Source organism: Lissotriton helveticus, chromosome 6 (genome assembly GCF_964261635.1).
Source record: "Lissotriton helveticus chromosome 6, aLisHel1.1, whole genome shotgun sequence".
Taxonomy (NCBI): domain Eukaryota; kingdom Metazoa; phylum Chordata; class Amphibia; order Caudata; family Salamandridae; genus Lissotriton; species Lissotriton helveticus.
Genome location: NC_136067.1, coordinates 588,946,007 through 589,522,722, shown reverse-complemented (window position 1 = coordinate 589,522,722; position 576,716 = coordinate 588,946,007). Strand labels below are relative to the sequence as shown.

The 576,716-nt window shown below is 45.0% G+C and overlaps 1 protein-coding gene across 9 annotated transcripts; it reads left to right on the top strand.

Annotated features, from left to right (window-relative positions):
- Positions 1 to 213,447: 213,447 nt before the first annotated feature.
- On the top strand, positions 213,448 to 471,993 carry LOC144762776 (uncharacterized). Of its 9 annotated transcripts, none has more exons than XR_013596133.1 (6): positions 213,476 to 213,946; positions 214,573 to 214,652; positions 282,625 to 282,689; positions 338,433 to 338,578; positions 358,197 to 358,267; positions 398,316 to 398,937. XR_013596133.1 is itself a non-coding variant. In XM_078648024.1 (6 exons), exons 1-5 carry the CDS (start codon positions 213,939 to 213,941, stop codon positions 403,096 to 403,098), a joined length of 315 nt encoding a protein of 104 aa, XP_078504150.1. In that variant the 5' UTR covers positions 213,476 to 213,938; the 3' UTR covers positions 403,099 to 403,131; positions 471,018 to 471,993. The 9 variants fall into 9 exon arrangements, 7 of the variants coding, with proteins under 7 accessions (XP_078504156.1, XP_078504150.1, XP_078504154.1 ...); XM_078648024.1 differs by lacking the exons at positions 282,625 to 282,689; positions 398,316 to 398,937 and adding exons at positions 403,089 to 403,131; positions 471,018 to 471,993; XM_078648028.1 differs by lacking the exons at positions 338,433 to 338,578; positions 398,316 to 398,937 and adding exons at positions 403,089 to 403,131; positions 471,018 to 471,993.
- Positions 471,994 to 576,716: the final 104,723 nt, after the last annotated feature.

Genomic DNA, 576,716 nt, shown 5'->3' with positions numbered 1-576,716 from the left:
GGGTCCCAGGCACTCCACACCACTTGGAGTCAAGCTAGCCGGGCTGAAGAGAGGTGTTACCTCGAAACCGGTCCGGTCCTCGGATGCTTGATTCCGTTCTGGGAAGGACATGGCTTTTGTAGTTCGGACTGGACTGTTCCCATGGGGCAACAGGGTCAGAGCTGATTTGCATATCGCCATTGTCTAACCCAGGGTGGTGTGGAGTGCAAAAAAACGATGGATTTGGGCCCAGATCTTTTGACTGGGGGAGTGTGTGACATTGATCCACATTCAGTCCATCACTTGTTGTTTTTGCAATTGCCGCCCTAAGTGCGCTGGGGATGCCCAGACGTGGGTCCCAGGCACTCCACACCACTTGGAGTCAAGCTAGCCGGGCTGAAGAGAGGTGTTACCTCGAAACCGTTCCGGTCCTCGGATGCTTGATTCCGTTCTGGGAAGGACATGGCTTTTGTAGTTCGGACTGGACTGTTCCCATGGGGCAACAGGGTCAGAGCTGATTTGCATATCGCCATTGTCTAACCCAGGGTGGTGTGGAGTGCAAAAAAACGATGGATTTGGGCCCAGATCTTTTGACTGGGGGAGTGTGTGACATTGATCCACATTCAGTCCATCACTTGTTGTTTTTGCAATTGCCGCCCTAAGTGCGCTGGGGATGCCCAGACGTGGGTCCCAGGCACTCCACACCACTTGGAGTCAAGCTAGCCGGGCTGAAGAGAGGTGTTACCTCGAAACCGGTCCGGTCCTCGGATGCTTGATTCCGTTCTGGGAAGGACATGGCTTTTGTAGTTCGGACTGGACTGTTCCCATGGGGCAACAGGGTCAGAGCTGATTTGCATATCGCCATTGTCTAACCCAGGGTGGTGTGGAGTGCAAAAAAACGATGGATTTGGGCCCAGATCTTTTGACTGGGGGAGTGTGTGACATTGATCCACATTCAGTCCATCACTTGTTGTTTTTGCAATTGCCGCCCTAAGTGCGCTGGGGATGCCCAGACGTGGGTCCCAGGCACTCCACACCACTTGGAGTCAAGCTAGCCGGGCTGAAGAGAGGTGTTACCTCGAAACCGGTCCGGTCCTCGGATGCTTGATTCCGTTCTGGGAAGGACATGGCTTTTGTAGTTCGGACTGGACTGTTCCCATGGGGCAACAGGGTCAGAGCTGATTTGCATATCGCCATTGTCTAACCCAGGGTGGTGTGGAGTGCAAAAAAACGATGGATTTGGGCCCAGATCTTTTGACTGGGGGAGTGTGTGACATTGATCCACATTCAGTCCATCACTTGTTGTTTTTGCAATTGCCGCCCTAAGTGCGCTGGGGATGCCCAGACGTGGGTCCCAGGCACTCCACACCACTTGGAGTCAAGCTAGCCGGGCTGAAGAGAGGTGTTACCTCGAAACCGGTCCGGTCCTCGGATGCTTGATTCCGTTCTGGGAAGGACATGGCTTTTGTAGTTCGGACTGGACTGTTCCCATGGGGCAACAGGGTCAGAGCTGATTTGCATATCGCCATTGTCTAACCCAGGGTGGTGTGGAGTGCAAAAAAACGATGGATTTGGGCCCAGATCTTTTGACTGGGGGAGTGTGTGACATTGATCCACATTCAGTCCATCACTTGTTGTTTTTGCAATTGCCGCCCTAAGTGCGCTGGGGATGCCCAGACGTGGGTCCCAGGCACTCCACACCACTTGGAGTCAAGCTAGCCGGGCTGAAGAGAGGTGTTACCTCGAAACCGGTCCGGTCCTCGGATGCTTGATTCCGTTCTGGGAAGGACATGGCTTTTGTAGTTCGGACTGGACTGTTCCCATGGGGCAACAGGGTCAGAGCTGATTTGCATATCGCCATTGTCTAACCCAGGGTGGTGTGGAGTGCAAAAAAACGATGGATTTGGGCCCAGATCTTTTGACTGGGGGAGTGTGTGACATTGATCCACATTCAGTCCATCACTTGTTGTTTTTGCAATTGCCGCCCTAAGTGCGCTGGGGATGCCCAGACGTGGGTCCCAGGCACTCCACACCACTTGGAGTCAAGCTAGCCGGGCTGAAGAGAGGTGTTACCTCGAAACCGGTCCGGTCCTCGGATGCTTGATTCCGTTCTGGGAAGGACATGGCTTTTGTAGTTCGGACTGGACTGTTCCCATGGGGCAACAGGGTCAGAGCTGATTTGCATATCGCCATTGTCTAACCCAGGGTGGTGTGGAGTGCAAAAAAACGATGGATTTGGGCCCAGATCTTTTGACTGGGGGAGTGTGTGACATTGATCCACATTCAGTCCATCACTTGTTGTTTTTGCAATTGCCGCCCTAAGTGCGCTGGGGATGCCCAGACGTGGGTCCCAGGCACTCCACACCACTTGGAGTCAAGCTAGCCGGGCTGAAGAGAGGTGTTACCTCGAAACCGGTCCGGTCCTCGGATGCTTGATTCCGTTCTGGGAAGGACATGGCTTTTGTAGTTCGGACTGGACTGTTCCCATGGGGCAACAGGGTCAGAGCTGATTTGCATATCGCCATTGTCTAACCCAGGGTGGTGTGGAGTGCAAAAAAACGATGGATTTGGGCCCAGATCTTTTGACTGGGGGAGTGTGTGACATTGATCCACATTCAGTCCATCACTTGTTGTTTTTGCAATTGCCGCCCTAAGTGCGCTGGGGATGCCCAGACGTGGGTCCCAGGCACTCCACACCACTTGGAGTCAAGCTAGCCGGGCTGAAGAGAGGTGTTACCTCGAAACCGGTCCGGTCCTCGGATGCTTGATTCCGTTCTGGGAAGGACATGGCTTTTGTAGTTCGGACTGGACTGTTCCCATGGGGCAACAGGGTCAGAGCTGATTTGCATATCGCCATTGTCTAACCCAGGGTGGTGTGGAGTGCAAAAAAACGATGGATTTGGGCCCAGATCTTTTGACTGGGGGAGTGTGTGACATTGATCCACATTCAGTCCATCACTTGTTGTTTTTGCAATTGCCGCCCTAAGTGCGCTGGGGATGCCCAGACGTGGGTCCCAGGCACTCCACACCACTTGGAGTCAAGCTAGCCGGGCTGAAGAGAGGTGTTACCTCGAAACCGGTCCGGTCCTCGGATGCTTGATTCCGTTCTGGGAAGGACATGGCTTTTGTAGTTCGGACTGGACTGTTCCCATGGGGCAACAGGGTCAGAGCTGATTTGCATATCGCCATTGTCTAACCCAGGGTGGTGTGGAGTGCAAAAAAACGATGGATTTGGGCCCAGATCTTTTGACTGGGGGAGTGTGTGACATTGATCCACATTCAGTCCATCACTTGTTGTTTTTGCAATTGCCGCCCTAAGTGCGCTGGGGATGCCCAGACGTGGGTCCCAGGCACTCCACACCACTTGGAGTCAAGCTAGCCGGGCTGAAGAGAGGTGTTACCTCGAAACCGGTCCGGTCCTCGGATGCTTGATTCCGTTCTGGGAAGGACATGGCTTTTGTAGTTCGGACTGGACTGTTCCCATGGGGCAACAGGGTCAGAGCTGATTTGCATATCGCCATTGTCTAACCCAGGGTGGTGTGGAGTGCAAAAAAACGATGGATTTGGGCCCAGATCTTTTGACTGGGGGAGTGTGTGACATTGATCCACATTCAGTCCATCACTTGTTGTTTTTGCAATTGCCGCCCTAAGTGCGCTGGGGATGCCCAGACGTGGGTCCCAGGCACTCCACACCACTTGGAGTCAAGCTAGCCGGGCTGAAGAGAGGTGTTACCTCGAAACCGGTCCGGTCCTCGGATGCTTGATTCCGTTCTGGGAAGGACATGGCTTTTGTAGTTCGGACTGGACTGTTCCCATGGGGCAACAGGGTCAGAGCTGATTTGCATATCGCCATTGTCTAACCCAGGGTGGTGTGGAGTGCAAAAAAACGATGGATTTGGGCCCAGATCTTTTGACTGGGGGAGTGTGTGACATTGATCCACATTCAGTCCATCACTTGTTGTTTTTGCAATTGCCGCCCTAAGTGCGCTGGGGATGCCCAGACGTGGGTCCCAGGCACTCCACACCACTTGGAGTCAAGCTAGCCGGGCTGAAGAGAGGTGTTACCTCGAAACCGGTCCGGTCCTCGGATGCTTGATTCCGTTCTGGGAAGGACATGGCTTTTGTAGTTCGGACTGGACTGTTCCCATGGGGCAACAGGGTCAGAGCTGATTTGCATATCGCCATTGTCTAACCCAGGGTGGTGTGGAGTGCAAAAAAACGATGGATTTGGGCCCAGATCTTTTGACTGGGGGAGTGTGTGACATTGATCCACATTCAGTCCATCACTTGTTGTTTTTGCAATTGCCGCCCTAAGTGCGCTGGGGATGCCCAGACGTGGGTCCCAGGCACTCCACACCACTTGGAGTCAAGCTAGCCGGGCTGAAGAGAGGTGTTACCTCGAAACCGGTCCGGTCCTCGGATGCTTGATTCCGTTCTGGGAAGGACATGGCTTTTGTAGTTCGGACTGGACTGTTCCCATGGGGCAACAGGGTCAGAGCTGATTTGCATATCGCCATTGTCTAACCCAGGGTGGTGTGGAGTGCAAAAAAACGATGGATTTGGGCCCAGATCTTTTGACTGGGGGAGTGTGTGACATTGATCCACATTCAGTCCATCACTTGTTGTTTTTGCAATTGCCGCCCTAAGTGCGCTGGGGATGCCCAGACGTGGGTCCCAGGCACTCCACACCACTTGGAGTCAAGCTAGCCGGGCTGAAGAGAGGTGTTACCTCGAAACCGGTCCGGTCCTCGGATGCTTGATTCCGTTCTGGGAAGGACATGGCTTTTGTAGTTCGGACTGGACTGTTCCCATGGGGCAACAGGGTCAGAGCTGATTTGCATATCGCCATTGTCTAACCCAGGGTGGTGTGGAGTGCAAAAAAACGATGGATTTGGGCCCAGATCTTTTGACTGGGGGAGTGTGTGACATTGATCCACATTCAGTCCATCACTTGTTGTTTTTGCAATTGCCGCCCTAAGTGCGCTGGGGATGCCCAGACGTGGGTCCCAGGCACTCCACACCACTTGGAGTCAAGCTAGCCGGGCTGAAGAGAGGTGTTACCTCGAAACCGGTCCGGTCCTCGGATGCTTGATTCCGTTCTGGGAAGGACATGGCTTTTGTAGTTCGGACTGGACTGTTCCCATGGGGCAACAGGGTCAGAGCTGATTTGCATATCGCCATTGTCTAACCCAGGGTGGTGTGGAGTGCAAAAAAACGATGGATTTGGGCCCAGATCTTTTGACTGGGGGAGTGTGTGACATTGATCCACATTCAGTCCATCACTTGTTGTTTTTGCAATTGCCGCCCTAAGTGCGCTGGGGATGCCCAGACGTGGGTCCCAGGCACTCCACACCACTTGGAGTCAAGCTAGCCGGGCTGAAGAGAGGTGTTACCTCGAAACCGGTCCGGTCCTCGGATGCTTGATTCCGTTCTGGGAAGGACATGGCTTTTGTAGTTCGGACTGGACTGTTCCCATGGGGCAACAGGGTCAGAGCTGATTTGCATATCGCCATTGTCTAACCCAGGGTGGTGTGGAGTGCAAAAAAACGATGGATTTGGGCCCAGATCTTTTGACTGGGGGAGTGTGTGACATTGATCCACATTCAGTCCATCACTTGTTGTTTTTGCAATTGCCGCCCTAAGTGCGCTGGGGATGCCCAGACGTGGGTCCCAGGCACTCCACACCACTTGGAGTCAAGCTAGCCGGGCTGAAGAGAGGTGTTACCTCGAAACCGGTCCGGTCCTCGGATGCTTGATTCCGTTCTGGGAAGGACATGGCTTTTGTAGTTCGGACTGGACTGTTCCCATGGGGCAACAGGGTCAGAGCTGATTTGCATATCGCCATTGTCTAACCCAGGGTGGTGTGGAGTGCAAAAAAACGATGGATTTGGGCCCAGATCTTTTGACTGGGGGAGTGTGTGACATTGATCCACATTCAGTCCATCACTTGTTGTTTTTGCAATTGCCGCCCTAAGTGCGCTGGGGATGCCCAGACGTGGGTCCCAGGCACTCCACACCACTTGGAGTCAAGCTAGCCGGGCTGAAGAGAGGTGTTACCTCGAAACCGGTCCGGTCCTCGGATGCTTGATTCCGTTCTGGGAAGGACATGGCTTTTGTAGTTCGGACTGGACTGTTCCCATGGGGCAACAGGGTCAGAGCTGATTTGCATATCGCCATTGTCTAACCCAGGGTGGTGTGGAGTGCAAAAAAACGATGGATTTGGGCCCAGATCTTTTGACTGGGGGAGTGTGTGACATTGATCCACATTCAGTCCATCACTTGTTGTTTTTGCAATTGCCGCCCTAAGTGCGCTGGGGATGCCCAGACGTGGGTCCCAGGCACTCCACACCACTTGGAGTCAAGCTAGCCGGGCTGAAGAGAGGTGTTACCTCGAAACCGGTCCGGTCCTCGGATGCTTGATTCCGTTCTGGGAAGGACATGGCTTTTGTAGTTCGGACTGGACTGTTCCCATGGGGCAACAGGGTCAGAGCTGATTTGCATATCGCCATTGTCTAACCCAGGGTGGTGTGGAGTGCAAAAAAACGATGGATTTGGGCCCAGATCTTTTGACTGGGGGAGTGTGTGACATTGATCCACATTCAGTCCATCACTTGTTGTTTTTGCAATTGCCGCCCTAAGTGCGCTGGGGATGCCCAGACGTGGGTCCCAGGCACTCCACACCACTTGGAGTCAAGCTAGCCGGGCTGAAGAGAGGTGTTACCTCGAAACCGGTCCGGTCCTCGGATGCTTGATTCCGTTCTGGGAAGGACATGGCTTTTGTAGTTCGGACTGGACTGTTCCCATGGGGCAACAGGGTCAGAGCTGATTTGCATATCGCCATTGTCTAACCCAGGGTGGTGTGGAGTGCAAAAAAACGATGGATTTGGGCCCAGATCTTTTGACTGGGGGAGTGTGTGACATTGATCCACATTCAGTCCATCACTTGTTGTTTTTGCAATTGCCGCCCTAAGTGCGCTGGGGATGCCCAGACGTGGGTCCCAGGCACTCCACACCACTTGGAGTCAAGCTAGCCGGGCTGAAGAGAGGTGTTACCTCGAAACCGGTCCGGTCCTCGGATGCTTGATTCCGTTCTGGGAAGGACATGGCTTTTGTAGTTCGGACTGGACTGTTCCCATGGGGCAACAGGGTCAGAGCTGATTTGCATATCGCCATTGTCTAACCCAGGGTGGTGTGGAGTGCAAAAAAACGATGGATTTGGGCCCAGATCTTTTGACTGGGGGAGTGTGTGACATTGATCCACATTCAGTCCATCACTTGTTGTTTTTGCAATTGCCGCCCTAAGTGCGCTGGGGATGCCCAGACGTGGGTCCCAGGCACTCCACACCACTTGGAGTCAAGCTAGCCGGGCTGAAGAGAGGTGTTACCTCGAAACCGGTCCGGTCCTCGGATGCTTGATTCCGTTCTGGGAAGGACATGGCTTTTGTAGTTCGGACTGGACTGTTCCCATGGGGCAACAGGGTCAGAGCTGATTTGCATATCGCCATTGTCTAACCCAGGGTGGTGTGGAGTGCAAAAAAACGATGGATTTGGGCCCAGATCTTTTGACTGGGGGAGTGTGTGACATTGATCCACATTCAGTCCATCACTTGTTGTTTTTGCAATTGCCGCCCTAAGTGCGCTGGGGATGCCCAGACGTGGGTCCCAGGCACTCCACACCACTTGGAGTCAAGCTAGCCGGGCTGAAGAGAGGTGTTACCTCGAAACCGGTCCGGTCCTCGGATGCTTGATTCCGTTCTGGGAAGGACATGGCTTTTGTAGTTCGGACTGGACTGTTCCCATGGGGCAACAGGGTCAGAGCTGATTTGCATATCGCCATTGTCTAACCCAGGGTGGTGTGGAGTGCAAAAAAACGATGGATTTGGGCCCAGATCTTTTGACTGGGGGAGTGTGTGACATTGATCCACATTCAGTCCATCACTTGTTGTTTTTGCAATTGCCGCCCTAAGTGCGCTGGGGATGCCCAGACGTGGGTCCCAGGCACTCCACACCACTTGGAGTCAAGCTAGCCGGGCTGAAGAGAGGTGTTACCTCGAAACCGGTCCGGTCCTCGGATGCTTGATTCCGTTCTGGGAAGGACATGGCTTTTGTAGTTCGGACTGGACTGTTCCCATGGGGCAACAGGGTCAGAGCTGATTTGCATATCGCCATTGTCTAACCCAGGGTGGTGTGGAGTGCAAAAAAACGATGGATTTGGGCCCATATCTTTTGACTGGGGGAGTGTGTGACATTGATCCACATTCAGTCCATCACTTGTTGTTTTTGCAATTGCCGCCCTAAGTGCGCTGGGGATGCCCAGACGTGGGTCCCAGGCACTCCCCACCACTTGGAGTCAAGCTAGCCGGGCTGAAGAGAGGTGTTACCTCGAAACCGGTCCGGTCCTCGGATGCTTGATTCCGTTCTGGGAAGGACATGGCTTTTGTAGTTCGGACTGGACTGTTCCCATGGGGCAACAGGGTCAGAGCTGATTTGCATATCGCCATTGTCTAACCCAGGGTGGTGTGGAGTGCAAAAAAACGATGGATTTGGGCCCAGATCTTTTGACTGGGGGAGTGTGTGACATTGATCCACATTCAGTCCATCACTTGTTGTTTTTGCAATTGCCGCCCTAAGTGCGCTGGGGATGCCCAGACGTGGGTCCCAGGCACTCCACACCACTTGGAGTCAAGCTAGCCGGGCTGAAGAGAGGTGTTACCTCGAAACCGGTCCGGTCCTCGGATGCTTGATTCCGTTCTGGGAAGGACATGGCTTTTGTAGTTCGGACTGGACTGTTCCCATGGGGCAACAGGGTCAGAGCTGATTTGCATATCGCCATTGTCTAACCCAGGGTGGTGTGGAGTGCAAAAAAACGATGGATTTGGGCCCAGATCTTTTGACTGGGGGAGTGTGTGACATTGATCCACATTCAGTCCATCACTTGTTGTTTTTGCAATTGCCGCCCTAAGTGCGCTGGGGATGCCCAGACGTGGGTCCCAGGCACTCCACACCACTTGGAGTCAAGCTAGCCGGGCTGAAGAGAGGTGTTACCTCGAAACCGGTCCGGTCCTCGGATGCTTGATTCCGTTCTGGGAAGGACATGTCTTTTGTAGTTCGGACTGGACTGTTCCCATGGGGCAACAGGGTCAGAGCTGATTTGCATATCGCCATTGTCTAACCCAGGGTGGTGTGGAGTGCAAAAAAACGATGGATTTGGGCCCAGATCTTTTGACTGGGGGAGTGTGTGACATTGATCCACATTCAGTCCATCACTTGTTGTTTTTGCTAAAGTATTTGTGCAACACACAACGACGATGACACAGTAAAAACACTCACAAAAGGAACACCACACCAGTTTTGTATAAGAATAAGAATTTCTTTATCTAAAAATTATGCGAGAACCAAAAGCAAGTAAATCCAGCTCCAGGCAAGATCAATAATAAAAAGGATTCCAGTTTCCAAGCAAGATCAATAATCAATAAGAATGAATCCAGTTCCCAGGCTTGATCAATAACAAAAAAGGATTCCAGTTTCCAAGCAAGATCAATAATCAATAAGAATGAATCCCGTTCCCAGGCCTGATCAAATCACCAAAAGCTCATGTGTGCCAAGGGCTCTTGCTGGTAATGTCTTTCTCACAGTGTCCTTGGATGGTAAAAGTACACTTGAGGTAGGTTCTTATGGTCAAAATTCACTGGGGGAAGGTTCTTAGGCCAAAGTTCCCTTGTAGCGTAATAAGTGTGCCTCTCATAGAAATGATGCTCCCAGCGTAGGAAGTGCGGCTGCCCAGGCGCTGCTGGTAATGCTAAAAAATGCCCCAGTGTCAATTACCAAGTAATTATGCCCCTGTAGGCCAGTCAGTGAAGGACGGTTCCCAGCCAAGCACAAAGCTCACACTCCAGGTACCCGGCCAACCCGCACCCCGCCCCTTCGCAGCAGCCTGGTTGCACTGAGGCGTTACCTGGGGTGGTGGTTGCGGACGCAGGTGCGAGGCTCCTCTCCCGCTGGGGCCTTGGGCTCAGCAGGCGCTGCACGGGTGGGGGTCACAGCCACACAGCGCTCCTTTAGCACAGCGCTTAACAGTGCCTCCAAGTCCTGGGCAACGACGGAGCCTCCTGCCACACAGCGCTTCGCTTCTCAGCGCTACACAGCGCGCTCCGGTCCCAGTGGCGGTGACCTCAGGGCCAGTTTCAGTGGGCTTGCGCCAGAAGCAGAGGCAATCACAGAGCCCTGGGAGGTTCACGGGGCAAGCAGTGCTGAGGGCAGGCACAGCGTTGCAGGGCAAATCTTTAAAGTGGTGTTGCTGTTCCAAAGGGCAGTCTTTAAAACGCTGTGGTCCAAGGACAGGTAGTTTCCTTTAGCTTAAAAAGGGTGCAGTCCCAAAAAGGCAATCTTTAAAAGGTTGAAGACTCTTTAAAATGTGGTTCAAAGAAAAGTAGTTCCTTTGGGATGTTGTGGAGACACTCTGGTGGTGATGTTGCAGTCTCCCATGCAGGGCAGGATCAGCAGACAGTAGGGCAGCTCAGCAGGTTGTGGGGCAGCAGTTCCTTGGAGCAGTCAGCCTCCTTCCCAGTGGCAATCCTCTTGCGCAGCAGTCCTCACTCCAGCGGGGATTCTTCCAGGTCCAGCAGTGTAACAAAGAAGTGAGGCCAGGACCCTCCCTTATATATCTTTCAGACTAAGGGCTAGAAAGTGGTAGAAGTCTCTGGAAGGGTCTGGGGGCAGGGCTTCTGGAAGAGTCCAGGGAGTTCTGGTATGTTCCCGGCCTTCCCTGACCTAGCTGTCACAGTGACGAGAGACAGGCCGTTGAGGCTACAGTGGGCAGCCCATCACAATTCATCCCAGGGAAGAAGGTGTGAATCACCACTCCCACCTCCCAACCCAGGTAGGCTATCAGTATACAGAGGGGAGGGGGGAGTCTGCAGAGCCTAATCTAAGTGCAGGCAGGAAAAGGTCCCCTTTATAAAAGTGGGATCCCTAGCGTAGTAATGCCCAAACCCTATATATCATTGGAAAGGGTTCCCCGCCCCGAGTCCAACAAGACCAAACATGATAGACTTATTAGGTCCCTGTCAGAAGTTATTCCATAAGGGGAGGTTCCCAATGTTAGCCTATTGGAGGATTAAACCTTACTGCGGTAGCAGTGGCTTGTGGCAGATATGCCAGCCTCACAAGGTTTTAGGGAAGAGCACCTGCACCTCAGCACTGTTTAGCAGTGGTGAGGCGCCCAGAGTCCTAAGTCCAACAAAATATAGGATAAAAATGGGAGGTAAAAAGGGCAAAAATGTACGGGAGACCACCCTAAGGCTGACAGGTCTAACACATGTCCCCCCCAGCTGAAAGTGGGGAGAACTACCCAACCTCCAGGGAGTTCTCATCACTAAGGCGGAAAAACCGAGAGAGACCATCAGCATTGGCGTGGTCTACTCCGGGTCTGTGTTCCACCCTGAAGTCCATCCCCTGTAGGGAAATGGACCACCTCAGCAATTTGGGATTCTCGCCCCTCATTTGCATGAGCCATCTGAGGGGCCGGTGGTCAGTCTGGATCAGGAAGTGGGAGCCAAACAAATATGGCCTCAGCTTCTTCACAGCCCAGACCACCGCGAAGGCTTCTCTCTCTATCGCACTCCACCGCTGTTCTCGGGGGAGCAGCCTCCTGGAGATGAAGGCTACTGGTTGGTCCCTTCCCTCCTCATTGAGTTGCGAAAGTACTGCCCCTATGCCATGCTCTGAGGCGTCCCTTTGGACAATGAACTCTTTGGAGAAGTCAGGGGCCCTGAGCACAGGAGCGGTGCACATGGCCTGCTTTAGAGAGTCAAAGGCTTTTTGGCAAGCCTCTGTCCAGATCACTTTTCTAGGTTGTTTCTTAGAGGTTAGCTCAGTCAAGGGGGCCACAATAGTGCCATAACCCTTGACAAATCTGCGGTAGTATCCTGTGAGGCCCAGGAACGCCCTGACCTCAGTCTGTGTTTTGGGAGGCTCCCAAGCCAGGATGGTTTCTATCTTGGCCTGTAGGGGCTGCACCTTGCCCCCTCCTACCAAGTGTCCTAGGTAGACTACCAACCCCTGCCCTATCTGGCATTTGCTAGCTTTGATAGTCAGGCCTGCCTGCTGCAGAGCCTGAAGCACTTCCTGGAGGTGACCCAAATGGTCCTCCCAGCTGCTACTGAAGACAGCTATGTCGTCCAGGTAGGCAGCAGAGAAGGCCTCTAAACCGGAGAGGACCCGGTTCACCAGCCGCTGGAAGGTGGCAGGAGCATTTTTCAGTCCAAAGGGCATCACCCTAAACTGGTAGTGGCCCTCTGGGGTGGAAAAGGCGGACCTCTCTTTAGCTCCATCTGTTAGGGCGATCTGCCAGTACCCTGACGTGAGGTCAAAGGTACTGAGGTATCGGGCAGCCCCCAGCCTGTCAATGAGCTCATCCGCCCTCGGGATAGGATGAGCGTCAGTCTTGGTCACAGAGTTCAGTCCTCTGTAATCCACACAGAACCTAAGTTCTGGTGTGGTGCCCGGTGGGGCAGCTTTTGGTACCAGAACCACCGGACTGGACCAAGGGCTGTTGGAGGGCTCTATCACCCCCAACTCCAGCATCTTAGTGACCTCACTCTGGATGCTGGCCTTTACCTTATCTGACAGCCTGTAAGATTTGGACTTGACAGGGGGGCTGTCTCCTGTGTCCACATCATGGTTACACAGGTGGGTAATCCCAGGGATAAGGGAGAACACTGAGGAGAACTGTCCCAGGACCTGGCGGCAGTCCCTCTGTTGCTCAGGAGTCATGGATGGGGAGAGGACCACTCCCTCCACCGATCCATCCTTCTCTTTGGAAGCAAAGAGGTCCGGGAGAGGTTCACTTTCCTCTTCCTCGGCCCCATCAGTTACCATCAGTAAGGTAAGCTCAGACCTCTCATGGTGGGGTTTGAGGCGGTTGGTGTGTAGCACCCTGTGGGGCTGCCTGGGGGTTTTACGGTCCACTAGGTAAGTGGCCTTGCCCTTCTTCTCCAATATCTCATAAGGGCCTGTTCAGCGATCCTGGAGGGCACTAAGCTCTCCAGGCTCCATGACCCACACCTTCTGTCCAGGTTTTAGCTCCACAGGGTGAGAATTCTGGTCGTACCATTCCTTCATTACCGCCTGGCTGGCCTCTAAGTTGTCAGAAGCTTGTTTCCACAACTTAGCCATTTGGCTACGGAAGGCCAGCATGTAGCTCACTACATCCTGGGGAAGCCTCCTTGGAGTCTTCTCCCACCCATCCTTCACTAAACTGAGAGGCCCCCTAACAGGGTGACCGTACAAAAGCTCGAAGGGGCTGAAACCCACCCCCTTCTGCGGTACCTCCCTGCAGGAAAACAGCAAACAGGGCAAGAGGATGTCCCACTTTTTCCTCAGGCCCTCAGGCAGACTCCTGATCATGCCTTTTAGGGTCTTGTTAAATCTCTCCACAAGACCATTGGTTTGTGGGTGGTAAGGGGTGGAGAACTTATAAGTCACCCCACACTCCTTCCACATGGCTTGCATGTAGGCAGACATAAAGTTGGTACCCCTGTCGGACACCACCTCCTTGGGAAAACCCACTCTGGTAAAAATCCCCATCAGGGCCCGTGCCACTGCAGGTGCAGTGATGGTTCTCAGAGGAATAGCCTCTGGGTACCGGGTGGCGTGGTCCACCAGAACCAGGATAAACCTGTGACCAGAAGAAGTCGGTGGATCCATCGGCCCAACAATGTCGATGCCCACCCTCTCAAAGGGGGTGCTCACGACAGGTAGTGGTTCCAGGGGAGCCTTCAGCTTAGCCCCTGTTTTCCCACTAGCTTGGCAGGTCAGACAGGTCCTGCAGAATGTATCTGAGGAGATCCTCATCTGCGGCCAATAAAAATGTGGGACAAGCCTAGCAAAGGTCTTGTCTTGGCCCAAGTGTCCTGCCAATGGGATCTCATGAGCCAATTCCAAAAGAAAGGCCCTGTAGCACTGGGGGACCACTAAGGCCCTTGATGACCCATGCACAGGAGCCTTGGGCTCACTGTAAAGGAGCCCATCCTCCCAGTAAATATGATACTTTGCGGAGGCATTGCCTGCTGCTTGGGCTTCGGCCTGTTGCCTCATGCCCTCAAGGGTAGGACACTCCTTCTGTGCCCGGCAAAACTCCTCCCTGGTGGGCCCTCCTTCCACCTGCCACCCTGCAGGGGTAGGTAGGTCCCCCAAGGGAGCAACGTCCCCCTCCGTGGACTCTGGTGCAACTTCCTCAGGTGCCCCATCCATCTCACGGGGTGACTGCCGCGGGGCGGGCTTCCCCCGGCCTCGGGCTCCTCCCTTCTTAGCAGCTTGCTGTGCCATTTTTCCAGGCTCCAGCCCTGGCTGACTCCCTTTCCGGGCCGCCATAGACCGGGTGGTAGCACAAATCCACTCCGGTAACCCCAGCATCTCCACATGCTCTTTGAGCTCTACCTCCTTCCAGGCAGTATGCTCTAGGTCATTCCCTAACAGACAGTCCACTGGCATGGCAGGGCTCACAGCAACTCTTAAAAGGCCTGAAACCCCTCCCCACTCAAATGGAACGTGTGCTATGGGATAGTGACCCCCCCTGTTGTCAGCCATCACAACTGGATGGACTGCATCGGGAATTATTTGCTCTGGGGACACCAGCTGACTCCTTACCATAGTCATGCTGGCACCGGTGTCCCTCAGGGCCTCCACCCCCCGACCATTGAGGGTGACCCACTGCCTATACTTGGTAGTATTTGAGGGCACATGGACCTTAGGAACCATCTCACTGTCTCCCAGAGACACTAGGACAAGCCCTGCCCCCTCACTCCCATCATCTAGGGACAGCTCCTCCCCAAGCGCTACACTAGCCACCCCGGGGTTTTTACCTCCAGTGGGCTGTGGTGCTCTCTTGCGACACTTGGGATCCCCCTTGTAGTGTCCAAGTTCACCACACTCATAGCACTGGACAATTCTGGGCTGCTGACCTTTGTCAGGATAAGTGGGTTTCTGGTGGCCAGATTGGGGCTGGGACCCAGACCCTTTCCATTGTGAATTATTTTGGGGGGCCTTTGGGAAACTCTTTCTTTTTATCTCCCCCCTCTTTCTTCTGGTAGGAACCCTGAACACCCCTTTGGGAGTCCCCCCCAGAACCCTTGTTGGACACCCTGGTACTGACCCAGGTGTCCACCTCCTCCGCAAGCTTCCTAGGATTGGTCAACTTGTGGTCAACCATGTGTTGGCGCAGCTCTGGAAAACATTTCTCTAGAAGGTGCTCTCTTAAAAACAAGTCATACAACCCTTCATAGTCATGCACATTGCTCCCCCGCACCCAACCATCTAAAGCTTTACTAGCGTAGTCCAGGAAGTCTACCCAGTTCTGTGTGGGAAGTTTGTGGCTATTCCTAAACCTCTGCCTATACCTCTCAGGGGTAAGACCGAACCTCTTAAGCAATGCGGCTTTCATGACAGAATAGTTAGTCTGGTCTTCCTTCTCTAGGTAAAGGAGGGTGTCCCTAACATCTGGAGGTAGGTACTTATACAAACCACCCCCCCAATAACTCTCTGGGACCCCATAGGCTCTTAAAGATACCTCATAGGCGGCTAACCACTTATCAATATTATCCCCCACCTTAAAACTGGCCATCACATCTTTAGGCATAAAGACCCTGGACTCACGTGAAGCTTCCATAGGTACGCTGCCACCATTCTTGTTGCTGTTGGCCCCTACTTCTAGGGCCCGGATTTCCAGTTCCTTCAGGCTGAGCTCATGGGCAAGTTCTTTTTCTCGCATAGCCAGTCGCTTGTTCTCGCGATCCTGCTCCATGGCCCACCTTTCTCTTTCCCGCTCTTTCTCCAGCTTGGCAAGCTCCAACTTGAGCTGTCTCTCCTCCCTCCTGTCCTCCAGGTCCTCTACGGACAGGCTCTTCACTGACACACTACTGCCTGCCCTGGAAGGTACCCTTGTACCTGGTAACAAATTACCATTTCCCGCCAAGTGCAGTAGGTCAAGGTTTCCTGTGGCGTCATGCTCTGGTCCTTGCTCGTCCCCATCTCCTTCTGAGTGGGCTGTTACCCATGCTCTCAAAGCTTTCTGAAGCTCTGCCTTCTTGGCGCTTCGCTTGAAGGGCACCCCTTTCTCCTCGCAGAACTCTTTGAGTTGCGCCACTGTGTAAACTTCCAGATTGGCCAGCTCGAATTCCATGTTGCTAGGTGGGGCCTCAGACGTTTGTAGAGAAAACCAAATGAGACTTAGGCAAAAGGACTTTTAAAAAGAGCAGCCAGTCAGGGAGAATTAAAAAAAATTCAAAAATGCCAATTGGAGAGGGTAGACAAAAATTCAGTAGAGTCAGGTGTAGGGTTGCGGTGTACACTGCGTCGCTGCGTGGTGTTACACAAGCACAAGTCCTATCCCACCGCTGCCACCAATGTTAGAACCGGAGTCTCTAGTTGGCAGGGGTATGCACCCTAGTCCAAGTAGGGACCACCGCTTCCGACCTGGTAGCTTGGCGCAGAGCAGCAAAGGCGTAACTTCAGAGGCAATGTGTAAAGTATTTGTGCAACACACAACGACGATGACACAGTAAAAACACTCACAAAAGGAACACCACACCAGTTTTGTATAAGAATAAGAATTTCTTTATCTAAAAATTATGCGAGAACCAAAAGCAGGTAAATCCAGCTCCAGGCAAGATCAATAATAAAAAGGATTCCAGTTTCCAAGCAAGATCAATAATCAATAAGAATGAATCCAGTTCCCAGGCTTGATCAATAACAAAAAAGGATTCCAGTTTCCAAGCAAGATCAATAATCAATAAGAATGAATCCAGTTCCCAGGCCTGATCAAATCACCAAAAGCTCATGTGTGCCAAGGGCTCTTGCTGGTAATGTCTTTCTCACAGTGTCCTTGGATGGTAAAAGTACACTTGAGGTAGGTTCTTATGGTCAAAATTCACTGGGGGAAGGTTCTTAGGCCAAAGTTCCCTTGTAGCGTAATAAGTGTGCCTCTCATAGAAATGATGCTCCCAGCGTAGGAAGTGCGGCTGCCCAGGCGCTGCTGGTAATGCTAAAAAATGCCCCAGTGTCAATTACCAAGTAATTATGCCCCCGTAGGCCAGTCAGTGAAGGACGGTTCCCAGCCAAGCACAAAGCTCACACTCTAGGTACCCGGCCAACCCGCACCCCGCCCCTTCGCAGCAGCCTGGTTGCACTGAGGCGTTACCTGGGGTGGTGGTTGCGGACGCAGGTGCGAGGCTCCTCTCCCCCTGGGGCCTTGGGCTCAGCAGGCGCTGCACGGGTGGGGGTCACAGCCACACAGCGCTCCTTTAGCACAGCGCTTAACAGTGCCTCCAAGTCCTGGGCAACGACGGAGCCTCCTGCCACACAGCGCTTCGCTTCTCAGCGCTACACAGCGCGCTCCGGTCCCAGTGGCGGTGACCTCAGGGCCAGTTTCAGTGGGCTTGCGCCAGAAGCAGAGGCAATCACAGAGCCCTGGGAGGATCACGGGGCAAGCAGTGCTGAGGGCAGGCACAGCGTTGCAGGGCAAATCTTGAGAGTGTTGTTGCTGTTCCAAAGGGCAGTCTTTAAAACGCTGTGGTCCAAGGACAGGTAGTTTTCTTTAGCTTAAAAAGGGTGCAGTCCCAAAAAGGCAATCTTTAAAAGGTTGAAGACTCTTTAAAATGTGGTTCAAAGAAAAGTAGTTCCTTTGGGATGTTGTGGAGACTCTGGTGGTGATGTTGCAGTCTCCCATGCAGGGCAGGATCAGCAGACAGTAGGGCAGCTCAGCAGGTTGTGGGGCAGCAGTTCCTTGGAGCAGTCAGCCTCCTTCCCAGTGGCAATCCTCTTGCGCAGCAGACCTCACTCCAGCGGGGATTCTTCCAGGTCCAGCAGTGTAACAAAGAAGTGAGGCCAGGACCCTCCCTTATATATCTTTCAGACTAAGGGCTAGAAAGTGGTAGAAGTCTCTGGAAGGGTCTGGGGGCAGGGGCTTCTGGAAGAGTCCAGGGAGTTCTGGTATGTTCCCGGCCTTCCCTGACCTAGCTGTCACAGTGACGAGAGACAGGCCGTTGAGGCTACAGTGGGCAGCCCATCACAATTCATCCCAGGGAAGAAGGTGTGAATCACCACTCCCACCTCCCAACCCAGGCAGGCTATCAGTATACAGAGGGGAGGGGGGAGTCTGCAGAGCCTAATCTAAGTGCAGGCAGGAAAAGGTCCCCTTTATAAAAGTGGGATCCCTAGCGTAGTAATGCCCAAACCCTATATATCATTAGAAAGGGTTCCCCGCTCCGAGTCCAACAAGACCAAACATGATAGACTTATTAGGTCCCTGTCAGAAGTTATTCCATAAGGGGAGGTTCCCAATGTTAGCCTATTGGAGGATTAAACCTTACTGCGGTAGCAGTGGCTTGTGGCAGATATGCCAGCCTCACAAGGTTTTAGGGAAGAGCACCTGCACCTCAGCACTGTTTAGCAGTGGTGAGGCGCCCAGAGTCCTAAGTCCAACAAAATATAGGATAAAAATGGGAGGCAAAAAGGGCAAAAATGTAGGGGAGACCACCCTAAGGCTGACAGGTCTAACACTTTGTTAATCGAAATTGAATTGTGTGCAAAGAAACGAGCCACTTGGCCTGCATATCTGTTCCCACTGGTCACATAATCATTTCTTGATTTATGTGCTTGACATTTGACCACTGCAATCTCTTTGGGCAATTGTAATACATTCAGCAAATCTTTTACATCTTTGCTATTTCTAATCGGGGATCCTGAGGAAGTCATAAATCCACGCTGCATCCACAATTGACCAAAATCATGCAACACCCCAAAACCATATTGACTGTCTGTGAATATGGTTATTCTCACATTTTTGCCAATTATACAAGCCATGGTCAAAGCAACCAGTTCAGAAATTAGGGCTGAAATTATCCCTCTTTGACAAAATGCTTCAAGATCCATAGCCACTGTTCCAGAGAATGCCAGAATAGGTTAATAAGCGGGTGAGCACCGAGACAAAAAGTATTCAATAGGGGGTCACCCCTCCCTGGAACCGAACAGCTACCTAAAATCGTAAAGTACGTACTTTCACAACAGTGGACACGGAGACACGGTAGGTCCACTTAGCATCAATTGTATACCTTAGCTTGTGTACATATATGCTTTTACACGTGGTTATAATTTTTACCACTCACTTTTTTCACTCTTCACCACAGTCATAAGTATAGAGAGGTCCTGAAGAGAGCTCCTTTGAATATATTTTTTGAGAGCTGAAACATGTCGACCAAGGGATAAATCAGATGCAAATAAGAGTTCTGACACATTATCCATCTCATTCATTTTTAATATACCCTGGGCTACTGGGAATAAAAGTATTGGTTAGTGAGTTTCCCAGAGGTATTTTTATTTTCACATCACCTCCAGCAACACCACATGAAAAACAAAAAAAACAGCTCCACTCTTCTACGTTGATTGGGACACTGGTGGGGGCTCAGTTCATACTGTGGTATTTTGGGAAATTCTGCACCCTTTTGGACCAAAATTTAAATAAGATCAACACTCTTCATCAATCCGATTTCTTTCCCTGTAAAATCCCACACGTCAGTTGTCACAGTATCTCTCAATTCAACAGGCAAATCCCTCGCAATAAATAAAGGATACAAATCATTCACTTCTGTCCCTTGCCTTGCTAGCATCACTTTGATAGCAACATCTAGTGTTTGCAAAGCAATACCATCTGGTGTACAATAGACGGTGCAATTCATTTTACACAGTAAGTCCCTACCTAAAAGGTTCACCGGAATTGCATCGCACACCACAAAGCAAGGCAAATCTTTAAACTCTTCAATATGAACCTCCATTGGTTTAGTCACGGAGTTCTAATATACTTGTTTGAAACTCCTACAACTTGGATAGTTTCTCCTAAGAGGGGTAGGTTTGTATTTTCTGCTGCTCTCACAGTAGAACAGGTAACACCAGTGTCCACAAGTAATGTAATATCATTACCTTCCACTTTCCCATCCACAAAAGGACCTGATTGATCTACCGCTAGAGATGAGCCAAGCAAGCACTCTTCCTCCCCCTTCAGGCACAGAGATGAGTCTGAATCACTCTCGGGACACTGCAACCAATATTGCGAAACCATTTGTGCATTTTGATTCCTAGCAACTTGTTCACTCGCATGAAATCCAGCATTCACACTGTATCTTTGTACCTGAGCATTCACATTATTTGGCATAGGAGCTTGGGGTACTTGTACCTGTTGTACCTGCTGTATCTGTGGTGTAACTACATGTTGCAGCTGTTGTTGATTCACAACCACCTCATTCTGCGTCTGTGGATGAAAGTTTTTAACCATTCCATTATTTCCTAACAAAAATTTACACTTGTTCTTCCACTATCCTAACCTTCCTCACGCATGATAAGGATATTTTCATCTCTTCTTTATTACCTTTACCTCTACCTTTTCCTGGTAATTTAGGTTGTACACCACCATTTGGTACAACATTCATACTAGGTACCTCACTATTTTGAAAATTCAGATTCTGCCCTTTCATCTGAAAACCTGTTTGCGAAAAATCAACAAAATGCCAATTTTCCTGCTGTGCCGCTTTCACTTGGGCCCACATCATTTTTTCTTTCAATTTCTTATGTCTAGATTCAATATCATCACTTCAATGCTTTGCATACCTCAGTTTTTCATCCACCGTCTTGTTTTGCCAACAAATCGAATGCTGCTAAATCGAATGACTCAGGTTTCAATCCAAACACAAACTTATACACAAGATGACCCATATCTTTGTCAGTTATACTTTCAAAACCACTATACTGTTTGAATAGTATTTTGTGAAGACTGTAAAACTATTGGGACTTGCGAAGCTTGTGATGCCTGTGGACCCTGTGAAACTTCTATTTCAATTAATGGTGCACTTGGAGTAATTCCATCCGGACTCTCCTGATATAGTAGAGGTCTTTTCAATATCATCTCATCTAATAACTCATCATCAATTTCATTTGGATCTATATCTAATTCTGAAGTCTCTACATTATTCTTTTTCTCCTTGTACTTTCCACTAGCTTGATCCTCAGCAACCATTACTGGGTATAAACCATCTATGATTACATCTCTTCTCCACCTTTTCATCTGAGCATCCCATTTTGCTTCTGAATTCCATCTCATTCTATTTCTATATTTCACTCCATTCTTATCTCTCTCCCTTCTGTACGCCTCAGGTTCCCATTCCTCAAGTGCCTCATACTACATAGGTCTAGGATTTGGTTTTAACTAATTCATTAGCCTCCTCAAATTTTCCAAAGTTTTTACATTAAAAGTACCATGCTCTGGGATAGCTGAAATTCCATCTTCCTTTGTATATCTCATCCAATTTTATAATCATGTACACGTATGATATCCACGCTCTATCATCATAAAAGAAGCAGGCGATCTTGCAGGAGGTACAGGAATTCCCTCGCTAGTAACTATTGGTTTATCTTTTTTAAATAAATCCTGTATTATTTTTGCTAGCTTCGTTTTCAACTCTCTCTTTTTGCTAATGATTTCAGAAAGCAAGGAAATCCTTCCATAATACCGCTCACTCTATTCGTTCATGATGGTCCAATACCAGCGCGACTCACACTAACCAACCAATCACAGCACAATACACACCAGCTATTCTGACCAATGCTAGCGCTGCTTTTTGTGACATCAGTGTATCTCCTACAACTGACCCCTCTTTACAAAATAATACAGCAATGTACTATAAAGTCTTTCTAAATAAATTCTTATTAGAAACAACACAAAACACTACTACTTTGTATGCGCCACTAAATAAAGAGAGAGTATGTTCACTTGAGATCTTTTCATAACCAGTAAAATAACGACCAGCCGCACTCTACTTCTCAATCATGTGAAAAGAGGGTCTTGGTACTCCTTTGGCGTGTTTCCCAAAGTTTCAGAAGAGGACTTTCACGATTGCAGTCAAGTGAAAAGAGGTCTTAGTACTCCTTTAGGTGTACTTTTTAAATTTTCGTTAGAGGACTTCACTATTACATCCAGCTTACATACTCACTTTGAAACAGGTCCCCTGGAATAATATCAGCAGCCTTTCACTGTTCGATATTACAACAACAGAAATGTACTTCTCCAATGCGATACTTTCCACACTCTTCCTCTGCCCCTGAGGCTAACTCAACATCCTGGTATATTAGGCAACTCTGTACCCGTACTCCAAACTACATAAAACAAAGGCGCTAACTTTTCATATTAGTAACTAAAATCAATAATTCAACCATTCATTTACCAGAATAATCAATATAAACCATCAGTCTGCTACCAAAACTGATCCAGCGATCTGGGACTAATAATTTTCTACAGACAAGGCCCAATTTCATTACCCAACAAGTCCCTTCACGCTGGGTTAGTGAATTACTAAACAAATACCAAACTTACCAAAATCCAATTTGTATCATCATTTCTAATATACCAATTATGGCGATGATATCTTTATTTAGTTGCCATGGTTTGGCAAACTAATACTTGGTTCTAAGAATACTCATAAACCTGGGTAGACTGCAGGGCTTTTCCTAAATGGAAATTGATAGATATCATACGACTAGGAGATGTGTGGAGGAGACAGGCCATGCTTTCATTCCCCGAGCTACAGAAAGAATATCAATTGGCGCACACAGAACACTACAGGTATTTGCAACTGAGGCATGCGCTGGGCAGACATCTCAAAGATGAGGATCAGATCCCCGAATATAGACTGCTAGAGGACAGATTAGTATTAGACCCAATCCCAGAGAAAGCACTGTCATGCACGTACAAGAAGATAATAAACAACTCCCCAGATCTACTCACAAAGACGAGGAAGGCCTGAGGGTCTAATGTGGGCTTGCTAGAAAACGATGATTGGGCGGAGGTGGTGCACAGTCCTAGGGAGGTGGTGATTTGGGCGAGGTTTAGACTGGTCCAACAGTCTCACTCACTCAAATACTTTATTCGGTTTGCAAGTATGAAAACCATAAATGTTACACAATTCTTTCATAAAAATATAAAAACCACAAATGTACATATCAGAAAAACATATTATACAAATTCCAGTTACAAGAAAAAATTCAATAATTTTCTAGAAGGAGGAAGGGATAATCAATGGCACGATGTTATTAAAAAGTTACTTGATAAAATACAGTAGCCACATTATTCAGGGGTCCACATTCTTTCTGTAACTAAAGCAAGATTTCAAAAAAGCAACCACAAATGGGATACATTCCGGCTTTAGCAATTGCATAAAATAGAGAGCGGGGCGCACCTGCTTAGAATTTAACTTTTTTTAAAGTGGCTTTAAAAAGAACCTCAGAGGGGCATGATAATAGCTGCAAAAGAACATGAAGTGCAGCAGATCCTGAGGAGACAAATTGTTGCAGCCACGGGATGCTAGAACTTGCCCTTTATGACACCCTCTCGGAACGGCCAGTAAAAGATGGAAATAGTTCAGTCGGAACCTAATTAATAAAAACCGCTCGTGTGCCGACAACGGCCACGATAGATATGGCTCCATAACTGGGGTAGACTTGAGCATTACATATTTTCGAACGCTGTTTTTGGACAATTCCATTCCATCTCGGTTTAATTTTTTACTCATAATAAAAGATTGCTTCACAAAGGCCACATCTTTTCTGGTTATGCAATCTGGTCTTAAAAAAAGGTCCGGGCGACCCAGCTCTCCAAAACTACCCTTTAGATATTTCATCCAAGGTATCTGGATCATATGATCCAGGCTCATGGTTTCTTTCATTAGTTTTTGAGTTAGGCCTAGGTCTTCATTCAGCCAACAGTTGAGCCAAAAAAGTAATGGGCGCATGGCCAGAATATCACTGATAAAAGTTGTACCAGTCTCTTTGTGGATTATTAAGTTTGAAGTACCTTTCGGGACCCCCAGGAGATTTTTGAAAAAATTATTTTTCAATACCTGGATACTGTTTAGGCCTGAATATCCCCACAATTCACTACCATAACTGGCAATCGCAACATTCTTTGCTTGGTAGATTTTTATCATTGCCGCTATCGGACGCTTGCCCATTTTTTGAGCAAAGTTAAAAATAGCGGCATTGGTCCTGGACACTTCCCCCCTTTTCTTCTTAAATGAGGGACCCCAATCCAGACGATCATCTATCAAGACACCTAAATAGGAGAAAGTCGGTGTTGAAGGTATTTTTTCTCCATTTACCCTAAAGGAGTACTGCCTCTTAGGGCGCTGTCCTACTTCCATTGCATAAGATTTGGAGTTGTTTATGGCCAAATCACGATCAGCCATAAACCTATGGAAAGTGTCAAGCAGGATCTGCAGGCCGTTTGGGGTGCGAGCCAGAAGTCCCGTGTCGTCTGCATAAATCAGGACGGGCAGTCCATGCGTCCTACAAATGGGAAATCAGCTCCTGTTTCTCTCAAGATTTTATCTAAATCATTAATGTAAAAATTAAAAAGAAACGGGGCTAGGATGCACCCCTGCCATACCACCCTTTCCGTACTAAAGTTTCTAGAGACCCTCATGTCCTGGGCATATCTAACATTTGCCTTGGTATCTTTATGCAAATCCATCAGGAGGTCCACTAGATTTGCCTCCCCCCCCATGGCCCTCATGGATTGCCACATCTTCCCCCGGTTGATACAGTCAAATGCGGAGGAAAGATCCATGAAGGCCATGTAGATGGTCCCCTGACAGGCAACCGTGTAATTGCCAAGGATTAGATACAGATTAAGGCATTGCGCCAGGGTGGAATGACCTGGGCGGAACCCATACTGGATTTCAGAGAGAATCTTATTTTCTTCTGCCCATGCCATTAATCTATTTAAAACAACCCCGCCAACAACCTTAACCACAGAATCAATAAGAGATATTGGTCTATTGTTCAGGGTACTGCTGCGATCGCCTTTCTTAAAATCAGGTACGATTGTAGAGATTCCCCACGAATCCGGGCACCCTTCCCTCGCTGCAGCATAGATTACTGCAACCAGGATCGATGCCCAAAGGGTGGGGTTAGATTTAAAAAGGTCTGGGGGGATACCATCCGGGCCTGGAGCCTTATTACTTGTAAGACTGGCAATACCTTCCTCTACTTCTCTTTGAGAGAATATAATCGCGTTATTCAGAAGAGTTCTATTCAGCAACCGGGGTGTAGTTAAAGCACTTTTAAAAATACTACTGAAGTGGGATATCCATTCCTCTTCAGTTATATTGGTGCTCAGATCTTCAGCTCTGACCCTTTCAAAAAGGGGTCTATTAATAATGTGCCAGAATCTGGAACTGCTATGTAAAGTTATGGGGTCTAGAAGTTCCCGCCAGGTGGCCTCCTTTAGTTCTGACTTCCGTTTAGCCATTGTCTTTTTATAGGTATTACGGAGACCACTAATCTGAGATCGATCCCTTGGATTTGCTTTCAAGGCAGCTTTTAAATCTCTAGCTGCTTTGGAACACAAATGATCAAACCATTTGGGGTCATCGGACCGCCTGTTTTGTACTGGGACTGATAGTAGTAACCCTACCTTGGAAACAATCCCTTTAAAAGTATTTAAAATACCTTTAGCAGTTGACTCTGGATCCATACAATAAGAAAATTCTGCCTCACATGCTTGCTGAACCTCTTCGTGAAGAAGAGATGGGGACACTTGATTCCATTTGAGGCAGCGCCTACCATCAGTCAACTTCCAGGTACCTGTTTCCATCACCATATCCCGCCTTTTCAAGATGCTTCCCCCTAGTTTCAAACACACTGGGTTATGGTCGCTATAAGCGCTCTTTAATATTCCAAATCCTACTAAAAAAGGGTTGAATACTTCTAGATATCAGAATATGATCTATAACAGAGCCACTATTGCGGCCTTTAAATGTTGGAACCAGCTGTTTTCCCAAAGGAGCTACAAAACACATGGAGGAAGACAAGTCATAATTATCTAGTATATCATTTAGTATTTCTCCCCTCACTGAGTGCTCGAAGTGAAGGCCCCGAATCCTTGCACAGCCCATATCACTCATATTGGTAGACTGTGGATCCCCACAAAGATGAGTATTAAAGTCGCCTGCTATCATAAGGTTGTTTCTAAAGGGAGCACAGTGCTTATTGACAAAATTATTCAGCTGAATTATTTTACTAGTCCCTTCTCGATGTACTGCATTATAAAAGTTAATCAAGCAAAGACTCAAATTACCTTGCTTTAGTACAATCGCTTAAAAGTCACCGTAGGTAGAGGAAATGTTCTCAATCCTACACTTCAGGGACAGGGATGTAAAGATAACCAAACCGCCCATAGCTCTCCCTCTAGTTGCTGGAGATGCTGGGACAAAAAAGCCCTGTACCCTTCCAAGAACTGGTTACAATCACCCTGCCAAGTCTCCTGGAGACAGATCACTGGGAAACACCTGATAAACTGCAACCATAGTGGATCAGTGATTTTCTCCACCAACCCTGCAATGTTCCAAGATAGAACATTATAGTCTTCTGACATGAATCCTGTCCCCATGGATAGAGTAGATAGATCCTTCCTTAAAATGGGGGCAGCAATTACTCGCTGCTCCTGGACTATGGGCTCTGTACCATGTACAGTATCAGGCATTTCAGCAGATTGTGTTTCCAGTGATACATTATCCAGACAGCCTGCATCAGGAGAAACACAGTCAACTTGTGCAGATACCCGGGTCAATGCATCCGGTGACCCCGGTCTATAACTCAGTCAGTTGCAGTCATTCAACCCTGACAGGACTGCGAATCTGTTTGGCCCCTGCACAAAAGGGGAAAAGCAACCTTCCCTCGGTGGATTGTGCCCACTTACCCAATGGTTAAATGGGCCAATCCTAGGTGTCTTCACCATCTCATGTGGCCAACTATGTCGAACTCCGTTGGGGTTAAACTGGTCTCGGATTAACTCTTTATAGAAGTATCCCAAGGGGAGTACCTCAATACATCGATCCCTTTTTGGTTGGTTAACATTTACCTCCCAGAAGATTCTCTCAACAGACAGCGGGTTATTGAAATTCACAACTATACAGTCCCCCTCCCTTGTTTTCCTAGAGTTTCCTAACCAATCAACTCGCCTAACCATGATAACGTTGCGTGCAATTGTAGGCCCAGCATCAATATTGCAGGACAGCCAATGAGTGACCTTATTTTTGAGCTGGGTAAAGCTTTCCATAGAACCCTTTGGGAGAGATGGCACATTCCCCAGAATAGCCACCAAAGGTGTTGACTGTGGCGGTAAATCAATGATGGGTAATTTCTTCTGCATATTATTGAAATTCCCATGCGGCATACTCCCATTCTTACCCCCTAAACTGAGATCTACACCTTGATGCTTTGCTACCTGGGCTCCATCTAAGGTCCGGTCAACTATAGCCTTATCATTCTGTCCTCCTGGGTGGCCAAAACCCCCATCAGTAGCAACGGATGGACACACAATTTGAGAGGTTTCAGTCATCCCCTCTATAGATGCCTTTTCAGGTTCTTTATTTAGGGTAGGGGGTGCTACTACGGTGCTACTTCGATGTTGTAAGGATTGGATAAACTTATACTGATCTGCTATGCTTTGTTCTATATAGAATCTATATTGTGTAGTTTCTTTATAATTGGGCAGAGTTTATCTTCCAGGATACTGCATAGGACTGATTTAAATAATTCTATCAGTGGGGGTTCCTTGGATACTGAATCTGGGATTGGTAGTACACCAGTATCTACTGCTTTTAATGTTGTTACATTGGTTTTTACTTTTTTTTGGTTGACTACCCATTGTTTTCCCTTTTCTCTTTACGCTCCCACTTAATGAGTGAACTCCCCCTGTTTGTTTTATTGGATTACAATCGATAATAGCATCTTTTTTTGAAACCGGAGCCACCCTACGATTCCCATCTTTAGCACATTCTTCTTTTCTCAGTTGCAGTGTGGCCACCTGCCTATTAGCCACAACTACAATAGGGGACAGAGGTATGACAGAAAGAGAAACATTTTGCTGAGACCTAGCAGCAGGGGATAGTACAACCACATCTTGAGTACCACTAATCCCTTCTTGGCAAGGTACAATATCTCCAACCTCATCAGGGCAAATATTTATCTGGGTATTGGGTATATCAAAAAGAGGTAGGCTGTCACTGGTAGGTGATCTAGATAGACGTTTATTTACCATGTCTATCTCCCTGTCTATCAAAGTGGCAGCTCTATACAGAAAAGCATCCATGGTGGTAACTGTTGCTTTAGCATTGCCTAAAGCCCCATCCTGATTTACTGGCATCTTACGCCTCCCCATGATCACAGTACTGAGATAATAACAAGGTTAGGATAACAAAAACACAAATGGTGGATATAGCAATGAATTCCCTATTTATAAAAGAATTTCACCTAAGAAGATATGTCCAGACTTTAAAATTTACCAAAGAGTAAACAAGTCCCACAAACCAGTTTTTTATAAGACGCCAAATCTCCAACGAAAGGATGATTTTAAGCGCCTCCGGCGCTTAGTGATGACAGGTAGTGTGCGCCACGCGGGGGAGCCTGGGAGATGTAGTCTCCGGGCCCAAGGCGACCCCAGGCGCAGCCGGCACACAAGCAGCAGCAAAAGATGCAGGCACAGACCTCCTCGGATCTCCTCAGTGCTCTGGGAGAGTGATGATAAACAGTTGCGCTGTCCCAAAAGTGGTCCCAGATATGGTAGGTTGCAAGAATTCTACAGCGTCCCCTGTATAACAGTAATAGTACAGTAATATAACAATATAGCAATGCAGTAGTGCAGAAGTGTGGCAGAGGTATGTCAAAGGTGTGGCAGCAGAATAGCCCAAATATTCAGGTGCTCGGTTTAGGCAGAGAAAAAAAAGCATGTTTTTTTTTCTTTTCCCTTTTTCCCTTTCTAACTGCGTATTTTTATCCTCCAGATCACCTCTACACCTCTATACAGTCTCAAAGCCCAATTGATAGCCGGTAAATAGCCAATAATAGCAGGTAAATAGTAGTAGATGACCAAAAGTGTCCAAAAAAAGCACACGAAAAAATGGGACCGGGTTTCTGCTCCTCGCTTCACCAGCGTTCCCCCCGCGATGTAATGTGGTCAAACAGTACAGCAATGCAACAGGAAGATTGGCATCATGCAAACTCGTTCTCGAGTCAGCGAGGTTCTTAGCAGTTTTTTTCAGCTTCAGCTGTGTGCCCCCGACTCCTCTCACCTTCGCAGGTCTCGCACCTTCGCAGGTCTCAATCCTGCGACTCGCACTGCCCCCCCCCCCGTGGCTCACCCGACACGCCACAATCTTCTGCCGCTCCGCTCAACACACCCGCCTAAGCTCCAATCAACACCTAGCTCCTCCGGCGGAAGCTCAAACCGGATCTGTTGAATTAGCTGATGAATCTCACACTTCTAACAGACAAAGTATGGTTTTGCATGACGTAAACACCACTACCTTGTGGGCAATGATTACTAAGTAGTTGCCCAACCCTAAGCATTGATGTGCGTGTGTAAAAGCTGCTCCCATGGAACTTGACCAGGCAGCACCCAACAGAGAATCCTGCATAAGTTGGGGCGTATATTAACAGAGTAATGCCAAAGAGGATGTACTCAGAGGGGTACCTTCTTCCATATTCTGTGGGAATGCCTGATTATACAGAGATATTGGAGGAAGGTGACTCGGATTATGTCAGAGGTGATCGAAGAAGAAGTCCCTATGGATGCCAGGTGGCATGTGCTATGCGTCTCTGGGGAATATATATGGCCCAAATACCAAAGAATTTGGCTACTAGTGGCTGCAATGGTGGCCAAGAGAAATATTGCTGGGGCCTGGAGGGCTATTCAATGTACGAAAGGCTTTTCAACCGCCGAAAGTGTCACAATGGAAGAGAGATATGGACTGGTGCTGTGCTGCAGAAAAGACAATCTATGAAAGCCGGGCTGCCCCAAAAAATGGGAGAAAGTTTGGCAGCGGTGGGAAGAGTATAGCGGGAATTGGGGGGTGCCTGACTGCTAGAAGGGGAGGCGGTGGTGGAAGGGAGGTGTTATGACTGAGGAATCCACTTACATTATAGAATGTTCCCAAATATCTATATGTGGAAGGTTTTGAAGTATGATGAGAAATGTGTATTTTTTTTAACCATTGCTTCTGTAAAATGTATATTGATACTGACACGTTGAATAAAAAGAAGTTTTAAAAAAGAAGATTACTCATAAACCTAAATAGACCCTTCTAATAAAGACAGACTCTTTGTATATTTATAATGTTTATCTAAAATAATGTGAATAAATGCTCATCAATATCAATATACAGTACAAAATCATAGATCATCACAGAGGAACAATCTAAAGAAACAATGACAAAAAACACATCTCATCAGACGGTGTATAAAGGAGTGGAAAAGTGAAGAGACAAAAGGTTCAGAGACAAATACATTTGCAAATGATTATGCAAATTTATTTTTCTGTCTATACTAACCAAGTCGAATTAGGAAATCTACTCCCTGGCCATGCGAGCAGTAAGGTCCCTCAAAAAGAGTTGAAGAGGCAAAGACTAAGTCAGAAATCAGCAGACAGGAACAGCCAGCACAGGAATGGGAGACAGCAAACAAGGCTTCTCCTCACGCAAGTAGGAAAGCAAGCCTAGTTAATCTAACTCTGGCTAACCTAACCCCTCCCTCCAGGAACCTCAATTATATCCTAAAAACCAGGGGGGATATTTACAAGGAGCTAACGCATCTGCATAGATGCGTCAGTTTCCTTGCGTCAGCGCCGAATGTCCTTACGCCCCTATGGATGAGCTGTATTTACAATACAGTGCTCCATGGTGCAAGGAGTAACAGATGCGTCAGAATCCTGACGCATCTGTCGGCGCAAAAGTGACGCATCGCTGGAGTTGCTCATGAAAGTGACACAACTTCAGCAATGCGCCACAACAGATGGGTGAGTCCCATTCAAAAAGAGCTGCGTCATTTCCTACGCCTGGTCTGAGCAGGCGTAGGGATTTTGACACAGTGAAGGCGTAACGTGACGCAGTGAAATCTTGTAGATTTCACAGTGTCAGTTCTGCATGGCATTTTTGTAGTGTTTCGCTCTAGTCTTTGTAGAATCCTTTCTTGGTGTTCTCTTGATTGTTCCATTTAGAATGTATTTAGAACGGTGTTTTAAAAAGCAACTGGCTTGGAGAAGACGTTGTATGCTGAGCTGCTGCGCAGCACATGTCAAACTGAATAAAGCAACTTCTCAACAAAATTGAATACGACTTGATTACTACAAAAATATATGGCGACGATTTGAAGACAGGTGTATGCTACCCACGCAAGAACTAAGCTGTTCAAGGGAGAACGACTCAACATAAACCTGCACCTTAGATACTTCGTGATCAAACCTTCCGACTGTTTCCCGGTAACATACAAGGTTTAACAAATCTACGACATTGTCAAGGTTGTAAGGTACAGTTTTTATTCTTACTAAATTCTTCTCGGCAGCAGCTATTCTTCGCAGTCACAGTCCCAGTTGATGTGACGTACGCATAACGTACATATTTGGCATACAAACAAAAGCAAAGAGGCCGTGTTTAAACGTTCAGCGCATCACTCGAAGTGGAACGCAACGTTGGCCAGTGAAACGCATTGTAGATTTCTAACGTAGACGCCATTTTAGCAACATTGGAACGCAAACCTTCCCGTGAACCGCAACATTACGTAGCATCCATTTTAAATTCTTGTGACTTGGATCGAAAAACAGCGTGTTTTTTTTTCTTCACTTTGCGAGAGGACTGAGTGTCGGCTGCACATCACAAAGAAATAAATATTTCCCCGAAGATATCACAAAAATCGGACCACATTACTGCATTGAAGGAAACGGTATCATTATTCTTCATTAGCGTGTCTCTTAAATTTTTTTTCGTTCACGGTGACACGCACACCTTATGACTGTTCTCCTTCACTACAACTTTTAAACGGTGACACGCACACCTTTTCAATGAAACTTTAAACTTACCTCCACAGATACATATATTAATCTGTGTAATAATCAGTTTACTGTTGTTTATAAAGTCAAAAGTTTACACTGCCTTTATATTATTTAATGTTATGTTAGTGAATAACACGTTTTTAAATTATTGATTCATGATACTTTTAATTATCTTTAACTGCTAAAGAAAAATGAGTTTACAAGCTGTTTCTCCTCCACCTCCTTTTCTTGATCTACCAGGCGAACCACCTATAGTCTGGAAAAAGTGGTTTGATGCTTTTACCACATATCTAGGAGCTATAGGTGCTTCCAGGTACAGAGCAGAAAGGAAAAAGTATCTTTTACTAAATAGTCTTGGGTTCGAAGGTCGTTCAATTTTCAAACACTTACCTCCTTTAGTACGTCCTCCCGAAGAGGAGGATTTGGATGATTATACAGAAACAGTCAAGTTATTAGAGTTACGTTTTGATATCAAACCTAGTTTGGTTGTTATCAGACACAAGTTTTATAAACGTGAACAGAAACAAGGAGAAAAAGTGGAAGATTTCATTTCTGCACTAAGGATACTTAGTGCAGAATGTGAATTCGAGAATTTTAGAGATCAGATGATCAGAGATCAATACATTTGTAAATGTGGTGACAAAGGAATTCAACAGAAGTTACTCTTCTTAGGTAATCCCTCACTTGAAGAAACTGTACGTGTGGCTAAAAGTATTGAATTTTCTAAACTTTCTGTTAAGGAACTTGATGAAAAATGTTCTACTCCTATTACTAGAGATGAAACTATAAATGTTGTGAAAGTACAGGAGACTAAAACTAATTCTAGTGGTCGTACGGATAACATGTTTTTTAAACAGAGTAACATTTGTTTTAAATGTGGGAATTTTCCACATTTCAAGTCTGGACGTCCGTGCCCAGCTAGAAATGTCACCTGCAGACTGTGTGGGAGGTTAGGTCATTTTGCAAAAGTTTGTCAAAATACTAAACAAAATGTTTCTCAAATACAGTCTAACAAACAGTGGAGTAGTTCAAATAATTCTGCTTCTGTGGCTTCTGTTTCTGACTATAACCAAGATGACACCTCTAACATTCAAGATGATTTGAGGGATATGGTCGCCGTTGTTGGAGGTAGTGTGGATGATTCTGAAAGTGAATGTGTTGACCCTTACACCGACATTGGTATAGGTGATAAAGTTGTTTGTTTATTGGTAGACTCTGGAGCCAGGATAACTATGTTGACTCAAGAACTTTTTGAAGAAGTTTGGGGTAACCGTAAACTTTTTCCCCCCGACAAATCTCCTGTCAATTATGAAGGAAGGAAGATCGAACTCAAAGGTTATTTTGAGGACTCCCTTGAGTTTAGAGGTAGGAAATTTTTGGGAAAAGTGTATGTTTCCATCAAAGGATTGAACATTCTTGGATGGTTTCATCAAGGTTTATTTAAGATGGTTCTCCGTCCTGGCACCAAAGACCCCATTTCTGTTGTCCAAACTGGTGACACTGTCAGCGCAAAAGACCCCATCTCTGTTGTGCAAGATGACGTTTTTGTCAACAAATTAGTAAATGATTTTCCCACAGTTTTCAGTAATAAGTTAGGAGAAGTGAAGGGGTTCAATCACACCATTCGTGTAAAAGACAATTCTATCCCTGTTAAACATAAGTTAAGGAATGTCCCATTTAGCGTGAGAGAACAATTGGAAACTGAATTGATTGGTCTTTGCAGTAAAGGGATAATAGAGCCCATTGAATCCTCCCTTTGGCTTTCTCCTTTGGTAGTCGCCAAAAAGAAAAATGGCGAGCTTCGCGTCTGTGTTGATTTACGCAGTTTGAATAAGAACATTTGGGTAGATTCTTTTCCTCTTCCCAAAATCCCTGAGATGTTGTCTCTTATTGATGGGTCTAAGTGGTTTAGCAAACTGGATTTGGCATCTGCGTACCACCAAGTCGTCTTCCAAGATGATGTTTTCATTCACGGAGTGACATGTGATGTTCATGATGAAATTTTGAGAAATGTGCTGCAAGCTTTATGCAATGCTGGTGTGGTATTAAAAAAAGAAAAGGGGGGCGTGGCCAAGATGGCGGACTGAGTGGTCGCACTCACCGTGAGCTCCGCCGTCCCTGAACCCTGATCCTGCTCTGAAGGCACGGATTCTCCCCCCGGGACACCGCGATTCAGGGTGCAGGGGAGTGGTGCCACGGAGGAGCAATCAAACGTTTGCTGGCGGACCCCAGAACGTGGGACGGACTCCGGAGGCGGCACCGCTGTGGAGACCGAGTGGGGCCCAGCACACGGCCCGGCGGAGAGGCGGACCCCGCCCGGCCCTGGTGATAGCAGCTGCGTTCCTGCATTGCCCGCCTATCCCGGACCGCTGCGCTCCTCGTTGCTGTGGGGGTCGGCACCGGGGTTGCCTGATCCGGGGCCGCAGAGAGTCCGACGTCGGGCCGGCATCGGTCTTCACGCAGGGCCGGGGCTCGGGCCTGAGTCCTGGGCCTCGCCTACCCTAGCGGACTCTAGGCGAGCGGTGACGGACTGTGGGTTTTACCGGCCGGGCCTGGATGGTCCTGCCTAGCCCAGCGGCGCCCTCCCGGAGCGTGGATCAGCTGGAGCGGAGGTGCCGGAAAGGAGGAGCCGGTCTCGGGGGGCCCCCTGCTACGCGGGGTCGGGGCTTTGGCCTGTGCCCCGGGCCTCGAGGGCGCTGCGTAGCAGTGTGCTGCCGGCCTGCCGGTCGAGACTGTGGGGCTTGGAGCGGATCCCCTGACCGACGGAGACCCTGCGGTGAGTCCGGCGACGGAGGGCCCCTGGGGAGGAGAGTTACAATCGACATCCCCTGGAACCGCGGGGGCCTGGGGGCAGGGCTATCGGGTCTCGGGCTTCCACTGCACCTGACCACCGGCCTGGCACTGGACCGGACCCCCTTGGTGGCATCTTGGGTCTGACTGTGGGACAAGGTGGAGATAGACTGGGCGTTGTCGCAGCCCCCACGTGGTCCCCGAAGGCCCGTTGAGACCCAGCCTGGAGGGAGATCCCACATTGGCACTGGTGACGCCGAGCCCGAGGCCGCGGGGCTTGTGGCGTGTGAGGAGGGTGCGCTGCCAGACGGAGTGGAGCTAGGGGACTGGACAGTGGCCAGCAGATCGCTGATCAGTGGGGCATCCCCGCCCCATAGGCCATTTGGGGACGGAGTGGCAGATCATCGGCCCGGCTCCTACGTTGCTTCCAGGGTGAATTGCAGAGCTTCCAAGAGGGACGTTGCGGTGGCTAGCATGTCGAATAACAAAGGGAATCGGAAGGGAGATCGCACGTTGCCGGAGATGTTGCACCGGAACGTTGCGAGACAAGACCGAGGTCAGCCATCCCCACCCCACCCGAGTACCGCCCAGGGAGCGAATGGAGGAGAACCCCCGGTCACGAGGTCCTTCCTGGAGTCCCTCTTCAGCTCATTGAGGGACGACTTTCAGACGCTCAAACAGGAGGTCGCAGGTGAGGTCCGAGAGATACGGAGGGAAGTGGACGGTTTGGGGGACAGAGTATCCACGGTGGAAGACGCAGGCCGTGCCAGGGACGAGGAAATCACGCAATTGCAGCAGGAGGTCATCCAACTCCGGGAACAGCACCTTGACCTGCAATCGCACACGGAGGACCTCGAAAATCGCTCCAGGAGAAACAACATCCGCGTTCGGGGCATTCCGTCCCGAGAAGAGGGGGAGGATGTGGCGGCCTACCTCGGCGAGCTGTTCAGAGAGGTGCTGGGGGAACCGGCTGATTTCACTATCCGAATTGACAGAGCACACAGGGTGGGCCTGCAACGCCGGACCTCTGCGCCTCCGCCCGACATCTTGGCTTTCTTGCCGGACTACCCCTTGAAGGAACGAATCCTGAGGGAAGCTCGGAGGAGACCATCCCTGGAGTTCAGAGGCCACCGGGTAGCGCTCTATCAGGACCTGGCGGCGTCCACTCTGCAGAAGCGCAAAGCTTTTAAAATTGCGACCGACTTTCTCAGGGAGCATGGCATTCAGTATTCCTGGGGACATCCCTTCCGGCTCATCTTTAGGTGGAATGGGACCTTGCACCAGCTGCGTTCGCTTCAGGATACGTGTGGTGTGTTGGGGATTACTGCCACTGAGGACAGAGCTCACACGCCGCACAGGAGCCGTATCACCAGGGACGGATGGCAGACAATCCCCGGCCGACGATCGACTGCTCCCATGACGGAGCCGGGTTCTCCCACGGCCCGGGCAGAGTCGGGCCTTGCAGTGCAGGACGAACATGGAACTGCCAATGCATCGGAGGTGGCGCTCACAGCTTAAGTGAACTCCGGGGGGAGATCGACATCGATATGATGGAGCTGCAGGTTTGAGGGTTCTGGGGGGAGTGGGGGGAGCGGAGGGGTGCGAGGTGGCTGGACGTCCACTTTTTCTGACTTTCCGCAGGCTTGTCCGATAAGGACCGGACTGGGACAATGGATCTACAGTTTTTTGGGGGGGAGGAGGGAGGGGTGTTTGAAGTTGTTGATCTGGTCTCAGTTGTGGGAGGGGACAGGATGAAGGAGGATGGGTGGGGAGACCGGGGTTCAGTTGAGGGGGTTCAGGGGAGTTGGGGGGGTTGGGGAAGGAGGGGGGGATCCGGGAGTTGGCAATGGGGAAGGGGGGTCGTCCAGTGCACCCTGAGGTTTCTGGTTGCTCTGGCAGTGTCCGTACTTTTTGGGTTGCTTCCTCTGAGCTACAGCGCCTATGGCTTGGCTTGTCCTCGTGGCTTCTGTGTGACTTGGAGGGGCGGGGGGCATTTGGTGCGATGCATTTCGAGGGCGGTGGGTAGGTGGCAGGATGGTGTGCTCACTGGTTTGCATGGCGCGGACTGCTTCTCATGCCCCTGTGTGTTGCTTTATGCTCTACGGCGCCCTGTGCCGGGCTTGGCCTTTGTCCTCCCACTTTGGCTGACGGGGGACCTTGCTGCTTTTTGCTCCGCTGTTGTCCATGCCTCCCACCACATGTAAGGTGGTGACCCTGAATGTTCGGGGTTTGAATAATCCTGTCAAGAGGCGGGCAGTCCTCTCGCTCTTAGAGAACACACAGGCAGACATTTGTCTCTTACAGGAGACGCACTTGCTTTCACAGGACACACACAGACTCAAGTCCCACAAGTTTCCTACACAATTTTTTTCCTCTTGCACCACTAAAACGGCCGGGGTGGCGATTCTGGTGGCGCGCCACTTCAAAGGGGAAATTCTTCACAAATTCACTGAACAAAAGGGTCGACTGCTGGCTTATCGGTTTGGGATAGGGGGTCTTCCGTTTACAATCGGGTCCTTATACGGTCCCAATGAGCGGCAGGACCGCTTTCTGCAGGCTGCGATCGAAGAGGTCTCTGCTACGCAAGATAGGCATATCATACTCGGGGGGGACTTTAATATTGTCTTTGACTCCGCACTAGATAGGTCGGCGCAGCGCTCCCCCCAGGTCGGGGAACTCTCTGCGGACCGCAGAGCCCAGCTCGCGGAGGTGGACCTCCTTGACTTATGGAGACAGCTACACCCGAATGATAGGGATTATTCATATTTCTCCCACGCGCACAAGACGTATGCACGGTTGGACTACCTTTTGGTTACATCCCCAGTAAAGACGCTGGTCTCGGGAGCGGAGATGGGGGTGATCTCCCTTTCGGACCATGCTCCGGTTGAGGTTCTGCTTGATATGCCTCCGACGGCCCCTCGCCCTCGGACATGGCGCCTTCGTGACACGCTGTTGCACAGGAAGGAGGTAGTGGCTCGCATTGAGACGGTGATTAAAGAATTTCAGTCTCATAATGACAACACTGACACTAGTCGGGCTACGCAGTGGGCGGCCTTGAAGGCGGTTGTCAGAGGGGAATTCATTGCGATCTCATCGGCGGAGAATAGGGCGCGGCAGGCCAAACGGGAGGAACTTACAGATCGGGTGAGAGAGCTGGAACAGATCCACCGCAGGACGGGGGCTCCCCGAATTTGGCGGCAGCTCAAGGAGGCCCGAAAGCTTCTGACAGCCCTGGATTTCGACCGGGCCGAGTATGCAGCGTTACGGCTGCGGCACACCTTTTACACCGGTGGGGACCGGTGTGGCCGGTTATTGGCAAATAGGCTCCGAGCGGCGAGGCAATCTCAGCTTGTCAAAGGCATCACTGACCCATCGGGGCGACTGGAGACTGATGACGCGCAGATTGCGGCTGTCTTCCGCGGGTTTTATGAAGATCTTTATTCAGGGACTCCCCCGAGTGAGGAGGCCCTGGATGCATATTTGGGCTCGGTTGCCTTGCCCTCCCTAGAGCCGGTACAGGCGGACCACTTAGACAGAGATATCCGGGTTGAGGAGGTGATCTCCGCTATTGCCAGGCTCAAGCATGGTAAGGCACCAGGGCCGGACGGCTACATTGCACTATTTTACAAAACGTTCTGCACTACGCTGGCTCCCGTCCTGACACGTCTGTTCAACTCCTTTGCGGAACATGGGGCCATTCCACCTGCTCTGCTCCGAGCCACCATCTCGGTAATCCCTAAGCCCGGTAAGGATCCGACAAAGTGCGGATCGTATAGGCCGATCTCCCTTTTGGATATTGACCTGAAGTTATATACAGGGATTCTAGCAGCTAGACTGGCACTCCACCTACCCGGACTGGTCGATCCCGATCAAGCGGGTTTTGTCCCCGGACGACAAACGGTGGACAATACGAAACGTGTAGTACATTTGCTGGAGAAAGCATCTCGGCTTCCTGGGGAGCGGATGCTGTTAGCAGTGGATGCGGAGAAGGCATTTGACCGCGTCCACTGGCCTTACTTGGAACGGGTGCTGCTCAAAGCAGGTATCGGAGAGAAATTCCGCTCCATGATTCTCAATTGCTACAATCGCCCGTCAGCGGTGGTCCGGGTCAATGGGTGTGCCTCAGCCTCCTTTAGCATTGAACGGGGCACCAGGCAGGCTGCCCGCTCTCGCCTCTGCTTTTCGCGCTGTACATGGAGCCATTAGCCCAGCGGATGCGGGATAACCCAATGGTGACTGGCATACGAATGGGGGGCTTTGACCACGCTATTAGCCTCTACGCTGACGATGTTATTTTGACCATTGACCGGCCTCGCGTGGCCCTGCCTGCGAGTATGGAGGAACTGGCCTCTTTTGGCATCGTGTCCGGGTTCAAGATGAACATGGGGAAATCGGTGGCGCTGGATGTCTCCCTCGAACCGGACACTAGGTTGTATCTGCAGCAACGGTTCCCTATGCTCTGGTCCTCGGGAGCGGTGCCGTATCTGGGGATCCAGATTGCCCCTACCTTGCCGGCCATGGTCTCAGCAAACTACCGGATTCTAGGTGCTAAGATTAGGGAGGAGTTTAGCCGGTGGAACCGAGGCATTCTTTCCTGGCTTGGCAGGATAGCTGCTGTCAAGATGACGGTGTTGCCTCAGGTACTATACCTTTTTCGGGCTCTGCCGCTCCAGCCACCGGTGGGATGGATCTCGCAGCTCCAGGCGGACGTATCTCGGTTTGTCTGGCAGGGTAAGAAGCCTAGGATGCGTCGAGCCCTCTCGTTGCTGGCCCCAGAGGCTGGTGGGTTGGGTATCCCTGACTTCCGCAAATACTTTCAAGCTGCTCAATTGCGCTACCTTGTAGAGTGGAGTAAATGGGATTCTGATAAGCATTGGCTTTTTCAGGATCAGTCGGTAGCGGGGAGGCCCTTGCAGGAGATCCCTTTCCTGCGTCGCCCACACCGGCCTAAAAACCTCTACGCCTCCTTTGTCACGAGAGTGCCTCTGCGGGTATGGGACGCTACTGGCGTTCTGCGCGGTCTTACCACGTTTCCGTCTCCACTCACCCCGCTGGTGGACAACCCGGACTTTACCCCGGGGATGGAAAAGGGGGCTTTTACGGAATGGCGTCAGGCGGGATGTAGGGCCTTATGTCATCTATATGGCCCGGAAGGGGTTCACCCCTTCCTCCAACTCCGTCAGGAGTTTTCGCTTCCGGAGACGGAGCGACTTCATTATCTGCAGGCTCGCCACTGGGCTCTTCAGCCGCAGGTGAGAGGAGCGGCCGACCGGCCTTTTCTCCCCTATGAACATTGGCTCATGACGCGGACTTCGGACTCCAAACGGATCTCTGATTTGTATAAACTACTGCAGCCACCAGCGACACACCTTTATCACCCCGGGAGGGAGCGATGGGAACGGGAGTTGGGGAGGACACTAAGCCATAAAGAATGGGAACACATATCATACAGAGCGAGGCATTCCGCTTATCACATGGGGCTCACGGATACACTAACGAAAGTTTCTACCTACTGGTATTACACGCCTGAACGAGTGCGAGAGTTTGATCGCAGTAAGGATGATGCATGCTGGAGAGGATGTGGGCTCCGAGGTACTCTCACTCACATACTTTGGGACTGCCCGCTTCTGGAGCCTTACTGGAGGGAAGTGCTGGATGAAATTGATTCTAGCTTCGAAATTGAATTGCCCCGCTTCCCTGCCTACACTCTGTTGGGGCTTCCGAACGATCTAATGTACCCCCTTCGATCTCGCAGGGGCAGACAGATTGCGATAGCCCTGGGTTCCGCAGTCCAGAACATTTTAATACACTGGCACACGGCCACGATCCCGTCTATCACTGGCTGGCTTCACAGATTGTGGCACGTGTTGGGTATGGAGAAAATGTCTCTTACAGTGGCGGGGGATGTGGATCAGTTTAGAGAACTCTGGCAGCCCTTTCACTCCCTGTTGCTTACTGAATTTCGGGAGCTCACCTGTCCCAAGTATCTCCGCCTTCTCAGGCTCCCGATTCCGGAGGGCTCTGTTTCATGATCTCCCTATGGACTGGTCGTCGTTGATACTGAGGCTTTGATGTGTGTCACGATTTAGGAACTGTGCACTGGACGAGGGGTGGGGGGGGGGTGGGGGTGGTTGGGAGTTGGGGGGGCAGTTGGGAGGGGGGGGGTTTTGTTGGAAATGTCATGGCACATTGAGGCGACATTTGTACTATGCTACTGAGTGGTCGGACTTCACAGGGTGTTACTTGTTGCTGCCGCTTTTGAACTCTGGCACTGCGCCCTGCTATGTCTTTTGTATCATCTGTCTGTCTTTATGTGTCGTGCTGAATAAAATACTTTAAACCTAAAAAAAGAAAAGTGTGTTTTCAGAGCACGGAAGGTGGAATATCTTGGTCATGTGTTATCTGAGAATGGTGTGGAGCCAAGGCCTGGTTTAGTGAAAGCCATTGTTGATAGTTCTCCACCTAAAGATAAAAGTGGATTGAAGTCTTTTATTGGTTTATGCGAGTTTTACGCCGTTTTATTCCAGACTATGCTACTCAGGTACAGCCTTTGACCAATATGCTCAAAAGAGAGGTTCCCTTCTTGTGGGATCTTAGCTGTGAGGCGGTATTTTCTTGGATTAAGGAACAATTGGTGAGTTCTAAGATTTTGAAGGCTTTCAAAACCCAATGCCATATGTACCATTACCGTCGATGCCAGTGGGTTAGGTTTAGGGGCTGTTCTTACTCAGGAAGTTGGTGGTGTAGAGCATACCTTGGGTTATGACTCTAGGGTACTTCGTGGTGCAGAGTTACACTTTGCTGTAATTGAGAAAGAACTTCTGGCCTGCTGGTGGGCAATAAGAAAATTCAACCCATACATCTGGAGTAAACATTTCCGATTAAGGACTGATCACAGTCCTCTGGTCTCCATTCTTTCTGGTGATAGGGTAAAAGAGCATTCTCCAAGGATTGCTAAACTTTCAACCAAACTGCTCCAGTATGACTTTGATGTAACTTATATCCCTGGCAGCAAAAATGTAAGAGCTGACTACTTGTCAAGGAATCCTGTTGGAGTTGACAGTGAAGGTGGTTGTGAGGAGGATTATGATGAGGAGGATTGTTTTGTTGCTTCTGTTGGTTTGGATGATATGTTTTCCATAAGTGAAGCTGAATGGAGGGAGCACTTATCCAATGATGTTCTTCTTAACGAAGTTCTAAGATGTGTGAAAGAGGGTTGGCCCAGAGAGAAAAACGCCCATGTTTCTCTCCAAACTTTTGTGAAGGTTTCTAATGAACACTCTATTGAAGGGGGTTTACTCATGCGTGGTGACAGACTTATCCCTCCTGGTGACCTCAGAAACAGGATCGTCAAGGGTGCCCATGAAGGTCATCTTGGCAAGACTTTAATGAAGAGGAGGATCAGGGAGCTTTACTGGTGGCCTCAAATGGATCAGGAAATTGATTCTGTGGTTGAAGAGTGTGTTGTTTGTTCAAGTGCTGAGAAGTGTCTGAAAATACGTTCTCTGCCTTTACAACCTATTGTTTTTCCTGACAGACCTTGGGAAAAGATAGGTATTGATTTAGTTGGCCCTTTCTATTTACTTCCCTCTTCTTCAAGATGTGCCATAGTAGCCATTGATTATTATTCTAAATGACCGGAAGTTCGTTTTGTTGGGGAACCCAATTCTAAGAATGTAATTGACTTTTTAAAAGACCTCTTTTTACGTGAGGGGTTTCCTTCCACGATTGTGATCGATAATGGAGTTCAATTTATCAGTCAAGAGTTTAACTCCTTCTTAAGCCAGAGTGGAATCAATCATTTGAGGAGTTCCCTTTATCACCCTCAGACGAATGGTTTAGTTGAGCACATGAACAGAGTTCTGAATAATTGTGCAATGGGCTATTGCTCAACGTTGTCATGTACCTAATGCAGTTAGATCAATGTTGTGGTTCTATTGTACCACACCCCATTCCTCTACCAAGGTTTCTCCGTTTGAGTTGTTACGTGGGAGGAAACCTTGTTCTAAAGTTTGTCCTGGGTGGATGTCACGTTGGGTGAAATTAAACTCCCTTGGGAATGTGGATGAGGTTGTTAGAGCTAATGTTTCTTATGCTCAATCCAAACAAAAACTTTACTTTGATTCCAGAAAGAAAGTCATTGCTAAACAGTTCTTGGTTGGTGACAAGATACGTGTTAAGTTGCCTGTGCATACCACCAAAGGCAATGCAAAATTCTCTGAGCCTTTAGTCATTGATAAGGTTTGTGGTAATGCTGTGAGAGTGAATATGAAGAACTGGTGGAACACTGCCAAAGTAGTTAGAGTTAATGATAGTACCGAAAATGAAGGTTGTGCTTCTGGTGTTTCTTCCAAGGGCAGAACCTCATTGCCTTCTGATTTTGTGCGCACTAATAATTTGTCTGCTCCTTGTTCTCCCCCCTTTATGGGACTCCGTAGGAGTAGTCGTCCCCGTTCTGTTCCTGCTAGGTACCGTTAATATTTTCTTGACTTGCAATGTTTTTTCTTACTCACAGGCACCACCAATGTTTTTATTGTTTTATAGAGTCATATAATGTTTTTGTTGTTTTTTTTGACTTACCTTGTTTTCTTTTGTTTTTGTTTTTTTTCTTCGTTTTTATTCTCTCTTCTGTCATTTAAGAGGAGAGGATAATGTAGTGTTTTGCTCTAGTCTTTGTAGAATCCTTTCTTGGTGTTCTCTTGATTGTTCCATTTAGAATGTAAAACGGTGTTTTAAAAAGCAACTGGCTTGGAGAAGACGTTGTATGCTGAGCTGCTGCGCAGCACCTGTCAAACTGAATAAAGCAACTTCTAAACAAAATTGAATACGACTTGATTACTACAATTTTGAGTGGGGACGCCCCCCCCTGCATACATTATACCTGACGCGGTTATAATTGTAAATTGGCCGAATTTTTTACACCGCCGCTGCGTCACAAAAGGGACGCAACAACACCGCAAAAGTGTTGCAATGGGCTTGTAAATGTACCCCCAGATGTCCAACCCACACCCGTGTCAGAACCGATTGTGGTTTGGACCCTGCTGGTAATCAAACATTTAGACGGCAGAGTACACGAGGCATGAATACGAGTTTTTGTAAAATCTTCTTAGTTCTTTCCTCCTCTGTTTGCTTTTGTAACCATGTAATAATAATGTAAAAGTGATTTACACGTATGTTTGCTGTGTTCGTTTTCTATTGAAAAGAGGATAAAATAACTGATTTTATTATGTTATTAATATTACCATGAAAATAACAGGGACTCGAGTGAAATATGCCAGGAGTCAGTACTTCACACAGCTCTGTATTAACAGGACAGTTTTTATTCAAACAGCCTGCTCAGTTGCTATTTATAATTAACTGATGGTGAGACGGTTCAGTGGGTTTGCACACCAGCTGCAGAAAGATTCACGTGTAGCTTCCAGATCACAAGGTAGAACACTAACATGGGTGGCTCAGACTTTCACCTTTATATTTAGGTAAGGTGTCATATGTTACATGTATTGCAAAGCCAGCGCAAGATTGCAAGCGTTGTACATAAAAGAGTTGTCAATATTGTGAGAGCAAATTAAGGTTTATGAGAATAAAGCGACACCATTGTTTTCAGCACTTCAAACTTACTTTTACTAACAAAGGATTTCCAAATAAAAAAAAAAAAGTAACAACGTGCCTTGGCCTTTATTGTAATGAAAAAGCAATAAAGCGGTGCCTCTTTCAAGAGAACTGGCTTGCACTTTCGCCTGGCATTTCTGTTTTCGGAGACTTCAGCAAGCTGCCCTTGGTATGCTTCAATGGCAATTTATTTATTGCCTTTTTCACATATTTAAAATTCACTCTGCACTTGATGTGTATACACAATCGTAACGTATTTGGATAGAAAGGCTCACGTTTAAGCGAGCAAGAGTACACAACTAATTAACTGCTCATACAAATTCGAAGTATGGCATGAAAACAACCCTTGAGTTAACGCTACTGCGTAGTGTGAGTCGTAGATCGACAGGCCTGTAGCCATTGCTTGATTTGTAATACAAATAAGTGCCAGGGCTCTCATCAGGAGGCCACTGCAGCTTGCACCACACATTGCCCCTGCCATGTTGACAATGATAGTAACAACACAACTATTAACCATCACACTCCTACAAGTGGGACAATTCTGACTATTTCAGGACCTCTAGAGCTGTAAGAATAGCTTAGGCTGCAGGTAATACTGGTTGTTAATGTATATTGACATACTATTTACCTGTTGTTGTGGTCATCTCTAAATTAGCCAGTAAGGCGCAACTTTGTGACAGACTGCTACAAGCTCAGGTGTTGACAATTAAGTGCTGGTGCCAAGCACCGGAAACCACCAGCTCAAATTAGGCATAGCCTACAGGAAAACCAGGGGGTTGAGCCTCTGAAAGGATGTTAGAATATTGCAGAATCAGCTTTCTTTTCTCATGCTTTAGAGTCCTTCCAAAAGTTGAGCCTGATAGGACTGATCCTGCCTGCCCCACAAGAATCATCTCCTAAACCTTGCCTCGTCCCTGTCCTAACGTAACTGAGGTCGGTCCATCTCTCCCAGACCACCATGTGACCCAACCAAAACCAACAAACTCTTCCTCCTCCCAGTCAAGGGCTGGACGCAACAGAGGTTGTTCCCTTTTCTGATAGTATGGGTTAGTAAAGTACAGGTATTCCCTTCTTCCAGACTGATGTGTTTTAAGGCATGGGTAAAGTCAGCGCTTGAAATGGAGAATTAAAAGCGCAGGTACTCTGACCAGAGTAACTGCATATTTCTGAGAAGTACTGGCACTCTCCAGTTAAACGTATTACGTTTTTCTTGAGAAGTGCAGGTACTCTCCTACTCAAAATAAAAAAGTGCTGATACTCAGTACCGGACAGTACCGGCCCATTTAAAGCACTGGGTAAAGTGGACAATTTCCCAGGGCTCCACCTATCAATGTGCCCCCTAGGAAAGAGAACCTTCTCTCTATATGACCCGTCTATTCCATTTTACTTTCTAAACTATCTCCCTACCTCTAACTCTGTATTTCTTCCTAGTGGGATGTTAACCATTTTTTGGGCGCCTGGCAAGACCTATTTCAGCTGTCTTTAAGTGACCCCATTAAAGCTTAACATATAATTTAATTTTGTTTGGCATCATGTGGAATTGAATTAGCAATAATGGGGAAAAAACTAAAGTTGTTCCACACAGGTGCCCCCAAAATAGGTGTTGCCTAGAGCCCCCCATAGTCTTAAGATGACACAGCTTGCACTGACCTTCGCTAATTTATTTCAGCTGCTTGCTTCTTCACCTCAACTCACCCAAAAGCACTTACCACCCCTTTCTCTACAATATTACTTACACACACACTCTCTTTTCACTCCATTCTCCCAAAATCACGCACCTTGTTATTTATTAATCTTCTCACTTACTTTCAGTAACTGCTCATTCACTCAATATAGTCGATCACTGCATTTCTTAACTATGTTCATTCACTCTACCACTCATTATCCATTCATGCATGCTCATGTAGTGATCTAATCTAGAATCACTAATCTACTCTTCCTGATTATTTAACTTCCCTTTTCATAACCACTCCTCCACTAACCTACACAGTGGAGCTGGGAAATTTTTCAGGGTTGGGTACTGCCATAATGCCCATTGAGCAGGAGAACAGTAATGGTGTATACAGTATGTAGCCAGTGGTCCATTCTGGAACACACTATAATAAATATATCACTAAAGCATGGTGTGGTAGAACATTGCAATTTATAAAAAGCACGTTTCGTTGACTACATATGCACTGAAGTGCAATTTTACTGAAAATTATATAGCGCACAAATGATAATGTGAGGAAATTGAATTTCAACAAACTTTTTATCATTTGCGCCTCACCAAGCAAAGCGTCTTCATTTATTTTGATCCTATTAAAATCTTTGCTTCCATTTAACTAAAGAATGAAAAAAAACAGATGCTTCATTCATACTTTTTTAACTGCTGATACATTTTGAAGTATTTGCACAGTTCATTTACAGACATTCCAATTTTGTTGTGTGTTTAAGAAAGGTCAGCCTACAGCATGTCCTTTTACACACCCTGTACCCCAGCAAGCTTGTCACATAGTTCATTTTGCAAAATCCTTTCAATTTGCAGTTAGAAATGGAAAAGGAAACAGAAATCTTCATATTAAAAAAATAAGCAGCAATTTGGCAGAAGACATAACCTGACATTTGAGCTCTATCTTTGAAGCAAAGTAAATATGACGACAAAAACAAGGTACTCTCTGTGGGTTACAGTTCCACCTGCTGATGCTCACTCACTTCTCCACTAGTCCGCTTTCATTCAAAAGCATGTGTTAAAATGTTCATTATAAAATGATACTTCCTCCTTTTGCTTTCCATGTTGAATTCGTTTTGCTCGTGTAGGCTCAGGCTAGGTGAGTCCACTTGTTTTATGACATTGGTGAAGAGTGGTAGTTAAAATCTTTAGAAAGCCTATGGTGTTTTATGTCTTCTGGTTTTTGACATAGATGTGCGGGATGTTTGATCCGTGGCAATTCAGTTTCATGCTGCACGTCTTTTCTGAGCCTTTCAGTTTCTATTTATCAGCGTCGTCTCACAGAGATTGGTTTGCGGATCTGTGACACTTGTTTACACGTATTCTCCTTCTGTTTGCTTCTTGGCGTATGAACTGATAAGGGGGACCAATGCCGTTTCTGTGGCTGTTCTCCCGGAAGGGGGGGCATGCTGTTTGTTTTCGCTGAAACATTGCAATTGGGGTCATGTCTGTGTATATTATTGGCCAGGTAATGCCCTTCTCTGTTATTGCTGTGTTGGTGTTACAATGATTGGGGCCTAGTGCTTTTGGTCTTACTCTCTCTTTCTGAGGATTAGGGTGGTTGAAGGCTAGTGCCTTCATCCACTGCTGGCTCATTGTGCCCCTTCTGTTGTTGTTTGGCTCCAGTTATGCCCTCCTATTATAGGGGTGTTTCTTGCTACATGTATGATGGGTTTTATGGCTTCTATGGTTCATATTGCACTGTAGCATTGTAGGCCGGTGTGGCTTCTTCTGCACCTCACCTATTCGGTTGCGCTCATGCCTTTTGGGATGCTGGCCTTGGGGCTCACTCCACTGATGTTGCCAGGAGGCGTGGGATGAGCGCTCTGGTGACCTGTTGTTCAGTGCTACCCGCCCTATCAGTATATAGTGCCTTTTCCCCCATCTTCCCATGATGAGGGCTCGAGTGTTCAGCTGTGCTGCACTGTCCACCCGTAGCTTCTCTAGTGTATTACTCCCAGGGCTACTAATTTATTTACACCCTTGATGGCTGTACTTCTTGTGCCAGGGATTTCCGTCTACCCTGCAATGACAACTGTTTGGTCAACAGGGAGTTCCCCCCGGGTTTGTTTTCATGTGCAGTAAGTGCTGGCTCTTCTGTCGTATGAGGGATTCTTTGTTATTGTGAAGTAGCAGTTGGCTTGTTCCACTAGTGCCGACAGGGGACTTCCGTCTTCAGGATGCTTGTGTCCTCTTTCCTGTTTTGCCCAGTCCCCTGGAGTTCGCTGTGTGGGCCTGGCTTTTCTGATTCCAGGTTCGTTCGTTCGGTCTGGGATCTGCTCCCCTGGTATTTGCCTCTGTCTCGGCACCCAAGATGGCTATTCTTCATCCGCAGGGAATTTTCTCCTTTCTTTCTCTGGTCATCTGTTTGGTCCAGGGGTGTCTGTTCCACTGATCTGTTTTCTGGTAGAAACGGTGCTCTTCTGTCATCTTAGGGCTCCTTGGTGTTGGACTTGGCCCTTTTTGCAGAGTCATACAAGAACTTTTTGCCTTCCTCCTGTATTTCTTCTGACCTGTTGTTGGTGATCTTATGACTCAAGGCACTTTACCACTCCTGATCAGTGCTAAAGTGCATATGCTCTCTTTTGTAAATTGTGTTATGGATTAGTGTTTCCATGATTGGCTTTTTGATTTACTTGTCAGAACCTAGTACAGTGCACTATGTGCGCCCAGGGCCTGTAAATCAAATGCTGATGGTGGGCTTGCAGCACTGATTGCGCCACCCACAGAAACAGCTTGTAAAATGTGACCCAGGCCTGCCATTGCAGAGCCTGTGTGCTGTCTGGGACTGCCATGTCGACTTGGCAAGTGCACACATTTACCAGTCCCTAAGCTTTCCCTTTTCTACATACATATTAGTCACCCCTAAGGTAGGCCCATGGTACCCCTGTGGGCAGGGGGCATTGTATGTGAAAGGTAGGACATGCCCTGATGTGTGTGGCATGTCCTGATAGTGAAATACTGCCAACTTCGTTTTTCACTATTGCAAGGCTATCTGTTTGCATAGGACAGAATGGGGAGTTTGTTTATAACATCTTATAAACAAAACTGACCCCGGGAACAAGATAGAAAAGTAAAGGTTAATATGCCTGAACTCAGAATGTTAAAGTGCATCTTTTAGTGAGGGTGATTTTTACATTCAGTGTTTAAAAATACCACTTTTAGAAAGTAGGTATTTTCTTGCCTACCCTTCCAGTGTGCCTCTGCTAGGTTTGTATATTGCATGTCTGGCTTTTGTGTGACAGGGGCTGTCGAGAGGCAGTGGCTCCAGAAATCTGATGAGTGAGGGCTGGGCTGAATAGGCCTGGTCTGCATTTGGAGTGGTGGGAGGAGTAACTTCTGCACCTGAATTGGGCTGTGCCTGCCTTCAACAATGATTGCTCCGCCACCCCTGTAGTGTGTCTGGAGCCAGGGCTCACACTGACAATGGAGGTTGTTGTGCACTTGCAAAGTGCCCCACGGAACTGGTTTTGGCTGGGTACAGACACTCTCTGACTTCAGAGAACAAAGGATTTTTGGGTATAAAAAGAGGGACCCAGACCCCAGAATTTTAGATCACTTCTGGGAAATCAAGAGGAACCTTTGCTAAGGAGAAGAGCCAGATAAGCTGAGGAGGAAGACTGCCCCTGTGCTGTTTGCTGTCTGGGTTTGGCCTGTAGTGGCTGCTTGCTGCCAAGCAAAGGAGAAAACGGACTTAGCTGTTTGCTTTATCACCTGCTCGAAGAAAAGATCTCTAGGGGCTTGAAAGTGAGCCTGCCTCCTGTTCTGAAGTCTCAAGGACACAAAGACGTCATCCCTTCTGTCTCTCTGCATCTGGAACTGCTGTTTCAGCTGCCACAAAATTGCAACTCCGATGCCGGCGAGCTATTCCATAACCTCCACCATAGCCGTGGGCACCACTCGTGACAAGCAGGACGCACTGCCCCGACTTGCACCGTAGGCCCGATGCCTGCTGATGCTGTACTGCATCGACTCCGAAGTCATCAACGAGGCTACTACCTGCACCTGAGCCGGGGACACCGCTCGTGACACCCACGATGTACCGTCCGAACTTGCACCACAGCCCTGACTTCAGCGACGCTGGTGCTTCATGAACACGGAGCCGATCCTCGACGTGGGTGACTCCTGAATCCATTGACATTGCATCGTCATAAGGAACCAAAGCCTCACCGCCATTCGTGATGTTACCTCCCCGACACAGTAAGGAACCGACATCTCACCTCCCCTGCGCTGCAGTAAGGAACAGAGGCATCACCTTCCCTGGGGTCGTAAGGAACCGACACCGCAGGCGCCAACGAAGCATCACCTTCCCATTGCCGTGCACCGTCTTTTGCTTTCATCAATTCCAAGGTACTGTTCTTTGGGGGTCTGCTTGACTCCGGGCCTGATGCCACACACATCGCGGTTAGTGCCGTACTTTGGGATTTTCATCTATCACAATGTCGTCATAACTCCAGGTGGAGTAATTTGTCGCAATAAGCTTTATTTGAGTGAATAACCTATTTTTAAGGATATCTTGCTAACTGTAGTGTGGATTTTTGTCGTTTGGTCGTTTTGGTTTAGATAAATATTACTTATTTTTCCAAACTGGTGTGGTGTCTATTTGTATTATTTTCACTGTATTACTGTATGTGTTCACAAATGCTTTACACACTGCCTCTGAGATAAGCCTCTCTGCTCGTGTCAAGCTACCAAAGGGGTTAGCAGAGGTTATTTTAGGAGTGTGTCCCCCTTTCCCTGACTAGAAGCAAGGGCCCCTATTTGGACAAAGGTACCTACCTCTGCCAACTAGAGACCCCCATTTCTAATACTTGGTATCTGCAAAGGAGTCGTCGTTGGCTCCATCTCATGCTCATGTTTCACTGGTGCCCGGTTCCAGACGGATCCCAACATTATCATTGCATGACTCAAGGGTGTTCGAAGTTCGGTTTCCTCTGTGATCTGTTGTCAGTCCCTGTTCGGGTACTATCTCTCTGGATAACTTTACAGACGCTGGCTGCTACAGTATTTTTGGTGCCCATGGCTCTGTGGGGCTTGTTTGTCCTACTGTGATTCATTGTAAGGCTCTAGTTTCCACATGTACTGGCTTTTTCATGCCTTCTGCTATGTCAAGGTGGATCCTGCGGGGCTGGGGCTGGTGATAGTCAAAACCAATGCAGCAAGGGTGGCTGGGGGGCTTTGTCAGGGTCTTTCACGGTCAAGGGTCGGTAGCTGGGGGACCAGAGTCTCAGGTCTTCCATCTAGAGGGAGTTGGAGGCTATTTGCCTGTCTCTCCTTCATTTTTCTTCTCATCTGCAGAGCAGGGCTACCATGGTCCAGACAGACAACGCAACAGCCAAGTCCTATGATGATCGGCAGGGGGGACGTGGGCTTTGTCTTTGTCTGCTATTGCTGATCAGATATTCCGGTGTGCTCAGGCATCTGTGGCTTAGTTGTGGGCCATCTTTATCCAGTGGATTCTGAATTATCAGGCCGATCACCTTTTGGGGGGGGGGGGATTCCATCCTTTCAGGACTTTTGTCTCTCTCCCCTATTATTTGCCGAGATGTATCAGTTGTGGTGTCGCCCTCGATGGACCTGTTTGCGAGCCTGGGCAATTCTCTTCTTCCCCGGTTCTTTACAAGAAGAAGGGAGTGGTCTGCTTCTGGGCTGGGTGCCCTGGGCTGTCCCTGGCTTCTCAGCCTTCTGTTTTCTTTCCCTGTTTCCTTTGATTCTGAGGTTTCTGGTTCGGGTGCGGAAGGAGGGGACTCAGGTTGTTCTGGTGGCTCCAGCATTGTCTCACTCTGTTTGGTTTCCTCAGTTGATGGAGGTGACCGTAGGTCTGGAGTGGAGGTTTCTATGTGATTCATCATGGCGAGAGAAGGACTCAGATTAATGCTATTACTGGTAAGTAATCACAGCAATACCTGCTGCCCAAATCATTCTTACAGCTTTGGGCGCCTGGACTAGTCTGAATTATCAAACTTGTAGGGTGGGATGGTTAGTAGTCATGTTATTACTCTCATTTGCAGCACAGGAAGGGGCAACGGGTGATGTAAGCTGCAGTGGCCTCCTGTGGAGGGCCTACACACTTATCCTTTTACAAATTAAGCACTGACTCCAATCACCAATTCTCACTCACTATACCATTCACCACCAATTCCTTCTCTCTGTGTGGCTTACTTTCTATCGTTCTAATCTACTCACACTTACAGTTCCACTTGCTGATGCTCACTCTCTTCTACTTTAGTCCGCTTTCATTCAAAAGCATGTGTTATAATCTTCAATATAAAATGATATTTCCTCCTTTTGCGTTCCGATTAATTTTGCTTGTGTAGACTCGGGATAGGTGTGTCCTCTTGTTTTATGACATTGTTGAAGAGTGGTAGTCAAAATTTTTAGAAACCTATGTGAAAATGCATGTTACATTTCTGCTGGAGCTAAAATAAAATTTATGGGAAGGAAATCTACAGACACAATAGCGAAAATGTATACCAATGATTTTGAATTGAAGTCCACAAATAGTGAAACTGAGTACACCAAACCGCACTCAGTGGGTATATTCATGAAAAAAGCCATAAAAGAATGGTTAGAGAGGTAACATACTTTCTTGTTGTTACTGTCTTTTCATAAACATTCCCAGTAGTACTCCTTGAAAGCAGGCGTGGCCGGCACAAGTAAGAGCGGTGTGGCGGGTTTGCGCTCGCCACATCGCGGACTCGGCGATGCGGCGAGCACAAGCTAAGTAGTTTTATTTTTTTAGAGTACTTTTACCTATCCTGTCGTGTATCGATTACCCCTCCTCCCCCTACGCTGCTCTTACCTGTGCCAGCTGCACCTGCTGGAATGCTGTGCTAGACGCAGGTTTCTAGCAATAGCATTGGGACATATCCCATGGCCTAAAATTGCCAATTTGCGAGAAACTACATAGCTTTGAACTGCACACAAGAGGAATGGAGCCCCCTGCGCAACCACACACTTTTTTATTATTTTTCTCCACAAAGAAACAATTTTTCCTACAGAGAAATCTCTTTCCTTACACCTCCACCAAATATCGGGTGATCCGTTCCCTTACCCAACTTGGAAGGGTGTTACCCATCACTGTAAACCTCAGATGATTTTCTGGTGGGAAAGAGTCAAATAAAAGTTTTAGAAAGCCTTCAACGTTCGTTTGCGGGTAATCCCAAACTTCCAAGGAAAACGACACCTCGGAATGCCCCCTTCCGAACTCTTTGAGTGGGATTTACAAATGTAGATATATTTGCACCGGTAGTGGAGAAATCCGCAGCAGTAAATCCTTTCAGTCCTGCTAAGAATATTTCGTGGTCTCCTAGAAGGTGCAAATGGAAGTATTATCAGCTGTAAACATATTTTTATGACCGAAAATACTTGTGTGGTGGGCACAGTGCGTTCATTTATTTTCTACATGACTGAACATTTAGAAAGCAAAATAAACTAAATCAGGGATCTGCCTGCCTGGCACATAGCTCTGTTCAGCTCAGCTTTGTAAGTCCTGATAGTGGGATCTCTCCCTTCACTCACATTTCCTCTCAGCCTTTCTGTGTCTTGTGTCAGATCCTCCACATACTTTGCCTCAGTCTCCTTTTAGGGCTCCAGTCTGTTGTTATTGCATTTATTAATGGGAGAAAGGAGAGAGTCTCTCTAAGGACTGAGGCTGGGTGACTTCCCTCTCGTACAAAATTTTCTTCACTTTAAAAAAGTGTTTTTTATCAATTTTATAACAACATTTGTTTCTGTGTAATAATTCATATATAGGCTTGGTGGCAGTAAAGTACAAGCTCCTCACTATAGTGACAAGCGCTAATTGAAATACTGACTATTTGCAGTATTCTCACCTCATGGCTCATCTTAAAGATGTTGGAGGCTGGGAAAAGGCAAGTCTTGGGGCCCCTGTATGGAATAAATTTGAATTGTATTACTCATTTCCTGCTAATTCAAGCCAGCATGATGCCAAACAATACAACATTATATGTTGAACTGTAACAGGGCCACAAAAAACTGTTCAAATGTGTCTTGCCCAGGATACTGGCTAGAGAGACAGAGTCCAAGATAAAGGTTGGTAGGGAGGGAGAGGGGTTTATATAGAGAAATAGAATAGACAGAGGTCGAATAGAGAGACAGTTTGCTTTCCCAGGGGAACCTTGGAAGATGGGGGCCTTGGGGAATTGCCCTCTTTGCTCAATCCTTGAAACATCTCTGAGCTTTGCCCCTGGTGCATGTAGAAACAGGGGTGTAGCTTACTCAGTGAGATTTTGGGGTGGGAGGATCTCATATTTCCTAGCTAAAAAAGTCCAGTCTCCAAAATATTAATTGCGCTTCGTTTCCTGTTCCTTTCTAGTTCTTTTTTAACAGCTCTTCAGTTCCTGGAATCCCGGCACTCTGGTGTCCATCTAAAAACTTATCGCAGGGGCGTCCAACATATGTTTGGGAGAGCCAAATGCACACCAGATTTTCAAGATAGTTACAAAGCATATATTTAAGTACAAGGAATGTAGATTTGGATAGCCAGCAGTCACCTTGAAAATCAGGAATGTATCTGGCTCTCTTGGAGCTATATTGCTCACTCCAATCCCATAACCTTACGAAACATAATATAATAAAACATAGCAAAACATAATATAAAATGACATATGGACCTTTTTTAACTAATCGACTAAGTTGTAGGATGATGTAAAATTGTTGCACCAGTCACTGTGTTGTATGTACCACGTACTCGTAAGACCTTTACTATAATAACAATTTGAATGAGAACCGCATGAATATAATGGGCTGTTCGGGGGGAAATATGTGGGAAATGGGCCTTTTCCAAGAACCCAGCCCATAGGGCACTCTTAAACGCTTCTCTTGTATGGGGAGCTGTATATGATAGCGTAATTAGCAGATCACACAGAGCCTTGGGTGCTAGCAAACCTGCAATGAGATCTGGCTAATACCAGTCAGATTCAGCAGTAAAAATCAGTGGAATGTTATAAGCCATGTCACATGCGCTGATCCAGCCCAACATGACATCCGTGGCTTCTCTGCTCAAGGTCAGGCCTGCAATCATTAATTCGAGTTATCCAAAGAGTGTAAATATTTAACCAGTTATTCTGATTTATGGGAGCTTTAGGCATCCAAAACGAGTTAGCCTGGGCATGAAATCGCGCCCTTTTCCCATTGCTCGGATAGCAGTCATAATGAGGAAGGAAATGAAATTGTTCACTAAAAGAAACTAGCTAGTTGATAAATAGTTCAAACAAAGGTTCAACTTGTGTAAGGTCAGCTCGCTGCAGCCTTCAGACTTTATCTTCTTTAGGAATGCTCTTCTAACGCAAAGGAGATTTTTTTATTTTATTTATGAAATGCACAATACACATCGATGGTGCAAAACTCTCTTTCATGAACAAATTCGGTTGCATGTTACCAATTCTATAGAGAACTATGCCACAGTAAATGATTCTTTTTTTAATCTAATTATGCGATGATATTTAATCTGACAAAAGAAAACTGAAAATCCCCTAAATTCCTCCTCGGGGAAGTATAAACTTTCTTAGCCCCGTCTTGGTTTATCGAAAATGACCCTAAATCTTCCCATTTTAGGCCAACGATATTTTGTTCACCAGCCAAAGTACACGCCTACGCCAGTGCATCTCATCTGGTTAAAATATTACGTTAGTTTCTAGTGAAGACATTTTACAGCTTTTGCCAACTTTCCCAAAAAAATGAGATTTTTATTTACCCCATCCTGTCCTGTAAATTGAGAAGCGAACTACCATGAGAAGCAAACACAAGCAAAAGCCCGAAGTTGATGGAAAAGCATTCTTAGCCAGTGTCGGACAGGCCTATATGGCAATCAGGCAGTGCCCGAAAGGCTGGTCTGGCATGTCAGTATGTGGGCCAGTTTTTTGGCTGTTTGTGGGCCTGTTTTATAGTCCAGTGGGTTGTGTATTAATTGTCGATTTTCCTGATATTAAAACAAACTTTGCCTGCAGTAAGCTCAAATCTAGGTGTGGGCAGAATTTTGATTACGTCAGAGTAATTGGAGTAATTTTTTTAATTCTGCTTGTTAGAAATTGGTTTGCTGGTTGACCGGGTGTGAGCTCTGGTCAAGCAGCAACCACAATCATAGTCAAGGTAAGGCACAAGCAAACCCCAAATAAACCTGTGATTAGCCCCTTGGTAGCTTGGCACAGAGCAATGTGTAAAGTATTTATTCAACACTTTGAACAGTATGTGAAAATACCACACAAGAGGTGCCACCTCAGGTTAGAAAAATAGAGCAGAATTTAGTAAATAAAATAAGACCAAAACATCAAAGATTCAATCAGTAGAACCGGAGTTATGATTTTTTAAAGAATAAACTGTAGAATAATGACTAAAGGGATAAAGCACCAACTGCACCTATCTGGCCGCACTGAACCGGGTCACAGTTAAAAGTTCAGGCTAACTGCGCTGGAGCATGGGTCAGATACAGTCCCGAATTAGTCCTGCTGAAGTTTTACCTTCTCATGTTTGTACCAGTAGTCCTGTTCGCGTTGGAGAGGGTCACAGGGAGCAAGGAGAGTGTGTAGGCTGTGGTTGGTGTGGGGTGAAGAGAAGGCCAGGCGCCGCGGATGGGCAGGCTGGAGCTTCACAGTGGTGATCCTCTACTGGTTATTGATGCTTGCTATGCATATAGATAAGATGGCAGTAGCTTGGGCTGATCTTCGGTGCTAGTGACGCTGTTTCGGTGCGCGGTCACAAAGAACCCAAAAGCTTGATTTTAAGAGCCTATGAGCCACACCAAGAGTCCAGGATCTCAGAGGCACCACTCAGGGGTTGGGAATTTGCTGCAACTGGGTACAGGAGCTGATTGGTGAGACTTTTATGTCCCTGAGACTCAGATTAACAGGCCAGCAGACTAGCCTTTTCAGTCACTCTGGGGTCCTAGGTTCAAGATGAAGCTGCTGGTCCAGTTCTCTTCCCCAGGCAAGAGGGCAGCAGCCGACAGGGCAGCAGTTCCTTTAGAGCAGTAGTCCAGCAGAGTGACAGTCCTTGTAGCAGCACAGAAGTCCGTCTTCTTGGCAGAGTAACAACCTGTCCAGAAGTGTACTGATGTGTTTGTGTCTGAGGTCCTTCTTTTATACACTAGTGCCCTATTTCTGGAATATCGAAGAAGCTTCTAGACAGGGGTTTTGAAGGGAATGGAATTTCCTGCCTCCCCTGGCTGCAAGCTGGCTGAAGTGACAATGCAGGGTAGTTATGCCCTTTGTGTGAAGGCAGGGCACCGGCTATTCTGGTGAAAGTGGGGCTGTGCTCACCTCCTCCCCCCCCATCCTGACAGGATATGTCCCACTTAGGCACACCTAATCTCTCTACTGTGTGACTCTCTGGGAGGAATTCACAAAGTCTAACTGACTGTTACACTCAGTCATGTGGCCTTGGCCAGGCTATAGGCACAAAAGAGAAACAGACAGAATAATACCAACTTTCTAAAAGTTGCATTTTTAAAATTGTGATAAAAACCCAACTAAAAATGTTTTCACCCCACTTCCAAAGACACCAAACATGAACTAGTTATCTCTTTCCATTTGGAAATGGCACTTATATAATGTAATAAGGCAACTCCAATGTTATCCTATCGGAGAGATAGGCCATGTAGTACTGAAAAACGAATTTAAGGTTTTTCACTACCAGGATATGTAAAACTTAAAAGTACATTTCCAACTTTTTAAATACACTGCACCCTGCCCTTAGTGCTGTCCAGGGCCAGCCTGAGGGGTGACTTATATGTATTCAAAAGGAAGGTTTGGACCTTGAAAAGGTTTGCATTGCCAGGTCGACATGGCAGTTTTAAACTGCACACACACAGGCTGCTTTAAATGTTAGTGGGTGGCACAATCACTGCTGCAGGCCCACTAGTAGCATTTAATTTTCAGGACCAGAATAGAGATTTTACTAAATAGAGTGCGCCCAATTGATAAGTCCAGTTTAGACTATAAGCCTAACTTTACTGTTTTTCAGTATTCACCGAGGGACAAAGATTCCGCACTCAAGGCAGAGATTCCACCCCAAGTGCTCAACCTCCGCCCAAAGTGCGGAACCTCAGCAGTCGTAAAGATACTACTTGTAATTCACTTTGTAAATACCAAAAGTAGTAAAGTTACATTTTTGGTATAAGTTAGACTTTAGGTCTAGCTTTACCTTTGTGAATTGGGGCCACGCTATTTAGTAAAATGTCCTTTCTGATTCTGCCAACTTCTAAACATTTTCACCGGGTGCGTGGTGGGGGCTGGCCTACTGATGTCCTTAAGTGTTTTTAAATGTTATGTTCTGTTATTTTAATTTAATACACGCGTGGATCACCCCCAAAGGGATATCTTGGCATGAACCAGGGCAATATGGACAGGCTAAAGTGAACCTAAAATAGATGGGTCTTAAGCGTCTTCCCGAAATGGAAATAGTTTTCAACGAGGTGTAATTGCGCAGGCAAATTATTCCAAAGATGGGGGGCAAGGAAAGAGAAAGATCTACGGCCTGCTCTGGCCTTCTTAATCCTAGGGACTTTGAGCAAGGCCTTTTCGCAAGTTCTAAGAAGTCTCAAGGGAGTGCAGCGCAGCAGCTTGAAGGCTAAGTATGAGGGCCCTTGACCACAGAGAGTGCAGTGAGTTAGACAGAATAGTTTATAGATGATTCTCTTTATCACCGGAAGCCAATGTAGAGATTTAAGAAGAGGGGCTGTTGATGTGCCCGGGGGGAGCTTGTATACAAGACGAGGTGCAGTGTTCTGGACACCCTGAAGTTTAGAGAGCGAATTCTCATTTATGGAGGCCAAAAGTGAGTTGCCTTAATCAAGACGACTGATTACCAGAGCTTGTACAAGGGTCTTCCTTGAGAAGAGTGGTAATAGAGGGAAAACGCTTCTCAAAAGATGTAGCATATGAAAGCAGGAGCCGGTGGTGGCCGAAGTGTGTTCTTTCATAGAGAGGGGTTGGTCCAGACGGACTCCCAGGTTTTTTACCACTGGTTTGGGTGCAAGATCAGGGCTGAGCTCTGCTGGCCACCATTTAGCAGCCCAAAGAAGTTGGGCTTGACCGAATAACATGATTTCTATTTTAGAAGGGTTGAGCTGAAGTCTGTTTTCCAACATCCAGGTAGCTATGGCTTTCATCCTGGATGAAAACAAAGCTTTGGATATGGATAGTGTCAGGAAGTACCTGACTGAATCGAGAGAGTAGAAGACGATGAAAGAGATGACCTGTTTCCCTCATGCATATCGCTCCTCCTTTATCCACAGCCCCTATCCATTATGAGGCATGACATACATCAGCTAGAGACCAAGGAGGAATTTTTAAAAGATGGCCCCTTTAAGCTGAATCCCCGAGGAACTGGGGCTGCTGACGTCAGGGGTCAAACAGTACATACGGACTGCCTAGGTACACCAGGGTGTGAGTCGGAAGAAAGTAAACTATTGGAGGAAGAGGCAGCATTGACGGAATACCGGGAACCGAAAGCGGAGACAACAAGAGAAACCGGAACCCCAACGGAGCCTAGAGACTGAAGCAACTGCAGCGGTGAAAGTGTAGCGATTGCGGCCACGGTCGAGAGACCCGAAGAAACCGGAGACCCGGCACAAGAGAATACACGAGAAGCACCCCACCAAGGCCCGGAGGGACGTGGCTCTTCCAGGTGCATGAGCGCATACGGGCCTACTTAAGAGGGAAAGAAATTAGGCAATAACTAACGGGTTTGAAAGGGAAGAGTGGGAAAGAACAATAGTAGCAAGGGAGAATCACAGATGAATATTTTGTTTCCTCATTTTATTTTCTTGTTGTTTTTTTAAAACATTTTACTACTTAGTGCTGCTCTCCCTCTCTTCACTTCACGCCTTGAAATGGGTGAAATTGTATGGGATGATTTTTTTTTATAACTCCCTCACTCCCTCCCTTGCTTAAACAAAGAAGAAGGTAATCACTAAAAGAAAACACTTACCTGAGCCTTTCTTTTGCCGAGGGACGACGGTGGCCAGGAAGACTTCTTGAAGGGCCTACCCAGAAGGCCATATGGAAAAGGAGACAGTAAAGGAAAAGAACATCTAGAAAAGTTGTTAAAGTTCACAATAAAGGAACTTTATATGTACTGAGTCCCATTCTTGTTGAGATATTGTCACTGATAGATTATTTACAAAGGAAATAAGCAGCTGCGTATCGTCAGCGTATGAGATAATCTCAAACCCCAAAACTCCGACCAGTTCAGCAAGGGGGGCCCTATAGACATTAAAAAAGCGTAGGGCTAAGACAAGAGCCCTAGGGGACCCCATAGTCAAGTGACCTGGATTTAAATTTGTAGGGGCCTAGGACGACTGTTTGGGATCTCAGGGACAAGAAGTCCGTTAACCATTTGAGGGCCATTCCATGGATCCCTATCTCCCGTAGTCTGCCAAGAAGTCGAGGATGAAACACACTATCAAATGCTGCTGACAGATCTAACAGAACCAGCATTGCAGGGACATTGGCATCAAGAGAGCATTTCATATGGTCAGTGACCGCAAGCAAGGCAGTCTCAGTACTATGAAGAGTTCTAAAGCCAGATTGAGAACTGTCTAATAGGTTGTTAGGCTCAAGATAGGTTGTCAGTTGCTGCTTGATTTATTTTTCCAGTAGCTTAGCCAACAGAAGGAGGAGTGAAATAGGACGGTAGTTAGCAAGATCAGTAGGGGATAAATTGGATTATTTTTGGGATGGGCCTGATCAAGACCGACTTCCAATCTAAGGGGACTTTCCCAAGCTATTGATAAATTGAGTAAGGAGCAGATTTGCGGGGCCAATTCACAAGCAAGATTTGACAGAACTCTGGGAGGACATACGTCTGTTGGGGAGCCGGATTTCGTAGACCTTAAAAGATTAAAAGTGATTACTGGAGAGATTTCTTTAAAATTACCTAAGTTAATGGTTGGGTCAGTAAGAAGAGGAGGGACTGCAAGCCTCTCAAGAGGATACATCTGTAGTGGACATAAGTTGTCTGGCAGTGCAGAGTTTCCAAACATGAGCTAGCCTTCTACTCTATGCAGGGGTTTCTAGCCCACCTTTTGATCCACCTTGTGATACTGGCTCCTCACCTGGTGACCAAGTGAAGTGATCTGATGCCCTACACATAGTGGCACTGTGTGTGCTGGAAAGTCTGCCATTCTGTTTAAAACTCTATAATTATGTCTGCTTAGGATCCAATATACTTTGTAACTTTTCCAGGAATAAGTGTGCAGGGGCCAAAGCATTTCTTAGGTGCCTGTCACTGGCACTGTTGAATGATACGGTTTCTCAAGACCAAGTCTAGCTATAGTCTTGCTTCCACCTCTTTTTTTCACTATCTTACAGTTCGTGTTTCTTTATCCCATTCTCAATTTTTTCGTTTTACTCTTGTTTAAGGTTAAAAGCATGACAATACAAAATAAGCTCTGGCCCTCAAAAATAATTGCCAGGACCCACCACCAGCAAAAACTGGAATGAATCAAACATTGACCCCAACATACTCTGTTCAACCTTATCATAGTGTTATTTCTGAACAGTATACAGCTTTTACGTTTAGATAGTAAAATACATTTTCCTAAGCACATATCTAGGTAGGGCAATATGCAATCGCAAAGCCACTTCATCGACATATACAGTGCATAAATATCCTATCTATTATATAGTGATGCCAACAAATCCTTAACCTTCCAAACAAAGTTGAGTTAGTCATAACAGGCCTTTAATTTAACCCTAGTTTAACATTAACAGCAGTCAGTTAAGAGCAACACACGCACCTGGACACACTAGAAATTACACTTAGCAATGCAACTGCTGGTAGATTTTTTTTAAAGAATACTGCACTTTGTGAGAGTGTGTCTTCCAAGAACAATGTTTGCTTTCAGAAGAATGTGTACGTTTATTCATGCAGGAATTCTACACATTACCTCAGAAACAAAATTGATAATAGTTTAAAAGAAATTTGCACACGTTTAATAACAAAAACTACAATATTAAGCATAACATATTACAGGATTTCTCCAGGAGATTATGTGTGCTGTCAGTGGAGAATGAAAACACACTCACATTTCTGTAGTCCTTGTAGTCTCTGTATACTTTTAGCTGCAGAGAATATATACGAACGTTGAAGAGGCACATTTTGCAGAAATTCGACCAAATGTAGTATATTAATAGAAAGTGTAACACAGATGGAGTATCGGTTGTAAAGAAAAAATGGTTACTAACAACACATTTTTATAATACGAAATATAGTATAAATTATGGGCAACACAGTACAAGGTTAAAAACAAAGGAGAAGACAAATGCATCAAAGGCATGCGTTCAAACATATTCTCCATATAACAATTGTGGATAAGGCATATTTTATTTTATCTAATTGCCAATTGCAATCATGATTGAGTAAACAGGGCTGTCGTCATGTTCTTCGTCACAATAAACTTTGTCAAAGCTGAGGAGATAATTTAAAATATGACATCAGCATGCAAAATAATAAAACAAGAAACATGCCATTGCAATCAATTTAATTGTGCTCAAATCCTCAAACCAGAGGTTCAACAACAGGAGTGTACCTTTTGGGGGAAGGGGGAACTTGGGGTGTTACACTGCCCTAAACATTTTTTATTATTAGTTGGTTTCAGGGGTTTTCAGTCTGGTATGGTAAGGTGTCTTTCAGATTTCACCTGGGATTTTTAAATACTCTCTCAGACAAACATGCACACACTTTTCTCGGTTTTGAAGGTCTTAAAACATGGTTATTTACAAAATCTTGTGTTTTAAGTATTACTCACAATCCACATTTCTTTCTCTTTTCACTGGTTCTTAGGCCCCCCTTGTACACTGCTTCTCATTCAATGACTAACATATTATAGCGTGATTGTCAAAAAATCTGAAGCCCTCCACCCAGTCTTACTGACCAAGCTACACCCCTCCCCTTTTCAACAATATTGACCAGATACCAAGTGATAAAAAACTATTTAAACGTTTTAATGTTAAAAGTCAAGTAGAATAAACTTTTATTCGGAATACCAAACCATCGTGTTTTAGAGAGAACAAGTTATGGAAGGGTGAAGACATATTGAAGTCGGCATATGAGAAAATACTCGGTGAATGTAAGCAGAAAGATGAAAGCATAAAAAAGTCCATATAGCCTATCAGAGAATCGGCGCTGTGAAATAAACACACTTGCCATATGGAATATGCAAATCATATAAGTGTAGATAAAGGCTTTTCAATTCAATGGTCTCTTGAACCATACGACCAAATGATTTGTCACGTCATTAGATACGGAGAACAAATGTGTTGGACTTGGACCTTTCTGCGGGGTCATCCACAAACATTTGACCTTCACTCTCTTGTTTTCTGAATCCATTTTGTTGGCTTTTTAGAACTCGGTGTACTTTACTACTGGTAACTAGTGCTAAAGTACTTGTGCACGCTACTCTCTACTGAAAACATGGTAGAATTGGCTTACACCCAATTGGCCTATTTAATTTACTTGTAGTAAAGTAGTATGACATGTGCCCAGGGCCTAAAAATTAAATGCTACTAGTAGTCCTGCAGCACTAATTGAGCCACCCACTTAAGTAGCCCTTTAAACCTGTCTCAGGCCTGCCACTGCAGCCAGTATGTACAGTTTTAAACTGCATTTCGTCCTGGAAAAATGAACTGTTCACCAGGCCCAAACATTCCTGTTTAATAAATATAAGTCACCTCTAGAGTAGGCCCTGAACAGCCCAAAGGGCAAGGTGCAGTGCATTTAAAAAGTTGGACATGCACTTTCAAGTTTTACATGTCCTGGTAGTTAAAAACTCTTAAATTAGTTATCCATTTTCCTTTTTGCTTTATTCTGAGTTCAGATGTTAATATTATCTCTTTTTGATTTACTTTAGACGCGGTTTTGTGATCCCTTCACCTATGTGTCTCCACGTTTCACTTGGAGGTTTTTCTCCCCTGGCGCGTTCTTACGGAGTCCTTGGTCCGGTGTACTGATTTCCTCATGTGGTTCCACCAGCCCCAGTCTCATTGTTTTCTTGTGGTATGTCTTTTTGTTGTCATTTTCGATTGTCAACTGTTTAAATTGGATTATATTCTTGTTCCTTGTTTCCTTCTATCTCCGTTATTTTCTCCCTTGCTTCCTCCCTTTTTCTCTTCTCTTTTTCATTTATCTATATTCTATCATACTTCTTATATCGGTACTTTTCTTCTACTTCTCTTTCTTATCTCCTTACTCCTTAGTCTCTTTCACAATCTTTTCTGTTTTATTTTCCCTCACCTAGGTAATAAGAATCTGAATTCTTATATGGTTCGCATATTGAATTTTCATGTTTTATGCCATAACTGCAATTCAACAGTTTTTCATAAGGATTGTGCATGTTTTCATTTTAATGGTTTTCCTTTAGAGTTGTAACTTGGAACGTTAAAGGAGTAAATAACCCCATAAAAAGACAACGCTTCTTAACCCATTTAGCTAGATTGAATGCTGATGTTGCTTTCATTCAGGAGACTCACCTATCAGAAGCTCAAGCAGCTAAATTGAAAAGAGGTTGGGTAGGACATGTTTTCTCTTCACCAGCCTTAGGAAAGAAGAATGTTTCTTCTATTTTGTGTCATAAAAAACATCAGTTTTCAGTTCTACATCAGGAAAATGATCTCAAGGGTCGTTGGGTAATTGTTAAATTTATGAGCTCTACTTCATTTTACAGATACCCCTGAGGAAGGTCTAAAAAAAGTCCGAAATGCATTGGGTTTACAATCTGATATCCACTGGAATGAATTGTTAATTCAAAGCCGTGTCATTGATAAGGCCTGGATGGGCATATTGATGTTTATCGAAAAAGGTGTTACCATGAATTAGCATTGCCTTTGGAGTGAACGTATAAACATTGATCAATTTTTGGAATGCAAGAAATAAAATATGGTTTAACAATGAATACAGGACAAAACTGTGGTTTAATGTGAGAATAATTGTCTCAGTCCAGGCAGTGTACTGAGTGACGCGTAAATTCGGGTCACATTCATTTTTATAAATTGTTTATTGACCATATACCCTTAGTGTTATTTAATGTTTATCACCAGTTAATATTGATAATATGTTTTGGTCTCAGGTTTCCGATAAACTTTTTATGTTTGACGATGATTATATTATTTTTTGAGGTGACTGTAAGCAGATTCTTGACCCCATATAAGATAGGCATTCTTCTGTGAAATTCTCCAATACCAAGATGCATTCCCAATTCACCTCTGCCATACGTCGTAAAGCTTTAACAGACATTTGGAGGCTTTGTAATCCAGATTTACAAGAATATACTTTCTATTCTCCCCCGCACAACTCACAATCCAGAATAGACTATCTTTTCTTTAGTAAACCCCTATCTCAACTTGTCTCTCACGCTGAGATTGGTTCTATCTTAATATCAGACCATGCTCCAGGTTTTGTAGATTTTGATCCGTTACCTTTTTACCCTCATGCTGGCAGATGGTGTTTTAATAACGCATTATTATCAGATCCTAATTTCACAAGCCAATTCACCTCTTTTGCTTCTGAATTCTTTCCCTTTAATTCCGTGCCAGATTCCTCTCCAGTAATCATTTGGGACTCTTTTAAAGCTACTGCTAGAGGTTTTATTATAAATTTTGTTTCACGGAAAAAAAAGTTTTTTGAAGCCAAACATAATCAGTTATTAGCCAAGATTAAACAACTTGAATGTTCTTATTATCGCTCTAATTGTGAATCCTCGTTAAAAAAACATATTAAGGCAAAAATCTCTTTTAATAAATCCTCTACCGAAGCTGCATCTTCTTATCTCTTAAAAAGTAGTGCCCGTTATTATGGTGGCAAAAATAAAATGGGCAAATTACTTGAAAATTACTTGAAGATTCGTCGTGAACGGACTAAAATAGAATCCATACGTAATAATTTAAGAGTTTCGCTATTTAAAGATAGCGGTATTCTCACTGATTTTGTGTCATTTTACAAAAATGTATACACACCAGAGCAACTACCGACTGCAGACGCACTTTCCTCTTTCTTCCAATCGATAAATTCTCCTCCCCCACGTGATACTGATTTTACTTCCTTAGAATTTGACATCACTCTATCTGAAATTAAACATGCTGTTTCAATATTGAAAAGGGGGAAGGCTCCGGGTCCTGACGGATTTACTATTGAATTTTATTCTCATTTTGCGTCCTTATTACTTCCTCATCTTTTATTACTTAAGTTCTTTGTTAAGGAAGGTTCTTCTTCAGGTTCTTTTCAAGAAGCTGTGATATGTTTGATACCCAAAGAGAATAAAGATCCGTCTTTTTGTAAAAACTATCGTCCGATTTCCCTTATTAACTTAGATTATAAGATTTTCGCAAAGATCCTCGCTCTTCGTATTGATCCCATTTTACCTAATCTTACTGGCCCGGAACAATCAGATTTTTGTTAAAGGCCGTTTGTTCTCAGATAACTCCAGAGTTTTCTTTAATATTCTAAGTAAAGCCTCTTCTCTTGAGTATCCCATCACTGCGATAGCATTCGATGCTGAAAAAGCATTTGATAGAATCGGTTGGGATTTTTATGTGTCGAGCACTTCGATGGATCGGGTTTCCTACTAAATTAATTTCTCTTATTTCTTTGTTATACTCTGGCCCTAAAGCCTCTATTTTCGTTAATGGGAAAACATCTGAGTATTTTCCTCTTTTTAGAGGAGCTCATCAAGGCTGCCCCTTATCTCCTCTTTTATTTATAATTGCTTTAGGACCCTTTTTAACGAAAATTAGGTTAGATGATAGAATTATTGGTTTTGATCTTGACTGTACCCAGGTTAAAATGTCTGTTTATGCTGATGACATCCTTCTATACTGTTCAAATCCTTCTACTTCCATTCCAGCCTTTCTTTCCCAAGTTAATATCTTCTCTCAATTATCTGGATATCGCCTTAACTCGGACAAATGTGAAGTTCTTCCATTGAACATCCTTTGTCTAAAACAAGACTTTATATCCACTGGCTTCTCTCAAAATTCATCTAAGATAAAGTACTTAGGTCTATGGTTTGCTCCTACTATCCCAGAAACCTTAAAATAAAACTTTGATAATCTTGTCAAAACTTTATCTGTTTCTGTTGATCGGTGGCACCCACTTTTTCTCTCCTGGTGGGGACGCCTTGCTTCAATTAAGATGATGCTTTCACCGTTAATTCTCTACCTTTTGTCTATGATACCTGTTCATATTCCTATCCCCGAATAGCTCTCAATGCTCTTAAAGCAGACAAAAACTCTGATGGTCTCAAATTCCCAGATTTTAAATCGTATCATCATGCTTTCTCTCTCAGACAATCTTCTCGCTGGCTTTCTCCTGATCAATATGTTCATCCTCCTCTATGGTTGAGTATAGAAAAACATTTTATAGCTCCTTTTCATCTTAATGAATCTCTTACCTTTTCTAATAATATTTCTTCTTTTCGTTCTCAAGTTATCTCCGAAACACGTAAATTATTGTTACCGCTTCTTCCATCCTCTTATGATTCTCCTCTCCTCGTTGAGCCAGCAACCTATTTTGCATAATCACTTATTACGTATCAAAGGTCGTACCATTTATTGGAATTCTTGCAGACTTAAAGGTTTAATTTGGATTTCACAATTAGTTCTTAATAATTCTCCATTATCTTTCTCAGATCTTCAATTAAAATTCTCTTTACCCTCTTCTTGTAAGCCTCAATATGACCTACTTCTTCCTTCCCTCTTACAATACCTTCTTTCTTTACCGCCTAGTCCTGGTATTCCTTCCAGATGTCCTACTCTTTTTCCTTTGCTATCTATTGATACATCAGCCTCTCCTCTATATAGGAATTTGTATTTCTCCTCGGAAAGGACTAAGGGGAAAGCTGAATTGGCTTGGGAAAAGGATCTTTCAGAATGTTGGCCTATTCCATTTTGGGATAAAATATGGTTACAAATTCAAAAACATCAAGAGCAGCTAACACGTCTCAGACTCTTTATTTTATTTACAAACGCCTTTTTTTACCCCAATAAAGTTAGCCTCTTTTTCTACTGATTTATTACCATCCTGTTGGTCATGCAATGCTCCTTCAGCTGATTTAAAACACATGCTTTTTGATTGTCCCTCTATTTCCCATTTTTGGTCTCTAGTTTGGTCCCAAATTAATAAAATTTTCCACACCAAAATCTCTTTTTCTCTCTCTAACATCTTTTTAGGTTCCTTGTCACCTTCATGGCCACACCCAACCCCTAACCCCTCATTAATTGATTTACTATTAGCAATAGCCCTTCATTTAATAACGTCCAATTGGAGACAAGCGGATAAAGTTACTTTCAGAGCTTGGTGGAATGCTGTTTGTTTTCATCATAGACTGGATACAAGCAATGTTACACCTATATCTTTATCCATTAAAAGAGACCTTTTACGGCTTCCTCTAGCCAATTACTTAACGGATATAGCTTCCACTTCCGTTGTTACAGTTACTACTTTAGATGAAGTTACGAAACCTCCATAAATCATTTGTTGTCTTTTTAGCTTGGTTCCAGATATCTCATTGTATATCACTCTTTTTGTAATAGTTTCTTAGTTTTGTATTTTAATCGTTTCTGATTTCAATATGTTTCCTAATCTCCTGGTTTTTATGTAATAGAGATAAAGGTTCTTATACTACTTATCCCTCCCCCCTTCCCCCCCTTTTCTTTTTTCCTTCCCCTCAACTTTTTTTCCTTTCTCACTGATACATTTTTCATTTATTTCATATTTATAATATCCTTACATTGTGATTTTTTCTTATATGATGTTTTTATTATTTTAAGGGGAAAAAGAACAGGAGTATGACCCATAAACCACGTCGGAACTGGGTAGTGTATGCATAAACAGAAACAATGTTCCAACAGGTTTCACTTGGAAAGACAATTAAACATGCATGCAAACTGCATTACATAAGCAAGAAACAAGGAGACTCAATGCAGGTGTTTGAAGGCTGTTAATCGCCAAAATTACATCAAACAAGATTGCACAAGGGCATACAATTAAGGCAGCACTCTACAGAAAGAATCTTATGACAGCCCGAGGGCACTTGGTGTAACGTGATATATACAAGTGAAGTGAAAAGTGACGACGCAAGTGAGCAGGGTGAACAGCGTGAACGGCGCAAGGTGAACAATGATGACAATATATACAGGTAACAAATATCTACATTAGCGATCATTATTTGTCATTTTCATTGAGAACAGAGGAATTGCGCCCAACAATTGCGCTGTGGTGTCCACGACGTTTCGACCCTCGTTACTTGGGGTCGTCTTCAGGACCGGGCTGTAAATTCATAGGTGTGCTGCAGGGGAAGGAAAGAGGATGAGCATAGGGGACGGGCAGGTGTCCGACAAAGGTAACGAGTGACAAGTGACTGTGGGGAGAACTAACAGGCTGGTGAGTGATTTAAAAGGTGATGATCCAGTGTGGGATCAGTAAGGGTGTCCATAAATGGGTCTTAACGTAACGAGATGTGAAGGACAAATGATGCCAATAGTTAATAGCCAAAAGTCGCTTGCGGCGTGTGCGTAAGCCAACCAGCATCAGGGGCCGGGCGACCGAGGTGCTCGGGGCACAAGCGGCTGGTGTGCAGGGCTGGGGGCCATGCAAGGGGACGCAAGGACTGGCCAGAGGGTACGATCAGCCATTGGAGGAACCGCATAAGTCGGTCCAACGGCGGCTAGGAGTGCAACAACAGGAGGCTAAAGCAGTCAATGTGAGGGGCCAAGCACGTGGGCGGAGTGGCTGGAACGAATGCTGTCGAGTGGTATCTTGTGACCGCCGTTGCTTGTTAAATCCAAATAAATCGTGTCCTCAGAAGTGGTGTTCTAACTGATGAAATATCGACCACCTACAGCGTAAGATCTGGAATACAAGAAGTCTTGTTCCAGAAATAACCACCGAGGTGATTTACATACTTCAGTGCTCTTTAGGCCTGACTACTCCTGACCTTTTGTTAAGGGGCAACCTTTGCAAATATATTAGTCCTGATGATGGTCTTATAGACGTCTGCACCAAAAGACCGAAACGTCGACCATATAATCATCTCCAACGAAATTTACCTTCCAAAGAATATACCTTTGTTCAGCAATGGACTTGGCTATACTTTAACAAACAAAGGAGTTGATGAACTGTCATGTATTGATTTGTTGATTTATCTATACGTCTTTCCATAACTTTTTTTGCCTATATTGATTTGTTCATTACATTCCCGTCAATTTATTTTTGTGATTTACTCAATAGAATACCTTTCCAAATATAAATTTCTCTGTGTGCTCTTTTCCTTTTTGCTTACCATTTTTGGTTTTTTTGAATGGGTGAACAGCCTTTACGACGCGGCTGTTACACCGCCGTGCCGTTACAACGCGGTCTTTTCAACGCAAGTCGTTACCACGACTTGCGCTGGAGGGCGCTGCAGGACAAGGAATTTTTTAATATACTATCCAACACCTTCCCTACTGTACGTAGGCTGGTGTTGGAATAGTAAATTAAAAAATTCCTAAGTCCGCACCCCCTCCAACGCAAGTCGTAGTAACGACTTGCGTTGAAAAAACCACGTTGTAACGGCACGCGTTGTAAAAGTACGCGTCGTAATGCCGTACATCCTTTTGAATGTTGTACTGATATAAGTAATTGTGTTGTTATCCTATGGATACATTTCGGTCAGATTTGCCAAGAACTAACCCTTTAGACGAGGGCTAGAAAATAAGCCTTAAGTAGCAAACAAACGAAACCCCTTGTAGTTTCTCTTTACCTTCAACTGCTCATTGCCCAAACCTACAAGGGTAAATTGGGTTACCCATTATTTCTTTTTGCTTTACTGTGCTGACCTGCTGCACTCTTTGTCTGGGTGAGAGGGACTGAACCTGCAACTCTAAACCAAGGACCCCAGAGTAACTTCAGGGCTAGTTGGATGGCCTACTGATCAGAAGCCTCAGGAACAGAACAGGCTTCCACCAATCTTGGCCCCAGCAGCTGGACTCTGCCATTTGTGAGTCCTGCCCTCTCAGGTGGTGACATCCCAGTCCTGGACCCTTGGAAGAGGGTCTGAAGGTGCTCTGCCAGTCAATCTGCGTACTCAGTAGAACTGAGAAATCCCTTTTGCAGTGCAGTGCATCTCCTGCAGAACTGGAGCATCAACTCTGCTGCTTGAAGCATTGCCCTTGAAACTAATGCATCGCCTCTGTTGTGTGGACTTCCCAATGCAACCCATTGGAACCATTGCTGTTTGACACATCTCCACGGAGAACCTCGCCTCGCCAAAAACAGCCCATCAGAACAGTCGTGGCTGCAACGCATCTCCACGCAATGACATTACATCACATTTCACAACTCCCTGGATCTGCTGTTGTGGGATTTATCTTCAAGCCCGGACCTCGCGTCACCTGTGCTGCACGACACAACCTCAACACGGGACTCCAGATCTCTTCACAACCAGGATTAAGTTACTGTGATCAGCAGACCTAAGTGGGTCCCTGTAGCCAGCCTGCACTCCATCGCGGTCATCCTGAACTTGTGACCTTGTCCCGGCCCGACACCATCAAATAACCACAGTTTGCGCTTCGTGCTTTTTTTTGCTATTTTCACTTAAATCTTTAAACTTGTATATCTCCAGTTCTATTGATTGGGGTTTTGTTGTTTTGGTCTTGATTTATTTATTTAAATGTACTCGATATTTCTAAATTGGTGTGGGATTTTTCTTTTGTTGTGTTTTCTCTTTATTACTTTTTAAAGTGCTGCATAAATACTTTACACGTGCCCTGTAAGTTACGTATGACTGCTCTGTGCCAACCTAGCAGAGGAAGGGTTAAGCACAGGTTAGTTTGGGGTTTGCTTGTTACTTCACCCTGACTAGGATTGTAGTTGCTGCTTGTGTAGGGTTTCACCTCCCCTCGACCAGCAACCCAATTACTTACAAAAGACATAAACCAATATGTGCACTTCAAATACATACGGTGAAAACTTCTAAATTCAGATATAGGTAAAGATACAGCATGTGGCCAGGAGATCCAATGCTTACTTCCCACTGATGATAAAGAACAGAGTTGGTCTGACAGGAGTATCTGGAAGGTAGGGGAGTGTTACAGGTGTGGTTACACACTGTATAAAGGTCAAAATAGTTCTGGAAAGGATATATGAAAAATGAGGGACTAGAAAACTGTTTCGTATTGCTTCTTGGTAAAGTGGTGAATACTGTATTACATAGACAGCACATCTTAAATAATGTGTGCCAGGATATTAGTTGTCTTCATGCTGCAATAGGACTGTGTGTGTATGCAATCATCCATAGATACATGGATGGTACTGTTATGTTGAAAGGATAGCCAAGTAAATGGCGTTGTCCCATAAATAAAGAATCATTGGTCATGCAGCACAAACATTACAGAGACACTTTGCCTTGTTATACAAAATAAGTGATAAACATTAATTTGTAAAGAACTGCATGAGTTTGACAAGGCAAAAAGAAAAATGTGGTAGTAGCAGTCATAAATAGATTCCTAGCTGGATGGGCAAGATGGCAGACATAGCTTTCTAAAGCTCCCGCCAGTTCCCCTATTAAATATCCGTAACTATCCGTAATCTTTGACCTGCACAATCCTCCGACTGCTGGTGGTGACTGCCTGGGGGTTCCTCTGCCCCTCCTGAGCAGAGTTCTGCCACAGAGGTGGCAGGGCTACACGCAATAGGCTCCCAGCACGGGCCTGCAGAGTGTTTTGAATGCAGAGCCATGGGCAGCCCGGCTCGCTGAAGACATGGGGGCTGATGCCGTCTGAGGCTGTGCTGAGTTGGCCTAAGCAGTTATGGGCTTTGTGGGACGGAGGTGACGGCTGGAGGAGCGAGTCCAGTCCCAGCTGGGCGTTGTGCTCCGGTCCTGCTGCTGTGGACCGGTTGGGAGTGCTAAGGGCCTTGCCTCCCTTCTGTTGTCCGAGGAGGTGCCAGGGTGACAAATGTGGTGTGTGTGATGGGGCAGTGAGCTGCAGAGTTTGATGACACAGCACAGGGGCGAGGACCCTGCGCCTGCACGGACCTGCTTGAGAACACGGGTCTGGTGTGGCGCTGGCCCTGGTTACACAAGGTCCCAGAGCACGCAAGAAGTCTGATCACATGCATTGGGGAATGTAAAATATTTGACACCGGATAGCCCATTTGGGGTATATTCTTTTCGAGGCCATCACTGGTGAGGCTAGGGGCACTGCAGTCTACATTTCCAGCCCAGACCAGAGAAAGGGGATTGGATATTTTGAAGTCAGTATGGCTGAGGAAGAGTTTTAACCAACTACATACTTCAAGTCTGCATCATTGCTTCAATACCCAGTGGTCCCAACATTACCCGCCTCACCTCAAAGAGGGTTTTCTACTCTGTGCCATTATCTAGAACCTGCTGCCCAGCAGACTGCTTGTGCCGCCCAGATCTGTGGAAGTCTGCTCCGTCGTGACTGAACCTTATCCTGCATTATCAGGGAGGACCGTGGATAAGGCAGCAAAAATGTGCACCAAACAGGGGAGGCTGGACAAGTTCACATTTCCCATGTCCTCCATGGTTGTGCTACAGGAGTGGGGGACCCGGGAGACCCTGGAGAAAGACTCTAACTACCCGCCCAGGCAGATGTCAATCTTCTGGCCATCCAGAACTATAAGAAAGCCCTTGAGACACAGATAGAGGCAGTTGGATCTGAGGTAACACTCATCCGCCAGGACCTCTGTAATGCAGTTGAGCTCGTTGCAGATACAGAAGACCACTTGACCACCCTGGAGACCATAGTCATAGAACTGGGTTACCATAAACAAACTAAAATTGAAGAATCATGAACTGTGTCGCTGTTCGAGGATACCGAAGGGAGATCCAAGTGATACAATCTTTGGTTTGTGGGTTTCCCTAAGGATGTAGAGGGAACGGATGCTGCCATCTTTCTAGAGAATTGGATAGAAACTTCATTCAAAGACATTGTTCGGTCTCCCCACTTGTTGATAGCATGTGCACACCGAGAGCTGTGCCCCTGACCTCCCCGACTGCACTGCCCTGTACCATGATTGCTCGCTTACTAAACTATGGAGATAGAGACTGATTCTTCGCTCAGCCCGGGATACCCCTATGTTGTTCTATGATTCTTTCAAAATATTGATATTCCCAGACTATTCCAAACTTGTGCACCAATAGAGCAGGACATTTGGCTCCGTGAAGAAGAAACTGTGTGCCATGGGTATCTGTTTTATGAAGTTATTTCCAGCAAAGCTGAAAGTTCTCCTCAACAACAATTCCCATTTTGTTTAGACTGCAGAGCACCCTGGGTCATGGGCTGAGGAGCGACCCTCCCTGCCCTGGGGACGTGTGGATGGGCTGGGGTCCCCAGTAAATGGGACTGGTGGGGTACGTTCCCACATGTGACGCCACAGGAGTCAGATGGGATTGAGGACCAGCCAGAAGTGAATGGAAGCCGCACTCACATGAGGAGGGCTCGGACTCCGATGGCACCATGGCAACAGGGGTGACCATGCCCGGGATGGGCGGAGTGGAAGGTCTGAGCAATATGCAGTGCCTGGGGGCCAGGGGAGCACCCACGTTTGCCACACCAGGTGTTTTTTTACCTTTTTGCCCATTCCTGTATATGCTTTTAATTATAATTGTTCCTCATTTTGTGTGGGCGTGCATTGGATGCCTCTCTTTTGGAGGCATGGGGTGGGGGTTTTGAACACTTGTTATGTCCCTTATAATGGTTGATTTCTTTGATGTGTGTCAGCGCAGTGGCCACCAGTGCAGGTCCGACGGCTCCAGGGTGACTTAGGTAAGATGACTCTGGTGGTGGGCCCAGAGAGCCTGCAGGGCTATAAAGGAATGTTTGGAATGTTAACGGTGTGAATGATATGATCAAGCAGGGGCTGTGTTGCTGTATGTCAAAAGACAGTGGCCAGCAGTGGTGATACTGCAGGAGAACCATCTGGGGGGAACTAACTACTCCTTCTTAGGCAGGCATGGTTACAGTAGGGTGTACCATTTAGCCTACGCTCAGGGATCCAGATGGGTGGTCATACTTTTAAGGTGGTCCTTCCAGTCTATGTGCGTAAAGTGGTGACAAATTTTTTCTGTCAATGTGTTATGGTCTGTCTGGGTGGCCACCAGTGGAACCAGCTGAATTATATGCTCGAAATCCTTAATTGACCCCACCCTCCATGACATCTCACAACTTCTTTCGGATGCCCCTCCTGGACTGACTGTGGTGGGGGTGACTTCAATGCCATCGTATAGCCCTGCTTAATTATAACTCCCCTATGACGGGGTCTAGGTCACCCCAGCTAGGTACATGTATAGACGACATGGGTTTAGTGGATGTGTGGTGCAGAACACACTGAGAACGACAGTTCACTTATTTTTCCTCCTCACACTCTACTTCATCTAGACTTGTCTATTTCTTTTTCTCTACCACAGATGTTGGGATGATTACCAATTACCTTATTCTTCCTCAGGAGTTTTCTGACCATTCCACAACAGAAATCTCTACTGGTCTCCCAAGGGGCAGTGAGAGGGGGCTTGGTTGTCTGAATCCCAGTGGGTGTTGGATGGATCCTTTGAAGGGCAGATGCAGAATAGTATCACCGAATACTTTGAGCTTAACAGTGACACCACTTCCCGCCCGTCCTCACTCAGCTACTCCAGGGAACAGTGGCAAACTTGGAAGCCACTTACATTGACTGTCCCATGGAGGCTGGGCGATGGAGCTTGGAATTGCCCAGAACCATCTTCAGGCTGAAGCTCTTGGATGCTGCTCAGAATATGTGAAATGAGTGACCAGGTGGAAGAGCTAATCTACTGGCTTGCGAATAAATGTGAGGCCTCAAGGCTGATTTCAGAGATACGCACATCTAAAGGGTACACCCTTACGTTGGCCTGTGACGTAGCCACAGCATTTGCTTCCTATTACATGGCTCTATACACCAGCAGCCATGTAGTCGAGTCTAGGCAACTGAAAGGAGGGATCTGGACATCCCTATTACCAAGGAGGGTTCAGTTGGCTATCACAGCCATGCCCTTGGGCCGAACACCGGGTCCTAATGGTTTCCTGATTGAGCTTTTTAAGAACTTCTCCTTGCTGCTACTCCCCCATCTCGTGGCCCTGTACGAGGGCACATTTGAGAGACGGCCTTATGACCTCCATGGGCAATGATTAAAGTCATCCACAAGCCGGGCAAGCCACCAAACGTATATGCTCCTTGGTGCTAATGGATAAAAATGTATTGATGCCATAAAGCGGTACCAGACACTGTCTGCGACTTCTATACATCGCGCTTGCACAGGCAGAAGTGGAAGATGATAGTGATCTCCTGTTAGTCGACATAGAATGTGCATTCGACACAGTGCACATGCCATTTCTGATGGCGGTGTTATGCAAAATGGGTTTTGGGCCCTGCTTTATCCTCTTTATTGCCAATCAGTGTACTGATCTATGGGCCAAGGTCAGGGTTAATAAAGTCTTATCAAGACCCTTTCCCACAGAACGTGGGATGTGACAGGGTTGCCCCCTCTCGCCCCTTTTATTTGCTCTGGTGCTTAAACTCCTCACGGAGTTCATTGGTGTGCACCCCTGAGGTTCTGCTGGAAGGGCTCCCACGAAGACAGTCTCCCTATATGCAGATGGCATGATACTCTATGTTCAGTGCCCCAGGATCATGATCACTCACATTATGGAGCTCCTCCAGATCTGCGGGCCCATAAGTCTTGCGAGTAACCTGGGCAAGTCTGTGCTGCCACCGGTTAGGGGTGCGGTCTCCTATCTGGTGGAGAGCATGGGTCTGAGCGTTGCTATCGACCACTTCTGATACCTGGGCATGACGATTCTCATATATCACAACATAGCTGGGATCTTAATATAGTGCTGTTCCTCGCCAGAACCAAGATGAAGTTCCATGAGTGGGCTTCCTTATCACGCTCTATGGCAGGTCGAGCCCTCTGTGAGATGCTCTCACTCCCTCGCTTCCTGTGGGTCCTACTGCACTATCCACATGTGCTCCCACCCTCCTTTTAATGATCGCCAGTCCTCCATTAATATCTTCCTTTCAGTGGGTAAGACACCCCGGGAGGCATCTAGGATATGCCGCCAGTCACCCTATGATTCAGGGCTGGGTTGGTAAGAAAGTAAAGAATATTATTGGGCCGCTCACCTTCTGCTAAGTAATGATTAGTTGAACAGAGACACACATGACCCCACTTATGCCTTGGAATCAGTTGAGGCACACAGGGACTTAAACCTCCTCTACTCAAGGGCTCTGCCACATCCCCTGCACTCTAACACTGACTTCCACTCCTCTGCTGGTACGCAGCCCTTAGACACATTAAATGGTATCAAATCCTGGTGGCTGCAACCCCTCTGTGGCGAGGCACATGGTTGGGGCATACTGCCAGATTTTCAGGATTCACCCAGTGGGATCACATAGGAATATCGACTTTGTTACTTATTTGGAGAGTGCGATTATGGCTTTTGTGGACATGGTATCAGACATCCAACTGCATAACACCCAGTTCTATGGATATCTCCAATTGAGGCACGTCTTGACAGTAAATGGGTAGCAACTGACCGGACAGCAGCCTGCTCGAGACTCACATGGTGTAGGGACAGGGTGGGTAAGGAGAGGCATTTAACAACTCTATAGGACCATAATAATGAACTCACTAAATATCCTTCCCCAGCTTTGAGCAGTATAGCAGTGAAACTGGGAGGAAGTATTTCCATAGATTCTATTTTGATCCGAAGAGGTTGTGGTGCATGGGCAGGGCGGCTCACCCAAACTTATCGGAGATGTGCGGAGTCGCCTGTTACCTTTTACCATGTCATCTGGGAATGCCCAGTGATTCAAAGTATTGGTGCTCCATTAATAGAGCGTTTGTGGGCAGTTGTGGCCAGCCCTCTAAGCTTGGATCCCGAGGTGGTCCTCCTGGGCCTCATGGATGACTTTAGGGGCCCACACAGTGTCAGCCCCCTGGTGGCGCTGGGATGCATAGCGGCCAAGTGAATCATAGCCCAACACTGGAGTGAGGGCGAACATCTCACAGTTGCTGAATGGATGAGAAGGATGGATAGTTTGTGCCAAAATGGAAGAGCTGGTTTAAACAATGGGGGAGTCAGCAGAAAATATATTAATATTTGGAGTCCATGGCTCATGGCAGTGACCTTTATATGACTACTGCTGTGCGGTGTGCGGAGTTGGGCTCCTTTTTAGACCAACTGATGTTATAGAGGCACTGTCATGCTATTCCCTTGCTTTGTACTAATATGAGATGGACTGTACCTGACAAGAGTTATGTGTTTGATTGTTCTGTAGTTGAAAAAAACAATAACAATTATTTAAAACGGAAAATAAAAATTCTAAAGTTAATAGAAGGTCTGTGAAGAGACAATCACAGGTATAAGCAGATATGACCCATATTAAAGAGTTAAACATAGTATAACACAGTTATTAGAATAATCTCCATTTCATTATTGATCTTTGATTTTGCTGTTACAGGATAACACAGACATAATGTCAAACAATTAATATAACTACATTTATTTCATGTTTGGTCCTCGCCATCCCAGTAACCAAATTATACTATCTACCAGGTCCCTTGCAAGTAATGTATCTCTGTCAATATGTAGCGCAGGCTTGCAAATTCTTAAGACGTTCTGAGGGTCAAAGCTCTGTCGCCGCCACTGTGGGCGGGTTGAACTGTATCTATGCAATGTAAGGTAAATGCTGGATCCTCCCACAAGTGACGGACTTTAATATGATCTGCCCAATGGTATTCAGTAGTTTATGATTACTCACATGCGTTCCTGTAGTCTTTCCTTTAAAAGTCTAATCATGCTATTGACATCCATTCGTTTATATTGACATATTATCACATATACAAGAAATGTAACATTACAATTGATGACGTTCCAAACCTGCTAACCCCTTTTTACGTTGTAGATAAATTTAGTGACCCCACCCCCCAAATTTGCAAATGCTGCAGTGTTCACGAATGTAAAAACTAGGCTGCTAGGAGAATAAGTAGGTAGAAACATTTGGTGTTAGAGTTAAATAGCATCTTTCTGATCATCTTTCCCCTTAAGTGAGACATAGAAGCTTTGAGATGTAGTTCTTGTTTGAGGATAGGGTCTGAATAAATAATCTTCCAGTGTTTATTCAAAACTCTGTAGATGTCAGGGCGATATAGAAGGTGGTAATTAATGACAGTCTCCTGTGAATGTTTTTCTCAGACTTGGATGTCAATAGATCGCCTCACTCGCTATAATGGTGGGATAACCCCCATTTGTAATTCTGTATTCTATGGGGCATATTATCAAGGATTATATCGCTGCCTTTTCGGCACAAAGTGCCGAAAAAGCGGCGATTTTTTTATCACTTAATTAACAAGGATACGCTAACAAGCATTAGCGCCTGTTTCCATGCTACTTTGCATGTCATAGATCAATATCGCTGACATGCAAAGTAGGTGTTCCTCACCTAATCCTCATTGAATCCCTCGCAAACACATCATCGCCCTATTATCAATGCGGGCCGGACCCGCGAAGCAATAAAAAAAGCCGCGCTAACCGCGGTTATTGCCGGGTTTTAACCCCTGTTCAAAACTTAACTAAGATATATTCACAATGGGAGGTGGATTGTAATGTTAAGTCCACACTCCCCTATTATCAAGGTTTACAATAGCGCACTTTCATTTTCGCTTCTTTTCTCACGCTAATGCCAATTATCCTAGTCTATCGCTGGAGTTTACATCGCCATTGCGCAGAGCGTTGCTAATACGCCGCTGACATTGCGATGTACTCCAGCGATAGACGGCGATAATGTAAATCTCACTAAGCGCGATTTGCGACACTTTTCGCATGTCCTTTGTAATATGCCCCCAAGTTGCTTAGGCCCACATGCATCATTGTTGGTATTTGCGATTCCTAAATTGCGAAAATTAAGGATTCACAATTTAGAAATCGCAAATACCTATGCATTAAAAATTTGCATATATTTTTGTGATTTCTTATTTTTCCTTATTTGCGATTTCCAATTTTGCAAATCGCAAATAAGGAATCCCTTTACATTGATTCTTATGGGCCTAGAGGCCCATAGGAATCAATGGAAAGGCATTCTCATTTTGCGATTCGCAATTAAGGAATCGCAAAATGAGAATGCAATTTCTAGGGTGCAGCGGGTGGGTCCAGAGGACCCCCCCCCTGCACCCCTGAAATGTAACATACAGTCCATTTTTCACACATACATGCCCAAGGGCATGTGTGAGTGTAAAATGAAAGTGTCAAAAATGCACTTTTGTGCATTTTTGAAACTTTTCTAAAATTAGCATGAAGGTTGACTTCATGCTAATTTAACACTTCTAATCTGCGAATTCGCAAATTTTTTCAGATGATGCTTTGCATTTAAGAAATCGCAAAATTGCGATTTCTTAAATGCAATCGCAATTTAAGAAATCGCAAATAAATTGCGATTTCTTAAATTGCGAAAAAGCCAAAAAGGTTAATGCATCCCAAAACAAAGAATTGCATTCGCAAACGGCCGAATTTTGCGATTCGCACCGTTTGCGAATGCAATTCAGTTTGATGCATGTGGGCCTTAGTTCAGTATGAAAGATTTATTCCTCATTGCATTTGCTCCTACATTTGGTCAGTTCAACCAATGGTAGACAGCTCTCTAAAGCTTCCTTGCTGTTTCTGAAGTAGATAATTGATGCTTACACATAAGCAGGATGTGAGCTCAGAGTAGCATCCAAAATTGAAAAGTTGTCGAATTATAAATAGGCAGGCTTTCTTGATTTAAGTGTTAATCTTTTTGGGATTGCAGTGGGCATTTTCCAGTGTTTTCAAAAATTCTCAAAATCATTTGTTATCAGTATTTACTCATTTGGACGCCTACGAAAGGTGGACAGATCATGTTTTAAAGTATTGCAGAAACAATTTATTGCAGTGCATGCATACTTGTCGCACCAACAATTCAGGATATATACAGTTTTACATTAGTCATTACAGGATGTGTGCTCATTTTGAGAAAGATGCAATGACGACCTTCTAACTGAAAGTTTGACTGGTTTAGCCTACACAAATGGTTTTCTTGCAAATGTGATACATTTCTACAAGCTAAACTTGTTGTACACAATGCAATACTTTTTATGGGATTCTCGAATCATCTTTGCGGTGGATGCAGCCCAGGCATGAGATGTCTCCAGACTTAATGATTTGGATTCCCACATACTGTCCACATTGTGATTGATCCGCAACAACCAATGAAGTGGAATTCATAGTCTTTGTGGAACCTGTGAAAATGAAGGTCAACCCTCAAAAGAAGCTACTGCGGATCCCTCAGTATCCGTTTAACTCTGAGGCAGAGGCACAGATTTGTTCTGTAATAGGTGATTTGCTCAAACGGGGTGTTGATGTATGTTGCCTATGTAAATAAAGCCCCTGCAAATCTTCATCAGAAACGACAATCTTGAACACTTGCAGTGGCCTAGAAAGGCCGAAAATGCATTTGTCCAAATAAGACAAGTGCTGACGTTTGTAGCTGCTTTCCTGACTATTCCAAACAGTTCTCTCTACATGAGTGCAATGGATTTGCCCTTGGTTTGCTGGTTTAGGGCCATGGGGTTCGGAAAAAGCCTTAGGCTACTATTCACAGCCTTGGACCCAGTCATGACTTGGCTGCCACCATGTCTCTTTACCCTGCTGATGTCCATCTTGTTGAAGTCTTTGGAAAACATTGCATTGAGCTCCACTTGATTCCAGCCGTTCCTTATGCTGTTGTCACTCTTCTTTTTACCAGCAAAACTCAACACCTCTCTACTGTCAGGTTGTCAAATTATTAAATATTATTTCTGTCTGCTTCTCATATTGCTCTTGTCTTCTGTCCCACTTGCAAACACACATCTCTAATGCGCTCTCTTGAAGAGGGACACCACAACTGCTTATTTGTCATTGCCCATGTCACCAAGCGCTCTACTGAATTAACTCACATTCTCCTCCCAAATTGCAAATTGATGTGCTTTGTTGATGGATAATGTCTCAGGAATTATGAAGGTGTCTTATTGGCAGATTATTAGGTTGCCTAATGCAAAGTGTCCCCGGGTTGCTGAACTCATTACCCTAACTCGTGCCTGAATTCTGACCTAGAAAAATACTCTAACTGTGTACACAGACTCACTGTATGTGTTACAAGTAACAGACAACTTTGGGCTTCTTTGGATGCACATGACGTTCCTAACATCTGTAGGGATCTTCATAAAGATTGGCCAATATGTACAGAATTTACAAAGGGGGTCTGTGTAGTAGTAGCTTCTGAGTGTTGTACTCATCGCACCAGTACCTCACTCAGCATAGATAAAGAGACTGATCATTTGAAGGACTGTTATGAAAACCACATGGAATTCAAAATGGTTTTGACTTCAACCTGAGTTTACACCTGGTCATGGATGTCAAGGATATTCATGACCTTGAAAATGAAAATCTTTGAAATCATGATTACAGTTATTCTGATAGTAGTGACTTTATATATGCTAATTAAAATAATCATATGCACCACCCAACTTGCAATAATAAAGTTGTCGCCCACGCTTATTTGCTTAGTACATTTGAGGACGATGAAGACATTAAAAATGAAGAGATTAAAACTGAAATAATAAGGCTGTTCACCAGTGAGTTGTTGTCGAGGTTTTGCCTTCCGGCAAAGAAAGGGGTCCTGAGAAAGCAAATTTACCCTTGTATTTGCCTTAATACATATTAAACTACTATGAAAATGATAACGCCACAGTTGCCTTAACATGTACTGGTACATTTTATAAATCATTTGCTGTTTTGTCATTTGCTGTATCAGCTATTTATTTATTTTTTTAATAAAATTTATTGTAAACAGCAGAGATCTGCAAGTACAATTTATCATATGCACAACATTTCATTACAGTTACTCAATATATTTATGAACTTAAGAATTTACATATGCCCTCACCACTATTACACGTCATCATCTGAATCACTCTCTTCTTCTGGCGGGGGGGGGGGGCTGCAGATGTCTCCTCTATATGTATTCCATTTTCCCCATATTCTACTCAATTTTTTGGGGCATTTCCTGTTAATAAATGTGGCCTTCTCCGCTACTATGACTACATCCATATCATTACCCCATTGCATCACAGAAGGTACATTCTCGATCCTCCACTTTTGCGCAATATTCCTCTTGGCTATCATCATGCCCGTCGTTGCCCATTGTCGTTCGGCGTGAGTAAGATCCGTAGGTTTCCCACACATTCAAAAGACAGCATTCAGGCTCCAGGCAGACTTGTTTCCCTGTTACCTCTGCAATGATTCTTACCACTGTCTCCCAATATAGTCCCAGTTTCATGCAGCCCCACAATGTGTGGTAGAAGGTACCCATGTCCACACACCGCCGTAGACAACCCGGGTCAGGGGACCTTCCCATCTTATGTAAAAACACCCTGGTGTAGTAGGTCCTATGTAATATTTTGAACTGTACCAGCTGTAGTCTAGAGGAGATTGCTACCTTCTTGGGCGACGCTATGGCGTCTCGCCAGTCAGGGTCATCCATGTCTCCCACCTCTAACTGCCAGGCTTCCCTGAGTCGGCCAAGTGGATCTGCTCGGTTATTGATGATTTTTTATATGTTAGTGAAGTTGCTCATTTATACAAGTGGTCCATGAGCAATCGGTCCTCTAGGGGTGACGATTCCGGGAGAATCTCGGCAGGAGGGAGGACCGCCTCTGTGGCATGTTTTATTTGCATGTATCAACTATTTATTAATAATTTGCTATTTCAAGTTGAAAACCACTAAAATCTTGGTATTCCTAGGAATTCCAATTTATAAAATGCACATTTACTGAACTGCTAGTAAAGTGCAGCCTCAGCCTCATTCTGAGGTTGGCACAACAAAGCAAAGAATTTAGTAAGCTGTGGAGTCACATCCTGTTAGTGTTACTTGTCTCACATTGCCAAGAACTTCTGACATTCCTTCCCACAAGAAGATTCTGGCACCTGCTCATTACTCATCATCTTTACATTCTTGTTTTAGCATGTGGTCTTGTTACTATTCAATTGCATTGAGAGAACATGTATAAGAATGTGTACAAACGGTGTGGATTTTAGCATTGCATGCATCAACTGATCGAAGGCAAAACTCTGGACCACTGACACAGCAATTTCCCTGCATAGTTTTTGAATGCTTGTTGGCTATTTTGCATTAACATGTTCAACTTTATAGGCTATCACTTTCCAAGGGGTGTGGCCTATGTAATGAAGAACATGATTTTAACCCCTTCGACGCTGATGACGAGCTGGGCTCGTCATGAGGTAGCCTCCTCGCACGCTCATGACGAGCCCAGCTCGTCATGTAAAGTGCACTTTACAAATTCTCAGCATACGAGCGGAATTCCGCCCGCACGCATCAGGTTAAACATGTAAACTAAAATCCTGTGCTGCACGGCACCTTACTGGAATTTGGTGGCCTCTCTGTAAGTTGTCTGTTACTGCATTCAGGCCTTATCACACAACAACAACCATATGTAAAACAAGCTAGATCTATTGGCTTTGCCAATGCTTGTTAAAGTAGCGAAAAAATGAGTACCAACAATGATATTGCTGTGAACAATTAGAACTGAAAATTCTTTGGTTCTGAAAATACCAGAATGAATTAAGCGATGCCAAGGTCTGTGTCCTCTTCACAATTCCTTCTCTGTCACATGCACTGTCCCATGAGATGTTAAAATAAGATTGTCTTTACCTTTGGTTCTGTCAATATTTCAACAGCTGTGTATCTCTGTCACACACTTTCATATAAAATGATAATTACCATTGGCATATTTATGGCCACAGCTTTGTGCGTTCAGCTGAGAGCCCAAGCATGTGGGATAAACACCTTTATGCCCCAGTGACAGGCACTGGGAGAACCTTGCACTCTCTTCAGCCCCAATTTCAGAGCTTTCCATCATCATGCCCCATTGTGAACATCCATCCATTACAAACTGAACTCTCCCAGACACCTATAGGCAACTCACTTCACAGTATGTAAACGCTATACAAGGGTCATATGGTGCCAGGTAAAAAAAATGCTACAGAAACACAACATCTAGAAACAGTCAAATGCTATTTTTTTCCCTGCCCTGAGTGCACAACTGTACTGTTGCCTGGATCCCTAATGCTGATTTTTTTGTCATAGGCTAACACGGATATTGCATGTGTGCCATGACATAGGCCTGGTTCACTGACTGCGGTCTTGTTGGACATAGAAATGCGCCCAAAGCGCTGCCCTCATCAGGAGTTAAGCAGCACCAGCACGGTGGTGGCAGCATACCCTGTAGTGATCAGTAGTAGTAAACAGGATCCTGTGTGACTGGAGTGAGGCCTACAGGCTCACTGACTTATTTAAAAGTTCAACTGCTGTGTGTTTAACTCACCCTTGGCCTATTTCAGTTTGCTGTAGAAGTGCGCACCTAATGGAAGCATGCTGAGTGCATTTGTGCTTACAAGTACACTACACAAGAGGCAAATGTGTGATTGCTGGTAGTGTGTGTAAAACCCTTTGCCAGGCCTAAAAATTCTCTTTTAATAGGTATAAGTCGCCCATAAGGTAGGCCCTAAAGGCTCATAGGAGAGGGTGCATGGTATTTAAAAAGGTGGACAGGTGGGTGCAGGATTTACATATGCTGACAACAAAAAACACCTGAAGTAGGTTTACACTGTTATAACGCCTTTCACTACCCTATACTTAATAAGTGCTAACTTCAGATTGAAAGCACTTAGAGAAATGGTATGTATACTCAAATGAATTGTAATTTAAAATATTCTTTAACGGTAAAGTCAGATTTTAGATTACAATTTAGAAAATGCCACTTTTAGAAAGTTGGCATTTTCCTGCTAAATGTTTTTTGGCCCTTCTAGGAGTTTCCTGCTGCCTGGGCATGTTGCTGGCTTACCCATTTAGGATTGTTTATTGGGGTCAGACAGGGAACAATGGGACCTGGGTGGAGCTGGGAGTGGGCCTTCCTGGCAGGATGGCTGGGGAGGGTCTGCACCCCGCTCTGATTACATTTTAAAGGACCCTGACTACAGCCAACAAAAAAGAACCTGACACCAGGGCTGCCCTTGCCTTTGTCCTGCTAGATAGTTTGGAGTCAGGACCAATGTAAGGGGAATAACTGACGAGAACCAGTTTTGGGGTTAAGCCGGGGATGTCCCAGCTCAAAGGCTGGTAACAGGTATAAAGTTGGGACCCTCAGAACACTTCAGAATACTCCTGAACCTGTGGAAGATTCCGAAGAAGGACAACGCTGCTGCTAGAAGGACTGCCTTGCTGCTGGAAGGACTGCCTTGCTGTCTGAAGAAGGAAGACTGGAGTAAGTCAAAGGTTCAGTTAGCTGACCTCCTTTGTGAGCCACAGGAACACAACAGGCTTTCTGAGGCCTTTCTACAACTGCCTAGCTGTTCAGCACAAACTAGACATGCCTGAGCACTGCTGCTGGACTCTTCTGGAGTGTGTGCTGATCTCCAAGAGGTGCCCCCAAGGTCCTAGACCCTTTGTTGGCATCATGCCGGCTAGCAACCATCCGTGATGATCAATGGATCATCAGCGATGGCCAGCCGTTCGTGCTACAGCAACAACCATCCGCAACATTTGATGTACTTTCGCACCAAAAGCCTCCTCTTTGCAGCTTCCTCCAACATAAATGGATCTGCAGTTGGGTGACTATTTCTCTGGGTTTACTATGGTGCTCCTTATTCCCGGGATTTTGTACCACAGAATCTAGAGTTCAAACTGATGCGTCAAGGGAAAGAGGTATCACCCTACCTCTTTAAGTATAGACCACGAGGATCATCAAATCATTTAATCAATACCCTAAGCACACAACAAATTATATCACAATTTATATAAATATCCAGAAGCACATACGTTTTATCCGTGTTCTCTTATTTATTAAACTTTATACGCCCAGTCAACACGGGTTTCGTCATAATGGGGAGTTCTCCATGACTTCTTCAGGGCTGTCTTCCTTCCTCTCATCAGTGATGAAATTCATCTGGTGCCTGGTTCTAATTCCGTCCCGGTATATAGTTTCTGTATTTCCTCATAGACGTCCATCGGTATTAATCCAGCTATTCTGTTCGCAACGTTACGATATCCAGTATATCGGGTCCATTACTGTAGTATATGCATTTTAATGGTTTTGTGTAGAATGTTTTACATGCTTGAATTAAGTGAGCCCTCTATATTCCATAGTTCTTTGGATATACAGTTTGGTATGGAATGTCAGGCAGATATTGCTGGGAGCTGCTGCCAACACCACACCAAGCAGGGGTTTGTAATTATGAAGACACCAGTTACTTACACCAGTGTAGTGTCATTTCTGAGGAAACGCTACATTGAATTGGCGACAAACTGGCTACCAACCCCTCAAACCCTTCCTACATTGAATTGGCGATTTTCAACTTTTCCACGTTCTTGCTTCCCCCCCCCAATTTTTTTTAGTGCTTCTTTTCACTAGACAACTACCCGGAAATCACAGGCAAATCTTACGCCTGTATCACAGATTGCACGAACTTTAATGTGTTCAGGGAAGAACACATTGCCATTGCAGAGGTGAACTAATGGCGTGTCTATGATTTACTACAGCATATGATGCTCCTCGAGAGATTCCTAGCTAACTGCGCTGAACTTAATGTGTCAGGTCAGTGCGAGTTTATTCAAGACTTGGCTGTTTTGTGCATTACCGTCCATGTTTGCCCTGTTCAATGGCGGTGTGTACATTTGAATTGCCTTACCGGCTCTAACTATCTCTGGGGCTATTGGCTTGCATCTGGAACCTACAGATGTGCTTCCTGAAAGCTTTACAGGTGATAAAATCTAAATGTTGGGTTATTGTGTGTTAATGTTTGAATTCAAGAATCGTAGAGCCATTTGCAAGCTTTATGTAGCAACTGATGGTCCATCTGATTTAGGTTGGAAGGACCAAAGAGCTCTACATATTAAACTTGATCCCAACAGTCCAGAACAGGTTTTAGTTGCTTGTGAAAGTGAAAACACAAAGAATTGGGTTCTTAATGAGTTTCCTGAAGTATTCAAAGGGAAAATTAGTAAGCTCCAAGGTTTTTCGCATTGAATTAGAGTCAAAATGAATGCAATACCCAGAATCCACAAAGTACAGAACAGTCTTATGATTGCGAAGTATGAGGTAAAAAAGGAGCTGACATCATTGAACCTGTGGAAGCTTCAGAATGGATTTCTGTTTTGGTCATCGCTGGTGGGCAAACGAAAAGATTTGTTTATGTGTGGACCTCAGGAGTCTCAAAGATAATATAGTTGTGGATCAGTTCCTCTACCCAGATTAGACAAAATGTTGTCTCTTACTCTGGGTGCCAAATTGTTTTCCACAATTGATCTATCCTCGGCATACCACCAAATTCCTTTGCACCATTCCAGTAGAGACATGAAAGCTCTTTGTACCCCCATTAGATGTTTTCATTTTCGCCACACGCCTTTAGGTTTGGCCTCTGCGACTGCTGTTTTTCAAAGACTCATGTCGCAATCTTTTGGTGATATGACAGGAATAACATTTTTCCAAGATGCATTCTTTTTTTTTTTTTTGAAACTTTTTATTAATTTTATAAATACAAACACAAACAATTTGCAAGGAAAAAGAGAAAGAAAAGACAGCAATATAAACAACGTTGCATTGCATGGTGTGAGAGCGGGAAGGTCAACCAATGAGCGTATGTTCTATCAAGAAAGAGTCTCGCATGGGGGGGGCAGAAGGAACAAAATGTATCCAATATACAGTAGTAAGTGGAGGAACCCTCGGGTTACGGGGACGTAGGTGCAACATCTGGGTCAGGGAGAGGGGGGGAACATATATCGCCACGGTAAGTGTTCCACTGAGTCCATATCTTCCCCCATTTTCGGGGGCTACCCCGAGAAATATATACAGTTTTTTCCCTGAACATGCACCAGTCCATGTTTTGTTTCCATTTCCGAATCCCGGGTGGTCCCTGAGCGCCCCACAGTTGCGCAATGTCTCTTTTAGCGATCATATTGCCCAAGGTCACCCATCGAAGCTGCGAAACGGAGTAGTCGTTCGGTTCCCATACATTCAGCAAGCATCTCCTAGCCTCCGGCATCGATCGCACCCCCGTAACCTCACTCATCACCTCGTGCACACGGGTCCAGAATCGCACTACCTCAGGGCACTCCCAAATGATATGGAAAAAGGTGCCCAGGAGACCGCATCCACGCCGACACAAACCATCCACAGAAAAGCCCATGTGCACCAAACGGGGACCAGTCACATACACTCTATGTAGGATTTTAAGTTGCACAAATCTAAGGCGCGCCTGGATGGCCACCTCCTTAGGGGAGGAGATCGCCGCCTGCCAGTCCTCATCGTCCAGCTCCAGCCCATCACCAATCCAGACCTCTCTAAGGCGAAGCAGGAGATCAGACCTGGAGTTGATCAACTTTTTATAAATAAGCGAAATCGTACTATCCGGAACATGTCCGTCCAGTACCCTGTCCTCAAGCTGGGACGACTCCGGAATCTCCACACCCGAAGGGAAGACCGAGAGCACCGCGTGGCGGACCTGCGCATAGCGAAAAAATTCGCGATCGCTCAGAGCGTACTCAGTTTTCAATTCCTCAAACGTCTTCATTCTCCCCTTAGTCCAAACATCATCAATCCTGCTGATACCTATCAAGTCCCACCTATCAAACCCCTTCGACTGCCAGAGAGAGCCAAGTCTATCGGATGCATACAGTGGGGTGGCATGAGTTAATTTATCAGACCACCCAAGCGCCATGGAAGCATGTCTCCACACCTGGACAGCCGTCCTAGTGGGGCCCGTTACGTTTCGAGGGGTGAGTCTCGAGTAAAGAGCTCTATTATAGTCACCCCCCGGCAACAACCATTTGTCCATCTCGAAGGCCGCATTCGGCCAAGGGCCATACATGCAATGATTTATTGCCCCCAATTGAGACGCCCAATAATAGCGACGGAGATCAGGCAAAGCAATTCCACCGTCGTACCACGGGAGCGACAGTTTAGCGATGGCGATCCGGGGCCTACCCCCCCACACCAGTTGTCTCTGTAAACTCTCAACCTCACGGAAATATTTAGCCGGGACAACATCAAGTGTGTTTTGCAATGCGTAGAGGAAGCGGGGCAGTTAAACAATGCCGCTCTACCCAGGGGAGAGAGAGGGAGTTTCCCCCAAGCAACAACATCCGCCCGGAGGCGCTGAAGAGGGGGCAGCAAGTTCCGGTCAAACCGCAGTTCAGGTTTCAGAGTGATAAAAATGCCTAGGTATTTAAATCCATCTCTCACAATCGCGATAGGACAACCACTTGGCAAAAGAGGGGCGTCTCCCGACAGGACGTATACACAGGACTTCGACCAATTGATGACAAGACCCGAGTTTTTGCGAAAGGACGTTAAGACATCGAACAATACAATGAGGGATTTACGGGGAGATGTGAGATACAGCAGAATATCATCAGCATAGAGAGATACACGGTCCTCAAACTCCGAATTCCATCTAATGCCCTTCAGGGACGGCTCCCACCTCAACCAGGCCGCCAGCGGTTCCAAGGCGCGAGCAAACAACAAGGGGGACAGGGGACAGCCCTGTCGCGTGCCCCTGCCCAGAGCAAAGGGTGCAGAGACCCGACCATTGACCACCACCTGAGCCATGGGACCGGCATAAAGCAATTTGACCCACCGAACAAACTCCGGACCGAAACCAAACTTGGCAAGAACCGCCCACAAATACGGCCATTCTATTGTATCAAACGCCATCGTAGCGTCCAAGGACGCCAAGATGGCAGGCTCACGCAGCGTCTCGGCTCGTGCCAAGACGCCATGCAACCGTCGGAGGTTAAGCGCCGTGTTGCGATGCGGTATAAAGCCGGATTGATCAGGGTGAACCAGGTCCCCAATGACAGTCGCCAAACGTGTCGCCAGCAGCTTGGCCAAGATTTTAGGCTCCGCATTAATCAACGAAATGGGTCTAAAAGAGGCACAGCGATCTCGAGGTTTACCATCTTTGTGGATGACGACTATAGTGGCCAGTCTCTGGTCTGGTGGGAGAGAGCCCACCTCCAAAGACTCGAGAAACATAGAGCGCAGATGCGGAGCTAGCATGTCCGGGCGTAGTTTATATAGCTCAATGGGGAGCCCATTAGGGCCCGAAGCCTTGCCGGATCGGACCGAACGGACAGCAGCAACAATCTCGTCCACAGTAGGCGGCGCATCCAGAGCATCCCTATCAATGTCAGGCAATCGGGGAAGTGCAATATCCCGCAATAGCAGGTGGGAGTCCTGCTCAGATCGATCAGACACCTGGGAATACACCTCGCGGAAGTAATCGGCAAAACATGTAACAATATCAGCAGGGTCAGTACAACACTCTCTATTCTCCGCAACAATCACAGGGACGACACGACTTGCATTCTCCCTCTTATCCAGCCAAGCAAGTAATTTCCCAGCCTTATCACCCACATCATACAGGCGGCCCTGCTGTTCCCTTCCCATTTCCTTAGCGGCTTCCGTGACCAGAGCCCTGTATTCATGTTGTTTCAACTCCAATAGATGTAACCCCTCAGCGGTGACCCCAGATTCCAAGCACCCCTCCAGGGCTGTGACCTCCCCCTCCAGGCGAACCATCTCAGCACGGTTGGCCAACTTCACGCTACCAATCAACGAGAGGGCCTGGCCACGAATGTCTTGTAAGCTTCCCAAAGTAAACTTGGGGAGGAAACAGAGCCCACATTTTCCGCAAAATAACAATCGTGTGTTTTAACCAGCTCAGCCCTGACCCTGGGGTCCTTCAAATACCAGGGGTTAATCGGAGCCACTCGGCCCGCCGAACCCCGCCGTGCATCAACCACCAGCCAAAGCGGAGAATGGTCCGAAATACCCCTTGCCAGATGTTTAACTTCCCGTATGAGGGATGCATGGGCCGAGGGCAATAATATATGATCTAACCTCGAGAGACTACCATGAGCACCAGAATGATAGGTATATTGCAACTGCCCCGGGTGAAGCAAGCGCCAGCAATCAGTGAGCCCTAGCGTCTCTAGGAAGTCACTCAACCAAGTCTGGGCCTTCGGCAGTTCCCTGGGAGGGTGACGGTCAAGCATGCCCGAGACCACCGCATTAAAATCACCCCCAACCAAAAGCAGACCCTCGGGGAGACCCAGGATAAGTCCACTCAGATCAGCGAATGTGGTGGCTTGGAGGCCCGGGGGCACGTACACGGAAATCAGAATAAGAACCTTCCCTTCCCAGCGCCCCACAATGGCGGCGTATCGTCCCTTATCATCCAGTATGACATCATCAATGGCCAAGGGGAGGGAGGTCCGAACCAGAATGCCCGCCCCTCTGGAGCCCGAAGTAAAACCCGAGTGCGCCACAAGGCGATACCCACGCCTATTCAGAGCGTAGCACTTGTTGCCGAGCAAATGAGTCTCCTGCAGTAAGACAACATCAGGAGACAAACGTTTCAGCAATTGCAGCACCACCCTCCTCTTGATTCCATCCCCCAACCCGTTCACGTTCCAACACAATATCTGAAGTCCCCTACCCCCCATCCCCGAATTCAGCCCCTCCCCCGCCCCACATCCAAAGCAACTGCAAAAAACAGGAGTTTGCCTTTCCTTCACCTTGCAAATAACAATAAAATTCAAACAAATAACCCAGTCCCCCCAACAATGCCAAAACAACTATACCCCCCACCCCGCACCCCTGCTGAAGACCAAAAAGCCCCATAAACTTGCAGTGTGCCTGTCGCCCAACCTCCCAACTAATCTACGAAAAGAAAACCCAGGAGGAGAAAGGACCCGCTCACCCCCCACCCACCCCCAAAAGGACTATTACTTGCAAACATTAATGACACAGCATAGCACAGTTCAAAGCCAACGTGAAGGGTACGGGGTCAAAGTCGACATCTATTCCTGCTCCGTCGGGCCACCTTCCGCCCGATCCGATCTGCCAGAGTCCTCAAATGGTTCTTGATCCGCAGGCAGCGAGTCAAGCCAGTCACTCACGACCCCAGGATGGTCGAAGAAAAAAGTACGATCCATATGAACCACCCGCAAACGGGCCGGGAAGAGCATGGCATACTTCATAGACCTTTCCCGGAGTCTCTTCTTGACCCCTTGAAACCCCAGCCTCTGTTTCTGGACCTGTTGTGTAAAGTCCGGATAAAAGCTGACAGTAGAGTTCTCAAAGGCAATGGGACCAGACTGCCTCGAAGCCTGCAGGATAGCGTCTCTGTCCCGGAAATGAAAGATCCTCGCAATGATGGGTCGTGGGTTAGCACCCGATTTAGGCGTGCCGCCGGGGATCCTATGTGCACGCTCGACAGCGAAAAACTTGCTGAGGCCCTTGGGCGCCAAGTGATTCAGCACCAGGTCTTCCACCAATAAATCCGTCGAGGCAGCAGTCGATGATTCCGGGACCCCAATCAGGCGGATGTTATTGCGCCTGGCACGGCTTTCATAGTCCTCTAGGCGCCCAGAGAAATAGTCATTAGCTTTCCGCAGATTCCCGACTTCAGCCTGTAAGTCAGAGACGTCAGTGGCCAGACTAGTGGTCTTGAGATCCAGGGATTTGACCTTTTCATTTGTCTTCGCCAAATCCGCCCTGATCAAATTGACATCAATCGACACAGTATCCAGTTTGAGAGTCAAGGCCTCATATTGTTGCCCCAATGAAGCCTTCATACCGGTAATGGCGCCCATGAGATCCCGCAACGAGGGCTCTTCCTCAATCGATGAGTCCTCCGGCATTGTCGTCGAGGGTTTAGACGCTGCGCCCGGCGATCCTTTAGTAAGGGTGTACCGGTCCATAATGTTCGTCTGCAAAGCACTCTCTCGAACGCCCGGTTTAGTCTTGCGCCTCTCACTCTCTGGCTTGGTGGCCATCTTAAATCCTGGACCCGTACGGGTCGCCTGTTGTCGGGTGAAAATGATGACTGCAGTGGCAAATGCAGGACCAAAAGGGCGAAGGTGGTGCCAGTCTCAGAACTGAAAGCCACGACAGATCGGCATCAGAAACGGATAGACCAAAAATATAGGCACGTCCGGCCGTCTACGTAGCTAGCAAAGTCAGGTTGATCTCCGGACAGGAATCGAAACCAAAAGCGGTCGCCAGCCCATGCCAGTCCGGTAGTCCGTAGTTGTTCACTTACTGGACGGCAGGCCAGACAAGATAGCTCGGGGCGTCACCTAGGAGCAGGCCAGAAAACTGCGGCGATCTGTAGCTCTGGACCCCGAAGTCCAAAAAAGTTTTTTGAAACAGATAAATGATCAGTAGAACTACGCCAATAAACACCCGTCGTCAGAACCAGGATAAAGTACAGGATAGTCGATGGAGGTGGCGAGGGTCCGGGAGCCCTGTGCTCACGCGACCATCTTGGGTGCGCGCGAAGCTCCTCCTCCAAGATGCATTCTTATTATGGGACGTGACTCCCAAGAACATGATGGGAGATTGAGAAAGATCTTAGAGGCACTACATTGTAAAGGTCTTACTGCTGAAATCTCTTAGTGCAGATGTTCTGAGAAAATGTAAACTACTTAGGTAGTATATGCAATGTAATGGTTTTGAGTAGAATGTTTTACATGCTGTAAGTAAGTAAGCACTCTATATTCCACAGTTCTTTGTATATATAGTTTGATATGGAATGTAAGCAGATGCTGCTGGGAGCTTCTGCCAACACCACACCAAGCAAGGGATGGTAATAAAGAAGACGCCTGTTACTTACCCCAGTGTAGGGTCATTTCTGAGGAAACGCTGCAATTACCCAGCAAGTAACACGAAACGTAGCAGACTGGGCGGAAGAATTGGATTAAACAGGTTACTCGCGAAATAGGAGTAAAATACTGGAAATCTCAGCAGTGAGAAGGGTAATGGACCCAAAATTAAATTAATATCTCCAGTTATTTTGATAGGATTTTGATCATTTCGGTGTCATATTATTGATTACATTTTACTATCTTTTTCTAAATTGGTCTGGGACGTTTTTGGTGTTGTGTTTTCACGTTATTACTGTTTGAGTGTTGCATAAATACTTTATACATTGTCTTTAAGTTAAGCCTGACTGCGTTGTGCCAAGCTACCTGGGGGTTAAGCAGAGGCTAGTTTAGTGACTTTGTGGCTTACTTTGACAACTATTGTGTTATTTCTTGAGTGTGGCTTCCACTCCTCTCAACATATAATTACATTTCTTACTCTCCAGAGCAGTGCTACATGCTATTCAAAATAATAGCACAGGTAGCACTGGTAGGGGAGAGGGAGGAAAATTCAAGTTGTTCCTTTTCTGATGCTGCTACCACTGAGCTTGGACAATGCAGTCCTCTAGATCTGAGTGTTTTTCGGTTACAGTTTCTACCATGAAAAATAGTTTTTTACATAGTGGGTGCTTACCAGCGAAAGTGGTAGAAACCGAAAACTGGAAAGCCCATAAGTAAGTAATTAGCAGTATCTTCAATCATTTCAATTTGGATAGGGAAGCAGAGTTGGCTGGCTGGCTTCTACTCTTAAGGCAATCTAAACTTCCCGTCATTGTTAAAATAGTTCCTGAGCACAACGAAGCGTGACTGAGTGCAGTGAGTACTATGGCAACAACCTTTTTTTTAATAAAAATAATTTTGGTGTGATAAACAGAACTATGAAGGGAGAGTATTTTGTATGTGCTGGTCAGAACAAATGTTTAGGATAACATAGCTTTTTCCATGGGAACAATACTACAAGTCTGGTCCAAGACCCAACCATATTTCATATTTAGTCAGTTGATTAACAGTGTTTTAAAAGGGATTTGCCACTTGATAACTGCCTTTCCAAATCTGAACCAGTTTTCACCAACGACTTAGACAGTGCTTTATAAATCCAATATTTTATTATTTGTTTGACTATTCATTTTTGGGGCGTCTTCAACAACACCGGACAAAATGAATTCTACTTGATCTGTTATGTTTGGGTGTCATAAAGTATTTCAGACGATCTTTTTTTTGGTAAAAGAATGCAGGCATTGTCTGTGGATTCATAAATAAGGCCCCTGATAACAAGTGTAGGTGGGTCTTGACCTTGCGTAGACACAATGGGGGCCAGTGGGTAACGTGCCCAGATGTCTGGCAATAGAGGTGTGTGATCGCTGAGTGTGCTGTGTGCTAATTGGCTATGTGTTCCTAACTTTGAGTGGCATCTGACTTTATGATGTTTTGTGACTGTGCACACCCCTCTAGCCATGTGTTCTTTATTGGGGCCAATCTTCCTGGACCATTGCCGTGTTGCTGCACTTATCTCAGGAATTGACTTAAGTTTCCTGTTTGCGTGTTCGTCTGCCTGCTACATGCCACTCTGCCAGTGATCTGTTCATTAGTAATCTCAGGCCTATGTCACAGAGCCTGCCTGATCACGTATTTCTGATTCGGGTTGATGGAGACTTCATTTCTGGCGGGTTTGTTAATAGTGGTGCGATTTCGCTCGCATATGTGAGGGTATCATTATAAACATTGGCATTGATGTTATCAATATTAACAATGTAAGATATGACATAAAATATAATTCGGAACAAAAAAAAAGATATAGGTATACTTATCTTGACTGCGAGCACCAAGAAAAGAGGACTGTTCGCAGTCAAGACAGGTGTTATAGACAGTGTAGAGCCTTGATTGGTGGTTATATTGGACTACAGTTCTGTCCCTATTGGCTATAATTCCTAAGCAAAAAACAAACAGATAGGTGGAGGGTCCAAGGGAATGTTTAACGACCTTAGCACAGTCACAGCCCCCTTAACAAGATATGTACTACAACAAAAGTGACTGTGGGTCTAGAAGAGAGGAATGTCTATGTGTGCCTTAATGGTTCTGTGTGTGCCTCAAGTATGGAACATACAACTGGATATCTACACAGTGTGAAAGAGTATCCATCAGTTACTCGTCCTGTACCGCCCTTTCATCATCTGGAACACTTCACAGAGTGGGGAGTCCATGTTGCAACCACCTCAAGAGATTGTTATGAAATGGTTAACTACAATGGTAAAAGGACTCAAGTGGCCAGTGGTAGGTATGTAATGTAACTGGAAGCAGTGCATAAAGTGAAAAAGAAAAGTGCTCTTGTTAAAATTGGAGAGTGAACGCAATAATCACTTTATTCTGGAGCCGTCCACTTCCAAGGGAATAAAAACAATCAAGTGCAAATAGGTCAGTAGATTGAACAAATGACTACTGGCTAGATCTTTTGGTCGACATGTTTCTGCGGAAATTAAAGATCCACAAGGGTATCTACCGCTTCTTCAGGACCTAATAGATATTTGCTACTGCTCAAAAAAATAATAGTATAATGTGTGAAAGTGAAGTGAACACAGAAAATGATCAAAAGTATCACCTGTTCACTCCTGGTAATCCTCCTGGTTGAATAAAGGATATCCAAATTTCAAAGGCACACAGGCATCAAGGCACAAACACAACATAGACAAAGAAACAAAACAAGGCAGGATAACAAAGCCAACATTAGTATAAGTTATCACCAACTACATCATTGTATAGAATAATTTTTCTTATTAAATGGGTTCAACTTATCCCAAATTTAAAGGAATTTAGGCCTCAGGCTCACCTCTGATGCGAGAGGAACGTGCTTCTCCTCACCTGGCATGCAGCTCAGGATAATGGGGCACCGCACTGTGGTATAGAAAAATTACTCAGTCATGATTGTCTTCGCGACCACTGAACAGATATAAACTCTGCCAGTAAGTAGAGTTAAAATTTATAAAAACCGTCAGCCCATCTCTTTCTGTTAGATTCTCAGTGTAAAAAACCTGTTTACAAACGATGTATTCTCTGCTTAGACATTAGCACTAACAACACTATTAAACTAAGCAAGGATAAGCATTCCCTCTCTTATTCACGGCAGACCTGCCATGGAGCATCACAATCATTCGATATGAAGCGTCAAATGGTTCAGGTATTACGTGCGGTTCACACTCGTTCTTCTCTGTTAAGTGGCAAAAGATACCGCTTGCCACCTTTTTATACGATGTGAGCGTGTCACATCTAAGAGTATCATTTTTTACGTGTATCATTTTTTACGATAGTTGCTTTGTGCCCAAGAGGTTGTTGTAATGCGCGGTATGCATCAGCTTATTTATGTTAAAATAGCGGTACAAACCACTTTCCTGCGTGTGGTTAACAGCGAGCCCACCGCCTATGTACAAGTCGTTTTGTTATGGGGCAGAACCATTGTAATTGTCGTTTGCTATAGGGCAGCGCCATTGTTTAACAACCGCTCAGTGCCTAAAGTGTTAAACCGCTGGCAACCGGCTGGAATAGTAAGGAGTTGCAAGCAGAGATTATTATGCCATTATGTCTGTGCATTACAATTAGTTAACTCACGTGAAAAGGAACCGCTATATATCGCGTGCAATCTACCGCGATTTCAAAGGAAGAACTCTACAGCCCTGTGCAACACTAACCTGTCCGCCGGTACTCCTTGCAGCCTGCTGGGCTGTATGGGGAGGTATCCAACCAAGTCTGGGGCCATCTTTGTTCCTTGCTGATGTCATCCGATTGGATAAAGATGACATCATTAGTCCTCGACAGAGAATCTTGGGAAATGTAGTTTACGAAATAAACCCGTGGTATTTTGTATGTATCAGAGTCATAATCTACTGTTGTCACCTTTCTACTAATTAGAATCTTGTAGAAGAGTGTTTGGGATTCTGATTTGATGGTATCTCAGTTTTGACATTCTATCTAGCGTTGTTCTAGTATTATGGGACCAGTTGTTCTGGATTGCTAAAAATCGCTTATAGTCGCTGTTACATTTTATGGAACTGTCATCATTTGCAATAAAACTATACCTAATAACTTAGGATGTATCAATCAGAGGGAGTGTCTGATCCTAAAGAGTCATTGTTACATTTTGTGGAACTGTCACCATTTATAATGAAATGATACCTATTTGGTTAAGATGTATTGGTCATAGGGAGTATCTGACTCTACAGAGGCCCTGAATGAATAAGAACCAAGAGAGAGGTGTTACGAGTCTCAGCGTGTTGTACACGGTCAACAGTATTAGTAATTCCAGGACAATAAATTGTTTGGTGTATTAAACAATAGCCACCAAGACTGATCTATAGTAAAAAGAGGGGATCGCGGGCACTATTTAGAGTGACATCCATGGAATGTCCTCATTAAGGCCAGCCTTGTCACAGTTCAATTTGTATACCCATTTCTGTTCTATTTTGAACAGATATTTGGACACATCAGTTACATGTACTGGAATGGTTGGTTGTTCCAGTACGGTCCATTCGAAATCTGTGGGTTTGTGCCCTACTTGCAGAAAATGATTTGTCAGTCGGGTTGCCTGTTTTTTGCACCTTATCGTGCTTTTGTGTTCAGAAATTCTAGTTCTGATTTTGCGAGTTGTCATCCCGACATACCTAAGGAGGCAGGGGCAAGTGATAAGGTAAATTAAATTGCCACTATTGCAATTTGTGAATCGCCTTTGTTCCCATGGGTGACCGCTCCCTATAGCAATACTATTGGAGCGCTTTGTTTGTGGACAGGCTGCACAGTTCCCACATGGGTGATGTCCCATCACTGGCGGCATATCCCATAGTGTACCTACTTGGTGTGCCTCTCTTGTCAGTGGTCTGGTGTGTATCAGTTGATCTTTAAGACTCTTGCCACGTTTAAAAGCAAACAGGGGCTGTTCAAGGGAGTCAGTTCCAGTGTTCAGGATCTACCAATGTTTCCTGATTATCCGCTGTATTGCATTAGATCTCGTGCTGAAGGTATTGACGCAGGTCATGCGTTGGTTCTGCGCTTTAGGTGGTGCTGGCTCCAGCAACGCCTCTCGATTATTATTTCCTGCCCTTTTTCTTGAGCTTCGAATCAATTTCTTAGGGTAGTTTCTGTCTTCAAGTTGTTCTGCTAGGTCTTTAGCATGCTTCTTAAAAGTCTCTTTAGTGGAGCAATTACGCTGAATCCGCAAAAACTGTCCAAATGGCAGATTATCACGTAGTGATTTAGGGTGACAACTGTCATACTGTAACAGCGAGTTTCGTGCCATAGGCTTCCTGTAGAGCTCAGATTTGAGACCTTCTGGTGTTGCAGTAATCAGCAGATCAAGGAAGGCCAATGAGTGCTGGTTATGTTCCACGGTAAACCGTAGGAAGTTGTTACGATTGTTTAGCCAATAGTGGAAGGCCAGAAGAGCAGACACAGTACCACTCCACATCACCAAGATGTAATCTATATATCTCTTCCAAACCCGCACTGATGTTAATTACGGGTTTGTGGTGTGTAAGACATGGGTCTGCTCAAATTCATGCATATAAAGGTTCGCCAGGCTCAGGGCAAAAATACTCCCCATGCTGGTCCCTGATGTTTGTAGGTAGCACTGCCCTTCAAATTCAAAAAAATTCTCCTTCATTGCTATTGTAGCCAAGTTCATAATCAAGGAGATAGGCGTGATGGAGTCCGAGTCATGTTCACCTAATAAAGTTTTAATCACCTCCAGGGTTTCATTCTGGGGGATGGAGGTGTACAATGACTCCACGTCAAAGGACACAAGAAGGTCTACTGTAGGGTCAAACTCCATCTCCGGTAACAGCCTAAGCAGGTCTTTAGTATCCTGGAGATAAGTCGGCATGAGTTTGACTAGAGGTCTCAAGAAGGTATCGACAATAGTCGATAAAGGTTCCAGTAAGGATCCAATGCCAGAAATTATTGGCCGGCCTGGAGGAGGTCATTGTACTTTGTGGATTTTGGGAAGTACATAAAAGTATGGTCTTACTGGATGCGGAATTTGCAAAAAAATGGCCTCATTAGATGTGATTCACCCTTCAGCAAGTGCTTCTTCTACAATGTGTCCAATAGTTGTGGCCAGTCTTGGTGTAGGATCTTCTTGCAAGGGCAAATAAGAGCGAGTGTCTCCAAGTTGGCGTAAGCATTCTTCCCTGTATATAGTTGTGTCCATAAGGACAGTCGCTCCGCCTTTATCGGCCGGTTTGATTGTAACTGACTCGTCTGCCATCAATACTCTCAGTGCCTCTAGTTCCACTTTTGGTATATTCATAAAAGGTTTATGTGTTTGCTGAAACAGATTATGAATATCATGTTGTACTGCTTCCTCAAATGCAGTAACTTTAGCTGGAACAGTACTAGGAAGGGGGGTGAACGTGGATGGTCTCTTAAGACCTGTGTTTTGCTCAGTCCTGTCACCCTTTTCATTCTTTGAAAAGAAGAAGTGGAGTCTCACTTTCCTGAAAAATTTGGAGATTTCAATTTGAGTTTGAAATGGGGCTCTCGTGGTTGTGGCCACAAAGCCCAAACCACGATTAAGTACTCTCTCTTCGTCAGCCGTAAGGATCCGTGAGCTCAAGTTGACTATGAGGCTGTCCCCGTGCTTGTGCCGGCTTGGTCATGGGGTATCTTTTTGCCGTTCCTTAAATCCATTGATTGTGGGGGCAGATTCCACTGTACCTGGCCTTGTGGAGCTCGCCGTCTTCCGTGTGACCTCCCGCCGCCAAACCCTAAAAAAGGAGGCAGATTCTGGACTGGTTGGAAAGCTCCAGGGCCATATGGGTCCATATGTTGTGGGAATGGAAGTTGTCCATGTAACCATGGATAAGGGGCCCACCACGGATTGAAATGGCCTTGATTGTAAGGATCCGTGAGCTCAAGTTGACTATGAGGCTGTCCCCGTGCTTGTGCCGGCTTGGTCCTGGGGTATCTGCCAAGAAAACTGCCGACAAGATCATGGTAGAGATTCAGACACTAGAGGGCCAGATAAAAACGACCATCTCAGGCAAGATCTTTACTAAACAACAAGAAGAAAGTAACAAGTCTAATAAAGAGTTTAAAGACACCATTTTGTTCTCTAAAGTAGAAAAATGTAAAAAGGATCTAGCTAAGTTCTCTAAGGAGAAGATATATCCTTACACTAGTGCCACATATGTTCCCACGCCCTTCAACCAGAATGGTAGGAAAGGGGGATCTACTTATGGAACGTCCTCATCGGAAAATCTTTCAAGTGATTCCGATTCTTCTAATCAAGGTAACCCCACAAGTCCCAACAAAGGCAAAGGTAACCGGAGACCTTGGAGAGGGCAGAATTACAATCAAGGCCATTTCAATCCGTGGTGGGCCCCTTATCCATGGTTACAAGGACAACTTCCATTCCCACAACATATGGACCCATATGGCCCTGGAGCTTTCCAACCAGTCCAGAATCTGCCTCCTTTTTTTAGGGTTTGGCCGCGGGAGGTCACGCGGAAGACGGCGAGCTCCACAAGGCCAGGTACAGTGGAATCTGCCCCCACAATCAATGGATTTACGGAACGGCAAAAAGATACCCCAGGACCAAGCCAGCACAAGCACGGGGACAGCCTCATAGTCAACTTGAGCTCACGGATCCTTACGGCTGACAAAGAGAGAGTACTTAATCGTGGTTTGGGCTTTGTGGCCACAACCACGGGAGACCCTTTTCAAACTCAGATTGAAATCTCCAAATTTTTCAGGAAAGTGAGACTCCACTTCTTCTTTTCAAAGAATGAAGAGGGTGACAGGACTGAGCAAAACACAGGTCTTAAGAGACCATCCACGTTCACCCCCCTTCCTAGTACTGTTCCAGCTAAAGCTACTGCATTTGAGGAAGCAGTACAACATGATATTCATAATCTGTTTCAGCAAACACATAAACCTTTTATGAATATACCAAAAGTGGAACTAGAGGCACTGAGAGTATTGATGGCAGACGAGTCAGTTACAATCAAACCGGCCGATAAAGGCGGAGCGACTGTCGTTATGGACACCACTACATACAGGGAAGAATGCTTACGCCAACTTGGAGACACTCGCTCTTATTTGCCCTTGGAAGAAGATCCTACACCAAGACTGTCCACAACTATTAGACACATTGTAGAAGAAGCACTTGCTGAAGGGTGGATCACATCTAATGAGGCCCTTTTTTTGCAAATTCCGCATCCAGTAACACCATACTTTTATGTACTTCCCAAAATCCACAAAGTACAACGACCTCTGCCAGGCCGGCCAAAAATTTCTGGCATTGGATCCTTACTGGAACCTTTATCGACTTTTGTCGATACCTTCTTGAGACCTCTAGTCAAACTCATGCCGACTTATCTCCAGGATACTAAAGACCTGCTTAGGCTGTTACCAGAGATTGAGTTTGACCCTACAGTAGACCTTCTTGTGTCCTTTGACGTGGAGTCATTGTATACCTCCATCCCCCAGAATAAAACCCTGGAGGTGATTGAAACTTTATTAGGTGAACATGACTCGGACTCCATCATGCCTATCTCCTTGATTATGAACTTGGCTACAATAGCAATGAAGGAGAATGTTTTTTAATTTGAAGGGCAGTGCTACCTACAAACATCAGGGACCAGCATGGGGAGTATTTTTGCCCCGAGCCTGGCGAACCTTTATATGCATAAATTTGAGCAGGACCATGTCTTACACACCACAAACCCGTATCTAACATCAGTGCGGGTTTGGAAGAGATATATAGATGACATCTTGGTGGTGTGGCGTGGTACTGTGTCTGCTCTTCTGGCCTTCCACGATTGGCTAAACAATCGTAACAAGTTCCTACGGTTCACCGTGGAACATAACCAGCACTCACTGGCCTTCCTTGATCTGCTGATTACTGCAACACCAGAAGGTCTCAAATCTGAGCTCTACAGGAAGCCTATGGCACGAAACTCGCTGTTACAGTATGACAGTTGTCACCCTAAATCACTACGTGATAATCTGCCATTTGGACAGTTTCTGCGGATTCAGCGTAATTGCTCCACTAAAGAGACTTTTAACAAGCATGCTAAAGACCAAGCAGAACAACTTGAAGACAGAAACTACCCTAAGAAATTGATTCAAAGCTCAAGAAAAAGGGCAGGAAATAATAATCGAGAGGCGTTGCTGGAGCCAGCACCACCTAAAGCGCAGAACCAACGCATGACCTGCGTCAATACCTTCAGCACAAGGTTCAATGCAATACAGCGGATAATCAGGAAACATTGGAAGATCCTGAACACTGGAACTGACTCTCTTGAACAGCCCGTTTGCTTTTAAACATGGCAAGAGTCTTAAAGATCAACTGATACACACCAGACCACTGACAAGAGAGGCACACCAAGTAGGTACACTATGGGATATGCCGCCAGTGACGGGAGATCACCCATGTGGGAACTGTGCAGCCTGTCCACAAACAAAGCGCTCCAATAGTATTGATATAGGGAGCGGTCGCCCATGGGAACAAAGGCGATTCACAAATTGCAATAGTAGCAATTTAATTTACCTTATAACTTGCCCCTGCCTCCTTAGGTATGTCGGGATGACAACTCGCAAAATCAGAACTAGAATTTCTGAACACAAAAGCACGATAAGGTGCAAAAAACAGGCAACCCGACTGACAAATCATTTTCTGCAAGTAGGGCACAAACCCACAGATTTCGAATGGACCGTACTGGAACAACCAACTATTCCAGTACATGTAACTGATGTGTCCAAATATCTGTTCAAAATAGAACAGAAATGGGTATACAAATTGAACTGTGACAAGGCTGGCCTTAATGAGGCCATTCCATGGATGTCACTCTAAATAGTGCCCTCGATCCCCTCTTTTTACTATAGATCAGTCTAGGTGGTTGGCCTATCTGATGGAGGCGTTCTCAGATTTGGGACGACCAGAACTCTTCACATCCCCCCGGGACATCAAGACCCAGGATATTGACCTGATTAAGAAGCAATTCATGGGTAGGGCAAGAGCAAGTCGTGAGGAAAAGGAACTAGTGAAACCGGCATTGAGGAGACATTATCTGCTTGTAAATTCATTTGCTCTAGCACCTTATCTTGGTTTAGTTACAATCCCATTTCATAGGTTTCTCCTGACTAAGTTTAGGTTTAATTTGTTACATTTTTATTTGGGCAATTTTAAAACGTGGGAAAAACCTGAATTAGCCCCTCCCTGTTGTTGTGATCACTTTTCTACCCAAGATACCATGCACTTTGTTATGTTTTGTGGGTTTTATTTAGAGCCAAGGAAAAAATATCTGTTCCCTGTTTTAAAGGAGGCTGGCTTCACACAAGTGAGACCAGCCCTGCTCTAACTACAATCATTGAATAACATACGCATCACATTCTGTATGGCTAATTTCTTGGTGGCAGCAGTTAGAGTTAAAAAAAACACATCAGAACAATGGGCCCCTTTAAAACTGCGTTAATTATTGCACTTGATCTTTGCGTAAACACTAGATGAACCTAATTTGTCTTCTTATTAATTTTATGTATGCTCTGATTTGTATGATATTGTAAATAGTTTTTTATTATATTTTAAACTGTATGAAATGTTTTTATGTCTTTGTATGATTTTTAACTAAATAGAATAAAGATATTTTGACTGACTGACTGACTGATCAGTCTTGGTGGCTATTGTTTAATACACCAAACAATTTATTGTCCTGGAATGACTAATATTGTTGACCGTGTACAACACGCTGAGACTCGTAACACCTCTCTCTTGGTTCTGATTCATTCAGGGCCTCTGTAGAGTCAGATACTCCCTATGACCAATACATCTTAACCAAATAGGTATAATTTCATTATAAATGGTGACAGTTCCACAAAATGTAACAACGACTCTTTAGGATCAGACACTCCTTATGATTGATACATCCTAATTTATTAGGTATAGTTTTATTGCAAATGATGACAGTTCCATAAAATGTAACACCGACTATAAGCGATTTTTAGCAATCCAGAACAACAGGTCCCATAATACTAGAACAACGCTAGATAGAATGTCAAAACTGACATACCATCAAATCAGAATCCCAAACACTCTTCTACAAGATTCTAATTAGTTGAAAGGTGACCACAGTAGATTATGACTCTGATACATACAAAATACCACGGGTTTATTTCGTAAACTACATTTCCCAAGATTCTCTGTCGAGGACTAATGATGTCATCTTTATCCAATCGGATGACATCAGCAAGGAACAAAGATGGCCCCAGACTTGGTTCGATACCTCCCCATACAGCACAGCAGGCTGCAAGGTTAGTGTTGTACAGGGCTATAGAGTTCTTCCTTTGAAATCGCGGTAGATTGCACGCGATATATAGCGGTTCCTTTTCACGTGAGTTAACTAATTGTAATGCACAGACATAATGGCATAATAATCTCTGCTTGCAAGTCCTTACTATTCCAGCCGGTTGCCAGCGGTTTAATTCTTTAGGCACTGAGCGGTTGTTAAACAATGGCGCTGCCCCATAGCAAACGACAATTACAATGGTTCTGCCCCATAACAAAACGACATGTACATAGGCGGTGGGCTCGCTGTTAACCACACGCAGGAAAGTGGTTTGTGCTGCTATTTTAACATAAATAAGCTGATGCGTACCGCGCATTACAACAACCTCTTGGGCACAAAGCAACTATCGTAAAAAATGATACACGTAAAAAATGATACTCTTAGATGTGACACGCTTACATCGTATAAAAAGGTGGCAAGTGGTATCTTTTGCCACTTAACAGAGAAGAACGAGTGTGTACCGCACGTAATAACTGAACCATTTGACGCTTCATATCGAATGATTGTGATGCTCCATGGCAGGTCTGCCGTGAATAAGAGAGGGAATGCTTATCCTTGCTTAGTTTAAAAGTGTTGTTAGTGCTAATGTCTAAGCAGAGAATACATTGTTTGTAAACAGGTTTTTTAAACTGAGAGTCTAACAGAAAGAGATGGGCTGACGGTTTTTATATATTTTAACTCTACGTACTGGCAGAGTTTATATCTGTTCAGTGGTCGCGAAGACAATCATGACTGAGTAATTTTTCTATACCACAGTGCGGTGCCCCATTATCCTGAGCTGCATGCCAGGTGAGGAGAAGCACGTTCCTCTCGCATCAGAGGTGAGCCTGAGGCCTAAATTCCTTTAAATTTGGGATAAGTTGAACCCATTTAATAAGAAAAATTATTCTATACAATGATGTAGTTGGTGATAACTTATACTAATGTTGGCTTTGTTATCCTGCCTTGTTTTGTTTCTTTGTCTATGTTGTGTTTGTGCCTTGATGCCTGTGTGCCTTTGAAATTTGGATATCCTTTATTCAACCAGGAGGATTACCAGGAGTGAACAGGTGATACTTTTGATCATTTTCTGTGTTCACTTCACTTTCACACATTATACTATTATTTTTTTGAGCAGTAGCAAATATCTATTAGGTCCTGAAGAAGCGGTAGATACCCTTGTGGATCTTTAATTTCCGCAGAAACATGTCGACCAAAAGATCTAGTCAGTAGTCATTTGTTCAATCTACTGACCTATTTGCACTTCATTGTTTTTATTCCCTTGGAAGTGGACGGCTCCAGAATAAAGTGATTATTGCGTTCACTCTCCAATTTTAACAAGAGCACTTTTCTTTTTCACTTTATGCACTGCTTCCAGTTACATTACATACCTACCACTGGCCACTTGAGTCCTTTTACCATTGTAGTTAACCATTTCATAACAATCTCTTGAGGTGGTTGCAACATGGACTCCCCACTCTGTGAAGTGGTCCAGATGATGAAAGGGCGGTACAGGACGAGTAACTGATGGATACTCTTTCAAACTGTGTAGATATCCAGTTGTATGTTCCATACTTGAGGCACACACAGAACCATTAAGGCACACATAGACATTCCTCTCCTCTAGACCCACAGTCACTTTTGTTGTAGTATATAATTCCTAAGCCTCTTGTGACTGGTACTTTTTTCTTTGTTGTTTTGACTGCTGCTAGTTAAGAAACCAAGTTAAGAAAGGCATAATAGAAGCCTCCGTGGCATGCCATAAAATTTAGCCATCATATTACATTCTTTGAACTTCTTTTCTTGTATAAGTGATTACCTGAGCAGTTTTATTTCATTGTACAATTTGGTTTATTTGTTTAATGTGTTTTCTCACCGTTCTTTTACAGTCCATTTTTGTTACCACGGTGAAGCAGAACAACCCTAACCCTACTCCTACCAGTACAACATGTTTTGGGCTACATAGGGTTGCTGGTGCGTTTCTGATCTAAGAATTGGTAAGAAGGTTTCTCCAATGCATCCATTTCTCAGAGCAAGTCTAAATATGAAACGTAAATTTTGTTGGATATATTTTGATGTTTTGTTTTTACTTTAACTGTTGTTTTGCAACTATTCCTTTTAATTTCTCTTGTGTGAAAACACTGCAATTCGTGTTGATTTTGCATAATATCTGTATTTTTTTTTCCAGGTTGATATTCAGTGTTATTTGGGTTTTTGTTTCTTCCCTTTCTTTCACAATCATTCATAGCTTACTTCCCCCAGCTGTTACCTTATGGCTGTTTCCTTCTGGTTAATAAACCATCCATGTAGATCCCCCAAACTACCCTAACATTGGGGAGACACTTGGGGCCTAATTCATAAAGGCAAATTTACACGTTTGTGTAAGTTTTCTATTATCTTGCTATTCACAAACACTGAATTAATTGTAAGTTTATTACTGTGGAGACTCCGCAGTCTGGGTGAAGAAGTCTGCACATAAAAAGATTGGACAGGCTTATCCTTTTATGTGCGGAGTTCTCTGCCCTGACTGCAGTCCCCACAGTTGTACACTTACTATTCAATCAGAGTTTGTGAAAAGCAAAAAAATATTAAACTTGCACAAAAGTGTAAGTTTACCTTTGTGATTCAGGTCCCATGAGTCTCCCCAAAGTTAGGGTATTGTGGGGGATCCTCATGGGTAGTTGTATTAACCAGAAGGGAACAGCTGGGGGTAGGCAGTTAAGAATTGTGCTTTTGTGAATCATGCCCTAGATTTGTATTTTCTACCCTGTAGTATTGAGGTGGTAGCCCCCTTCAATCCCATTGCCCAGAGCGTGGTTGGCAACAGCAATTTAAGATTTTTGTTTCCCCAACATCTTGGTTTCCCTTTTTAAATTATGTCCAATTACCTTGTTGCGATTCAGCCTCCTTTGTGTTTATTTTTTTAATGAGTATGGATACTTGCATCCTTTTTATGCAGTATTTTCGCAATCATGTTTGCTAACATCTCAGTGAGTAGGAGAGTCAGAATGAACAAAAGCGCTTTTTGTTAACATTACCCTTAGATCAGCACAAATATGTTTTTAGTATAAAAGAGTGAGTGCGAGATGTAGGATGACTGCTACCTACGCAGAAGACCGACTAATCGATCGTGTCTTCTTACTCTTCCAGCTTCCTTTGTCTCCTTGTGCTGCCTAAGGGCCGATCACAAGGATTTCAACCAGAGAAGTCTCCAGGCTGGTGATGCAGGTCTGGGATGCAAGGCTCGGATGATGGCCCAACACAGCACTCAGCAGAGTGTGCCCCACCCAGGTAACGTACCAGCAAAGGCACCAGGAGGTGGAGTACACCCAAGATAGCGAGCGGTTTGTAGTAAGGGACCAAGGTCAGAAAACTTCAGCAGAGCTCACCCCGAGGTTTGTAGGCTGAGGAGCACATTCAAGTGCAGAGATATAAAGCTCAGGAGATGCCACAGCAGAGAGTGAGACTAAACGAGGTGACCTGCTTGTCACGTTAGTGAATTCTAACTGATTCCTGGGGAATGATTTTACCCCTAAAGCATTAATAGTAGCTCAATCTAGAAAATCGCCATTGTTTGTTTCAAATGGCCTATAACAAGTTACTTTCATAGAGTCAGCTTGATAGCAAAGGTAACAAACAAAACAATGCAATGCTGGAGGCCTCCAAACTTATATTAGGTGGCATGGATGATTGCAGTCCACTGTAAAAACATATCATAATTTGTAGAAATAAGAGATTGAATATTCTTTTTTTGGGGAGAGTTGAGGTGGATCACTTGAAGAAATAAAAACCTTCTAAGGGGTTCACTGATACACCTGGTCCTTTAAACCAACAAAGAAGAAATTTGCACGGAAGCTGTAATATAAAAACAATGCATTTATGAACCTCACATGAAAGAGACTGCGTCATACGGTACACTCAGGCCACTGTAGGAGCCAGTCTAAGAAGTACATAGAACATTGGCCTTATATATGCATAGGTTACATAGTCAGCATAAAACCAAGGGGAGGCCCTGGCACATACAAGCATGCAAATTGACTAATATGGGTATATCAAATTTGCTTGCTCAACAAAGTGGGAGGAGAAATATTTCTCCTTACATCAGCAAGAATAGCCTGACAGTTACATACTAGGAGCAGGTGCACTCTACTAGCTAGGCCTTTCTGAGCATGTGCAAGGCTCTGGGAGAGGGAGAAAGCACATGGCAAGTACATGGCTAACTAAAATGGCTGCCAAGTACAAAATGGCTTTCAGCTCAGGCTAACAGTGATTCCTGCAATCTTTAACATATAGTCCTTTTAGCACGAGCTAAAGACATTCCTATAATCTAGTAGGACCATAGAAAATATTTTGCACATTTATGTTTATAAATTCATCAATATCCTAATCCATGGCTAGGTGGGCATTTTTCATTCTAAACATTTCATTAAGCGGGTATATATAAGGTATAAGCAGGAGTAAAAAAGGGAACAGAGCATTGGGTCATACAGATAGCAGGCGAGAGTAATGGCTATTATTACAAACAGAACCATCAATATTTTTCAACCCTAAACAGAAAGCAAACCCTAGAACCATCTAGTTCACTTCTATGTAAAGAACATTTTCAATAGACTTTTCCAGTGTTCCTTTAATGAGGGCTAGAGTATCAATTAATATAGTAAAAAATAATCCTGGCTCCAGGGGACCAGGAAGACCACACAGGGCCATGGGAATTAGGACGAGGAGCCGCAAAGGGCTGCTCCTCATCAAAAATGGGACAACTAAAGGGGTACATTACTAACAAAAAGAAGTCCTTGGGAAACTGAAGCCGCTGTACAACCAACCAGAGGGGAGTCTTCTCCCTGTGTCTGTTTGAGCCTCACTGGCAGGCTCTTGTTGTTCCCACGGTGGAGCTGCACAACTCGTAAATCAGGAATCACGGCCCAGTTTGAGAAGAAAAAGTCTTTCAATGATCCTGTCCAGTGTCTCAGGCAGTGAACCAGTTTTCTTCACTTTAATCTAACAGGCACCAGAGACACAGTACCTGTACCCTGAACTCAAGTCCTTCCCTAACTCCTGTATTGCTCTTCTGGCGCACTGCTCTTTTGTTGCGGCCAAAGACTGTATTCAGTATGCCCAGGCACTCTTGATCAACAAACAAAGGTGCAAACTTTTCATTCACTTTGGGACCAGGACTCAGAGGTGTAATGCTGGGATCTAAAAAGCAACCCTACTTTCAAAAGGGGTCACCTCAAGCAAAAGCCTCCTTGCTGTTCTGGTTTATTTATTTATTTATTCATTCAAAGTTTTATATAGCGCGAACAAGATCCTTACAGATATCAGAGCGCTTCACAGAGACAGGGGTAGGGGCAGCAGGAATGAACAGAGATAATGGGAGCAGTATAATAGTCACTAACATAGTAGGATAATAATAACGTACAGAAAACATATCAATATACAATCAGGTAAACAAGTAATATAAGACGGCACAAGTCATTGATCCCACTACAGAAGGGTTCAGGTAAACTTTGGATGTGTGGATGGCTTATACCAATTTCTTAGGATAGAGAGAACACTGGGTGGGGGCATCGGGAGGGTGATTCAATAAGATTCAGATAAGTTTGGTCACGAACGATGACAGTCTACGGAAAACTTCTGGTGAAGGCGGGATAGGAATGTTGTTAAAAAGATAAAGGAATTTCAGCAGAATTACCATTTTCACTATAGCTAATCTATCGGCCAGTGATAGGGGCAATTGGATCCAGCGCTCAATTTTTTCGCCTAGGGTACTTCTTGCTCTACCATAATTAGTACGGATGACAACCTCTGGATCGCGATGGAACCACACTCCCAAGTACTTCAGATTGCCACTCCAGAGGGAATTCTGTGGTGTGAGGGTGCGTGGAGTGGGTGAGAGGGATAATCAAAGATTTTTCCCAATTGATTTGGAGGCCAGATTGCCTTCCAAATTTGATATATTCCTGCAATAAGGGAGCCAGATGTTGTTCCGGGTCGCGCACATATAAAATATCATCCGCGTATAGGGAGATATGCAGGGGCCGCTGTGGGAACTGCAGAGCCGAATTGTGATGTCCTTGCCAGATTTTACAAGCTAATGGCTCAAGTGCCAGCGCAAATAGTAATGGGGACAATGGACATCCCTGCCTTGTCCCTCGTGCTATGGGCACACTATCCGAAATATAATTATTGATTCAAACGTGGGCCGTGGGCTTAGAATAGAGTAACTGGACCCACTGTAAAAACATAGGGGGGAAACTCATCCTTTGGAGCACCGTCAGTAGATACGGCCATTCTATAGAATCAAATGCTTTGGTAGCATCTAGCATAACTGCGGCCGCTCTAGTAGTAGGTTTTAAGTAATGGGAGAGTGCAAAAAGCGTCCTGGTATTGTGCGCTGTTGACCTTGCCGGTATGAAGCCCGACTGATCCGGAAGGACCAAGTTGGTCATAAGGGGCTGCAATCTCACTGCCAGTAATTTAGCCAATATTTTGGAATCTACATTAAGTAGTGACAGCGGTCAGTAGGAGTCAACTCTCAGGGTCCTTTGCGGGCTTAAGGAGGGCAACCAGCACGGCTTCTCTCAAGGAAGGAGGTAGTAGCATCTTATTAAATGCATCGCCATACATAGCAACCAAATGCGGAGCTATCAAGTCTGCGAAGGTCTTCTAAAACTAACATGTGAACCCATCAGGGCCCGGAGCCTTTCCATTAGGCAGTGATTTGATGATCTCTGTGACCTCTTCTACAGTAATTGGCAATGATAGATATTCTCTTTGCGTATCTGATATCCATGCAATGGCCACGTCAGCTAGATACTCCATAATCTCCACTGGTGAAGCAGTAGGTCGGGATTCATATAAGGCGCCATATGTTTTCACATATTCCTGCAATATACCCTGTGCATCAGTCCGTACATCCACACTGGCGTCTCGGATTTGTAAGACATTTTGTGGGGCACGTTCTTCACAAATTTTCGATGCCAACACTCTACCAGGCCTTCCCCTTCACCAAAGGCCTTAGCGTTAAGTGCGCTTTGTCCTGTATTTGAGTTTGTCCTCTGCGAAAGACTGATTACGGACATGACAGTCCTGATGTTCCCCAGTGTCTGTGGGTTCTGTGTAAGCTCATTCGCGCTCTAGTGATGTCAGCTTACTCTCACACAGATAGTTGCCTGCCTTTATCTTTCAAGATACCTACGGTCGTACTGATACATACGCCACGTAATGTAGCTATAAAAGCCTCCCACAATAAGCTAGGGTCGTCAGTGGTAGGTTCCTTCAGTAGGAAATAATCAGATATGGCCGTAGCAATCGTGTCCATGTACACAGAGTCAGACAACGCTTTCGCATTGAGGCGCCAGCTATAGGGGGTGGTTGGTCTGTGACTCTCTCAGCTGGGCATCAAAAAACTTGATCCACAATTTCTCCTTTCTGATTTTTGACCCCGTCTTTTGGCCAAGACAGTGGCAGGGTACACACTTCACATCCCAGTGCTTCCGCCTTCACTGAGGTCCTAGTTGCCAGCAACGCCTTTGCTGGTTACCTTCACCTTGGCTTCAAGCTGGACTGGTGCTGACTCCCCTGGCTGGATCTGATGTCCGGGCCCCTCTGGCAATGGTTGTAAGGCAGCAAATATCTATTAGTGGACAGAACAAAAGGTCTTTAGACAAGGCACAGAAATAATCTATCAACAGAGAGGATAGTCTCAGAATACTTCCTAGTCTTGGGACGCCCAATATATTAGCAAGGCATCCAAGAACCACTTCATCTATCTGAGAGTAAAAACCCTGGACCTATTACACTATTTGAAGCAGCTAAGAAAGTCTGTGTTCATTTACTAAATTCTGAGGAAAAGAGAAAAAACAAAACAGAAATACTCTAAATCCTTACATTTGTGTATTCTTATATTATTCATCTGAAGAACTATTATGAAAAAAGGAAATGTTGTACACATTTACTTATAGACTTTACATCACTTGTACAGGACTGCAGACACTTCCAAAATGATTTCTCCTAATAAAAGCATCTACATTGTACGCTTAGGACCATGCTCTCATGTTATAGCCGCAGCAGGAAAATCTAAAAGTGCTAATTTAACAGGGAGTCCTATTACATAAAGAACTAAAAAAAAACTTCAACATAGTGGGTACATACATTTCTCCAGCAGAACATGTTGTAACAAACAAACTCCTATAAAACAATATTTACTTCAAAAATGTTTACTGAGGATCACATGGGCGTCTTTCCTGCATTCTACTTTTCACGATCCAGACTATGCAGCATCAGCTCTAATAAGGGCTGTCAGCCTATTTAAACAGACTAGCTAAACTAAGCTAAGAATAACATAAGCAATAATGGTCACCTGAGAATTTTAGAACAAAAACTACCCACATCTAGTTCCCCTTAAAGGTCAAATAAGGGAACAGCAATCTAGACTACTCATCCTTTCATAATTTCATCAGACAGGATGGGCAGTAACATAGCATATTTATTTATTCATTTTATTAATGCTAACAATTTTTAAAACAGTATTACTGAATAGCCAATTAAATGTCTCACGGCCAATTCCTGGACAGCTTAGACAGGCTCAAAAGAGAGTGGGAAAAATCGCTACTATCTTTTCTAGAATAGATTATGGTAACGCCCTCTATTTGGGAGTTGGGTGCGCTCAAATGGTTAAGTTGCAATCTATTCAGAATGCCACAGCCAGACTACTTCTCCACCTGCCTAAATATCTCTCCACCTCACAGGCCATCAGGCAGCTTCAATGGCTCCCAGTTCAGAGGCGGATTGACTTTAAAGCACTCTGTTTGGTTCACAAAGCATTGGCGGGAGTGGGGGCCTCTGACCTTCAAAACCTATTCACATGGTACCAGCCAAATCGATCTTTGAGGTCTGCCTCTCAAGGGCTGGCTATGGTCTCTAAGATCAACAGACAATGCTGGGGAGGGAAGGGTTTCTCCCATCTGGCCTCTAGGCTTTGGAACTCTTTACCACAGCATTTAAGACGAATTTCCAACCATAGACTGTTCAGGAAGGAGATCAAGACGTGGCTTTTTACTCTATAGGACATTGGCCAGCACATATCTTAGTTACCATGCACAGCGCCAAGACGCCTCGGCAATAGTGCGCTTTAGAAATACCTTCACTCACTCACTCACTCAAAAAGAGAGCGAAAACATACATTTGCCCACCCTTAATTTGTAGAGGAGCTAACCTTCTTCCCCCATTTCGACAGTAGGAAACCTGAAACAGGTTTCACTTCTGTCTACACTATTAACCCCTATTTGTAGCAGCTGGGTATAAACAAAGTTGTAGGAGGTAAATAGCACATTTAGCCAGCTAGAAAATATTAATAACTAACCACCAATTCCTTTAGCAATTGTAGTATTTGTCACATGAGGGCGCATGAATTCAAACTAAATCCCATTGCCTCCTTATCTCAGCCCTTGCACAATAATCTTTAAGCTAAAACCATTAGTGCTATATACATGGCAGAGCTATCTCTGCATGTAACTTACAAATGCTGCTATCCCTTGAGAATGTTATTCAATAGGATAACCCCACTTACACATTTCCTACACTTGTATTATATTAAAACAGTGATATCCCTGTCTGCTCCAAACAAAATGTGCAATATTTCCTTCAGCTAATGTAACCTAAAACATTACTTATAGTGCTTTACCCTACAGTGTGAGAATCAGGATATTTAAGTAATACAAAGAAATCACATACTGTCACAGGGGTTCCCTATGTGGAAATTGAACTTTCAGTTGATTAGTTCTAAAAACAGACTTTGGCCTTTGACCCTTAAACCTGTTGTCCCCTGTCTCAGAAGGGCTATGCCATACAGACTTTCCAATTCAAAGCAACTTATGAAGACTCACAGCTGAAAGGCAGTCCTATTCCCTTCCTGTTGCCAATAATTTAAAGGTAGGATAATAACTTCTGCTGGGTTTTTATATTGATTTACATTTGTAAGCAGTGTGCGGTGTGCTTTTATAGCAGTATAGAGGTCAGCTCTTCATTCTATACTTACATGTGTGCATTTACTGAAGCCTAAGATCAGTTTGAAAACTGCTCTAAGTGGCAGAACTGCCTTTAAACCATAAATGTTGCCCAATTTCGACTTTGGTGTCAGGGGCACTTAAAAATGAATAACCTACAATGTTTTGGCATATTAGTCATCCCCAAAGTATCCCTGAGATATCCCAGGAATGGGGGATCAGAAATGTATAAGGTACACCCTTATAAAAATGAGTTTTGTATGCCTGGGTAAAGTGACATTTTCCATTTTAGTTCCCCCCATTGCGGTACAGTGCTGCTTAAATTAAAATTTGATGCTAGGAGTTCACAGTATGATTATTAGGCATTATAGAGATTATAAAATGAATTTAGTGCACTTATTTTTAATCATCTTTTTTTTCATATAATCAAAATAGCCCTTTTTTTTTTAACCCCTTCCATGCTCATGACGGAACGGTTCCGTCATCAGCGTCGGTGCTCCGGTGCTGATGACGGAACATTTCCGTCATGAGCCAATACGATTTTAAACCCCTCAGCACTGCAGCGAAATTCGCGCAGCACTGAAGAGGTTAATAACACCAACCCTTTTGATGGTTCCACATATGAAAACAAGCCTCATTCCTTTCCTATCATTAACACTAAGCACAAAAGCCTTACTTGAAACATGAAAAGTCTGCGCCACTTTTTAAAGGACAGTTATTATTTAACATCAGAATCACAGATGTGCTTATGTAAAAAGGCATTAAGAAAGGAAATCCCTACTTTCGATCTTTTCTCTGTTATCCAAAATAATGAAACAGTCTTTTGTAACTTTTAAAATCAGCAGTCTGTAATGTAGTAAAATCTAGTTAACGCAGCAGTTTTTCTGTGTGGCTTGGGACCAGAAATAGCCATGTGTTATTGACGCAGCTGTTGCTCTGACCACCAGGCGTCAAATTCTGCACCTTTCTCAGGATAAAAAAAATCCTTTTTCTGTATTTGTAATGTCCTGACAGAGTTTAATCCCCATTGTTGTGTCAGACAGCTTCTTCTCAGTAAGACAGTTTAATCACAGCTGTTGGAAAGCTTTTTTTTCTTAAGTGCTGAAAGTAAGCACATCACAGTCTATTTAAAAACTGAGGCATTTCAAGGCAGTCAAAATCTATTGTTTTGATAATGTGTTTATTTCAGCAACAACCAATTCACTTAGATGATGTGAATGCCTTTTAATATCTAATACAATGTATCTAGGGAGAGTGCTGTAACGTTTTGTATTTTAGTCCTAGTTATTGCAAAGCACACAATTTCGTTTTTTCGCTTCCTTTCAATGAGGCCTATTGTATTCCTATTGAATGTGAATTCTAATTTATCTGTAGCATTGTGGCAATTTGCACATCTCTACTGTTTCTTACTTTGTCAATTTTAATGGTAGCGTGCTGCTATTTAGTATATGTTATACAATTAATTTATGGGTTTGTTAATAAATATGTAATTAATTAAATGACATTTTGCATAACAGAATGATGACAAAAAAACAAACACATTGAGCTCATTCCAGACATTTTCAGAAGGGGGTCATACACTCAGAACACACAATACAGCGCGCTTAAGGCTAGCCATTCTTACACAAAGAACGCAATCACTACTTACTCACACAAGTACCACCGGTGTCAAACCACAAACCACATAGACATTTAAACACACAAATAACCCACAAATCAACATTTAGGACAGAAACAAAAGACAACCCACAGACTGTACTTAAACCAAACCATTTGCAAATACTAATTGTAAGTCATATTTACAAGAAAAGCTTCTCAAAAGTAGTCCAAAAAAACTGCACCAAAAAACAGCCCAAAGACTGTTCCATGTTCAAGAAGCCAAAATACTCCAAATTCGCCAGTCTTGGCTGGCAGAACACTAAAAAAGTGCTCTGCATATCATTACTAAGTGCACAGACCAGGATCCTTTTTATGTACATGTAAGGGGGTAGACCAGAGAACCCGTTTTTCCACCTCTAATGTACCTGTGGGGACGCCCGCCATGCTCCATACATGCCGATTTCCACTGCAGGGGAGAACACCGCGTCAGCCAGCTACACCCATCTCTCGTATTTTCCTACGGCAGGATGAGAAACCGGAAGGAGGAGGGGCTAACCACGGAACCATTGGGTCTGCACCAGTGAAAAGGCACACAACCCAGGGAGGAGGGTCGCTGACCAGGAAGAGAACCGGAAACGAGGAGAGCAGGAGAGACGCCGAGCGGGACCAGGAAGAAGACGCCGAGCGCGACCAGGAAGAAGACGCCGAGCGGATCCAGGAAGAAGACGCCGGTCGGGTCCAGGACAACGACACCGGAGAAGCCGAAGGATCGGAAGACCACTGGAGTGAAGAGTGGTGGTGTCCCTCGGAGGAGGCTGTCAAGCGGCCATAACTCAGACAAGTTACGGCAGGCCCGGTGAGTGACTGGGTTCTGGGGAAAGTTCGGGACGGGATCAGGGAGGAGGGAGGAGGTTGGAGAGTGGGCGGATGCGGGTGGGTTACTGAGGAAACAGGCTTTGTTTTAATACCACGGTTCCTGCTGAATTCCCTACACGTATTCCCTGACACTACCTAATCCTGATATACCCCTCCGCTGCATGTTTGTCCACACGTCGGAATACCAGAAACCCGGTTATCACAAAAACCATGTGGCCACCAAGCTTTTGAGACATACGACACTGAGAATAGTGTCTCCGTTTTTTTCTTTTTTGTCTTTCTTTATTTCACACTGGTGCGGTGAAGGGTAGCCTAACTCCAGTCACAGCCAGAAATACATCTCACTCATGGCCTCTCTTTTCCTCTCTTTCTGAGCCTTCGGGAGGAACCAACCACGGCGGAGGACTCCAGACTAACCCCGTTGAGCACCAGCTTAGAAGAAGACGAGGAAATCCAGGAACAAACCCCTACCCTCACCAGCAGCGAAGAAACCCAATCCGGAAAATCAGAGACTCTCTCAGTGGTGAAACCCAAAATACTATTTTCTGATACAAAAATAAACACCCTTGGAAAATACATCCAGCCTTCGCGTCTGCATATCCGACCCGCCCTCCCACAAGTGGTGTCAGAAGTGGGATCAAGGAGAGACATGGAGGCTGCTTTAGCTAAGATGGCTGAAAACCAGGAGCATCTGGGAAAAGTTATGGAGAGATTCCTGACAGTAGTGGAGGAAGATCAAGGGAAAATCCAACAAGCCCTTACCGGACAAAGCCAGTCACATGGAGCCGCCATGGATAAAATCACCGAAGTGCTAGGTCACCAGAGGGGTCCTACTACACTTCCCTCTATGGTGCTTCAGCGATATGTGAGCGGTGAGGACCCTGATTTCTTCTTTAATAATTTTGAGCGGATAGCCACAGCGGCCGCTTGGCCCGCAGACAAGTGGGGTCAATACCTAGGCCCCCTCCTTTCAGGTGATCTGCAAGCTGCGTATCAAGCAGCTACAATTCAAGGAGCTGTTCCTTATGACGATATTAAACAATGCATTATGGAATGGTTAGGAATAGATGACAAATCTTATCACATAAAACTACGGCAAATCAAAGAAGGCCCACAATAAACCCCTAGAGCCCTGTACTTTAGGGTGAAGGACATGACAGACCGATGGTTGAAACCCGCCACCACAGATAAGGATGGTATAATGGCTAAGATATATCTAGAACAATATTTGACTTCCCTTCACCCGCCCATCCAAAGATGGGTACGCCAACAGGCTCATCTTAATCTAGAGACAGCCGTGGAGATTGCCTGTGCATATAGTTGAGCACAAGAGATCCAAAGAGGAAGGGACGACCAATCATGGAAACCAGGAGGAGGTATTGCCCATAAAGCCCCAAGACCTCCAGTGGTAAAAAAAAAAACGAACCAGTTACCATTATCCCCAGAACACCCCTGGTAAGTCCACCAATTCCAGGACCACAATGTTTTCACTGCGGGGGAATGGGTCATATAGCTAGGTTTTGTCCCCAAAAAGAGGAACCCATGGAGATCGTTGTAGCGCGCAATTACTATTGTTCTCACTCAGCGAAAGGAGCACCATCCTATCATTGTCCGGTTATTGTGAATGGACAATCGGCTATGGCATTAGCAGACACAGGTTGCTGTCAAAGTGTTCTTTGGCCTCAAGATTTAGACCCCTGGATAGGCCCGATAGAAGGAACTGTGGCCATCCGTTGTGTACACGGAGACACCAAGCAATATCCCACTGCCAGAGTTTGTATACAACATCAAAACGATCCTGGAACTTCCCTAAAGGTGGGACTTATTCCCAATCTACCTGAACAAGTCATATTAGGGAGTGACTATCCTAATCTGCCTCAGATGTTACAACAGTCCACCCCACAAGAAGAAGACTGGTGGGGCTCAGCTCCTTTTTCTACAGACAAAAACCCCGAATGGCCAAGGTCCAAAACCAGGAAAAGCAAAAAGCAAAAGAGATTAGAAAAAGGACCCCCCGCCCCGGTATTACCGGTCATATCGGAGGAAAACCCTTGGGAGGCAGATCAGAATTTCCATGCCGCACAAAGGGAGGATCCGGTACTGCAAGAGGCTTGGAACTTAGCTTTGGAAGATGAAGATCCCCAACATGTAGGTCCCTACTTCTTTGTTAAAAGGGGGTTGTTGTATAGGAAGGGAAGTCCCACCCAAAATCCACAGCTGTTAGTCCGCGGCCCATTTCGAGAAAAGGTATTGTTTTTGGCCCACAGTCACTTATTAGGCGGTCACTTTAGATCTGAAAAAACTGAAAAACAGATTATTGAACGATTCTATTGGCCTGGTATATACCAACAGATCAGAAGGTACTGTAGAGAATGTCCTGTGTGCCAGAAGAATAGTAGATATCGTCCCCCTCCAGTTCCCCTACGACCTCTGCCCATTATAGACGAGCCTTTTTCAAGAGTGGATATGGATATTATAGGCCCTCTGCTGCCTTCCCAAAGCAGGGTGCCGCTACATACTTGTCATTGTTGATTACGCCACCCGATTTCCAGAGGCTATAGCCGAGCGTAGGCCAGATGCCACCAACATTGCTAAAGCAATGATTAATGTATTTTCCCGAGTAGGGTTTCCCAAAGAGATCCTAACGGATCAAGGGACACCTTTTGTGTCAAAAGTCATGAGACAGGTGTGTACTCAGCTAGGGGTTAGCCAAATTAGAACGGCGGCATACCATCCCCAGACCGATGGGTTAGCCGAGCGTTACAACGCTACTTTTAAGACTACCTTAAAAAAATTGTTTGACCTGGAAACAAGGAAATGGGAAGACATGCTGTCCTTAGCCTTGTTTGCCATACGGTGTAAAGTGCAAAAGAGCACCGGTTATTCCCCGTTTGAATTATTGTATGGGCGTGAGCCAAGAACCCTGCTGGAAATGGCCCAAGAGAAATGGGAAAACGTACCAGATAACACCCGGCCTCTGGTGGATTATGTGTCCGCCTTAAACATACGCCTAGGGCAGATCCGTACCATAGTCCGGAACAATCTAGAGGAAGCACAGGAGTCCCAAAAGGGACAATATGATAAAAGGGCAAAGGAAAGGTCCTTTAACGTAGGAGACTCTGTACTGTCAATGATGGCTTCATCAGACCACAAGTTACTGGGTCAATGGCAAGGTCCTTATATGGTGACAGAAAAGTTGACCCCTGTCACGTACCGCATAGAGATAGATCCGACCTGGGGAGTGTCACAGATCTTTCACATCAACCTACTTAAAAAGTGGGAGGGACCCCTACCCATAGGGGTAGTCAGCACCGAAGAGCAATCCCCTCTGTTCAACCAGTGCATAGATCCGGCCCTACCCCTAGAGTTAAGGCGGAAGCTCACTCACGTTCTTCTTCCCCTACAGAACGACTTCTCCTCAACCCCAGGGAGGACAGCCTTGGTTGAACATGCCATTAAGACACCTCCCGGAAAAAAGTACATCTTAGACCTTATAGCGTGCCAGAAGCCCGGCGTAAGACCATTAGGGATTAAGTCCAAAAGATGATACAAATGGACATTATTGAGCCCTCCATAAGTGAATGGAATTCCCCGATTGTTTTGGTACCGAAGCCAGATGGCTCAGTGCGTTTTTGCATAGACTTTAGAGAAGTAAACTAAATATCTGAATTCGACACATATCCTCTCCCAAGAGTGGATGAAATGGTCGAAAGGATAGGACAAGCTAAGTACATCAGCACCCTTGATCTCTGCAAAGGGTATTGGCAGATACCATTAAGCCCAAGAGATAAAGAGAAGACAGCGTTTTCCACGCTCGATGGTCTCTTTCAATTCAAGGTGTTACCTTTCGGGTTACATGGGGCACCTGCTACATTCCAAAGGGCTATGAATCTAATATTACGACCCCATGAACAATATGCAGGGGCTTACATTGACGACATAGTCATCTACAGTGATTCTTGGACACAGCACAAGACACATCTAACACAGGTGATACAAGCTTTAGGATCCTCCGGTCTCAAAATCAACCCTGACAAAAGTCATCTGGCAGCTCAAACAGTGAAATATTTGGGCTATTTATTGGGAGAAGGCGTCATCAGAAAACAAGATTCCAAGTTGTCAGCCATCTCACAGGTTCCCTTACCCCTGACAAAGAAGGATCTCCGAGCCTTTTTGGGGTTACTCTGTTATTACCGACGTTTTATAGCCCATTTTTCTCAAACAGCAGCTCCCCTAACAGATCTGTTACAAAAAAATGTAAACTCAGAACTCAGATTAAAGAATCCTTCCCCTGAGATACTGCAGGCTTTCGAGGCTCTAAAAGGGTCCCTCACATCAGAGACAGTACTAGCAAGTCCTGATTATTCCCTTCCGTTTGTATTACAAACCAATGCATCAGACCAGGGGTTAGGAGCCATATTATCCCAGGTATCTGCACAAGGGATAGAGAGACCCCTCATATACATCAGCAGAAAACTCTTCCCAAGGGAATGGAATTATGCTGTAATCGAAAAAGAGGCCCTTGCTATAAAATGGGCAATAGAGACCCTAAGGTATTACCTAGAAGGTCTGGAGTATACCCTATACACCAATCATGCCCCCTTAGAATGGTTGTCTAGACATAAGGGTAATAACGAGAGGGTGATGAGGTGGTTCCTGGCCTTACCGCCCCAATAAGTTCCAAACTAAACACCAAAAAGGAGCAGAACAAGGAAACGTGGACTTCCTATCAAGATATCCCCAAGAACATACCCCTAGTAGCAGGACAGCAAGGGAAAGGAGATGTAAGGGGGTAGACCCGGGGACCCATTTTTCCACCTCTAATGTACCTGTGGGGACGCCCGCCATGCTCCATGCACGCCGATTTCCACTGCAGGGTAGAACACCGTGTCAGCCAGCTACACCCATCTCTCGTATTTTCCTACGGCAGGACGAGAAACCGGAAGGAGGAGGGGCTAACCACGGAACCATTGGGTCTGCACCAGTGAAAAGGCACACAACCCAGGGAGGAGGGTCGCTGACCAGGAAGAGAACCGGAAACGAGGAGAGCAGGAGAGACACCGGGCGGGACCAGGAAGAAGACGCCGAGCGGGACCAGGAAGAAGACGCCGAGCGGGACCAGGAAGAAGACGCCGGTCGGGTCCAGGACGACGACACCGGAGAAGCCGAAGGATCGGAAGACCACTGGAGTGAAGAGTGGTGGTGTCCCTCGGAGGAGGCTGTCAAGCGGCCGTAACTCAGGAGAGTTACGGCAGGCCCGGTGAGTGACTGGGTTCTGTGGAAAGTTCGGGACGGGAGCAGGGAGGAGGGAGGAGGTTGGAGAGTGGGCGGATGCGGGTGGGTTACTGAGGAAACAGGCTTTGTTTTAATACCACGGTTCCTGCTGAATTCCCTACACGTATTCCCTGACACTACCTAATCCTGATATACCCCTCCGCTGCATGTTTGTCCACACGTCGGAATACCAGAAACCCGGTTATCACAAAAACCACGTGGCCACCAAGCTTTTGAGACATACGACTCTGAGAACAGTGTCTTCGTTTTTTTCTTTTTTGTCTTTCTTTATTTCACACTGGTGCGGTGAAGGGTAGCCTAACTCCAGTCACAGCCAGAAGTACATCTCACTCATGGCCTCTCTTTTCCTCTCTTTCTGAGCCTTCGGGAGGAACCAACCACGGCGGGGGACTTCAGACTAACCCCGTTGAGCACCAGCTCAGAAGAAGACGAGGAAATCCAGGAACATACCCCTACCCTCACCAGCAGCGAAGAAACCCAATCCGGAAAATCAGAGACTCTCCCAGTAGTGAAACCCAAAATACTATTTTCTGATACAAAAATAAACACCCTTGGAAAATACATCCAGCCTCCGTGTCTGTATATCCGACCTGCCCTCCCACAGTACATATTTAGTTCCATGGGGTACTTAGTCCCCAAGGAAGAAATACGTTTTTTATACCTAAACCTATTTAGGTATCCCCTCTAGGAGAGCCGGCTGATTCCGTTCTAATTCCATATTGGTACCTCCAAGAAAGCAACACATTCTACGAAGTTTGCTTAAGAACAGCCATTCCAAGAATATTGTAGCATATACAATATTATACAGCAGTGGCACTTAACACAATATGTGCCGTTACGAATTATTCAAAAGTTAGAGAAAAGTCTCCTCATTACCTGCCTACATAAATTGCAATTTACATATATTTCCAAAATACAAAGTCTTTGGCCAAAGCAAAACAAGTCACATGTCGACGACCTTTCCAAGCACAAATCTCCAACCTCTCACTTCCAAGTTCTGAATGACCTAACGGTCGTTTTAGAATACTCACGCCAAAGAGGTTCTCAGTGGGTAGCGGCGAACATTTGGAGGATCAAATCAGGAAGACTAGAAATATACTGGGCTGCAGAGAAAGAGAATCTCCGTGCTCAGGGTACCTCCTTAGTAGAGTCGTGTCCTGTTCTCTTCAGTAGATTCCTGTCTCCCATCAAGAACACTCCCTTGGATAGCCGCTTCTCTGATGAGGTCTACGTTTCGGGCGCCATTTGAAGAAATAAAAACCTTCTAAGGGGTTCACTGATACACCTGGTCCTTTAAACCAACAAAGAAGAAATTGGCTCAGAAGCTGTAATATAAAAACAATGCATTTATTAACCTCACATGAGGGAGACTGCGTCATACGGTACCCTCAGGCCACTGTAGAAGCCAGTGTAAGAAGTACAGAGAACAGGGGCCTTATATATACATAGGTTACATAGTTAGCATAAAACCAAGGGGAGGTCCTGGCACATACAAGCATGCAAATTGACTAATATGGGTATACAAAATGTGCTTGCTTAACAAAGTGGGAGGAGAGATATTTCTCCTTACATCAGCAAGAACAGCCTGACAGTTACATACTAGGAGCAGGTGCGCTTTACTAACTAGGCCTTTCTGAGCATGTGCAAGGCTCTGGGAGAGGGAGAGTGCACATGGCAAGCACATGGCTAACTAAAATGGCTACCAAGTACAAAATGGCTTTCAGCTCATGCTAACAGTGATTCCTGCAATCTTTAACACACACCTTAGATTTTTTTGCGTAATAAAAAACATTAGGAAATATAAAAACCTCTTTCACTGGGTATATTTGTCAACAAAGTTCAGCTTTTATAAACAAATTGTTGGGTTGGTGGAACAGTCCTGTTGACAATTGTATTTGAGGAAAGAACGTGTAAATGTATATAGTTTGAAACTTATTTCGTCCGAAAAGAAAAGCTTTGCGCTAAAACCACATGTATTTAATTGATTGGTGAGGTTTCCTAACAAGAGGTTGAGGACATCGCTCCTCCATGCCTCCTTCCAAGGAGGGTTTGCATAATTCCAAAGATGTCAATCCCATAACAAAAACTGTAATTTTAAGTATTCAGGATATGGATGACGATTCTTGTTATCCTGGTACGGATTATGATGATGACAAGGGTGATGACTGAGTTTTTGCTGGGTCCTAAACAAAATAAAAGAAAGGTGTCATCCCCTATATCTGACCCTTTTACTTCTAAGACTGTATTAGATTCTGACGGAATACTTATGTTTGACCCAAAATTCATACAACACCCTAATTCCACTGAATGGTTTCGTTCTGAACATGTGGGAGATTATATTTCTAGTACATTATGCCTACCCTTGGACAAACAAACTAGAGTCAAACTTAAATCTGAATGTCCCAGACCCTCTCTGATATTTACAATTACTTCAACAACAGTTATAGAACCAAATAGGTTAACCTTCCTTTCCAAGTGCGGGAAGGATTACAGAAATAGCATCAATAAGGATTCATCAACATGTCAAGACAAATAGTTTTTTTTTGTTCCTCATATGTGACAATCCAGTGAAGGATATATGTTCCTGTATAATTAGGTTCTGGAAACAGGTCGTATATCCACAGCCTGCTATGAATTTCCTTTCCCTAATACACCTACCTTCAATCTTTGTCTAGAGGTGTTGAGGTTGCCCCCTCCTTACCTCTCCTTGGATGAGGATGTCTTAATCCTTGGACCATTAAGTAACTGTTGCCTGATTGTGGTTTGAGTTATAGAGTACCAGAGGTTCCCAGGTGTTAGCCTTCTTTATCCACCCATTTATAGAGTCCAATCTACCTATCCGCCTGGCTGCCGTTAACCAGGCTGTGCAAGTGGGCAAAGTGCTGGAGATCCAATTAATACATATTTCCTTATATGCTATAATTATCAGGACAGGAACCAGTGGTTTCAACGCGGGTAATACCACGCGGGTAGGTTACAATGTGGACGTTACATTGACCATGTTGTTACCACGCATGGCATTACATTGCAAGTCATTTCAAAGTCCAGCGCGCCATCTAGTGCAAGTCGTAGAAAAGACTTGCAATGTAAAGCCATGTAACGTCTGCGTTGTAACCTACCTACCGCGTGGTATTTGCTTGCAGTGTAAAGAGAAATATTCTATCAGGACTAGTAGAAGCTGTTCTTGCAATTTCCTATTCTTCCCTTTAAAGCCAGCTTTTTCTGTGATTCCAAATATATTCAGAGGTCAACGTACCTCAGTTCTCCTTTTCATGATGGATGTGAAGACTTTACCCACTTCTGTCCAGTATGCTGGAACTCCTGGGCACTGCCAGAACATATGCACATCATCCGCACTCTCCATTCCGCATTTCGGGCAACACCTAATTTCCCCTCCCATTTTGGAAAATTTCTTGGGAGACCAGTAAATCCTGTATAGAGTAAACATATGATTTTTCCTTAAAGGAGCATATTTAACAAACAACCAAAGCATAGTCATTGATACTTGCCAAAGAAGTATTAAATCTGCATTCGGGAAAGCATCCTTCCATTTTCTTCCGATGATGTATAAGAGCTGTCTTCCTCTTGGGCCAGCATCCAATACCACTTGGTCGCCCCTTTCTTCTGCTGGATGTTGCCACAGATTGCTTCCTCCCAATTATTTGAACCTCCCACATTAACTTGATCTCTGGCCCAGCTCACTTGTTGCTGATTATTTATTTTCTTTGCCAGATAGTCCCAGGAGATTACGTTATTCTCATCCGTCAGTTGGCCCCATTTCTCTATTGCAGCAACCATAAGTGGTGTGGTTAGTGAGACTTGGAGGCACTGGGGAGGTTCTGAGAGATTTACAGATTGAAGCCATCTGGCTATAATAGGATAGGCCTAAAATTCTCCGGACCTGAATCAACAACTTACATGCTGCACTCAATACTTTTAGCCGGACCTTTTAAATAAATGTGGGATGCCCATATCTAAAGAGAAAGTAGCTACCTTGTTCTGCAAAATCTTTGGTTAAAGCTCCATAGCATGGGCTGGCATGTTGATAGTTCTTTGTTAGCCAAATTCTAAAGTTTTTCAATTGAAAGGCCCAACAATACAACAGGAAATCTGAAAAAGCTAGGCCACCATCTATCTTTTTCTTGCATAGCTTTTTCCTGGAGGTTCTTGAGCTTTGCTGGCCCAAATGAAGCTAATCAGGCCCCCTTGTATTTTACTAAGCCATTTTGCCTCAAAGTGCAGGGGTAGAGCATTAAATATGAAGGTGAACTCTGGTAGCATTGTCATCTTGACTAAATTCACTGACGATGATAGATAAAGGAAATGAGACCACAGCTGTAGCTGCCTCTTGGTTTCTCTTTTAAGCTTTTGGAAATTTACCTAAGCCATATCTTCCAAGTTTTTAACCACCTGGACTTCTAGATATCTTATCTCTTTTTTCGCACTTTTCTCCAAGGTGGCATCTAGCTGTATATTCCACGCCATTATCTAGGATTTTTCTTCATTAACCTGTTATCCTGCTACCTCCCCAAAGTCCTTTAGTATATGCATAATGATTATGAATGTTTATATGGGGTCTTTCGTATATATCAACAAGTCGTCGGCATAAAGGGCATCCTTCTTAACCCTGTCTCGGTATTGAAAGGGGCGCATCCTCTGTTCTCTCCTGAGTCTCCTAGCAAAGGGCTCTATGTATAGGTTGAACAATAAGGGTGATAAGAGACAACTTTGCCGAGTGCCTATTAAGTTATTGAGTAAGTGAACCATTAATTAAGATACTCGCTGAAGTGCATCTGTATATATTTCTTATTGCATACTAGAACTTATCCCCCAGCCCATTTTGTCTTACAACTGCATGAAGAAAAGGCCAGCTCACCCTGTCAAAAGCCTAGTCAGCGCCCACTGTCATGATAGCTAGAGGGAGATTTTTATATATGGCCAAATCTATGGTGCAAACCAAGTCATGAGTAAGATCATTTAGCTGTCTTTCCTTCATTAACCCTTTTTGGGATATATACCAATCAGGTCTCCCATTACTTTTATCAAGTCTTTTGGCCAATACATTTGCGTATAGCTTGTAGTAAACACTAAATAAGGATATTGGCCTATATGACTCACATTTTTTGAGGATTAGTGTTATGATGGCGTCATTAGAAGAATTATGGAAGGGGTCATCAATGACAATTTTTTGTTCACTATTGTAAAGATAATGAGCCCGGCAAGACATCTAATTTTGTCATCAGTTTTGTTCAATAATACATATTTAAAATATTTCATATTAAGAAAAGTCACCCGGAATTAGTGAACTTTCCTTGGGCAATCTTTACGGGCTATCAATCCGGTGGCCATTTCATAAAGACACTTATTTTCAAATATTAAATATGTGTTATTGACTTCTTAAACATACTAGTTTAACTTACTAGTACATGGCTTCTTATTGTAAGAGCCCTATGACGCCATTGGATATCGTATTCACCGATTATTGACAATTAGCCCTGATGAAGTTCAAGCAACTAATCTGAACGAAACGCGTTGGCTGGATGATGCTATTTTGAACTTATTGAATAAAACTGATGACAAAATTGGATGTCTTGCCGGACTCATTATCTTGATAATAGTAAAATAAAAACTGTCATTGGTGCACCATTCCATAAACCTTCTATTGTTGTTCTGCTTCTGCAGTTGCAACTAACAACGGCGGGTGCAGGAATTGTTGAGCACTGGGACAGCGAAGTGAGGCGCCTCCAGTTCGCCGTTGGTAGTGCCTACTTATTAATTATAGCGTAATTCCATGTATCTGGGACAAGAGCGTCTTCTATGTAGGTTGTATTAAATAGGGAAGTCAATACCCGGGCAATGTCGTCCGGAAAGGCTTTATATACTTCACTCGGGATACCATCTGGCCCGGAGCTTTCCCATTCTTTAAGCATTTAATTGCCTTAAATACTTCTTCAAAAGTTATCTGTTTATTAAGATACTGTTCTTTATCTTGTGTCAATTTTGGTAAAGGGTCATTTTGCAACCAGGTAGTGATTTGCTCATCTTTTACTAGACCCTCTTCCTTGTATAAGTTTTGGAAGAAACTGGAAAAAGCCCTCCCTGATCGTCATGGCAACTTTCACCCGTTCCCTCCAAGACTAGCTCCTTTATAGAGTTCCTTACCAGATCACCCCTAGCCTTCCAGGCCAATAACTTCCCGCACCCTTCACCGTATTTGTAGTGTGCAAGTTTACTAGCAGTCCATTTTTTCTTTACTATCCATTCTAGATGCTCTACTAGCTCTTTTTTTGCTTCGTCCATTTGCATTTGTATTTTTTCGATTGAATCTGAGTTAAATGCATTATACAGATCTTTTTGCCAAGCAGATATTCTCTTTTCTATCCCCCAGATTTTGGTATCCTTCTTTCTCTTTCTATAAGCTGCATAGTTAGTCTCCCTCTAATAAAAGCTTTATAAGCACCCCAAGTTGTTCGCTGGTGCAGAATCCATATTTAAATCAAAGTATTCTTGGGTATCTTGCTTCAAATGAGTTAAGATCTCCTCCTCTCCTAGTAGTGACCTATCCATTGTCCATCTGGGTCTAGTTGTGCTCTGATCTAAGGCTAGCTCAAGTTTTACTGCTGTGTGATCTAATAGGTGGATTGGTTGATATGAAACTACCTTGACCTTATTCCTTAACCTGGAATCAATCAACAAATAATCTATGCGGGAAGCATGGCCATATGTCTTGTTCTGATGTGTGAACCCTTTATTTCTGCCAGCTTTCTGTCTCCAGGGATCCATCAAACCGAAGTTCCTCATTATGTTCTGAATAGGAGCTCTCATCTTAAGTGTATTGACTGTCAGCCTGGGGGTAGATTTATCTAGTTCAGGGTGAAGCAGTGCATTAAAATAGCCCGCCATTATAAAAGGATTCTCATTGTTCAAATGTTGTTGAAACAGGTCCTGTAGCGGTGATGGGTCATCTGTGTTCGGACCATAATAACTTATCAAGGAGTATTTTACGCTGTGAATTCTAATCGTGGCGATTACCCATCTCCCTTTAGGGTCTATGGTTACTTCTATTAATTTGGCATAGCCTGAATTTTTTATCAAGATTGCCACCCCTTTAATGTTGCAGTTCTGATTGCTACATGCAAACTGGTTAAGTCATCTATGTCCCTTAATTATTGACTCCCACTCTGCTTGTCGTAAATGCGTTTCTTGTAACACTATAATGTCATTATTTGACTGTTTTAAGAATTGAAGGATTTTCCCTCTCCTACTCAATACTCTTAAACCATTTATATTCCAGCTTAGAACCCTCAGCTTAGAAGCTGTGTGTTTCATCTAAATCACCAATCTTCCAGAATCCGCCCACTTCCAACACTCCCTATGCTGTTCATATCTGTCACACGAGGACCATGTATTTGTTTTTTTTTTCTCCCACTGCTCCACACCCTGTGAGCTATTTACATTATGTATACAGCATTTCTCCTCCACAAACCCTCAGCCCCCCTACCAAGGGGAACCCTCCTTTTAACTAAATTGGGCATTTAGGCATGCCCGTCAGTTCTCATCTCTCCAGATTATTTTGTATGTCCTTCATGTGCCTATGGACTTAACCTAGCATTAAGCTTTTTTTTTTAGCTTTATAAGACTTTCCACTTCATCAGAATCTTTAAGATTGTACATTCTATTGTTCCACATTATTTTCAATGTGGCTGGCAATTTTAATTGAGCCGTAGCTCCTAAAGACTTGAGTTCTTGTATATATCCGCCCAGCTCCCATTGTCGTGTTTGTGTTTCTTTTGCTTGATCTTAGCGTATTCGGAAGGACCATCTATCTTTAGCATATAAGCCAGCTTTTAATGCTTCTGAAAGTATTTTTTATTTAAATGAATAGGTGTTAAAATTTATGAGAATTTTTCTAGGCTTATCTCTATTGGGATTCTGTCTAAAGGGATCAATATGAATTTGCAGAATATTTGTTGAATATCCTGATAGAGGTCCATGACTTCCGGTATTAACTCTTTTATCAAATTTACCATAAACTCTTTCAGATTCTTACCTTCTTTTTCCTCAGGGATGTTGAGAAACCTTAAATTATTCCGTCTAGAGTTAATTTTTAACATTTCAATCTTCTCCTGAAGAGCTTTCTCTCTCTCGTTGAAGGTTTGGATTTCTTTGCTGTTACCAGCTACCTCCCTTTTGATGTCTTCTGAAGAAGTTTTCAAGTTTCTAATCCTCTCGGTCAGATCCATAAGCTTACTTTCAAGACTCTCACAAACCGCGCAGATTTTTGCTTGATGAGCCTCTGACATTGCAAATCTGTGTTTTATCTCTTCAGAAAGTGTGCGCAATAATTCCCCAATGTTTTCCTACCTCGTGGGGTGTAGTCGTGTGCCCTCCACAGATGAAAGTGTGGATGCCCCTGATTCGATGGGGGGCGTGATTTCAGGGTGTTCTGTGTCTTCTGTCAGGACCTGATACCTGTTGATTAAGGGTAACTCCTGCATAATGCCAGCCCAATGTCGTTCCATGTTGCTAGTGCCACCTGGAAGACCTAAAGCACCGGTATAGCTGGTAGGACTATTTTCACCTTCCCTTACCTCAAAGAAAGACCTTAGTGACGGTGTAATTTTAGTTTCAGATCTACCCCCAATTGAGTCTGATATACTTCAGAGTTACTACTGCTCCTTTTTTTATAAGTATGTTAAGAGGTATGGTCTTTGGCGGGTACTCCTAACGAGTAGTTGGGAGGCTCAAATATGGGAGAGATAACTGGGGGGGGATTCCTTACCTCCACTTGGTTCCTCCCGTTTTGGCTGGGTATCAGAAAAATCAATACAATGATTTCTTAATGTATACCTGTTAATAGGTTGTTTTCTTGAGGCAGTCTCAATATTCTCAGTTTTCTTCCTCTGTGTTTTTTTTTAAGTAAAGTGGGACTTCCTAGGTGTCTTTCCTTCTCTCCCTGAAGCAGGTGTCCTTTTAGGGCTCATGTGCCAGGGAGGGCTGTGTGGTACCGACTGTATCTGCAACAAGGCTGGCTGTGGCTGCACACTTGTGCTGACTCCGCCGCTTGACCCCCGAGGGTGCATGCATGCTGCCAACCGACAATCCCGGTGTAGTTGCAGAATGGTGAGGAACCACAGAAAGCTGTGCGTAGCTGCCCGCGTCTCGGGAGGCAGTGTGCTGTGCAGCTTCCACCATGTTCCTCAACCACAATAAAAAGGAAAGAGAAGCAGGGGAAAAAAAGAGATGAAATCGAAAATGAAGAGAAGTCTGCAGAGTCTGCTAAGTGCTGTCAGCTCCGTCCAATAAGGTATGTGTTTCCAGAGAAGAACTCACAGCTGACTCCTTAACCGGCTGCCATGTTCCATGCTGTCGGTCCTTTATCTCGCATTTTTTATTTGGCAGAGCTATCCATGTAGATTCAGAGAGCCTTTTGCCTTTTAGGTAACGCTAATTCTTCCATCACACATAAGAGGAGAAATGGCCTCCTTCTGGAACAGCATCCTAAATTAGCCAATCTGGCAAACTTGGATGCTGGGGTCAGAACTGATGGACTTCTATACAGAGACACATTCATAAAAGAATTGAGGAAACACGTTACCACCTTAGACAAAGCTCACCAGTATCTGTAGCAAGATTTTGCCCAAGGGTTTTTGAAAGGGCTGGCAGAGGAAGAAGCTGCTTTGCCGGCTGTGGCTTCAGAAACCAAAATTCCAGAGGGTTCAACAATTACAGCAACCAAGATTTCCGGCCCCAATTCAGTAGGGGATATCGAAGCAGAGGGCAAAGGAGCATCTGGGCATGTACCTCCATAATAGGTCTTCATTGTGTTCCTGTTTCAGTCGGGCGTCTTCCAAATGTCTTTTTTTACAAATGGCAAGTAATCACAGCAGATCCCTGGATGTTAAACGTGGGTCAATGCTATTTCACAGAACTCTATTCCAGGCCTATTCAGTATATACTCCCAAATCCTCTCCAATTTTCGCAGGAAATGGCTGCCTTAGTCACAGAAGAGGTTCTCTCTATTCTACACAAGCAAGCTATTCAGGAGACTACTCTTCATCCCCCAAGAATTTCTAAGCTGTCATTTCTGGTGCAGAATGAAAAACAAAAAGATGAGACCAGTAATAAATCTCAAGGAGTTCAATTAATTTCTAGTTTACCAACAATTCAAAATGGAAACCATTATCCATCTCTGAGATTCTCTGTTACAAAACAACTGGATGGTCCATCTAAATTTACTGGACGCATATTTGACAATACCTATTCATCCTTCATCCAGAAAGCACCTGCAATTCCAATATTAGGGAAAAACGTATCAATTTGTTTCTCTTCCTTTCGGTCTTTTTACAGCACCTTGGTGTGTTACAAAGATCATGAAACCCATCGTAGCCTTCTTCAGGTGTTCGGTTAATTATTTACCTGTGCGATTTTCGGTTAATGAGTTAAAGTTTAACAACTCTTCAGTCTCAACTTCAAATTACCTGCTCGCTTTTACAGGTTCTAGGCTTTCTCATTAACCTGGAAAAATCAGTTCTATCTCCCTCCAGACAGATGGGGTTCTTGAGTTTTCTAATCAAACCTGAATCATCAACCCTCCATTTGTCCACAGTCATGGTCTTCTATCCTCGTCGATTCAGGCCATTTTCTCTGGCCTTCTTCATTATCAAGCTCTCCAGAGACTCAAAATCAGTCATCTTCATCAGGGCTTTCTTATTCCAATCTTGTGAAGTTGACTACCGAGTTGGACTTGTGGTGCGAGGCGGGAGTTGTGCCGTGGAAGCCTCCTCTGATCCTCGGATGCTGCCTGCCCTTGTATTGGCACACCTTCCTGGTGGGTCTGGGTGCAGGCGCCAGCTGCCGGTACACTTGCCGCAGAGCGCCTGGACACGGAGGGGTACTCCGAAGCATACGGTTGAGTTCTCTCCCATGTAAATGTAAATGTAAATGTAAATGTACAGGAATTTATATAGCGCAAATCACCAAGCGGTCTCTAAGCGCTTGCTTAGGGAACCCGTCCTGGTATTCCCCTGTGAGATAACCCCAGCAGGGTATCAGCAAGGTGAAAGCCAGGCATCCCGCCGCGAGGGGCCGTTGTGGAGATTAAGCAAGCTATTGCCCAGAGTCGCAGAGTGTGAACCCGTGAATCGAGTAGGCACCGGAGCGAGAATTGTCGAGTCCATGGACATTTTAGGACTCAAGACCCCGCCAAGACGGGAATTGAACCCTGGTCCCGGGCTGACCTCTGCTTCCAGGTCTGCCTCCTCTAACCAGTGAGCCACACTTCTCCCATGGCAGGGGGTTGTCGAAATTTGGTACCTGGAGAGTATCTTTGGAGAAGCGATCGGCGAATAAGACTGCTGTGGGCCCCGGATCATTGAATAACGCTGCAGGGGTAGCTCTAAGAATTGCAATGTGTATCGGAATCAGTATGCATGCACACATTGAGATCAAAATAGTATATTGGCTACTTCTGCTGTGTGTACAGCCCTGAGGTAGGAAGAACTGATTATTGCCCTTCACAGCCTCGCTATGGCGTTGAAAATACTATAGGTGCATCACAGTTGCCACAGGAGCCTGCCTTTTGCTGCTGCTGAATTGGGACTCCTCCTTGATTGACTCACTATCGGTGAAGCCCTGTGCTGTGGGCAGTACCAGCAGTCAATGGATCATCAATCAGCTGGTTCTTGTGGTAGACTCCAACTCCCAGCATTCCCAGGGCCCTAGGAGGTGGCTCTGAAACAGCCTTCACTTGCGTGTTGTTTAGCACTACAGAGTGCCTGTGGGAGGCTGGCCTGGTATATAATGTCCACTAATGTAAGTGGGCACCCTGCACCAGTCCAGACAACCCTTATGGTGATTTAGGAGGTCTTAGACAACCCTAGAAAGCTCTCTAAGTGGTTGCTGTGGAGAGCAGCCTTCAGGCTTAGTCCAGAAGGAGTGTAAAGCAGCTTGTTTTACCAGAATGCAATCTTATATGTATAGATTAAGTGAAAAAGAACACAAGGTATTTATAAAAATATGTATTTATTATATAATACTCTCTTACACATACAAATATCTCCTACCCATAGCATAGAAATGATGTAAATAGTACAAAGTACACAATGGACCCCAAGGGGGGACCAAATCATATATTAAGAAAGTGGTATAAGAACCATGACTCAGGTCAAGACAGTGTTGTGAGGACGTATAATGCGGGAGACCCAAGATAAGTAGCTAGGGACCCCACGGAGTGGGTGTGCAGTGTGGGAACACGACCGCGTTCTCCGTACAAATCAACTTGTAAGTCGCGGTTGGAATTTTAAAAATTAAGGACACTTCCCAGTGGGCCCTGAAGAAACCCTGTTGGAAGGCAGAGGGTTGGAAAGCCACCCCCCTGTGGATACCCTAATACCCATGTTACCTACACCAGGGAAGCCGAGTGCATAGGTGTGAAGAAACCGCCGTCGAACCCAATGGAGGACTTCAGGAAAGTGCCACTGCTGGAAAAGAAGAAAGTGTCCCGTGGAATCCGAAGCTGGATTCAGGATGAGAAATACCTGCAACAAGAGGGGACAGAGTCTATGTCACTCAGGGGTGACCAGGAGATCTGGAAGACGAATGCCTACAGATGTCTGGTGTTGCAGTAGAGTTGACAGGGACCTTGACTCTGCAGCTATGAGGACCAGGTGACACTGAGGAAGATCAGGAGCCGTGCACGAGCTGTGACATGTCGGATGTCGAGAGTTGAAGGGTCGGTGTATGGCGGGAGCACCAACAAGCCTTGGCAAGTGCAAACAACATAGAAGTCAATGAATGTGCAATGTCAGGACTAGCAAGGTACAGGGGACTCCCCACAAGCAGGGGAGTCAGAGAAGGCCCTGAGCAACCAGGGGAGCCCTTCAATTGGACCCACAGGCTGGAGGCACTGGAGTCGCAAGAGGACCTCGAGCAGCTTGCCAAAAGATGCAGGCCACGTTGCAAACGATGCGGTGTGGAAGAAGACTTTGGTCACTGGAGATGAATGAGGTTGGTGCTACTTGGTGCCAGAAGATATTGGTGGAAGGAAGTCAACAAGCCTCTGGAACTGCAAGTCAGTGCGGTGCACAAGGGTTCCGTTCCTGTGAGAGGGCAAGGCAGGCCGTGAGAGCTTTGCAGAGCCACCACCTGTGTTACAGAACCTTTCGGAGTCATAAGAGCTCAGGATAAACAGACTTAGTTGCAGTGCCTGCAAATGCAGGGAAGTGACTCCTTCGCTTCAAGGGAGATTCCTTCAGGTGTCTTGGATGCCCACAGGCCTTGGAAGGTTCGTGATGGTGCACAGGCATGCAGCAGACTGAAAGGGGGACTACGTCGAGCCCAAATGAAGTCCAGAGTGCCCAGACGGTAGAAGTAGAAGTGGTGTATGATTTGAATCATGTCCCACTACAAATCTAGGGATCCACCCTCAGGTAGTCCCTTAAGTACCCTAGGAAAGGGTTGGGAACATCCAGGGGAGGGTTTGGACAGAGGGGAGGTTACTCCTATGTCCTTTGTCCAGTTTTGCACCAGAGCGGGAGTCAATGGCTCCCAGAGCTGGTTTGAAATGGACTATGCACAGTGACACCAAATGTGCCTCTCATGCAGACTGAGTGGCACTGGCAAACGCACCCACCCAGCCCCAATACACTAAATCCTGTATGGGAGGTGGTCACACCTTCCTACGACAGGATAGCTATTCTTATGCTTTCCCCTGCTCGAGCTTGACTCAGCAGCAGGAGGGCAGAATTGTGCCTCTGGTCGGCAGCAGCCATGTTGTGCTGTCCTGGTCTAGAAGACTGGCACCGGGAGCACTGAGAGCCTAACGGAGGGCTCTTCTAGTGCTTGGAATCATACCTTCCACACCTTTTATGGTTTGTGAGGTATGGTTCCAACATGTTGGATACCAAACAGAATATGATTAGTTTCAGCCAATTTCGAGATGGTCATCGCATAATTACTCGGTGCCCCTCTATATAGTATATGGCTTTTTCACTTACAACCCGGGAGAATGGACTATGTAGGCTGTAGGGGTGTCCTGCTCATGCAGGGACACCCTCACACTTAGAACCAAGCACCCTGCTTTCATTATTGCAAAAGGCCTGCTATAGGGGTGACTTATAGGTTTTAATTGCAGTAGCCCTGGATATAAGAAACATATATCTTTTGTAAGTGGTGGTAGCACCAGCTTACATAAGCTGCAATGGCAGCCCTGTACTTACAGTTTGAATGGTCTCCCATGGGTGGCATAATACATGTTTCAGCCTATGGGGGACCTCTGGGGTACCTATACCCTGTGTACCTTAGGACCATATACCAGAGACTGATAAGGGTACCCCAGTATCCAATCGGGATGTACCTAAGTACTGAACATAACAATTTAAGGGAGAAAGCAGATAGACTGGGGTCCTGATTAGCAGAATCCCAGTCAGACTAGTCAAAAACAACTTAGCACCAGTCAAAAAGTGGGGGTAACCATGCAGAAGGATCCTACTTTCCAACAGTGCCTCTTCCACTCCAGCCGCATGGGACATCAGTAGGCCGGTTCTTGCAGGGGACTCCAACTCCCATATTCCTAGGGCCCTAGGAGTCAGAACTGCAAAAGTCTTCACCTGTGTGTTGTTTACACTACAAGGTGCCTCTTCCGCTCCCGCCAGTCCTTGCCCGCCCTTGCCCAGAAGAGGCTGGGCCGGGCTACCTGTCGAACATTTGCCCCAGGAAAACAAGAGAGGAAGGGATTGTATATCCTATAGAAGTGACTAGACACGAACTGAGGTGAGACGTACTATAATTCTTTTTAAGACTTTCCTTTAGACCCTCACCAATCATGAAATAGGAGTTGTGGTCTGATATCAATTTAGTTAGAGCTGCCAGGACCATGACTGACAACATTGTATTGTTTTGAACATTATTTATCTAATTGAATTGCACAGGGGCCGGGTTGGTCACTTGATTATTTGACTGCTAAGCAGGATCATCTCACATGGTTTTGGTCATTCTAGTCTACATAAGATAATATGGCCAAGTACAAGGCCACTAATGTTTCCCCCACCATCGGATACCCCCGCACACAATCGACTCTTTCTTAGTGTGGGCGGTCAATATCATTTCCAAAGAAATAGACATGGCTGAACAATGTCTCTCTTTGGGTGCAGGGGCAGGGAAATTGTGACATCCATTACTGGTGTTGCTTTGCCACCAGCATGTGAGTTGCAGCAAGGGGGGGGTCATACTGTTTTAGAGCTGTTGAGGGCTCGTATATTTATACAGCTCTCCACCCTTCATCATAGCCCGTGCTCGATCCTCCATCTAAGGACCCCATTTCTATCGTCCGCCCCCTACACCAAGGAGGAAAAGAAAGTGTAAGAAGGCCCCAGTGGTAGCCGATGGAATTTGTGTTCATGCGCCTGCCACTGGGATGTACTCTGAAGCAGATTATGGTCCAGTGTTCTTTGCAGAGACACATTGGGCACCACTTATGGCCAGAATAACAACCAGAATGGAAGATCTTTTAACCCCAATTAGATAGCAGTTGGAGTGTTTGATCGCTGAAGTTGTTAAGATTAGATCCTTTTGCCAAAATTCCTTCCTAGGTAATATGAGGGTTGACAACACTGATAAGTCATTACAACAAGCCATAGTAGCTCCCTGTTAAAATATAATACTGGGGCAACCAAAGATCATGTGGAAAGGCTCCCTGGGGTTGGCTCTTTCGCTGCGCCGCCCCACAGGGACTCTGAACGTGCATCTCTTCCTATGGACAACATGCAATATTTCCCGCAGCTAGCCCCCGTAAGCAAGGCGTATTCAACACAACACCATATACCCCATTCTGAGTCGCAACCTATAAACTTAAAACAGTGTGTGACAATGGTGTAAATTGTGCAAGGGATCACGTTACGATAAATCTGCCCCCAGCATGCTGCCTTTAAGTGGCTGTCCTAATGAATTCTTCCCCCCTGCGGTCAGGTCAAACAGAAAGCCTTGAAACTTTGAAAAATAGAGTGATATACTGGCTCCATAGGAACTGTCAATACCCACTGGGTTGAGTGCAACACATTTTATTAACCAGGAGAGGGAGATGGTTTGGCCCCCTGAGAAAGAGCTTTAAAGGGGACTGTATCATTATCAATATCAAGGATCCCAATTCGGCGAGGGAAGTTCTACCTAGGGCAATACTCCCATTTCAGATGGATCTGAATATTATCCTCCAGCCCCTGAGTTTCTTTAATAGGCACTTAGGTCACACTCAGTCTTTAGATAGGGATGTTTGTAATAGTCTTAAGTATACAGGCTTAGAATTTCCACCGTGTTTGCCTCTGACTGTATCCAACAGGTTTCAAGCATTGAGTGCCCTTTAGGATTGACTTGACATGGGGTGCACTTTTGCAAATGTTGATATTACTTTGGGGGACAAGAAAGTGGATACCTGTATGTGCACTATAGGTACTAATTCTACAGAAGAATCTCTGCCTGGGAATAATTTAACTACCAAAGTTGGCGACCAGGGAACAACACTAAGGATAATACCCGTTAGAGCAGCATACAGCATAATATGTCATCTGTTAGTAACTCTGGTTTGATTTGGATGGAGAATATAAAATTGCAATATGGAATGTGGGAGGATTAGCAAATAAACAGAGTGCTCCTGAATGGTCCCACTTTATCTGTGATCTTATTGTAATTTACATACAGGAAACATGGTGTGTTTCTCCCATTTACTTTGAGGGTTTTTAATCCCATTGGCTTGAGGCTGAACCCTCCCCCATGGTAGGGCCAAAGGAGGGCTTATTTATTTTTTAGAGTTTTATATAGCGCAAACTATACCCGAGACATCGGGTATCCTTTACATGAGCACCAGTTTTGTTACAGATGGACACATTCATTTTTGTTAGGCACGGGGAAATTGAGTGATTTGCCCAGAATCACATGATAGATGCTGAGCATCGTTACCGGGACTCGAACCCGGTTTCCCAGCTTCGAGATCGACCGCTCAAGCCGTAAGCCTCTTATGATTCTTATTTCGAATATGCTCTCTGTAAATGTTAAAAAAACTATAACAATTGGGCCACACTCACAAATATTGTGGCTAACTTTTAAAGAGGGACGGGATTTAGTATTGGTCAACTACTAGGATAACGTATTTGATTCCACCCATAGCAAAGTGGTTTCTGCACTTGATTGTGGCTTGGACACATTCTTTTGTTCTATCCATACTGGTTTTGTACTGATATGGGTAGGAGATTTTAATATTCAAACTTGTCCCTTGTCTGCCACATGGGTTTGTGGAGTTTATTAATCAGACTGGGCTGGATGTACACATTTTCATCATAATGACTAGGGGGGGTAGATTGAACTCAATGATCACTAACTTTGACTTAAAGTTACTTAAATTTAATTGTGACAGCAATAGAGACTCTTTTTTTTAATCTGTTTTTATTGACATTATATATAAACATATCTCAAAATGCCATATCTTCATTCAGTTTGCAGTACCAAATCAGCGAGATAGTCAGTCCTGGATTTTACAGTGAGTTATCTTTTAGGGGGAAATATTAAATAAAGCAAACATGTTACAGTATACTGTATCTGAAATCTGCAATATATACAAATATCACTGTCAGTGCTGTCTGCTATAGCATATAACCACATGTACACTTCATAGAGACAATGCACAAGTGTCCAACATAACAGATTATTATGAAACTTGTAAAAACACCCCTATAGCCCCCGTTCCCCTCCCCCCTGGTACATTCGCACGTGATCAACAATATGTACAGATCGGCTTGATATGTATGTTAGCGTGCTGTTGCAGCAACTATGCGGATATCTTCCAACTTGTGTTAGTGTGCGCAGTCTTAGTCATCCCTGACCTGCACTCTGTCAATGAGCACGGCGCAGCAGTGCTATAATGTGGGTCAATAGAATTATCATTCTGGCCGTGGGGGCAAGAATCCTTTATAGGGAGGATCCGTTATCTTCGAAGACCCGCAACAGCAGTTGCCAATCTAGCGATATTGGCGTCTTTCGCAGTCCCCTATATTCCTCTCGCTGCAACTCGGTTCCCTCAGCTTTTCCCCATTTCATCACCTCGCTATGCCAATCCTCTCGTTTGGGGGGTCTGGCGGACTTCCAGCGCGCTGTCACCATCCTTTTGGCAAGGAGCAGGGCCAAATTGACGAATCTAAAGGATGGAGTTTTCTTTCTTTCCCTAGTGCCCAGGCCCAGTAGGCAGTATTCTGGGTTATCATAGGGCCGTCGTGGGACAGTTGCGGCCAGCACTTTGCGGATCATGTTCCAGTAGTACCCCAGTCTAGGACAAGACCACAGCATATGTAGTAAGCCTGTGTCAGAACCGTGGCATCTCGGGCAAGCATCTGTAGCATCCGGGTACATAATATGCAATCGTCGCGGGGTCAGGTACGCCCTATGCAGTATCATTAATTGTATAAATTTGAATTTGGGATTACGTGATACCTGTCTGGGATATTTTAAAATTCGCTCCCATTCCTTATTAGAAAAACTCCTATTCACATCTCCCTCCCAATTTACGCGCAGGGGTTGTAGGGTAACCGCCCGTTCGACACGTATACCATGCGTGAGCCATTTTGTCAGGCGCCCACCATTGCCCATTAAGTATTGTAATGTGAGGAGCGAGTTCGTGGGGGGCTCTGTTCCAGTGCACGCCCAGGTCGTGCGCATATAGTGCACAACATGAGCGTGCAATAAAAACAGTGCGTCCGTTGTGTGATGTAGCTCTACAAACTCAGTGTGAGACATCAACTGTCCGTCACCGAAAAATTCACCTAGCGTTGTGACTCCGGCGTCAGCCCAATGCTGTAGTATATGAGTGGTAAGGACTCCGGACCTAGTGGGCAGACCAAGAAGAGGCAAAGTAGGCGAATAAGGCGGTGATGCGCCTGCATATCTAGTGGCGCTGCGCCAGCAGTTGATTGCCAGATGTAGCAAATGCGGCATAGAGCGGGGGAGGGTGGCTCTAGGCAATAGCAATCTATGTATAAGTCCTCTATCCCTATCAGCTGGAGTCATATCAATTTCGTGCAAATTACGCCCTGCCAGCCAATAGGCTAGCCATTGCAGCTGGCAAGCATAACTATAGGCTCGCATATCGGGAACTCCCATGCCTCCTTGGGTAGTGGGCAATTGTAGTTTAGCTAATCCTACACAGCGTCTTCCCGCGCCCCAGATAAGTTCTGTAAGAAGGGTATTAAGAAGTTGGAAGGTGCGTACCGGGATAAGGATAGGGAGGTTTGTGAAATAATATATTAGGCGTGGCAGGACCACCATCTTCGTGATAGCTATCCTCCCTGGTACAGACAGCGGCAGAGAAGTCCAAAATTGAGCTTGTGTCCTAAGAGATGTTATGGCTCGGCCTAAGTTACCATCCAAAAGATCCTCCTTGCTACGGTATACATTGATCCCTAAGTATTTAAAGGTGGTTGCGGCTATACGGAACGTGTATGGTGCAAAGCATAGTTGGTCACCTCCAGCGCTAGCATCGAAGTGGTAGCCATACGACTTGAGTTTGTTAATGGCCAGTCCCGAAATCACCCTAAAGGAGTCAAATATGGTCGGTAAAGGGGCAAGTGCAGCGGACATATCATTAATGTACAAGATAATGTCATCTGCGTATGCCGAGACTACATGACGGACACCATTGCGTAGTATGCCTCTCGGGGAGGCGGATAGTCTGATTCTGTGCAATAGGGGTTCCAATGCCAGGATAAACAGCAGCGGGGACAGCGGGCATCCCTGCCTTGTGCCTCGTGCTATGCGGAATGGAGCAGATATACAACTTCCCGTACGTGCTCACGCCTTTGGGTTTGTGTACAACAATTCCACCCACGTCAAATACTCTAAGGGCAAACTGAATCGCGACAGGGCGGTGAACATATAATCCCATCGCAGGGAGTCGAAGGCTTGTTTCAAATCTAGTGAAATGCACCCTTCCTCACTGCCCATAACCTCAGTGTCCAGCATTATCTGGTATAGTCGCTGCAGATTGAGCGCTGTGCTTCTCCCGGGAACAAACCCACATTGGTCCGTGTGAATAAGTTGTGGTATGTATTTGTTCAGGCTTATAGCTAGTAACTTACTGAGGATCTTGTAGTCAGAGTTTAGAAGTGACAGTGGTCTGTAATTATGCATATGAATGGCCTCCCTACCGGGCTTCAGAACAGAGACTATAAGCGCCTGTAACGTCGAGTGCGGGAGTGTATGTGTTTCTAATGACTCCTGGAATAGCGTCAGCAGGCACGGGGCTAGGAGGTCAATGTATGTATCAGAAAACTCCGCAGGGAGACCGTCGGTCCCCGGAGCTTTGTTACGTGGCAGTGCTTTTATTGCGCAACGTATCTCCGCCAGCGTGATGGGGCGAGCCAAATCTTATTTCTGATCTCGTGTTAACTGTGGCAACAGGAGATCTTCAAAGAAGACATCTAAGTGAGTGTCTGCCATCAGCGGTGGCGGTCCATAGAACTGATCGTAGTAATTCTGGAATGCCATATTAACGGCTATTTGGGTAATGGCCATTCCCCACTGCAATCCTGTATCGTCATTATGGGTGAAGGAGCTGGGACATCCCGAATTATACGCACAAGTAAGGGATCTGATCTGTCAACCTGAGTGTGTTGTCTGGCCGTGTGTGAACGTAAATCAATGACACGGAGGACTTCCAAGAGTTCCGCGTAGCATATATTGGCTTCTTGTAATTGTGTGAGGCGATCATTAGTGCCTGCTGCTTCACCTTCTAGTAGTGTGAGCCTGTCCTCTACTGCCTTTAGCTTATCTAGTACCGTTCATCGCGCCCCAACCTTGTTGCCAATAACCACCCCTCTAATCGTCACTTTGAACGCGTCCCACTCGATTTAGCGGGCACTGGCCGTGCCTACATTTCGCTCAAAGTATGTGTCAATTGCTTCCGAAAGTGCTGACCTGAAGACAGGGTCTTCAAGCACGTCTAGCTGCAGTCGCCATGTCGGGATTTTCGACCACTGCATTGTCAACTCTACAGGATTATGATCGGACAGGGTTTTCCCCATATGTGTCACGGTGAGGACAGAGCTCATCAACGCGGCGGAGCAGAGAATACGGTCAATTCTAGTGTGCAGTTTGTGTGGGGGTGAATGTGTATTCTCTATGTCCCTTGTTCTTGCATCTCCAAGCATCGCAAAGCCCCCAACCCTGCGCCCAATTCGCCAGTGCTTCCGCCTGCTTCCTACTGTCTGCAGCATGCAGTGGGGGGTGTGAGCGATCTAGGGATATGTCTAAAACTGCGTTGTAATCACCCCCTAATAGCCAGTGGCAGCCTGACCAGTCCGCCAGGGCCACGCTAAGGGTTTCTAAAAAGCGCATTTGATCCAAATTAGGGGCATAAACACACCCCAACACCACCTGTTGACCATCCAGCAGCCCCCGTATCAACACATAGCGGCCCGCTTGGTCTATACGCTGCTCCAACAGTTTAAAGGGAACATTGCCTCTCAACCAGATCGCGGCGCCTCTGGAAAAAACGGAGTACGTGGTGGCAAATATCTGACCCTTCCATTTCTTGTGGAGTTTAGATGCTTCGGCTGCGTTAAAATGAGTCTCTTGCAGATACACGATGGAGGCCCTGCGTCTGTTCAGTTGCGCTAATACTCTATGACGTTTGTGTATGGAGCCCAGGCCGCGCACATTCCACGTGCATAAGGTGTAAGTATTATACGCCAACATCTCAGCCATATCTGCTCAACCATACCCTACATACATTCAAGCCATACCAAGGAGTTTCGCTGTTAAACAAGGCGTCATGTACCATATAAACTACCCAATACCAGGTTCCCTCCTCGTATCTAAAAGGGACCAAACTCGAATCAATAACCCAACAGGGGTCAATCAAACTAAACACTGATCTGCTGTCGCACGACAACAATAGAGACTCAATACTAACTTTTACAGGAAGAATTACTTCAACTATCATTGATCATATTTTGATTTCAGCCAATGCTAGCAACTTGTATAGTACACTCAGTGTCACCCAGACAGCATTGAGCAATAATAATTTTATTATATTGATGGTCTTTTTCTGGGGTAGGAAGAGTGAAGTCCCATTTAGTACTTTTCCAAAATTCACCCCTATTAGACCAAATGGGGTAATATCAAGTGGGCTTGAGTTGACTCCCTCAGAGCCCTGTATGATATTATCTCTAGGAGTCTTGCAGATATTGTTTATTGCCTTGATGTTGAAGTCACCTCTAATCAGTTACTTACTAGCTTTACAAACATCATCTGTATTATTAATGATCAATTAACCCACTCTCGTAATCCAGTACATGGACAACTTAGAGGTTGGCTCGATCATGCATGTACCACAGCCTGCCAGAAACTGAAACTACCCCTCCACCATTAACCTAGAGATAATAAGTTGATTAAGACCCTTCGATTTAACTTTAAAAAGGTTCTTTGTGCCAGGAAAAAAGAGCTACAAGAGGCAGCATGCTTCAAATTGTCTCAGACTGCAGATACAGTAGACAATAAACTTTTCTGGGAAACAGTCAACTCATCATTCCTAAAGAGCGACTCTTTCCCTGAGATGTTAACTCACTTTACATGTGATGCCTGGGTGGCCCATTTTTCAGACATTTTTAGATTGCCTGATGTGACGAGAGGGTGCATACCTAGGGCCAGATGTAGGAAGGCTATTACCGGTCGGTAATGGACGAAATAAATGAATTTCAGCCGTTACCGACCCGTAATAGGCTTTTCTGATATAGGGGCCGAAAATAAGGATTTGGTAATTTACCGAATCGGTAATTTAAGGAATCGGTAAATTACCCATTTCTTAAATACAGATTCGGTAAATTACCGAATTCCTAATGTAGGGAGCACTTAAATGAGTGCTTATCCCATGTTAGGATTCGTTATTTACCACCAACTACAAGTGGAAAATAACACACTATGTACTGGTGTGCATCAGAAACTGACTGATAAGAACTCTGTCTTGCTCTACCAGTCATACCACCCGAGAGCAAAACAAGATAACCTTCTGGTAGGTCAGTTCATACGGTACCGCAGGAACTATTCCACAACTGTGTCATATCTTGAACAATCGGAAGGGTTATGTGAGAAATTCAAGCAGATGAGTTATCCTCGAAAGATTGTTAATCAGGCTAGAAAAAGAGCATTTAACACTCCACGCAGTGCATTGCTAGAAAGAAATGTAAGGGTTAAGGATGACTGCCTGCCAGTTGTGATGACTTTTGATCCACTGGCGACTCAGATCCGTCAGTTGATACGGAAACATTGGGACTTATTGTCTACGACTGATTTCAAAATGCCACCCTGAGTTTGCTTTTAAACAGTCAAGTAACCTTAAGGACAAACAGGTACATTCCCGGGCTAAACCACAGCAGAAATAAACCACTATCCCTCCTGGACATTACCCTTGTGGTAAAAGTTCAGTCTGTAATTTTACAAAGAAGACTCTCAGTGTGGACTTGAGATCTGGAAAAGTATGGCACTTGACTCAATTCAGTAACTATAATACGATGAATGTCGTTTATACGTTGACGTGTCAGTGTGGACAACATTATAAAGGGCTCACTAAACGAAACATCAAAGTTAGAGTGCAGGAACACTTGAGCACTATCAAAGCGGGGAAATTGTCTACTAAACTGATACAACACTGTAATGAATACAAACATTCCTTTACATGGGTTGTGTTAGAAAAAGTGGTAGGGGACCCACACAGTATAGACAGGGTCTTGGCCAGTAAAGAGGCATGTTGGATTTTTCAAGAAAAATGTGACCAGATCAGATTAAACGATTTTATTGAGTGGAATAAAATTAGAGGCTAAATATCATGCACCAGGCAGGTGGCCTACAGTGGAATTTTTTGTTGGTGCCCGAAAAGGTGGTACCTTGAGTTAACCAGTCCTTACAATTGTTTGTTAATTACTGTGATTTGGAGGATATTCCAAGAACACTGCAAGTGATTGTGATGAAAAAAATAAGAAAGACTTGATGTAACTCTTTTATTGAGGGGGATTGGTTCTATTTCCCCATTACAAAATGGCCCTCATGGGACCACCTGTTGCGATGACTTTATTACAGTATTTGTAAATTGTGAGCGAGCCATGTGATATGCTGACTGCACCGGATGTGTTTTTAAATCAAAGTGCCTGTCCGAGGGAGCGAGGGATGAGAAAACGCGCTCCGTTTTGAGAAGTCGGTAAGGCTGCCAGGGGTGTACCCTAGGGTTGAAGTTAGTAAATGGGAGTATCAGGCTTGTCAGTAATGTTGAATAACAGCCTAAATTACAGGTAATTTTTTTAACACAATATTTGTCCGCGGCGGCGAGGTGAAATAGATAAAATATTGAGTTAGGTACCTCTATGACCGCAAAATGTTGTTGCTTGTATAATTTTATGTTCTTAATGTTTCTAGACCTTGAACTACAGTAGAGTACATGCACACAAGCGGGACTCACGGTTAGAGTTACCTTCATTGTGACAAAGTAGATAGCTAATATGAGTGACTTTGGCTCTCACATGGTAATGATAGCGTGTGTATTGAGTAATGATGTGTGTTTAATTCTGGAGAGTGTGAAACTTGGTTCAGTAACCGGTTTGTGTCTCTTTTTGCATTTGACAGTCACTGTATAGAATAATACCAGTGTCCATGATTGGTGATTGATGACCCTACTGCCCTGATGAAATTGCCTTAAAGCAGTGTTGGGAATGAAGCATGTCGGCCTAGTACGAAGTGGTCTGCATAAATGCAGCAGGTTTAAAATTTTAATAAGTGCATACGTGAATAATAAAGTTGGTAATTGGGCTACTTATTTAAATTTTATTTTTCACAGGGTCTTGGTTCATATACATCACATTGCTATTTTTCGCACTATTTTTTGGGACATATCTTTATTATTTAAGATAAGATGGCTACCATGATGAGATAAGTGGGCATAGCTGGTGAGTAACAATCAGCATGCTCTATTGGTGGTGCGCACGTGAGGTGCCATCTTGTCCTTTCACATTTTTTCTTAAGGTTCACACATACATTGATGTAACCTTTTTGACACATCATCAAAGGTACATCCCTATATGTATAGGGGGTACAGAGATATAGTGACTGTCATTTGTAAAAGTTTTTAAAGAAAAATGGAGGCAGTAAAGTGGGAGTACACTACCTCTGGAGAAAGTGAGGAGTGTTTATGAGAAAAAGAGTGATGGCACCCCCTCCCCCACTTATATAGTTATCCTCAAGACGAGGAGCCTTTGATAAACAGGTCTTTGTATTTATATTGTATGGAGAGTGGAGGGCGACCTGCGTGTTCATTCCCTCTGTAGCTCCTTATCGATTGAACAAACCCAGTAGATGCCTGCACCTCCAACCGATACCTGTTCTGACCTCATTCCATTCCACACACTTACATCATCCACTACCCATTCTGCATACACATTCCACCCATACATACCTAACATTCCAATGATCAGAATAGGATCAAAACACATCTTCCCTGTTTTGACTACACAACAAAATAAATGATAACATAAGCATATAAGAATATAAAATGCATGTCAAATTTTCAAGGATTAAGAGGTTCTGTTAGCAAGTAAAAACTCCACATGAAATAAGCAAAAGATAACTCAAGCCAGAATATTAAAGTTTACATTGCTTGTCACACTTTCACAAAAATCTTACTAACATACATAGTCTTTCAGTCTTGTTTTTTTGTTTTTTTTATAGAGTTTTATATAGCGCGAACTAGACCCGAATCGGGTATCAGAGCGTTTACATGAGCACCAGTTTCACTACAGAAGGACACATTCATTTTTGTTAGGCACAGGGTTGTTGGTTTCCTTACAAGCCTACCAAACCTCCCAGTCCTATTTCCTATCTCTGCTACTCCTCCAGCATTTATCTCTTCTCTACTCGTGGTGGTTTCCCTTGCCAGATTGTTTTCCCTTGTCACGCTGGTATCCTCTTTTGTTTCCCCATCATCTGCCAACCACTCACAGACTCTTCTTCCCTTTTATATCAATATGTACACTGGCTTTGTTGCAAATACACAATGCACTCAAATGTCCTACTTTCATGTTGTTCAATAAAGCAGCATTGCAAAATATTTTAACCACTTTGTGTGATCTTGAAAACCTTTTCTGCCCACTTCTTAACACTCCTGTCCTCTTAACTTTCAACAAATCTCCCGCCTGCAAACTGAAAGATGTACACCCATGTTTCATATCATAATACCTCTTGTATACTTGTTTAGCTTTGTCAATATGTCCTTTCTCCACTTCTGGTTCCCAACTCTATCTTTTAGTACTTGGCATTCACCCAATGTTATCTTTAATAAAAGCAGTACTCCCTCTTATTAATTCAAAAGTACTGTGCCAGTTGAAGTGCACAGCCCAATTCTGACTGCCCATAGGGTCCGAAACAATTCAACCTCCCAATCTGATCCATTATCCTTAGCTAGCTGCATCTTACCTTTAATCACTCTATTAAATCTTTCAACAGCGCCATTGCCAGCTAGGTGATAAAGTGAAGTGGTACAATTCTTTACTCTGGTCTGTTTAAAAAACTTCTCAAATGGCTCAGCCACAAATTGTACACCATTGTCAGTGATCACCAACATTGGTAACCCTTCCTTCTAGAAAATGTTATCCTAACATCTTACAATAGTACCAGCATCCACATGTTCCTCAAGTTCCACCTCTGGTCATTTAGAAAAATGGTTGACAGCAACCACTAGATATTGCTGCACAGGTCCATCCCAGATTAGACCTGTAATGCCCACTCCCAATTTCTCCCATGGCATTCCCAGAACACTAAATGGACACAATGGTGGTCTTAACATAACTTGACTTTTATCTGCATAAAACGCATTTCCGGACCTTCCTTTCAATGGCCAACCCCATTCTGGGTACCTAGTAAAATTCTTTAAGTCTTCGCAATTCCTTAGTGCCCCTCATGACACAAACCCATAAACCTGTTTCTTAACCTTTCTGGTGGCACAATCCAACCATTTTGCAATATCTTGTCGTCTTCTACTGACAACTCTTGTACCAACTCCCAAAACACTATCAACCCTGTAGGAACACAGCTCTTAGTAGGCCACCCTTCCATGATTCTGACCATAGTCTCTGCCAATACAAAAACCTCCTCATAGACCTTACACTCCTCTGATGGGATAATACCTACCACTTCTCCTAAGCATGCTACACTGAACTGCTCAATGTCTTCACTGTGTACATCGTTACAGGAAGTGTTAATCTGCTCAAGAAATCCGCTACTTTTTTACGCACTCCAGGCACGTACTGCACACTATACTTAAAATTAAAGAGCGGTATCGATAACCTTGCCAATCTAGGAGAAGGAGTATATAATCCCTTAATGGTCAAAACCTTAGTGAGCTGGTTATTGGTCACTTCTTAACAACACATAGCTTCCCCAGATAAATTGCTTGTAGTGCTCTAAGCCCCACACACACGTCAATGCTTCACGTTCTATTATCGAATATTTATCTACGGTGGGTGTTAAGGAACGCGACACAAAAGCTACTACACACTCTTCTCCTGCCTCATTCCTTTGGGTGAGCACAGCACCAATGCCCTTCCCGCTCGCATCTGTTGTGACAATAGACTTCAAGGTGGAATCAAAACCTAGTAATGGCATTGCCGTACACATCTCCTGCGTAATCAAAGTCAATTCCTCCTGACAATTATGCTAAACACTCAAATTAACTCTTTTTTTTTTAGGAGCTGTCTCACATTGTACATTTTGTTTGAGAAATTTTCAATGAACTTAGAATAGAATTCAACAAGACCTAGGAAGGCTGTCACTCCATTTTTACTACTTGGTACAGGAGACTTCTCCACAGCCTCCAGCAATTCCCATGTAGGCTTAATACCTTTGACTGACGCCTCGTGACCTAAATACGTCACATTCTGCCAAGAAAATGTACGCCTATTAAACTCCACTGTCAGCCTTTTATCCTTCAACACATCCATCACTTTCATAACAATCAAATGATGGTCTCCCTTGGTTTTTCTCATAATCAAGATGTCGTCCTGAAAGAACATACATTTTTTTTACACCTTTAAATAATTCGAACATAATTTGCTGAAGCATTGACGCAGCGGAGGCCAACCCAAAAGCAACTTTCAGAAACCTAAAACATCCCAAAAAAGTTATGAACGTAGTTAGGCTGGAACTGTTCTTGTGTAGAGGAACTTGGTGGTAAGCAGCAGTGAGGTATATTGTAGTGAACCACTTTACTCTAGGGGTGGGCGGAGTTTGCGGAGTTGAATAAAATCTCTTTGGAATTCTGTGGAGTTCCGCTACGCCCTACTTTTAACTGACCAGAGTCACCAATGTTTCTTTAAGCCCACTTTCTGCGCACCTGTGACAGAGCGTGTGCATGCAGCACCCCAATGAAAGCTGCTGCAGCCCCAGGTACTAGCAGCACCCAGCGGGTTTCAGGGATGCACTCATCCTCCCTTCTCTCGCCAGCGGCTTGCTGCTGCTGCTCTCCTTCCTATTGCTTTGGTGACAGTGCTTCTCTGGTTCTCTCCCTCCTCTCACAAGGCCTGAAATCGAAGAAGGACTAAAATCCTCCCGTGCATCTCATGCGTCTCACTGCGCCACAGTGTCAGGTGCAACCCTTTCTTTGTGTTTACATGCTGCAGCGTGGCGTCACTACAAAGCACTACAAGTGCTAGCAGAAGCTCTGCAGGAGAACATAGAGTCTGTGGTGGAAGGGCCTGGGAGCAGTAAGTCGTACCAGCGGTAACCGCATAAATTACCTTAGTGGCTGGGTGTGTGAGGCAGGTCCAGGCCCCAGAGAGATTGTGGCGTGGCGCTTTATTTGTTCATCATGGTCACATACACACTGTTAATTTGAGTTACACAATGTTGTATTATTTACTGAGTAAGGCATAGGGGATAAAATGATTTGCCCAGAATCACCAGATGGTGAGCTGATATCAGTGCTCAGAAGGGGCAGCTCTGGGGTAAGGCCCATCTTCTCTGATCTTAGGATGTCCTAAATCTGCTGAAAATAGGTAATAGTCCAGAGCTGGTGTTTACAGGAGCCCCTGTGGCCCTGGCATACGCCTTGCCCAGTGCCCGGAAATCCTTGAGATGGCAGCCGGGCACTTGGATAAAGAGACCTCTCCGTGCATTATAACTAGGGGTGGTCTGTGGGGGAAAACTCCACCACACAGTGGAATTTGTGTTACTTGCTGATCTCCGCGTTCCCAGCGGACCGCGGAGTTGGCAAACATCTGCAAAGTCCGCTGGTGGAGCAGAGTTCACCGCCCACCCTTGCTTTACTCGCTTTGTGGCAGAGAGCATTTGCCTTATTGTTGGCTAATTGGTCCTCAATTATGTTCCGTTCAAATACCTCATATCTACACACATTCTGAGTTTCCCATTTCCTTTCCAGGCAATTACCAAAGGCGAAACCCACTCTGACTCATCCACCTTCTCTATCACACAACGAGCCTACAACTTTTCCAACTCCCTCTTGACCTCATCCCTCAAGGCTAGAGGGATATTTTTCACTTTGTGCACCTGTGATAACGCACCTGATTTAAGCACGATCATAAGCTGGAACCCCCTTAATTCACCAATCGCACCTGTGAATACTTCTGGATCTTCTCTAAGAATCTCGTGCTCCAGCCTACCGTTGTATTGAACTACTAATGCCTGTCCCCACTGCTGGGGTCAAGTATAATCCCCAAGTTGCCTTGATCTCCCCAGCCTAAATCTGACGGTCTGGCTGCGGCCACATACATCTTACACTCAGCTTCTCTACTTTAAACTTAAAATCCAACTCTCTCACTCTCATCATTTAAATGTCCTCCCCTGTGAATGTCTTAACACGAACATCAGTAGGTTCCAGAACATTAACTAGAATCGGAACAAATGTTTCCCTCTATACTTTCTCATTAACGATCGTATAGACCGAACCTGGGTCAGCTGTAACTGTGATACGTACCCCATAACTATGTTGCACTTGGGTCTTTTCTTTTGTTGCTCAAACAATTTAAGTGCCCCCTCATCAACAGTCAACACACACATGGCAACATTGTCATCCTCAGAATCCATTGTGCAATCCTGCGTGAGAAGATTCACCCCCTTCACGCCGCCCTTTCTGTCTTCTGCACACCTTCTGGAAGTGTCCAACAATACCGCACCCTGAACACTTATGGTTCTTAGCAAGACATCTCTTATCATTCACTAAATGTCCTTGGTTCCAGCACCTAAAATACCTGCCTTTGAATGTAGAACGATCAAGCTGTTCAAAAGTTTTATCCTTTTTCATAACATTCTTTGGTTCATATTTAAATGCATTCCTAGACTTTTTCTTCGCCTGTACTTTTGCCACAACTCCCTTCTCATTTTCTTCCCAGGTTTTGTCTACCTTCTGTGGAATTACTGCCTTGGCACACTTGCCAAGCCAATTCCGCTTTCTTCACCACATCCACTACTTCCTGGAGTGACAATTCCCCCATAGTCCACAACTTATCTTGAATGTTAGAATTTGCATAGCACATGACTATTTAATCACGTATCAACTCATCGTGCAAATTAGTAAAGCTACACGTTGATGCCAAATTCTTCAGGGCAGGCATGTAATCTTCCACTGATTCTTCTATCTCTTGTTTCCAAGGGAATAATCTGTGATGATCTACAGACACACACACTGTTGGATTGAAGTGAGAATTCGCAGAATGGGATTCATGAACAAATGCGATTAAAAAAAGCGAATCGCAATTGCCGATTGCGATTTTGACAAAATCGCATGAAATTCGCAGATCGGCTGTTTTCTATGTTGAAATTGCGATCTCGCAATTACCGAAATTGCAAATTGCGATCTCGCTAATTGTGAGATCGCAAAAACGGGAAGTCGCATTTCGAGCACAGTGATGACATCACAACCAGGAAGCAGGCAGTTCCCTCCCTCATTCTGCATACTGAGCCTGAAGTGGAAGCAGCACTGTCCAGAGCTCCACTCCAGACCACCTCCAGCTCAAATTCAGGAGACACCCCACAGCAGAAAATGTCCCAGGAAGCAGCAGGGAGCAGTTCCTCAGGAAGGAAACGAAAAATCAAATTCTCAGAGCAAGAATTGGAATACCTAATTGAGGGAGTGAGCAAAGACCATGACCGGCTCTTTGGGAAGGACTCAAGGAGGGTGCCTGAGGCGGACAAAAGACACATTTGGATGCGCATCCGCGCCAAAGTAAATTCCGTGGGAGTGACCCAGCGCTCCATAGAAGAATTGAAGAAGAGGTGGTATGACCTGAGAGGGCGTGCCAAGGAGAGGATTGCAGAGAGGCTGGGGGAGCGTGTCGCAACAGGAGTAGGAGAGCCCACTGTACCACCCAACACCCCACTGGAGGACCTTGTGGAGGACACCCTGAATCCCGAGGCATGCGTGGGGGTAACCCGGCTGGACTCCTCCCGACCCACCCAAGAATCCCAAGGTAAGTGCCATGCGACTGCGACCCTGTCCCCTAACAATGGCCATGACCCCAGAGCTACCCATTAGAAACCCCAGTCATGCAGCCCATGCACACCAGAAAAGCCCTATTGCATTGTGAGACATGTAGTCTGACCACAATTTCCATCTAGCCCCATACAGCCAGACCTGTCTAGTGAGAGTCAATCCTACAGCCAGTCAGGGAATGCTAGCCTGCATGCATGTAGCAACCTTCCATGTGCAAGATACATGTCATTAATCAACCTCCACTTTACATCACAGGTGGCGCTGAAGAACCCAGCACTGATAGTGAGGCCCTGCAAATAGATGACAATCCTGAGGACACCGAGGGAGACGTCCATCCTTCTCCTCAACCAGGACCATCAGTGCAAGCACCAGCAGTAGTACCACCACCTGCCCCTGTGGAGAGGGCCACCTCAGCAACGACAGGCGCGCCAGAACCGCACCGTGTGACACCCATGCCAGTGGCACTGGCAACAACAGCTGCAGCACGGAAACAAACACGGCGCATTGCCACTGTGAGAACACAGTCCAGCGGACTGGTGAGGGAGCCACGTGACACAACACCACGCCCCGGCAGGAGGGTGAATGTGCGGGTACCTGGCCTGTCAATTGAGCACCATATGCTCCGCATACACCAGAAGCAAGCCCGTCATCTTGCAGCCATTCATCTGCAGCTGCACAAGTCTGCAAGGAATGTGGAACAGCTCTCTGACAGAATGGAGAGGATGACGCAGCAGTAGAGGAAAACACCCAGGCCATGTTGACCCAGCGTGATGTCAACCGGCTCCGCCACCGCCAGCTGCTGACCCACCTGTCTGCGTACACACGCTCAAACTACATTGTTGGGAATGCCACCTCCCAGCTATCACGTCGCTCGTTGGCCATGCAAGTTCAAATCATGCAATCCTGCCAGGATGTCGCTAGGGCACTGGAGCAAGTCACCACTGCAGTGCAGAGTCTGCAGCCGACTGGCCATGGCCAGGCAGGTGGGGGGGATGACGCAAGTGAGGGCAATTCAAGCTAAAGCAGCCTGTCGGTGCCACTGGTGACAATACCCCGCCGCAGCATCAGGCCCACTGCTGCCTCACAGGCAAATGCTGAGGAAGATGTGGAAAGGCGACTGGGAGCTTCCGCCCAGAGGCACCACTGACACTTTATTGTGTACCATGCAGGGCCATGCTGACGAAACAAGCATGCCCTCCTCAAAAAATGGGGATGTATGAGTCAATACAGCTGTCATGTAACTGTTAGTAAAATGCAACATTATTGTGAATGAAACAATAATATTTATTCAGTACCAGTTAATCAGACTCATGTCATTATTTCTATTGTCATGCATGAGTGAAGTGTTGGGTGAGGGGAGTGGGTGCACTAGAAACAGTTAATTGTCATTTGGTTGCGGCGCCTGTGTCCTTCAGCAGGATTCTCCCCGTGTGCATGATGCACATGTGCAGGCGGGCGGTTGTCCCCTTCCGACTCACTGCCAGAGATCCTACAGGTATCCTGCGCTTGGTAGCAATGTTGTGGAGTATTGCACACACGGCCACGATGCGGCAGCAGACCTCAGGCTGGTATTTGAGGGCCCCACCAGTCTTGTGAAGTATGCGGAATCGGCTCTTCAAAAGCCCAAATGTCCTCTCAATGCAATTTCTTGTGCGGATGTGTGCAGCATTGTAACACCGTTGCTGCGGTGTGGCAGGGTTGAGGTATGGGGTGAGGAGGTACTCACGGAGACCGTAGGCGCTGTCACCTAAATGAAAGGAGCAGAGGGTGAGTGCATGTTATGCTCAGCTACATGGTCACAATGTAATATTTGGTGGCATGTGTACTTACCTAGAAGGTGTCGTTCGCCAAAGTCTCCCCTAGCCAGTCGTGTGTGCATGCCGCTGTGCCGGAATATGAAGGAGTCATGTGTGCTCCCCGGGTATTGTGCCACTATGTCCGTGATGATTGTCTTAGCGTTGCACACCATCTGGATATTCAGGGAGTGGTAGGACTTGCGGTTCCGGTACATGTATTCGGTTTGTGCAGGTGGGATGATGTGGATGTGGGTACAGTCAATGCATCCGATTACATGTGGGAATTGTGCAATGTTGTAAAAAGCAAGCTTGGTTTGATTCAATTCCTGTTGGGTGGTCGGGAATGTGATGTGATGGTGTAGCCGGGTCAGCATTGCCTCCAGGAAACTCCTTAGGCAGCGGGACATGGTGCTCTGGGAGATCCCCCCTGCAACGGCAACTACCCCCTGGAAGCTTCCGGAGGCCAGGAGGTGCAGGCTGCACAAGGCCTGGACATGGGTGGGCACGGCATTGGTCCTCCTTGTTGGGTGCTGCATCAGGGGGTCTAGGTCCCGGATCAGCTTAGTGATCATTGCCCCATTCAGGCGGTACTTGGAGTAGATTTGCTCCTCAGTTTGGCCCAGTAGGGTGATTCGCAGGCGGAATATTCGCTCATGGATCCTGCGTCTGTTCCTTGCTACAGCCTGAAGCCTTCGCCGCCTGACCACCATGTAGAGTCCTGGCATTGTGAGAGTCCTCATGCTCCAACTGTGTCTCTTTATGTGTGTTTGGTCAGGCCTGCACCTGTGGCTAGTTTAGTTTTTTTTTGCATTGACTTCATGGTTAATACCTGGTTTGGGTTCTCCTTAAATTGCGCGTCGCAAATAGCGATTTTATCGCATTTTTATGAATTGCGTTTGCGATTAATTGGCGAGTTCGCAAAATATTTTGCAGAATCCTTGGATTCTCGCTATTTCCGAATCGCTATAGGGGTTCCACCTAGATTCTGCGAATTATTTTGCGAAGTCGCAAAATATTTTTTGCGATTTCGCAATTTAGGAGTTTTTTTGTTCATGAATTGCTTTTCTTTTAATTGCGATCGCAATAGCTTATTCGCAGCTATTGCGATCGCAATTTTGATTGATGAATCTGGCTGTAAGTCTTCTAGTGCATGTTTGTACACATCTCCTTGCCCCTGCAGTCCAACATTCTTCTGTATGCGATTATATATTTTCAAACCACCTGAACCTAAACAATTTAATAAAATATGTTTCTTCTGTTAGGGTGTCAATTCCTCACTCTTCTTAAAAGTGGAAATATAATTCTCGAAATACTTCTACTCATTCCATTTTAACATTGGTTCCCCTTTTCCTGTTAAGAATGCCTGTGGAGGTGATAAATTCCACACACTTCCTGAAGCCGCACTAATATGTACATAAAACCACTATAGTAACTCTAATATTGAACTAAATTCACTGTGACGTGAAATAAATTACAAGTGCATATTGACATTTAAATACCTGTGGTAATTGTCCAAAGTGTGCCTATCACTGTTTTAAGGCACAAATGACAGGCATTGAATATTCGAAGCGTGCCTGTCGCAGTTTAATGAAATCCAATGTCAGGGATGAAATGTCTAAAGCGTGCCAACTAAATTAATATTCCAAAGATCAGGAAAAGTATGCCTGTCGCTGTGGAAACAAGTTGTACAGACAGGCATTGTACCACTACTGTGCATGTCTCTGTATCAATATTCAAACTCATTGGTGAAGAAACAACAAGCTGTTCACTCTCTAAGAGTGTCTGTCGCTGTGAATATGCCAATTATTGCTCCCAAAGAATGGCTGCTATGTGTGGGATTGCATGCTTTCTACAGGAATTTGGCTGCCGATGTGCGTCTTTTTCACAGCTGATAGGGCACACGCTCGCACCAACAGGGAGCTGACATGCGTGGCTCCCAGAGAACTGACGTGTGCACTGAACTCACCTCTCGCCTGCCTTGACTCGCACGCTCCACTTTCCTCCTGCTGCTGCTCTCGTCCTCTTCCCTGTGCCTCAGCAGCTGCTAACCCTCACACGTCTCGTGCTACGACAACCGTACAAAGAGTTAAAAGGTTAAAAAAAGTTTACTTTGTACTAAGAAGTGATAGATGTATGTTTCACACCCAATTAGTTGAATAATTCCTCAATCTGCATTGTCTAGATAAGCAGAAAAGCTTGAAGTCATAATTCTCCTCTTTCAAAGCCAAGCTAGTCTCAGAAATGATTCTTGCATAGGTCCTCTGTACCAGGATAACTACTGGTAGTCGCCAAATCCTGCAAAGATGAATCGCAGTCGAATGTATTCCCAAATACTTTATTACCACCGTCCTGGTACATAAACAGCAGATGTCTGCACCTCCAACCGGGACAAGTTTTGACCTCATTCCATTACACACACACTTAGATCAGCTACTACTCACTCCGCATACATATTCCACCCTTACATACCTAACATTTCAAAGATCAGAATAGGATCACAACAGTAAACTGAGATTGTTTCTAGAACCTGTTAAATACTTTTTGGGGGACAAGGGTCATTAGGGGAGCTGGACTTCATGGATAGTCAGACTTAGTACCTGATCCTTTGTAAATACTGAGAACGAAGTAAGAGTTTATAAATTGATTGAGGAAGGCATCTCACTATAGGACCAGGAGGTTGATGTGGATTTGGCGGTGGAAGCTGCATATATATCCTGAACCTTAGCTTTGTTAATATTGGAAAATACTATGTCAATGTTTTCGAATCCACTCAATATTTCTTTTTTTGGGTGGGAGTTTTATATAGCGCAAACTCGACCCGAAGATATCAGTGTTGGGTCTTACTTGTTGTTATGTGCACATGCCACTGTTCCCAGGGTGGAACAGTGGCATGTGGAATGTTGGGTGCAGTCGGAAGCAATTGGTTCCTGTTGCCTGCCCTGACCGGTCCATTTACTGCATACTCGATACAGCTGAAGAAACCACTCCCCTGAAGTGTGGGCTTCTACTCCTTTCAAGTGGTGACGATCGGACCTGGACCCTGACGAACCGGCAGAGCGGAGAATCATGTTTCTTGCGTTGTTTCTGACCAGCGCAGCAGGGGATCTTGCTCCTGGTTAATTCCTGCCCTTGATAAGTTGCGCTGTTCAGTTGACTTCCTGGTACAGTCATTTATGGTCAGTGTTCCTGGGTTGTTCCCCTTTGGCTTCCTCTTCTTTTGTGTTTATCCTCTACCGGCTGGGGAATTTCTTGCCTTGATGTCACTGGCCATTGCGGTTGCTTGCCTGTTACTTGGCAACGGTCGTCTTCATGTCTCTGATCTCTTTCCCGGCCGGACGTGCTGATGCGACTGTGACCACGCCCCGTTGTGTATCCTGGCAACAAAGCGCACTGTCTTGAACAGTGTCAACTCCCTGTTCACGTTTGCATCGGAACAATTTCCTTTTGGAATTTCTTGCTGAGCATAGTGCTTACGTATCTGTTAACGCGGGGTTTCTGGTCACTAGTTATCTTACCAGATCCCTAATCATGTCGACTGAATCGTTGGTACCTGTCATTGAGTAAAAGACAATCCACTACTAGGTTAGTCAATTAGGAACTTAGACCACTCTAAAGAACCACTTACCACTGGGAAAGGTTAAAAAGTTTTAATTCAAAGCCAAAAGTATCTGGAGATACAAACATCTCAGAATAAGATTCAGAAGGTATACAGGTATTAATACAAAAAGGTACTCTCTAAATATTCTCAATCGGCAAAAGGAAATTATCAATACTATCTCAAAAAGCATAAGTGTTGCAAGAATCGCTGTGAGTTGCAACCTGAGAGTCATTTACAGAAAGGAAAAGTACACGTTAAATCTGTCCCTACACTAGACTAAGTGACATCCCTACTTAACAAGATCTTTACCTAAAAAGGTGTCAGCAGTGGTGACTTCCAAAGAAGATCACACACTTCCCTTAGTCTTTGTCTCAATTGAAATCTGTTAGTTCTCTATCTGCCTACCCATCCGCTCTCTTAGGCTTCTCAGATCATCTGCTCTAACTCCACCCCGGGGTGCTATCCCTAATACCAAATCACATTTCCAATAGGCACGCCCCTTGAGACGCCTCTCACGTGGTGCAGTTTTGAGCAGCAAATCCCGTCCTGGTGCTCCTCTGGACTCTTCATTAAAGTTGACCTTGCTTCCCAGGCTTCTCTCCGTCCAAGCGGTACCCCCTAAAATTCCTGAAGACTCCTACAGGCCTGTGCCTGTCACTTCTGAACAAGGGCCTATTCATTATTTCTGATTTAAGTTCCCCTTGCACCTGCAAACAGACACTCTCTCGGTAGGCCCCAAATTCCAGACTCTATCATATCTTAGACCATAAAACATGTATAAGAATTCTCAGTTAGTGCCTAGCACATCTTTCCCCTAACGAGCACATTTTAGATCAAAGAGAATGACTTGGTCTTTTCAGGCCTAATTGATTTACATAAAGCAGGTCTCTGTCTTCTAAAACATTTCCTTTCTTTGGTTTATACAGTATTTAACTAACACATATTCCTATAATATAATGCAACACATCTATGTAAAACATATACTTCAATACTATGCCTAATAATACATTTGCACTCAAATGACATTAGAATCCACGTCACTAAAAGTGTAGCAGCATCTTTCGTTTCCTGTGAAATGCCATGTGGCCTACACATTTTCATGGTTTGCAGAATTACATTTCGTTTTCACTTATTCATTTAACGTGTGACTCCAACATCATTTTAACATTTCTACAATCTCTACATTAGTTTTCCACTCTTATATATGCATCTTATTCTAATTAAAACAAACACTCATATATTTTCACTTATATAAGTTGACACTCTTGTGCAATACAATTTAAACTAACACTACGTGCTTGTAAATATGGTGTACTTATACATTTTTCAGATTTTTGCTCTCTCAGTCCCCCCTTTGATGACTTTCAGGAGTCATCACCATCAAAACACCATCTCTAAAATGTAGGATCTTTCAGACTGAAGTTGTTGCAATACCCCCTCGTTTCATTGTCTCTAGAGCCTTCAGACTCTTATATTGTGTATCCTGCATCGCAGTCAATCTTTTCTCCTGTTCCCTCATGGATCTCTGCAACCTGTTTGCTCTATACCATTGGTACAGTCGCACCAATCCCCACAAAGTGATTACACAAATCTCAATTATGATGATGGGTTTCAATATGTACCAAACGATACCCTTTCCTAGGTTGGCAAACCAACCTCCAACATTACCCATTCCTTGGCCTACTTTTTCCCACACATTTATCTTTGTCAGATCCTCAATTTCATGATGAATCGCAGTAATATTTCGTATGTACTTCTCTAAAGGTTTTGAATTGTCTGGAATGTAAGTGCAACATTCCTGGACCTTCAAGGCCTTACAAACTCCGCCCTCTTTGGCTAACAGAACATCTAAAGCAAGTCGGTTCTGAAGAACCATTGCTCTTATCGATTGCATCTCTCCCTCCACCAGCATTAAGGATCTAGCAGTACTGGCAGATAACCTATCTACGACTGTAGCCAATCTTCTAATTTTTATGTCATTCAGTATCAATCCCAAAAGAGGGAATGCAGCACCAAATACATCCCCAACTACCTCTTCAGCACCTAGATCTCTTCTCCCTCTTGTTGGTATTCCTCTCTTTGTCGTTTCTAAATTCTCAACATGGTATATTTTGGGGAAGACAATTGCTAAATAACATGATCCGTACCAATTATCTGGTAGCTTCACATATGCATTTCTTCCACATACAAAATATACATTTGGGATTGCTTGCATCTCCTTTAAAAAATCCTTGGAGTAGTACTCCAATTGGAAAGCATGTTCACAACTGACTTGACCTACATACAGATTCTCATAATAGGAGTAACTCCTGTGAATGCACAGTTTCCCCCGTTTCTCCTTGTCTAAAGCAATTGGACCAAAGCTACCCTTTCTTTGATGTATCCTTTCTTCCTTGGTCCAATCTGTTTCCCATTGTCCTGAAGCTTTTAGAATCTTCTGCCTCCTGTATCTAGTATCCACCTGCCCTATAAACTTTTTCTCAATTTCTGACACTTGACAAGTCAGATTATTTCTTCGGGCATGTGAAGTATCTAACGTTTTCCATGGAATGAAAAATTTCTGTAACCTGTCTTCGCTCTTGTAATAGTCCCACTTATTCAGATGCTTATAATTTGGGACCTCTGGCAATGTCGAGTCAAAATTCGAGAAATAATACTCGAATCCATCTCGTCCATAGAATATGCTCAACAACAAACTACATGTGATTCCATACGTCAATGGAAGATGATGGTATCTGATACCCTCATCCACAGAAGCTGGTAATTGCATACAAACGTAGCAATTCTTCGCCTCCATGACATCAATGTATTCGTAAAGCAACTTGGCATAAGCATTTGACCTAAAGTTCCCCTTTGATTCGTCAACATGTAATCTTTTGATCTCAGCATCTAACAAAGCCTTTTCTTTCTCAGTGTTTTCTCCTTTTACCTCAGCAACAGTGATAGGCTTTTGTGTTGATGCTTTCTTTGTTTCTGATCTTGTCTTTGTTTCGTTCTCATGTCCCACTATATACGATATAGTAACTACTAAAACTATAAGAGAAATCACTACCACTAAAAGTGTGCCTACTATGCATTTTGCCCTGCGGTTCGGGTTGCCAGTCTCCATGATCTCAAACAGTGTAGCTCTGGTCGTTGTTCCCAGCAAAGTCTCTTACTTCTTCTCAATGTCCTTTTTGCTTTGCACAAAGACTCCCTTCATTTGAACCACAATGTCTTTCTTTGAACCACACTTGGAAGCTGACAATTCTCTCCCGCAAGAACAGTCATTAAGTTCTGTAACAATAGACAACCCTAGCCCTTCTCCATCCACTAAAAGGGAAGTCCCTAATTCTTTCTTCTTCCACTCGGCGCTAGGTTATCTTCCAATCAATATTTACAAAGTTCTTTACAAAGTCTTTTTAGCAATCTGAAACTATGCGTGGTCCCAAAAGTTCCACCACTAGCTCAAATATTTCCATACGGAGAAGGACTCCCTCCAGTATTGGACTCCTTGAACAGCAACACGGAAACTCAACAGTCTCAAATATCAATTTTCTTATTCCACTCAGGAGAGGAGGATAGACGATGTTGAGTGTCAGCAGTCTTTCGACCTCCAATCCTGGCAACAGGAACCTTATTTCCACTGTGATGATTGGGTCAGTTCTGGTCAGGGTCACTTCCCTCAACCTCCCAACTCTGCGTCCCTCGGACATCTGCAGCGAGGTAGGTCCACTCAGGTGTAGAGTATCTTCTGCTAGGCACTCGTACTCTCCTTGATCTCCTTAGACCCTCCTGCTCTTGGTCCGATACACCTTCTTCCAGATCCGAATCTTCGGATATAGGAGCAAGAGTTTCTTCTCGAGCTAGCTTCAGGCTCGGCCTCCTTCTTCTTTCAGGCCAAGTAGCTGCCCCACTTCTTGTTCTCCTATTGCTTTCCCTCCTACTCGGTTCCTGATCACTCTGTTCCTGATCTGTTTCCAAATCACATTCACAACTGCTCTCTCCTTCTGTTGCAGCTTCAGTTTCGCTACCGCCTTGCCCTTCTTCTTCTGGATCTGCAACGCTCCCAACTTCTTCAGACACCCCCACAGCTTGACTGATCCCCTCTAATGGTTCACCGTCTTCAGCTGGATTCTCATCTGTGAGAGGAGCTGTTTCTTCCAGGGGTGCTGGAACTCTTCGGGTGTGGGAAGCGTGTATCCAATTCGGCAGGCCTCCACACTTGATAGCCGTATTCGTGGTCAGTATGACCTGAAAAGGTCCTCTCCAGCGCACGTCTAGGCAGTTTTTCCGGACGTGTTTCTTCACCAGCACCCACTCTCCTGGGCACAGGTCATGACACAACTCTCTTGAAGATGGGACCTCAGCAGCCTGCACCTGGAAGGACACAGAATGAATGGCGTCAGACAGTCCTTTGCGTAATCCAGGATCAGGTCATCTGTAATGTTTAATAGTGTCGCAGTTGGTACAGAAGGAAGCCTCATCGCCCTCCCCATCAGCACCTCGTGTGAAGAGAGACCTGTCCTCCGGTCGGGTGTGCTGCGCATGCTCATCAACACTAAAGGCAAAGCATCAGGCCAACTCAAGGAAGTTGAAGAACACACTTTGGCAATTCGACACTTTAGTGTCCCATTTATCTGCTCCACAATTCCAGAAGCCTCTGATCGATAACTACAGTGCAACTTCTGATCAATGTTCAATGCGGCACAGAGCATCTTCACAATTTCACTGTTAAAATGCGTTCCTCGATCAGATTCCAGAGAGCCTGGCACCCCGTAGCGCGGGATCAATTCTCTAAGTAACAGTTTTGCTACGGTGAGTGTATCGCACCTACGTGTAGGGTATGCCTCGACCCACCTGGAAAATATGCATACGACCACCAACACATACCTAAGGCGGTTGACTCTAGGCATTTCAATGAAATCTAATTGCATTCTGTTGAAAGGCCCCCCAGACCTCCCAATGTGACTCATGGTAACTGGTGTTCTTTTCCCTACATTCAGTTGCTGACACGTGACACATCTCCTACAAACTGCTTCTGCTGCAATCCTGAATTTTGGGCAATACCAAGTTTGCCTAAATACTCTCAGCATGGCATCCCTTCCTAAGTGTGTCGGACCATGTATTTGTCGTGCCATTGGACTCACTAATTCCTCTGGTAACACTGCTCTTCCATCTGCTGAAACCCAAAAATCCATTTCACTTCTCACACAACCTGCTACTTCCCAGGACTTTTTCTCTGATTCAGGTGCATTTTCTTGCATTTGTTTCAGATCTTCCCATGTATCTACGGTCTCTAACATCATCTGGACTTCTGTTTTTTCCTTCGCCCCGCCTACTTCCACCTCCGTGAAAGTATACCCTTGCTCCGCACAATAGCGGGCAACTTCATCAGCATATCTGTTCCCTTGTGACACAAAATCTGTATTTTTAGTGTGAGCTGTACACTTGACCACTGCAATTTCAGTTGGACCTTGCAATGCTTCTAACAGTTGTCGTACAAATTCCCCATTTCTGATTGGCGAACCAGAGGAGGTCATGTAACCCCTCTGAGACCACAATTGCCCGAAATCATGAACTACACCGAAACCATATTGGCTATCGGTATAGATGGTGACTCTCTTTATGCTACCTGCTATACAGGCACGTGTCAATGCAATGATTTCTGCTACCTGAGCGGAGTGTACTCCTTCCAGGCAGGCGGCTTCCACAACTCCCGTAATGGTGCAAACAGCATAAGCTGCTCTCAACCGACCAGTATCGTCTCTTAAACATGAGCCATCAACAAAGTAAATTTCATCAGGGTCGATCAACGGCTCATCCACAATATCTGGTCTGGGCTTCGTGCATAGTTCAGTCACATCTAGGCAATCGTGATCTTCACATTCTTCGCCTTCTATATCATTAGGAAGTGGCATCAATGTAGCAGGATTCAAGACCGAGCACCTCTTAAGGGTCACGTTCTCTGCAGCAAGAATAACTTGCTCATAGCGCGTGAGCCTACTATTGGTCAAGTGCTGCGTCTTGGTCCTTGTCATTAACAATTCTACCGAATGCGGTACATACACCACTAATTGGTGTCCCATCACGATGTTCTCACACCTCTCAATGCTGACACCTGTTGCAGCAACGGATTTGAGACATCCGGGCAACGCTGCGGCTACCGGATCTAATGTAGCCGAAAAATATGCAACTGGTCTACGGGCATTTCCGTGTACTTGCACCAACACTGATAACGCACATCCTTCTCTTTCACAGCAGTATAATGAGAAAGTCCTCTCATAATCTGGCATTCCCAAAGCCGGAGCACGACACAAGTCCTCTCTCAGTTGTAGGAACGCCATTAGGCACTCGTTGTCCCATGGTACCGGATCACTCACCTCCTTGTGCGTCAGTTTCTGTAAAGGTTTTGCTTTCAGTGAAAAGTTAGCTATCCACTGTCGGCAGTAACCAACCATTCCTAAGAACATCCTAACTTCTCTCTGTGTCGTTGGCGCATTCATTTTCATGATGGCCTCTATCCTGTCTGGAGACACCTTGCGCTTCCCCTTCTCTATTCGGTGACCCAGATACTGTACTTCTGTCAGACAGTACTGTAATTTGTTCGGAGATACCTTATGTCCATTCTCAGCTAAATGATTCAGTAAAGCAATGGTGTCTTCCTTACACGCTTCCTCTGTTTCTGACGCAACAAGTAGGTCGTCTATGTACTGGACCAGAACCGAGTTCTGTGGCAATACCAGACTTTCAAGGTTCTTCTTCAACAGCTGACTGAAGATCGAAGGGCTATCTGTGAACCCTTGTGGAATTCGACACCATGTTAAGGCGCGATCTTCCATTTTAAATGCGAAAAGATACTGGCTGTCCGCATCTAATGGGATGGAAAAGAAGGCTTGACAAAGGTCTATCACTGTAAACCAATCAGCTTGGAATGGTATTTGAAACAGTATCACTGATGGATTCAGTACCACTGGACAACATGAAACCACAATGTTGTTAATCTTTCGAAGGTCCTGAACTATTCTGAACTTCCCACTAGGTTTCTGCAAACCCATAATCGGGGAGTTACATGGACTACCCACGATTTCTTTCAGTATTCCCTGTTGAATCATTGAGTCAATCACAGGTTTTATTCCTGCAATTGTTTCTTGGGACTGTTTATACTGAGGCGTTCTTGGAAATTCAGCGTTCGGTTTTATCATGATCTTCACTGGTTCCACCCCTTTAATCAGTCCTATCTCTTCCCCAGTAAAATCCCATACTTCAGCTGAGACAGCATCTCTTAGGTCCCAAGGAAGGTCTTCCACAGTCAGAGTAGGATACAGTTCTATACATGTTTTCTCATTGGCAATCTTAAAGGTAGCATCATCATCTGCGGTCTGTACCTCCACACCCTGAGGGGTGCAGTATATGGTGCAGTTCAATTTGCACAACAAATCCCTCCCTAACAGACATACAGGACTAGAATCACATACCACAAACTGATGTTCATTTGTGTAATTCCCTATTTTCACTGACACTGGTTCTGTCAAAGGACTAGTCATTCTTCTATTTGCGATTCCAACCACCTGAATTGTTTCCCCCGACATTGGTAGGTCAGGAACCACTGCTGATCTCAGAGTTGATCGAGTAGCTCCAGTATCCACCAAGAATGTCATCGGGCACCCTGCTACCTCTGCCTCAACAAATGGCCCTCTCTGATATACTTCTAGAACTGCCCCGAGGGTACAGTCCTCTTCTCTGTTCACACGTTGACCGGTCATTGGGTCAATGTAATAACATTTTTCTTCTTCAATTAAAAGAGGCATTTGTTTATAGACTTTTCCCCCTGTCGCGATCTTTGGTGGCTGTGGAAACTGAGCTCGTGGAGCCGAAGTCCCCCCTTTGACCACCTTGCTTCCTGGGACTGTCGCCCTTTGAACTGGAACCTCCTGAACTTTCTGTTCAACTTCTAGTTCTCCACTTTCAGGGTTAAAGGGACACTCGCGTCTCCAGTGTCCCACCTGGTGACACTGGTGGCACTTTGTCGTTTTCTTTAAAGTGCCAAAATCTATTCTAGGTCTCTGACTTTCTTCACTATCCTTGTTCTGACCATTCGACTTCCGTCCCATTGTCCCCGTTCCCTGTTTCTGCTGTCCGCCCTTTCCGGCTGACTGCATCTGTACCACCATCAGCTTCTCCTTCATTTTCCTTGTCTTGGAATCTATCTCATCGCTACAGTATCTGGCATACCTTAAAATTTCATCTAGTGGTTTGTTTTGCCAACAAATTAAATGTTGCTGAATCATCAAACAAATATCAGGTCTCAACCCCAAAACAAACTTTGACACAAACTGTCCTATATCTTTAGGATCCATTACATAGAGTCCACTGTATTGTTTGAATGTTTTCAACAACCTTTCATAGAACTCATGAACTGTCTCCTTTGGTTCTTGTCTTGTTCAGTCTATTTTTACCCAATCTATGTCCTGGGGTGGTACCTTATCTTTCAGCCAAGCTATTACCCTTTCATACTTTTGCATGACAATTTCAGACGGTCCATTTGTCTGAGCATCCCTCACTGGTTCAGTAGTTGGCCATTCAACACTAGTCTTGCACGATGTCCACAAGTCAGATGGGACCACAATGTCAAACAAAGTGTTCAAATCAATCCACAATACCTTCGGGATCTTTACAAACCTTTCTACCTGCTTATACCACTCTACTGGATTGTCCCTTAACTTCGGAAATGAGTTGGTAAATGCAGCTAAATCTCCTCTACTCCAGGGCACATGTACATAATTCCCATTTGATATTTCTCTCAAAGGGAATGCCTCCATCTGCATTACCCTTCCTTCCGGAGACATCACACTCATGCTCCGTCTGACAGTGCCCCTTTTGGACCACCTCTCTTCCCATTTGTCCAGATCCCTCCACGCTCTTATTCCTGCTATCAGTTCCCTTATGTGTGTTTTCAATCCAGTTGTCCTTTTTTCATCTAAATCCTGATCTGTGTATTGTAACCTATGGTTACTCTGTAGGGTCTTTGTTCTGGACAAATCTACCGTATACCTGTCTGCCAATTCAGACAGTTTCTCATGAGTGGCTCTTGCCTTCCGAGTAACATCTTTTGCTATGAACAGCAGCTCATCTTGCTCGTATAACTCAATCCTTTCTAATGGCAACGTACCATCTATAATCTCATCCAAATCAGATTTTAAACTGGTGACATCAAGTCTTTTCGCCTTTATTGTAGCTTTCAGTACGCTAGCTCTAGGGGGTCCATTCACATCTTTCCCATCCCAGCTCCGAGTCCTACGTCTGGGCTCAGGTGAGTTACGTGGAGTCCTCCCATGCTCCCACCCCTCCAGGTCCCATGCTGTTCCGTCCTCTCTGGGTGGATGATGAAACACTCCATTGTGCCTCATAGTCCCACCTTCCCCTTCACGCCTGGATTCTCTGGGTTCATGGTAAGACATTCCATTACTCCCCCTTTCTTCACAATTGGTCTGTGACCTCTGATCACCCGATGTATGGCAAGATCTTTCATTGTTCCCCCTATTCCAGTGTTGCACATTCTCCCCTGGCGCGTGATGAGTGCACCTAAACCTATCTCTGTATGCTAGTACCATTTGGTCTCCACCCTTTTCAAAGAGCCGAGACATCTCTTCACACTCCATGCTTCTACCATCTCGCTCCTGCTGGTCCCTCCCATCATTAGGACGTATTACTCCTCTGTTCTCCTGGCTTTGACCCTCACGTCCCTGACTACTTTCGCTAGCCCCGCAGTGAGATACTGTCCCATTGCCTCGATTTCCCCACTCAGCTTCTGCTCTTGACCTATTGCTCTGCGTTTCTGCGGACCCATCCCATTCTCTCAAATCGACCCTCAGCTCCTTAAAGGATTTCGGACGTGGTCCCCTTAGGTCCATCGGTCCTCTTTGACCCCCCTGCTCTGTTGCGGGACTCACTGTCGGTTCGAATGGGGTGTTCCACGTTACCGGTCCTGGCAATTGCTTCCAGGCATTTGTCGTGTCATTCCTCCTCTCCATCTCAACCCTTTCTCTGTCTAACCGTATCTGTTCTTCCTCTCTCACATTCTCTGGGTTGTAAATCGATACTATGGGTCCTATGGTAACGGGTACTTGGAGAGCATCTGGCAATCTACAAGGTTCAGCCCTCTCTGCGGTTGGCGTTTTCTGTACCACAAACCTTCCGACTACACTCTGTGCTGTACTATGTTGAGGTGTCTCCCCACCTTTGATAGGTGTCCATTCCGATATAGGAAGTGGTACATACCCCTCTATGGCAGCCCCATCTTCCCTTGCGAGTCCTCTACTTTCAATCTCCCCAACTCTCGGAGGCGGTCTATCTATCAGCAATCTATTTATCAAGTTGTCCTCCGAGTCGCTCTCCTCGTCCTCTTCCATGAGGTTCTTTCCTCCTGCCACCTCTCTCACTGTGTACAACTTATCCACCTCAATAGCCTGTACCCTCCACCTCTTGGCGTCCTCATCCCATTTGGAATCTCGCACTGCTCTTACTGATCGCGTCAGCCTTTCTTGACGCCTATTCAGATTCCTATCGTGCGCTGCCCTAATCCATGCGTTAAGGGCCTCAAACTGGGTCGGTCTAGGCGGGGGTTTCAATGCGGACATGGTTGCTTTTAACCGATGTAACACCTCTAATTTAAACGTCCCATACTTTGGGAACGACATTTCCTCATTCCCTTCCGTAAGCTTGTTCCAAACTCCAATCCATAATATCGTATGCAGCCCAACATTCGCTGCCATATAATGAGCCGGTGTACCCTCTGGCGGTGCCTCTTGCCCGTAAAAAGACTCTCTCCTTTTTCTTTTAAAAATATCCTTCAAACATTTAAAACACTTCATTTTCAATCTACTAGTTTCTGTTTTCTCCGGTTTGTTTACTTCCTGATGACAATCCACCAATCTCCGCACTGTTCTCGCCAACTGGCCTATCAGAGCGCGACTTCTCACTGACGTCGCACCAGCCGCCCAATCCCGTCGCGGCTCTTGCCGACGTCACACCAACCGTCCTATCGCGTCGCGGCTCTTCTCACTAACCACCCTATCTCAGCGCGGCTCTTGCCGACGTCACTCGTCCCCCTTTGCAGCAGTTCCCCTCCTTTTTCAGCTCGTCTCCGCGTTTATGCATGCGTCCCATTCATACTTCGAAAAATGATTACTTCCGTCCAAGCGATCACCTTTCTTTGACTGTACGCCCACAGTCAATCTGTAATTGTCACCTTAACTGGCGAAATGTCTTTCCGTCCAGACAATCGCCTTCTCTGATAGGTTACTTACACACAGTAACTTTCGACCAGCGTCCGTTACTCACACACTCACTCTTGCACTCCCCCTATCTCGGTTCTGCGGCGGTCAATGGTACCTCATGACCTCCTTACTCTGGTCGACAATTACTCTGGATGTTCGATACACCCGAACCACTTAAGCTCTACCCCGAACTTAAGATTTTACCAGGTTGCGCGCGCTCACAACCTTCTCACAATCACGCTACAGACATTCAACTCCGCAAGACATTACAATACAAATACAACACAAAACACCGCAATCTGTTCACGCATGACCCTTGTTATACTCACTCTCCTCCGATACTGCTGCTTTTCTCGCACCGTCAGCACCCTCTTCGGCACGCGATTCTTCCGCTGCTCATCTCTCGATGTCTAGCTCTAGGGGCCTTGGGGTAAGCTAACCTAGTCTAGATTACCTTCCTCAAGAAGATAACCATCCTAAACTGCTACCAACTGTTAACGCAGGGTTTCTGGTCACTAGTTATCTTACCAGATCCCTAATCATGTCGACTGAATCATTGGTACCTGTCATTGAGTAAAAGACAATCCACTACTAGGTTAGTCAATTAGGAACTTAGACCACTCTAAAGAACCACTTACCACTGGGAAAGGTTAAAAAGTTTTAATTCAAAGCCAAAAGTATCTGGAGATACAAACATCTCAGAATAAGATTCAGAAGGTATACAGGTATTAATACAAAAAGGTACTCTCTAAATATTCTCAATCGGCAAAAGGAAATTATCAATACTATCTCAAAAAGCATAGAATCGCTGTGAGTTGCAACCTGAGAGTCATTTACAGAAAGGAAAAGTACAAGTTATGTTATGTTATGTTATGTTATGTTATGTTATTTCGGCTCTTCTATAGCGCAACAGCTACTCCCGAAGGAGTGTCCCGGCGCTTTGGCGAAGGAAACCTTCAATATGGCAACACAACACGACAACAAAGGAAAATGGCAAGCCTATCTAGTAAAAAGCCAAGTTTTTAGAGCCCTTCTAAAGGACAAAAGACAGGGAGTCAAATCTGTCCCTACACTAGACTAAGTGACATCCCTACTTAACAAGATCTTTACCTAAAAAGGTGTCAGCAGTGGTGACTTCCAAAGAAGATCACACACTTCCCTTAGTCTTTGTCTCAATTGAAGTCTGTTAGTTCTCTATCTGCCAACCCATCCGCTCTCTTAGGCTTCTCAGATCATCTGCTCTAACTCCACCCCGGGGTGCTATCCCTAATACCAAATCACATTTCCAATAGGCACGCCCCTTGAGACGCCTCTCACGTGGTGCAGTTTTGAGCGGCAAATCCCGTCCTGGTGCTCCTCTGGACTCTTCATTAAAGTTGACCTTGCTTCCCAGGCTTCTCTCTGTCCAAGCGGTACCCCCTAAAATTCCTGAAGACTCCTACAGGCCTGTGCCTGTCACTTCTGAACAAGGGCCTATTCATTATTTCTGATTTAAGTTCCCCTTGCACCTGCAAACAGACACTCTCTCGGTAGGCCCCAAATTCCAGACTCTATCATATCTTAGACCATAAAACATGTATAAGAATTCTCAGTTAGTGCCTAGCACATCTTTCCCCTAACGAGCACATTTTAGATCAAAGAGAATGACTTGGTCTTTTCAGGCCTAATTGATTTACATAAAGCAGGTCTCTGTCTTCTAAAACATTTCCTTTCTTTGGTTTATACAGTATTTAACTAACACATATTACTATAATATAATGCAACACATCTATGTAAAACATATACTTCAATACTATGCCTAATAATACATTTGCACTCAAATGACATTAGAATCCACGTCACTAAAAGTGTAGCAGCATCTTTCGTTTCCTGTGAAATGCCATGTGGCCTACACATTTTCATGGTTTGCAGAATTACATTTCGTTTTCACTTATTCATTTAACGTGTGACTCCAACATCATTTTAACATTTCTACAATCTCTACATTAGTTTAGTTATATGCATCTTATTCTAATTAAAACAAACACTCATATAGTTTCACTTATATAAGTTGACACTCTTGTGCAATACAATTTAAACTAACACTACGTGCTTGTAAATATGGTGTACTTATACATTTTTCAGATTTGTGCTCTCTCATATCGGTGAAACACACACCTCTTTGTCTGCAGTTGTTGGCATCGCTCTTTTGCACATTTGCTTTTTGCGTGTGTTACTTACTGTTCGCACTACTAGCAGGTCGGTGACTTGAACACCAGATACAGTTGTACTTTTACAATGTATTCCTGAATCAGTAACTTCGTGCAAGTCGGTGATTTGTACATCTGGTACTCTTTCCAAATTTCGCTATAACATGTAACAATCAGTTTTACCACCTCCTCCATTTCTGGTAATCCTCCCATCGAGTGGCAATCATGGCTAGAGGGTTTTGAAGTCTATTTAGAAGCTATTGAGGCAGAAGTTCTCACTCAAAAGAAGAAACTTGCTTTACTACGTCATTCTTTGGGGACGGAAGGGTGGAAAGTTTTAAAGCATTTACCTGCAGCTCCAGCTATGGATGGGGTGATGCAGTGGATGAATATTCTTCAGCCATAAAAATGATGGATGCTAGATTTAAAAAGAAGTGTAATGTCACCATGGAAAGACACAGGTTCTACACGAGGAAGCAGTTACCTGGTGAACCAGTGGATGCTTTGATGAGCGATTTGAGAGTCTTAGCGGCAACTTGTGACTATAGAACCTTTGAGGATCAAATGTTAAGGGACCAATTGGTTGAAAAGACCAATTGCAAGAAAGTTCAAGAGAAGCTTTTGACTACAGAGAATTTAACTTTAGATAAAGCTTTAGAATGAGCCAAGAATATTGAATTCACTACACTGTATATGGATCAAATGGCTTTGGAATCTAAAGTACATGCTGGTTCTGCGGAGGACATGATAAAAAAGAAAGAAAGCAAGTCAGATAAGCAAAGAACATTAAAATGTTACGGGTGGGGCAGCAATAGCCATTTAGGGAATGCATCCTTTTGTCCTGCCGTTGATAAACATTGTGCGAAATGTAGAAAGAAGGGTCATTTCTCCAAAGGGTGTAAATCCAAGCCGACACGAAACAAACCTTTGTCCAACAAGGTCCTGTCTGTGGACAGTATATCACATGTTGAATCTAATCCTCACAGTGATGATGGAAACCTGGTCATGATGATCTCAGTTGCGTGTGAGCCAAATGTCTCTAGGAATTTGCATAGAGCGTGTGTGTCTGGCAAATGCCGTGATTCCGCACTATGTGGTGATAAAGTGGAAGTAATGAAGTTAGACCAGTCTTGTGTTAGCAGACCAGTGTGTCAAGTAGGTGTCAATGGGGAAGCTATATCCCTGATGGCTGATTCGGGTCCCTTCTTTACTCTCATTGGTCCCGAGGAATGGGGTAAATTAGCCAACATTTCTTTGAAGGAATCTCTGGTCAAGCCTGTAGCTTATGGGGGGAAACCAGTTCAAGTTCGGGGTGAGTTTGATTGTCTCCTAACTTTCAAAGGACACTCCAACCCATATGTGGTTAAGGAGGGACCTTCTCTTTTGGGATGGTTAGAACAGAAGAAATTGGGTATCGTTTTAGACCCAAACAGCCTTGAACAGGTTCTAGTCAAGGAGGATTTCAAATCAGTTTGGGCTGTGGGAGTGCATGTTTGGAGGGTGTCCTTTCCTGCTGTCTTCAATGAAAATCTGTGAACAATCAAGGGATTTTCGCATCGCATAATCTTAAAGCAGGGAGTCCAACCTGTAACACATAAAGCCAGACGTGTACCCTTTGCCATGAGAGAAGAGTTATCTTCCGAACTAGAACCTCTTTGTCGGCAAGGTCTCATTGAGCCCATTGAAAGCTCAGAACGGTTATGTTATATCCTAGTAAAGAGTTCCAGAAGACTTGGATAGGTTACAGATGATAAGTTTATTCTTATTAGATGGTAAGATAGGTTTTCCAGTAGATATGTAATCAAAACCCACCAGGAGCATCCTCTCTGCTGCTCAGCCCAGGATCTAACTGACAGTCCACTCACAGCATACCAAACATTCCAAATGACATCACATTCACACTAACATTCTACACTCACTAGCTGAACAGCAGAGGCAGAGAAACAGGGAAGATGTAAGGTAGAAACCTTATATATAACAGGTTATCTCCTGTGGTTTTAGCTAGGAATGGGACCCTCAGGATGTGTATTGATTTGAATGAGAGGATTTGGGTTGACAGACACCCCCTTCCCAATATCACGGAGATGTTGGGCCCCTTGAAGGGAGCCAAGATTTTCACTACTTTAGATATGTCCTCTGCATATCACCAGATCTCTCTGAAGAAGGAACTCCGCCATCTTACATCTTTTGTTAACCCCTCTGGTGTTTATAGGTTCAAAAGGTTGCATTTTGGGCTGGCATCAGCCTCTGCAATATTCCAAAGAGTCATGGAGGCCATGTTTGCCTGAATTTCCGTCAAATGCTTCCTGGATTACATTTTAGTTTATGGTAAGAATGTGGAATGTCATGACAAGACCTTGGCCACTGTATTATCTATTTTAACTGAAAGAGGGGTCACCTTGAAAGCTGAGAAGTGTAGGTTTGCTGTGGATGAAGTAGACTACTTGGGTTATAGGCTTTCTGCTTGTGGCGTGGAGCCCGAGGAGGATTTAGTAAAGGCCATTAAAAACTTCCCCACACCCTAGAATAAGGATCAGCTTTGATTTTCTTTTAATATGTTGGAATTCTATGCCAGGTTCATTCACAAGTGCAGTGAGAAATCAGACATAAGGCTTCTCATGAAGAAAAAACAATATTTTGTGTGCTCGTCTGAGCAAGAGCGTGAGTTCCAACAAATTAAATTGGAATTAAGTTGTGCCATTCTCATTCAGCCTTTTGACACACATGATCCGTTGATTGTAATTACAGATGCCAGTCAGCATGGTTTGGGTGCTGTGTTGCTCCAGAAGAGAGAGGGCAAGGAGGTTGTGGTTGCATTTGCATCCCGCACCTTGAGAGGTACAGAAAGCACCTATTCTGTGTTGAACGTGAGGCCCTAGCATGTTGGTGAGGTGAGAATTATTTCAGGCAGTACCTTTGGGGTTCTCATTTTATCATTCGGATGGATCACAAGTCTTTGTTAAACCTTTTTACCGCAAAGGGCGCTAGCAATGACACTCCTCGCATTGCCAAATGGCACTACAGGTTGATGGAATTCCAGTTTCAAGTGGAGTACATTCCTGGTGTCAAAAACGTCTTAACGGATTGTCTGTCTAGGTTGCCTCTCTCTAATATGCAGGTAGGGGAGCAAGAAGACGATGGTTTTTGCGTGATGGCTTATTTGGATCAGTCTGTGTTTAGTTCCATATCTGAGGAAGAGTGGAAAACAGATGTGCAGGATGATGTGACTATTCAGGTCGTGACTGGGATGCTTGGTAAAGGTTGGGTGCCCAAGGTAGGGGAGGTCAGCTCTTTCAAACACGTTTTCCCTGATTTAAGTATACACATGGGAATTTTGAGACTAATGGATTTGATGGTAGTCGCACAGGGTTTGCAGAACAAAATGTTGGCTCTGGCCCATGAAGGCCACGTAGGCATGAGAGCCATGAAAAGGAGAATTAGAGAAATCATTTGGTGGCCAGGAATGGATCGGGCTATTGAACATTTTGTGAGGGACTGTGTGGTGTGTGCAGTTAGCGACAAAACCCAAGTCACTTTCGCTAGTCCCACTGAAGCTGTACCTATTCCGGACAAGCCATGCTTCAAGTTAGGTTTGGACATCAATGGACCCATGTATGTTTTGGATAAGCAGAATAGGTATGGTTTGGTAGTCGTGGATAATGGTTCTAGGTGGCCTGAGGTGACATTTGTGAAGTCTGCCATCTTGGAGGAGATGTTGGAGTTTTTTTCAGTCCTTGCTTTTGCGAGAAGGAGCTCCGGTTGAGCTGGTCACTGACAATGGTGTGCAATTTTTGTCTAAAGAATTCCAAGGGTTTATGAATCACTGGGGCATTAAGCACATCACCACTTCGTTGTATCATCCCCGCAGCAATGGATTGATGGAACAATGCAACAGAGTCATAAGAGACAGCCTCCAGTTGTCCGTGGCCAATGGATTGGATCGGAAGAAGGAGTTGGTAGAATTGTTGTGGGCTCTGCGCACTACTCCCAATGCCACTACCAAGATATCACCTTTTGCTTTGTTAAGGGCAGGATGGCCTTCACCAAATTAGCAAGACATTGGATGCGGGATTTGAGTATTTCCAATGTCAAACCTGAATTGGTGAAAGAGAGTTGTGAGAAGTCACAAAGCAAGTATGTTACCAGTGACCCGATCATAGGTAGACGTCAAGTTTTGTTTAAAGCGGGAGACTGGGTCAATGTGAGGTTGCCTGGTTTTGTAACAAAGGGGTATTCAAAATTTTCTAAGCCAATACAGACATTTCTCTCAAAGGCAGGACTGTCATGTGGAGTGAGGGGAAGTGGTGGAATACAGAGAGACTGTCCAGACAGAGGTCCGGTAATCCAAAAAACATGTGCTCTAACCTCCACAGTGATCCTAGTGTTAGACGGAAGTCTGATGTTCAGAAAAACATGAACCCTTACCTACTAAGTCATCATAGTGTTAGTGGTTTTGGAAGGGAATGAAGATCGCCTGTTTGGTTTAAGGATTATGTGAAGTGTTAGATTTGGGGGTCTCTAGTTGGCACAGGTAGGTACTTGTGACAAATAGGGACCCTCTCTTCTAGTCAGGATAAGGAGATTACACTCCCAAAATAACCCCTGCTCACCCCCTTGGTAGCTTGGCACTAGCAGAAGGGCTTTACTTTAGAGGCGTTGTAAGTTAAGCAGTTGTTACCACATACAGTAACCCAGTGACAACACTACAAATGGACATCACACAGGTTTTATGTAAAAAATAAGTAGACTTTATATAGAGTTACCACAAGACCGTAAACGACAAAAATACACATTATGATTACTTTAAGATGGTAGATCTATGCTTAGTTCAATTCAGTTCTTAGATGCGACACTCTGCGTCAATGTACCTTAAGTTGTGTTGCGCTTACACGACAAGCAATGCCGCAGCGATGGGAAATGCGGCAAAGTTCAGATGCAAATAAATAAAGACTTGAAGATCTTCCAGATGCGGCACGCTTCTCGGGGATGCGAGAAGTCCTCGGTTCGATGTGTGGACTGCAGCGGCGACACCCTTACGATGCGACGGCAACAGCTCCAGCGGCAAAGCTCTTCTCCCACGATGCGTGAAGCTTCCGCTCGATTCAACAACTACAGCGGCTACATCCAAGATGCTACGGCAGCAGCTCCGTCAGCGGCGCGCTTCTCGGGGATGCGAGGTGCTCTTGGTCGATGCGGTGCAATGCGACAGTTCCAGCGGCAACACCCTTCTTCGGAGTGCGACGGCAGGCACAGCGACACGCTCTAACCTCGTTGCGAGATTCTTCTCCTGATGCGGTGCAGTGCAACAACTACAGCGCCGACACCCTCCTTCAGAGTTGCGACGGCAGCAGCAGCGACGCGACACGCTTCCTCTTCGTTGCAGCACGCTTCTCTCCAATGCGGTGCAGTGCGACAGTTCCAGCGGCGACACCCTCCTTCGGAGTTGCGACGGCAGGCACAGCGACGCGCTTCTTCTCGTTGAGTTGCGCTTCCAGCTCCTTGCGACACGCAGTTCCTCAGAAGGCCCAAAACACCAGCAGGCACTTTCAAAATAACTCTGGGGAGCTGGGGGTTGAAGTCTGTTGTCCCTGAGTCTTCAGCAGGAGGCAAGGTCTTTTCCAAGCCCGTGGAGATCCTTCACAAGCTGAAAGCAAAGTACACAAAGTTCCTTTCTCCTTCCTTTGGCAGTAAGGCAACCACTGCAGGCCAATCCCCCAAGCAGCACTTCAGCTTGGGAATAGTCTCTCCTCAGTTTCTTCAGGTTCCTCTCCTCAGTAAAGGTTTCTTCTTGTAGTCCAAAAGTGATCTAATTTCATGGGATCAGGGTCCCAATATTTATACCCCCAAATCCTTTGTTCTCTGAGGGGAGAGGGGCCTCTGCCCAGTCCAAACCAGTTCTGAAGCACTCTGTTTACCAGACTTCTCCTTTCCTTTCACAGTGCAGGGCAGGCACAGCAGACGCCCCACAGGAGGTGGAGCCAGCATTGTGGAAGGCAAGTACCGTCCTGGAGCACTTTGTTTACAGGACTCCTTCTCTTCTTTCAGTGTGCAGGGCAGAGACATCAGCCGCTCCCCAGTGGGTGGAGCCAGCGTTGTGGAAGGCAGGCACAGCCCTATTCAAGGTTCAGGTGCAACTCCCCCCCCATCTAGATGCAGATCTCTCTATTCACCACTGGGTGACTCAGCCTGTCTCCTGGAATTCCCCAGCCCTGTCACTCACAAAACCAGACATAGGAATACACAACCTAGCAGAGGCAGGTTTAAATGGTTAGAGAAGCAAATACCTACTTTCTAAAAGTGGTATTTGCAAACACAGAATATTACAATAAACTTTACTACAAGATGTATGTTATTACTCTGAGTTCAGGCATACTAAACTCGAATTTTTACCATGTTCTCTGAGACAGTTAGCATTATAAAATGTAATAACTCTAACAGCACATTCCGGCCTATGGAGAACAGGTAGCCTTGCAATAGTGAAAAACGAAAATGGCTGTAATTCACTATTAGGACATGCTACACACATCAGGGCTTGTCCTACCTTATACTTACAATGCAGCCTGCCCTTGGACCTACCATAGGGGTGACTGATATGAAGAAAATGGAAGGTTTAGGGACTGGGAAGTGGGTGCACTTGCCCAGTCAGCATGACAGTACCAGAATGCACGCAGGCTCTGCAATAGCAGACCTTAGACACATTTTACAAGGCTGCTTCTGTGAGTGGCACAACCAGTGCTGAAGGCCCACCAGCAGCATTTGGATTTACACGCCCTGGGCACACTCAGTGCACTAGACTAGGGTCTGACAAGTAAACCAAAGAGCCAAACATGGAACCACTGATTAATACATCAATTTACAATAGGGAGCACTTGCACTGTGGCACTGAATAGCAGTGGCACAGTGCCCAAAGCACCTAACACCAGCAAAAATTCATGAGGCAACAGCAAAAATGGAAGGGCGACCCACGCCAATGGTGCCAGGTCTAACACGTGTCCCATCCAGCTGATATGTGGGGAGAACTACCCTAACTCCTCTTCATTAAGGCGGAAAAATCTGGACAGACCATCAGCGTTGGCGTGTTCTGTACCAGGGCAGTGTTCCACCGTAAAGTCCATACCCTGTAGTGAAATAGACCACCTCAACAGCTTTGGATTCTCACACCTCATTTGCATCAACCATCTGAGGGGCCTGTGGTCTGTCTGAACCTGGAAGTGCGTCCCAAACAGGTATGGTCTCAGCTTCTTCAGTGCCCAGACCACAGCAAATGCCTCACGTTCAAAAGCACTCCACCTCTGTTCCCGTGGAAGTAATCTTCTACTGATAAAGGCTACAGGTTGATCTAGGCCCTCCTCATTCATCTGTGACAGAACAGCCCCCACACCATGCTCTGAAGCGTTTGTCTGAACAATAAACTCACTTGAAAAGTTGGGTGCCCTGAGCACGGGCGCCGTGCACATGGCAGCTTTCAGGGCCTCAAAAGCTTTCTGACAGGTGTCAGTCCAGAGCACCTTCCTGGGCTGCTTCCTGGAAGTCAGCTCTGTCAAGGGTGCAACAATGTTGCCATAGCCCCTGACAAACCTCCTGTAGTACCCTGTGAGACCTAGGAAGGCTCTCACCTCTGTCTGGATTTTGGGTGGCTCCCAAGCCAGGATGGTTTCAATCTTGGGTTGTAGGAGCGCCACCTGGCCGCTCCCAACTTGGTGTCCCTGTACACGACAGAACCCTGCCCGATCTGGCACTTACCCGCCTTGATCATGAGGCCTGCCTTCCGCAGCGCCATCAACACTTCCCAGAGGTGGTGCAGATGTTACTCCCAACTGGCACTGAACACTGCGATGTCATCCAGGTAGGCGGTAGTGAATTCCTCCAGCCCAACCAGCACCTGGTTGACCAACCTCTGAAAGGTGGCAGGGGCATTCTTCATCCCACAGGGCATAACACGGAACTGGAAATGCCCATCTGGTGGGGAGAATGCTGACCTCTCCTTTGCCCCATCAGTCAAGGCAATCTGCCAGTACTCAGACGTTAAGTCAAACGTGCTGAGGTACCGTGCAGCCCCTAGCCTATCTATGAGCTCATCAGCTCTGGGGATGGGGTGCACGTCAGTCTTCGTGACTGATTTGAGCCCTCTGTAGTCCACACAGAACCGGATTCGGGTGTGGCACCCGGCGCTGCAGCCTTCGGGACCAAGACCACTGGGCTAGCCCAAAGACTGCTAGACGACTCAATCACCCCAAGTGCATCATCTTTGAAACCTCCTCTTTAATGCAAGCCCTTACCCTGTCAGTTACATTGTAAGACTTGTGCTTCACAGGTAAGCTGTCTCCTGTGTCCACATCATGGACGCACCAATCTGTGAGACCAGGAACCAGGGAGAATAGATCAGAAAACTGTCCCAGCAACTGGCGGCAGTCATTCTGTTGCTCAGGGGTCATGGTGGAAGAGAGGTTAACACCATCCACTGACCCATCTTGGTCTGAGGCTGACACGAGGTCTGGAAGAGGCTCAGTCTCCTCCTCCATCCCAGCATCTGTTGCCAAGAGCATGCCCACTTCAGACCTCTCTAAGTGGGGCTTAAGGTGGTTGACATGTAGGGCCCTCAAGGGGTTCCTAGGAGACCGCAAGTCCACCAAGTAGGTAACTGGACTCTGGCGCTCCACAACCTCAAATGGTCCGGTCCACTTATCTTGGAGCACGCAGGGCTCCACTGGGGCCATGACCCACTCTTTCTGGCCAGGTTAAAGCTCTACCAGAGTGGCATTCTGGTCATACCAGCGCTTCATCTCCTCCTGGCTGGCTTCCAGATTCGCCTCAGCGAGTTGCCTGAAACGCCTAGTCTGGTTCCTGAAGGCCAGCATGTAGCTATACACATCCTGGGGAGGCTTCCTGGGAGATTGCTCCCAGCCTTCTTTAACCAAACCCAGAGGTCCTCTGACCGGATGTCCATCGAGAAGCTCAAAGGGGCTGAACCCTAGAGATTTCTGTGGCACCTCCCAGTATGCAAACAACAGGCACGGTAAAAGGGCGTCCAACTTATGCCTCATGGGTTCCTCAAGACCCATAATCATGCCCTTTAGGGTTCGGTTGAACCTTTCAACCAACCCATTTCCTTGGGGATGGTAAGGAGTGGTGAACTTGTAGGTTACACCACATCCTGCCACAGGGACTTCATATTATTAATATTATTATTATTGGGACATTTATAGAGCGCTGCGATTACGCACACCGGCGTGTCCACGCGCTAAAAGTGGGAGAGGCAGCTAGCAGGGGACAACAGAAACTGAGCGGACCGATTATTTAGTATAAAGAAATGTTTTAAGTTTCGCTCGGAACCTAGCCTCATCCGGTTCCAGGCGCAAGTCCGCCGGCAGTTTATTCCAGTTAGTTGCCGCTAGACATCTGAAGGACCTACCTCCCATGCGGGCTTTCTTGATTCTTGGGATCTTCAGTAGGCCGCCCCCTGTAGATCTAAGCGCACGTGTTGGTTTGTACACTTCGACCAATGTAGTCAGAGGGTCGGGTGCCCTGCCATTAAGGATGCGATGACAGGTGCAGAGGGCTTTATATTCCACTCTTCTCCTCACAGGGAGCCAGTGTAGCTGCTGAAGGGCCGCCTTAGAAGGCGCCCTTTTAGGCAGTCTAAGAATCAGACGCGCTGCCGCATTCTGCAGCACTTGTAGACGGGCCATGCTTTTTTCTGGAGCCCCCAGATACAGCAGGTTCCCATAGTCCGACCTAGCTGTCACCAGAGCATGAACCAGGGTTTGGCGGGCTTCGATCGGGAGTAAGTTCAGGACTTTTCTCAGCTTCTTCAGAATCCCGAAACAGACTCCCACCACCCGATTAATTTGGGGGCCGAAAGTAAGACCCACGTCAAACCACACCCCCAGATTGCGTGCCTCTTGGCAGGGGGTTGGGGTAGGTCCGAGGCAAGGTGGCCACCACGCCGACGACCAGGCAGACTGGGCTCTCCCCACCACCAGCACCTCTGTCTTGCTGCCGTTCAGCTTCAAGCAATTGATGGCCATCCATTCGGCAAGATCTTTCATGCACGAACGGAAGCCATCGGCAGCAAGACAGGGCGCATGCGATAGGGAGATCACCAGCTGCGTATCGTCGGCGTAAGAGACCAATTGGAGGCCATGGCTCTCCACAATCGAGGCAACAGGCGCGACATACATATTAAAGAGGGTTGGACTTAGTGACGAGCCCTGCGGCACGCCTTGGCCCAAAGGCACCCCCCTTGAATAGCAGTCTCCCTGCCTGACTCGAAAGCTTCTCCCATTAAGGAAGTCTTGGATCCATCTCAGCGCGGTGCCAGAGATGCCACCCCTGTTCAGACACTGTAGCAAGATGTTATGCGCTACAGTGTCGAACGCCGCGCTGAGGTCTAACAGGATCAAGGCCATAGTTTGGCCTGCATCCACACCCTCTCTCAGATGTTCCGTAGCCATGAGAAGCGCAGACTCGGTGGAATGTCGTGGCCTAAAGCCAAACTGCGTCGCATGGAGCAGTCCCCTCTCTTCCACATGCTTCATAATTTGGGTATTGACCACCTTTTCCGCCACTTTGGACAGAAAAGGCAGGAGGGAGATGGGCCTCAGATTTTCAAGTACCTCGAAGCCTAAGTGGGGTTTCTTTCGGAGCGGGAGCACCACCGCCTGTTTCCACCCCTCCGGCAGCTTTCCTGATCCAAAAGAGATGTCGAGGACGTGCCTTATACAAGGCTCAAGGACTTCCAGGCTGTCTGCCAAGCGTTTTGGCGACATCGGGTCCCACGGGGACCCTGATTTAACAGAGCGGCACACCGCTACTAATTCCTCCAGAGGAGGGGTGCGGGGGTCATATACTTGGAAATGAAGTTGGTACCCCGTCAGACACTACCTTGCGAGGGAATCCTACTTGTGAGAAAATTCCCATCAGTGCTCGTCCCACCACGGGGGCCGTCACTGTCCTCAGAGGTATGGCTTCCGGGTACCGGGTGGCATGGTCCACCAAGACCAGGATGAACCTGTTGCCCATGGCTGTCTTGGGGTCCAGGGGCCCCACAATGTCAATCCCCACCCGCTCAAACGGGGTACTGACCACAGGGAATGGCTGGAGAGGAGCCTTGTGCTTCCTCCCACTCTTTCCACGTGCCTGGCAAGTCTGACAAGTTCTACAATGAGTATCAGAACTCTTGCGCATTTGGGGCCATTGAAAGTGCATGACAAGCCTTTCAAAGGTCTTGTCCTGCTAACGGCACATCATGAGCCAGCCCCAGTAGAAAGGCTCTGAACTTCTGGGGTACCACCAGCACACGGGCTGACCCAGGTTCAGCAACCTTAGGCTCAATATACAGGAGACCATTCTCCCAGTAAATCAAGTGTGATCCTGACTGATCACCTGCTGCCTGGCTTGCAGCCTGTTGCCGCAAGCCCACAAGAGAAGGGCACTCTCTCTGTTCTTGCAAAATTCCTGCCTGGAGGGTCCTCCTTCTTGCTGCCAATGGGTCAGCTCAGGCAGGTCCCCAGTTCAGCTACTTGCTCCCCGGTAGGCTCGAGGGCATCCCACTCAGGGTCTACCTCCTCCTGGGCAGTGGGAACTTCGGGGGCCGGTTTCCTGCGCCCCTCACCACTTCTCTTTAAGGCAGGTTCCTGGGCCTCCCTCTCAGGCTCCAGGTCCTCTTGCGAACCCCTACTGGCTGACATTGACCGGGTGGTCACGCACGCCCAGTCCGGCAGTCCAACCATCTTCAAGTGAGTTGCTTTCTCCACCTTTTCCCAAGGAGAGCTCTCCAAATCATTTCCCAGCAAACAGTCAACAGGCATGGCGGGCCTCACAGCTAACTGAAGAGTACCAGAGACCCCCCCCACTCAAAGGGAACCTGAGCCATTGGACAATGACTCTCTGTGTTGTCGGCGTTAACAACTCGGCAAAATGCATGAGGGACAATCTGCTCTTGAGACACCAGGTGACACCTGACAGCTGTCACACTGGCTCCTGTATCTCTAAGAGCCTCCACCTTTTGGCCATTGACGGTCACTCGCTGCCCATATTTCTTAGTGTTCCTGGGCAGCTGAGCCTCTGAGACCATCTCACAGTCTCCTAAAGAGACTAAGGTCATCTGTGCGGGACCCCACCCACCTTGGACATCAATCTCCTCGCCCAAGGCTACACTAGCCAACTGCCGGGGCTGAGCACTAGTGGGTGCTGGTTTACCAAACATGCGGCACCTGGTATCATTTGCCTTATGACCCAGGTCGCCACACTTGTAACACTTCAGGGGCTCCTGGGGAACAGGACTACCTGTTGGGCTCCTTGCTTTCTCTCAGCAATTGTGCATTCCCTTCCATCACACCATCCTCACCTAATCACTTCCTCCTTCCCCCTGGGGCACTGCACAACTGATTATGATATGTAACCATTGGATAGTATATCTAATATACCGAGTCCCAGTGTGAATAAAACAATGTGGACACATTCAGTGTTTCTTTAATAATTTTTTTGAATTACTTACACTTTGCTACATTTAAGCTGGGACCCCTTCCTCTCAGTACTTACATGACCCAGGTCCCAGTGACTATGTCTGGGTAAACCCCCTTATACATACACCTCGAAATAGTTTAAGCTGAGTTTTTAATCAATCAATTGTGCCTTATATGGGTTTTCCTGTTGGCTTCACGAGAAGTGGTACTTTTCCATGTACGGGAGTTTCATGAGGTATGCTGAAAGTATATATGCACTGTGTTGACTGTAATCCAGCAGTCTCCTCTGCGCACCTTTGAGGGTGAAGGCGAGAGAGAGGCTCCCCTATATAGGGCGCTTTGCAAAATAAACGATTGAACCTTCTCCATTGCCGACTGACTTATTCTTGGTAAATAAGGTATATGGCCTATTGGTAAGTGTAGCTCTATGGTATATTTTTTCTAGTACTTCAGTTGGCGACTCCGCCGGGACTCCGCAATAGGGTTGTCCCCTCCTGTAAGTAGGAGAAGAGGGACGGGGAGGGGTTCTGGCCGAGTGGGTGGATTGAAAAAGGATCCTAATTGAGAAACCAGTTTGTGGTAGAAAAGGAAATTTCACTCTCGAGCCCAGTGACCTTCCCAGCTGCTAAATAACCCTACGCCGGAGTCCTTCGGGCTTAACCCGGAACAGCTGACCGTGTTGGTCTATAAAGGAGTCGGCAGTGGAGAACACGCAATCAGACCTGAGTGCACCAGGTGAGTGAATTGTATTGTTAGTCCTTTGATGACTTTGGAATAAGCACTTTTGGAGAAGTGGCATAAAGAAGCAGTTAACTGTGTATGGAATTTGGTGGTTAGTGAACCACAGGGAATCTGGGGGTCTGACGTGGCAGTGGAGTGACTGCACGGGCAGATGCCCCAAAGACATGTTCGGTGATTAGTTGGGACAACGTTGGACGCCTTAGTGTTGCACAAGGGGTGCTCACTTGGCCGAATCCTCTTCGGAAAAGCCCTAGGAGCAACTGGGTAAGCTTGGGGTCTGGAGCTACACGCCCAGCTGCCCGGCCCAACCAGCACAGGACTATGGGATGGTCTGTAAGAGGATTTGTGGTTTGCCTGTCTGATGATCCCAGGGCAGTCTTTGGACTGTCTCTTTTGTGAATTCTTTTAGTGGTCTGGAATCCGGCGTGATCGATTCCCCGAACAGGAGTCGACGGGCTCTGTTCGATATAGAAGACATGTCATTTTGTATTTTGAAGTCATGACCGAATTGTTTTGATCGATCGAAAATATGCACTTTAAGTATGAATAGTAAGTGGGATTGTACGATTTAAGAGTTAAAGGGTATGTGATAAATGGACGCTTCCCTGTGAGTAAGTCTGGTTGAAATGGTATGAGTTATTGAATTTATAAATATGTCGTGTTTTAGTAAATTGTGTTTTGGATGCTGCCGTCTTCGGAGTGGACGGCTGGAAGAAAGACAGCCTGCTCCCCCGGAAGGCAGTCCCAGTTTTGATATGTATGTAAAACATGGTATTTCTCCCATTTTGTTTAATACACTATGGAACAAGTATACTAAAGATAATTCAGAACTACAATGGCCTTTAACGGGGTCTTTTGATGAAAGAAAGATTAATTATTTGCAAAACAAATTGTTTATGAAGAGAAGCCGTCAAACTATGTTCGACTCTTTGAACCTGTGGTTAAAGGAGGCAAAACGACGGCGAATAAGAGAAGAAAAATTGGGAAAAATTAAAACTGGACAGACTGTTACCCAGAAGGCAGTGGCATATGAGAAAGAAAAGGTAGAGAAAAATATTGAACAAATGGATAGACAATTTTGTTTACAGACAGATAAGAGTTATATGACACGAACTGAGGCAGAAGATGAGATAGAGGAATTATTAGAAGCCCGCCCACCACCTCCGTATGCCCCTCAAGGTTTATATCCTGCGGTCCCAATAGCTAGGACAGGAGTGGTTGGAGCTCCCGCAGCGGTGCCCTCAGTTGCTACCGCCCCAGTACCCATGCCCCCTCCGGCTCTAGTGTTTTCTCCCCCTACCCTTCGCCCAACTACCTCAGAATTGATTATGTTGCGACCTGGGCCGGGTACTGCTTCCCCCTTGCCCCAGGTAATTCTAACACTCCCAGCCGTAGGACCAGCGGTTTTCCCTATGGGAATGACCACTGCCTCTTCAGATGTTACGCCATGGCGCCCCATAGGGGGTTTGGAAGGCTGACGAGTTTTTACTCGATCGTCCTTAGGATCTGAAGAAAGACGGGCCATTGTGATTCAGGCATCCCAGTGGATGCAAAATCCGATTTATACTATAGAAGATATTTGGAATACTATGAAAGATTTTGAACCAGTTAAGCAGCAATTGTCATTAGAACACATGGCAATTCGATTAATTTCCTTATGGGAACAATGTTTTGAGGAAGGGCTGGCCCCTCAGATATTATGTGATATCAGGGATCGAGATTTTAAGTTCGATTGCAAGTCGAAGAAGTATTCCAGAATGTTGAGACAGTGATACAATACCGAGAACGAATGCATAGGAAATGTCCAGACTGGGGGGCTCAACATCCCATGAGAGAAGTGCATCCTCTTTTCCATCCGGAGATTCCCGAAGTAAGAGATGGAGGTGGGACGGTGACTAGAAATCATGTAGAGGCACGTTTCCAAGAGCAATGGGTTTATACCCCTTGGAAACGAAGTGAAGTTCTTACATTAAAAGCCCAACTTCCTGACCCACGTAAAAATCCTACAGCTTATTATAAAGAATTAACTGAACCCGCAAATTCGGCCGTTATGACTTTAGCTGATATTGAGCTATTCTTCGGCCTCTTGATCCGAGTGGATATATGGAGACAGGTACGTGACTCAGATCATGCGGCAGAACTTGGAGGAACCTGGGATCAGATTAAAGTATGGGACAAAGATCGGAAGTCGGGTGATAAACCTAAAGATGAGATTTTAGCTATACCTGCTCATATCATAACATATATGCAAACTCTCATTCCCCCACGGAAGGTTGGATTAACGGCTTGTAAACAGAAAAAGGATGAGAGTGTGTCTGATTTTTTTGCCCGGTTTGAAAAAGTATTTATTGACTTTAGCGGACAAGACTTGTCCACGGAAGGTGGCATACGATTATTTGTGAATAGATTTGTCACTAATTTGTTGCCTGAAGTAATGGCACTATTACAGGCTGCCGAAAGTACATGGACCACTTCGACCCCCCAGTTATTCTTAGCATGGCCCAGTATTATGGACATCGAGAAAATGAGAGCAAGGACCAGTCAGATAAAAGGTTAAAGAGTTGAAAACCCGAGTGCTGTTGCAACAGGTTAGCAGAGGAAAAAGTGCTAGGAGAGGAGGAAGAGGTTCCTTTCCAAGAGGAGCAATGATGAGAGGAAGAGGAGGAGGGGGTCCGGTTCCTAATATAGGAATAAATCAGTGTTCCAATTGTAGACAAGAGGGACACTGGCGAGGTCAGTGCCCATTATTATATGGACGGGGTGGCTTCAACAGGGGAAGAGGGTGAGGAGGTAATGATCGGAATAGTATGAGACGCGGGGAAATGTCCGGTAGTGAGTCAGGAAGGAATTATTTTGATGATCCTCAAGGGAGACAATACTACAATGAGGATTATCGGGAGGATGGATATGATGGAAATAGTTACGCATGAGACAGCCAAGGACAGAGCAGGGGCCACATATCAGTACCAGTTGACCAACAGGGGCCTTATGTAAAGGGGCAATTGATGGGGACATATGAGAAGTTTTTGGTGGATACTGGAGCAATGAATAGTTCCGTTGCTCATTTACTGGCCCCAGGGGCTGCTCTGTCTGGGCAAAATAATTTATCAGTGGGTTTCTCAGGAATCCCGGTAGTAAGCCCCATTTCTAAGCCACTGCCATTTACAATTGGCCCGCTTACTGTGGATTCCCCATTTTTGCTTACTTCTAGTTGTGGTGAGAATCTGTTAGGATTAGATATCTTAAAGAAATTGCATGCTCGCATTTACTATTCTCCTGATGGTGTTTATTTAACCATGCAGCCTCCTACTAAATGAATGTCTCAATGTTTTGTCAAAAACGAACACCTTCCACCTAAATTTTCCAAGATTCCCCAGACCCTTTGGGCAACGGGGGACACAGATGTGGGATTGTTAAAAATACCCCCTGTATCTATTACCTTAAAACTGAATGCACATTTGCCACGTATCCCACAATATCGAATTTCGCCAGAAGGCAATGACTCTTATTGCAGATCATTCGTGACTTGATTAGGAAAGGAGTGGTAGAAGAAACAGCTGTTAATGTTTGTAATAGCCCCATTTTACCGATTTTGAAAAAGGCCCCACTGGACGGTGAAACCGACAATAGAGATACATATTGTTTTGTGATTGACCTCAGAGAGGTTAATAAAATAGTGATTCCCCAATATCATGTAGTTCATGGAAATAACTGCAATTCTTACTATGATACCTCCTACTGCCCAATATTTTTCAGTGATAGATTTGAAAAATGCTTTCTTTAGCATTCCGATCCATCCCGACAGCCGTCATATTTTTGGATTCTCATTATCTGGTCGTAGTTTTAGATTTGTCGCGCACCTCAAGGCTATACTGAGAGTCCTGGTATTTATAGCCAAGCATTAAAAGCAATACTGGATGAATTAGTTCTACCCCCCGGTAATGTTCTCATCCAATATGTGGATGACATAAGGGTGGCGTCCGATACAGTGGAAGGTTGCAAAGAGGCCACTGTTAAATTATTGACCCATTTAGCAGCTAACGGTAATAAAGTATCCTTATCCAAATTTCAATATTGTCGACAGGAAGTGACCTACCTTGGTCATTTACTGTCGAAGGCGAGGAGAAGACTAACTCCTGAATGAATAACTGTTATTACTAACATGTCTGTACCCCGTACTCAACGTGATGTTCGTGCTTTTCTTAGCATAACCTCTTACTGTCGCCAATGGATTCCTAATTTTTCTCTTCTGGCTAAACCCTTGTTGCATTTGATTACCAAAGACGTGCATGAACCCTTGCCCTGGATGGATGAATGTCAGGATACTTTTGATTCTTTGAAATCTGCCCTTTGCTCTGCACCTGTCTTGGGTACTCCGGACTACCGAAAACCTTTTGTACTTTACGTACATGAGGTGGACGGTTGTTCACTTTCAGTGTTAACACAAAGTTTTGGCGGAAAGCAACGACCGTGCGCATATTTTTCGGCAGTATTGGATAATGTTGCCAGAGCCCTTCCTAGCTGTTTAAGGGCTACTGCTGCTGTGGCGGTGGCCATTCGACAGTCGGAGGGGATTGTTTTGAATACTGACCTCACAGTGATGGTACCGCATGCTGTGGATATTCTATTGAATCGAACAAAAACCCAGCACCTTACGAGTGCACGATTGGCGGGTTATGAATTAACTCTATTTGTACCCCACATTATTATCAAACGATGTGCCAATCTGAATCCAGCCACGTTACTACCCCTCCCTTCGAAAAGGACGATGTCCATGATTGTATATTTCGGACTGAAGAAGAAACGAAGGGACGTGTAGACCTCACTGACTCCCCTTTACCTGAACCTCAAGGGGAGTTGTATGTGGATGGCTCATGTTTTAAGTTACCAGATGGCACGACAACAGCTGCTTATGCTATAACTACCCTCAGAACAGTAGTGGAGACCGCTCGGGTTTCTCATTACTCAGCACAAGCAGCTGAACTAATAGCATTACTAAGAGCGTGTGAACTAAGTGAAGGTTTAAGAGTAAATATTTTTACAGACAGCCAGTACGCATTTGGCGTGGCCCATAGTTTTGGGCGGCTGTGGAGGGAGCGAGGATTTATTACCTCCCAGGGTCAGAGGATACAACATGGCCCTTTGATTGAAAGATTGTTGAATGCATTAACCTTACCAGAGAAGGTGGCCATTATCAAGTGTAGTGCCCACAAAAAAATCATTGATACTACAGGGGAGGGCAATGCCTTTGCTGATCAGGTAGCTAAAGAAACAGCGCAAACTAAAATGTCTGCTATGTTCCCCAGTGTATCAGCCAGATGGGTGGCGGAGACAACAGTGTTTGACAATACTATTGAAAGTGTTAAAGAACTACAGAAAGAAGCTACTCCTGATGAAATAATGAAATGGGAACAGGAAATAGGGAAGTTGGATAAAAATGATTGTTGGATTGATTTGACTGAAAAACAGCGATGGCTTTTGCCCAATGCACTGGTGTATGCAGTAGTCGTGATGGCCCATGGTCCCGCTCACATTGGTGCAAAAGGTATTTGTGCATTATTAGACCCTGTGTGGAATAACCAGAATATTCCGAAAGTTGCTGCCCATGTGGTTAGATACTGCATAGTCTGCTTACAGCATAATCCTGGAGGGAGGGAGACAGTCCTTAGTGGAAATTTTGCGCCTCCTTCTTTACCGTTTGAAGTAATACAAATGGATTATATTCAACTGGAAAGGGTGAATAATCTTAAATATGTGTTGGTGGTGGTATGCGCATTTAGTAAATGGGTTGAAGCGTATCCTACTAAAGATAACACCGCTATGGCCACTGCAAAAGCCCTAATCAAAGAGTTCCTGCCCCGATTTGGTTTGCCTCGAGTCATTTGGGCAGACAACGGGGTACACTTTAATGCAGAACTTGTCAAACATGTTTGTAATGGTTTACAGATAAAACAGAAATTTAATGCAGCACGACATCCGCAGTCTGCAGGACTGGTTGAGAAATATAATGGTATACTGAAACTAAAGATGGCAAAAATTCAAGAAAGCACAGGCTTGAGCTGGCCTGATGCTTTACCTTTAGCGTTAAAGTCATTAAGATTAACCCCCTATTCAAGAGTCGGGCTGTCACCTTACGAGGTTGTTTTTGGTCGACCAGCTAATGTGTGGGGTGTCCTTTCCCGACATTGATTACCCTTTGATGACAGATTATGTAATGTAACACGACACTTCTATAGCGCACTATCACTCCATCATCTTGGCGCTTTGGATCAAACTGATATCAAAATGACCCGCAACTGTGCTGTCCATGGGCGCCAACACTCATACCCGCGCTTTGCATACTGTATCCATAAGACTGTAGATCCAGGTCTTAAGAGATTTCCTGAAGCACATTTCAGAAGAGATCTGACGAAGATGAGAGTGGAGTTTATTCCAAGCGCTAGAGCCAATCACTGCCAGGGATTTCCCTCCCTTGGTAGCAAGCCTAAATTTAGGGATAGTCAGTAGGTTAGCCGTGGAGGATCTAAGGTTTCGTGATGGACAGTAACGGGTAAAGCCTTTCAAAAGATATTTCGGGCCCTGAGAATGAAAGGCCCTGAAAGTAATAATTAAAACTTTGAACAAAATGCGTTTATGGATGGGAAGCCAGTGGAGGGCATCCAGCGCAGCCGAGGCAGAGGACTTCCTAGGCCATCTTAGCACCAAGCGGGCGGCAGCATGCTGGACCATCTGTAGCCTGTGAAGGAGCGCTTTATTCGATCCTGCATACAAGCTATTACAATAGTCCAGTCTTGATGTTATTAAAGCCACAACCATCGTACGTCTTGCTGCTAGTGGAATAAGATCGAAAAAAATTCTCAGGCCCTTTATGATGTTAAAGCAGGTGCCTAGACACCTGAGACCCTCACATAAAGAGACAAAAAGGAGAATGAAGCTAATGATCAAACAACTTATAAACTGGATATAAAAGAAATGGATATTTAATTGCAAAGACCATTTGGGATCTCAGATGTACTGTTGTCCTTTGTTTCTTTCCATTGTATTTTTGTCACCAGTGTGAGTATGCAAGATTGAGAGTGAATGATGTTGAATGACTGATGGACAGACTGACAGCATTTTATAGTTCTTTTGTGGGGTTCACAATTGTAAATAATGAGTTTCTAGCACTGAACTATTCATTTGTTTTTGTCTTGAAAAATATGAAAAATGATATAAAAATGTTTCCCTATCTCAAAATATGAAAATGAAAATAAATAGAAAACTAAAGAATAGTATGCTGTTTTGAATATTTTTATTCATGTTGCATCCTATGTGAAATGATGAGATTTAGTCTATGATTTGTAAAACAAATAGGTCAGTTAAGAGGCTTCAGTTTTCAGTTAAAGCAGGTGCCTGCCACCTCCAATGCCTGTTGCTTGAATGATAGGGTATCGTCAAACTTGATCCCTAAATTACGAGCTGCACTAATTGTGTTAGGGGGGGCTTCCACATCCTCAAGCCACCATTGTTTGGGAGAGAATAGATTATGGAGTCCAAATGGCAAAATCTCTGTTTTACCTGAATTACATTTCAGGTGATTATTTCTCATCCACGCGAAGGTAGCTGATAGACAATCTTTAAGATTTTGTTCTGCATTTAACATGTCCTTATCAAGGACTAAGATCAGCTGCGTATCATCCGCATACGCAATAGTGCTGATCTTAAAGGACGAGATTAATTTAATAAGGGGAACCATGTAAAGATTAAAAAGTGTTGGGCTCCGGCTGGAGCCCTGTGGCACCCCTGTCGTCAACACTTTTTCCCCTGAGCAAAATTGTCCTAGAGTGGTTACTTGACGTCTATGAGACAGAAACATTTTAAGCCACTTCAATACGGTTCCTGCAATGCCAGATGTTGTCAAACGATCTAAAAGGATAGCATGAGAGACCGTATCAAAGGCTGCAGATAAATCTAAAAGGATCAGGACAGCCTTCTTGCCCTGATCCATAACAGCCCGAAGAGTTTCAATCGTGAACAAAAGGGCGGATTCTGTAGAATGCTGGGCTCTGAAGCCCGCCTGATTAGTATGTAATATATTATTATCTTCCAAAAACGCAGTAAGCTGCCTATTCACAAATGTTTCTGCTAGTTTACAGAGTACTGGGAGGAGTGATATGGGCTGTAAATTAGACAAGGTAGTAGGATCTGATAGTTGCTTCTTCTGAAGAGGTTTTACCGCTGCGAGTTTCCACTCTGATGGAATCTGCGTAGAGCGGAGTGAAGAGTTGATGATACTATTTATGATGGGATTTACCGTATCTGCCATAGCTTGCAGCAGCACCGGAGGGCAAGGATCAAAAGGATATCCTGATTTGATAGATGATATAGCCTGATGTGGTCCTCCAGACTGATCGGAAGAAAAGTCCTCATACTAGCCATATTTGTATCTACCGTGGTGGCCTCGCCAGAAACAGAAGGCTCAGAGAAAGGAAAATCTTTGATAAGATCCTGTACCTTTTGTTCAAAGTAGTCGGCTATAGAAGTACACAACATCTGAGATGGTGGAATTTCGTGTGTCAATATTTTGGGATTCCTAAAGATGTTTACAATTCTAAAAATCTCCTTCTGCTTGTTTTTAGTGACTTCAATGGCAGCTGTGTAAAAGTCAGCCTTTGCGCCTTTAATTAGGGCATGATATTGTCTCCTAGCCGTTTTATATAGATTGAGTTCTCTACTATCATAAATGCGATGCCATCTTCATTCAAATCTTCTAACTTCACCTTGTTTTTCTTTTAAGCCTCTAGTAAACCAAGCTACCGATTGCATATTACAACGGGGTCTGTTGTCTGGGCCTAGGGGGTCCATCAGTTTACTAATTTCACGGATCCATTCCCCAAATCGTTGATTATCTATTTTTGTGTTCCCAGTCAAAGTGGGTTTACTCTCAGTAGCCCATCTTAAAAGATCAGGGTGCTCTATGATCTTTTTCCAGCAGGGTTTATTCAACCGACTGGTATGCAAAGTACATTTTCCTACGACACTGCTTTCGACTAAAAAGTTGAACGCAATGAATTTATGGTCTGACCAGGTTTGCGTCAGAGGGGGCTTTACTTTAATTGTATCTAAATTGGAACCAATACAGTCCAATATATGGCCAGCTTTGTGAGTGGGGTCTAGAGTGTATCTGTACGCTTTGACTAAAGATCTTCGTTCCATCCATCAACAGGTATCAGCTGTATTGCAGCCGCTGCCGGAGGGTCCAGGACATTGTTTAGAGCCAGGACAGCGGGTCCTCGTCAGCAATTATCAGCGGAAATCGAGTTTGGAACCAAGGTGGAGCCGTCCCTACCAGATCCTTTTGGCAACGCGGACAGCAGTGAAAGTGGACGGGAAGAAGCACTGGATTCATGTCTCCCATGTGAAGAAATTGCCTCTTCCGCTCCCTTTTGATCAGCAGAACCGAGACGGAGTTCTAACACAAGAGGGAGAGCGGAGATTGAGTTTTGTGCCTTTCTCAGATGCCCTTGAAATCGGGCAAGAGGAAGGATTGTTGACACCACAAGGAGACGAATCGGCCCCAGTCCCTGAATCTTTTGATAAGGCTGATTACTCAGAGGCTTCTGAAAATCTTGTTGCACCGAATGTCCCTGCTGCTGTGTTGTTTCATGACCAGGAGCAACCTGGCCATCTTCGATACAATTTACAGCCCCGAAAACAACGCGGTACCCCAGTTTCGGAATTTAGGAGATAGGGAAAGACTTGAGCTGTAGGGTTGGAGATAGCTCTTCCCTGGGGTACTGAGCAAGACACTGGACTGAACCCGTTGAGAGCTTGGAACTGTCACATTACTCTGTTCAGAAAGAAAGACTGTGTTACATTGAGGGCCTAAATTGCAACGGTGAAATTAAAGTGAAATTGTTCCTTTTTGATGAACACTAGGAGCCTGCCTGTGAGGCTCTAAACGGACACAGGGAGAAGAAACCCTCTGGCAGTTGGCTTGCACCCTTTTTCCAAGTTTAGTTTGGACTTTTAGTTAGGATGTACCCCTTTGCCCGATTTGCCCTTGAAGATGAGCGACCCCTTGCCCCCGACCTTTCTATGAAAATTTTCCCATGTTTTCCGGTTGGGCTACCAGAGTGAAGGTAGCCTTTGTAATAATCATTGCAGTAATCATGATAATATTAATGAGTGTGTTTGTATATTTAGAATTCAAATATCATATAGACAAGGTATTAGGTACTACAATAGCTCCGCCTGAACATTTCTTTTATACTTTGACTCCCCATAAGGAAAGACATCGAGAAACATATGCTAAAAATGTGTTCATTGAAATGTTACAAGAAGCTCACAGCACTACAAATAAGACAAATTGTTGGGTATGTGGCCATTTGCCATCTATAATGCATCGTCATGATTTATTCATTTCTCTGCCGTTATCACACTTAGCGAGCTGTGAGGCATGATTTCAGTTGCTATCTCTTATGTATCTACATTATGTAGCCGACCCCAAAAGATATACCGAAAAAGATTATGAAGCTGTTTTAAGATATATATAACGACATAAAGGATTTGATGCATTGGGAAACCAAGGAGAGGGATCTTTATGAATATGTATACCACTTATGAGAATGCTACATGGTTGAAGGAAGAAATGTTAGATTTTGAACATTTTAACCCCACGCAATATTTCCAGGACCGTAATGTTACTGATGACAATGCAATGCCAGTCCCTATTTTAAATAGTACTGCTTCCTTTTGTATTCAAGGTAAAGGTCATGTTAAGGTAGGAGATAGTAGATGTAACTACAACTACACTTTGCACACCAACAGCACCCCGCCCTTGATAACTCCGCCCAATGTGTATTTTGTATGCGGTGAAAACGCTTACACTTGGCTTCCCCGAGGATGGGCATGGCAGTGTTACCTGTCGTTCCTTTATCCTCCAGTATATATAGCCCCTTCTAATTATCATAAGAATCATCGGCTGACTAAACGAAATTCAGATCTCTCCCGAGCTAGTAGAAGTATCGATACTGATAGTACTGATCAGACTGACACCGCATCGCAGCAGTTTGTGGACATAGCAAAGGGCCTCTTTCCTACATGGGGTCCCATTTTTACTAGCAGAGACGTTAGACGTCTCTCCAGAGTAGTGGAAAATGTAGTTCAAACCACCGCTGGCATTTTAACTAATTTGACGGTAGAGCTTCAGGCTACGAGACTTGTTTCGCTTCAAAATCAGATGGTGCTTGACGTCATCCTAGCTGATCGAGGAGGAGCATGCCGCGTGATCTGCAGCTCCTGTTGTGTGTATATCCCTGATTCTGCTCCAACTATACACTTAGCCATTCAGAAGTTACATCGCTTGGCTGCGGAAGATCATGCTGACACTGGTACTTGGTCCTTAACGGGGTGGTTCTGGAACCTCTTGCCCACTTGGGGTTCGAAGATCTTTATGATCCTGGCTGGAGTAATTGGGGTGGTATTTACTTGTTGCCTGTGCCTACATTGCGGGCCAGCATGTTGCTCTTATTGCGCTGCCAAGCTTACTTTCTCGTTGACAGTTTCATGCCAGGCGAAAATAGAGAAACAGTTAGTGCAGAAGGAAGTTACAGATCTAATGCAAATAGATGAAGGTGTGTTTTTGGATTAAAACCTGTTCTTTCTTTGTATGTATATTGGCTACATCACGCCAAAAGGGCGGTCTGAAGAAATATAAAACCGATATCATGTAATATTGGCCTAATGTATCCAATATATTAGCATACCATCTTTAGTTTAACCCCTCCATTGTGAATATGCTCGAATCATGTATACATTAAGAATCTGGCCTTTTCTGAAGAAACGCCATGTTGGTTTTATTTCTCTGTACCTCTTGCTCTTGCTTGGAAAACACGTGACCTGCCACTGTGTAGAGAGCGAGCCTAAAAGGTCAGCCTGGACTATGAATGGATCATTGATTCTAACTTAGGAAACTCAAGGTCGCATCTGTCTTTCTTGTGGGATGCAAGTTAATGGGGGATGCGAGGAGCACTCCACTAATCTATCTATATCACTAGAATCTATCGGTGCTGCGGCTAATTAGGATAGTCAATCCTATTGAAAAATGTGCGTTATGACGGGTTATGAACCCATCTAGCCGTGCACTGTTCACACGGTGTATTACACCTTATATGTCTTAAACAATTGTTGTACTAATCTTTGTACCAGAAAACATTACTTTATTTTAACACTTAATTCTCATTTGTATGATTGATCATAAACTCTTATTTCAATGAAAATGATTTCATATTTTCAGCATATGATTCTTCTAATACATTTCTTTATCTAACTTTACATATTCAATATGCTTTACTTTGCCATTTCACAACACAGTTTCTTATTCATGCCCAATGCATTTCGGTCCCGAGAGTACCTTCATCAGGGGCCATCTGAAATAAAACGAAAAAAACAAACATGTATGAATGTCATGTGTGATTTGGGGACGCCCATGTATGTGATTTTGATGACAATACAAATCATACCTGTGTAAAGAAATCACCGTTCGTTGATAAAGCTGAAAATTATAATAATATATGTATGCCACGTGTCTGTCAAATATTGACTCACTGTGGCTCAGCAAAAATTATGGTCTCAATGGAGTTAAATGCTTACCGCGTTCCGTGTATTATATCAGCAAACTGTCTGAATAAAAAACAATAAGTGCATTCATTGTTATGATGAAACAGGATATACCGAATTTTCACAAACAGATTACGTCTTTTAAATAAACCAGACATACCTGTTGTGTGGTCGATTTGTTACTCCACCCTGAAAAGATATATATATATGCCAGTTGTTATAGCAGAATGCGAGCCAAAATCTTATTTGCTCGATATTGTCAATGTAACGTGTTCGTACCTTTGTTTTGTCTCTTCCGTTCTGAAAAAACCGGAGACAACGTTGTCAGTATTAAACAATACTCTCCGTGATAAAATCCACTGTCTAGGTGAAAAACCCCTCATTCGTAGTGTTTACCTGAATACGTGGCACTGTCTCCCTCTCATGTTCCCGGTTTTACTGTGACCCGCGTTCAACAACGCCGCCATTACCTGTCTGTTTTTGACCCGTTGCCATGTAAACACGGCCTGGAAGATAAAAGACAGACTGTCAAAGTTTCTCGTGTTTCGGTAACACGCTCTAAGGTGCCATCTTGGTCTAGTCAATGTAGGCTATACGTTATGTTATTATGTCACTTTTGATCGGTGATATGCCGGCATATTGTGCCACTTTGATCTAATAGGACAGTGTCTAATTCCTATGTAATTAAATCTGTATCACTATCGTTTTCCGAGAAAAAATGCGTCTACAGAAAAAAAGTGTGATAATATAATACGATGTAATGTATCATGTAATAGGTTGTGTGCATTTTCTGTTTCAATGGATAATACACAGTAATTGATTGCCAATGTGTTCATACATTGCAAATGTTATGTTATGTTATGTTATTTGAATTTTTTAAGCGCACAGCTGCCCCAGCTAAGGGGCGTCCCGGCGCTGTATCTAAAAAAGGTAACATAACTAACAGCACAGAAAAAGTAGGGAGAGATTAATAGGACAGAGGAAAGAGATGAGTTTTAACAGCTTTTCTAAAAGCAAGAAGGTCATCCAGAGAGCGAATATAGGCAGGAAGTGCGTTCCATAGTTTAGGGGCTAAGACCATAAATGATCGGCCACCCAATCGACATTTTTGGAAACGGGGGACAAGTGCCAAATTTTGGCCGGCAGAACGAAGGCTGCGCAAAGGAGTGTACAAGGACAGAAGGTGCTGAAGGATGATGGGGGTGTCAGATTTAAGAATTTTGAATGCAAAGCAGAGGGCCTTGAACTCTATGCGCCTGATTACTGGCAGCCAGTGCAAGTTGGAAATTGTGCTACGGGTGAACAGAAACGCGGCAGGCCCACCAGGGCCCTAGCTGCCGCATTCTGCACCCGTTGAAGTCGCAGGACTTCCGCTTGGTTGGCGCCCAAGAACAGTGAGCTCGCGTAATCGAGCCTCGATAGTACGCTAGCTTGGATCACCATCTGGCGGGTGGGGGCATCAAAAAATTTGAGGATAGGCCTCTAACCACGCAAAATGCCGAAGCACATGGATGCCACCTTCTTAGTGTGGAACGAGAAGGTTAGTTTGGAATCTAACCAGACGCCAAGATTTTTGAATTCAGAGACAGGTTTTGGAGGAGGTCCCAGCTCCTTAGGCCACCAGCTAGCACCCCACAGATCAGGATGTTTCCCCAGCACCATCACCTCAGTTTTGAGGGCGTTGAGTTGTAAACAGTTGGCCGTAAGCCAACTAGCAACAGCCCTCAAACCATCCGCAAAGTTCGATGCCAGTTGGTCAGAGTCCCCATTAAGAGCCACCGCCAACTGGGTATCATCGGCGTATGATACCATAGTGAGACCCCAACTCTTCGCAACCTCCGCCAAAGGTTGAACATAGAGGTTGAATAGAGTGGGGCTCAACGCCGAGCCTTGCGGGACTCCTTGAGTGATAGCGTGGGGCTTGGATCTGAACGGTGGCACCACAACCTGAAAGGATCGTTCCGAAAGGAAATTAGACCAATGCATTGATTTTACCACACATAAATTATATGATCATCAATGTTATACTCATCTTTGAGAACATTCTCAAAATCATGTGTCATGGCAGTATTAACATTGATACACTGCTAAACAAACAATTACTGGTGGCTCACTACATGATATAACGTTCATTATACAGACCTATTGTTTGACACTCCCTACTGTATGTAAAATCCAATGACTGTGTTCTTTTTTACAGATAACATGATAAATCATACCGGTCATTGAGTCCAGTCGGAATCATGGTATTCAAGAATTTTATCCAATACAGTTCTCGTTGTAACAGTCTTTGATGATTGTCTATTCCTGGACATATTTCTACTTTCTCAATTATGAGAAAACGAATTTGCGAGATGGTATGTTTTGTATCTCGCCAATGTGTGACTAATGGTGATGACAAATTCAAGTTACGAATTCTGCTCTTATGTTCCGTTAGTCTAGTTTTTAATTTTCGCTCTGTTTTGCCAACATACATCATCCCGCAAGGGCATTTAATACCGTAAACTACATGCTGGCTGTTGCAATCACTTGTATGTCTTAATTTTATCTGTGTTCCTGTTGTAGGATGTGTAAAAAAATTCCCCGTGATCACGTTGTTGCAGTGTGTGCAGTTCTGACAACGTATTGTTCCTTTGTAAACTCTTTCTGCTGGTGTTGTGTCATGCCTGTAGTGCACATGGGAGCGGAACGTTCAATTAAACAGAGTATAAGAGCTAGTGGTTCGTTGAATCATGCTGTGTGTTCCACTGAAGAAAAGACGTGGTTGGCAATGGTTGGCATAGTATGCACACGGACTTTGGAGCATGCGTAGTCGACGCGCATGCGCAGAGGTATAGTGTTCCCAGTCTTAAACCCGCCCCAAACAATCAGGAAACGCTTCGCGTTTAGCCAGATTGGTTTCCCTTTCGTTCCGGGTCACGGTGGCGGCTTCCGAGGAGCTAGGAGTTCGTGGTGGTTTGTACGCAGTTCCCTGCGCGTTGGAGCTCGACTCTTGATATCGTAAGTCTTTAGAAGCGTCTTGCTTCTAGGATTGTGTTCTGTTTTCGTTTTCCCGGTTTTGCTTTATTGCCGCTGAGGATTTATAGCGGTCGGTCTAAGTGATTAGTTTCTCACATGACCAAGTATGTTCAAGGGCTCTTGCCGCTTGGGTCATAGTGGTGTTTTTTTGTTGTTAAGATTATTATCGTTCTTGGTGAACGCTCCATGATATTCTTAAAAGAGATTTCAAGGTGTAGAAGTGGTGAGTTGCACAAAGAGAGGAGAAATACTAACTACACCGTCATGTATGATTTATTTATCGTGTCCATTTGTATTTAGATTACCGCTACAGCATATAGACAATATCCAGTTCAATATTCAGTTTTCTAGAAGTTATTCCTATTTTCTTTATCGTTTCCCTCCACAATCTACAAGGTAACAATACAACACAACATATTCACTACATTGGGGACTTCTAGGGAGGGGATAGTTTTCTCTAATTGTTCTTGTGTATTACTGCAGTGCCTTCAACAGAAGATAGAACATCGTCTGCGTGGAAGAAGATTGTGGAGTGCCATTTGTTCTCCCCTTCCTACCCTTGTTTTGTTCCCCTGTTTTCCCCTTGGTTACTTGTCGGGGGTTAGCGTTTATTCCTGACTCCCGGGGGGTGACGAGGGGGAGACGGGGTGTAAAGCTTTGTGACTCCAGGACATTTCCGAGACAAGAAAGTGCGTGCATGACATGTTGCTTGTGGCCGTGTCAGCATTTGTCTTAAATTTTGACCCCTAGTGTAAGCATGCATTGGTTTCTCTTTGAATAAGTCCTTAAAATCAGATTCTGTGGATAATAATTCCCATCTTTGGTTAATAATTCGTTTGATGGCTTTCGATTGAGTGGTATATTTGGTAACAAAAACCATTTTGTCACTGGTAGTTTTCTTACTTGGTCTCAACAATTCTTGTCGGTCCATCCTCCAAACTTTCTGAATGTGCTCTTGTAATTGTTCTCTGGGATAACCTCTTGCCTCATATGTTTGTGCTTGTTCTTGCAGTTTCAGTTGACAAGTATTCATGTTGGAACAAATTCGCCTAAATCTGATGAATTGAGAAAAAGGGAGGTTCTGTATCAAACTCCTGGGATGGAAACTGTCGTAGCTCAATGCATTATTGCGATCTGTTGGCTTGGAGTATAATTCAGTCTCAAATCCTGTAGTTGTTTTGATGATTCTGACATCCAAAAAATCAATTGTATTCTCATCAATTTTGTGAGTAAATTGAATCCTTGAGTTAACCTGATTAAGTTGCTGAATTAATTCGAGTAATGATTCCTTAGAGTCATCCCATATTAAAAACATATCATCAATGAACCGACAATACATTATGATGTGTTTCCATACGTTAGTGTTCATCAAACTTTCAGCCTCAAAATGCGCCATGAATATATTTGCATATGCCAGAGCTCCTGCAAAACCCATCGATGTTCCTGATAGTTGAGCGAAGTATTGGTCTTTCCACTGAAAATAACTGTTATGTAAACAGAATTTGAGGAGTTGTAATAAAAACATTTTGTCTGTTGGTAGGTCTCCCATTCTTAATAATGCCCATTCACTTGAATCTAAACCTGATGAATATGGGATCGAGGTTTATAACGCTGTTGCATCTATTGTGCACAAAATCCAATTTGCCTCAAATGCCTGTTGGATGGTTAATAATTTGTTCAAAAAATCAGTTTTATCCCTGATGTAGGAACACCAACCTTGCACAAATTGCTGAAAGAAGTAATCAAGATAACGTCCGAGGGGGTCAAAAATTGACCCACAACCCGAGACGATTGGTCTGAGTGGAGGATCAGTAAGGTGTTTATGAACTTTGGGAATCATGTATAATTTTGGACATCTTGGATTTGTTGTAGTCAGGTAAGCTCGGGTGTTTTCTTCAATCCATCGTTGATCAATAGCGTTCTGCAATAGATCTCTTAACATTTGTTGTAACTTAAGCGTGGGATCACAGTCCAGTAATAGGTATGTGTTGGTGTCTGACACATGCTCATTCACTTTGTGTTCATAAAAGTGAGTGTCCATTATAACCATCGCTCCTCCCTTGTCCGCGGGCTGTATCGTGAGATCTTTGTTGTTTGCAATGTTTTGAATTATGCGTACTTCTGCCTTGGTGAGGTTATGGTGTTTTTCTTGCTTGAAGTTCAATGTTTGTACGTCCTTCCTGACCATGATCTCAAAAGTATTTAACATCTTATGTGATACTGGTGGTTGGTAAGTGCTCTTAGGTTTGAATCACCGTGCTTCTTCATTGGTCTCGCTCTTTTCTGTTTTGTCAACAACATTCGTGAAAAAATGACGTAAATTTAGATTTCTCATGAAGCGATAAATTGCTCCCTCTGTTTCCATCTCATTTGCTTTTGTTGTTGGCACAAATGAAAGCCCTTTGTTAAGCACCATAATTTGTTTTTGTGAGAGTGCTGTTGAAGAAATGTTAATGATCAAACCACTGTCCTGCCGCTCCGAAGTGATTTTCCTGCTGTTTCCTCTCCGGGTTTTGCGTTTGCTCTTGGGGCTACCAACTGTTGCGTGGGTGGTTGTCAATGGTTCTGTTCCTGGCACAAAAAAGCCACATTACCACTTGTTGTTGCTATTTGCGAGGTATCAGTATTTAATGGTGGTAATCTCACTGATCCTCTGCTGATCGACGTTTCTTTGTCTGTTACAAGACTCTCCTCAGACGAGTGAGTTGCTGGGGTCGTTTTTTTTGCGTTGAATTGACAGCGGGCATAAATATATGCCCATGTATAAACTTCATTTAATTTATAATCAATCGTGTCTCGTTTAAACTTGTGCAATTTGCCCTCTTGTAACTCTTTACTGTACTTATCAAGCTTCTGGTTGATGCCTTCCAAATTCATTTTCCACGTGTCTACTTCCATCCTAGTTTCCAATTCTGTTTTCAAATTAAAGATTTCTTCCTCTAGTTCTCGTATGGTCTTAGATAATTGTTCTACTATCAATAATATCAGGACCTACCCCCGAAATAGTTTAAGCTGAGTTTCAAATCAATCAATTGTGCCTTATATGGGTTTTCCTGTTGGCTTCACGAGAAGTGGTACTTTTCCATGTACGGGGGGTTTCATGAGGTATGTTGAAAGTATATATGCACTGTGTTGAATGTAATTTATTTATTTATTTATTAATTTTTATCAATTGTAGAGCGCCTGACTCACCCCACATGGGGTATCTCCGCGCTATGAATGCAGCCGGTATAGAAACTTGGGATTTTAACAAACGAGTATAGTCTTCAGTTTTTTACGAAAGCTGAGATAGTTGGTGCAGAGGCGAATGTCCAATGGGAGCTTGTTCCAGTATTGTGGCGCTAGATGGGAGAATGATTTACCTCCTAATCTGGTTTGTTTGATTCGAGGGACGGTGAGGAGACCTTTCCCCTTGGAGCGGAGAGTCCGCATGCGAGAGTGTCTAATCAGTTTGACTGAAAGGTACACGGGGCCTAGTTGGTTAAGACTTTTGAACACCAGGCAGCAGATTTTAAATGTAATTCTTGAGCGGATGGGCAGCCAATGGAGTTTGTGCAATAGGGGTAGTGAGGGGGTGCGCTGGTTACCAGACGGGCTGCTGTGTTCTGCACTACCTGAAGGCCATCCAGGTCGGATTCCCTGGCCGCAATCAGTAGGGCATTACTAAAGTCCAGGCGACTGAGGACCAGGGCATGGACCAGAGGTTTCCGGGTGGACAAGGGGAGAAAGTGGAAGACTCTGCGGAGAAGACTTAGTGCGTAGAAGCAGGCACGTTTTGTGGTGGCTATGTGTTCATTGAGGTTGAGGTTGTTATCAATTAGGACTCCTAGGTTTTTAATTATTGGTTTGGGGGAAGGTGCCTGGCCCATTTCTTCCGGCCACCAACGGGGGGACCAGGTCGATACAGCGTCTCTAAAGAGTATTATCTCCGTTTTACCGGCATTTAGCTGGAGAAAGTTCTTACTCATCCAAGTTGTTATTGTCCTCATACCTTCTAGAAAGATGTTTTTAATATTCGGGGTGTTTTTGTCAAAGGTGAGGAGAAGCTGTGTATCATCAGCATAGGTGAGTGGGGAAAACCCGCTGTCCCTAAGAAGGGTGGCAAGTGGAGCGACGTAAATATTAAATAGTGACGGGCTGAGACATGAGCCCTGTGGTACTCCCTTGGTCACTGGGGTGGTTTCTGAGCTGAAGGGACCAAGTTGAACAGTTTGTGTTCTTCCATTGAGGAAGTCCCTGAACCAATCAAGTGCAGTGCCCTGGATCCCAGCTGTTTCTAGTCTGTCCAGCAGGATTTTGTGAGAAATGGTATCGAATGCGGCAGAGAGGTCGAGCAGTACGAGAATGACCGCTCGACCTAGATCCGCCTGCATCCGGATGTCATCGATCACCTTAACCAGGGCAGCTTCGGTACTGTACTTGGGGCGGAATCCTGATTGTGTGACATCGAGACAGTTGGAGGATTCTAGAAAGTTGGTGAGGTGTGTATTAATGTGTTTTTCTAATAAGTTGCTGTAGAGGGGGAGTAGTGATATTGGTCGATACTGGTAATCCAGCAGTCTCCTCTGCGCACCTTTGAGGGTGAAGGCGAGAGAGAGGCTCCCCTATATAGGGCGCTTTGCAAAATAAACGATTGAACCGTCTCCATTGCGACTGACTTATTCTTGGTAAATAGGGTATATGGCCTATTGGTAAGTGTAGCTCTATGGTATATTTTTTCTAGTACTTCACAACCTAGCAGAGGCAGTTTTGAATGGTTAGACAAGCAAACACATACTTTCTAAAAGTGGTGTTTGCAAACACAGAATATTAAAATAAACTTTTCTACAAGATGTATTTTATTATTCTGAGTTCAGGCATACTAAACTCGAATTTCTACCATGTTCTCTGAGACAGTTAGGATTATAAAATGTAATAACTCTAACTGCCCATTCTGGCCTATGGAGAATAGGTAGCCTTGCAATAGTGAAAAACGAAAAGGGCTGTAATTCACTATTAGGACATACCACACACATCAGGGCTTGTCCTACCTTATACTTACAATGCACCATGCCCTTGGGCCTACCATAGGGGTGACTGATATGAAGAAAAGGGAAGGTTTAGGTACTGGGAAGTGGGTGCACTTGCCCAGTCAGCATGACAGTACCAGACTGCATGCAGGCTCTGCAATGGCAGATCTTAGACACATTTTACAAGGCTGCTTCTGTGGGTGGCACAACCAGAGCTGCAGGCCCACCAGCAGCATTTGGATTTACATGCACTGGGCATACTCAGTGCACTAGACTAGGGACTGACAAGTAAACCAAATAGCCAAACATGGAACCACTGATTAATACATCAATTTACAATAGGGAGCACTTGCACTGTGCCCAAGGCACCTAACACCAGCAAAAATACATGAGGCAACAGCAACAACGGAAGGGAGACCCACGCCAATGGTGCCAGGTCTAACTTGAAGCATTAATGTTTTTCTTTGGGTTTTGCCACACATAACCACTTTTTGCCATTTTATTGTATCTTACCTTTAGGAGCACATTTCTTTTTGTGCATGTTCTTTGTTTTTATTTTATTTTCTGGTACATTGTTGTGGGAAAGGGGATGTGTTGAGTCATACTTGTTGTTTTGTGCACCTGCCACTGTGATGATTGTTCCCAGGGTGGAATGGTGGCATGTGGAATGTTGGGCACGGTCGGAGGCAGTTGGTTCCTGTTGCCTGCCCTGACCGGTCCGTTTACTGCGTACTCAATAAAGCTGCAGAAACCACTCACCTGAAGTGTGGGCTTCTACTCCTTTCACTCAGGTATCAGAGCGCTTTACATGAGCATTAGTTTCGTTATAGACAGACACATTCATTTTTGTTAGGCACTGGGATATTAAGTGATTTGGCCATAATCACAGGATGCTGACCATCGTTGCCGAGACCCCACCCAGTTCCCCAGCTTCGAGGTCAACCGTTCTAGCCGTTAGGCCACATCCTCTCCCCTTTAACCCTGAGTCAGAAATATGTGGTCAGGGAGGCACTGTGACCTAGGTCTGAAGCAAACGATTGACAGACCACAGGTGAGATGACAGGTAGCCCACAGAAAAACACACAAACAAAAAAAAATAGATTGATCCCAGAGATAGGCAGCATCACCACAATGGTACCAAGAGATTGGCCCCAATAAAAACACATTTGGCCAGAGGGGTGCTTGTTCCCTAAACACCATAAAGTTAGAAGCCACATGAAGTTAGGAACACTCAGCCAATCAGAACACAGCATGCACACTACACGCAGTGATAATGCGCTCCCCATCCGGACATCTGTACACATACCTACTGGCCTGCACTGTGTCCAGGCAAGGTCGAGACCCAACTGCGCAACATAGCAGGAGATCAGATTTATGACTCTGTGAATAGGCCCAGATTTCTTTATCTAAAGGAATGCACACATTTTTTTATGACACTCCGTGAAATATATATAATCACAGTCAAAACCAGTGTACTTTAAGACAGTCTTCCGACCCCGACTCTGTCAGTGTTCTCCCGGCCCCTGTGTTTAATTAAACTAACTGTGCCTGTTTTGCCAAACTCCTCCTGTATTTCATTGTTTCAATGTAAATTCACATTCGAGCAACAGCTTGAAAAAAAGTAGCTAAAGTGTTGCAAAAATATTGATTGTTATTGGTGTTTTTATTTTCTGTGATATTGGCGAACAGTTTGACTGTTTTAAAAAGCTCTTTAGTAGAGTCTTAGGCAGTTTCAATTTTTGTTTGTGAAGTAGGACGATTCAAGATCATGATTTTGTATTCTCTTATGAAGTTTTTGTATAGGTTCCTTTCCCTGGCAGTGTAGTTTTGCCGCGATCTTAGTTCTAACCTGCGACATAATTGTTTTTGAGATTTAATTTTATCTGAGAACCAGGGTTCAGTGGGAATTGATCTATGATGTGCGCATTTTTTCTCAGGCACCAGCTGATTCGCAGTTTTATTTAGCCAGGTATCTTAGTTTTTTTTTTGGGGGAAACTGTATTTTTCCTTTTCATCCCATTACAGCATATATAGCAATGAAGGTACACTTGTCACAGATAATATCATGAGCGATCATGTGTGGCAAAAGATTACAGCTTCATATGACCTGTAAGACAGTAAACAGTACAAAAGTAAGCATTGTCCAACATTATACTTACAGACCTACAAGTATATCTCTGCGGGGCTCGCAATTGCCAAACAGGAAACACACCAGCCCTATCTCCCTAACAATCCCCCACGTCTGTTTTTAAGTAGTATATAAGCTGTTCCTGCATGTGCAAAAAAAAAAAACAGCATGCATGCAATCAAGTACCGTTGAGAGGGTCTCATCAACCCATGCCCTCGGGACTAGCCCTCTTTCCAGTTGGGAGGATGCGGTGTGCCGTAGGCTCTCAATGTACGATCAAAACGGGCCCCATATATCTGTTGGTCGGGACGAGCTAGTTACAGTACTGGCATAAACCTCGCTGTTAGTGTTACAGTAGGCCAGGCTGCGTATCCAGCTCTGCAGCGTGGGTATCGATCTGCGGCCCCATAGTAGAGCGATCTCACATTTGGCCAGCAGGAGTCCGAGGGCCGCAAACCGTCTAATTTTTTTGTGTAGCCTAGCAGTGCCACCTCTGGCGTAGGGATAAGAGTCAGGCCAATCATGGATCCAAGAGTGCTATGTACTTGCTCCCAATAAACCTGCAGCTTAGGACATGTCCACGTGAGGTGAGCAAAATCAGCTTGTGGGTCCTTGCATTTCAAACAGTTGTGAGGTCTGGTCACATCAAGTCTGTGTGCCATGGCGGGAGTGAAATGTATACTGGGGAGAAATTTAAAATGGAGCAACTTATGTCTACTGTTGAGAGAGACGTTTCCCTTCACCTTGCAGCATTTTGTCCACTGTTCGTCAGTGATGGCGTGGCCCAAGTCCTGCTCCCATGCTCTGCAACCCACAGCGTCTTCTATCGGGAGTGAGCGCACACAAGTTTTATATAATTTAGAGATTAGATGTGCCCCTGTCTTGCTTTCTATCAGCAATGTGAGTGGTGTGAAGGGGTCAGGTTCAATGGGATAAGTGGGCAGTGTGGCGTGAAGAGCCGAACAAATCCGACGTGGGACGAAACTGTCCACGAAGGAGATCTCGTGAAATTGTGTGTCATCCGTGTCTGAAAAGACATGTCCCTCTGGGTATTAATCCCCTATTTTGGCAATGTTGAATTTAGCTAAGGTGCGCTGTACCAGTTTTTCTCCTGTGATTGGCAGCCATGGTGCGTTAGGGAGGGGAAGTGCAGGGGAATATAGTGTAGTGGCGCCGACGAGGTGTTTTAGTCTGTTCCAGGCCCAACATGTAGTGGAGACTTGCTGTATGTCCTTTGGGTCCCTGCGAATACCTTTCGGTAATACTGCGGACAGCCGTTCTGGTAGGACAAAATCTACCTCTGGGTGGCGATAAGGAATCCAGGCGTCGGATGGAACCATGCATAAGCATAGCAACATTGGGCTATCAAATAGTACAACTGGAGGTCTGTGACTCCATAACCTCCCCTCTCATATGAGAGGGTGAGCACCCGCCACTGGACGCGTGCTCATTTACCACCCCACACCAATCGTAAAAGTTGTGTGCGCAACGTTGAAAAGAAACTATTCGTGAGGGGTATGGGAATATTATTAAAAAGATATAGAAATTTGGGAAGCACAATCATTTTAAGTAGCGCAACTCTGCCGGCTATGGACAATGACGATCGCAACCACCTGTCTACTTGCGCTTCCAGGCCACAGACTGCCTGCCCGTAGTTTAAACGAATGATCTGGGCGGAGTCCCGATGCATGTGGATGCCTAGAAATTTGACTGAGTCAGTGCACCAGTCCATCGGGAACTCACAGTCCCTTGGGACAGTACTTGCTGTCAAAGGAATATCACCGACTTGTGCCAGTTAATACCGAGACATGAGAAGCAACCAAATCTAAGGATTTCTCCTATGAGTGGATCTAAATTGACCTGTTGGTTTCTGACATACAAAATTGTGTCGTCTGCATAAAGCGAGACCAGAAGGGGCTCAGTGTTGAATTGCAAGCCCCTGTATAAATGCTTTTCCTGGAAATGAAGAATTAATGGATCCATGGCCAGAATGAACAATAAATGGGACAAGAGATAGCCCTGCCATGTGCCTCGTGAAAGGAAAAATGAACGGGATAGCGTGCCCTTTAAGCGTAGCCTCGCCGTGGGTTTGCTGTATAGTAATGCAGTGGTAGCGATAAAATCCACCGGCATGCCCAAGCGGCACATAACCGAAATAAAAAAGGGCCATTTCAAAGAGTCAAAAGCTTTTTCCGTGTCCAGCAGGATCGCGGTAGCGCCAGGTATGGTAGTTGGAGATGGTCTGAGCCAAGTCTTTGACATAGGTAGGTTTTGTTTCTGGTGAGGACCATATCTCATTTCTTAGAATCAAGTTTGTGCCATGGATGCACTATTCAGTTCAGGGGAATCAAGGTTTGGACCAACAGCATGTCACGTCCAGAAATGCAGGGGAAATAGCCAGTCTGCAGTTCTTTTGATACATTTAATACGTTTCTCTCACATAAAAAAAAAAAATCATCTCTCGTTTCTCCACTTTATAACTCTTCTGCATTCTTTTTTATTGCGGGTTTTAGAAAACTCTGAATGTGTTAGACCGCTTTTTGCACATTTTACGTTGTGCTTTTCTTAAAGCCTTTGCACGTTCTAGTTCATCACACGGTTAGCAAATATTTATAAATAGTAGTTCACAATGGATGAGCAGACTCGCTCCAGCAGGATTATACTCAAATAATCAGCTCCATCAGGGCAGAGACTCGTTTGAGGATGAACAGATGCGTTAGTGGGGTTAAAAGTGATCAAAGTGCACAATACTTTCTCATTTATACCATTTAATGTATTTTTCATGATGCTTGTTAGGTCAGAAGCTACATGGTAATTTCCCTTGATGACGGGCCAGTAACATGTAGTATGATTTTCTGTGATGACCCCATCAGGACAGAGGTCGTGTGTTTTCATTTTGTTATCATCGTTATACTTATTAACAGGGTTAGAACTTTGCAAACTCTACTTCTTTTTGGTCACGGAATGTTAGCAAACCTGGTATGTTACTTTGTGTGCAGTCTGTTTGATCGTTTCTGTGTACATTGTTTTGGGAAACACCTTTAAAATAATATTTTAACAAAGAAGGTGAAAGACCCGGAGTACTTACGTTGCACACACTTCAGAATGAGATGCTACCGTTGGAATGAAAATTAAACAGGGGGCGGGAATTCTATACTGGCTTCCTGTGGCACTGCCCCTTTAAGAATGTAATGTCTAGCTCCAGAAGAACTATATACTCTATGGTTTCGAATCCTGCAGTTAGACGGTGAGGCTGTCAGGCAGCTACAAACAGTCTAGGCAGCTGTCAGCGCTTCTCTCCCTTGTTACTGGGTTTGGCTGTGAAGTGCGGGGACCCACTCACTTAGAAGTTGGTTTCGCCCTGCTTCTCTGCTGTGCTCGGGGGCGTGTTCGGTGGGATAATACAGGGGTCAGATGAGGAGCCGAGAAAGTGAAACCTGCGAGCTGCCAGGCGCAGCGTGGACTGGGGAGCCAGATAGAAGCCACCAGCTGTTGGGCAGAGGGGGAATCAAAGCAGGCACAAAGAAAATGGCGAGTACGAGACACAAGTAGACCCTTTCTCGCCTCGTGTTATGTTTCTTTAGCGAGTTGAACCCAAGACAGGCAGTTCTTTCCACAAGCTGCAGGGCTCTGTTTCCTGCTCTGTAGAGTATCAAAGCAGCCAGATGACAAACACGAGTCTTTCGGTCCCGTGCTCTGCAAGATGTTCGGGTGAGTGCAGTTTTCATTCTTTTAACACTTAGCGAATTATTTGGGTTTGTGAAAGCGGGTCAGAAAGCGAACGTCCGGGTTATTTGGCTGCTGCTTGTGCACATCTTCAAAAGATTGTACTAAAGGATGCCAGTTAACTTTGAAAAAATACTGGCAGTGAGAAGCTTGCTTTCTCTTTAACCTTTGGTGAGGATGTTCTGCAAACTTCGGAAAAGGTCTTAAATGAAACTGCAGCGTGGGGGCACGGCGTGCACTGTCGTCAATGCAAGATTTTCGGGTCATTAGACTGTTTTTTAGCTATTATTATAATTTTTTTATGCAAAGGAAATATAATATGCAAAGGAAATATAATCTCAGATGGTTCCTTACTAGTAATTACTGACAGTGGGTGACCTTGTCGACAAAAATGAGTTCGTGTTTGGGGTGGGAGTTGTATTTATGGGATGCCCTTGTGAAGGTGATAAGTCTCAACATTTAAACCCTGAAATGCACTCCTGTCGGTAATAATCCGAGGACTCTCCAGCCAAGTAAGTTGAAAACGAGACAAAAGCAGCGATGGTTATAAAAAAAAAAAAAGATAACTTAAGCAGCAGATGTGTATATGCATTCTTGTATATTTTTTCCAGGGCACAGAGGATTTCTTTCTGTCAAGGGCAATACAAACGCACCAGGCCGCCTTTCAAGTGCTGGTTCTACCATGTGAGAGGTAGGTAGCCAAAGTCTGGTAATACTGCATGGATAATTTATGCTCCATTGCTTTTATTTGATGCCTGTTTAAGGGAATATTATTTGCATGTTATCTGTTTTTGTCACCTTCTGATATAGCTGGTATTGACAAAATAAAATGCACCCGAGTATCTTCTATTTTTTGTGGGATGCACAAAAACGTTGTCCCTTTGGGAGCTGATTCTCTCCCATCCATCAGTGCAGTTTGTTTGGGGTTGGGGATAAAACAACTTTTTTTTATAGTGGCCAGCTGAACTCCTGTCTAGTGGTGACTTCAACCGCTGTTTATATATACGCATACTGTGACTTGTAGTTGAGTCATGGGTATTTGCCTACAATTCCTAGTATGCGTATTGCTCATTGTTGAAAAAAAGTACTTGTGAAAAGTAGCCTTCAAGAAAGATATGGGGCTGGTTGACAACTGCGTATTCTAATTTGATTGTTTTGAGAATGGGCTATGAGTGGGTCACTATTGAGAAGTGACTTAAGTGATGAAAATATGCATGCTGTACATCACAGCAAGTAAAGTTTATTACAGTTAAAAAGAACCATAAAGCGATGTGGTATTTCACATTTACTCCATGCATGTGTGGCGTAGTCTAGAAAAAAAATTGGAGGACCTCATCCCATCCGTGACACCTTAAACCAGCTCTAGGTTCTTAGTCAAAAGTTGCACTTTTAATATTGTTTGTAGGGTACTTTTGACTGAAACGCCTGGGCTGAAGGAATGCTCTGGGACACTTGAGCTTCACTTCTGTTTGTATTTAGTCACCAAGAATACAAATCAGTCAAACTTTACACTATTTTTAATTTTTCCTTACTTTCAAATTCCCAAAACATGCCCTATTTTGAAGGGCTTTTGACAGGGAAACCTGAACAATGTGTTATTTTGCAACCAGCATATGGCAAACGTTCCTACTTAAGACATAGGGAGATATGGAGTGCGGTCAGGGCTTAGCAGTCTACCCTTATAACAAAGGATTTCATAAATTTCTGAGCTCCTTGTTTTTGGATGGGTTACAACTTAATAAACAATATTTTACTTTTCTGCCTTTCTATGAAGATTCTCTCTGGATTTGAGATCGGTGTGCAAATGTATGAATTAAAGAACTCTAAGTTTTACCAAGTGTTAACATGTTTTTTGTAATTTCCTGCGATTAGAAGTGATAAAGATGACCATGGTCTCTTAATGCCACAACTAATGAAAAGGGGCTGGCCTCCTTCTCAGGCACACTCTTGATCTCTGTGGAAAGTTCATTGCCCAAAGAAAGTGCTCATGAAACTCGTGAAGAAGGAAGGACAAAACATCAATTGCAGCTCTATAAATTAGATCGGACGTCAAGATAAACCGACTGCAAACAAGAACTTTAAATCATCCACTTTGCTGTTTGTTACCATGGCAGGTAACCTTGAAGTTTAACCTTCATACAGCGTTACTGGGACCGCGTTCAAAATGTGCAGCGGCTGTACAAACAAACCCGCAAATACCAGACCTTTTTGCAGATAAGCATTTGTTTAGCAAACAGACCATAACGTTATACCTTCCTTCCTATGAAGGAGGGGGGGGGGGCACAAGCCCATGGAAGAGCTGGAAACTGCTCTTCCGACCTTAAACATGTCCTCATACAGTATGCTAGCCCTTACTCCCAGCTGCATGTGCTGTGGCAGCTTTATGGGCTCTAAAGTTTCACCGGTTTGTAAAAACGCCTATTATTTGCATGGCCTTATCTGACTCGACTTGAGGTTCACTTAAGCTAATTATCTGTCGTTTACATTTCAAATAAGGTGGCCATGCAATCCAAATTCTGTCTCCGTGTGCTGGATTGACCGTTTAAATTAGTTGCTACTTATTGGGGAATGGCAGGCTTTGAATTATGGGTGGGCAAGAGGGTGGTGCTAGGTTTCCCAACATGAGCATCCCTTTAAATGTGTTGACGTTTAGATGACCTTTGAAAGTTCATTCTGTTAATCATACTCCAAAGGCCCAAGCACTGCTTGACTGATGGGGTGTTTTTACAGCCGGGCGTGCTCGGCATATAAATTGTGCAAAGTATAATTGCTGCTTAGTGGGCAAGTTCCCTTTCTTCCTTGGTGGTGTTCAGTAAAAGTTATGTTTTCCCCCGAGGCTGGGAACTAGCGCACTGTCGAATCGCAGCACTTCCCCTTCCTTAGTTCTTTGGTAGGGCGTGGTTTGCAGATAGGAAAGCAATGGAAATTCTTTCACCAGCGTCAACTACATTTGTGTCCTTGCAAAAGGCGATGTAAGCACAGAACAACCTTGAGCTTGATGAGAGAGTGTGTTTTTTTGTGGTCGAAAAGCAACTGAGCACTTCATTTGTGTTTAGGCCTAATTTTTCATCCCGACCCCGTTCCTCGTTTTTTCTGAACACAATATATTCAGCTGTTGCCTTGTTTGGACGCATAAACAGCGCTGACTGATTAAAATGCAGTGGCTTATTTTACGGTCTCGGTTAATAGACAGTTTAGCTGTCTGCAGGCAGACCTACTGTTTACAGTCCAAAATATATACTTAAGGGTGGGCTTTCGGTGATTGGATGGATCTGTTGCCTAGCTCAATTTTCTGCTCCTAATTTTATGGCTTTCTTTCCTGTCTTGTGTTTGTCCTACCCAGGAGAATTTAGGGTTCGTTGTGTTCTGATCGAACGAGTTGTAACCTTATGTATACTTAAGGGGACTTTTATTTACTGTTGAACACTCGAGAGAGTACATATTTCCTTGCTCTCGCCCCTTTTCCCCCTCTTTATTCACCCTCTCTCTTTCTGCCCTCTCCCCATGCTCCCGTCCCAGTATTAGTTTATAGATTTCGCCTGACCGCGCATGCGATGTCTCTTTGAGACATTTAGTAAGTGGCTTTTAAAAGTGCCACCAGAGGCTTTTGCTGGCCTACAGCTTGCGTTCACGTGCTCGTGCACAGCTGCCATCTGTGTTTTTATTGGTGTAATCAGGCTCCTCTGCTTGCACTATCCCCCTCCCTGTTCCCCCTCCCTCCTGGTCAGCTTCATTTGTGTCTTCTAACTGTGAATCATGCTCCTCTGCTCGCACTCCCCCCTCCCTTCTCCCCCTCCTCTTCGTCAGTTCAATTTGTGTCTTCTATCACTGTGAATTCTCCTGCTTCCACCAGGCACACACATCATCAGCCGTCAGTGCACGCATCCACCAGGCACACACACACCACCAGCCGTCAGTGCACGCTTCCACGCTTCCACCAGGCACACACACACACACACCTCCAGCCGTCAGTGCACGCTTCCACCAGGCACACACACCACCAGCCGTCAATGCACGCTTCCACCAGGCACACACACCACCAGCCGTCGGTGCACACTTTCACCAGGCACACCCACTACCAGCCATCACACACTACCAGCCGTTGCTGCACGCTTCCACCAGGCACACATCACCAGCTGCCAGTGCACGCTTTCACCAAGCACGCGCACACCACCAGGGGTCAGTACAGTCGTTCACCAGGCGCACACACACCACCATCCGTCGGTGCACGCTTTCACCGGGCACACGCTCCACCAGGTGTCATTGCACGCTTCCACCAGGCTCACACACCACCAGCCGTCAGTGCATGCTTTCACCAGACACACACACCACCAGCCGTCAGTGCACGCTTTCACGGGGCACACACACCACCAGCCGTCAGTGCACGCTTTCACGGGGCACACACACGACCAGCCGTCAGTGCACGCTTTCACGGGGCACACACCCCACCAGCCGTCAGTGCACGCTTTCACGGGGCACACACCCCACCAGCCGTCAGTGCACGCTTTCACCGGGCACACACACCACCAGCCGTCAGTGCACGCTTCCACCAGGCACACACACCACCAGCCGTCAGTGCACGCTTCCACCAGGCACACACACCACCAGCCGTCAGTGCACGCTTCCACCAGGCACACACACCACCAGCCGTCAGTGCACGCTTCCACCAGGCACACACACCACCAGCCGTCAGTGCACGCTTCCACCAGGCACACACACCACCAGCCGTCAGTGCACGCTTCCACCAGGCCCACACACCACCAGCCGTGAGTGCACGCTTCCACCAGGCACACACACTACCAGCCGTCACACACTACCAGCCATCAGTGCATGCTTCCACCAGGCACACACCACCAGCCGTCAGTGCAGCAGGCAGGCTCTTCTCAGAGTTTCTTGGTAAATGTGTGTTCGATGCCAGGGAGGGAGTGGGTCGAGTTTCTTTAAAGCTTGCTGAGTATGCAGGTGTAGTGCATGTGCAGTGCATGAACTCCTGTGTGAGTTAGTCATGCTGCCTGGGGCTCACTCACTCCACACTTGTAAATTGCGCCTGCACCAGTTTTTTTCTCATTTGCAAAGTTTGGCCCAAGCGCACAGCTAGGCAGCCCCCACACCCCCGGGAATGACTGCTTCCTACAACCAGAATGGAAACAACATTCAGAGCAATGAAAACAAGTTCATTTGATGCAAAGAACTGTTAACAAAAACCATGTCTAGCTATTGTAGATCTGGCAACTTAAACAAAACAGCAACAAAAAACAAACAAGCATTGGCATAGCCAATAGATCTCGCTGTTTGGAGTCTGAGTCCTACCACCACTAAGGCAGACGGGTGATTCTGATGTCAAATAGCTCAGGTCCTATAAAAGGGAAACTTCAGACTACATGTCCATTAGGAGCTAGTCCATTAGCTTAGGGTTAAAGATATAATGGAAATTGGAAAAATAGAAATGGCTCGTTAAAGAAGGTCTCTGTCTATCAGCTACAGATTATAGCATTAACAAACAGTCCAAGTAAAGGATTGATCAGCATAGCATCCTAACGCAGGGGAAAAGAAAAATACGGTGTTTCGATTTTTTTATTTTTTAAGCACCGTCCTTTTAGTACATAGGTTGGGTGTTAAAAATCTTTACTGTTTTCAAAAATTCTGGTCCAAATTGAGGCCAGTACTTTGTGACCAGGAAATAGTACATATGGACCCATGTGCTGAGGAAATAGGAAAACAAATATGACCTCCCCAACGAGACTGTTACATATGCGAGGTGACTAAAGAATTACAAGGATGGGCGAATTATGGTGAGCTGAGAGCCAACGGTGGACCAATGGGAGTGTTGTCACGCAAATCTGCCTCTCATTTATTTGTCCAGTGTGCTCCAATTGTTTGGACAGATAGCGGTGTAGTCCCTGTATGGACTTTAGTGCTCTCTGACTGGGCCTCTCCCAATTAAATCCTGTTCAGGAATGGTCTGGGAACCCAAAGTAGCCCTGGCGAGGTTATAGACTAGCCCCTATACGGTGCGTAGCTAACAAGTGGCACTGAACACTACTTGAGGAGTTGATGTTGGAGGTTCTTTAGGGAAGTGGGACCCCTCCCAAGAAAATCTGGGGGGAAATGGCAAAAATAGTGTATTATACAACACATTTGTTATTTTATATTCAATTGTATTATCTTATAAATCATAGTAAATGACCATACAGTGCACCAGGATATCCAGTCATACCCACAGACTGTCTTACGGAGAACATAAAAAATAAGTAATGTGTGAAACATTAATTTAAATATAACATAAGCGCTGCCAAGAAGCTGATAACACAATGAAAGACCATTTCAAGGGATGTGAGCATCTTCCGCCTCGATTAGGCAGCACAGCAGGGCCAGCTTTGTCTCTGGTAGTGCCTTGTGCCTCCCCCCATTGTCACCACCTCAGGAGACCCCCTCACTATCACTTTATAACAGTGCCCATTATCTCTCCATAGCCCCTCACTCCCATGTATTTCACTGGTTTAATAGCACCTTTCATACTAGAGTAGGGTGTAGGAGCACTTTACATCACCACCGACACATATACAGAGAGAATGAATCAGGCTTATGGAAATCAGCATACAGAAAATGTTACATAAAACAGGTGACTACAAGGTGTAGGATTCAAATGTCATCCATACTTGTAGACATTTTTATGAGTGCTCGGTCTGGAGAAACACAAACTCTGGATTCTGTTCTCTCTGGATAACCTGTATCATGCAGTTTTCATGTAGCTCTTTGACGGCAGTCCATAGCTCACTGTGCTATATTATGATTGTAACTTGCTTACTGCAAGTGACAAAAGAATCTCTGACTAAAGCAGTAATCCACTGACCTATCCACATAAAATACAGCTCTGTGACCTGCATAGTATACGTTCTTTGCAGAAGGCATGTTAACCCTCTTTCCTACTTTAGATGAGTCAAAACCGCCACTGGACAAATCTCCAATCCCTCTCCAGCAGTAACATTAATCACCAGGGTTATCTGGACATTTCTATTGTTGCCTGAAAACGGATGGATATAAAAAAAACTCTGCAGCAGCTGCCTTTTTAAACCCATACAATTAGCGAAAAACAGTGCCCCCTAACTCTGTGAAAAACTAAAACCGGCCCCCCAGTAACAAAACTGACCCCCCACTCTTCCAGCCTCCCAGGTATGGCCAGTCTGACCCTCGATCCTGTACACAGAATGAAGCTGGAACATTCTCAATAAGAATGATATGCTTGGGCTAAAGTTTACTCCAAGAATAAAGGAGCATAAATACATAAGGCGGACCATCAGTCAATTTAGCATATAAGCATTAAAACATAAAGTACAAAGAACTGAAAACAGTTTGCAGAAAATCCAGCATAAATTCACCAGACAAAATAGGTCCTTTAGAAAAGGATTTCATACCTTCACTACACAAGTGCATGGTTCCCAGGATATGCTCCAATAGGGAACATGTAAGAAGAAGAATTTTACTACAGAACACAATTAAAGATTCTCTCATGACAGTACTACATTAGATTCAATGCAAATCGAATAGTCTTTTAAGTTATCATGACTTGATATATATAGTATGAAACACGGCTTGAAACAGGCTGGTTGTCCTTGATTTGGTACATCACGTTCATTGTGACTGGGGAAAGTCAGTCTTTCAGTGTAAAACTCACAATTGTTTATTATAGCAAGGAAAATAACCGCAACAGTGATCACGTGATGCATCACGAAGTCACATTCAAAATGGTAGAAAGTATAATATTGGCTTATGTTAGCATACTTCAAATATATTAAACATTTCAATTGAGAAAAAGAGATTCCACAGGTGCCACCAAAGGGAAGAGATCCTAGAGCGATAGGAAGATTCCAAGTAGGAGCTGCCAGGAAGGAGAGTGTGGAGCCAGTAATGCATTAAAAAAAATCTTTTCCACGTTTTTATTGAGATTTTCGCTAAGAATAAAATACAATCAGTGCACCTCATTAAAGTTTTTTTACTGGCATTTAGAAGAACTAAACAAAATCAAATCAAATATGAACACAGTCCACCGTAGCAAAGCTGCGTGGATCTAAGCCTGAACCGTGAGCTTACACAGCAACCTCTCATAATTCCCATGAGACACCCAACGGCGAGTTCTTCACTCGGAGTCCTGCCCTCCTCCCCGGGACTTGCGCCCATTACAACACCACAAGTAATGCATATCTAGCACATGGCGAAAGCTGTGGTCCAAATTATTGCACCTTGGGCACAAATGCTGGTAGTTGAAGCTATCTTATGTTGGCATGCGCCTCCCTACTGAACACAGTAAATAAATGTATGCATTAAAGATCTCTAGCTTGGAAATCTTACGTACTTTCTACCCTTTAGTTAAACGTGTTGCTGAAGTTTATAATTATCAGTTGAGGACCAAAGTGCCAGTTACTTGGTGATCATTTAACAAGTCCAGCATTGCACAACAATATAAAACTGTCCTATAAAATATAACTAATTGTTTAGTTTTGAGGTAGTTTCCTGTCCATATGCCTTTCTCCTAATGTGCTGCATAATAGCTGCAGAAGAAGACCTAGGTTTCAAGACCAGCTATCATAGTGATGCATATTAATAGCCATTTTTCTCAGCAATAACCTCTTATAATTTAAGGCTACCCTGCCAACAAAAAGTGTATAAAGTCTCTCTGTGAATGGAAATCAGAGGAAGCAGAGCATGTGAAGATGTTGGTGGCGGCTGCCCGACTACCACTGGCATTTGGGTGCCTGCTGTTAACTGTCAAGATTGATTGAGAAATGGATGTTTGGGTGTCCCCAGGCAGCCATTCAGGTGGAGTGGAAAAACAAAAAAGTATTTGACCATTTGCGTTGCTTTGTAAGTACCACAAAGGATTTTGCTTTGGGTTGGAGTCAAAAAAAGTAACCCAAACCTGCCCTTTAATTTTAAACTAAAGATTAAGCAATTTAAAAAAGATATATATGTTTAAAAATAATTATAACCTGTAAAGGTACTCCAGATGAAGTCGCCGAAATGTAATAACTTCAATGAACTTTGAATGAATGATTGAAAACTGAGGTGGTGTGTAGACACTTGTAGATGGTGGAAGTTTGGATGAACAACAAGTTGTTTTGTTTTACTTGTCATAAGAGGATGGCTGGTTAGGAAGTGAAGAACTAATGTTAATGTAGGGGACTTAAAGTATTGCAGCAGCAGGAGGGTCACTGGTTTTTGACCTTTTGCTTAAAGGGGGTGTTAGCATTAAACATTGGCTATCTTTTGGCATTTGTACTCTGCAAAATATCAAATAAAAAGAGAATAGTATGGAAAAATGTAACCACTGGTAGCTGACAAAGTGCTTCATTCACTTGGCATAATAACAGTGGTCCTTGACTATAGATTTAAATTGAAATCATCAGTAAACCAATTTACAATAAGTAATGCGAATCGATCTGCATTTATAAAGACTGAATCTATATGGGAGAAAAAAATAACTTCTTATTAAGCTCTCTGTATGACCTACAGAGACAGTACCCAAGGTGAACAGCTATATTTACAAGGAAACGAACCAAACAATAAAAGTACAGTATCAATTTCAGATTTTATCAGCAAAAAAGCAAACAATCACATTTATTTACAGTACCAACAGGGACAGTGCTGTTGATATCCGGCGCAAGTGCTAAGAAAGAAGGAGAGAAAAGGGTGCTCAGGTGTTTAAGTGAGAAGTAAAGAAATCATGCTAAAAAACATTTCCAATATTTACAACAATATAAACAAGCGATAGCTTTCCGCAATTAATAATACAAACAAAGAGCCTGTTCACTTCCTTCCAGGTTGAATAATGGAAGGGGAGGGTAGGGGAGACTGTGATACAGGCAATTGACAAATTGGGCGTCGACGTTTCGACCCTATTGCACGTGGGGAATTTACTACCTCGGCTGCGGGTCTTCTTCAGGACATGGGGGGGGGGGGAGGGGGGGAGGACGGGAGGGGAAAAAAAGCCTTGGCCACAATTCACTAGGGTTCTGGATGGTCACCAATTAGTCTTATTTGGTCCAGATTCCGTCAATTTTAGTGGGTCACCTATCTGCAAAGCAGTTTAATTGCCGGTGAGTGGACTCAGACAGCCTGGGGATCCAATCAATATATTTTTCTTGTAGGCTGTAGATTACCGGCGCCCCCACGGGCAGTCCGGTATTAGTTTTAACGGACCACTCGTCCCGTTTCGAAAACGATAATCCCCGATCGGGGTTATTTCTCGGAGAGAGCCTGAATTTAGATATCGGCTCGTGTTGAAAAACGACGGCCATTTAACCAGCGAATACACGCTGCAACCTGACCAGCAACACAGGAGTGGTCCGTTAAAACTAATACCGGACTGCCCGTGGGGGCGCCGGTAATCTACAGCCTACAAGAAAAATATATTGATTGGATCCCCAGGCTGTCTGAGTCCACTCACCGGCAATTAAACTGCTTTGCAGATAGGTGACCCACTAAAATTGACGGAATCTGGACCAAATAAGACTAATTGGTGACCATCCAGAACCCTAGTGAATTGTGGCCAAGGCTTTTTTTCCCCTCCCGTCCTCCCCCCCTCCCCCCCCCCCCCCATGTCCTGAAGAAGACCCGCAGCCGAGGTAGTAAATTCCCCACGTGCAATAGGGTCGAAACGTCGACGCCCAATTTGTCAATTGCCTGTATCACAGTCTCCCCTACCCTCCCCTTCCATTATTCAACCTGGAAGGAAGTGAACAGGCTCTTTGTTTGTATTATTAATTGCGGAAAGCTATCGCTTGTTTATATTGTTGTAAATATTGGAAATGTTTTTTAGCATGATTTCTTTACTTCTCACTTAAACACCTGAGCACCCTTTTCTCTCCTTCTTTCTTAGCACTTGCGCCGGATATCAACAGCACTGTCCCTGTTGGTACTGTAAATAAATGTGATTGTTTGCTTTTTTGCTGATAAAATCTGAAATTGATACTGTACTTTTATTGTTTGGTTCGTTTCCTTGTAAATATAGCTGTTCACCTTGGGTACTGTCTCTGTAGGTCATACAGAGAGCTTAATAAGAAGTTATTTTTTTCTCCCATATAGATTCAGTCTTTATAAATGCAGATCGATTCGCATTACTTATTGTAAATTGGTTTACTGATGATTTCAATTTAAATCTATAGTCAAGGACCACTGTTATTATATCATAAATACCCAGGTCCTTTTTGATTTTGTGGGTGAACACCCCATTAATCTAATGGTCATTCACTTGGCAGCTAGGCCCAATTTGCATTAAGTTTAGGGCCCCCTCTCTGCCTTTATTTTCTAGCCATGAACTGAACTTTGTATCAATTGCCGTCCTTGTCTGTGCCATGTAATTCTGCATAGTGGAATATTTGATCTGGATGAATGTCTTTACACTGGTTCCTTGTTTTTCCTTAAATCGTGTTATGCAAGAAGGTAACAAAAGAACAACACACTGTTGCTTGTAGCAAATCATGGTAAGAGACATTTGATCAAGATTCACTATGAAAACATTAATCCTGCTAAGTTCCTTCCTCCCTTGTTATCCCCTATGATAACCATGCTTCCATATCTTTAGAAACGCATGGAGGCAGCTACTGGTCATATACACTGTGCTTTCCTAAGTGGCACAATATCCATCTCATGTATCTATTCATCTAACTTGTGGTATCAGATGTGATTCATAGTCTAGCTATATCACTTTTTGCAAGTAGGAGTCCCATTGCCATAAGGTGGCAGGTCCCAGTACGATCTGCTTCCTCACATTCAGTGTCCAGAGTAGCATGCAATGGCTGTAATGACATGGGGAAGCCTGCATGTCCCCTCTACCCTTGCCGTGTCACCTGCAGGGGAAAAAATAGTAGTCCAGGCGAAGTGGAGGAATGGCATTGGGTAAAAAAATTATATTGCCTATGTGGGTGACATTGTCCCCAAGCATCACAGAGGCTCATGGATTGGGTCAGAGCCAAGAGGGTTTTCATTCTGCTAATAAAGAATTCCAGGGCTGCGTTAGTCACTGCTTACCACTAGTCTACCAGGCGACAGAGACGTCAGTTGGTTGGACAGCTCAGATAATGATGAATTTGTGAACCTCGGGGTAGGGGTATATAGGCACAGACAATGGACCAGGTGCATCCGCCTGTAACTATAACCAAGCACTCCAGCGGATGTATGACATTACAACGCATGCTTTTACAACGCGGTTTTTACATCGCATACCATTACAACGCATAACGCTTTGGGGTGCTGGATAGTGAATAGTTTAATTTACTATTCCAACTCCAGTCCCCGTGGACACTAGGGAAGGTGTTGGATAGTAAATTGAATCAATTCCCTATCCTAGAGCGCCCCCCAGCGCAATGCATTGTAATGGTTTGCGTTGTAAAAGTTGCGTCGTAAAGGCACTGCGTCGTATAAGTTGCGTTGTAAAGTATGTTTCCCCACTCCAGCGATCAGCATATGTGTTTGATACCATGAGGAGGAAGGACTCTGTGAGGAGAATGTCCACACTCTGGGACCCTCCTGTATAGCCCTAATTATACATTTTGGAGTAACCAGATCCGTTGAGGATGTTGCAGTTATTACCTAAATAAGTACGTTTTTTGAATGAGGAGGACTTCTGGAGCTAATGATCTGGTGTATGTAAGGGCCGGTCTCCCTTTTGATCTTCTCATTCAGCCAATTAACATTCCACAAGAGGAACCAGTAGTCTTTATATACTGTAATATGTACCATCATGTAATGAGATTCAGAACCATGTCTTATGTGCTGTGCTGCACAAAACGAGGAGACAAACGAGTCAAATGTATTTTGCGACATAGGCTCCAAATCACCAATCTCACTCCTTACCCATTTAGAACAAAAGTATCTGTTGCCAACTAACAAAGGTGCTTCAACTGAGAAACTTCACTGTAAACACAAGAAATCTGTACTATCAGTCACCAAAATAGAGTAAATGTAAATGTATTTGAGCTTGTAAAGCGCACTGCTACCCGTCCGTAGGTTTCCTGGCGCTGTATAACTCTAGGGAACCCGTCCTGGCTTTCCCTGTGGAATGGTCCCTGCTGGGAGTCCCCAAGGTGGAGCCAGGCATCCCCGGAATTGATGGGGCCGTTGTGGAGATTAGGCAAGCTAATGCCCAGAGTTGCCGAGTGGAACCCCTGATTAGAGTAAGCACCGAAGCGAGCATTATCGAGTCCGTTGACCCAAGTCCACGACCCTGCTGCGTCGGGAATTGAACCCTGGTCCCGAGCCGACTTCTGCTCCTGGGTCTGCCGCCTCTAACCAGTGAGCCACACTACTCCACTCCACTCCAGTATTGATGCTCATTTGTAAAAAATATCAGCCTCTTGGCACCCATCGTCAAAAGTCAAGTTAGTATCCTATATGAAAACTGTTTGCCCACCTGAGAGAGTACCATCTATCTTCATGCCTAGGTAGCCTGGGCAATAGGTGTCACCGGCCGCCGATCACCCTCTTTGCGGGCTGGAGAGGCACTCTTAAATGCTGGGACCAGACCCTCTGACTCAGAGGACTCCTCATCTTTGTCAAGGCTGAGTCTCCTTCTTTGGGTTGGTTCGGCCCACCCCAAACATCTGGCCTTGTAAGGGTGAATCGGGGAGAGAAAACGGCCTTGTAAGGGTGAATCGGGGAGAGAAAACGGTGGACAATCCCCAAGGCATTAATCCCATGTTCCTCTGTGAGTTCAGGGGGTAAGACAAAGGGGGAGTGATCCTTTACCATCACCCATACTCAACTGTGGTCTCAAAAAAGTGTGTGTTTGCCTTGGTGAATGGCCTTAAGTCTTGCTGAGTAGAGAAGCATGTATGTGACCTGAACTGCCCTGATCTTGACTTTGACTGCGGCAAGGTTTTTCCTCTGCATCTGGGCCCTTTCTATGTCATCTGGATTTTTTTTTATCATAGCTGCCTGTAGAAGTACGTTTGATTGCATGTGGGCCTCACAAAAGGTATTAGCTCTGTTCAGACAGTTCAGGAGACACAGCAAGACGGGGGGTGCCTTGGATCGGTCTTAAAGAAGAAGGCTCTGTTTACTCTCTCAATAATAAAACCTGATAACAATTGCTATGCTGGGAACCAGATCTCAGTCCATCCCATTAAAAAGAGTTCTTCGATGTTCTCAGTGACCCCGCCTCCCCCCACAAGGAGCAAGTTGTTGCATCTGGAACGCTGCAAATGCAGTGCCACATCCCGGAATTTAGTTAAATCTACCTGAAGGAGGTGCAAGTTGTCTTCCAATGATATTTGCTAATGTTATTAGTTTTCAGCTTCATATGAAGGAAACCTTTGTGCCATCTCCATCTATCCTCCTCGCCAAAGTTTCTCTGGTTTCCTTGATCGCTTGCAAGACCTCTGTCATGGGGGTACATCCTCTGTCAGAGGCCAACGGGTCCGTGCCTGTGTAACCACATTGTGCCCTTGTTCTCTTCCCTCCAGGTTGTGTAAAACTGTCTATCTTCTCCTGTGAGGCCGTTGTTGCCCCTCTGCCCTTCACCTTCCTTCCCCACCTCTGTTATGGGCGCTAACTGCCACACTTTCCTGCGACTGTGTGTGTGTAAGAGCAAGGCCCAGTAGGGGAAGCAGAATGGGGGGCAGGAAATTCTGCAATGTGTCTCTACTTGGAAAGATCACAGCCCTAGGACATTGAATTGAGGAATACTCATAGGTTGTCAAGTTTGTTCCAGTCCCAGCCCTCCCGACCAAGCCAACGCTATCCACCACCCAGGTGTCCAGTGTACCAGGATATCTCATCCATGGATACAAGTCCTCTTTGTATTCAAGTTCAAAGACACTCCCACCAGATGGAGCAGAAGCAAAGGGACGGCTACTCTCCAGGCCCCCGGTCCACAGTTAGCACTCAAAGTTGATGTCCATAGCAAGCACCCTTGGCCAGGTCTAACTTAAGGAATGGCATACACAGTAGGTGGAAGGTGCCTGCCAGGTACATCATAGCCACTTCCTTTAAATCCCTCCCTTGCAGCTTTATTCATGTGGTGCTGTTCCTTGTGTTCAGTATTCACTATGACGTACCTCACCTCTGTTGTGGATGATAGACCACTTCCTTGCCATCAGAGGGGCACATGTAGCTCTGGAGCACAGCCACACATAGGGGCGTCTTTGTGTCTCGTTTGTCTCCAACCTTAAGTACATCAGTCAGAATCCAGGTGGATCGCCTCTAGTGAAAGAAGTCTCGGACCGCTCAGAACCCTCCTGCATACGCGGGCTCAGCACTCCAAAGTGTTTATTTATCTAAAAGTTTTATATAGTGCTAGCAAGTCCCGAGGGTATTTGAGCGATTTACAGGTCACACACACAATTTACACAAAATAAAAGTAAAATCCGAACCGCTGATTTGAGTTCAACTCATTGGTTGAGCACAGAAGGAGGGACATAGCTCTGGCGAGGTATGAAGAGAGCATGGGATGCATAGCCTGTCCATGTTGGGCGATTGAAGACCCACTAGTTGAGTTGTCTGTTGGGGAGGAGAACCTTTACCTGTTTAAGTTCAAGAAGGAGGGGTATGGAGTTCCAGATTTTAGGGGCATTGAGTATGCCAGAGATTTTTGTTAATGGACTTTGGGAGGAATGAGGCGTAAGGTGTGGAGCTTCTTAGGTGTCTCGTCTGACCTGCTTTTTTGAGGTTTTCCTGTGTGGAGGGCTTTGTGAGTGAGACCAGCAGTTCTGAAGCTGCATCGGGCTTCCATCAGGAGCCATTTCAGTTCTTTCAGGGCAGGGCAGATGTGGTCATATTTTTTTAATCCTGTGACCATTCTGGGCGCTGCTTTGAGAGGGGTTCTGAAGGGAGCAAGGTGGGAGTCGGCAGCTCCTGTTACGGTGGCTTTCCCGTAGTCTAATCTAGACAGCACTAGAGTTTGTGTGGCGGACTTGAGATCATTGAATCAAACGCGCAGCGAGACAATCGACTACACGCAGAGGTACACCGGCTCATTGCGGAAAGCCTGACACACGAATTTCTAACTTTGTGTATGCATATTGAATGAGTGACTATTCACTAGAGCATTTTTAAACTATCAGTAGGGCGCACTGTTTGGATGACTACGATCGCAGCATTGGATTTTTTTAAAAATGTAATCACGTGAGAGTGTTTTGGTGCAAGAATTACTGGTACTTACTTTTAAAATCGCAGCTTCCTCTCCCCGGTCCACCGCAGCTTGTGCTGTTTGTGTGGAGGGAGGCTACAAGTGCGCCACACGGGGAGTGAATCAGACACACTTCTGGGGGCACATCATTGGAGGCCATCTTTGGGCGAGGTTACGGTTTAGTCTTTCGGGCTAGGACCGTATTTTACCCCCCCCCCCATATAAAGCTCAGATGACGTGGACGCGCAGCGGGCGCACTGATGGCGCGCCAAAGGGAAGCCCGTCTGCGTCCGTCCGCGCCATGACCGGGCCTAGGGCCGACACTCTGCCCCACTAGATCCAACTCAACAGCTCACGAAGGACTATATACTGTCACTCAACACTGGACAAAAAACATGCACTCAGACCCTTAACATGGCAAATTGGGAGGGACCTCTGAGTTGCAACCAATGTAAGAAAATGTTTGGGGCCTGCAAACTGGCACCGGAAGACAGTCAGTCGAAATGCCTACGTGGCGGGCTCATTAATGCAAGATCAATGAGCAAACATGCTCTGCATATCTTTGATCTTATAACGGAGGAGGACCTAGACTGCCTCTTTATAACTGAGACATGGTTGAAATCCTGGTGTAACCCGGATATTGCAAACGCTCTTCCCCCCTGGTTACCTTATTTCAAGGGCAGATAGACCCGACCAGTGTGGAGGAGGCCTTGCAATAATCTGTCGGGACACCCTGAAGTGTCTAACATACAACCTTCCGGACCTCAAAGGAGCAGAGAGTATGGGCTTTTCGATAAAGGTCCATGACTTGTTCACCTTTGCTGGAGCATTACTGTACCGACCACCAGGGCAGTATAAAGAGTTCTTGGGGAAGTACTTAGTAACCTGGCTCTCAGGTCTGCTAATTTTACGCTTCTAGGAGACATTAACGTGCACCTGGGCTCTCCCATAGACCCTGTGGCAACCTATTTTAAGGACATAATGAGTGTCCTAGGCCTATCTCCGCTCACAACAGATACCACACATAGGGCAGGCCACATCCTAGACTGTATCTGCTCAAACCTAGAAATACTTAATGTAAAAAGGCCCCTGATACAAACATGGACTGACCATAATTTCATCCCTTTTGAACTCCCAGTTAAAAACTGCCCAGTGGGCAAGAGTGCAGTAAAGGCGATAGGGCAGCCACAGGGGAAACCCTGCTGGAAGAGCATCATAGGGCAGCCTGACTTTTTGAATAAAGCCCTAGAGAAGAGACCTTCCCTGACAGGAGACCCGATCGGAGACAACCAGTCATTTAGGGATTGGATAATCGAACTTAGCATGGAGACAGGTCCCACTGCCCTCAGGAAAGCCCCTAGAAAGGAAGTACGGAATAAGACGAAATCCGCGCCCTGGTTCTCTTTGACCCTAAAAGAAAAGCAAGGGAAGTGAGGGCTCTAGAGCGAAGATGGCGCCTTAATTATGTGAAAAATGATCAGAATAGGTATAAAGCCGCAAGACGACAGTATCACACCCTGATAAAAAACGCGAAAACCGACTATTACACGGAAGCCATAAACCATAATAACAACAAACAAAAAGAAATTTTTAAGATAGTAAACATTTTTATGAACCCCAAAACCATGCAGAAAGAAATTCCCCTTCTCAATGGCTCTGCAATACTATAGCCGACTTCTTTGAAGAAAAAATCCAGACCCTTACCAAAGACTATCTCCCCCCCCCCCCCCGCTCTCTCAGCTCGAAAAATGGTGGTGGGTGCACTTATAACATCACGCCTAGACTATTGTAATAGCTTATATGCTGGGACCAATAGGGCGGTTGTTCACAAGCTGCAGATGGTCCAGCATGCAGCTGCTAGATTGGCGTTGAAATGGCATAGGAGAACATCGGCCACAGCGGCTATGGACGGCCCTCCATTGGCTACCAATCCACAAGATGGTACTGTTCAAAGTTCTACTGATCACGTTCAGGGCCTATCACTCAAGTGGGCCCAGTTACCTTCAGAGGATGTTTGAACGCTACAAACCCTCTCGTAATCTGAGATCCTCAAACGCTAATCTGCTGACCATCCCCACTTTCAGGCTTAAAACTAGGGGTGGTAAGGCATTGGCGGCTCAAAGGCCTGGAACAAACTACCCCTTCCTCTTCGCCAAATCACTTCTGAATTGGTCTTCAGGAAGTCCTTAAAAACCTGGCTCTACACCCTATCGGACACTCTATGCAAAAGTCTAATCTAAAATGACAAGTCCCCCCTGATGAGCAGTTGATCCAGTGCTGTTTCCATTCTGCCTGGCTTTCTCGCAGCGCCAAGATGCTCCGTGGAGTGATGGCCGCGCTATATAAAAACCACCTTACATTACATTACAGGTAGGTAAGGTTTGATTTTGTTTGCCAGTTTCAAGTTGTAAAAGGCACTCTTAACATTGTTCTTTATGTGGTTTTTCATGGACAGTTTGGGGTCCAGTGTGATTCCTAGATATTTGACGTAGCGCGCTACGGTTAGATTGCAGTTAAGAGCGTCTATGGAGTTTATCCAATCTTGCATCTGGGATGACACTTCGGATTTTGATATGAGGAAAATGTTGGTCTTGTCTTTGAGTTTTAGGTGATGACGAGATAGCCAGTGTTGGACTTCTTTGAGGGTGGAGTTTAGCCGGTATATGTTTTCTAATGAGGAGATTTCCATGCAAAGCTAGGTGTCATCTGCCTATAGATGGAAGGGGATGTTTGCGTTGTTGAGCATGACAGTGAGGGGTTCCATGTAGGTATTAAACAGAGTGAGCGAGAGGACGGAGCCTTAAAGGACACCCCATATTATTGCTGTTGTATCAGGTCTCGTTGATTATTTTTATTTGGTGAGCGCAGTTTTGTAGGAAGGATGTGAACCTGCATAGCACCATCCCCTCCGCACAGATCATTTTTTGGAGGGAGTCTAGGAGGAGCTTGTGATCGACTGTCGAAGGCCGCTTATAAATTAAGGAGAATGAGCAGGTAACAACTGTCTGTATCCAGTGGTTTGTGAAGGTCATCTACTATGCTCAAAATGGCTGTTTCCGTGCTGCATCTTTTTCTGAACCCAGATTGGTTAGGATTCAGGAGATAGTTACTTTCGGTGTGTGCGCTGAGTTGAGAGCTTACAACTCTCTAGAGTTTTGGCTTGGAAAGGGAGATTGGAAACAGGACGGAAGTTGTTTAGATCATTTGGGTCTGCTTCCGTGTTTTAAATTTTTTTTTTTATTAGAGGTGTGACTTGCTTGAGCCTTAGACAGTCATCATCGAGCGGTTTATCATTTTAGTGCAAAGCGGGGTGATTACCTGGTTGAGATTTTTGCCAGGGAAGCTGGTCAGCTAAGTGGGAGGAAGGTTTGGATGTAGCCAGCAGAGCCGATAGGTCCGCCTCAGAAAGTGGGTAGAATCCCTTCCATTTCCCAGGAGCTATGTGGGGCATTTGGGGTCTGTTGCATCCGTTGTCTTGAGGTATAGTGGATGAAACTGTGGCCAGGGGGTGTGGGTTGTTCGCTTCCTTCCCAGGAGAGGGGGATCTCTTTAGAGGACTGGCTGTGATTGTCAAGGGAGAGCTCAATTATTGTGATTTTATTGTTGAACGTGGCGAACCTGTCACACCTTTCTTTAGATATCGGATGGTTTTTTAGTGCTGGTTTGGCGGTTTGCTATTTCATGATGTTGAAGAGTTCTCTGGGGCTTTTTTTGCTTCGTCCATGGTGTTGCGGAAAAAGGAAGTTTTTGTTTGTTTGTGATGTGTTTTTTTAATATCTCCTGCGTTCTCTCCTGAGTTTCTCCAGGTGGTTTGTGGAGGGATTCTTTCACCAGAGTCTTACTGCTGTTCTGAGCTGTCTTCTTTCCATGTTGAGGTCTTTGTTAAACCAGGATCTCAATAGTATGTTTACCATCCTTTTTAGTTTTTGAGGGCTACTTGGTTTAGGATGGAGGACATTGTTGAGTTATAGTGATTGAGTTCGGTTGTGGAGAGGTTCTTGGATGGTGTGGGGGGGGGGAAGGGTAGTTGAGCCAGCTTTCTTTCTTCAAGAAGCGCTAGTGGAAATTGCTTTGTTTCTTGTAAGGTTTCTTGTGTTTGTGTGGGGTAGGAAGGCACTTTGTTGAAATGGAATAAAATGATGTGGTGGTTTGGCCATTCAATGGGAAGGATGTTGTCAATGGCTAGTGTTTTTTCATGCACTATGATCGCGTCTAAGGTTGAGCCTCTGTTGTGGGTTTAACCCTTGCTGTGCTGAGAGGGTTTTACCGAGTAAGAGGTCATTTAAGGTTTGCTTTAGAGTATTGCTTTCATCGTTCCAGTCACCTAGGGAGATATTGTTGCCATGTGAGAGTGAGCAGTGATGTCATTAGATCAGCTAGGTGCTCCCCGAAGGAGATTGCGTTTCCCGGTGAGTGGTAGAGAAGGTGACAGTTCATTATGGAACTGTCTTCCATCCTTCTGGTAGTACTGATATATTCAGATGTGTTGTAAGTGAGGGTGTCTGCTTCCCTCACATTGATGTTGTTCTTGTGGATAATGGCGATGCCGCTACTGCGGCTGGCCTTCTGGTCTTTCTTGATTGAGAATCCTGGTGGGATTAGCATGTCTAAGATTGGGTATGAGGATTATTTTAGCTATGTTTCTGTGATGTATGCAATATCAATGTTGAAGGTCAAGATTGCTTCTCCTAGTTTTATTTCATGCTTAAGTTGCAGATCTGCAGTTTATGAGCATACATTTGGTTTCTCTGCAGTCATTGGTATCTTGCGGGGAAGAAGTCCAGTGTATATTGATGAGGTGTTGATGACCTGGTCACGTTAGTTGGTTTGGGATTTCTCCCTAGTCCGATGATAATCTGGATCTTGGAAGAGGGGGTTGTTTCTATTAGCTGTTAGCTTTTAATTTTTAGCTAGTTCCTGTGTCTCGCTCAGAGACAATGTGGCATCTGTTCTTTTAGGCCTTTGAGCTTTGTTGTTGAGAGGCGTAGTGGACCAGCTGAGTGGTTGTGTCTTGGCTAGCCTTGGGAGTTGTCCGTTGCTGCATTTATTGAAATTATGGTGATGGTGGCGGTGATAGGCAGAGGAATTGCGATGTGAGTTCAGTTTCATTGAGATATTGGTGAGCTCCTGTAGTATTTTTTTCTAGTTGGTTTTCCATGTGTATTAATCGCTCAATTTGCCATGACATAGGCATTTGATGTAGTGGGATGGGGCTGTGGGGGTTGCGTTACATTTTGTGTGGAGTAGGAGTGTCCATAGTCCTGGAGTGGGTGTTGCTGGGAGTTGGATTCGCAATGACGATATGGGTGTGATGTGGAAGGATACTAGGTCCTTTGTTGATGCGGGGGCTGGTCGGAGCATAGCTTAAGCACCTCATAAATGGTGTCATCAGCGTCTTGGGCCGCACAGCATGTGGGTGGTGGCAGATATGGACATGCACTTGTTGGCCACCACTCCGAGATGCCTGGGGGGAGGGACTGAGCGATGGGTAGTGGTGTGAATCAACAAGATACCAGGAGACCCAAGTTCGGTATCGCTTGTGGTGGGGGAAATGTGGGTTGTGAGGGAGGAGATTGAGTTAGGGGTGTTGATCTTGAGTGCTTCCTTAGGGGCATGATGAGTATAGAGGGAGGAGGTAAAGTTATTGGAATGACTCGTGAGTAGAGTGGTGGGTGGGGTTAGATGTGTGAGGCAGAACTATGGCACTTTCTGGCTACAGAAAAATGGATTTACAGGTGCGTAGCTTGGCATCATTGGCTTGTATCATGATGGTGCCATTTCTGAAGATGGTAGAAGTGGCATTACCTTTGAAAGCAGGTGAGTCTGTGATTTTTAGTTTACTGCCATATGCAATGTTGGTAGTTTTGGTTTAGTTGGTATTGCATTCCCTTTTGAGGGATGGGCGGTATAGAAGATGAGATCTGTCCTCGTTGGTCCTTTTGAGGCATAGTGGGAGATGTCCGCAATGAGCACTTTGGGATGACTTTGTCAGTTTAAGTTTGAGGTTATTAGCCGCCACAGAGGATAGGTTTGGTCTGTGAATTTATTGGGGTTCAGCTGGATGATTGCTGTCCCAGAGGCTGAGTTTGTCCTTTTCCCTACGTATGTCCAGGCAACATCAGCTTAGAGAGTAGATTGTGTGTCCATTAGCAGGGATGATCGCCCCCATCTTAATGAATGTAGTCTTGTTTCTCGTTCAAGTTCTGGCGTCCTTCATTATCTGTCTGTCTTTAAGTGCATTTAATCCTTTTTACTTTATTACTGACCAAAACTTCTCTGTTCTAAGAGTGTGTTTCTGTCCTCTTTCTCAGTGAGTCCCTTGACAACATCAAGCACAATGAAGAAAAGGCGGTCTGCCCTCAAACATGGCCCCCGCCATTACGGGGATTGTAGTCCCCTTTTAGTGTCCATCCTCTGGTCATTCGGTGACTCCGGTAGACAGTGAACTGCCTGCAGCCCCCTACCCAGTGAGGATGAGCGTTGTAGGGCGCAGGGGCTGCACTCTGACAAAGAGCGTGCAGCTCCCAGCCCCTCGGTGATTAGGTGAGAGACTTAAGTCAGCGGTCCCTTCCACGACAGTACCGAACAGTGCGACGAGTGTTCTTGAGCCCCAAACCCCCAGCTCGCTGTGAGAACCTAGGCGGGCTGTCTGCAATGGTCATGGTCGCTGCCCCCCGCCCCCGTGGAAGAAGAGAGAGGGGATGCTTCAGCTCTCGCCTAGGAGTCGGCAATATTCCCGATTGGTGCAGTGTCGGCACCGAACGCCATCAGAGGCTCCCCTGGGTGACATCTCCCATTTCGTACGTCGCGCACCTGAAGGGACTGGAGTCCGATGGTGGTCAGATGTGTGGGGACCGGCTGGGTGAGAGGTTTGCTCCAGGATAGAGAGGGGTGCAAGCAGGCTCACCCAGTAGAAGCCTGGCACTGGCCCCTCAGACTCCTGACTTCAGGCAACATCGACTGGCACGTCTCTGCTGTTGAGAGCACGATGAAAAGAGGGGCTATGAACCAATCCTACCTAGAATCTTTGGGAAGAAGGCAAGTGGCTCAGGCACCAACAACGTTTATTAAACAGCCTCCGAGTTCAAACGAATTGCTCTTATCCCCATCCAAAGATCTGTTTCCAGAGGGAAGGACGTGCAGATGGTCCTAATTTTGTCTGCAAAGAATCCTGAGAGATTGTCACAGAACATTGGGGATACTTTCAAGGGGTAGCTCTTTTAATGATCTCACGATGGAGTAATTTTGTGCTGTTAAAATTAATTCAGCATAGAAAGTAGCTTTTGCAACTATAACTTTATTTTTATTTTCCCTTCGAGTATTCTTTAACTGCCATCACGGCTCTGGATCATAGTTAACTCACCAGAGCAACTCCCATTTTTTTTTTGCAAACTTGTCAAGTGCCAGGAACTAGTCTGTCTCTTCTGACTGTAGAAAAAGTTAGGGGGTAAAAGAGCGAGCTAATATGCAAAATGTAACTATCAAATGTATTTGTCAATTTCTTCTTTGAGGGTGGAAACTCTTATCTTTATGAAAATGCCAGTATTTTTGATTCTCAAAGGCCCTCACAACGTCTCAAAATGTATTCTATTTAGTGTTTACCTTTGTTAATAATCTCAGAGGATAGTTATAGTAAACCAATACTAGTCGGCGAATCTACAATTAAGGCATTAAAATATCGGCACGTTCCTATTGCTGCTCAAAGGCATCCTGGGAATGGTCTTTTGGAGTCCTTCATAAGTCTGTGGCATTGACCTCTAGGTAAAAATAAAACTTGATAGTTGTGATTTAATGATCGCCTATTTAGTTTAATAGTATGCGCTCGGTTTGCCGCTTGAATGTACCTTAATACAAAGGAATTATTTATAGAGAAATAACTTTTTACATAGAAACCTAAATGACCTTGTTTACATTTTTTAATTAACTTTGGCTTCTTAAATAGAACTGCTACTGCTGTTACTTTACAGTGAAAATGTATTTTATTCGCTCTCCTTCACTTGACCCTAACCCAAAACTGAATTGTTCTCAAAACTATAACTCAAACATATTCAGTTTTTATTTTTTTTAAATGTATTATTTTATTTTTGTTCACCAAGCAGTAGTTACAACCACATTACTTATTGTTACATTGTAAGACAAGTACAGTTCGCAATACGCATATGGCTTTTAGGTAGAAACATCTCAGGCCAACGTCTACCCTACAATGGTGTAGACCTCCGGGGTCCGCCAACAATAACATCATAGCGTCTATCAGCCCCTCAGCTCTATCAGTGTATTAATAAGTCGTCTCCCCTACCCGCTCATCCGAGGGGTCTACAGGTTGATTTAATAGATAGTTCACAAACGGTTGCCAGAAGTCCTTGGGTCTAGAGGCAATTGGCATGTTCTCCTCATAGGTATGCAGTGTTTCTTTACAGTATACCATGTCCGACAACCAGTCCTTAAATCTGGGTGGCCGCCTGCTTCCCCATTTTATGGCTATTCGTTGTTTTGCTAACAATAGCGCCACTGCCAGCAGTTTACGTCGACCATGCTGCCTAAGTTTATATACTCCTAATAGACAGTTTGTTGGCGAATTAGGGATTGGTTCAGACAGCATTTGAGACAGCGCAGCCGTGACTGCCTGCCAGTATCCCTCCAGTGCTGGACATGCCCATGCTGTATGCAGGAAATCCGCCCCCGAACTCAAACATATTCTGTACACTGACCATTACTACATCCCTTAGCGGTTTCATGAACAGTAAGCACGGGAACTTTGGAGATTGGGTAATGATAGTCCTTGCCAACTTCTGTTCTGGTTAATTAGTTATATCCATAGATTAGTTCGTCCTTTTTCTGCCATTTATTTATTCATGTTGAGATTTTTAATTGGACAGCCAAAAGCCATGCAGGTTTTGTTTGTATTTCATATTATATTGCAATTATAAGCTAGGAAGATAATTCTTTTTATTTTCTAGTTATTTTTCTACCCATTGGTCTACGATTTAGTGGTAGTTATGCTTTACAGATTATATAATCACAATCTCTGTCGGCTGTATTCATACCAGGGTAGTTAATTTAGAAGCAGCATAGCTGGATTCTCGCCAAAGTGTAGGATAGCCATATTTGCATAAAACCACTCTAAATTGAAATACTTCTGACATGAGTCTGGACCTATTGTCCTGAGGGAATAATTAGTTGTGTGTAACTGCCGTCATTTTGTTAATAATTGTTCAAATAAACTACAATAAAGCCCTCAGCTGTTAACCAAATGAAGATACTTATCACACAAAAGAAGGGGGAGAAGCAAGACCACACCACTACTCCAGCCACCCCAATCACAACTGTAACACATACAGAAGAGTAGTGTGTTGGGTTCTCTTTGAGAGAGGTGGCACGTGCTCAGAGGGGAAAATACTGCCCTCACTCACAAAATTGTGACATGCTTCATCATCGGTCTTGCTTCAATACACCCCTGCGCATACCAACGCCTGGGATGGAGGAAAAGAAGTTAGCCCGGAAAGGTGGTGGTGGTCCCCGGGGCCCAGGTGGAGGGTCTCTGAGGCCCCCCACTACAAATCGATTATGGCCCTGGGTAGGTGGTGGCCCCTTGGGGTGATGGGGGGGGGGGGGAACCAAGAGGCTGCCCCATAACAATGCATTTGCCCGGGGAAGTGGTGGTCCCTGGGGCACACGTAGGTCCACGAGGCCCGGTCCAATTAACATTAAATAAGCCCAAGTAGGTGGTAGCCCCTGGGGCTAGGCCGACCCGGGCGCCGAGGGCTTTTTTTTTTTTTGTCTGGAGCTGCAGCTCCAATGCGACTCCAGCCTAAATAGATCTCTATTTTTACTTTTTGCCCTGGTGTGATCCTCTGTGACCCCCACAGCCCAAATAGGCTGAATACCCTACCCCTGTCTCTTACTTTTTTTAAACGTTTTTTCTGGGACTCGGCTGAGTCCCAAGATGGCAGCCAACACTTCCTGGTTTGAAGTATTGGCAGCCAATTAGTTTTGAGCATAGGGACTGTCGGATTCTTGGAGGATCCGCGTCTCTATATATACAGATTTGGATTTCGGTTAATATCTCTAAAACTACTGGACAGATTTATACCAATTCATAATACTGCACTTTCCTGCCCAATCATCTATCTTTCTGCCAAATTTGTTGTAATTCCGTTTAGCAGTTCAGGCTATAGTATTATCTAAAGGTCCTATGGGAATTAACATTGGAAATGCATGTGTTTGACCCCCCACCTCTTTCTTCTCGGTACCTGCTTGAAGAATCACCCCAAAACCTTTGACGCACAACAATAATAACTGGGGCACTTATTGGGGGGAAATTTTGTGACGATTGGCAAACGACACCAAATATTTAGGCAAGTCAAAAAACGCTTTTTCAATGGAAATTCGATTGTACCATATAAAAAAAAGTTATATATATATATTTTACCTACTGGCAGTCGCCAGTAGGTAGTTATAGTTAGGACCTATTATCCATAGGAAAACCGCAGCATTCTATTGGCCATAACTTTGGCGTCGATTGATGAATCTTCCTGAAATTTTCCAAACTTTTGGCCTGGTCCGTTCAGCTCCTTCCTTGAAAGTTTGGGCGTGATTGGTGAAGCGGGGGCCGAGGGGGAAAAAAAGGGGGTCCCAAAACGCGTTTTCCCCATGCAATTTCTCATAGGACTTTTAGCCACGGCTACAGCTCGAACGGCTGAACGGAATTACACCAAATTTGGCAGAGAGGTAGTCCTCAGTTCCGACTTGTGCATATCTGGTGTCCATCTGTTCAGTAGTTTCTTTGAAAATTGCGGTTAAAGTCATTTATATATCCATGGGCGCGGAGGATCTGCTGATTGTGCGAGGATTGGCCTCGTAGGATAAGCGCACCGTTCTGATCACGCGCTCAATTCTAATTGGCTGTCAAGCGGTTGTAAACATTCCAAACCAGGAACTGTTGGCAGCCATTTTGTGCCTTGGTAGAAGCGAGGGTGAAGAAGTCTGTGAAATATGTTGGCAAAATGTGAACAGGGGCAGGTTACACACCCTGACCTCACTAGGCCTGCTCAGGGGGTGACATAGGGACCCGTAGGGCAAAAAAAGTAAGAACACTTTTTTACAAAAAAAGTCGCGAGATGCGCCTAGGATCCGCGCATTTGGTCGCTGAAAAAAAACAAAGTATGTATTTTTAAGATATTTATCAAGCTTATGTGTATAGATGTTGGGTGGTTCTCCAAAGACCCCTTGTGTTTATTGAGAGATTTTGGTAATTACAAGTAAGTACCGATGCAGAGGCTTAAGTTCATGAGGAAAACTTGGTTTCCTTCATCTGTAAAATGTACACTATCTCGTTAATAGATGCCAGGCATATTGAAACGCAGATTGTTGTGGTACATGGACAATATTCTATAGTCTCGTAGAAAGATTTATTCACATGTTTATTTACTTATCTGCGCAGATCAGGTGTTCCAGTCTTCCCCTATCTCGACGACTGGTTGTTGAAGGCGGGCTCGCCTCAGACAGTCGTCTCCCACCTCCAGACTACGGTCGACCTTTTGCACCTGCTGGGGTTGTCCATCAACGTGCCGAAGTCGCACCTGTGCCCCTTTCAGAAGCTCCTCTTCATCGGAGCGGTTCTGGACCGTTTCGGGTTTTTCATTCCGATCAGCGGGGTTGGGATATTTAGGCTCTGATTTTGATCTCTCAGCTTTTATCCCGGGTCTCGGTCAGGTTGACGCTGCAGCTTCTGGGGCTGAAGGCCTCCTGCATCCTAGTGGTGCATCACGCACGGTGGCATGTGAATAAATATAAACATAGGCCACGCAGTTTGCATCCCGTAATATACAAATTTCAGGGAGTGGTGGTTCATGGGGTTTGAGGGGGGTTGTTGAAACCCACATACTTGTAATGTTGTGGGGGAAATTGGATCCAAAAATGGTGCAAGGGGGTTGTAAATCTGGTACACAGTGTTTTGTTTTACTTTGCTTTCCTTTCTATGATGTAGAAGATCCTGGGTAAATATAACTGTTTTTGTACAGCCAGTAACTTTTAACCCTAACCCCAAACGGCTTTCTGCCTGTTACCATGGTAACAGTTCATGGAACTCACGTGAGCACAGAGGTTAAAAGTTCACCACACTATGTTGCTAATGAGTTAGCCTCAGAATTATACTTCAAATCATAAATCTTTCTATTGATGACTGCTACCCCCACAAAAGAAACAGACGTATGTACTTTTTTAAATTAACTTTTATTAAAACAATAACTGGAACTATAACTAAAAGATAACAATACAATAAATAACTATAACTAACAAACCAATATAATAAACAACATATAATATTGAGTCCAAAAGAAGTATTTGTAGTTAAGCTGCAAAACAAAAAAGAAAATTAGTGTTTAAAATTAGATTACTGTGACTAAATGAGGTCAAACATTACAAGTCAAAGTAACACTTGACGATATTTATATTTTTTTTTAATGTTTGCAGTGTGCCTGAAACACTTCCACTGGCATTGTACATGCAGACTTTGATCCACCCTTTTAATCAATTTTTGCAGTTTGAGATATAACGTCCTACCTCTGTTATTCATCTCCTACTTTCTCCTTTCAAATTCTCTTGTAAAGAAGTTAACAATTAAAGGGAACATTTTCTGCATACTTTTAATAAAGCATTTGACATAATGAATAGTGACACCGTATTTATTGAATGTTTTGAAATTAATTTTCACAAGTCTTAAAAAAGGTGAATGCAAGAAAAGTGACTTGCCGCATATGCAAGACTGCTTTCAAGAGGAGACCCCAATAAAGAGGACTGGTGTGGAACTGCAAGTATTTGGAAGCACTTGCCGACTAAGAATCCGGTCAACTTTGCAAGGAAAGAGTTAAGGAGATTGAGAGAGGCTCCGTTCACCTCTACTGCACAGCCTAATATTCGTCCCCAATTTGGAACCCTTAAAGAAAAAAAGTAAGAAGGTTGGGAGCTCTATATGCCATCCTAATACCTAATCATTCTTTAGTTATACAGAGATCTAGCCTGTATCAGACGTATCCGTACAAGTGTGAATTTGAGATTATCTGCTACCGAAAACCCCGCAAGTACTTATATCCGTTACTTTTTAACTTCGTTAAGTAGTCGTATTGTGAGTATTTACCTTAAAGTTGTCCGTTAAAAATTTGTTAATCTCTCTCGCTTCATACAACTAGTTCATGCCATATTTGAGACATCGGTGAAATGAACTGGAACAGGAGGATATACTTTCTTCAATGTTGGTAACATTGTGATAACTGGAAAAAAAGCGTTAACTTTATATGATTTACATATGTCCAAGCTTAATTTTAATGTTCATAAAAACAATTGTTCTCAAAAGGATTGGGGATGAAAAATAATCATCAGAGGTTATATTTGGACAGCAAAATGGGAAATGGTATTGCATTATACAAATGTTAGGCCGAGATTGGTCACTCACTTCATTCACAAACACCTGGGCTTGATCTGATAGAACCCTTTTTGGACTTCCATGATCTAGAAATTCAGAAATAAATAGCAAGGAAAATTTAAAAGACAGGTTTACAAAAAAAATAAAACATTTTTATTTTGTATCTGAAGTAGAGACTGAAAACGTGTAACGAGCATTAAAATGAGAAATGGGTTTTAGAAAGAAACGCCTATAAGACTATCACAATGCAGATTTATAGTTTATAAAAATATTTATAGAAACAAGAAAAATGATAACTCATACATTGTTCAATTTCAAATCACATATTTGGGCAATAAAATCGGGAGGACATGCTTTTTTTTTTTTTTTTTTTTTTACGTTTGGTTGATTTCAGAATGCCTACGAATTCTAGTAAAACATGACAATAACACTGTTATCGGTCTGCAAACACATGAAATACACAAGTGCTTATCTCTGAATGGTTTTCGATCATGAAATGTTGAAGACAAACCTTATCTCCATTAGGTCCATTGCAATTTTCGGCTGATAACATATGGAGAGCAGTCAGTGGATCTGGTGTGTCGAGTTGTTCACCACCACGTGGTATAGTGTATGGGCAGGACAATTTGTGGCGACCAGTGCATCTCATGGTTGAGCTATCTGTATAATGAGTTAGAACAGGGGCCAAATGAAGTTTAAGGTTATTAAAAAACATGGAGAGCGTGCTAAAATAAAACATTGACCAATCAATTACATGTGCAGTGCACGGCGAGGAAGCAGCACGTGATGCACTACTTAAAAAAATTATATGCGGCAGGTTTGAGGGATTTGCTCTGCAGCATCGCCTACCAAGGCAAAATATTTAAGTTATAAGAGCTGGAAACCGTACAAAATACACTTTTGCCGAAAACATTACTTTTGCAATGCATGGGGCACGTGACGCACTACTCACACGAGAAAGACGCACTACTCACACGAGAAACTACATCATATTCACTTGAACAGCACGTAGCACACTGCTGTAGGAGCGGCCACGTGGTGCTTGGCAAATTAAACAAACTCACCAGGATTAAGTGATTTGCGCAGAAACAAAAGTTACAAAGTCAACTTTAACAATATAAAAAAGCAAGAGAGCGTGCTTAAAAACAGCATTGCCAAATCGAACATAAATTTGCATCTACACGGTATTTAAAGATTGTTCAGATTAATTAATTTAATTACTCTTAAAGAGTGGATACGAACACTCTCAATGGCTGTGACTGCGGAATTGGAAAAGTTCAAGAAGGTTGGCAGCTTATAAATGGTTTGCAGAAGGATGATTGGTTGAGCATGATGTCACTGGGTGTGAGAGCCGTGATTGGGCATGCAAATAAAATTAAATACGTTAGGGGTACATAGCCAGAACGTGGGACGTATTGTGCGCATGCCTAACATTAACACGCATGCGCTACCACAAACATGCATGTGCAAAGTGAAGGAAACTCCTACGGGGTACATACATAGATGGAGTATGGATGTCCCCGTGGTCTTGAAGTGACTTCAGGAGGGGGGCTTTGCAGCCCTCCTCCATATTATAATATATAATTAGCCATGGTCTGGGGTCTGGGGACCTCGGTGCCCGGAATTGGGCATGGGAGGGGGGGTCATGCGGGCCACTTCCCATTAAAAAAAATTGAATAAGTTTACTCCGCTTATTGTCATCGTACCATAAGCGCACCCTTCCGATCACGCACTGAAGGCTAATTGGCTGTCAAGTGGTTGTCAACATTCGAAACTAGAAACTGTTGACAGCCATTTTATGTCTCGGTACAAGGGAGGCTAAAGAAGCATGTGAAATGTGTTTAAAACATGAAAAGGGGGAGGGTAGACACACCCTGATCATCTAGGTCTCCTCAGGGGTTCCCACAAGGTCTCCCAGGACCCCTATTTTATTTTATTTTTTTAAACGTGGGCTTCCACGCTGTTAGAAACTGAGTCCCTGGCTGGCCTATGCTTGCGCCAAAGTCAGTCAGAGATCACCATTCCCAAGTCAGGGCAAGGGAGTTACACACCAAGATAACCCCTGCTCACCCTCTAGGTAACGTGACGCGAGCAGCAAGGCTAATCTCGGAGGCGATGTGTAAAGCGTTTGCGCGCGCACCCAGCAACAACACCCAAGGCCCACCACATAGGAAACTCCACACAAGGTTATATAAAAAATAGCCTTTGTATTATAGTAAAACACATTCGATAAAAACACGCACTTTACAATGTACCAACAGGCACGGGCAGAATTTACAGGGGATTATGTACAGGACAGGGCCACATGGACCACTGTCAGGGGTATGCACTTTAGAACTAGCACTTGTTGTAATTAGCACTTTGAAGGAATAATAATGCTTGTAGGTATAACACTTAGCACATAGAACATATAATGACTGTAGCACCAAAATAGTACATGTAGCACACAACCAGTAATTACTGGTAAAGGGTAAATACCTCCTACGCAACCCTAACCACCTTAGGAAAATCATGCAGGGAACTAGGACCTTATTAGCAGGACCTATAGAAGGAAAAACAATCACCTAAGCATCAAACACATAGCAAAGGGAAAGAAGCAAAACACATGATGCATAAAACATTCAGAGGTGCAGGTAATAACAATTGCGCAGAAATCACATTAGCAAGTAAATCACCAATTGTGCAAGGTGCACATAGGCACAACACTAGAACTGTCCCTCAGGCCAACTGGCCTCACAAGGGCTGAAATGCCCTTAGTCCCAAAATGTCAGTACAGGCTGCACAGGCAGCCAAGAACAAACCTAAACGTGGCAGCTGCCCACTAAGTGCTGGGCAGCTGAAGACACTGATGGGGCCAACGTTGGAGCCTCGTGGGCTCAGGAACAATAATGGGGCCAAACACAGCGTGGGAGCCTCGGGGCTCTAAGCAACTGACTGTCCCCTGAGCCTCGCTGGGCTCTACAAAGCAATGGCACTCAAGAACCTCTCTGGGGCTCTAAAATAACTGTGGGGGCGAGTGGGAGCGGCCCGCTGACTTCTGGGGCCACTCTACCACCCAAGGAACAATACACAATGCCCCCGATTACGTTTGAGTCCCTCTCGGGGGACTCGAGAACAACTGGGGAGGTGGGGAGCTTCTGAGGCTCTAAGACAAAATGCGGGTGTCGTTGGAGTCCCTCCTCGGGGGACTCGAGAACTGAAATGCCCCCAGAGACCTCTCAGGGCTCTACACAAGAATGCCCCTGAGCCTCTCGTGGGCTCTCAAGAAATGCCTCCATGCTCGTTGGAGCGGCCTTCTGCCAACTGGGGCCGCTCGAAGCGAAAGGAGATTGCCCCTGGAGCTGCGAGACCGGAGCAACACTCACCGGCTGTTCAGGGATGCTGTACGGGAGCTCCCTCGCCTCGGGGCTCCTGCGATGTCCTGGGTCTCAGGCGGCTCTCCTCCTGGGCTGCGGCCGGACTCCTCTTTCTCCCCGGGGCTCGCTCTCCTCGCAGACCTCTCTCTGGTGCGGCGGGCGGGGCTGCCAATCCTACGCAGCCCTTCCGACGAGCCTCCTGCCTCTGGGGCTCCCACTCCAATCACAGCGCGGCCCGGGGTCGCGGCTGCGGCCAATAGCAGCGCGGCCCTGGGGTGGGGAGGCGGGACAGCGCCTAACGGAAAATCCACGGGCCGGCGGCGGTGATTGCTTCTGGATAACCGAGGAGTGGGCTCCCTCGAATTAAATAATCAAACTAGCGGCTAGGTTCCTGGCAGGGTGGGCACCTGCCAGAGGACTGAAAATCTCGGCAAATACGGGTCAAATGCCGGGTGGGCACCGGCTGATAACTAGGGAAGCGCTGGTGACAAAATAAAGCGCTCCCAAGCGCTGAAGGGGAAGATAAAGCGCTCTCAAGGGCTATAAGTAAAATAAAGCTCCAGCAAAGCTCTGGAGGCAGGCAGGGGGGCAAGGCTGGGCCCAGAGCCAGCTCACTGGGCCTCCAGGCAGGGAGGCAGTCCAAGTGGCGGTCCTCCTGGCGCCCAGCAGCAGCATCAGCAGCCCCCCTCAGATAGGATCCTGGAAGAGAACAAATTGTAAGGGGACACAGCCCCTTCTTATACTACTAAATCCTTTGTCTTTGCTCAGGGTGAGGGGAAAAACCAGTCGCAGCTGGTTTGTGAGCACTCTTGATGTGCTAAGCCCCTCACTCTATTCACTGGCAGGGCTAGGGTCATCAGTCGCACCACAGGGGGCGGAGCCAGCATTGTGTGGGGAAAGCCCAGCCCTATTCAGGACCCAGGTGCACCCCTCCCTCACATTACTCATGCGAATCTCTCCACTCACCACCGGGCGGACCCATCCAGACTCCTGGAGCCAGGCTCCCCAGCCAGCTCCAGCCAATCACACGCCAGCACATTCACTGCACACACACACACCAATGTCTAGAACTGGCACTTCCCCACTAGACACATACACGCCGCATACATCATTGCGCAGCATTCAATCTCACGTGTTCGCACATACCAAACTCGAGCCTGCACTCCCCACACATCAGGAATTAACATGGACACACACCTTCCCCATGCATTCCTATGGGAGGGCAGGCCTGCCTCACTACACGCACGCACTTTACTCTGGGACACAGGGAAAAAGTGCGCAGAGACCAGAAATCTCTAACACAGATCACATTCTAAAAGCAAAAAGATTAGGGGTGAACCTGCCAGAAGGGCCAAGTCCAACACACGTGTCTTTGGTAATTTGCACCCTTTCAACTGTTTAGAGGAGAAGCAGCAGTGCTGTATCCAGGATCCACCACTGAGCAAGAAAATGTTACGATAACACTATTTACCTGCTAAATGAATTTCTACCCATAGGATAACAGTGATGTACTTTATAAGAAAGTTAAAGAAAATTATTAAAATAATAACCTCAGATAATCTCTTGTCTTAATATTTATATTAAATATATATATATATATATATATATATATATATATATATATATATATATATACGTTTTTCAACCTTGAAAAAATCGCGGAAGTCGTGCACACACCGCGTCTGATATGTATATGATGTCACAGCGCGTCAGTCACGTCGTGCTATACGTACATCTCGCGTATGTGCAAGGCATTGCGCACAAGTCGCCTAGCAACCGTGTGGGAAAAGTTATACCCGTGGCACACCCTTCGCGGATCCTAGAAAGCGACCCTAAAATAGCGGACACGTTTCGCGCAGAAAATGAATAGGGTGTTCGTAGGGTGCGCAACTGCAAAAAAAAGAAAAAAATAATTTAAGTATATTATAAACAATATAAAATCATGAAGAAACACTTTTTTTATGTAAGAAAGATCTAATAAAAAAATGTCATGTCATTTAAAAAATAACATCTAAAAAGATTAAAATAATGTAGTTGGAAAATATAAAAAAAAAAGTATTTACAAATTGGCATTTAAAAAATGTTTGAAATTCACCGAAAAAACCATAGGTTTCAGGGGTGTTCTAGTTAGCTGGACATTTCACTCATATAAAACCATTGAAATTCCCCCGTTATAGTTAGTTGTACTAACTATAACTCACGTGCCCGCAATCCACTGCTGCTCACATATTACATCATTCATGACATGGTCAGTGACATCACTGATGACCTCTCAAATGACATCACTGATGACATCTTTTTGACAAGCTGATACACCTGATCATACAGTAGCATAATCTTTTTACACACATTATAAAACATAAAGTACCATATTTGAAACATTGACACACCAGTACAAGTTTCTTAAAACCCACTCAGTGATTCCTACATCTAAACACTTACCTATAGATTCACTCATACATGCTAACAAAGATCAATAGAAACTATTTAATATACTTGTATACCTACATCAACATTACACACCAGCACATATCATATTCCTTTATGCAGACATCTTACTCACTTATGCAAACAATTGATCATACTTCCATTTACTTAGCTATAGGCTTATACAATCACCACGTTATTTATTCATATAGATAGTAAATTATACTTGGTGTGTTATAAAATCACTATTACAAGTATAGTTATCCATACATCACTCATACAATCACTGAATATTATGTATACTTATTTATATACTATAACTGTCACACTGCCTTTTATATTTTTAGTTTGTTTAACAGGAAGAACTGGTTAAACCCACTTACTGGGTCTCGGCGGCAGGGGAACCGCCCAAGTCTTCCATACCTTCCATACTTAGTGAAAGGAGACATAGGTGCCTTCGTCTGCAGGAGGAACCCAGATTTATTCAATAGCCCGGGCTATGGAACAGAGTCCCAAGCAAGTCAGAGACAAGACAGAGGAGGCTGCTGCTTCACTCTGCAGCTTACTAGCCTTTTATACTTTTTCATCCGAGTCTGTTGGCTGTTAGTTCATTGTTTAATTAGGGCAGTGTTTACAGTTGATAACCAGATCCAAACAATGTTTGTAGATGGTGACCTGGTCAAGGCTTGGTACACAAATCATTATTCACTCCCCTTTGATCAAGGCTTAGTCTTTCAGATCATTGTTCACACGGCTTGATCAAAGCCCAGTCTTTCAAGTCATTGTTTAATCACCCTGATCAAGGTCCAGCAGTCAAACCATTGTCCAGATAACCTGATCACGGTGTCAAGGATGTTTACCAGGCTGGGAGTAGGAGATGGAAAATAAATCATTTACTCAGGGTGTGAGTGTCTCGTGGCTTTCTGGTGAACTGCAGAGAACAGGGGGGTTTGGGTGTGTGACAGTTCCTGGGCAGAAATGCAAGCTGCAAGATGGCTGTTGTCGTGTTAGTTAAATTTTCCTCAGGCATCAGCAGAAACGACCAGGTGGGTCGTGTGGAAGTGTTTGACACTAGATGGCAATGAAAAAACAATGGCGTCCCGGTACAAATGATGCTGATCAGAAGAACACTTTTCCTCAGACCCTCCTTTTGCCATTGAGTGGCAAATACTTTAAGAAATGTCAATGTTCATAAGGCCATCGGTTTCTTGTTGGAGCAGCAGCAGCATCATCATATTGGTGTTGTGAATGTTAGAGGGTGGAGGCTTGATGGTCTGGACGCACATTGTACAGAGCACTGACACACTGAAAGCACAAACAGCAGGAGACCAGGACAGTTACTCCCAAGGCAAGGAAGATGAGGATCCTCCACCCCCACTGGGAAAGGAGGCCCCAGATCCAGCCTGTGAGGGACCAGTTGCCTTCATCCAGATGGATTTCGGAAGAAAGTCGATGCAGACGTTGGATGGCATCGTACACTGTAGGTGCGTTGCCTGGGAAGTATTCATGATCAGCTGGTGATGATGCAACATTTAGATGAAGGTAATATTGAAGAATTCTGCACGGCGGGGTAATTTGTGGGCTGATGGCGTGTTCTGCAGGAGTCGGGGGTAGTAGTTGGTGAGGTAACAAAATGGTAGATTAGTAACAGCCAACCAAGGATTGACAGGATGAGGGAGACAAACAGCATCACCACGGTGGCCATGAAGCATTTACTATGTCGGAGACTGACATCTTGTTTCTGGATTCGGGTGTTTTGGACGACTGCCATTGTGCTAAACCAGGTTCCTCTAGTGGCTGTCTGGGATTGCTTCACTGGGTGCAGGTACCAAGGAGCCCTATGGCGTACCTTAGTCTGACACACCAGCACTACTCTCAGCCGGGAAGATCACATCCCTACAGCCTATAGGCCCTTGGCGAAGTCAAGGGCAAGCCTTCTCTCAGGGCGCAAGTTATATCGGTCGGAAGTAGGGACAGTTTGGTTGGGAAACATTTGTTCTTGGTGTTGAGCAGAGTTAAGGGAGGGTTCCACCCTTCCTTTTAGTATGCTGTCACTCTCTGCTTCCGTAGATGTAGAATGCAGTCTGGCATCGCTGAATGGGACAAACGTCGGGTCTGTTCCTATTTCTCCTTGTCCTTCCCTCACCCACTGATCATAGCGGAGGGGCAGAGGCACACGCCTGCAGTGTGATGAATGCACTCAATTCTTCCGACCTTCTACTTTGACGGCGGTGCGGGTGGCTAGTAACACCTGACGGGGTTGTGTCCAGCAGGGCTCGAGGCTCAGTCGGTTGAATATTCCGGATCAGGATCCAGTCACCAGGTTGGATAACGTGTCCTGGGCCCTCGCTTTTGTCAGGTATGGCCTCATGCACCTGGTGATAAACAATACTAAAGATGTTAGTTAGACTGTACAGATAATCAGTTAATACAGGGTATTCAACATCAGACAGTTTCTCAGGCCGCGGGACACCCCATACATTGGCAGGCCTCCCGAACACAATCTCATGGGGGATAACCCTATCCTGGTGTGGGCCGTTGTTCTTGCAGACAGTAGGGCCAAGGGCAGAGCATCAACCCAAGTGACACCTGTCTCGGCTACTATTTTGGCCATTTTAGTTTTTAGGATGCCATTGAACACCTCCACTAGACCTGCTGACTGGGGTGGTTAGCTGCATGAAATTTTTGTTTTATACCCAATGCTGAATGTGGCGGGGTTTAGTACAGTGCTCTCTCTTGATAATGTTGTTGTCAAAGAGTGTCTGTTCATATCCTGTGAGTCGTGCGCTAGTGAGGTACTGTGTCTTGGTGGTGTTGAGCAAGGTATCTACTGCATGTGGGACCATTAAGGTCAAGGGTGAAGACATAACAATACCTGCACTCTGACGGACCATAAGGGCAGCAGTTGTGCGTAAAACTCCAGGGAGGGCTCGTGCTACTGGGTCAAGGGTAGCCGAGAAATAAGCACAAGGGCGATGTTTGTCTCCACAAATCTGAGTTAAGACCGCGCAAGCGCAGCCATGTGTCTTATGGACAAAAAAAAGAAAAAATTGTTTGCCATAGTCTGGGGTGCCTAACACTGAAGCTGTACATAAGGCATCTGTGAGTGTCTGAAAGGCAGCCACATGCTCAGTTGGCCATGGGAAACCTCTCTCTGGCACATAGAGCTAAAAGAGGTTTGACAATGGCCGAGAAGTTAGGGATCCATTGTCTGCAATAGGAAGTGAGGCCTATAATGGCACATACTTGTTTCTGTGTCAAAGGGGGAGGCATGGAGGTAATAAGGAACAGTCGGTCAGCGATAAGTTGTCTTCCCTCCTTCGAGAGGAGGTGGTCGAGGTAGGTCACTTTCTCTCGACAAAATTGCAATTTGTTCAATGAAACCATATGATTGTGGGAGGCAAAGTGCTGAAGCAGGCGTACTGTTGCTTGTTCACGAAGTGGCTGCAATTAAGAGGTCATAATTCCAAGCAGCTACAACGTTATACTGTCACTTGAGCACTTCTTAAAAAGGAACTTAAAAAATTTGAGAAATGAAGCATCTAACGGCACAGAAGTGCAGGCAAAATAAATATCTGGCATTTACAATAGATATATTAAACCTCATCCATTCTAAAGCATGTGAACAATGATGTTAGGAGGATGTGACCAGTGCACACAGACATTCTGCAGTCACGCGAAGAAAAGGGCAGCCAAGGTGTGCAGTGGGCTATTCCCCCCCCCGCCCCTCCCCAACCAGGCTGCATGCTGTGGTGGAAATAAGCAAAATATGAATTACATTTTAACAGACCAATGAATGAAGCCCACTGACCAAACACTCCGCCTTGTATGTATGATTTGCTTTTTTTTATTTTATTTTTTATTTTAAATAGTCTGACAAAACGCTACAGCAGTCTCAAAGGTCAGACCGGAAAGTTGGTGCTCAACTATTCTTACATCATCAGAAATAACAACAGACGTGTGGGAAATATTACAATTTCCATATTTATATTGTCTTAGCAGTCCAAATTCAATATTTGAAAAATGCTCACAGGCCCAGCCATTACTTTAAAGCTTGTCCATGAATTTCCTGCATCCCCACCAGGTCTCAATCCATCACATGTACTTAGCATCCCATCTCAAGAGCTTAAGATATTCAGCTCACAAGGAGCCCTAAAAATTTTTTTGTTGTTGTGCTTGAATGCAAATTCACTGGGGATATGCTGCCTTAAATAAGAAAAGATGAATATGAACAATATTTAGAATTTGTCAAAGGCTGTTCAATAATTGTAAAGTAAAACTAGTTATTGGGATTGCTGTACCAGAGGCAATCTTAACTAATACCTTGGTTTTCTTGTTTGCTTAATTTGGCCGAACATCATAATATCACTGTTTTTGCAGTGCCTACGTGTTGACAAACGGTTGTTTTTCTCCCCCAATCTAATGAAACTCACTTAACTCAGCTTGGAAAGATAGAAATCTGAGTTGTCCTCCCCTGGATTCGAGCACGAGGCCCACAGGTCACAGCATGTGTCCGCGTTTGGAGACCACTCCTGACCCTCTTGCAGACAACAGCCAGGCCACATTTCCTTACGATGAGTTTAACAAATATATCCGAATGGACTGCTAGTGGTGTACAGCGCTGTGAAGCATGCTTCTTTTACGAGTATTACTCCGAATTGATATCTTTCTATTGTTGGTGATATCCGCTACAAATAAGCTACAACCACAAGATAAATAAACGCTGCTTCAAATATACTGCAGCTTTGGGACAAACTTCCATTGAATGCATTCTCTCCTCTTCCTTTACAAATGAAACATTGGGCTAATGTTCGGCTATGTCCCTCTCCTCAAGGGCATGTGGAAAAGGCCTGCCTTCTCAATCCCTGCAAGATCAGGCTCGCTGCACAGAGCGAAATTAACCGCGAAATGAAGTCCAGTTCAAGTGGTGTCAGCCATATATTTCATGGCTATAAACACGTGAACAGCCCAAGAAGGACAGCCTGCTATCTACACAATACTGTATCAGTGCTTCATGTAGCACAATCCTGGAAATCAAACTTAACCCAGGCTCTTAAAGGCTGCTTTACTTTACTGGCATGTAGTTATCAAATGGTACATTTTTGTAGTCCCTACAAGCTTCTTCAAAGCGCCCTAGAGTGAGCGTTCCAATGTTGTAGTCATTTGTGGCACACATGGCCTGAATGCAGCAGTCGGTATTCAAGGAAAGCTATGTAGCCTGGCAGCGCCCAAGCCTCTCCTCTGCCACTCTCAGCCAGTCTCTACACTCCTCTAATGCTGGGAATTGCAATTTTAAAGAGGGACTTATAAATTGACAAGTGGCATACATACATTGGAGAATAGATCTAACGCGGCCTCTTTTAAAAGGGACATAGTAAATACATCCTCCCATTCTTCCAAGGTTGGTACACTGAGTAAGGTTAAACCAGAGTTATAAAAATTATGCATTATTACCGTGATTAGAAACACGTGTGGTGTGAAGCACTATTTAAAAGCTTACAAGCAAATAACGAGGAGTGCAAGACCCGAGACGGAAAACGGCGGTCACAAAAAGGAGACCTCATTAAAATGCGAGCTCACCTAGGAAGTAAGTACCCTTACAATTCTTGTGACTAATTAAACATTTTGAATCTCTCGGCAAGTATAGTGTAGTGTTTTTAAATGAGTTATCGTACAATGGTTAGGTGACTGACTACCTTTAAAAGGCGAATTTCATACTTTCGTTTTTTCTACATCGTTTTAAAGTGCATTCGACGTAGCTTACTTTCGGCTGGGTTTGTGCTACAGAAACATACCAAACTGACTGGCGTCACGCTGAAGACAAAGAAGCCACGTTTGATGCCACAGACGGGTGTATTCTCAAATTAAGAGAACAGCAGGAAGTAGCAACCAACGTGTGTGCCCGGTAATACGCCCCCTGCTCCGAGGACATTTTCAGCTGCGCAACTAGAGCACCCCCCTCCTCCTCATTCATTGTATGTGCATATTTACAGGGGGCGTTGCTGCAGGGCAGTGCGTAAAACGACGACACTGGAGCACTTCACGCACCTTTATCAATAGCCAATGCAATGTGCATCTATTTACCACCCCTGCCTCGCTGCCACAGACATGCACAGAGCACACCCTGCCTCAGGCTAGGCCGCGTGCATCCGCGATAGGTGCACGAGAACCGCATCAGTCCTCAGATGCCAGGACCTTAGGTTATGAACAGGCCCGATTCTTCTCAGGAAACCCCGGCCCACCCAAGGCCAAATCAGAACTGAACAACAACAGTTTTTCACCTTAATGTTTCTGTGTGCTCTCCCTTATTGTTTATTTTAATGATTAACACCTTTGACATATGATAATTCAGGACTGTGGCGAATTAAGTCAGCAGAGACCGTATGCGGAGCAGCTGCTCCTCCAGGCTCGGAAGGGCCTGGAGATCAGAGGAGCCAAACTGTGGCCACTGTAATTCCGTGTTACTTTGCTTGGTATATTTTACCCAGAATGAGAAAAACATTATGGCAGAAGGGCCATGTTTAACATAAATCATATGGCCAGCGGTCCCTTCTAGAGGAAGCGGACAAGCCGCCTCCAGCTGGGAGTCCTGCGTATACATACAACAACATAATTTCTTGAACTTACTACTGACTGGCATGCTTGTAAACAGATAACAGACACCAGCAGGTTTTAAAGCTCCCCTCGCTTGCTTGGCTTTTGCAAAAGTCAATAACAGCAGAATCATACAGAACAGACACCAGCGGGTTTTTAAAAATTCACCTTGCTTGCTTGGCTTTGGCAAAGATCAATAACAGCTTGGCTTTTGCGAAAGTCAATAACCGAATCATACAGACTTGGTGGGTGATCAGTCCACCCTTACCTTACAGGGGTAGTTCTCTTCTGCAGCCGTAGGGCTGTGTCCTGCTCCAGAAATTATTTGCTAGGGGACTTCAGCGAGAACGCAGTCAAGTGGCCCAGACCGGGTGGGGAGGGACAGCGGGCGAGTCGTTCGGCTTACCGGATTGCAAGAATCCCTCGGGTAGGGTACCTCCGTCGGAGTCTCTTCGTGCACCCCCTCACATCCACCGGGCCTGACCTTCGTGCTCGTGGAGTCCCTGTTCAGGCGCCATTTGAAGAACCGGTTAAACCCACTTACTGGGTCTCGGCGGCAGGAGAACCGCCCAAGTCTTCCATACCTTCCATACTTAGTAAAAGGAGACACAGGAGCCTTTGTCTGCAGGAGGAATCCAGATTTATTCAATTGCCCGGGCTATGGAACAGAGTCCCATGCTAGTCAGAGACAAGACCGAGGAGGCTGCTGTTTCACTCTGCAGCTTACAAGCCTTTTATACTTTTTCATCCCAGTCTGTTGGCTGTTAGTTCATTGTTTAATCAGGGCAGGGTTTACAGTTGATAACCAGATCCAGATGATGTTTGTAGATGGTGACCTGGTCAAGGCTTGGTACACAAATCATTGTTCACTCGGCATTGATCAAGGCTAAGTCTTTCAGGTCATTGTTCACACAGCTTGATCAAAGCTCAGTCTTTCAAGTCCTTGTTTAATCACCCTGATCAAGGTCCAGCAGTCAGACCATTGTCCAGATAACCTGATCACGGTGTCAAGGATGTTTACCAGGCTGGGACCAGGAGATGGAAAATAAATCATTTACTCAGGGTGTGAGTGTCTCGTGGCTTTCTGGTGAACTGCAGAGAACAGGGGGGGTTGGGTGTGCGACAGTTCCTGGGCAGAAATGCAGGCTGCAAGATGGCTGTTGTCGTGTTAGTTAGATTTTCCTCAGGCATCAGCAGAAACGACCAGGTGGGTCATGTGGAAGTGTTTGACACGAGATGGCAATGAAAACAATGGCGTCCCGGTACAAATGATGCTGATCAGAAGAACACTTTTTCTCAGACATATATCATATCATTGAGAAATATATTTACTCATCACCACACCCATAAAGAGATTCACTCACCCAAACCACTGTTTCCACATACAGTCTTAACCTCATATACTTACTAAATCGGCGATTTACAGATCTTTCCACAGTCGCACAAGTCCCAACCACACACACATTCATTATCCCATACAAATACTCATTTAACTAATTAATAACTAATGTAGACTTTCACATAGGTAGTAACCAACTTATGTAGTAGTTTACACAACAAGAGATAGTGATACAGGTATTCATACCGTTTAATCACTACCCCATATATTAAGTGAGACACTTAAAATTCCTCACTTAGACAGTCAGTCACATTGGTACTAAATCCACCATTCACACACTTATACATCCACTCAGACTTCAAGGCAGATATATATATATATATATATATATATATATATATAGATATATATATATATAACGAACCAAACCACTTTCCCTGGATCATGTCCTCAGTGATGTCATTTGAGATGTCCTCAGTGATGTCATTTGAGATGTCCTCAGTGATGTCATTTGAGATGTCCTCAGTGATGTCATTTGAGATGTCCTCAGTGATGTCATTTGAGATGTCCTCAGTGATGTCATTTGAGATGTCCTCAGTGATGTCATTTGAGATGTCCTCAGTGATGTCATTTGAGATGTCCTCAGTGATGTCATTTGAGATGTCCTCAGTGATGTCATTTGAGATGTCCTCAGTGATGTCACTGATCATGTCATGAATGATGTAATATGTGACATCAGCAGTGTATTGCGGGCGCACGAGATATAGTTAGTACAACTAACTATAACTGGGGAATTTCAATGGTTTTATGAGTGAAATGTCCAGCTAACTAGAACACCCCTGAAACCTATGTTTTTTCAGTGAATATATATATATATATATATATATATATATTTATACACACACCTATAACTACCTACTGGCGACAGTAAGTTATAAAACATTTTTTTTAAATCAATATAATATATATGTGTATGTGTGTGTATATATATAATGAAAAAATAAAGGTTACAGGGACGTTATAGTTGGGTTCAGATTTTACACACCTAAAACCATTGAAATTTAAGTTATGGTTATCTCATGAAATTGTAACTCGGTAACTAACTTGCTCCCACGACATGCTCAGTTTTCTCATCAATCAGTTCATTGCAAATGATGCCTTGATACTATCAATGATGTCATGACTGATGTAATAAGTGTGGCATTTAGCAGTGCATGGTGAGGGTGCTAGTTATAGTTACCTTAGGGCAAGAGTTATAGTTCCTTGCGATAACTAGAACTGTTGCATTTCTATGGTTTTTGTGTGTAAAATCTAAACCGAACTATAATGTCCCTGTAACCTTTGTGTCTTTTTTTTTTTTTTGTGTGAATTTCTACGGTTTTTATATTGCTATTTACGGACTATAATGTCCCTGTAACCTTTGATTTATTTTCAGTGAATTTCTGGATTTTTTTTAAACAGATTAATATTTAGTTGCCATATGTTGATCCAACTGCCGCTGCACACGGCCTTCGGTCAATGCCCTGCATGCAGCGGACCCTAACTGCTCCCATGGGTAGTGGGGCGTTGGCTACAACTTTTCCCCAAAATAGCAGGCAGCCCATGGGCCCCTGGGTATGTGTGTGCCTGTGTGTGTCTGTGAGTGGGTGCTTGAGTGTTTCTCTGGCTCTCTGAGTGTATGTGTGAGTGATTGTATGGGTGTGTGCGTTGGTGCAGGGATGTGAGTGTGTGTGTGTCAATGGGTCTGTGTGTGGTTATGGTGTTTTTTTTTTATTGGGGTTTGGATCGGCCGCAGAAGCACACTGGGGGCCGCGCTGAGTTCTGCAATGCATCTGCAGATCCTCGAATGCACAAAAAAGTGCCTTTCCACAGTTTCTTCCCCATGAGGGTCCCTCACAGACCCTTCCATCAGTCCCATTGGGTCAGGGCACCTGTTCCATGACCCTTTCTATCAGTCCCAGGAACCGAGTCCTGATACATAAATGGCGTCCACAATTGTTCTCTCTGGTTCCGGCAGTCAATCACGGCATTGCGGTGGATCCGCATCTCTTGATATACATAACTACATCTTTTATTCTGTAGTAACTTCAAAACTACTTAATAGATTTACACCAAATTACAAAAAGCACTCTTTCTGTACAAAGATCTAGCTTTCTGCCAAATTTCGTGTAATTCCGTTCAGCGGTTCGGGCTGCAGTCGTGTCTCAAAATCCCTATAGGAAATTGCATGTGGAAAATGCATTTTGGCCCCCCCTCCTTTTCTTGGCACCCGCTTGACAAATCCCCCCAAAACTTTATAGATTGCATTTGAAGTGACTGGAAAACTAGTTTTGAAAATGTTTTGAAGATTCGTAAGACTGCGCCAAACTTGTTAGCAAAACAAAAAAAAAATCCTATGGAAAAATTAGGTCCTAACTAGAACTACAGTAGTGTGTATACTGTGGCACGAGCGCTCTGTAAATGGATTAATAAGAATAATATATATGTGTGTGTGTGTATGCATGTATGTATATATGTGTGTGTGTGTGTATAGTAGGTAGTTCTAGTTAGGATTGGCTACCATAGGAAATCCGCAACATTCTATTGGGAATAACTCTGGCGGCGCTTGAGGAATTTGTGTGTAATTTTCCAACATTTTGGCCAGCTCTGCTGCGCTCCTTCCCTGAAAGGTTCGGGGGGATTCGTGAAGTGGGGGCTGAGAAATAAGGGGGGTCCCAAAACGTGTTTTCCCCATGTTAATTTCTATAGGACGGTCTAACAAGGCTACAGCCCGAACCGCTGAATGGAATTACGCCAAACTTGGCGAAATTGTGGGGATTGGTATGCAGATGTGCCTTTGCTATATTTGCTGAAAATTGCTCCAGAGGTTTTTTTGAAAATTAACTTCAAAAACACATATATCTATAAGCGCTCTCCGAGCGCACCCGGCGCGCTACGGGAGTGCGCGAGCGGAAAGCTGATTGGCTGTCGGGAGTCTGTCAACATTCTAAACAGACCGGAGAGTCCGCCATCTTGTGTCTCGGTAGAATCGAGACACAAGAGGTGAAAAAGAAAGGGGGAAATAATTAAAAGGGGGCAGAGTAGACACCCCCTGACCCCCTAGGTTTTCTGAGGGGGGTCTAGAAGGTCCCTGAAGGGAAAAACTTTTTTTTTTTTAAATTTTCGCGGGGTAAGCGCTGGGTGCGCTCCCAGGTGCGCTCACCCTGAGCACACCACGGGGGAAAACAGTGTAAAAAAATAGAGTAAAAAAATAATGTAGAGTGTTTAGAGGTAAGTTAGCTCTGAAAAGAGCTGATGTGTTAAGTGGGTGTTTTTTATACCTACAAGTAGGTACCAATGCAGAGTCTTATATTCAAGAGGAAAACTCTATTCCCCTCATCTGTAAAATGCACACCATCTCTCCTATAGATGTCTTGCATGTTGTAACGCAAGTTGTTGTGGTAAATGGAACCCATACCAGAGGAAAGCAGAAACAGATTTATTCACATGTTTCCTTGCTTTCTCAATCTGTGGACAAAATTAGTTGTACCAGTTCCATTTTTGCCTTTGGCATATATTAGAAAATACCAAGGCAGTTTTTGGAAAAAGTGACATCAATTGCCCAAAGATGTCCTTTAAAAGCATTTCCAGACCTAAACCAGTCAAAGTGCCTAAGTCATTTCCACCACAGTGCACTATTAAATGGTCAGGGTGTGGTAAATGCATAAAGGATTTTACCAATGGTATCAATTGGTGACTCCTCAATCCTCTGTCCAATTCATACAATGGTTGAGAAAGTCATTTAAAGAAACATTGCATTTCATTAGCGAGTAGATAGAGAGGTCAAACAGCCTTGAAGGATTGTTTTGCAACATAGTAAGATGAACTTGTGAACTGTGTGCTGGTTTAAGAGGGAGTTACCATGGTTACAGGGTAAATGAGCACTGGGGGGATGGGTGAATGTTATGTGAGTTTCAAAGGCTTGAAATGTACAACCAATTAAAATGAAAGGGCCTGCGTCAGTCTTACGCCTGCTGTGAGGCAGGCGCAAGATTTTGACGCAATGGTATCCTAAAAGTGACGCAGTGAAATCTCATAGATTTCACTGCTTCACTTCTACGACCCTTTCTTGCGTCAATACGCCCCCTTTGCATATATTACACCTGGCGCAGGTATAATGTGGCGCAGGGGTTTACAAAGTGACGCTTTGTAAATATGACTCAACAAGGTGCATTTTTTACAGCACTGGTGCGTCACAAAAAGTGACGTACCGGCGGCGTAAAAGTGACGCATGGCCTCATAAATGAGGCCTTAAGTCTTCTACTCATGCGTCCTATTTAATGTATGACGCATTATGTCGCAAGGAGTTACAGATACGTTAGTATTTCTGACGGATCTGTAAGCGCAAAAGTGATGCATTGCTGGAGTGTGTCACAAAAGTGACGCAACTCCAGCAATGCATCCTTTCACATGGGGCCAGCCCCATGTGAAAGGGCCTGCCTCACTCTTACGCTTGCTGTGAGGCAGGCTCAAGATTTTGACGCACCGGTGTCCTAAAAGTGACTTCACTGCGTCACTTCTACGACCCTTTCTTGCGTCAATATGCTCCCTTTGCATACATTGCACCTGACGCAGGTATAATGTGGCGCAGGGGTTTACAAAGTGACGCATCTACCTAGATGCGTCACTTTGTAAATATGACTCAACAAGGTGCATTTTTTTTACAGTACTGGTGCGTCACAAAAAGTGACGCACCGGTGGCGTAAAAGTGACGCATGGCCTCATAAATGAGGCCTTCATTCTTCTACTCTTACTTTTTCTTTCACTTTCTCTGTTTCTTCACTGCTTTACTCACCTTGTCTCACACTCTATTGTCTTTATCCAGTCTGTATCTCCACTCGTTCCTGAACATCACTGCTCTTTTCTTACCCTTCCACACCACCGTTCTTTTACTACATTTTCTTCACTTATCCACATTCCCCATGTTCACTCTCCTTCTCCTCACTCTCCTTCCTCACACTCGCCTCCTTTCAGTCCCCCTACTTCACTTCCCCTCTCATCCCTTTCTTTGCTTTCTCACTCATTTTCCTCTCCTCTCTCATTGCACTCCACTTCAGTTACTCTTTTTCATTTTTTTTAAGAATACAGCTCTTTTTTGAGAATTGGAGGTAGTTCTGAAAAGAACTTTTTCTTTTTTTTCTTTTTTTTCTTTTTTCCTTTTTTTTTTAACAAAAACAGGGAATGGGAAACTGCTCAACAGGAGCAAAAAAAAAATAATCAAAATTAGGGCTGGGGACAGCAGCGGTGGTTCTCTAATGCTCGAACCATGAGCATAACACTTTGTTACCCATAACAAAGTAGCTGATCACATTTTCTGCATTTAATTATGGCTTCATTAAAAGCAGGCTGAATATTGGGGATCAGCTCTTCTGGCCGCCCCCTCACCGATGTAGTTGGTCCTTTGGTTGAAGTAGAGTCACCATCCCTGGGAGCCTCTCGTGCCAGAGCCCTGACACTCTCCCGGGCATAGTTCTGGGGATGCCTTCTCTGCACGTGGCGAATTATGGTAGAATTACCAAAACTGTACTTCCTTGTGGGGTCTCCTCTGGAAAGTACAGTGTGGCAGATCTTACATTCCACCTTTGGAGCATTTACTTTCTTACGTCCCTCAGGTATATCAAAACATTTCCAGATAAAATGCTCCTTAACTCTAGGCTGAGGAACCTCTTCATCTATAAATCCTTCTGTGTCATCACTGCTGCTGGATGCTCTGGCAGCCATGATAATCCAACAAAGATTAAGCAGCAAAAAGACAGGTCTTGCAGTCACAAAAGTGAAAGAAGAAGTGAAGGAAATGGGTGGGGATTTCATTCTTTGTAAAAAAAAAACTGTTAGCAACCAATGAAAAGTGTTATTTTAAGGTCCCATGACTTGAGGTGCTTACGCTGCGCGCACCGGAGCGCTTCCGGGGGTGCTTACGCGGCGCAAACGTAGGCGCTTCCGGGGGCGCTTACGCGGCGCGCCTGAGTGACGTTTTGGTCGCTTTAAGGAAATGCAAAATCATTTTCATTTCGTAAATCAAAAATACTGGTTTTATAAGTATGGTACTGAATGTCTTGCATTATTATTTAGTTTTCATACATAATTTTTTTTACGAATGCAGAAATAGTGCTCTCGCTGCGCTCTCGGAAGAGCTTACCAGTGCGCGCACCCTGAGCGCTCCAAGACAAAATGATACGGGTAAGCTTACCGGTGCGCGCACCCTGAGCGCACCAGGAAAAAATGTTTAAAAAAAAAGTATACATTGAACAAATTTTATTTTTTTTAAATATAATTAATTGTTGTAAAAAACAGCTAATAAAACAAATAATCGTAGGTTACAAAGTCGATATACAAAGGAATTAGCTTTTAAAAAAACTATGAAATTCACTGAAAAAACCATAGGTTTCACACCAGTTATAGTTAGCTGAACATTTTACTCATACAAAACCATTGAAATTCCCACGTTATAGTTAGTTGGACTCACTATAACTTGCGCGCCCGCAATCCACTGCTGATGATGTCCCATATTACATCATTCATGACATGGCCAGTGACATCACTGATGACATCTCAAATGACATCTCAAATGACATCTCAAATGACATCTCAAATGACATCACTGACATCTCAAATGACATCACTGATGACATCATCCATGTGATAATACGATGCACCTCCTCAGACTCTAATCTAACCTTAGATACACCCAGTGTTAAATACAAACTACCATTCCTGAAATTATTGACACACCAATACCCGTAACTACATACGCACTCACTGATTCCTAGGTCTGCACACACACATCCACTCATTCACCCATACAATCACTCATACATACAGTCACTCATCAATAGAACACTTATCATATCCACTCATACACCTATACAGACACTCACACGCTGACACTCATCCACAAAGTTACTCACACACCTAGTCAGTTATGCAAAGAATCAATCACACTCCCATTTCCTCAACTACACAGTTATACACACTAAACCTTACTTATTCAAACATATACTAACACATACTTACTCTCTTTTACAATCACTGATACAAGTACACATTGATCCATACAGTCACTTACGCAATCACAGGCTCTCATGTTTAGTCATTTATATATGCCAACTCTCACTTGCACTGTGTTTTACATATGCACTTACTTGGCCATGGAGCACTGAGATAGCTATTCACTCACCAACACGCCCATGCAGACAGTCAACCACCCATACAGCTCTTTCCACATGCACTGTTGAACCCATATACCAAGTGAATCACAGATATGCACAGTCACATACCTCACAGCCACCCACACACACACACTCACCCTCACATACAAATACTTGGACAACCAATCAATAACCCATATAGCCACTCATATAGCTACTGATCAACACATGCAGCAGCTTACACAACAACAGATATAATGATGCACACATTCAGACAGTTTAGTCAGTAACCCATGCATTCAATAAGACACATTTAATCTCCCACTCATACAGTCAGTCATACACCTACTAAATCCAGTATCCAAACACTCATACATACACTCATTCTACAATATGTTAAACACATTTTTAATTTTCAGGAACACACATTTACCTAATGATGTCATCAGTGATGTCATCAGTGATGTCATCAGTGATGTCACTGACCATGTCATGAATGATGTAATATGTGACCTCATCAGCAGTGGATTGCGGGCGTGCGAGTTATAGTGAGTCCAACTAACTATAACGTGGGAATTTCAATGGTTTTGTATGAGTAAAATGTTCAGCTAACTATAACTGGTGTGAAACATATGGTTTTTTTCAGTGAATTTCAAAGGTTTTTTAAATGCGAATTCCTAACTATAACGATTGTGAAACCTATGTTTTTTTTAGTGAAAAAAAAAATGTATATGTATATACATATATGTATGTTTTCAAAATGGACCTGGAAATTCCACACAGCTTGTGCGTGTTATTTCCTGGGTCCATTTTGATTGGGCTTTGTGTGGGTGTATTTTTAAAACGGAGCACGCAATAGGCCATAGGCGGACGCGCACCAAAGACACTGTCTTCAATTATCGAGCCGACACAGGCGCGATAATTGAAGACCTATGCCTGCAGTGGTGCGCGCGTGTGCACCACTCGCTGGCTTTTATTTTTATTTTTACTGTAGCGATTGCGAAAGCGATCGCTTTCAGTGCTGCTTTTTTTTTTTTCTACTTTTAAATACTTTTTGCTTCCAGAGCAACCTTTGTTCCACTCAGCTTGAGGGAAAATACTGTGAATGTTCCCAGTTGCAAAATGTGCCTGAATACTTCACCCCTCGGCCCCTTATCGTCCACCGTGGGCTTCGTGACACGGCATTCGTTGCGGTGTATGTGCAGTGCCCATGTTCTCCAGAGAAACGGAGAGCTACAGAGAACTGATTCAACCATCCGATTACACGCAGTCAGTCGTAGTTTAGATTGGACAGAGCACTTTCCTACCTCCCTATTTGGACACACTCACATTTCTGGGGTGTCCTCATGCCTCTCACGTAGTGCCATCCATCTTGGGAGCCCCTACCCCACACACACCTCGGCGAACTGAGCTTCCGCTCACCTCTGTACGTCTAGGCTCCCTTCACACGTCAGAATGTCTTACCCGTGCGCTTGTAACTTCTCCTCGGCTGCAAGCTCCAACCCCTCTGTGGCCCGTTGGCACGTGCTAGTCATAAGCCATGCCACATCCCTTTTTACGTGGAGGGCTCTACATCTCAGCTATGTTCACCTAGCGCCCAGGTGACCAGCGTGCACCTAGCACCGAGCTGACCAGCGTGCACCTGGCGCCCAGCGTGCACCTGGCGCCCAGCGTGCACCTGGCGCCCAGGTGACCAGCGTGCGCCCAGGTGACCAGCGTGCACCTGGTGACCAGCGTGCACCTGGCGCCCAGGTGACCAGCGTGCACCGCGAGCTCTTTCACGTGTGGGCACAAAACCTCCTTTAACCTTCTTACATTGACCCCTCTGTCTGCTCTCATACTCATGGCCAGATCCTCACACACTTCTATCTAGACTCCTCCAACCCGATCCTTGGTACCATAGGTGATGGAAAAGATTCCTTCTGTGCATGCGTACATTAACAAAAGGGATTTACACATGTGCAAAATGCAATGTGTGTGCACACATCTTATTCCTGTGATGCACTGTAGGGTTCACTCAACCTTTCATCCTTCTGAAGTCGATAAAATGAGTACCAATTAGTTGGGTAAGGGTACATATCTGTTATTTAGCACCAATATACCCCTTTGGGTGAACGTACAGTTTACTACACATGTAATGTTACATTGCAATCATAGGGCGTGCCCTGCATGTGGCCATTGTAGAATCACGTGCAGTCGTGTTTCATAGGGAGAGGCACTGGCGTGTGCGCCTGGTGTACCCCTAGTTCCCCTGCAGCAATCCTGGGTGGCACATGTGTGCTGCATGGATGAGGCAAAGGAGACAGTGGGCATAATGTCTCTCTCTGCAGAGCACGCCCTCTCCACACCCGTCTGTGCAGGGAGGGGCAGTGGACTACTCATGTCCATTCCTACCCCTAGCCAAGCTCTAAGTCTGCACGTAACCATAGACGAGAACCGGCGCTTCACAGCAGGTGACCGTCCATGTTCCCCCATGGGTGACATGGTGATGGAGGGAGGAAGGCGTGTGACGTCAGCAGGTGCTAAGACCAGTCAAATAAACACGCAAAATAGTAAAACAACTGAACCCCTTTTGGGGGAAGGGTTTTTTTTCTCTGGGATCTCTCCATAGACTTTTGAAGGAATGCCATATCTATTTCTAGTTTTATATAGAAGGAGTGGTGGTTGTAGTTGCATGATGAGGAGACCAAATGTTACAAGAATCTCACCTTTAGTGTGTAATTTTTTAGGCAGAGGGCTGCCATGTAGATGCGATTTGATTTTCACATGATACTATTTTGCTGCAGTCTTTAATTTTGGCTTTTGTGATTTTGCTTGTGAATTTCCGCAGGCACCAGCCTTTCTGTGGCAGCCTTCTTGAAATAGCTTCTCTCTGGTAGGTGGGACCATCTGCCTCTTTCTTTCAGTGCTAACTCTTGCAATACCTTCTCTCCTCCTGGTTGGTGGCACCTTTTCCCTCCATCGCTACTCCAACCTGGCCATGAACGTGATGACAAGAAGCCCTATAAGGGCTCCAGTTATGTGTCCTGACATCTGTTTTTCTTTTTTTAACCTCAAAAGACACAGATTTGGAGATGATCGCCTACCTAATGTTTTTTTGTCACCAAAAAGGCAAAGCTATCCACACAGCTCCATTGCTACACAATTCAACTCCACACATTTCAAATCCACTCCACATAATTTGACAGCAATCCACATAATTCAACTCAACAACACAATAACACAACATACATCTAATCCACACTACAGAATTCCACATCATGCCACAAAATTCTACAGCACACCACATAATTAAACTCCACCACATACCATTCCACAACACAAAATACCATTACACATAATTACACTCAATAACACACAATCCCACTCCTCACAATTCCAGTAAACTCAATACCACATAATTACTACCCACAACATTCTACCATGCCACATTATTTCACTACACAAATACACTCCACGCCACACAAGTTAACGCCACACAATTCCACAACTAACCATTCCATTCCAACCCACATAATTCCACTGCACACCACATGCAAACACTCAATAACACATGGCTAATAGACATTGCCATTTACAATGCCATTAGCTATAACTCAAATAAATCCGAGACCTATTGCATTTCCAATGCTTGTTTTATGCATGTATGCGCATCATTTTGTATTCTAACTTTAATGCGCTGTTTTTGGCTCCGCATATTTTTTCCTTTCTTTTATCGATACTGGTTCTGATTAATGTGTGAGCCATTTCACAATAGAACAATCCACCTTCTTTTTGTAAATGGAATGTTGTAAAAGTGACCGATTGCGCTCTTTCAGTTTCTGAAATCGCACAAAAGTTACACGATGAACAAGTGTCTCATGCATTTCATGGTACAGAAACAATTTTCAGAGTGAGGGTGCTGCCATTAATGCTATGTCACCAAAGTCATAGGGATTGTGAAAAATCCAAGCGTCTTACAAAAAAACAAGTGTAGCAAATTTGGCGTGCCCATTCAGCAGGAGTGTTTAGGGTTTGGTATGTAGCTGGTGGTTTAGTTTGGACCACTGTTTAGGTATTGCACTGTCATTTACAGACAGTACATTTCCCTTTGAAATTCTAAGACATACAGGTTTGCTGGTTAACTTATATAGCGCAAAAACTATAGATAATGTGTGGAAATCTGGTTTCAGTGAATATTTATCATTTGCGCATCACCAAATAAATTGTCTAGAATTGTTTTGCACTTACTAAAATCTTTGTTTCCATCACACTTCAGACTTATAATAAAGTGTTTCATTTGTGCTTTCCTTATTGCTGATATAATTTAAAACCTGGGACTCTATTATGTATAGGGCGCACTTCTTCTGTTCTGTCTTCTGTTTGCTCTCTGGTGAACCTTAAAATCAGTGCGCTGGTGCAACAGGGAAAGTGCGCCCTGTTACATAAAATGGGTTTGCTTCCATTGCAGCTGCAAACTCGTGCTGGAATGGGTTCAGCACATTCAAGTGAAATACGGAGCGGCTTTGAAGCGGCTGCTCTGCATTTCACTGTGCAGGCGGCACCTAAGCCTGGGCGAATTTCAAGAAGTTCACTCAGCTGTACTGCGCGAAGTAGCAGAAAAACTCTGCGGAGTTCTGCCAGCTGCAGAGTCTGTTAAGTTGCGTTGCTCGCACTGACTTCTACTGCCAGGAATTTGTCCTGCGCTCTAAAATCAGTGCGAACGGAACTAAGCGCTGCGCCAGAAGTCGCTGCCGATTTCTGCCGCTTCAGTAGACCTTCTGCTCGGGCAGCAGCTTCCTCAACACGAGCAGTAGCGACCTGCCGCTACTGCCCCCATTGAGAAATCTTGTCAAGAGGTCTAGCACGTTATTTCTTCTCGCAAATGCTCGACAACTTATCGATGGTGGGCCACTTGAGAGAAAAAACTCCGCTCCGCGTTACTTTGCTGAGTTTTTCGGAACTTAGCATGGAGTGGGCAAAACTCTGCAAAATCCGCAATCAGAGAGGAATTCTTTGCCCATTCCTAGCGCCAACCCGCCTGCAGTTTTTAAAGGGATTAGAGATCCCCTTGCGTGCGGGTGCAGTGAGTGACTGCACATACCTGCAAGGTGATGTCTGGGGGGTCCATGGGACCCCATTTCCCCCTTTCAGGGGGCGTGTTGACAGGATTGTCGCTTAGGCCACTTTTATCAAATCCTTTCACTTTGCAGTCCAAGAAATAAGTGTGCTCCAGTTTCTGAATGAGAAGCAATTTATCAGAAGTTCTAGCCTGACATTTGACCTTTTGTCATGAAACATGCAGCAAATGTGACAAGATAAGCACAACATTTAAAAGCTTCTTTATTGCTCATTCACCTTCTGGACTCAAGCATTATTATTTCTGGTGGTGCTGCAGCTCTCCTACTTCCAGCGTCTGTGCATGCAGTGAGTGTTTAATTTGTTCCTGGTGGTTGCACATGGCGTTGGGCATTCTTTTTCGGGACCGAGATTTAATTTCGATCATCCGACTGACGCAGAATAAGAGCAGAAAAGGAAGAGAAGGCTAGAGAAAAGGAGACCTAGGGAGAAAGAGTTAATGAAAAAGAACCAACAAGGCTGGCATAAAAAGACAGGAGAGGGTGATGGAAGACCAAGGCATGGATGGGGCAGAATCAAAACGAGGCAGCCTTGGTATTCAGGAACCTAAGTGTTCATCGGCGTGGGCGGCAGGCTTCTAAGGAAAACGTTGGGTCTACCACTTTTATTTATTTTGTATTCAGGGCTTTAAGTGGGATAAAAAAACTGGGGGGGTGGCCAATATAATTAAGGGCGTGCTTTAACATTCGCTAAAAGTATAGTGTTCCGCCCCAACTTGTATTTTGCTGTTTCTGTCACTGCATCCAGATGTATGATACAACAAGTAACATCATGCCTACAAGTCAGGACTATTGGCCTTGCCAATGGTTGTTCGTTGCATAGGATAAATAAGCTGCAACTATGGCTTGTTTATGATACTGAAAAAGCTTCCACTTAAAACCCCGGTGAAACCAGGACGATGTTGCTGCTGCTGAGTTTCGAAAAGGGAAATCCAGTGAGAAAATGACTCTCTTTAACCCGTTAACCGCGGCGGTAATTCCACCGCGGTGCGGGCGTTCTATTGCACGGGTGGGGCGCGTCGGCCGTTGGACGTGCGCAGCACTACGAAGGTAGTGTTCGCGACGGCAGCAGGGAAGGGGTTAAAGGATTTCCCTTCCCCTACAACGCTCACCTGGAATGACGTCATGCCTTAATTTCTCCATTAGCGAGAAGTGAGCAGTGTGAGCACCCGCATATCGATGTGACGCTGTCACTGCAGTACGGAAAAGAATGGACCAACTGTGCCAGGGCCCAAAACAGAGCCCAATAGAGACCCGTTTTGAGGCCCCCTTTAAAAAACTGCTGGGGCTCAGCACGGGTGAGACCCGGCCCACTTAAATCCCTGTTTGCATTACAAATTATGCAGTGGTCTCCAGCTTGGGGGATGGATCGGCGCTTCAGAGTTTTCTTGTGGAAGGGTTTTTTGCCTGTGTTGCAGCTGAATTTCTACCGTTTTTGTAGTCTGGCACGCTTCTATGACAAACAGTTATGTTTTTGGAGGGAAAATATTAGATTTGTTCAAAATGAATTCCCACTAGTCTGAGAGTTTTCAACAAAGCCCTAAAGCTGCATAACAAGTAAAAAAAACATTATAAGCCGTGTCACGTCCAGCAGCAAGGAGCTCAGCACAAAAATGCTGTTTTGCATCATGTAGTCCTGACCTTGCGTTGCCTTTTTCGCAGGTTTGACATCTGGCTGTAACTGAAAGGGAGGGTTTTCTAAGAAAAGCGGTATTGTTGACACAATGCCATTTATCTAATGAAACCAAACAAGACTCGAGGGCGGTCTTTGTTTTTCGTTTGCTAGTTGCATGTTCGGGCTAAGGAAAGGGGGTTGTGTTACCGCCACAGTTAGTCTGGTTGCCCAGGTGTTTTGTTTCACCAAGGTACCCCAGTTGGTGAGCGTAGTACATGTCGTGGACAGACATGAGGCTATATCCGTGTTTGGCTAAAAACTTAAGACCTACTTTAAAGTTTGGCTTATGCCCCTTTGCAACTAAACTCAAAATAAGGCCTTAGTTTGCATATACGTGCTCGCGTAAAGCGCTCCGATATCTTCGGGTCGAGTATAAAACTGAAATAGATCATATATCCGGGGTACTTAAATAATTTTATATATTTGGCGAGCTCTTCAGTAGCATGATGTAGTAAGAGCGGTCCTACATATCTCATGATGACGTTAGGAAGCCTCACATAACGTTTAAAAAGTCGACTTTGAGAAGCTCCTAACGCTTGTACAATTGGTGCTGCTCAGCGTGTGTACTCCATCCCCCCCCCCTCATTCCCCCCCTTTCTGATTTGGAATAGTCTACTGATGCCAAAGGCTGAGAATGTCAGGAATGTGCTGTTGCAAGTCCTGATAAAGTTTGCTTTGTTCCCTTAGTGACTTGCTTCATTCAGAAAAGGTGGCTCCCTGGAAGGTTTTAATAGATCTAAGGCGGCAGGGAGGGGCTCGAGCAGTTCTTTCTCCTTTTTTTTTTTTTTCTATTTTTCCACCTGCCCCTTTGAAAATGTGATAGCTTGCGGCCAGTGTGGGGCGGAAAAATTAATCTCTACTTTGTGGCGAAGCAACTTCTTTGCTGCTGTGTATTATAGATTCATTATTAATAAAATGTTAATAATAGCAACTAGTTCACACAGACTTGAATGCCACTTATTCGCCTCGCAATTACAGTACATACACACATTCGTGTTTGGAGTGTTTGTCAGTTCTATTTTTATACTAAATGTATCATGGATAAAGCTCACTCCGTCTAGGAGGCAACGTAGCGTTTACATCGCAGAATATTTTTGAGGATTATTACAGCCTACGTTGGTCAGCTGAACTGCAGAGCGCCGTGTTTTTACAAACTAAAATATAGAGGAAATTCAGGGCCTCCATAAATCTCATGATAGTTGTGAGAATTTGGATCGTTTTTTTTATTTCATTTTTCGTTACATTATCTTAAAATGAGAGCACGTATATTGGGGTCGTACACATTCTCCTGGCTGTTTATTGTTTTATAAAACTTTTGATCTGTATTAAGAGAGACACTGACTACTGTGCTCTATTTACTTTCCTCTTGTAAACTGTTCACAGATGTTTCACAAACGTTACATTTGTTGACAAAGAGGTTGACCTTCTGATACTCTCAGGCTTTCTCTTTGTTTACCGAGTTTAGAGGCCATGCATGTGTACCAGTGCAAGGCCTGACGTACTCTACCCCCCCCCCCCTCCCTGAACTCTATTTAATGAAAGTGGAAGCCTGATCAAAAAGGATACGTTTGAGGAACTGCGGCTGGGTATTGTCATGCAAAATTAATAGTTTGGAGACATAACTAGTGCCTACGAATATTTCAAATTTTTCCAAACCCATGATCAAGACTTGACGGGCCCTTGTGCTCATACAGTGGGAAGGTGCCCCATTTTTATTTAACCTTACTAAAGGCATTTTATGTCATTGCCCGTCCCCCATTTCATGAACTGGAACTATTCCTGCATGCTCTGGAAACAAGCTTTTGCTATGCAATAGGTCTCGTATTTTAGAAACTTGGACCTATTGGTATAGTAAATGATAATGCCTTTTATTACTCCAGGTTTTTTAAACGCATAAACAAAGGCATTATTTACAATGCCAATATCTCAAAATCTCGCAATTGGTAGACCTATTCCATTGCAAATGCTTTTTAAAAAAAACCATATTTTATTGAATAAGAACGACACAGTACATTATTAAGCATTACACCATACACCATACATTTCATATCTAGTCGATGCACGCCCCCACCCGTAAGTATAACACAACCGGGATACATCTACCAGTAACAGCCGTTGGGACATCCTGTGATGCAGGTGCACATTGTTCATTCAAATAGTACTGTGTCCTTGGTGCATGAAGCCGTCGTTTTCATGGCACAGAGATTAAATGAAACTCGTATCAAACCATGACCCTCACCCCCCACCCCCACCCCCTTTTGCTCAGTAACCCCGACCGTATATAGCATTGTGCATCTTTAAGCTCCGCATATCCCCTTCGGTGTCAATTATATATCTATGTCACCCTTGGTCAATACTGCCGCTATCCAGCGCTGCCCATCAGATATGCTCCTATTAAGACAAACTTCCATCACATAGGACTCCTGTAAGATAGCACTCCATAGGTGCAGGGCTCTGTAACCCAGAGACCACTGCCGCAGCCCCATAACTAGCACAGATGGGCGCATTGAGCCATTCAAAAACAGTAACCCCCCTCCCCCCCAACTTGTGCAACATTCCACTGGGTTCAGATCATAGAATAACTTAGTCATAAGGCAAGAATAACAAGCAAGCAGATAGACAGATCCATAGAACTGCATTCGCCCCAAAATCCCACCTACCCCCGGCCTCCCCCTCCCACCTGTTCCAAACCCCTGCATGTAGGTCCCTACGGTCAACCCCCAGGGAGATCAGTAGGCTCAGCTGGGGCATCCAACCACAATCCCCTCTAATCAGCCCACCTCTTCCATATTTTATAATGTTTGCATGGGCATCCACGTGCCAGGAAGATGGGTTGCTCCAGCCCCATATTAAAGTCAAGGCCATTTTTCCAGGCCGATAGTGGTGGAGCCTGGGCATCCCTCCATTTCCTCGCAATATCGCGCTTCGCCAAGGTAAGCCCTAGGAGTAACAAATGGCGCTTGTAGGCATTGCCCCGACCCCCTCCATGACATGTAAGAGAGCAAGCTGGGGCGTACGCGGGAGCTCTCACCACAGGACCTCCGCTAAGCACGAGAACACCCCCCCTCCAGAATCGATCTAACACTGGGCAGGACCACACTGTATGGAAGAACGTGCCCTCCTCTCGACCACACCAAAGGCATTTCGGGGAGGCCACCATTCCTGCCCGCCACAGCCGGACCCTTGTAAAATAGACCTGATGTAGGTACTTAAACTGAATAAGTCAGAGACTCATGGCTATTGCAGCCCCCCGCGGAGCAGCCAGAGCCTCTCTCCAGTCTTCCTCATCCAAAGTGCCTACGTCCTCCCACGTCTTTCTCAACCCGTCCAAGGTCGGCGCACTGTGAGTGACTAGCGATTGATAGCAAAGATCTATCTTCTTGGTCTCCAGATCTCCCATGAAGACCCTGGCCTTCAGGGGGCTAAACTCCGGAAGTGTGGGAACAGCCTCCAGACAGGGGGACAACGCATGGCGGAGCTGTAGGTAGCGGAAGAACTGAGTCCTTGGCATGCCAACCTCCCTCTGGAGCTCCATGAAGGACTTAAGGGTCCCATGATTGACCACATCGCCCAGGGTCGAGACCCCAATGGCATCCCATCCCTTAAAGCCATGCAGGGCCGCCAGCTCTGGCAGGTGCCCATTGTGCCACAGCGGGGTCTCCCTCGTAAGGGTATTCCACCACCCCATACACTTCAGCGATTGTATCCAAATGCGGAAGATCAGCCGTGTGACCAGTGGTAACTCTTTTAATAGAGGTGCCGAGTAGAGCATGGTATGTAGGGAATGTGGATCCATCAGGTGGCGCTCCAGCACGTACGCCGGGTCCCCCCTGTCCCCATACCACCAGTCATTCAGCACAAGGAGGTGGGAGGCATGGTAGTAGGACAGGATATCGGATGTCGCCAGCCCTCCGCAATAGGTGGAGAGGAAGCATTTGCGAATTGCCACCCGTACCACTCCACCCCCCCAAAGGAACTGCCCCAGCGCAGAATTCACCTGCTGAAACCATTTAGGCACAATCGGATATGGGTGGTTCTGTAGCTGATACAGCAACCGGGGGAGTGTGACCATTTTAAAAATAGCCGATCGGCCATAGATGGTAAGAGGCATGCGCGACCAGAGCTTCATATCAGCCCGAGCTCGTTCCCACACCGGCGCCAGATTCCTCTCCCATGCCACCTCCGGCTTGTCTGAGAGGGACACCCCCAGATACTTAAGGCCTCCTTCAGCCCGCTGCAGTGCAGAAACCCAGGACTCCACCATCCCGGGGTCACCCAGTACCCACAGAGTGGACTTCCGGGGGTTCATATACAGTCCGGAGGATTCCCCAAAAATGCGCATGATCTCCAGGATCCTCGGACCTGACTTGTCCGGCTCAGGTAAAAACAAGAGGACATCATCGGCGTATGGCGCGATCCTGTCGGATATGCCAGGTGCCCAATCTAGTCCCTTCAGTTGCGCATCCATTCACACCCAGGCCGCCAGCGGCTCCATCCCTAAAGCAAATAAATATGGCGACAGAGGGCAGCCCTGTCTAGTACCGCGCCTCACCGAGAAGCTAGATGAGGTAGCCCCGGCTACTCTGACCGATGCCGTCAAATCGGTATATAAAAGATGAATATAAGGCAGGACCCGAGGGCCGAAATTGAGTCTGCGCATTAGGGCGAACAGGTAGACCCAGCTGAGGGAGTCAAACACCCGATCCATGTCCGCGAGTAGGAAGGCTGCAGGGACTCCAAGTCTCCTAACCGTCGCCAGTGCCACATGTGCCCTCCGAATATTATGCCGTGTCGCCCGTTGGGGCATAAATCTGGCCTGATCCTGGTGCACTAAGGCTGATAAATGCGGCAAGAGGCGATTTGTCAGTGCCTTAGCCAGTACTTTGGCCTCCACATTTAGCAAGGAAATAGGGCGATAGGAGGCGTGCTGCTCGGGCGGCCTGGCCGGCTTTTGAAACACTACCACCTCCGCATGCCGCCAGTCCGGGGGAAGCCTGCCGCCTCCCTGGATTCTTCCACCACGGCTCGATAGTGTGGAGCCAGCTGAAGGAAGTACCTCTTAAAGAATTCGCTGGGGAATCCGTTCGGGCCAGGTGCCTTCCCGGCATTAAGCTCCCCCAGCGCCCCGCCAAGCTCCTCATCTGACAGGGGAAGGTCAATTGCGGTCTGGTCTCGTCCGAGACCGCCTTGGGCGGAAGGTCTGCGATAAATCTGTCCACCCATTCCTCAGCCAGGCACTCCTGGGGGGGCATAGAGGGCAGCATAATAATCAGCAAAACTGTCTGCTGTAGCCTGGGGGCCCGATAGCGGCGCTCCGCAATCGAGTAATCCCGGAAGGGCCTGGGGACTAAAGGTGCCTTGACAGAGCCTATGTAACATTTTGCCGGACTTGTCTCCCCACTGGCAGATTCTGCTACGTGTCGCCAGCCACAATTGCCTCGCCTCCTCCAATAGGAGGGCGGCGTAGGACTGCTGCGCCTGTAGCAGGCATCTCACCCCTCTACCTCCATCCGCCTCCCCGCTCTGACGTTCCAGCTGCTCAATCTCCGCTACTGCCCTGACCAGCTCCTCCCGGTGCCACCGGCGAGCCGCCGTACACCAGGGTATATCCACACCCCGGAGGGTGGGCTTTATTGCTTCCCAGACCGTTGCCGCTCCCGACACCGAGCCTACATTCGTGGCCAGGAAGTCCGCAATCGCTTCCCTCATGTGATTGTCATATCTTTCGTTCAGTAGATGCCACGCCGAGCGGCGCCATCGGAAAGGCGACCGCCGCCCGTCCATTTGCAGTACTACATAAATGGAGGAGTGGTCTGATAGCCCCCACGGGTGAATACCAGCTGACACCACCCTCGAGGCCACCCCTCTAGGGACAAAGAGGTAATCCAACCTGGAAAAGGACGCATGCACAGATGAAAGGTAAGTGTACCCTCTCTCACTGCCACGGTGGAGCCGCCACGTATCGACCCAATCCAGGCTGGAGGCCCGTGCGTGTTACTTCGTGGGTTGGGTTCCCCCCCACCCCGGCACTCACCCGTCCTACATCTGTCTCGGGAAAGATCCATGACATCATTCCAGTCCCCCCCTTATGGCTGAAATCCCCTCAGGCATGTCGGACCATAGTGTCAGCAACCTTTCTACCAAATGCCACTGCAGAAGAGGTGGGGCGTAGACACAACCAAAGACTATGGGAGCCTCCCCAATGGTTTCCCGGATAAAAACATAGCGCCCCTGCCCATCCACCCACTGTTGTACATGCACATAGGGGACCCTGCGGTGTATGAGAATGGCCACCCCCCTGACCCCTGTGTAAAGCCCGCATGGAAGATTTGTGGATAGCCATAGCGCTGCAGACACAAAACCTTAGAGCCCATCAGGTGAGTCTCTTGCAAGAGGAGAACGTCAGCCCCAACCCTCTTGGCTTGGCGCAGCACCGCTCCCCGTTTAATTTTATCAAGAGGCCCTCGGACATTCCAGCTGACAATGCAGAGTGTACCCACGGACCCCGGGTCAGTCAGCAGTTCACTAGCCATCTAAGAGCATACAATCCCTCTGCCCTATCCTGCAGACCTAATGAAGAGGAAACCCTCCAAATGGAACCCATCACGGAAGCGCAAATAAACCCCTCAACCAAACCGCCCCAACCCCCCACCCCATACCTCAAAAAACTCTGAAGTATCTGTCGCGGTGAGACGGGGACCAAGCCCCCAACTGGGGGACCCGGGCCTATCCCAGAGCTCCCTCAGACAATTTGGAAACAGCATTACACAAGGTCCAATCATGAGGATTCTTCCGCCTGATGACTGCTTGCCGGGGCAGATGCGCCAGTGTCTTGTAGCTGTGACCCCGCGTCTCCCACCACCGCCGGACTACAGGACAGCGACTGCCTCTGGGAACGAGAGCGTCTGCTGCCGCTCCTACGCGGTCTCTGGGAACCTTTCCGCACCCCCTCGTTGAATGAGGAGTCTGAGTGTAGGTCAGGCGGCGTGTGGGGGGTCTTACTCTACAGTTTCATCCGTCCACTTGAATACTTCCTCCGGGGAGTCGAAAAACATGGTGCGGGACTGGAATACCAAGCGGAGGCATGCCGGGAAAAGCAGGGCATAGGGCAGCTTGAGCTCCCGCAGCCGGGCCTTGGCCGCCAGGAAGGACTGGCGCTGCTGCTGTACAAGGCGCGTATATTCAGGGAACACCATGATGCAATGGTTTTCATAAAGCAGGGGTTCCCTGGCCCGAGCCTGTTTCAGGATCGCGTCCCGGTCAAAGTAGTTCAGAAGCTTCGCGATGGCCGGGCGAGGTCAGGCTCCCACTGGCGGCTTCTGAGCGAGCGCTCTGTGCGCCCGCTCGATCACAAAGCAACAGGATAGGGCATCCGGAGGAAACCAGCCTTCCAGCCACTGCGTGAGGAACCGCTCCATGTTGCCAGATTCACATCCCTCAGGAAAGCCCACAAAGCGCCCTCCCTTCGGCGTCCTCCACCCGTAGCGCCAGGCCCCTCTAGGTACTCTCCAGCTTCGCCACCTTCTGCTTGAGGATAGTGACATATTCCTCCACATCCGACACTCGTGCCTCCGTTATGCGGGACACTGCGTTGCGCAAATCCTGTCGCAGAAGCATCACATCCGACCCAACCGCGCCAATCTTCGCGTCCAGCATGTCCCTCGATTGGGTGATCGCTGCCAGCAACGCTGCATTGTCCGGCGGGGTCACCTGCATAGAGCCGGCCGCACCGCCCGCCGTCCCCGGGCCAGTGAAATTATCGATGGGCCCATGCGTGGCTGGACCACTGCCTCCTTTGCCCCTCATTATGGCAAGTTGCCACTGGCACCCCGCCGGGGCCCCCAGGGGCGGACCGGCCACCAACTCGCTTGACCTCAACGATCCGGGCCCTCTGCCGGTTACAGCACCCCCACGCGCCAATGGCCAGCACCTCCAGTACCTGGCGCATGAGCGTATCGCGGTCTGGGCTGCCACGGGAGAGCAAGCGTCGTCGTCCAGCAGGTGAAATGGGGAATCCACGCAGCCAATGCCTCCTTCGCGGCCGCTTCTCCACTCAGTCACCTATCACTGTATGACGGCGTCCCCTCCAGGGCCCCCTCTCCGCCGCGTAGATCCCGCAGGGCCAGCCGTCCCCAGCAGCTCCCCTCGTGTCACCACCAGTCATTCCAGGAGGGTGGCCTTGCCCTTCGCGCCAGGGCCCCAGCGCAATCTCCGGGCTGCGCCTAAAGATGCAGGGTTCGCCGTCAACCCTGGCAGCGCCCACCGCCCCTCAGCGCACCAGCGCGGCCCGACCTAGTCGCCGAGCACCAAACCAGCCACGGAGAAAGGATGGCCGAGGGGGGAGGGGGCCACCACTCTCCATGCTCCGCTGCGCAGCCACCACCACTGCTGCTAAAATTACACCGGGGGTTTTGGCCCTCCGGGCCCCCCGCAGCCGCCGGCACTCCATCCGGGCCAGTCCTGGCCCTATGCGCTGGACGGGGCGCTCCTTCTTTAGTGCCCCACCAGGGGGGCGTCACGCAAAGGGGTCCGGGGCCGATCCGCCCCCCCCCGCAGAGACCCGGCGCCACCAGGCCACAGCAACTGGCCAGCCGCCTGCCGCACTCGCCCAGGTCTCCAGTGCTGCACCTCCCGGCTTCACACGTGGCTGCCAGGCCGCGACCATCCGGAGCTGCCGCGCCGGCTTTCAGACTCTCCGGCTGCCCAGAACGGGGAACGAGGTGTCGCCTCCGGTGTCGGCAGTCGAAGCGCTCCCTCCAGGGCCAATATTCTGTCCGAGGGAGCCAGGATAACTGGAGGATAACTGTAGGGCTGGACGAAGCACTTTAGCACACGTCCGCCATGTCGGCCCGGTAAGCCAAGCCCCATTTGAAAATGCTTTTTAAACAACCTAAGGTGGGGCGTTGAATGCCCACCAAAGAGTTGGTCTGGTCTTTCGCACTTCTTGCTCGCTCCATGCCCCCTGTGGCTTATATAGAAACATTTTCCAGAACTGGCACCAGTCCAGTCCTGATAGCTTTGTAAATATTTCACAAACAAGCCTTGCTGGAAAATCTGCACCCCCAGGACTTGAACCCCCGCACAGCTTTGCGGAAGTACTGCATCAATGCCTTGCTTTTTCAAAACAGAGATGCTGACACAACTCTGCCAATGCACCACAGTCTGATTTTTAGTGCAAAAGTAATGCATGTTATGTCAGGGTAACTAATCTGTGTAACGCGCAGGGTTCAAACCTTGGTGTTGGCTCAACGGCCTGCGATTATTTCCAAATTATGTTGAAGAAAAGCAGTGATCTGATTTTGGGCGCTCTGCTGTGGTCCGTTCTATGGGTGCATGTGGCACCTGGTGAAAGTTGCAAAGTTACATAAAAAAAAAAACGTCTGTCATTGCTAAAGCTGACCCCCCACTAGTGGTCTTTAGATTGATTAACCAAAGAGTTCTCCCGAAGGGCTTATGTGAGCAATACAGAAGGGACAAGGGTAAATAGTCCAGTCTTTATGGGCAGTAACAAATGGAGACAAGAAGGTACCAAGAAAGGACTAACAAGCCTCATAATGAATCTGAAGCTAGCGTTTACAGATGACAATAGCCAATTAAAAATACGGGTGGATAGTGGGCGGGCTTCAAAACCGTACTCCACTACTGCATACCTCGCAGAGAGAGCAGTGCATGCACGCTGCTGCTAGGCTCGACCAAAAAAGGCAGCGGGCATCAAGGCTTGCAACTTAATCATAATTAACATGTTTTACTCTGAAGCCGTGGACACGTCCAACTATGTACCTCCTTGCTCAGTCGCTGATAATTATTTTCCTTGGATTTTTGAACTCTGTGAGCACCTCTTATCTGAAGAGCTGGTTTGCTCATAGTACCTTGCTTTTCAGTAGGCCGGCTTGTTGTGTGTGCCTGCAACTTTTGTGACCAGGTTCATCTGCCATTGTTGCTGTGGCAGTTAGCGCTACTTTTTGTCTGATCTGTGCACATGTTTAAGTGATTATCAGGTGTGCCTGGGCATGTGACTTAGACATTGGCAAGACCATTTCTGCTCTAGTAGCAACCCATGTACACTCTGTGTTTGTGTTACTCCTCCTCCAGTGGGATGGGACAACCAGCAGAAGCTGCTCAACTGTGAGCTGGTCTAATGGGACCATCTCCTCCTTAATGGCTACTTTCAGTACTCCTCAGACCCAGTCCTAGATAAGTGTCCTTTTCTTTCTGTTGCCCAGTGGAGATTTGCTTGTTTCCATTTGCTTTACTACAACGATTCTTACACATTACCTGATGCTGAAAAGCATTTGGGGGATGGTTAGCATGCTTTTACACACATTTTGGACCATGAGTTGGAGCTCATTGGAACACATTTTTGGATTGGCTCCAGGTGTTAGTTTGGTCAACGAGTACTTCGGTAGCTGGACAGAGTAACAAACGTGGAGGTAGTGTAGCACAGCATACTTAATTTCCTAGCAGTAGCAGAAACAGTGGTCCAATCAATATTACAGATATGAAATCTGTGGTTTTTCCTTAGGAGCTAAGTTACCCAAAATATGCATCTCAGTCACTCTCAGTGGAGTGACTTTGATTGCAAACCATTATTTCCACATATTTGGGAGAAACCTTCATTAGAGAGAAAGGAGTGGCTATCGGATACTTTCGTGGATGGAATGGTCTGCAATAGAGAAGCTGTTACGAGATAATCACAATCACATTTCAGATTATTTAGGTTTCATAGGTGGTGCAACTTGTCAGGCTCCCTAGACCGCTCAGCCAATCCTCTGCTTAGCGTTCCCTATTAAATAATGAAATCTGCAGAAGGAAGCTATTGGGTGGATCTTTTGAACGGAGATTTTACTTCCCCATGTTAAGTTGTGGTCTGAAGTGAGGTTTAGATCTTGTTGGGGCAAATAAAACTGGAACTCTGCGCAAATGGTCACACAAATGGCTCGAGGAAATCTTGTTTTTGGTTGTTATTGTAGGTTACACGACTTGCAAATGGGTGACATAGTTAAAGTGAATGTGTCCTTTTTAATGATTCTTTGATGCTGAAGTGATTGACCTTTTTCCCTGTGAAAAGTACTACAGGACTGTTTTTGCGGCGAGTAAGGTGATATAGATTGTGCTCACTAGGTAGTTTTGTGGTCTCACTACAGGCAACTAAAGCAAAAGCACAGGCAGTTACAGACAGCACTGTATACAGTACTACATAGTGCGCTTTCGGTCAGCCCCTTGCTCATAATTTTGTAGCTTTCTTGTCTATCTCAGTTCTATCCTCTGTCCCTACTCTATTAATGGTTTTCCTGCATATATTTGTGTTTCTCCTGCCCCTGCAGCATTTCTTCTTCACCCTGCTTTAGTGCTTTGATGGAATTAGGTGTCTCCTTCCACCTCTGGCATCATGGAACCAATTTTCCTTTTTTTTTTTATATTTTAGTATTTACATCTTATGTAGCAGCCCATGAGAGTGTTTGTCTAGCTGTTTCCTCTGCTTTGTTAGCGGTGAGTATGCTTTTACTTTCTTTTGTTTGCTCCGCAAACCTCACCCACCCAATGTCTCATTGCTCCTCTGCATTTCACCAGTAAAGGATGGCCGGCTTGGTGATTCTCTGGATGTTGTCCTGCAGTACTGTCCTATGCCCCTTTTTCCCCCAGTCTTCTCTCCCTCACTGGTGACCCTTTGTCACTCCATGTTGGCCGAGGCTGTTGGGTTTGCCAATGCAGGTGCTTAAATTTTGCTAGCAAAGGAAAGCGCAGCAACCACCAACTTAAAAGTAGAGCAAACGTTATTCTGTATGCTTTCAAGATGGCTCCGGGTTATGTTGTCATGCACCAAGGAAATCAGTTCTTCTTTTCTCGAACTACCTGGGGTTTTTAGCCAACTTAATCGATGTTACTACTACTGTTGTTTCCTCAGGGACCTTAGCTTGAAACATTGTCACTATCTTACACACATCATTTCAACCATAGACCTATAGACTACAGGAAGGACCCACGCAATAAAAGAGCAAATAAACACAATGTATTCCCACCGATTCTACTTTTATATTTCTTAATTGCAATGTATGTTTTGTTCATAAAATAAAACACAAAATAGCATGGAGGCAAGTCATTGGTTTGCATAGTTTTTAAAAACGGGCACCTTTGGACCCCTGAGATCTATGCTGTTTTTAGCTGTTCCTAAACTTAATAATTAAAAAAATAAACTTCTTAAAAGTCCCAGAGGTTTGCGCTTGCCTTTATCAATGTTTGGGCCGAGAATCATCCCTTGTGCTGAAAAGTCCATACTTGTGTGCGAGAGGTGCTGTGTTCTGGCTCATAGACCCCAGGCTCCATGAAATGTGGACATGAATCCTTCCAGAAAATGTGGACTCTCCAATATCTTAAGTATTTACATAGTAGATACTTTAGATCTCCTGAAAGATTGTCCCTTTCTTCAGGGTTCATTTATTTTAACTGTACCACTTGTTATGGTCATCCGTGAATTAAACACAGTGCCCACCCCTTCACAGGGGTTGCATGGTTTGGTAACCTAAAGGTATCTGGCTATGAACCACCTGCATGGGCTTCTGAACATGGGACAGACCTTGTGCATTGGGTCCCAGCGATCAACGTCCTCTGAAGAGCAACAAAGATGCAGTGAACTTATGATTGTTTGACAGTTTTTGTTCATGCATGGTACAACAAGCCCAACTATTAAAAATCTGCATCCCAAATGGTTTTACTGCAACGATTTTGTGATCAATGTGAAAGTTGCTTGTGAAATACCAAGCGTACCAAAGGATTACAGATTGTTCCTATGCACTTGGTGTCAGACACTGCCAGTGGCTGTTAAATCAGAGTTTCGTGGTTGGAGTCCAATGTAGACATTGTATTTGATTTGCAGTCAACATGTGACAGGAAGTTGGTGTTTAAAGTGCAGGGATCTGTACTCTACAGAATGTATCAAGTATACACTGTTTAAAGGAGATGCACTGTTTCTGAAGGTCCCTGAGAAACCAATATTAGTAAGCCGAAGAGCTTAAAACGATGCTTCTCTGAATGGAAGGAAGAATAAGGTATATGTAACTACCTACGTGGGATATTTGATTGATAATGCCTTTGGTTAGATAGTTGGATGTGCTTCTGCAGATGCGTGGTTTTAACAAAATCATGAATGCTGTGAAACATTTCAGATGGTGCTCAGACTGATTCGGAAAGTGTGATTCCCAATCTAGTGTATTCTCGTGAGGCAGGAAGTTCCAGCATACTGCAGGTCACCACTGATTAGGTGTCTAACTCTGGTGGTTAGTTGACTTAAGGCTCTTGGTGAGGCTCTGTTCCAATGTGCACTGATGAGGCGCTGCTCCTGAATCGGTCAAATGAAACCTCAGAAACCCACCCACGAGTGCACAAAGTGACTGCTAGTTGGGTTTAAGGAGGGAGATAGGCTCCACATCAGCTCACATGACTCCGTAATGCCTCACTACTGTCTTTCCAGCGTTCCAGAGCAGATGTAGTATACTTGTATCTTTTTTGCGTGGAAGCGTGTGTGGATTTTCCTTCTCCCTTTAGTGATGTTGAAGATTGAGAGTAATGCCTCGTGTGAAAGTGGGCCACGGTGAGTTAGCTGGGTCATATATTTTCCCCGAGTGAAGGGAGTATTTTGCATTTACCCTAGTAGTTTGGAGAGCGAACGCCATGTATATAGTTGATAATGGGTATACCTTGCTGTACTTGGGCAGCCAATTTATTGTAAATAAACTCCAGATTGACACTAAGCAGGTAAAATATCTATGCACATACATATGGATGAAGAGACTAATTTCTGATCCTGCGAATACTTCCACACACTGTACCAGGATGTGAGGCCACTCCTTTACAGATCACTGTCAATCCAGACATTCACTTCGAGATGCAGAATATAAAAAACAGGGCTACATAAAGTCTTTTCTTCAGGCGGCCCATTTTAATCTCTGCAGTCTTCATGGACACACTGCCACACATCTTTACTGTGTTCAGTTATTATGTAGTGACAGTGCAATTTACAGTAGAATGCTCTCACCTTGGTTCAAAAAGTTCTTCGTGCAGTTAGTTGCCGCTTAAGGGGAGTCCTCTTTATGGAAGCATTCAATAATTGACAAACCTACTATTGGAGACGGCAGATGCTCAGTAGTAGCTGGGTGGGAGTAACTTGCACATCCGTAAATGTGTTAGTTTCACTACTCCTGGTGATTGTGCTGATCAGATTCTAAACTTCAGGTAAGGTGTATTGTACAGGGTAATTCTTTTATTTGCTCCGACCATTTGTTGATTGTGCATGACTTTTGTCTTTGTGCATTTGTTGAGAGGTTGTTGGCATGTAATGCTATTGAGGCGTACATACTTTAATCATCATATCTACTTTAGGAATTCTTTCATCTCCTGGGAGTTTTGCTCTCATGGACGAGACAGACCTAATCCATAAAAGGGTGTGTCTCTCTCTCAGGGACATGAACATCGTTGAAAAATTTGAATAAGAACTACATGAAAATACATAACTTTGCACTTGCACACGTGCAAAACGTGACTCCAAATATGGTAGCAAAAAGGGTGAATTGATCAACTGGGCCCAATACATGTTCGAAGTAAAAACACGCGACGAGCGGCCTCTGATAGCTGGTTTTAAATCGTGAAGGAAGCGACTCTCGCAAGCAACTGCGCTTCCCAGCCCACAAAATAGATCACAGGCTTTTCTCCAATGCTTCCTCACCTTGAACCGCCCCTGTTGAAAGCCGGTGCAAACCAGCAGACTCGCCAAAATATACTATATTATGTCTTCAGTAAGGGAACTGATGCCATACATAAAAGATGCCCACACTACCAAAGAATCCATCCTGGTGTTTTGACAACAGAGCCTAAAAGGGAGGAAAAATAGTTGGAAAAAAATATCGAAACTTAAACATTTGTACTAACAATAGGCTCAGAATAAAGACAATTTTGAAAGCCCTTTTATTGTGCTAAACTGAGGAGTGAATTTCTGATTGTTATTTCAAGATAGCACGTTGGCTGTGAGTGGTTTCCAGGTGCCGGTTGTGCCTCGTGGTCTGCGAAAAATGGGATTACAGACATTTTGATACACACCCTTCCTGCGCTAAGTGCATTTAATGCTTCTTGAGCATGGAGTGTTTTAGGGATTTGCAAAATATATACATTTTGTACATACAATTGTGAACTACAGTTTATTCCAAATGCGTTTCCTTTACCAGACTTTTTCTTTAAAGATTTTAAAATAATTTTCTGTCGGTTAAATGATTTTATCTCTCTCATCCTTGCTTTCTGTCAAAAAACAGAAACAGTTTGCAGACTATTGCACGTGGGACCAGTATTGATGAAACTAAATTGCTCACCTCCATCTAAGTGTGATAAAGTAATATGGTGGACTCTTTACAGCTCCCATCCACCGTACCTCTTGTACATATCTCACCTCTCAACTATGCCTACCACACACCAAAAAAGTGGTAACATGCTAAATTATCGAACGCCAAGCTAGGTGCTACGTTTTGAAATAATTCTGCTGGACTGAATAGATCCCACGCACCACAAAGTTTAACCTACTCACCACCAAAGTGACTTCTTGAAATATTATGTGAATTGACATCCAGTGCATTTGTAGTTAAAAACAAACTAAGACCTTACTGAAGTCTATGACATGATTCCATATGTGTATGTGTGGCATCACCTCCACTAAAGAGTTAATCTTATTTGGCGCTGACATGTATTTTCTCCCAGTCCCTGATTATCCAACCACTCTTCATCCATCCTGAAATGTAAATCTGTTGGTGTCTGTGTATTTCCAGCTATTTTATGTTTGTGTATAAGATCACAGCTTCAAGAATTGCAATGCCTCTCTTTGTCTGATCTGCCATACCTCGACTCTGTTGGTTGTCCACCCAGCTATAACTAATTCAAGGTATTGTCTTTGTTTGCTGTGGACGGTCCTACCAGTCCGACAGGAATACCAGCTTTTCTTAAGTAATTCAAGAAGTAGATAACCAATCACTATTTTTTCCCCCAATTCTATATAGAGTTTTGAACTTCTCCCTAAAATAACTTTTTCACAACTTGTTTCAAAAATATATTTGTTTACGTGAAAATGACCTCGCTGTGGGAAAATCTACACAGCATGAATTTTGTGGGATCAATTTGTTGTTATCCTTGGTGTTCAACAATAGATAACAGTGTACCAATTGGGCATCTCCAATCGCCTGCAATTCCTCTTTGGCTTCCTGGGTAGCATGCTACCATCCATAGCATCCTTTGGTGGTTTCTTACAGGGAGGGAATCTTCTCTCGATGTATTGTCACTGTGTTGCAAACACCTTCTTCTATGAGACGTTGAAGTCCTCTTTCTTAATACCTTTTAGGTCAGTGCTTGCTGTTTTTTTAACACCATAAGAAAAGGTTTTATAGCAGCATGCCAACATGTAGTCGCTATGACATTCATAAGAGATTCAGCCAATAATAGTTCAAAGGAGGCATTTGAAAGGAGATCCTTTATTTCTCTCCCGCACCTCTTACCAAAAAACAACCCCCCCACCCTGGAAGATGTGGTCTTATGTAAGCAAATACAGTTAGTGGCTGTGTTTGCAATCAAGAGGACTGAGTATGTCCATATTATAATACACGCAAGTAGTACTTGTTGCAGATTGTTAGGTCGCATTTTACCTATAAAATCATTTTGCATTAGATACGATTGAGATATTTCAGTCTCGGTGCCAAGCTTTCAGAGGCTTCCCTTCAGTAGGAAGTTCAAAAGCGGTTCTGTCACAGATTCACAATCCTGACGTCCGTAAAATACCAAGACGGGTTTTCCATGGCCATAAGATGCCAGAGGCGGGTATGCTGTTGGTGGGTGTCTGGGGGGGTTTTCCTCCTCTTCCACTAAGTCACCACAGTAGCTTTTGCTGCCCCTAAGCAGTTCTACAGTAGTATTTTATATCCTTTGAACCTATAGAGCAGCTCCAAAGAGGATTAGTGAAAAATCTTATCGAATAGGACACCGCATTGCCGTTAGAAGGAATTTAAGTATCTTTTCCCAAAAAGTTGGTATCTTTGGGCAATGCCACCATATGTGTAGCAAATCTTCCATGTTTCCTCATTCATGCGAACACAATGGCCGGACAGTGGGGTGAAATTAATGCAATTTGGTTAGCTATAAATTCCAGGCAAGCAAGAGCTTATAATGGATGTCTTTGCCTAGACTACTGTGTGAGGTCTAATGGAGATCACTCCATGGGTGGGCCCACTGTCCCTCTGTGAGGGTTTTGCCCATGAGTATTCATGATTTCTCTTAGTATGGGTGAACGGAGGAAAGTTTTAAGTAAGGAGAATTCGCTAAAGGGAAGAAATCATGCCCCTTTGAGCCTGTAATATATTTTATTAGATGTTCCATCGGCATCTGATCAATTAGAACTGCCTCATTTAATGCAGGGTGTGAAAGCTAATGGCCTAATCGGTCATAGCAAAGTCTTTCTTCATTTAAATTATTTCTTACATCAAAGAAAAAACTTCATGCTTCTTAGAGTATAGGTCACTTACTATGAGGCAGTCATTTGGACTCCAGGTATCAAAGGGCCTGGATAGAATGCTGTAGTGCTTAATTTGTAAATTAGTGCCAGGGCTGTCGTCAGAAGGCCTCTGCAGCTTGCCCCGCCCCTTCCCCCAGGCAGTGCTGCCAGTGACCGTACAGACACACCTATGAACATCAAATTCTTTCAAGTGTGATACTTCGGACTATTCCAGGCCCCCAAAGGTGGAAGAATGGCATGAGTGGCCGGTATTAGTCATTTTAATGTACATTCAATTAATAAGCAGGTATTGTGCTCACTTCTAAAACACAAAAACAGTGCTACCATGTGGCAGACAGCCATAAGACCCAGTGTTTTTGAGTGCCGAGCAATTGAGTGCCGAGCACCGGAAACCACAGCCTCAAGTTATGCCCTGTAATGCTGGTATAAAGGACAGATTAAAGTGAATGGGTGTGTGGGAAGATGGGCATGTAGTCCAGTAGAGCTTAATATCAGTATCATCCCAAATGTGAAGGGTCATGGCAGAAGGAGTGCTTTAAATACATGTTGAGGGTGACTATCTTTTTTCAGGCTGCTAAGTTAAATCCCAAAGGAGAGGCCTGCCACAGCCCTTTCCATATGTAACTACAGTTTTCCTGATTTGCAAGCACTTGACTCTGCTAATATTCGCAGTTCAGAAGCTACAAAATAGGTTTGTCTATCAGGAAGGGCCATCCCCCTACCTCCTTTGGCTTGCTTAATACCCACACCCTCCCCAAATGTATTTTAAAAAAGAAGTTCTTTAGAGTGGTAAATAAGTGTTGGGGCCAGTAGGATGGGCATGGCCTGGAACAAGTACAGGCATCTCAGCAATGCCGTCATTTTTATTGCATTGATTCTCCCCTACCAGGGCACTGGGAGGCCTGCCGACCGTCCAAGATCCCTCCAAATTTCAGCAAGTAGAGGGCATAATTTAGCTTATCTAGGCCTGAGAGGTCAACAGAGATATGAACCAAAATATTAGTGATATGTTTACTTGCACATCTCGAACCACTTACTAGCCCTAGCTAGTTTTTCCTGTGGGAGTGTAAAGTAAAGGATCTGAGATTTGGTAGCATTTATTTAAAATCAGGAACACTTTCTCAAAGGTCTCCAAAAGGTTATATGGCCTTGAAAGGAATGCCTCCGGGTTAGTGAGAGTCAATAAGACATAATAAGCAAATAACATAATTGCATATTCCTCTTTCAAAGAGGAGACCAGTCCCTTCCATGTCCCTTCTAATGGAAGCTTCTAAGGGCCCTATACTCAAAGTAAAAGGAAGAGGTAAAATGAGGCATCCCTGGCATGTGCCTCTACCAAGTGAGTAGGGTGTGGAAACCGTGCCATTTAGTTGAATGCACAATATCAGATGGCAATAGCTCACAAGAACCATAGCTTGAAAGTCTGTGCCAAAGCCAGCAGCTTCAAGTACCTATGACATAAAGCCTCAATCCTCCCGATCGAAAGCCTTTTTGCCATCTTAACAAACTAGCAATGCCGGCATTCCTTTAGTTTTGGCCTTTTTGATCAGGTGAATTCTTCTAAAGTTATCAAGTGTTTGTCAATGTATGATAAAGTCTGATTGATCAGGGTAATTGTTCACCAGGCGCATAGCTAAGATCTTAGTAAAGGTCTTGACATCAATGAAAAGTGCTATACACCTGTATGATGCACAGTATCACAGATCCTTACCAGGTTTATGTAGGCAAGATGGTAGCTTTGGACATTGATAAAGTAACTGTTCCACCTGGGGAGAATGAGTTAAATAACATCTGTAGACTAGAGGTAATCTGGACGCTGAAGTATTTCTAAACCGTTCCTGTAAAAGGCATCTGCCCCAGGGGCCTTCTCCAATTTTAGGTATTTAGTTGCTTGAATTTCTACTATGGATGTTGGCCTCTAATTGTTCTCGTTGCTGTAGGGTGATTTGGGTACGATGACCCAGTCTTGAATAGTCCTTTTAAAGTGTTTAAAAGGAACCCTAGCGGTACTTCTTGTGTATCCTTATATTGGAAGTAATTTATGTTTCTTGATTCCATCTCTAAGGACAGGGTCTTTTAGTAATTACAGGTGAAAAGTCCATCTGCCTTTCTTTTTTAGGTGCCTTCCCCATGACCGAGTGTAATTGGGGCATGCTCTGAGAGAGTACAGTAGTGCTGAGTTTGAAGAGCAGGACTATTTGGGTGAGAGGTGAGGATATAAATATATAATCAGCGTGTGAGAAAACCCTATGCACATGTGTGAAAAAAGGTGTAGTTTCTCTCCTTTCGATGGTGTTCCTTCCATATATCTTAAAAGGCAAGTTATTTTAATTTTTTTGAGTGTCTTTAAAAAGCCTCCTCTTTCCCCTATTCAGTCAAACTTTGAATTCCACACCCCATTGAAATCTACCAGTGAGCGCATCATGCTTTTTACATGTAAAGTGATCTTGACTTGTATTTGGAACACAATCACTTCTAGGGACAGTAGCTTCCCCTCCATGGAGCCCTTGACAAAGAAATATCTATCCTTTCTATCCTTGTTCCTAAAAAAAAATGATCTTTTTGCAAAAAGAGTGACACCCTATTGTGTTTGAACTGGCTAGAAGAGAACCACACCAGCGGGTATTGTTCATGCTTTAGTTTTGTTTCGTCTACTCGTTTTAGATGAGTTTCTTGCAATGCACCAATATTGTATCTACCATAACCCACATATTGCCAAAGTTTTTTCGTTAGACTGGGGGATTCAGACCTTCAGTATTAAAGGATAGTAAATTACCATAGGAGTAAAAGATCAGTGTCTTCAGACTACAATTCCTTCTGCTCTGACTGTGGGTTCCTGCTCATGAATCTAAAACTAATTGGACCAAGCAGTACATATTTTAAAGAGATAGGAGGGCATCTTTTTGAACCCCTGCCCCCTCATCCCCATAATATTTTACCAATAAGAAACCAAAAAAAAGAATAATGTGCAGTGTATCGGTGGCTAATGAACTGTTGATAGGATCTCCTCCCCCTCTCCAGGGCGTACGCTATGCATTGTCATTGTATGGAGATCTTAATTATCCATGGTTTGAGAAACTCTGCAGGGGTGTAAATTATCCCAACAGGCTGAAAGTTTCATATATTTCATCACATACACAAATAGCTACCTCGTTAGGCAAGACAAGTGACCCATCAGTCTAACTGTAGGACCTCTTGCTCTGAGGTAGGCCCATCTGCCTCTAGAGTCTCGAGCTCGATATGTGTTTCAGGACACGGGCCCTACCTCTCTGATTCGGAGGTAGCCCGAGGGCAATGTGGGATATGAGTGTTGTCGCTTTCCGTGAAGTGGATGCAGCACCCAATTTTTTGAAAACTTTTTTGCAACTGACACTTTAAGTCTCATGAGCAAACCAGAATCTCTCACCAAAAAAGTCTTTCTCTCTCCACTCTCTGTGGGAAAACATACCCCTCCCAGTGCGCAGAACTGGTAGTGCCCTGACTGTACTCACGACATACAATGATGAAAGTGGCCACCCAGTTGAAAAGAAGCTGGCTTATGGGCATCTATCTTAGGCTGAGTGTGCAGATGTTTGTTGATTACAATCAGTGTGACCACTTGTTTTCAGTCGAAGACAGGCCAGAGTTCTCTGTAGGTGTTGGTAGTACTATAAGGGCCTATGGCATGCAACAGGCAGTCACAGTATATTCCCAATAGCCGTAAGTGGACTACTTAATAGAGAGACTCAACAATCTTGTGCTGCTGTGGCCCATTCAGTTGATGCACTTCCACTTCCCTCTCTCGCTCAGTGTATTGTCAGACTAGCTGCTGCAACACTCCACACCAGCTCTAAACATCATGCATATACATGGGAAGGCCACTCAAGTTTTCACAAGTCTCGACGATTATCCGAATACTGCACAGAGCTAGGCTGCTGGGTGAGAGGTCAACTCACAGCGCAGGCCATTGATAGACTTTGCCAGCTGGGGAAAGCTGCAGATTACTCATGCAGTGGTCAACCAGCCATCGGGCATTCCCCCAAGTTGTGCGTGCCTCCTCCTGCAGCCTCGCTCAGCTCCACCATGCCACTATTTGGGAGCCACCAGGCTCCGTGTCCTGTCCTGGGAATTTCCTCTCTCAGGCCGCTGACACCCTCTGCAGTGTGGGCTCCAAGACCCCAGGGGCTTCCACAAGTCATCACTGTGTTGAGGTACCACTCCAGACCAGCCCGAGGACGGGAGCCCATTGCTTACTCCCTTCGTGTTTCCCAGTTCAGAGCTCCTTTAGGGCTTGGCCATCTTGGTCAGTACCTAGGCTCCCGAATCGGTCCGTGCTCTTTTGAACAATGCAGTCTCCCACCTCTCACTCCATTCTGTTACGTGGAATGTGCATGCTGGTACATTAATCTGTGCATAGTGTTGTGCGTGGTGTATATTTGGTGTGAGTGTGTTGCTCTGTTTGTGGTTGTGGATGGTGTGGGCTGGGTATTGTTAAATGAGAAAAAGGGCAGCATTTCTGGCCCTAGTCTCGACCAGTCTCGAACAGGCCCAAATAGGCAACTACCCTTGACCTCTCCGCCCTTAACAGGCTCAAACAGGCAACTACCCTTGTCCTCTCCGCCCGGGCTGAGACGCCCTAAGCCTGGCCTTTTTTGTTGCCCTAGTAATCAGGTGACCCCTTCAGCCAATGGGAACCCTCGCCCTAACACTATCCAATCACAACACTAGCCCTAACAACTAGAACCAATTGGAGACCAGGACCTTGCAGCCAATCTTAACCCTAGTCCAAGCACCCAATCAGTTCAAAAACCCTGATCTCTACATCCAATAAAGGCCTTAGCCCTACCACTAGTCCCAACCAGCCAATGGTACAGGTAGCCCTAGTCCCTACTTCCAAAAGAAAGCCTAACCCTACACTTAGTCCCACAACTGGTCCAACAACCAATCACACCAGAAGCCCTAAATAGCTACTTCCAATTAAAGGTCTAACCCTAGCCCGACCCTACTCACAACAACCAATAACATAGGAAGCCCTAGTCCCTACTTCCAATAGAAATCCTAACCCTAGCCCCAACCCTGCAATGATTGAATCACAGACCGAGAAACCAATCCGAACCCTCAAATACCCAACCAATGAGGACATTAACCCTAACCCAATAGAAACACCAGATACAACCACCAATCAGTGTACACATGTGCCAACCACTAGCACACCATATAAGGTCCCAGCAACCTCAGACAAGGTTTACTGGCCAGGGAGTTGGAAGCTGCTTGCTCCTGTTCAGAATCTCCTAGGAGACAGACAGGCTCAATCCACAACTTTGGACTTCAGCAGGTAAAGGCTTCCTCAAAGAGACACAGAACAGGTGGAGGATAACCTGCAGCAGGCACAGTGCTAACATGCACAGAGAGACACGGCATAGGTAGCAGATAGCTGAGGCTCTAGCTACAGCAGTACCCAGACCAGTTAGAGCATTAACGGTGTTTTAAGTTGGATGAAAAAGGTGTCCGGCACTAAAACGAGTGAGGGAAAGAAGAATCCCTCCAAGAATCCTTTGCAAGAGGTGCAGCTTTGGTAAATAAAGGGTACAGCGTAATAGGTAGGAAGTGTACTCCTGTGCTTGCTTGACAGATTCATGAATGTATTCTTACTGCTTTAGCAGCTTTAGCTTTAGCTAAAGCTTTAGCAGTCCTGGGGTCTAAGGCTTGGAACACCCTACCACCCCCCTTTCGACATATCCCTACTGAAACAATCTTCAGAAAGACTCTTAAAACCTGGATATACAACCTACCTGATACATACTGTAAAAACCTCATTTAATCCACCTGTCCTGCTCTCCCACATGAACAATACCACCTGTTCTCCTCTTTCGAAAGCGCCAAGATGCTCCATGGAGTGTAACCCGCGCTATATAAAAGAAGTTTACATTTACATTTACATTTTACTGGACAAAGCACAGTTAAAACAGCAATATATTTCAATTATAGTTTATATAGCACTTTTATTTATGACCATAGGCAAAGTAAATCTAATAGTAAGTGAGAATAGCTTGGTTATACAATTGAACTAAACAGTGCTTTAGAGGCTGAAAGACCAAAGATAAACAGCAATATCTACCATTTTGTTTAGTCCTCATGTCACAAAGGGGGTTTCCAATAACCTGGCACTGCAGCGCTAACAGGTGACAGAGGCAGGTACACTTTTTTCTGTTTAGTCGACGAATGACAAATAGAGAGCACCACAGGGCCCTGGTTCAGTGCTCCTTGTTTTGTTTGCTTTTTGGCAGGCTCGGACTGGCCGGTTTTTATTAGCTTTCCCTCTAACGCAATAATCCTCTTTCTCTTCCATGGGCGTGTCATTGATTCCAAATTCCAGGGTGTGTGGATGGATATATATCTTAGCCCTGGCCCACTAAGAGCACTGCAGCATAAGATGGATATTCATCCACACACACCCTACACCCTCAAATTTGTAATCCGTCGAACGTCCGTGGAAAAGTAGGAGGATTATTATGTTCTAGAGAGAAAGTTAATAAAACCAGTTGGTGTAGAGGTTGTTGAAACTGTTCAGCCCTGGTTAGCTTAATCTGGAGGACTCTTCTGACCGTCTAATCTGGAATTGTATGTGTAGATCTAAATGTCACACCTGCAGTGTTGCTTCTGCATTTAAATACAACCTCTGTCATATTGTGTCCTTTTCTGGAGATTGACTCTGTTGTGGTGTTTTTCGCTCTGAGGCCACATCTAAGGTATTGTGTGGAGTGCTTGCAGCCACATCTGAAGTATTATGTCCAGTTCTCAATGGCTTGCATGGAGTGTTGGTTCTACATTTAAGCTTAACACCTGCTATTTTGTGCTCCGTTCAAGAGAGGGTCAGAATGAATGGTGAGTGGTGATTAGCGAATGGATAGTGCCCGATGACACGAAGGTGGTTGGATAATAGATGGTAAATGGATGGGGGGGATTCTGTGGGGTTATTTAATGAATAGCAAATGCAGGTGGGTTAATTAATGGCTGCAGAATTGGTCCCCCGGGAGAGCACAAGCAAAAGCTTAGAGAGCATAGGGAGGCGCACACCAGCATTGCAGTGAAGATCACTGGAATCGGGTGCTCATATACCAGAGCACAAGGAGTCAAGGAGGTGATCAGAATGAAGAGCAGCACCAAGGGGATTGGAGTTTAAGAACAGACACCTATGGTCTGAGGTGAGCAGGGTAAAACATGTTGAATAATTTAATGCGGTAGAGCACCTTGTCATTGAAGCTTCTATAGAACACAGGAGTTCAGTGGCATATATAACTTATGGGCAGTATGGATGCTGGAGGTGGATGATACAATCAGTATGTGCATCAGGAGTGAATGAATGGGCAGCCTGGATATGAGTGGCTGATGGGACAGAGGCAGAAAGCACCCTGAGAAATTAAGGGCAGATGGGGGTGAGATACTGTTTGGCAGTCAGCAAGGGGACTGTGACGGTGATATGGACAAGTGATGGGAAAGTAATACATTGGTGAGTTAAATGGCATGTAGGCTTCTTGCAGTCATCGCCGTGTGGTATTCCTCTGATTGGACAAGCTCCTCTGTGTAGGCTGTGGAGTCCAGTTTTCGGGGCTTGCTGCATGTCCCAAGCACTCCCATTTGTTCTCTCATGAGCAGGGCTGGGCAGTGCTGTGCAGGTAGTGCTTGTGTACTTCATTTAGGATATCCTTCATTCTCCAGAGTGTAGGGCTAGGATGGCTGCTGATGTAATCCTTTTTTAGAGCATCAAGGGGAAGCACGAACTACTGCTGCGGCTTCCCTTCACTTGGCAGAATATCTTTCAGACGAAAATGACGGTATATTCATTTTCATAAACCTAATTAATGCTCCAAGCGGGCACTTTTTTATTGTGCTTTAATTCCTACTTATTGCCCCTTACAAAAAAAGTGAGATGATATTGCTCACTGTATTGTTAACTCGAATTAGAATATTTTCCCTGAGAAGGCGATCTCTCTGCTTTTCCCACCTCCTTACGTCAATTCACATCTTCGAATGTTTCTTTGGCTGTTAGGTCCATGTTTCGAAGAGCTGGGCCTTGCAGTCACTGGAAAAAGTTGAAGTTGTTTTTGTGAAATCGTGCACAGTAACCCATGCTGAACTGTTTGTACATTCCAAAAATAAAAACCTGATATGCGTGAGCGTTTGGATTCCCATTTCAACCAAAATAAGATAAAGCACTGTGGTTCTTTTTTTAGTATCCGGTTGTGGGAGGAGTGATAATGTCCCTGGTAGAAATTTCATCTGACCAGTCATGTTTTGTCATGTCCAGCCAATAATGACTACTTCTCTGTTTCCATTTGTGGATATTCATTTTCTGTCATTAGACTGTGTATGTTTCTAATGGATAAATCGATGACAGTTCTATGGACTAAATAGAAATTAGCATTGAACCATGATACACTATGAGCTTCCCTTAAATAGTCCCAAAATGCATCTGGGGTTGACTGGAATCGCATCTGTAAAGATACATTGTAAGCCATATTCATCTGGTCAACTGACATTTCCACAAGGTTTGTTAAAATGTCACCGTGGAACCCAAAACCTTGGTGATTAACACGGCTTTCCCACAAAACTAAAGTGAGGGTAGCTATTCCAAAATATTTTTTTGTTTGGACTCCGTTTTTGCATCTTTGCAAAATCAGGATGTACGTAGTAAGCTCATGAAGTTAGTGCTACCTTTCGTATGCATGCCTATAAAATGTTTTATTTTCTGTCTGTACATTGAAGGTACATATTCTCTCGAACAGCTGTTTCGGTGCTGAGAATATTTCATCCCACAACATGGAGGACGCATGTTGTCCTCTGTCCTCAGAGCTGCATGTAGCATGCGGTTTGTCTCTCCCAACCTGCCTGGACACCTCTGCGGATTGAGAACGCTCCTGTGACAGTGAGCGACTGTAAACATCCTCGACTGGAAGCTGTGAAGATGCTGCTGGAGCTTTCAGTCGGATGTTTGCAGCTGCCAACTGCCAGAGACTTCGAGAATTACTGACCGAGTACTGCTGCGCGATTCTGGAAACATTCTTCACGTTCTCGCGGCTCGTCGTCAGAGGAGTTTGTGGTTTGAGAGGGAACATTAACCTTGTTGGTAAGTAGGGTTGCCACTTATCCCCGAGAAAACATAATGTATAGCTGTATATGTTTCAACATTCTTCGACGTCCCGGACATGATTCTTATGTAGAACTTTTTATGAAATCGTATTAATTTTAACCTGACCTTTCTGTATTGGTTTACTTTAACAGTCGGAGGTCATTAGAGCAGCTGTAGGACACATTTCCTCTTGCATTTAATTTGTAATGAAGGTACTGTCGGGAAAAATGCTGGCTTTAGGTGATTTTTCTCAGTTTTGTACCTCTGGCTGAAACATTAAAGATACCGGGCCTGCTGGTATTAAACCGGCCAGGTGGCAAGCCTATTGGTAAGTCAAGAGGATGGGCGATAGTTTGGTAGATTTAGAAGAACCTCTCATCACCCAATCATGGTTAAACAGAGGAGCACAAGAACTGGGGCCTTTATTTGGTCAGATGCCTCTTAAAGCCCAGTCAATGTTTTTTTCTGCAGTGGTAAGGTTCAGTAAAAGTGCGTGACAATGTCCGCTACCAAGGGAGAGACTGGGGCTATAGTAATAAGCTGTTCCTGAAATAAAATAATTGTTTCGGTGATGTTCAACACAAAAGGTTAATTGTAGGAAGTCTGCATCACCAACACCTTTTCATAGCACTACCTAGGGGTAGCTGTCAAACAGAAGGAATATTTACATTTCAAAGCATTATAACAATCTAAAGAGCGAAGGAGCAGCAAAGCAAGGTAAAGAGAGGTTGAAGGTGATACACAAGTCATACCAGGCCCCATATTTGAATCATGCGAAAACCTACAAAGTCTGAACTATGTGTGTACTCCCAAACCCTCCCAATGCTTTTTCCACCCTGATTCAGTTTGGGTCCCGACATCAGGGAAAAAGATAAAATATGACTCGTTTGAAGATAACTAGATTTCTCCTAATTCCTTATACCAACGCAAAGTGGTTGATTTTTTGTTAACAGTATTTTGATAAGCAAATCCAAGGTAAATCCAAGATTGTGTGGTGTGGAAAACATGTAAATGAATCTCCCTACTTGCTTTAACTTTCCAAATGTTTTTATAAACCACCAAATTCTACAACTCCCATAACATATAACTTTATTGTGAAGGGTGCCATCCCTCTTATCATGGGGGCCCTACCTACTAAATACCTAGGTAGGGCCTGTTGCCCCATCCCTCTAGTTAAAAATCTGTTGTAGATGTTCGAATTATGTGATATTGTGGTAGCCCATTGTAACTTTGAGGGTCCCCAAAAGGTGTTAAAACATGCACAGGAAACCCTGCTCTTAATAATGGTATTGCAAGCTAGCACATGTTGAACGCAACGTACATGTTTGGACCTGTTTTTCAAGTGGGGTTGACCTGTTTCACTACTAAGAATAGTGGGCAGATTCTTTAGAACACAAACATTGGGTGTCTCCATGCAGTCTTATGTCTCTGTGTTCTCTACCCACTTTGCAGCTGAGGTGTGGCTCCTACAGGGGTAATCTAGAACGTAATACTCAACCTGAGATTATCCAAACTCTGGATACTTGTAATAGTGGAGTACAGCTGTTACAGTGAGTACCGGACAGGTGTGAGTCTCCTAGAGTTTGGAGAACCTCATGAACTGTGCTTATTTTTATACTTTAGAGCTATGATCTAGACAAAGGAATATGGAACTTTTCCTTCAGTTGGGTAGAAAGACCTTCTTTTACCTACTGGACAGCAGCCTTGATGCATATGACCATAATTAATAACGTGAATAGAGCTATTTTGTTATTACTTAAGACCTTATTATTTGTCTGGCAATCGATCTTTCCTCAGACTGATGGGGGATAGTTGGTAATTTGTATAATGAAATGGCATTGTATCTGTAATTATTCCACTGCCTCCTGCTCGTCTCCACCCTCTTAAGTGCCTTCTCTGGGAAGCTCCCCCCTGAGGAGCAAAGAAAGACTCTTTATAATTCCTTTCATGCAAATACAGATCACTTTTCTGTAGTAGCGTTTGCAGTACACTATACACTGCTGATGCACAAAAGTGTATTCTATGCCTCTTATGAAAAAACGTATTTATTAATTTCAGATGTGAGTTGAGGAACATTTGTTTTCACATTCAGTGCAACAGAAGGATTTTCTTTTTTCCAAGCTTGACAACAGAACACGTTTTTCTCCAAGTAACTGTCTCTATCAGCATTTTGCCTTTTCAGTTTGTTTCAGGGTATACATTTACATTATTTTGCCATTAGGACCATGCCTAAAATGGGCCTTAGGGGAAGGTCAAGAATCGAAAATATTTTGACATTAATTGTGCTGCCAAAGGGACGCTGAATCATTGTTGAAAGAGTGCCGCAGAAGTGTGCCCCATTGAGGTCATGGATGTGAATCACTGCTGTCAGGACTATGCTGCTCCAAACTGAGGCTTGATGTCACTGAGGTTAATATGGGTGAACCATTGCTTGGAGGTAGGATGATGTTATTGAAGTACATCTGAAACTTTGTTTGTAGGGTCGTGGTGGTTTTGATGTCAGTAGAGGTGATGGAGCCTGGGCCCACTTACACAATAACAGTCGACAGTCTTTTTGTGCGACATGAGTGGTATGGAAAGAAAATCATTCCTCAATCTCGAAATACAGTGTAGCCAATTTAGTTACACAATAACTCAGTTCGACACCAAGTCTCAAGTTAGTAGGTTTATTGCCAATTCAGACTCAAAAAAACAGATTAAATTAAACAAATCTAAGCATAATCATATAGAAATACAATACAAACAGGAAGACAAATCTTCTGAAGCGATTTACCCTATATAACCAAAAGTAAACAATGAATTAGATTATGGCTATGTACGTAATAAGGAAACAACATTTGGCATCAAATTACATCATTTTGTCATCGAAAAGTAGCATAGATCCTTCTCCTGTCCCTACACTATCCTTAAGTGACAACCTTATACTAAAGCAGAGATTTAAGGTTAGTTGAAAATAGAAAGGTGTGTTTTCCAGAGCACATTACGCCACTAAATAGATCCATCAAAATAGGAGCTAACACATCCTGCAGACATTTATATACCTCAATAGGAATACTATCAGGACCTGTGGCCTTCCCAGCCGCCAGTTCCTGCAAGGCTTCTTCAACTTCACTGAGAGTCGGATCACTATCGAGTGTTATTTTATCCTGCTCCAGCAGTTTATGACCAATATCATCAAGCCCCAAACTAGCAACCTCTACCCTATCATCCTCCTTATAAAGTTGTTGATAAAAATTCTTAAACACCTTGCGAATATCTGCTGGCTCCACAAACTCCTGATCCCCTACATAAATTTTAGATATTATATTCCTACTATCCCTGCCTAATTTTCGATGCCAACCGCTTCCCAGCCTGCTTCCCCGTCTCATACATCCTACCCCTAGTTCCAGATTCTTGGAAGAGAATGAATATTATCGTTTTCCATAAAAAGGGTAAGACCAAGGAATATCCAGGCTCATATCATCCAATATCCCTCATAAATACGGACACCAAAATCTTTGCGAAGGTCTTGGCCAAGAGGCTGGGAAGGATCATCGGCGGTCTGGTCTCCCCGTGGCAGCACGGGTTTATACCGGGTCGTGGTAAACCCGATCACATCAGGCGGGCCATCACGCTATTTGATGTGCAGGCTGTCGCGGGGGGACGGATCGCCATGATCCGTTTAGACTCGGAAAAGGCCTTCTATCGCGTCACGTGGAAGTATTTGTGGGGGATGTTGGAACGAAGGGGCTTTGGCCCTAATATAATGAGGGCTATAAAAGTCATGCATGTTGATCCAGTTGCAAGAATTCAATTAATAGGTGGTAGCTCAGAGGAAATTGTCATTTGTCGAGGGACTCGACAGGGGTGCCCCTGCTCCCAATTTTATTTGCCCTGTACATTGATCCTTTGGTCAGAAGGATTTTTGGCTGTGAAAGTATCAAGCCAGTAATGGGTTGGAGACAAAATTGAAGGCTTATGCTGATGATTTGGCCATAATTACAACTGAGCCAGAGTCGGCCATGGCTGCTCTCATAGGGATTACTACGGAATTTGGTCAGTATTCAGGGTGTGCCTTAATGAATCAAAGACCCAGATAATTTGTTCAAATAATATTTTTAAGCAGGATGTTAGATATTTGGATTCGGGTTATCAAACAAGGAGTCCCGAATTCAAACTCATAAATACCTATGCAAACTTAGTCATAAATTCAATAAAAAAAAAACAAGAGATAGGGTTGTGTCAGCAAACACCACAAAATTGAAGCAGTACAAAGTTAGTTAAAAGGATAACTTGTATCTTATTTATTCCATTCACATATTATAAGAACAATACATTCCACAGGTTAGAAACAATTCCTACAACAAAAACATTTTAAACAATACATTTTAAGAAAACGGGGTCGACGCAGCGTTTCGGTGATATAGATGATGTTCACCTTCATCAGGACAGTTTTCTAGACAGTAGAAAAAGATTTCTATTATTCAGACAATTGTGTGCTGCTGACAACAACCCTTTAGTAACTCTCTTGAACGTCCCACATTTCGGGAAAGATAACATTTTCCTGCTACAACCATTCTTACATTTATTACAAAGAAATTTTTGACATTCTAACAGCCGTTATATTAGCAACAACCATCATACTTTAAAAACACAAGTTCAGTGTGGCCTATTTCCTATTGTCCCTTAGTCATTTTTTGAATTTTACAAAGAAAACGTGATGATCCTACCTCTCGCTGGTTGGGGATTTTACTTCCTTCTAGCTTCGGTATTGCCACTTAGATTTGCACAGAAAAAAGTGGATTGTGATTCCCCTTTAAAGCAGACTTGCTGTGAAAGACATTTTTATATAAAATTGAGTATATCTATACACACAACATATTTGGATTCAGCAGTATATTTGGGGGTTAGGATTAGCTCTACTATTGATACAATCATTAAAGAAAATGTCTCGCCTTTGATTAAGTCAATCCCGGCAGAGTTAAAAAGAATAAATTGTATACATCTGTCGATAATGGGTAGAGTTATTGTCCTTAAGATGACCATGTTCCCCAAAATACTGTACCTTTTTTGTTCTATCCCGCTTATGGTGGGAGAGGACGTGCTGAAATCTATTGAGGCAGTCTTTGCGAATTTCATCTGGCAATATGGGAAAACTAGACGGTCTCTGAAATATCTTTCACTTCTGCTAGATAAGGGGGGGGTTAGCGGCTCCTAACATTAGATTTTATCTTCTGGCCGGTCTTTTTAGTCCGATGGCAATATTGTTAGATTGTGCCTCAAATGTTGCTGGATCTTCTTTAGGGAATAGATATCCCCCTTCCGTCTTTGAATTGCTTTTAGGTAAAGAAGCTGTTGGAGTATTGCTACGTAAGATTGACAGACGCTATTATAATAAAAAGCGATATAAAGTATTGGATAGTGCCTTGAGGGTCTGGAAATGTATTCAGAAGTATATGGCAATCCCAAAGCTTAACTACTATACTCCACTTTGAAACTCCAGTTTGTTCCCTCATTTTTGCACTGATAGGCTATGGAGATCGTGGGAGTATCAAGGAATTAAAAGATTGGGGGATCTATTTGATGGAAATACTTTGATGAATTTTAATGAGATTCAGCGGTAATATGGATTATCAGTTAATCAAGGCTTTAAATTCCTTCAAATACACAAAACGCTATCAAGTACCAGGCCATGCATTATTCCAGGAGGTAAAATCAGTGTGTTTGAGTATGTATTGGGTGGGGTAGTAAAATTAATTTGATTTATAAAGTGTTAATCTCAACACTCCAAAATGACTTGGATAAAATGTAAGCAGCGTGGATGTGGAAATTAGGGGATCCGGATGCAGACTTAGATAAGGCATTGCAAATAGCTGGGAAACTGTTTCGCTCTACGAAGTTTTATATGGGTGGGGTAAGAGGTAAGACGATAAATGTTCAAGATGTCTGTGGGACCCGCTAATCTCGTCCATATGTTTTATCATTGCAATAAGCTAGCCAAGATTTTTATTAATATTCAGAAATTTTGGGAGGGGCTGCTAGGTATTAAGATCAACCTATCCCCTACCCTAATGATTTTAGAGTATGATGGTAACTTAAGGTTGAATAAGGAAGAGGAAGCGTTTGTTTTTGTGTGTGGCGGTCCTCCGGATCATTCTGGCTGCAGGTTGGAAGGATATCACTGTCCCCCTCCTTCCAGATGTGGCTCTCTCGTTTGCTAGGGATCCATATTATTGAGTCCGCCTTGTATCTGGGGAGAGGTAGGAGAATGAGAGAATTAGGGCAGAACCTGTGGGCCCGCTTAAAAAATGAAGGGATTCTTGTTTATAGAGCAAGGCTGTGATATTTTTTTGCGTTGTCTACTGGTTTTATCTGTTCTGCTCTTTGATTATGATGAATTTAGGTATATAGCATCTCACTTTTAAACTTCTCGCGGCGAACCCCTGACCACTGTTTATATATTTTTTACATTTTTGTGATATGGATCTTGTATTGTATTATAAATGTGGGATTGTTTTATTGTATTGTATTGATGATGAAAACTGCACCAGGTATATAATAAAATTTTTTTTTTTTTTTTAAAACGAAAATAGAAAGGTGTCAACTGTCTGAGTTCTCTGTAGAAGAAACTCTAATATGGGTAAAGTAGTGTAAAGCCATACTACCATAGCAGAGGTCTGTACCTCAAGGTGTCACAATTCAGAATGCTATCTATCCCTCACTACTTTACATCATAACATCAGTTGCATCCACAGGACGTCCCACAAACTGTCCTTTGTACATTTCCATTCAACCAACACACATTTGCTTCTTTTCACCACCTTTCTATTCCCATAATTCGTTATTTCAGCCATCCTTGGTCTCGTCTCCTTCTCCCATGAGCACTCTCCCATAATTCGTTATTTCAGCCATCCTTGGTCTCGTCTCCTTCTCCCTTGAGCACTCTCCTCCCTTCTTATCGCATTTCCTTCGTACCGGTTGCCGCTTCACATACCTATTGATCTACAAAGACCCTTTTCTCTCACAAATAGTCTTGTCCACCTACAGTGCGAATACGACACATGCAACATTTCTACTGCAAGAATGAAATAGGAATTCAAATGTTAAACTGAAACGTGAGCTTGAATACAAATGCATCTTAGGCCCATAGGTTAGGCTAAGTTAACATATGCACAAGTTACATTATGTGCATGTCCCTACACACAAATAATTTTTTTTAACATATACTTCAGTAGTTAATACAGTAGTAGCGTAATTATTCTTTAGTAAATATCTCATTGTACCAATTATCTTTGAGCACATTAGCTAAAATTTCTCATGAAATAATACATAAGCATCACAATTCTATCAGTTGCATCTCTAACGCTCCTAGGTTTCACAAGTTTGTGAGGATACTTAAATATACAGTGTCCCCACGGTCATTTTCAACATTAATCACATTGAATGTAAGTGAGTAGCAACTAACTGTGATTATAATGCCTTCTAACACATCTCTCAGGTGTAGTTACTTTTACTCTACTCCAGAGGTTAACCAGTATTGAGGTTGTACAGTGGTTTGTTGCCATTGAAGTCAATTGAGGTGAGCCATTGTAAAGATTTGATGTCTAAGTGAGGTTAGTCCACGCTGTGTAGTGAATGCAGCTCAGACTGCATATATTGTAATCCTGGGCACACCTGAGCTACATAATAATTCCTGTGATCAAATTGTAAATGACAATTCATTTGAGGGCAATTTCAGTGGTTTCATTTTTCTTCAGCTCAAAGCTGGTTAAGCGCCCGGATGATCTTGTGTAGCTTAATACCAACGACTTGCCACAAACAGAAGTATTTGGGATACTGCTAATAATTGTATTCAGTTCACACCAATGACCAAGAGCGAGCCCATTCCTCATACACCTTCATCACTTTCCTTGTGAGCAGTATCACATAATGGTAGCTCCAAATGAATCTGGTAGGAGAGCTGTCCATCCGGTAGACACGAGCTCATAATTTCCAACAAAGGTTTTCCTCTGAACTTTGGACTATGGAGAGCACTGCTTTGTCAATTGTTTTTTTAACTAAAGACTTCTGTCTGTTCTATAGAGTCCTTTGGCCATATCTTTTGGCTTATTTTCTGTTGCATTATTTTTATTTTTAATTGTTTCAAAGGTGGTCAAATGCTGGGCTTATTCACTTGCTCTTGGCGCCTCACACTGAATCGTAGGCACCGCCTTTTTTTTTTTGCCTAAATATAAATCCTGGTGGCTGACAGTATGTAAGAGAATCACGTTTGAATTAAAGCGTGATTAATATTTTTATTACGTAATTGCCTAAACGTAGATTCATATGACCGTTCAGAATATACAAATAGAATTGATAGGTACATTGTCTGAGCCAAAACTGCAGTCATGCCATAGAGTATTGTTTAAACCGCCTTTGTAATAGAACTGCAATGGTACGAATAGAATTCATACTCCATATAGTTATGACTGCGGTCAGTAAATCATGTTTTGATGAATTGGGTAAAATCATTTTATTTCTATCTAAATACTGCAAACAATTTGTTTGTATTCATGATGGCCACACACCGTGCACACATGTACGCATTTCGTTTTGTATTTGTACATATTATCCCTGATAAAATAATGTGATTACTTTTTCTGGGAAAAACTCCAAACCATAATTCAATTAGGTACAGTCAGAATGGTTGGCAAAGAGTAAAGGTACAGGGAATGCCATGCTTGCTTAAGCTTTAGACCTTTTTTTTTTTTTAGTGCTAACATATTACTTCTCTAGTTTTAACTTGAGCTCTGCACATTTGTAAACATCTGTTTGTGAATGTAATGTTGTAACTCGTTTGTCTTTCGTGTTTATAAGCAGTGGACTTATTTGAGAATACTGCGGTTTACTGTACTATCGCTTTTACACCGGATTTTCATTTTGCAAGATTTATTTTAATGTGCCAGAATAGATGAATCCAGATTTGCGTTTCCCCTTCAATATTGTTTATTTCACTACCCAGTCAGTCAAAGCACGCTTTATTCGATTTTCAAAGAAACCATAAAAAGCACATATAATACATATACATTAAAATCACATTTCATAATTAATACAACAGCAGGATAAACCCGAAATTTACTAAACTACATCGTGTCTAATACTAATAAAAGATACCTTATTTACAATAAAATGTTCAGTGGAGCTCGTTTTTTTCTAAAACTGAAAGCTTCTGCTAGGAAACTGGCCACACTAAAAGTAATGTAAATATTGCCCAACATCTGGAGGTAAATTAAAGCAGGTCTAACTTGAATAAAACCCGCCTCCCTCAGCACAGGTAATAGATGTTTTTTCCTAGCAGCAGTATAAAACCCACAAAACATCATAAAATGCATGGTATCCTGCTCAGAGAAATTATCACAGTCGCAAGGGGGTGCATCTTTCGAATGATTCCATGAAGGGTAATAACCTAGAGAAAATTGGATCAAATTAAACCTGAATCTTGTTAATAAAAATCTGTGAAGGGGTCTTGTAACAACGTTCAAGTATGGTTCCAGGGTTGGGGTAGTGATTAACATAGCATGAGCTCTTATGGATGGTTTCATCATTTCCCTCCCCTCTCTACTAAGGCGGACCCTGTCTGTAAAATGGACTTTAATCCACTTTACGTCCTCTCTCTTAATGTTGCGAGGAGATAAGAAAAGTTCCACTCTACCCAAAGCTGAAAATGTGTTTTTTAAAAACTTCAACCAAGGTATTTTCATGGCATGGTCCAAAGACATGACGTCCTCCAGAATAAGATGGTTTAAGGTTCATTCTGGATTCAGCCATGTCCTTGCCCAAAGTAAAAGAGGTGCCAGGTTCAGCTTGTCTGTGATATAACCCAGACCTACTTCCTCGTGAATAGAGAATGTAGGGGTCGATTTTGGCACTGAGAGCAATGTTCTAATTAACCTATTTTCTACCCTTTGGATTTTTTCTTGAGTAACATAACCCCCCAGGGCAGCCCCATAGGTGGCAATGGGAATACACTTGGTGTTATAAACCTTCAAAAGTGCTTCCATTGGCCTGGCCCCCAACCTTTTGGTGAAACCCAACAAGGCAGTTGTTGAACGAGCCAAGGCTAAACTCTTTGCCTTTAGCTGTGGGGCCCAAGACCCCCTTTCATCAAAAAGGACCCCCAAATAGGGAAAAACCGGGACCCAGGAAACCACCTCCCCCTTACATTTCAAGGTTTTAGATCTTAATTTCCCTCTCTGCTTGCCCACTATCATAGTATGGGATTTTTTCGCGTTTACTTTCAGGTCAAGTTTTTCCATAAAGGAGCCAAAACAATCCAATAGTGTCTGCAGACCGATGCCTGTACGAGCAATCAGTACCGCATCATCTGTGTATAGGAGGGCCGGAATCGGCTGACCTCCCGCACGCGGCACATCTGCACCCCCTTCCTCCAGCTGTTTTTCCAACCCATTTATATAAATGGTGAAAAGGAGGGGGGCCAGGATACACCCTTGGCGGACCCCTTTCTCTGACCTGAAAGTCCCCGTACATCTCCCCTCATTTGTAACCCTTACTTTGGCGAATAACTCCTGGTGTAAAGAAGCTATAAAAGCCACCAGGGAAGAGTCTATCCCCATCCCAAGAAGGGTTGACCATAATTTGGACCTATTTACCAAATCGAAGGCCGAGGAGAGGTCCATAAAGGCCAAGTAAAGGGAACCCTCCCCGGCCACCACATATTTGGCAATTAGAAGGTGCAAATTCAAGCATTGGTCCAGGGTGCCTCGTTTCTCCCTAAACCCATATTGTATGTTTGATAGCCCTCCGCAGGCCTCCAAATTTTCCCTAAGTTTAGCCAATAAAACTCTGCCCAGAATCTTAATGGCCGAATCAAGAAGGGAAATGGGTCTGTAACACCCCGGGTCATCGCGTTTTCCTTTTTTTGAAAAATTGGCACTATGATGGAGATTGCCCAGGTATTTGGAAACACCTTATCATTTGCTGCCCTAAAGACTTTAGTTAATATCTGAGACCAAGTTTTCAGGGAGTATCTGTATAGGTCCGCAGGTACACCATCAGCCCCCGGGGCCTTATTTTTTGAGGACTCCAAGATAGCCTTTAAAACTTCCTCCTCTGCAAAGACTATCGGGGGGAGGCCTGCGCTATCAATTGGCGGGGTTGGGCTATACCATTCTTCTCGCCGTAGACATCTTTAAAGTGATCCACCCACTTCTCGTCCGGGATAACACAGTCGGTGGCTACATTTAATTCATCTGCAAAAAAAGGATGATTAATGATTTCCCAGAATTTTTTGCTGTCACGCAAGACATCAACAGAGAGAAGTCTATCCCACGCTTCACTTTTGATTTCATCTTTTCTCCCCTTTAGAGTCTTTTTGTATTCCCTCCTCAAGCTGGCAATAAGCAGCCTATCCCTTGGTATAGCTTTTAGTGCATGCATTAAACGGGTATGTATCCGTGAACACTCCGCATCAAACCATTTTGACATACTAGAAATTTTCTTAGTAGGCATAACAGTCAGATCCTTCATAACTTGGGCACATATGGATTCAAAAGCTCGAACAATTGAGCTGTTAGAGGCCTCTTGATCCAAACATAGCTCTATTTCTCCCTCAATTTTAGGCAATAAAATTGCCATAAAATCATCTGGTATAACCTTGCCCCACTTGAGCCTTCTCCCTTGGTCAGAGGGCACCGGTATTGCCTGCTCCTGTTGGCGGCCCAGCCCCACTCGTTTAAGGTCCCCCCAACTCGTCTCCATTACCACAGGGTTATGATCACTATAAGGTGACTGAATTGTTCTATAGGTTAGTACCTTTGATTGTAGCACCGGCGTGGCAAATATATAGTCGATTATAGACCCTTGCGGAGATCCTTTATATGTAGGGACTCTATCCCTCCCATCTGTGTTTAGGGGTTCATAAAGATTAGAACTGGCCATTAAAACTTTCAGGGCCTCACCAGTTTTTGTATGTTCAAAATGGGGTATAAATGTTCCAGCTGGTCCCAAATGTTCGCCCAGGTGACAGGGAAGGTTGCATAAATGGGTATTAAAATCACCTAACACGATGAGCTCAAATACAGTGTGCTTATTGAGACTGAAATTATGTAAAAAATGTCTCTAGGTGTGCAATGTGATCAGTATCCATTGCCCTCTCCCAGGAATTATAAAAATTAAGTAATAAAATTGAATGGATCGGCGAAACAATCCATTCTACAATCAAAAGATTAGGGGAACCTGAGTCTAACTGTTTAAAAGACCCCGCAAGATTGAGGGAAAAAAGAAAAATTAAGCCCCCTTTAGCTCTCCCAGCTTGGCTGGGTATTGCTGGAACTAAGAAGGTAACAAAACCATCCAGCCAAACATCACATGAGGTTTCCCAGGATTCTTGTAAAGCTATGACGTCAAACGAGGTTATAAAATTAATCCATAGCGGGTCATCCTTTTTGGCTCTTAGGCCAGCTATGTTCCAACTAAGGAATTTACATAAGGCTGTCATTCTCCTGCATAGGCCCGGAAATAGAGGCAATTGGGGAGATCGATCCGGTGCTAGACACTCGCCTCGATTCGGACCTATTAACAGGGGGCCCCGACCGTCATTCACAATCATCTAGCCCAGAGAACGCTTCGAACCTATTCGAAGTTTCAAAAGGGGTGAAAGGCAACAAATGATTCATTCCACCTGCACTCTGTGATTGGTCCATGCCTCTATAGTTATTCCTATTCTCCCTGTGTGGTACAATATTCCATCCGAATGTATTTTTTGGCATTTTGGGGTTTGGAACCTGCCACATATGTTGATTATTAAACATTCTGGGAGGGTTATTAAAAGGACCAAAAGGTACCCCAACGGATGTTATTGCAGACACCTGGGATCTAGGGTAGAAGTAAGTTAAATCACAGGGGACAATAAGTGAACCAGTGGTCCTTGGCATCCAATTAAGGATGTGTGTCACTGCCCCTGGATCTCTGAAATTTATAATTATTAAATCCCCCTCTATATCCTTTACTCTGCTCCCCAACCAGGGGAGTCGCCTTACATGAACAATCTCATTGTTGATGAAACATGGGAGCGGTCTATGTTGCCCGAGCCAATGTATGGTTTTATTTCACTACCCAGCTTTATACAGCAAATATGAGAGTGCAAGGCCCCTCTAGCTAGAATTGGAGTTCAGATCATTTTCAATAACAATTGATATGCACAGGCGAGACCCCTTAAGTTACTAGACTGTTCAGTTTGCAGTGCAGCTAAAGCAGAGGGATTGGTTTCAAACCAAAACCGGTGTCCATTATAAAAAGAAACGAGTTGTAGTCCAGTACAGGGTAATAATACAATTATATGAAACCATACTTGGTTTATAAAAAAAATCATTGGGATCATGTAATTAACCAGTGATTGCCTAGAGGTAGTCTAAACAGGAAATACTTGAAAAATTACGAATCTAACAAATTTCACCAGCAGATAATTTTGGAGAGTCTAGCACAAATTGATATTTGGACTACAGGCACTGATAGGTTTAGATCTCTAATCTGTTCATACGATCTCTGTTTCTGAAGACTATTGTAGCTGCTTCTGGAGTGACCAACATTTATTGAGACATACTTCACTGTGCTTTAGTGAAGTCTCCTGTTGGGCCTGAACCAGAATATCTGTTAGAGGGCAACATACAGACTTCCCAGGCCATCCCTTTCACAAAACACTGCTTGTGGATTCCTCAACTTATTGGTGAAGAATTGCGCAGTTAATGGAGACGTTCAGTGTTAATATCTGGAGCATCTTTGTAAGAACTTTTGAGAACAGGGTGAATGTAGCAGTGTGCTCTGTAAATTTCAACCTATTAAATTACATTCCTTGAAGGACCCCCACTTCTCATTAGTAGTCAAATCTTTTCCTTTTTCTGTTGTAGGGTATCCACACTACCAGAATTCGTTTGGGCAAACTGCTAATGGTTTTAGGTATATTTTGCCTTTTGTAATAGTGGCTGAAATAGTGCCCACAAATAATTGGTTGGCGTTTTACTACTTTCCACGACTTTTGGATTCTCTGCAGTACTTAAAAAAAAATTCAAATTTCATTTCAAGACCGGTTTATCCAGATGGCTAGCATTTCAGGGTCATGCAACTAGCTGATCATCTCAAAGATGCTGCAGGATGGATTTGGATGTCTTGCTCAGAGCCAGTCCAAGGGCAACTGTGGAGAGTCCTGTAGCACCCTTCTGTATTTCTGAGAAATGCTTAAGAAGACTGCTTCAAATCGTCAATGAAATAAAAATGAAGGATATGGTCTCTTGAATGGGAGTTTGGAAGCTGGGATTAGTATCACAATTTTGCCCTTTAGGGGACCAGTCTTTGCTTTGATTTCTCTAGTGCTGTAAAATGAGACGACCCACCAGGGGCCGTCTTGGGAATGTCATCCCCTGCTATGATCTTAACAAACAAAACCGATTGGACCAGGAAAATGGGAACGAGAAGAAAGACTGCAATGGATTGTCCTAGAAAAAGAAAATAGTCAAATTCCTACCAGAACTCCCCATAACACCTATGAGCAGAGAATATGCCTTCCCACTAAGGTTGAATCGTGAAGTTAGTTGGAAATCAGTTCATGGGTAACAAAATGAAGAGTGGACTAAGAAGGAAGGGTGAGGACATTTAAAACTATTAATATCAATGGTAAAGATTACTTGTATTTTACCTGTTAAAATAGCCCGTAGTATTAATATGTATGCTGTTAACATTTTAACTTTTGCTGCATTTTGAAAACCATACCAATCTTTCCATTACCTTGCTCTTGATATTGTTTTTCCTGTGCTCTATTTAGTGAACTCTCGTCAACATTGAGACCGCAAATGATGACAGATGTGGAAGGTTCACTAAAAACCTTTACCCTTTATCAGCATGAGCATGAAAAAATGTGCTTTTCGTCTTTCCTGCTGAAAAGGATCTGTAGATCGCAAGATCTGCTCTACTTTCATGGCTCTTCCCTTTGTTCAAAGTAGTTCAGAAATGGAGAAATGTCTTGGTAAGAAAATGCTTTCAAAGAGTTTGAAATAGGATGCATAGCAATGACATTTGGTTGGGAGATCTAGTGGAAGTTGCAAAATAAAAATAAGTAGCACGCAAATTTTTTGTGAAACATTTTTGTCACAGTTAGTTCTGTCACATCCTAACTCCATAGAGAAACCGGTAAGCAGTAGGTCTTTTTAGGATCGCTTGTGCCCTTACTTGGATTAAAATAACAGGCTTAAAATCTGTTAAGGTTTTAGCAAAGTGAAGGGGCTGATGACTTCTTAGCATTTCCTACATTTATTCAGTTACATATTTGTAGAAAAGAATGAACTGGCAAAAATATCAGATTGTAAATGATTGTTATGTAACTTCTCAAAAGCAGGTTTTGTTTTATACTTTTTTGCATAATAGCCATTTAACAAAAAATACTGTATGGCTATATTATGTTTGACTTTTGTGCCTTTTCAATAAAACAGTTCATGTTTTTTTTTTTAACTTGTATGGTTCCCTCGAACTTTAAGAGGTTCCAACTTAGTGTATATACCTTTTCCACAGCAGAGAGACCGGGGACAGGAACAAAATCAGGTAGGTGAGGTAAACCTAATAGATATTCTAATGTTTAACACAGAAAGCACTTGACAGATTCACCTTCCAAATGAAATACCAAATTTCATACTTGCCTTGCACTGACTTTACATTAAAACACCAGACCCGAAGGAAACCGCAGCCTAAACTTAATTTCCTGGTTTTCTCCAGGGCTCCAGCATGTTAATCATCTGTTCCAGATTATTGATGGCCCTTACCAAACTGACAACAAAACACCAATCGTTCATCATCCAGGGATTAAGGAATTACTTCTAAGCAATCCCCTCTGCTCCTACTGGTCACTCCTAAATTATAGATCCATAGCAGTATTTACAGTAACGGTTTATCTATGTTTTAAAAACCAAAGTTCTGTTTATTTTCTTCTGTTTTAGGGCTGTTATGCCTTAGCTTTCTAATCAGTTGATCACTCGATGGTACTGAATTTCTGGAAAGTACACAATATAAGTAAAATGATGAGTTGGTGCTTCATCAGTGGCAGTCTGCTAAACAATGCTTCAGACAGGAGAGACCGTTTCAGAGACATGAGAGAAGTTACAGGGGGATATCAAATATTAAAGAGATTGATTCTAGAGTTTATGAACAAATGGCTTTTTAGCAGGGTGAGTTAGATGGGAAAGATGGCTGAGTGATGCAGTAGGAAAGATTATTGTTAAGTAAAATAGATTCCCAATACGTTTAAACACAAACAAAAAGGAAAACTAAGGCAACAATGAAAAGTGAGCAGAAACCGCAGATAAAGACAAGAGATATAGAAGAAATGAAGAGGGGGCAAAAGAATAATCGGGATGGAATAAAGAAGAAAGATAGTTAAGGCACGAGGTTTTGGGTTTTGAAAGCATGGAATATGATGCAAAAACACATTTTCTTAAATCAGGAAATGGTTTGCCTAGGAAATTAACTAGTTGTAAAGTGAGAAAGGAGTACAAACTAGGAGGACGCACACTAGAGATCCTAGTACTATTATGGGCTACTTGTCAAATTGAAAAGCATTCACACGTGAGGTCAGCATTTAGACTGTAGATTAAAAAAAAAAGACTCCTTACCTGCTTGTCCTGTAGAACGTATATAAGCATACATTTTCCAAATTATCATGGCATCCATGTGCCAAAGGCCACACATTTACACCAGTACTTTAATGTACTTTATTGAATACAGCAACTGGTCAAGTCAGCTTTACATAGTTATAAAGTTTATAAAATCCACCACCACTTGCTGTTCAAGTTCTCCCGGACACTTTCACTGCTAAATCCTAACATGCTTGGAAATGCAACTTTTCAAATTAATCATCACTGTAAGCCTCGTCATACTTCCTTTTAAATATGAATACCTAAAAGCTTATATCGTATGCTGACAAGAAAATATATGGTCAATGTCACTTTTTACAACTATAGCCCTGAAATAAATTGCAGACTACAGAAATAATAATGGCATAGAGTAGATCACTACCTCCAAAACCACATGAAGCATATACAGGCACCCTTGAAGTCAACTGTACACACGTCTCTTCAGCTTATCTGGAGGATTCATTAAACTGTAACTACCCATGAAGGACCACAGGATCCAGCAGTGTGTGGTATCCCACATGCAGACCAGGCAAGCTGTATACCTCAGAATCTGTGCAGGCCTACTCCGAACATGTCCACACAAACAAATAGATGAAACCTTGAGAGTTTGTATGGGTGATATCTACCTAGATGACCCAACCAAACAACTGGCTGCTGTTTTGATTCACAATGGAGAACGACAGCTCCATTGCAAGCTGGTCATTCTATATTGGGCAATGTTGCTGCTTGCAGCTATTCTATTCAAGACAGCACACTTATGCTGTCTGTAATGCACTCAAATATAGAATCCCGTATCTTGTAACTTTCTAGAGGTGGTGAAAGTTTCCTCGTAAGGTGACAGTCACGAAGGGTACATTATAACATTTGCAGCAATGTAAAACATGGTTTTGTCAAACGCCACATTTTTGAGCAACAGAAGACCTTGTTCAAATCCACTGAAACACAGCGAGTAAAACAGTAAACCTATAAACACTGTAGATGTTTTTACTGTTTTGTGTAATTGTAGGCAAACTGAATATTGGGAAATTAACAATCTTTTTACAATGTATCTGCGAGCTCTGCTGGATACCTTTATCAATGCACGCTCCAAAGCTGCATCCTATGTTTTAGAAATAAACTCTAAAGTTTGTCTTCTGCAGTTGTAATCACCATACATAATGCCTTTTGACTGTTGGGTACATAACGTGGAGCCCTTTTTAGGTCTCGCCTACGACGAACGCGCTGAAAGCGCGTTCTCGCAAGCGAGAACTATAGTCGTTGTCTCAGCAGTCTGAGGCCGACTAAGTGAGACAAGACCTGGCTGCGCGCAGCGTTTCTCCATAGGATAACGTTGTGCGCGCGGCCAGGTCTTGTCTCCACGGCATGCGAATGCAGACCGGATCGCGTCGCGTGCCTCTCTGGAATGCAGGGGGAGTCTGCAGAGAGGCGCGCAGCGCAGATAAACAGGCTGATGGCTTCACATGGCGTGCTTTCACTTTCCTATGCCCCGCAGCCGTCAGGCTGCAGAGCAGCGGAAGAGTGCAGTCGAGTCTTGTCTCCCGCGTTTACTTCTGTGCTCAGTGCTTATTGATGAAGAGCTGGGTTGGGGAGGAAACAACTGGCCACCGTCCAAAGTGGTCCTTCATTAATGTCATGATCTTAATTGCGCATGATGCCAAATGGGTTAGAAGCCACTTGTTTATTTTTACTTGCTCCGGCTCCCTTAGCATGTAAGGCGATTTTTCTGTGATGTCAACATGTGTGCATGGGCGTATGGTGTAACGTCGAGTGATGTAATCTTGGTGATAATTAGGGCAAGGACTCTCACACAAAGGTGAACATAAAAAGAAAGCCAGACACAATCTGATCTGTATAACCTGTGTGCGATGTTTCTGGAAACTAAATTAAAATCCCACAGGAGGGCACACTCGTGATACGCCACCAAGTGCCCGGCCACTCTGCGCTTTACACAGGAGCTTCTCACAGTCTTTTCGAAGAGACCAACGTTATAATTGCGGCACTGCTGCCACATAGCGGAATAAACGGGTTTTACTAGCTCCCATTGTCATGAAGAGTTTTTATGTTTCTTTAGGTTTCTTTTGTAAAACCGATTTATAATATACTTATTATTTATCAGACCATTGTTTTTGTTGTCTGCTTTGTTTGTTATGGTGTTAGTATTTTGTAATTTCCACTGCTTAGTATGGGGCAGTGGCTCCTTATTTAACACGGCAATTCATTTTAAACACGTTATTCATCAAACTCCTCCTTCAGGTATTAGGCCCCCCATATTGATCTTTTCTGCTATGCATTGCCATTTACAACACTAGTAGAATTATTTCTGTCAGTTTTCACACCTCCTTCCTTCTCCAACCCTTCTTGAATAAACTACAATAAGGTGTTAACGGTAAATCAGACGGCATAATGTAATGTGTAGCAATGGTATAGCTCTCTAATCCCTAGTGGCACAGCACCCAAAATTCAACAACACAATTGAATTACACTACATAACAGTCCACAACACAAAATGCAATTTCACATAGCTCCACTCCACACAATTCCACTCCACACATCTCCAATACACTGAACACCACATAATTACGAGCCACATAATTCCACTGCACACCATACCACATATTTCCAATACACAAATCCACTCCACAACAACACACAATTCCACTCCACACAATTCCACAACTCATTCAAATTCAATACACATAATTGTACTACACATCACATTATGCATGGGTAAAAGACATTGCCATTTACAATGGCAATAGCTCTAACTCAAGCAAATGCGAGATCTATTGCATTTCCAATGCTTTTTTAATTTTGCTAATGCTTTCTTTATTTTATAGATGCAGCATAAGTGTATATTTTGTATTTCCCCATAATGCAGAAATTATGACTTTCAATAGCAAAGTGATCTGCATGTCATTCGGTCCCATAAGTGTGTCAACCATTTGTGCTGCATTATATGCAGAATCTGTATGGTGACTAACTTTTAGATAACTACTTGGGTCAAGCTTGGACATTTTTCCTTGTGTTGGCCTCGGTTAAGCTGAACTACAGCAAACCTTCGCTAGGACAAACCTCATTCCTAAGGGGAATGAGGTTTGTCGGGGAGAGGGAGAGAGGTGTGGCGCCGCGGCCAGGGCAACTGACGCTGGAATCTGGGGACCACTGTTCGATCCCCGGCTCCGGCGGCAGGTTAGCCCAGCACCATGTGACTCTGGGCAATAGCTCGCTTAATCTTCCCGACGGCCCCCAGCGCCTAGAGACCCTTACGGGTGATTGTGCGCTTTACAAATGTGGACTTTACTTTAAGGGTCACACAAGTCTCATGTCTATGGGTACAGAAGCTCACATCGCTGAAAGGCCGCTTCTGCTGTGTCTCACATGGTCATGTGTTGGCCTGGTGTTTTGAGTGCAAGAGCTCTCATGTGCCGACTATTGCAGATCATGCCTCTTTCGCAGCACCCTGCCTAGCTAGCTGCTTGTAACATAATGCTCTCAAGTTTAGCATGCATATAATATTCAGGTAGTGCTTCCATATGTGCTCTTCCGATTTTGTCTCCTGCAGTGGTGTAATTGCATATATGTCAAATTATCACTCCACTGCAAACAATAAATATATTTAAAAAACAGTGTAATTTACAATGCCAGAAGCTCTAACTTTTAATAATGCGAGACCTATTGCATTGCAAATGCTTGTTATTTTGATGTTGTTTTCCAGAGTACTGAATGTCACTTTTCTGTGACTTCAGAGCACTGTGGACATGCTAAGGATTTTGTTCAAAGAAAGTAAGTTTGGAGTCTGTTGGGAAAGGGTAAGTACCAATCTGATATTCGAAGGTCACAACCATATGTTCATGGTGATCAGTTATATGTGGGCTGGATAATTCAGTTTTGAGGCACGTTTCAGAAGTATACATAGTTTAATTCTGGCCCAGGTTTAATGAGATGCTTGAAATCCTGTACTTGAACAGTAATAAACTTTGAAAGCTGGATTGTAATGTAATGTAACTTGGATTTGTAGAGTGCAAAACCTGGCACCTGTATCCAGGTTCTGAGCAGGTGTGGGTTCTGCTAGAACGATCAGTTAAAGAGCCAGGTTTTCGGTTTCTTGCGGAAATCATAAGTGATGCGGCTGATGTGATGTGCTGGGGAAGGTCGTTCCAGGATTTAGCTGCCAGGTAAGGGAAGGCCCTACCTGCTGTATTTCTGGTTTGGATACGGGGAGTGTGTGTGAGCCCAAGTAGGGCAGAGCTGAGGTTTCTGGTTGGTTGGTGGAACTGTAGACTGTGATTGAGGAAGATAGGTCCCTTGTTGTGAAGTGCCTTGGAGGCATGGGTGAGCATCTTGAACTAGCAGCGTTTCTAAATGGGGAGTAAGTGTAATTTTTAGAGGTGATGTGTGTGTGTGTGGCGAGGAATGTTGAGGATTAGTCTGGCAGCTGCATTTTGGATGTTTTACAGCTTGTTCAGTAGGTGTGCGGAGATGCTTTTAGTAGAGGGCATTGCCGTAGTCCAGACTGCTTGTGATGAAGGCAGGGTGACGGTCTTTCTGGTCTAAGTAGGGAACCATTTGACAATTTTACTGAAAATGCAAAGTATGTGAAAGCAGGCAGAGCTGACTACGTTGATTTGACCTCTCCTGGTGCGGTTTGATGTCCAGGATGATGCCCAGGTTACCGGCGTGCTGTGAGGGTGGGGCCTGGTTGGTTCTCTGTGCCACCAGGTTGAGTCCCAGGGCGAGTTATTGTTGCCAAATATCAGTACTTCCATCTTGTCAGTGTTGAGTTTGAGGTTGTTGTCGCTCATCCAGTTGGCCATGCACATTTTGAAATTAATTGTGGTGATGTTGGTGCCTTCTGAGAGGGATAGGATGAGTTGGATGTCGTCTGCATTAAAGATGTTTAGTCCATGGGTCCGAAACATGCTTTCTAGTGGAGTCATGTATATGTTGAAGAGAGCGGGGCTGAGTGAAGAACCTTACAGGACTCCGCAGATGAGGTCCTTTCGTTCCGATGTGAAAGGAGAAAATTTACCCTTTGCGTTCTTCTGGTCAGGAAGGAGACTATCAACTCAGAGCGGGTCCTTGGATTCCGGTTTCTAGGAGTCTAGTTAAGCTTGTGTTGTGGAAGACTGTGATGATGCCAGCAGGGACGCCCAGGAGAATGAGAGCAGCAGTGTGGCCTCAATCTAGTATGATGCAAATGTGGTCTGAAGCTGCAATAAGGGCTGTCTTGGTGTTCTAGTTTCTGCGGATAACTGGATTTCAAGCTGTCCAGGCGTTTGTGAAGTTCAGGTAGTGGGAGAGCGGATGGTTGATTGCCTTTTCTGTCTTTGGGCTGGGAAGGGGAGCAAGGACATGGGACGATAGTTGCTGACCACTTCGGGGTCCGTGGATATTTTCTTGAGGAGCGGGGTGACTACTGTTTGTTTCCAGGCGTCTGGGAAAGTGGTTGTAGCGATGGAGGTGTTGGATGATGGTTGTGAGTATTGTGGGTCTCCCTAGGATAAAGAAGTGGGGATGCAAGGCCCCTCCCCCGAGTGGATGGATGCCATTATAGCCACTGTGTATTCATTGGTCATCGGGGGTGCCCTGTGTGAGTGGGGTGACAGTAGTGGTGGAGCTCGAAGGTGAGGTTGGATGTGGTTGAGGGTCGAACTTGTAGATTTGAGAGATCTTGTCATGGAAGAAATCATAGAGTTGGTTGCATAGTCCTTGTGACAGGGTGATGGAGTTGGAAGTGACTGCTGGATGGATGAATTCTTTAGCAATGGTGAAGAGTTCTTTGTGTTTGTTGTTGCTGGCTTCAGTCCTGTGGGTCAGAGCTTTCTTCTTGTTCTCTTTCTGTTCGAGGTGGTTGCTCTTGAGCAAGTTTTTGTAGGCAGTCCTGAAGGTGGGCTCTTGTGAGGTTCTTCATTATCTTTCCAATTTTTTGCATTGCCTCTTGGGTTCTGTGTTCCAGCTTGTGTGTGTTTGTGTTTTTCCTCTTTGGGTTGGCGTTTATGAGGGGTGCAAGGATGTTGGTACTGGTTTAGATCCATATTGAAACGGACTGTGTCTGTTGGTGTCGTCGGAGAGGACAGGTGGGTGGAACTGGGGGGTGTTGAACCATGCAACTTCAGTCACCTTCCATCTGTGGCTGAGAGTGCATAGTCTTTACGTTGGTGTGGTCGAGAGGTTGAAGTGTACAATGACGTGGTCCGTCCAGGTGAGTGGGGAGATGTGGCCAACCTTGATTTTGTTGCTGGAGGTTAAAGATTGGGTCCAGGGTGTGTCCTGATGTCGTATCTGGGCCCTTTCACGAGCTGAGTGAGTCCAATGGTTTGTAGGCTGTCTAGTAGGTCTGCGGTTTTGAAATCCGCAGGGTCGTCAAGATGAAAGTTGAGGTTGCCTACGAGTACAAAGTCTTTGGAGTTTATGGCAAATAGGGTGATGGGGGTCGGTGAGGAGGTTGCTGAAGTTTCTCAGAGATCCTGGTGACTGGTAAGCGAAGATCCCCCTCATGGTGTTTGTCATCCGTCTGGAACTTGAAATATAGGTGTTCTCAGAAATTAGTTTGTGTCATAGGTGGCATTGCATTTGATGGCGTCTCTGTGGTTGATGGTGATGCCACCACCAGTTTTTGTGGTTCAATCCTGTTGCAAGATCTTGTATCCTGCTGGGATGGCATTGGCCATGCAGGGGCAGATGAAGAGTTGAGCCAGGTCTTGGTGAAGAAGGCGTGGTCTGGTGCGTGGCAGTAGATGAAGTCCCAGACCTCAGTTGTGTGCTTGTTGAGGGAGCTGGTGTTGAGGAGTATGCATGTCAGTGATTTTTGGTGAGCGGGTGAGGCTTGGTGCGAAGTGTGAATGCGGGTGGCGGAGTTAGGAGTTGTGCTGTGTGGCTGGAGGGTGCGAGAGTGAAGCGACATTATAAGCATGTGAGCGGAGCAACCATGGAGTAGGGTGCGGCGAGGCAGCAGCAGCAGTCTTGGTGGTGTCTGTGGTTGAGACGGAGTTCTTCCGGAGAGTATCTGTGGATCAGGGTTTCTGATGCTGGGTGCGGTCCAGACACGGATGGTCACAGATGGGCTTGCCATAAGTAGGTCCTGTGGTGGGTGGGGCTAGGAATCAGCGGGAACGGTGCGGACAGGAACAGGGCAGCAGCGGTACAGACAGTAAGCAACAAGCGGGTAACAGATGGAACCGGGCAGAACTAGACTAAGATAGTCCAGGAACTAGTCCAGGCAGAGGAATGGGTAATCCGTGACTCACCAAAAGTCCAAGAAACCAAAAACTAATGGCTGGTTTAATTTAGATTGTCGCAAAGCCCTGAATAATTTAAAATCAGCCCTACACAAACCTGTAAGAGATCGCGAGGAAATTAAAACACTCAGAAAGGGTTATAACTTAGCTCTATACAATCGCAGGAAAGATATCAAGAAAAAACTGTGAGCCCAACTTCATGAGAGTTGTCTAACAAAAGACAGCTCCCTGTTTTGGCGCACGGTTAAATCACCCTTTTTGGTTGATACCGCAACTGCCCGCCATCTTGATGTGGTGGTATCGGTCGAAGAGTGGGTAGCACACTTCTCCATAATATTTGGTGGTTCACTTACACAAACCACCACTGAAGGTACGGAGGATGGAAATGGTAGTATAAAACAGATCTATCCATTAGACCTAGAGTTTAGTCATGAGGAGGTTATGACTGCACTATCTTCCTCTAAGACCGGCAAGGCACCAGGCCCGGATGGGGTACCTCTGGACATCTTTGCATACTGTCCAGACCTTTGGACACCCCTTATCACTCAGGTTATGACTGCTGTTTCACACGTAGGCCTAATACATTCTTGGTCCACCTCAATTCTCCTTCCTATCTTTAAGAAGGGTGAGCGCAATAACCCAACCTGCTACAGGCCGATCTCCCTCCTGGATTCGTTGGGTAAAGTTGCAGGTTGGTTAATCCTGGAGCGTCTCCAGGAATGGGCAACCATGAATAACATCATGACCGGCCTGCAATATGGTTTCCAGGAGGGCCTTGGCACTGTGGAGCAGGCTTTAAACTTAGTTCTCTTGACTGGCAAATATGTAAGAGCTAAAGGGGCTAACTTATACCTAGTGTACGTCGACCTTAGCGCAGCTTTTGATTGTCTCATCCATTCAAAGCTGTGGGCTATTCTTGGCAAGCTAGGGGTCGACCCCCCCTTATTAATTTTCTCCACGAACTTTATTCTGACACCTCTGCCCGCGTCAGATATGGAGTGAATGGAGAATTATCACCATCTTTTGTTGTCAACAGGGGGGTCAGACAGGGCTGCGTCCTGGCTCCCTTTTTATTTAATCTGTATACAAACGGCCTAGAGGTGGCCATGCTTGAAGGGAGCCAGGACCTTCCAACTATTAAGCACCGCCCCATCCCTGCATTATTATATGCAGATGACTCTGTCATATTAGCAAGAACACTCAACCAACTTCAATTACAATTGAACAAGTACTGCGAATTTATGTCCTCCCTGGGTTTAAAAGTAAATAAAAACAAAACTTTTGTAATGCATATTGGGCCAAGGGTGAAGAAAACCAAACCAATAGTTATAGATAATGTTAGGTTGGAACGAACCAGTGTCTATCCATATCTAGGAATCCTAGTGGACGACAAACTAAGCTGGAAGCAAGGTTTAGTTAGCAAAATATTGCTCTTTCAGAGAGCAACTTCGGCCCTAGTTGCCTTCTCAAGGAAATTGGGTAAGCCTGCTGCAGCTGAACTACTAAAAATTTACAACACTAAATGCCATAGCATAGCGACCTACGGAGCAGGGGTATGGGGGTACGCACCAGTTGAAGCCCTTCAGACAGTTGAGAATGGGTTTATAAAATATCTGCTGGCCGTACCCCATAGTGCCCCTACGTACGGCTGCCACATTGAGCTGGGAATCAATTACTTGATCGATAACATCAGGATCCAGCCAATCCTTTTGTGGCACCGTGTTTGGACCAAAACGCAGTGCCACCTAACCCGCTCACTTTTAACAGACTGTCTGGCCCTAGCTAATTGGCACAAAATTCCATGGCTCCAGTATGTAAAGAATTTCCTAGGTGATCTGGATTGTATTGCATACTTTCGGGATCCACCCGCGTTGATGAACATTACTAGGAAAGATTTGAAAAAACGTTGCCTCTCCCATCTCAGGGAATTACGTTTGACACAGGAAACAAGTAAACCCTCCAATGCTCATATTATAACAGTTCAGACTTCCTTGGGGATCCAGCCATACTTAACTTTTTATTTAAGTACTTACGACAAATATTTATTGACTAGGTTCAGATTTAATACACTCCATCACCTAGTCACATATCCGAAGCAGCAAGACTGGTCACATAACTTAATGAAACGCCCATGTGATGGGATTTCGGACCAGTCAACAATCCACATAATACTGTTCTGTCGATACTACACGATTCAACGTAAGCGCTGGATTCTGCCTGTACTGCGCACACTGGGCTTAAGAACATGTCGGCCCGCTTACTTGGCACTACAGTTCTTGGACTCTGTACATATTGCAAAATGTGTAGCCGGCTTCTTAAAACTATGTCTAATTACTCGGCGCACTGTCTGTGTGGTTTAGATACCTGCGTTAAAAATTAAATCCTTATTGTTTAGTGCTGCTCATGGTCTTCGAATCCTACGTCAACTTTGTAATGATTATCTTAGAATTGAGCCTCAAGATAGGGTGTAGAAAAAATCAAGGCCCAGTTTACAGTTCTAATTGTATGTTATCTGATCAACATAGTTCTTTTTAATCCTTTTAAAACATAAGGAAAAAATGTGTACATAATGAATTGTGCTTTTATCAACTAAGATGTATTTGGAAATGTAGTCTTTTAACCAGTGTATGTACTTTTTATGGTTATGTAAAATTGTAACCGAATAAAAGTTTTTATGACTGACTGACTCACTGGGTGCCCCGGTGCCGCCTCAGTGCAGTCACACTATGGCCTGCATTAAGTAGGTCATGGGGAGGGCGGGGATAGGAATCAGCTGGAACGGGGCAGAACTAGACTAAGTTAGCCCAGGCTTAATTTAATGTGGATGTTTTGCATGTAAGTGGACCATTAGCATTGTTGGAGAGCAGAGATTTCTGATTGGATAATGTGAATAGAATGATGTGTGCACTTGGCCCTGCCTTTCTATAGAGGGTAGTATAGTAATCGTTTTTTACTCCAGAAGAACCCAGGTTTCAGTATGTATTGAGAGAGCCAGATTCCTGAGGTGAGTGGACATATGCAGAAGTAAACTGTGAAACAACAAATTGCCATAGAGAAGATAACTGATGGACCTAGAAAAGCTGTGCAGAGTACTAACTATAATCTGTTTAGGAAGTAAAAACAACCAAAAAATCACAGATAGTAAGTGATTTTTAAAAAACTAGATTTGATAAAGCGGGAACACCTGAAAATTTTGTGATAATTCGCAATAAAGTGAGCTAGGAAATGTGGGTTGTGTATGCCTCTTAGAGAAGAAATGTTAGAGCACAAATTGGTTCAATATCCAAAATGACACAGATACCACATTTAGAATTGTCTAAGGGTGAAGGTTTATGCTGCCTAAAAGCATCAAAGGGAGTAATGACCATCCTCCCATCTGCCACCCCAAGGATCACCCTGTCTAGTGACTTCTTTTAGTGGTTTCCTTGTCTAAGAACCCTCCATGATTAGCTCAAGTAAGGAAGATAAATTTCAATCATTGTTACCCCCCTGTAAGGACCATAGGTGACGGATATTGGAACTTGTGCTGGAATGTTCTCTGAGGGCCAGTCAATTCTACTTGAAACAAAGTGCCATAAGTGAAAGCAGATAAAGGACAAGGGTGTTGATGGTCAATGGAAACATTTGCATAGGGAGGCAATGAAACTAAATATCTATCCTTTACTCAGACTACTCTTGGTAATAAATAGATCCATTAATGTGTTTTTAATGATTAATAGGACTTTGATGCCTTACATTGAGATTCAAATGATGGCAGGAAACTCATTATATCAGAGCCCATGTGATCAAGTTTGGTCAGCCTAAGACAAAAACCATGACATTTATAGTAGAAGGTCAACAGATAAGCCAGGTTGATAAGTTTCATTATTCAATTGGACTCTTGTCTTAACTGGCAATAACCAATAAACCATAACGTAACCGCTTTCAATAGGACTATGTATAGTATAGGAGACTTTTCACGTCTGTTAGGGTACAGTCCTTGATATTTTTAAAGCCAAATATATCCCAATAGTCCGCTATGGTTGTGGTATATGGGAATACAGGCCTGTCGCCTCAATCCAAATAGCTGAAAAATTAAATTCCTCAGGGGGCTCTTAGGGGGTCCCACAAAGTACATCTTCTGAGGTTGTCCACGAAGAGCTGATCATTGGGCTATATTTTCGTCTGCCCTCTGCTGCTATGGCTCTCGGTTTGGACAAAGGATTAGTTGGGACTTAACAGATTGATCGTGCACGATTGCATGAATCTGGACAACTCGTCACAGATCCCCTGGATGACTTTGTCTTTTTCAACATGACATGTTCAGGGAGACCTGAACTTTATACTGATCCAAGTTGTATGTCAAAACTGACCAGATATGGGTTAAAGAAGTGCTTAGAGATATGACAGCAGAACGTGAGGCAATAGCATTGAATATGCAATCAGCACCTGACATGATATTGGTAAAAACTATAACTGGTTTAGAGCTTTATCTTACATTGGACATGCCCTGCTACTATCGACGATGATTGACTTTATTTTAGGCTTAATTTATTTCCACGGCTTTAGCCACCTAATTACGGCTGATTTAAGGATTTGTTGTTGCCTTTGTGTGAATGTCTTTATTAGTGACACCTGCATATAGTTAGGATCCGCCCGAAAAATAACTATTTGTGTTATAAATGTATGCACCCACTTCTGACGTTCATGAATTTTATTTAATCAAGTGAGACCTGCATTATTTTTTTTTTTACAGTTTTTAAAGGTGTGTATATTTTCTCAGGCAAAAATATAAATTCACAAATGTTTGCTAGGAGTACACATTCCAGGTCTACCTCAGTAAACACTTGTGAATTCCTAAAAGTTGCAAACCTGCACCAATGCAGGGACCCATACCTGCAGGTGTAATAATGGCCAACATTATGGGTAACCATATGTTGCCCATAATGACTTTACACTGGTTCTACTTTATTCATTGTTTTCTTTTTCCCCAATATTGGCGCATGTCAAATTCTCTTTGCTAAATGATGTCTCAAAGAAATAGTATCTTAAATTGCACAATAGTTTAGCAAAATGTTTTCTCCCAGTTGAAAATGTTTTTGTGAACTTTCTATTTTGAACACAATAGCTATGTTGGTTTACAAGCTTCTGTATGTTTTTGTATATATCAAGAGGCATTCTAGGAGAATTAAGATTTTCCAAGTTAATAATCAAAGAGTCCTAATTTTAGTAAAGACCTGGAATAGAATAATATGCCTTACATTTATTAGGTTTGTGGAAAATGTGCACGCTCCTGGTACTAAACAGCCTACATATCTGCTTTGGGATATTGGTGCTGCTGGTGTATGGAGGGAGTCTTTGACAGCACATGTCTCAGCCATGGTAATGTCTTATGGTTACTGGTCTCGCAAGTGAATCTTACAGAACAGTCGGTTCTATCAAAGTGTTTACTAAAAACTGATGATAAATGTCCTTTTTGTCCAGCCGAGACTGAGTCACTAGCTCACATTTTCTTTGTATGCCCTGCCTAGAGGTCTCCTAGGCACAGATGGCTGAAACCTATTTGCAAGAATATGGGCATCAGAGTGGCTATGGAGGCTCTAAGGATTTTGAAAACTAATACTGATGACCCTATTGTCATAGCAGTGGCTACATTTCTGAGCTGGTTCTGGCTCATTCGAGAGAGAACGTTGAGGGCTTGTTAACACAACCTCACACGTAATATAGTCTCTGTCCCATCTGTAGCAGCTACTTTTACCAATTTGCCATAGTTGACAGTAATCCATATGTATCATGCCCAAATTTGTTCACTTTTTTTTATGCCGGTTGTAAAAATGTATGTGATTTTAGCTATTTATATGATGTACGATCTGTTTTTACAGACAATCTGCGATATTACATTGTATGTATCTCTTATCTATTTTATTTATTCGTTTTAACGGTTTCACTGTTTTTGGATACAGTGGTCGTTGTGGTACTGTGCTAGGCTGTTTTATTGAAGCACGTTGTCTTTTATAATTTTTTGTTAATCGAAATAAAGACATAATTAAACAAACTCAGTACCCATTAATCTGCAAAATCCTTTCACAACTTTTTTGTGGATGGAAAATCCATTGATATGCATCTCTAGATTATTATAAAAGGACTTTGGTTAAGTAACCATCGTCTTGCAAGAGATTTAATGCTTTGGGATGTTAATATGGTGGTAACCAGTTTCCTTGCCTGCCAAAAAAGACCTTTTCTTAAAATGTTTATCTGCTAAACTAACTATGCTTGGTCTTCTGTCTTTCAAGAGTGTCCATTGTTAAAGCTTTGTATTTATCATTAAGACTCGATACTTTTTTTTTTTTAATGCTTTTTTCCACTACCAGGTTAACAAAGACCCTTACTTCCTCAGTGGTATATTCAAGTGTACCTGATCATTCAAAGCTCTGTGTCATTTTATGTTTAAAGAAGTATGAGAGCTTAGTGTCAGCTCCCAGAATGTCTGATAGCCAGATCAGGTTTTTCTCTATGAAACCGCACTGTGCGGTTTCCTCCTCCTACCCTCTCTAGGTGGGTAAAATTGAGCTTACAACAAGCTTGTATTGATGTATCCTATTTTAGTGCATGTTCTTGTTGTGAATCTGTGGCTTCTAAAACTCTTTCCTCTTTCCAATCTTGATTGGTAGGTGTAAGAAATTGTGTTAGTTGTTGAGGAGGGTGAAACCCTTATCAAACTGAGAGCACCATTCTTATCTGGGTGAAGGCACAGGTTAATCAGTAATAAAGTGAAAGCACAATACAAGAAAAAATCCACCCCATCTGCTAATGTAGTACATTTTAATAAATAAAACCAGACCAAAATGAAAAAAATCCAATCAGTAGAACAGGAGATATACAATTTTAAAGATTTCAGTGCAAATAAAGCCAAAAAGCACAAATAGCCAACTGTGGACATCTGGTCATACTAGACCTGGTCACAAGTTCAGGCCGACCCTTGAAGAAGCGCCTGCCAGCTACAGGAACCCAGCTAGCAAAGAACAAGAGTACCTTAAGTCCTGGTTGCACGACCCAAATACTTGAATTTTTGTGGTAAAAGCCATGCATGGTAAAGGTATGTTTGTAAAAATGTGTGGTAAAGGCATGAGTGGTTCAGACTGCGTTTAAAATGCTGTTTCTCATTTGACTTACAAGGCATGCACCACACTTGAAACAGTGTGTCACCTTGAGTCAACATTGTTTCTGGATCGAGAGATTGATAAATATTCCACACTTCTGTATGTCTTCTGTCGAACATGTCCAATTGGGAGATGATGGTTAGAAGTGGACCCGGAAGAAGGAGAATAGAATGAGAGAGAAAACACACTGCACATCTGCACTCTGACTCCTCACTCTGCTGATTCATTGTGGATATCCAAAAGCAAGATTAATCTGTTTAATATCTTATACGTGCATTGAATCGTCTCATGTTTACTATAACAGATGATACTCCTCCAAAATATCTCTATGCCGAAGACACACTTGGACATTCGTGGAACGCTAACTTTCCTGGAACTGAAACCTAAATAATATCTGTCATTAATAGTTCTTCCTTTTTTGCTTAAAACAACATCCTTCCCATCACTCAGATTTAACTGCCTTTTGGTTTGTGAGTACAAGTTCTCTGTTTTTTTTAATGCAGCCAATGCTTTATTCTTAAACTGTAAGATAAACATTGGTAACGAATATATAGGTTATACCAATGTCAATGAATCCAACTCTTGAGCACATACCATTACCTTAAATACAGCATGTGCATCCTGAATGTCAACAGTCTCCGAAAGAGCTGCGGATCCTTTCTGCACCTCACTTGATATAGAATATAAATGTGCAACAAAAAATAGGTTTACAGGCTTTCAGAGCTCTATCTGAAACTGTATTGTAAGCGTTTTAGACCGTGCATTGCAGTTGTGTTGAGAATCCGTACACATTTTATATTTTAGTTTCATTTAATTAAAAGAAAATGCAGTGTTTGATTTATACTGAAAGTTTTCTGTGTTTTTATTTCTGCCAGTTCAAAAGCCTTAGCAATGAGAGTGGCTTTCGCAATTCGTCTGTTACATCTCTTTGAGCGTTACATTCTTTACTTCTTATTTTAAGTTCTAATGTAGTGAAAAATTACCTTACTTTTTTGGATGTTTTTTTTTTAGGTTTACTTTGTTTATTGCATTTTTGGCACTCATTTATGCTTAGTTTCACTGGTGCCCTTTCTACAGGGGTGTAAAAGAATGAACATCTATTAAACAGGTATCCGCAGACCTATTAGATGTGTTGAATTACATGGCAAGGTTATTCTACACAGGCAGTCTTTCTTCTCCACGATAAATGCAAAACAAGCAGGCATTGTGCTGAAATGTAGACAGTGCGTCGGTTGTTTGTTGGCGGCGGAGTATCTGTGCTTCCAGTGATTCCGCGCTTGTTAGCTGGATTAGGTAGTCCATTGTGCAAGGCACAGGATTTCTTAGTTTCACAGTTTGGTGGCACGTGTCTGTGTATTTTTCCGTTTAGAGAATATTATAGTCTGCAGATGTCCGTTTAGTTTATATTCTACTCTGCAGACTTCCTACTTTTGTTCTGCAAATATTTTTAAAGTGCTATTTGGAGCTTGCCCTAGCTTGACTTGAGATCGAAGCATGTGAACCAGAAGTCTGAGGAGGCATATTGCATCATGGCCTCATCTGGGCAGGGCAGGGACTCTCAGCACATCAAGGAAACGAGCTGTGCCAGCAGGGTTTGCTGTCATAATGAGGGCGTTTAAGGTCACGCATCCCGTTCACTTACTAATCCAAATTAGCTGGCTGTACTTTGAGTTTAATATTCAGAAGTGGCTGTGAAGTAATAACATAGCCACACCCACACTGCCAGTTTGTTTCCATGAGCCAAAAGAAAACACTGCTGTTCTTAAGTGATTGGTGTACAGTAATTATTGCCAATATTTTAATATTGGGTTTTGGTGAACTGTTAGGAAACTTGCAGAGAAATTGTTTTTGAATTAAAACACGCAGCTTTCTTACTATACCTTTTCTCGGCACTTGCTTATCTATTTAGAACTATCAATGAAGAAAGCGAAAATAGGGGCTGATTAGCCATTTGTGGTTGTACTATAGCTGCACGAATACCAATATATATCGTCTATGCTACAAATCTATTTTATGTAATTTTCTTGGTAGCAAATTGCATTACAGAATAAATCCATTATATCCTCCTATTGCTCCGCACCATTGGCCTCTTTAGACACCATCGTGACAGTAACAGTTGAACAGTTTTATCACAGACCCAGCATGTTAAACAATGTATGAAATGTGGCGGCTATCGCCGAATGTAAAATCACTCAAATGAAACAGGAGGGTCTGGCCTCTGGAAGGAAACTCAGAGCAATAATGACCAGCATTGGCATAGCCAATAGGTCTCGCCCTTATAAGAGTTTAGTCATGCAGCACATATCCCCAAAATAATAATAATTTTACAATAAGAGCGTGGGTGGGACTTGGGGGCAGCAACTAGAGTGAGAAGTGATCAGCAGCAGCGGGATACTGAGATAGAGCATCCACAGGAAGAGGGTGGGAGAGAGGAAAAAGCAGCACTCTTCCAGTGTCCAGAATCACAGAATGTTAAGCCGACATGGAGGAACACAAAAAAAAGCCAACCGCAAACCAGCTTAGGAACAACTATTTTTATTACAAATTATCGCCCTGGACAACATCTGTAAAACATAAATCCTTAAAGCCCGACTGGAATTAAACTATCCTACACACTTATCTCTAGCCGGCGAGATGGGAATTGGAAAACTGGTAAAGCGCTTGAACTCCTATACAGGGTACATTTGTTAAATATGTCCAGTGAGGCTGAGGTCACCCAGGTCAAATTGATAATAGAAATCTTGACACACTATGAAAAAATTAGGTCTTTCTTTGTGCCTGGCTGAGTAGGAAGCGGTTGGTATGGTGTAAAAAAACAACCTCTGCTCATTCAGCTCTGTAGCTTTTCCGACTGCAGTGTGTAGGAGCGCAAATATTTCTAACGATCCATGCAAGAAAACGTACCGTATGTTTTCAGGGTCTGCACTTGTCTGCATTATAAATCATGTCCTGGGCGTGACTCAGCCACGAGCAGTCTGGCATGGAAAGACGTGTGTTTGCAGCCAGCATACTTATAAAATGTCTGCTAGAAAGCTCCCGGCCCTTCCCTAAACAAGCCCTGAAACACAAGCTCTGTGGCCGCCAAAGAACATATGGCCCCTGCGCCTGTGACGCCCTGTAAAACAAGTGGGAGAGGCGAGGGATAGTGCGAGAGCACACACCGTTTTTCCCTTGCAGGTGATAATTAATTACAAACAGATGGTTTCAAAGCTCGCTCCCTCAAGGGAATCGCCAAACGTGCACGTGTTGCCATTGAAAGCAATGCAAAGCATGCACGTTTTTGGCCGAAAAAGGGAATAGATTCCTAAAGGTCTCCTCCTATACAGTGCATGCACGCTGCATAGGCGAGACCTAAAAATGGATCTCTACAACCACCTCCAGCTTCACGCCTGAAAAACAGATTCTTATCTGTGGAACACAGGCAACCTATCTCTTTATATTGAAACTGGACTCTGTCTTCAAATTTGTCTGAAGCTTAAAGCGTAGACCCACAATCTGTCCTTTTCTCCATAAGTATTATCATGGAGCCAACTTAACCTTCAGTGAGAGATGCCTTGGACAAATTAATCCAGAACAGAAAGATCCAAGCTGCCATTGTGTTAGTACTCTCATACCTTGTGTATGCCAGAGGACTATTATTTCGTGCCCTCTGGTAATAATTGGAAAACTACAGAGAATACATAGCGCTGCTGCCAGACAGCTTCTCAGTCTCTTTATGCGGACCCATAGCATTCCAGGGCTTTTATTCCTACAAAGGCATAAGCATATGCTTGCTGAAGATGGTTTGATACAAGGTAACTATTGCGCTTCCCTATTGTAACTCGCTGTGTATGTCACCCTCCTAGGGTAGAAGGCGAAGCTAAAATTGCTTGAAACTGAATCAGCTAAGTTTACATTGAAGTGATGCTAGAAGTCTATGCATACATGTGCAGGAATATAAAGTACCTTCTGCGACAGATTCAGGGACAGGACACGTAACAAGTATTAACATTCATTCATTCATTCCAAGCTAGTCACTGCCAATAAAGAACATCCAGGTAGTTCTTTCCCTTTTCATCCCACTCTTAACTAGGAGTCTGGTTTCCCTTTTAACCGTCAGAGGCAAACCTTCTCAATGGAAATATCATTGCTGCAGTTGAAAATTGAAACGTATACATTGCCGGGTAATCGGTCCTATATGAAGGCCATGAAAGCATGCACTGGAAATGGGCTTTGAAGTGACAGTCATGGCAACTTGACAAGTGAAAGTATAGTAAATGTACTCTGTTGTTTAATCGCAACACAGCTTGTTGAATTGTTTTTTCCCCTGTCATCTCTGTAGCAACAAAATAATTAAGCTCATCACTGTGAGTTGTTCCACCATTTTCTGTTATAATGAAGAATGAATGGGCACTTACTTTACGGAAAAAGCGTTATTGCAGGACCCATAGTTTTTCTTAGGAGCCTGCTACTGAATGCTGGTGTTCCGAAATACCTATGATCCATAACCATGAACCTTCTCCTGCCTCTTTCTTCCACCACCTGCACTTCCTGTTTCTTTATCTCGCTTTTGCGCACTCTTTTTTTTTTTTTTTAAATTAATTTATGCTTTCTCCATTTGTTATTGTTTATGTATCTTTCTTTTACTCGTCTTTCATCCTTTTTACTGCTTCTTTTTTCCTTTTACTGCTTCTTTCTTCCTTTTTCCCCCCCTTTCTCCTCTTTGTTTTCGGTCAAATCACTTTGATAAAAAAAAAGTTCAAAAAATGAGTTGTGGTGCCTACCACCACTGGGAATTAAGCATTGCAATCAGTATATGATCTGCTTCTCTACACTGTTGGTCCCCTGAGCCAGATGCTATACATTGTTCACTACATTTTTTGATGTGCCAAGGAAACTATCTTTCAGAGTTCTTGTGACTAGGTGTAGTTTGCTTGGAGCCATTTGCCTGTCTCTGATTTAATAAACGGGTTTAGCTCTGTAGGCCCGGAGAGCGATACAAGTGTAAAACACATCACCAATATGCACTTCACACTTAACATGAAATCTTCGTAAATAGGAGTGTCACGTCATCTCTGTGATGCTTTTTCAAGTGTTTTAACTAAGGCATTTATTCGTAGATGTGTTTATCTGAAAAGTCATTGTGTTTATGTGAAAAGTCACCTTTGGCTTAAAGCAATGGATTTTTATGTCGGCACCACTTCAAGCACAGGCCATAATTTAGCTTTTGTTGAACGGTAACAAATTACTAAAGTTTGGATTTTTGCAAGTTTATATTGTAAGAAATTTTACAAGAAATGTGGTGCCATTTCCTCGACAAATAAAAACAATGAATACAGTTAAATAAAAGGTCATGGGTTCAGGTTGGAAAAGGGAGCAGGAGGATGGAAAGGACGGAACGGGGGAGCTGGAGGGTGGGGGGGGAGCATTTAAATGTGAGGCATACAAGCCAGAAAGCAACACGAGGGAGAAGCACACAGGCGAGAGAGCGCGCGCAACATTGAGCTCACTTTAATGAGGTGGAGATGAGAGGAATCTGGTTTCAGATGGAGCATCACCTCCACTCTAAATCTTCTGGCGCTACCTCTGTAAGTCATCTGACTGACCCTAAAGGCCTTTCTGCCTCCCTTCAGGTGCAGGTCAATTCAGGTAATGATTAACAGCACGACCGCCATGAGGTCCTGCAACAAGCATGATGGAGTCAGGTCTTCTGCCCTTTGTCTGTAGGCGCTGCAGCTTTAGACATCATGGGTTTTTTCTGGGTGGTTAATCTCCTACTGGGATCCCTCAACTTCAGGGCAGACAAACTGAGCAAGCATCAACATGCTGATCACGAGAAGCATCTGCACACAGAGGTGGCAAGGGATATCTTATCCCAGTTGGGAGTTCCCTCAGTAGACCTATTTACTACCTCCAAAAATACTCGTTGTCCAGCCTTTTGAACTCTGAAGTTTCCTCCTTGAAGGTCTCTGAGAGTCTCTTTTCGGCTTCAGTGGGACCCCCTGCCACCTCTGTTTCTACCTCTACTGCTGATTACACTGGTCCTGAAGATAGCTCATTCTGTTGGCCCCGGATTAGGCCTGGTGGGTTTTGTACCCTGAACTGCTGTCTCTGAGCATATGGTCTCCACTTCGATTTCCTGTCTGGGATGACATGCTATCCCAGGAGCAAAGGAGGGTGTTGCACCAAAACTCCTGAATGTACACCTTTGTGCATGCAGATTGTGTGGATCCAGCTGAGGGGCTTTAATCTACCATCTGAAGTGGTTGATATTGTTTTAGTTGATCATCGCCCTTCTAAATAATTATTCAGATACCTCTCAAAGTTTGTCATCTGGTGCAAGGAGAAGCAGGTTGAATCTTTGTGATGTTGATTGTTTGATATGTTTTTGTTCGTGTTATCTGTGGTCCGGCAAGGGGGTGCTGTGGGTACTGTTAAGGGTTAATCAATGACCATTTCAGGATTGGTTCAAATCATCCACTGTCATGCGTTTTCTACAAGGGCGTTGACATGTTTCACCCCTACCTCCTTTATTATGTCACTGTGGGTTCTCAGTTTGGTTCTTGATGTGTTCAGCTTTAGAGCCTCTTTACAGTTAGGCTTTCGGGCACTTTACTCTGAAGACTGTTTCTCATTGCCATCACCACCTTCAGGCTGCCTGGCATCAGATCAAAGCACATGAAAATATGAAACCAGCATTGGCAAAGTCAATCTGTTTTGCCTATGCGAGATCCATTGACTTTGTCAATGTTATTTTTTTCTTTTTTTACATGTTGCGCAGAAGCATTGCTCAAAGTAAAAAAATTAAGAGAGCGCTATGACGGGGCCAGCGTTGAATGTCGTATAGCTTTTTTCCCCCTTTAAACTATGTTGCCTAGCAGCCTGTGCTGCTGTGCAATATGTCTAGTAATAACATGTGGGAATTGGGGGGGGTAGGGGGGCAAGCAACATGAGCAGGGATGGAGGAGTGGTGAGAAGCTGGAGGAAGGCAGAGATAGCAAACACAAAGGATTAAACTACGAACTTGGGGAGAGGTCTAAGGAAGTGAATAAACAGAGACTGGAGGAGGGTGGGGGTGAATAAACAGACATGGTGGAGGGCAGTGAAAATAACATAGGGGAGGGGAGCGGTGGGATAGGGCGCCAACAGCCACTGCAGGAGGTGGCAGGATGAAGAGGCAACCAACAGCGGTTGGAAGTGTGGGGAGACAACCGACCACACATGAGAAGGGCAGTGGTGAAGGAAAGGGACTGCGGACACATGCACTCTATAAGAGTGCATGTGCAAAAGTAAAAAAAGAGTACCTTTAGGAGTCTGTACTTGTTCCATACTCCACAAAAGCCAGAGGCGGGAGCAGGCGCTGAGCAATAGGAAGCAGGGGTGATGTGGAGCCCGCCAACCAATTATAAGTAAAGGTAAGTAATGAGCTGGCTCCAAGCTCAGTTTTATTTCATTTTTGTTTTTACATGGAGATTTTACGAGCGCTGTGCAAGCAAAACCTAGAAATGGTCAAAAAGATGTATGCCCCATAGTGAAATTATCAAGGCTAGAGCAGGGTAGCTGGTCAGTGCAACTGCCACCTCTACCCCCCCTGATGTCAGATGCCTACCATATTGTGTCTCTCCTTCATCAGACTCGCAACTGAAATATCTACAAAATAACTTTTTTCGCTTAACACAGGTCTTCCACTTCATAAATCTGATCAGTCCTGAAGAAATAAAATATCTCAAGGGGGTTGACTCAATAGTTCTGTGTAGTTACTTTTCTGTGCATTTAAAATCAGTCATCACCATGTTAACAGCCCACCAATGCACATGCAGCCCACGTGTTTTGCGATGATCAACCGCTTCTTCAGGGATTCCAACAGTATACAATACGTCACCATTTCTTGTATGCTAAAACATTCAAAATAAATTGCAAGTATGTATTTCTATATTGTATTAACCAACACACCTGTAAATATCAAGTGTAAAAAAATCATTATTTATAATCCATTTTCAAAACAAAAGGTGTCATTGCCCACAAGTAAAAGTTCCATTCACCAAATATAAGGACTACAAAGACATTCTGTTCATAACAAAGTACAGATAATGCCCATTATTACAATCCAAACTGCATCAGTTATTTTTTTCAGTAATACGTTTCAAATTACATCTCTCAAATGTGAACCCGTTTTTTTCTCACGAAAGGTGTTATTTCCTCCCAACCTGCACATGCTCAGAATCAACCAAGTTCTCGAATCCAATGTTATAGTTTATAACAATGGTACTGCCTTACCCAGATTGTTGTACAACGCAAAACTCGGGACGGTGTCCAGATCTGCAATTTATCTCCTTACTGTTTGTCTAAAAGCCTCTCACTGTTGGTACTGACATCTTTGAAGTCACTTGTGCACTCCTAAAACCGATATGGCCATGTTCAGTCCTGTCCTACCTAAAGGTTATAAAGATAAGCCCAGATCATGGAGTGTTTTCCTTCAACTACCTTCACTTCCAAGTTTGGGTGACTTCAACAGTACAAGTTAAAAATATTCAATCAACTTAGTCGCCGATGCTTTGATCCTCTAGCATACCCACAACAAAAGTCAGAATTGGGGATCCAGGCATCGGTACAGTTGGGCACTCCGGGCAGGGGTTCATGCCTCTTACCATGCCGGGGACGTTTTCAGTCCAACATGGTGTTATTTTCAATATCATCTTAGACACTTGTTTGGTCATGAGTAGTGCACTGGGTGGGTAATGGTTAATCATAACTTGACAACTGCAGTACTTTGTCATTTGAAAATGGTCTTCATAATCTCATGTAAACTTTTTTTCAGTGAATTTCTGTGATTTTGTATCTTTTATGAGCAACATAATCGTAACTTTTTTCAAAGCTTTTTTTCTGTTATTAAGTGTGTGTGTATATCATAACTGTAGCTTGTTGCATACAACTATGACGTGCTTGTCACTCTTTATAGAGGGAATGATGCTAGTTGTGTTATCTATCGTATGGTAAATTCTTATGGTGTGGTCAAATGAGCAACTCGTAGCTGGAGTGCGTCTTTCAAGGAAGGGTGGCATTTTTGTATTAAGTACTGCTGTTCTCCCACGCCATCTTAGCATTACAGTCTCTGCTTCTATAAACAGTAGTATGTGAACGGACTCGAGGCTCTCCGTGCTCTGGGGACATGTTTGGGAGACTCCCTTCCACTAGAGGAAACGGCCCGATGCACATAAAAAGGCTCTTATTCAAGATCATTTGCATCCACAAAAAGCAGCTTCCTCTGCAGAAAGCAGTTTTGGAGGCCTGCCACTGTGTAACCATGACGTTAATCAGTGGGAGAAGCCGACTGGCCCTTGCCAGTTCCAGGGTAATATGCGAACACGAGAAAAAAGCTATGATTTGCAATTTGGACGAGGAATTTAATAAATCTAATAACCTACGGGATTACACTCAAACACGGTCTCTGTTCCTGTAGGCAGGGTTTTTGTTCCAGAATTTTGTTTGTAATTTGCTGTAAAAAATGTGCATGGTAGTTGTTTCTTTTCATACTCTTCCCCACTTAGTTCCCTAATTTCCAGTTCTTTGTTTCCCCTAGGAGAAAAAACCCGCAGCTCATATAAGCACTTCGAAAACTGTCCGGATTACTTGGCGGATGTGGGTTTTCTGAGAAGCCGAAACTTTGAAGTCAATTATTTTAAACGGAAAGCTTACATTTCAAAGCCTCCATCTAAGCCAAATGGGGTAAAATAATAAAATGCACTTTGTAGCTTTTTTGTTGTTTTAATAAGCAGTCTTAAAGAGAGCAACATTAAGCAAAGGAATGTGCTCGTTGTGAAGGACAGACATGGTCTGGCGTCTTCCGTTTCCTTTCAGGCACCGGAGCGCTGAAGGGTAACTTTAAGTGCCAACCAGCTTCAAAGCTTACATGCATGCTGCTGAGGGGCTGGCAGCGGGAAACATGTTAGAATAGCTTGCAGTAAATCGTTAAGAGGGGTCGTCCTAGAGTTTGGCGTAGCGTAAATCAGTATTTACATATTGTTCATAGTGAAGTTTGTTCCGGCTATGAAAAAAGTACATTATTAAGTTGCCTGTATTCCCTTGCAAACACAACAAACCTTGCAGCCTTAATGTAAGTTACAAATTTTAGGGCAAATTCTTTTTGCAAATGTGTTTACACTATTTCCGCCGCTTAATAACTGAATGAAGCAAACGGTACTTGCACCAGGGCAAAAATCGAATAAACCGCCTTTAATAAAAAAAAAAGTCAGAAAATGCCTTTTCGCCATCTTTCAAATATAAAACATAGTACCGCACATGAGGCAAAATCCGGTTGCTCTTTTTGTAAAGGGTTATTCATGTGTTATGATTGCTTAGTTTTTTTATAATTGAATATATTGACATTTTTTCACAGGTTTTTTTCTCTTGCAGAAATTCTTAAAAATTGACAATATTTGATTTGCTCCTTTCAGTATAACTACCAGTAATATTGAGGCAAATGTATTTGCTCTGTTTCTACACTTGTGCAGATGTCTGGAAATATGGCCCCTGGTGATGTATTTTCAAACTGCCCAGACAACGCAACAGGCATCTGATTATTGTTTGAAGCTCCAAGGTTTTGGTTTTACAGAGGCAGTGGCAGACCTTTGTGTGGCACCTTCTGAAATTCCCACTGTGCAACACATTGTTAGTGCCCGCAGATGTAAAGTAGTCATTTACATGACATGGAGATATATTGAAAAGAAATGAAGTGATTAAACACATATTTCCGTGTACCATATTTTAGACATAGCTGGATAAGTGGATATGCTGTTACAAAGCAGGTATGGAGGACAACATGGAGTCTCCAGAGAGAGCCTGGGTGCACCTGTAGAGACACTGACCTTAGGGCAGATGCTGATTAGTCCATGTCGCCCTGCACCCAAGCTTCCAAGGGGACCCGTGGGGGTCCGGGTCAGACTTAGACAGAAAATAGGCCCAGGCACCAAATTAAAAGTGCCCCCCTGATCGACTTATCGGATAGCTAAAAAAGGGGCTCACATTTGCAACTGAAGGCAGTTGTGAACTTGTAAAGACATGCTATGTCAGTGGCATAGCAAGGGGGGTGGTCTAACCCGGGCGGCACGAGTGTTGGGAGCAGCAGCATCACCCGCTCTCACCTACCGTTATCGGGGCAGCAGTTGCACCCAACCCTCGCTCTTCAATCGGCTGCCGAAGGGTGGCACATGTAATAAGATCCTGTTAGCACATTTTTTTTCTATGTCAGACATTGTTCTTAAACTTGCACCCTCCTTTATGCACCTGAGGATGTCTACACCATCAGTATTCTATTGAGAGATTCAAATGCAGAGTCCTTCTTTAGAGCTCTGAGCTACACTTAGTGGAGCCATACCTGAGGTCACTTAGTAAAAAATGGGCTTTCAAATGTTCACTGTTCAGTGTCCCTAGGACTGACTTTGAATTCTGTAGGTGCCTGCCAAGACAAAGTACTGCTAAAATTTGACAAAATATATTGTATTTTAATTGCATTTATATAGAGCTTACTACCCTTCACAAGGCGTCGTAGCGCTTTTTTGGCGAGTAGCACTCTACTCCGGAACCCATAAAGGATTAGTGTTGAATTAGTATAGTGAAATATGAAAGTAATTTGAGTGGTGGATAGCTTAGTAAGTTGTTTGGATTCAGAAGGATAGTGGAAGTATAGAAGAGGGGAAAAAAGGTTTGTATTTATATAGTGCTTGTTACCCCGATGGGGTGTTGAAGTGCTTTTTTGGCGATTTGCACGCAACTCCGGAAACCTATAAAGGATTAGTGGTGAATTGGTATAGTGAAATATAAAATAAATTTGAGTGGTGGATATTAGTCCACTATTTGGATAGAGAAGGGTAGCATCGGGATAGAAGAGGGAAAGAGGTTTGTATTAATATAGTGCTTGCTATCCCTGATGGGGTGTTGAAGCGTTTTTTAGCGAGTAGAATAGTGAATTAGTATAGTGAAATATGAAATTTGAGAAGTGGACATGTTAGTCTGTTGTTTTGATTGAAAAGGATAGTGGAGGGATAGAAGAGTGAAGGATTTAGACTTTTTTGTTTGTTTTGGAGGTCATAGCAGTAGGAGGAGGCTTGGGAGAAGTAAAAAGGGGAATGGAGAGCAAGAGTCCGAGGGAAGAGTTTAGAAAGGCTTATTTTGGGGTATCGGTATAGTAAAAGAGGTGTCAGATGATGCAAGGAGGGGTAGAGTAGGGCAGAGTCTTGAAAGGTTTATTTTGGGGTTCATGGTGGTGGTATGAGGTTTGAGATAAATGAGAGGATGTAGAGGATATATTATATATTGATAGAGGTATAGGGTGAGAAATAGGGTAGTGCATTGGATATGCTGAATTAGAAGAAAGTAATTTATATATAGAACCATAAATACATGGAAAGTATATAGATGCATTAAGGAGGTACGCATATGTAGAGTAAAGATTTTGTTAGATGTATCTGATGAGAAATAGGGTAGTGCATTGGATATCCTTTTTTTAAGAGAAAAGTAATGAGTATATAGATCCAAGTACTTGGAAGGTATATAGATGCATAAAGGAAGTAAGTATATGTAGATTAAAGATACATTAGATAAACTCTGGTTTTCAAGTACGTAAAAATATATTTTATTTATTTTTTAACATAAATATTCTATATGTTTATACAAAGCAATACACAAAGATGGTTACTTAGCTATAGTACAAATAAATGCTTATATACAGAGGGATATGCTGTATATTTCGGTTTGTGTATGGTGCTTATGTGGAGAAGAGCCAATTCTTGAGTAGTTTTCTGAAGATAAGGTGGTTGTCCATGGATCTTATTTTGTGGGGGGGGGGGGGCTAAAGAGTTCCACATTTTGGCTGCTTCAACAGAGAAGGATCTGCCACCCATGGTTTTTTTCATGTATCTTGGGATTTTGAGGCGAGGTGCCACTATAGAGCAGAGGTTCCTTTGTTGAATGTGTTTGGTGATTTTAATCTTGATGAATAGCGGTCCCATTCCATGTATCTTTGTGAGTGATACAAAGCAGCTTGAACTTGGATCTTCCGGCAACCGGTAAGCAATGCAGGGCTTTCAAGGCAGGTGATATGTGGTCTTGCGGTTTGATATGCAAAAGTAGACTGGCAGCCGAGTTCTGAATTCGTTGTAGTCTTTTCATGGTCGTTAAAGGTGGTCCGTGGTAGAGGCTTTTGGCATAATCGAGTTTGACAGAACAAGGGAGATGGTAGCCCAGCGGCTGTTGGACTGGCGGCGAGGGTAGGTTTCCGAACGTGGACTCCACAGATACAAGGCTCCTACTAACGAGGCGCTCAGACGACCCTCCAACCCATGTTGAGGCACTTCGCACCACAAGTGAGGTCCTACAGACCATGACTACACTAGCTTGAATAGGTAGTCAACAATCAATGGTAGCAACTATTTAGGAGCACCATTTAGTGTAGATACCAAATACCACTTTCCATTCACACATCACACTTATATAGGTCCTGAAGAATTGCCACGGTACTTACTGACCAACAGGGCAAGAAACATGTCGACTCATAGAGTAGAGCATAAGATTTAACGAATATTTACCCCCCCCCCCCGTGGGCTGTTGCCACTCTAATCTGAAAGAAACACGTTAGTGATAGATTCCTTACCTTAGAATATCCCCAGGCGTCAGACTGGATCCGGAAATTTTTCACGTAGCAGTACCCTTGCGTGTCAGTAGGCGTCGTCTGCGGCTCCGCGTCCGTCGTCGGCGCCGTGATGACGTCGTCGGAGTATTTAGACCCCGCCTCCGCATGCTGACATCAGTTCTTCTTTTTTCCGCGCCAGCAGCGCAGATCCGGAAAAAGTGGTACCTTAGTCACTTTTTGACTAAACTTTTTTGATCTTTTGATCATCGTTATTCGAAGTCTTCGACTCCGAACGGTGCCGGTAGGGATGCCAGGTTTTAAGCTCTGTGAGGATTGCGACCGGCTGATGTCGGTCACCGACCCTCACCGTCGGGGTCTCCACTGCCTTGGCGTCGATCACAACGACAAGACCTGCTCCGACTGTCGGGCCCTGACTTCGAAGGCTAGGCGGGAGCGGTCCCGTAAGCGGCTCGAACTCCGGCAGTCGGCCCCGCGCCGAGAAAGGTCCCGGTCCGGACGGAGGTCGAGGGACCGGTCGCGGGAGAGGAGCCATAGGAGCTCCGGGAGTCGACATCACTCCTCAGGGTCGACATCACTCCTCAGGGTCAAAGTCGTCAGGTAAGCACAAGAAGTCGAAGAGACGTCATCGCTCTTCCGACTCCCCCCGACACTCGCGCGACGCAACCAGGGGTGGGGGGGGGTTCTGATGACACCGCCCACGCGGCTCCGTCGGAGTCGCAGGCGCTGCGTCCGGCCTCATACCCTACGGTCCCTGGGCCTAACGTGGCGCCGGAGGAGATCGAGCGGGCGGTTCCTCATGGCCATGAGGTCCCTCTCTCCTCCGACGGGCTCCGCGGCGCCTTCGGGCCCAGCGGAAACGTCTGGGGGGCCTAGCGGGTCGGGGACTTCGGTCCCGACGCCGTCGGGTGCTTCGGCTCCGACACCGCCGGCGCCTTCGGGCCTGGCGCCGCAGGGCCCCGCTGGATCCGGTTCCGGGTCGTCGCCGGTGGACTTAACGACCTCCCCGGTGCCGACCCCTCGGGCGGTGCCGTCCCCGATGCCTCCCTGGACCCAGTTCCGGCGCCGCTTCAGACGCCGTTCGGAGAGTTTACTTTCCATGAACTGGCCCCATCATTTTCTAACCCTGAGTACCAGGAGATGGGTGATGAGGAGGATTGGGAGGGGTCTGAGGACCCTCTGGCACGTGAATGCCCGTCTCAGGACTGGGCAGGTGAACTTGGGGAGGCCAGTGGTATTGACACTTCGCCGGACACTGGCTTTGTCTCACCTTCTACCGTGGCTACGGAGGAGGGGGCAACCTATAGTGTGGTGTTGATGAGGGCGGCCAAGGCCTTGGGCCTTGAGCTCTCTGTCGTGGCCGTGAGGACTAACCTCCTCACAGAGGTCCTTAAGCCGCCGTCATGCTCAGCCGAGCCTCTGCTGCCGTTTAACGAGGCCTTGACCGACGTTCTTTTGGGCACTTGGTCCAGGCCCGCTACAGGTTCGCCTGTAGATAGGAACGTGGCCAGACGCCACCGCCCGGCCCCGGGCGAGCCTTGTTTCCTGTCCACCCACCCCACCCCACCCCTGAGAGCCTGGTGATCCAGGCCTCAAATTCCCAGACCGCATTCCCGTTGGCGCCGCCTGACGGGGAATCCAAGAGGCACGAGCAATACGGTAAGAAAGTATTCTCCTCCCTGAGTCTGGGACTGCGGTCTTCCAACACCGCGTGCCTCATGGGCCGTTACACCCACTCTCTGTGGGACACGGTCGCGGACGTGCTGCCAGAATGCCCGTTGGAGGTACGGGCTAAACTCGTCCAAGCCCTTGTGGAAGGCCGAGATGCGGCACGTTATTCGATCCGGTGTGGACTGGATACCACCGACTCTCTGGCCAGAGCGATGGCAATGACTGTGGCGATTCGTCGCCACGCCTGGTTGAGGTCCGCCAATTTCTCGGCTGATGTCCAGAATACACTCATGGACATGCCGTTTGATGGCCGTCGCCTTTTTGCCGACAAGGCAGACCATGCGCTTGAGCTCTTTAAGGACTCCAGGGCTACGGCCAAGTCCTTGGGCCTCTCGGCCCCGCGCCAGCAATCGGCTGCCTTTCACTCCTTTCGTGGCCACGAAAGGGGTGTACCCACACGAGCTGCCAGCCACGCTCCGCAGGGTAATACCCAACGCGGTGGCGGCCGTGGAAACCGCCATGGTGGCGGTCGGGGACAACGGGGAGGTCAGTCCACACCTTCCCCCGCAGCATCCGCCTCAAAACCCTCCTAGTCCGTGCTTTCAGACCCATGTGACGCCAGTGGGGGGCAGGGTTCGCCATCACCTCCTCCACTGGCGCACAGTCACGTCGGACAGGTGGGTGCTGCAAATCGTCCGAAGGGGCTACTCCCTCCCCTTCGAGGCGACCCCTCCAGCCATGCCACCGCAGTACCACTGCGTGTCGGGGGATCATTTGCGGCTTCTGCAGGAGGAAGTTACGGCCCTCTTGGCCAAGGGGGCCATCGAGCGCGTTTCTGGGCCAGAAGTAGGGTGTGGTTGCTACTCCCACTACTTTCTGGTACCCAAGAAGGGCAAAGGGGGCCTACACCCTATCTTAGACCTAAGGAACGTCAACGGCTTCCTCCGGAAGGAGAAGTTCAAAATGCTGACACTGGCTCAGGTCTTAGCTGCCCTGGACCCAGGAGACTGGATGGTAGCGTTGGACTTGCAGGATGCTGATTTCCACATCCCCGTCCTACCGGCCCACCGGCGCTACCTGCGGTTCACAGTTGGCCACGAGCACTTTCAGTATACCGTGCTCCCCTTCGGCCTTACCAGCGCCCCACGGGTGTTCACAAAGGTGATGGCGGTGGTCACAGCTCATCTGCGCAGGTTGGGGGTTTCAGTCTTCCCCTACCTCGACGACTGGTTGTTGAAGGCGGGCTCGCCCCAAACAGTCGTCAGCCACCTCCAGACAACGGCAGACCTCCTGCACCAGCTGGGGTTCTCCCTCAATGTGCCGAAGTCACACCTGTGTCCCTCTCAGAAGCTCCTCTTCATCGGAGTGGTTCTGGACTTATCCTCCCAAACAGCGGGTCCGGGATATTCAGGCTCTGATTCGACTCTTTCAGCCTTTATCCCGGGTCTCGGTCAGGTTGATGCTGCGGCTTCTGGGGCTGATGGCCTCCTGCATCCTACTGGTGCATCACGCCAGGTGGCGGATGCAGGCTCTGCAGTGGGACCTGAAGTTTCAGTGGGCCCAGCATCAGGGCAACCTGTCCGACCACGTCCTAATCTCGGAGGGCACTGCGAGACAACTGCAGTGGTGGCTCACGGACCGCGATTGGGTCAGCGGCAGATCCCTCTCCCTTCCCCAACCGGAGCACGTAGTTGTGACGGATGCGTCCCTCCAGGGCTGGGGAGGCCACATGGGAGAGGCGGAGATCAGAGGCCTCTGGTCTCCGGCGGAGGCCCGGCTCCACATCAACCTTTTGGAGTTGCGGGCGATTCGTCTAGCACTGAAGGCATTCCTCCCCTCTGTCCGGGGGAGTGTAGTGCAGGTGTTCACGGACAACACCACCGCCATGTGGTACTGCAACAAACAGGGCGGGGTGGGGTCGTGGACCCTTTGCCAGGAGGCTCTGCGCCTCTGGCAGTGGCTGGAACGCCAGGGCGTGACCCTGGTGGCTCAGCACCTGGCAGGTTCTCTGAACGCCAGGGCGGACGAGCTCAGCCGTCGGTGCATGATGGATCACGAATGGCGTCTGAACTCGGACGTGGCGCAAGGCCTCTTTCAGCAATAGGGAGAGCCTTGGTTAGTTCTATTCGCCACCGAAGAGAACGCGCAATGTCATCAGTTCTGCATGTTGGAATTTCCAAGGCGGCACTCGCTCGGAGACGCTTTTCGTCGCGAGTGGAGTTGCGGTCTATTGTACGCCTTTCCGCCTATGCCACTTCTGCCCAGAGTGCTGAAGAAGATCAAGCGCGACCGGGCACAAGTCATCCTTGTGGCTCCGGACTGGGCACGAAGGTACTGGTATCCAGAGCTACTCAGTATGTCAGTCGATCCCCCGGCTCGTCTGCCTCTTCAGGAGGACCTTCTGTCGCAGCAGCAGGGAACGGTCCTCCACCCGAACCTGTCCAGTCTCCACCTCCATGCTTGGAGATTGAGCGGCGACAGTTGAGGCCATTTGACTTGCCTCCTGAAGTCTGTAGCGTCATTCTGGCAGCCAGGCGTCCCTCCACAAAGTCGGTATACGCCTGCAGGTGGAACAGATATGTGGCATGGTGCACAGCAAAGGCTGTGGATCCTCTTGCTGCCCCTCTCTCTGAGGTTCTTCTCTTCCTTCTTTCTCTTGCCCAGCATGGCTCTGCTCTGGGCACTATCAAAGGCTACCTTTCTGCCCTTTCAGCCTTTCTAAGGCTGCCTGATCAACCTTCTTTGTTCAAGTCCCCTATTGTAAATCGTTTTCTTAAGGGCATCACACACACGTTTCCTCCTGTTCCGTTTGTGATGCCTCAGTGGGACTTGAACCTTGTTCTTACGTTTCTCATGTGCGCTCCCTTTGAGCCACTACACAACTGTCCTCTCCGCCTTCTTACTTTGAAGACTGCTTTCCTGTTTGCCATCACCTCTGCCAGGAGAGTGAGTGAGCTCCAGGCCCTTTCTTGTACTCCTCCTTTCCTTTCTGTCCATCCGGACAAGGTTGTGTTGCGTAGTAAGCCATCTTTCCTGCCCAAGGTTGTCACAGACTTCCACATCGGGCAGTCTATCACCTTGGATGACCAACTCTTTGTTGGTTACGTGGGCGCTAACAAGGGGAAAGCGGTGCACAAGAGGACCTTCTCCCGGTGGATCATCTTGTGTATCCAGGCATGTTACTCCTTGGCTAAAAAGGAGCCCCCTGTTGGATTGCGGGCTCATTCCACCCGAGCCACGGCGACTACAACTGCCCTGGGCCGGGGAGTGCCCTTACAAGACATCTGTCAGGCAGCTACATGGGCCTCGCTGCACATGTTTGCAAGACACTACTGCCTGGACAGCCAAGTTCGAAGGGTTGGCTTCTTTGGCCGTTCTGTCCTCCAGGACTTTCTGGTGTGATTATTGGTTCGCAGACCCACCACCGGGGTTGGTATTGCTTGGGTATCTATTCTAAGGTAAGGAATCTATCACTAACGTGTCTCTTTCAGATGTACAAGTTACTACTTGTGTATCGATATATCTGTAAGAGACATTAGTTAGTGATAGATTCCTTACCGACCCACACATCCTCCCCGTTCTGCGAACCGATATCTAGGGTTAGGGTTATCCCCTTTCAGGGCCCTAGTTTTAATAGCACCCGTGTTGGTTTTTAACATGGCTCAGCGCTTCTGGCACGGAAAAGCTGTGTCTAAGAACTGATGTCAGCACGCGGAGGCAGCGTCTAAGTACTCAGACGACGTCATCACGGCGCCGACGACGGACGCGGAGCCGCAGACGACGCCTACCGACGCGCAAGGGTACTGCTACGCGAAAAATTTCCGGATCCAGTCTGACGCCTGGGGATATTCTAAGGTAAGGAATCTATCACTAACTAATGTCTCTTACAGATATATCGTTACACAAGTAGTAACTTGTGCATATAGATTATTTTATTAAGGTGGATTACCAACCAGAATAAACGCATTTATTTGGAATATCCAACCTTTTTTGAATGTTACACGCACTCACTGCACCACCCCCTTTTATCTACACACACACACACACACAGGGGCCACATACCCGCACTTCATCATACGGCAAAGGAACAAAAGATCTCCGACAAAGAGCCCCTCCGCGGGTGCCCATTGAGCATTGCAGCGCTGGCTCAATGAGGAGCAGGTCCATATGATGAAGCATGACACCTAACTTGCTGGGTGTGTGAGGACCCTCGTTCCGCCCAAGCGGGATCCCCCATCCCGCCACCTCCTATACCCTATTTACCCCCCCCCCCTCCTCACCACCACTAACTAGTTGGTAGGTGAAATCCAACACAGAGGAACTACTCCTATTGCTTTTTGCAGGAGATGGTAGCTCTGACCTTTTGTGGAAATCCCAAATGGTGGAAGATTCGTCGCAGAGTTTTTATAGTGACAAAGCTTGATCTTGCTAGTTTGTCCACTTGGGCATTTATAGATAGCTTGAAGTCATGGTTATTCCGAGGTTTCTTACTTCCTTCGATACTTTAGGTGGTGATCCCAGTTCATCAGGCCAGGCAGAAAGCGGTCATAATGTTTCCAATCAGCAAACGTGAGTATTTCCGTTTGGGAAGCATGTGAAAAAAAGTGATATATGCTGGGTATGCAAATGCGTTAATAGACTGAACTGTGGCCCTAAAACCTTGGAAATCGTTTCCATAACTTTTAGAGAATTGAAAATGTTAATGGTTTTTGGAAATATTACCATGGTTAAAAATGTCCGCAAAAGTAGTACTTGTGGAGGGCTTTAGTAAGAGCGAGAAAATTATCTTGAGAATCAAATATTGCTATTGCAGAATAAATTCTTAAAAATCATTGGAGTGCATATAGACTTCTTGAATTGGAGACATTAAGTGCCAATAATGTTTCATAGGAGGGATGTATACCGCCGATTGTGGTACCTGCCCATCTGAAAAACAGGTTAGTATTAGATTCCTTACCTTAGAATATCCCCAGGCGTCAGACTGGATCCGGAACATTTTGTGTAGCAGTACCCCTGCGCGTCGGTGGGCGTCGTCTGCGGCTCCGCGTCTGTCATCTGTGTTGTTGGCGCCGGGGTGACGTCGTCGAAGTACTTAGACGCCGCCCTCGCGCGCTGACGTCATTTCTTCTTTTTTCCGCGCCAGCAAGCGCAGGGTCCGGAGAAAGTGGTACCCTTTAGTAATTTTTTTGACTAAGCTTTTTCGATCCTTTCTGGATCCGTTTCGAGTCTACGACTCCATCGGTGCCGTTAAGGATGCCCGGGTTCAAGCCCTGTGCCGACTGCAACCGACTGATGTCGGTTACCGACCCCCATCGCCGGTGCCTACATTGCCTGGGGCCCGACCACGATGACAAATCGTGCCCCGACTGCCGGGCCTTGACGTTGAAGGCTAGGCGGGAGCGGTCCCGTAAGCGCCTCGAGCTCTGGCAATCAGCCCGTGCCGCTAGAGTTCCCGGTCCGGTAGGAGGTCGAGGGACCGGTCGCGGGGCCGGAGTCATCACAGCTCGGCGAGTCAACACCACTAGCCTGGCTCCAAGTCCTCAGGTAAGAGGCACAAGAAGTCGCACCATTGTGCACAGTCCCACCTGTTTTAAAATGTTCATGCCCACCTCCTCGCTTGTGACAGATTCGGGTGGTGATGAAGGGGTAGTGCCGGAGCATAGAGTGGCAATTTGTGCATCATTTGGCCCAGAGTTCTCCAAGCTGCGTTTGTAGTGTCGATTGTATTTATGTCGTTATTATGAAGTGGAGGCCTGATGTGTGTAATGATGGCATCTAATGGAATCGGTGCAGCGTCACCCTCCTCCACCGCCACATCAGATATGGAGTTCTGTGATACCAGTGTGTAGCAAATTGGGCCTGAGCGTATAAATAATATAACCAAAAGTCTGGCACGCCCCAACTTCCTTTGTGAATGGGCAATGTTAGTGTATCTAGTTTTATACGCGCCTTTTTGCCTGCCCATATCAGCGTCAGCACCATTGTGGTTATACGTTTGAATACCTCTCTTGGGGGCTGGATCGGAATATTATTGAAAAGATAGAGGAGCTTAGGGAGCACCACCATCTTCACGATCGCCATCCTGTCTGCTAGCGACAGTGGAAGTTGGATCCATCTCTTGACCCGGTCTTAGAACGCATCTATTGTCCTGCCGTAGTTGGTTCTGATAATCACCTCAGGGTCACGGTGAAACCATATGCCCAGATATCTGATCGGGTCAGTCTGCCATTCTAGCGGGTATTCAGTCGTGTGTTGTCGTGTAGAGTCTGTCAATGGAAATATAGATGACTTGTCCCAATTGATTTGTAGCCCCGAATATCCCCAAATTTGATGTACACTCGTAAGAGTGGGTCTAGGTTAGTAGCCGGGTCTCTGACGTATAGCAGCATGTCATCTGCATGTAATGAGATGTGCAAAGGTCGGCTTAGAAATTGAATTGCCAAGTGGTGATGTTTCTGTCTCACTATGCAGGCCAGGGGTTCCAGTGCCAGTGCGAACAGCAGAGGGGACAGAGAACAGCCCTGCCGCGTCCCTCTCTCTATGTTGATGGGCTCTGACACATAACCGTTGATTTTAATCCTAGCTGAGGGCCTGGTGTAGAGTAACTGTTCCCATTGAATAAATATGCGAGGAAAGCCCATTCTGTGAAGAATCGTTATTAAATAGGACCATTCAATGGAATCTAAAGCTTTCGCAGCGTCCGACATAATCGCTGCTGCTTTTGTGGTCGGTGTAAGATAATGTGCTGTGGCAAATAGCGTTCTCGTGTTGTGTGGTGTTTCTAGAGGGGATAAATCCCGATTGGTCTGGGAGGACTAGTGTAGGCATAAGCGGTTGCAAACGTGTGGCAAGGATTTTAGCTAGTATTTTTGAATCTACATTTATCAGAGATAAGGGGCGATAGGAGTTACAAGTGGCAGGATCTTTGCCCGGTTTTAGTAATGCTATTATCATTGCTTCGCGCAGTGTGGCCGGAAGAATCTGAGCCTCGAGCGCTTCTCCAAACAGGTCTACTAAACGCGGTGCCAGTGAATCGCTGAATGTTTTGTAGAATTCACACGTGAATCCATCAGGTCCTGGCGCCTTTCCGTTTGGCAGGGATTGTATTGCTTCTGTTACTTCCTCTACAGTTAATGGCTGGGCCAAGTATTGCCGTTGATTGTCAGACAGCCAAGCAATAGCAATATCATCCAGATATTTTAGTGTTTCTTGTTGTGTGATGTGTAGAAATCCTGGTAGGTGTGCACGAAGCTTTGTAAAATTTCTGTCTGATCAGTGTGTGTTACTCCGTCTGCCCCAACAGTCTGTGTGATTATGTGTTGTTTGTGTCCAGTGCATATTTTAGATGCTAGTGCTCAGCCAGGTCGACCACCCTCACCGTATGTCCTAGCTACATGTCTCTTACTTAAATATTTGAGTTCCTCTGCTGCATAGTTTTGATGTTCAGTTAGTGCGTTTCTAATGTCGCTCAGTATGGAGGGAGTTGGCGTCAATTCATATTGACGTTCTAATGCACGGAGGGAGGATTCGCAACGTGATAGTTGTGTCCTGATGTCTTTTAAGATCCCAGCTGTTGTGCCTATACATACCCCACGTATTGTTGCCTTGAACGCTTCCCATAAGAGGCCAGTGTCTTCTGTGGTTTCACCATTTATTTGGAAGTATTCCTTAATCGCTTTTCCGATGGTGTCGACATATAGGGGGTCGGTAAGCTCACTGGTATTAAATCGCCAACTGTATGGTGGAGGTATGTAATCCGGGATGTTCAATGATATTTTTACTGGGTTGTGGTCTGATAGAGTTTTGGGCATGTGTGTGTCCATAGTAATGTCATCTGATCCTAACCAGTAGTCTATTCTCGACCAGCTACCATGCGTCACTGATGTGTGTGTGTCGCTTCACTAACCCCTGGGTAGCGTTCTCTCCAGATGTCTTTCATGGATAGATCGTACATGATGTCCAATAATTGGGTTCTGGCACGTGTGTGATGTTCTGTTGTGTTTCCCGATCTGTCTAGTTTGTCATGTAGTGCAATATTAAAGTCGCCACCCCACAGTATTATTTGATCAGTACCCACATTTAGGTGTTGCCAGATTTCCTGGAAGAACTCCGGTGCATCTGTGTTCGGTCCGTATGTGTTTACCAGTGTTATTTGCCTACCTCGCAGTCCGCCTTTCACTATTACATACCGTCCATTAGCATCCAGTGTTGTCGTGTCTATTTTGAAATTTGTGCCTTTTTTAATCAATATAGAGACTCCTCTATATTAGGATGAGTATCTGGAACAATGCATTGATTCAGCCCACCGTCTTCCCACCTGTGCATGCAAATGCGGAGCCTCATGCGTTTCTTGAAACATGACAACATCGATTCGCCATCTATCTAAACATGCAAATATGTGACAAATTTTTTTGGGGTTTGTGTAACCCCTAATATTCCATGATAGGAAAGTTAACGCTGGATTTGGCAGTTCAGGTCTGGCCATGGAAGTCGCCACAGGCAGTTACATCCTTCCCCCTATCCAGACAGGGAAGAGTCCATGGGGCATTACAGGAACCTCGCAGTAGGTTTTTGTGTACATAATAACAGTCGTGTTTCGGTTGGATGTAGGCAATGCATCTCAAGTAGTCTGATCTATAAATAACAGTAACAATCCCCCCTTGCCCCCCCAACCCCACAACAGCAGCCCAATCCTGCAGATGCCATACCCTCAATGAACATCCCAAATGCATTGAAACTGTGTCGGGGAACACCCATTCGGGGTCCGCCAGGACTACACATCTCCATCCGAGCTAGCGGATGTGGACGGACATATTATCTTATACAGCTACTAAAATCACTGTTGAGCAGAATTCACCGGTATGTATCATTAGCATAACACATGAAGTCTAATTGTGTCGTAGGACAAAGTGCCTTTTTCTGCCTCCCAGCTGTGGCTGTGTTCATACCCTTTGTCCCGATACCTTAGCCACCTGCCTGTGCAGATAATTATACTGAAATAACAGTACGGTGTAGTGTATTAAAATTACCCTACGTGATAAACATAGTAACCTTAACGTAGCCTCATTTCATGAGTTCAACATGAGTATGTTCTCTGGAAAACATAAATTGGTAGATTCCATTACACTGTGACATGACTATAAAAACAGGACAAGGTGCCGCTAGCATGAACAGGCGTATGGGCACATATTACAACACATCCTGCAATGTCTGGGCGATGTCTACCACATTAAATCAGTGTTAAACCCACCCTCCCCGTTGTCAAACAGAGAGCATTAAGTCTTATTGGTGTACAGTGAGGCAGGTGAGTCCCATTGTCCTTGACAAATTCAGTGTGCATCTCATGGTACAACAGTTGTTTTTGATAAAGCACCTGGACAGCATTTCCCCACAGCGCAAAAGTTCTGATGAAGCGGTTATATCTTAATACGCGTTTTGTCCATACTATGGCTCGTATATTAACTAGTTCAAACACCCCATGTGTCGCAATAGTAGGGTTGTCTTATTTCCTGATAGACAGTATTTAAGTACAGCCAAAAACTTACCCACAGGTATTTCGTCCGTACCTTTCCAGCAAATTTGGGAAGGGTCGTCGATGCTTTCTAGTCAGTCTTCTCTTACCGCAAAGGATACCAGAGGTAGTACAGCCACACTATCTGCCTTCAGTCGTCATCCTGGGCCTGTTGTTGTCGCTGGCCGTCTCTTCGATGGTTAATAATTTTCTTTATGAAGTCGTTCGCCGCTTTAGGAGTGGTGAGCAGTGTGGATTTACCTTTACCAGGACACTTTCAGTCTTGCCGGGTAGAGCATTGCGTATTGCACTTGTAGTTCTCGTAGTTTCGTCTTGGCTCCGTTGAATTCTCTCCGAGCTTGTTGTACTGCTTGCGTGTAGTCTGGATAGAATTCGAGTTTGTTGTTTTGGAATTGAAGATCTTTCTGCTCCCGTGCCATCCGCAATATTGCGTCTCTGTCCCGGTAGTTCAATATGCGAGCCACTATTGGTCTTGGTGGTGTACCTGGTGGCGGCTTTGGCGCCAATGTTCTATGTGCCCTTTCCACAATGAATACGTGGGACAGTTTTTCTTTGCCAAACAGAGTGAGGCACATTTCCTCCACATACGTCTCCATGTTGCCTATGTTCGTCGATTCCGGCACGCCTGCTATGCGCACGTTGTTGCGGCGCGATCTCGCTTCCAAATCTTCAGACTTTGATCGTATCACCTCTAGTATCTTCTCGAAACCCGTGCACTTAGAGGTGCTTGCATTCGATTCATCTTCAACCGCAGAAATTCGGGTCTCTGCTTCATCTAGTCGTTCACCATGTCGATCTACCTTTGCTGCCATGGTGTCCATGCGGGTTGTTAAATGGTCCAGCTTGCCGTGCATATCTTGTAGGCTACTCTGTATTGCCTTTAGCATAGCCTCCATGCCCTTGGGTGGTGAGTTTTCTGTTTCTGCTTAAGTATCTGAATGCACCCCTCTGGTTGGCCGTCGTTGTTCAAAGTAAAGTTTGGGTTTCTGCTTGTCAGGTTTCCCCATTTTGATGGTTCACTACCACGCTATTTGTTGTTTCGGTGGTGCTTGTGGGGACTTCTGAACTCCAGTCACGGTATAGAGCTTGTGCCTCACCGGGTTGCAGCGAAATGTAGAGCAGTGACTGGCGTTGTGATATCCACAGGGTCTGTGGAGTCTGTAATTACGGTCGTCCCGCTTAGTGCAGGACTTGACGACGTGGTGCAATTTTGACCGGTAATTTATGCCACTTATAAGCTGGTCATGTGATGATGGGGATTGGGTGCTTATTGCGCGAAGTTCTACCTCAACATATGCTTCTGCAATGACCAGGATGTGCAGTCGATAGGTGTTGGCATCTATATGTGCTGCGTCTTCCCCTCGACACGTTAACGGCATATGTATTTCAAAATGTCTGCCACTGAACGTTGATCGTGCACGTCTGGAGCCCCAACAGTGCCGTGTGCGCTAGTGGTAACACCTATAGCTACAGATTATCACGCTATTTACATTCCACGTCGTTACTGCAGTTGTGGAGTGCGCTTAACTTGAGTTGTAGCGTTACTGATGATTTTCCTGCGCCAAGCAATCATTGCCGCCATGTTCCCACGTAAGCTCATCACACACGTTGTGTGCTTCGATACTGGGCTGACTGAACAACAAAGATGGTAAGAGCTTTATAGCAATTCTCTGAGCCTGGTGCGATATAGCCACAGGCAGTAGTAACCCTTTGCGAAGTTTCCTGTAGCGTAGCTAGTTAATGTTCACGCGACCATTCCGGTTCCCACGCACAATCAGTGCCGTTTCGTAGCGCACACCAGACAAGTGGCGAGCAACCGGGGCAAATTGACCGTATGCAACACTACAGTCACAGATAGCAGACAGATCTTAGGTGCGCTGTTATGCCTCCAATGCGGTGTGATCTTTAGTTACAGACACGGCGCCGGTAAACAATTATGCAGGTCTGGGCGCCGCCATCTTTCCGAGCGTTTTTCGCGCCTTTATTTGTATGCAATTACTTTTGGCCGTATCCGTTCTTCGTTAGCGCTGCCGCCGTTACACCCACATCAGCAATTGTAGCCCCTCTTACCCTAGTCATTCAACGCCCGTTTCTCCGCTGTCGAGGTGTTCACGCAGAGTCGGGTCGGGGACAGACAATCCGATCGGGAGCCGCCATTACAAGTCAGCGCATACGAAAGTACTTGGGACGTTGTTGTTCGCTCCGCACCTCATGGCGTGTGTTGTGCACATATGTCTCTGCATTGTCGTGCGAGTCGGCTGTCAGTCAACGGTGTGTCCTTGCATGCGTGCACTCGGGGGTTCTGGATGCCGGTTACACCGTTAGATCCCAGGTAGCCGCCATCTTGCCTGCTCCGATCACGGTCATCGGCGATCCTTCTAGGTCAGATTTCTCCCATTCTGCTTTGAGGTCGGGTTAGAAATCTACACCAGTTCGTGCCGCTTTCCCTCCGCCGATCGAATTTTCTATTTTGGCATTGGTATCTTTAGCTGTATTTACGTTAAGTGCAGTTATGCATAAGCCGTCCGGCGGAGCTGCCGAGTTAGCCAGCCATCCCGCAGTGCGCCCTCTAGCGCCCCCCTAAAACATGTCCACAGTTAATACCCCAGCAATGGTTCAAGGAGATGGACCCCTTGGCGACATCCTTTCTCTGGTTCAGGTCCAGACCAGATTGGCCCTAATGAGCTGTCCGCAGTCGCCATATGATGACTGTTTTGCATGACTGATCTGAACCTCTATGACTTATAAATGGTTGACTTAACAGGGTTGGTCCGAACTGGCGTATAGGGTAGAACTGACCTCGATGGGGTTTGATGCTGTGATGGGAATGCTCTATGGATCCTGCATCCCTACAAGCCTACCAGACGTGACCTGACTCATCTTCCTCAACTAGTGCGCAAAACACACAGATTGGGACTTTAAGCTTACTCAGCAGACCCCTTTGTGGAGGGGGGAGGTGTTTGCTCGACACAGCTGTCCATGAAGGTTTAATCACTGGGACGCCATAAACGTTTCCCTGCTGGGGGATATTTGGTCTGGCACCCGAGTATGTTCCTTCTAGGGACTTCAATCAACCTATAACATATCACGTATGCAATTTCCCAAATACCTTCAATTGCGACACAAACTGACGGTACACATTTCCCCAGGCGTGGCACTTCCACCTATTCAGTCTCTTCCGAGTCCAAGCTCTCGATGGCTGCACTATCAAAAGGGGGTATTACCCAGATCTACTGCACATTGGTCAATAACACACCGACAGGCTATCACAGCTGCGGATGTGATGAGAGAAGTGGGTGGGATAACTGAAGGACGATGATTGGCATGATGCCATGATGGCCTTACGTACTAGCAGGATTTCCTGTAGATTGCGGCTGGTGCAGACATATATTACCTTTACGGTGTCTACTTCACTCACAGCCATCTTCACAAAGCACGTCTCCTACCAAGTCTGACATGTTTCAGGTGTCCATATGCACCCTGCAGATTTCTAACATATGGTCTGAACATGCCCTATCATTGTGAACTACTGGAATGAGGTAACAGAGGAGCTTTCAGAAGTACTGGGATGGGAGGTGGAACTATAGCAGAAGTCACTCCTCCTAGGTATCTTTTAGGGGATGGGAGTACGCCGCCATGGTAGCCAAAAGATACACAGCATGCAAATGGAAGTCTCCCAGCCTGCCCTTGATAACTTAATGGTGCCATGGGGTGGACTTGTGTGTCCAACAGGAAAAAACTTGTTTATGAAGCTAGGGTTAGCCACAAAAGGCATGCAAAGATCTGGAGTAAAGGGTGGAATCCTTTTGAGCTGAGATCGGTGTTATGCTTTTCTTGCTGGCGATCAGCAACAGCTGGAAATGATATGTATGAATTTGTTGTCAAAAACAATAAACTTGGTTTTAGTTATATACACCTATTTTTGGCAAAAGAGGAAAAACAGATAAATATTACATGCCCAAACGTACATTTCTATCATACTTAATATTACAGCTTGCCTGCACTGTGGACAGTCCACCAAACTCAGTGTAGAGGAGCTCTCTGTCTATGACTTGTGTAGACTGCTGGGTGTACTTAGAATTTGTGAGTGCCCTGCACTTTTAGAAAGCAGCAGTTTCTAGGAGGAAAGCTGGAATGCTTTTCCACATTCTTTGTGAATGGGGTCATAATGAGTAAACCTGCTGTATTCCTGCGTTCCTCTCCAAATTATTCAAAGGAATATGATGGCTGGTAGGCCTCATACTACGTATGAGCTGTCATCAAAGGCTCACCTGAATGTTTTCTTCTCTGAATACGTACTTGTGGTGTGTTACTAGTTTGCGTCTGTTGTTGTGGTGAATTTCTGTTTTGATCAATAAAATGCACTTTGTTTTTCTAAGAATATATGGTAGAGCATGCATACATCCTGTATTTCAATATAGCTTGTGTTGCTGATAAAATGCTTGTGCTTTCCTCAGAAGACATATACATTTATCCTTCTAATTTTTTCTTTGTAGCTTCCAGAACTCCATGTGAAAAGTTTGTTTGCCTGCTCGATCTGCGAAATGGAGTTGCCGCTCTGGAAATGGTAAGCCTGAGTCTTGTCAAAATTGTCTCCCACCATTTCCCTTTCCTCTCACAAGATGGAGGTTACCCTTGCTTGTTTACCATTTGCCTTTATGGTGTACCTGTAAGAAGTGGAAAAAATCATGTGTCTGCTTGTCTACATGCACTAGAAGGTAGTCCACCTACTCCCCCCCCCCCCCCCCTTCCTTTCCCATAATGAAGATGTCTGGTAAGTAAAAGGGACAGAGTACTCCGATCAACAGGAAATCCGTAATAGAAATCGGACTCCCTTCTGAGACCCTTGGCCCTGCCTGAAACCAGAAATAGAAAGAGGTCTCTCCTCTTTGAGACCCCATGTCCTGAGGCTACCAAGGATGCGGCTTTCATTGAAGGGAGCTCTACTGATTTCACCTCCATTGGTAGCATCTCATCTCATTCCTTCGTCCCCTAATCAATCCTAACTCCCCCCCTCTTCCTTCCCTCTCTGCCTCATTGAGCTTTACGCATCCTAATGGTCTCTCCCTCCAAGTCCCCCCCCCCCCCACCCCCTCCAATGGTTTGGGAGCCCTGCTCCTCCATTTCCATTTATCCCATTTATTTCTGATTTTTAATAGTTAGCGCAAACATTGATCCGAATTCTATAAGAACCCTAGACACCAAACTGGGGACTGTCAGACAGAATTCCTACATAATCAAGTCCCTCCTATTCTTACAAAAACGCATCTAGGAACCTAAAACACAGACCCCGAAACTCTAATCTTCGATCCCTGCCTAAAAATGAGTAGTATTAAGTGACCATATCTTCCATACGAAAGGAAGAGCACAATGGAGAAAGACCACGTTCAATGCTCCAGATCACTACATCCAAATAAATTCTGCATGGCCTTAAACTCTTGCTAGCTCCCCCTCCCCTTTTGTAGAGTAGAGGCAACCATATTACTGTATAATAATGGGGTTATCCTCATTCAATCCTCCGATCGCAACTTGGAAATATGCAATGACATTTTCTCCATAATTATAAACTGTGTGACTTTTAATGAATCAACACTCTTACAAAATAATACTGGCTCTGCAGACAACACACAGGAACAAGATGGAATGTCCTCATCTATCCTCGCCGCATGCACACTTCACCCAGTTCCCCCTCTTGCTCCTCCTCAACGAGTAGCACATCCAACTCTAACCCTCCACCTTCATCAGGAGTGTTGGAAGCCTCCTCCAGGAATTCCCCAAAAAGGTTGGGCTCTCTCTACTTCCAGAGTAGCGGGCACAGAGATGCACAGTAACAGTAGTAACACCATTGCCCCAATCCTATAATCCTCATCCATCCACACCCTTTTGGATACTAATAGCTTGCCTATGGTGCTCTCGTTGGGCCCGAAAATGACACTATGGAAATATGAGTTCCAAAACCCGATGAGCACCACGACACAAGTCCCTAGGGCCCCTATCAAGCCTACTCTTAAGCTCCCTACTTTCCTCAAGCTTAACTCCATCTACAGCCCATCCCCCCCACATGTTTTCCCAATCCAACAACACTTGATCAACAGAGCCCTGATCACCCCCCTCCCCAGCTAACCCCTCAACCCAATCCACACTCTCTTACTCCTACACCTCTTTAGATTCCAGACTAGGAGAAATTACTCAAGACTTGGAACAAATTAAGGCTACCATACTAAATTAGCTCTGCAGTGATGCATAGTAGAAAAGTGGGTGGCCCAACAGGTCTCCTGGGAAAAATAGTGAAAGTTTTCCCCAAACCTAATAAACGAGACTGCCATCTCACCATTCAACCAGTGGGATCCCACTAATCTCAATATTTGAAAGAGACAATCAGTTATAGATTCCTTACCTTAGAATTACCCCCAGTTGTCAGACTGGATCCAGAGAAACTTTTTCTAAGCAGTACCCATGCACCCTGGTAGGTGGCGTCGGTTGACTCCACGTCCGTCGTCCTCATCGTTGTCGCCAGGATGACATCTCGATATCTACTTAAACGCTGCCCCTGCGCGCTGACGTCCGTTCTCTTTTTCCGTATCAACCAGAGCAGATCCGGAGAGAAGCTTGCCCCTTTTTGTCACTTTGCCAAAACCTTTTTGACTTTTGTTGACCTCTTTTCGAGTCTTCTATCGACTCCTTGTCCGCGAGGGATGTCCCATCGTCCAGGCTTCCAGTGTTGTGACTTCTGTCACAAGTTGATGTCTGTTAACGATCCGCACCTCGTGTGCCTCTGGTGCCTGAAGCGCCACCATGACCCAAAGTTGTGCTCCGACTGCCGGGCCGTGGTCCCAAAGTCTTTGCGGGAGCAGTCCTGAAAGCTTTTGGAGGCTCGGCAGTCTGCTCCACACCGTTCAAAGTCCCTGTCAAGAGGAAGATTGCGGGACCGTTCACGGAACCACCACCATTCGTCATTGAAGTCGCTCTTCAGCTCCGCCAGAAGATCCTGCAGGGTCGACTCCGTGCTTCCCTCCCTTTTCAGGGAGCCAGAGCGACCCCTGCCCAGCTTCGTCAGTTTTACTAAGCGATCAATGCCATCTTTGGGAAGCCTGACTCCTCTGGCGTACCTTTGGGCCCCATGGACTCTGTTGGGGGCCTAGGCCTTTGAAGCCAGCGGCTCCGGCCCCGACGCTGCAGGTCCTCCATGGATCCAGGCCTGGATCCGGATCGGCACCGGTCAACCTCACTGGTCCTTCCCTGACGTCGATTCGACAGTCAACGACTCCGAAAACGCGGTTGTGTCCCCACCCGGCGTCTAGCCTAGCCTCCCTCCCTAGTCGAACGCCAAGCCAGATCGACGCTGGTACCGGAGCCAGTGAGTAACTTTATGCCCACGTTCTTCCCTGACGTTCCCTTTTGCCCTAACTGGTGGCCAGAGGATGATTAGGACTGGGAGGGATCTGGTGACCCTCTAACAAACCAACTTGAGGAGTGTGACTGGAGAGAGGAAATGGGTGATGCCAGTTGTCTGGATACCTACCCAGACCTTGGCATGCTTTCTCCTCTACCGTGGCTCCGGAGGAGGGAGCGTCATACGCACTGGTGTTGCTTGGGGCGGCTGAGGCCTTGGGCTTTGAGCTTCCTACTGTGGCAGGCAGGACTAACCTCCTGACTGAGGTGCTTCAGCCAGCAGCATCCTCTTCGTATCCCTTGCTGCCATTTAACAAAGCCCACACTGATGTCCTTTTGGGCTCCTGGTCCAAGCCCCACAAACAGGCTCCCCTGGACAGGAACATTGCCCAACATCACAGCCCGGCTTCAGGCGACCCACTTTTCCTCTCTCAACACCCTACCCCGGAGAGCTTGGTGGTTCAAGACACGTCTTCAAAGGGTAGCATGTTCCCTACAGCTCTACAAGATAGGGAATCCAAGAAGCTGGACCATCTTGGTAAGAAAATGTTTTCTTCCGCCAGCTTAGGACTGCAGTCGTTGAACACCGCATGTCTCTTGTGCTGAACCAACATTCTGTGTGGGACATGGTTGTACAAGTGCTGCCACAATGCCTGGAGGAGTCACGGGCTGTCCTCGCCCGTGCCGTTGCAGAGTGTCGAGATACAGCAAATTTCACCAGCAGGTGTGGACTGGACACCGCCGACTCACTAGGCAGGACAGTTTCACCGTCCGTAGCACTCAGATGCTACGCCTGGCTGTGAACATCTGGCTTTTTGGGGGATGTCCAATCTATTCTTTTGGACATGCCCTTCGATGGCCGTCGCCTGTTTGAAGCTACGGCCAGGTCCTTAGGCCTCACAGTGTCCTCTTGTCTCTTGCAGTCTGCCCTTTCGTGGCTACGGAAGGGGTGCCCCACCATGTTCCAACCAGAGCCACAGGACGGCGCTAACTAACCAGTCTCTGCTTGGCCGGGGACGTGGGACCAAGCGACGTGGGTCAATGGGCAGAGGGCGGGGCCAGTCTAACACCGCTACCTATGCCACAGCCTCCAAACCTTTCTAGTCTGACCCTTCAGGGCCACCAAAGACCAGTGGATGGCAGGATTCGCCTTCACCTCCCCCACTGGTCCACCATCACATCGGACAGGTGGTTTATGCAAATAGTCCGAAGTGGTCACTCCCTCCCCTTCGAGAATTCCCCCCCGCCCCCAATCCATGCCACTAGTATTTCGACCCATGTCGGAGGATCACTTGGCCCTTTTTCGTCAGAAAGTCACGGTTCTCTTGGCCAAGGGAGCCATCAAACGAGTCCCTCTGCCAGAAGTAGGTTGTGGCTGCTACTCCCACTACTTCGTGGTTCCCAAGGAGGACAAAGGCTTGTGTCCTATCTTGGACTATAGGGACTTCAACCGCTTCCTCCGGAAGGAGAAGTTCAAGATGGTGACACTGGCTCAGGTCCTGTCTGCCCTCGGCCATGGAGACTGGATGGCAGCGTTGGACTTGCAGGATGCCTATTTTCACATCCCCATCCTGCCTGCCCACCGACGTTACCTATGGTTCACGGTAGGCAATGAGCATTTTCAATTCACCGTGCTACCCTTTAGAATTTCAAGCACTCCTCGAGTGTTTACGAAAGTGGTGGAGGTGGTCGCAGCTCATCTGTGCAGATCAGAGTTTCCAGTCTTTTCCCTATCTGGAGAACTGGCTGTTGAAGGCAGGCTCACCCGAGGTTGTCTCCCACTTTCAGACTACGGTGGACCTCCTGCGTTCCCTGGGGTTCACTGTCAATGTGCCAAAGTCACAACTGACTCCCTCTCAGAATCTCCTTTTCATCGGAGCGGTTCTGGACACAGCACAGTTTCGGGCATATCCTCCCGAGTAGCGAGTCTGGATATTCGGGCTATGATACTGATGTTTCAGGCATTGTCCTGAGTTTCAGTGGATTGACCCTGAGGCTGCTGGGCCTTATGGCCTCCTGCATCCTGCTAGTGGATCATGTCAGATGGCATATACAGGCTCTGCAGTGGGACCTGAAATTACAGTGGGCGCAGCATCAGTGCAATCTTAACGATTGCGTCCAGATCTCGGAGGGCACTGCACACCAACTGCAGTGGTGGCTGTCGAACCAGGATTGGGTCTCCGGCAGATCACTCTCCCTTCCCCAACCAGAGTTCACAGTGGTGACGGATGCATCACTTCTGGGATGGTGCGGCCACATGGGAGAGGCGGAGATCAGAGGCCTCTATTCTCCGGCAGAGTCCCAGCTCCCTATAAACCTTATGAAGCCACGGGCGATCTTTCTCGCGCTAAAGGAATTCCTTCCTTCTGTCTGAGGAAGAGTAGTGCAGGTGTTCACAGACAACACCACTGCCATGTGGTACTGAACAAACAGGGCAGGGTGGAGACGTGGACCCTATGTCTAGAAGCTCTCTGCCTCTGGACATGGCTGGAACATCAGGGCATGTCCCTGGTGGTTCAACACCTGGCAGGTTCTCTGAACGCCAGGGCAGACAAACTCAGCCGCAGATTCATGATGGATCACGAATGTCGTATTCACTCGGAGGTGGTGAAAGGTCTCTTTTATCAGCAGGGAGAGCCTTGGTTAGATCTATTCGCCACCGAAGGGAACGTGCAATGTCCGCAGTTCTGCACGTTGGAATTTCCAAGGCGGCGCTCGCTCAGTGACTCTTTTTGGCACGAGTGGAGCTGCAGTCTTCTGTACGCTTTTCCACCTATACCACTTCTACCCAGAGTGCTGAAAAAGATCAAGCGCGACCGGGCCCAAGTCATTTTGTGGCGCAAGACTGGGCACAGAGTCTGGTATCCTGAGCTCTTACACACAGCCATTGATCCTCCGATCAGAGTGCCTCCACTCTTCGGGTGGATCTTCTGTCGCAGCAGCAGGGGACGGTCCTCCACCCGAACCTGTCCAGCCTCCACCTCCTTATGTGGAGATTGAGCTGCGACAGTTGACAGCCTTCGACCTTCCTCCCAAAGTCTGTAACGTAATCCAGGCATCCCTCCACTAAAATGGTATACGCCTGTAGGTGGAACAAATTTGTGGCATGGTGTTCAGCAAAGGCTGTAGATCCCCTTTCTGAGGTTCTCCTCTTCCTTCCTTCTTTCTTTGGCCCGATGGGCTCTCTTCTGGGCACTCTTAAACGATATCCTTCGCTTTTCAAGTCCCCTATTATAAATCGTTTTCTTAAGGGCATCGCTCACCTCTTTCCCCCTGTTCCTTTCGTGATGCCCCAGTGGGACTTGAATCTGGTCTTAGCCTATCTTATGTGCGCTCCATTCGAGCCTCTACATAATTGCCCTCTCAGGTTCTTAACTCTTAAAACTGCCTTTCTGGTTTCCCTCACCTCTGCTCGCAAGGTGGATGAGCTCCAAGATCTTTCATTTAAGCCTCCTTTCCTTGCTGTCCATCCGGACATGGTTGTACTCCACACTCTGCTTTCATTCCTTCCCAAAGTCTCTTTCCACATAGGTCAGACCATCACTTTGCCCACCTTCTTTCCGCCCCGGCATCCGTCCAAGGAGGAAGAGAGATTCCACTGTCTGGATCCAAAACGAGTTCTCGTTTTATCTTGATCGTACACGACCATTCCGGGTGGACGATCAACTCTTCTTGGGCAATGCTGGTGCGAAGAAAGGTCGGGCAGTACAAAAACAAACTATCTCCTGATGGGTCGTTCTTTGCATCAAAATTTGTTATTCCTTGGTGAAAAAGGATCCTTTCCATCAAGGCGACGGCAGCCACTACCGCTTTGGGACATGGAGTGCCCCTCATTGACATCTGCTAGGCAGCCACGTGGGCATCACTGAACACATTAACTAAGCACTCCTGCATGAATAGGCAAGTCAGGAAAAATGGCTTCTTCAGCTGTTCGGTTCTCCAGGACTTTCTGGTGCGAACTTGGTTCGCAGACCCACCTCCGGGGTTGGTATTGCTGGGGTTTCTATTCTAAGGGATGGAATCTATAACTAATAGTCTCTTTCAGATGGACAAGTTACTTACCTTTGGTAACGATATATATCTGTAAGAGACATATATCCATTGGAATGACCCAAATGACAAAGCTGTTAAAAGCCTTAAAACCTTCCTAACTGATCTCAAACTATCCCAAATAGACAGTCCCACCCACATTTTAGGTGCAACTTTGGATCTAATCATTGCTAAGGTCAACTCCATTCAACTCTAATATATCGTCTCATGTGACTGGACTGACCTCCACTGCATCTCCTTCCTCATTATGGGATCGGTTAGAAATAAAGAGGCTTAACCAAAGAAACCCAGAACTTGGAAAAGAAATCTGCGAATAATAAACCTGAATGAACTGATATCCCTCAGTAGTCACATCCTGCTTCCTCCAGCGGACTTGTTGGATGTCCAAGACTTTGCAGATCACTACAGTAATTCCATGAAGAATTTTATAAACTCGCTGGATCCCTTACAGCTAGAAAATACTGTCTTCCAAAGACCCCAAACCATGGTACAACGGTAGTGTAAATGAAGACATATGTAATAACAAGCTGAACTCTTAAGGAGATTCTCACCTTCCCTCGAACACCTCAAGTACTTGAGATCACGGAGAAACATGTACAACAAGCGCATCAGAAGCTCAAAAGCAAATGTCTTTAAAAAACAGCTTGATGATGCCAGGAACCGTCCTAGGAAACTGTTTGAATTGGTCAAACAGCAAACCAATAGGCGACCCAACCCTCTCCAAGTGGGCCCTGCCCTCACTGTGAAGAATGTGCCTCCTCCCCCCTGGAAAAAAACAAAAAAGACTGCTATGGAGCACCTGCCGGTCCAACCTTTTATCAGCCCCTTCACCCTCCCCTGATGGCTGAGCCCATTGTCTCCCAAAAATCACTCCAAAAAAACGTTTCTTGGATAACACTTAAACTTTTGATGAATCTGCCATTCTTACAACGTTAACTGCATTAAAACCATCAAACCACTTCATTGAACCCCCCCCCCCTTTTCCATTGAATGTTATCTGCGAGATTAAAATGTCTCTACTCCCATTTTGGAATAAAATAGTTAAAGCCTCACTGCTTCAAGCCACTTTACCGAACTGCCTAAAGTCAGGGCAGGTAACCCCATCATAATAACCGCCATGGTGGACTACAAGGATCTCAAAATCGTCCGTCCAATCAACAGCATCTCGACTCTGGCAAATCTCCTGGAGAAACGTATCCATGTCCAATTATGCAACCACATAGAGCAATTTTAACTCCTTGACCAATTAAATAAGCAGTGGCATAGCCAATAGGTCTCGCTTTTGGGACCTTATAAGTATTTAGTTATGCAGCACAATATTCTTGGTGCAACATCAACTGTTGCATGGCTAAACACTTGTAAGGTCCCAAAGGCGCGACGTATTGGCTATGCCAATCCAGTCATGTGTGAGTATCTTTCGCAGATTTGCTATTAGTTTTAGCTTTGAGATTCATTTTACCAACAAATGGATAAGGCAAATTCATAAAAGTAATATTTAGCAAAATGGTTCAATATACATTATCTGAGGGCTCAATCCCAGAGGTTTAACATAATGCCCCAATGCAGGAGGAGAATGCTGCTCGTGCTGGCTTATTGCAATGTCTGCACCCCCTTGCAATAGGCGATGTCTTGAAGAGCTCCCACAAATGAAATGGCCAAGGACTGTTGCCTTGTCATCGGCTATATTTAGAAACATTGTGCTCGACTTCTTGTGTGTAAAGACATGGAGTGGGCGCGTTGTTTTGTTTTCGACGATGGTGCATACGGATGAAAACTCTGAACTGTTAATGGAGCAACGAGATGATGGATGTTGTAAGATGCCCCAACGCATCCTGCCTGCCTCTCATTGGAGAGAACGGCGCCTGGACATGGCGTAGTCTAACATACAGACTGCAAGGATTTATTTCTAGCCAGTATCAAAATGTCAGTAGCCACCACCGGAATCAAGGAAGCTGCTCTTGTTTCCGGCAGTGGGCTGTCGTGCATGACATATAAAATCAATCGCAAACCCTGAAATGCCGTCAAGTTACTGTCACCTGCAGCCTGCTGTGTTTAGAATGTAAAATAAAATGCATTCCGGATAAGTAATCCTCTCTCCATGACACTTTTTGCAAATACGGGAAGGTAAATTGTAAATAAACAAACAGGAGATGTTCGTGGCTGCCCTCCCCTCCACCCCCTCTTCCCTTAGGAAAAAGGCAGATAATCAAACTCGTAATAAAAATGCTGCGCAGGGAGTGCACGCATCCTGCCGAGAATGTTTGAGCGCTCCATTTAACACCTTCGGTTCAGCACCTTGAGTCAAAACAATACAGCGGGCTTGTTACAATACCATCAGGCTCAGACGTTCTGAATTCATCGCTTTTTCCACCGCCACAAATCTGAACGGGTTATTAATCCAATATTATTTTACGAGCATTGTGAATCAGCAAGAAAAAACGCATCTTATTTCGGCTGCATTCTTCATGATGTTAAACAGGCTATGTCATTGACTTGTGTCCCCCTCGCCAGCGTGCTCTGATGTGCAACTGGACCCAGTTTAGCAGGCGGCAGCTCAAGATGCCGAATTAGCATATTGTTTCTCGGGTAATGCCCTTTAATGTGCTTGAGTAGCTGTCTTGGGCGCGACGTGAGCAGCATCGCTGAGGAGGAGCAGCGGAAATTGGTTCTGGGCACTGTGCATTAATCCTGTGTGGCGGCGCCTACTTTTACAGTATAGCCGAGAGTGGCTCTGCAGAAATGTCAGGATCCATGTTCAGTGATTAACGGGGAGCCGGCTCTGCACTCACTGTACCAGGAACTCTGAGGATGGGCTGCTGGCGCTGCCAGGTAAGGACCGCAGCTTAACTTCCATGCTCTAACGGCAAGGGGGAGGCAGGGACTGAAGAGGGAGAGGGGGTAGTCCATTGTCCCCTGACAATTATTTTCCGATTGTGAAATATTTACACAGAGTTCATTTTTTGGCCAAGGGTAACTAGTCATTTAATGGCCTAGTGACAGGTAACGTGCCGCACTTTGGAAATACATTGGCAGAGCGTGGGGGGGCGGGTGCAAGGACAGCCACTTGCAGTGGTAGACATCGCTAGAGATGCAGAAACAAAATGTAGCATAAAAGAGAGAGACGACTAGAATAGACGAGAGCCCTGTACTAAAGTATTGGGGGGAGGGGAGATATTACCTGGTGGAAGAAAGGGTGATCATGAGGGGGAAATGAAGGAAGTTAAGGCTAAAGTAAACAAGTGCGTATCTCGTGCAGAAAGTCTAAAAAAAATTGTAAAAGTTGGGCGAGGAGTGGAGGAGGCAGCAGGGGGAGGGGAGAGAGGAGAGGGCCTGCAGCTATTTCCCTTGCGGTAGCGCTCAGGAACCATCTGTTAATTACAAACAGATGGTTTCAAAGCTCGCTCCCGCAAGGGAATCGCCAAACGTGCATGCGTTGCCATTGAAAGCAACGCAACAGGTGCACGTTTTTGGGCCAAAAACTGAACTGATTCTTAAAGGTCTCCTCCAATGCAGCGTATGCGCACTGCGTAGGCGAGACCTAAAATAAAAATCTGACTCATCAGGGCCACAGAACTGACTGCTCTAACTCACAAAGTTGTTGATTCACGAAAAATGCTGGGTCAGAACGAATTCCGCCTTCTAATCCTCCTAGCCCTCTCCACTGCTTTCGATACGGTTAAAAATAACAACCACCTAGACGTCCTAGAACACAGGATGGGGCTATCAGGACCCATCCTAAAATGGTTTGCCTTGTTTCTCCACAAAGGAACTCGAAGGATCAAGGTTAATCAGTCCCTATCCAGTCCCACACCGGTCACTCTGGGCGTCCCACAGGGGTCTTCACTCTTACCCACTCTCTTCAACCTATTCATGGAACTTCCAACAGGAATGCTAAATTTATTGAACATCCACTAACGCATGTATGTTGGTGATTCTTGGAAATCTCCTCCCCAGAGGATATCTGATCTCTCAACACAAACCTGCTTAATACTCAAAAAATGGCTGACCTGCAACCACCTCAAACTCAATGCCCTAAAGACGGAATTCCTCTTAATTTCCCCTCCCAAACAGTCATGCAACATTGAAGATTAAATGAAGCAATTAACAGCTCTTAACTTCCTCCCACTCGTTATAAACTCCAAAATCACTGGTCATAAAGCTTGACAAGAACCTGAATATGCAGAAGCACATCAGTATAGTTACCAAAGGTGCACTCTACAAATGAGCATGCTTGGGAAAATAAAGTCCTTGCTTTCGTCAGACGACTTCAAGCCAGCTGTTCAAACTCTAGTGCTTTCGAGACTGGATTATGAAAGTGCTGCCCACTGTGGTCTACCTCGATCTAAGCTGGCTCCACTAAAAGTTTCTCTTAACTCTACTGCAAGACTCCTCACCAGATCAAAAAGAAGCAACCACATCTCTCCTGAAATCTCTAAACTGGCTTGCATATGAGGCAATGTTACAATTAAACATTGTATGCATGAACCCTAAAGCCCTACACTTCAACAGCTCAAATTATCTTGCACAAAAACTGGAGCTTTTGGGTGGCTGCAGATCCTCTAGAAGCACCAGTACTTTATTTTGAAACCATAGAAATCTCATAAAAAGAAAACCTACAACTGAGCCTTCTTGGGTATTGCCCCATGAATTTGGAACTCCGTGCCCACAGCAGTCAGACTGAACCCTTCAACTACATCTTTCAGTAAAAGAAGTTAAAATGTTATTAGTGAACCAATCTATACTCTTGAATCTATAGGACTGTACTCCCTGAGCACGGTTTCGATGCAATATTATCATCCATGCTGTCACTTGACAGTTACTATCTTGAATGTTTATCTGTGACCTTGGGCCTTGTGATTGCAACTTCCCACACACTACGAACTGCTGCATCCTATATCATCTTCGATTTGGTGTTCATTTTTTAATTGTATTTTTCCACATGACCATATGTAAAGCGCTCTGATACCGGCATGTGTCATGTTCGCGCTGTACTAAACTTTATAAATAAACTTTATAAATAAAAAACCTGTAGTCAAGAGCGCATGACTGGGTGGGTCTGCTCCAAATACACAAGGAACGAATAGCGGGTGTTACATGCACACTAACTACGTAAAGCTACGTTTTAACTGTGGGGGAGTGCCAGGCCCATATAAATAGTGACATAATCAAATGAGTAGTTGCTAAGGGGGCTATTATGACCTCCAAATTATATTCAATCCAAGTTGTAAATGTGTTAACTTTTAAAGCACATTGGTGTGTGGTTGGCTTTTGCCACCTACACTCTCATATGCTTAAAAATAAAAACCAAAATGAAAGACCTGCTTTTCGAAAATACACGTTGTCCAGTTTGCCAAGACAAGATTATTGAATGCAAGATTTTTAAAAGCAAGGTGTATTCAGTTACACAAAAACGGTGTTTATACAGAAAGCAGGAAAAAATAAGTACCAACTTTAAATTTGAACACCAGTGCCTCAGTCACCAGTGTTGTGGAAACAATGGGATTGATCAGGAGAGCAGTGAGAGTTGTGGTCCTTGCTCAGATCGTGTGTTTTATAAAAACATTGACTACATTCAAGCAAAACTGCCACGCTTAGGACCTTTATTACGAGCAAACTGGCACGTGGAAAAGTTTTCCAGTTTCCAGAAAAAAACGATACAGGGGGCGCCTGTAACTCTAGAGGCCCTTAAGATTTGGACCCTGAGAGTCTTTTAAGAATGAGGAATAGTTGGGAAATCAACAATTGCTGGTCGGATTCCCCTGGTAATTCCTCCTTTCATTCCACACTTCCCCCCCCCCCCCCCCCCCCCCGGAGAGGTGTCTGGTAAAAGTAAACAGATTGGCTGAGTTTGTGTAAGTTTTAGAATTGCCATGGAACCAGGAACTGATGTTACCAAACCCGTCGGAGTTAAGTAGCCACTTAGAATGTGGGCTTTTTTGTGTATGGGGTTTGTACATATAAAAGGTGTGTATGGGGTTGGGGTTTCTGAATGTTTTTTTTTTTAAATGTACCCAGTGTGTTTGTGAATGGTGCCACTATGTGGGAAGTTTGTGTCAGTAGTGTGGACATGAGGCCATTTTTAGGTCTCGCGGAGTCAGCGCGCATGCGCTGCTGTGAGAGACATTTAGTAGCGTTTTTTGGAAGTGCTCCTAAAGCGGCCACCAGCTTGCTCTCACGCGCACAAGCACACGCGCTGCTGCGCCCTCATCCCTTGCGTACTTTAGCGCGGCATCGCTATCACTTCCGCTTTCACAGTGATCGTGATTGCGATGACTTTTTCTTGCACGGCTGCGCAGCGTTACTATTACTGCAGCGCGGCCAATTTACATTCACTTCACCCACACGCCTCTCCTCAACACTACTTCTTCCCCACCCCTGTCCAGCTTCCCCCACCCCTTTGCATCTCCTCCCCTACATGTTTCTGCGCCCTGCTTTCCGCCAACGCCTTTGGTCTAGAGCCCTACCAGCATCCCCCTTCTACTTTTTTTTTTTTTGTTCCGTACTACATACGTCTTCTTCGACCCAATACACACTGACCACCAATCCTATCTCCAAAGTCTACTATGTACACCCTCTCCCACTCTCGTTTCACTATCTCTTCACTATCCTGAGGCTTTTTCTTGGTCCTGTTGTTCAGTGTTGCCCCTTCCTGCCAGCTCCCCCCTTCAATGCCCTCCCCCCACCCTGAGTGGTGCTCTGCCCCCTCCCGCCTCTCACTACAGTTTAAAACCGCTCTAGCAACCGCGCTCTCTCGCACCTAGTCTCCGGGGGGCATTATCACGTCGCTCTAATGTCACAAACCATACGTTTCGCCATCTTGGAGAGGTTGGTAAACTGTCGGCCAGATAGTGGCTGCGTGAAAAATAAACCCAACTCCCGCTGAAATATATCAAACCTACCCCTGCCCATTGAACGACGACGACGTCTTCATATGTTCAGTGTTGTAATAAGACTTTTGAATTGAGGCTTAGTCTCGCACAAATTAATCTGTCAAATGGAAGCTCCGAAATGAGAACGGGCGCTAGCATAGCCAATGGACTGTCCTTGGCAAGCTGGTGCAACAGATTTTTAAAATTACTTTTTACAAGCATAACAGAGAAAAAATGAGAGAAAAAAATCTGCTATCAAAGCGTCCTATACTAGGAATTCGAATACGCACATGAAAGTGCGATAGCGTTTTTATCAGAAGTGTGGGAGTGCAGGGTGGTGAACAAGCATTGGCATAGCCAATAGGTATTGCCTTTGGGAGCTCATAAGTACTTGGTTATGCAGCACAGAATTCTTGGTGCAACAACATCAACTGTTGCATAGCTAAACACTTATAAGGTCTCAAAGGCGAGACCTATTGGCTATGCCAATGCTCGTTCTAATCGGGTACACTGTTGTGGAGATTTGCAGCCCAACAAATCTTTGGTCTACGAATGTGGGATGTTCTGGGGCGAGGATGCACACTAGAGAAGAACAGTGTATAGCTGCAAGAACATGACTGACAATAGTGATAGGTAAATTAAACTGTGTCAAACCTTCTGGGGGGCGGGGGTTGGAGGGGGCTTCTCCTACGGGGAACATGTTCTATCTACCATCCGTGTAAAATGTGACCATCCCAGAAACAGTGCTTCTTAAAGACTGCAGTTATCACTTTCCTTCCTTTACCCCATTTAATTTTTTCCACAAAGTTGCCCACTTATGTGCTGTTCTAGATTCAGCTAGAACCTCACTCTGGCTAATAAATTGCATATTCAACCTACTGAACCACCCCAAGGTGAACGAACCTCGCCCCTCCAGAAATATATATATCAGGATGAATCATAGGTGCCATAACCACAATAAGCATGCCCCTGTTGCTGCTGCGATCAGTGCAATACTTGTTTCGGAGTTTCACTTCAATATATTCCTACTGCTCACCAATCCAGAAAAAGGGGTGCAGATATGCCAACCACCCAAAAAATGTCTTGCTGACTAGCTACCTCCATTCCACTTGAAACCTATCTACTCTGTAAAGTAAATTAAATCTGTATTGGTTGAAATCCCCTCACACATACTGTACCACCCTCCAACCAACTTCCTGCTTATCCAGCACAGAGGCAACTCTATAAAACACTATAGCTGGTCCATAACTATCTGTAATTTGTTCAGTGGTCGAAGTGGGGGGGAAAAAGTAGGGGAACTGTGGGCCGAGAATCAGTGGGCGGGAATAAACCGAAGATTGGATCAGTGGGCGGAGTCGGAGGCGTGCCTAGAAATAGCAAAACATATCAATTTTTAGTATGTTTGGCATTTCACTGACCAGTTACAGTTTATAATGTTATTTAATTCAAACAATGGATAAACATGTTTATTTGAGGTTTACATTTAATACATTTACAATCTGGGACATGTTTCCAATCACAGAATGCTCCAAATATGCTTATAAGTGGAATCATAAGCCATTTGTGTCCAAGCAATGCAGTTTTTCATCGGCACTTCTCCTCCCTTTTTCAAACCATTTCTGAACATAAAATTCAGGTTTAGATTCTATGACAGGAAGCTCCACAATTTTTCTGAACATTATAGAAGACAGACAATTGATTTATAGTCTGTTCTGCAGTGGTGTGAGCACCTCATTCATTACACTAAAGCCCCGTTCACATACATCAGTGGAGGTACTAAAGGGGTCTATAATGTGCACTAATGGTTTCAGGCTTCCAGGGATGCAATTTTTATTTTGTTTGTACTCTCTGAAACCAAGGATGGTATCAAAAAGGGCCCAGGTGAATCAGCCATTGATTCAAGCACTAAAACCTGCATCTGTATTGAACGATCTGCCTCATATATGGTCATATCATGCCGCAGCAGCCTTCTGGATAGGTCACCCAGCTGGAACTTTGCTTTGTACATGTACCACATTGCAAGGTGCAAGCATGATGCGAGGCCCTTGTAAGCATGGAATCCCTGGTGAGTTGCATTAGTTTAGTATTGTATTGTAATTGCATTTATGTAGCGCTTACTACCCCATACGAGCATACTTGCATGTTTCACTATACTAATTCAACACTAATCCTCTATGGGTCCCGGAGTAGGGTGCTACTTGCCGAAAAAGTGCTTCGACGCCTCGTATGGGGTAGTAAGCGCTACATAAATGCAATTACAATACAATACTAAACTAATGCAACTCACCAGGGATTGGCAATGCAGATTTTGCATGCACACCAGACTAAGGGGAATGTTTACAAGGGCCTCGCATCATGCTTGCACCTTGCAATGTGGTACATGTACAAAGCAAAGTTCCAGCTGGGTGACCTATCCAGAAGGCTGCTGCGGCATGATATGACCATATATGAGGCGGATCGTTCAATACAGATGCAGGTTTTAGTGCTTGAATCAATGGCTGATTCACCTGGGCCCTTTGCTACAACTGCGTTAAATGCTGCTGAACGGATGTAGTTTGCTGGTCTTGGACTGCAACAGAACAAAGGCTGTGTTAGGGCACTGTCCTTTAGGAGCTTAGCAAATAACCTGCGAAAAAGGATGACAATGACTAATGCATCAAATGTTTTCTGATGCACAACCACAAACAATGACGAAATGGAATACAAAGAGTTGGTACATAGCATACGAGGCGTCTAAGCACTTTTTCGGCAAGTAGCACCCTACTCCGGGACCCATAGAGGATTAGTGTTGAATTAGTATAGTGAAACATGCAAGTACATTGTAAGTGGTGGATAGGATAGTCAGTTAATTGGATTTGGAATGATAGTAGAAGGATAGAGGAAGACAAAGGTTTGTATTTATATAGCGCGTGTTGTTGCTGGAACAAGGTGTAGGAGAGTAGGGTCTGCAATCCTATGATCACCCAGATTTTTGCTTTTTGCTTCACTGGTTTACGACTTTCCCTGGCTGTGGGCCTGCTAATCAGACCCACAGCCTAGCTGTTCTCTCTACTCCAAATTGTACCCAGGTACTGAATTGGCACTGGGCCCTCTCTAAGTCCCTGTACCCAGGGCTGAGGTGTACCCAGAAGTCTCCCAGGGGCTGCAGCATGTATTATGCCACCCCTGGGTTGACTAACTAAATCAGACACAACTGGCTGCTTGACAGCTGGGGCAAGGTGGTGTAATCACCCTTTGCTTTAGATATAGTATTCCTATACCTAAACCTACAATGGACACCTATATTCCTATCAGTCACTCCTATGGCAGGCCTTAACAATCCTGAAGGCAGAGTGCGTGGAATAAGGTGAAATGGTGCTCTGGCATGAGCTGAGCCCGTTTGCAGCTTGCGGAACCAAGTCCTAATAGCTGTTCCATGATAACGCATACCATATACTCTTAAGTGCATTATAATCCTCGCGGTTATATGCCAACTATGGTATCGCTTTATCAAAACATGTCGAGTAAGGTGTCATACGAATTGGAATACTAACCCCTCGCCAATTCTGGCGACGGGGTTAGCATTCCACCCTTCTAGAGGGACACGACATGTATGTAACCTGTAACCCCGGTTAAAGTCAGACATAGCCTCAGCTCCACAAGATGGATGCTGCCACCGAGACACAAGTCTGCCCTCCTGCTACTGGGAGTCCTCCCAGCACAGGAGACAAGGACAAAGGGTTTCCTGCCAGGGGCGGTGCCAGCACCGTCCCAGACAGGATTTTGTGTATCCTAGGTAGGCAGGGCTTTAGAGGAAGGTGACTGCAAGTGGACCCCGGTGCTCACTGTGCATAGGCCGGCTTGAACCAGTTCCAGGGGCACTCCAGCCCCTGATCTGGAGAAAGCCCGCCAAAGGAGAGGGGTGTAACCACCCCCCTCCTAGTCCCACCCATAGGGCAGGACTTAGTCGCGTGCCAGCCCCCTTTTGCAGGATAAAGGTAGGAGCAGGCCCCCTTCCAAATTAGATCATCTTTGAATCCTGAACCGACTTTCCACGAAAGGAACTCAAGACTCTTCTCAAGATTTCTCCCTTGTGACTAAGGAGTAGTCACCCTGCAGCAGCAGGCACCATCCAAGCATCGCGGTCTGCTGTAAGTCTCTCCTCCGGATCAAGACTGCCCAGCTCGACGAGAACCGGCTTCCCTGGCACCTCTGACCTCTACCTGCATCATCAGCCCAGCTGTGATTCGTGGGTGTGACGAGACCTCGAGGGACCGGCCATCTTCCAAGACTGCACGACGCTTGACCAGCACGACTCCCGAGTGACCCTCGACCGAGTGCTTTGGGGTAAGAGAAGCCCCAACCCTGAGCAGCGCCAGCACCGAAGTTCAGCTCCCCTGCATCCACGAGATCTGCTCTTTGCTGCTCACCGCGTTGTCCAGGTCGCTTGCCCGTTGGCTAGTGGCCCTCTGACGACGAATTTCAACGACAAACACCGCTGGTCTGGTTGCTCCAGACTGGCCCTTGCTCCCCTCCAACAGAGGAGCACCCTGGACCCTCCTGGTCCACTCCAGACGCCATTTTAAGTCCACCGCGTGGGCTTGCATTTGCCAAGACTTGTTGCCCCAATCCTGGGTCCAGCGACGTCGACAGCAGATATCTTCGTGGGACAGCTCGCACCTCCATCCTGGTCGCCGACAACGCCTCCTGGTCCGCGAGACTGCAGAGCCCAGCAGCGCCCACTCACCTGGTTGAGGTGACTTCGCCCGGTGCCACTCTGGTGCCCACCTAAATCACTGGCTAGTGATTCAGAACTTGGTCCCCTCTGCTTACAGGTCTTCTTCTTCCCGATCCAGGCTTGGATCCCCAAGAACTTCTTCACTGGTCGCCTGCCAGCAACTTCTTTCTTCAGGCTCCTGGTTCATCAACGAAGAAACCCGACGACATTTGAATCCTATGCAGCCGCAGCCCCTGGGCTAGGTAAACCGAGTACTCCGGTGCTCCAGCGTAGACCAACTCTCTAAGTGTCTAGATCCACTTTCGTTTTTGACCTACCTAGTCGGGTTCGCCCGAAAACACTAACTTTGCTTTTACTAGCCTCCATAGACTTTTTCCCGCCTTACGCTTGAGAGTTCCCACTCTGCACACGACGTCCCTAGGCCTCCTGCTTGTAATCTAAAGGTTCAGTAGTCCAGTCCTAGCGATCCTAAAGCCTATGAGAATAGTTACTTACCTGCTAGTATTTCGCATTCCACTTGTATAGTATATGGTTTTTCGTGCCCCTCGGGCATTTGTGTAAATTGTGCGACTTTAAGTATTTCTTTAAGAGTTTTGTTGTGTGCTTAGCTCCCTGTCTCATAAAGAGCCAGGGTAGTCTTGTTATAAATAAATATACTTTATTTTTCATAACAACTTGTGTGGTGTCCTTTTACTTGGTGTTCAAGGGGTATATGTGATGGTAAAACAGCTGGCTTAACACGCCCTCTAGAGTTTAGCCTAAAGACTGCACGTGTCCATGCTACTAGGATAGCTGGTCTATCAGGTTGACTTACAACCAAACATCAATAAGGGTTGTTTGGACTGATACATAGTGTTCACTAGAATAGTGAGCACTGCATATCAGGCCAACTTCACACAAGGCAAATGGAGACACCAATGTGTGAGGCGGACTGGCCTCAAGGGTCCTGTGACCTCAGTGGCAAAGTCACTGCTGATCTAGGGTGTGCTGCTTTGTAGGCCTGCCCCAAGACTGGAGGTGACCTTCAGTATGGATTGTGGTGGACAAGGCTTCAAGGTTAACCAATACTGGCCACCGGTAAGGTCCACCTGCTGGTACTAAGAGACCATGGCTTCTAAGGTCTAGTGGGTCTTCTAATGTCTAGTAGGGGCATGTGCTCCCTCATGAGCGTGGTCTGATGGACTAGTCATAAAGGTTAAATCAGGCTTCCCAGTTCCAAATTCTGTAGCTCTGGCCATAGTGCTACATCTTATCCCCCGAACACCCTTCTGCCCCACTGAGTGAAACTCGCACTGTCTTCAGCTACAACCCAATTCTGCCCTATTATAAACACCTGGATGTGACTCAATTCAAATTATGCACTGCCTATAAAAAGTAACAACGTTCTGGAAAAGGGAAACACTCATAGGGAATGCAGGATTATGTAAAGCACGCAAAATATAAGCAGGAACAACATGTTACCTTAACACTTTTACTCTCATTGTTCAGAAATCAATGAGTATTTTTTTGTCTCAGATATTGAGGAAATGAATACAGGGCTCCTCCTGTACACATGTGTTAAGCAGGGCTCAGAAGAGAAAGGGCCTCTTCAAGAGAATCTGAAACCCAAAAGTGCTTCTTCATATTCATGTCAGCCAGCTAGCTGCTCAAACATAGTATAATACATATATATTCAAGTGTCCTGCAAAGGATACCTTTTGAATTGTCCTGCTTGGCCAACTCTCCTACTCACAAAAAACGAGAGCGATATTGACAGTAAAAGACAAAATTATATCTTCATTCGGGAAGTGAACAAAAAGCAGTAACCCACTGAGCTATGAACATAACATATTGCTCTTTGATATGCATGGTACACGTTCTTCGCAGCAGGCGTATTAACCCTGTGCGCTAGATAAGTCAAAACTAAAAACTGCCAACAAACAAAACTCCAATCTCTCTCCAGCAGGAAGATAAACAATCTTAAGACTTTTATTATTGCAGAAAAATGACTGGGTTTATAAGGAACTCTTCAGTGATGTGTGTTTTTAAAAGTGAGTCATTATGCTGCACGACTAATGGCCCGCAGATCTCCGTGGTGAATGTTTAACTAATGGAACCAACCTTCTGAATATCCGCACTTGCAACCACCTGCTTAAATTAGGCACTGGCTTCAGGCTTCATCATTAACTGAGCAGGGACAGCGCAGTCACTTTACTGGCTGTCTTGAGCGCAGAGGCTCAGGTGCGAAACACTATGGACCAGGCCTCGTGATCTGCACAAGTGGCATGTAGTTTTGCTGGGAATTGTTGTACCAACAGTTAGACCCTCCGTCTGGTAAAAAAAATAAAATGTTATGTTTAGCTGACTTATCAGTGCAAATTTGGATTTGTAACTGGTACTCAGTACAACTATCACTGTAAAATGTTGTCAAAACCTGTACTAAATTGTCCAGCAGGTCATTACCATGTTTTGGCACTTGACCTGGTTCTCAATGAAGCTCCACCCCTGTGACTCCCTCTACCTGAGTAAATGCGCTCTTCTATATTTGTGAAACCCTTGTGGTAGGGTATGCAATGCTTGGCTTCCACCTTGTAACCAACACAATGCGGACTTAAATAGCTAGCAGGCACTATGGACAGTATTTCTAAGGTGGCAACATACCTCAGTAAATTATTACTAGTCATTGACGTCTCATGTGTATGAATCATGCTGACAAAACCAATTAATCCTTCCCAGGTCGGTAAATTTGAGTATCACTAAATTGGATACATAATGCTTAGAAATGGCTGAAGTGGTATAAAGCGCTTTGCAACTAATATTGACTTGTACACGAGTTGAGTTGAACTGATGTTGCTTTTTACCAACGAACCACAGGCTGGTGCTGCAACGCTGGCTTTGCAATAGCACAGCGTGCATGCTTAGAAACTGCTTCTTTTTCATCTTTACAGTATTTTGTCAGCCCTTGTTTGTCTGACACCTTGCTTCAGAGTGAACGAGGCTGCTACTGAGGGACAACTGTAGAAGTAGCCATAATCAACATATGTCGGTGCCCTACAAGGCTGAAGCTGGGGAACCAGATTCGGGTATGGCAGGAGGCTCAAGCATCCTTTGATTCTGGGCAAATCACTTAGTCTCCTCGTACTTGAAAAAGCAAGTATTTGTAATGCAATAGGCCTCACATTACTGAAAGTTTGAGCTTTTGGCGTGCATTATTATTTGCAACGCCAATAGGTCAAACTTTCAGTAATGCGAGATCTATTAAATGCTTGTTTTAAAAGACCACACCCCTAAACACAAAGGAGTGGTACACATTTAAAAAAAAAAAGCAGATAAGACATCGACATTTTCAAGTTATTTAAAAAAAATGCAACAGGTATTTCATCTTTCCATCTTACTTGATGTTTGTGGAGTTCAGAGGCAGTCCAGGCTCCTCTTGCAGGCCGCGGTGCAGAGAAAAGAGCAGAGCTGTTAAGGAGGGGCTGAGGACCTCTGGGCAGGCATGGAGAACAACTTCCAGGAGAGACTGGTGGGGCTGGGCCTCTTGTACAGCAGACTCCCTCCTCCCATTTTTCAGTTCTGGCTGGGTGGAGAGCTGATTTACAGCAAGCCACGCAGTCCTCAGTGAAGCCCTTTTCTTTAGGTCTCGCGTGGCGTTGCAGCGCAAAGCGCTGTCCCTGGCCGTGAGATTTTGTAGGAGAATAGATTTGAGAAGGGGACGTGAAGCCCCACCCCTCATTTTCATTGGCTGGCTTTGGTGGTCTGCCATTGGAAATTAGGAGTTTTTGTGGACGTCCTTTGGCCTCCAATCCGGACTGGGTCGCCTGCTTTGTTGCTGTCACAAAGCACTTTCTTATCTTTATGGGGCCATATGTTTCTAAATAGAAATGCATGGCCCCATAAAAACAAGGGATCAATGCTTGTTTTCTTAACCATGGTGGTTTGGTGTAATCAGCTAGAAGGTAATGATAGGCCATGCGTTGTAACTAACTTGTAACATTGAACAAAACTGTTGAATAATAGAGAAACCACGAAGCAGGTTGTCGTTTTACAGCGCGTGCATTCCCACAGTGATGCATGACGCCAATGTTGCTTTAGATGACTCGTATGTTGTAGTTTAGGTATCCCCTCACGTTTAGCAACACCCCCCTTATGACCTACGCAGACTAACACAAAACCCTAATGCATTTCTGCACAGAAACCTGCTTGAACCACTGCGTGCAGAGCGCCTGCATTTGTCACCCATGTACACAGCTGAAAGGAGGCGCAGGCACGTACAGTTCAACCCGGAGTGTCTCATATGAAGAGAATTCACGTATACGTACAGTACCATATAAAGCTTAAGGGGTATTCGAGAGATGATTTTAAGATGGACAGAAGGCTGTATGGCTGAATAGATGTAGGTTTCATGTACACTTTATGTACATGAAATAGAATTCGAAGTTGAGAACGGAGCAAAATGCGCCAATACAGTAATTGGCCTCTCCTTGGTACGTCCTTTCACATCTAGTAGTCCAAGGCCATAAAGTGGAGGTAATTATTTTTAGAACTGGGGGAAAAACCAGTCCCCCTTGAACAGCAGGCTTGGGCTATCTTGTAGTTTGTGTTTCTATCACCTGGTCCTGTTTGATTCTTACTCGATCTCTCATTTTTTGAGGGCTTCCCACATGCTTACTGGCAAATCTGAACTTCAGTTTAAGATTACTTTGTTAGGTGTGGCAAATCGGAGTGTCCAAAGGATTACTCAGTGATGTGAACTTTAGAAAAAGAAAATAACTAAGTTGTTTTTTAAATGTTGCCCGTGTCATCCTGTTTCAGTAAAGACTCACTACCAAGCAATATGTAATCTGGGAAAGTTTGAAACTGGTCCTTGAGCAAAAGGGATGGAATCCAAAGATTAGGACAAAGAAGACTTGGGGTAATGCAGATTTTAATTTCTGCATTGGGGCGCTGGCACATTTAATACTCAACTGAGCCTATTTGCTGAGAATAAGTAGAATATCAATGCCCATTCCGTCCTTGGCTTCTTATAGTAGAAATCCCTAGCACAGCGTGATAAAAGGCTTTGCTGCAAGCTGAAATTTCAGGGACCCCAATAGATTTCCCTTGGCTCCAGGCTGCAAAGAAAATAGACTGGTGCCTCATAACTCCTCCAATAAATCTTACATAAAGTACACATCATTTGTGTTGGACAGTCCTGTCAGAGAATGGAATGGTTGTTGGTGAGTTCCTCTCTGCCTACCCTCCTGATTAAACAAACAACTGAAAACTTATTTTGGCTTGGAATACTAATGGCTTCACCACCATATAAACATATATACCAAAATAGAAACATTACAAGTAAATTACCCACACCAAGCGTAAACAAGAATTTGCAATGCAATAGGTCTCGCATTTACGCGAGTTTAAGCTATTGGCATTGTAAATGACAATGTTTTTTATTTGTTTCAAAAACATCAAATAAAAGGCATTGTCATGTACAATACCAAAAGCTAAAACTCACGTAAATGCGAGCTCTGTTGCATTGCAAATGCCTCTTTTTTCCTGGTGGCGACCGTCAGTCTGCTTGAGCCTGAAAATAAAGGGCCGAGGAAGTCCAGGGCGGGGACACCAAAGTATCTTGATGTGACCATTGTTTTGGTCACAGTGGGTGCAGGCAAGTATCGGCCCCACTAAATGAGGTGTGAATCATGGCAGCAGCAGGGCCATCAGAGGTAGCAGTGTTTGTGCTAACCTAAGACTGATGGCCCTTTTGGTGTTGTTTGGCAGGCCCCTAGACACAGAGGGGAAGGAGGAGGAGGTCGTGGGCACTGAAAAGGCCATCCTCGATGTGCACCGCACAGGCTGAAAGATAAAGTTGCAATTTTAAAAGTAGGGCTATTCCTGCAGTACGCAGGGACGCTTTTTTTTAACGAAGTAGGCTGACATAATTTCGAAAAGTAGGGGCACGCCGTGCCATTCGATCCCGCCCACTTTTAACACTGAATTTGTTGGAAGGAGAAAGAGTACTATTGCCGTTTTAGCATTCTCCAATGTGCTAACTGATCCCTTCCTGGAACACTGTCCCTTTTCTATGCATCTTTATGATATGGTTAGAGGGGGGCAAAGAGCAGAATGAATTTTAGGACTACCACTTGGGAGAAGATCTGTACAATTGGCATAATCATGTGGGAGACTGTAGAAAACTGGACTGGCACTTGGTGGTCAGGACTCAATCAGACTCCATCAACAGGGCCCAGGGCTTGGCTAGTTGAAACTGGTCAGCTGTGATAATTATCATCTGCTAAGAGCAGGAGCATGGTCAGACTAGGACCGAAATTAGGCCTGTGCACCAAAACAAATGATGCCCCATTAGCAAGCAAAATGATAAGAAGTAGCTAACATCTGAAAATCATGGCAGTTCTGAACTTCTGAAAGTACACTGTACAGGTGTCATGCAAAGTTTGGAAGACTGCATGCATTTATGCTTGCTTCAAGCACTGTTTGTGGAAACAGGGAAATCAACAGGAATAAAGGCCTACCAGACCAAAAAGTAGACCGACCACGTACCAAAAAGCAGCCCACATACTGCCCTGTCAGACCAGACATTCTAATACTCTCTGATTGCTCCATAGGCAGGGCCACTGGAATTATGTGATTGTGCAGCTGCAGCGATTTTCGCATTATTATACAATTGATGCATTTTCCCCATAATCCATCAATTTTGTTCTAAGCTCAAACGGTTCAAAAGTTACTAAAAAGGCAGCGATGCGTGTTGCTGCGCAGTGGCAGGACCTTTGCAAATCTACGCTGGTCACCTTTCTGTTGCTTATTGCTATATTTGGGTATTAAACTGGTACCAATGAGGTGCAACTAAAGCTCAGACATTGTTACCAAGTTTAAAAATGATGAAATAATGAAGAAACACTGTTACAAAATGTGCTGCATTATGCTGCATATTTTGCCTTTTCTTGCTGCATAATTCATCCATATCTGCCGCATAATTCCAGTGGCCCTGACCATAGATCATGAATAAAAACTTTGCGTATTTGGTTCATTCGGCCTTTTTGTGGTTCTTTGCTGCCATCTAGTGGTCATGTTCATGTAATGCATCTCTCGGTTTAATCAATCCGTTTCATGCGTGAACAATATACATAACCGTTTCCCTCTTCATTTTGCAGTTGGCATATGAGGCTCATTATATAATTATTACTTTAATTTGGTACTTTTGCGCAGTCTGAATTTCAGGCAACTAATTTCATAAATTTGTAAGCAAAATCAGAATCTATTGTCCACTCGTGGCAAAGCAGTACTTTAGAAGAGATGATTTTAAGTTACCAAACGATCATTAAAAAAAGTGAATAATGCTAAAAGAATGGACTTCGAATTTCTGCTTATGAACGTAAGCAATTTTGCCTTATTACGATAAAACTACACTGGCTATCAAACGCAGTAGATGATGCTCGCGGTTGTGGCTATCTCCTACAGTAGCGTCGTTTGGCAACGTTTTAAAATTTACCAACTGGCCTTCACAAACTGCATTTTATTCCCTTGAATCTGGTGTTTGTGAATTGCATATATATGTATGTGTATATATATATCTACATGTGTATGTGTGTATATATATATATATATATATATATATGTGTGTGTGTATCCATTAATCAATATATGCATATATTGTATGGGCTAATAGGAATATGTGGAATGGAGGACTAAATTATGCAATTAGGTTATCTAAATTATGTAACAAATAAGCAAACTATGCAGTGCATTCTCTGTCATTACTATTTTTTCCATTTAAGATATAATCCCATACGATACAATACAATAGAACCAACATTTTCTGAGAAATTAGCTATTTAAATGGCAAATTATATAGAACACGCAGTAAAACATACATATGTGGTAAAGATTGCATCTCCTGATCGCCTAAATCTACTTACATCACTATTGCCCATTGTTTTGTTTACAATTTCTTCAAGAAGGATGAACAAAGCTTAAATATTCTAATTCGGATTGGTGTCCATTGTTAACTGCGCTTTGAAGAAAACCCCTTTTTAAGGCTAGCTGCCCCAAGACAAATATGTAGTATAAAAATACATATTGGGTTTCATGTATGCTATGGTACTAGTCTTCCATTCCGGGGTTCTATTGACCTACATTTACAAACCACTCAACTTTCAGGCTCATAGTTTGATGTCTGTAGAACCCATAGATGGCAATATCAGATCATATAACATAAATATATATATCAAACACCACACTCCCTTGCTTTTTCTGCAGAAAGTCGAGCACTCACTGGTTATCAGGCAAGAGCTGCTCTTTATTCAGACCTTCGGCATGATGCGTTTCGTTAATGCAAACTTTCTATGATGCCAATAATAACTGCTGGTTCTCCCTCCCACCTTTCAAAACAACGATGCCCTTCTGCGATTGGCCAAGGCATCGCGGTCATAGTAAAACATGCAGTGACTCGAACTCAACCGTGTAAGTCCATATGGAACTGACACCAATCATAAGTACTGGCCCCAGTGGGCGGTTTCTGCTCCTTCCCCATGCTTACCTTTTGATGTTATGGTGGTGCTCGGGTCCCCCTGATGCCTCAACTCGCTGCTATATATAGTGTGTCTGTCTGTCTCTCCACAGATCCCACAACCTTCAAGTTAATCCTCAAAAGGATCCGGTGCTGACACCAACATAATGTTCTCGGATTGATTTATTTGTTATTTACACTCTCTCTGCCATGGCGAGTTTTGACCAGTATACCCGGCCTTTTTCACTTGGGCACTGAAATCTGAATACAGAGTTTTTATTTTCAGAGTTTCATACAGCGTGAACAAGACCCTTGCGGGTGACAAAGCGCTTGACAACTATAACAATAGTCGGATATTATGCAAACGAAAAATCATATACATAAAAATAAATGTAAACAGATTGGTATACATACATAAGCAGGTAGAAGAGAGGAACTTTCATAAATACGGGCATTGGTGTAGTCCGATAGGTATTGGGACGATGTAAATAGGTTGGGAGAGGAGAAACAGCTTGGAACTCAATGATGTAGATGGATGCGTGGAAAATAGAACGTCACACAGGCAGGTAGGCATCGCAGTTGAGGGGAGGGTGGTGTGACCTCCGTGAGAAAGGATCTATTGGCTAACAGCAGTCTTACTTCTTTCCTGCAGACGGAAGTAGAAGGGGTTGCACCTGGTTTCGGGAGGGAGCGAGTTCCAAATAGTAGGTGCCATTCTGGATAAGGATCGATTGAATGTTTTCTTTTTGTTGAATTTAGGTGGCTGAAGTAGAAAGGAGATAGTACTTCTGGAAGGTCTGCTTCTGCCAGATAGGGTCAATTTCTCAGACAGTTAAGAGGGGATGTTGTGGCGTTGCTCTTTGCGGGTCATACAGGCAATTTTTAGATGGATCCTCGCCTCAAAGGGTAGCCATTTCAGTGAGTGAAGGTCGTGGGTGTTGTGATCATTTTATTTTTTTTATTTTTATTATTATTTTTTTTTGGTAGCCAGTGATTAACCTTGCAGCTGCATTTAATGTAGCATTCAACGGTGCAAGTTTACTTTTTTAGGAAGGCCCACAATGGTAGCACTGCCATAGTCTACTTTAGAAAATACAAGAGCATGGACCGATGTTTTGAGATTTGAGTGGGGAGGATTGGTTTTAGTTTCCTTAGAGCATGGAGTTTATAGTTGGCTCCTCTGGTGATGGCACTGATGAGCTTCTGCATGGAGAGGTAATTGTTCAAGATAATTGCTAGTTATTTAGCAGAGTCAATGTGTGGGGTACAAGTCAGGACAGTACGGTATTTATCTGTGGATCTTATGTTTGGGGGTAAATAGTTCTAAAGTTTTGATGCTTGAACAGAGAAGGATGTGCCACCTATGATTTGTTTCTTGTATGGTGGGATTTTGAGGTGTGGTGCCAATCTAGAGCAAAGGTTCCTTTGTTGAATGTATTTGTTGATTTTATTCCTTATTTTATACTCTGTTCCATGTATCGCTTTGTGGGTGATACAGAGCAGCTTGAATGTGGATCTTCTGGCAACCGGTAACCAATGTTAGGGCCTTCAGCGAAGATGTGGTCTTGTTGCTTTACATGTAGGAGTAGTGTGGTAGCAGAGTTCTGAATCTGTTGTCTTTTCATAATTGTTAAAGATGATCTGTGGTAGTCTATTGGTGTAATCGAGTTTAGACTGTACAAGAGAGATTGTAGCATGGACTCTTATTGATCTACAAGCAAACGACAAAGGTTAGATGTTAATGATGACCAGGACACTCCCCAAAAGGGTAATATATTCAAGGCCCACATAGGGGATGTTTTGAGGTTTGAGTCTAAAGCCATTGATAACAAAGGGTTTTATGCACAATGCAGTGGCCCTGTGGCAGATAGCCTGCCTCACCCCAGTGTGATTAGAGGTATTCTCCTTTGAGAGTGGAAGGATATTGTTAAAGAGGATGTTGAGCAGTTTCTGAATAAACGATACTTGATTGAACAATTTAGTGACACATTTCCCCAGATCCCAAACGTTAACACCAATCTGGCATCTATGGTCTCTTCATCATTATTATTCTATCAGGATTAGACGTTATCGGATGCTGCCGACCAGAGGTTAAATCAACAATAAAAAGAACCTTAACGGCCGCCAATTCGGGAATGAGGGCTGTGGGCCCTGGCTGCAGTACTCCTGTAGTGAGTCTTTCAAGTTCAAACGTGTACAGTTCAGGTTGTAAAAACAAAACGGACCCCCCTACTGTCTTATTTGTTCTTCCTGCTCATATTTTTTATTTCAAAAGTTATAGTTGTACATTACCAATAGGCATATAATGGTAAGTCCAGTCATATTTCTTCAAGTGAAGAAGCTCCTACTTTTGCTAAAATGTTCTTGGTCAATTTTCTTATTTTACTGGGTACTAGTGTTGCGCAAAATGCAATTTGAAAGTGCTTGGATAAAGGGCCGGCGCTACATGAGTTCAGTAGGGTGCAATAACCGACCTCGAAAAATACATGGTCTCTAGATAAATAAACAGGAGTGCCTAAATAGCGTTATGATATTTTGCGTGGGGCTAAAAGAAATCCTTGGACCATACCTGGTTGAATGTAGGCTATGCGTCCACCATGCACGGTCCTAAAACTGACATATTGAGTCAATTAAATCTACCTGCCTTTCCCATCTTAGGCACCAAAAGCAAGCTGATCCTTCACAATACTTTAAAATATTTTGAAAAGGGCACAAATAGGCCCTAACTGGGCTGCAAGGGAAAATGCTTTGTTTATTGAAAATATATCCATGCCCATGCTGCCCTTTAGTGTAAAAGTGTATGAGGGACAAAATAGTTCACTTTAGCAAACTTACATTCTCCTCAGAGTTTCCCTGACTGCGTGCACAAAACCGACCATCTTTAACTACAATTGTTAGTTGGATAGTTTAATGTTCTCATAAAAAGATCAGCTAGTGTCCGTATAATATTTACGTTCTAATGATCGCGGGGGCATTCCTCTCTTGGCGGTTAGCCTCTCACATCACACAATATTGGTTTGGCGCTTTCAAGCACCTCTTACCCCAGAGCTGCATACTCATTTTAGGCAAAAAACGAGAGCTTCTCTTACGTACTTCGCATCGCGACGAATTAGTCATGAATTCCATTCGGTTTTAAAATTCCATAAAGTCCTTCTATGGGAACAGGCCTCTGTTGTGTCTTCTACCGAGGCAAACCTTCCGGACACCGCCCTGCCCTTCTCATGCGAGTGTGTAGAGGGCTTCTAAATGTACCGTGTGTTAATACAACAATAGTTTTGTGTGAGTGTTGCATGCTCAAAAGCCAACTAAGGCTGCGTCTGCCTTAAGGTCAATTTAAGGACATCAAACCTTTAACCTCGTGAAATGGCTTCATCATTGGGTCTTGTCCTCGCTATGTACAAATGGCAGCCTCAACAGTGAGCTCGCAGTGGGTCATAGTAAAGTGCCCTTTCTAGTATGTGACCCTTGTCGGTGAAAATAATTGTTTTGACTAATATTACAAATAGTGCAGTAAAAGAGGAAATTGAAAGAACAAACTTCAGTAGACCCCTGGGACCCAATAGCATACACGTAGATATTTTCAGAGCTGTTTTTTGATGGTTCTTCTCCCATTATGGAGTGCTATTCCAGAATTGTGGACTAACCTTGAAATCCCGCTCAAGGGGAAGTATATTTCAGTGAGATCTTTTTGGATGCAGGAGCGGAGTTTTATTTTCCAACTAGATGACCTTCGAGTTTGGGTGGGGGGAGAGGAAGCTTTTAAAAAATGCTGGATTATGCAGCACCTTTCATTCTTTTGACTCCAAAGGTGCTCAAAAGAGGACCTTCAAACTTGTTTGTTTTATCAATTGTGTAGCCATGTGAGAAATTGTAGATAAGAATGTCCAATGAAAGACTTTAGCAGGGTGGGGAACAAAGAGTTCTCCTCTACTGATATTGAGAGAGTTTGTTAGAAATGGGATTTCTGGTTGGCTAGGGCAAGCTCTTAAGCCAGGCAGAAACCACCACTGTAGTCTGGGCAAGGGATTTACACACCAAAGATAACCCCTGCTCACCCCCATGGTAGCTTGGCAGAGCAGTCAGGCTCATCCCAGAGGCAATGTGTAAAGCGTTTCTGCACACACACACACACACACACACGCAAGCGGCACACCACACACACTCACGCGACACACAGGCACACCACAAAAGAAACTCCGCACAAGGTTATATCAAAAATAGCCTTTATAATACTCCTAAAACACATTCGAGCTTAATTGCACATATACACTGTGCCACCTGGCACTTGGTATGACTTTACAGGGGATTATATACATTACAGGGCCAATCGGGCCTCTGCCACTCACAGTTAGTGAAAACCACCAGTAACTACTGGTAGCATTGCATTTACATAATAGCATTACGTAGAATAGCATGTTATGCATACATCATAATCACATCAGGCCCACCTTAGGCCTAAACCTCTAAAGCAGCAGTGAACCATATCATTATCACTGCACATCTCATAAACACCTCCTGCCCCTCTTAGGCATATGCAGGTCACCCTTACTGAACATCTAGGGTGCAGCCCAGACCATGTACTCCAACCTACATGAGCTCCTCACTGGCCACGTGCTCTTACACCAGGGCACAACATATCCTCATTCCTAAGCGGGGGCCCTGTCCTGGGCTCGCCTCATAATGTCACTGAAAAGCAAATGCCCCAGTTAGAGTACGGCAGCTTCCCACAAACACTGTGCCCCGAACAGTAGTTAGAGGTGCAGCCACCCGCTACCCTGCGGCACAGCTTCTAGAAATGCCCAACGAGGCTGAGCCGGGCCTCCTGCCCTGGCTCCTTGAACTGCAGCTACCCTTGTTGGCGAAAGGACCTTACTTGGTCCCTTGCATCTGCCACTTGCATGAGGACGGCTACCCACAGACACGCGTGGTAGCTGTAGCTGGCCGGATTATTCCCCCCCCCCCCCCCCAAACCTTTGTAGGGATTTCCCAGCACCTGCTTCTCGTTGACGGTGGCCCGCCTCTCCCCCTACCAGGCGAGGGAAGGCGGAAAGTTGCAGAAGGGATCCCATGAGGCGCCAGTCCTCCTCCTGGATTTGGGTGAGCCTGCGAGGCTCTGTCTCTTCCTCTAGGCAACACGCAGGGCTCTCACTGGCAAGCCGGGTAGCCATGCCCACCTCCAGGCACAAGCTTGCCTGACTCTGAAGGCCACGTCTGGCCCTTGGCATCTGCTCTCGCCGTGCGGCCCCGCCCACAGTCAGGCCGAGTCTCTGCCTGACTTCCGGCCCTCGAGCAATTTACTGAGCAAGGTCTCCCTCTTTTCTTTGGGAACGGCACAACTTCTTGACCTGCGCCTGCCAGGCAATTGGACCACACAAGCCCCCGTCAGGGCTCCAACCCCCCCCCCCCCCCCGTCACAGCAATTTTGGAGCACTCTCCACACTGCTACCTCTCCGTTTACAGAGGAGAGAGGCTGCACTTCTCCACACCGCTACTGGTGACTCCAGCAGCATGCAGCCGGTCTACAGCATAAAAGACCTGGCAGCGCTCTTCTCAGGGCAAGGGTGCTTAGCCCTCTCCTTGCAGCTCAATCAGCCCAGGCAGGCCAGCACACCCTGGCTCTTCAGCAGGGCATCGGCTTCATTCCTACAAGTAGGGAGCTCCAGGTGGCGGTTCCTCCTGGCAGTCCAGCAGCCTGCCTGCCACCAGTTCCAAGTCGGCACCCAACAGCGCAACTTCATGGGGGCATAGCCCCTATACTTGTACCCCCTATGTTCTTTGTTCTCCCCCTGGCGCAGGGCTCTGTGCCCGGTCTAAACCAGGTCTGGGGGGCACTTAACCTTTTATTTACAGTGCACAACAACCTCCTTTGTAAGTGTAAGCTGTGGCCCCAGACGCACCACAGGGGGGCTGAGCCAGCATTGTGGAAGGCAAGCACAGTCCTATTCAGGTGCAACTCCTCCCACTACTCTAAATGCAGATCAGCCTATTCAGCGTAGTGCTGACTCACCCAGCCCCTCTTGAGCCACTGCACCTCCCTAGCCCCTGTCACTCCAGAGCCAGACATGCAATACACACCAGTCAGGCACAAAGACACATAGCACACAGAAATGCCCACTTCTAAAAGCGGCATTTCTAAAATAGTGATAATCTGCAAACACCAATGCACAGTATTTATTACCACTATTCCAAATATACCAAACTTGATCACACTACTCCTTTCATACCAGAAATTACCACTGAAACACATATCAGGGAATCCCCAATGCATTCCTATGAGCAGCCTCACAGTTGTGAGAAACCAAAACGGCTGCTTGTCACTACCAGGACATGCCACGCCACACAGTTCAAGCACATGTCCTACCTTTTACCTACAGCGCACCCTGTCCAAAGGGCTAGCTAGGGCCTACCTTAAGGGTGACTGATATGTAGTAAAAGGGGAGTCACAGATTTGGCACCCACTTTGTGCTATGTCACAGAGGCAGTAAACCGCATGTGCAGGCCCTGCAATGGAAGAGGCATGAGAGGTTTGAAAGGCTATTTTGGTGAGTGGGGCAATCAGCGCTGCAAGCCCACCAGTAGCATTTAATTTACTGGCCTAGGTATATGAGATACCACTTTACAAGGGACTGATCAGTAAATTAAATACACCAGACCGGTGTAGACCAATCTTACCACGTTTACCATAGAGAGCACATGCACTTTAACACTGGACAGCAGTGATAAAGTGCTCAGAGTCCTAAAACCACCAACACCAGGTCAGAAAAAGTACCAGGAGGAAGGCAAAAAGTTCAGGGATGACCCTGCAAAAAAGGCCAAGTCAACAGAGCTTTAAGTAGATAACTTGGTGATGGTTAAACATGGAAAAGGGGGTCACTGGAAGGCCAAAATAAATACCAATACCCGTGTAGAACAAAGCTGTACACTTTTTATTCTCTTGGTTTGTTTATGTATGGCTAACTTGGTTTCTAGTTTTTACATTGCTTCCTCCAATGCTGGGAAACATTGTGATTTGTTGCTTAACATACCCAGATTACCCTATATTAGATGATCTTGTGGTGTTTGATACAACCACTATAGACCGACAGAAGTTAGTAACAAGGCTTGTGTAGGAAAGTGCCTCTTTTGATATGGTTAGCCCCCACTTTTTGCCCCATGTAATTTCGAACTGTAAGTGCACTGGGTCCCTGCTAACCAGGTGCCCAGTGCCAGATCTCTTTCCAAAAACTGTACCTCAATTTCCACAACTTCAGTTACCATGTAAGTCCCTAGTAAATGGTACCCCTGATACCTAGGGCATGGATACTAAAGAGGGTCCTCTGGGGCTGCAGCACTGGTTATGCCACCCCAGAGACCCCTCGCCAAGGCTATGCACTCTGCCATTTCACTCTTGGTGCTGGGAAGTCTGAAGAATTGACAATGCACACAGCCCTGTGTGCCATGCCTCCCATGTACTGCACAGGTTATAGGTAGGTAACCCCTACTGCAGGCCTTTAGCCTTAAAGCAGGGTGCACTTTATCCTATGTGTGGGCATATCAGCATGAGCAGATATGTCCCCACAATGTCCAGCCCATTCCGAGATGTTGTAAGTGCACAGGAAAGCCATAAAGAGTACATGGGCTGGATACTTGTGAACACGAGTTTCCTAGCTCCATGATGGATTCACTGATTTCTAAGGTGTTTCGTACCAAACATTTTGTCTTAATAAATCCTCACTGATGCCAATGTTGTATTTATTAATAAATTCACACACGAGACCCAATTAGAGGGTCCCCTGAAAACCCACTGGTGTGATTCCTGAATTGTTCTCACCAGCCTGCCACTACCAGACATGTTTCTGACCTCATGAGGCGAGAGCCAGCGCTTTACACCTCCTCCAGGACAGGATGGCCTTCCTGGGTGGGAAGCTTCCAAGGTAATGCCACCTTTGCAATCCAAACCCAGGAACCTCCAGACAGTGGGGCAGGTCAGGCCCCCTTTCCTGCTCCAATTTTATTGGGAGGAAAGGCAGGAACATTAGTTAAATTAGGGGAGGGTCCCCACTTGCCCCACACCAACCTGTGGTGGGGCAGGCAAGGTAAACCCCTCTCCTGAGATTCCATCATCTTGGGATGATGAGAAAACCTCTTATCAGAGCTAGGGTAGTGCCTTTTCCCACAGGAAGTGGCCACTAGAGGGTGTAAACACCCTAAGGGTAAGTAGCCCATTGGCTACTACCGGTCTCACCTTGTAAGCCCCTAAAGTCAGTATTTAGGTGGTACCCCGAGACCTGAACATCAGATTTGACGGACAAGTGAATACCAGTGCAAAGAAGACCCGTTGCTCTTGAACTGAAGCCCTGATGCAGAAGAAAAAGGCACCAAACCCTGCCTGCTGCTCCCAGGACTTGACATTCTCTTCTGCTGTGTCGTCCTGAAACCTGAAAGGACAACCAAGAACCCGTGAGCACCTCCAGCCTTTGAGAAATCAGCTTGAAACTCCCTTGGAGTGGAGGTATCACTCCCCTGCACACTGCAGGCACCAATACTGTGAAGTCTGGTTTGTAAACTTGTTGCTACCTGATGACCTCGATGCAGCACCTAAGCAAGAAAAGGTACAATAGCTCCTTAGGGTCAGGTCTGGCTCTCGATCAAGTTTGGAGGCACCAGGATCTACCAGAGCCATGCCATACGAGTACCTGTGGTACCGGATCCTCAACAGCAAACACAGAGAAGAAGATTCCACACCTGAAGCACCAGAAGCAAGGACCCGTCTAGGGACGTTAAGACACCCAAGGCCCATTTCCTTAGTGGCTCATTTGTCCCGAGATCGCCTCTCCAAGTTGCCTGCTCCTAACCACGAGGACCTCAAGACAAATAACGCCTGGCTGACCTGTTCACTCTGCGCCCGGCCCCATTGGCCCAAGCACCAAACAGCCAGTCCTGCTTCCGTGGTCCCCAGGCCCTTACTCCCACCCACCAGATTTACCTGTAAGCCCCTTTGTGCATTACTTTTTTGAGTGACTCCCTTTGTCTTTGTGCACTAGCTTCTGAGACATCAGCACCTCTGCTCCTGGCCGATCCGGGACACCCCCGAACTTCTCCTGCTGGAACTTTGGACCTGGTCGTGACATCGACCTAAAGCAAGAAGGTGAACTTCATGAAAGCATTGCCTGAATATATGTGCATTTTTCTATGTTTTCTCTATTGTTTCCTATGGTGCATAATTACACACAAAAGTGATATATATTTTCCAAACTTTAAAAAATCGTAACTCCGAAAGTACTTACATTGTATTAGGACTGTGTGTCTAAAAAATTATATAAAAAACGATATTATTTTAAAAAATTGGTCTCAGATTTATTTTTGAGTGTGGGTCTCGTTACTGTCTCTGTGATTACAACAAATGCTTGAATATTGGAAATCGCAGGGTGCACTACTTAAGGGTAGGTTAATTGTTCAGTGCAGTATTTTAGAATTCTGGGTGCCCTCGTAGGGTGGTGTTATCCGTCTAGAACACCTTCAAATATCAAGACTGTTGTGTATGCGGAGCTCCGCAGGAACATCCCCTGATGAGGCACACCAATTAGGATCACTCGAAGGTGCTTCAAAGTTTTTTAATTTTCATTTGTGTAATTATTTACAGGCAATCCCTTTGAGGGTGATTAGCTTCGATATTTAACAGCATATCGTAAGATGACCAGAGTTGTAATCCATGTACATTTAAACATTGAACTCCAATGCATTTCGGGCTTAGGAGCCCTTGGTCACGGAGCGTTCAAAGAAACGCGTAGCGTCCTTAGACGTTCACCATCAGTCATCCATTATGGATGACTGATGGTGAACGTCTAAGGACGCTACGCGTTTCTTTGAACGCTCCGTGAACGTCTAAGGACGCTACGCGTTTCTTTGAACGCTCCGTGACCAAGGGCTCCTAAGCCCGAAATGCATTGGAGTTCAATGTTTAAATGTACATGGATTACAACTCTGGTCATCTTACGATATGCTGTTAAATATCGAAGCTAATCACCCTCAAAGGGATTGCCTGTAAATAATTACACAAATGAAAATTAAAAAACTTTGAAGCACCTTCGAGTGATCCTAATTGGTGTGCCTCACCAGGGGATGTTCCTGCGGAGCTCCGCATACACAACAGTCTTGATACAACAAATGCTTAACACTGCCCTCTGATAAACCTAACTGCTCACCCACACTACTTGCTTTTGGGGATATCTCTCACTTTCCACGTAGTGTGCTTCATTTTAGTACACTGTACAGAGGTGGTTTCGTACAGCTTGATTTATATTATAATAATAATGTTTAAGAAAACAAAATCTTTTTTAACAGATATTTGGATCAATTAGTACATTTAGGGGAACGGTCATTATTGGAATGATTAACCCCTCTACGCATATGGAAGTCAACTTTGATAAATTCCTGAACTGGGTAATGCAATTAGGCACTCTGCATAGGTGTTTAACCAAGATGACGAAGGGCTACATAGTATGAAAGCCAGTTTTGGTGAGGGACCTTGAAACCCATATTTACTGCTTTAATGGTGAAACTGAATTCTATTCTGCCTCTGTGTTCAATGATGTGATGTGGGAAATTAGATCAAGCTCTCGGCATTGTATACAGTAATGCCTTCAATCATAATATAAGGTGACGGTTCAGAATATCTGACCGCTCCAGATGGCCTTTTGTCTCTAATTTGGTCTTACCTCTATATGTACTTTGACAGTAGTGTGATAAGTGCTGGACTTAAATAAATCCTCTAACTCGGACTTGAATTCTTGTAAATACTTTAAAGGGAGAAAATAACTAAAATTGATTTAAAGAGCTCAGCATTGAGGGAGCATGACAATATCTATGTTGGGGTGCAGATACTACCAGCATTTAGAGCTTAATAGCATTCCAAAGGAAGCTGTTAAAAATTCAGCCTTTGATGTATCCTCCTACAAGGATTTAGAGCATATATATTAGGTGAAGGATTTTTATTATATCATTTCTGATTTTTCGGTGAATAGACTGGAACATTATTTGACAGATAACCTGGAACTGAGAGGCAGAAATGTTTTAGATTTGGATTATGTATTCATCTGGTATTTTGTCACGCGCTTTATGGAAAACTGATTGGGTAAATGGGAAATGCAGATTCGGTAGGCTAAGTCACGCAAACGTTGTTGATATAAGCTGATTATGTCCACTTGTCCAGAGGGCATGATGATATATGCTAAACCCTTGTGTTATCAACGTGGTTGTATAAACATAGAGTGGTAATTTTGTTATGCTTGTAAAGAAGATATGAGGTGAAATAATTACTATTATTGAAGACAGCAACAGAAACTTCCCAATAAAGAGGATGCATGAGTATAAACAGCTAAGATCTTGCTATGTGCTGTAAATCTTATTTTAGAAATGATTGATGATAACTGTGACAGACGATAGAGGGAGAGTTCCCCTAGTTATTATTGGGATTAGTGAACATTTGTATCTTGTACTCTGCTCCAAACGGGTGTATTATTTATATATATATATATATATATATATATATATATATATATATATATATATATATATATATATATATATAATTTTTTTTTTTTTTTTTTGCTAAGGCCGAAAATAATGAGCAGGATATATACATATATATATATATATATATATATATATATATATATATTCTGTTCAAGGGCCACTATTTTTCATTTCCCCTTTGATATAACACAGCACAGTAACTTTGGTCTCTGTGCTGAGTTGCGTCACATTGTGGTAACTGTCCACCAAATATCTGTGGCTGGTCCACCGTTCAGTATCGTCCTCCTGTTTTCCTTTAGGTTGGAATGTAAACAAGTTCTTCTTGAGGCTGTTACTCAGGCTTCACAGGGCACCAACTGCTCCTTTCTGTGTTAGGATCACATTGTTGGCCTTTTGCAACAAACGAAACAATGGATAACACTTTTTTAAATGCATAATTTACGTTTATCTACAAAGTAGGAAGAGGAATATTCTTTTTTTGGAAGAAGTCTTTCTGACCTTTCTCTTTCCATTAAATTTAGAATCGCTTTTTGGGAACTGAGCTGTCTACCACTCCCTAGTGCAATACTCCAGAAGGAGTTTTAAAAGGGCTGCAGAAAGCAGGGCGAGGAACCCTTATACCCCCAATTTTCCATTATAATAATCCCACATAAAAAACAGGAGCAGCGCAGTTCAAAACAGCTGCTAACGTGGGGCTATCCTCTAAGGGGAAGCCCACAAAGCCTCATTCTGGATCAGTACATGATTGTCTTTTCCTACATTTCTATGGAGAATCCTACTGAGAAGTGCTGAATAGTGCACGTAGGACCGGTGAGAAAGGACTACTTTCAATTGGGAAGACCTTGTTAGACCTGCAGTGGTTTAATGAACATTTTTGAAGGTTTTTTGGGGTAGGATGGTAGATCTGTGCTACTTTACTCTGATCCATTGGTGTTCCCATTGTACATAAATTAAGATCGGATTTGATGGGGGTGCGACAAAAGAGTTAGCTCCACTTCATCCTTGAAATCAGTGTCTTGAAGATTGAGTAGAGTCTTCAAGCCATTCCTGCTGCCCTACTCTTAGCATTTGTGTTGTCTTGAAGGCGGTGCTGTGCTCCAAATACTATGCTAAGCATAGATTGTCTAGGGCCTAATGAGGAAGAAAAATAATTCTCGGTTATTTCGGATAATCTCATTGAGCAAGGGCAGGTTTGGATGACTTCACTAATGGCTATTTACATGGGTAGAAATGTGAAGCCTAAACAGGTAATGTAAGAAAATGTTGTCTTCAATTATGGATTTTGAAATAACGTACTTAATTGGTGTATAAAACGAGTTAAATGCCAGCTGTATTTTTTGTATTATTAAGCATATAATGTTCTTATTTGGCAACAGCTACAGAATTCTAAAACATGAAATGGTTCCCCTGATGTTTAGCATGGTGGGCATTTGAAAATATTTCTTTACTGAATGCCTTCCAGGAACAATGTTGTGAAAGTTAAGCAGTTTAGGCTCGAAAATATTGTACTCCTTTTCTGGTCGGTAGACATTAACGTAAAAGAAATAAGAATTCACTTTTTCCTTTCTGTTTTTTGTTGCAGATGCTGCCCTAGCTTTAATGTTGCTGTGAATGGTGTGGGTGAAGCATATTGGGATTCATGCTGTAACAACTATCCTTTGGAACCAGTGGATCGCGCTCTTGATTAATTTCAGTGTTTGTTTTGGCATGTTTATATTCATTCTGCACATTCTGAGGTCTGCATCTGGGCTGCTGATCTGTGGCCGCCTCTACAGAACTTCTTGTGACAGGAAGTGTAAACATCCTACACTCTCAGTTGTGGAAAGTGAACAAGCTGGGAGAAGGTTGTTTACTCTTTCTGCCAGGGACCAGCACCGAAAAAGAAGCAAACTATAGGACAAAATCAAGGCCCGGCTTCCCTGGGATTGTTCACTTAAGTTCCACATTGCAATATTTCTCAAAATCAAGGTGTATTGAAACAATTCAATGAAATGTATTGATTTTCACTGATTTTCTTGTAAATGCGAGGATTTGTGTACCACAGAATCCTGCCTATGGAGTGGCCGTTTTTCATCCACATATTCTCCCTTTATTTACGTTGTTCGAAAATCTTTTATGATATGTAAAAATTAAGAAACCTCTCGCATGAAAAATAATAAACCGCATAATCATAATACAATAATAAAAAGCAACGACAATACGAATAGGTGTGGGTTTAATGTTCTGAAGCACGGAGCATTTGCACATTTAGGGAGTGAACGGTTGTAAATTAGGCACTCATACAGTTCAATGCAAGCAATTTACTGGAAGTGGTAGTTAAGAGGAACACCTCGCTGGGCTGATCGAGGATATAAGTGACGAAGAAAGAAGCCATTCAAAGAGAGACAGTGTTTGAAACGGGAAGACTCCTATCATATTCTGTGTATATTGTTAGTAACCGGTTTCTTTGACAAAAGCACTGCCAAAACTCTGACCTAAAAAGTGTATAAACAATAAAAGAAACCCATACAAGCCTAACACAGTTCCAGCCAATTAAATTGCATTTTAATGAAATCTATTGTAATGAATGAGAGAAAATTTAAAATTCCCCTCCGCATAAATGTCATGTTTTCAAAACTTGTTGTGGACAAGTTTCATCTTCATTGCTGTCCTTTCTTGCAGCCACCAAAGATTTTTTTTTTATACAGTTTACTGTTTCCTTCTAGTTTCATGTTTGCTTTGCCTGTGTTGATTTCACCAACTAATTTTAGCCATCAAAACTTGCTTGCCTGTTCATCATTTGTTGACATTTTTTTTGGGGGGGGGGGCGGATTCTGAAGCTTTTTTTGATTTCTGATCTCATAGAAATTCTAGCCTGGTTTGTAATTTAGCTTCTAGTATTCGAATGTGCTTTTTATGCTTCTCCTCCTAACACTTTTTTACACATAAGGATTGTGGATGTTTTGGCGTTTATTTTCTTCCTCCTGGAGTTGTAATCATCTGTACAATATTTTTTTTTTGTTTCTTTAGCCAGTGTCTGCCATGGACTCAACAACCTTGAAGTGTGCCTTCGTCTTTATTTCGAGATTTAGATACATAAACTAATTAAAATTCCATACATTTCTTTAAGTTGGAAATTTCCCATGCACCAAAGCTTTAAAGCATTAATACATGGATAGAACTTTTTCTGCATACATTTATGTTCAGACAACTTAGCAAATAAATGTACTTAAGGTTCTTCTTATCCAAGTGAGTTGTACGTGAGGTAACACAATGTTTTGTTTTCAAAAGCAGGATCATGAGAAGGAAACTTGTGTATAACACCTACATGGACTTCACTGCATGGCTTTTATAAACAGTTTTCCATAATTATTTCTCACAGGATAGATATGCAGTGTAGTCATCAAGCACTTTACATTATATTTATTTGAATGCAGACTTTTCCTTGCTGTGTACTCCTCTCTTCCTGGCCATCTGTTTCCCCACAGTGAAGGCTGCTTTTCAATTCTAACAATACATTCTTATTAAACTATCCTCGCTTTATTTAACATTTGATAAAACAGGATGTATACATTGCAGGATGTGTCATTTATTTTCTTTAGTAGTTTGGTTTAGGTGGAATAGTTAGAATTTCATGGCACCTTAGCTGCCACATATGATAAAGTTGACAAGGCTCGACTAAAATCTTAACGTCACTCCAGTACAGTTTTCCTAAACATTCTGTGGCCTTTGTTACTTCCTGAATCTAGGAACAGTTTTAATGTTGTTTTGAACTGGAAATCTTTTACGCAGTGAGTCTTTCTTGAATCTTAGAAGTACAATGATAAGTGACTTGATAAATGGGTCTGATTCTTATTTTATGATTCTACTTTGTGAATATTGTTCTCATTGCCACATTCTTTAAAACAATGCCCTACTACATTGGAATTCGGAGTAAGGCTAACGTTAGCAGGTATGGCAAATTATCTTAAATTGTGCTAAGGTCTAGAGGTGCCACGTAACTTTTTAAGGGATTGATTTGTTGCAGCTTTGAGCATTCTTTAAAAGAAAAAAGCTCGGATCCCTGCAATGATTATTAAACGGATTATTTATGCTTATTATTCTTGTTGTAGGTCAGTTCTGGCAATAGTAATTCCACTATATTCAAACGTACAGTCAAACGTAACTTGCGTTTGATGTCAGGGTGTTTGTCAGTTTCAACAATCTTTATTTGCATTTTATACTGTTACAAAATTATGATAATTATAATCCACGTGACTATCTGGTAATCAATCTAACAAAATATATACAACAAAGTATAAGAGCTATATTGTTACCACTGTTTGAGTTTAGAGATGGCTTTACGTGACCAGGTCCTGTCGGGAATGAGCACTAGCAGTAATTGAAAAGGGCAAATGAACCGGGTCCCTTTTAAGATCTATATTCAGCTGCATAATTTAGCAGCGGTAAACACACACTGCAGCAGGTGGGACAATCAAAACCTTACCTTTATGGACTGGTGGCAGTTACCTGGCTCACTGTTGCATTCTCAGGCCTGCACCAAAAAGAAATAAAAATAGGAAAGAGAAGGCCTGAGATGCTTATTTTCGGTTCTTGTTAAAGGTGAGGATCTCTTTACCCTGGACTGCACTCTCCCAAGAGACGCATCTTGTGATCCTTTGCATTGCACGCAGGACCGGAGAACCCGGTCTTCTTATGCTGCAAGTGCACATCTCATTTTCTGTGCACACTGCAATAGTAAATGGTGAGCTTTGGCGCTGGTTGGCAGTCCGACAGAAAGTTTTTGTATTTTTTCTTATTTTGCAGCTGTAGGATGCGGGTGGTCCTGTACCCATTCTGGGCCCTGCATCTGATGGAGAGGGGAAATAATGTATTTGTGAAAGAAAAAAAATCTGTCTGACCAACAACACTGGGCAGGGGTGTAGCTTGCATTGGTGCAGGGACACCAGGGCTCAGCGGCCTGAGGAACCCACTGAACCATGATTAGTGCTGTATTTTATAATTCAAACTGCAGGCTGGGGGCCCATTTCCATCCTGGCACTGGGGCCCATGACAAACTGGCTACACTTTTGACAGTGGGTCCAATACAGAGATGCGATATTACAATTCAATGTAATTGATTTTTGTTTTTATGATTTCTCCTACCACATTCAGCAGAAGGACTGCGGCTGAGCCACAAAAGGAAAGAGCAAGATCTGAATCTTTCATAAATGTAACTAGTCACTTTTCCCCTCTGATTTCTGGAGATATGGTTTTTAACCCTTCGCTTTAGTGTGTTCATTTTCTAGACTGCACCATGGTGTCTTTGCACCTTCCAATAGCTCAGCCAGCATGCTCACTTTTAGAATGTGTGAGTTACAGGAGTCTAGATTAACTTGATTTAGGCCATGGCATTAATTACATATGCCATGCCCATGTAAAGGACTCCTGGTCATTCTCCTTTGACCATGCCACATTTGGAGCCGCCCCCCCTGCTACACATTTCTATCCTACCTAAAGCCCTGAGTTTAGGTAGTACTGTTAGTGTTACAAAAGTATGTAAGGTTACTGCTGCCTATGTTGCGGGTGGAAAGCACATACACCACACAATGTTTGTGCAGTTGTCTTTGAGACCTACTGCTAAACCGTTTTTCGTGGCTCAAGGTTTTCTTAATCTTATCTCTGCTGTTCATGTCTAATTTAATCATCCATGCCTCCAATTAACTATGAGAGTGGCCCAATATCTTGCTTTTATAATTCATCTATGGAAGGAGAATGAACTGCCTGCGGACTTGCACCCACCTGGCGTACAATGAATTGTTTTAATTGTCTGATTAACATTTTGTGTGCCATCAATTGGTTGTAATAACTTTAGAATATCTTTTGTCATTTCAATTGTAAAAGAGTACATAGGTAAGTTTTCTCTCGCAAATGCTTAACAGTGATTGATTAAATTATCTTTACAAAATAGTTGTTTTGCCATGTTTGTAATGCTTTTACTCAATTAAACCATACATTTGATTTGATAAGACAATCTGGACGCTTCTTGTTCTGTTTTTGAGGTTTTAGCTATTGGTAATCAAGCGTATCACAAATGCATACATGTCAGATAAATTGATGTACCAAAAAGACAATTTTTCTCTTGCTACTTGTTAGTGGATGTAAGGTCTCAAGATTTGACCATTTCTGTCTCCAGTTTAGAATTAGGAAGATATGATAAGGTCTGGATTTTGAAAGAAAACAAGTGATTTGACCAATTTGATTGCAAATTGTTTGAGATAACTGTGGTATTTCTTTATGAAAATAAAATGAGTATGGAAGGTGCAATTTTGTAGTAGTTGTTTACAATAATATAGATTTGAGGGGGGATGCATGGGTGTATTGATCTTTTTTTCAGTTGCAGATAGAAGTCTACCAAGAAAAACTGTTCATATCAGCAGGTAAGTTAATCAGAGCTATCAACAAGGAAACCATTAATAAAGCTGTTTGCTGCCAGGTAGGTAATGCAAAACGTTAAGCCTCAATAGTGTCTTTGTGTTCGTAATCTTCACACTGAGGCAATGGAACAAAGAGTTTGAGTTAATCCGTATGCAGTCAAGGGACTCTGTAAATAGAGGTGAACAAACCTTTCCCACCATTTTTTGTGATCTGCTAACAAGTCTGTATTCTATGTATAGCATGGTTGTTAGATATTGGGCCTCAAGTTGGCAAATGTATGCACCATGTCAAAATAGGGAGCACAGTTCTAGTCAAGGTAAGCTAGATACACACTGAAAGATAACATGTGCTCACCATCTGGTAGCTTGACACAGAAGTCAGGCTTATCTAAAGAGGCAATGTGTTAAGTATTTATGCAACAAACACACACAGTAACACAATAAAAACACTTCACAGGTTTAGAAAAATAGAGAATGATTTTAAGAATAAAACAAACACAAAATGAATACAAATCTAATTAGTAGAACTGAGTTATGAATTTTCAAAGAATAATCCAAAGATAGTGCTTAGAAGTTAGTAGTGCTGAGGGGTTACTTGAGGTCGCGCTAGATGGGCGAATCCAAAATTCAGGCCAACAGCAATAGAGTGCAGGCTGGCTACAGGACTCAGGCAGGTCCCGCTGACCGAGTACTTTGGATGAAGCAAGCATTGACATTGAAGGCTCGATGCAAGGAGGAGCTGTGTCAATCCCATGGATGGAGGTGAAGTGTCGGCGTCTATCTTCGCAGTCGATAAAGGCTTCAGCATCGAACACCTTTACGATGCAGCCACTGAGTTGTCGTTTAGGCGCACAGTCCATTGAGGCAGTGTCATCGATCAGCTCCTGCCTCAATGGCCAATGCGTTGTTCCGATTGGCACAAAGCAGTCACTAAGTAGATTTTGAAGCAAAAACAGTTGTAGAACCCACTTCTGAGGCCCACGACTAGATTGGCTCCTCAGGGCAGGGAGGACTGACAGATGGCAGAGTCCAACAGCAGTATTGTACAATGTCTTTGAAGGCCCGAGACTGCAGAACATGGGACAGGTCAGCATGCCCTTGGAGTCATTCTGGGGTCAATTGAGATTGGTGTAGTCCTTGTCCTCAGCAGGGCAGAGATCCACAGGGCAGCTCCAGCAGAGAAGCAGAACAGTCAGTCAATCCTTGTAGCACAGCAGTCATTACTCATGGCACAGTCCTTCACAGGTCCAGTAGTGTACAGTCGTGGTAGGTTCAGAGGCCCAGTACTGATACCCAGTTGTGCCTTTGGTGACTTCAAAGCAGACTCTTGAAGTGCACAGGTCCCCCTTCCAAGCCCTGGCTCCAGACTATCAGTAAATGGTAATCAGCCCTTTGTGTGGGGAACTGGACACTGCCTATTCAGATGTGTCCGCTCCCTCATCTCTTCCTGCCCAGGAGGACCTATCTGAATGCAGAGACGTTCCAGGTGACCTACTCTTCCTGTGTTTTGTAGCTGTCTAGAGGGAATGCACTAAGTGTAGCGGTCACCCACCCCATACTTGTATTGAAAACAGGCCGCAGGCGCTCAGGGCACTAAGAGCAGAGAAATGGCAACTTTCTAAAAGTGTCAACAAACGAAAAGGGGGACCGAGGAGCGTATTATGGTCCAGTGCCCATGCCCCTCATTGCAATATATCAAAACAAACAGGAGCACACTGTTCCTAAGGCGAGGTGCAAAAAGTCCCCCAAATTCCTAATGGAGAATATAAAAAGAGAAAGAAAGAAAAAGTGGCAGAAATCTTGTAGGAGGAACCCAATGGTAGAGGGGGAAAAGAACAAATATTATATCCTGTTGCCCTCACACACCCCAAAGAGTGTCATGCTTCATCATCAGACATGTTCCTCCTGGGGCTGGTGCTGCAATTCCCCACTGGTCCCCTGAAGGGTCACTTTATCGGAGATTTTTTTTATATATATGCCGGATGATGCATGTGGGTCCTATGTGAAAGAACAAGGTGCGTGCATAGTAATAAAAACTGCCTGGGGGTTACCATAGAGATTTCAAATGTGGTGATACCCTTAATATTATTAAAATGCCCGTAGGTAGAATGTAATCCCTCAGGGCACATTGTGCCCGGGTGTATTAGGTCAAAATGTTTCGCGCCAATGTCGCTGCTAAGGTCATTGGCGCTTCCTCAGGACCAACATAATAACCCAAAAATGTATTAAAGGACTCTCAGTGTATGTCAGGGCGGGATCGCGGATGTATACCTTGCCCTGAGGCCCCAATGTGAGAAGGGAGCTGCTCCTGATTTCAACCTAGGAGAGAAAGGAAAAGTGTAAAGAGTCAGCATCACACTAGCTTGATGCATCATATGGTGCCACAATCGTGTGCACATTATACCACAAAAGAAAAGTAACTGACACACAGGATGGGGTAAAGAGATTCTATCTTAAAGCAGAGCCATATAGGGCATTACAGGTTACTAATGCCCTATATGGCCCCGGCTTTGGAATCAGGAGAGGCTCCCTTCTTACATTGGAGCCACATGGCAGGGTATAAATTAGCGATTCCGCCCTGACATACACTGAGGGTGCTTTAATTCATTTTTGGGTTATTTCTCACAGGCACATCACACTATTGTCATTATGTTGCTCCTGAGGAAGCTTCAATGACCTTAGCGGCGACATAGGCGCGAAACATGTCGAGCTAATACACCCGGGCACAATGTGTCCTGAGGGATTACATTCTACCTACGGGTATTTTAATACGGTCAAGGGTATCCCCACGTTTGAAATCTCTGGTAACCCCCAGGCAGTTGTTATTACTATGCACGCACCTTGTTCTGTTGCATAGGACCCACACACCTGCATGCATCATCTGGCATATATAAAAAAGATCTCCGATAAAGTGACCCTTCGGGGGACCCGTGGGGAATTGCAACGCCGGCCCCACGAGGAGCAACATGCCGGATGATGAAGCATGAAACTCTTTGGGGTGTTTGAGGGCAACAGGATATAAGACTTGTTCTTTTCCCACCCTGCCCTTAGGGCTACCCAGGGCCTACCTTAGGGGTGACTTCTGTTTAATAAAAGGGGAGTTAAAGGCTTGGCTTGTAGTTTTAAATGTAAAGTCAAAGTGGCAGTGAACTGCACGCACAGGCCCTACAATGTCAGGTCATTGTTTTTCAAAATGTCTTACTGCTCTGAAGAAATCATTTTAACTGTGAAACACGTGTTGGCTGGCTGTATTCATTTGGAAATGATCAGGAGCAACAAACACATCCTTGTATATTTTGACAGAGATGGCTGGACGAGGAATTTTGGATTTCCAAACATAAAATGTACACTGTGCATATAAGATATGAGTAACATGGACTATAAACCTATAATTTGCAATTGATATATATGAATATTTATTATCGTGATATTTTTACTGGATATTGTATTAAAAGTTGATAAATCAGCTGTAGGAGTATCAATCTACTTGTGCCCAAGCTATACATTGTTACATGATCTCTGTCCCAAATCAACACAGATGGAAAGTACCTACATAAAATCTCCACATTTTAAAACATGTTTCCGGAGGACACATTTGAAAGTATTGAATTAAATAAGTTCACCTTCAGAATTGCATTTTAAACCCATAGCTTTTTAGGCTTCTCCAATGGAGACGTGACGCAAGAGGCACATTGTTGCATTCGATTTCATAGAAATCTTGGTAGGTAAACCTACCTAACATCCTCCGTAACCCATCTTGGTGTCCTAGCTTGCTTAATTACTTAGTGCAATTTGTGATGAATGTTTTCACTCTCTTTAAAATTCCAAAAGTACCTGCATTATTTTTCAGATGTATGCAATACAGTATGCATTTTGCTCAAAGAGTGCAAAACCTGCTTTCCCATTAGCGGCATAACATTCTTTTTCAGACGGTCATCCGTTCCACTGCATACTGATCAGTTAAACTACATTTAAGAACTGTAAAATAAGCCTCAGCTCCAAAAGTATAGGGTAAACTTTTGGATGAATATAATGAATGCCACCCCCATACACATTGCTGCTTTGCTGTAATCTGTCTTATGGATTTGCCATGTCGTTGAGCCAAAGCTGGTGAACTTAGAGGAGGAGAGAACCAGTCGAATTTACATGGCCAAGCGTGGTTGCTGTTCATGGCCCCGACCAAAGCCAAATGGACGCTTAAAAGGATTGCAGTACACAATCTTCAAGACTTTACTGTAGGAGTTTTTAATCATTAGGCTTTCTACACTAAGTGACATAAATACAACATAGCTTGAGTCAGAATGTCCAGTTGTCTGAGTATTGGTGTATTAAGGTTAGTATCAATGGGGTGAGGTAGGTGTGGCAATTTGCAGTGCAGTAACATGTTTCTTGGGAATATGGGTATTCACTTAGTTATTCCACAAGCCCCATCCACGTCAAGGCTTATTTACAGGGCTGTCGCTTTCCCATTTTTTATAAGATGTAGTTGTAGCTTTAGTGATCATCTCAATCGTGTTTAGGTTCGATAACAAGCTCATTGTAGTGCTGAAGTATGGCCACACCAATAAGATGATGCTGTCCAGCTGGCAGTTGAATGGGGTAATGAAGGATAGATATCATTTATGTGGCACCTGATCAATGCAAAATCAACAAGACCTTGTCTTGCAGTTTTTTTGTACGAGCATCATAAATCCCTTGCTTGAAAAGAAGATTCGAGGGAAATTAAAGAAATAGGATTATTTTGTGCCGTGAAGTGGTCCTTTGGATGTAATTACAAGGCTTGTATGCATACAGTCAAAGTACATGGAGAATGAAGATAGGGTTTATAATTCATAACAGTTGTAAGGTCGGGTGTGTTTGGCTGGAAAGCCCTTAACAATAGTATCAGCAGTTTTGCCACCTGGCAGTTGGAACCTCAGACTGAAGTTTCCTTCCATGCAGCTTCATAGACTAGGACTGGTGAGAGATGGGTTTGTATTGAATCATGTGCTAGAGTCTTGTAGGCCCCATCATTTTCATTCTGTCATGGGTTGAAGCTGGTACCAGAAGGTGACCTTACTTATAACTACGGCTCCCGGTTTTCCATTTTAACCGATTTTTACATATAAATACAGACGGGAAACTATTTTTCCTTTGTCTGTATTTATAAATATAAATGGTGAAATACTGCCAAAACCGATTCAGAAAAAACTGCTGCACAGCCGTGCACCAGCTCAGGGTTGCAATGCCCCTCTGCCTGATGTAGATCTGTGGATGCACTATGCCTGCCCCCAAACCCCTGCTGACATTGCCTGATTAGTTTATTTCTCATAATCGTGGTCGTATCTACGTGTCCCAGTGTGAGCATAACAGCCCCCCCTCACCCCCCCCACACACACACTTTAATGCTAGTGTAAGCGACAGGGAGCGTGCAGATCTATGTTTTATTATTTGAGTAGCGTGGAGTGAGGGAGGGGGAATGGTCTTTTGTAGTGTCAACATTCCTTTAAGTGGAGAGGTGAGCGATCCTTCACAACTGAATCACACTTCTCATCGCTGCTTTGAAACTTGTTTTGGGCTCTACATCTGGTCAGGTGTCGTGGTTTCATTCCTGACTGTTGTTAGGTGAGAAACTACAGCTGTACGGTGCTAGTGCAGATCCCCTCTACGTGCTGCATGCTATGTTCCTCTGTTTATTGATGTTTAAACTTCTGACTTAACACCAACTAACAAGTAACACTCAGTCAAAAACCTACTCATAAATGAGGGTTGAAAGATTGCGTGTGCTGTTTGCAAAATCAATAACGGGACACCCTTACGATAGTTACAGTGTTCCCATCAGAGTTCCATCCTGTACCGCCCTTCATCATTTGGGAAAGCCACCATAAGTACACAGGGAAACCCAATGTACGATTTGGCACAGCATGGTGGAAAACAATGCCCAATGAAATTATGACAGGTAGGTATCAGGATGTAACTAGTAAGCAGTGCTAAATAATGAAAATAAAAGAATTTTTCAAAAAAGTGGTGATGTTAAAAAGGGGTAGAAGAAGGAAAATAGATTTATTAGCAACCTTCAACTCCCACTCTCTAAAAACAGTGCAAAAAGGTAGTGTCAGCAAATTACTACCTCGACAGTTTATATAGTCACGGTCGACATGTTTCTGCAGCTTTTACCTGTGCCCCGGGGTCACTTGCTGCTTCTTCAGGACCTATCCTGCTACTGCTTAATTAGTGCATACTAAACAAGGAAACTTAAATTAAAATAAATGTCACCTTAGATTCTCCCGATGAGAGGACCAGTGGATTTCGCAAAACAGCACACACATAAAAAAGAAAAAGAGAGAACAAGCCTATTAGCAAAGCTCTCGGGCGAGACTCGAATACAGAGCACAGTCTCGCAGTTAATGGTTTTTAATCCATCCCTTTCCACACTTATTTTGAGATAACAACTATTCCCAAAAGAGCCCGATTACCACTTGTGTAAAAAAACACTCACCCCATGTTATGGAGAATGTTGCCCCACCTCACCCGGCCTTAGCTCAGGTACTACGGAGCCCCGCTCTGTATGAGTAACAAACACATATAAAAAGAATCAATTGAAGGAAGTACTGTTAGGTCAAGGCAGGCCACTCGATATAGCGTGGTTCACAGAGGCGTCTGTTACTGTCTGTTGACTCACCTTTCCGTCGGTACTCCAGACGTCCAACTGGGCTGTCTGTGGGAGGTACCGGCGGTAGGAGTCCAGTTACTTTTATAAGCTATAGATCTTGTGAGCCTACAGGCACATACCGGAGAACGGGGACGCGCCGCCGCGCTCCTTGCTACTAGCGTCAATCAGTCTTTTTCCGGGTATTCCAGAGGAGTGTTCCGATTGGCTGACGCGGAGCGTGACGCGGTCGCGTCGCGCCAGGAACTATGGGCTCTGTGGTTTGGAACCCTCGTGTATAGTCTGACTAATCAAATCTATTGTATAAAGTCTAAAAGGTCTCATAATCTCCCAATATTTTTAACACGCAAAATCGGCGTCATCACGCAAATTGTCGTGACGCCCTCGCATGGATAACAATTTTTTTTTTTTAAAGTTTATACAACGTTTAAAACAGCATGGCGGCAACTTGTAATTGACATAGATAGAAGCGCCAACTTCAAGACCCCATGTGTCTCCTTTACAAGGTCTCAATCTATGATGGATGTCCATATCATGTTTAGGCTCTTAGCACATCCGGGTAAGGCACAGACAGATCTTGCCTAGAATGGCCATTATAATCGCGCTACTCCTGCGCTGTATCCATTGTAATGGACAACAAACTACTGAGCATCCACGCACCCAGGCAGCGAACATATTTTGTCTCCCTTAGTCAGCAGGCTGGCGGTGCTCTATCTAGAACATCTCCTCCAGTCTCATTCATCTCGTTCTTTAATCTGAACAAAACATGTGTAACACACGTCATACACGATGTCCACAATTGATAGGGCCCCCTCTGGTACCATATCGTAATATGGGAGTAATACTCATAACCCACTCGCCATATAATCATAAGGCACTCCTACTCATGGGAAGTAACAGATATACCTCACTCCGGGCATATCATTCATTCATGTGAAAGCACTGATTATCTGGTGCCTCTAGCTCTTGAGTGACATCCAAGGAATATCTTCATTCAATCCCCGCTTGTCTGTCCCCAATTTGTGTACCCATCGCTGTTCGCGCTGGAACAGGAAGCTCTTAGTGTCGGTGATATGGGCTGGTATCAAGGGCTGCTCTATCACAGTCCAGTGCAGCTCAGACGACATATGCTTAGCTATTAAAAAGTGGTTCGTCAGTCTGGTCGACTGTCTTGAGCACCGAATGGAGCTTTTATGTTCACAAATGCGTGTCTTAATTTTGCGAGTAGTCATTCCCACATATCTCTTATTGCATGGGCAGCTAATTAGGTACACTAAGTTGGAGCTGTTACAATTTGTGAACCTTCGCTGCTCCCACGGTCTCCCAGTCCCTATATCAATAGTTTGGGATTTTGTTGTGTTCGGACAGGCTGCGCAGTTCCCACAGGGATGGTGTCCTGTGGCCGCAGGCATGTCCCATAATGTACCTAAAGCTCGTGGTATTTCCCCTTTGGGACGCGTGTGGACCAGTCTGTCCTTTAAACTCTGCCCTCTTTTAAAGGCAAACAATGGAGCTGGAATAGTGTCACCTCCAGTATTCAAAATGCACCAGCGTTTCTTTATTATTTTCTGGATAGCATTTGATTGCGTAGTGAAAGTGCTCACACAGGTCATTCGATTTTGAATGGGTTTAGGTGGCAATATCTCCAATAGCCCCTCCCGGTTGTTGTTGGAGGCTCTCTTTTTTGATTTCCGAACTAGGCCTTTGGGATAATGCTTTTGTGCAAGATCTTCTTTTAGGCAATCGGCATGATATTCAAAACGGTCTTTAATCGAACAGTTTCGTTGTATGCGCAAAAATTGCCCATAAGGTAAATTATCTCGAAGAGATTTGGGATGACAGCTGTTATAGTCTAGTAAAGAGTTACGCGACATCGGTTTTCGGTACAGCTCTGAGGCCAAACCAGTAGTCGTGGGTGTAATTAGTAGATCGAGAAACGCTAGATGAACTCTACTCTGCTCCATTGTGAAGCGTAGAAAGCGATTTCTCTCATTCAGCCATTCGTGGAACCTTGTTAGTTCTTCTTCACTCCCTCTCCAGATCACTAAAATATCATCAATATACCGCTTCCACAGACGCACCTGGTCTGTGAAAGGGTTATTGTCCGAGAAGATGTGCTCTGATTCAAAGTTATGAACATACAGATTCGCTAACGACGGCGCAAAAATGCTGCCCATGCTCGTTCCACTGACTTGAAGATAGAGCGAGTCTTCAAATTGGAAAAAGTTCTCCGTCATGGCTATATTAGCCAGAGTCATTATGAGATTGACGGGAGTGATGGAATCTAGATCTCTCTCTAAGAGGAGCATTTAGATCTCTCTCTAAGAGGAGCATTTCCACTACTTCTAATGTCTCTTTCTGTGGGATAGAGGTGTACAAACTCTCCACATCAAATGACACTAAGATGTCAGTATTACGATCAATATCAATGTCTCTCAACAGTCTTAAGACATCCTTAGTGTCTTTGAGATACGTGGGCATTGCACTTACCATTGGCTTTAAAAACACGTCGACAAAAGTCGACAGGGGTTCCAAAAGGGAGCCGATCCCCGAAATGATAGGGCGACCTGGTGGTGGACGCTGGGGTTTATGGATTTTGGGTAAGTGATAGAAGTAGGGAATTCTCGTGTTAGCAGTGCAAAGGAACTGTCCTTCTTTAGCTGTTATCCAGCCCTCGCTGAGTGCTTCCTCCACTATCTGTGCTATTTGCCTTGTTAATCTAGCAGTAGGATCTATGGTCAGCTTTCGATACGCTTTGGTGTTTTCTAGTTGGCGAAGACATTCTTGCCTGTAGGCATCAGAGTCTAGTAACACCGTAGCCCCGCCTTTATCGGCCGGCTTGATGACCAAAGAGGAATTGTTAGCTAAACTCATGACTGCATCTTGTTCTCCTCGTGAGATATTCTGAAAAGGTCTATGTTCTCTCTCGAACAGTTCTTTCAGATCTTGGTCTACAGCTTCTTCAAACGTGATAACTTTAGCTGGCATCCCTACTGTAGTGGGATTAAACGTTGAAGGTCGTTTTAGGCCAGTGTTATCGTCTCTCATAGTCATTTGGCTAGAATCCTGTTGTTTGTGTGCAAACAGATAGTGTAATCTTATTTTCCGATAGAACTTGCCCATCTCTATTTGAGTGAGAAAGGGATCACTCCTGTTTGTGGAGACGAAGCCTAAACCTTTGTTCAAAACTTTCTCTTCCATCACTGTGAGTTGGTGCGAGCTAAGGTTTATTACGATGTTTGACCGCTCGACGTCCCGGCTTGGTCCTGTCCTACTACCTTCCCGCTCCTCAGTCCCATTGGCTGAGCTGGTGGTGGAGGGACGCTCCAGCGCACATGACCTTGTTGCGCCGTCCGTTGGCGTCCTCGCCCTCTCCGGCCAGACCCTAAAAAAGGCTGCTGACCATAATTTTGAAAGGTTTGGTTTGGATCATACATCCCCATCATTGGAGGATAGGGTCCCCAAGGTGAGGGTTGCCACCAAGGTGGTGGTGGTGGTCCAAACTGTTGACCATAACCTCTCCAATTCCTCCTGTTGTTACCTCTTCCTCTCTGTTTCTTGGAGGGGTCCCCCTGTTGAGGAACTTTAAAAAAAAAATTTTGTTATCCATGCGAGGGCGTCACGACAATTTGCGTGATGACGCCGATTTTGCGTGTTAAAAATATTGGGAGATTATGAGACCTTTTAGACTTTATACAATAGATTTGATTAGTCAGACTATACACGAGGGTTCCAAACCACAGAGCCCATAGTTCCTGGCGCGACGCGACCGCGTCACGCTCCGCGTCAGCCAATCGGAACACTCCTCTGGAATACCCGGAAGAAGACTGATTGACGCTAGTAGCAAGGAGCGCGGCGGCGCGTCCCCGTTCTCCGGTATGTGCCTGTAGGCTCACAAGATCTATAGCTTATAAAAGTAACTGGACTCCTACCGCCGGTACCTCCCACAGACAGCCCAGTTGGACGTCTGGAGTACCGACGGAAAGGTGAGTCAACAGACAGAAACAGACGCCTCTGTGAACCACGCTATATCGAGTGGCCTGCCTTGACCTAACAGTACTTCCTTCAATTGATTCTTTTTATATGTGTTTGTTACTCATACAGAGCGGGGCTCCGTAGTACCTGAGCTAAGGCCGGGTGAGGTGGGGCAACATTCTCCATAACATGGGGTGAGTGTTTTTTTACACAAGTGGTAATCGGGCTCTTTTGGGAATAGTTGTTATCTCAAAATAAGTGTGGAAAGGGATGGATTAAAAACCATTAACTGCGAGACTGTGCTCTGTATTCGAGTCTCGCCCGAGAGCTTTGCTAATAGGCTTGTTCTCTCTTTTTCTTTTTTATGTGTGTGCTGTTTTGCGAAATCCACTGGTCCTCTCATCAGGAGAATCTAAGGTGACATTTATTTTAATTTAAGTTTCCTTGTTTAGTATGCACTAATTAAGCAGTAGCAGGATAGGTCCTGAAGAAGCAGCAAGTGACCCCGGGGCACAGGTAAAAGCTGCAGAAACATGTCGACCGTGACTATATAAACTGTCGAGGTAGTAATTTGCTGACACTACCTTTTTGCACTGTTTTTAGAGAGTGGGAGTAGAAGGTTGCTAATAAATCTATTTTCCTTCTTCTACCCCTTTTTAACATCACCACTTTTTTGAAAAATTCTTTTATTTTCATTATTTAGCACTGCTTACTAGTTACATCCTGATACCTACCTGTCATAATTTCATTGGGCATTGTTTTCCACCATGCTGTGCCAAATCGTACATTGGGTTTCCCTGTGTACTTATGGTGGCTTTCCCAAATGATGAAGGGCGGTACAGGATGGAACTCTGATGGGAACACTGTAACTATCGTAAGGGTGTCCCGTTATTGATTTTGCAAACAGCACACGCAATCTTTCAACCCTCATTTATGAGTAGGTTTTTGACTGAGTGTTACTTGTTAGTTGGTGTTTAGTACTTGTGAGGGACGTAGCATTCTTGGTCATTAATACTTTCCCTCTGACCCTCCCTAGTGAAATTTGTAAACTTCTGACTTTTCAGAAGCATGAGCGTTCTAAACGACCAGGGTATCAGAGTGCACTATTTCGAGATTTAAGTTTTTAGCTGCAGGGGTGGGAGGCTAAGCCGGGTGTGTATAGGGAAGTCCACAAAATAATAAATCGCTGGACAGGATAGGGTGCGAGATCAGCATGTAGTCCTGAACTTATAACTTTTATCAAGAATTACAGACACCGGTGGTCTAGTTTGTCTTTATTGTTTTGGAACATTGCACGTTGTAGCTATTACAGGACATCCTTCTCAGTGTTGTACTGAAGATCATTTTAATACCGAAGTATAGGAGCTCCTAGGAAGCACATATAACAGATCCTGCTTTGTATACCAATAATTACAAATGTCATGAAAAGTGCTACACGACTATCGGCGGGTTGCAAAGGGAAACAGCTGATATGGTCCTCACGGACACTGTCTCTAGGAGCTTTTTTTTTTTGTTGAAAATCTGTTTATTAGCAGAGTAATCAGAGCAACTTTACAGTATCAGTACCAAATATCATATTCAGGAGGAAGGAAGCTCCACCAGGCACAGTACCTGTATGCATATTACACATTTTACTTTTGCAGCAGTTTCAGATAATTAAACAAACCCCTTAAGAATGTAGAGAATCCCTCCCGCCGCCCACTAACTAAAGTCCCACCCCAGACACTCCTGTTGTTCATATGTATACATTAGTAAGTAAGTAAGTACCAGGACGTACCCAATAAGCAGATTAGTTCCAATATGCAGTTTTCCACAACCAGGCAATGGCTGAGGCAATAGTACCACGGGGTATCCTGTGTTACAATCTAGTGCAGCTTTCTTCGTGCACGGTACATGCAGGTCTATCTACAGCAATATACAGTTCAATTTACGGTATTGAAATATCAGACTCTTCCTCACCCCCTGTCTCCAACCTTCCTAGAATAGTAAACCAATCTAAGGAGATCTGTGTTTTTCGGAGGCCTCTGCGTTCTTCACGCTGCAGCGCTTCACCCTCTGCTTTGCCCCAGCGTATCATGTCCGTTTTCCACAGATCGGGGTCAGGTGGTTTGGGAGACTTCCACCTCATCGTGATGGCACGTTCCGCAAGTAATATGGCTATATCAGCAAAGCGTGCGGCTACGCTTCTCTTACGCGCTGTTGGGCCCAGTCCTAGGAGCGTGTATTCCAGGGTGAGCGTCTGTGTCAATGCGCCTGCGTCTGTAAGCGAGTCATGAACAGTAGTCCAGAAATAACCCAGTTTGGGGCAGCTCCACAACATATGGGACAGTGTCGCATCATCCATAGCGCATCTAGGGCAGGTGTCAGTGGCATTGGGGAACATTGCATGTAACCGGCGTGGTGTTAAGTATGCTCTGTGTAGGACCATTAGTTGGATGAACTTAAATTTTGGGTTCCGGGCCACCTTTTTGGGGAATTGAAGGATCCGCTCCCATTCCTTGTCCCGCAATGGCCTCCCTATATCGCCCTCCCACTTGGTTCTGAGAGGTGACAGTGAAACCGCCCGCCCCGTCCTGATGCTAGCAGTGAGCCATTTTGTCAGATGACTTCCCGTTCCCATGAGGTAGTGCATCGTCAGTAAGGGGTTCGTGGGCGGCTCCACTCCCCCAGGCGCCCACCTACCTAAGACATAGCGGCGGACACTAGCATGCAAAAGGAATGATCCCCCAGGGATGCCATACGTGGTCCTGAAGTCTGCAAAAGACAGCATCCGCCCCTCAGCAAAAAGATCTCCTATGTGTGTCACACCTGCGTCGTGCCATGGCGTTAGTGTTTGTGTTGTAAGCGGTCCCGACCCCAGGGGTATACCCAGTAGTGGGATTGTAGGGGCGTATGACGACAGCGGAGCCGTATACTTCATCGCCTTCCGCCAGTAGTATATTGCAAGTCGGAGAAGCGGTGAGGTGTCACTCGGTAGCACCGAGCGGGGCAGGAGCAGGACATGGATCCTCCCTTTAGTGCGATCGTCTTCCATCATGTCAATCTCATGAAGGTTTCTACCAGCAAGCCAATAGGCCAGCCATTGCAGTTGGCATGCAAAGTTGTAGGCCCTGAAGTCTGGGACTCCCATACCTCCCGCGTTGGCTGCGAGTTGTAACTTAGCGAGGCCTATGCGCCTCCGTCCTTGTCCCCATATGAGTTCCGTAAGGAGCGTGTCTAGTGTCTTGAACGTCGTTGCAGGGATCAGAAACGGTAGATTTGTAAAGTAGTAAATGAGACAGGGAAGCATCACCATCTTGGAAATGGCGATCCTGCCGGCCACCGAGAGAGGTAGTGACACCCAGAATTGTATCTGAGATTTAAGTGTCCTCATAGCCCTTCCCAGGTTGCCGTCGATCATCATGTCGGCTTCCCTGTAAACTTGTATCCCGAGGTAACGGAAGGTAGTATCCGCCATCTGAAACACGTGTGGCGCAAAGGGCAGTGGCGCGGTCGAGTCGGCGGTGGCAAAGGTAAACCCGTAAGACTTAAGTTCGCTTATGGTGAGGCCAGATAACGATCTAAAGTCCTCAAATATAGAAGGGATAGGGTCAAGGTCGCCTCGCACGTTATGCCGATACAGGATAATGTCGTCAGCATAGGCAGACACTATATGTGTTGTCTCACCTCTCCTTATTCCACAATGGGGGGGCCATAGTCCGGAGTTTACAGAGCAGCGGTTCAAGTGCCAGAATGAAGAGGAGCGGGGAGAGGGGGCAGCCCTGTCTTGTACCCCTTGCTATGGCTATGGGATCCGAGCTGCATCTGGATGTGCGCACCCGGGCCGTTGGGCGTGTGTATAGCAGCAGGACCCATGCTATATACTCCATAGGTATTCCGAACCGCGCGAGCACAGCGAACATGAAATCCCATTTGAGGGAATCGAAAGCCTGCTTCAGGTCTAACGAGATGCATCCTTCAGAGCCTAGGGCCGACGGATCTCGCAGCATCAGCTGGGCCAAACATCTAAGATTCATGGCCGTGCTCCTGCCCGGGACAAACCCGCACTGATCAGGATGGATCAGTTGTGGCATGTATTGTGCCAGTCTTGTCGCCAGCACCTTACTCAGGATCTTATAATCGGTATTAAGTAGAGATAAGGGTCTGTAGCTAGCCAGGTGTTGCCCATCCTTACCCGGCTTCAAAAGGGAGGTTATCAAAGCTTGGAGGGAGGACTGTGGTAAGCCATCGGTCCGTAGCGCTTCCATATAAATGGTATGGAGGCGCGGGGCCAGTAGGTCCATGAATGTGGTATAGAACTCGGCCGGTAGGCCGTCCGTCCCAGGGGTTTTGTTTCTCGGAAGCGCGCGCATTGCCTGCCTAATCTCCGCGATGGAAATGTTACGCTTTAGGTCGTCGCTTTGCTTGTGAGTGAGTTTGGGTAGTTCTAAGTCCCTCGTGAAATCCTCGAATGCAGCCTGTGAGAGGCAGTTGTGTGGGCTGTAAAGGGTGGTGTAGTAGTCCTCGAATGCGGCGTTGATTCCTACTTGGGTCGAAACTAGCATGCCGTCTTGGTCCAGTACTTCTAAGATGGGGTGGTGTACAGGGGAGTCACGTATGATGCGGGCCAGCAGAGCGCCCGCCCTATCAGCCTGTGTGTGTTGTCTAGTTGTGTATTCCCTGTAATCTAACAATCTCAAGTCTTCTAGTAGCTCGGCGTGTTTCACATGTGCGTCCTGCAGTGGCGTGAAATGTGTGTTCGTGCCCGCAGCCTCACACTCCAGTGTTGCTAGCTTACCCTCCACTTCTTTCAGGTCTGCAATGACTGCCCTCCTCATGCCCACCCTAGTGGCCATCGCCTCCCCCCTGATGGAAACTTTGAAGGCGTCCCATTCCATCTGTCGGGAGCTGGCAGTGTCAGTGTTAACGTCAAAATAACCCTCGATGGCATCCCCCATAGTGGACCTGAAGACTGTATCTTCCTTCAGTTCTGTGGGTAGTCTCCAGGTCGGGATTGGGGTCATCTGTCGGCCCCATTGCCAAGTCAATTCAACAGGATTATGATCGGATAGGGTCTTCCCCATGTGCTGGGCCTGAATAACCGATCCTAATAAGGAACGGGAGCAAAAGATTCGGTCTATCCTAGTGTGGAGCCTGTGAGGTGGGGAGAAAAAGGTATATTCCCTGTCCTGCAAATGTGTACTGCGCCATACATCCGCTAGATCCCATCCCTCCGCCCACTGTGCCAGTGCGTCCGCCTGTCGCCTGCTGTTCGTGGCGTAACCTGTCCAGGGCAATGTCCAACACAGCATTAAAGTCTCCTCCAACCACCCATTGAAGATCCGCCAGGACCCCGTTGACATTGATCAAAAATTCAGATTGTCCCGAGTTTGGAGAATATACACAACCAAGCACAACAGCAGCCCCATCTAGTAGGCCCTTTACAAATACATATCTACCCTCCTTGTCAATTCTTTGCTCTAGTGGCTTAAAGGGGACAGAATTACGGAGCCAAATAGCGGCCCCCCTAGAAAATGCAGAATAGGACGTAGCGAAGAATTGGCCCTTCCACTTCTTATGCAGTTTCAGACGTTCAGCACAGTTCAGGTGCGTCTCTTGTAGGCATGCCATCATAATGCCCCTGCGGTTTAGCTGGGCAAGTATCCTGTGCCTTTTATGAATCGAGCCCATGCCCCGCACATTCCAGGTGCACAAGGTATAAACATTAAGTGGCCCCATGTCTGGTCGTGTAGTGCGGCAAGAATGAGTCTGTGGGCACACGCGCCCGGTACATCGTATTGTAGAATAGGAGTGTCAAACAAACAGTTAATCCCTGAACACTAAGGTCCCCAGGCCAACGGGCTTGAGGTCCGAACCGTGACGCCCAACAGGGGCAGAAAAAAAAGTTGTATACTTGTAAAGCGCACAGCTGCCCCAGCAAAGGGGCGTCCCGGCGCTGTATACCGCTGGGGAACCCATCCTGGCTTTCCCTGTGAGATGGTCCCTCCTGGGCATCTCCAAGGTGAAGACAAGCATCCCCGGCGCTGATGGGGCTGTAAGTGGAGATTAAGCAAGCTATTGCCCAGAGTTGCTGAGTGGGATCCATGGTTAGAGTAGGCACCGAGGCGAGAATTATCGAGTCCGCTGACCTTGGCCCAAGAAGTCAAACAGTTCCACGTGCCTGCGGTGGGGGGCGCAGACCACTGGCGCCGTACTTGTATCGGCCTGCGGTGACACGGCGGCCCCTGGTAAATCAATACCTCAAGCAACCCACCTGTGTGCAGGGCAAAATCCAGTCAATACATTACCACCCGGAGTGCGGTCATGATGGTGATTCTAAAAGTCGTCTGCTGTCTGCGCCGTGATCTTGGGGAAAAGTTGTATGCTGTCCGCCGATCCCGATATCTCTGTGTGCGTATCAGAGTTGCTAACCAGGTCTCTGGCTGTGTCTGCATCATGGGCAGCGAGTGCCGCCTTCGTCAATTGCATCACCGGCGCGGAGTCCGCTGGACAGTTCATAGCGGTCGCATCCGTCGGGGCCGTCCTCTGCGGTGGGGCTTGTCCAGTGTCCGGAGCGGCGCTTTTCCGAGCTGGGCGATTCCGACGGCCTTCTCCTCTAGCTGCCATAAGTGGGTCTTGCGAGGTCGGCGGGGTCAGCGTCACTTCCATCCACTCTGCCGCTTCTTCGGGCGAGTCAAAGAAATATGACTTGTTGCTGTGCAGTACTTTAAGGCGGGCAGGGAATAGCAGGGCATATTTTAAGTCTCTCTCACGCAACTTGCGTTTCACCCCCAAAAAGGTGGACCTGGCACGCTGTACCGTAGGCGTGAAGTCAGGATACACTGAGATGTTCTTGTCTTCGTAGCGAATCGGTGCCTTTTCTCGGGCCACACGTAGCACAGTGTCGCGGTCCTTGTAGTGAAGGAGGCGTGCGATCAAAGGACGTGGGGGCGCACCCGGTTGCGGTGGTTTGGATGGTATTCTATGTGCCCTCTCCACGCTGTACAGGGGCGTAAGATCTTCCGGACCCACCAGTTGACGGAGCCAGTCCTCTACAAATTGGGTAGGGTTCCTCCCCTCGCTGCGTTCTGGAATGCCTAAGATGCGGACGTTATTGCGGCGGGCACGTCCTTCCGCATCGTCCACCCTCTCCCATAACTGCTTGAGCTGTTTTTCTACGCCTTCCAGTTTCGTCGAGTGTTCCGTTTGTTGGGGTATGAGATCATCCAGTGCAATTTTTTGTTCGGAGACCCTCTCTGCAAGTTTATTATGATCTGCTCGGAGCAACGAGAGACCCACCGCCATGGTATCGACACGTGTTTCCAGCGCCTCTCGTGTAGCTCGTATCTCGTTGAGGATAAGGTCTAGTTTGGCATCTTGCGACCCCTTCCCAGTCGGCGGGATAGCGTCCATATTCGAGGAGGAAAGAGGGTCCTCCGAGCCGGTAGATTGCATGTCCGTCGATGCTCCGGGGTCCTGGGCCCTGCCCCTGTGTCGTCCCATCGACCTTGTATGCAGAGCGGCGTCGGGGTGGTCGCGTTTCTGTCCGCTGAGGATCTCCACGCGGCATCTGGTGTCTTAGCGGGGAGTGCAATAGGAGCGGTGTCTCCTGGCGCTGAGGAGGGTCAGCAGTGATGTAGCAGAGGTGTCACGCCTGGACCGTGCGGCGGCGCTCCGCTGAGGAACCCCCGCGTAACCACCGCGGTGGTCCTGGCGTGGCGGCAGTTATAGGTAAGGGGCCGCAGGAGGGGGACGGGACCGTCAGAGGCAAGACAGCGGTGAGGCACCCCTCACCTGTCCCAGCTATGACGGTTTCGCAGTCAGAGGCTCCCCACGTGTGCCCCATGGCAGTTGGGCCCCTCGACGTTGTCCTGGTTCACCAGAGGCAGCGTGGTTTCAGGGGTCGTGCTGGCATCGTGTCGTTTCCCCAGAGCCGTACGTCCCCCGCCTCTTTCAAGGGCTGCTGGTGATGCCGAGATATGCTGTGACCTTGACTGGGCTGTTGGTATGCGGGGCGGAGGCAAGATGGCGCCCGCATCACTGCCTCGTCGCCAAGGCCCGTTGGGCCGCCGCCGGTCGTTCCACGCAGTCCTGGCAGTTCTCAGGGCTCCGGCGTCCTCCCTGCAGCTCCCTCAGCGTTGTTTTCTCGCCAGATGCAGGCGCCCCCGCAGCAGCTCAGGGGGGGCGTAGCGCAGTCCGGTGCTCCTCCGGACGCTCACCGGGCAGCCAGTGCAGAGCGGGTCTCGGGGGGGGGGCCACCGGTGTACAGGGGGCCGGGCCGGGGTCCGCAGGATCAGTCGCTGGTCTCCCGGCTGCGGTGCTCACAGTTCTGCGCCCCAGTGCACTCCCGGTGTCCTGCCGGCGGCTCGGCAGCAGTCAGCAGCAGTCGTGCCCCAGGGCCAATCGAGGCCGCGGCTTTCCTCCGTGCAGGAGGCCCCATTGGTCGCCACAGCTCGCCGAGGCGGTAGGCGGCATCAGAGGAGGGTATCTCGCCGCCACAGCCCGCCGCTTGTCCAGCACAGGTCCGGGCCAAAGTCTGAGGTGGGTTGCGTAGAGGTTAGATAGGATTAACAGCTAGTATTACAGGGCTGCGGACGGAGCTACTGAACTACACGTCCGCCATGACCGGCTCTTGGCCACGCCCCCCCTGTCTCTAGGAGCTTAAACATGTGCTTGTACTACAATGGCAAAGGTTTCAGATGAATGTAATAAGTATACACAATTTGGCATATATATAAATCTCTAACAACCGATTGCAAGCGTGCATTGGCTTTTTAAATAAATGTGAAAAAATACTAGCTGCAGCCTCTTGTTTTGGTTGCTATAAAAATAAATGTGGGTAAATATATGAAAAATTAACAAAAAATAAATATGGATAAATACAGACGGAAATGCTAAAAAATAAACCAGAATACCGGGAGCCCTACTCATAACCAATGAAACACACTTTCCATCTTACAGCTGGGTATTCCATGCCCTAGGAACAGGCTGACTCAGGTACTTGAAACTATTTAGGGCAAAACAGAATGCGATTTCTGTAGCTTGTGATTGGTGCAGCACAGGTAATGGATAAAGAACAAAGGTTCGGGAAATTATTTGTAGGCCCAAGTTGATCCCTTGGTCTGCATTCAATATGTCAGAGGGCGCTCTCGTTTATTTGCCTGTCATACACAGGTTCAGCCTGCCTTCAAATGCTAATTTAGAAAAGCAGAGGCCAGGGAACAGTGATGTAAACAGTCTGGTTTCCCTTTGGAGGGTGAAAACTAATAGTTTGTTAGGTTCCTGCTGTGCTTTCTTCCATATTGTATCTTATCCCATTGACACCTTGTATTGTCATCCCAGTACCCAATTTGATTAAAGAAATCATGGGAAATTCTAATGTATTTATGCCTCTATAGCCTAAGGGGATTGAGGCCTCGCCTCTCACGTCTCGTGGTCATGAATAAGACAAACTGTTATTCGAATTCTTACACCACTCTACATTGGACTTGGAGTCAATGTACTTATTTTAAAATATGGGAGCCTCTTTCTCCGCTATGATCACCCTTTTTTTTTTTATTTGCCAGAAACGTGCTCCTTTTTTGAGGCTTGTAGTGTATTATCCTTCTAACTTGAATGGTGTTTGCATTAACCAAATGACATGGATGGAACAACGGCATGTCTGATTATCCCATACATTAATAGGACGTAATTACCGCATGAGAAAGGAGTGTTCCTAGCATCTTTCAAGTTGGTGCTCTTTTCACTACGGGATGTGGATTCCCTGTCTGATTTCAATCTGGGCCATAGGGGTTCCTTAAAAATCAGTAATTAGCAGGGGTATCATTAATTCCGTTCCCAGTTTCCCTGGTTTTTCCTCAATTCGTCTCATTTTTCACCTGGAGGCTGCAACTGCTTTAAGAAGGTGCAGTCTCTGATAGGAAGGTTAGATCTCCTGATTTAAACAGATCTCATAACTCCGATTACCAGTGCTTTTGGAATAAAAAGGAAACCTAGAATGTGGGCCTCAGTATACTACTCTATCATTCAACCCTATACTTTATTTCACTCCGTTTCCTTCTCTAATTTGCTGAATATCATAGTCCTGCCACCTGATACATAGCATTTCATGTCCCTCTCTTTCATCTATCACTGCCTCGCCATTTTTTCGTCATTCTTTATTAAATATTAATTTATCCTTTATCTCACAAGCAAGGATGGGATTGAACATCAATGTGATGTCATACTGGCTGCTTAATTTGAGCTCGTGGTTGAATATGGAGTCCCACTGGCACGCATTGTTGGAGACCGGTAATTTAGTTTCCTGATCTGTCTTTTACCTGGAGCAAGACCGGGAAAACCACAAAAAGAGGAAAGAAAGAGAAAGACCAAAAATAGTAACAAAGGAAGTATGCAGGTGATAAAAACAACCTGCAAGAGTAAAATAAAGGCAAAGGGAGTGTAGGGTGGTGGAAGAAAGAAGTAAGAGAGGAAAGCAAGACTATGCAGCCTTTGTATTTGTCAATCCTGACATTCAGCAACACTGGCTGTGGGCGTCCAGGAAAAGCTGGGGGCACCGGCACTTATTTTACAAATCAAACACTACGTAATGGTGCCCACCTTTCACACCAAAGTGGCCTGTGTTTGTGCAACTAATGTGGTGTTCGCTCCTGATGATGTCACGACAGGGGAGTTTGCACCCAAATGTGATTTTGCTTCTAAGTTGATACCACAATTCTCATTAACTTGCACCCAAATGTGATTTTGCGCATATGTTCCATGCTCCTAAATATTTTTCCACAGTTCCACTGATGTATCTTAGTGCCGCCTTACCCAGATATTGGCTCATACTGACACCATTTGCTCTGTAATTTATGATACCCCATGTCCTATACGGAGTATGTTCCGGAAGATCAATAAGCATGTTTTTGTGTGATCTCCTTATGTCCGTCAAACCAAAAACAAAGAGCTCTGTAAGAGATCAGATTTCAGAATGCCCACATCTCAAATGTCCTATTTTTTTTTCTGGTCCACCCACACTACCCTCAAATACCACAAAGACTGAGCTCTGACTCCCAACCAAGTAATCTTCCTCAGTGACAAATATCTCTCTCTTTTTTTTAACCCACGAACATTATGTCCCCAGACAACTCCACTTGCCTTTTCTTATTAGCAATGAGCATTGTAAGTAGCTAGTCTGTTCCGTCGGCAGAAATATAAAGATGATTTCAGCTTTCCCTTCCTGCAGGGGAGAAGCCAGCCCAGCAGAACATAGTCCTGGAGCAGACACAGCCAAACACAGATTCCTCGCACAAGGATCCTACTAACTGGGAACTTTCTCCTAAAGATGACAATTATATTCAGTTCTATCCCGCCTCAGAGAAGACACAGTCCCATTTCTTCCTATTCCACCGTGTAGGAAACCGAGCTCAATTCCCTTGCTTACTCATTGCCTCCAGCGTTGAAATAAAGAAGGGCAAACTGATATAAACTCTTCCAGACACTGTCTCTTCACCACAGATTGGTTTCTCCTTCAGGTGTGGCTGCTTCCACCAGCCAAATCTGTGTTCTTGCTAATCAAGGCCCTTTTCCCTGGGAGCAATCATAGTTTCAGAGTAGAAGTGACCCGACGGGACCTCTTACAAGGAAACAGAAAAGGCCATCTTCAGATGAATGCATTAGAGGAACAACCTTCAGCAATTACCACAAAATAATACGTATGAAATTTTCCATATAAGGAAAACACCAAGCAGACCATGAGACAAGCATTCAAGAGGGCTGCTCACCAAGGACCGAAACCAATTCTCCAAGGAGCAGAGAGGACAGGGAATAATAAGAGGACTAGGTAAGACCAGGTTCCTCTGTTTAACTTTCTTTGCACACAGCAATTTATTGGAGTGAGATTATTTTCGCGATAACTGCAGAGGCTGAAGTTTATCCCTGAATCAGCAAGGAGAAGATCAAATCCAGAGGTATTGCAGAGGACAAAGTCTACCTCTGGATCAGAAAAGACCTTCCTGGCAGTGTGGCTGGGTGTGACCTTAGGGAAGCAACAAAAAATCCCACGGATAAAAGTGCTCTAACTTCTTTTGAATAAAGTCTTATACCATGTGATCTTTACTGGTTTGTCCCTCAGTCGCCCCCCTTGTTCTGACCACAAACACTAATCCCCTGTGAGAAAAAGCATACCAACTCAGGGTACTGTTACGAGGAACAGGAGCTACACAACACTCTGTATGACAATAGGAAGGTCAAGATCCAATGTCTGGATGTCAATTTCTACATTATTACCTTATACCCCTGAGGTCAACTAAGCCTTGTACCACGGTTTGGGATGTACACAGTGATACCATCTCTATTGACTAAGAGCCTAGAGCTCACCTTGCTCCACTTCCCCATATCGCTAGAATCACCCACACACCTCTAGGGCAATGAAACTAGCCAGCATAAATCAAGGTAATCTGTACTATAATCTGGAAAACAGATAGTCCTATACACACTATCAGAATACTGTTAAAGGCAGCACTCCCAACCCTTCCAGTAGCCAGCACTGCCCTTAACCTTCATCCCAATTCTGCAGAAAGTAAAACAGCAAGGACTACAAACTAGGAACTTGACCAAGCAGGAATAATTCACATGCAATGCAATTACTGGCCTCATACTTTATTTTAGACATTACTACTGGCTACAGCACGTATTTCTTATCCACTCTCCAAAATGAACTGCTTGGCATCGAAATGAGCCCGGATCAACCGCATGAGATGATACTAAATCTGCAAACCAATTTCTATCTTTCCCACAGGCACTGTTCTCCAGGACTACTCTCTTAACCCACTTTCCACCTAAATCAATACACCTACTGCTTAAAACGTCAACCCACACATACTAGAATGTTTCAGAACAGCCCTTAATGCATACTACCTCTGATGCACACCACACACCCTTTGATCACAGATTGCACGCACAACACATCCTATTACAACACTCTCCGGCACCAGATGACCTTAGCACAATTAGAGCACTGTGCCCGAACAAGAAATCTCGGAATAATCACCTATCAAACCAGTGGCCATTCTCCAACACATCAAGGCTATCCTCTTTAACTGAAGATCTGTGGGATCTAATGCTTTTCCATACCTACCCTAACCCATCGCGGTAGGCCTGAACTTTGAATTTACCCAGGTCCACTGCGACCTCAAGTAACACCTAAGCGCTGTTTGCTTCTCAGCACTACTTTTTGATGTATTCTTTAAAAATGTCATAACTCCAGTTCTGCTTATTGTTTTTTTTGTCATATTGGTCTTGTTATACTCCTAGAAATATAATCTTTTGCTAACCCTGTGTGAAGTATTTTTGTGGTGTTTTCATTGTGTTACTGTGTCAGTGTTTGTTGCCCAAATATTTTACACATTGCCTCTTTAGATAAGCCTGACTGCTCTGTGCCAAGCTACCAGCGGGTGAGTAAAGATTATATTTTATTGTGTATCTGGTTTACCCTGACTAGAGTGGTGGTTCCTTCTTGTCCAGGGTGCATACTTTGCCAACCAGAAACCCCATTCCCAACAAAAAATATCCAAAAAGATCTTGAGTTCCATGGTAGTTTATATATTTAGGAAATTAGTTATGACAATATTCTCTTTCTTATACAAATTGTTGTGCATCATTGCAACAGAAAACCAAGAAGAGTCTTGTGTTCTGGGTGGTTATTGATCTCAAACCTCTTTGATAATCAAAAGAGAAAAAAAAAATCTGTTTTCTTTACCCCAAAGGAAGATTACAGCGTAACATTACGGATTTTTAAATCCATATATGCACTGAAGACCTGAGTCTACATATTCTATTGTTAGTCACAAATCATCACCTGAATGGCAAAAACTATTTAGGAGTATGTGATTCACTTAAACATATGTGTATATGTCTAAATTCCGCTTAAAGAGCAAACCCAGATAAACTTAAAGATTTCCATTTGTGCAAAAACTTTAAAATATCCAAAGATAGCGTTCATTACGTTGAGGTAGATTTACAAAAAAGTCATGCAACTCGTGTGTTGCATGAGAGAGAAAGCAGGACAGTGCCAAATCTACACTGATATGGCAGTATCCTGCTCTCTCCCACGTGCTGGCGCACAATCTGACTGCCTAATGGCATGCACACACTTTTGCACTGTAGTGCAATTGGGCCTGCATCATGTCTAGCATAGGTTTCCTAATGAAAAAGTACACTATAGTATTTATGGATACTAGCCCTCATTAACATAGCCTCTACTGTAGAAGTGACTTTGTTACCTGTCTCACTGGTGCAAGGACACCCTTCGTCTACGGGTTCACAAAATGAGGATCGACACTGGAGTGGAACAAAACACAAGTTTATTATATCTCATGAGCGGGCTCCATCATACAGACACTACAAGTGTCTGATAGGGAACTGACTAGCATGGTTTCAAACCTGGTATTTATACAAATTTGGCACAGTAAGACCAGCACTAAAACCCCTTTGTCATTGTTAAATAATGCTTACACAACCCCTTTGTATAATGCTTACATGCTGAACCCTGATAAAACCCCTCCCACGTCACTTTCATAGATAGGCTGGGGGTAGGTACAGGCGTTGGTGGGCTTGTAGATAGGAACATCTGCATGCTCTGGGCCTTTCAGCAGGGCCTCTACTCTGACACGTAGGTATTATCAGCACAACCAGCTTTCAGTGTACATGTAACTTTTGACTTTGCAAAAAGTCTCCACAGAAACACAAAATGGGGGCTGGTAGACAAAATGGCTGAAAGCGGAGGCTAAGTTAACAGAATACACTTTTTACCGTTTAACACTACCATTTTGTTTTTTAGTTTAACCAGCTTTATTTGAACTAAGAACATTTACAAAGAGTAAGTCATGAACATAGCATATTAATTATAATATTGCATAAAGTCAGAAGACTATCAATAATAGAGAATAGAAACCTATTCACATTTTGACAGTATCATAGGTAAGGAGGAGAGGCGGGGAAAGCAATAGAGTATCAATCTATAAATGAAGATTGAGTATTATTACATATTAATGGAAAATATAGCAGCAATTAAAATGTTCTGAATGTTTACAAGATATCTGTAATGCTGCAGCATTACTTAAGTAATTAGTTAATAGTAGCTAATATAAATCTCTATTTTCAAGTGTTTATAAGAGGAGGCAAAATCAATATCCAATTTATGATAGTGACAAACATTATTCCACCAAGCTTTAAGTGAAAGTTCAGTTGAGCATTTCCAATAAAGTGTAATTTTCTGAAAGACTAGAGCCAACATATGATCAAATAACCCCTTCTCATGTGGAAATAACCCTAGTGACTCTATTATGTAATGTTAATGAGAATTTGTAAAGCGCACGTTCACCAACAGGTTTCTTGGCGCTGAGAGATGCCTTATTTCATCCTTGGAGACAACTCACTAAAATGTCAGGTCTTACTGTAAGCTTGCAAAAATAAGCCAGGTCTTCAGCTTTTTCCTGAAACACAGACGGTCGGTTTCTAATCTCAATGACAAGGGCAGGGCGTTCCAGAAATTGGGTTCCTGAAAGGAAATGCGCAATCCTCCCATACGTTTACGTCTGAAACCCGGTACCACCAGTAGATTCTTGTGCATGGATCTTAGCATGCGCGTAGGAGAGTATTTATTTATTTATTTTATTTTACTGATTTGTAGAGCGCATGGCTGCCCGTGAGCGTCCCAGCGCTAAGTGACAAGAAACCAGCTGCAGGAGGATCTCACGGGAATAGCCATGTTGTAAGTGCTCTGCGGAATGAGAGAAGGTTGGGTTGGGCTCTGATGTTTGGGGGTAGAGTGTTCCATAGTTTAGATGCATTGTATGAGAACAATCGACCGCCAGAGCGAGCTTTCTTAATTCTAGGTATAGAGGCTAGATTACAGTTGGAGGATCGAAGCGTTCTTGTGGTGGTGTAAGGTGAGATGAGGTTTTGTAGTATTGGGGGGGCCTTACCGTGCCGAATTTTATAGGTAGTGCAGAGAGCCTTGAATTGTATTCTTTCCTGGACTGGGAGCCAGTGTAAGGCGTTCAAAGCTGGTTTGGCTGAACAGCGGCGGTGGGTTTCTGTGAGAATACGGGCTGCGGCATTTTGTACTGTCTGGAGTTTAGACAGTACTTTTTTGGGGGCCCCCAGATACAGGGCATTTCCATAGTCCAGGCGAGACAACACAAGGCCATGAACTAGGAGTTTGCGGGATTGTGCCGGGAGTAGGGGTAGGATTTTCCTCGCTGACCGTAGGAGGCCGTGGCATGTTCCCGCCGTTTTCCTTGCCTGGGCCGAGAAATTAAGGCCTTCGTCTAGCCATATACCCAGGCTCTTAATTTCTTGTTTTGGGGCGGGGGGAGGACCCATGATGGATGGCCATAAGGATGTGGCATGGTAGAGAGATTTATTGCCTAGAATCATTATCTCTGTTTTATCGTTGTTCAGCTTGAGGTGGGAAAGATTCATCCACTTAGTTATTGCAATAAGACAGGTTTGGAGGTTGGGGAGGGAGTGGTCTTGCTGGCTTAGGGATACCACCAGTTGGGTGTCGTCGGCATAGGTTAGAAGCTTGATCCCAAAAGGGGCGACGACTTTCTCAAGGGGGGACATATAGACATTAAAAAGGGTCGGGCTCAGGGATGAACCCTGAGGGACCCCGCAGCTGATGGCCATAGGCCTGGACATGAAGTTGCCATCTGCCACCTGGAAAGATCTATTCTCAAGGAAGGATTTGAGCCAGGCCAGGGCCGTTCCTGCAATACCAAGATCCCTGAGTCTGTGGACCAGTATAGAGTGGTTGACGGTGTCGAAGGCAGCGCTTAGGTCCAGGAGGATCACTGCCACTGATCCTCCTGCGTCCATGATTTTCCTTGCCTCCTCGACCACTGCCAATATTGCTGTTTCTGTGCTCTGGCCTGGCCTGAATCCCGTTTGAGAAGGTTCCAGCAGTGCATTGGTTTCAAGATGATGGGATAGGCTGTAGTTGACGTGCTTCTCAGCGATTTTGCTAATGCCTGGGAGCAGGGAGATCGGCCTGTAGTTGCCCAGTTCTAAAGGGTCCAGATGAGGTTTTTTGATCAGTGCTTTCACCATTGCTTTTTTCCAGTTCGGGGGAACAGTGCCCTGGGAGAGTGAACTGTTGATTAGTTTGGTCAGATAGGGGAGAATGGTGGGGGCGACTAGTTTCAGGATGTTGAGTGGTGCGGGGTCAGTAGGGCAACCACTCTTGATAGAGTTCAGTATCGGGAGAATGGTGTTAGTTGTCAGGGGAGGGAAATCTGACAGTTGGCCGGCTATTGCAGCATGTAGGTGAGTGGGCTGATCGGCAGCGAGGGAGGCAGAGTAAGCGTCCAGAGTGGGCGGAGGGAGGGATTTGATAATGTTAATGATCTTCAGATTAAAGAATTCTGCGAGTTCATTGCAGCAGGTAACTGATGGTTGTATCAAGGGGGGGGGGGGCTCCGGCACTTTGAGAAGTTTCTTGGCTATTTGGAACGTTTCCCGCGATGAGTTGGTAGATGATCTTATTTTCTCCTCAAAGTAATTGACTTGAGCAGATTTGAGTGCTTTTTTATAGTTGAGGAGGGTTTTTTTATATTCAGTTTTTTTGGTGGCATCAAAGTTTTTCCTCCAATCTCTTTCTGATCTCTGATTTAGAGGAAATTAACTCGGGCCAGTACCATGAATGGCTTTGAACAGGATACAACCTGTTTTAAAAATGGAGCGCTGCTCCACAGCGAGCCAATGCAATTCCTTCAGTAGCGATTTATCAATCAATCAATAGAATCTTTATTCGGCATTAAGAAACACCATAAAAGTACAGTTTAAAATAACATTAATATATACATATAAACCGATTCAATTATAATAGATTGACCCCAAACCTTCCCTTATGTTTTGCTATTGTCTTTGGGGGTCACTCCTTTCAGCAGATCCCTCTTGTCTCTCTTAGTTTGACTGCTAATCTCAAAAAACTTGTGATGGAGAGTAGGGTCAAGGGGTCTTGTGCATTTGTAAATGTAGAAGAGCCACCTCGGCATGTTTCTTCAACAAACTAACTAAAAAAACGGCACCTGGGCAATAAATAAAAGGGGCATAATACAAAATGAAGGGTATCCTGCGGAGATTGTTGATTGCAGCTGCAGGGACCCTTTGGCTCAGCTACACTAGTAAAACCTGCCGGGTCGGCTAATAAATAATGTAAAAGATTGAGCCTAAAATGTGTGATTAAAAATCTATCCTGAGCGTTGTGCATGAGGGCGAGGTATGGTTCCATTCCATCGCTGGTCCTCACTAAGCTGAATTTTGATCGACTGTTTACCCCATTCCTTCTCTTCTCTAGAGAGGACTTTGTGCCTAAAAAACTTCGTCTTCACACTAGCCTTATCCCAACCTGTAATTCAGGTCGGGTTTGAGAAGAGATCTTTACAGCCAATCTTTTTGAAAGCCGCCTTTAGATACTTAAGCCATGGGATGTTCATTCCCCTGTCCCTCACAAGACAGTCCATGATTATCTGTCTAGTCAGTATTGCCTCTGGATTGTCCCAGATCTTTAGCCATGCTATCAGGTGTCCGACCTGGACACTGTCCTCTATGAACAAAACCTCACCCAGTTTTTCATGAGCAATATTGGAGGGGACGCCCTGTGGGACTTTGAGGAGCCTTCTCATAAACTTGTTCTCCTCTACCTGCAGTTTGTTGCAATCAGCAAACCTCCAGAATTCCGCCCCAAACGCCACTTTAGAGTAACAGATTGAATTATATAATTTCATCATTTTAGCCGGAGACCAGCGTCCAAGTCTACGGCCAAAACTCATAATTGCACCTGTACTGGACACTAACTTATTACAACGCTCCTCCGTTATTAATTTGAAATTTAAATTCCCATCAAATAAAATGCCCAGGTACGAGAAGGACTGCACCTGCTCTAGTTTATGGTCACCTATTCTATAGTTGAAACTTTTCCTTGATTTGGTCCCTGTTTCCATTACATATGACTTGGTCAAGTTGGCAGACCGCTCTAAATTATTCATAAACTCCACTAAACCATCTATCAGTCGCTGTAGTCCCAGTGGAGTGCGTGCCAACAGTACCGCATCATCTGCATAAAGCAGAACAGGGATTACTCTTCTGCCTACTCTAGGAGAGTCCACATTTAGGCTTACTAGGGCTTGTTCTAGACCATTTATATATAGGGAAAACAGGAATGGGGCTAAGATACACCCCTGTCGCACAGCACTAGTGCAAATAAAGGACTCCGCCCTCTAAGCTGTATCTGACTTTGGCCGAGGTGTTCCAATGTAGGGCTTTCATAATCTTAATCAGTTCTTGATCTGCCCCAAGAGAGGTCAGTAAAGACCACAGCTTCTCCCTGTTAACGCAGTCGAATGCTGCGGTAAGATCCATAAAGGCTAGGTAGACTGCTTCATTGCTAGCGATAGTATATTTTGCCACCAATAAATATAAATTTAGACATTGGTCTGTTGTGGATCTTTTAGCCCTGAATCCGTACTGGACATCAGTAATAATATGGTGTTCCTCAGCCCAATTCATCAGGCGATTTAAAATAACTCGGCCCAGAACCTAAGCAGAGTACCAGCTATAAGGGAAATTGGGCGATAGCACTGGGGGTTGTCTCTGTTCCCCTTTTTAAAGATGCGCACTATTATGGCCGATGACCACGAACGAGGGAGCCCCGTAGCTATAGCAGCATTAATTACTCTTGTTACAATTGGCCCCCATAGATCCACCTGACTTAGGAAGAGGTCCGGGGGGATCCCGTCCGGTCCCGGTGGTTTATTTCTAGTAAGACGCAGGATGCCAGCGGTGATCTCTTCCAGGGTAAATTCTAGTGTTACATTCCCCACCCCCTCCCCGTTATGCGGTGGCTCACTGTTTCCCCGATTATATAGCCCTCTGAAATGCTCCACCCACTGTTCCGGTAGAACATTAGCTCCTATCTGTTCCCATCTTGGAAGCACGGATTATTAATAATCTTCCAGAAGGTAGTCATGTCTTTTCTTTCAGCCGCTCCTCTCAGGTCCTCCCAGATTTGTGTCTGGAGACCACACTTCCTGCGCTTTACTGCCTGCTTATAGTTTAGCCTGCATTGCATGACCCTGTATTTATCCCTTGGATTAAGTCTTAGGGCGACTCTTAGATTTCTCTGTGCAAGGGAACATGCTTTGTCAAACCATCTGGGGTCGTTTTAAGCTTCCCTTGCCCTGTCGTCTTTAAAAGTCAGTCGATTAGACGGCCCATTTCTTCAAATGACTCCACTAAGTGCGGCCCTTCCACTGCTAAGTCTAGGCATTCCTCTAAAAACTGTTTCCCTTCTATTACTAGAGACCTATAACATTTTCCCCATTAATACGTGACCATTTGAAACGCCTGCCCTGATCGGTGACTTTTTCTAAATTAGACACAGTCCCCCTTTTTGTGACCCTCCTTTTCACTGGGTCTGCTAGAGACAATACTATGGCATTGTGGTCACTAAGACCACTCAGTTCTATTGAAAATCCCAATAACCTCCTTTTAAACAATTGGGACACTAAAATAAAATCAATGAAAGAGATACAGCCCCTTCCTTTAAAAGTGGGGGTAGCCAGTTTATTAGCTTCCACCACCAGTAAATCCATTGTGTGTTCGAGCAGGTGATTTTTCATCACCCTAGTCAGCTCCTTTCCCACCATTGTATGCTCGAAGTGTGGCCCCTCCTCTATGTTACATGAAGTCCAAGAGTCTTTGATTGGTAACAGTTTGGGGCACAGATGACAATTGAAGTCCCCCACTGTTAGAGACATAGGTGCCATTTTCCCCTGCTTCTGCTCTCTTAGCCGGTTTAATCTTTCATCAAGCTCTCTCACTCTATTACCTCCCGAGTTATAGAAATTCACCAGAATTATTTTAAGGCCCCTACTTTTAAAACCGAGGCCTATCATATTTTCTGAGTTCCATTTAAAATAAGTCCACCCCCCTTCCAAGCACAAATCCACGAATATTAGGAGACCTCCCCTCGCTCTTCCGGCCGTGGATTTACTTACGTGGATCCCAAACGATTTGTACCCAGCCAGGTGAAAATTAAAATGGTCTACATCCCAGGTTTCCTGCATACAAATGATTTTAAATTGGTTAATGTATTCCAACCATTCCACAGGCCTGCTACGTTCCAGGATACTAGTTCTCAGTAGCGATTTAACATGGCAGCGTCTCTGCCTTGTTGATAGATGATTCTTGCTGCTTGATTTTGTATCAGCTGGATGTGGTGTATCTGGTTGTGCTAGAGGACTAGGTAGATTGCATTTGCATAATCAATTTTGGATAGAATCAAGGCAATGATGATTTGAATGCTGGCTTCCCTGCTGAAAAACCTTCTGATTTTACGCAGTTTCCTAAGTTGGAAGAAGCAAGCAGAGGTGACTGCGAGTTCATGGTGAGTTCAGAGGCAATGTGAATGTCTAGGCTCTTAATCGAGGTCTGAGGGGCGGGTGCCGATCCCATTTCTTCAGGCCAATTAGTGGGGGTCCAATGCTGAAGTTTTATGTTAGGGATAATGATTTTGGTTTTATCAGAATTTAGTTTTAGCTAATTTTTATTCATCCAGTTCCTGATCAGAAGCATGGTATTCTTAAGGAACTCCTTGGATTGTATTGAGTCATGTATAGAGACAATCAGCTGTATATCATCAGCATAGTTATAGATCTGTGCCCCCATCTGACGGAGCATGGTTTTGATGCGTCAGATATATACATTAAGGAGGTGCGGAGACAGTGAAGAACCCTGCGGAACTCCACAATTGAGGTTGCAAGTGTCGGATCAATAAGGCGAGAGCCACACTGATTGTCTTTGATTTACTAAAAAGGATTGAAACTACTGTAGAGCAGCTCCTCTGAGACCAGCTGCAGCAAGGCGTTCCATCAAGATGTCGCGATTGACAGTATCGAACGCTGCTGAGAAATCTACGAGGATCAGGGCTTGAGTGCAGTCATTATCAGCTTTTCCTTTTAGATCATCCATGATGGAAAGAATGACAGATTCAGTAGAATGGGAAGAGCAGAAACCTTCCTGATGAGGGCCTAAGAATTTGGTGTCTTCTAGGAAGGTGCTGAGAAGTTTAGCTATGTGTGCCTCTAATACTTTGGCTAGGAGTGGCAAAGAGAATGGTATTAGATAAAGGAATATGCAAATTAAAAATAATCGATAGACAAGACCATACGTTTAGCCAGAAAGAAACAACAATTGGGCAGGAAAACAAAAGATGTTTCAAATCAGCTAACGGGAAATTATATGACCAGCAAGACCTAGTATTAGTATGGGAGAAATCAGCTATAGACAATCTATGATAAAGAAAAAAACTGAGTGGTGGAAGCAGACCTAGACATTTTTAGCGACTTAGCCCAGATCTTGTTCTAGTCGATGCTCCAAACACCACCCAAATCCACTTCCCAGGACAACTCCAATTTAGTTTTAGGACGGTCAGGTATTGGGGCAAATAAATATTTATAAATCGAGGATGCTTTCGAAGGTCAGTATTTTGAGAAGCGGGCCCTCTGGATGTAAATTCATCTGAAGGAAGAGAATAAAAAAAGTCTAGAATTACCTCCATACGGATTGAGAAATTACGCCAAAACGAGCAAGGACACTCAAAGGTAGCCTGAAACTTACGAAAAAAACAAGGAGTCATTCCAAAAAACCTATCTTGGACCCAAATTGTTCCCCGAACTACCCAGGACTTCCAATAAAGGGGTCTGTTGCTAATGGTAATAAAATGGTTGTGCCAAAAAGGAGAATGTAGGAAAGAATCCTTGGAGATGATCTTTGTCTGACCATTAGATTTTAACAGTGAGCATGTATGCTTGAACAGTGGAAGAGAAGTGATATTAGCAAGGCAAGAATTTCTTTAAAAGTAAAGGGTGCAAGTAAAGTCCCTTCAATGATCATCCACAATGGTGTGAAAGGGGAGGGGGTCTGTAAGAAGCTATTTAAAAGCTCGTCTAAGACAGAAGGCTTGATGATAAGATGAAAGTCAGGAAAATTCACCCCCTGGCCATTTTTGGTTTCCTAAGATGTGACAGGGAGATTCTAGCTTTCTTATTATTCCGCAGGAACTTGGAAAGAAAGGAATCACATTTTCTTAAAGTAAACGGACGGAATATGGACAGGAATCATCAAAAGAATATATAACAGAATAGGAGTAATCATAATTTGTATAGAGTCTAAACAGCCCTACCTTGAGAGAAAAAGAGGATTCCAGGAGGAGAGGAGCTTAGAGATACGATCAAATCCTTCCTTCATATTAATCTTAATGGAATCCAAAATTGAATTATTAAACCAAATGCCTAAGTATTTAATTTTAGAACTGTTCCATCAAAAGCCAGTCAAATCAAAATGTTGCTTAAGACAAAGTTTGGTGATGGGGAGAATTTCTGTCTTATCAGAATTGATTTTGTAACCGTAAACTAGAGAAAAATCAGAAATTTCTTGCAATAAAGCGGGAATAAAGATTTGGTGGCTTGATATAAAAAAATAAGATAAGATATCATCCGCATATGCCGATAGCTTCAAGTATTGATCGCAATAAAGAAATCCAGAAATAGAGGAGTTAAGGCGGATATGAGACAAAAAAGGTTCAAGAGATAAAATAAATAGGAGAGGAGATCAGGGACAGCCTTGACGTACACCACGTTGTAATGGAAAGGAGTGAGCGATAAATCCATTAATTAGAACAGAATCTCTAGGTGCCAAATAAAGTAAAGAGATAAGGGAAATAAATCTAGGACCAAAACCATGCCAATGAGAGCTTTAAATAAAAAGGACCAGGGTACTGTTTCAAGTCCCTACTTATATCGATAGAAATTGAAGCCAATGAATAAGAAAGAGTAGAAGCCTTGTTTAAAACATTAAATAACAACCAAGAGTTATCGGAGGTCAACCTAACCTTACCAAAGCCACACTGCTCTGGAGCGATCAAATTCGGCATAAGACTGCTCTGGAGCGATCAAATTCGGCATAAGAAGCTCAAGACTTAAACCATGTAGTTTAGGAAACATTTTGTAATTGATATTTATAAGGGATATAGGACAATAGCTCTGACAATGTTTAGGATCCCGACCTGCTTTATGGATGAGACATACTGTGGCTTCTAAAAAGGTGCCATCTGACTTACCAGTGACATAAAAATGTTGAAAAAGTTGTAAGAGTTTCGGAAAAAGTCGGTTTGAGAAATGTAGATAGAATTCTACCATAAATCCATCTGGACCCAGGGTTTTTCCATTTTTAAGAATACTTAAAGATTGAGAAAATTCCAGATATCATACTCTAAAGCTACGAAGTCAAGAATCACATGTGAATGAGGGGACAAGTGAGACAGACAGAGGGAGGAGATTCCAGAGTATATAGAATCTTATAAATATCATAAAATCATCTAAGATATTTTGATCTTTAAAAATATGCTTTGCTTCCGATGTTTGAATGGAGTCTATCAACACATGTTCTTTCCGAGATTTGAGATAATTAGCCAAAAGTGTACCTACTTTATTTTGACCACCGTAGTAACGAGCACTACTACGTAGGAGAATAGATGAGGCATTATCGGTAGTTAACTTGTTAAAATCAACCAACGCATGGACAAGTTCCTGTAATGTATGATCAGAAGAGGAGGTATAAAATTTGTGATCTGGATGTTTAATTTTGGCTAATAGAATTTTATGTTGATTAAGAGCCTGTTTCGTCTTTTTGGTAACAACATCTATTCTAAAACCATGAGCAGTAGCTTTAAAAGCATCCCATATCAATGTAGGAGAGGCATTCGGGTCTGCATTTGAGTAAAAAAAATCCTCAGCAAAGGGAATAAAAGAGGAAGAGAAACATGGATCCTGCAAGAGAGAATAGTTAAACCTCCATCTAAAAGACCTGGATTGCAGTCGGAGCAAATCAAACTCAGCAACAACTGGGGCATGATCAGAAATCAACGTGTGTTCAATGGAAGAGGTGATAAAGCTTTGAGACACCGATTTGGAAAGAAAAATGTAATCCAAAGGGGTCGGAGAGCCATGAGAAGGGGGAGTAAAAAGAACATTCTGTGACATCTGGGTTACATAATCTCCATGCATCTACTAGGTGTTTCTGAGAAATAGTCTTATGAGCTTAATGAGGGATGAAGCGAACTTGGGATTGGTGGTCAACAAATGTATCCACAATCTGGTTGCATTCGCCATCTAAAATAAACAATTCATCTTTATATTTGATACATTTCTTCGTAATATAAGGCAAAAAGGATTAATCTAGTTAAGTCATACAATAAACATTAAACACAGTCAAAGATATATTATTGAGTCGTTTAACTAATAACCATCTACCCTCTGAGTCCATATCTTGACGTAAAATAATGACGCAATTTTTCTTCGTAGGGGTAGGAGACACTAAAACAAATCCAACCCAAATTCGTTTCAGCTTCAAAGCCTCCATCTCTGTCAAATGGGATGCTTGCAAAATAACTAAATCTGGATTATAGGAGGCCAAATGAGATAAAATTATCTGCCCTTTTATAGGGTTAATAAAACCTTTTACATTCCAGGATACAACTCTGAATGTATTGAAATAGGATTTGATATGAAGCAACACGATCAATAATACTAAGGAGAGAAGAATAAAACAGTAAAAAAAGGAGCATATGGAAGAAAAAATATACAAGGAACTGGGAGAAAAAAGAAAAGAGAGGAAGAAAGGGGATAGGTGAAACACTAGGAGAGGACCGTTCATGTCAAATCAGAGAAGGAATGTATCTACAAAAGGAAGCAAAAATAATAAAAAATGAATGTAATACGTACCTTCAGGGGGGAACGAGAAGAGAAAGCACAAGGAGTTGCGGCACACGAATGAAGATAGAAGGACCAGCTTTTTCCATTGATGACGTGCAATGTGAGTGAATGAACTTCTGCAGATCCACAAGATCCTCAAAAGAAGAGGAACTGTTTTGAAAAGTAACCTTAAACAGGCAGGAAAGGAATAAACTATAACGCGCACCCATGATGCGTAATGCAGGTCTAAGGTCAAGGAATTCCATCCGCCATTTAGCTTTAATTGTAGAAACATATTGGGATAAAAATAGTTTTGGACAAGACTAGTTTATTTTTACGCTTAGCTGCATTCAAGACCTGTAGAAGGTTGGTGAATTTCAAAAATAGAAGGATTACACCACATGGCTTCCATGGAGCAGATAAAGAGGAGAAGTGAGGATCCAACCTGTGAGCACATTGAATAGTCAGATTTGCAGACGCAGAAAGGTCTACAAGCTTTGGAAGAAAAGAGGCAAAAATTGCACAGGGTCATCCCCTTCCAAGCCTCTGGAAGGCCATATAGGTGGAGATTATTGTGTCTGTTCCTATTTTCCAGATCTCCAGCAGATTTCTTCAACAAAAGAACCTCCCTCTCCCAGGAAACAATTCTGGGGGACTCATCTAATATATCACTAACATGTTGTTCCACCAAGGATAAGCGGGATTCCATGGATGTCCACTTAGTGTCTAATACTTACAGATGGGTATTGGTTTCCTCAAGGAATGGGCGTAAAGCATGTATTTCCTCCAAAAACGTGTCTAAAGACACTGGAGAAACATACTTCGGCAGAGTTAAAGGATAATGTTTGAGATGTTTATTAGCAGAAGATGAAGTTTGCGATTTGATTGAAGAGGTTGGCGAGGCCAATGACCGTGAAGAACCAGATTGAGCCATATTGCTAATACTGTGCCTTGAGGAATCTAAAGGGGAAGAATCTGACGTAGGAACATGAGCACTATATTTCTTATAAGTGAACATTTGCTTTCCTCTGCTTATGTGTCAGAAAGAAAGAAAGTCAGCAGGAGCAAGAGGAATCCTTCAGCATGCAGGCTGAAAGTCTATTAAACCCTGCAATATAGAAGCCATATTCCAATGACAAATATATAATGATAAAAAAAATAAAGAATAGTCCAGCAACCACAGCAGTGAGAGATTGTTCCTCAAAGAAATTGCTGCATGAAGAATTGCCACTGAAGAAAGTCTGCGTATGCGCTAAGCAGAGAAGTTGTTGCGGGAAGAATTTCCACTGAAGGAAGTCTGTGTATTAGCTAAGCAACTGCTAAAAAAGGAGGTAACAAAGAGTGCAGGAAAAAAGCAAGCCTTGCAGAGCATCACAGCATGAATCCCTTTTATTAGCTAGACTCCTGAGGAGAAATCACCATCGCGGAAGAAATTCAAAATGGCGGCCGCGCGGGTGCGGCTGAGTTATCCCATGGTTTTCTGGGCAGAAAGCAATGCCAGAAAACCCAGTGATGTAGTTTCATAAGGGGATTTTCCGATGCACAAATATCTCCATTTCATGTCAAAAGCATTGCGGAAACCGCAAACTTTGGCAGTTCGGGCTGGACTGTTCCCATGAGGCACAGGGTCAAGACTGATTTGCATATGGCCATGTCTGAACTGGGGTGGCTTGGTGAGCAAATTAACGATGGATTAAACCCAGATCTGTGACTGGGGCTGAAAGGTTTGCCATTCTGCAACATTCCGTCCATCATCTTGTGTGTTTTGCTGTTCACCCTATGTGGGAAGGGTATGCCCATACGTGGGTCCCGTGCTCACTAAGCCACTGGAGTCAAGACGTGGCTTGGCAGTTCGGGCTGGACTGTTCCCATGAGGCACAGGGTCAAGACTGATTTGCATATAGCCATGTCTGAACTGGGGTGGCTTGGTGAGCAAATTAACGATGGAATAAACCCAGATCTGTGACTGGGGGTGAATGTTTTGCCATTGTGCAACATTCCGTCCATCATCTTGTGTGTTTTGCTGTTCACCCTATGTGGGAAGGGTATGCCCAGACGTGGGTCCCGTGCTCACTAAGCCACTGGAGTCAAGCTATCCTGGCTGAAGACGGCTGATAGCCAGAAACCGGTCCTAGGATGCTTGATTCCGGTCCAGGGAAGACATGGCTTGGCAGTTCGGGCTGGACTGTTCCCATGAGGCACAGGGTCAAGACTGATTTACATATGGCCATGTCTGAACTGGGGTGGCTTGGTGAGCAAAGTAAGAATGGATTAAACCCAGATCTGTGACTGGGGGTGAATGTTTTGCCGTTGTGCAACATTCCGTCCATCATCTTGTGTGTTTTGCTATCACAATCATTTTACTTGTGCCAGCTTTTGCCTTTCTATTGAACTTTTGCCTTTCTATTGAACTCTATCCACCTAGCACATGGAAAAAATGAGTGAACAACAACCTTGCATGTGTCATGTCTGAGCTTCCACATACACCGTGTCAATAGGAAGTGCCGGAGGCAATCCAAACATTAATTTAATAGGATTTAGTCAAAATGAACGCTAAAAATGTTGGTAATTGTTGGACTGGTGCATGGCCTCAGCATTATTAATAGCAATACAGTTAAAGAATGAAAAGGTAATTTCCTACCTTTCGGCAAGAAACTAAAAATCCTTCTATATAACTATCTGAATTCCCTCATGTGAGCTTTCAGGACCGACTAAGCCACAAGGTCCCTAATTGGATTTCCGCCCTTGGCTCCGATACAGACTGTCCCCTCTTGGCCAGTTACTGGGTCTGTACTGACACTGGTACCAAAGTACGTTCTGTTCCTTTCTGTGTTGGTGCTGATACCAAATCCACTGGCTCTAACCCCCTAGTTCCAAGCCTATACCCTGCTATGATCTAACAAATTTACAATCAGCCATTTTTTAGCTAAACACCTGTCCTGAGCCTCTGCCATGGTTGCCAGTATTACCAAAGGATAGAGGCCTTTTTTTAGATTCAATTCAGGACACACCTAATGTCCCTCATGACATTGATAATGATGATGAGGTAGGGGATAATTTTCTTCCTCCTCATTTTACTGATGGTGGTATATATTTAGAATTAAACAATGGCAGTAGGCTAAATACATTACCTGACTCGTAGCTAGACTCACTACCTGGGCTTCCAATGGAAGAAAGTGCCTGTTTTGACGTAGTAGTATGAAGGGCATCTGAGGTGCTAATCTTACAATTACTCACTATTAAAACAAAGGCCAATTTTCTAAAGGAAGTTTTTCAACCAGGGAATGCTTTATCTGAGCTACTATTGCCATTCAATGAAGCCTTTACTGACACCCTGATGGCAGCATGACTACACCTTGCTCTGGCCCTCTAGTTGGTCAACCCGTGGCTAGTTGAAATAGACTGGCCCATGATGAGCTAAATTGTTTGTTTAACATCCTGCAGCAATTGCCCCAGGCTTAAGTGACCCAGTAGGGGCCACTAAAGCACAGTACCCAGAGCTCCTGAGCTTTTGCATTCCGATCCAGCTACCAGTTTGGGAGGACCACCTGCCTTAGCAACGAACCAGGACCTCCAGAACTTACACCTCCATGTGTGTAGATTGATCTGTGGCAATTAAATGCTTTTGATATGCTGACTGAGGTGGTTTTGTCATCCTGGTAGCCAATTGCCCTTCCAGGAAATCAATTTGCTCTGGCTGCTGGAAGAATTATGTTGCCTTGTGTTAGAAATGGGGTAGCGTGGTGCAGAGCGGCTGGCCAAACTCCAGAGGGCATGTGTAAAGCATCCACGCAGTACACGCAGTCCAAAAAAGGAGCACACCAGTTTGGGTGAAAAACAGTAAGTGCATTATGAAATCAACACATTAGAATGGAATCACAGTTGTATATAAACGGTGCCAGCCGGCACTAGGTAACAGGTTACTCGGGGACTATTTACAGGGCAGCGCCCAACGGCCACTGCCAGAACCATCGCTGGTACAGTTTGAATGAAGGGAAGGGTGAAGGACAAAGGTACAGTCTATCACTAAATATATAACGTTGCAATAAACATGGGGCCTAAACATAAGGCATCCTCATTAGCATGGAGCATACACAACGGCCCCAGGATAACACATCTGGTCAGTCTATAACCACACTATGCGCCAGCCTGGAAGGAAAACATTAGACATGTAACAGCAGGCATTAAAACTCTAGCACATTATGCATATCTGTATTGGCATCAATCATGTGGACCAATGCTGTAGCCTTAGGGGGAAAGAAACTTTGAGCATCAGACATAAACAGGTTTACCATGAAAGCCGTAGGCCTGACCTGTGAGCATAATCTTATGCGGTAGGCATCATTAGGACATAACCAACACATGTATGCAGTATATCATCAGAGGTCACCCTGGACCTAAACACATGAGGCATGAAGTCCTCACCCGTAGCATAAAAGCTTAACATTAGGCCCCCAACCCTCATTGGCATAACCGCGTGAGCATGGGGTAGCAAAACGATACTTTAGGTACCACATTAGGCATAAACACACGCTATGTCTACAGCATGAAGTGGGCACCAAGTCTCCTGGGCTTAAGCGCCGGGTCCTAAGGCATACATCATACACATAAAGGCAACCCCAGCATAAACAACACCTAAGGCGTGAAGTCAGCCATGAGCCTCCTCAACAGTGGGCGTGGCACCACCTGGCTTCACCAACAACAGTGCCCAATGTGGTAGGTTGGTCCTTGGCGTCCCTGCACGTGGGGAGCCCCCTTTTCTGTGACTCTCCATCTAAGGAAGACCCACGTTGCGGGGGCTCACTGCTGTCCCCGAACCAAACACGAACACGGGCAGTTGGGGTCCCTCTCTGGGACTCGGAAGTTCCATTAATGCACCCTTGTGGCCTCTTAACACTAATAATGCCCACTGGTGCAGTGGCCCGATGTCAGGCGGGGCAGCGGTGGAATTATGCAGGCGTAGGGGGCAGCAGCCCGCAACGGAATGCTGGCACAGGGGGCGGACACCGGCAATGTGCTCCGACCCCCCTAACCACTGGCAGACAGAGCCCCACTCACCGGCAGTCTGGGGCCTCTCGCTCCGGCTTCTCCTGACTGCACCAGCTACGTCAGCAGCACGCAGGGCTCTCCTCTTGCTTCTGGGAGCCCCGCCAACACCAGGCCTTTCTTACACCTACCCGGGCCGCAGGCACAACACCATGCCGGCGGGGTGGACTCCCGCCAGACCCAGGCTCTCCTCTTGGCTGCATGGGGCGGAGCGAGGCAGCGCCTCCCACGCCAGGGCGTCTCCTCTGGTCCGCATGGCTTCCTCCGGCTGCAGGCAACCCCTCTCTTCACCCAGGTCCCGCTCCTCACATACTGAATGAGACAGGGGGGCTCCCGCTCCTCTCTGAGCCTCCTCTCTGAGATCGGGACCGGCCTCGGGCTTCACAGCCCCTTCCATCCCCAGGGCCAATCAGGGAGCAGTATGAGGGAGGCGTGCCGGCACCCGCCAATCCCAGCGTAGCTTGCAGGGGCATGGCAGCCTCAACCAATGTCCGCGCGGCGGCAAAGGGGGCACGGCGATGACGCGGCCGGCGCCCCAGTCATGTGATGGCGGCCCTCTCTGGCTTCTCAGGCCCAGCGCGGGCCTTTCCAATACCGCGGCTGCTCTCCCTCCACTCCGGAGGCTGCACACACTCCTCGTCTGACAGCCGGGGCCACGGCGGTGATTTCCAGGCTCCAAGGCGCAATTCACAGCAGTGCCCAACACCAGCACACACGCGGGGCGCGGCAGCGCTTCAGGTTCCACGGCGCTGATGCACACAGGTACCGGGCGGCGGCAGTGATAGTCAGATAGCGCTTTAAGGTCACAGCACTTAGGTAGCACAGCACAGGGGGGCAGCTTTGGCAGCAGCAGTCTCTAAGAGTCCTGGACACAGTAGCGCTTCAGGGTCAGTCAAATAGAGCCTCTCACCTTCTGGGCAATGAGAATCTAGCGCTCCAGGGACAATCCGACAGCGCCTCCCTCTCTTGGCACTCCACTTGCAGCACTCACGAGGCGCTAGGGGGTCAGGGCACACCGACAATGCCAGTCTAGCGCTCCTTTCTTCTCCTGGGCAGCCCAGATACAGGGCTCTTCTTCACTGGCACTTTGATTATAGCTCTCCTTTCTCAGGCGCTAGTCAGCAGAGCAGCAGGCATGGTTGTAGCGCTCACGAGGTGTTAGGCAGGAGAGCAGCAGGCACTACTGGGCCAGGTCAGCGGTCAGTGGGTACTCATCAGTACAGGACAGCAGCTCCTAGGAACCATCATCCCCAGTAACGTGGCACTCCTCCTGGTACAGCAGCCTGAACTCCAGCAGCGTGCTCCCACTGGCCCTGTGGACAATGGAGGGGTACAGATGGGCTCAGGGGCCAGCACACAGGCCCATGCGGCAGCACCCTCTGGCAGTACGTCCTCTCCCGTTCAAGTACACGCTCTGACTGAGCACATGGTGGCACAGCCCCCTTATTTATACGCCCCTCACCCCACCTACCAGACAGTGCCAGAAGCTCCTAGAAGCGTCTGGGGAAACTGGTTATAACTGACTCAGGGGGAGGAGTAGAGCACCCTCGGTGCCAGGTTTCCCTCCAAAAGCTAGGGGTGCTGGGAAACAACAACTAGACTGGTAACCCCAGCAAAGGCAGGCCCACAGAAATGGCGTCCATTTTAAAAGTGACATTTCTCCACCACAGCACAAATAAATCTGCGCACGCCATTGCGCAGCATGTGTCACTGCATCTCACACCACACATGGCCGATACATTCCTCTACCATGGGAGAGATATCCTCTAATGGGGGGAGAAAAAGCAAAAGAATTCAGGAGAAAGGCCCAAGTCCAACACCTTGCATGGTGTATGATACGTCCCTCAGCAAGTTAAAGTTTCATATGTTATGTTATTCATTCTTTTGTGAGCGCAGCAAAATCTTTCAGTCAGCACTGTTAGACTTGGTATCTTTGGCATGGTTTCCCCTGACTTTTTGCCTCTACCTCCTGCATTTTTGACTTTGTGCTGGATTTTTACTGGTTTAGATGCTTTCGGGACTTTACTACTGCTGATCAGTGTTAAATTACAAGTACTCCCTGTGTAGATTATAATTATGATTGGTTATCCATGGCATATTTGATTTACTGGTAAGTACCTAGTAAAAATGCATTGAATGTGTCAGGGCATATACATGAAATTTTACTTGTGGGCTTGCAGCACTGGTTATGCCACCCACACGAGTAGCCCTGTAAATATCTCTCAGACCTTCCACTGCAGTGTCTGCAAGTACAGTTTGCAACTGCCATGTCGACCTGGCAACTGCACCCACTTGCCAGGCCCTAACCTTCCCTTTTATTACATGTATGGCATAACTCGGGTAGGCCCAAGGTACCTCCTGGGCATGGTGCAGTGTATGTGAAAGGAAGGACATGTGCTGGTGTGTTTTTCATGTCCTGATAGTGAAATACTGTGCAGTTTGTTGTTCACTATTGAAAGGCTGATTGTCCCATAGGTTAACATAGGAGCTGCCTTGTAACCTTTTACAAGTGTAACTTTCCATTGGGGCAAGATATAGAAATGGAGTTTAGGCTATCTGAACTCAGAATTTAACAACACACCTTTTAGTAAAGGTGTTTTTAAATGGTGTGTTTGAAAAGGCCCCTTTTAGAAAGTGGGCTTGTTCTTGATTTACCATTCTGTGTGCATCTGCCTGTTTGTGTATTCACTTCTGTAGTAGGGGATCTCTGTGTATAGTCATAATCTAGTGAATAGTCCCGCCCATGTGCGTGGACCCCGGAGCAATCAAAAATAATCTCTTACAGTGTCAAAAAATGCAGAAAAGCATAGACACTTAAGAGAGAATTTAAAGACAGATAATGCAGCCTAAAAGGCTACACTGTCCAGTACTTCAACTAGAAATTCCACCATAAAATCCACAAAACAGCAAAAAGCCTGTACAGATTTCCCTTGCTTTAACAGCAAACTCCCTCAGGAATGATAGAGAGAAGAACCTGGACAGACAAGCCCCATAGGCTGCCATTATGTGGCTCAGAACAGGATACTGTGCCTTTAAGAGAATCTTCCAGAACCTTCTCCCAGTATCCCAGAATGCATAGCAGGTCCAACTTACTTTCAGTTATTTTTTCCGGCTCCTGCAAGCAGGACCCTGGAGCATTGAGCTCTCCCTTTTCAAGGGTTTTGTTGGTGTTTTTTCACTAAATTCGTTTTTGTGTAGTTTTAAAGTACTTTGGTGACTTTCTTCTTGATTTTCTGCACTCTTTTGTTGTCCATAATGCCTGCATTATTTGACAAATGCCCGGAGTGCTCCAGGAAGAAGGCCAAGTCCGACCCCCATGAGGTGTGTATCCTCTGCCTTCCCTCTTCCCACATCCCAGAGGAGTGTGTGATCTGTAGAGGCTTCTCTGGCAGGACCCTGAAGGACAGGAGGAAGATCAGACTTCAGGGACTTGAAGAAAGAAGACTGAAGGCTCAAGGTGGGTCTGGAGGGGCTTCTACTGCCCCTGCTGAGGCCTCTGGGGGGCTCCCCAGGGGCAGGAAGTCCAGCAAACGTCCAAGGTCTCCGTCTGGGTCGGTTGCTATGACCACGACCTCGAGAGGAAGGTCCACGGCCAGTTCCCGGTCTCCCCAGGGCTCTGGGTTGAGAAAACGTCACCCGTCGACGTCGAGGGACTTATACAGGCCGCCGTCGAACCCGGTGTCGATTTCTTCGTCGTCGCCGTCGGCGTCGAGTGGACGGCATCGGAGGGCCCGGCGTCGGCGCTCGCCGTCGAGGCGACACCGCCGTTCGCCGTCGAGGGCGAGGACATCGTCGTCGTCGAGGGGATCCTCGTCGCCGAGGACGGCGAGGTCGCCGTCGAGGCGGAAGAGGTCTCCGGCGCTGAAGAAGTTGACGTCGAGGCGATCGAAGAGGTCGACGTCGAGGCGATCGAAGAGGTCGTCGTCGAGGCGATTGAAGAGGTCGTCGTCGAGGCGGTCGAGGTCGCCGTCGAGGCGCCAGCGCCCGTCGTCGAGGTTTAGAGGTTCGTCCATCTGGTCGGGGTCGACGTCGAGGCATAGAAGCCGGTCGACGCCGAGGAGTGCGAAACGGTCGACGCCGAAGGGCCGCTCGACGTCGAAGGGACCACGGTCGACGTCTGACCACCGGTCTTCGACGTCAGGGGGTCGTAAGGACAGGCCGAGGACTGTGGGGGGCTCCCCTCAGTCCGAACAGGATGGTGGCTCGCCGGGAACTGCGTGCTCAGAGGTGTATACCCCAAAGAAGACTGTTACACAGCCTCCTCCTCCTCCTTTGCCTAGAGGGCCTCCTCCGAGGGCTTCGACCCCTCCTCCATTGCCTCCTCTACCTGCTCTTCCGTCAGGACCGCAGGCCCCGGTGCCGGGTGCTCCTCCTACGGTTCCGCCGAGATCGGTGTCGATGCCCAGACTTCCGACACCTCCGAAGAAGACTCCTAAGTCGAAGGTTCCTCCTAAGCCCAAGACGTCCGACCCGGGGAAGCCGGCGGAGCGTCCCAGACCCAGGAGATCGAGGTCACGCTCAGGGAGAAGGGACAGATCTAGGAGTGGACACGGATCCTCCTCGAGATCCAGACATCGCCATAGGAGGCATAGGTCCAGGTCCCGTTCGGCCTCTGGGACCCGTTCCTATTCGCCTACATTGTCGGATTCACCGGAGATGAGGGTGTCTCCGATAGATGACATTGGCACATTCCAGGAGGTTCTCCTGAGAGGGGCGGCGAAGTTGGGGATCAAGGTGACGGCCCCTATGCCCACAACTTCTGTGATCTTCGAGACTTTGCACACGAAGCACCTGTCTCGCCCCCTACTGCCTTTGGTGCCAGGACTGGTTGAGCCTGCTGAACAGCTCTTCCTTACGCCGGCGGTGGTGAAAGCTGCTCCCTCCAGGCTTGTCAAGCAGTACAGGGCTCCAGAGTCGGACCCGGCCTTCTTGCGGAAGGACCCCTTGCCTGATTCGGTGATTGTGACGGCGGCTCGGAAACTACATGCTACCTCCCCGTCCTCCACTGTGCCTCCGGATAAGGAGAGCCGCTGGATTGATTCAGCTGGACGGAAGGCGTGTGGGACTGTAGTGTAGCTCCTATTTTCCCAATAGGCTCTGCGCATTGGAATAGTACCTACAGCAGTAAAGGCCTAGGCCAGACGTTAACTAGGTCTACTACTGTCGATACTAGACTTAATTTTTGGGTTTGCCAGCTAAGCTCAGAGTTCGCTAGAAACTTTCTCGAATGTTCAAGGAAGGAATTAACTCCCCTGATTAGACAAGAAGGGATTTAGTTTCTGACAACCATAGAACATGACAACTTTGCTCTCCCCTAATCAAGAGTCAATCTCGAGAGTCGTGTGAGCACAAGGCAATTATTTTACTCAGTCAGTACGTGCATTCTTAGTCTCATCAGAATGTAGAGAAAAGGAAGAGACGGGCGTGTTCAATAAAAGATGTTATTTATTGATCAGTCTCTTTTCTCATACATGAGAAATGGATCGATATTATTGCAATACTTATAGTTAAGTAAAGTGCATACATTAAAAGCAATAGTATAAAATAATACTGTAAAAACATTGATATGGTTTCTGAGCCATATGATGTTTAAAATGATTAAAATATATTTACATACACATATACATTTGACTAAACGTACTCAACTGGTGTTTCTAAATACGCCTACCCCGTGTACCTGACCTAAGTCTAATGCGTGGGCGGGAATAGAAAGTTACAGTTTAAGTTAAGTTTGTTTTTGCCAAGTGAATAACTAAAGAATTCTCTGTGAGGGGTTATTCAGTTCTGTACCTGGAATTTAGGATGGATGAGGAATAGTATCTCTTTCTCTGCTCTCGATATTCCAGGCTGCCTGCGAGGGCTGCCCGAAAGCGCCGGTGCTGGGTCTCTCGGCTTGAGATAGCAGCGCGTCTCTCAGCGCGTCAGGAAGGCGGGGCTGCTGCCAGCGGGGTCTGCTTCTGCTCTCGGCTTCGGCAAGTATGGCTGCTCCGTCTTGTCACCACGCGTGTCTTTGCATAGGGCAAGATCGGCAATATTTATACCTTAAAGGTGCCGAGATTGACGTAAGGATGGACATAGATACGTCAATAAAGATGTCATACGACTTGCTCGTTAGCACATTCTTTACTAAAGTTCTCTGTGAAATCAAAACAATGGCCGCACGGATTATCCAGGTTGTCATAGGTTTGATTTGTTATGAGAACGTCGTATGCCTTATCAGGGGCTGGAGGAATGTCGCTTGTCTAATTAGATCTCAAGCATTATGACCTAATCAGATAACACGTTCCTGTGCCGTAGTGTGACTGCGTCAGATAACGGTATCTGCATCATGGGGGCTTTTCTTGCCTCATGGGCTGACTGTTAGTTAACTTGATAGTTAGTTTAACCAGAATAGGGTCAGGAATAGGGGGACTGATTCAGAACCTATAGAAATACACGACACCCACTCCACGTTAACTATGGTCATATCTACTAATCTATGCATAGTATAGCATAGTACAACATACTATAGAGTATAGTGTATACCTTACCACCCCAAAATACATAAATGCATTTCGAAATTTTCAAATATACTGAAAAATTGCAGTCATATATATTGTATGCACTTAAGCTATGGTTTAAATGCAAAAGTAAACACGCATTTGTATGCATTATTGCTTATTGGTATATGAGAAATACACATGAAATGGCTCTTAATATGGCTATACAGAAAGGAAGTTCGAGACCATTTCATCACATAATAAAATATTTGTGAACATCCCGGCGGGCAACTAAAGTTTTATAAAGTATCTAAAAATAGAAATCTTAGTTCTCTAGGAATAGTTTCTTACTTTAAGCAGAAGTTAAGTGTCCCGAAAAATTTGTGAAAAATAATTTGGGGCTGCTAAAAAATTGTTGTCCGTGAACTGGTGGGAAGAATTGTTCATGTGACTTTATTTTTAAAGTTGAAGGCCGAATTCAGGGAACGCCGTGTGCGAGCTTGCTCAAAAGTCTCTATTTCTGTTCTGGAGAGAACATCATATCATTCAGGCTTTCGAAAAAACTGTCAACAGCTTCATGGGAAAGTTCCACTAAGTCGGAAATAGGGGTAACCATGCATTCATGCGCATGATTATCTGCATTGACATTCTGATTCGCATTGCTGACAGAAGGTCGTACCTGTTCGATGCTGCTTTCATCTTGAACTTCACTACTCTTCAATCGCAGTGGTGAAGATTCCAGGAATGCCGTCATCAGGATTGGCAGCCTTTGAGGGCAGCACAAAGCGTGAACCTTGGTAGGAACCAACAGTGTATCTGCATCCACTGGCGCATCCGATTGTAGCGTCAGACAGGTGTCTAACACGCATTCTTCTCCGCATAGCAGACACCTTAGTACAGGTAAAACACACCTTTGCCACATTGGTCGAAATGATAGAAACCAAGTCATGTTTAGGTCTCTAAGCCGGGAGAGTCCCAGGATTTTTGATATCCGGTCCCGGTATCCAATGGCTAGGATCGTATCTTCCATTGTCGCGAGAGTTTGATCTGTGACATGGGTTGCCATAACGAAAAATAAGGACTAAGAATAGGATTCCTGCAATTAGTCCCAGGATCAGGGGAAGTCCGCCAAAAATCGAATGGACGAAATCTGGAAAAATACCCAGTATGGCTTTGAATGGTGTTAATGCCATCGAAAATACTGTCTTAAATACCCCTGAGATCCCATTGGTATCAGAAATATTTAAGATTTCGCTTAGGATTTCCGCGAAATGTACGGGGGAATTAGTTGATAATAATGTATGTATCTCTGCAGTCGTCCTTGCGACTTGTAGATCATACGTTTCTTTTGATGACGTTAGCCTTGTAGGCGTCTGAAGAAGCACTGTTTTCATTCTGCTTAAAGTATCTATTCGAATAGAAGTAATTTTCAAACTGGGCCATGCCCTTGCCTCCCTGTCTGGAAAGGAGCTGGGGAATAAAGAACGTCCACAGCACTTGACCTTCGCCGTCGTAGTGACTAGATAAGGAGTCCCGGGCATAAGACTGCAACATCTGCGGTCTACAATAAGAATGTAACTCCCATTATAGAGTCTTTGAAAGAATGGTTCTATTTCAGTTGCAGGTGCGCCTTGCTGGTGACATGAAAGGTTGTATGAATTCCCTTCACAGGCTCCATGCAAACTAATTCCGTTACACAGAAGCGTGCCGCTTAGTGACATAGCACAATTGTTGCCACTAAGAAACACTTTCTGTCCTTTATTACTGACACATGCATGTGAATAGGGCAGGTTCCAAGTTGTTTTAAGGTACCCCTTTCCCAATTTCTCGTACATGCCAGCCTGTATATATTTTTGGCAGTATTGAAACCTGAAGGTTGAGATTGGAATATTTATGATTCCGTGGATTATCCATTCACTGACAGGTCGTTCTGACATTGTCATTGGTAATCTTTCTAGTTTTTCAATGCTCAAGATTGTATAATCAGCACCCTTTTGCGCCATACCGATTTGTCTATCAGTAAGGTTAAAGATTTGGAATAGTGACGTTGTGTTGATTAAACGCCAAGGCACGTAGCCTGAACGCAGATTTTGTAACGTCCAGCCAAGCTGTACAATGGAACGCAATTGTGACTGACCATGTTGTAATAACAGTAAGTCTTGCGATAATCAATCGATTGCTGAAGACACAATGCTGTCCAATGAAAAAATTCTGGAGGACAGAGTCATTAACCCATTGTCCACTACAGATAGTGATTTTTCCAAATTAATACGGTCAATTTCCCGTATTCTTTCTGCTGTCTCAATTTGAGTAACCTTCCAGGCCTCATTGTATGCTGCATATACAGAGGCTGCTATGAAACGCTTTTGACGCTGTTTGCGTGGTCCCATTATGAAATCACGCAAGTCAGCACCATCAGTAAGTAAAGTTAGGTGTTGCTTAATTTCAGGCAGTGTGGAAGTCTGTAGCCATTGAAGGCATAATTTGCCCACACTGTAGGTTGTTATTATCCCTGGGTGATGTCTTTGGGGATATCTAGGGTCTGGCCTGGTCATTTTGAAACCCTGTGTTTTATTCAGGAATCTATCTTGACAGTAATTTGTATCTGTGGGCCAGATCAACCATTGTTTCCAATCAGGATGTGTTCTGTTTTGGTTTAATATATGGTTTACGTCTATTTCTTCATCTGTATCAGAGCTATTGCTAAACATTGTTGGCTTTGGAATAGACGGTTTAATTAAATCTTTGATTTTGGCTAAGCCAAGACAGGTGGTTTGTTGAACAGTGTCATTTAAAAATATCATTTGTTCTGGGATCATGCAGGCTCTAAACAAAGCTTCTATACCCTGTACTTGCCATTCCTTTGTACCCCAAACACTTTTCAAATCAACATTTTTGTCCCAATAATCAAATCCAAAAGTATTCATTTTTTCAAAGAACGAATCTGAATATATCAATTTTGTGTTGGTTATCATGGTTTTCATCCCTGTCTTGTTTGACAATTTAAAATAAAATGTTTCAGCATTACTTATGTTAAAACCTGAAAAATATGAATATTTGTCATATACGGTTCTAGAGCTTCCTTTTGGAGGTGTAGCACAATGTTCCCATTGATTATAACTTAAAACATTTCTAGGTTGTGCAGATTTATGTAAAAAATGGTTACCATAATGGTTATAGCAATACATACTATCATAATTTGTAGAACCTTGCAAATAATCATGTTTTGTAAATTTAGCAGACATTACTAAGTCAGACATCATGTTGTTAATACTTTCGAAGTCCCAATCATCAGCAAATGAGTTTGGTTTTGCAAAGTCACTCAAGGAGATCTTGATTTGGTGTGGATATTTCAGGATCTCGACCGGACCATAAATTTCATAGTCAGTGTTGTCCCAGGCTACCCCACCAGGTATCGGATTGGCTGTGAAGTTGGCTGAAGAAAGTTCTGAAGAAAGTTCTCTTTTCTCGACGTGTGAAGATGTGTGTGGTTTGAGGATCAAGTTGATGTTCTGACTTGCTGTGTCCATTTTAGCATATTTTCCCTCAATGAAGCGTCCCAAAGTAAATACCATGATGAGCCAAAGTATGAGGATAAATGCGCCAAAACCCACCCAAAATTCAATCCATGGGGAAACCAGATATGTTTCTTTCAGTTGTTTCAAAAGTTCCTTCGCTTTGTCTTTAAAGGATTTTGATGATGGCTGTGTCTTTGATTCACTGAAGCCGTCAGAGGAATCATCGAAGTTGATGAAGTAACCGGATGCAGTTCTGTCAATTGTTCCAATTGGTTCAGGATTTCTGTTTTTTGCATTTTCACTTGGTACTTCATTGTAGATTGGTGTGTCTCTGCTAAATGTCTTTATTTGGGTTTTAAGAGGTCTGAGTTCTATTGCATTGTTGCATAGTCCTTCTTGTTCTTCTTTAGGCGTTTCGAATGTGATGAGCCTTTTTGTTAGGACCTCTGTGCTGGTAGCAAACCTTGGTGTTCTGCTACTTATTGGGAGTCCACTTGGCCTACTGTTTGTTATCGGCCACATGTTGTGGTTTTACCAGGTCGATGGATACAACTCGGTTCTCCTTTTTACCAGCAAGTGGCGGTAGTACAACTGATCTTGTCCCGTTGACAGACAAGACAGGAACGGCTTTTCTGTAAGAAGGCCCAAATTCCTTCTTTACCGCGATCTTCTCCCTGACTAGATCCCCGACTTTAGGAATCCAGACAGGTCTTGCTTGGACAGGTGGTGATTCTTCAGTGGTTGTTGGCTGTTGTTTCAACTGTATGTTGCTCAGGTCTTTTCTTGTTTTGTTTAAGTCCTGCAAAATAGCCAAACGGTCTTTGACATCAAAGGTTTTTTCTATTACCACTGAAGTCTGACTATCAAGGTCAGAGATCAACATCCTAGTTCCGAATAATAATTCGTACGGACTGAATCCCTTCAGAGAATTTCTTGGCAAGTTATTTAGACTACGTTGGACACTTATTAGATGTTTGACCCACCCAGCTCCCGAACCTAATACCTTTGCCGTTATAGATTGCTTTATGTCACGGTTTTTTCTTTCAACAATTCCGTTCCCCTCAGGGTGAAATGGACAAGAGTACCGCAATTGCACGCCCATGCTGACCATGGCCTCCTTATAAGCCCGAGAGCTAAAAGCAGGACCATTGTCCGAATGCAGCATGCCAATTGCGTATGTGCCGATAAAGACTCGCAAATCTTTTATAACAGTTCTGGCGTCAGCCGTTCTCTGGGGCCACATCCATAAGAATCTCGTGCATGAGTCCACTGCGACCAAGATATATTTATAGTTACCATCCCTTTGTAAGGGACCGCAGTGGTCTAGATAAACACAGGCTAATGGTTTATCCGAGATTAGAAGGGGCGTCTGCGCTGGACGTCTCACCGTTGATACTTTCATTTTTTGACATATTTCACATTCTAGAACATAGTTTCTTGTTTGTCTTCTCATTTGTGGCCACCAGTATCTCTGTTTTAATAATGATACTGTGGCTGAGACGCCAGCATGGATAGAAGCAAGCCCTTCGTGTGCCGCTATTATTAGTCCTAACCTATGTTCCATGTTTGGAATTGCCCTATCCCCCACTCCAGGGATTCGGGCAAAAGGAACATTGTTTGCATCAGTTATGTATGAGTATTTTACTGGAAAGCCTTTAGGGAGTGGTTCTATCGAATCCTTTTCTGAAGCGCTGACAGCTTGTAATATTTCGCTGTCTATTTTCGTTTTTGACCGGGTGACGGCAGCTACGGAAGCCGTTTGCACAGCTGCCTTCGCGGCCTCATCAGCCAATGAATTCCCTGCAACGTGAACGCCATCACGTTGATGACTCAGTGTATGTATCACGTGAGTCTTTGGTAGTTCTTTTTGTAAAAGAGCTACTTGTTCCCAGAGCATTTTATGCTTGATTGTGCCACCTTTCGCATCCTTGAAACCGTTCTGAAGCCAGATCTGCAAGTATTCATTATAAGACTGAACGCAATAATACGAATCGCACACTATGAGTGTGGGGAATTCTCGATCGGTATTTTCAAGCGCCATCTTGAATGCTAGTAGTTCAGCTCGCTGAGCTGTACAATCTCCTAGGGATTGTGTTTTAGTGAGGGTTGGTTTAAATTTCCCTTCGTGCCAACGACCTTTAACAATCGCGCACGCAGCACTGTAAGCTTGTTTACCCCCTACTGCGGGTTGTGCTGATCCGTCTGTATATATTATACAGCCGTAGTGATCTAGAGGCAGAATTTCGGTTGGCGGAGGACATTCAAATTCATATTGGAGAAATTCTTGTGTTTTTAAATAAGGATCAAATTCGTACACCACGTCTGTTGCAGCAAGAGAGTTAGCCCATTGTATCCATCTCGGATGGAGTGCTTTAGCATTTGGAATGCTTGCCTTTGTTACCGCCTCTAAGGCTGGTATTGGTGTCACGATTACTATTCGTTTACCTTGTGCCAGGGCTCGTTCTTTTGATATAGCTGTCTGTGTTGCTGTAAGAATTTTTTCCGTTGGGCTAAATTTCATTTCAGCCTTAGTGTACAAGTGTGATTTAAATGCAATTGGTACCTTTTCTCCCTCATTAGAGGTCAGGTATGTGAATCCGCATCTCCCTGGGATGACTCGAATCACAAGATTGCGTGTGTTATCACGTGTTTCTAATTTTGTTTTAATTAGCTGTCTGTTTGTAAGGATCTCAAAATTTCTGTGTGTGTTTGAGTCCAATTGGATCTTTTAAAGTCTGGTTTAATCAGATCATAAAGGGGTTTGACCCTTTCTGCGTAATTTGCAATGTATGTTCTTCCGAAATTTAGGAAGCCTAGAATTGACTGTAGGTTTTTTAGTGTTTTAGGGGCTTGGATTACGGCACATTTCTCTAGGAAATTGTCAGCCAAGCTTTTGCCTTCACTTGATAACTCATATCCTAAGAATGGGACCGTCAGATGGGCAATTCTGGACTTTTTAAAGTTGTATTTGTAACCCTCTGCAGCGAACCCAAGTATTATGGTGTTCACCCTTTTCAAGTGAGTCTCCAAGTCATCATCTGTTAAGTAAATGTCATCGACATAAGATAATGCTTCATCATCATATAGTTGTAGTAATTCTGTTACTCTCGCTGAGAATACCCCCGGGCTGTTCTTGTACCCCTGGGCTAACCGACAGAATTGCTTTTGAGTGCCATTTACTGAGAATGCAGTTAAATATCTGCTCTCTGGTGCTATGTTTTGACAAAAGAATCCATTGGAGATGTCCAAGGTTGTTTTGTATTTTTTGCGCACTATGTTATTCATTAGTGCAGCACTGTGTGAGTTTTGCACTGCAAAGGTTTTGCAACATGTGTTAAGGTGTCGGTAATCCAAAACTAGACAATATGAATTGTCTGGTTTGGAGACCGGAAACAAAGGATTGTTCATTTGTGAGGTGCAAGTTTCAATCACCCCCTGGTATTCTAGCTGATCTAGTATTTCATTTACCTGTTTTTTAGCTTCTTGCTTAATTGGGTACTGCCTTTGTGCAGTAGGTTGTGATTTTAACTGGATTTTGTGAGGAGGAGAATCCTCATCCCATCCTACATGATTTTTATATAAAGCAGGTGCTAAGGCCACTGCCCACTTTCTAGCAAGTGTGTATTTTTTATGAATCGGTATTTGATTCGAGAAGGCAGGCATAATTACTTCTTCGCCATGAGGACACTCCCTGACAAACTCTGGTGGCCAGTCTTTTTCAGCTAGAAGGATGTCATAGCCTTTGGAGAGGTTATCCCAAAATAGTCCCCTAATTTTCCTAGTCTTATCTCCCTCTATACGTAATGTTATCTCGTATATCTTGTGGGGCTTGCTAACTCTGGTGTCTGCAGTTTCCACTTGAAGGTATTCATTCGTGTCCACTGTCTCCAGATGATTCATAAGGACTTTGCGAGCTATGCTCACCTCTGCTGCGCTGTCTAGCATTGTCTGAGCCCATTCTCCGTTTTTCAGTTGTGTCCTCAGTATTCTCGGCATTTTTAACTACCTTGATACTGGCTACCTTCTTTTTTGGAAATTGTAATTTCTTTTTTAGCTGAGCAGGTTCCTTGTCTTTGGACTTGGCGTGCTCTTCTGATCGTCCTCTTCTTTCCGATTTCTGCGAGGAATTCTGAAAAGATTGAGAGGGACGTGTATCAATGTCTTGATATCTATCAGGTTTTTTAATATTATCCCTATTTCTAAGGTTATATCTATTCCCCGAGGGGTCACTCTGCGGTGACCTCTGTCTTTGGTTTGGAGATTTCTCTCTTCGCCTAGGAGACCTTCCTCGGGACTGAAATTTCTTTTCTTTAGGATTGGATTGTTTGTTTCCATCCCAGTTCTTTTTTGGTGAATTATTATTATTAAAAAATATTTTTTCTGGACTTGTAGTCAGTTGCGGTTTTACTGGTATTCCACCTAGACTATCTCTGCCTAGTTCTTCATAGGATTTTTCTATGATTCTTGCAATTTCAGCTGGTTGGTCTGCTATATCTGTCTCTTTTAACCTCTGGCGGATCGCCACATTTGCTGCTTCACCTTTTATGTTGGCTAGTAATATAGCCGAGACCTGCTTGAAGTCTTTCAGTAATTTCATACCAAGAGTTAAAGCAGGTTCTGGACCGTATTCATCTTGAATTTGTTTTAGCACATCTGGTATTACCGAAATGGATGGAACACCGTGCGTTTTTGTGTAGATGGAAGCAAAGACTGTACCCCAAGTGTCACAGTCCTCAATGTGTGGTGCGATTCCCATTGGGAGACATATAGTCAGAATCCTGTGTTTTTCTAATGGGGTGGTGTCAGGAAACACCGCCTCTATTTGGTTAATTTTCTGTGCCAACCAGAATGGTATCTGTTCCCGTTTAGCTGGAACTTTACCTAGGCAGGATTGGATGTTCTGTGGTGTAATTTTGTTTGTGTTCCCCTGGTGAGGGGTCAGCTGTGGAAGTTTAATCGCTGGCTGAATTGTTGAAGTCCGCATTACATACTGAACTAATTGTCTATGAATTTTTAGTAGTTGTTTTAGCTGTATTAACAGCTCTGCTGCAGGCATTCTTTCGATGTCTGGATGTGGTGTGTATCCGGCTAAGACCGGCCACGTTGCTCCTGGTCTACCTAAAGGACCGAGCCTGGTGATGTGATTATTATGTTTTAGGGCGCCATCAAATAAGAGCAAATGCTCTTGGAATTTGAGTGGTACTTCCACCTCCTCGAAAGGAGTGTATGTTTCAGGAGGTTCCTCTACTTTGTAATAGTGGAAGTACTTTGTTACAGCATTTGCTGCTGGAAAATGTATCCATGAATAGTATACCTCTGTCTGCCGATATTCGTGTGCCTCAATTACGAATATGACTGTGCCACCTCTAGGTGTCAGTCCATTTTCTATAAGTTTTAAGGTTATAGATCTCCTTTTAATGACCGGAATGAGTATTATATCCGCGTCTGCTGCTTGCATGGTAGCATCGGCATCTGCGAGTTCAGTTGCTAATATAACTGCCTCTCTTTCTTCATCACTGTCTCCCATTTTACCGACAGGATGGTATTATGTTTGTTTGCAGATCAGGTTTCTTATGGAAACAGAGATTAGATGCACAATATTTTGGAACTGTTTATCCTTCAACGTTGACTTGACCAAGAACCATACATAGGAGTTCCCTCCTGCGAGGTTATTGGAGGATATAACCTTTCACCCACTCCAGACGTCTTTGGAGTATTCGGGAAAAGGGGTCTGAGTGAGAAAGCACGACTGAGTTACTCTAAATGTCTTACGTTAGTTTTATCGCCCTTTCCAAACGCGTTGGGCGCCATGTAGTGTAGCTCCTATTTTCCCAATAGGCTCTGCGCATTGGAATAGTACCTACAGCAGTAAAGGCCTAGGCCAGACCTTAACTAGGTCTACTACTGTCGATACTAGACTTAATTTTTGGGTTTGCCAGCTAAGCTCAGAGTTCGCTAGAAACTTTCTCGAATGTTCAAGGAAGGAATTAACTCCCCTGATTAGACAAGAAGGGATTTAGTTTCTGACAACCATAGAACATGACAACTTTGCTCTCCCCTAATCAAGAGTCAATCTCGAGAGTCGTGTGAGCACAAGGCAATTATTTTACTCAGTCAGTACGTGCATTCTTAGTCTCATCAGAATGTAGAGAAAAGGAAGAGACGGGCGTGTTCAATAAAATATGTTATTTATTGATCAGTCTCTTTTCTCATACATGAGAAATGGATCGATATTATTGCAATACTTATAGTTAAGTAAAGTGCATACATTAAAAGCAATAGTATAAAATAATACTGTAAAAACATTGATATGGTTTCTGAGCCATATGATGTTTAAAATGATTAAAATATATTTACATACACATATACATTTGACTAAACGTACTCAACTGGTGTTTCTAAATACGCCTACCCCGTGTACCTGACCTAAGTCTAATGCGTGGGCGGGAATAGAAAGTTACAGTTTAAGTTAAGTTTGTTTTTGCCAAGTGAATAACTAAAGAATTCTCTGTGAGGGGTTATTCAGTTCTGTACCTGGAATTTAGGATGGATGAGGAATAGTATCTCTTTCTCTGCTCTCGATATTCCAGGCTGCCTGCGAGGGCTGCCCGAAAGCGCCAGTGCTGGGTCTCTCGGCTTGAGATAGCAGCGCGTCTCTCAGCGCGTCAGGAAGGCGGGGCTGCTGCCAGCGGGGTCTGCTTCTGCTCTCGGCTTCAGCAAGTATGGCTGCTCCGTCTTGTCACCACGCGTGTCTTTGCATAGGGCAAGATCGGCAATATTTATACCTTAAAGGTGCCGAGATTGACGTAAGGATGGACATAGATACGTCAATAAAGATGTCATACGACTTGCTCGTTAGCACATTCTTTACTAAAGTTCTCTGTGAAATCAAAACAATGGCCGCACGGATTATCCAGGTTGTCATAGGTTTGATTTGTTATGAGAACGTCGTATGCCTTATCAGGGGCTGGAGGAATGTCGCTTGTCTAATTAGATCTCAAGCGTTATGACCTAATCAGATAACACGTTCCTGTGCCGTAGTGTGACTGCGTCAGATAACGGTATCTGCATCATGGGGGCTTTTCTTGCCTCATGGGCTGACTGTTAGTTAACTTGATAGTTAGTTTAACCAGAATAGGGTCAGGAATAGGGGGACTGATTCAGAACCTATAGAAATACACGACAGGACGTCTTCCACGATGATGAAGGCCTCCAGTGACTCGGCGTTGTTGGGACGATACGACCGTGCACTGTGGGATTCCATGGAACAGTTTGCGGACCTTGTCCCGCGCGACAGGAAAGAGGACTTCATGGAGATCGTCCAGGAAGGGATGCTGGTTTCGAACCAGGCCATCAGCGTCGCGGCGGATATCTCCCTGCTGGCCGCGCATGGATACTGCCACGGTATCAATCAGAGACGCCATGCTTGGCTCCGGCTGACGTCGCTCAAGCCTGAAGCGCAACAACGAGTGGCAAATCTGCCGTTTTCCGGCGACACCCTCTTCGGGAAACACGCAGATGACGAAATGGCCAGGATGAAGGCTGAGGCTGAAACCCTGATGGCTGTGGGCTTGGAGAAGCCCAAAGAAAAGAAACCCTACCGCCAGTTCCAGCGACGGTTCGGGTCGCAGGGTAGAGGAAGGGGACAGTCGTCTGGGCAACAACAGCAGCAGCAACAACAGCAGCAATACAGAAGACCCTTCCAGAAACGTCAGAGGGGTAGAGGTGGACAGCAGTCCTCTACAGCGAACAAGGGCCCGGCTGGGTCTCGACCCTGAGCGGTTACTTCCCCTTCGTCCGTTACCCGCTCCGGTGGGGGGAAGCGTTCAATTTTTTCTGGCAGAGTGGAGAAAAATTACTCAGGACAAGTGGGTGCTGAATATTGTTTGCAATGGATACAGTCTTCGGTTCCTCAGCCCTCCTCCATCGATTCCTCTGGTCAGCTCGCAGTATCAACTGCGCGAGCTCCAGGCAGAGGCCGACATCCTTTTAAGGAAAAGGGCGATAGAAGATGTACCTCTGTCTCAAAGAGGAAGAGGTCTGTACTCCCGGTTCTTTCTGGTCCGCAAGAAGGACAAGAACGAGTTCAGGCCCATTCTGGACTTGGGACAGGCAAACAAGTGGATTCGCAGAGAAAAGTTTCGCATGCTGTCGCTGCATCAGATTTATCCTCAGCTGCAGCGGGAGACTGGCTTTGCGCCATAGACCTACAGGATGCGTACTTCCATGTGCCCATTGCACACAAACACAGGAAGTTCCTGCGATTTCAAGTCGGCACCAATCACTATCAGTACAAGGTACTTCCGTTCGGGCTGAAGTCTGCGCCCTGGACGTTCTCGAAGTGCATGGCATTGGTAGCGGCACACCTGAGGAAGAACAAGGTGTTTGTCTACCCCTACCTGGACGATTGGTTGATCAAGGCCTCTTCCTTCTCGGAAGCTCAAGCACACTTCCGGAAGACGTGCGTTCTCTTGAACAAGCTGGGGTTGCACATCAACATGTCCAAGTCTGTCCCGACTCCGGTCCAGTGCATCCAGTACTTGGGAACCTCCATCGAAACGCTGTCGGCAAGCGTGTCTCCTTCGGAAGAGCGACGTTTATCACTCCTTTGGAAGGCTCAGGCTCTGATGTCCACTCCATCCACGACAGTGAGGACGGTGTCTTCTCTGCTGGGATCGATGGCCTCTTGCATCTTCCTGACGCCACATGCGCGGCTGCACATGGGACCGCTGCAGGAGTGCTTGGAAGATCAGTGGGACCAGAGGAGAGGCTCTTGGGACGACAAGATACGACTGTCTCTACATGCTCTTCAGTCTCTGAAGTGGTGGTGTTCGGCGGAGAATCTCCTCAGAGGGGTTCCCTTCCACAAGGACATTCCCACTCAGACTATCGTGACGGATGCTTCTCTCCTGGGATGGGGAGCGCACTCCGGAGACCTGCAGATTCAAGGGACGTGGTCCCCGTCGGAGTCCACGTACCACATCAATTTCCTGGAACTCAGGGCTGTTCACTTGGCGCTGAAGGCTTTTCAACGGTCCTTCCGGACCAACTCTCTGCTTGTACAGACGGACAATACGACCACGATGTATTACCTCAACAAGCAGGGGGGCTCGAGATCACGCACTCTGTCTCAGGAGGCGCAGGCGATCTGGCATTGGCTTCTGGCTCGAGGACTCTCGATAACTGCCACTCATCTGCCAGGTGTGCAGAATGTTCAGGCAGACGAGCTGAGCAGACTGCTTCAGGAAAACCACGAATGGGTCATAAACGACGAAGTACTAGGAGAAGTCTTCGCAAGGTGGGGCACTCCAGACATAGATCTGTTCGCCACTGCTGAAAACAGCAAATGCCGAGACTTCGCCTCCAGGTACTACCAGCAGGGGACGCTGGGGAACGCGTTATGGATCAACTGGTCGAACAGCTTTCTGTACGCTTTTCCACCCATTCCCCTGATTCCAGCGGTTCTCATCAAGCTCTCCCAATCCAGGGCGAAGATGATTCTGATTGCCCCGGAATGGCCCAGACAGTGGTGGTTCACGGACCTGCTTCACCGGTCTCTCCTTCCTCACATGAAGCTGCCGTGCAGGCCGGACCTTCTCACGAAGTTCGGGGGCGGATGGTGCACCCCAACCTCTCGTCTTTGAGTTTGGCGGCATGGCTCCTGAAATAGTGCAATATGGCCATTTGAATCTCCCAGAGGATTGTATGGACATACTGAAGGAGGCTAAGCGACCTTCCACTCGGACTTCTTATGCTTACAAGTGGAAGAGGTTTTGCATCTGGTGCAAGTCTAAGAACTATGACCCTACGACATGCAAGGAAGATGTCATCCTTCCATATCTGCTACATCTGGCGCAGTCTGGCCTTAATGTCCATTCCATTAAGGTTCATCTGGCTGCTTTGACTGCCTACAGGAAATGCCCTTCACAGACTTCCTTCTTCCAGATCCCTGTGATCAAGGATTTTTTGGAAGGCTTGAAGAAAGTGTTCCCTCCTGTCAGGCTTCCTTCGCCTTCCTGGGACTTGAATGTGGTGCTGTCCAGGTTGATGAAGGAGCCTTTTGAACCTATTCATAAGGCTTCGTTGCAGCACCTGTCCTGAAAGGCGGCGTTCCTCGTGGCCATTACATCGGCCCGCAGGGTGAGTGAAATTCAGGCGTTGTGTTGCCAAGAACCTTATATTGTATTTCATGCTGCTAAGGTTGTTATGCGTACTCACCCTAAGTTTCTTTCCAAGGTTGTTTCTGATTTTCATATCAACCAGACTATAACTTTACCTACGTTCTTTCAGAATCCTTCCTCTCCAGCGGAAAGGTCTTTGCATTCCTTGGATGTTAGGAGGGTGTTGAAATTTTATCTGGATAAAACCAAGGATATTCGTAGGTCAGACCAGTTGTTCATCAATTATGGATCAGTCAGGACGGGTCTTGCTACCCCTAAACAGTCCATCTCGCGGTGGATTGTGTCCTGCATACAATTGTGTTACCAAAAAGCTAATAAGACCTTAGGAGGTAAGCCTAAGGCTCATTCCACCAGGGGCAAGGCTGCCACGACAGCATTGCTTCGTAATGTTCCGATTGCAGAAATCTGCAAGGCGGCCACTTGGAAGTCGGTTCATACCTTTGCTAAGCATTACTGCCTGGACACTGATGCTAGGGCAGATGCTCAGGTTGGACAGGCTTCACTGCGAAATCTGTTCGCAAAATAGTGGTGTTGTTTCTCTTTTCTCCACCGCCGCTTTGGTGTGGGGATGGGCTTGCCATTCTATTCACTAGATTATGACTATACACAGAGATCCCCTACTACAGAAGGAGTAATTTCTGTCCTGTAACTCCAGTTCTGTAGTAGGGGTATCTCTGTTATAGTCATAAGCGCCCGCCCTCCTCCCCAGTGGAGAGAGACATATTCCTTTAAGGAATGCTACAGGTCTGGCGTGTTACGCCTTCAAAAAGAACTGAAAGTAAGTTGGACCTGCTATGCATTCTGGGATACTGGGAGAAGGTTCTGGAAGATTCTCTTAAAGGCACAGTATCCTGTTCTGAGCCACATAATGGCAGCCTATGGGGCTTGTCTGTCCAGGTTCTTCTCTCTATCATTCCTGAGGGAGTTTGCTGTTAAAGCAAGGGAAATCTGTCCAGGCTTTTTGCTGTTTTGTGGATTTTATGGTGGAATTTCTAGTTGAAGTACTGGACAGTGTAGCCTTTTAGGCTGCATTATCTGTCTTTAAATTCTCTCTTAAGTGTCTATGCTTTTCTGCATTTTTTGACACTGTAAGAGATTATTTTTGATTGCTCCGGGGTCCACGCACATGGGCGGGACTATTCACTAGATTATGACTATAACAGAGATACCCCTACTACAGAACTGGAGTTACAGGACAGAAACTACTCCTATCTGGTTTTGCAGTGACAGGAGCTGGGGATCTGCATTCGCTCTAGAGAGTCACAAGAGGATTTGCGGTGTGTCCTGCCTTGCCTGGGTGACTCACCTCTAGGCTGAAAATCTGGTCTGCATTTAGAGTGGTGGTAGGAGTTTTCACTAGCACCTGAATAGGCTGTCTTTCCTTTGCAAAATTCTGTTTCCACCCCCTGTGGGCAATCTGGACCAGGGAGGACAGAACTGGTTAGTAATGAGCTCAGGGACTCTGAAACAAAGAGAACTTTGAGAAAATTGGGTTTACCTATGAGACCTTAAACCCCAGGACTTTAGATTACTTCTGGAAACAAGAGGACCCTGCCAAGAAAAAGAGCTGTGTTAGGAGCGCTGCCTTTTCTGTGTGAGGAGTGGGTTGGCTTGCAGTTGCTGATTCTATCTGTGGCAGTGGAAAATGACTGTCTCCTTTTATCCTGCTGTAGTATCCTGTTTGGGAAGGTCTCCAAGGACTTGCCTCCTGTTGGAAGTCTCAGGGAAATCAAAGACTTCAAAGGATCTTTCCTTGATAAAAATGAACCTGCCTGGAACAAGAGCTGAGAGGGCTGTGTGAGGAGTGCTGCCCCTGTTGTGTGAGTGGTAGATCATCCTTCAATTGCGTATCCTTTCTGGAGCAGGAGAAGGAATGGACTGTTCTTCACCTTTTATCAAGTAAGCGAGTGTTGAGCTCTTCATTTGGGTCACAAGCATTTGCTTTTAAAGTAGCGCATAGTAAGCCCTTCATTTGAACTTTGTTCTTTCCAAAGAAGGCGCAATAGCAAGTGCTCTTGGCAAGAGACATCAGCACATGTTGACCACTCTTATTCAGTTTCAAACTAAGTTGTGGCACTTTGGTCAAACAAGCGCCAGGTGAGCGCTTTGCTTCCACTCAACAGTAAAAGCTAATTGCTTAGTGCTACCTCCATGCCGGCTGACCTCTGCTTTCCCAGTGCATGAGGACCGGCTCTAGCACCTGATTGCTGTCAAGCCTGCAGGCGAAGGGAGGTCCTGTGAAGCCGCCGTACCTAAGGAAAGCTGCATTACCTAGCAACCAGGGGCAAGCCAGTCACCGAGGACCAATAACCCCGACGGTCCCCGGAACGCTTCGTGAGTGAGGTCCAAACGAAGGAGACGGCCCATCCCCAGCAGCCTTTGCTTATTTGTAATGCTGGGGTTGATGACTGTAGCTGTAGTACTGGAATTCACCATACCTTGTGGGCATTTATTTGAGTTTGTCATACAAGGTAGACCTCAACAGAGACCCCGATCATCATAAGAAACTTGCCGTATTTACTGTTGTAGATGGGCAAGTGGCCCAGCACCTACAGGTAGAGAAGAGGAGCACCGGATTCCATATATTAGGAGCGCAGAGGCTTATGTGTTTATGGTATGGCTTTGTGATTTCTATACCATGAGGGACCTATGGTGATTTACATGTTTTTCCTCCAAACTGCTTCATGCCCATGTCCTGACGTAATGGTGTATATTTGGATGGTTGCGTTTTGCAGGCATGACCAGAAGGTTTGATTTATGATTCATTACATACTACAATTCATGCCCTTCTGAATATTTTTTATCATTATCGCAAGATAATGGAAATCCATCTGTATTGATTCTATTGACTGGAAAGATAATTCAAAGGCAGAACTAACCTCCCCCAAGTGATTTTGCTTCCTTCTAAAGTACGAACAAACCTTGCCAAACTCGGTCTTTGCCCTCTCTTGCTTCTCTGTCACTTCTTGTAGCTTTCTCCCTCTGCTTGCTGAGCACTGGATAGATTTTGTTAATTGACTTACAATTATATGTGTATTTTTATCTCCCTTTTTATTTACCTTGTAACCCAATGTAGGTCAGGTGAAGGCACATGATGCTGAATGCATTTGAAAACATCTTGTGACTTCTGCTGCGGACTGAAACGTGCTAAACAGGCCTTTTTGCATATGCTCCACTAACATTGTGTGCCTTTCTGTCAGTGCAGATGCTACAAATCTGGGTTCTTATGGCTGGTTATCATGCCCTAGGTCAGTGTTTCCCAAACTGTGGGCCCCAACCCACTGTTGGGTCACCTGTCGATTTCTGGTGGGTCGCAAGAACAATAAATAAAGATGACTTTACATTTTGTATTTATCTTGTCACATTTGTTGTACATTCAAAGACAGAGGTCAGATGGCAGGCTGCCTCTCACAAATTGCCTCATTTTTTTTACCTGGGGATTAGTGTTTGCCTTTCTTTCTCTGACTGCAAAGTGACAGGAGTTTTTAACGTTAACTATGTGGCTATCTTACTGGGGTATACGGTGTGTAAAAGAGCACCACCAACAACTGCCATTTGCAGTAAACTTTTCCTGTGAACGGTGTGTAATTTGATGAAGTGGCGTCATTTTGGTAATTTTGCATGACAAGCCATGGGGGTGGGGGCGAAACTTGCCTGGCCTGAAGATGGCCGCCATTTAGGCGAGCTCCTTTGGCCACTTGAATAATCCTGCATCATCTTTTGCCACAAGAACTCCCCCACTCCTCCACTGATATCGCCCTGCATAGGGCTGCAGGCAGAGAGACCGATACTTCCAAAATGTTGCCTTGAAATGGTGCATGGAGGTCTGTGGCTGCCCTTTGCTGCTTGCCGTGAGGTCTGAGTTGGGAGCGGTCTGTGAGGCCTCTTGTGGTTCCTGTGAGCTCGTGCAGAACCATACCTGCATATGTTTGGTGCCTTGGCGGGGAGGAATGAGGGGTAGGGGAGCTTCACTGTCCTGACCTCGGCTCCTTTGTGCTGATCATGCCCATTTGCCTGCGTGGTTGGCAGGGCCAGCTGCTTTACCCTAGTGCTTCTCCTGGGCCCCTTATCGATGGCGCCTGGCTGAGCTCTCAGAGAGCCTAGAGGCACCAGCGGTCACCTGTCAGGCCTGAGTGTCTACTCTGCCTTGTGATTTTGCTTCCGGTCAGTGCGGTGGAGTGCATGCTGTATTTCCCCTGGGATCCTGTGGCCTCACTGCAGAGACGCAGGCCACTACAAAGCCTCCTGTAGGGGCAAGTGGGTGCCACGTTTGAGCGACAGAGGTACTGAGGCCCCTGCGATGTTCTTATCTGTCTGTTTGTCTAGGAGGTGAAAGGCGAGGGGTGAGGGTGGCCGCTCGTGGTGCTCTCCGCCCAATGTAATTGCGTGACAGTTTGCTGCTGTTGAACTCTCCTGATCGGTGCCTTTGCAGTGGAGTGACGCCCTCGTTCTTGTTTGGACCGGTTACGACTTTGTTTGCACTAGCTTTGCTAATACTTGGGTGCATTGTGCCCTGCTGAGGTTCCTTTCTTTGTTTTCTGGTGGTTGGTCCCTGGGCCTGTGCTCTGTGTCCCCTGGTGCCTAGATCTCAGCGTGGAGAGTGGAGCAACCCTAACTGCTATCCCATTGGTCAGCTCCGTATAGTGCCTACCCTACCCACTGCTCTGTACTGCAGTTTCATCACAATTGGTCACAAATAAGCAAAAATGATAAGACACAATCCAAGCTCCAATTTGACCTGTGAAAGAACCCTAGGCCTCTTGAGTAGGGTGTAGCAGCAGCCGAGGCTGGTCATGAAACTACTGTGTCAGAGGTGGGTGGCGAGTTTTACCAGAACCTGCATGCTATGCAGCTTAGCCTCACCAAGGTTGATGCTAAAATAGATGTCCTCTCATGTCGGATGGACAGGATGTCGGAACACATGGACAAAAATGTAGAGCACCTGGACATGGTGGAAGGGCATGTATCGGAGGCGGAAGATGAACAGGTCACTACCTCTGCACAGCAGAAGCAACTGGAGAAGGCACTTTCCTCCCTGCAGGCTAATTGAGGATTTGGAAGCTCCCATAGAAATAAACCTTCAAATAGTGGGTATTGCAGGAACCACAAATTCCGTCCAGCTAAATGCAAGTCGCAGGAACTGAACCTGGAGTATACTATGCTCTATTTTGCACGGCTGCAGGTGATGGTAGATGGGAAGGCCAATATCTTTAGTGACCCTAAACTCTCGCTGCAATTCCTCAAGGAGCATGCTGCGGCGGGCACTCATCAGTGCTCCCTGAGGTCAGAAGAGGGTGAGCTGGAAGCATCTCATGATCTAGAGGGGCTAGACTAAGTCCTTGCCCTGTTCCCATGATGCACTGGGCCAGGGACAGACTAATTTGCATACAGCCAGGTTCTGAAACTGGGATGGTGCAATGAGCTAAAAAACGGTGTTGGATCTAGCCCTGATCTCTTGACTGGGTGAGAGTACTCTGCTTAATTCAGAGACTCTGTCCATCACCACCCCTTGTTGTACATAAGTCCTTTATTACTTCAGAATTTTGACCTTGTTGCTATTCTCTCGTTTTGCAATGTTTACCAAATGCCCCGCTGCCTATTTCCTTTGTCTTGCTTGAGTGGAGATGGGATTGCCTGCAGTTTAGAAATCCACAGACTGTGGCTTTGAAGGGTTGCGGCTATTTTATGTTTTACGAGCCGCTCATGTGTAGGCATGCTTTTTGCTCCTGTTTCATTAGTTGTGGGTCCTGTATGACTGATATGGCACTGTTGGTATTGTATATTTGACATGCATTGTGCGGTGGGTTGCGTGGTGGTGTTGTGCACTTGAGTTTGGTAACAATTGGACAGACACACACAATACCTGTGATGGATCAGGATTTCACAAAAGCAACCTGCTCATTTGAACACCCTTATAACATGTACTAACAGTCAGTAGTGGTAGAATGACTAATACGTACAAATACACTACACGTGGGAAGCTTGCTTTGCAAAATGCATGAACTAACCAAAAATGAATGCATAAATAACCGGAAATGTAATAATCTTGTGTATAGAATGAATTGAGGAGGTTTGCATGGTAAGGCCGCATGTGTATGTAGTTAAAAGCATGACGTGTATTGTTTTATACTAATAAATAATGCCGCTTCCTTGCTTATGCCATGCCAGCCTAACCAATAACATGAAGTAGAGTTAAGGTGGGTGGTAAATAGTGAAAATACATTATCACTTAATTAATAAATGATTGTTTTCCGTTCTTTTAGTAATGGATGAATCCTCCATTTTGTTAAGTTGTCCTCATAAAGGGCGGGTGAAGTTGGGAGCACGCTGGAACCATGTGACCACATGACTGAACAACTGTGCACGGCTGGAAAAGCATGACCTGGTGAAGGACAGAACATTTGACAAGCAGCCAATGCCAGTATCATCATGAGAACGGAACCCAAAGTTGTTGAATTTATTAAATGTACAATAAATGATTACATATGTTCCCATGAGAGAGAGAAGCTGCATTCATGACTGTATAAAAAATATTTGGAACAATGGGGTAGTCAAAAGTAAATGACCTCATGGTGGAATGACATCCCACCCCTAGAACTCAACTAATCCCTTTGCTAGAAAATTTGAACTTCGCAACTATTGTGGGATGGACATGTAATTTTAGGGTATAAGAATAGGTGCTTTAGGGGTGTGGTTTAGCTGCTGCAGGTTGCTTAGGCTGAAGGTGTCCGAGTGAGGGATGCGCCGCTGATCCTCTGGTTGCAGAGAGGCCTAGCTGTACCTGTCCTGTCCCTGTCCTGATTCCTGAGTCTTTGATCCCTGACTCTTGGTCCTGGGGTCCCCCACTGCTACCTAGGCCTGGGTGGTTGTTCTCCCCTTACAGATCCTTTGGGTTTGTATTTGTTCTTATTTAACATTGCAGAAATTATTTTTGCAGTAATATTTCTTGTCTTTGTTCCTTCTGTCTCTTCATCTATCCCTCGAAATCAACATTTTAAATCGATATATTTTACTTGCATTTGATGTCTCTTCATCTGTCCACTCTTTGTGACGTACATTTGAAATAATAGTTCCGTTATTGTTATGATTAGAATGTTGCTATTTCTCATGAGATTTCCAGTATTTGAATTTATGAAATAATCAATATGAGCATTTATTATTACTAGATAAAATTATTAAATCCCATTGAGATTCTGTGGGTATTTTAGTCAGTTTTATTGATTAGATGTTTTCTTTAGAATTTTCACTGCCATCAACTCTTCAACTAATTGTTCCATCGACCAAGTAGATGAAAAGTCGATTATTATTTGTTCAGATAACGCAAATATACAGAATGTTTAAAGTTCTAACCTGAATAGCGAGAGTAAAATTGAGGCAAAGTTAACAAACTTGACCCCAGCGCATCAGGGATTTAGGTGAATGAGTATGGGCCTAAGTACGTGATTCTTGAATATTTATCCCTGATCAATTTATTGGGTTAGCGCTGGATCAGTTTCATGACAGTGGGATGTTCGGGTTTATAGGGGATAAGGGTGGGTAGTAATTTAAAAATGTGTCAACATTTTCAAAATAAATTAAAGTTAGAAAAATAAATATTTAAATGTAGAAATTCAAAATTACAAATTTCTAAATTACAAATTTTACGAAATTATGTATTTTAATTTAAAATGATAATTTTAAATTTCACAAATGTAATCAAATTTGTAAAATTGGTTTAATAATTCAAAATATTTTACATTGGAATATTAAATATCATATTTTAACAATATTTGGGAAATTAATTAATACATTTGAAATGCACATATTTAATTATGAAATATATAAAAATAAAATTTGCTTATGAGAGAAAATAAATTCATCTAAATTTTCTACATATTTTTATTACAAAAGGTTTTTTAAAGTTATATAAATGTAATGTTTGCATATTTTTCACATTATATTTTGATAACATTTGAAAATATTAATCTTTAAAATAATTTATATAATTATTAATAAAATAGTTTAATGCAAATATATTAAATGTTTGTCGAATTGGTTTAAGCAAAACATTTGTAGATATTTTTATATTTGTTGTTTCATTTTATTTGTTTCTATTTATATGTATAAAGACAATTTGTATTATATTTTTAAATACTGTAAATGAAATAGTGTATATTAAATATTGTTTGGTTATAGTTTGTATGGTTTTGGAGTTAGAATAGTAAATTATTATGGTGTAATATCTAAGACTTTCCCTGAGTTTTATTGGATTTGGAGTTAGAAAAGTAAATTATTATGGTTTACTATCCAGAACTTTCCCTGAGTTTTATTGGATTTGGAGTTATAATAGTAATTTATTATGGTTTACTATCCAGCACTTTCCCTGAGTTTTATTAGACTTGGAGTTAGAATAGTAAATTATTATGGTTTACTATCCAGCACTTTCCCTGAGTTTTATTGGACTTGAAGTTAGTATAGTAAATTATTATGGTTTACTATCCAGCACTTTCCTAGAGTTTTATTGGATTTGGAGTTTGAATAGTAAATTATTATGGTTTAATATCCATCACTTTCCCTGAGTTTTATTGGACTTAGAGTTAGAATAGTAAATTATTATGGTTTAATATCCAGCATTTTCTTTGACTTCAGTTGTATTTGGAGTTAGTATAGTAAATTATGACATTTGAAATATTTTTTAGTGTATTACAATATTGAAAAAAGAATACACCTTGTTATGTTTTTTTAAATATTTTATTAGGATCACTCACTTGCTTTTAAACTGAAAAATTTGACTTTTATCTGCACTTTCCCCCTGTTGCCTACACACGATTGCTGTGTGCTGGCAACTGTCCCTGCGGCAAAACGAGCGCTGGGAAGGCTACAATCACACCTTCTTGGAAACCCCATTCTCCCCGCCCGGAGCAGGACACGCCCACTCCGAGGCCACGCTCCCCTAGGAATTTCAGACTACAAGAATGTGCATGAATAGGAAGCGCAGCGGACGAGCGCAGCGGGCGCGACGATTGCGCGCCGAAGGCGCGCATAAGGCAAGCTCGTCTGCGCTCGTCCGCGCCGAGTCCGGGCCTTGGGCCACCCCCCCTGCCCCCCAGCCGTCAGCACACATATGCTATACTCTAGCAACCCTTTATAAGCTAAGGCCTCCTGTCAACTCATGCCCTCGGCACTCTCTCCAAGCTATGGACCTTCCCTCAACCTGTCCTACCTGTTCTGCGCTTCTCAAACCTAACTTGCGCACAACACCCACACAGGAATTCCAAATGTTCCTACTTAACTGCCGCTCGCTGCCTAAGCATAGTGCCGAAATGGCCTTATTGATAGAAGAGCACACCCCGGATTTATTGTTCCTTACGGAAACCTGGCTCACTAGTGAGTCCAACCCGGCGATAGTAGAGGTCCTCCCCACAGGCTATCAAATAACACGGCAAGACCGGCCAAAAGGGAGAGGCGGAGGCCTTGCTATCATCCATAAGGAGCAATATCATTGTCGACTCTCTTCCGAGACCATCTCGGACTGCGAGAACATGGGTTTCAACATCAACCTCTCTCCTAACATCTGCTTCTCAGGCACCCTTATTTATCGCCCACCCAGCCTACCGAAGCAATTTCTTCTATCTCTGCCATCGATTGTGGCCAGTAGAGTCAGCACCTCTTCTAGCTTTACCGTGTTAGGTGACTTGAATTTACATTTTAACTCCCCCTCAGACCTTTCAGCTGCTACCCTATTGGATGATCTAGCGGCCCTACAACTCACTCAACGTGTTTCTTTTCCCACTCACGAAAAAGGCCATTTATTAGATCCAATCTTTTCAAACTGTTCTGAGATCACAGTGGACCCAGGCATTACCCTACCCTGGACTGACCACCTTTTAATCCCCTTCAAATGGACCACACCTAAATATTCTCCTCCGGCTCCCACCACCAAGCTCAGGCGAGCCTGGACGCGCCTTGAGGTGGATAAATGGTGCACTAAACTGGCTAGCTCACAACCAGAAATTTCGGATGATCCCGTCCTAGCAAACCAGGAATATGCCAATTGGATCTCCCACACTCTTGACTCTACTCTCCCAATGAGCAAGACTGTACTGAAGCGGCCTCAAAAAACCGCCCCTTGGTACACCCAGTCCCTCAGAGAAAAAAAGCGTCTCTGTAGAAGGTCGGAAAGACGCTGGCGCTTAGACAAATCGGCGGATAACAAAACCCGGTACCGTGAATCCATCAACGAGTACAAAATGCAAATAAAAGCAGCTCAGTCGACGTATTTCGCCGAAAAAATCCTGATTGCTAGATCTAAACCCAAAGAGATCTTCCAGATCATTAAAAAGCTAACGAACCCATCCCCTGTGGTGCATGTCGAGAAATCTGTCACCCAATGTAATAACATTGCCGAATTCTTCCACCAGAAAATCGACAACATTTATTCAACTTTTTCTCCCTCAAACACCGACCTGTCTACTCAATCTAATAACCTCCTCAGCCTGCCACATTCCCCCACTCCTTATAGCTTAACTCACTTCCCCCTACTAGACCTCTCCACTCTAGAATCACTAGCCCTCAGTGTCAAATCAGGTTCGCCGGCCGATCCTGCCCCTCCTGACATCCTAATGGCAGCATCACATACCATCCTGCCCGTCATCAGAGAGGTATTAAACTCTTCCATCTCATCCGGCACCGTCCCACCCGCATGGAAGCAGGCCATGGTTAGGTCACTGATCAAGAAACCCAATCTGGACCCGTCTGATCTGGCCAACTACCGCCCTATTTCTCTGCTCCCTTGGTTGAGCAAGGTGTTGGAGAAATACGTAAACCAACAGTTAGTGAACTATCTAGAGGGCCACCACATATTGGATTCCACTCAGACGGGTTTCAGACCTAAGCACGGGACAGAGACCGCCCTCCTCATGGTTGTAGAGGAAGAGAGAAAAATCTTGGATCAGGGAGGATCAGTGGCAGTGATCCTCCTTGATCTAAGCGCGGCCTTCGACACAGTGTGTCATGACACCCTACTAAGCCGCATGTCCTGTGTGGGGATTAAGGATAAAGCTTGGGCATGGTTTGAATCCTTTCTGGGGAATAGATCTTTCAGAGTTTTTGATGGCGACTCAGTTTCCTCCAGCAGACCTCTAAATTGTGGAGTTCCTCAGGGCTCCTCTCTGAGCCCTGCCTTATTCAACTTATACATGAGACCACTGGCCAGCGTCGTCCGCCCATTTGGAGTTAAAATCATCTCATACGCGGACGACACGCAGCTGGTGGTCTCACTGGCGCAGGAGGCATCTCGAACTGCGCCAGGCGGGCTCAGAGAATGCCTGGAGGAAGTGAGGAACTGGATGGCATCATCATCCCTGAAATTAAACGGAGATAAAACTGAGCTGATGCTCCTAGGACCTTCAGAGCCGGCACTTTCCCCCTCCCTATGGCCCCCATGCCTAGGACCGCCTCCAACCCCAAAAAACACCATCAAAAGTCTTGGGGTATGGCTGGACAGTTCACTATCCTTCAATGTCCAAGCCATAAAACTATCAGCCACATGTTTTGGCATTCTGAGAGTGCTAAATAAAATCTTCCCTCTCCTCCCCCTGGAAGCCAAACAGGCTGCTATTCAAGGGCTCATTCACTCCCGTCTTGATTTTAATAACGTTCTTTATCTGGGTGCACTAGAATACACCCTTCGGAGGCTGCAAACTGTACAGAACAGTGCAGCTCGCCTTCTACTTAAAATCCCGCATAGACACTCAGTAAGGACCGGACTGACTAGCCTCCATTGGTTACCGATCCGGCAGAGGATTCTGTTCAAAGCGCTATGTATAGCCCATCAAGCTTTCTGGGACATGGGACCCATCATTACCCGTGATCTGATCACTCACTATATCCCAAATCGCAGTCTTCGCTCCAGCCAGACTCTTTTAGCAGTAGTCCCAAGAATAAAAAGATCTAGAACCGGTGGAAGGACGTTCATGTACAACGCAGCTAAGGCCTGGAATGCTCTACCACGCCATCTTAGAGCCACCCAGAACCTTACTTCGTTTCGCAAGCATCTGAAGACCCACCTTTTCACATTTGCCTACTAAACCGTTGTCTTCTCCCCCCCTCCCCTGTTCTCTGTAGGTCACGATTATCCTAGCGCTTGGACGCCTTCGGGCAACAACTGCGCTCTATAAATCTCCAAGTTTACAAGTTTACAAGGATACTGTAAAATATATTTAGACATGTTCAGCAAATTATATTTTGTAACATTGATGTATAAATGTAATTGACGGTTTTGTAACATTTTACTATTTATTTGTTCTAAATGTATGATAGTAAAGTAACATAGTATAATTTTTACATGCATATACAGTATTTGTTTATTGTTTAATATTTTTAAATGAAAAGACACCTACTTTTATCATGAACTTTTTTTATATGTTTATGTAATGATGTATAACAGTGCAGTAGATGTAATATATATACATTGTACATATTGTCACATTATGTTTTACTATATAGCATATTAAATTTGATTTTATTTAAATAAAATTTAGTATGTTAAGTAATTTACATTTTGTTATATTTGGAAAAGTATATATATACTTTTTTAACATTTGTATAATATTAGGAAATAAAGAGTTAATGTTTTTAATATACAATAATTATTTTATTATACATTTTTAACATAAAATAATGTATATTTTACAATACCAATATGTTTATTTTAAACATTTTAAAAAAATGTAAAAAAAGTATACATCTTTAAAGCATTTTTTTACTTTTTTCCATTCATTTCTTGGGGAGCTAATCCTATTTTTGTTTTAATGATGCCGCCATTTTGTTTTCCTTTGTTCACTTTTTAGACTATCTACTTCGTTGTTTGGGTTATTTATGAAGACAGAACCTCGCGGTTAGGAGTGCCTTGTGTACGTTACTGTAAGTTTAATTTTAAAATATTTTTAAGTTAGTTTTAAGGTAGTGTTTAGTTAGTGGTAGTGTGTCAGGTCCTTGAATCCTCGTGGACGTACGATGCTCAATAGGGTCCACCTCCTGATAGCCCTACGGTCTGAACAATTCCACAGACTCAATAGAGTGATCAGGTGAGGGAAGGAAAGGAAGGGATCAGCAGGGAGGGAGATCTGAAACGAGAGGCACACAAATATAAGTATCACCCCTTGTATATTTATATGTATATATATATAACAAGTATAGACATGTAAGAGCAATAGTGCTTTACCCCCTTTTCTAATATACATGTAAAGAAAAATAACTGTGTCTGGTTCCGAGGTAGAATATCCTGAATAAAGCCACTGTCTCTATTTAGATCTATAGATAGAAGAATACATATTACTTTACAAGTGGTAGTATACTGAATGAGGTGTAACATACCTAGAGACTCATAGTGGCAAGTAACAGGGGAAAAGGAGCCGACCTTGTAGAAGCTCTACACGCCCCTGTTATGGAAATAAGGAGTAGAAAGGAAACAGACACTCTCTGTCTATTAATGGCATCTTATGAAATCGAAACAACAATGAATCTTAGAACCAACAAGGTAACTAGTCTTTCCTGGATGTATTTAATCATCATAAGAATCCAGGGGCAAAAGGTACAAGTGCATCAAAGTTAATCAGGAGTCAAGGTAAGGACATAGGCGCAGCCGCGCTGTAGTCCCACAATAGCAAGGTACTAGCTGTACTCCAACTAGCCCCACAACAAGGTGAATCGTATGCAACCCCGCACGAGCATCCGCTCATCCAATGGGGTTACGATAGCTAGGAAACCCACAAAGGTTCTGGGATCCTAGAAATGGCTAGATCAGAGCATTCTGGTGCCTAAAAGCTCACCGGAGGCCCCAGCAACAACCCCGCAAGAGTCGAATGACGACTCGTCCAACGGGGCCACTTGGTACCGACTTCTGCTTGAGGAAAGAAGCAAAGCCACAAAACAACAAGAATTCAGGCAACAACGATTTGGTGCTAAAAGCACCCCTATTGGTCTCCTGTTCGTGGGTTCAGGGTCAGGATCACGAATTAGCGGCACTCGTTCCAGGAACCAGGAAGCGATATGAAGGCAACAACGTGCGTCATGACGTCAGAGACAGCACGCGCACCACGGCCTCATGGGAGCTGTAGTTCATTGCCTATCGTTTAAGGGAAAGCAGTGTGGTTTGTCTCTTCAGTGTTCTCCCTGTACCCCTAGCGTGCTGTGTGACAGTACATCCCTCTCCCAAAGAACACTGACAGAGACAAGGCTTTGTGGGGAACCTCTTGTGAAAGCGATCCGTGTACCGGCGAGCATGAACCCCAGAGGCTTGTCTCTTCAGTGTTCTCGCTCTACCCCCAGCGTGCTTTGTGACATAGGGGTCCATTAGGATGGCGGGCGGGCTTTGCCTGCCCGCCACCCTATCGGCAAACGGGACCGCCCGCCTTAAGGGCGGGGTTCCCGGGGGTGCCATTAGGATGTGCCCGCCACAGTGGCGGGCACATCCTGTATTCTCAGCATTGTGGCGGGCGGTGCTCTCTGCACCGCCCGCCACAATGCTGACAATACATCACAGCATTTACATTTCCAAAGCGGCAGGCACCGCGTGGTGCCTGCCGCTTTGGAAATGTAAATGAAGGGGGTACCACAGGTACCCCCCTGTGTGCACCCCCCCACTCACCTTCACTCTGGGGGCCCACATGGGGCCCCCAGAGTGAAGACCGCCTGCCTTTCCGTGGCGGCATTGCCGCCACGGAAAGGCATTGCACTTTTGCCATTGTAATATGGCTGGCAGTGTCTAATAGACACCGCCACCATATTCAACATATTCCACCCCGGCCGCAAGGTGACCGGGGCGGAAAACAGGCAGGCGGTGTTTCCCACCGCTACGGTCCCCTCCGCCATCGTAATATGGCAGGGGGGAATGCAGGGAAGGATGTCGGGCGGATTGCCTCCGCCAGGCTGGCGGTAGCCTGGCGAAGGTAATCCGCCCGACATCCTAATGGACCCCTTAGTGTTAATGTGTTAGTAAAAGTATTATTTAACCGTTTTTGTGAAAGTTACGTGTTCTTTGCGTATGTTAGTGATTTTATTTACAGGTTCGGGCTTTGGTGAACAGATGGAATTGTCCACGTTTTTTTTTTTTTTTTTTTTTAAATGAAGGAAATTGATGTTGCTTGTTTTAAAACAAGTTGCTATACATTTCCTTCTTTTTATCAGGATTTTGGTGCGTTTTTATAGTTAAATATTTTCGGGTTTTTATGGCTTCGTTATCGAGAGGATTGCTACGTTGGATTATTTTCCTACAGTTGATTTTTTCCATTTTTTGGGGTTTTTCATTAATATATGGATTGTTTTTACCTTGGATTGTTTTTTAATTCATCTAGTTCGAGGATATTCTACAGCTACCAAATTGTAAGCTGTTTTTAATATTTTTGAGGGTGGGCAATGTCTATTTGTGAATTTTTTTTATTAGTTATATTATGTCATATGATATTGATTTATATAGGAAAGGTTATGACATTATTTAACTAATATAAAAATTAAAATACTTTGTGTGTTTTACATGTTTTTACTGTTTGCTATATGGATTAAATTAAAGAATAGATTTTGCCATTAGGTCTATTTATTGTAGACCTTGGATGCTTGGATACATTCTTGTTTTTTGTTGGAGGTATTCGTACATATTAATTGTTTGTTTACTCAGTTTTGGTCCTATTTTCGTTATAGATTGTTCTATTCTGAGTTCTTGGTAACTTTGTTCCTTTTTTATTGATTGCATTAGTGTGTGTAGTGTTGGTTGTCCTCTCCCTATTGTGGCCTGGAAGGCATTATGCCACCATTCTACTGCGTTATGTTTTTGTGCAATAGTGCAATAGTGCTAGCGTAGACATTCCACCAGGGAATTTGAAATTTTGGTTGTCTACGGTGACTTGAACGATGCAACCTTCCCACCCAGGTGTCCTGAAAGTAATCCAACAAGGAGTTAATTTTTTTTCATTAATGCGGTAGAAAGGACTGTTAATTAATAAATTATTATAATTTGCCACTGCTGTTGTTGGTACATATGCTAGTGCAATACATTTTTTAATTTGGTACACAAAGTTGCTGTTAGTAGAGTAGTAATATTTAAGGTAGGTTTTTGGAGGTGTCTCCACATACTTTGATTAAAGTGTTAGTAACACCCTTGTATTGCTGTATGTGGGTATATTTTTAGAATAGCTTGTACCATAGCTAGTTCAAAATCTATTATGATCCTTTGGGGATAATAATTATCAGTTAATTCTTTGATTGTTGATAATAGTTCTATATAGGTGGGATTATTTTTATTTGTCAGTAATGCATAAATGAAGGGAATATTGGTTTCTTGAAATTCACCATGAATGGTGTAAAGTTGATAAAATCGTTTTGGGCACACTTTAAAAGTTCCGTCCATCATCCATGTCTCACACTTTTTTAATGTTTGCAAAAATTAGAATTCTTTTATCATTGCTTTGGTTGTCATACATCAAGAATTTGTCTTCTTTGTGGGTAATAGTATATTCTGGTAGTATTTTAATTTCTTGAAAGATTTGGGGGTGGGTGGAGTTGGATCCCATGATCTTTTAGTTTTAGCTATTTATCGTTTCAGGTTGGGGATGGAGGGCAATCGTCCTGTGACATGTTCAAGTACTTTTATCAATGCGTTTTTCAAAATTTCAGTGCTTGTTTTTTGGGAGCCTGTGCTTGCTTCTCGAATTGTTTCTAAGGCTTCCCTTAGTTCTACTTCTGTCACATTGGGTGGATGGTTGTGCTCTCTCTCATTCACAACGTTGTTATCTATAGTTGTAGCTCGACCATAACATGCAGTTGAATAGTATTTGCTACGTTTCCAATGTGTTTTGTTATCTTTTACCTTTTCTTGGGTGTAGGTATAACCCATGTAGCTGAGCATTAATTTTCTTTTTTGTGATTTGATAAAGCTTGCTCCTTCAGCCATTTCTAGGGTATACCTGTGAATACATATAAGTATATGTTTTGAGTAATTATGGTATTGTTATATATAAATTTGTTTGTTTGATTAGTAATTAAAAAAAATACTTACATTTGTGTTCTTTCTGTTTTGTTGATGGCTTTATTTTTTGTTTTTGCAGTTTCACTGTTGTAGTTTTGGTAGATGGGGTAGAAAATTGTTTTTGTTAATTATTTTTGATATTATTTTTAGTTTCTTTGTTTTAATAATTTATTAAAAGTGAAAGTATACTTACTTTTTGTAGTAGAGGAATTTAATTTGGTGGATGTTCTTTGGTAGATGCAGTTTGTTTAAGCTGTTATGAAAAAAATATAAATTAGTTTCGTTTTATATTTTTAAGTTTGTTAATAGTATTAGACAATGTTACTTTATTTCTAGGTAAACTTTGCTTTTTTGATAGCTCATGATTTTTTTTCATGTAGAATTATCTAGGGTAGTCAATCACATTTGTATTTTATAGATGTTGCTTTTGTTGATAGGAAGTTTAGTTTTAATTTAAAAAGAAGAAAACATTTAAATAATTTAGTGCTTTAAGTTAAGGATGTTGAGGACTTTATATTAATTAAAAAAGGCTTTTTCTTACCTTTGTTGTTGTATAATCTGTTATAGTAGTGTTTGTAGATCTTCTTTCTCTCTCTCTCCAGCAAAGTAACAGTCTTCCTCTGTGTTTGGCCGAAAAACAATCATTTTTTAGGTAATCCTTTTTATAGTGGTTAGTTACAAAGTTCTAAATTTTAATTGGCATGGGGTCTTTTAGTTTAAATTCATTGGTTGAGATACGTTTTTTGAATTTGGTAGCAGCTACTTTTAAATTACGTAAATATACTTGTTGTTTGTTAGTTGTTTATAATAATTTTTTTGATGTAGATATTTAAACATTTGAGTTAATTTCATTTTATCATTTATAAAATTATTGTATATTAAATGTATATGTTAATAAATATGTGTTAGTTAGTATATATATATTAATTATTGTGAATGTATATACTTATTTGGGTTTTTATAATTGTTTTATATTTTTTTTAAATATATATTAAATTGATATATGTTGGTATAATACAATTTTAAATGTTTTAATGTATTAAATTATTAGATAGTTGAAAGGAGTGTTTAGTTAATGTTGAATAGTATTATCGATATTTTTGTATAAGTAGATTTGTAAATCGATATTAGTGTTATCGATATTTTTGTAGTGTTTCTTTTTAATTTATATTTTTTTATATTTTTGTATTTGATATGTTTGTAGTCTATACATTTGTTAACAATATTTATTAAGGCGATAATTATATATCGATATTTGGGTTAAAACTTGTTTATGGATAGGATGACGATATTTTTGTATATGATATTTTCGCCTCAATGTTTTTGTTTGTCTGTGTTTTTGTTATCGCAGCCGCCTAAGGGATATTTGGCGGCCTTACCAGGCATTTCTCTCATGTACTGAGGCTGACAACGTTATGGACGCAGAAGAGACAGAAGCGGGATCTTAAATACTACAATGAGTAGAAGGTCAAAAGCGCTTGGGGAGTGTGGAGTTGCAGATGCTGTGATATCCCAGTACTTACTTACACACCGATTAAGTAATCCATACAGCCACTGACATACACATTTACAAACCCATAGAGTTACTAAAAGAGTCAGTCATGTGCTGACATAGTTATTTACATAGCCAATGACACACCCACAGAGGGACTGATACACTCATTCAGATATGTACTGAAGAACTGACACCACCACAAAGGTAATAGTTAGTATGCCCCATCTCTTACAATTTACATATGTTACGTATGTAATAATGCCCTTGCAATAAGGTTGATGTGATTAATTTGTGTTTGTTATGGAGTAACCTATCTGCACAAAACAACATCACAGACTATTTAACATTAAAACATATGGAATGCTTTACTGTAAAAAACAAATATTAATGTCCTGTATGTAAAAAGCAAATACTATTTTGGATTAGTTGCATACATTTTCAAACAAGAAATGTCCATATAGGTAATTATCAAGTGCCAGTTGCCATAAGGCAAAGATGATTTCAGTAGGTTCACATCTGAGGTCACTGCCTTCATCCTCATCACTGTCGTCTTGCGAACGCATCCCACAAGCATCACTGCGGGGTTCCCATTTATATTCATCATGAAGGGGTTATTTTGCTGCAGGGCAATGTTGTGTAGCATACATCATAACACAAATATCTTGAGGACTTTCCCAGGAGATTATAGGAGGGTCCTCTCCATCTTGCCTCGCAACACATATGTCTAAAATTAATTCTTAGCAACAAGCTAGACCGTCGTTGGGGCAAGATCTGTCATCTTTTGTGACATAGAGCATTTGGAGAGCATTAGTGAGTTATGGGTCGATCTTGAAAATCTTGCACACACACTGGTGATGTAGAGATCAGAAATGCAAACCACCTGCACATTGAGGGAGTGGAAATGTATTATATTGCGGTACACTTGCTGCTTGGCATAAAGTGGCATCAATATAACATGTGTTCCATCTATGGCATCAGCAACTTGTGCTATTCCTTCTAAGCCATAGAATTAAGCCATGATTTTGTTTAGGGTAGCATTATCTATAGGACATTCAATTAAGTCATTCATATGTCGGAGCAAAGCAGACTTGGCTGTGATATTGTATAGGAGTCTCTAACAGTGTAGTAGATGTTGCCAGATGCACAGAAAAGTATAACTACTATTATCTTCACAATCGTTGGAATAGCTGTCTGAATGTTATATCTGGCAAACAAACTGAATTAAACTTTACGGATAATGTTTCTATAGCATCCCTGTTCAGTCTGTAGTTCTTAATTATGCATGGTTGCCAGGTCATGAAGTGGTTTGTAGACTCTTTTAGCTTTTTGCCACAGCCTTCCCCTTTTTCCTTGGGCTGCTGGATGTACATATCTAAACAAATGGGTCATTATTAATTGTGCGATTATTGGTGTTGACAATCAATTCATGTATTGAGGATGTGTACCCTAAAAACTTTGGAAACGTTTAACATTTTAAAAAATATTATATTACATATCTATTATCAGGCATTTTATCCTAAAGGGGCCGATTCCGATTCTGGTTGGAAATCGTTCCGACCGACTCGGATCGGGAACGGATTCCGACCGACACATACAGGCACCGTACGACCCGTGCAGTACGATGCAACGCCCGTGACCTACAACCAACCCATACGGAATACAAGCTGTACGACCGAGCCGTACAGAAATCAGTAATTCGGCTGGAAACTGGACATGAGCCTCACCGACCAACACGAACCAGAAATGAACCCGACCCACACGTACCAGCGACGTCCGACACGCACAGTACGATGCAATGCGTATGAAACCAGACCGGCACGCACAGAGCCCAAGGTGCATGACCGACAGGCACAGAAAACAGGTACCTGGCGCGATAGAGACCTCCATGGCCGACTCGTATGCAACACAGAAGAAAGTCAGTGTGAAAGACTTGGAGAAGCCAGCACGAGCTAACATGAGCGTCCGACTCGGTCAGAAGAACGTCTCCTACATACCCACAAAACACAAAGGAAAAAACACAAAAAAGGACCAATCAAGCAATGACAAAGTCAATAAATACCCCCCAAAAATTGTAACAAAGACACACCCACAACTCCACCTATATAAAGGCCAAAAATCTCTACCATGATCCTTTGCAAAGACAACAGACCAGCCCGCACAGAACAACTTCAGACAGCAACCACAGACACACTCACAACTCACCCATCACACAACCTTCACACCATTAGCACCCCTCCAAAAGCACTCCCACATACACCTAGCAAACCTGACACCCACCCACCCTCACTTGCACCCACACACACACATCACTCCCCACCACCACCCATCACCATGCCCCCTAAGAAGAATCCACAGTTCACAGATAGTGAGTTACAAGTATTGGTAGATGAAATCCTCAGAGTGGCGCCACATTTGTTTGGTACATTGGTACAAAGGACCCCCTTGCCACAGAAAACCAAGTTGTGGGCGAGGATTGTGGAGAAGGTGAACGCACAACCACCAATGTTTCACACAAAGACCGACATCCAGAACAGGTGGTATGATGCACGCTGGAGGGTCGAGAAGCTCCTCGAGAAGGAACATGCCTTGAGTCAGAGTACTGGAGGTGGCCCTCCTGCCAAACCAATATACTTCAGGTCATAGGAGGAGAGGGTGCCAGACATCCTACCACCAGAGAGCGTCCATGGCCTAGCAGGCATCCCAGAGCCTGGTGAGTACACAACCAATATACTCAATATTGTGTCGCAATACACAGACATCACGGTTAAGGGGACAGTGAAACCATGCACTGATAGCAAAGGCATAGTAAACAAAAGCTAATCAGCCCAATAAGTGTATGCTAGTCAGACCAACACAATACCGGCCACATCATAGTGATTTGTAACTGTGTTATGATATGTACAAACCTACCAACAAATAGAGCAAGGCAGTGGCACTAATCTAAATAAACACTGTCAGACATTCTTGCCACCACAACCACTACCTCACAGTGAAGCTGACTGACAGGAAGGAATAATGTGTATGATGGTGAAGTGAGTGTATCCAAAAGCATGATGGGGTTGTTGTCACAGATAATGCTCCCCCTCCCAATTGGACCATCAACACCTCTCTGAACCATGCTCACCTCACAGGGGGTGGAAATGTACTGGCAAGAACTCTGTGACTGGGCTCTGTTGTGGGGAGCACAAGGCCTTGCTGGGAACTAGCCACCAACAAACAACAGGACTGCACTGTCAGCCATCTTGTCAGCACAGGCACACTTCCTCACAGGGAAGCAGAGTCCAAAGGAGGGAAGTGAGGTCATGCTGGGAAGGGGGGTGTAGCCAAGAGCATGGTGAGAGTTGCAGTCACTGACAATCCTCAGCCACCTACATGGCCCAGCAAGCTCACACTGAACCATGCTCACCTCACAGGGGGTGGAAATGGACTGGCAAGAGCTCTGTGACGAGGCCCTGTTGTGGTGAGCACAATGCCCTGCTGGGAACTGGCCACCAACAAACAACAGGACTGCACTGTCAGCCATCTTGTCAGCACAGGCACACCCCCTCACAGGGAAGCAGAGTCCAAAGGAGGGAAGTAAGAGCATGCTGGGAAGGGAGGTGTAGCCAAGAGCATGGTGGGAGTTGCAATCACTGCAATCCTCAGCCACCTTCATGGCCCAGCAAACTCACACTGAACCATGCTCACCTCAAAGGGGGTGGAAATGGACTGGCAAGAACTATGTGACTGTGTGGGGAGCACAAGGCCCTGCTTGAAACTTGCCACCAACAAACAACAGCACTGCACTGTCAGCCATCTTGTCAGCGCAGGCACACCCCCTCACATGGAAGCAGAGTCAAATGTGAATAGGGATGACACTCCTGTGTCAGCCACCTGATGACCCTTGAGGACCCATGGCCATGTACAGTGAAATCTATACACGAGCTGGGCATGCACACACTTCAACATGCACATTGAAATGCTTCATGTTGGCTGGACAATGTGCAACAACAATATCAATCTCTGTCTGTGACGACTTAAGACAATGCAGTGTACAGGCATGCATCCTGACGTACCGTTCGAAATATCATGTATATGAACCATTGATACAAAAATCAAGGAGGGGGGAATGGTTCACTCGTCCTGTGCAACCCGGGTCTTTATGTATTGTGTTGCCTTCATTGAAAACCTCACATACCTACACAGGCGTAGTGCGGTATATCTTGGTATTCCACCTCAGTGTACTGTAGCAGCATTATCATTGGGTCTCCATTGTTGCAAATATGCTGTGCCTCCACCTGGAGGTAAACCGGCTGGTTTCCCAGTAGTGTCCAGAGATGAAAATGAAGAGTGCGTTTCTGTGCTCAAGTGCTGTGGGTCAAAATCCCTTACATCACTCAAAGGCTAGTGTAAAATGGTGAATATTGTGATGTATGAAGTTACAAACAAAGGTGTTGTGTGTGTGGATCCAGCTACTGATCCACCGCACTAGGGATGTTCACTGTTGGTCAACATGTTTCAGCCCCATGTGATCCTAGAGGCTTTTTCTTCTCTGGAAACTACTGGGAAAGCAGCCAGTCTACCTCCAGGTGGAGGCACAGCATATTTGCAACAACGGAGACCCAATGATGATGCTGCTACAGTACATTGAGACGGAGAACCAAGATGTAACGCCCCATGCCTGTGTACGTATATGAGGGTTTTTAGTAAGGAATGAAAATACGTAAATACCCTGGTTGCAAAGGACGAGTGATCCATTTCCCCCTCCTTGATTTTTAGTACTAACCATTGCAAGCTGAATGGATCAGTACCTCTTCCTCCCTCCCCGTTGATAAATACATATGTGAACCATTGATGCTTGTAGTAACATAACTGACAATGTGTGTCTCTTCCAAACACAGGTGGTGCTGGGGACACAGCAGCAAGTGAAGAGGAGTCCCTGTCCCAGACTCTGGTGGAGGCCGAGCTCTCTGGTGTGGATCTGGCTCTGTCCTGTTCGGATGACGAACCTGGCACCTCCGGTGTGAGTCATGCAGCCCTAGCAGCACAAACATCTACACCCATACCTCCAACATCTGGCAACAGACTGAGCACCCCCGCCAACACGGACAGACCTAGGACACAGAATTCATACAGCACGGGGACACCGGCCACCCAGGAAGCTGCGGACAACACCACCAGTAGAAACACCCAAGGGCGTCCAGGATCACCTGTGCGTACCACAGCAGGTCCTTGATTTCCCGTGTGGCTAGGGGTGGTAGGCAGATGTCACAACAGAAGAGCGGCCTGGACTGCATGATAACCCCCAACTGCTACGCATCATAGATGCATACCAGGATAGCACCGGAGGATTCGGCCAGGTAGTGGGGATCCTCAAGGACATGCAACAGGAGCAAACTGGCCATCATGCACACATGGAGGCCAAGTGGGACAAACTTACTGCGGTGCATAGGGACATATTGACATGTCTCTGCCAGAGCAGCACAAATATGTCCACACCTCCCTGTGTGCCCACAACATCTGTTACTGCAAGATCTGCAAATGCCACAAGGAAGGAGGATGAATCTGGTGGAGAGTCCGATGCACCGCAGATGCCTGCACTTGAGGATTCCCCCCAGAAGAAGAGGAGGGGTCGTCCGAAGAAGGACAAGTGAGACACAGATGTCCATGAACATCCCCCAGGCACCCAGAACCTGTTTTGGATATTGGCCTTTGTGTGCAAAGTGTTCACCTTGTTGCACATGACAAAACTCCCCAACATGACATGGAGGGTTCATGTTGTTCTAATTTAGCAGATGAATGTGGACTTTATTCTAGATATTTCAGCTACCAAGACGTCAAACTCATCTGTGAACTTTGGATTCCAAACCTTATGTACAGCACCTACAATACTGTGCACTATCTCCACACATGTATGTCAATAAACTCACTATTACACTATACTTGCCTATGTTGTGATTCAAACTTGGTATGTGTCATGGAGATGATCTGCTGAAGAACACAGTGCATGCCAACTACTACAGCAATGTTATGACCGTTATGTGACTCATGTTGATGTGACACATATGAGGGAGACACACCACTAGAGCACCACAACACATACTCACCATGGCCATGTGACACATTGCCTTCAGAGATGTTTCCCAGAAATACAGTGGAATGCACAGACACCACACCTATCCACAGTCAGTGGTAACAAGCCAACAGGTGAGGTAAGCAAATGTCAGCCAGATGTGTGAAGACAGACAACATACATAACTAAGTGAAGCACAGGTTCATTACACATCAGCAACAAATTTATTACACAACAGTTGCAAGGTAATTCCACGTGACAGTGGGCACACGATCACCAAGTGTTGTAGAATTGAGCTTCAGGGGTGTGTGTTACATCACATGATGGGATACTAGAAGTTCCACCCTGGGATTGGATTCTGGTTGTTGGGTGTCAGAGTTGACCAAGCAACAGGCAAAGTACTTGGGAAGGACAGACATAAACACAATCAGAAGCACACCAGAACAGGATAGAAATGCAATACACATGCACAAATATGTCACAAGAAACCTACACAGAAACAAGTTAGCATGTCGACACTATTGTGGACTACAGACCATCTGACCGGACACATCACTGCACGCATCCAGTCAAGTACCACATGGACAAACTCAAGCACCAACACATCTCAGGCTAACTCAATTCATTGATATAACAACCATTTAAACTCACATTCAGCTGAAGAAGTTGTTGTTGAGCTGTGTGCGGACGTCACCCTCATCATCATCATCACTGGCATTGTGGTCCAGGACAGGATCCTCCACAGGTGGTGGATGTAGGTCATCGTCATCCTGTATGAGAGGCAGCTTCTTCCGCACTGCGATGTTGTGTAGCATTCAGCATACTAAGATAATCTTGCACACCTATGCAGGCTCGTATTGGGGGGCCCCTCCAGTCTTGTCCAGGCAGCGGAAGCGGCTTTTCAGGATACCAAAGGTCCGCTCAGTCACTCTCCTGGTTCGACCATGTGCGTCATTGTAGTGCATCTCGGCTGCTGTCACAGGATTCCTGAGGGGTGTCAGCAACCACGGCATGTTGGGGTATCCAAAGTCACCTACATACAAAGAATTGCACATTAGTTGAGTCTTGTAAGAGGGTGGGATACAACATTGCCAAACACACTCAATGGTAAACAGTACACACCAACAAGCCAGGCACGCTGTTTTGGCATCTATGACATCATCGCCGCAATGCAACTGCTCCTCATGATGTAGGCATCGTGCACAGAACCGGGGAAACGTACACACACATGTGGGATACACATGTCCGCTAGACATACCACCAGAGCATTGATGGAGTAGAAATGTTTCCTGTTCCGGTATGTCTGCTCATGTGCCCGTGGTGGTACCAGGGCCACATGTGTACCATCAATTGATCCAATGACGTTCGGCATCCTCCCCAGTCTATAAAAAGCATCCTTCTTGTCAGTGAGTTCACCAGGGCTAGGAAACTTGATGTATAAGTCAAGGAAATGCAACATCCCCTCCAAGACATCATGAAGCACACGGCTGAACATAGTTTGTGACATCCCACCAGCAGTAGCCACAGTGCACTGGAAGGTACTGGTAGCAAAGAAGTGCAGGGCTGCCATCACCTTCACCTTTGGGGTCAGTGCTGTAGGGTATGTCCGACCAGGTAGCAGATGTGGCGCCAACTGCTCTGCCAACTCTTCAATCAGTGGCCTGGTGAAGCGGTACCGTCGGATGAAATCGCGTTCCACCATGCTTTCAAGGTCTGGGAACGGTCTATGGACAGCTGGAGCCCTGCAGTACAGAGATGGGCAAAGTAAAATTTTACATTCCTCCACCCATGTGGCACTGACCTTGCAAAATATCACATGATACATCATAGCAATACACAATGAACTGAGATGTGTGCTGTTGGCTATGGACACATATGTCACCTTCATGCCCATCATCTCACATATAAATTAAACATGTGTACATACGTTCCATGGAGTGCAATGGCAAATCATTGGACTGTGGCACAGTACCTATGTACTGCTGTCACGTACAAAACACATACCACAGTGACAAGTGAGGACTGATGTTTCACAGGCATTACAGCTCCATGACCAGAAGATAGCCATGGTCCCTGTATTGCCACATGGACACTGGCATGACATGGCGTATCATGTACACCCCACAAAAAATCATGAGTCCCACAGGTAGTGGCCCCTGTGGTCTCTGCAGGCCATACATGGACGTCTCTGAAACACACACACACCATCAATGTCGATGCACAAAGCACATGGTAGAGACTGACTCCCATTGAGCACATGGAAGCAGTGACAGCTGAGACACAACATGCACACAGACTGTGGGTGTACATCAGAATTGTGGCTATGGGTCTCGCTGTGACGTACATACCATCCCACCCTGGACTCAGGGTGTATGTGACAGGTCATACACATATCCAAACTGCTACTGTGTCCATGACTCATGCCCATAACTGAACAGTTGCACATTACATTGGTGAGGTGCACAACACAAAAAGAGTTCTGTTCCCATGAACCCGTGCCTATCCTGGGAGGGGCTGCACCAAAGTGCCACACAAGAATAACATTTTTGCCCCCCCATACACACACAGGTAATGCAGCCTTACATGCCATGGGATGAAGTGTGGCACATGCTGTAGTCTGGAATACGGTTAATCATAAAGAGCCACCTCAAAATGGGTGGATGTGTATCCAGATGTCATTGGAATACAACATCTTTGTTAAAATACCCCTCACACACCAAAAGGGCCCTTGGTGTCATGCTTCATCATCGGGGTCTTCCCGTCCCGCTGCGGGGCGGGGCAGTGCTGCGACAAGCGGATACGCCGGAGCACCTTTTAGATGGAGGTGCTATGTGTTGGGAGTGAGTGTCAGTGGGGTCAGGGGTGATGTCTGGTGTAAGTTAAAAAATACCTGGCCTAGTGGAAAAAAGAATTTTATTAAACACTGGCTGGTATTATTAAAAGAAAAAGTGAAGCGGAGAGATAGAGCAGGTTAATGGGCTCTCTCTCCTACGTGGGTCAACATGTTTCGAGGCACCAGGCCTCTTCGTCAGGACCTAGGGGAGATCCCCCTGTCACTCACTAATGTATTCTCCACAAAGATAGAAAAATGTGTATGTACAAAAAAGTGAAAAAAACTATGTGAGTAACTACCAATTAATAATTACAACACATCTATACTATCACACTGATAATGTAGTATGCCTGCAAAATAAGAGTAAAAGATTAAAAAATGCGCCGATCCCAAAGTGCGCTTAACTCTAAATTACCTGTAAAGGAAAAAAGAGAAACACACACAACAATATTCTCAAAATAAGGGATCCAGTGTACACATTGAGGATTGTTGAAGGGTTCCTTCAGCACTCACACAGTCAGTCACACACCAAGTAGGTAAACTACATAGATTCTAAATAACCAGGGGTTGTAGATAAGGAAGTGCATACTTATCAAGAGAGGGATCAATGCCTCATGAGCCAGCATAAGACTGAAGGGTATGATGGGGTATCAACTGCAAAGAAAAAATGGATATACTGTGATCCTGCCTTAGAAGTGGTATAAGGTAACTCAACTAGGTTGAGTAGGAATAGAAATACAGGTATGGTCCTCCTCGAGACGGCTATGCCGTACTTACTGTGCCCCCAGCACGATTGTGCTTCCTCCTTCGTCCGCGGCTTCCGTGGATGTGAAGGGGGTTGTGGGCGGTGTGTTTATATACTCGATGGTAATTGGATAATTGATCTATTAACCTTGGCGGGAAGATCGCCAGGTAAGTATGGCCAGCAAGGGAGATGAGGGGGCGGCCATGTTAGGATGGTTAGGTGTAGCCACAAGATAATGGTTCCTTGGCTGTGGTGCTCGTAGAACACGGATCATGGGTACTTTCCTGGAGTTCGGATCTGATTCAGGGTGAGCAAATAGTCAGACCGAGAGAAAAACACCGCAGCGGCGCTCGGCGCTATGCGGGCTCTCTCTGCGCATGCGCCGGGGTTAGTGCAATAGCGCGCATGCGCGTGGGGCAGTCACTACACCCGATGCGCATGCGCAGCGTGCTTGCCTGATAGGACAAATGATTTTCCCAGCGTTGGCTCAAATAGGACCACGAATGAAGGAAAAAACATGCTATTGTGAACACATATACTAATGGTTCTAATAAATATGTTTTAACAGTAAGAAGTGCGATGTATACGCAGCCTCAAGGGGTTGATTGAGGAGGACGTATCTAGGAAATGGAGGGGGGGATGTTGTCCAATAATTGTGACAGGGTCCCATATAAGTACACTATTTAACAACCTGGTTGGCTAGAAGGGGTTAGAATATATAAGGGGAGCATGCAATAACTCAGTGTTGCAGTGGCCATTCTTTTGAACCAGGAGAAGTATTCATCTATATACACAGGACAGAACGGAGTCCATTACTTTGCTGATAGTAGTGTCTGCATTTACATAAGGCACAGCACGCCTTACGTGTGTAGTTGGGACCACGGGATATCATCGTTCAGGCCAGTGCGATGTGACCCCAAACGGAACACCCAACGTTGTTCTTTTGATAGAAGCTCTCTGTCATTGGGGAAGATCTCAATAACAGTCCACTTTAGATCATGGACACTGTGTCCCATGGTAGAGAAATGGGCAGACATTTTCGTAGATGTCCTGTTGCAACGTAAATTGCTGCGGTGTTCTCCCATGCGAATTTTCACGGGTCTGCTGGTCATTCCTACATACTCCTTTTTACACGGACAGGTGATCAAATACACTACATTACGACTGTTGCAGTTCGTGAATGCACGTTGCTCCCATGTAGAGTGGTTAGAAAAGGTGATACTCCTACTCTTCTTCGCGTACTGGCAGGATACACAAGACCCACAGGGGTGGTGTCCACTGATTCCTGCCACTCTAGGGGGTTCAATTGCACCTGTTGATCTCGGTCTTGTGTGTACCAGAAGATCTTTTAAGTTCATTCCCCTCCTATGTGCAAACATCGGTTTAGGAAAGTTCAACTGGCCACACGATAAAACCCTCCATTGTCTGTTCACGATTTTCGTGATCTGGTTGGAGTTGGTGTTATAGGTGGTAACGCAGATCGGGCGTGGATCTGGTTCTTTTGCTTCAGTGTCGTCCAAGAGTGCTTCCCTGTTATTATTGCGTGCACGTTTCAGACCTTTCCGGACAATGTGTGCCGGGTATTGTCTGTTCAGGAGTTTACTCTCCAGGTCTGCAGCTTGAGTCTTAAAATCGTCTATGCTACTACAGTTGCGCCGTAAGCGGAGAAATTGTCCGTACGGAAGGTTCTCACGTAGGTGGCGCGGATGAAAGCTACTGTACAGTAGTAGACTGTTCTTAGCTGTCGGCTTGAAATGAGTGCTAGTTTCAAGTTTGCCTCCTCTGGGAAAGATATTCAAGTCTAGAAACACTAGTTTTCGTTGGAAGCGGTGTGAGTAAATCTCAAGAACTGATCTTGCTGATTGAGCCAGTTCATGAAACATGTAACCGAATCTAGGTCTCCCTTCCAGATAACAAAAATGTCGTCTATGTATCTCTTCCAAGTGAGTACATGGTGCCTATAGGGAACCCCTTGAGGCTGCGTATACATCGCACTTCTTACTGTTAAAACATATTTATTAGAACCATTAGTATATGTGTTCAGAATAGCATGTTTTTTCCTTCATTCGTGGTCCTATTTGAGCCAACGCTGGGAAAATCATTTGTCCTATCAGGCAAGCACGCTGCGCATGCGCATCGGGTGTAGTGACTGCCCCACGCGCATGCGCGCTATTGCACTAACCCCGGCGCATGCGCAGAGAGAGCCCGCATAGCGCCGAGCGCCGCTGCGGTGTTTTTCTCTCGGTCTGACTATTTGCTCACCCTGAATCAGATCCGAACTCCAGGAAAGTACCCATGATCCGTGTTCTACGAGCACCACAGCCAAGGAACCATTATCTTGTGGCTACACCTAACCATCCTAACATGGCCGCCCCCTCATCTCCCTTGCTGGCCATACTTACCTGGCGATCTTCCCGCCAAGGTTAATAGATCAATTATCCAATTACCATCGAGTATATAAACACACCGCCCACAACCCCCTTCACATCCACGGAAGCCGCGGACGAAGGAGGAAGCACAATCGTGCTGGGGGCACAGTAAGTACGGCATAGCCGTCTCGAGGAGGACCATACCTGTATTTCTATTCCTACTCAACCTAGTTGAGTTACCTTATACCACTTCTAAGGCAGGATCACAGTATATCCATTTTTTCTTTGCAGTTGATACCCCATCATACCCTTCAGTCTTATGCTGGCTCATGAGGCATTGATCCCTCTCTTGATAAGTATGCACTTCCTTATCTACAACCCCTGGTTATTTAGAATCTATGTAGTTTACCTACTTGGTGTGTGACTGACTGTGTGAGTGCTGAAGGAACCCTTCAACAATCCTCAATGTGTACACTGGATCCCTTATTTTGAGAATATTGTTGTGTGTGTTTCTCTTTTTTCCTTTACAGGTAATTTAGAGTTAAGCGCACTTTGGGATCGGCGCATTTTTTAATCTTTTACTCTTATTTTGCAGGCATACTACATTATCAGTGTGATAGTATAGATGTGTTGTAATTATTAATTGGTAGTTACTCACATAGTTTTTTTCACTTTTTTGTACATACACATTTTTCTATCTTTGTGGAGAATACATTAGTGAGTGACAGGGGGATCTCCCCTAGGTCCTGACGAAGAGGCCTGGTGCCTCGAAACATGTTGACCCACGTAGGAGAGAGAGCCCATTAACCTGCTCTATCTCTCCGCTTCACTTTTTCTTTTAATAATACCAGCCAGTGTTTAATAAAATTCTTTTTTCCACTAGGCCAGGTATTTTTTAACTTACACCAGACATCACCCCTGACCCCACTGACACTCACTCCCAACACATAGCACCTCCATCTAAAAGGTGCTCCGGCGTATCCGCTTGTCGCAGCACTGCCCCGCCCCGCAGCGGGACGGGAAGACCCCGATGATGAAGCATGACACCAAGGGCCCTTTTGGTGTGTGAGGGGTATTTTAACAAAGATGTTGTATTCCAATGACATCTGGATACACATCCACCCATTTTGAGGTGGCTCTTTATGATTAACCTTAAACCCTGACAAGAGGAGGACGTGCCCACCTCGGTGCCCACCGGCATCACCTCTTCACTCCCCCCCTTGATTTCCTTAGTAGTCTGGAATACGTCAGCAAGTCACACCAATGTGAACCGACGCGGGTGATTTCAACAGAGATGCGTCGTGCAGTTGTGGTCTGAGCCGTGAGCAAGGCTTGGCTATTGACTGCAATGTGAACCGACGCGGGTGACTCAAATGCATACGCGTCGTACAGGCATGGACTCAGTCGTGCGTACGCCTTGGCCATTTACTGCACGACTCGTATGCATTGAAGTCACCCGCATCGGTTCACATTGCAGTCAATGGCCAAGGCGTACGCACGGCTCGGTCCATGCATGTACGATGCGTATGCATTTGAGTCACCCGCGTCGGTTCACATTGCAGTCAATGGCCAAGCCGTGCGCACGGCTCGGTCCAGAACTGCATGACATGTATGGAATGTGAACCGACGCGGGTGTCTTCTACAGAGACGCGTCGGGCAGTTCTGGATCGAGATGTGCGCACGCATAGCCCATTGAATCGTATGGAGACGGGTGCGTGTGGATTTTCAAAATACGCGTCATACAGTCAGTTTACCGAGCCGTGCACACTCCTTGGCTATGGACTGTCATGGGGACGGACGTGGATTCAAAACTTGTACGAGCCGTGCGGTGGAAATTCAGTTGGATGCCTACAACAATGTTGCAATCCTAGGGTGTCATGAAGGTGAAAATTTGAACGATGCGCAAGACGTGTACGAGTCTTACAATCCTATGGATTGGACAGATTCATAGAATGCAACTGTGTTGGACCTATCAGTAAGGAGACATGGCACAGATTCTGCCTCTACAGCACTGATATAAGGCTGGCAGGCCCCCAGAGAGCTCACTTGCCTGCACTACATGCTACATGACCACATCTCTGCTACCACTGCTGCTGTCTCTGCATCCTCTGGCTCCTGCAATGACTCGTACTCTGGAGATGGCCCCAGCCTTCACAGAGGAGGAGAACCAGGCTCTGCTGGACAGGGTCCTCCCACAGTACTGCAAGCTGTATGGGAAACCAGGGGAGCAGGTGAGTGTGCAGTCCACTGCCTACCTCATTGTGCAAGTTGTCTGACTAGCAGTAATAGAAGTGTGCACAGCGGTGGGAAGCATATGCACTGAGTACTTTCAGCACCCAAAGTGTGTAGGTACATGTGATGAACAGGTGTCCTGCTGCAAAAGTGCAGTAGTGCTTGCTTTTACTTCCCAGGAAATATTACCATGTCATACCTACAGCACAAATGTCCATTTCCATGGGTGCACTACCTGTGTACCTCTTTTAGCTTTGTGATGACTACATGTATTTTCAACTGTGTGCAGCACAATTATGTGGTGTGAGAAGTTAGCCTGGCATATGATGTCCACTATTCTGGTGGGCACCTTGCACCAGTCTAAACGACCCTTATTGATGGTGGTTGTAAAGTCAGCAGTCATAGGCTAAGACTTCAGAGAGCATGTGAAGCAAGCGGTTTTACCAATTATAATCGCTTGAATACCAAATGAAAGGACACCACACAAGGTATATATCAAATATATATGTATTTATTTCTAACACAACCCCTCTGCACTCTTTATGAGGTCAGAGGTCGAAGTACATCACAAGTTACTCAATTAGCATACGATAAGTTGCACAAATACAGTTATGCCCTAGGGGCCTCACAAACCATATACTAAGTAAGTGGTATAAGAAATACGATAGAAACAGTGAGTAGGCCTAGGGCCTAGGGAATCGCTGGGGCTACACTAAACAACCAAAGGTTAGGAAGTAGGAGGCCCACGGGAGACGCATGCAGTGTCTAAACACAGTCGCGAGTTACCATTGACTTATAATGGACAATGAAGAAGTTACAAAGTTACTGTTTAAGGGCACTTCCGGATGGACTACGACAAAATACCCTTAGACTAGGACACTTTGAGAGTCAAGACCCACGGGAGCACTGGAGTACTCATGTTACCTCACCCAGGGAAGCCGGGTGCATAGGTGCCTTTTGGTGTCGGGTTTTGTCATCGTTTTCTATGGAGATCTGCAAAGAAGTGCTGCAGGCGAGCAGAGGAAAAGTGTCCGGGTGGATCCAAGGGTGGATTGAAGATGTGAAGAACCTGAAAGCAGAGGGTACAGAGTCTGGCTCACTAGCCAGTGACCAGGTAGGTACCTGGAAGGAACCAGGAGATGTCGCAATGATCTCAGGTGAAGAGGTGAAGCTTGCCTCTGCAGCCACGAGGACCAGGAGGTGTCGACAATGACCAGGAGCTGGATTCGAACTGTCCCATGAAGGATCTAGTTGACTGCAGTGTTGGTATCCGGACCGGACCCAACAAGCCTTGGCAAATGCAATCCACACAGGAAGTGAAGATGGGCTTCGGGTCAGACCAGCAAGGTCTGAGGAGCTTCTCTTTTGCAGGGAAGCTGGAGGAAGCCTGGAGCAACCAGGAAAGCAATTTGGTTTTAAAGGTTCTTCTTCAGGGGGCTCACTAGCCAACAGGCTAGCAACCAGGAAGACGCATTGAGCTGAAATGCAAGAGCAGGCCCCAAGCGGCACTCGTGGAGTGTGGAGGGCTGAGCTTCGGTGCAAATGGTGCTCGGGTTTGGGGCTTCTCATACTCCAATGCACAACTGCGAGGTACCTGGGTAGTTGAGCTGTTAGCAAAATGCAGGATGTCTAGGGTGTCCAGTCCCACGTCTCTGCCACGGGTCTCAGCTTTACTGTGGATATGGGTCAGAGTCAGAGAAGTCTGGAAGTCTAGTTCCTGTGTCGCCGAGTCTTCGGGTTCCGGCGGGAACGTCGACAAAGCAGACCAGCAAGTTACTGGTGGTGCCTGTTTGCACAGGATGGTTACTCCTTGACCACAAGGGAGAAGTCTTCAGTCTTCTAGTCGAAATAGAACATCAAAGGTTCAAGAGTTCTATATCAAAGTTTCGTTCCTGTATAATCTAAAGTCCCGAGGACACAGCTCCTATACTAGCAAAAGGGGATGGATTACCTGCTAGGTCCTGCCTATGGGTGGACCTGGAAAGGGGGTGGTTACACCCCTTTCCCTTTGTCCAGTTACGTGCCAGAGCGGGGCTGGAGCGCCCCAGCAACTGGTTTGAACCGGGCTATGCATGGAGCACCTTTTGTGCTCCAGGCAGTGTCTCAAAAAGCATCTGCTGATGCAGCCCTCCCTGTCCCAATACACATCTGCCTGTCTGGGGAGGTGCTGGCACCTCCCTGGACAGAAAACCTATTGTCCAGGTCTCCCCTGCTGGAGTTTCGTCCAGCAGCAGGAGGTCAGACTTGTGTCTGTGGCAGCAGCATCCATTTTGTGATGCTGGGGCTCTGTTTAACTTTAACCGGGTAAAGCCGTAACATACATGTCTTTTCCCTCTAGAAGGGTGGAATGCTACCCCCGCCACCAGGACTGGCGGGGGGTAGTATTCCAAAGTGTTTGACACCTTACACGACATGTTTTGATAAAGCCAAACCAAAGCTAGCATTAACCGCGAGGATTATAATGCACTTAAGAGTATATGGTATGGCTATATCATAGAACAGCTATAAGGAGACGGTTCCGAAAGCTGCAGAGGGGCTCAGCTCATGCTAGGGCACCCTCTCACATAAAACCAAGCACTCGGCCCCCAGGATTGTCGAGGCCTACAATAGGAGTGACTTATAGGTGCATATGTGTCTATATATATGGGTAGATATAGGTATACTATATGTAAGTAAGGGGTGATTACACCCCCTTAGCCAAGCTGAGTGATCAGCCTGTGGTGTCAGTTTGGATGGCCAGCCAGGGGTGGCATAATACATGCTGCAGCCCCTGGTAGGCCGTGGATGCACCTATGCCCTGGGAACCTATGGTACACTATACAGGGGCTCACAGAGGTGACCCAATACCCAATCAGGTATGTACCTAAAGTACATGGTATCAATTTAGAGAGAAAACAGCCGGGCTGTGGGTCTGATTAGCAGACCCACAGCCACACTAAAGTCGAAAAACCAGAAAATCACAGCAAAAAGTGGGGGTGACCATAGGAAGCAGACCCTACTCTCCTACACAATCCCCCCAAACGTAGGGACATTAAACTAACCTTGACCAGTTGAGTCTTCATGTTCTAAGTGGAAATATCTGGAGTGTCCATTTGCATTGGCATGGTCAGTCCCAGGTCTATGTTCCACTGTAAAGTCCATCCCCTGTAGGGAAATGGACCACCTAAGCAGTTTGGGTTTTCACCCTTCATCTGATTTAGCCACAAGAGGGGCTTATGGTCTGTCTGAATCTTGAAGTGAGTACCAAACAAATATGGCCTCAGCTTCTTCAGGGCCCAAACCACAGCAAAGGCCTCCCTCTCAATAGCTGACCAACGTTTCTCTCTAGGTGTCAGCCTTCTGCTAATAAAAGCTATTGGCTGGTCTTGACCATCTTTATTCAGTTGTGAAAGAACAGCACCCACACCCAATTCAGAAGCATCTGTTTGAACAATGAATTCTTTGGAGTAGTCTGGACTTTGCAGAATAGGTGCAGTGCACATGGCCTGCTTCAGGTCATCAAATGCCTTTTGACAGCTTACTGTCCACTGAACTTTCTTTGGCATTTTCATGGAAGTTAAGTCATTAAGAGGTGTCACGATGGACCCATAGTTCTTAACAAACTTCCTGTAGTACCCAGTCAGGCCCACGAAAGCTCTAACCTGTGTCTGGGTGGTGGGAGCAGTCCAGTCCTTTATGGTCTTGATCTTTCTCTCCAATGGTTGAACCTGACCCCCACCTACAAGGTGGCTCGGGTACACAACCTTACTCTGCCCTATCTGGCATTTGGTGGCCTTGATAGTTAGGCCTGCTTTTTGCAGGGCCTCCAAAACATTCTTTAGGTGGATCAGGTGATCCTCCCAAGTGGAGCTAAAAACAGCAATATCATCAAGATAAGCTCCACAGTAGTCATCCAGACCTGAGAGGACTTGGTTCACCAACCTTTGGAATGTGGCAGGTGCATTTTTCAGACCAAAGGGCATTACCACAAATTGAAAATGTCCTCCTGGGGTTGAAAATGCTGTTTTGGCTTTTGCATCATCAGCTAGTCTGATCTGCCAATAGCCAGCTGTCAAGTCAAATGTACTCAAAAACTTGGCAGAAGCCAATCTGTCAATGAGCTCATCTGCTCTTGGTATTGGGTGGGCATCTGTCCTAGCGACAGCATTGAGGCCTCTGTAATCCACGCAAAACCTCATCTCTCTCTTACCATCTTGGGTGTGAGGTTTAGGCACTAGGACTAAAGGACTGGCCCAGGGCTCTCTGAGGGCTCAATGACTCCCAACTCCAAAATCTTTTGGACCTCTGTCCTGATACAGTCCCTGGCATGATCAGGTTGCCTGTAAATTTGACTTTTAACAGGCAGACGGTCCCCAGTGTCCACCCAATGTGTGCACCGGGTAGTCTGACTTGGAGTCAGTTAAAACATATGTCTATCGGCCTGCAGAACTTGTCTGCAGTCCCTCTGCTGCTGATCAGTGAGGCTGCCTGCCAAGGCTACACCATCGACTGACCCATCATCAGGGTTCTGAGAGAGCAGGTCTGGAAGAGGGTCACTCTCTTCCTCCTGTCCTTCATCAGTAGTCATGAGCAAGCCCATGTCAGTCCTGTCAACATATGGTTTCAGTCTGTTGACATGAAGCACTCTGTGGGGGCTCCTGTGAGTTCCAAGATCAACCAAAGAGGTGTCATGATTCCACGTCCCTGTCATGTAGTGCACATGCCCTTTAGGTACATGTAGCGTTTCCCTTTTTGAAACCCACCCCTGTCCCGTGCGCCCCGCACGCGTCAAAGTCAGTGTGCTTGGTGAAACTTTGTATTACATGCCTTGTACCTTTATTGTACTTATTTTCATCTAACATGTTTTCACTGTGCTACTGTGCTGTGCCTTGCGCTAGTTTTCTATGGTCTAATTTGGTGCCTCGCGCTGTTTCCATGGTCTAAGATTGTTGTATTTCAGGAAAGAGGTTGAGCGCTGAAAGAACACTGAGCCTTCGTTCCAGGAAGGTTTGTGTGTTCTCTCCCTGCATCCCTCACACGCGCCTTTTTGGTGCGCGCCTGGAGGGATTTTGAAGGGCTCGTCCTCACGCACGTTCTAGTGCGTAACCGGGAGGGGCTGGGTGCGGTCCTGTACTTAAACCGCACCCAGCCTTCTAGAAGGCGCTTTGCCTTCAGACTTTCTTCGGTGGAGGTCGCGTCAGGAGCAGGAACTTACCCAGAGGCTTCTTGATACCGGCAGAACTCCTACTCAGCTCATTTTCCAGGCGGTTCTTCTTTGCCAACCGGAATGATGACTCTGGAAGATAAAGAAAGAGAAAGCTAAGTACTTTCATATTTTTTAAAGGCGCCCTTCGCAAGAAAGGTCAACAGTAATTTTTGGAACTCTACATTAGCAGAAGAAAATGCTAGAAAGAGACTTTGGACATTTCTTTCTCTGATTTCGAGTGAAGACCATTTGTTTACTGCATTACATGTGTGGAATGTTTTATGCAATTATTTTCAGATTGTGAATTCGGTTGTGAACCTCAAGTAAGGAGGCTCTTTGCAACATTATTTAGATTGCGGATTTTGTTTTGCTATTGTAAGGTGATAGAAGAAAGACTTATAGGATTTCGTATGCCCTTTTTGGTCGATGCTTTTCTTTTATGAAGCAAGAAGGTAATACAAGAACCCCAGATCTAGGAAGCAAGAAGTTGATTGCAACATAGTACAACTAGTGCATACAAGTTGACCATCTACAAGCTGACCGAATCCTAGAGGGCTTCTATCAAGGCAAGGTAAGGGACGACGTGGATAGCTTGACAGAAGGCAAAGCCCACGTTGATTATTTCGCCCAGACGCAATGGATCAAATTACTCTGCAGGATTTGGCCACAGTGTTAGACGCAATTAGACAGGATAACGCGGCCCTTCGAAGAGATTTGTCCTCTCTCCAAGACTCAGTGCAACAGAAGACAGTCTTGAAACCAGCAACCTTCCAGGGGTCCCAGGGTTCCTCCAATTTAGGTTCTCAGACGCAAATTCAAGTTGTGACTCCGGTACCAACCCCTTTAGCCCCTCCAGAGAGATTTTATGGAGATTGTAATAAATTCTCAGTGTTCTTACATCAATGTCATTTGCATTTCATAGCAAAGACTACAGCCTTTCCAGATGATTCCTCCAGAGTAGCTTTCATGTTATCTTACATGGGAGGTGACGCAGCCCTTTGGTCTGTCCCCTTAGTGGAAAACAATGATCGGATTTTGTATAACTTTAAAGACTTTGAGAAGGCTTTAAAGCAGATGTTTGCTAAACATGTATTTGTTCAGTCAGCAGATAACGAGCTTTTAGGTTTAAAACAAGGATCATCTGATTTATTACATTACATATCTACCTTTAACCGTTTGGTGTTAGAAGCTGATTGGCCATATGACAAAAGAGTCTCAATCTTCTACAGAGGCTTGAGGGACGAGTTAAAGGATAGGATCACCCAGATTTTAGATCCTCCCGAAGATATAAGTGCTTTCATCGACTTAGTGGTTAAATTAAATCACCGTATTTCAGAAAGAAAGGGTGAGAGAGGGAAGCCAGAACATAAGTTAGTTTTCTTAAAAGAAAGGTCTACACCTCATCGAGAAACTAGTTCTAAATCTGATACTGTAGAACCTATGCAAATAGGTACTATTCGAGGTCCCTTATCAAAGGAGGAGAAAGAAAAGAGACGACGATTAAATCAATGCTTGTATTGTGGAAAGACAGGGCATTTTGTAAAGGAATGTCCCACAAGACCAAATAAATTTAAAACCAAGACTTCTGACTTAGCTATCACACAATAAAAGTCGGAAAACTAGAAAGCTCGGTAAAGGGAGAGGTCAGTTTATCGGGTTGGTTCTCTAGTTTGGCCTCAACTCTTCCTCCCATAGGTTGCAGACACTTCTCTATTCTAGTAGAACTTAGAGGACTACTTCCAGAATCTAACTCTAGACAGGTTGAAGCCATTATAGATTCTGGAGCTACTGGAAATTTTATAGACTCTCATTTCTTCCTCCAGTTAGGTTTTAAGTCTTTGTTAAAGGACCATCCTGAAATTGTCAGAGCTGTTGATGGCAAAGAATTAACTTCGGGTCCAGTAAATAGACAGACTGAAATACTGGAAATGGACTGTTCTCCCATACATAGAGAAAGAATACAATTTGACATAATAGACGCCCCTCAATTTAAGTTGATTTTAGGAATACCTTGGTTGGTAAAACATAACCCGTTCATAGATTGGGTAACTAAGTCAATTACTTTTCAATCTTCTACTTGCAAAGATCATTGCTTCCTTCTTAAGAGATCTAAAGATGTGATTCAAGGTTTTGACTTTGGAATGGTTTCGCCCAATATACTAATCTTGGATGGGGTTCCATCAGTATATAATGATCTTGCTGACGTTTTTGACAAAAAGAAAGCCAACACCCTTCCACCACATAGAGATTTCGACTGTAGGATTGATTTAGTGCCAGGAGCGACCTTGCCTTGCAGTCGAATTTATGCTCTTACGGAGGCTGAAAATGTTCATCTGAGAGAATACTTAGATGAGTACCTAGCTAACGGCTTCATTAGACACTCTAAGTCTCCAGTCTCATCAGCTCTTTTTTTCATTCCAAAGAAGGGAGGGGAATTGCGCACCTGCATTGATTATAGAGCTTTAAACAATGTGACCATAAAGAATAGGTACCCCCTACCTTTGATCCCCACGCTTTTGGACCAAATTAAGAAGGCTAAGATTTATACGAAACTGGATTTACGTGGAGCTTACCATTTAGTTAGGGTAAGGAAAGGAGACGAATGGAAGACAGCATTCCGTACAAAATTCGGTCTTTTCGAATACCAAGTTATGCCGTTTGGTCTTTGTAACGCTCCTGCCGCCTTCCAGTTTTTTTATAAATGAGGTTTTACACGAGTTCATTGACATCTGTTGTGTAGTCTACATAGACGATATCCTTATTTATTCTGATTCTGAGGAAGAACATGTACAACAGGTTCGCGCCATTCTTCAAAAACTGCTTTCAAACTCACTCTTTGTAAAATTGGAAAAGAGCCTGTTTCATGTTTCCAGAGTGGACTTTCTGGGATATATTATTAGCCCAGAGGGTATTGAAATGGACCCTAAAAAGGTAGAAGCAGTAACAACTTGGCCGAGTCCCACTTCTGTGAAACAAATCCAAAGTTTTCTTGGGTTTGCAAATTTTTACCGTAGATTTATTCAAAACTTCTCCCAAATTATAACACCCATTACCAAGTTATTGAGAAAAGGAGCCAAGTTTTTATGGACCCCAGCCGCTGATGAAGCCTTTCAGAGCCTAAAGAAGAGATTTACTATGGCTCCAATTCTATGTCACCCAGACCCCAGTCAACCCTTTATAGTGGAAGCAGATGCCTCTCAATTTGCATTGGGGGGAATTCTTTCTCAACGAAATTCAGACACTGGCCAAATGCACCCTATAGCTTACTTTTCAAGGAAATTATCCGAAGCTGAACAAAATTATGCAATCGCTGATAAAGAGTTATTAGCAATAAAAGCGGTGTTTGAAGAATGGCATCACTACCTGTTAGGAGCTCGTCATCCAGTGACTATTTATACAGATCACCGAAATCTTCAAGCTTTAAGATCTGTGAAGGCTCAAACTGCTAGACAATTACGTTGGTCAATGTTCTTCAATGACTACAATTTTGTGATTACTTATCGTCCAGGGAAAGAAAATTTAAAAGCGGATGCTTTATCTAGACTTGGAGATAAGGGCCCAGATCATCCTGAAATCATTTATCCAGTAATCCCAACTTCTTGTTTTCAGGGAAGTTTATCTGTTTGCGACATCTTAAATGACATCAAAGAAGCTGTTAAGGAAAAGGACTTAGAGCATTGGAAAAAAGATCATCCTTTTCTTTATGAGAAAGACAGTCTGATGAGTGTCCATGATCTGATTTTCGTTCCAAAAGAAAAGATTCAAAGATCGATTATTCATCTTCATCATGATACAGTTTTGTTAGCTCATCCAAGTATCTTGAAAACTATGGAACTTATCAAAAGAAAGTTTTGGTGGCCTTCAATGTCCAAAGACATTCAGCAATTTGTAGAAACTTGTAGTATTTGTATTCAACACAAATCTTCTCATCAAGCTCCTAGTGGGTTGTTAATGCCCTTACCTATTCCACCTCAACCCTGGCATACCATATCATTGGATTTTATAGTCGAACTACCTGAAACCAAGAAGGGATTCAATACTATTTTGACAGTTGTGGACCAGTTCACCCGTATGGCCCATTTTATTCCTTTAAAAAAGCTTCCCACTGCGTTGGAACTAGCTCACTTAATCATGACCCATGTGATAAGGTTACACGGAATTCCTTCGGTAGTTATTTCAGACAGGGGTTCCCAATTTGTTTCTAAGGTGTGGCAAAAGCTGAGTTCGTTATTACATATGGACGTTCGTTTATCCTCTAGTTACCATCCCCAAACTGACGGTTTAACTGAAAGAACAAACCAAACCATAGAACAATATCTTCGTTGTATATTGCCTAATGTATCTGAAGAATGGTCCGAACTTTTAAGTCCTTTGGAATTCGCCTACAACAACTCCGAACATTCTTCCATTAAAATGTCCCCATTCTTTTGTAATTTTGGCTTTCATCCAAAAAGCATTCCCGAAGATTTTAACGTTAACAACGATGATTCCGTACCTGCAGTTTCTGACTATGTATCCCAAGTGTTCACCATTCAAGAGGAAGCTAAATTCCACTTGGCCAGAGCAAAAGAATCCCAAAAAGAAGCCAAAGATAAACATCGCTCTGAACAACCTCAGTATAGAGCAGGGGATAAAGCTTGGTTAAGCACAAAAAACTTGAAATTAAAGGGGAACCGGAAATTTAATCCAAAATATATTGGCCCCTTTTCTATCGAAAAGGTTATAAATCCGGTTTGTGTGAAATTGACTCTCCCTCGCAAGTATTTGATACATCCTGTTTTCCATGTCTCTCTAATTAAACCTTTCCATCCCCAAACTCGTATCTCTAAATCTCCGCCTTCCATCATTGTTGAAGGTAATCCAGAGTTTGAAGTAAAATCAATTTTGGATTCCAAAAGAGTTAGGGGTCGGCTGTTTTATCTCATAGACTGGAAAGGCTATGGTCCTGAGGAAAGGTCATGGGAACCCTTGGATCATCTTAAAAATGCTCCACGGTTGGTCCGACTCTTTCATTTAAGACACCCTGATAAGCCAAAACCCATTTCCACCGTTCTTGGGGGGATCTTGAGGAGGGAGTACTGTCATGATTCCACGTCCCTGTCATGTAGTGCACATGCCCTTTAGGTACATGTAGCGTTTCCCTTTTTGAAACCCACCCCTGTCCCGTGAGCCCCGCACGCGTCAAAGTCAGTGTGCTTGGTGAAACTTTGTATTACATGCCTTGTACCTTTATTGTACTTATTTTCATCTAACATGTTTTCACTGTGCTACTGTGCTGTGCCTTGCGCTAGTTTTCTATGGTCTAATTTGGTGCCTCGCGCTGTTTCCATGGTCTAAGATTGTTGTATTTCAGGAAAGAGGTTGAGCGCTGAAAGAACACTGAGCCTTCGTTCCAGGAAGGTTTGTGTGTTCTCTCCCTGCATCCCTCACACGCGCCTTTTTGGTGCGCGCCTGGAGGGATTTTGAAGGTCTCGTCCTCACGCACGTTCTAGTGCGTAACCGGGAGGGGCTGGGTGCGGTCCTGTACTTAAACCGCACCCAGCCTTCTAGAAGGCGCTTTGCCTTCAGACTTTCTTCGGTGAAGGTCGCGTCAGGAGCAGGAACTTACCCAGAGGCTTCTTGATACCGGCAGAACTCCTACTCAGCTCATTTTCCAGGCGGTTCTTCTTTGCCAAATGGAATGATGACTCTGGAAGATAAAGAAAGAGAAAGCTAAGTACTTTCATATTTTTTAAAGGCGCCCTTCGCAAGAAAGGTCAACAGTAATTTTTGGAACTCTACATTAGCAGAAGAAAATGCTAGAAAGAGACTTTGGACATATCTTTCTCTGATTTCGAGTGAAGACCATTTGTTTACTGCATTACATGTGTGGAATGTTTTATGCAATTATTTTCAGATTGTGAATTCAGTTGTGAACCTCAAGTAAGGAGGCTCTTTGCAACCTTATTTAGATTGCGGATTTTGTTTTGCTATTGTAAGGTGATAGAAGAAAGACTTATAGGATTTCGTATGCCCTTTTTGGTCGATGCTTTTCTTTTATGAAGCAAAAAGGTAATACAAGAACCCCAGATCTAGGAAGCAAGAAGTTGATTGCAACATAGTACAACTAGTGCATACAAGTTGACCATCTACAAGCTGACCGAATCCTAGAGGGCTTCTATCAAGGCAAGGTAAGGGACGACGTGGATAGCTTGACAAGAGGTTACCTCTCCCTTCTGTTCAACAATAGTGTGGGGTCCAGACCATTTGTCTTGGAGAGCTGCTGGGGCTACTGGCTCCAACACCCACACTTTCTGCCCTGGCTGGTAAACAGTCAGCACAGCCTTTTGGTCATGCCAGGCTTTTTGAAGTTCCTGGCTAGCCTCAAGGTTTTTGGATGCCTTTTTCATATACTCAGCCATCTTGGAGCGGAGACCAAGTACATAATCCACAATGTCTTGTAGTGTAGTTCCTATATTCCCAATAGGCTCTGCGCATTGGAATAATATATACTATAGATTTGATGTAGGACTGAGGTCGACTAGGTCTCTATCGATTATATTAGACTTAATTGTTAGTGACAGCTAGCTCAGAGATCATTAGAAACTTTCTCGAATACACAAGAAGGGATTAGTCTCTGATAATCGCATAAACATGACAACTTTGTTTCCCAAGAATAAGAAATCTGTCTCTAGAGTCGCGGAAACAATAGATAATCATTTCACTCAGTCAATCGTGCATGCTTCGTTTCACCAGAGGTGCAGAGAAATAGAGAGACTGGCGTTTTCAATAAACGGGTATTTATTGAACAGTCTTCTTTCTCATGCAGAAGAAATGAACTGCTACATCGTAATACTGGTTGCAAAGTACAATGCGTACAGTACGAAGAGTATTATAAAATAATACTGTAAAAGCATGATATGGTTTCTAAGCCATAAAATACATAGAATACATACATTAATAAATAAAGACTAAAAGTACTCAACTGGTGCTTCTAAAAGACACCTACCCCGGTGTACCTAACCTAGGTCTAGTGCAAGGGAAGAAGTAAGTGAGGTGTAGCTTAAGTTTAGTATTCTTTTGCCAAGAATCCATTCCAAGAATTCTCTAAGGGTCTAATCAGCTCCGCACCTTGGTTTAGAATGAAGGATGTCTTGTATCTCTCTCTCAGGACTCGATTTCCCAGCAACCCGCAAGGGTAGCCTGGAAACACTGGAGCTGGATTTCTCGGCAAGAGAAAAGACAGCATCTCTCTCAGTGCGTCAGCTCGAGGGTCGGCTTCCTTCGGTACGTGCTGCAGCAGGGGCTTATTTATACCTTGAAGGTGCCTTCTTTGACGCAAGGTTGGACATAATAACGTCATCAAAGACTCAGTTCTTTGAAAACTCCATGAGTTCTTGGATAAATCAATACTCAAGCAAGGGGAAGTCCCTGACTGCTGAAGAAATCGTTGTGGATTTTCGGAACTATTGGAAGTAGCCCTGCCACATTTGTACTGCATAGGCTAAGTCTTAATATGGTTATGATTTCTATGCCTATATAAGGATAGGGCGATTTATACCTATATATGGGCATGAATCGGAAAAATTACACTAGGGTGCTAAAACGCCACACAACACCCACTCCACTTTAATATGTTCAACATTACTAAATTATAAGCATCTAAAACACATCTAAAGCATGTGTTTACAATCCCGCCCAAAATACAAGAAATGTATTTGAAAAGGTTTGCACACGAAAAAATGAGCATTTGTATAGTACGCAGTTAAGAACAGTGTTTTCATATGAAGTATAAATCATGAAAGCATTAATACTAATTAAATCAATAATGAAATGTACATTCATGAAATGGCTCTTAATAACAGAAAAAAAAATCGAGACAATCCCATAGCAGAATACTGTTTTGGTTACGAGGACAAGATCAAATATTGTCTCTAGGAAGTGTTCAAAAAGAATTTCTTGTTCTCTAAGAATAGTTCTACTTTAAGTAGATTACTTTGTGCCAAAAAAAGTTAAATGTTTTTGGAAAAAGGAGTCAAATTGTAGAAAAATAGAGTTCCAAAGTTAGAAGTTTTGTTTTTGAAACACGAAGGCCGGATTCAGAGTTCATGGAACGCTGTGTGCAGATTTCAAAAGCTATTCTCAGTGTCAGGAGAAAACATCAAATTGTCTAAGCTGGCAAAGGAATCGTCTACCCCAGTAGGTGAAAGTGGAACTACTTCATTAAGTAGGTCAATTGTGCACAGATGTGAAGCATCGCCGTCAGCATAAGATGGTACCTGTGTGCCTGTTGTTCCTCGTACCTCACCTCCAGTTGGATTTGCGGGTGCGATCTCAATGAATGCCGTCATCAGGATAGGTAGCAGTTGGGGGCAACATAACACGTGAGCCGTTACCGGACCCAGTAATGCGTCTGCATCCGTTGGCGCAACCGATGGTAGTGTTAGACAAACATCTAACACGCATTCTTCTCCGCAAAGCAGGCATCGTAGAACAGGTAAAATGCAATCTTGCCAGATTGGTCTGAACGAAAGAAACCAAGTGGTATTCAGATCTCTTAAACGAGCCAAACCAAGAATTTGTGTAATTCTGTCACAATACCGCATGGCTAGGAGATCTTGTTCCATGGTAGTCTGGGTACCGTTGGTGACTGGACTTACCATATCGGAGCAGAATAAACAAAAACAGAATTCCTGATACGAGTCCCAAAATGAGAGGCAGGCCGCCAAACACAGAGTGCACGAAATTTGGAAAAATCCAGAGGACTGCTTCAAAGGGTGCTAACAGTCCCAAAAAAATTGCCTTAAATACATGTGCGATGCCGCTAGTATCAGACATGTTTAAGATTTGACCTAACATTTCTGCGAAATGTACTGGTCAGTTTGTTGATAATAATGCATGTATCTCTGCAGAAGTCCTTGCAACTTGCAGATCATACGTTTCTCTAGACGAGGTCAGTGGCACAGTTGTTTCCAAAAGAATGTCTTTCATTCTGCTTAAAGTATCAATTCGTATAGAAGAGATATTAAGTGAAGGCCATAACGCCGACTCCCTGTCTGTCTTGCCTTTTGGATATAATACTTGCATACAACAAGTGACCCTGGCTGACACACTAACTAGATTCGGTTTTCCTGGCACCATGCCACAACAGCTGTGATCATTGAGCATAACGTAGCTGCCATTGGAAAGCTGCCTGGAAATTGGTTCTATCACTGCCGCTGGTGAACCGTGCATGTGGCAAGAAAGGTTATTTGAAGAACCTTCGCAGGCTCCGTGTAAATTAATACTTTGACACAAAAGTGTACCGCTTAGTGAGTTCTTACAATTTTTTTCACTAAGAAATACCTCCTTTTCCCCACTCCAACATTTGTGTGTGTATGGTAAAGTCCAGGTCGACTTAATGTATCCTTTACCCAACCTTTCATACAGGCCTGCTGGTATATGCTGTAGACAATACTGAAATTGGAAAATGATCACTGGTATCGTGATGGTGCCATGTATTATCCATTCTAAGACAGGTTTCTCAGAAACGGTTAATGGTAATCTTTCCAGTTTTTCTATGCTCAGCACCGTGTAGTCTGCTCCTCTTTGTGCCAACGAGATTTGTTTATATGAAAGGTTAAATACAGTAAAATATGACGTGGTATTTATTAGACGCCATGGCACCTAGCCTGAACGCAGATTTTGTAACGTCCAGCCTAGCAGTATTATAGAACGTAATTGAGACTGGCCATGTGTAACATTAGCAAGTCCTGCTCTATTATGTCAATGGCAGAAGATACAATGCTGTCCAAAGAACAATCTGGAGGACAGAGTTGTTAACCCATTGTCCACCACAGAGAGAGCTTTCTCTAAATTAATATGATAAATTTCTCGTATTCTTTCTGCAGTTTCCATTTGCGTGATTTTCCATGCTTCATTGTAAGCAGAATATATACCGGCGTATATGAAACGTTTTTGATGTTGTTTACGAGGTCCAAGTAAGAAGTCTCGTAAGTCAACACCTTCTTTAAGTAAAGTTAAGTGTTGTTTAATTTCTGGAAGTGTGGATTTCTGTAGCCACTCAAGGCATATTTTTCCTACACTGTATGTTGTAACTATCCCTGGATGTTGTCTCTGGGAATATCTTGGATCTGGCCTGTGCCAATTAGGATTAGTTCTGTTCTGTTGTAAAATATAATTTACGTCTACCTCCTCATCTGAAGTTAAATTACTGTCAGGTGTGGCTTTAGGTATGGACTGTTTGTTTAAATCTTTTATCTTAGCTAAGCCAAGACAAGATATTTGTTGAATAGTGTCATTTAAAAACATTATTTTCTCTGGGATAATGCAGGCTCTGAATAAGGCTTCTAAACCTTGCACCTGCCAGTTTTTTGTGCCCCAGACAGTTTTTGTCTCAATGTTGTCTTTCCAAAAGTTAAAACCTAATGTAGACAGCTGAGCATAAAAGTTCGTAGAATAAATTTGTTTAGTATTGGTCAACATGCTTTTCATTCCCGTCTAATTCACATTTTTTAAATAAAATGTTTCTGGATAAGTGACTTTAAACCTGAGAAGTATGGAAACTTTTCATTAAATGTTTTTGAGCTGCCCTTTGGCGGCGTGGGACAATGTTCCCATTGATTATAAGTAAAAACATTTCTAGGGTTTGCAGATTTGTGCAAGTAATGGTGACCATAATGATTAAAATAATACATTTGTTCATAATCTGATGAACCTTCAAGTATTCATGTTTAGTGAATTTAGCTGACATTTCTAAATCTGTCATCATGTTATTAACAGTTTCAAAATCCCAATCATCAGCAAATGTGCTGGGTGAGACAAAGTCACTTAAAGAAACCTTAAACTGGTGTGGAATCTTCAAAAGCTCCACCGGGCCATAAATGTCATAATCAGTTGTGTCCCATGCTATACCACCAGGTATAGGAACGGCTGTGATGTTCACTGATGACAGGTCTCTTCGCTCACGATGAGATGATTTGTAAGGTTGCAGGAGCAAGTTGATGTTCTTACTTGCTGTGTCCATTGTACTATATTTTTCATCTATCATTGTTCCCAAACTCAAAACAAGAATGAGCTAGAGCAGGAGAAAAAGTACACCTAACACAATCTAAATTTTCAACCCATGGTGAAACCAGATATGTTTTTTCTAGTTGATGAAAGAGTTCTGTTATTTTTTATTTGAAAGTTTTATTGACTGGTGTTGTTTCAAATTCACTGGGATCCTCAGAAAAATTATCGAAGTTGATAAAATAGCCAGAGGCAGTTCTGTCAATTGTTGGGATTGCATCTGGATTTTTCGGAATCGCTGGAGCTATTTCTTCCTTTGACATATTTGTAAAGTCAGATGCTACATCATTGTAGACAGGTGTATCTTGATGAACTGTTATTTGGGTTTCAAGAGGTACAAGTTCCATGGCTTTGTTGCATAGTCCTTCTTTTCTTACTGCAGGTTTATCAAAGGTGATAAGTCTTTCAGTTTGAAACTCTTGGATTGTAGCAAGATTTGGTCATCTGCTACATCTTGGGAGTCCACTGGGCCTACTACTTATTATCGGCCACATGATGTGGTTTTACCAGGTCGATGGATACTGTTTTGTTCTCCCTTTTACCAGCAAGCGGCGGTAGTTGTCAGGGTCCGACGTGTGCATACCCAATAATAAACTAGGAACTACATCTCCCAGAGTTCCTGCGGGTTGAAGGTGTGGGAGAGGCCACATAGCACGGTGAGACGCCAGGTGCGGTGCACGTGATTTTTGTCTTTGCTGGATTTCTGTGGCAACGGACGTCTTGGTTCTCCGTGCCTTTTTTCCGGAGGAGAATACTTTAGCAGTTTCTGAACGTAATCAACGTGGCTGCGGATTACGCTGTGGTGGGAGACCCGGTCCAACTGCAGAGTGTGTGACTGGTAGGCGGGACTTGGGTGCATTAGTTGGAAGAGAGACGCTGGTTTCTTTCCTCCCAAACTTACCGTTTGGAGTTTTGGTTGTTGTGGGTTACCGTCGCGAGAGACGCAAGATTGCCCCCTCTTGCGTCATGGTGCCTTACCGATACGAGAGACGCCGGATTGCCCCCTCTCGTGTCGGAGTGCGCAGTGCCAGTACGAGAGACGCCGGATTTGCCCCCTCTCGGCCGGTGCGTAGTCCTGAGGAGTAGAGGCGCTTTGGGTCATCGTGAGAGACGCAGGATTGCCCCCTCTCGCAACCAGAGCCTCTCGCTGGTATCCGGAGGTGTTCAACGAGTACTGGGGTAAGGTGTGGGAGACGCAGGATTGCCCCCTCCCACAGCCGGAGTAGAGATTCCATCAACCATCCGGTAAGAAAGTCTCGTTCCTATAGATTCCGTTTGGCCCGTGCTGCGGTCCCTGCTTGAAGACATTGGAACTTACATGTAAATAACTCGAATTGGTACTGAAACTATTTTGGCCTATTGTAGTCACCTTGGAATGTTTGAACTGGGTTTTTGCACTTGAACTGTTTTTCTTTTACTTCCTTTTCTTTTTTGTCACTTTGTGGCTTAGTATCAGGAACATTATTCCCAAGTACTAGATTCTTCTATATCTCTGGGGCGAGAACGCATGGTATGTATGTGTGGAAGATAGGAGTTATCTAAGTAAGGGATAAGGAAGATTCTGGTTAACCAAGATTCTTGTTCTTTCAGGAATACATTTCCATGTTATGAGAGAAGTCATCTCATCCTCTTATTTCGAAAGGAAGGGAGATAACGTCAGAGACTAATCAGGTGGGGTTTAGTCTGATTGAGAGTGAGACAGGAGAAATAGGGAGGAACGCAATTAATGTATGGTCTTTTGTTTCCTACAGGCATTCCTTCCACTGAGGTTCCCGCCCCGGCATTTTTTCCCTCACCTGCTTACTACCGTACTCTGTTAACAGTTACCGTCAGAGTGCGGGGAAAGCTGGAGGTGGATCCCATTATAGCATCACCCTGATTCTGAGGAGCCGTTGGACCGTGACAGTAGTAACACTGATCTTGTTCCAAGGATTGCTAGGACAGGTACCGGTTTTCTGTAAAAAGGCACAAATTCCTTCTTAAACGCGATCTTTTCCCTGACTAGATCCCCAATTTTTGGAATCCAGACAGGTCTTGTTGGTACAGGTGGTTTTTCTTCAGTGGTCGTTGGCTTTTGTGTTGTGTTACTCAGATTTCTTCTTTTTTCATTTAAGTCCTGTAAAACAGCCAAACGGTCTTTGATATCAAAGGGTTTTTGTTCCACCACTGAAGTTTGACAATCAAGATCCTGGATGAGCATTCTAGTACCAAATAGTAGTTCATATGGATTGATTCCCCCAAGAGAATTTCTTGGCATATTATTAAGACTACGTTGGACACTTATTAGATGTTTGACCCACCCATCACCCGAACCTAATACCCTAGCTGTTATAGATTGCTTTATGTCACGGTTTTTCGCTCTACTACCGCGTTTCCCTCAGGATGGAATGGACTTGAGTACCGTAATGCAACGCCCAAGCTGGCCATGGCCTCTTTGTAAGCTTTGGAGCTAAACGCAGGACCCTGGTCAGAATGTAGGGTGCCGATTGCGTATGTGCTGATAAAGACTCGCAAATCTTTTATAACAGTTCGGGCGTCAGCCGAGTGCTGAGGCCACATCCAAATGAATCATGTGCCGAAAGCGAGCAGCCCGGTGGCAGTGGGCTTGCTGGCAGGAACTGGATGGTTGCTCTCTCGTTTTTAAACTAGCGCATTTTGTCATGCTGACTGCGAGCGGTGACACGCTTCTGTTAATGTTGGAATTGATTGCTTTTAATTGTGCACTAACCTGCCCTGAAAATCAACAGGTTACTAACCTTTACCTTGGATCCTAGGGGCTGTGCGTGGCTGTCTGTGAGCTGATTGACATCGCGGGCTTACAGCGGCCCGGCCGCCATTTCGACTTGGGCTGGATCGCCCAACCCCACCCACGCCACTCCCCCCACGCTACTCCTCCATTTAGGAGTGTTCTTGACGCCTCCCCAGTGATCGCGAGCAGCCCGGTGGCAGTGGGCTTGCTGGCAGGAACTGGATGGTTGCTCTCTCGTTTTTAAACTAGCGCATTTTGTCACGCTGACTGCGAGCGGTGACACGCTTCTGTTAATGTTGGAATTGATTGCTTTTAATTGTGCACTAACCTGCCCTGAAAATCAACAGGTTACTAACCTTTACCTTGGATCCTAGGGGCTGTGCATGGCTATCTGTGAGCTGATTGACATCGCGGGCTTACAGCGGCCGCGGCCGCCATTTCGGCTTGGGCTGGATCGCCCAACCCCACCCACGCCACTCCACCCACGCTACTCCTCCATTTAGGAGTGTTCTTGACGCCTCCCCAGTGATCGCGAGCAGCCCGGTGGCAGTGGGCTTGCTGGCAGGAACTGGATGGTTGCTCTCTTGTTTTTAAACTAGCGCATTTTGTCACGCTGACTGCGAGCGGTGACACGCTTCTGTTAATGTTGGAATTGATTGCTTTTAATTGTGCACTAACCTGCCCTGAAAATCAACAGGTTACTAACCTTTACCTTGGATCCTAGGGGCTGTGCGTGGCTGTCTGTGAGCTGATTGACATCGCGGGCTTACAGCGGCCGCGGCCGCCATTTCGGCTTGGGCTGGATCGCCAAACCCCACCCACGCCACTCCCCCCACGCTACTCCTCCATTTAGGAGTGTTCTTGACGCCACCCCAGTGATCACGAGCAGCCCGGTGGCAGTGGGCTTGCTGGCAGGAACTGGATGGTTGCTCTCTCATTTTTAAACTAGCGCATTTTGTCACGCTGACTGCGAGCGGTGACACGCTTCTGTTAATGTTGGAATTGATTGCTTTTAATTGTGCACTAACCTGCCCTGAAAATCAACAGGTTACTAACCTTTACCTTGGATCCTAGGGGCTGTGCGTTGCTGTCTGTGAGCTGATTGACATCGCGGGCTTACAGCGGCCGCGGCCGCCATTTCGGCTTGGGCTGGATCGCCCAACCCCACCCACGCCACTCCCCCCACGCTACTCCTCCATTTAAATGGCCTACATGTGTCAGCGCAGCGGACGAGCGCAGCGGGCGCGACGTAGGCACGCCAGAGTCGAGCCCGTCTGCGCCCGTCCGCGGCAGGCCGGGGCATGGGGCACCTCATTATGTCCCCTTGCTCACATATTCTTTCTCCCATCTCTGCTCATACTGGAATCCCGGCTCGATTGGACCCACTGTCACTGACCTCCTCACCCATCTTGGTCTACTCTCCTTCCCCTCCCGCACTCCACCCGCTATTATATCACGGCTGATCCCTTTGCCCACCATCCTCCCGCTTATTCCTCCCCCCTCCCCTGTCCTCCATACTCCGGTATTTAACACCGCGGTCATGCTCCTGAACACCAGGTCGGCGTTCAATCATCAGTACGAGCTATTCGACTACATCGATACACATGAACCGGATCTCCTGTTTTTAACGGAGACCTGGTTCAAGGCCGACTCCCTGCCTAACGTTCTAGCTGCACTGCCCCCCTCATACTCTGCCATTCGAGCGGACCGACCGGAGGGCAGAAGAGGCAGTGGAGTGGCCTTGATAGCTCGCACTGACCTTCATCTCCAGATCCTCCCCTTCCCTCCCATTCCTGAAGTAGAATACTTGGTAACTCGGTCGAGCTCCCATCAGGCTCCCCTGACCTCTGTTCTTATTTATCGCCCCCCTCACTCCACCCCTTCTTTTGTTTCCAGCTTCCAAGATCTCCTGGCTACACTGGTAATAAATAACTCGTCAGTGTTAGTCCTAGGTGACCTTAACTTTTGGCCGAACGACCCCGCTGAAAGCTCCCTCTCTAAGGAGTTCACCGACCTCATGACTAGCCTTAATTTTACATCCCACATTCACAGCCCCACCCACATACAGGGCCACACGTTGGATCAGGTCTGGACCCTGAATATCCCCACCTCACCTCCCCTCATTTCCCCTTGTTCCTGGTCTGACCACTTTTTAATTTCATTTTCCCTTGCCCTAGCCCCAGAGACTAAGCCCCCGCTCCCTAAGAACACCTGGGTTAGGAAATGGGGCAAAGCCGATATGCCATCCTTCTGCTCGTCTCTGGTCAAATCCAGCCCTGACCTCTCCGGCCTTGCTGCTCCTGCTCAGCTGACTACCATTAATAACTGGCTGACCCAAGCGGGCGATGAATTCGCCCCTCTGAGGCGAATCACGGTTAAGCGAGCCCACGCTGCTAACCGTTGGTTCACCTTAGACCTTAAGGAGAAGAAACTTGCCGCACGCAGAGCCGAACGAGCATGGAGAAGAGCGTACTGCCCTGTTCTAAAAGCCACTTATTTATCTGTCCTCAAGATATACAAACAAGGCATTCTTGACGCCAAAACTGAATTCTACTCTAATAGGATACTGGCAGCGGAGTCCCAATCAAAAGAAATTTTTGCCACTGTGCATGAACTGGCCTCGTCTGATAGAGCTACGGTCACGATTTCCCCTTCCCAATCCCTCTGCGACTCGCTCAACGATTTCTTCGTTGAAAAGGTCGCAAAGATCAAAACCAACATCTCTCCTCCATCCTCCACATTCATTAATCCCTCCCCTCCTCCCACCATCCCTAAATACACTACCATTCCCCTTTTGACTAAAGCCACACTTCTCCCCCTGCTTCAAAGGGTGAAGTCGGGCTCTCCCCTGGACTTTGCCCCTGCTTATATCCTTAGAGAAACCTTCCTAGCTTGTCCTACCCTGCCCCTCACACTCCTCAACGATTCACTCAGCAATGGGGTTGTCCCTACCCCCCACAAATCCGCGGTCGTCATCCCTATTTTAAAAAAGGCCGGCGCCGACCCATCATCCCCTTCGAACTATCGTCCCATCTCTCTCTTGCCTTACTTGGGTAAGCACCCTGAGCACCCACGTGGAGATAAATCATTGCCTCTCCCCTTGCCAGGCGGGCTTTCGGCCCCTCCATTCTACGGAGAAGGTGGTGATCTCAGTGATGGACGGGCTACGTGAAGGCATTGACACCAACCTCCCGCAAGCCCTCATTCTTCTAGATCTGTCCGCCGCTTTTGACACGGTGGACCACTCCATCCTTCTCACCCGTGTCAGGGCGGCGGGCATAGAGGGCCTAGCCTTCGCGTGGCTCGAGTCCTTCCTGAGCGAGAGGGCTCAGGCGGTCCATCTTGCCGGTTTCACTGCCGCCTCCCGCAAGGTAGCGTGTGGTGTCCCCCAGGGCTCTTCACTTTCCCCTCTTTTGTTTAATTTATACATCTACCCCCTCATTTTTATGTTGCAGCAGCTCGAGGTCACGGTGTTTAATTACGCCGATGACCTCCAGCTAATCTTTAACCTCTCCCATTCTTCCTCATCCGCCCTGAATGTCCAAACTGTCATGTTGTTCATTCAGGACTGGATGAACTGCAACCACCTCAAACTCAATCCGGACAAGACGGAGCTGGTCTTGACCGGAGGTGGTTGCAGCCCCTGGTCTCCGTCCCACTGGCCCCCTTCACTTGGTGTTCCCCCACTCCCTGTTCCCAAGGTCAAAACTCTCGGTATCCTTCTTAACTCCCAACTTTCTGTTCACTCTCAGGTTAGCTCTGTTATGTCCTCTTGTTTTTTTTCCCTCAGGACAATCAGGAAGATCTCCCGCTTCTTTTCCCTCCCGGCTCTAAAAATCATCGTGATGGCAATGGTGCTCTCACGCCTTGATTATGGCAACATAATCTATAATGGCGTGCCGGCCTATGCTATTCACCGTTTGCAACTAGTGCAGAACCAGGCTGCTCGCCTGATTCATGGCCTGCCTAAATTTTATCGTGCCACCCCTCTACTGCAGGCACTACACTGGTTGCCTGTGAAAGAGAGAGCCTTATTCAAACTTGGCTGCCTCACCTTCCAGGCCAAAATGGGCACCGCTCCGGAGTTTATATGCTCTGCCATCAAGCCTTACATGCCGGGTAGAGAACTCCGCTCCACCCATATGGCACTCCTGACCACTCCACGTTTCAAAAAGAAGAAGGCTGGTGGAACAAAATTTGCTGTCCTTGCCCCAGCTTTCTGGAACTCCCTCCCTGTGGGACTTCGCACTTCACCTTCCTACATAGAGTTCCGAAAAAGTCTTAAAACCTTGCTTTTCTCCCAAGCTTTTGCTGCCTAACCTCTCCTGCCACTGTTGTTGTTCGCAATCTGAAAAGCGCCATGAAACCGCTTGGTAAAAGCGCGCTTAATAAATATTTTTAAATTAAAATTAAAAAAAAGGAATCCACTGCAACCATGATATATTTATAGTTACCATTCCTTTGTAAGGGACCACAGTGGTCCAGGTAAACGCACGCTAATGGTTTATCTGAGATCAGAAGGGGCGTCTGTGCAGGTCGTTTCACGGTTGAGACTTTCATCTTCTGGCAGATTTCACATTCTAGAACATAGTTTTTAGTTTGTTTCCCCATGCGGGGCCACCAATATCTCTGTTTTGGTAAAGATACTGTGGCGGAAACACCTGCATGTGCAGAGGCGAGCCCTTCATGCGATGCTAAGATTAGTCCTAACCTATGTTCCATGTTTGGGATTGTCCTATCCCCCACTCCAGGGATTCGAGCAAAAGGAACATTATTTACATCAGTTATATATGCGTACTTTACTGGAAAACCTTTCGGGAGTGTTTTACCACTGTCTTTTACAGAAGCGGTGACAGCCTGCATTATTTTGCTGTCTATATTCGTTTTTGAATGAGTGATTGCAGCTACGGAAGCCGTTTGCACAGCTGCCTTCGCGGCTTCATCAGCCAATGAATTCCCTGCAACGTGAACGCCATCACGCTGATGACTTAGTGTATGAATCACATGAGTCTTTTGTAGTTCTTTCTGTAATAGAACTACTTGTTCCCAAAGCATTTTATGCTTAATTGTGCCACCTTTTGCGTCTTTGAAACCGTTTTGAACCCAGTTGTGCAGATATTCATTGTAAGACTGGACGCAGTAATACGAATCGCACACTATGAGTGTGGGGAATTCGCGATCGGTATTTTCAAGCACCATCTTGAATGCTTGGAGTTTAGCTTGCTGAGCTGTACAGTCTCTGAGTGATTGAGTTTTAGTGACCATAGATCAAAATGTACCTTCGCGCCAGCGACCTTTAACAATCGCGCACGCAGAACTATGGGCTTGTTTACCCCCAATTGCGGGCTGTGCTGAACCGTCTGTATTAATTATACAGCCGTAATGTTCTAGAGGACGAATTTCAGTCGGCAGAGGACATTCTTGTTCGTATTGGAGAAATTCTTGTGTCTTCAAGTATGGGTCAAAAACGTATTCAGCTTCTGTTGTAGCAAGAGAGTTAACCCATTGTATCCATCTTGTAAAGCCTTAGCATTGGGAATGCTTGCTTTTGTTACTGCCTTTAAGGCAGGTACAGGTGTAACGATCATTATGCGTTTACCCTGCGCGAGAGCTCTCTCTTTTGCTACTGCAGTTTGAACCGCTGTCAGAATTTTCTCTGTAGAAGTAAATTTTATTTCAGCTTGTGTGTACACGTGTGATTTGTATGCTATTGGTACCTTTTCACCCTCATTAAAGGTCAGGTATGTGAATCCGCATCTTCCTGGGATGATTCGGATCACAAGGTTGCGCACGTTGTCGCGTGTTTGTAATTGTGTTTTTGCTAACATGTCTGTTTGTGTGTTTTTGAGTCCAATTAGTTGGTTTGAAATCAGGTTTGATTAGTTCATAGAGAGGTTTAACCCTTTCTGCGTAATTCAGAACGTAAGTTCTTCCAAAATTCAGGAAACCTAGAATTGACTGTAAGTTTTTCAGCGTATTTGGAGGTTGAAGCAGCGCACATTTCTCTAGAAAGTTGGCTGCCAGGCTTTTGCCTTCACTTCATAACTCATATCCTAAGAATAGGACGTTGAGGTGGACAATTCGTGATTTCTTAAAATTTAATTTGTACTGGTTTTATTGGGGGGAACATGGCGGCAGACAGCTGAGCTGCCGCGGTGCTCCGTAATCGGGTTGCCGTTTACTCCGCCTAAGCCTGGAAAGTGACAGATTTTGATGGTTTCCCTTGCGCATAACTTCTGCGCTGCACAAAATACAATTTTGGCTGATAATATCTCACTCGGTGGTATGGAAAATTGAGAAGTTTTGTGGGATGTTTTTTTCGGCATACTTTTCACCGAAAAGAAAAGTCTGCTTTCAATCTCCATGACGGGCCTGTTTGTCGGCGTATCCAAGGCTGAAGGAGTGAGCGGAGTAGACGGAGCTCGCACGCCGCCTACTCTTACAGCTTCTAGCCCCCTGATAACCCCGCCAACCTTGCGGAGGTGGTCTGCGGCAGCCCTGGAGCTGCAGCGCGGGAGAAAGGCTCGCAATTTGTTGCGCGCTTCATGCGCTGGGGCTGGCGTCTCGGCGACTCGACTTACGAGACAACATACACGGCTTGCAGTGGACGCCTTAGAGACCGAGGAGTCAGACGACGCTCTCAATGAATCTGAAGAGCAAAATATCTCCGGGGGGGTTAAAAATTTCGACGAAGGTTCGCCTTTTTGTTCGCAGCACCACCAGCTGCCCTATCAGCATCAGCAAGTACAGCCTAAAGGTAAGGGGAGAAAAAATTACAGAAGGGGCAAGCTGTCGGCCAAAATACTACCAGGGGTGCCTCCTTCCAGCGCCAGCACTAGCATAAGCATTAACCCTGCTGCATCGCCCTCCGTAGGTAAGAAACTCTCTTCATACCTTTCAACTGAAATTAAAGCAAAGGGCAATAGAGGGAAAGTCAGAGGGAAAGCACAAACTAAACGTAACCCCGCTGTTCCATGTGACTTAAGCTCTAAAATCACTCCGTCACTGCGCTCATATTTCAAAGCAATACCACAAGTATTGAACCTCACTGAGTCTCAGGGTACACCAGTACTTTCAGCATCAGATATGTCATCTACTGAGCATCTTGCATTAGCCCCAAACCCTTCCGACCAGTCCCCTCTGGCAGATGGTCAAATCCCTACTACTCCAATTACTGTAGCTGGTGTAGGTGAGCCCCCTGAGCCCCCTGTCCATACAGCCATGCCTCAGTCAGATTACATCTCACCCACCGACCCTCTGATCAATGCAGCTCAGGCTACTACAGACATCACTATTAACGCATTGGGGGCCGATGGGTTAAAAAATGCTGCTGGAGCGCATATGGGGGTAGGAGATAGACCAAATGACCCTCCTCCCTCTCTTTTGGAGGAAACTGCAGCTGCAGCAAACGTGGGTATGGAGGCAGCAGGGGGACCATACCCGCTAATCAGATGTTCTGACTTAGACTTAGGTCAGCGGCAGCTTTCAGACCTGGGCTCTGAGTATGTTTTACCCCTGGAGGGTGGAGGCATCACAGCAGCCTCTTTATTACTAATGTTTTCCACCCTATCTCGTGACATTAAAAGGGGGTTCGAAGAGTCTGCATCTATACAGAGAGAGATTCGGAATTATTGAGAGTCCTTGGACAATAAAATAGATGGGTTAACCTCCAGAACTGGTGTCTTGGAAGAGACTGTTGGGGCGATGTCGTTACATCTGGATAAGGCAGTGGAAGATATTGGCAAACTAAAGAAAGAGGATCAGACCCTAATAGACAGAATGGAGGTGTTGGAGAACAATGCTAGAAGGGGTAACATCCGCGTTCTTAACATCCCAGAAGGAACAGAAGAATCAGATATTAAGAAGTTCATTGCTCTTCTACTAAAAGATTCTCTTTCCTTGGATCAATCTCTAGAGGTCTTGGCTACTGATATCCAGAGGGTCCACAGGGACCCCTTCAGACTAAATCCACAAAGGTCGAAACCTCGTAAAATTCTGGTCAATTTTCACACCTACGCTCTTAAGGAGCAGATTCTAAACTTGGCCTTAAAACAAAAGTCATTACCTGGTAAGGGCTTTACTTTTCTTATAAGGTCAGATTTATGTATGGTTACGCTGGAAAAGCAATGGGAGTTTGGTAAACGCTTAGATGCCTTTAAGAGACTAGGTGCAACAGCCCAGCTTATATTCCCAGCCTCATTAAGGGTTATGTACAACAATAAGATGATGAATATCAGGTCTGTTCAAGCTGCCGATGAGCTCCTTGTGGACCTAGGAAACAAGGGATCAGATAAATAGGACCCAGATCTCCTACTGATGTTTGGTAGAAGTATCTGGTGTTTATCTCTATTTTGCAAAAAGTAAAAGCATGATCTTAAAAGAAAGGTGGAAACGAAAAGAAAATATCCGAACTAATTACTAAATACTAAATACTAAATACTAAATACTAAAACACTAAAAACGTACGAGAAAAAAAAACCATATAGAAAAATGTATATAATCATGTGTATAGATAAAAAAAAATACATAGACACTAGGAAGGGGGAAAAAAAAAAGAAAAAAAAGGGAAAAAAGCGGAAAACGGGAAAAAGGGAAGGAAGATAAAAAAAAAGGGAGTGGGAAATGTGTGGGGTAGAAGGTGGAAACAAGACAATTGGCTGTTAAGTCTTGTACCTTATTCCTCTTTACCATCTGTTTCTCACGCACTACTCACTTTAAGATAGGGATTTTTTTTTGATTTTTTTTTTTCAAACTTTGACCTTACTGTTTTTTTTTTTTCTTTCCAGGGGGATAGGGGTGGCGGCAACCTGAGGTAGGGGTGCCATCTACTGGACTTGATCCGGTTAGATGCAGCACGGGTTCTCCATGGGAGGGGTGGAGGGTGGAGAGGGCACAGGGTTGAGGGGGGGTTAAAAATCATTAGAAAATTCCTCATTTGCCAATATAATGATGTATTATGCTTAGTCAGTTATATACCTTTTTGTAATGTGCTGATAACTTTTGAAGGGGGGGTTCAGTATAGTGCTGACTCTTATTTTGAATTGAGACGGGGAGGTCTTCGGAACAATTATAATGACTAAACTAAAGATAATCTCATGGAACGTTAATGGCTTACGTACTAAACCTAGAGCTAGAACACTTCTGCAGTATCTTCGTGACTCAGACACTCAGGTTATCATCCTCCAAGAGACTCATCTGGTTCAGGCTGAAATCGACGAATTGGTCAAGGTTAATAAATGGATTGATTTTGCGATCTCTACTTCTCAGTCCTTGACCTCTAGAGGTGTATCAATTATTTTTAAGAAACATCTTAAAATCAAGATCTTAGACTCAAAAGTGGACCCTGATGGTAGATGGGTCATTGCTTCTCTATCTATTTTGGGCTTCCAACTAACAATAGTGGGGTACTATGGGCCTAATCAAGATGACCCATCTGTCTCGAGAACTATCTTTTTCAATCTTTTGTCTTACCCAGAGCCAGCAATATTGGCAGGGGACTTTAACATTGTTTTGGACCCTATATTGGATAAAACTCCTAATAACAGGTCTAAAGTCCCCTCAAAGTCAAGATCCTTTTTGATAAATGCAATGAAGCAATATGGATATGTGGATATCTGGAGATTAAGGGCAGGCCAACAGCAAGGTATTTCATTTAGGAATTATAAGTATCATCACCAATCAAGGATCGATTACATCTTAATTAACCAGACGTTGGTAGACACTGTTAAGATCATTAAATACCTTCCCCTACATCTATCAGATCATTCAGCCATGCAACTGGAACTCACAACTCCCTTGACAGCGCCGGCAAGGATCTGGTCTTTTGACCATTCACTACTCTCTCATGTTGAGGATACACTATTTATAAAAACTGAGGTAGTGCATTTCTTGAGTACAAACGTTGGCTCTGCTAATATTGGAATTGTCTGGGACTCTCTTAAGGCGTTTCTGAGAGGCCTAATTACAGCTAAAGTGGCCTATAGAAGAAAGGAGTATAGAGAGGCCGTCACCTCGGTGGAGGCGAATATAGCTATGGTCCAGTTGGAGATTGATTCCAAGGCTAGTTCCTCGGAGGATGTATTGATACCTTTGCGCGAAAGATTACTCTCCTTAAAGGGTCAATTGGCCTCAACTCTCAACCTGAGATTACAAGAAAGATGGGAGGCCAGCAAGCTTGCACATTTCCAGTATGGGGAGGGTGCTGGTAAATTACTGGCATGGAAGGCCAAAACGGATCAGGCACGCAACAACATTGACCTGATTAAAGTTAATGACCTCCCCTTATCTGTGGATGCTGATATTAGAGCAGCTTTCAAAGAATACTTCCAAGCCATATACTGGGAGGATAAAACATTAGATCCTGTTACCATTAGGGATTGGCTTGGTAAAATTTCCCTCCCATGTGTATCTGTAGCCCAGAGTGAGAAGCTAGAGACCGAAATCTCAGAGGATGAAGTGAGGAGAGCCATCCAGAATGCTAAGAAAGGGAAGGCATCTGGCCCAGATGGCCCGCCAGCAGAAATTTATTCATCATTGGAGCAGGAGCTTGCCCCCTTTTTGACAATCCTGTTTAATCAGATTCTTATGCATGGGGCGCCTCCTCCGGAGTCATGGGATAGCGCTTCAATCACTGTAATATTAAAATCTGGGAAGCCATCAACGGCATGTGGTTCTTATAGACCAATCTCTATTTTAAACGGAGATTACAAGATATTCTCATCCATACTTGCAAATAGATTAGCCGTAGTTGCACCCCTCATTTTACATCCGGATCAGAAGGGGTTCGTCAAAGGACGTCAACTCTTCCAACTGACACACGACTTAATAGCAGCTATAGATCTGGCGCTTCTCAAATCTCTTCCACTCGCAGCTCTAACGTTGGATGCCACCAAGGCCTTCGACAGGGTCAACTGGTTGTACCTGTCGGAGGCCTTGGCAAAGTTCAACGTGGGAGGTAGATTCCGTCGTGCTATCGAACTTTTATACCGGAATCCTAAGGCCAGTGTTCTGGTAAATGGTGTATTATCTGACCCTATTGACATCTCTAGGGGAACTCGGCAGGGCTGCCCACTCTCTCCACTTCTTTTTGATTTATATGCTGAACCATTTGCCCAGAGTTTGAGGGATAGTGTTGACATCAAAGAGTTCACATGCAGGGGTTGGGAGAGAAAGGTGGCCCTATAGGCGGACGATATTCTCATCTTTACGTCCGCACCCCATTTGGCCCTTCCTGCAATATTCAAATTGGCATCGGAGTTTGGGGAGATGTCCGGTTACGAGATCAATACATTAAAAACTGAGATGATGACCTGGAACATTGATCAGAGCTCCTTTACTGAAGGCATTCGGCCTGGTAAGGAGATGAGGTATCTAGGTCTGCTTGTTGTTGGCGACAAAGATCAGATTGCTACTAAAAATTTCTCGAAAGTAGCTAAAGAATGTCGCAAGTTGCTCCAGAACTGGGCCCATCTCCCGTTGTCTTTGTTGGGTAGAATTAATCTTGTTAAGATGTCTATTCTACCGAAGATTACTTTCTTATTTAACATTATTCCTTTATACTTTGAACCTCTTCTTATTAAAAAATTACAGGCTGACATTAATACTTTCATTTGGAATAATCACCTTGTGAGAATTTCTTGGAAGAAAATCAGGAGACGCAGAGATAAGGGTGGGCTGGTAGCCCCTGACCTGCAAAACTATGCTTGGGCTTTCCAGCTATCTCACGCTAGGATTTTATTAAAGAATCCATCAGATCATGGAGTTGATTCTATTTTTTCTACTTTATTGGTGGCAGAGGGGGTGAGCCAGTCAGGTTTTCTTTTTAAATTCGGAGATCCTAAGTTTAAAAAAAAAGTCAAACTGAAAGTTTTACGGGGTATGGCAAGAATTTGGGCCCAGTTAACTTAGGGCATCAAAATAGGGTACTACGGTTGTAGAACGCCTCTGTGGGGTCTTCCGAAGTGTCCGGCGTGGCTGGGAGATACACTCGCGCAATCTATTGGAGATGCTGGACTTCTGGTATGGGGAGATCTATTTGATGATGGCACTCTGCTACCCTGGGACTGTATAAGTAATAAAATTGGGCCAAACTTTTCCATATTTAAATATATGCAAATATCAAGTTGGTCCAGTGCATATAAAGTTTCACCATCTCGAGGAACTAGGTTTCCACTGGGTAGACATAGTAACCTTATCACTATTCTAGTTGACAAATCTCCCACTAAGAAGGAGATCTCATTTTGGTATAAATTAATCCTGGAAGAACTGGATGGTGAATTTTCGCTTCCGGAACAGGTTTGGACACTGCATTTAATTACCCCCAACTTGCAAGACCTTTGGATTACATCATGCGGTATGATGTGGGACATTGTCAAACCAGCATGGCTACGTAGAAACCACATCTTTACCATCCATCGAGCTTATTATTCAACCGAACGACTTTCCAAATTTAATCAGGGAAATAGGGTGGCTTGTGCGAGATGTGGCCTGTTAGCCGCAGCTGACACACACACGTTTTTTGAGTGTCTTCTTCTTTCTCTGTTCTGGGAAGCCATAAGTAAGACCCTTACAATATCACTGGGTACTAACATTGTTCTAGACCTCACCTCTGTAATCTTTGGCATTGTGGACAGTGTTCCAGCAGCAGCAAGGAAGTTGATTTTCTACACTATCCTGCTTGCTAGGAGAGAGATTTGTAAGAAGTGGAAAGACTCTCTTCCTCCCTCGATTAATGATTGGTACACTTCTGTATTACAGGTCTCCAGGTTAGACTTGGCTAGAGCTGGGAACAGCGACAAAAGATCATTCTGGTATCTCCTGAGGTGGGACCATTGACAACCTGTTTTTTTTTTGTTGTTTTTTTTCCCCCAGGTCCAATGATTAAGCCATCAACCCCATCGCTGGGCACAGCTGGACACTGATGCTATTCTAGCATCTTTTTGGCTGCATTTCTGGGATCTCCGTATGGTTTTCTGTCTTTGCAAAGCCGGTTTATACACTATTGCTGTGGGATGAAGGCCCCGTTCCATCTCTATACTCCCCACCAGTCGAAAGAACTGAGACAGCATGGTGTTTGTATATCGGTAGGTTGCACAATCAGAACCTAGGTGGCATATGAGGACAAAAAAAAAAAAAATGTATTTGTACCCTTCAGAAGCGAACCCAAGTATTATGGTGTTCACTCTTTTCAAGTGCATGTCCAAATCGTTGTCTGTAAGATAGATGTCATCGACATAAGATAATGCCTCATCATCATATGTTTGTAGTAAATCTGTTACTCTGGCTGAAAATAACCCTGGACTATTCTTGAATCCCTGGGGGAGACGGCAAAATTGTCTGTGTGTCCCCATAATTGAGAAAGCGGTCAAATACCTTCTTTCTGGTGAAATGTTTTGACAGAAAAAACCATTTGAAATATCTAATGTGTTTTTATACGCACAATGTTATTCATCAGTGCTGAACTGTGTGCATTATGTACTGCAAACGTTTTGCAACAAGAGTTTAGATGTCTGTAGTCCAAAACTAGACGATATGTATTGTCTGGTTTGGAGACAGGAAAAAAAGGGTTGTTCATAGATGAGGTGCATGTTTCAATCACCCCTTGGTATTCAAGTTGATCTAAGATCTCCCTGACCTGTTTTTTAGCTTCTTGCTTAACTGGATACTGTCTTTGTGCAGTAGGTTGATTTTTAACTGGATTTTATGATGAGGAGAGTCCTCATCCCATCCTACATGGTTTTTATATAATGCTGGTGCTTGGGCAACAGCCCGTTTCCTGGCATAGGTATATTTTTTATGAATTGGAATGTGATTTGAGAAGGCTGGCATAATTATCTCTTCGCCATGTGGGCACTCCCTGACAAATTCAGGTGGCCAGTCTTGTTCAGCTAGAAGAATATCATAACCCTTAGATAGCTTCTCCCAAAAGAGTGCTCTTATTTTCCTAGGTATGCCCCCCTCCATCCGGAGTGTTACTTCATATAACTTGTGGGGTACGCTAACCCTGGTGTCTGCAGTTTCCACTTGAATGCATTCATTCAAGTCCACTGTCTCCAGATGATCCATCAAGATCTTGCGAGCTATGGTTACCTCTGCTGCGCTGTCTAGCATTGTCTGGGCCCACTCCCCGTTCCTGAGTTGTTTGTGTCCTCAAGATCCTCGGCATGTCTGATCTTTAGACTTGCTACCTTCTTTTTTGGAAATTGGCTTTTCTTATTTTTTGGAACGTGCTGTTCGTCTTTGGACTTCACGCGTTCTTCTTTCTGTTCTGATCGTCCTCTTCTTTCGGATTTCTGCGAAGAAGTCTGAAAGGTACGAGAGGAACGTGTATCAGTATCTTGATATCTATCAGGTTTTCTCAATGTATCCCTATTTCTAATGTTATATCTCTTTTCAGAGGCTCCTGTTGAGGAGACCTTCCTCTGGACTGAGAGCGCTTCTCTCTAGGAAGCGTCTGTTTGGTGTTTTCCCACTTCTTTTTAGGAGTAGTGAGATTATTATTAATAAAAACTTTTTCAGGATTTTCAGTTAGTTGGGGCATTACTGGTTTCCCACCCAAACTATCTCTACCTAGTTCTTCATAGGATTTTTCAATAATTCTGGCTCATATGGTTGCGCGGTTATATCTGTTTCTTTTAGCTTCTGGCAGATCGCCACGAATGCTGCTTCACCTTTAATGTTAGCTAATAGTATAGCCAAGACTTGTTTGAAATCTTTTAGTAACTTCATACCAAGATTCAAGTCCGGTTCTGGTCCGTATTCATTTTGAATCTGTCTTAGAACGTCTGGTATTACCGCCATAGACGGAACACCATGTGTTTTTGTGTAGATTAAAGCAAAGACTGTACCCCAAGTGTCACAGTCCTCCACATGTGGTGCAATCCCCATTGGCAAACAGATTTTCAGAATTCTGTGTTTCTCATGAGGTGTACTATCAGGCAATACTGCCTCTATTTGAGTAATTTTTTGAGCTAACCAGAACGGAATTTGTTCCCGTTTTGCGGGCAATTTACCAATGATTGACTGTATAGTCTATGGTGTGATTTTGTTTGTGTTCCCCTGATGAGGGGTGTGCTGTGGAATCCCTACAGCTGGTTGGATTGTTAAAGCCCACATGACCTATTGAACCAATTGTCTGTGTATTTTAATTAACTGTTTCATCTGAGCTAACAGTTCTGGACCTGTCATTCTGTCAATGTCAGGATGTGGTGTATAGATGGCTAGTACCGGCCATGTTGCTCCTGGTCTACCCAGTGGACCGAGCCTGGTGATGTGATTTTGATGTTGTAGGGCGCCATTAAACCAGAGCTGATGCTCTTGGTAAGTTAGTGGAATTTGAACGTCCTCGAAAGGTACGTATTCCGCTGGAGGTTCCTCTAATTTGTAGTAGTGGAACTCGTGTGTTACTGGATTCGCTGTAGGAAACATAATCCATTAATAGAATACCTCTGTCTGCCGATATTCATGTGCCTCTATTACAAAGATTACTTTACCACCTCTTGATGATACTCCATTTTCTATAAGTTTTATAATTATGATTTTCCATATATTTGCTGGGATGATTATTGCATCTGGGTCATTTTGTTGGAGATTTGTGTCATCTAAGACTGCTTGACCTGCTGCTGCAGCTCTCTCCCTCTCGTCGTCACTCTCTGACATTTTGTTGACCGAAAGTTTGCAGAGCAAGTTTCAAGGAAACAAAGATTAGGTGCACAATATTTTGGAACACAGTATCCTTCAACATTGAACAAACCAAAAACTAATACATAGGATTTTCGTCCTACTCAGTTATGGCGGATATTATATCATTTAACCCACTCCAGACGTCCATTGGAGTTTTTACGGGAAAAAAGGGGTCTGTGTGAAAAGCACGTCTGAGTTACTCTGGTATCTAGCGTTAAATTATCGCCTTACCAATCGTTGGGCGCCATGTAGTGTAGTTCCTATATTCCCAATAGGCTCTGCGCATATTGGAACAATATATACTATAGATTTGACATAGGACTGAGGTCGACTAGGTCTCTATCGAATATATTAGACTTAATTGTGAGTGCCAGCTAGCTCAGAGATCACTAGAAACTTTCTCGAATACACAAGAAGGGATTAGTTTCAGATACATGACAACTTTGTTTCCCAAGAATAAGAAATCTGTCTCTAGAGTTGCGGAAACAATAGATAGTTATTTCACTCAGTCAATTGTGCATGCTTCGTTTCACCAGAGGTGCAGAGAAATAGAGAGACGGGTGTTTTCAATAAAAGGGTATTTATTGAACAGTCTTCTTTCTCGTCCAGAAGAAATGAACTGCTACAATCGTAATACTGGTTGCAAAGTACAATGCGTACAGTACGAACAGTATTATAAAATAATATTGTAAAAGCATGATATGGTTACTGAGCCATAAAATACATAGAATACATACATTAATAAATAAAGACTAAAAGTACTCAACTGGTGCTTCTAAAATACACCTACCCCGGTGTACCTAACCTAGGTTTGGTACAAGGGAAGAAGTAAGTGAGGTGTAGCTTAAGTTTAGAATTCTTTTGCCAAGAATCTATTCCAAGACTTCTCTAAGGGTCTAATCAGCTCCGTACCTTGGTTTAAAATGAAGGAGGTCTTGTATCTCTCTCTCAGGACTCGATTTCCCAGCAACCCGCAAGGGTAGCCTGGAAAGACTGGAGCTGGATTTCTCGGCAAGAGAAAAGACAGCGTCTCTCAGTGCGTCAGCTGGAGGGTTGGCTTCCTTCGGTACTTGCTGCAGCAGGGCGTCGGGCAAGTAGATAGTCGAACTGCTCCAAACCACCGTGTGTTTGCTTGGGCAAGTGTGGACATATTTATTCAATTGAAGGTGCCTACTTTGACGTAAGGTTGGACATAATAACGTCATCAAAGACTCAGTTCTTTGAAAACTCTATGAGTTCTTGGATAAATAAATATTCAAGCAAGGGGAAGTCCCTGACTGCTGAAGGCAGGTTTTTCCAAGAAATCGTTGTGGATTTTTATAATTAGTGGAAGTAGCCCTGCCATATTTGGACTGCATAGGCTAAGTCTTAATATGGTTATGATTTCTGTGCCTATATAAGGATAGGGCGATTTATACCTATATATGGGCATGAATCGGGAAAATTACACTAGGGTCCTAAAACGCCACACAACAGTCTTGCTTTGGAGCTTTGAGAGGTAACTCCCATCCTTCCTTCACCAGACAAAGGGGTCCTCCTACAGGGTACCCAAACAGAAGTTCAAAAGGGATGTAGCCAACCCCCTTCTGTGGGATCTCTCTGTAATCAAACAAAAGGCAGGGCAGTAGGATGCCCCATCTCCACCTAAGCTTTTCAGGTAGACCCTTAATCATGCCCTTTAAGGTCTTGTTGAATCTCTCAACTAGACCATTGCACTGTGGATGGTAGGGTGTGGTGAACTTGTAGTTCACTCCACACTCTTTCCACATAGCAGTCAAATATCCAGACATAAAGTTTGCACCTCTGTCTAAGACAACCTCCTATGGAAAACCCACTCTTGAGAAAACTCCTAGGAGGGCTCTTGCCACAATAGGTGCTGTTGTGGTCCTTAGGGGAATAGCTTCTGGGTATCTGGTGGTATGATCCACTAACACCAGAATAAACCTGTGCCCAGAGGCTGTTTGGGAATCCATTGGTCCAACAATGTCAATCCCTACTATTTCAAAGGGAACCCCCCACCGCAGGTAGTGGTATTAGGGGGGCTTTGTGGTGCCACCTGATTTGCCACTGGCTTGGCAGGTGACACAGGAGCGACAAAACTCCTTGGTGTCTTCTGACATGTGGGGCCAGTGAAAGTGAGGGACAAGCCTGTCCCAAGTCTTGTTCTTGCCAAGATGTCCTGCAAGGGGAATATCATGGGCTAATGTAAGAAGGAAGCCCCTGAATGCCAAAGGTATGACCAACCTCCTGGAAGCACCAGGCTTGGGGTCTCTAGCCTCTGAATACAGGAGCCCTTCATCCCAATACAGGCTATGGGTTCCATTAGCATTCCCAGCAGCCTCAGCAGCAGCTTGCTGTCTGAGGGGTTCAAGAGAAGGGCAGTCCAACTGCGTCTGCCTCAGATCTGCCCTTGAAAGTCCCCCTGTTGCAAGAAACTCAACCTGATCAGGCTCACGCTCTTCTAGGACAGTTCCTTCTTGGGTCTCACAATCAGCTTCCTTGGAAGGCTGATCCTCACTCTGAGGCAAGGGGGAAGGCACTACCTTTACCGTACTTCTTCTCCTCCTGGTAGGCAACTGGTCCATCATTTCAGGATCCCGGGCCTGTTCAGTGTTGCAATTTTTGACCTGTGACCTGGTCACAGCAAGGACATGTGCTGATATACCTAACATCTCTGCATGAGTCCTATACTCCACTTCAGACCAGACTGAAGATTCTAGGTCATTGCCAAACAAACATTCTACAGGGAGGTCTGCACTAACAATAACTCTTTTGAGGACAGTTACCCCTCCCCAGGAGAAATTAACAATTGCCATACTATGGGTGGTAGTGACTTTGCTTGCATTGGTCACTAGGTAATTGTCACCTAGTATTATCTGTCTAGGGTCCACAAAGCTGGGTGTAACCATTGTGACACCAGCACATGTGTCCCTGTAGGCCTGAGCCACTTTGTTATTAATTAAAGGAGTCTGTCTGTACTTACCCAGGTTACTGGGGCTCACAGTAGAGGACATAACCATGTCCACATTACAGACAAGAACAGCTTGAGTTGGTATTCTGACAAGGCCAGAACCCACCTCAGTTCCCAGGGCCAACCCTACTACACCCTTCTGTTGAGAACCACCACTACAGTTGCCTTAGGGGCAATGATGGATGGAGCTGCTTCCTTCTTGGTGCAATCACTGGAACAGTGAGTATTAACCTTACAAAAGTTGCATAATGGTTTCTTTGGACCTTCTTTCTTTTTGGATTTCTTAGAACCCCCATCATTAGAAGCGTTTTGGGGACCTGGCGAAGACTTCTGGTCTTTTGCTTTCTCCCCACCCTTTCGGTCTTGCTTCTTCTGATCACCACCTTGGTTCTGTATCTTCTGCTTCACCCTGGTTCTGACCCATTTGTCTGCCTTCTTTACCAATTCTTGGGGAGAGGTCAGATCTTAGTCAATTAGGTATTGATGCAATAACTGGTTCTGACAATTATTAAGAATCTGTTCTCTCATAATCAAATTATACAATCCTGGGTAGTCATTGACCTTACTGCCCAGTAACCAGCCTTCCAGAGCCTTAGTAGCACAATCTACAAAGTCAGTCCAGTCCTGAGTCTGTGTCTTTTGGGTGCCTCTGAACAGCTACCTATACTGCTCAGTGGTTAAGCCAAACCCATCTATCAGAGCACTTTTCAGGACATAGTAGTTGTCAGCAGCCTGTTCATTAACTGTCAGGAGCTTGTCTCTTCCTTTATCTGAAAAGGAGAGCCATACGATTGCTGCCCACTAACTCTGGGGTACTTGCTGTACTCTGCAGGCCCCCTCCAAAGATGTCATCCCCACTCTTGTATGGAGGGACAATCTTACTTAGGTTTTTATGGTCACAAGACCTTTCCCTATATCTAGGAATTATGCTGCCACCAGTGGACTCTAGTCCACACACTTTTCTCTCTCTCTCAAGAGCCAGGGTCTCTTTTGCAAGCGCAACTTCTTGCCTCTTGATTCTAAGCTTGGATTCCCTCATCCTAGCCTTATGCTCTCTTCTCTGGGGTGAAGACATTCTTGCCAGAGCTGAGGCATGGGACCTGTACTGAGATATCGGAGTGGTTGGAGTCACTGGAAAGTGACCTTCTCTTTCTGTGCTCAATGTTAGGCCTACTTGGGGGTCTGGATTGGATTCTTCCACTCTCAGTCCCATGCAGGTCTAGGTTAACCTGGTTCAGTACCCTGACTTCTACCTGGTTATCATCCACATGATCATCAGTGCCCCCTTGATTTTCATCAGTGGGGTCTTCTGTTGAGGGATGGCCCCCCTCTGTACTGCCTAGGGTTAGATGCCTTTTCTACATCATACTCCACTAAAATGTCTACTACGTGGTTAAAGGTTGGACTTTGTCCTTGTCTCAGCTTTCTAACTGTACACAGGCTTCTCAATTCATGAAAATTAAATGTGTCATATTTAGAAGGGATCCTAGGAGGGTCCACTTCAGGCAGAGGCCCACTAGGCCCTGCATCCAAGGACATTTTCTAGTGAGGCGTGGTGTGTGCACCTACCTACACTAAATGTTATCTACTAGAACCTCTCTAGGAGCTGTAGTCAGGGTGTGCTAAGCCCTTCCACCTACAACTGCTAAGTTCAGTAGAACTTAAAGTATTATAAGAACTTGATTTATATGTACCTACAGGTACCTTAATGTGATCTTTCAAATGATATCTTAAGATTAAATGGTAAAACAACAGCAAGCTCTTATCCCACCCGCTGCACACCAATGTCAGAAGTTAGCCAGGCATATGATTTCCACTATTCTAGTGGGCACCTTGCACCAGTCTAAAAGACCCTTATTGATGGAGGTTGTAAAGTCAACCTTATAGACAAGCTATCCTAGTGGTAGCATGAACCAGCAGTCATAGGCTAAGACTTCAGAGAGCATGTGAAGCAAGCTGTTTTACCAATTATAATCCCTTGACTACCAAATGAAAGGACACCACACAAGGTATAGATTAAATATATATGTATTTATTTCTAACACAACCCCTCTGCACTCTTTATGAGGTCAGAGATCGAAGTACATCACAAGTTACTCAATTAGCATACGATAAGTTGCACAAATACAGTTATGCCCTAGGGGCCTCACAAACCATGTACTAAGTAAGTGGCATAAAAACACGATAGAAACAGTGAGTAGGCCTAGGGAATCGCTGGGGCTACACTAAACAACCAAAGGTTAAGAAGTAGGAGGCCCACAGGAGACGCTTGCAGTGTCTAAACACAGTCGCGAGTTACCATTGACTTATAATGGAGAACGAAGAAGTTACAAAGTTACTGTTTAAAGGCACTTCCAGATGGACTACGACAGAACCCCCTTAGACTAGGACACTTCGAGAGTCAAGACCCACGGGAGCACCGGAGTACTCCTGTTACCTCACCCAGGCAAGCCGGGTGCATAGGTGCCTTTTGGTGTCGGGTTTCGTCGTCGTTTTCTATGGAGATCTGCAAAGAAGTGCTGCAGGCGACCAGAGGAAAAGTGTCCGAGTGGATCCAAGGGTGGATCGAAGATTTGAAGAACCTGAAAGCAGAGGGGACAGAGTCTGGGTCACTAGCCAGTGACCAGGAAGGTACCAGAAAGTAACCAGGCGATGTCACGATGATCTCAGGTGAAGAGGTAAAGCTTGTCTCTGCAGCCACAAGGACCAGGAGGGGTCGACGATGACCAGAAGCTGGATTCGAGCTGTCCCACAAAGGATCTAGTGGACTGCGGTGTCGGTATCTGGACTGGACCCAACAAGCCTTCGTAAACGCAATCCACGCAGGAAGTGAAGATAGACTTCAGGTCAGACCTGCAAGATCTGAGGAGCTTCTCTTTTATAGGGAAACTGGAGCAAGCCTGGAGCAACCTGGAAAGCAATTTGGTTTTAAAGGTTTGTCTTCAGGGGGCTCACTAGCCAATGGGCTAGCAACCGGGAAGACGCATGGAGCTGAAATGCAAGAGCGGGCCCCACGCGGCACTCGTGGAGTGTGGAGGGCTGAGCTTTGGTGCAAATGGTGCTTGGGTCTGGGGCTTCTCGTACCCCAATGCACAACTGTGAGGATACCTCGGTAGTTGAGCTGTTAGCAAAATGCAGGATGTCCAGGGTGTCTGGTCCCACGTCTCTCGTGTCTGCCACAGGTCTCAGCTTTGCTCTGCATGTGGGTCAGAGTCAGAGGAGTCTGGAAGTTCAGTTCCTGTGTCACTGAGTCTTTTGGTTCCAGCGGGAGTGTCGACAAAGCAGACCAGCAAGTTACTGGTGGTGCCTGTTTGCACAGGGTAGTCACTCCTTGACCACAAGGGAGATGTCTTCAGTCTTCTAGTCGAAATAGAATGTCGAAGGTCCAAGAGTTCTGTATCAAAGTTTTGTTCCAGGATAATCTAAAGTCCTGGGGGACACAGCTCCTATACTTATACTAGCAAAAGGGGCTGGATTACCTGCTAGGTCCCTTCTATGGGTGGACCTCGGAAGTGGATGGTTACACCCCTTTCCCTTTGTCCAGTTTCGTGCCAGTGCGGCGCTGGAGTGCCCCAGCAACTGGTTTGAACCGGGCTATGCATGGAGCACCTTGTGTGCCCCAGGCAGTGTCTCAAAAAGCATCTGCTGATGCAGCCCTCCCTGTCCCAATACACATCTGCCTGTCTGGGGAGGTGCTGGCACCTCCCTGGACAGGAAACCTATTGTCCAGGCCTCCCCTGCCGGAGTTTCGTCCAGCAGCAGGAGGTCAGACTCGTGTCTGTGGCAGCAGCATTCATATTGTGATGCTGGGGCTCTGTTTAACTTTAACCGGGTAAGGCAGTAACATACATGTCTTTTCCCTCTAGAAGGGTGGAATGCTACCCCCGCCGCCAGGACTGGCGGAGGGGGGGGGGTAGTATTCCAAAGTGTTTGACACCTTACACAACATGTTTTGATGAAGCCAAACCAAAGTTAGCATTAACCGCGAGGATTATAATGCACTTAAGAGTATATGGTATGGCTATATCATAGAACAGCTATAAGGTGATGGTTCCGATAGCTGCAGAGGGGCTCAGCTCATGCTAGGGCACCCTCTCACATAAAACCAAGCACTCTGCCCTCAGGATTGTCGAGGCCTAATATAGGAGTGACTTATAGGTGCATATGTGTCTATATATATGGGTAGATATAGGCATACTATATCTAAGTAAGGGGTGATTACACCACCGTAGCCAAGCTGAGTAATCAGCCTCTGGTGTCAGTTTGGATGGCCAGCCAGGGGTGGCATAATACATGCTGCAGCCCCTGGATGCTCTTTTGCCCTGGGTACCTATGGTACACTATACAGGGGCTCACAGAGGTGACCCAATACCCAATCAGGTATGTACCTAAAGTACATAGTATACATTTAGAGAGAGAACAGCTGGGCTGTGGGTCTGATTAGCAGGCCCACAGCCACACTAAAGTCAAAAAACCAGAAAATCACAGCAAAAAGTAGGGGTGACCTTAGGAAGCAGACCTCACTCTCCTACATGTGCCATGTGTGGTACTGCCCTTTTCACTTTGTCATCTTCACAGGTTGATGCCCACCAGAAGCAGGAGATCTGGCTGACCATCGCCCGGGCTGTAAGATCAGTGTGGGTCTACAAGCGCCGGATCCGCAACTGCCAGAAGAGGTGGTAGGACCTTCGGGGCTGGACCCGGAGGATCGCAAGGGTCCAGCTGAAGCTGTCGCCTCCTCGTCGTAGGGGGCGGACACCGGACCCTGACCCCCACATGCTCCGGATTCTGGCAGTGGTCTTCCCGGACCTGGATGGGCAACTGAAGGCCGGACAGTAGCAAGGAGGGGGTAAGGAGGGGGTAAGTCCATGCCCAATCTGTGAACTATGTCTGACATGCTATTTGGTAATGTACGTGGGGAACGCGTAGCTACACGCTCCACTTCCAGGTGCACTGCACGTAGGGATTCCAGATCCCGCTTCATTTTAAACCATTCTAACTCTTCTCAATTTATACTGCGTTTTTCACACTTATTTTTCATGCTTTTGTTCTTTCACACATCAAATCCACAAGTTCATCGTCCTGTATTTCAGAAACTTCTCATATTTCCTTGTGCCCTTCCGGACTTCTTTGAAAATAAGATCTTCATACACATAATAGTTCAGAGCAGCAGTCTTTTATTTCATTTCTTTCCGACCCAATGCATTTCGGGCTACATTTTAGCCCTTCGTCAGGGGTAGCTGTAAATGGATATTTTTAAACAATACATTATTCATACATGTAATCAATATCTTATTTAAAGTCATTTTAAAAGGACACTTTTAAATACTAGCAATAACATTCCAAATCAATCAATGCTATTAAATATACAACCAAGGAAACATTGCTACTCTACGCTATACTATACTTGCTAAAACCATGAATCTTGACTTGACCCCTAACCTAATCGTGCACCTCTTGGGAGGTCCTTTTATTGGGCATTCCAAAAGCTTATTCGACACTCCATTTCTTGTATCATTATAGCAATTGCGGTTACATTCAGGGAGTTGTCTTTCTAATCGTATGCATTTCACCTATTTTAACATCGAGTGCAATACTCTTAAATAATCCTTTATGATGTTTCTCTATTACCGTGCCTCACATACCTGCTTATTTTTCGTCATCTCTCTCAGCCCACTGTGCATGCTGCAAATAATTTCTACTTCCACCTGTGTCAGTCTAACGTTTAAATAAGCACAACCTACTACGCCCAACTCCTCCCCACTTAAACTAATTGCCCAATTGAAAACCTAAACTGCATATCCCACAATGCATCCTTATATACATGCCAAGCTACGATTCTAACGCAAAATAATATAACAACACAACTCATGCTTGTAAACAGTGTCCATTTTTTCAATGTATTTGTAATACTTCCATATACGTCTATAGTGAACATCAATAAAGATTGCGGCTCCCAACTTGTTGTTCTACTTCTTGTGGAGTTGCGGCTCATCATCGAACATTTTACGAATTTGCTTTAGTGCGGGTGCAATAACCAGCGATAGGGCTAATTTTTAGTACAATGCATGTAGGTGGTCTGCACACCATTTTCTCCCATTATATCCAATTTTTCTTTCAACCGAAAACTTTTGACAAGTTGCGTGCTACCCAGGATTGTGCAAGCCCAAATACACTCAAGTTCAGTAATGTACGTGGGGAACACGTAGCTACGCGCTCCACTTCCAGGTGCACTGCACGTAGGGATTCCAAGAGGTGCACGATTAGGTTAGGGGTCAAGTCAAGATTCATGGTTTTAGCAAGTATAGTATAGCGTAGAGTAGCAATGTTTCCTTGGTTGTATATTTAATAGCATTGATTGATTTGGAATGTTATTGCTAGTATATAAAAGTGTCCTTTTAAAATGACTTTAAATAAGATATTGATTTCATGTATGAATAATGTATTGTTTAAAAATATCCATTTACAGCTACCCCTGACGAAGGGCTAAAATGTAGCCCGAAATGCATTGGGTCGGAAAGAAATGAAATAAAAGACTGCTGCTCTGAACTATTATGTGTATGAAGATCTTATTTTCAAAGAAGTCCGGAAGGGCACAAGGAAATATGAGAAGTTTCTGAAATACAGGACGATGAACTTGTGGATTTGATGTGTGAAAGAACAAAAGCATGAAAAATAAGTGTGAAAAACGCAGTATAAATTGAGAAGAGTTAGAATGGTTTAAAATGAAGCGGGATCTGGAATCCCTACGTGCAGTGCACCTGGAAGTGGAGCGCGTAGCTACGCGTTCCCCACGTACAATACTGAACTTGAGTGTATTTGGGCTTGCACAATCCTGGGTAGCACGCAACTGGTCAAAAGTTTTCGGTTGAAAGAAAAATTGGATATAATGGGAGAAAATGGTGTGCAGACCACCTACATGCATTATGACATGCTATTTGGCCTGGTGATCCTTCCACATTACATTGGTATTGTAGTCCTGGACTCATGTCCCTCAATTGTGTAATGCACACTCCTCATCTGATCCACAGTTGTGGCCCCTACAGACTGTGACTTTTTTCACTTGGGCACTGTGTCCCTGCAGTCAGCTATGCTTAAGGTTCTGGGCAGCATATGTTACTGGGACTCTGATGTGTGCTTCGTGGGTGGGTCAATTGTTTTCACAATGCCTAATCTCTGACATGTGTTCTGTGTGTGCCTTTAATATGTGTTCCAATTGCTGGTCTGACTCGCCACATGTGTCTGGGGTATTTAAAACACACCCATGTAGCAGGTGAGTCCATTTAATGCCCTCAGGAGTATGTACATCAAGTGTGTCACACTTGCCCAGACACATGCCTACTGTCCAGGCCTACACACTGTTTCAGGTTTACCTGGGCAGTCATGCCTACTCCAGGGCATTAGGAGACTATGTACTCACACTCCTGTGTATCAACCTACTGATTGTGCTTAGTGGAATGTGCCATCAGGTGTCTGACTATATGTCATTGTGGTGTGGCTTCCTTTTTAGGACAACTAGTGTGTCCATAATTTGTAGGGTCAGCAGGATATCTGAGATGTGACTATAGGAGACGATACCTGTGCACTATATAGGTGTGTGATAACTGTGCACAATGCTATTTGCAACTGTGAATTTCAGGCAGCTGTGTTTCATTCGCAGCAGACTGTGAGGTGCTCATGTTCAGGGAGTTGTGTTTGCAGTCACTCTTTTTGTGATATGGGGTCATCATAGTCCAGAATATGTTTTTGGCAGGGGACAGACAAGTGCACTTGTCAGCTGCAGAGTTTGCTTTGGCCATGACCTATGATTGTGACACAGTGCAGACTGTTGTTGTCCGGATGCCCTGTCCCTATGACATGTGACAGTGATGACTGACTTACCATGCATGCCTGTGCCAGGGCACTGAACTTGCTAAGAGGATCCTGCATTGGAGTCAAAGGTGCTCCATGCACCCCATTGTGTCATTGACTATCAGGACATGAGGAAATCATTTTGTGTGGTGCTGCTAGGCATCACAAGCATGTGAACTGAGACTCTGGGCATCCATTCATCCTGACACCTGTACTGAGTGAGTGGCATGAGATGTGATGTGTGTGTATAGTAACAAACTTCTACATGTTCACTTGCATGTCCAACAACTGTGTAGGTGGTGCATGTGTGCACATTGGGGTATTAGCAGCCAACATGCAACAGACATATGGGTGCAAGTCCAGGAGGCAGATGGGTGCCATGGTTGATGGTCAGACAGGCAATTGCCCTATGTAAACCAGTGTGGGCAGTTTGAGCAATGATCAGCTGACGGTGCCATAGCTTGCCCTGTGATGTGCTGTAATCACTGTGTTGTGTGCAGTCAGTGCAGGCGACTAATGTGGGTCTTGTTTTCCTAATTCTATCCAGATACATCCACAGGCACAGGAGGGAACAGCGCCACGGAACAGGATGAGCCGCAGAGCCAGACTGGGCCAGAAACCGAGGAGTTCGAGGGACCCAGTGGCACGGAGGGTGAGGGGAGCCACACTGAGGGGTCCTCAACACCATCCACCTCAGCTGAGGACCACAGCAGCTCAGAGGATGACTCCCTTGTGGGGGCCGGTGTCAGCAGCCAGCAAACCCCAGCTAGTGAGGCTGTTCCCGCCACCACCACTACCACCACCCTCCCATCGGCTCCCATCCCAGAGGTCCGTGGCAGCTCCCGTGTTCGGGAGAATGTCTCCTTCATGCCAGGCACCGCACCCCCTGCCCCTGTGTCCCCTGCTGCCCTGAGTATGGAGTCTGTGGACTTGCTTAAACAGATCCATGTAGGGCAAACACCAATGCTGAGTGTCCTCCATGCACACACCAGTCTGTTGACACAACTGGTGTCGTTCATGGAGGGCATCTCATTGGGCATGTCTGCCCTACAGAGGACCAATCAGTCCAGGGCCTCCTCCCTGATGGCAGCAGTGTCCCTCCTCCAACAGTTCCTCACCCCTTCTGCCTCTGCCCCATCCACAATTTCTAGCACCCTACCTGTCCCAAGCACACACACACCAGCACAGTTACCCAAACACACAGACACGGACAGCACACAAACACCCAAACCAAAGTCCAAACGTGAACGCAAGCAAAGTCAGGGGACTGATACCACACTCACAGGGGATGGTTTGCAAACACACACACAGGCATCCACAACCACTCCGCAGTCCTCCGATCCCTCTCCTTCCAAGAGCCCTTCCCTTGCCTCACCTGCAAACCCATCTCCAAAGAAGCTCTTCATGTGTGACCTTGGCCTCTTCCCCACCGATCCAGCAGATCCAGGGTACAGGGGGAAGAGGAAGTTCCCACACACAGAGGTGAGTGCCCCTAACACCCGGACACCCTCTCCCAGGTGCCGGCAGACTGAGGCCCCCACCCGCAAGTCTCCCCGTACCCAGAAAAGCAAGACCACACCCCCATCCCACAGCTCCACTGCACAGTCTCCTTCCTCCATCCCCCAGGTCAGCACTCCACAGGTTCCCCGCCACACCCTGCCCCAGGTCCCCCACCCACAGATGCTCAGGCCCTCCCCCTTACCACTTGCTCTTCCACCACCACCACCCCAGGTCAGCCTGTTTGTGCAACTGGTGTGGGGACCGTGGCACCCCCCTCTGTCCTGATAACCTGACCTGAACCCCATTCGGCTCCCATGGAGTTAGGCACTCCAGTGGAGTCCACGTCCACCCAGTCTGACTTAGGCCCTGCAGTGGGGACCCAGTCCACTACATTTGACCTGCCCACTGCAGTTGTTCCGGCACCCACCCCATCATACTTGTGCCCCACAGTTGTGACGGCACACACCACGACATGACACCTCCACTGCAGTTGCCAGTGACTCTCCTGCACCCACCACCCCTTCACTGCCTCCTTCTGTTGAGCCCTGATTCTGTCTCTGCGGTGCCTGGCATGCCCCCATGTATGCCCCTCAGAGTGGATGTCCCCTGTCATTCACAGTGCAGGCAAGCAACGGGTGACATGTGTAACTCACACCCAATTTGGACTTTTTCTATGGACTGGACATTGGCCTTTATTTTATTATGGACTTTCAGTTTCAGTTTTCAATTTGCTGAATAAAGCCTTTTTTGTTATCCTTGCGAATTTGATTTTGCTGTACATTATGCTGATGATGTTTGCCTTGACCGGCTTTTATGATGCTGGTTTTCCAATGTTTAATACTGATGTGATGATTTGATGTACTCCTTGTGGTCCATGAGATATGTATCCTGTTCTGTTTGGTATCCATGTCATCCTTTGCAGCTAACTGGGTGTGTTATGATTAAGTAATTTTGCACAGTGATGTCAACATTTCATTTGCATGGTCACATCTGTGGCTTGCACCCATGCACATATGATGTGCTTCCCATTGTCCAATTAGTCTATTTCCCTTACTGTGGGCCCATCTCCACTGGACATGCAAGTGTGGGTATCTTTGGTGTAGGAGTTAACTGTGTCCTCTGTGCAACTAGCTAGACATATGTATTGAATATGTGCAGATTACTTAAGGGACACTACCGTACCCAGGCTGATGTGACTAGTGCCTACATTTGGTGGTACTTGATGGTTGAAAGGACAAGTGTTGTGCTGACATGGCTGTGATCTGCTAGAACTGTTTTGCACAGCTGTACTTCCACAGAAGTTGAGTCCCCTCAAGTTAGTGTGTCGTTCCGTGACATTGCCTGGGCCCATGGTGTGTGTTGTGTGGGCATATCTGTGTGTGTTCCCATCCCTTTTTCTACACAGGCTGTGTTCCCTTGATATGTTTGTGTTGGTGATGCTTGCTGAGTTGTCCTGTGTTCATCACACATCTTTGATTCATGTCTTCCAGATATGTGGGTGCATGAGACACTACTGTTCATTTGTGTGTCATCACTATGATTTGTCAGTTCTGAGTGGTGATGATGTAGTCAGACGCAGATGGTACACAGTCAGGGCTCCCCAGGGCACTTGTTTGTTCGCAATATCATATAGATGTCCATAGGTGGTACCTTTCAGTGATTGAGACATGTGTATGTGTGTGTCACTGCTCCCACCCGTCAGGTTCAGAGGTGCAATGTTGGCAGGTTTCAGCATGTGTGCCTTGTGGTTCTCTTTGGCTTCTGCATTGTCCAGGGACTGTGTCAGGGATTCCAACGGTTACTGGAGATTTGACATCATGGCCATGTACAGCATACTGTACAGTATGTCTGTCATTCACCGTGGTTGTAGACTGTCCTTGTGTGATGTGTATGTGCACCTTATATCCTCCCAACATTACTGTGTTTATCATGGGTGCCTGTGCAATGTTACCAGTCCATGTGGGCTTCACTGATGCAGATTGGTGCAGTTCAGGGTGTGTGGTGTTGAGGGTAGACAAATGTGAATGTTTGCATGGCTGGGCCCCTACCTCCCTTTTGTCCCTGGTTGACGGGCCATGCTGAGTGATTTGTGTTTGTGTAGGTGTGATGTACGTTTGTGGCACAGGACACTTGTCAGAGTTTCCCAGTTTGAACGACATCTCCCTTTGGCATCACAGAGGACCTTTCATGCATGCCTGTGTCACCCCAATTTTTGGTCCCTGGGGCTAGTGCTGTTGTGGGTCTGTCTCATGCTGTTTTAGTTACTGTTTATTCCAGCTTGTTTCACATGTGTCTGTTGGGATCCCTCTCATCTTACAATGCCTGATTGACCACTAAGGGGTGCACAATTGATGGCTTTATTTTGTATGGCACTGTGTCGACATCTGTATCATTGTCTTTCAGCCCCCTTATGTGTTGTGTAGTTGCCTGGGGATACTGAGACACACACAAACACATGTTGTGTGAGATGTGCAGTGTGAGGTTGCCTGTTTGGGTTTGTGCATCAGCACCAGTGCATTGGTATTGCTGTTGTTGGCAATTGTCTGGATGTTGTTTTGGTAATTTTCCCTGCTGTCCCTGTGTGAGTCATATCTCATCATTCTGCACATTGATACCAATTGTTGTGTCCCATTGCTGCCATGGAATGGGATTTTGTTACGTGACACCTACAGTCTACACAGTATGTATTGCTTTGTGTGTCTATTTTCGAGATGTGTGTATGCAATATGATGGTCACTTCTGCTTTTGTGTCATTGTACATTGTATGCAATGTCAGCCCTTATGGGTGTTGCTTGTCTGCACATGGCAGAGAGTAAGGTTTATTTTCACAGCACTGTTTGCCTCACCACATCTCTGTGGGTATGTGACACAACCACTACTTTGCCACAAAAGTGTTTCATGTGTTGAGACCAGGAATCATACATGCTGTTTGGCCTTTACTGCTTTTGCCATGATGACACTTACCTTTAGGTCACTGTGATAATGGGGGGTTTAGCCCCATTACCACAATGCTCAACTTTTGCTGCAGTTTGTAACCACACAATTTACATTGGATCTACACAGTGATGGGGGGTTAGAGCACATCAACACAGTGCTATTGTGATACTTGACTTGTGTAGTCCACACTCTGTTTTTGGTCACACATGTGATGGTAGTTACATTGTATGTTCTAACTCATATTCACTGTTGGGGGTATTTGTCAACAGTACACACTGTTGTCATGATATTAGGGGGGATGTATTTTTCTGACATACCTGATGTTGATGTATGATGGATGTGTGGTGCATCACCCATCCTATGGGTCGGGGTATTGATATTGATAGTCACACAGCCCCCTATGGGTGGGGGTGGCAGTAGTGTTAGCAACATGCCCCTATGAGTGGGGTGGCAGTAGTGGTGGGCAACATGCCCCTATGAGTGGGGGGGCAGTAGTGTTAGGCAACATGCCCCTATGAGTGGGGTGGCAGTAGTGTTAGGCAACATGCCCCAATGAGTGGGGTGGCAGTAGTGTTAGGCAACATGCCCCTGTGAGTGGGGGTGGTAGTAGTGGTGGGCAACATGCCCCTATGAGTGGGGGGCAGTAGTGTTAGGCAACATGCCCCTATGAGTGGGATGGCAGTAGTGTTAGGCAACATGCCCCTATGAGTGAGGTGGCAGTAGTGGTGGGCAACATGCCCCTATGAGTTGGGGGCAGTAGTGCTAGGCAACATGACACATATGGGTGGGGGTGGCAGTAGTGGTGGGCACCATGACACATATGGGTGGGGGTGGCAGTAGTGGTGGGCAACATGCCCCTATGAGGGGGCAGTAGTGTTAGGCAACATGCCCTACGAATTGGGGGCAGTAGTGTTAGGCAACATGCCCCTATGAGTGGGGGGCAGTAGTGTTAGGCAACATGACACACATGGGTGGAGGTGGCAGTAGTGGTGGGCAACATGACACATATGGGTGGGTGTGGCAGTAGTGGTGGGCAACATAACACAAATGGGTGGGGGTGGCAGTAGTGGTGGGCAACATGCCCCTATGAGTGCGGGGGCAGTCGTTTTAGGCAACATGCCCCTATGAGTGGGGGGCAGTAGTGTTAGGCAACATGCCCCTATGAGTGGGGGGGCAGTAGTGTTAGGCAACATGACACATATGGGTGGGGGTAGCAGTAGTGGTAGGCAACATGCCCCTATGAGTGGGAGGCAGTAGTGTTAGGCAACATGACACATATGGGTGGGGGTGGCAGTAGTGGTGGGCAACATGACACATATGGGTGGGTGTGGCAGTAGTGGTGAGCAACATGACACATATGGGTGGGGGTGGCAGTAGTGGTGGGCAACATACCCCTATGAGTGAGGGGCAGTTGTGTTAGGCAAAATGCCCCTATGAGTGGGGGGCAGTAGTGTTAGGCAACATGGCACATATGGGTGGGGGTGGCTTTAGTGGTGGGCAACATGCCTCTATGACTGGGGGGCAGTAGTGTTAGGCAACATGACACATATGGTTGGGGTGGCAGCAGTGGTGGGCAACATGACACATATGGGTGGGTGTGGAAGTAGTGGTGGGCAACATGCCCCTATGAGTGGGGTGGCAGTAGTGTTAGGCAATGTGCCCCTATGAGTGAGCTCGCAGTAGTGTTAGGCAACATGCCCTTATGAGTGGGGTGGCAGTATTGTTAGGCAACATGCCCCTATGAGTGGGGGTGGCAGTAGTGGTGGGCAACATGCCCCTATGAGTGGGGGGCATCAGTGTTAGGCAACATAGCACATATGATTGGGGGCGGCCATAGTGGTGGGCAACATGCCCGTATGAGTGGGGGGGCAGTAGTGATAGCCATGAGAGCCGTATGGAGGCCTTTTGCTACTGGACAGGGTCTGGACCCCCTGGGTGGGTGTGACATTTGGCAGATATGTGACGTTTGTTTGTGTGGTGGGTGTCTGACTTACCGCCTGCGCCGTCCGCATCTGTTCCTGATCCGGTCATAGATGTACAGGACTGGTATGACCTGCGCGATGGGATTCATGATGTGTTCGTCTCGTACCCATTGCTAGCTGGTCCGTCTCGTAGCCGTGTAATGTGTTCTGGCGCGAATCGTACCTAATATGCAGCTTTACCGGATGCTGTGGCGTGCTGTACGTGGCGACCCGTCCGGCTAGTAGGAAGTACGCATCGTACTTGACCGGCCAGAAATTGCAGTGATAATGGTGCAGTGCGACTCGAATTGTGTGTTTACGGATCAGACTGGTATGGAAAATGTGGATGGCGTCAGAGCATACGTGTCAGTCGAGGATTTGCCACTTTTGTGCATCGTACCTCCTCTCCCGGACGGTCCTGCTCCTGGTACGATTTGGCCGTAAGGTAAGGCTACGGACAGCTCTCGGGGAGCTGTCCGACTGAGATCAGAATTGACCCCTAAATATTGCCCTTCCATATATCCATATATCCATGAGTAATCCTTTAAGTATTTACACACAACCTAATAAAATAGAAAACATTCTGTGAAAATTCACATTATTTTATTATACTTATTTATTGACTTCAATGTATGCCTTACATTATTGTATGTATGTTGTATATTTATTTTTTACTTCCATCGAAGGTGACATATATTACACCATGTATGGTGTGCAGGTTTACTGAAGTATTCTTCTTACTGTAGACATTCCAGTGATTGATGGAAACAACATCACAGATGATGCATGTTTGTGTTAAGAATGCAGTACCCGTTCACCATATTATCCGGCATGCTATATGCAGACAATGTAGTGATATGGGGGTGGAACAAACAATACTTGTGGAAGGGGCCCAAACACACTACAGACAGCAGACAGTCGGGTAAGCGCCATACATGATATACAATTAAATAAAACATTTGTTTTATTTATTTCAGTTTGGGATTGTCATGACAAATATTAACTAATGTTAAAAAACTGCCATACACCATAGGTGACTGTTATTATAAACCTATTTTGTGTCTAATATATATTTAGGCTTTCCTGTTTTCAGTTTCTATTATTGGGCAATTCTGGTGGTGTTTTTTCAGTGTTTTCAAGTGATTTCAATACCTTAAAAAAACAGTGCTTATCAGTGGTTACACATTTTTGTGCCGTTAAAAACAACAGAAACAGTGTTTTTCTGGTGTTTATAGAACATTTTCCATTTATTATTCCTTGCTTTTTGCACAGATAGTACATGGTATATAGACAGTGTACATACAGTGTATATGAGGTCCCAACATTTTTTTGCTAATCAAACTTATTGTAGTCACCATACCATACTTCTTCAGTGAGTCTTTGGCCATGTGCGCTGGCTCTTTTCTTCCCATGTAAAAGAAATTCTGTGAAAAGGGCCTCCCAACATTGGCACTTGAGATGGGCAATGCCAAAACAGCCAGTACACAATTTTCTAACTCGGTCCACTGACACAGCTTTCCATACCAATACTGGTGCATTTGAAGATTGCGATTCTCTGGGCAGGTTCTGGAACATTTGTGTTGAACTGGGCACTTATGCCCTCAGAGTTATTGAAACAGTCAATAATAAAGCAGCACTTTTGAAACTACAGCGAAAATGCCCCTTTTTGGAAGGGATCTAGAACTTATACAGAGTACCACAGTGAGGTTTTATGGATTTCAAATTCCATAGTTGGTGAAGGGACATGTTGCAGTGCCAAAGTCACTAAAGGTGTTGCCCAGGCAACTCTCAAGGACATGTTTCACATGTTCACCAATTATGCTGAACACTCGGCAGACAAGGGTGTTTTCAGACTCTGTGTTTTTTTTTATTATGTCCACTACAGCAGTTATGTTTTCCTGTAAAAACCTAAGAATGCAGTAGAGTGTACTTTTTTCACATCATTATCACTATGCGACCAAAGATCCTCCCATTTCTTGCCTTTGGCATCATTATTCAGCAAAAATTCTGTAAACGGTTGCCACATGGATAAATAGCATTCCCAGGCCCTTGGACTGAGAACCATCAGCTAAGTGACACAGTTGGGATGACTCTTTCTTTGATGCCATACAAAGCACAAAAATGAAAAATATATGCATTTTAGTTCCCGCGCATAACAAAACAGTGCTCCAGAATGGACTAAAAAGTCAATAGCATTCTTCATTAACTCTGAAGATTGTAAAGACTTTCAGCATAGCATCTAATAAGAGGCAAGGATCTCTTACAGGGAAGCACTTCAGCTCAGGTATCGATTTTGACAGGTCAAACAACTTTTTCATTTACGTAGCTGAATCACTGCAAACACAAGCAATATCACTCCAATCTTTGTTGAACTTGGAAAGAACCTATTTGCAGCAGCATTCCAAGTGACACTGCATTCCATGTTTTCCAAAAGTCTGGTGTCATGTTTTCACCACTATTCCAGATGCTTGGTGATAGCACTCTTTTCACATCTACTTGTCACTATACCTTGCATTTAATGTTTAAAGCTTGAGGTGTTGGTCAATCACCTACAATCAATACTGACTCACTAGAAACTGGGGGCTATGTATCAATGGTCTTTACCCATTCTCTGTGGGTAAATATGATGGCAAATATTGGGAAAGATTTATATGAAACCAGCCATTTTACCTATCAGTGAAAGAATCAAACACAGCCAAAACATCAAAAATGATTTTTGTACTTCCTGATTCTCTACAGTTTATAAAATAATTAAACAAGACCTAAAACATGCTTCTAAACCCTGCAACTTTAGACCAAAGACCACAAAATTGAAAAAAGCAAAAGGAAGAAGAAACAATATTTTAGTGGCATCACTAAACAAAACTGAAGCAGCATAATGTTAGCCCAGTCTTTCTTGCTGCTTGCTTGTAAAACACAGCTACATTATATTGGCCCCGTCAGGAAGGAAAACAATTATGGCATTTAGCTTGTATGTTGTAGAGGTGTTTTTTCAGTGTTTATATGTTTACACTGGTGAGGGCGATTTCCCTTTCGGTGGGGTTTTATCAGTTAGTATAGGTTTAAACCTAAAACCGGACAGCCTATATATATTATAATCTAAGATCATTGAAAATTGTCATGTAATGTTGAGCATTTGTGTCTTTAACACGAATGATCTGTGTTGCTAAGACTGAAATTACTCTTAAAACTGTTAAAAACATAGAACTGTGGGCAACCTGTTAAGCTTTTCTGCATTAAGTTGAATGTGTGCTTAATACATTGATTACCAACAATATTTACATGTTTCTGACATCATTTAGTTTAGGTATTACATTAATCGCCTTAGTAATTTGACATTAGTTTACTACATTATCAGTAAGGAATTACAAAATATTTCCCATTTAAAAATGTACAAATCTTTTCACATTTAGGTTTTTACTGTTACCAAACCAAACATATTGAATTGTTTAGGACATTCGGGCACACCCTTTGGCAAGTGGAAATTGTGTGTTAAACCATGCCTAATGCTGTTACATTGAAAACAATTGCATACATAGGGGGTGATTCCGATCTGGGTTGGAAAGCTCTCCAACCGAACCGGATCTGGAGTGTTTTCCGACCGAGCCGGAGTCGTGCAGTACGACCGAGCGAGTATGATGTAGCCGTATGCTGCCAGACTCAATTTGGGCGGACTCCTGTAGAAGTCAATGAGAGCCGGTCGTACGACACATACATGGGCTCCCATTGACTGAATGGGTACGTCTCGCACAAGGGCCCCCCCTAAAGTGGGTACGTGTCGGTGCCATCCGCACCGTACATGCCTGTTTTGGGTAGACCCTTGGGTCGCCCCCTGTGTTTGAGTCATAGGTGTGCGGGTGACAGGGGGTCCGACGAGGACTCCCAAAGGCAACTTCCTGAACGTTTTGCTAGCCCAACACTCCAGCTCGCACCAGCTGTCCAATGCGTGCATTGTACTGGCTCGGTTGTAAATCGCATCCATTGCACGCCACGGTTAGCTTACGGCCGAAACGTACAGAGCGGTTCGGACCCGGAAACGACTCGGTTGGTGAATTTCACTTAGCTTGCATCGTACTTGCTCGCTCTTACAGCTGTACGAGTCGGGTGGAAAACACGCGTACGTCTCGTAGTTTTTCCGGCCGGATCGTGTTCGGTGCCCTTCCGACCCAGATATAAATCAGCCCCATAGTGTCAATAACCCTTTAATGGTTAAAGATGAATGGTTTTTCCATGACTTATATGTTATGCCAATATCTGGGGCAAGGGAATCGTTAAATATTGTGGTTACTTTCAAAATGTATTTTAATAACTTGAAAGTGTATTTTGAAATTTTAGAGTCAAATTTGCTTTGCCAAGAATCTCTAAATATTTTAATTTGTTTGCTGCCTAACTCCGTACTCAGAAATATAAAATCCACAGAAATTCTTCTGATTACCTTATCAAGGACAAGTTCTACACTTGCATTAATTACCTTACATTAACCACAGTTACATTGGTATCACTTCCCGCTAAGAGCAAGAGCATCCATATTCTTTTCCCAACTAATCAACCAGTGGTCAGGCAATTAGCTCTATTCACAAAAAACAAATGTTTGTTTTAATTAGGTGAATGCGATTTTACACTAAAAAACATTGAAGTTCACCAGCAATGGTTAACCAAAGTAACTATAACTTGTGGACTTGCTATGCACAGTGATGACATTAATGATGCCATTTTTGACCTCTTCAGTGATGTTTTCAATGATGACATAGAACATGTAAAGAGTGATCTAATATGTGATATAATAAGCAGTGTATGGGAAGTGTGCAAGTCATAGTTACTTCAGTTAACTGTAGCTGGTGAATTTCAGTGGTTCTTTGAGTTTATATTGGTATTTTTTAACTGACATTTTCAGATAATTATAATGTCACTTTAAACTTTGTTTTTTCCAGTTACTTCCTAAGGTTTTTTTTTCTGTAAAGTATTACCATGCCTCACTATAATGTCATTTTAACCTTTTAGTTAAAAAAAAAAATTCTACTTTTTTTAACATGAAGTAAGATTTTATTACCATACCTAACCATCCCAAACTCTACGGCCCTTGGCTTTGGCCATGTACAGTGGGGGGTTTGGCACAGGGACTGGCCTGTGACCCAACCTTAAGCCCAACCTCATGTGGGCACACAGCCCCCGGTGCGCACTGCATTCGGCCATGCAGGCGTGAGGTTGGGTGTTTAACACCCTGTGGGTGACTAACACCCGCCACACATTGCCTTGAGCTGTGGCACATGGCGTGGCTGTGTGCCTAATCCCCCACACCTGATGGTGCAGTTACATGCAAATTAGTCTGTCCCTGGCCCAATCCCCCACAAGCAGCCATCCTCCTATTGTTCACCAACTTTCACAGTCGCGCAACACCAACAGACACTTACCCAACTTTTTTCTGTCTTTTTTTTGTGGTGCACAGTAATTTTGCTACACTTTCACAAATGTTTGCAAGGGGCTTGCTGAATACCCCAAGAGTACCATGAATTCAGGGCGATGTGAAAAAAATGATTTTTTGCACTTTGACCCAATTGATGCCCTTACCTCGTCCTCTTTCATGTTGTTTATTTTAATTGTCAGGATACAGGGAGCGCGTCCCCGAGTCCTAAAATGACTGCTGCAACATATTTCTTCTTTTTGCAGCCAGCCAATCACAGTGCTCTGTCTAACGGTACAGGGCCCTGTCCCATGGGGCTAGACAATCAGAATGTTTTAATTGTTATTTTACCCTTGGTACTCCCTTACTCCTTCCCCATTCCCTCAAGAGTACAGTGAATACGTGATGATGCGAAAAAACCATGTTTCGCATTTTGACCCCATAGAAGGTTACTCGATGACCCCATCGTCCGACAACGCTCCTTATATGTTGTTTTATTTGACTATTTAGGGCACCTGGACCGAATCCCTGAGTCCAAAAATGGTGACCACAACATTTCTCTTCATGTTGCAGCCAGCCAATCTAAGCATTCTGTCTCACAGGACTAGTCTCACTCCTGCGGATCGAGCCAATCAGAGAGCTTCTTTTGTTGCTTTTTTCCCTTGGTGTACTCACACTCTCTGGGTAAAAAGCTAGCTTTCTGCCAAATCTGGGGTAATTCCGTTCAGCCTTTTTGACTGTAGCATCATCTAAGTTGCAATGGGAAATTGAATGGGGAAAACATATTTTGGGACCCCCCTTTTATATACAAAACTTTTCAGGATGAAGCGTAGATGGTTAAAAAAAAACATGTGTTAAGCTTCCTGAAGATTCGTCAAATTGGGCCAAAGTTATTAGCATGGGTGGGTGTAACTCACATAATTCTGTGTACTGTAATCAAGTGGAATTACCCGAAAAATCTGTGCGATTATGTGGAATTACACAAGAACAGCAATTCTGCATTTAGTGCTATTTTCTTTGCGCACAAATGTCCCCTCATGTCCAAACTAGATGCAAGGATGCATTTTGCACTATGAAATAGCGCTAAATGCAACAGAACAATTGGAGTAGGATTTTCCCCCAACATACTTCTGACATTTAGTGCTAGTAAGATTTTAGCGCAAAATGCACCCTAGCATCCAAAATGGACGTGAAGATGCATTTTGCACTAAGAAATAGTGCTACATGCAACAGAACATGAATAGCAAGAGGGAGCAGCTGCTCATGCTTGGTAAATGTACTCTCATGATAGGATTTCCCCCTCCCGAATTACTCTCAATTACAGGAGTGGGTGTAATCACCTTATCAGTAATTCTGCATGAAAGAATAACACAGAAATACTGAAATGACTGATTACTCCAGGATAATTGTAATTCCACCCAGGCCTACTTAGTAGCAAAACAAAAAAACTTTTTCCTATAGAAACTCTTTCCTAAATATAAAGACACAGTGACTGCCACTGTGAAATATATGTATCAGTTACTTAACTATACATTTTAAGTATGGTGTATTGTCCATTCATCCCATTCTCATGCATTAACATTTATTTTCAAAAAACAAAAACGTGTCTTTATAAATTTTTAAATCACATCACACATCATTTATATATTGGCCAATATAAAAAAAAACACATTGGTACTGATTTTGAGTTAGTGTGACAGGAACTCCATCATAAACATCTTATCTTGTTTTATTGCAAGGGCCTTAGTATATAAGTGATAAGGACAACAGTATATGCATCACTTTTATGATGGAGTACCTATTAGGCAACCGCAATCAGCACCACACATAATTTTTAAAACTAAAAAGACTGTATTATTTATTTTGTTTACATTTCTTTGGACCTCCATAGGACTAAAAATGTATCGGAAAATATAGCAAACATTTAAAATACAACATTGTATAATTTCTACATAGAATACAATGATGGTATTTCTGTAACTCTAGTGCGTTGCTAGCACATCTAGCAAAATATAATTCACAACAATTGCAAGTGTTAAATTAATCAACATATTGAGACCTACATATCTTCCTTCACTTGTGTGGTTACACACAACATTTATTTTGGTGTTTCTTCTCTTACTTACTGCAGGTCAGTCTACAACAGAAGAAGAAAATCTAATCGGCTATGTCAGGCACATGCACCACCAGGGGGTCCACAGGCACCACAGCATGCACTGTTGCACTGTCGGAAAAGATGGGTGGATCTTTGGCGGTAGACCAGACTATTCAGTACAGTTCAGTGCATAAACTTTATTCAGATAAACATTGTATCCATAAAAGTACAAGACAGTAAAACTGTATAAATGACAAGAGAAGAGTGACGATACATATTACCATAATTAAACTGGAAGGTCGTCCCAACAAAAGAAACATGTGTTGCGCTCCTTGACCCCTATGATGCAGCACATCCTGGCTGTGGCCTACCCTACATAGATCTGGAGTGGTAGCCATGGAGAAGCAAAAAGCTGTATGTGAAATGAACTCCAACAATACATAATATTTAGGTGGATTTTGTTTAAAAAATCAAGGTGAGAACATGGATTATTAACAGGAGTTGGGACATGGGGCACCCCTGTCTAGTCCCAAGACCAATGGGGAAACCCTGGGCGAGTCTGCCATTCACCCGTACAGCCGCCCTGGAGGAATTGTATAATATTGCCACCCATTTTCTAAAGTTCAGACCAAATCCAAATTTGACGAGAGGGGAGTCTAAAAAAGGCCAATACACCACGTCAAATGCTTTTTTGGCCTCTAACGACAGGAAGACATGTGGGGCATCATTGTCCTTGACCGCCATCAGTGAGTTATGCATTCTGCGTAGATTTCATTGGATAGCCTGTCTGGGTATAAACCCAGACTGGTTGCAGAGGACTACGGTCGTTATGCTGTGTAGGAGTCGCATTGCCAGAAATGTTGGTAGTATTTTAACCTCTGTGTCCAAAAAGGAGATGGGGCAGTATGAATCATACCCATCCCTGGGTTTACCTTCCTTATGTATGGTCACAATAATGGCCGCCCGCAGGTCCACAGGAGGGATACCATCATTGTATGCATCTTGGTAGAGGTCTAGCAGGTGGGGGCACAGTAAGTCTGTAAATCTTTTATAGAGCTCGGCGGGTGTGACGTTCTGGCCTAGGGTTCTACCCAGGCGCAGCCTAGCCATGGCCTCCTTCACTTCCGTGAGTGTCAAGTCTTCATCTTGTCCCTTCATTTTGTGCTCTCCCAATCTGGGGGTCTGAATGTCTTTTATATAGTCATTGATAGCAGAAGAGCCACAAAGTGGTCCTGTCCCACAGAATGCTCTGTAGTGTGCAGCAAACTCTGCCGCTATCTGCTCGTCAGTGGATTGAGTAACTCTCTGATCATCTACAATGGATCTTACCCACCTATTCACTACTTCTTTCTTGCTCAACCAAGGCAGAAGCTTTCCTCCTTTGTCGCCGACTTTATAGAGTCAGTGTAGTGTAGCTAGCCTCTGTTTTTTAGCAGCATCTTGAGCAAGGTCTCTGTATTCTAATCTAAGGGCTTCTAATTGCTGGGTTGTTAATGGGTCTGGTGTAGCTATGGTTTGTATTTCCATGGCAAGTATCTGGTGTTCTAGCTGCTCTAATTTCTCTACGCCCTTTTTCTTTTCCAATGCCATAGGGTTTTGAACCGTGTTGCGCAGCACCATTTGTATGCCTCCCACAGTGCGACCGTGCCTTTGTTGTCTGTATAGAAAATCTCAGTGTCTGCCTGGAGGCCACATATAAATGCACCATTTTGTAGGTCCCAGGCATTCAGTGTCCATTGGATGTGTGGGTCCGAGTCCTAGTCCCCACGCATGCACATAGTGAAGAGTGATATGACAATCCCTGAGTGAAGTAGTCAGTCCGACTTATCTCAACCATTTCTCCTAATGGGACAAAAATAAAACTAACCTAGCGTAGACTTTATGCACCCTCCAAAAATGGATTATTGTCTGTCATGTGGGTGTTGATATCTCCATACATCAGTCAGTCCAAGTGTGTCAGTGAAGCGTGCCAATGGGGTGCTGCTTGTCAGTGTTCCATGGCCCTCTGAATAATCCAAGGACGTGCGCAATATGTCGTTGGAGTCGCCCCCTATCACATTAAGGGATGCAGGGGTCTCCAGAAGGATATCTGTCACTTTGGAAAGTGTAAGAGATTGTCGCCTGGGTGGAGCATAGACACATATAGATGTTAGCTCTATCCAACCCAATCTGCCCATCACTCCTACATAGCTGCCATAGAGATCTGTCCATTTACGAGTGATTTCAAAGGGGGTGACTTCTTAATTAAGATCGTTATGCCTTGTGACCCAGAGGTGTAATCGACATGTACCAATACCACGTATGCCCCCCTCCCAAAAAGTCAACATTAGGTTCCCTGTAGGTGAGCCTTCTAGAGCATTACCATATCCTGGTGTAGGCAGAGACATTTTCAGGCATGGGTAATGTGGACTCTGGCCCAGGGACCCAGGCTTTCAGGGGCCCCCCTGATAGAGCTGGCTCTGTTCTGCAGAGTCTTGCCCTGATGACCTTGAATAATTCTTAAATAGGAATACTGTTTTCCTTCAATTTATTTTTAATGTGGCTGATGTGTAAGTCTTTTACAGACATTTTGAAGAGAAATGTTGTGGTTATGTTTCATGCCACATCCATAAAAAAGAGTTTATTATAGGTCAAAACAGGACGTCACATTTCAATAGATTATTTGCTGCTGTATTGAAATATTGAAAACACATGTCACAATCCCTGAATATTAGAAGTAAACATATTTTGAATTTGGACAAGTGTGTCTGTTCACTATCTGTCACTTGGCCAAAAAGGACATGAAAGAGCAGATATTGGATCACAAATTCAAGCTGTTTCAAACTTGGGCCGCCAAAATACATTTGCCCAGGGAACCCAAAATCCTTAAGATGTATGTAGGTGTTTTATGTATTGTGTGACCAGTCCCCATTCAGTCCCATCTCTGAGGCCATTAACATTACACGCCAGGACCGAGAGGACCCAGACTTCTATTGGGGGTTGACAGGGGCATATTGAGATCTTAAAGGATGCCACAATTGTATGTGTCTATCTCATGAGGCTCTCTTTCTGTCTCCGCTGAACCAGTCTATCATAACCTGTGCAACCAACAATAACATGAAGAACGATGCTCCCATTTCTCTCCCAACCAACTACTCAACATACCCCCAAGACCTTTTCACAGCATGTAACCCCATTTCGATAAAACAATCATGCGTAAGTGGAGAAAGAGAGGTCTGACGCCTCCCCCCATTTAACGTACTGCAATTCAGACAACCGCTCACTAAGAACAAACTAAGGAAACAAGGTCAGATCCTTATGGGTCTGATTAGCTCCTCCGGATACTAGTCCCAGTCAGCAGGCTATAGATGTCCGGGGAATTGGTTGTGCAGCCGCAGTTCCTTAGGCCGGTATATTGGTGCCAGTTCATATGTTCATGTGTTCTGGGTCTGGCTGTTCCCCATGCATCAATTGTTGACCAGTATCTGCATCACGTTCTAATGCTGAGATTTTGGTGGCTAACAGGTATAGGCTTTCATCTTTCATGGACATTGTCTGACCCTCTGAGCCTGCGTGAGAATCCTGTGGGCTTATCTATCAGTGGCCCTGCTTTCTACTGTGGCTGGGGTCCCACCAGTATCCGTGGGGCCTCACCTCCCCAAGCCGATCCTCCTCAGTGCATATGGAGTCCCTCCGCTGACACGCTACAGCCTACATTTAGCTTTATTTTTCCTTCACGTTATATCTCTGGATCTAGTCTTCGCACCCTGAGATAACTGTTGCTCCAAGTTCGATTCTCCCAGAAGGCGCAGGACTGGTCTCTCCTCAACCTAGGACCATGCATCCTCTGGTGTCTGGAAGTAGGGTGTTTTGCCCTTATGTATGAATTTCAATTTTGCAAGGAACAGGAGTATGTATGGATTTGAATTGTTCTGAGTTTCACCATGACAGAATCAAAGGTTCTTCCCTGGTGTTGAACCTCGTAGCTGTAATTTGCGAAGTTCTTGATTTTAGAGTTGTCATGGTAGACGTCTCCCATACATCGTGCCTCATGTAGGATCATGGCCCTGTTGAGAAAGTTAAAGAACTTCACTATGATTGGTCTGGGCGGAGCTCCAGGCAGTGGTGTCACATTCAGTGCCCTTTGTGCCTGTTCAATTATGGAGCAAGAGGAGAATTGTTCAGGTGGAATGATGTTTTTCAGCCATGTGGCAAGAAACTCTGGAACATTACCCCCCTCCATGCCCTCTGAACCCCTACAAATCCTAGATTGTTTCTGCACGCTCTGTTTTCAGCATCTTCAATGCGCCTTAGTAACTCACTGTTGGTATGGCAAAGCTCCCCCACTTCCTTTTCAAGATCTCTTACTGCATCTTCCGCCTCCGAGACCCGATTATTCGTATCTGTCACTCTTTCAGACACAATTCATAGGTCTTGATGGAGTAGTGTAACCTGTAATATTACTCTGCCCTTAAGGGGTTGGAGGGGGAAAGGCAGGCCAACACTCCTGCCCCTGGTCCCCTGGTGCCCCAAGACAGACCATGGCCCGGTCTCTTCCTCAATTCCTCATCACGTGTCCCTCTGTATCCAGGGTCAGCCACCTCCTTTCACTCCCTAGCCAGCACAGAGTAGTCCCAGGATGATGCCCTGGGAGTGCCACACCAGGCCAAGGCCCCCCTTCATGAGGCTGCACCCTGCAAGTAACCACGGCCTTCTCTGCCGTTACTCCACTTCACCGCTCGTTGGGCTCCCCCTCTGTTCCTCTCTCCAACCTCAGGCCTCCGCCGCAGGTCCCTCTAACCTGTGAGGTTACTATTACCTGTTGATGCACTTACCACAGAGGCTGGGTCATTGGGCGAAGCAACACAAGCGTCGGCGACCCCCACTGATATCGGTCCAGGGGCTCACAGTCTTCTGGCAGGTCCAAGGTAGCACCACCACCGGCAGGCATGGGGTGCGGGCATGCAAACGAGGCACCTCCGTCATGGTGCTGCTTCGCAGCTCAGGCCACTGCTACTAGTGGCGCCTCCATGGAATGACCCAAGGTCCCTAGTTCTCCTGTTTTTCGCTGCCGCAATTGGCCCCACTCAGGGTCAACACGGGGCAGATCCGCACTCGGAGGCCACCCGCCAGTCATGCCCCGGGTCCTCACTCTGTTCTTTCATTGTAGCCACCGAACACGCCTCGGCCGCGCTGTTCCTCTTGCCGGTTCGGTCCGACACCCCTCAGCATTCCCTACTTTGGGAAGGAGGCACACCACCAACTGCTTAGGGATTCTCCTGTCTTCAAGAGGGGACCCGCCTGGCAGCCTGCCGCTCCTGGACTGCTGCAGCGAACCCCTACCAGCACCGACGCTCCACCAGGGGCATCCAGGCAAGCCACCATCTAACAAGGAGTTGGTCAGACCATTCGTCTTCTTTCCTTATGCAGGTCTGCCCAGAGGCAGTGGATATATGTTGCTGGGAGTACCCCCCACCCCAGTGTGGGTCATACTGGATGCAGATTCACGTTCTTAGAACAGTAGGATACATTTGGACTTTGTACCTCCGGCCCGAGCTCATGAGGAACATGACACCTCAAGGAATATTAAGAATTACTTGTCAGGATGAACCTGAAAGTGACTAAATTAACCAGAGCTGAACAACCTGGTAGCTATAGTGCACAACAGGCAGGCTGAACTTAGGGCAAGCTGTAAAGCATTTATGCAGTGACTAAACTGTACTAAAATTAAAATACCAAACAATAAAAATTACAAGCATATTTAGAAACATTTAAAAATTTTACAAAACAAGATGACAACAAAACAAAAAAAATTGAATAAGGCGAATGAGCGGTATGACATTCAAAAGTTCTAGGTAAAAAATAGTGCATAAGAGATAGTTTGTGAAAGTGGTAGACACGGACCTGGGCACAATTTTAGATCGATCGCAATGGAGGGTTGGTCGGATTTGCAAAGAGGGTTCATACCGGTCAAAGATTTCACCTTCTGGCTTTTTTATTGAAGTTTACAAAAAAATAATGGGTGAAATGCTTAGATTAATCTCAGCAACTGATAATTACTCAAGGCCGCATTCCAGCCCATTGTTATTCTACTCACCATGTGTTAGACCTGTCATCCTTAGGGTGGTCTTGCCCCAAAAATCTTTTTGTTGGACTTAGGACTCTGAGCACTTTGCCACTGCTATCCAGTGCTAAGGTGCAAGTGCTCTCCCCCTAAACATGGTGACACTGGTGTATACTTGATTGGCATATTTAGTTTACTTACAAGCCACTTGTAAAGTGGTATACCATATACCCAGGGCCTGTAATCTAAATGCTACTTGTGGGCCTGCAGCACTGGTTGTGCCACCCACACAATTAGTCTTTCAAACCTGTCTCAGGCCTGCCATTGCAAGGCCCGTTTGTGCAGTTTACTGCAACTCCGACTTGGCATTTAAAACCAATGCCACGCCTTAAACTCCACTTTTATTACACATAAGTCACCTCTAGGTAGCCCTAAATGCAGGGTGCTATGTAACTAAATGGTAGGACATGTTCTGTTAAGTTCTATATCTCCTGGTAGTGACAAATAGCTACATTAGTTTTTCACTACTGCGAGGTCTATTCCTCTCATAGGCTACCATTGGGAAATCCTTAAAACACTTTTAAGCTGTAATTTCTGATTAGGAAGGAGTAGCTGCATCAAGGCTGCTTTCAAACTGGAAGCCAAAAGAATCCTAATGAATACATTTTTACCATAATTGGGCTAGGTTTCTCCTGCTCGAAGCTAGTGATCCTACATTCACTGTACAAACATTTGATGCTGTGCTTCCTTACCGCATAGTGTGCCTTCCTGCATAGCCTGCTATATACCTGTTTATTGTATTACTCATCCTGTTTTATTTGCCTTGTAATTATTCCTTTTTTTTGTATTCTTACTCGATGTCGTCATTGCTCTTATGTCCTTCCTTCCATAATTTTTGTAAAGCGCTCTGATATCCTTCAGGGTCTTGTTTGCGCTATATAAAACTTTATTAATAAATGGAATAAATGTTTTATATCTTTGGAATGGTAATGACAAATACTCTTTACTGGTAAAGTTGGATATAACATTACCATTCTAGAAATGCCACATGTACATTTCTCTGCAATTACTGCTCTGTGGGTCTTGCAGCCTGTCTCCAGTAAACGTCTGGGGTGGGTGACAGCTACACTTTGTGCATTCCCACTAGGGAGCCACAAATGTATGAAGGGTGGGTGTGACAGAGAATTCATCGGCATTTCTCTACATTCTGACAGCTGTTCCTTGGTATGAAGAGGGGGGGAGTGGACATTTACACCTGAATAGGGAGTGTCCTGTATTACACACAAAGGGCAGAATATCCCCCTACACACAGATATACTGGCAGACATGACTGGGATGTAAGGGGACCTGTGCACTTCTAGGGCCTGCTTTGAAGTCACCCCCACTTCAAAGGCTCATTTGGGTGTAAGTACTGATGCTCCGACACCACACCCAAATTGAGGTTCTGTGTGGATTATAGAGGGTTAGCTCTGTAGCAAAGACATCCCGGGCTGAAGAGCTGACTGACAAGTGGATGGTGGTGGTTTTATTGACTAATGCGTACACTGTTGGGGCCTGTGTTTGACGTCTTGGTCACAGGTTCAAATCCGAGCAGGTCTGCTCAGCCTTTCATCCTTCTGAGGTCAATAAAATGAGAACCATTGAGTTGGGTAACAATAAGCATCTGTTATTCAGCATCAAGATACCCTTCTGGGTGAATGTGCACTTTAAAATCACATGTTATGTTGAGTTATGTTATTGTCTGCCCTTTACTAAAATAACCTTGATCTTATATCAAGGTACTGGCAGATCACCCTAACAGAAGGTGCCAAGGACAGGTCAGCCTTCTGCACCCTCCCAGAGATCCACAACCAATTTTGTTTGATGCCCTTCGGACTCAGTAATGCCCCTGCCATCTTCCAGAGGTTGGTGAACCAGGTCCTTGTTGGTATAGAGGCCTTCCCAGCTGTGTATCTGCATGACATAGCTGTCTTCAGTAGCAGTTGGAAAGACCACCTTTTTCACCTTCAGGAAGTGTTTCAGACTCTGCAACAAGCAGGCATGACTGCCATGGTCAGTGAATGCCAGACAGGACAGGGTTCTGTGGTATACTTGGGACACGTGGTGGGCCCGGGTAAGGTACAGTCCCTCTAGCCCAAGATATAGACTATCATGGCCTGGGAGCACCCCAAAATCCAGCCTGAGGTCAGAGCATTATTGGGTCTCAATGGGTACTACAGGAGGTTTGTCAAGGGATATTGCACCATAGTTGACCCCAGTGATGACAGAGCTAACGTCTAAGAAACATCCCAGAAATGTGATTTGGACAGAGGAATGCCAAACTTCATTTGACTCACTGAAGCAGGCCATGTGCACAGCCCCTGTGCTCAGTGGCCCTGACGTCTCCAAGGAGTTTATCGTTCAGACAGATGCCTCAGAACATAGCATAGGGGTAGTGTTGTCACAGCTAAATGAAGAGGGCCTGGACCAACCTGTCAATTTCATCTCTAGGAGGTTACTCTCCTGGGAACAGAGGTGGAGTGCTATAGAGATAGAAGCTTTTGCTGTTGTCTGGGCACTGAAGAAATTGAGACCATACCTGTTTGGTACTCACTTCCTTCAGACAGACCACAGACCTTCAGGTGGCTCATGCAAGTAAGGGGTGAGAATCCCAAATTGTTGAGGAGGTCCATTTCCCTACAGGGTATGGACTTACTGGTGAAGCACAGACTAGGGGTAGACTACGCCAATGATGACGGTCTATTCAGGTGTTTCCGCCTTAGTGATGGGAACTCCCTAGAGGTTGGGTAGATCTTGCCACTTTCAGTTCGGGGGGGGGGGGGGGACATGTGTTAGACCTGTTATTCTTAGGGTGGTCTTCCAACAATCTATTTTCCCGCTTACCTCCACTTTATGCTGCATCATTTTATTGGCCTTAGGAGTCTGAGCACTTTAAAACTTCTAACCAGTGTTAAAGTGCAGAAAGTACATGTGCTTTCCCCAAAACTGATTGGCATATTTAGTTTACTTATAAGTCCCTTGTAACATGGTATACCATATACCCTAGGCCTGTAATCTAAATACAACTAGTGAGCCTGCAGCAATGGTTGTACCACCAACACAAATAGTCTTTCACACCTCCCTTTAGACAGCCACAAACACAGGAAGGGTGAATGTGACAGGAGAGCTCATCTGCGTATACCTACATTCTGATAGCTCGTCATGGGCAAGAAGATGGAGGGGGGGCGTACAGTTAAACCTGAATAGGCAGTGTCCTCTGTCACATAAGAAAGGCAGATTACCCACCAGATATCCTAGCAGAGAGGGCTGAGATGAAAGGGGACTTGTGCACTTCAAGGGCTTGCTTTGAAGTCAGTCCCACTTCAAAGGTACATGTGGGTATCCCTTTGCTTAATATTGCAGCAATATCCAAGAAAATACTGCTGCACCTTTGTTTTATTGACTTCAGTGCTGCCTTCGATAATGTTGATAGGGCAAGAATGTGGGGAAAGCTAGCCCACTGGGGCATTCCAGAAGTGTACACTCCTCCATACAGACGCATGGGTACAGGTGAATCTGGGAACAGGGACCCACCTTTCGAGAAGAGTAACAACAACCAAAGGCCTGAAACAGGGCTGTGTGCTGGGGCCTACCGTATTCAATCTATTTATAGCAGATCTTAAACAAACACTCAACTCAAACAATTCCCACATGCCCAGGCTGGGGAGCACAACTTTTTCCAATCTCCTGTACACAGAAGACATAATTCTGCTTATCCATATTGCGGTTGGCAAGCAACACCTTCTTAACGAAATGCAGGGCTATGCCAGAGGAAACAACTTGACAATTAATCTAGAAAAAACAAGGACAATGACCATTAATAACAAGAGGAAACGACCAACGTCCTGGCACCTGGGTGGCACACAAGTAGAACCAGCGGCGGATTTCAAGTACCTTGGCGTTTACATAGATAAATAAGTATCCTTTGCTCCTCACCCCCACCATAAAACTACATGCCAGACACGACGCACAGTGGATGCGTGCAGCGGGCGCACCGAAGGCACACCAAAGGGAAGCCCGTCCGCGCCCAGCTGTCACCAGGAGCCAGGGCCCCTGCATGTTCTGGATCCGAGCTGGGAATCAGTCAGAAACTAAAACGTTCCAATCTGGATCTTCGCGATATCAGATGAGGCAAGCCGCCTATCTGCTCCCCCCCCACACGATCCATCCAGGGTACTCCCAGTTATGGAGGGGCCCTTTACATGTAAATCTTGCCAGTTCCAAAGCCTCATACCGGTACATAAGTACAGTGATCCTAGGGTTTTTGACCGAGGCAAATGGAACTGCTCCCCCAAAGTAGCCACCTACTCCCAAACAGCTTTAGAGAATCCCACTGGCAATCCTATTCACAGTTGAAAGGGTTTCCTAAGTAATGTTAGTTCTCTGCCAAAGCATGCAGTAGAGGTTTGGGATCTACTCACCTCCAAGAAACCGGACATAGGTTTCCTATCGGAAACCTGGCTCAAACTCAGCTCCTCCCCCGCTATTGCAGTGACACTCCTGGAGGGCTACCGCACACAAAGGTAGGACAGACTGTCCAAAATGGGTGGAGGGATAGTAATTATTCATAAAGATGTCATTAAAGTTTCTATACTCGAGCAACAGTGCAACGAAAAGATTGAAATCTTAGTTTTTAGAATGGACCTGCTATCGCAATATAGTTGGAAAGGTGCCCTTGTTTACCGGCCTCCCGGCCCCTCTCGATTTCTCACTCCAACTTAAGGAATTAATAGCCCCTCATGTCATATCTACCAATAACTTTTTACTTCTGGGAGATTTTAATGTACATAGTGAGTGCTCCACTAATCAAGATGCCTCCGCGCTCCTGGCAGACCTAGCTGCCTTAGAACTTGATAAGATAAATGACGGCCCCACACATATAGCAGGACATACATTAGATCTTATTCTCACCAACTCTCCCAACATCCTCTGTGAATTCCCCTACCTACTTACATGGACGGACCATTCACTAATTGATCTACATATCAAATGACCTAGGGTGCAAGATGCTCCCCTGCCTGCCCCTTACCACCTTCGCAGACAATGGCACAAAATCACCCAAACCTTTTTCAGGATACAGCCGGTAGAGCTCATATCGTGCAACAGGTCAATCAGGCAGGGAATGCCCCTAAAGTCTTATACCAAATCCTCAAATCTTTCACCAATCTAAAGGCCTGCGAGAATGAGGAGGCTCCCTCTCTCTGTGACAGAATTGCAACACACTTTATACAGAAAATTGAACTGATTTATGATAAAATCTTTGCAGTCGCAAATCCGCATCAGGTTTTGGCTCCCTGCTGCCCTTCCACCTTAACTGAGGTACAGATATTGGAAAATGTTCCTCCTCTCATCATTGATGAGGTGGAATCACTGTTATTCACAGTAAAATCAGGTTTCCCGCTGGATATTATTCCAGCCAAAATGTCCACTATGCACTCCAAACAACTATCACCGCACATTTGCTCAATTCTCAATCTCTCATTGAGAGAGGGACATCTCCCCACGCAATAAAAGGCAGGACAAGTTATTCCTATCCGCAAGAAGACCCCCACTGATGATTTATCCATTTTTTGTCCCATTTCTCTCCTACCCCTCCTGAGTAAGATACTGGAAAAATACATCAACAAACACCTATCTGACCATGTTGAATCCATGGGATGCCTCGATCCATCGCAATCTGGATTTAAGCCTAGGCACAGCACTGAGTCGGCCTTGATTGCTGTCACTGACAACATCAGGCACTCCCTGGACAGCGGACAAGCAGTACTTCTCGTGCTGCTGGATCTATCAGCTGCATTCAACACGGTCTCCCATCCGATCCTACTCAAGAGACTCAAAGAAATCCGACTTCAATGTTAGGCGTTCAAGTGGATGGTGAGTTTTCTCTCCCTCTGTACCCATACTATCAACCTAGGCCCCTTCTGATCAAAGATTGTAGGACTGACTAAGGGAGTACCTCAGGGCTCCTGTCTCAGCCCCATTTTATTCAACATTAATGTGGCCCCCCTAGCGGACTTAATCAGAACACTGTGCTTTATACCAGTTTCATATGCTGATGACACTCAGCTTTTATTCTCATTTATTAAATCCACCCCTAATGCCCAGTCTTCCTTCTTGGAAGGTATGATAGCCATAGCTGGCTGGTTGAGGAATCATTTCCACCAGCTAAACACAGGGAAGACCAAAATTATGTTGTTTGGAGACGCACCCCTGCTGTGGTCACCAGATTTGTGGCTGACGGATCTAGGTGACCCTCCGGAGCCCAAGACTGTAGTCAGGGACCTCGACATACGCCTAGACCAGGATCTGACCATGAAAGAGCACAGTGCAACCACAGCTGGCTCCTGCTTTCATGTACTTGGCTTACTACGACGAGTCTTCCCCTTCCTCCTCCTCCGGATGTCCACACGGAAAACTCTCATCCAGGCATTGGTATAAGCCGCCTGGACTACTGCAATGCTCTTTTGGTCACAGCTAATGAGGCCTCACTAAGCAGACTTCAGGTGGTCCAAAACACTGCGACACGCCTTGTCACAAACGCCCTCTCTAGAACGGCCTCCCTTCCCCTCCTACAACAAATTCACTGGCTTCCAGTATGCAAACAAATCAAATTCAAAATCTTTTGTATTGTGCACAAGGCCTGGAACGGCAAAGGCCCCCTCTGTCTTGCAAAAGAATGTAACCACTACATACCTTCTAGGTCACTCCGCTCGGGAACCAAATCTCTGCTTCTCGTACCGCGGTTCTTGAAATCACGACTGGATGGGAAAGCTTTCATTCACCTAGCCCCTCTCTTCTGGAGCCAGCTTCCTATCCATCTGCGGCAATGTTCTGATCACCTCCAATTCAGAAAGCTCCTTAATAAAACTGCGCTATTTTAATATGTCCCTCTTCACGGCCTACTGCAGCACCTCCACAGCACGGAGATACCCCTTCGGGGTGATTCAGGCGCTTTATATATAAATGACATCAAGAAGAGATTTAAAGAAAAGAGCTGGTGCTAGCACTAACTTAAAAAAATCTAACATCAAAACTAACCGGTCCAACACTAAGCCACCTCCTGAAAGTAGCACTGGCAAAAGTTCGACCCACTATAACCTATGGCAGTAAAATAATGCGAGGCAGAGACGCCAAGTTACTGGACAAAACTCTAGTCAAAGCATACAGAACCATGTTCAGCCTCCAAAACTACACCTCCCCGGTGCAACTAAGATTGGAGTTTGGCCTATTGAAGCAATCGTGGGCCATGTACGGCGCATTCATCATCTGCTGGAATACGATCAGATTATTGGCTGCAAACACACTAAACCAGCTCTTATGGCAAGACCTCCAACAAAGGGAGAATTCCCCTGCAAGAAGCTCCCTCAGGAGCCTCTGGCAAGCATTGGGCTCTCTGCCCTATGGAATACATAAATCCATCACCTAACCTTTAAAAAGCTAGTCTGGAAATCCATAAACAACTGTCATTGGTGGAGGATAAAGCTGCCTTTTCAGCCAGATCTCATGCGTGGATGACTTTGAATAACTATAAGATCTTAGCCCCTCATAAATACTTTAACTTGGGATATCCAAAATCACTGAAAATAAAATTCTTAAAGCTTCACCTTGGCATGCCCCTCATAAATACTTTAACTTGGGATATCGGAAATCACTGAAAATAAAATTCTTCAAGCTTCTCCTTGGCATGCTCCCATGCACTCAAACCCTTCCAACGTGGCTGCGGGCATCATCCTCAACTTTTTGCACCCTGTGTAAAAATGGCCAGGGAGATATCATCCATCTTCTGTGCTCCTCCACGGAGATGTGGCAGGAAAGGAGACAGCTGCTGAAAAATCCCCTTTAATCATAGGGGAATTTGCACAAGGAGGCAAACAGTTCTGGCATGCTTCGATCCAGGAACGCCACAACTATATTGCAGACTAGTAAGATTTCTTGCATTAGTACAGCAAGAAATGCCATCATAAGATCATGCCTTACCTGGGATTCAGAGGAAACCTTCTAGAAATCACTCTATGTAGGCCTAGTCTTTAAGAATTGCAGACAGCCTTATACACTGGCGATCCTAGCATAATCCACCCAACTAAAGAACAGAGACCGTACCAACTAAGGGAGAACAGGGGAGCCCCCATTGTGGTTAGCAGCTTAGAAATACCGTAAAGCACCTTTCTGTACTGATTGCAGTGGCTGATTCGGCAACAAACTTTGCACTGACTGCATTCCTTACACCAGCAACACTCTGCACTAGCATCAAAGTGCCTTTTAACTGTTAGTAATTCAACGTATTTATAGTTTTTTTTATGATTATTGAAACTATAATTGTGCACCTTATATTTTATCATGTTCTAACAGTTTTAATTGAAGATTCTGTATTGCAATGATTTTTAGTAAATAGGCAAAGGAAATACATTCTCTCTTCTCTATTTCTAGTTGGGGTGATTACATTTAATATTCTTACCCCAAACTCACGTTCCTTATGGAAACTGTAATTTTGAGAAGTTCAGTTTTTCTAGTACAGCCCCGACCACATGTCCATTGGTAAAATTGTTTCGTTTTGGTGTTTTCAGATTTATTATTCTAACTTCAAAACCACAACAATTGTGGGGGAAGTGTTTAATTTTGGGGTTTCTGGATTCAGTATTCTGCCTCTGTACCTACTTTCACTGGGGAAAGTGTTTAATTATGAGGAGTTCAGAGTTACTATTCTAACGTCCACCCCACACCCATTGAAGAAAGTGTTTAATTTTGAGGAATGTATATTTACTATTCTAACCCTACACTCATTTGGGAAAGTGTTTAACTTTGGCGAGTTGTTTGTTTTAAACCCCCTTTGCAATTGTTAAAAATTTATGTGGTTTTAATTTTATGTCTCTGTCCAACGTTTTAATATCTATATTTTTTTTTCACAACAATTTTTTTTATTTATAGATCAGGTAAAAGCATATATGTTGCTCTCCACAATCAGGAGATCACCACCAAATATCATGACACATTACAGTATTATTGCAAAGCCCAATCAATGAAAAGAGGAAAATACGAACCACCCCCCCCACCTCCACCCCCGCACCCCAACCACCCAACGTCCCGTCTACCCACCCCTTATCCCTCCCTAACCCCATGCACGTGATCACACTAAGCCTTCATCACTTGGTCGTATTGTGCCCGGTACGGCGCAACCCCCTTGGCCCGAGGGTCCTCCTCCACCTGTAGTCCATCCTCCTGTTCTGCCGGAGGGTCCAGAAGCAACCCCCTATACTCCGCCCATCGTTTCCAGACTTGATAATGCTTACGGGGGGATCCTCTGGCCTCAAACACCGGGCGCTCCAGCCCCATAAAGTAGTCCAGACCTGCCTTCCATGCACACAGTGGGGGGGCTCGCACTCCCTTCCATGCCCTTGCCAGGTCTCTCTTGGCGACGACCAAACCCAGGAACAATAGGTGGCGCTTGTATATATTTCCTCCTACACCTTCTAGTACATGGAGGAGCCCCAATCGGGTGTGCGGGGAAGATCCCACCCCAATACCTCTGACAGACAGCTCCATACACCACTCCAGAATCTGGTCAGGCCAGCACAAGACCACACAGTGTGCAGCAGCGTACCCCTCTCTACTCCACAGCGCAGGCACTCCTTAATATTTTATTTTTAATGATTGTATTAGTTGTAAAAAAAATCTATTAATGTTATTTTTATGTTTTAATTGTAGACTTCTAGTACCCAATTTAAGTTTCACATATTAATAATTAAAATTCCATTTTTAATTGGAAGAGCTGTTCCCAAATCTGACCTCTCGGGCTCGAGTTTTAGTCACAGTTTAGCAAGTCAAACATCGCTTAGTTAACTTTAATATCTAGTGGTCAACGCATTGCGTTTGTGATTTTGGCATATCGTATGCTCAATAAGCACTCTGATAAAGTGTTGGTTTTCTTACAGATAACTGTGCCTCCATTCAAAGCGCACAAAGAGTCCCATTTGGGCGGGTTTAACTCCACGAATATTAGTTGTTCTTTCTATCGCTGTTTAACAGGTAACTATTTGCTCTAGTTCGACATTAGGTAGCCAGACAAATAGGTCTCCAGATACATACTCTGTTTATTTATCTTCATACAGATCATTCTTACTCAGCCGACTTTCACATCGCAATTCGTCTTGATATGGTCCTACCATTCAAATTCCCATTTCTCTCCAGATACAGGTGGTTTTTCACATATTATTATTCTCCATGGCTTTTTTAATATGATTCATTGTCACATGGACTGAGCCAACTGTTTCGCTTGACAAACATGATTTCCGTGATTTTCTTAGACAGTTTTTAAAAACGTTGGTTCATTAGCTTTACAGAACCAAAGTCAGATTAATGTCTGTATATAGATTGGTTTATTTGTATGTGTACAGAACAATAAGAATGTTTTTTTATGTTCGTTCGAAATTATGTGAGTTGTTAGATTTTCTTTTGTTTTCTCTCAACATCACAATACAACTACTTATGGAGTTGTTGTTTAAATAGAGTAATCTTCAACTAGGCAGTACCAGGAAGGGGTGACATGCTTAGTTTCAACTATCAAATTGCAGTTTGATTTTCACGGAGTTTATATGTTATTTTTAAAAATTGTATTTTGTAAATCTGCTTATTTACTAATGCACTGAATATATTATGATAGTAATATCAATGTATTGTTTTAACCAGGGGGTTGTCCCAGCAACGATCTATGTTTGTCCTGATGATGGTCTTCTTGACGACAGCAATATAGACCGAAACGTCGACACTTCCATCATCTCAGAGAAGCATTGCATTGGCACCAACAGACGACCATTTTTAGTTATTTTCTTTGGTTGTTTGTGAAATTCACCAGGAGTTGATGTTTTTGTTATGAACTTATGAGTTGATTGAATCTAATCTCTGTTCATAATTTTGCTTTGCTTGATTCAATTTATGTATCTCCCCATAAGATGCTTTGACACTTAATATAAAACAACTTTTTTGCATTCAATTCATTTCCTCCGTGTATCTTTTTCCTTCCATTTCCTGCTTGACAAGTACTAGTTTTCAAGTGTGTAATCAAATTTGATTCACTGGAGGATGATACTTCTGTACTACTCCTTAGTATAATTGATTGTCACTCTCAAGCAAATCCCTTGTAGTACACACTGACCTCAAACGTTAGCTGCCCAAACCTACAAGGGTATATTGGGTTCCCCTGTTTTTTCCTTGCATGGATCCTGGGCACAAGTCCCCACTCCCCATGCATGAAGCTGGCTATTTTGACTTCCTGCTTTCTTTGGCACACACTCATGCACAACCAAGGATCAGTAAGATGGGAAGCTGGAGAGCAGTATAGCTCTGAATCGTAGGGGTCTCGGACACCACTACCCAACACGATGGTCCTGAAGTTTCAGGTTTCTTTGCATTAGATGCACCACGATCAGGGGAGAACAACCAGTGCTAGTATTTTCACATATTAAATAGTTCTTAATGTCTTGAACTTTACTGCATGGTCTTGATCTCTTTGCCTCTGATGGTGGGCAAAAACCTACTGTGCTTTTTTCCTGCAGGACAGACCAACTCCCAGTGCATCCAAGTATATTTAGCGTCCATGTAACACCAACATTATTCATTGGACACTCAAATGCCATCTCTAAATTGTGCTTTACTCATACTAACTGTTTTACCTCCTACAGTATGGCTCCAATGATTTTAAAACAGCAGCGGTGTTCTCTTTACACCTGCAATGCCTCCCCTCTGCCCAGCAGTGTAATGAAAAATGATGGGGCCCGTCCGCAGAATGTGATGATGGGCCCCCTAGGCTCTCATATCTCACAAATATTCATTTGTCTCGGGCTAAATGGGGCCCCCTGAAGGATTGGAGGCCCCTAGAAGTGATGGCACCTCCTCCACCCCTGCACAGCAAGTGCTGCCAGTGCTTGTGTTACACGCTGCATCTGTCGCTTCTAAAGGATTGATTACTCAACTTTCAGGGGTCTGTGCTTAACATCCCACATGCTGTACAACAGCACCGACATAGAGAACAGACATATTTTAAAGGCACATGTCACCCAAACACAAGGATTTTCACACATTCTCTCAATCAGGGCATTATAAACTCATAACTACACATACTCAATACATGTCATTTACATATGGCGGCCTTCAGCGGACATTCAAAAGCATTCTTTACTTAACAATAATACCACAGAATATTGTTCCAAGGCGCCTACAAATGGTCATACTCATACAACACACTGTAGACTGAGCTTTTGCACCATCCTGATAATAATTCCTATTTGTCAATCGCGAACATATGCCCCCCACCTTAAGGGTTTCAAGGCGCTGGAGTCTTTGGACAACGTAGGACCAAAATTAATTGTTTTCAAAGAGCTGACAAATGAGAGGTACAGGTACGCGCCCCACCAAAATACACTTCGGAAAACACATTTAAAACATCGCATTGCAAGACCCCGGACAATAATTAAAACTAGCCTGCACACAACATTGCATCATTAGAAACTGACCAGGGTTGTGATGCATAGACGGAAATCACTGGGCTCTAGCCACTCCATGAACAACGACTGCTAATCAAGTAAGAAATGTGTCACCCACTCATACATGTAAAGCACTACAAACCTCTTCCTTGATCAACCTCATTTCACTGGCATCCTTACTTATACAGGCTCTTGCAAATCTAATCATACTCTGTCTTCCGTTCTATTGATGGCCTTCCCAGAACCACACAAATACTTGGGATAGAGAGTGTGCTACGATGCCTCAACAATGGCGCTTTACTCTATATAAATGGGAATAACATAATTAAACATAGTGGGGCATATTCTCGAGGATTTATTGCTGAATTAACTGCACATTATCGCAGCCAAAGTGGCGATAAATTTAACGCCCCATTCATAAGCTGGTGCTAACAGCCCATTTAACCAGTTTACCTGCGACAGAGCCGCAAGAAAACATCGCCACAGATGAGCCCGGCAACTATTTATAATGTGATGCAGAGTAGGCGTTCCGTGCCAAAAGCTGCGACAACACCACTCCGCAACATTCTCAACAACCAGCCAGATCGGCAATAAGAACCCAAAACAGCCGATGAGGCACGTTAACAGCAGGAAATGAACACCGACTCTGACCTGGTGTAAAGTCGGACAACAGCCTGCACCAGAAAAGGGAGCCCAGCCCAGAGCCACACCTGAAAACAAACAGAAACCATGGAGCTACTGATCATGCAGCTCGGAGCCCAACAGGGCCACAACACCCACCGCCAACACTGCCAGGCCCGCCACCCCCCGGACCACCCCCCCCGGACCACCACAGAGGCAGACACAGACAGCAGACCTTCAGTCTCACAGACATGACACCAGGGTATGTCATAGCCCACTACAGGCTCAAAAGGAAACCATCCTCCGCATCCTGAACATCATTTCCCACAGGCTGACGGTACCAACACAGCGGACAACCAACATCCCACCTCAGACAAAGCGGCTGGCTGTGCGGCATCTGTTGGCCTCTGGTACCTTTCAACCGACAACTGCCAGAGTCGGAGGAGTCTCACAGCAGCCCTATCAAAGTTCCTCAAACCTGTCCTGGATCATCAGCTTGTTACCTCAGTACCTATACTTCCCCCACACTGTGCAGGAACAGCTGGAGACCAAGCAAGGCTTCCACGCCATAGCTGGCTTCCCGCATGTGTTGGGTACAATTGACTGCACACATGTCCGACTTGTGCCCCCTGCCGACACTGCACTCAATTACCGCAACAAAATGCACACGCATTC

Bases quoted from the DNA above. Each gene is read 5' to 3' on its own strand.
- LOC144762776 (XM_078648025.1), top strand. The intron at 214,653-338,432 runs GTAGGTAGCCAA...TGTTTCCCCTAG, and splicing joins CTGGTTCTACCATGTGAGAG to GAGAAAAAACCCGCAGCTCA. The intron at 338,579-358,196 runs GTAAAATAATAA...TTTTCTTTGTAG, and splicing joins CTCCATCTAAGCCAAATGGG to CTTCCAGAACTCCATGTGAA.